The sequence below is a fragment of the Acomys russatus genome, chromosome 9, assembly GCF_903995435.1.
Source record: "Acomys russatus chromosome 9, mAcoRus1.1, whole genome shotgun sequence".
Taxonomy (NCBI): Eukaryota; Metazoa; Chordata; class Mammalia; order Rodentia; family Muridae; genus Acomys; species Acomys russatus.
In genome coordinates this window covers 6,268,463-6,845,178 of record NC_067145.1, presented here as the reverse complement: position 1 = coordinate 6,845,178, position 576,716 = coordinate 6,268,463, and the positions used below count along the sequence as shown (strand labels likewise).

The following is a 576,716-nucleotide window of genomic DNA, read 5'->3' as shown; positions in this document are numbered from 1 at the left end:
AGAAATGTTCGCTGGGTAAAACTCAACTGGATCTGCATGTTCTATGTGCAGCATTAACCTGAGACGCTACTCACGTCTGGATCCAACCTCCCTCCATCACAGTGCCCTATTTATAAAGGTAAAGCTCTCTGCCTATCATTAAAAAAAAAAAAAAGATAAACAAACAAACAAAAAAAAAGGTAAAGCTCTCAAAGCAAGTCTCAAGTTGGAGTCTCTGCAAACTGAAAAACAGAAAGAAGGGTGAAAAAAAAAAAAAAAAACTATGACTCAGAGCAGTATCATTCCTTCTTCTCTCTTTATTTTCGGGTGCCATACTCCACAAGGTACCTCCACTTCCTTGTCTGTAAGTAGGACAGAGGCAAGAATATCTGTCACTGAGTTTGGACAAGGACTGAGTGAATCAGAAGACAGACAAATAAACAGTCTGAGCTATTCTCAGCGGAGATTCTCTGTCCCAGACTCCAGGTCTCCTCCAGCGGCTAACACACATAGGCTAACCCACATAGGATAACCCACAGTGGGATAACCACATTTGAGATCAGAGTTTTGGTGTACACTATGCCAGACATTGTATAATTATGTTAATCAGCACCTGCTCTTTCTAAGTCTCTATGTGATTGAATCGCACTGAGGCAAGGTATCTACACAGGCTCCCACGTTAACCTCCCTTCCTGTTTGGATAGACAGTGTGGCCTCTCTGCTCTGGCTGCAGCCTGACCATGGAGTAAGATCTGCCCACCAGCTGAAGGAGGTAGACTAACAAGTCAAAGCTCTTGTCAAAGGTATTGTTTGTTCTCGCCAAATTCAAGGGTGTTGCCTTCCAGGTTTGACCAACCACTGGAGAGCTCCTTCTGACAACATTGTACCACTTCTGGTCTTTTCCCCATCTCATGCCCACCGAGACAAGAGCCACAATGTGCTTCTTTGCTGTCGCACCTCAGCCTCTTTTTCCTGTGCTTTTCTAAGCTATCTCACCACAGTGCTTTCTTTCATAATTTCACGAACTGGAAAAGGGACATTTTTCTTCTGTGTATTCAGAGAGTGGAATCAAATGACTAGCTGGGAGAAAAAGGCACTACAAAAAAGAAGATGGCTCAGGCCATTTAGGAAGCTAAGGTTATTGTCCTAAACGTGTTTTTGCTGAAAAGGTGAATATTTCTAAGCAAACCCTATAATTTTCATTCACTGGCATTCCTTGACAAAGCTTAACTTGGCTCAGTGTGCAGAAAGATGTCAAACTTCAAGGAAGGAATAAGTGCCCTAGAAGCGTGTTTACAATCAAACATTTCTGAGCCTCGTCCAGGGCTAGGACTACAAGAACAGGTGGTGTGTTTTGTTCCTTTTTTAATATCTTCATCTTCCCTTTTTAAGACCTCAGGCAGAAACATAAGAGCATGCTCTAGGGACCCACTAAATACATTTACATTCTTTCTTCACCAGCTACAAAGTTAGGCAAGGTTCCGAGATCTACGTACCTCTTCATTTGCATCTCACTCTTGCACTAACAATGGCTACTGTGAGCATCTTCCTGAAGAGCACAAGGTCAAGGCCCAGCGACATTGGATTACACTGACTCTCAGCTTAGGTACAAGCTTCATCAGCTTACTTGGTTTCTCTGCACCCTGTTTCTTCTTCTGACCTTCATGGCACCACTACCTCATTGGCTGATCATGAAGGCTACACAAAATAAAAGAAACATACCTATAGCCTTCCTGGGCATGCAGACAAATACATAAGCTAATAACATTCACAGGTGTAAGATGGACAGCAGTCTGTGCTATGCCCAAAGCCTCTCTTGTAGCCTTAGCTTACCACCATATGAGATCCTGCATTTCCAAGGTCAACATGCAAGATTGGGGAAAATATTCAGCACATGACTTCAGCTCCCATTCAGTGTCTGAATCAGCCAGTGAATTTAGCACCCTCAGACCCCTCCCTCCAGTGATTGAAATGTCCAAGGCATACACATCGGAGTCTAGACCTTTCCATCCTTGCTAAGCTGAGCTGCCCCAGCCCCAGTTCAGCAGAGTGTCTCTGTTCATACGAAAACACTGCTGAGTCCTCTCCGTGCACCCTCATCTACTCAGCCATGGCATGACATCACAGTCCTTGACAAGCGAAGACCACAGCCCCATACTCCTCTCATCTTTCAGACTCATGGTTTCCTGCAACAAACCATGTTGCTCTTTGTGTGGAGTTCTTGCTCCTGCCTAAGCAAAGTCTATAGTCAATTAAAGACCATATCTCAAAAACCAAGGTAGATGGCACCTGTGGAGTGACAACCAAGGTTGACCTCTGGCCTACACACACACACACACAAAATTGTTGTGTTGGAAATTTTGTCAAACCTATTTAGTTGCTGTTGTCATGCATACACAAAGTAACTATTTAAGACGATGTGTATTTTAATTCGCTTCACATTTGGGTAGATAGACAGACAAGCATAGATGTGCAAACACATATTTATGCCCCTTATCTTCATGATGTCAACTTCAAATATCACAGGAGGAAAAAAAAAACACCTTAAAACTAGTTAGGCAGAGGATTCTGGGAGACAGACTTCCATGCCATTCTCCTCGGCTACCTGGGCCAGGGTGGCGTGAGGCATCTATTCCAGAGCTGTCTCCTACTTGCTTTCTTCTTCACGTTCACCATCATAATCCATGCCTGGCACCTCTTCATTTTCCTCTCACATACACTCCCCGTTCTGACTCAGATAAATGACAGTACTATGTCAGTCTGCTCTCCTTAATGAGCTCTTGCCAAATCCTTCCTGATCTCCGGAACAAAGGCACTGTAGTGTTAGTTTATGAGACTGCCTAGGACCAACAGGTGCCTGGGAAATGTTCATCTGTAGCTCTCAGGGGAAAGGGAACATGGAGATTCACACAGAATCCAGAACTTTCTAATCATCCTTCTGTGTAGGTTGTCAGTCTCTGTTTTTCCTTTTCAGCTTTATACAAAATCAAAGGGTAATTTTTGCTTGGGGACATGTTTCAAGTCAAATTACAGCAGAGGAAGTGATAAGGCAGAATTTGCTGCAGGGATGGCCCTGCTGTAAGCAACCCTACAAGGTTGCAGCTACCCACCAGGGGCAAGTTAACAAAAGCATAAATCCCATTTAGCATAAATGCCTTTTAAAGCCAAAGAAGTTTAAAATTAAAGTTGTCTACGCTGCAACTTTTAGCAGACCTTTTTGTGCTGAAATTAGCACAGAGTTTACTCAGTGTCCACAGCGCTGCATAAAGAACTGTTGAGAAAACACCAGGGGCAGCTGCAAAAACACAGGGAAGTCGGTGGGGAGGCAGGCACAGCTCCAGGTACTGGGGCAGCCTTTCCATCTCAGCCTGCTAACATTTAGAGAAAGTAACTCACATAAGGAGGCCCCAAAATACCAGAAAAGTGGGCATCACACCAAAGCTAGGGTCACAGCAGGCTGTGCACACAGAGGCAGAAAACTAATGCTGTGGTGGTTACAATAAGCCAGGCTTGATGAGCACCAAGGTGCAGCTAAGAGTCTATAGCCGTAGAAGGATTGCGTCACAGACAGACAGCATGGATTGGAAGAGCCGCTGTAGATCGCCTGCATAAGTGCAGTGCCCTCTCTATCCCTGTTGCCCATTCCTAAACAGCCCAGTCTTACGTTCTTAAGTAGAACAAGGGAAAGTGCATATATATAGATGTTGGGATATGGAGATTGAAACGGAAGGAAGACTAAGGCAGAATTCAGAAGAATATCATTGCCTCGATATGTACACGAGCAAATGGTATAATAGTTTCAGAGCTTCTAGGAAGTGAAGTGAAAAGGTCCCCTCCCCCCAAACAACCAACCAACCAAACAAAAAACAGTGTAGCTGGGGAATCAAATTTCCATGGCCTTCAAGTGGTACAGGGCCCAAATTGGGTAGGGATTCATCCACAGGAGGCATCCAGGAGTGGTCAGCACTGAGTGCAGGAACCCATTTATGTTGAGAGGAGGCTGTGATGGCAATGCAGTGACGGAAATGACATTCTGGCTGTAAAGGAGTAATTGGTACTGACCAAAATCTAGGACCAAAGAGAGTTCTTGTTGTTAAAGAAAATGCTTCTACCCCTATGGAAAAAGGTCTGTAAAACTAGACCTAAAGGTAGTTATAGAAACCTACAATCTCTTATTTGTCTAGCGAGATCGTCTTTATGCATGCAATACCTACACACATTACATATGTTCTCTAGCTCTGCCCATTGAGAGAAACAGCCATACCTATGCCAATGACTACACACATTACATATGTTCTCTAGCTCTGCCCATTGAGAGAAACAGCCATACCTATGCCAATGACTACACACAGTACATATGTTCTCTAGCTCTGCCCATTGAGAGAAACAGCCATACCTATGCCAATGACTACACACATTACATATGTTCTCTAGCTCTGCCCATTGAGAGAAACAGCCATACCTATGCCAATGACTACACACATTACATATGTTCTCTAGCTCTGCCCATTGAGAGAAACAGCCATACCTATGCCAATGACTACACACATTACATATGTTCTCTAGCTCTGCCCATTGAGAGAAACAGCCATACCTATGCCAATGACAACAGCCAGTGTCCAGATCTTTGTCTCTAAACAGCACATCAGGTAAAATGAACACAGGTCTCAGAAGAATGACATAATGCTAGACAAGTGCCAATGAGCTTAGCACGGGTGACTGTCTCAGAAAGCAGGAGCTCAAAAAATAGTGGGAATTTCAAATGAACAAACCCCACCAGAGTGAAGAGATTCCTACCAGCCAAACAGAAATAACTGAGCATCACTATAAATAATAATCAAATAAGTATGAACATTACTGTGGACTTAAGTTCAAGACCATACGCTAATAAATAAATGATACAGATTAAAGATTAATAAGGAACAGATGCTTACATAGTTTCAAATGTGTTTTTCCCGAAACTCTTATGAATTAGAAAGAGTCAAAGACCAGCATTTCAGCAAGGACTCCCAGGAGATCCAAATGTAGGTCAGCCACAATGGAACAGAGCAAAAGTATTTGACACCTGGCAGCATACAAAGAGAAAACATGGGGTCACTTTTGGCTATTTGTGTCACAGGGACACAATCTGAATCGAAACCTGAGCAAAAAAGCTGGGGTGTCTCAGCAGGTAAAGGTGCTAGCAATGCAAGCCTGATGGCTTGAGTCCCATCCCTGGAAGCCATGTAAAAAGCCAGGGGTGGTGGCTTGCATCTGTAATACCAGCAATCCTACAGCAATTTGCAAGGTGAAGATAGGAAAGCTACCTGGAAGCTCTCAGGCCAGCTAGCCTGGAGTTCACAATGCAGCAGGGAAGGCAATAGAGACCCTGCCTTGTAAGTATAATATATGCACAGCATCAGTTGCCATTAGTGGGTTATTACATTCCAAAAAGAAAAAGGAAGAACACGAAGGTGGTGGTTAAGGGAAGTAAGATGGGCCTGGGAAGAGCAAAGGGAGGAACTGGAGGTGAATATGATCAAGACACAATGAAGTTCTCAAAGAATTAATGAAAATGTTTTTAAAAGCCAGCCCATATGTTTTTAAGGTGGAAGGAGAAGATTAACTCCTGAACAGTTTTTTTCTCTGACTTACACATGCAAGCATGCATGCACATGCACACACACACATATAGACACATATACAGACACACACATTCACAAAAGTATGCCTACTCACATGTACACACACATACACACATATACATATATACACACACTCAGATATGCACACATAAACACACACATACACATGCATACAGACACACATAGATGCACAAATACAAACACTGTGGAATGCATGTACCTGCACTTAAATACCCCCCCCCCAAAATTATTAAATTGAAAATTTTTTAAATGAGCCAACAGAAGACAAACCTAAATTAAGGGACATTCTAGGGTTTTTATCCTGCAGCAGTAAAGAGTTCCACATCCATGCTCACACAGAAGGTCCTGGCTAAACTAACTCAGTGGTCACAAAACAAAAAGACTTGAAGTGGGGGTGGGGCTTTGGGAAGGAGGGTTTTGGCAGATGTGGGAGGGAGGGGAGAGGGGATCAGGAATGTGAGTAATCATAATGCTTTTGTTACATGTTTGAAGTTGTCAAAGAGGAAATTTAATTTTAAAAAAAGTCCCATAATCCACAAGAGAGTCAGGAAATAGAAGCAAAAGATGGAAGAATTGTGAGAGATTTAAGAGACCATCAATAAACAACAGTATGAAACAATGAGCAAACTTTGATGGGGCCTGAATGTTCAGACAGTGGTAACAGATCATTGTAACCTTCTGCTTTTGACAGTTCACAATTGTTTTTATGGAAGATTTTCCTTGTTTCTATAAAAATACACGCTCAATTACTGGCTTTTATTCCCAGTAGCATGCACAATTTCCAATGCTTACAAGATGTCCCGTGGATTTGTTGAACTGGATTCATCAAGACCTAAAATAAACAACCACAAAACATCAGGCTTTCTCCATGACTCAGTCTTCCCTCTGTCTCTCCAGTCTCAAGATGAAACCAAACCGTGAAATGGTATCATAGCTCCATAGCTAGGGAAACAATTGAGTTTTGAAGTTTGCTATGTTCTTTCATCTTTCTGCCCATTTTTTCTAAGTATGGCTCAAATTATACCTGTGAGAAAGATGACCCTTCTTAATGCTCCAGTCTCACATTTACCCACAACATCTAAAGAACAACAATTAGAAAGATCACAAAATCCAGCCACTCCGAAGTGTGCCTTGTAGGTCAGTCTAGGTATCCTGACAGAGGTAGGGAAGCTACACGTAAGTTATATTTCTCTCTGTCTCTAACGGCAGCTAACACCATGCATAATATACAAAGGGACCCAATAACTGCTTCTTTTTATTGTTCTTTTGTCAACCTTTTATTAGTTATTTTTGGGTTTTGTTTTGTTTTGTTTTAACTTGAAATTCATGCACATTACATCCTGATTGCAGCTCCCCTCCTCTCCTCCCAGTCCCCCAATACTCCCCTCCCACCTTTCTCCCCTCCCCTTCTCCTCAGAGAAGGGGGAGATCTGCCATGGGTATCACCCTGCCTGAGGGAGGAGATCTGCCATGGGTATCACCCTGCCTTGGCACATTAAGTCGATGCAGAACTGGGTAAATCTTCTCCCACTGAGACCAGACACTGCAGCCCAATTAGGGGAACGGGATCCAAAGGGAAGCATCTCCATCAGAGAGGGCTCCCACCCTAGTTGTTGGAGGATCCACATGAAGACCAAGCTACATATCTGCTACATATGTTAAGGGGGCATAGGACAAGTCCATGAATGTTCATTGGTTGGTGGTTCAGTCTCTGTGAGCCCCATGGACCCAGGCTAGTTGACTCTGCAGGTACTTCTTAGTAGGTTCTGAGAACAAAAGTACAAATTAAAGAAGTATCTGAACACTGGGGTTTAAAGGCTTTTTCATAGAGGAACAGAAAGCTCTACAAATAACAGGCAGATAGATAGATAGATAGATAGATAGATAGATAGATAGATAGATAGATAGACAGACAGACAAACAGACAGACAGAGTGAATGAATTTTATTCCATCTAGCCCATTTGGAAGTCAGAGGCTTCTGCACCAACATTCCTTTTTTATTCTGAAGAACTTCATTACCAACAGTAGTGTCTGTTGGCTACTAAGACTGTCTTTCTCTCTACCATCCCCAAATGCTACTCTCCCAGGCAAGGTACCAGCCTGATCATGTTCCAGAAGTGGAAAATAAACATCTCATCAGAGGAGCTCTGAATTACAATGGGACTCCCTTGTTGGCTCTGAGGAACACTACGAGTGATGCCTTCATCCTACACAAAGGGACCTCAGGGGAAGAAAACAATGTAAGGCCCATCTCATACAATGTGGATCTTCACTTCTGTAAGTATTTTCTATTTATCTCTGGATTTGTGGTCACCTTCTCTTGGGTTGGTGAAAGCCGCATGCTGACTATCCTAAGCTTTTACCATATAACATAGGAAGTTTTAAGATCAAGCCTAGCATGGTTACTTCCAATAGCCCTGTAAGGATCATTCAGCTGCCAAGAAAGTGACTACAAGTGGTGTGTGGGTGAGACTCCATCATAACCTTGGAGAGGCTCAGGGAGCCATCAAAAGGAAACTGGATGCCTGTGATGGACAGGCAGAGTTCAACATGAATAACACAGAAAATTGTGTTTCCCATACCTTTATAGAAAATAACTATTTCCTGGTATGTTTTCTCCCCTCTTCCAAGAAGAATGAAGCAAGGAATTCTTGAACACAACTTAGAGTGTCTCCATTGTGCCCTGCTCATGTAGCTGGAGTAGCAATTGCCACGCACAAACAGTTGTAAGAATAAAGACATAAGATATATGGATGGTAAGAGAGAGTGAGATGCTGTGGGATGCAGAGAAAGGATTGCAAAAGAGTCTGTGGGTACTAAGAAAAGCGTGATATGGGTTTTAAAAAACTTTTGCTGTGTAAGTCTTCCTAAGTGGGTTATGTTCATGTCTGATTAATATTACAGTTCAGTCCTTAAAAGCCAAGTTTGTATTTTCTCTCACTGGGGTTGACTGCAGAAATGGAAGCTTTCTTCACAGTTATTGGGCTTGTTACTATATGCTGCTATGAGCAAGGCCCTGATGGAATGCTAGGGAGACTCAAGCCAGGTCCTCCTAAAAATGTTTGCAACATCTGTCACCCAGAGAAACTGCAAAGCTTAAGACTAAAATATAGAACTGTAGGGTAGGCCTTGGGGCAGCAAACAAAAGTGCTGAATCTAAAGCCATTCGTTTATAACACATATTCTTCTGAGTGTCTCTCAGATATTGCAAAGGCAAAGTTGAAAGCCCTAGGCTTGCTTGTGCATGTTCCTCCAAAAGATTCGGATGTATGATCAGCCTTCATCTTGACTGTAGATCTAGTAGGTTAGTAAATGTCACCCATTCTTAAACTGAAGACAAATGCTGGGCTGGGGTAATCTCAAGGTCCTAAAAATCAAGCCATAATCCACAAGCCATGTACACTAGAATCTTGGTACTACTTAGATTTATTTCTCTTCTCCAGTCTGTGAGGTCTTAGCCATGTCTAAGATTGTATGTTTAACCAGATATCCCTCTAAGCTTGGGGTCAAAAATATAATTATAACTACAATCAGCTTTGTATATATTGAAAGTCTCTCAAATTATGATTGAAACTAAATTTGTCATATCCCCCAAAACTTAATGGAATCTTCAATTGTTTACTTTTTAAATAAAGCACCTAGTTGTACGAGCTGGAAACAAACCTTATGCTCCCTTTGTTCAGCATTGCCTTTCCTATGTTAAGCAAAATCCAAAGCACTGTTGACCATATCAGCCACTTAGCATCTTGGCTCACATTAAATCCACCTTTTGTTTGGTCCAGGACTAAATTTCTGAAATGGGCTTTCTATCTGCCACACTCTCTCCAATTTATAGTCAGAAAAAATACGTTTTTTTTTTCCTTTAACTTTATTTTGTGTATGGGTATTTTTGCCTCCATATATATCTATGTACCATGTGGGTGCCTAGTTTCTGTGGAGACCCAGAAGAAGGTGCCATATCATCTATGACTAGAGTTATAGAAGGTTATGCCTTGTAGGTATTAGACCTTGAAGCTGCATTCTCTGAGGTTCCCCAGTGCTCTTTACCACTAAGCCTTTCTGCAGCCCCCAAAGAAGAGCTTTGATGAGAACTTAAAATACAAGTCCAATCACATTAAGATCTGCTGACTTTTCCTTTCCTTCTTTCGTCCCTTCCTTCCTTCCTTCCTTCCCTCCTTTCTCTCTCTCTCTCTCTCTCTCTCTCTCTCTCTCTCTCTCTCTCTCTCTCTCTCTCCCTCCTTGCCTCTCTCTGTCTCTCTTTCTTTTTTGTTTCTTTTCTTTTTTGTGTGTTTATAAGACAAAGCCTCACTAGGTAGGCCTGGCTAGCCTGGAATCCATTATGTAGATCACACTTGGCCTTGACTTCTCTGCCTGCCTCTGCTTCCTGCATGCTAGGATTAAAGATGTGCATCACCACGCCAGCCAGGCCAGCCTTTCTAAAACCTCTCATTGCCTTTAGAATAAAAGCCAAAACTGCAAGATGAATCTATAGGGCTTGAACTGCTCTGCACCAGGCTCCCCTCCTGTATTTCTCCTCTGCTTCCTGGCTATATTGACCTATTCTGCTCTTTCCAGGTTCTCCTCTGTCCCTACTGCCTTAAGAACTGAGCCTCTACTCCAAAAATAGTGTCCCTGTTCTTTCTCTTATTCATCATTGAAACTTAAGTTAACAACAACAACAACACTTTGTAAAAAATAAAATAAAAAGATTAAAAACTGAGTCGCCGAGTCAGAGTCCCTTTGTTCTGTGTTTTAATAGCAGTCATGGCACAAACTAATGCCATAAATTGAATGCATATAGTTATAAAATATATGATACTGACCTAGGTACAATCACATCTTAATGTTATTGATGTCTTTCAGTGGTAACATAAAGGTGCACTTCACCTTAGCATGAATGCAGTTTTCTGGAGCAGACGTTTAGGAAATGCATGGGGCAGCTGAGGAGGATGCTCACGGATCCCTTCATTGTGTCTGGCTATGGCTACTAAAGCTTTAAAGTAAGATGTGGTCACAGGAGAACTTAGAATGCATGTCATCTGGTTCCAAGTTCACAGCCTAGCCCTACTGTGTCACCAGATTTTAAGCTGCCTTATTTCTTTTGCAATTTCCACAGTTCCTAGAGACACTAAGGCTTTCAAACTCTACAACCATAGCTCCTTTCATTGTTTCTCCTTTTCTCTATATGCTTAAGATGTTAATTTAATTGTGTGTGTGTGTGTGTGTGTGTGTGTGTCTGTGTGTGTGTGTGTGTGTGTAAGAAAAGATCAGACCACCTGAAGCTGCAGTTATAAGTGCACTCGAGCCGTCCAATACGGATGTTGAAAACGGAATTCCAGTCCGATGTCAGAGCAGTACCCACTCTTAACTGCTGAGCAAAATGATTGTTTCTTACTCTGTTATCTGTGCTAAATGGATTCTGCTATGAAACTGTGAGGTATCCTCACCATGATGGCTTAGGTGTCCAAGAGCACAGTGGTCTCCACTCTTTCAGGAAGCACCTGCAGACTGCTGCTGACAGCAGGAAAAGGGGGACATTCTGAGCCAGAATGCCCAATGTTCACAGATGCCTCAGAATTCCAGACACCCCCAAGCTATTAAATTTTACAAGGATAGAGGGTCGGGATCAACCAGACCTCAGGGTGAGCTGCCTGCAAAGACTCCTAGGAAGCAGTGCCGTTGCCTTTCATTGGAGAGTTAGTTAGTACCATACCATGCTATGTCACACTCATATCCTACACACCACCAAGATGTGAGGTAGGTGTTATTAGCCTACTCTCCAGTTTTAGAGACAGTTTGCCCGCAGTCTCATTGCTAATGACTAAAGTCTATACAGCCAACTCTCTACACTATATGTCCCTTTCATCAAAGTTGCGACTTCATCGCAGGAAAGGTTTTCATGCTGGCATCATAGTCATCCTGCCACTCAGTCCTGCTCCACTCATATAGGGTGAGCTATTGCTTCTCACTGTACATCTGTACTATTGCTTTTCAGGGAGCTTTTACCCACATGCCAATAAAGTAAGGACAACTGTGTGGCTGTTTTGACATTCAGCTTCACATGAGAGGAGAGGCCTCCATTACAGTGGCTGAGCTCTACGACGTCTTAGAGATCACCCAGAGTTTATGTTGCAGACATGGAAGCTGGGACCTCGAGTGTTCAGAGATTCCCCTTGGAACTCTCATCTACACAGGAACGTTCACACACAATATCCAGGTTTCACAACTCCAAGAAAACAACAAAATAGCCAAAAGCTTGTGTCTTAAGCCTGAACCACAGTAGCAAAGGTGTACTCTTAAAATTTGAATTTCTTTATTAAAACAATTTAACTAATGGAACTAATTGAAATTGGAAGAGGCCTTACCAGAAAAAAAGAAGCATGAACATGAATCAATACACCTCAAGCTTTTCCCCAATCATTTCTAAGGCAACAGTCATGACAGTCTTTCAGATAGACAAAACTACTACACAGAGAGTGAGAGACAAACAGATAGACAGACAGACAGGCATGGAAGACAATATTATAGCAGAAGTTACACCACTGCTCATTGCCTCCCGCCTCCCCCCATCATCATCCCTTGAGTTCAGGTGAACACTTTCCTCTAACAATTTCAACTAAATGTCTCTCAGAGATGCTTTCGCATCTTTTTCAGTAACAACAATGGGTTTCATCCGCTTGCGTTGTACCATAGATTCAGGCAAAGCTCTTTTCTATAGATTTAGTCTACATTAGTTTTCCCCTCCGTCTCTCCTAACACATATATGCACACAAGCAGCTGAATGAGAAAGGACCACTGTGTACACACTCATGCAGAAAGAGTTGTATTGAGCCTTAGCTAGTGTGGAAGGTCTGCCAATAATTAGCCCCTTTCAAAGAAGCTTTGTGGAGGCTGCAGTTAAAAATACGAAATCTTTGACTGTCTCTAAGATTTACTTTAACCTCTCAACTACCTAAGTTTCTTTTACAAGTTTACCAAATGGGGAAAAAGTCAACGCAAAAACAAACAAACAAACAAACAAACAAACAAAAAAAAAACCCAGGAAGTCCAAAAGTCCGCAATCTAAAAGAGAGGTCAATTCTGTTCTTAAAGCCTAGAAAATCCAAAATGGGGAGGGAGATGGGGGCTGTTCAAAATACTTGAAGAATCAGAAGACAAAGTTTCAAGTACAAAGCCAAATTGCAAGAGCGTTCTGGAAGAAAGAAAGTGTGCCTGGAAAAAGACAGTGAGCCTCATGACCTAGGGAGAGGCAGTGGATACTATTAAGTGGGCCCATTTGCTATTGCATTTTTAAAAATCCTTGATATCATTATTGCCCAAAATACTGTTTTTCCAGAAAATATAGCTATGGAATTATGAAGGAATGTCTAAATGGGAATATAAAATCTGAAAGTTGAAAGAACTATGTATGGTAGGTATTATTAATACATTAAACAAATGCTTGGGATATCTGAGAGTGGAAAATGAAAAAAAAAACCAACAATACATACTATTCATAAGAGTTATATAAAATTATGCCTCATTCTGTATTACTTTCCAGGAATTATTTTGTGCCTATTTGAAAGGTCTGAGAAGAAAACAACCAGACATGATTACTGAAAGAAGGCAGACAGGCAGCTGGGGAATTAACAAATGATTTATGGAGTCAAGCAAAGGGAAACACAGGCACAACTCACTTGATACTCCATTCATTTACCTAGGGATATAGAATTCAGGTAAAGTGAGGAGGCCATGGTCATGAGAAGCGACCATGACCTTCCTGCCTATCAGGTGTGCTGCTACTGGCAGCACTGTCTACAAGGATCATCTGTCTGAAAGGAAGTCTGGCTCTTGGTTTGCTACCCGACTATTATACCAGACTTTGATTACCACCTTGGAAAGCCCTGAATTTTCACTCTTAGGAGAGTATTTACAGCACCAGCATTTTCCCATCCTTAGCCCAAACCTAACATCAACAAGGTCCAGCCCACTGTAGGATGGGAAGGAAAAATAGAACCGATGCCAGCTGTTGTTGTCTGTCCCAGAAAGCCTGTCTCTTCTCAAGAGCTTAGATGGAGACATCAAGGCAGCACTGTTGCTTGCCACACCCACAAGAGAGCTGAGAATGAAAGAATCTAAGAAGGAACAGCAGCTGTTCTGGAAAAATTTGTCCATATCACAAAATAGTATGATGGACAGAAAAGGACTGCAATTAGCAGGTATATTTGGCCACTATAACCACTCCTATTTTGGTGTGCAATGTCCCTTATGTCTTCTCAGCCTTATGTATGTATCACACATGAGTGTGTCATGTTTCTCTGTGTGTGCACACTCATGTACAAGTGTATGCACATCCACGTAGAGGCCAGAGGTCAATGTTGCTTACCTTTGTCCTTTACTGTCTATTTTCTTTTTGAAACTAGGTCTTTCATTGAGCCTATACTTTTCCAATTCAGCTAGATTCTCTAGCCTTCAAGCCCCTGGGATCATGTTGCCTTTGCCTTTCCAGTGTCAGAATTAAAGGGCCTACTACCCCACACCCATTTCTTACTTGAGTGTTGGGGATCCAAACTCCAGTCATCAATCTTGCACAGCAAGCACTTTGCCAACAAAGCCATCCCCCTAGTCCCCCGAATCTTTGTCTGAATCACACTGAATCGCTAAGATTCTTGTTATGATTTGAATTTTAAATATAGCTCAAAATTCATGTGCTAAAGGCTTTGCTTTCCAACGTCCTGACGAAAATGCCCGAGACAACCTAGTTAAAGGAATAACTCATCATTTTAGCTAATGCTTTCAGTTCATGGTCAGCTTGCCTCCACTGCTTTGGGTCTGAGCAAGGTAGAAAGACTAGCATGGTAGAACCCAATGTGGGAGAAGTTTCTCAGTTCATGATGGTCAGTAAGCAAAAAGAGAGGAAAGACCTCAATGCCAGATGTATCCTTTGAAGTCATGCCTCTAGTGACTAATCTGTTTTGTGTAGCTAGGCGCTCCCTCCTAAGCATCCACTCGGCAATGAAATTGTCAATGGATTAGGAAAACCACATCCTTCACATTAGCCACAAGCAATATAAAATATTTAGGAGTTACTCTAACTAAGCAAGTGAAGGACTTGTTTGAAAAAATTTCAAAACTCTGAAGAAAGAGATTGAAGATGACCTGAGAAGATGGAATGATCTTCCTTGCTCATGGATTGGGAGAATTAACATAGTAAAAATGGCCATCCTGCCAAAAGCAATCTACAGATTCAATGCAATCCCTATCAAAATACCTACACAATTTTTTAAAGACATTGAAAGTTCAATTCTGAACTTCATATGGAAAAACAAAAAACCCAGAATAGCTAAAACAATCTTGTACAATAAAAGGTGCTCCGGAGGAATCTCTATACCTGATCTCAAACTGTACTATAAAGCAATAGTAATTAAAACAGCATGGTACTGGCACAGCAACAGGCTGGTTGATCAGTGAAACCAAATCGAAGACCCAGATATGAATCCGCAAACATATGGTGGGACTTGATTTTTGACAAAGAAGCCAAATCCATTCAATGGAAAAAGAATAGCATCTTCAACAAATGGTGCTAGTCTAACTGGAGGTCTATGTGTAAAAAAATGCAACTGGACCCTAATTATCACCTTGCACAAAACTCAAATCCAAGTGGATTAAAGGCCTCAACATAAAACTAGAGACACTAAGTCACTTAGAAGAAAAAGTGGGGAAGAGCCTGGAACATATTGGCACAGGAGACAACTTCCTGAACAGAACACCAACGGCCCAGGCCTTAATGTCAACCATTAATAAATGGGACCTCATGAGGCTGAGAAGCTTCTGTAAAGCAGGAGACACTGTCACGAGAACAAAGCGACAGCCTACAGACTGGGAAAAGATCTTCACCAACCCTACATCTGACAAAGGTCTAATATCCAAAATATATAAAGAACTCAAGAAATTAAACACCACCAAACCAAATAACCCAATCGAGAAATGGGGCTTGGAACTAAACAGAGAATTCTCAACAGAGGAATATCAAATGGCTGAGAAACACTTAAAGAAATGCTCAGCCTCCTTAGTCATCAGGGAAATGCAAATCAAAACAACTCTGAGATTCCATCTTACACCCATCAGAATGGCTAAGATCAAAAATTCAAGTGACACCACATGCTGGCAAGGATGTGGGGAGAGAGGAACACTCCTTCATTGCTGGTGGGAATGCAAACTAGTACAGCCACTTTGGAAATCTATCTGGTGCTATCTCAGAAAAAATGGGAATAGGGCTTCCTCAAGACCCAGCTATTCCACTCCTTGGAATATACCCAGAAGATGCTCTAGCACACAACAAGAAAATTTGCTCAACCATGTTCATAGCAGCCTTATTCATAATAGCCAGAACATGGAAACAGCCTAAGTGTCCATCAGTAGAAGAATGGATAAAGAAACTATGGTACATATACACTATGGAATACTACTCAGCTATTAAAAACAAGGAATTGCCAAAATTTGTGGATAAATGGATTGAGCTAGGAATGATCATAATGAGTGAGTTAACCCAGAAGCAGAAAGACTCAAATGGAATATACTCACTTATATCTGCATACTAGCCCAAGGGGCATGTCCCACAAAAGCCTTCACTTACCAGGAAACTAGGACAGAGGGGGAGGACATCCTACTGGGACTCTAGATGAGAGAAGCATGGGAGAATAGCAAAGTAGAAAGATCCAGAGGGTCCTAGAAACCTACAAGTAGAACATTACGATAGGCAGATTTGGGCCCACGGGTCCTGCTCAAACTAAGGCACCAGCCAAGGACAATACAGGCGGTAAACTTTAAACCCGTACCCAGATCTAGCCAATGGTCAGAACATTCTCCACAGATGAGTGAAGAGTAGGATACGACTTTCTCATGTACTCTGGTGCCTCATATTTGACCATGTCCCCTGGAGGGGGAGACCTGGTGGCACTCAGAGGAAGGATAGCAGGTTACCAAGAAGAGACTTGATACCCTATGAGCATATACAGGGGGAGGTAATCCCCCTCAGGAACAGTCATAGGGGAGGGGAATAAGGGGAAAATGGGAGGGAGGGAAGAATGGGAGGATACAAGGGATGGGATAACCATTGAGATGTAACAAGAATAAATTAATTTTTAAAAAGTGGAAAAAAAAAGAAGAAATTGTCAACGGATTAATCCATGAATGAATGAAGTTGGGACCTTCATGACACACTGCCTCCCAATGGCCCTCGTGTTGAAGATTGCATCCCCTTCGAAGGGAGCTCTTGGGAGAGGTGTGTTCCATTTCCAGACTTTAACAGGGTCCTTTCTCAGGCCATGACACTACTCGGGGATTGAGCAAGCAGAGCCTTGTAAGACGCTGGATTACCAGCATCAGAGTACACCCAGTGCCTTCCTCTCTTTCTTTGTTTCTCAGCTAGCATTGGGTGAGCAACGTTTTTTTTCTGCCATAATGTTCTGAGTCACCACAGGCCCCAAACAATAGAAATAGCCAGAGACTGAAACTTCCTTTTCTCCTTCAACTGCTAATCTCAGGTTATAGTGAAGAACACTAGGTAACACACAAAACCCTTCACCTGCAATATCACTTCCAGCTGTAGTGTGTTAGCATCACTGGACTTTCAGAAAGATAATTTGCCAAAAAAGATACAATCCACAGAAAGATTTAAAAATGGCATTATTGTCTCTGGCTTAGTAGGTCACTGCTTCATATATCTTTATACAGGCAGAGACCACCTAGGGATCTTTTTAACATGTAAATCTGACTCAGCAGGTATGATCAAGGAGACTGCATTTCCAACAAGCTCCCAGGAGATGCCCATCCTTCTGCTGCATGGGTCTCAGTGATCTGTTTCAGCTAAAGTAACAAACACCCAAGAGGCTTTATGTATGGGGTGACAACGTTAACATGTAATTCACCTACATCTTGAGCTCTGGTCCTGACTCCCAAAGCCACTGGAATTGTTCCATATAGGTTGTCTGATCAAAACTACCTACCCCTATGGTATCAAAGAAAACCTGCCGCACGAAACTAAAACCACTTTCTCTCAATTATACAGAACTTAAAGCTTAGTCCTCCAGTTTTCTCATTTCCAAAAGTCCTTACTGATATATGCCAGTCCGTGGAGACATTATGAAAGTAACTAGCTATTTCTAAGATTTAAGCTCCCTGCACCTGGCCTCCATTTCTAGGATGAGAAACAGCTGTGATGGTCTCTAGAGCAGAGGTGTCCATGAGAAAGGAGCCATAGCCAGCTGTATGATGAATCTGTGCAAACATTTAAACAAGATTGTTAACCTCATAATAGGATATTTGGCCTCGTGTGCCTTATATTAACAAAGGCAAAAGAGCAATTTTTCTCAAGACTTCATGGTCTAAGCAGTGGATAACACAATGCTGCTTCTCCAGGGATAGGTACTTTGTCTCTCTCTCCCTCCAACTTCCCAGCCCATTGTGATGGGAACCTACAAGGTTAACCCGATAAATGAAAAAGCAGCAAAGACAAAAGGCACATGAGGGCTAACTCGTGTTTAAGAGCCCGCACCACAAAGCATTCACAGTGAAGAGGGGGATTTCCGCCAGTCAGAGGTTCCATCCAATGTCTCATGTCTGAGTAATCATGAGTTTGAACAGGCAACCCCAAAGGTCAGAAGTCATGGGAAATTCCTCAGACCGAAGCAGAGTCGGGGGATAAACTGAGCATGTCTTTCCCTTCCCCTGAGAAAATATAATGGCTCCTGACAAACAGGCAACCAGCACTCAAATGAGCTGTTTCTAGAGATAAGCCTCCTGATTGGGAAGCAGGCAAGAAGCCTGAAGGGGTGAGTTTTCCCACACAGCTGCCCAGTGGACTTCATTCCTCGGTTACCACATCTGACTTCATCCCGAGCTCCAGAAGAAAGGCTCAGAAACGGTTACATTCTTTCTGTGTGTGGTAAAGGAACCAGTGGGGCTTTCCAACTGGCCCAGAACTGGACTGCCTTTGTGGGTGCTCACAGCCTGAAACATCCTTCTAGTCACACCATCCATCACACAACACGGGTGTTCAAATGCCACTAACCCTCATTCCTCGCATGAGCACAGCAAGAGAATGCTTAATGCTAGCTTTGGAGGAAATTATAATCTGACATGTTTACAGAGCTCAAAACGTACCAGCGTCTCCTCACAAACCGAATGCTTGTTGGTTAGAACCTGCTAGAGGAGCCCACAGCTGCATGGCCTCCTCCTGTACCATAGGCAAAGGAGGGCTCAGCTTCTTTTCATTGCACATACTTCATTTGTCTCCATGACAAAAAACAAAACTCTTTACCTCACAGCGATGTGGCAGACAAGGAGACAAAGGCTGCTTTCCTAAGTGACTCTGGAGTATGTGTTTCAGCAGGAACGTGTTGCTGCCTCAGCAGCTTGGATGGCCCACAACGGTTTTCTTTTCTTTTTTTTTTTTTTTTTTTTTTTTTTTTTTTTTTTACAATTTTTTTTATTAATTTATTCTTGTTACATCTCAATGTTTATCCCATCCCTTGTATCCTCCCATTCCTCCCCCCCCCATTTTCCCATTATTCCCCTCCCCTATGACTGTTCCTGAGGGGGATTACCTCCCCCTATATATTCTCATAGGGTATCAAGTCTCTTCTTGGCTACCTGCTGTCCTTCCTCTGAGTGCCACCAGGTCTCCCCCTCCAGGGGACATGATCAAATGTGAGGCACCAGAGTACGTGAGAAAGTCATATCCCACTCTCCACTCAACTGTGGAGAATATTCTGACCATTGGCTAGATCTGGGAAGGGGTTTAAAGTTTACCTTCTGTATTGTCCTTCTTTTCAATTTTTTTAAAAAATAAACTTATACAACCTGAGCCTTTATATAACCGCTCCAAGTTGCTATTTATGAATTATCAGACATAAAAGGCTCAAGACTTCGGAAATAAACAGACTTACTCTTTACCTTGAATTAATTGAGATATTGGGATGGGGGACTGGCAAGTTTTTTTTTTTTTTTTCAGTGCATTAGAAAAAGTCTATTTGATTAATATGGGCACACACACAGGCACAAACATGCACTACACACATGCACACATAAAACACACTACACTCACATATTACACACACATACACCCAGATATACACACACATTACACACTGCACACATATGTCCTCCTCCTCCTCCTCCTCCTCACACTACTATTTGAAACATTCCAAAAATGGACGATTGTGTTCTTGGATGATTATCATCTCAGAAGCCACAAAGCTCAGACAAATGCTGTGGATAAAGAGCTCAGAGGGTGTGATGGCAACCACTCATTTTTGCAAACTAAAAGAAATCATTCAAGTTGGGGGACAGAGGCCAATTTAAGAGGTTCCCCTATAAACAAGTGGATTTGGGAAAGCTTCCCATCCAGGCAGACAGTTAGTTACTAAGTGGTGTACCACTTTAAGGAAAGGTATTACTTTAAAGGTTTCTTTCCCTCCTGTAGGCAGGGCTTGATCTCAGCCAACAATGATGGCATCGCTTGCTCCAGCTGGCAGAGCCAGTGCGAGAGGTCAGCTCCCAGGACTCTCTACAAGGAGCATTTTTGTGGGCACATGCCCTCCAGACTCTACAGGGAGACGCAGGGCCTGAACTGGACAAGTCCCTTGAAGAAAATATCATTCGGAAGAATATAAAGCTAGAAAGAAACTAGAAACAAAGATGGCCTGACTTCGATAGAGAGTAGGCAGACAAACCGATGCTTCCTCCAGTCTCAAAGGCTTCATGATTGGGTTTAGGACTCAAACGAGAAATCTGTATTGCAAAAATCCTTTAACAGGGAGAGTTCTGGTTAGCAGCCCTCTTGGAACTAACCTCAAAGCTCAGCCTAAACTCTGAGCACAGCCATGATGAGCACAATGTATATGTGGTGGTGTCTTTTCCTTATATCCGTGTGAAAAACCCCTTTAAAGCTCTTCTGGACGTTGATAGTTAGGACTCTGCAGTGATTTACAGGAAATGGCTGGGCCAGTCTCAGAACTTCAAAGGTAGTAAGTATCCTCTTTTGAAGTCATTGACGTCACTGGGATGGTGGAATGTATCCATTAGAGCCATGAGCTGAAGAAGACCACAGAGCAGCTGCAATGGCCTGACTTTCAGATGTGGTTCAGGGACCAACAGCACTATGATGGCTGTCGCTCAGGGACCAACTGCACTATGATGGCTGTGGCTCAGGGACCAACTGCACTATGATGGCTGTGGTTCAGGGACCAACTGCACTATGATGGCTGTGGTTCAGGGACCAACTGCACTATGATGGCTGTGCTCCAGGGACCCACTGCACTATGATGGCTGTGGCTCAGGGACCAACTGCACTATGATGGCTGTGGCTCAGGGACCAACTGCACTATGATAGTGAACCATGGGTAACAAGCCACTGTTTAAAAGTCAAGGAAACATAATCTGAGTTTGAAACTATACTTGGGAAAGTCTGCCTTATAAAGGCTCGTCCATTATACCATAAATTACTGAATATATGTGCATTACTGCATGATTCCTGTATCATGAAGCACAGTTAGACATGTGTGAACAAGACAAGGTAAAGGGAAAAGTAAAGTGGAATGAAACAAAATAATCAGGTACTATAAGGAGTTTCAGGCCCAGGGTAATGGTTTGGTGGACACAGTCTTGCTCATGATAACTTTTTAAATGCCCAGATAAGGTAGAGTTGTTCATGAGAGTTGTCCTGTGGCCATCAAGATCACCATGGCATGAATGTGCCTGTGCACACACACAGAGATGGGGGTGGAGGGGCAGGAAAGGAGAGAGGGTGGGGGAGAGGAAGGCATGAATGTGCACACACATACAGTAAAATAAATAAATAATGTGTAAAGGAAGAAAGTTTTGCCTGGGAAAGACTTTAGGCTTTTAAGGATAAAAGGAAAAAACTAAATAGAAATTGAGGCAGTGCTCCAGCTAGAGAGAAGAGCACACTCAAAGGCCATGAGGCTAGAGCGTGTTTGGTGTGACTGAGAAGCATAGAAAAAGCATAGCTTAGGAAGAGAGCATATTGGACAGAAGGCTGGCATGGGCAGTGCCAGGCCAGAGGGCACCCTGGGACCCTGAGCAAGGCATTCACATTTCACTCTGTTTGCTGTACAGCCAGAAGACTTGGACCAGACTAGAGGCACTGGATACAGACCTGAAGACTAGACTGAGCACAGAGGGAAATAGCTTGCAAAGACTTAGGAGCAGAGGTGAGGGACTGCTGGGAAGGTCAGATGAGGGCCCACTTGAGAGAAAGTAATGACTAGGAGAAGGGAAGAGCTTCTCAAGCACAAGACTTCTGACATCTTGGGCCACCTGATCTTCTTTTTTGAAGGCACCATCCTTAGCATCATCGCACCAGATAGTAAAATCCATTTCCTCCTCCCCCAGTCATACCAATCAAACAAAAATTCTCCAGACATTGCCGAACATCCCCTGGAGAGGCAAACTATCCCTGTTGAGAGTAAGTGGGCTATCATGTTGGCTGTGCTGGTGACAAGAATGAGGATTCTGAACATATTTTAAAGACAGAGTTGGCAGGATTTGCTAACAAGAGCAGATGCAGAGTGTGAGGGGAAAAGAGGACTTAATGATAAGAAACCCCCAGGAGGTTGATGCTGGGCCACTGAAGGGTGGAAGTGACAAGGACAAGCATGAGAAAACTGAAGGGCACAGATCAACTGTAGGTTAGAGTGTGTGAAGTTTGGGGACCCTATTTGTCTCTATACAGCAAGGGCAAATTGATGAAGTCTCAAGGAGGTATCGGGGTTGAAAGCTGAACTTTAAAGGTAAGCAGACATCCGCATATAAATAGATGCAGAGATAGGTGTGATAACCAGATGATAAGCAGGAAGCGTAGTAACACACATACATAGATGACAGATGGAGGTCACCTGAGAGTGTAAGGCTAGAGAACACTAATAACAGATGAACACTCAGGGCATTTGTGCAGCTAAGTGTGTGCAAAGAAGCAAAAGACACTGGCACACTATTGAAGACAAATCACAGTGATACAGTGTTTTTAAGCAAAGAGAAAAAAGTATTCCAACCAACAGTAACTAACTGTGAAACTGGGCAGAGAGACATCAGGTTCCATGAGCACAAAGGAGACCCCGCTAGCAACACAAAGTTCATCAGAAGCATTTAAAAAGCAATCTGAGTGTGCCAACAACTTGAGTAATAACACCCAACTACTCTTAATAAGCCAATGAATAAACAGAGTATTTTTCTATAATGTTTCAAAGCTGTTGTCTGCAACTACTTGGGGGCAAGCAGGGACTGATAATATGATTACCCATGTTTCCCACACAGGAGTGGTTTGCAGAGGGATAGTTAGGATTATGGCAATTACCAAACCGAATGACCCCAACTGGAACTTTCCAAGCAAGTTGCAGATTTGAAGATCAATGAGGCAAGAGGTCAATGAGAAATGCTCTGAGTTCAGACTGAGCAGAAACTACAGCTTACACTGGTGACACACACGAGCTGGTAAAAATCAGCAGGACCCTTCTGTAAGCAGGCCCGGAATCAAGCACTCAAGCCTGCCCTGTGAATAAAACGCAGCTGTTCTAAAAAGGGTTCCGCACTGGGAGAGACAGAGAGGCTTCGAGGAGACAGAGTTCTCCTTCTCCCCACACAATTTAGAATCTGAACATTCTCCAAGACTTAATCGATAGAGAATAAATACAACTGAACAAACTAAGAACAATTTTGCAAGTGTTTATTTAATTTCTCCACCCAGTATACTATAGCTCAAGGGAAAGGAGGGGAAAAACTACAAAGCAATTAATTTTCTCTGCTTGAAAGCCTCATGCTCCACCCACCTAACTTCTCCAGAGGGAGGAAATGCCTAGTAGCTGACATCCTCTATTAACCCAATCAGAGATCAGAATGTATTGTATTACTGTTTGAAATTCTCCAAGAGTAAATTTAATGAAAGTCAATGAAAGAGTAATGGACTGGCTGGGAAGCCTCTTTTGAGAAATGTCATCTGGGTGGTATTTATAATCTTTTCCAGGAAATCTATAAAACTCTCAGCATAGTAGAGAATAGAAGACCAAAGATCGTGGAGCTTTTGGTTCACCTAGACAAATAGCAAGATCTCATGGACAGAAGTGGAGGTCCTGGAGACACTATGGATCCTCACAGGATGGAAGAAAATACTTGAAAATTGTCTGTCTAGTAAGGGGTTAAAACTGAAAGAGAATGAACTCAGAACTCAACAACAACAATAAATGCTGAGCAAGCAAGGAATTGAAGAGGTGTTTTTCCAAAGGGGGAAAAAAGGCCAATATGTTGACAGAAAATATTCAATTTCACTAACTATCTGAGAAATGTAAGTAAATGAACAATGACACAATCATGTTGTGCCCGTTAGTTTATCTACACCACATATATATAGTTATAGTTTTATAGTTGTAGTTATAGTTATTGTTATAGCTTTCCTTCCAGGAAACCTTGAAGGATACATTCATATAGATAGATAAGTAGAAGATAGATACATACATACATACATACATACATACATACATACATACATAGATAAGGATATGCTCAGATATATTAATATAATTAATATATATATATATGTCTTGTACCTGGTATACCTTTGATGGGAATGTAAATTGGAATAGTCATTATGAAAATGGCATGGAGATTCCTCAAAAAACTAAAGTATAATTACTATGTGTTTCAACAATTCCACATTGGGTAGATAGCCAAATGAATTGAAATCACTATTCAGAACATTAACTATATAGAAACAACCCAAATGCCCAAAATATGGATGACACATACATCAACCATACCTTGTTATCTACGAACCCCTTCTCTGCGGAGATAACAAAGTACTTGATATCCTACTCTATTACATATAGTTTTTATATAAGCTAAATACATAAATATAGGAATAAAATGCTGAAAACTTCACAAAGCTGTTAAGGAAAATCAGAGAAGACCTTAATAGGGTTTAAAAAAATACCATTTAAGTCCAGGAAAACTCAATATAGAAAGGATGTGATTTCCTTTCCCAAGTTCATATTCAGGTTTAGAATAATTCCTACCAAAATTTAATGAAGTTTTGGTAAACAAAATTATTCTGTTTTGTTTTGTTAAAACAGAGTGTCTCTGTGTAGCCTTGACTGTCCTGGACTTCCTTTGTAGACCAGGCTTGCCTTGAACTTACAGAGATCTGCCTGCCTCTACCTCCCTAGTGCTGGGATTAAAAGCATGCACCACTGCTCTCAGCTATTCTAAAAGTTCCCTGGAAAGAAAAAAAAACTAGAATGACTACAACAGTTCAGATAAAAAGGATACTGAAGTGGGAGCATCCAGTAATTATATAGCCACAGTAATGAAAAATATAGGCTATTAGAACTAAACCCAAACTTAAAAAAGGACTCAGAAATTTGTGCAGATAATTTTTTATATATATCTACACAATGGAATACTAACTATTCAGCTATCAAAAACAAGGCCATCATGAAATTTGCAGGCAAATGGATGGAACTGGAAAAGATCATCCTAAGCGAAATAACCCAGACCCAGAAGGACAGGCATGGCATATATTCACTTATAAGCAGATATTATCCATGTAATACAGGATAAACATATTACAATCCACAGACCTAAAATGGTAAATAATAAGGAGGGTACTTAATTTCTCATTCAGAAGGACAAATAGAATACAAACTGGATGCAGTTGAAGAGAGGAAACAGGACGGGGACCTTACCATAGAGGTCCTTTGAAAGATTCCACTCAGCAGGGGACCAAAGCAGAAGCTGAGTCTCACAGCCAAACTTTGGGCAGAGTGCAGGGAGTCATATGGAAGAGTTGGGGGATAGAAAGACATGGAGTAGACAGGAGCTCCACAAAAGACCAACAGAACCAGCAAATCTGTGCCCAGGGGGGTCTTCAGAGACTGAAGAAGCAAATAAGGACCATGCATTTAGAGGACCTAGGTTCCCTGCTCAGATATAGCTGATAAGCAGAGGAGTTTCCATAGAAGTCTCCTAGTAAGGGGAGCAGGGGCTGTCTCTGTCATGGAGTCTTGTTGCCTGTTCTTTGATCACGTCCTCATGTTGGGGGTGCCTTAACCGGCCACAAAGGAAGAGGATGCAGGCAATCCTGATAAGACTTAGTAGTCAGTTGATTGGAGAGAAGGGCTCCCCCTCTATGAGGACTAGAGGAGGGGGGAACGGAGCAGGAGGGAAGGAGGAAGGGTAGGACTGGGAGATGAAGGAGGGTGTTACAATTGGGAATGTAAAGTGAATAATCATTTTAAAATAAATTTAAATTAAAGTAAATACAGACTTTCAATAAATGGTTCTGCAGAAATTAGGTAAATAAAGAAAGCCAGAATAAGAGAGTAGGGACAAAGGGAAGAGGGGGAGACTAGGGAGGAGAGGAAGGGAGGGAAGAGAAGGGGAGGTGGACAGGAAGGGAGGGAGAAGGAGAGAATGGAAAAGAAATCTCCACATAAATATCATATATCATACTATATGGAATTATGAGGGGATAGTAGCTGTAAGTGTAACTATAAAAGGATACCAGGGAGGGTTTGAAAAGGGAATGGCGAGATGACTTAATAAGGCAGGAAAAATGGTTACAGCCACAGAGGAGGAGAGGGAATTCTTCATATGGAAATGCTTGGCACGTTGACTGCATCAATGTCAAAATTCTGCTTGTCATTGAACAGTGATTTTGCAAGATTGTCACTATTAGAGAAAAGTGGACAAAGGGTACATGTCTTTTTTCTATATTCTTGCAACTACATGTGAATCTACAAGTAACTCAAAATTTAAAAACTGACTTAAAAAGAAACTAACAAAATAGTCGTTTCCAATTTTAGTACACATTTAAATATGTCTATACAAGAAAGAAAATCTCAATGTACAAAAAAAATATTTTTAAGAAAGAAAGGAAAAAAGAAACTGAAGACCAGAACTGAATGGAAGTCATAGGTGGGTGACCTTAGAGAGACCCACAGTCAGCTCTTCCTCAGCAAGGGCTGGGATCAAGCAAGCATTGACTAAGGCAGGATCAGCAGTCATTTAAAAAAGGCTGTATGTGAGAAAGGCTGTGACCAGGAATTAAGCAACCCTTTCTGTCTAGAAAGAAACTATTTACTGACCAAGATACCAAGTAAAGGAGGAGAATAAACAAAGATATTGATAAAAGCAGAGTGCCCATAAAATCACAAGCCCCGTTTTATGTGGTATGAGTGTGGAATCTAACCCCTCGACTGCCCTCCCAGTGCAGAAGTGTGAACTGAAATACAACAGACTCGTTTAGAACCGACCCCTTAAGACTCTTGCCAGCAGCCAACACCAAACCATGCCCACTAAATTCTGACTCTTACTGAGACTGTGTTCAGACTCGAACTGATCCAAAGCTTTGCCTTCTCCATCAAACAGCTTAGAATAGAACAGATCCTCTAAGCTTTTCAAGCAAAAGCAACTCCACCACTTCACAGTTCATCGTGATAGGCAGGTTCTCCTCCGCAGAGATGGCAGGCTAACTGAGTCTGGCTGTGAGGCCGTGATGCGGACCTGAGCTGTGTGAGAGGATGCTATCCCACAGCTTTCTACGAGTGACACTCTAAGGAGCTTCAATCTGAAGCTGTTTAGCCCTGCTCCAGAGAATACTAAGAAACCTCACAGACAACATCAAGAAAACCAGCCTCCTAAGTCATGCACAAAAGACCATACCTGAAACAAAGCACGAGTGAGGAGCAGGTATTCTGGGTCCCCGGGCTGAGCTTCTGTTACTGTGATAAAACAATGACCCCCCTAAAAAACCCACCTCGGAGAAGAAATGGTTTCCCACATCACAGCCCACCATCAAGGGAAGCCAGGGCAGGAGTCATGAACATAGAGGCAGCAATAGAAAGCAGAGGACATGGTGAGATGCTGCTTACAGATCATTCCCCATTGCTTGCTCAGGACTGCCTAGGCACGCATGGCACACTCACAGTGTGCTGGACCTTCCCCCATCAATCAACAATAACAAAAATGCCCCACAGAAATTCCTATAGGCCAGTCAGATGGGAAGCTATCTAACTGAGGCTCCCTCTTCCTTTGTATCCAACCTGGCACACCATGAAAGTGGCCCATTCCCAAGGAAGGCTTCCCAAATGCTAATTCTGTTCCTCCTAGTGGGACTTCCTAAGCTTTTCACCCCAGAAATGATAAAAATCAGTGTGGGGTCAACCCCGGATGAATGAGAGGACAAATAATCCAAAGGTCACATTCCAGGCATGTGGTCAAGTGAAGTCAGACCCAAGTCCGTCTACTTCTGATTACGACCACTCTTAGTGGGCATTGATAAACTTTGCCATATTAGCTCACAAGCTTAAAGCTAGTCACCAGTGTGCTTGCCAAAGGGAAAAACTTCTTTGGCTTTTGGTATCATTTTATAGTCACCCATTAATTGCTAAGTTATATGTGAGAATCTCCATAACAATCTGATTAGAGTATTTCTGGCAGAATTATTCAAATGATTTGAAGTTTTGTCATCTTGACTAGCTCTTTGGCCATCTGTATTTAGTATGAACCTGAAAGTGCCCACGTGGTGGTATTCATTCACTGCTCCTTGAACACTCAGAAGTTGGAAAGGTCCTAGCATTCTATCCCTAAGGCAGGAATAAGACTCAATATGCAATTTCCCTTAAAAAAGCATGAGGTGAAAGTAGAGACAAATTAGAGCAGCAGTTCTTGCCCTAGTCTGCTGTTAGAATTCCCTGGGAAGAACAGCTGGCCAATGCTGCTAACTGAGACCCATTCTCTTGATAACACCTATTGATTACATTCACTGGGGAAGCTTTACAGAAGCCTGAATCCACTATCACCACAATTAAATCACAGCACCTCAGACATAGGATGCCAGGCAAGAGACACGTTTTATCTATGTCATTAATATTTGGTCAGCACACAAAGAAACGGGACATTTTTGTACTGTATGTATCATAAGAGCTCTCAGGTGATCCTAACACTGACCTAACACTGATGATGATGATGATGAAGGCGATGATGACAACAGCAACAGATCTACTGATGCTCAGAACAGATGCTCTAGACTAGGGGGTCTCAGACTCCCATGAACATGATTCCCAGAGAACAGACTAGCAATGCTTTTCCAATAGGCAAATCTGTGGTGTATTATTTTCTTGAGATGGTCCTTGGCCAAAGTATGCAGATAGAATGTTCTGAGTTATGCAGAACAGAAAGTCTTTGTGAATAGACAGTCATCAGAAGACAAAACAAGTGCTTCCCTCGAGAATGCTGATGACTGAATGGTTTTGTTTGGCAAACCTCAGAGCTACATAACCCTCAAGGCTTTATAAAGAATCTTCATGAAATAACAGGTCACCGTAGTGTGCTAACCCCTGCTCTGAGCCCAGTTTACCAATGTCTCCAATTTATAGAGAAGGGGGAGAATGACAATGATGACGAAGACGATGATGACAACAACAGATCTACTGACAGCCCAGGTCCATACAGGAAGTCTCATGACCATGTGCATATAGTCAGCTAGGTATATAATATACTGTGAGAGCCCATGGCCCTTCCACTGAGCCTGAGGCCAAGCCCAGCAAACCTCAGCATGATTCCTAAGCCACTTCTTGTGCAGTTGCTCGTAGGGTTGTCACCATGGCTGCAGCTAGAAGGAAGTGGGTAAAGGAATCAATCTTTTACATTCTTGCATTTGTCTACCAGTAATTAAACCTAGGGCCTCAAACACACTAGGCTGGGACTCTGCTATGTAATCCCATGGCCGCAACAATGTGTAAACATGGGCTCAAATTCTAGAAAGAAACTTTGCCACATTTTGTGATGTGGTGTATTATAGTGGGAATGTTTACTTAGATTAACCAGTACAGGAAACCTAGTCAGCACTTGCCAGCTTCCTCACAGGCTCACTCAAAATAGGATGGAGGGAGAAGGACTTTATGCAAGCCCCATCGCAAATGATGCATTTTAGTATCTTAAAAGAGAGGCGTGGCGGCTCACATCTTTAATCCCAACACTCAGGGAGGCAGAGGCAGGTGGATCTCTGTGAGTTCGAGACCAGCCTGGTCTACAAAGTAAATTCAAGACAGTCAAGAAAAACCCTGTCTTGAAAAAGGAAAACAAAAGAAGAGGAGAAGCTAAACTTCTGAATATAGTTATTCACTAAATGCCCTTCTAAGAGTTAGCCGACTACTACGTCACTTAGAATACTCCACAGCCATAGGCAGAGGACTTTCTCCATGAAAACCAGATGGCATTTTCAGATTTCAGAGCCATATGACCCAGCTGCTCACTTCTGCTGTGTAGTTTAACAGTTGCCCCAGATTCCATGGAAGCAGTTGGATATAAATGTGTTTCAATAAAGCTTTATTAAAACAACAGATTTCCACGTTGGTTTTAATTCCTGCTCTGAGCCTATGTTCTCACTGAAGCCTCCATATTACAGGTGGAAAAAAAAAAAAACAGAGCACAACACAATTTATTGATAGCTCAGGGTCCTACAGGAAGTTTGACTGTCAACTACATAATACAATTCTTACATTCTAATAGCCATAGTCAATATCCATAACAGTCTGGCTCAGTCCAAGTCAGAGTTTCCTAATTCAAGATGAGACAGAGTGTGAACAGCAAGTTCATGCTTAGGGCTTCCCCAGGGACTACAGGCCAACTCAAACCCTGTTTCTCTTGTTTCCGTTTTGCTCCAAGTTGTTCTCTCTGCCTCCTCAGAACCTCTGTCCCCTCCACCTTTATCCTCTGCACCTCATAACTGATTGAATTTTTACCAGCATCTACTTTCTCCGAACTCCTTTGGAAGTCAGGATTTTTCCCACCACAGGGCTCAATTAGCATATGCCCAGTCCCCTGGGAACCTGTTAACACAGGCTAAGGCATGGGGTGGAAGAGGAAGATGATGGGCCGGGTACTCACCAGTCCGTGGCAGGCACTGAGGGCTGCTGTCCCCATCGTGGTGCCCTGATGTAGAACTATGCCCTTGAGATAACAAGGCAGGCCTGAGGAAGCCTCCATCTTAACATGGGAAAGGTTCCCGTATCTCCTCTCCACAATATAGCCATTGGAAAGAAACTCCCAGTTCACCGTCAGATTAAAAAACAGGTCTTTTTCTTCGTGTGAAATTCTGTAGTACACCTGGTCCTTGGAGACCCCGGCAGCTCTCTTTCTCCTGCTGCTGGGGACAGGATGATGCAGACCATAGGAAAGAAAATGTCCCCTGGCATCTACTTGAACTGGGTTCACCACATAGTATTCTGGCAGGGTCTTGATAAAATGTTCTGAAAGGAAAGGAAACAGAAAAAAACTCAGAGACCCAGGCTGAATGTAAGCAAGACAAACCTACTTCCATTTCAGGCTGAGATTGCAGCTTGCTGATTGCAAAACCATTCCTGACATAAAGCTTCGAGATCGTTCCCACACTTAACACTGTCAACATGAAACTCCTGGGGCAACTAGCATGTGCATGCCATCTGTCCTCAGTGGTGTGTGGCAGTCTGAGATGGCCTACATTAAAACTGTGGGTATCAGCCACTCTGTTACAGTCAACCAAAGATGAGCTTTAATTCAAGAGGAGTTCTCTGAGGAAGGAAGCGGGAGCAGCACGCCAAAGAGGACACCGCCAGGGCAGAGTCCACCAATGTGAACCATAGAATGTGACCGTTTATGAGTTGATGCTTAAGTCCTCAAGAACTTCTTGCTATGTGTGTCAAGTTACAAAAAAAAATCTAAATACACATCACACATGATTCCTGATAAACCTCAACGAACCTCACACTTATGACAGCATTAGAGTGGTCCATGATGTTGCAGGGCACTTAAGTGGACTTGGGGCTTAAAATACACTTAATAAAAATGATGTGGAAGCATACTTGGCTCTGAGGCACTAGCTCAAACAAGGAAAACTGCCACTCTGGAAATGGATTTTACTGAGCCCTGGATGGTTTGCTTTACATAGTCTATAACCCAGAATGACAACTCTCATTAGATCTGTTGCTATTTGAGAACATCAAGGTACCTCGATGTAGAGGGATTCAAAAAGGGACAGTTGGTCTTGCAGTGCAACAGGAAACTCACTTTGGCTAGCCCAAATTTCATCCTTTGCAGAAGAAAGAGAGAAGATGGAGAAAGCAAGGGAATGGGAAACAGGAAGTCATGGACGGGAGCAGAAGGGAGGGGAGGAGAGGGGAGAAGAGAAGAGATGGGTGGGGAGGAGGGGTAAGAATCAACCTGAAACTACCTAGCATGCCCTACAATGCTCATATTATCCTCACAACTATAAGGTCCTTTGCATTCCATCAGATCCCCATTTATGTTTTCAGATCAAAGGATGAAAGTCAGAGCACTAGGCATGGTGACCCTGCAGCAACAGAAGATGCAGAATTTTGAGGCCAATCTGAGCTACACAGTGAGAACCTGCCTCAAAAGACAAAAGAAAGGCAGTCTAACTTTCCTCCATGATCCTAACATCCACAGACAACCGAAGTTCTATTTCCTTCCTCTGAAGGCTCAGTCCCGTCCTTGCTTTCTGTATAGCCTCTCTGAAGGCTCAGTCCCGTCCTTGCTTTCTGTATAGCCTCTCTGAAGGCTCAGTCCCGTCCTTGCTTTCTGTATAGCCTCTCTGAAGGCTCAGTCCCGTCCTTGCTTTCTGTATAGCCTCTCTGAAGGCTCAGTCCCGTCCTTGCTTTCTGTATAGCCTTTCTTTGTTATAGTATATTATTCCCCGATATTTTCCCAGGCAGAACCTCAACATCACAGGCTGTACGTCATGTACTGATGAATATCTGTGAATATTGGTGGTCACTGAAGGAACTGAACTAGATGGAAGACAAGAAGGAGGCTTTTCTCAAAACTTCCTTCAAACCTAATTTTTTATTAGGCCACTCTTCTCGGGCTTCAGTGAAATATGTGTCAGAGTGCAGAGTGTCCATTTTCAGGAAGTAACAAAAAGTCTTAACTTTTTAGTGTAAAATGTTGCTTTAGCTGCAACATTTAAGAACAAACCTTATAAACAATGTGTGATGAAAAATAAGAGGCAAGAAAAGGTCACACAGGGCTTCTAAGAACACACACACACACACACACACACACACACACACACACACACACACAGTCCCCATACACGTGCACACTGTTAATTTTCCCAAAACATATGCAAACAAAACTACATATGGAACTCATTTGAAAGATTTTCCACAGGGAATGAAAATAAAAACAACAACACCACACACACACACAAAAGTCTTCAACAAATTAATGATGATAGCATTCTGTGAACTGAGGAATATAACTGGCTTCCCCCTCACACGTTCATCCCATCCACTCCCCCAAAAATGTCTGCACCAATCCAGGATTGGCACTTTCCTGCCCTTCCACATTCAGACCTGAGTTAAGAGCAGCATAGCCAGGTAGGCTGAGGTAGGCATAGCTGGCTACTGGAACATTCCCGCCTGTTGCTCTTAACTACTGTTACCTCAGCAAAGGCTGGACCACGGGAGAAACACCGTAAACAAGAAAGTGTTACTCAGCTGGCTATAGCTGGCATCTGGCATTAGGGCCCAGATATGGTCCCAGTAAAGATACTGACCACTTCTCTCAAAACAGGTTCCCTGGGTGAGCAGCACTAGGACGGTAGTTCAGTCAGCTAGGTGTGTGAAGATCCAAGTTCAGGCCCCAGCATCTATGCATAATTTCTAGGATGGTGATTTCCATGTACAGCCTTAACCCTGGAGAGGAAGAGACTTGAAAATCCCTAGGGTTCCTTAGGAGATCTTAATGGATAAGTCCTGGCCCAACAGCAGATGCTGCTATGAGTCAGACACGCCTCTCTCCTGTGTACATCGGGCAGCTAGGTGGCTACAGAAAATGGACTAATACACTTCCCTTGGCTTCCTCTCACATCTAAGACAAAAAGAGAGGCTTGGATTTACACCTGTGAAGTCTGAGCTCAGCACTCTCTTCTTTTTTTTTTTTTTTTTTTTTTTTTTTTTTTTTATTAATTTATTCTTGTTACATCTCAATGTTTATCCCATCCCTTGTATCCTCCCATTCTTCCCTCCCTCCCATTTTCCCATTATTCCCCTCCCCTATGACTGTTCCTGAGGGGGATTACCTCCCCCTGTATATTCTCATAGGGTATCAAGTCTCTTCTTGGTAACCTGCTGTCCTTCCTCTGAGTGCCACCAGGTCTCCCCCTCCAGGGGACATGTCAAATGTGAGGCACCAGAGTACGTGAGAAAGTCATATCCCACTCTCCACTCAACTGTGGAGAATGTTCTGACCATTGGCTAGATCTGGGAAGGGGTTTAAAGTTTACCTCCTGTATTGTCCTTGGCTGGTGCCTTAGTTTGAGCAGGACCCCTGGGCCCAAATCTGCCTATCATATTGTTCTACTTGTAGATTTCTAGGACCCTCTGTATCCTTTTATTTTGCTATTCTCCTCTTCTAAGCTCTGTCTTCACTGCCTCTGGGCAGTGTGGGGGTTGGGGGGATCGGGTGGTCTACCACAGACAGCCAAATATCCACTTGGTATCATTAAGACTTGGGGAAGGGCAGGCATCTGAGAGAGTGTGTAACTATATCACAGTCTACATAAGGATTTGTGGAAACATGTGATAAGCCTTGGTTAAGATCACATTTGAAAACCTAAACTTCAGGCTTCAACGAAAGAAACCTCATGAGAAGTTCCAAGAGCAGCCCATGGGTACCAAGCATTGTGAAAAGACACAGCACCAAGTGATCATTTGCCTTGAGCTTATGAAGAAAAGTAGACAATGAGAGAATGCTAACCTGTTCCCATGACATTTAGGTTAAATCTACATATTATGATTTGGGGACAAAGCCATGCATTGTCCCTGCTCAGTGACCATGCTCATCTTCATCTTTTCTGCTTAACTCTGGTTGTGGTGTAAATGCTGCCAAAGACAATGCATCTGTACTAACTCTCAATTATTTCTATTAGTAATAGTTGAATTTCTTAGATTCTTTATTTAAAAAGCCATTAAAAGCCATAATAAAAGCTTATCTTTATAATTATTTTCCACAAGTGGTTCTCAGTATAAAACTATTTTATTATAGAAATCATCGTACATTGATAGGTCCTCTCAAAGCTGTAACACATACCATAGGAGGCTCACCTGGTTTCATAGCTACATAATAATATATCTACTGACCAGATGATTTATTATAACACAAAGTGACATAATTGTGAAATCTCTTCCTCTAAAACAACCGTAGGATAATTTCCTTATGGTAGATTTGTTTCCACATAGCAGAAATAAACTATAATAGTTTTTCTCCAAGATCATCTATAAGCCTGTGTACCCAGAACCCATCTCCAATATGAGATAAAGTGCATGCCTTGCAGATGTCACGGTGTCACAGAGAGCAAATCAGAGCATGACTGTGACCAATGCCTTGTAGTCGGCACAGGCGGCTTTAAACCTAAAACAGTCTCATTTCTGGTTTTCCCACTATATAATGTTACAAAAGCAACAATTATCTTTGAATTTTTACCTTTTCTTGAATTATAGATAGTGGGAGTGCCACTCTTGCAGTGCTGGGCAGCAGCAGTGAGATAAAGAAGCCAGTCACATGATTACAAGGGTGACCACCCATGCTCTACAGCATAGCCAGCTTACTGCTGCTAAACTGGCGTGGCATAAGTTGGGTGTGTTAAAGCGTATTTTAGACAGCAGTGCTTTCAACTTCTGACGGCCGGCTTTACTGGCAAGTGACCACACCGCATGTCAGAAGCATCTAAAACTAAATCCAGGGGCCATTGTTGGCTGTAGAAGAGAGGCAGCATGTTATGGGTGCAAACCAAAGGTCTTAGTGTTTTGATAATTGGCTGTAAGTCAAGAAACCCTGGGGAAGTCCTACCACACCCTTGTGCCAGCTGACTGATGCGAGGGCTCTGCAGAATCAGTCCAGTCGGATACTCTTTCTGGGGACCAAAGGCTTTATTTCTTTATGTCCTTATGATGCTGGAACCCAGGGTCTTGCACACACTAAGCAAATGCTGTAGGACTGAACCATAGACCAGCGAAGAAGGAAAACCGTGGTTCTGTGCAATCCTGAGAACCAGACAGAGCGTGCAAGGTTAGCTAGTCGGTAGAGCCCTCTCCTACTGTGAGCTGCCCCACAACTCCTTTCAACCCCTTGGAGGAGTAGAATTTCATAAATGTAAATACACTCAATTTGTGAAAATAAAGATCAGTGGGAAAATCTCTGAATTTGCAGGTCTGAATATTTAGAATTTGAGTGCAATTTAAAAAAAGAATCCTGTCAGAGCAGAAATCGAAGGTTATCTGGGGGGGGTCAAACCCATGTCTATTCCCAGGAAGCCTTAGAATGCCTTGTCATTATTCCTCTCCACTCTTATTCTCCTCACCCTCCCTTCCCTTCCCCTCCCCTCCCCTCCTCTCCTCTCCTTTTCTCTCTTCTCCCCTTTCCTCCCATCTCCTCCCCACTCCTCCTCTCTCCTTCCCTCCCCTCCTCTATCTTCCCCCTTTTTTTTGCTTTCCTCCCCCTCCCTCCTCTTCCTTCTCTCCCCTCTATTCCCCTCCTCACCCCTTGTCCCCCCTCCCTTCCCCTCCCCTCCTCTTTCTCCCTGCCTCCCTCTTTCCTGCAGTTCTAATGGAGATCCACCTGGAGAAATTTCTTCTCAACATAAACAATTACTTGTAAATTACTTGTAAATGCATTAACAAAGACTGCTTTTAAAAACTGACAGTATCTTTAAATCTAAATACATTTGCATCATTAATGAGCTTAGTTAACTTTAAAGCTACTTTTGAATATAAAATATTCTCAGCATATCCTGAAAGGTCACTAGGGAAAAGAGTTGCATCCCACTTTCCAGAGGAACAAGGCAGGCCCAACAGTGTCTGCTCTACACCACGATGAATTTCCCTTGCAAATATGAAAAGCAAGCAGCGCTGGAAAACTAACCCCTGAGACTGCATCTTTGAAGGAAATCATCTCCACATGCCCTGGGAAGTGCTGGCCGGCTTTGTCTGAGCTGCCCCAGAGCAGGGACCTTTCACAAAGGCACTGTTTTTCAAAGAACAACAAAAGCTGCTATTTTAAACTTGGGGGCTTGAGATGGTATCTGGACCATTTACACAAGCAAGTGCTGGCTGATTGACATCTAACCCCAGTGTTTGCCCACTCTGGCTTCCAAGCAAAGCAAAGGGAAGAAGGATTTGCATCTGGTCGCTCCCTAGGCCACCACGGAGGAATTCTTCAGCCGCATTTGACTTTTCAATGTGGGCAAAATTCACTAGCTAGCAATCCCTTAAACACGGACAAGTGTGTGGGTGTGCGTGCACACACCTGTGCCTGTGCACATGTGTGCGTGTATTACCCTGCCATTGCTATCCACATGAGTACATAACTTTAAGGAGAATACCTGGTTCAAAACTGTGTTTCACAATTACAAAGCCCATAAGAAACCCAAGTTCCAGTTTTCCCATTTGTAAACTAGGCATGGCAGCCATCATTCATAAACCCTGGAAGGGCATAGTCAGTAGTGGGAGGGGCTGACAGGCTATCCCTGTGCTCTGACACTCCCCACCCTGGCTCAGCAACACTGCCCTGCAGTGCAGTTGTAGTCATTTCTGGATAGGAAACTCTTCTAAGTTCAGTTAAAAAAACAAAAAACAAAAAAACAGCAACAACAGCACCATTTGCCCTGAGCATTAAGGCTTAAAATACTACTACTACTACTACTACTAATAATAATAATAATAATAATAATAATAATAATAATAATAATAATCAATGCTAATAATAATAACAACCACAATTACAAACTGTCTTCTCGGCCTCCCAGTGTTTCTCCTCTGAGAACACACACAGGAATCACTAAATTTAGAAAAAAAGAAGTCTGCAAAGCAAGACGGAACCTCGAGGCTCCAGGAGGTAAATTTCTCCCCATAGGGATGTCATTTGAAAAAACAAAACCCTAAACCTTTCCAGGAAACCAAAACACAACCAAGTGTGCTCAGCAAGGGGCCCCAGTAAAATTTCTACCTTCCAGACCCGGAGTTTAAAATTAAGGAAACATTGCCTGTAACCAGCTATGTCTCTTTTTTTAAAAAAATAATTTTCTATGTCAGAAACTGCAAAGGGAGGGGGGCTGAAACGGGGCGTGAGGGTGGTGGTGGGCGGGAAGTGCACTCTTGGGTCTTTCAAAGCTGGGTATCAGCCCCACCCCCCCAGAGGGCAGGGAAAGACAGAAGGAAGTCAGAGCCTGTACCCACAGCCCAGCTCAGCCCTGCCTGGTGGGGGAAGGGAACAGACCAAGTTCCACGGTCCTACCACCACCGTTTGAAAACCAAATAAAGAAAAGCCACTAACCTTGCCTCGGATCTGAGAAGCGAACCGGGCTGGGCTGAGCTTGTCTCTCGTGGCAAAAAGCCCCAAAGTTAAGAATCTGAGCCACCATTGAGAGTTTTGCCAGCCAGCTCCTCTGAGCACATGGCATGGTTCAGTTGATGGGGAGAAGAAAAGTCAAAAAAGTTTTAGCTCTCAGCTGCAGATATCCAATCTTCGCCTGTGGCCGCGCTGGAAGACACAGCGGGCATGATCCAGGCGTGGGAAGGGAGCCGCCTGCAAGCTGCCCGCGAGTGCTAGTGGCTTTTTGAAGCCGACTGGCCAGAGAGCTTTTATTCTCTTCCTTTCCTGAAAGGGGAGTGAATGAGCTGACAGCTTCAGCTTTCTTCAGGCCAGAGCCTGGACTGGGTCAGAGCCAAGGGGCGCAGCCCACCCCAGGTCCCCACCCCTCTGCTTTCCCCACCCGCCGGCCCGGCCTCCAGCCAGCCTACACAACATCTTCCTTAGGGACGCCCTCCTCCCTCAAACTCCTCCCTCGGGGCTCAGAGCCTGGGTCCACAGGCCAAATAGGGGAGACCCCAAACAGTTGGCCAGGAAAGCATTAGAGTAAGAGTCAAAGATGCCTAAGACACCCTCATCTTCCCAACCCCTCTACTCCGTTCCCCTACACAGGATGTAAGTTACACATACTGAGTTATGTCCCCTCCCCCCAGAGGACCCCACTCAGTGTCCTTCTCAGCTCCTCCCAGACCCTGAATCTACCCTATTCTGTCAAGATGCCCCACCCACTTAAGCAACCCACTGGGATCTTCTTCCAGTGCAGGCTAAAAGTTCTACTTAAAAAAATGGGCAATTTTTCTCTTTTCACACAGGAAGTGATCCAAGCTAATCTGCTACCTTGACCCCACTGGATAAGTCTCTTCATCTGCTGCTGCAGGCCAATGCCTGCTTTCCGATTTTCAAAACATATTTCTCCTTAGTTCAGCTCCACTGGCAGCACACCAACAGGATGAAGAGAGAGAAGTTGGCCCCAAGCAGGCCATGAGCATCTGCAGTTTACCAACAGGCTGCCCCAGAGGGTTGTGTGTGTGTGTGTGTGTGTGTGTGTGTGTGTGTGTGTGTGTGTGTGTGTGTGTGCGCGCGCGCGCACACACGCGCATGCGTGCCTGTGCACATGCCTGTGTATGTGTGTGTGCATGAATATGTGTGTGTGCGTGTGTGTGCATGTGTGTGTCTGTGTGCTCACTGAGCTATCACTTTCTCATCAGTGAGAGAACGCCACGAAGCAGGAGTTGCCAGGCATCCTGAGAATTTACCAAGATAACCCAGCCAAAATTCTTTACCTCTGGGTTGAAACAGGCCTCCTTACTCCATCCAGAAGGAATTTAGCCTCCTGTATGGAAGTCTCTTTGGCTGATAGCCAATCACTTATCTTCAACAAGATGTCTGGATGTGAGCTCAGACCCCCACGCCCCCACACTCCCACCCCTTCACCCCCTCCTTGCATTGGAACAGGGCAGCCATACCATCCCGCCCCACCCCACCCCACTCCCCCACCCCCAGGGAGCGGGGTGCAGGGCACAAAGCCTGAGATGGGAAGTCCAAAGGACTTGACACTGGGAAACTAGCTGTCAAGACTTTGTGAGGGTTATTATTAGCATCTCCATTTTGGTAGCGCAAACTTACAAATGTATTGTCCTAAAACGACATGGATTGTTGTTGTAAGTTCTGGAGAACTGAAGTCAAGGAGCTGCATTTCCTTCTGGGAAGTCTTGGCGTCTGTTTTCTGGCCTCTTTCCGTGTCAAGCCCCTGGAGTTCCTAGTTCCTTGCTCTCCTTCCTCAGCTTCAGAGCCAGCCAACTACAGCTGGCTGCATCATGCCCACGCAGTGCTTCTCTGAACCTCTTCCGTTTTCCCACTCATCACTCTTTCTGAATACATTGGGAATCACCCCCATCATCAGAGATCATCTCTTTTTTTTTTTATTAATTTATTCATTTTACATCTCAATAGTTATCCCACCCCTTGTATCCTCCCATTCCTCACTCCCTCTCACTTTCCCCCGACTCCCCTCCCCTATGACTGTTCCTGAGGGGGATTACCTCCCCCTGTATATGCTCATAGGGTATAAAGTCTCTTCTTGGTAGCCTGCTATCCTTCCTCTGAGTGGCACCAGGCCTCCCCATCCAGGGGACGTGGTCAAATATGGGGTACCAGAGTTTGTGTGAAAGTCAGTCCCCTGCTGACTCTACCTGTAACCTCAAGTCCCCCTTGCTGTGTAATAGAGCATGTTACGTCATGATAGGGAAGCTAGGAAATTGTGTCATTGAGTCTCTGTTCCTATCATGTACAAGAGATAGAAAGTTCATATCCTGAGCCAAAATAGATGAAATTTAGTAGGCCCATGGCCTGCTAGTTATGTATTTACAAGGTCATTTAAAAAATGACTTTGAGCTGAACTCTTTGTATGCATATTCTTTTAATTCTCTCTCTCTCTCTCTCACACACACACACACACACACACACGCGCGCGCACACACACACACACACACACACACACCTTGTACTTCTCTCTCTTTTTGCCCCCTTCTTTTTTTTTTTTTTTTTTTTAAAGAGCAACCAGATGTGTTCTGAACATCAAAGTCTGTTCCCGCTCCCATGCCCTGGAAAAGAGATCTGCTTCGTAAGCAAGAAGTGAAAGAACTCTTGCATCTACCCATGCCAAGGCCGAGCCACTGTTCTCTGCCCTTGCAGATTAACTTCGTCAACTCTAATACAATTTTCCCCATTCACTTTCTCACCTATGTTCAAAGCCATGCTAAGGACAGCATCCTTCAAAGGCCCATGGGTTAAAGGAAACCTTCTTCCCCATTTCTAGAGTAGTAGAATTGGAAGATAATGTGAACATTTATGTGATGGGGCCTGCTGTAAGATATTTAGGTCACTGGGGTTAGGGTATCAAAAAAAAATTTAGGATATGCCTAGTGTCTCAGTCTCTCTAATTTGTAGCTTGTGGTTTGATCTACTTGTTCAGACAAGGGCTTTGTACTCTGCCATCTGGTAACCTCACCACAGGTCCAAAACAATAGACTGTGGTCCATACCATATGATCTTGGACTGAGATCTCAAATAAGCTTTTCTCTTTATCATTTTAACCACCCTGAGGTAGTTCACTGCACTAAAAACATCATTCATTTTGAAGTCATCCAAGACTAAGAACTTCAAATACAAAATTCTACCAAAACCTTTTTTAGTAATATGTTTTTTATTTTTTTACATATACATTTATGTTATTACACATATATAAAATAAACTACATACAGTGAGAAGAACCACAAAACAATCAGAAATTATAGTAATGTTTTATTCATAGTGTTTTGGCTGTTTGTATTTGGCAGCCTTGAAGAAAACAGTTTTCTATCTTGGTAAGTCTATAATTCTGAATGTAAATCAATATCGTATCTCATCTCTATCAACTTAAAATATCTATCTAGACCTAAAAAGATCTTAAACCCTAAACAAGTAAGCTTATTTGTGAAACTAAACTATTTGGTCTTCAACACCATCAGAGACTTGAGAAGGAGTAAGATTAATTACCTGAATAAACAGGAAGTGCCGGTTAGCAGCTTATAGTTCCTGACTCACAAACATGTATGTCAGATATATTGAGCCAGAAGACTGAAGATGATGGTCCAATATTATAGAAAGTTATGGGTGACTGTTCAGGCAGCAAACTGTCTCTGTCATTTTTTTCAATGTCATTTTTTTTTTCAATTTGGAAGCTGCTAACCTATTAAAACCTTTTATTCCATCAACCCATTCAACCCTTTGTCATCAGAGCACCGCACGGTCCTTCAGCCTACAGACTTCTTGCCTCTGTCTCTCCATCTGAGGTTTGCTAACCCTCATACGCCCAGTCTGGCTCATTTCCTTTTTTTTGCCCAGGGATATACTATGACCTCCTTCTTTAAACAAGCGCCTTCAGGATTCCACATTTTCCTCATCAAAATGCACTTCTGCTCCTCCCCAACTGCTGACGTCCTCTGCTCTTTGTTGAAAACACTCTCATCATTGCCCGCAGTGGTGCAATCAGCAGCTCATGTCTCCAACCTTCACAGCGTGGCTCAGAACAAGTATGTTCCCTGCTACTATTCCATCACCAAGTTCCCTCCACTCACTCCAGCTGACTTCCTCAGAGAGGAAGCTTAACCATCCTCAACTTCTCCTCTGCTCAGTGGTGACTTGTGTTTAAGTTTTAATTACAGCATACTACCTTTAAAAAAAAAAAACTATCTTTCATCAGCACCATAGAAAACAGAACTGCGAATCACTGCATAGTCTCTAAATGCCCATGTCATCATACAACTGTGCTGTCTTGGAGGGGAATCTATTAAAAAAAATACAGGGTCCCAGATAGAATGGCAGAAGAGCAGAGAGCATCCACTGATCCTGACCATACCTGTGTTGTGCTAACAACTGTATCTATATTGCTTCATTTAGTCCTGCTAGGTGGGTACTAATCTTAACCTCATGCTGCAGGCAAATAGATAGTGAAACATTAAGTAACTCGCCCTGATGGTGAAACAGTGAAGTCAAGACATTTAGAGACTTAATCAGGTCTCTATACAGATTCAAAGAGAGATCTATGTTTACTAAAGTAAAATGGCCTCTTGGATTGTCCTCACTCACAAGGTAGAAAAGTTAAGAATACTAAGACATCGGCAGAGTGCCTTTGTCCTACTTTGCTTTCTATTGATTTGATAAAGACCACTATTATAAATAATTTGGGCCAAGATTTTTTTGGCTTACATGATCACAGTCCATTATTGAGAAAAGCCAGGAAGAATACAAGGCAGGAACCTGGAAGGAAAACCTGAAGCAGAGCCCACGGAAGAAAGCTGCCTACCATCTGCTTTTACACACCCAGAATTATCTCCTGAGGAGCAGCCCCGCCCCCAGTGAGCTAGCAAGGTCCTTTCGCATACATCTTCAAGTGTCCCATACACTTGCCAACAGCCCATTTGATAGAGGCACCTTCTCAGTTGAGGTTCATGCTTCTCACATGACTCAAGCTTGTGTCAAGGTGACAAGAGCTAACCAGCACAAGTAATAATTGAGTTAAAGTATTTTTCACATAAGACTATAAATTATGACAAAAGAGTTAAGATACCTTTCGAAAAGTCCCCTCTGTTCACATGTTTTAAATATATAAGATATGGCTGAAGGGCAAGAAAAATTAGCTCACTGTATCTTTCAGGTTCATCATTGTCCTTAACAGAAAGACAAAGGAAACTGAGATACAGACAAACACACACACGCACGCACGCACACACACACGCGCACACACACGCACACACACGCATTATGACTTGGCACCAAGAACTGCAAATGATTATGCCACAGCGATACACTTCACATCTGTCAATTCTGTTTAAATACCACCACCACTGTCTCACACACTAGGTTCTTTTTAAACCCCTTTGTACCCCTCGGAAGTAGAGCTTTGGGAATTGATCCTTATACCCTTTGGGAGTATCAATTCACTTTTACTCTTCCAACGAATTGTATTGTCTAGGTAAGTGGGTCAAAAATCAACAGAAACCCTGTTACACACTCCCACACCCCAGGTTTGTATTCCCAAATCAGATTAAAAACCCTATTTGTTGCAGGTCATATAAAGTTTCCTGGCTTCAGAGTTAAGGGGAGCCATTCGGAAGGGGCCAGCCTTCTGAAACTTTAAGTAATGAAGCAGTGTCATAGCAATACCCCTTTGAAGGACATGACTGAAAAGGCTATGGCATCCTGGTTAATGAAACATACTGTTGGCTTCAGGAAACAGCACACTTCAAACAGAATGTATAGCTTTAGGTAAAAATGCTGCAGGATGTTGAAGCCACTGTCCTTGTGCATAATCTAAGCCTGACCAAACGCTAGATTGGTCAGGTGAGAATGTACATAAGAAATTGTTTTAGTCAGGGTTCCTGTTGCTGTGATTTTTAAAAAATGACCAAAGCAACTTGGGGAAGAAAGCGCTTGTTTGGCTTACACCCCTGTGGGCCCTTAGCTGCAGGAGGAGGAGCCGCTCCCTCCTGCTAAGCTTAGTGCTCAGACATAGGTGAGCAGACCCCCCTGCTGGTAACAACCCAGGAGACCCAAATGTGTTTTTAAAAAAAGCTAGTTCCCTGCAGACCCTATACCACACAAAAGGTATCAACAGCTGGCCAACAGCCCTATCTTGTGGTGGTGTTTTCTCAATGAGGCTCCTTCCTTTCCGATGACTTGACCAAAACCAGCCAGCACAGAGATCAGCCAGAGGGAGGCCAAGTGAGGTGAGAGGAAGGCAAGAAGCCAGTGGCAACTTGCCAAGAGTCTGGGCAATGTAAAGGAGGCAGCTGTCACAGCACAATGCAAGATATCAGAGACAGCAGGATGAGGAGGGCATCCATCTGAGAAAATGTCATGAAGAAGGGTGAGACAGGTAGGGTGATGGTGACAGCTGATGGCTGTGATTGGTTGCATGCAGGGAGACTGATAGAGTAAGGATATATAATAGCAATAACAGGAGCCAACTTCCTCACTGGCAGTAAATAGAAGCAGAATGTGAACAGAGAGGAAAGTCAAATGAGCCCTGAAATGGAAATTAAGGTGCTGATAGAGGCCAGTAAGTAGTGTTCTGCGTATGGATACACGCAGAGATGAAAACAGGCATGTGCATGGTGGTTCCGGCATGTGTGTATGTGTACACATATTCCCTAAGCCCGTCTAACTTAAGGTCATTAGAGAAATGAGCCCCTAGAAACAATGCACACGCCTGATCACAGGCCCTAACTACCGTTGTCTTCTGAAAGGACTGGCGTTCCTTACAACGCTAAGACTTAGAAAATGGATGAACCTGCTTTTAAAAACCCAAGAAGCTTTACTGAAGACGAGCTGGTGGCAGCAGGGAAGAGGAGCCAGTATGGCAGGGTCGATGTCTGTCAAGTATTAGCAGGAAATCTGTTACAGCAAAAACGAGTTAACCCTATAATAAAAAAGTAACAATCTGTACTGATCCAGGTACATTAATTGAATAGAAAAGCTGTTGAAGATGGGGAACGCCACACAATATTCAGATATATCCTCTGAGATATTTATTAATTATAGGGGCCAAATGCATCCTGTGGGATAATGAAATCTAGATGACATCACCTCAGGCACGTTCATAACATAAACATAATCAGTGATGCAGGGAGTGGAAGCCACGGACTACCTGCTCGGCTGTGATGAGAAAGCCCACACCCCTTACATAATATCCCTGCCAAAGATACCTAACCGAAATCTAGCAGAGAGGAGACTTTACATGTTCGCAAATTGCAGAGCATTGCACAAAATAACTGGCATTTTACTTTAAAGGCCATAAAAGTCAAAGAAAAATAGAAAAGTCAAAGGGAAATTTCTAGAGGGGAGGATGTAAAAGAGACTTGACAACAGAATGTCACACATAACCCTAAATTAGGTGCTCTTGTCACAAAGACCACTGTCGGAACAATTAATGAGACTTGTAGAGGGACCAAGGGGACTGAGGACCAGGTGACAGTTATATCACATTAAATGCCCTGCTTGTGGTAATCTGGTTTATGGGGGAGGGTAAGGGGCATCCTTCTTGACTTCTGGCATGCGTAAGGCATTTAAAAAATGATGGGGCATACTCTCAGCCTGTCTCAGATCCTAACGGCTTCTTTGCCACTGCTATCCCCAACTGTCTGCAGTCTTGGGATAGTTTCTAAATTAAAAAGTACCAGACTTCTCCCAGGAATGGTGGCGCATGCCTTTAATCCCAGCACTCGGGAGGCAGAGGCAGGTGGATCGCTGTGAGTTCAAGGCCAGCCTGGTCAACAAAGTTAGTCCAGGACAGCCAAGGCTACACAGAGAAACCCTGTCTCGAAAAACCAAAAAAAAAAGAGTACCAGACTTCTCATTCTTTGTAATAATTTAGCACGTGATGGAGATGGCACAGAGATGAAATTGGAGAAAACTGTTAATGAAGTGTAGGTGTTCTGGAAAGCCATGCGCATGTCAGCATATGGCCATGTCTTGACAAGTGAGGAAAATTACCCAGGCTGGTAATGAAGGACTTATCATCACCCTCCTATGCTGGTCTGGAGCCAAATAGGGATAACCCCCTTTCTTTCATTCTGCCATAAATACTAAGCATTAAGAAACAAAAAATACAAGCTGGGTGGACATGGTGGCACAGGCCTTTAATCCTAGCACTCGGGAGGCAGAGGCAGGCAGATCACTGTGAGTTCGAGGCCAGCCTGGTCTACAAAAGTGAGTCCAGGATAGCCAGAACTGTTACATAAAGAAACCCTGTCTTGAAAAACCTTTAAAAAGGAAACAAAACAAAACAAAAAATACATATACTGTTGCAAAGAAAAAGAAAAAATAAGGATGTAATGTGTCGGGGAGATTTTGAATGCTGTTGTCATAGCAGAACAATTATTCATTTAATGTATTTCATCAACTGCTTGCTGTGTCCAAACATCAAGAATATAGCAATAAATAAAATAGACTTTTAAATTATGCTTACATCTGCTCTAGTTTGGAGATGTGTGAGGCAGAAGGCTAGAAAATAAACAGATGTAATATATATATATATATAAATAAAATTTGGAAGGCAGAAGGAACAGCCAATGGATACCAATGAGCAGGCTAAATATTGTAGGACAAAGGATAATTGGCAACATACATTTGCATTTAATTTAAGGGGGCCAAGAATGTTGTCTCTACTTAGGTATTAGCAAACACTTGAAGGATATAATAATCTGAGTAAACTAGGGGTCCTATGCTGAAGAAACAGTAACGTTAAAGTAGGAAGAAGCTGGGTGCAAGGGAAAGCAGCAGCGTGGTGTAGCTGGAGATCTTGGGCAAGAAAGCCAGGGAAGAGGCGGCCATATAGATCCTGAGACCTTGGATTTTGCTTTGAGCAAGCTTCAGCACCATTGAGAGATTTGTACTAGGTAGTTGACATGAGCTGACTTAAAATCTAAATTTTGGTTAGTGGGTTGAGAATGGCTGTAGGGGAGCAAAGCCAGATGAATAAAACATATTTGGCAGGTAATTGGACCAACCTAGGTAGGAAATCGTGGTGGATTAGATACAGAATTTGTAAAAGACATATGAGAACTGGTCAGGTTCTGGATTTAGTTTGAAGACAGAGGCATCAGGACTTTTGATAGAATTGGATAGGAAGTCAAAAAGTCATGTCAAGAAGTCATGGGTGAATGTTTAGAGTTATTAGTGGTGGAGGTGAAGAGGGGAACAAGGAGATATGAGATATTTTATATAGTGGGGAACATTAGAAGTGCAGCATAAATCTCAGCCATCTGAAAAGAAAGAGCAACTGGGCTTGTGGATATTTATAATAAACTTTAGAGCAAGTTCCAGGTTTAAGAAATGTATTTGAATATCATCATGGGTATATGAGTAATATTTATATTATCTGCAAACATTAGTGAAATTTTCAACAGAGTGGAGCTAATAAAGAATGTGGACACTTGATGGCCTTGCTCTAAAGTTTATTATGAATATCCACAAGCCCGGTTGCCCAAGTAGCAATGAACATGTATGAATCAAGCCAGTTCGGTCCTAGATGGCTTCTTTGGAAGACCTTTCCTTCTGTTTCTAGTTAAATCATCTCTTACTTCATGGAGATACTCTTCTTCCTGACACTAACATTGGAGGATTGTTTTGACATACTTGCAGAATTTCGTATGAATGATTACTCAGAAGTTCTCATTTTTGTTTGTCTTGTGTCACTGGGCATTCTTCTTGCAATGCATAGATGGTGTACGTTCTGATTGTTCTTTCTGATTCCCAAGTTGCATTCTGTTGTATGGCTGGCTGTATCACAGTCAATTGGTTCTCCTTATCACTGAATATAGAAATGATGGAAAATGGGGCCTAAAACAAAGCAGAGACATTTGCGTTGCTGATACATGTTGGAGATCTCTCCCTGGAACGGAGGGAGCCCCAGCCACAAGGACTGAGCTGATTGAGTTTCCATGGACAATATGTTTCTTCTCCGAATAGAATAGTAAAGAATCAGCCTTCAAGTTGACCCTGCATCAAGACTAAAGATTTCTTTATGTATTATCTTGAATTTCAGTGTTGCTTGCCCACACCGCTGGAGAGCAATGTGATTCATCTCCAAGGCCATGAGACAAGCATTTGTGGCACTTTGTTTTTTCACAGCACAGAAAGCCATGCTGTCATGAAGCCCACGGGACAACAACGGTGGAGGGCCAAGAGCCCCTGCTAATGTCTTATCCATCTGGATGGCCTCCATGGCAGCAGGGGACCTCCTTTGTTGTTTTATAGCCCTCATGTGTCTTGAAGATAACACTTACTGGCACTATCAGCTATTTGCTTTGTTGTCACACAAAATCTGGATCAGGTCACCTGAGAGGCCTCCAGATCAAAGAACTGTACTGATTCAGCCACTGCTTCCTACAGTAAAGCTGTGTCTATGATCAGATTGATGTGCTGTGACTCATCTTTAAAGGTGAGAGGGTTGATCTTTCTGCGAATAGGCTCATAGGGCCTTTGAAATTGAGTGTGAGAAAAGCAGGCGCATGGGATGCATTGACTGAATAATAAACAGACTAGTATGTAAGACTTAGAGAAGACTGTGAACACGAAGAGGTGATAACTCGCTTGATAGTGAGTTAGAAAGTGGGCAGCAGCTTCATGTCATGCAGAAAGATTCATGTTATTTAACTGTTTTTGATTGGTTTCTCACTTGATTATAAGCAGTGGGTGTAGAGACTACGCTTTATTCAATCTGCATGCTACTCAAAGATGAGCTGGCTAAATATTTGATAAGAGGATGGGTGTGTGGATGATTTAGTGAGGAACAGTATGAGAGATGTCTGAGGACCATAGACACACTCTGTTGCTAAAAAAAAATATATATATATATATATATCGGTCCCACTCAAACTAAGGCACCAGCCAAGGACAATACAGGCGGTAAACTTTAAACCCCTACCCAGATCTAGCCAATGGTCAGAACATTCTCCACAGATGAGTGGAGAGTGTGATATGACTTTCTCACATACTCTGGTGCCTCATATTTGACCATGTCCCCTGGAGGGGGAGACCTGGTGGCACTCAGAGGAAGGACTGCAGGTTACCAAGAAGAGACTTGATACCCTATGAGCATATACAGGGGGAGGTAATCCCCCTCAGGAACAGTCATAGGGGAGGGGAATAAGGGGAAAATGGGAGGGAGGGAAGAATGGGAGGATACAAGGGATGGGATAACCATTGAGATGTAACAAGAATAAATTAATTAAAAAAATTTTAAAAATAAATAAATAAATAAATAAAAATAAAAAGCATATTGGATTTCTCTAACTCCCACCTGACCTTGGAAGACAAATTCTGGCTCCAGTGTTAGAGTCTTCCCCACTTCCTTTGCCCACAGGAATAAATATTCTCCTTTAGAGATTTACTGAAAGCAAAAGTAGCCAGTCTCATAAGTGTGTATTTGTGCTCACATATACACGCATGCACTATACGTAATATGTATTTAAGCAGTAGGTAGAGGCTGGGTCTATCCAAAGGACCACCATAGTGTCCTTTCTCTACATGGTATGACATCTAATCTTGGAACATAAACAAAATAATAATAATAATAATTTTTATTATTTATAATAATATTATTATAATATTATATATAATATAATAATAATAGTTGTTGTTGTTGTTGTTGTTATTATTATTATTATTATTATTATTATTATTATTATTATTATTAGAAACTGAGGACTATTACAAGTCCACCAATATTTCCTCCAAAGCTGGGGTGGTGTTCATTATTTGTTTCATAATACTTCATCATTAGTATTGGTATATGTTATATACACATTTTAAAATGAGCATTCATCTTGTGGTGACTAGATAATATGTTGTCAAACTCTCACACTGCAGCAGCAATTGAAAGTGCTTCAACAGCCTGTCCCTGTAACACCAGATGTTTCTTAGATAGCTGAAGTTACACGGCCTGGTGAAGATATTGTGAAGCCGCTCTGCAACCTTGTTTAGACAGTGTGTAAATATCTGCAAAGGGGATATCATCTTCAACCTTGACTGAGCAACAGAAGTACAAGTTTGCCTTCCTATAGAAACAAGTAAGACAAAGGAGAGAGTGACATTAGCTAAACAAATGAACTGAGGGCTACTGCTACCTAGCTTCCTGCCAAGGGAAACGTTCTAGACTGCGATGCAGATGAGTGGAGGGACATCAGATAGTTCACTGATCTGTCATTGAGAGACCAGTCAATCACCAGGCTACAGGAGAGGAAGGACCTGCCAGGAGAGAAAAGAGGTGCAGGAAGAAAGTTCTAGAAATTTATAGAGGGTTCATCCTCAACCCTTTTACTGAATTCTAATCACCATGTGCATGTAATAAAATTACCTAAGGCAAGATGAGAAACAAACCCTTCAAACAAGCAGTGCCAGCAATTACACGTAGCAGGCAATAGCTTGCTTTCCCCTGTTCAAATTGGGAAATCCTTTGTAATGTATGGAGTATCAGATAGATATTGCCCTGGCAGGAACACAAAATTTGATCTGGTCATCATTTATAAGTTACTAACTTGTAACCCCAAACTAACCATCAATGGTCACGCAAGCAATCCTAATTAAGTTCAGACACACACACACACACACACACTAAAGCAGGAAAATATTCTGCTGGGGGAAAAAGGAGAGGGAGGGTCATGAGAGAGAATATTGGGATGAAACTACTAAAATTGATTATATATATGACTAAAACCATGAAAAAATTAAAAAAGAATATATAAAGGAATGCCAAAGGAGTCATTATCCAATAAGGGGAAGTTTATCATATGTATCATCCGATTAAAAAATATTACTACTTTGTTAATTAAATGATAAGAAACTGACCCCAAAATGTATTATTGATGATAATTATTAGTAATTATTAGTAATATTCAAGTCACTGCATTATTTAGAAAAAGGCAAAGGAGTATAGACATCATAAGGAAAGACATGAGCGATAAGGAAAAAGCAAGTCAACTTCTAGGGATGAAGAAAGCAATGTCTGTATTACATGGCATCATTAGTTGATTAGACACTGCAGAAGAAAATATCAGTGAACCTGAAGACATAAAAAATTTAAATGAGGAGGGGGAGATCAAGAGAATTGTGGGGGTACATGAAGAGAATTGTGGGGGTACATGAAGCTCTTCAAAGAAATGAATGCCAACACATTGCCAAATCTGAAAAAGACCAAAAGCCTACATATACAAAATGTTCAATAACTCGCAAGCTACCCAACAGCTACATCACACTTCAAACGCTCAAAGTAAATAAACAATGGGAAATCTTGCATGTAACCAGAAAAATAAGGTGAGGCATCCTACATGTGAACAAAGAACAGCCTGAGACAAAGCTTTTTCCCAAGGCAAAGTAAGCCAGAAGACAATGAAGCAGTTACCTCTAAAATCCTGAAAGACAGGGGAAAACTGCCACATATAATTGACAGGAAGCTGCCTCAGCACACAGGAGGCTGAGCCGTTTAAGATCAGGACCTCAGCACGGCACGTTAGTGGTCACTGAGGGACTGACTACTTTCTGCCTTATTTAGATGGTGTTAGTCTCTGTTTCCTTGCATAATCAGTTAGGTTCTAGGGTCTCTTTGTACCATTTGCGGAGGATGAGCTTACAAAGGCCTCACTGCCTGGCAACACCCACCTAGGATTTCAACATATAATTTGGAAGGATACCAGCAGTTAAACAATTTGCAAACAGCTTACCAGCTTATTTAAATTCTCATTATCCACCTACCATGGCTTAATCCATTCCACTCTTTAGCATTGGCCCAATACAAATGAAAGCAAGTGGGTATCTACGCAAAGATCTAACCATCTACAGCAGTGTCTTCAGTGATAGTCCTGACTGGGCAGTAATGCAAATCTGTCAAGAGCTGAATGCATGCATGAACTTTACACCCATCTGGTAGACTAATACTCAGCAATAAAGAGAGCAGACTACGCTTCGCAGCACCGATAAAAACTGTTCAGAGTAAAGAAGTCAGATGCTCCCCCCTCACATATAAACAACCATGATGCATAGTGTGATGTCACACTGGTAAACATTTCTAGAAAAAAACTATTTACTCTACAGTGACAGAGGCACTCCACAGTGAGCAGGCCAATGGGTGGGATTGATTAAAAAGGTGACAAGAGAAAACTGTCAGATGTGCTGGGATCAGATGTCCTAAGTGTCAACTGCATCAGTTTTAAACCTAAATGGCACCAGTGGCCTCTCCTTGTCGATAGACCAGATTCCTCTCTGGTTTCAAATGTCCTGATTCCAACTAGCCAACCAGCCACATCTTGCTGATGATCAGACTTTAGTTCATTTTGAATATGGTAAATATGGGAAAGGCTGGCTGGATTCATGGAGCTTGTGGAGCTTGTGGAGTTATATGGCTCCTTTATTACCTCTTATAACGACATGTGGAAGGTGAGACTTAGTATGGAATCTCACTTCCTTGAAAGTCACACTTCCTTGAAACATGGGAGAGAGGTGGAAACTATGAGTAACCACTGAGCTGCTTAGAAGAACGGAGGTCTGGTACGGCGCTGGCCAATGCAAGCCTGCAGACCTGAGCGTAATCCCCAGAGCCGACCTAAAGGTGGAAAAAGAGAACTAACCCCGTGAAAGTTGTTTTCTGAAGCTCGAGAAATACCTCTTAGTAGAAGAAAGAGTACTGGTTGCTCTTCCAGCGGGTGCAGGTTGTGACAGCCCTCTATAATTCCAGTTCTGGGGGAATTCAACACACTATTCCGGCCTCTGCTAGCATGAAGGATGCACATGGTGCACAGATTTACATGCTAGCTAAACACTCTTACACATAAAACGATTTTAATTAATTAGTAAAGCTGTCCTCTGACCTTCAAATGTACACCATGGCATGTATGCTCTCCACATACATTGGTGTGTTCCTGCACAGTCACATTCATGCACACACACACACACACACACTCAAGAACCTATAAGCTGTACATGAAAATCAGCCAGGTTTAATTGACTTAGAATGATAGTCGAATTAATATTTTATTCTGTCTTCAGAATGCTGTAGAAGCAATGAAGACCAGTTTTTATCGGTGCTGCGAAGTGTAGTCTGCTCTTTTTATTGCTGAGTATTAGTCTACCAGATGGGTGTAAAGTTCATTCACGCATTCAGCTCTTGACAGATTTGCATTACTGCCCTCATTAGGTCTTTGACTGAGAACCAGGCCTGAGTGTTAGCCTGACTATAGAAATCTTACTGCTAATGAGACCTGTGCAGGCCTCACTGTAGCCTCAATTTTCTTAACCAATATATTTTATTAACAACCTAGTGACCGAGCATGTGTCACTTATAACCCGACTAACCAAACAATAGGAAATGAGGATTAATGGACACAATAACAAAACTGTAAGGATATCAGTTCTGAGAAGTGATTCTCCTGGCACAATCTGCAGGATTTCTTCTGCTGGAAACTAGCATAGCCAGAACCCAGAACCTCAGTAGGAGCCGGAGCCCCGAAGCCTTACCCTGGAGCGGTTCTCTCTAGGAGCATCTCAAAGTGCAGTGATGAATAGCCAGAACTATCCCAAGTCTCCAAAAAGCCCCGCCTCCAGTTCTGGGCTTATTTATATATCTCCTCCCAGAGTTCGTTCACGGGATCTTTTCAGCTGGCAACAATTAAGCTCCTGCACAAGGTGGTTGCTCTTCTAGTGGATTAACCTCACCTGTTTTCTCACGAGACCCTTCCAATCCCACACTTGGATCCTAAAAAAACAGGTTTCTCTCTCCTTCACCTCACAATGCAAAAATAGCTCCCTATGCATTGAAAATGACAGCTTTTATGTTGTGTAAGGCATAATGAGGAGGCATGGAGAAGTATTTGAAGCAGAACTTTCTTATTACTGTAGGGTATACTAACTGAAATCGCTTTCTTATTGTTAGTTGGTGTTAGTGGTCAGGAAAAAAAACTGGAGTCAGTGACTCTCGTCCATGGATTCAAGCTCCTTATGGCTTTCCTGGCACTACATCAAAAGCTGAGGATACAAAAATGGATTAGCCATGACTTCAATTCCCAATATACACTCAGTTTAGAGCTTACTGTAATGGTTAAGTGAGAAATAATCACAATAGTGGATGTTCACATAAAATCCAATGGGAACATAGAAAGAATGACATGTGAGTTTAATCTTCAAGACATATCAGTAGTTCAAGGTCAAAGTGTTGGGAATACATGGCTATGGACTGCTCCGTCCTAAATAAGACATCTCTATCAGCCCCTCAAAGGCTCAGGGAACATCAAGGAAGCTGAGCAGAAAAAATGTAAGAGCCAGAAGATGGAGAAGAGTGCTGGGAAACAGCACCTCCTGGACACTGTGGTCTCAGCTGTGGTTACCTGAATAAAACTGGGCCCATGACCATTTCATCTTGCATAGGGAAAGATTTCAAGACTTCCTCCAATGCCCACTGAAGGACATTGGGCAAGTTAACGGTTACCAGTGCTCACAGCCTCTTCTCAGTCAAGTAGCCACTGAAGTTGCCCACTGTAAGTAATGCCCAAGCCATGTTCATGCAAGTAACTGCAGTTAAACTCAGTGGGGTGTGGGTTTAGAATGTAGACACATGGGAAAGAAAAGCGTCAGTGGGTGAGGGGCAGGGATGAAAGAAAAAAATGAGCAAAAATGTATTATATACATGTATATCATTTTCAAAAGAAATTTAAAGTTTAAAATGACACAAAAATATTTAATAAAGATAATTTGCAGTTTTGCAACAGAAATAAGACAGGAAATGCCCACATGAGCAATGAGAACATATGTGGTGGGGAAAGAAAAGGAGAGAAGTTGCTTTGAGATGTGGTGAATGATGAGTGTGTGGGAAGGAGTATAAGCTTTGTCACAGGTGAAAGCAGTCTTGGAGGGCTTTGCCCTTGGACACACCATAGATACTCCCTGAGATTAACCTAGAGATAGACTGGGTGGAGCCATCCTGGGCCTGGAATTCAGGAAGGGGACCAGGACTCCACCTGGACTATTGTGTTTCTAATCGACCCTCAATGGGAGAGGGAGACCACCCCTTGCACCTGAGAGGTGAGCAGGCAGAGAGGACAGAGAGGAGCAGCAGGTTGAGACCGGGCTTGAGCACACGTGGATCGGGAAGAGGATCAGTGAACAAGCCAGACCAGTGTGCAGACCAGAGACACCTAGGGACCCATCCCGTGGAGCAAGTACCGGAAGATTCATTCTTGTTTCCCTTTAACCTTTTTTCCCTTCTGTGTAAGCTAGTTGGGTTGTATAATAAAGTTTAATTGTTAAGAAACAAAGCCAATGACAAGTAAAATTGACATAAATATTAATACAGACAATAAATGATAGAAATACTGTGTTATTAAATGATACAGTGATGAAACTGAGTGGCACCATCACACTGATGCTGGTCATTTAGTTTATACCATTGTAGCACACTGTGTTGTTGGTATAGTCTAATAAATGTGTTCAACAGTGTCTTGAACTTGTGGTAAACCTCTAGCCTCAACCATCTTGAGTGCTAGGATTAGGATTAAAGGCATTAGCCACCAAAAAAAAGAAAGAAAGAAAGAAACAGAGCCAACACGAGTGAGTTAATATTCCTGTAGTTCGGAGTTGGAGATATTGTATTGACCAAAGAATGCACAACACTGTGAAGATCCATGTCTGTGATTATCTGAAATGAGCAGCAATGACATTAGAGGCTTTTACACGCGCACACACACACACACACACACACACACACACACACACGGATTAGCTAGCCTCTTCCCTAGCACCCCAAGACGCTCTCTTGGGAACTTGCCACCTATATTTCTATAACTTAGTAGCAAAAAAGTCAATTTCTAATACAAGCCTGCATTTCTCTGGTTCTACGTTATGAAGGTAATTCGTTGGTTTTCTTCCAGTGTCTTGAGTTGGAAGCTTGGATCATTAATATTAAGTCTTTCTTTTAAAAACATGTTTTGTGCCTATGAGCTTCAAGAATGTTCATAACACATACCTTCCCAGCAGGAAAAACTATACAGAAACAGCCACAGAATCAGTTATGTCGGTTGTGTGCTCAAGAGAAGAGCTGATGATGTGAGAATGATGCTTCTTTTTCAGTGAATTGGGGAACCTTTCTCTAAACTGTAGCATTTTTTTTGTCTAATCTTGAAGTATAAGTAAGACTGAAATATTTTGACATGGAAAAAGAGATGAAATATTTGCAAGGTCATCTTTAACACTGGCAGGGCCAGCCAAGGAAAACAGCTGGATGTGTGAACACCCACGGTGATGAAACATGATAATCAGAATAATGCACTGGAAGTGGGGAATGAGCCAAGGCTGACTTAAAACCAAACTGCTGGGGAAAAGGACCCCCTATCTTCATTTTCCACAAGGTTTATACTCCCAAACAGTATCAACAAATTACCAAGGGTTCAGCTTTCCAGTAGGGATTGTAAGGAAACTCATATGATGTGGCACTCTTTAACAGCACACCTAATGGCATTTCACCCCAACAGGCTTTTCTCTCCCAAGTTTGTATGTGGTGTCTGAGCAAAACACGGCCAATCTTTCCAGACAAATGGTCTACAGTATTATCGACTTCATTTTTGTTTAACTGAGGAGCAACAGGACAAGGTTCTCCAATTGAGAGGATGTGTAGCATCAAGGCTGAGAAAGGTATGTACCTAGCCTATGACAGTGTACTATGGCGTTTCTCTATTCACACACTTCTCCCTCCTGCCTCGAAGAGTTATTTTCCTCGAAATGGGAATGAGGTCATGAAGGATTGTTTCCATATCTTCTGGTACACTGATCTTCTAGCACAATCTGCCTTTAGATCATAGCTTCTTAGCAATGAAAGAAAAGAGAATGTTGGGCTAGAGAGATGGTTCAGAGGTTAAGAGCACTGTCTGCTCTTCCAAAGGTCCTGAGTTCAATTCCCAGCAACCACATGGTGGCTCACAGCCATCTATAATGAGATCTGGTGCCCTCTTCTGGCATGCAGGTGTACATGCAGGCATAACTCTGTATAAATAATAAATAAATTTTAAAAAGAAAAGAAAGGGAAATGTTACATGCTACACCTGGTCATGTTCAGAAGCGTTTGGACTGCATTACAGGAGAGACACCTGGTACTGATATGTAGTGGGTAAATACAATCTCTTAGAGTTCACATTTGGATAGGTGACACAAATACGTAGGAGTTGTGTGGTTATAATTGCAAGAAGGAAAACAAAGTAAAATGAATTATAAAACATCTATAAGGAAATATGAACTTTCTGAGCACACTTATTTAACAACAAGGGTCACAGCTCTTCAAAGTAGACTTTTTAAAAAAATCAATATTATTTTCCAATACAACTAAATGGGTGGTGTGGGTGTGCAAACTGGTGTGGGTGTGCAAAACTGACGTGCTGCTTCCTTTTCTCTGATGTTGAGGAGCAAAGGTCTTTGGCTAGGCATTATCCGACTCATACATTACTGGTCCCACTTGCCATACCTGTGTTAGAGGCGTTTAGTCCCCTGTCCTTCCCAGCTGGTGTCTTCATTCACAAAATTCCTTCTGCACTAATGGTACTGAATTTCTCTTCCCCTAAGACATTATAGTTTCTAAGGCACATCATTTATTAACAGTTTTCTAGAGAGAAAAACCCTTATCTCATTAGAAAAACATAATTGGAAAATAATATTGATTTTTTTAAAAAGAGATTGTATTTACCACGAAGTCTTCTAGTCATGGAATAATACTTAGCACAAAGCAATACTAAATAGTACTTCTTGAATGAGAGAACACTCTAAAAAATTAACTGTAGAGGGCTTTCGGTATTGCCACAGGCTTCCTTGTTTTTTCGATAGCTCTTGAAACGCAAACAAAAAGGAAACAATGGCCAAGGAAACATGGCTTCTTAAAAATGAAAACATGAGCTTGAAGATGAGGCTATAAAGCCAGAATACGAAGAGATCCACAAAAACCATAGAATTATAAAGGCAAGGATGCTCCTTCAGTTCAGAACTGAGCAAAGGCTGTTTGGTTTGATTTTTACTAGAGCTCTGGCGTCCTCTATTGGTAAAACGGAGAAATGCAGCGTCTGCGGGGAAGTGGTCTTTAAAGTGCGCTTTGGAATTAAGATTGTTAAACTAAGACTGTTGAGTATCTCTTTCCATTTTAAAAATGTTTTTGTCTGATTAAATAGTTTCCTCTCTCCCACTCCATATGACGCCCTTTATTACTGTCAGTAAAGTTATGAGCCCTATATTATCGAGAAGTAAGGACAATTACTGCATGCTTAGCACACATGCACTTCCGTTTAATTCTTCCGTAAAGAAAACACTCCAACTTCTTTAAGTCCTTCTTTAAAAGTGTGGTGTACATCAGAGCAGCTAGCCTGGCACTTAAGTAAACTGTAACGCTGAAAGTGACACCACAACCACCACACACCCTCAGATCTTAAAATACACCCAGTTCTAGGCAAATACCAACCCTTAGAATTCTGCAGGTCTGACACAAGGTAAGTGATCATCCAATTAAAAGGAGATGGGGCTTCAATTCGAGTGTTAGGAAAAGCTTAATTGTTATTTGACTTAAAGAAGAAAGGGTGTCACTCTTGTGTAGGCTAGATGATTTTAATGTGAAAGTGATAGAGAGAAAGGCAAAACAAGAACAAAACAAAAAGAAAGGAAGAAAGCAGGCTTACTCCAGGCACAGGAGAAAATAAAAGACTAAGACCATTCCATTTTCAACTGGGTCAAGAAAAGGGGAGTTGCGAGTGGAAGCTGCCTCCTTGGGTAACGGAGTTCAGCAGTTCAGCACCTCGGAAAGCACCCGCTCTTCCTGCATGGGGTTACACATGCTCTTTGAGGTTTAAGTATTTGTGTGTGTGTGTGTGTGTGTGTGTGTGAGAGAGAGAGAGAGAGAGAGAGAGAGAGAGAGAGAGAGAGAGAGAGAGAGAGAGAGAGAGAGAGAGAGAGAGAGAGAGAAACAGAGACAGAGAGACAATGACAAGCAGACAGACAAGAAATAGAGAGACCAAGACAGTACAGAGAGACAAAAAGAAAGAGACAGATAGGACAGAGAGTGAAAGATAGATAAGGAGAGACAGACAGACAGAGATTGCTCTAGCTGAGTACTCAGCTCAGTACTCTACCAAATATTGTGAAATCAACATTGTGCACAGATACAGTAAAATTTGCTTCTTCCTGTGTTAACCTTTTCCCCTGAATCAATGATGTTTGATCATTCGTAGTAATAAAGGCCATACCCAGTGGCTGATCAGTGGTGGCTACGGGTCTAAGTAGGATGGCCCTAGGCAATAGAGCATAGTCCCAGCTGGACCATTCACTCATGTGTTCATTCCCATCTTCAAAGACAAAAACATTCCTTGGAATTATACTTAAGAATTACATGAAACTCTGCAGTTTCCGTGTAAGCCTTACAAAGGCACGGATAAGTAATCCCAGCACTTAGGGAGGCAGACACAGGTGGATCTCTGTGATTTCGAGGCCGGCCTAGCCTACAAAGCAAGTCCAGGACAGCCAAGGATAGACAGAGAAACCCTGTCTGTATCCAAGAAAGGAAGGAAGGAAGGAAAGAAAGAAGGGAGGGAGGGAGGGAGGGAGAGAGAGAGAGAGAGAGAGAGAGAGAGAGAGAGAGAGAGAGAGAGAGAAGTGCTTAATTGGGGGTGAGGCAGAATCCCATAGGAAAAACTCAGGAATTGCTTCTTGAAAGTGTCAATTCCACAGGATGAAATAAAGGAACAAACTCAAAAAAATGTTTTTACTGCATTAATGAAATGAACGAACACTTATAAGTTGCAGTTTCCAGAATGAGACATTCAAAGCAGACTTGTTAAGAATGCCACACATTAACAAGAATTAATTATGCACAAATTAAATCTGAATAAATCCACACCATGAGAAGAGCAATTGGCAATATTTCAAGTACTTCTGAATTTGAAGAAATATGTGATTTCCCAAAGGTATACGGATTGTCTTCTTTAAAAAATGACGTTACAAGCATCACAAGTGGGATTGATTTGTTCCTCAGGTGTTACCAAGGCTTGAAATGCCCCGTGAGAAGCATGGCTTGCCTTTCCTATGTCTGCAGTGAGGAGCAGTAGGGAAGATGCAGTGTGGCAGGCAATCCCACCGCCACCACTTTTTCCCATGTGTGCATGCAAGGTGAAATCCCAACATGGGGTATATAGGCCCCAAAGCTCAGGAGCCTGAAGAAGAAAACCTGTTCTCTTACCATGGGCTTCATTTGTCTGAGGTTTGGGTCCATGGTGTCTCTTTATAACCCTAATCTACATATCTAACAAAGAGAGCCACAAAGCAGCAGCCTATGAATGCCACAGCAGAGGCTGTGATCACCACAACGATGACACTCCCAGCCATATTGACCAGGAAGCCCAGGCCGCTGCCAACCAAGATCTGAGCCAGCTGCACCATGCAGGTGAGAGCAGCGCAGTCCACACCTTTGCCTCTTCCACAGCCGCCAGGGCCTCCAGGGGCTCCCTGCTGCATCTGCAAGGGAACACAGGAACAGCAATTGACCTACAAGGCATTTCCACACAGGGTCAGGAGTCAGTGTACTTTCTCTGTGAAGAGCCCAATGGTAGATACCTCTCTGCTTTGCGGGTTCTTGGTTGTAACTATTTGGCTCTGCTTTCACAGCTTAAGGTTTGTGCAAGAATAAGTTGCATTCCAATGCAGCCTTATGGGCATTGGTGTTAGATTTCCTGTTATTTTTCAGTGTCACAAAGCAGCATCTTCTTTAATTTTGTTTTCAATCTTTTACAAACTTAAAGGGATTCTTAGCTTATAAACTGTTGAAAAGCAAGCAGCACGCTGCCTTTGGCCAGCAGGCTACAGTTTGCTAATTCCTAATTGAGGGACTCAGGGAACTCCATTGGTGCTGTCTTCCTGCTTTGCAAGGAAGCCTTTTCCTCCACCGTTAATGAGGTTTTGGCTTAAACATTAATATGGTCAGAATTCTTTGTAAGAAGTATATAAACACAATATTGCAGAAACTCAAAGCAACAACCCGAATCTTTTCTCTTCCATGGTGTTAAAAAGTCAAACATTTTCAAAAGAATGCTAACTTATTTTTAAACACAGGAGAAGCAAGGTACAACCCCTTCACAGCCTGGTTATTCTGTGGATAGTTGATATTTGACTCCAATTGGCTCACATTGCCATGTGGTGTCTCTTACATGCTAGGCCTTGTGCAAGGGTGCTTTGCAGCCAGCACCTTATTTTGTCATTAACACCCACCAAGGTGCAAGTACTACTGTCATTATCCACAGGACAACAACAGCACTGGCTGTCATTTTTGGAGACTTGTGAGCTATTAAGTAGGCGCTATGCTGAGCACAGTATATACATTCATGGTTTCTTTCCCACCTGCTTTACGTAGTGGATATCATTTTTCACTTCACTGATAAGGCTACCTGGTGTCTGGTTTTCTCTCTACTCTTAAATAAAATAAGCCTTGTGAAGAAAAATGAATATTATCCTCTCAATAAAAAATGGGTATATATGAAAACACATTCATATTTGCTTGGTTTTCATTTAAAAATATTGAAAAGATAAATTCTTAAAAATCTAGTAAGAAAAAAATCTAGTAAGAATGATAACATAGCATGCATAAGGTGGGGGCGTGGACAGAAGAGATATGAAGGAAGCCACTTTACAAGAACACTTTTGGACATTGTTAATTACTGAACCTCACGGGACCATCACCTCTTGTAAAAGTGAGCTCACTGTGCATGCTGCTTAATGATTAAGTGAATAACATGGTCCGTGTCACACAGCTTCAAGGAGGTCAGGGAGGCAGAATTTCAGGCTAGTTACCTTTGATTGCAAACCTCGTTTGTTTTTGTTTTGGCTTTGTTTTGTTTACTTTGTGTCAGGCCCAAAGGAAACTGCAGATTATGGGGTTAGACGAAAGCCAGCACTCCTCAGGAGCTTTCAAAGCTGTTTCCCCTCTAGCAAAGGAGCCGTTTCCCTTGTCATTGGCAGAAGGGGCAAATGGCTGTCTGTGCTGCCTCTTATACCAGAGTGATGCTGTTACACACCGCGGAGTCCATGCTAACACGCTCTTCCCACCCTCACCCCTACCCTAAACCCCTCCAGCAAATGGCCTTCCTTCCTGCCAGCTATATTCATTCTCCTTATAACCCCACTATTTTGGCTATGCTCACTCTTTCGCTTGCTCTCTGTCTGCCTCTCCCCTCCCCCTTTCTCTGCTCTCCCATGCTTAGTCTGCTGGCCATGCTTCAGCCTACTACTTCTCTCTATTCTGGACTGTTCCAGATGCCTCTGGCTGTTCTCTCTCATGTCTACAATGAAAACCTTCCCCATGACCATGGGATGGCCATGTCATGAGCTTCTGCATTCTGATGCCAGTAACTCTTTGCAAAAGAGAGAGGCTTTTCTGGTGACTATTTTTTTTAAACAGCAGCCCTTGGCTATTTTGGCTATGCTCACTCTTTCGCTTGCTCTCTGTCTGTCTCTCCCCTCCCCCTTTCTCTGCTCTCCCATGCTCAGTCTGCTGGCCATGCTTCAGCCTACTACTTCTCTCTATTCTGGACTCTTCCAGATGCCTCTGGCTGTTCTCTCTCGTGTCTACAATGAAAACCTTCCCCATGACCATGGGATGGCCATGTCATGAGCTTCTGCATTCTGATGCCAGTAACTCTTTGTGAAAGAGAGAGGCTATTCTGGTGACTATTTTTTTTTTAAACAGCAGCCCTTCCCCATGATGCACTGCACTCACCACTCTTGCTTGGAAGGACTTAGCTCCTGGTGCAGCTCTGCCTTGCTGCACATGCCAGATCAAATGATGCTAAGCACAAGATGAGTACACTGACTTGCACTCCGTGTGTTATGGTTTCAGGCTGAGATGGATTGAACTCACGGTTCTTGCTTTCAATTTTTCATCATTGCTCCATTTAAATAAGTGGAAATCAGTTTGCACAGAGAGACTCTTGCACCTTTTTATGAAATGAGGCAACCATTCTAGAACGAAACTCCCCACACACACTTCTCATTGTCAAGACCAAAGGAAATCTTAATTCCCCAAACTCCAAAACTCAGTGCACACGTCCAGAAATGAAAGTCTAGGCCCCGCTCAGGTCAGACTACAGAAGGATTCCTGGCAGTTAGATAAAAGCCAGCATTCCTCCGGAACTTATGAAACAGTTTACTCTCTGCCAAAAGGAGTCATCTCCCTTGCCTCGGGCAGGAGGGACGTATGACTCCCCATTAACATCTACCTGTGGTTATATATCTATGTCCATGCTGGCCTCCAGGTTGCTATAGTACTGATTATACAGTTCAAAGCCCCCATCCTGGCCCTACACACACACACACACACACACACACACACACACACACACACACACACACGCCTCTACTTCAAACCCCTAGGCCTGCTCCAGCTCATGGGTGTCCCCGCCTCCAACTACTCAGCTTCCTCATAACCTTCTACTCTCCCTAGTCTCTCTTGATATTCTCTGTTTCCTTCTGCTTTCCTAGCCTTGGCTATGTCCAGTGGGCTGTTTGGTTTGGTTTGGTTTTTGAACTCTTCTAAATGACTCTGGCTATTTTCTCCCTCTTATCCACAATTTTAAAACTCCTTAATGGTTGGGTGACCATTTCAATGGTTTCTGCACTGTACTCCTAGACTACAGCCATGAGATCCATTGAAGGTCCTACCTTACAGCCTGAATTCCAAGCCATAGGTGGATTGCACCTCTCTCCAGGAATCGTGATAAGGATCAAGTCTCAGCTCCCACCTAAAGTCCCAAGAAATGCTGCCTTGCTTCTCTGTAGAGCTTAGGACAGAGAAGGTATCAAGGTGAGCATCTAGAAATGCTGGGGTGAACTGGAAAGCACCCACGGGGTGGTTGCAAAAGACTTTGGTCCCCTTCCTTAGTTTCAGTCTGATCATGGACTACTATCCCAGCATCAGTAAGCCTACCTTCCTCAATCAGACAATTAGGAGTCAAAATCGTCATCCTATAACCCAAAAGGGTGCGTCAGGGTTCGCAGCAAGGAAGGAAGAACTCAGCTAGGTTTGTAGTCATGACTACATGGTTATGACTGTCTAAGCCATCCCTGCACCCATCCTTCGGGTAAATTCTCTTCTTCACCCACCTCCTTCTCCTCCTCACGGTGGTACTCGGCAATGAGGTTAAAGGGCACAGTATACAACGTGCTGGACATCACACCAAACATAGAACAGAGGACCAGGGTGGAGTAGACATTTGGAAAGAGTCCTATGAATCCTGTTCCCAGGCCAAAGAGCAAATATCCCATGAAATAAAGGCCCTTTAATCCAATGTAGGAAACCATAGCTTTCTGAAAGTCTGTAGGAAAAATAAAAGAGAAAATTACAGCTGGCAGCGCCTCATAATCTTCAATAACTTCAGATAATCCTTTCTTTTGAAGATGCACTTTTCTTTTTCAGACAACTTCCTTTGATACTGAGTCAGGGACAAAACACTTCCTTATCTGAGTGCCAGAAACAGCTGGATTTGGGGATCAGTTCTAAATCCTTTGCATAAAAGACAGCATGAAATTACCTCACTGATTTTATTGTCCATAGAGAAGAACCAGGTACTGTTTAGCAGCCAAATATTGAAAGAACCTTGGTGAGGGGACCGAGGGATGAAAGACATAGAGGAAGAGTCATGTTCATTCTGATGAGAAAGATCCTGCTCAAGAGATCCAATGGGCAGCGTATGCTTATCCTGACCACACCACGCAGTGTCTGGTTAGGTGTATTAAATCAGCTAAGTTTCACAGGACGATCCAATTCAGTCTTAGTTTCTTAGCCCCAACCTGAAGGTTGTCTGTACAGGTAAGAAAGATGTGAGGTTCCCTCCAGACATTTCCCTGTCTTGTCAATCCTGTGAAAGCTGTGAAGGGGTTCCCACAGTCTCCTCACCCCCTCCCATTGGCTCCTTCAACCCCCTCCCATTGGCTCCTTCACTGAGACAAGTTTCTTAACTGCTCATTGACTCAGCTTTCTTACCTAAAATATTGGGAATAAAATACAGTTCTTTATAGTGGAGGTTATTAGTCAGGATCAAACGAGGCAATATATATGAGAAATAACTCAGCACAGGACACATAGATGATGTCCAATTAGTGCGGCTATTTATATTTTACTGACTTCAGGGTAGGCCAAAATAGTTAACTTCAACCTTGGTTCTCTTCTTAGCATATATTTGCAGATACAAACACAGGGAAAGAGTTATCTCCTCTACCTTAATCTATCTGGTCGCGCACACGAGACTAAATGATAGATGCGTGAGAAATGCCTATTGAGAATGAAGTGTTGCTTAGCCACTGTAATTATCATTGGATTCATACTGCATAGACAAGAGACAAAAATCTGTATTACATTTGAATCAATTAAGAAACAAAGCACAGTCTCAGGTCATTGGGTGGAAGACAAGCTGTGGAAAAGACAATCAGACAACGTGACTTCCCATATTAAATGCATCCCATGCCTGGAGTTCTTCTGGGAGGCTGGAGAACGGAAGCAGTGCAAAGCTAGGTCAATGTCATAATCATCCTTGACAAGCCTGTTTGTTTCACAATTTATATTTACACAGAAAATCCAGTCTAAGCTGTCTTGGTGCTCAAAAGACATCAATGCACAGCTCTTGTCTAGGTCAGGCCAAAGAGAGACAAAGATAGAAAAGGAGATATTTGGACACATCTATAACTACATAATAACATCTATAAGAATGCTATAAAGGCTGAAAGTCTTGTGAAAAGCACTTAGGTCATGAAGAGAAGCCAATACATTTCAAGGACTAAATTCCCTTGCCTCTGCTGCCTATGACACTCAGAGTCGGCTGCATCCTCAATAGTGCTGTCTTTGTCATAGGAAGAAATTAATGCATTGAATATTAGGTGTGGATACTAGTATGAGATAGAAAAGTCAGCTCTATCTCAGTACTCGGTTATTGAAATGACTGCTAGAAGGCTGTTTCTTGGCTGTGCAGATGGTGTGGAAACAAGTTCAGTTTCCTATTAGTATTCTCCACCCAGGCATCCACATTACCTTGTGGGTGGAGCTTTACATACCTGGAGATGCTGGGTTTTTATCTGCTGCCATGCTATGAATTGAGAGCAGAGAACTCATGCTGTGTGTGAGAGAAGGAGATGATAGCCTCTGCCGATGACAGGGTGAGAAGCAGGAGGAACACATAGTATTCCAGAGGAAGCACAAGTTAAGGTATCCATAGGAGGAATTAGGGGTCATCTACAAAGCTGCTTAATCATCTATGAAATCTACAAAACACCTTTGAAGTCACTAGTGATCTTATTCCAGTGGAACAGGGAGCTACTGTGATTCACATATCATCCATCCACTATTTCACCATCTTGTTCACAAAATTCTCTTTTGTTTTCTAAGAAATATTTACCAGAAACCCATTGGTTACAAACACAATTCAAGCAAAATGAGTCCTAGAATTAACTACAAAAAAAAAAAAAAAATGATGCTTTGTGTGATCCTTTCTAAAAAAAAATAAAAAAATTTAAAGAAAGCAGTTTTTCCTGATTCCCTTAAAGGTATCAAGAATCTAATCTTTTAAAGAGAAGAAAATAGACTGCAGCTCCCACTGCTAGCTATTTGAGGACACGCTTAGGAGAAGAACACTTACAGGAATAAACTGAAGAAAACACAGAGTTGATGCACAAGCCCCAACATCCAACCTCAACTCCTCTTTCATAGGTGAGGAACTCTGTGGAGTTGTGTGCACTGTAGGGATCCCCGTGGTATACGATCTGAAAGAGACATTCCAGTGGTTGAGTAGTTAGCACAGTGTGGTAGACAGACCTTCTGGTATTTATCTATCCTTGGGGAAGGGGGCCCTTCCTAAGGCATAGAGTCCAATCAGACATCCCCTGGTCACGCCTATCATCTATTGTGTCCCCTTCAAGGACTTTCATGGAGTATACTACCTATACATCAAATATAAACTACGCTTCTCTGGAGTGATCTTTAATGATCCCACCTCTCAACCTAACACCTGGCCCTGTCTGACTTAATGCCTTTCTCTAGTACAGCTGACAGACGTCCAAGTCTGCATTTCACACAGCATTTCTATTCCCACTGAGAATTCTTTCTTACCCTGTCTTATCTCTGAAAGGCAATATACCTTCCATGGCTCATACCTCTTTTATGAAGCTTGCCATGGGCTCTGAAGATCATATCTACTCTTGTCTATGTGTTACGTTTGATCACACAGTGGTAGATCTCACAGTGTTTAGTTTTACAGGCTATAGCAGCCTACTTCTAGTCTTGTAACTGTAGACCAGTTACAATGACAATCCTCGAAGGCACTCTTCGCTACATCTGTTCCAAAGGCTGGACAAAAGGAACTCCCGATGAGGATATGGACATACACATTAGTTACCTGCCCCATGAAATCTGTGAAGAAGAGCATGTTGGACAGGAAGGCAGTCCATCCAATGAGGTGGCTGATGCAAAGGAAACGGTAATGGGAAGGCATGTTCACTAATGCCCTCAGAAGTGACCTCATCGACATTGCCCTCTGACTCTGAAAGAAAAACATAGATCTTCAGTGTAGGTGCCCAGCCAGTAGCTTGGGTATTATCACGTGACATCACAAGCTGGTTTCCATGGAGCTAAACTCATTGATAGTGGCCTATTAAAAGTGAATGACTATGTAGCAGCCCTGGACCCATAAATAAGTTTCATAACCTAAGGGTAGGGAGTCTTGGGATGAAGCTACACTGAGCCCAAGATACAAGAAACAGCTAAGACTCTAAGTGGTACTTCTGTAAGAGGACAAAGCCTACAAGTCTAAACAAATGCTTAGATAAATATTATTCTTAGACTATGGTAGGCTAATTCAAGAGGAAGCTTATGATCTCTTGTCTCGGCAGTGCCTATACTTCTGTTTTGTTACGTGTAAGGAGGGAACTGGAAAGTACAATTAAGGTTACTAGTTAGTGGACGTTGAGGAAATTAACAGGAAGATAACCTGGTTAATACTAGATGAATCACACAAGCCCTTAGGAAGCAGTTGTTTTGTTTTGTTTTCCAGCTGGGAGCAGAAGCAGAGCTCGCAGTGACTTAACTAAGAGAGTGACTGCCGTTGGAAACAGAAGACGCCACGTGTAAAGGAGCTAAGAGTGGTCCTTCAAAGCTTAGAGCAGCTCTTAGACACTAGTCCACCAGAAAACAGGAACCTAACTCTCACCTCACAAGGAACTGGGCTTTGCCAATGACCTGCATGTGTTTGAAGGCAGGTTCTGTCCGGCTGAACTCCCACCTGAGAATCCAGCACTGTTGACATCACAACTGCAGTGCTCAGCAGAGAACCCACTGGAACCCACCAATACTTTTGATCTATAAAACTGTGAGATGATTGTCCAATGCTCTTTTAAGCATTGTAAGAATGTTTTAGTAAGCTAAGGCAGAGAGTTAATCAACTCCCTGTCCTTGGCGAGGCAGTGCTCTCAGGTCACTTCTCCAACTGTTGCCAATGATGGAGATATGTAAATGAGCTTTTTGTTAAGTTTAAAATGTGAACAGTGTAAATACACACATATAAAAGATGAATACCCCCTTGGTGGGGAGGCCTGGTGGCACTCAAAGAAAGAATAAGCAGGATACCAAAGTGAGACTTGATAGCCTATGACCATATAGAGGGGGAGGAGGTCCCCCTCCATCATAGACCTAGGGGAGGGGAATAGGGTGAAAGAGGGAGGGAGGAATGAGAGGGTACAAGTCATGGGATTAAAAATTGAGTTGTAATCTGAATAAATTAATAAAAAAATTTTAATTTTTAAAAAAGATTCAGAGTCCACAGGAAAGAAACACAAAAGTATTCTCTGAAGGAGAAGAGGCAGACATTGAGAGTCAAACTATTTTGGCATGCCGGGATGAGAGATGGGTTTTTATGGACTCTAGTTTGAACTCCTTAACGGTTCATGTCTCTTCCTGTTCCAAAGAATTCTGGCTTTAAATTGTGCAGCCACCCTCAGTTTGGAACCAATGACTGTAAGAAAGAATGTCAACTTTGACCTTGGGTTTGATACCGGCCCCAAGGGCATAGCTAGAGACATCCCTGGATGTGCGCAGGGAAGTGCCACATGCTTATCTGTGAGCCCGTGATGCCTTGCTTCATTTCTTATTCTTCCTTTGTTTCTTTTATAATACCTATTCTTTTTATAGCTTTGCACACTTTGGTATATTTTTATTTGTTTTTGAGACAGAGTCTTATGTACAGTAGGACTTGCCTGTTCTGGAACTTATAAACGACCTGGATAGACTTGAACTTACATAGATCCAAATCCCTCTGCCTCCTAAGTACTGAGATTCAGGGCCTGGGCCACCACACCTAGCCTAGTTTGTGTCTTAACCCAGACCAAAAAAACAAAATTAGATTCTAAATCCTATATGTGGTACATACCGCTGTTGTTTGCTTTGCTTTTCTTCTTGTCATTCAACTGAAAAATAGTGAGATATGCTACATCATGTTTTCAAATATGTATATGTTACAGAATCACTAGATAGGGCAAGCAGATGCCTCATCACCCACAATTTTCTATCTATCTATCTATCTATCTATCTATCTATCTATCTATCTATCTATTCCAAAACAAGCAAACAAAAACAAAAATCAAAACCAACAAAAAAAATAATGAGATAGTAAAATAAAAAAGCAAAACAAAATTAAACAAAATATACCTGCTTCCCTTTATACACACAGACAAAATCCAAACCAAGACAACAGCAAACTCTGGAGTCCCTCATTTGCTTGCCCAATACTGAGCTGAGTTTCTTTTGGACAGTAAATGTTTGCCAGAATATCGTTTACAAATTCATCCTCCTATTCGGCACCTTGCCTGCTCTCTGTGGAGTTTCCTTTGCTGCACAGGGGTCTTTTGATGTCATGCAATCCCATGTTTCTATCCTTACTTTATACTTTAGCATGATAACCAACCAAAAATTTCTATCCCCTGCTTAAGGCCACATAACTTCCCCCACTGTTGTTCTAGTTATTTTATAGTTTGGGGCTTATGTTAAAGTTTTTGATTCATTCTAGCTAGCTTTTTATGTGGTATGTTATGATAATCTAGCCTTCACTCTACCACATGTGCAGACACAGTTTTCAACACTATTGGTTGAAGACTGTCTTTTTTTCGATTGGTCGTTTTGGCTGTTTTTGCCAAACAATCAAATCTGAGGATTAATTCTTGGTTGTTTATTCTAGTCCCTTGATCCATGTGTTGGTTTTTCATGTCTGTACCATGCTTTGTTAATTATATGGCTTTATAGTAAAGTGATTAATGCCTCTAGATTTCCTCTTTTTGTTCATGTTTTCCATATCTCTTGTCTTCATGGCTTTATATAGATTTAAAGATTTTTTCTATACCAATGAAAAAAAGTTATTGAAATTTTGATAGAGATGGCATTGAATCTGTAGATTGCTTTGAGTAATATGGATATTTAATCATGCCAATTCTCCTAATTTCTATTTAATTGTGCTTTCAATATCTTTCATAATTGATTTAGAGTTTTTAATTTCAGATATCATTCCTTAGAATTTTCGTAGCTACTGTAAATTGATTTTAGTTTTTAGATAGTATCTAAAATTGGCTTGTTTTCTGTTACTGTGATAAAACACCATGACCAAAATTAAATTGGTGTATTGGCTAGTTTTATGTCAGCTTGACACAAGCTGGAGAAAATGCCTCTGTAACATCCAGCTACAGGACACTTTCCTAATTAGTGATTGATGAAGAAGAGCCCAGCCTATTGTGGGTGGTGCCATCCCTGGGCTGGGGTGGTCCTAGGTCCTATAAGAAAGCAGGCTGATCAAGCCATGATGAGCAAGCAAGTAAGCAGCACCCATCACAGCCTCTGCATCAGTTCCTGCCTCTAGATTCTCACACTATTTGAGTTCTGGTCCAGATTTCCTTCAGTGACAGACTATGATACGGAACTGTAAGCCAAATAAACCATCTACTCCCCAGCTTGCTTTTGGTCATGATGTTTCATCACAGCAAAAGTAACCCTAAAGAAGTCCTTGGGGAGGAAAGGATTTATTTGGCTTACTCATCCTAGTCACGCTCCATCATGAAGGGAAGGTAGGGCAGGCACTCAAGGCAGAACTGAGAGGCAAGAGCTGAAGCAGAAACGATAGGATAAAGCCACTTATTGTCTTGTTCCCCTGGTTTCTTATACAACTCAGGACCACATACTGGGGGTGACACTACTCACAGTGGCCTAAGCCCTCCCACATTAAACATTACGCTAAGAAACACTTGACAGATTTGCTCACAAGCCAATCTGATAGAAGCCTTCTCTCAATTAGGTTTGCTCATCCCAAATGACCCTAGCTTGTATGAAGCTGACAAAACAACTATCCAGCACAATTTGTTGTAAATGTATACCAATATATTGATTCCTTAAATATCCTCACTTTTACTTATTCACATTTTGGTTGTAACAGATTTTGAGTTGACTTTAGCAGTTTTATAAATAGAAGACTCCCAGCAAACAGACAATGTAAGCTTTTTGTTTCCACTTGAACACTTTTTCATTTCTTTCTCTTCACTGATTGCTCTACTAGTATATAGCGTAGAACTGACAGTAGATATCCTTAGCACAATTTACTAGAGTTTTTCAGCCTTAAAAAGTGTTGAATTTTTGTCTAATACCATTTCCACATTTCTTGAGATAATCACGTGGTGTTAACCCTTTGCCATTGATGTGATATCCCAAGCCATATTTATGGACTCATATATGGTAGACAACCTTTGCGTTCTAGAAGATCTCACTAGATCATGGTAAATAATCTTCTGGATGTATTGCTGTATTTGGTTCGCTAGTATTTTCTTGAAGATCTCTGCACCAGTGTTTATCAAGAATACTGGACTGTGAATCTTTCAGTGGTTTTACTGCCAGTGTCTGTCTCTGATATCAGTATAATAATGGTTTTACAGATGTGTTTGAAAGTTTTCCCTCCTTTTGGATTTCTTTAAAAGACTTTGAGGGCTGGAGAGATAGCTCAGTGGTTAAGAGCACCACCTGCTCTTCCAGAGGTCCTGAGTTCAATTCCCAGCAACCACATGGTGGCTCACAACCATCTATAATGTGATCTGATGCGCTCTTCTGCAGAAAAAGCACTCATATACCATAAATAAACAAATAAAAATTAAAAAAAAAAGACTTTGAAAAGTATTGGCATTAGTTATTTGCGCACTTGGTAAACTTCCACAGAATTTTATTCAGCTGTAAACACAGCAGGAGGCATTTTCACATTTCTTTCAACCTTGGCCTCTTCTGCGATCCATTGGTTGCTTAGAGCAATGGTACTTAACTTCCACATATTTGTGAATAATGTGAAGTTCTTTGTATTACTCACTTCTAGTTCTACATTGCTTTAGTTGGGAAAGGACCTCGATGTCATTTTTTTTCTTGTATTCTTCTCTCATACATTACAGCCCAATAGCAGTTGCCCTCCCGCCACTCTTCTCTGTCCTCCCCCTACCTCCCCTCTCCCCCAAATCTGCTCCTCCATTTCCCTTCAAAAGGAAGAAGAAGGCCTCCCAGGGACATCAACCAAACATGGCACAGCAGGTTACAATAAGATTAGGCACAAGCCTTCATATCAAGGCTGGACTAAGCAATTCAGTAGGAGGAATGGGGTCCCAAAAACAGTCAAAAAGGTCAGAGACACCCACACTTCCACTGTTAGGAGTCCCACAAGAACACCAAGCTAATGACTATAATATATATACGGAGGACCTAGCTCAGACCCATGCAGGCTCTGTGACTGTCACTTCAGTCTCTGTAAAAAATTCCTAAGAAATAGTCTTTGTTCTGGTCAATTGAGAAAAATATATGTTCTGATGCTATTAGGTCCACATGACGTACAGTGTACTGTATTTTTCAGACTATAAGACGCACCCAGTTTTTAGAGCAGTAAAACAAGATAAACAGTAAAAACAGGATTCGGATCATAAGGTGCACTCTAATCACCCACACACACACTTTTAGGAGGAAAAAAGTTCAAATACCATCTGTCCTTACTGACTTTCTCTGGATAATCTGTCTACCATGGTAAGCACTGTTCCACTGCTGGTGTCACTCTGCTGCAGTGCCCTTCCCTTGGATCCGTCGATCACAGATGCTACCCCTGATGGATCTTTCCTTATAAGGTTTATCTTTTGGTGAAGCGATCCCTTTATCACTAACACCCTTCAACATCTTTTCAACTTACTTTTGTGAAGTTGAGGAATCAACCTCAGGGCCTTACACAAGTTGGGCACATAGTCCTCTCCTTGGTCCTTGTTCTGCATATTTGACTGGAGGTCTCCTTCATCTAAGAGTGGCCAAGGTGGAAGCTTTACTACCTTCCCCAACCGCCCTCGCATACACACTAATGGAATTTGGGGACGTTGTTTTTGTTTTACTCTATTGTTTTCTGTTATCCCCCTTTTCTCTCAGGGGCAATATACCCCAAATCTCCACTTCAAATCCTGACCATTATTCAAAGCACCAAGCTGGGGTGATTTTTTTTTTTAATCCATGAAGCCTTGTTCTATTTGCTTCAGAACAATCTATCCCTTTTGCAAAGTCAATTCTATGCTTTGCTGTGAAAACCATTGCCATCATAGAAGTGTGACTGTGTGTCGAGGTGCTGTCTCTAGATTTACCATCCATTCTTGACATTGCCTAACCAAGATGGAAGATTCTAGTACCAGACTCTCCCCTTGGGACTTACCTAGGGCCAGTGTGGCTGGAAAACCCTCCAACCTGGCAGAAACCCATAGAACTGCATAGCAAGTGACAGACACCCTGCTCTGCCTGCTGACAACCCTTCCTTTCCCAGATGTCTTGTCTTTTATCTTAATAGGAAGATACTACTTGTTTGGAAATGGTCTAATGTATTTTGATGCTAATTACTGCTTGCTGTCTCTGTGACCCATCTTTTAATTAATAAAAGGCCATTCCACCTGGGCAGGGCAGAGAAGACAGAGGTGTGGCTAAGGTTCCAGAGGGAGAGAGAGGAATTCTGGGAAGAAGAAGAGAGACCACCACAGGGAGGAAGGAGACAGACCCGAGAAGTAGGAGGCCACCATGGGTTAGATGAAAGAAAAACACATGGCTGGCATGGATGGAAAATCCTGCCCAGATAAAGAATATTAACAAGTGAGTGTGATACGACTTTCTCACATACTCTGGTGCCTCACATTTGACCATGTCCCCTGGAGGGGGAGACCTGGTGGCACTCAGAGGAAGGACAGCAAGTAGCCAAGAAGAGACTTGATACCCTATGAGAATATATAGGGGGACATAATCCCCCTCAGGAACAGTCATAGGGGAGGGGAATAATGGGAAAATTGGGGGGGGGGGAGGAATGGGAGGATACAAGGGATGGGATAAACATTGAGATGTAACAAGAATAAATTAATAAAAAAAATTTAAAAAAATGAAAAAAAAGAATATTAACAAGTATTTGGGATTATGGATGGGAGGTAGCTTGATAGAAGTTATTAGAAGCAGATGGCATGGGATTGAGGCAGGTATCCCATTCCTGCACCACTATGGAAAATAGTTTAGAAGATTAATATCTGTCCTGCCCCAGGTTAACTGAGGCTGTTATAAAATATAACAAGTGTCTGCGTCTTAGTTTATTGCTAGCCAGATCTACTGATAATACTGGTGATTTAAAAACAGTAACTACTTCTTACTTCCTCTTCCTCCCTTTGCCTTTTCTGCTACTTCTTATTACTTCCTCTTTTTCCCTTCACCTTTCCTGATGCTTTGCCCAGTGAACCCCTGCAATTTGTAATTCTACCTGAATGCCTGCTTTATAGAAACTCTCAATGGAGACATTGCTTTTACAGCATCTTCCATTTTGTGCCTTGTTGTGATGGTATAAATGACTCGTGCCCATTTGTAATTTCACGGACATAGGCACTGGCTGATAAATTCCTAGGTACAAGGTCTGGTTATTTGCTCAACGCAATGGGCTCAGAATACCTAGTATAATGCCATGTGCATACTTAGTATCCAGAGCAGTTTATTATACAAATAACAGTTATGAACAATATGCTTATACACTTAATGGAAAATCTTAAAACACCTTTCTATCTTCATATCAGTTGTAAAATACAGTAATTCTGGAAACATGCTAAGCCAACTGGAGAAGCTGGCCTAATGGAGAGCTGTGACTCACTGCGCTGCTTATATGACTTCAGACTAGCTAACGCTCCCTGTTTGTGCTTGGAGTGGTCAGCATTCTCACAGCCTCAACAGAACACTGCCTAAAGCTGCCACCTTACTACGCAGTGCAAGCCACCCTGAGTGACTAACGTACATTGTCCCACATGAATTGCACATTATCCTTCCCTGGTGGGTAGCATTACTTTCTTGATTTATGGAAATATAAATGCCTATGGGCATACAGTTAAAAGGCAGTAGTACCAGAATTTGACACATGCTCTAAACCCTTTCTTTATTGGTAAATTTCTTTGTTGACTTTATATCCTAATCTTTGGCCCCTCCCTCCTCTCTTCCTGGTCCTACCTTCTCTCCCTCATCCTCCTCTCCCCTCCCCTACTCCTCAGAAAAGAGGAGCAACCCCACCCCCAGCCCACCCCAGCACATCAAATCACCTGAGGACTGAATGCATCCTCTTCCCCTGTGGCTCTAAATCTTTAAGCTGTTCTAAAGTCATCCTGTCAGTTATTTGTTGACTAAGTAATGCAGGTCAGCTATATACAACTATGTCTGCACTAATAAGTGCATCTTTTGTACTATATTCCCCAAGAAATGGAGATGTAAGGGTAGCAGACAGAAGCCTGTGTTTACTGGACCAGTGTTGTCTCATCTGCCTTTTTATAACCAGGGAAAAATTGGTGCTTGCTGTGCCTTGCTCAACAGTAATCATCCCAAGTGGTTTTGAGCTTTCAAACCACGCTCATGCAACTAATGAAGTGAAGGCTTAATTTTGCCTCATCTTAATTCATTGTAATTTAAGCAGCTCTGTGAGGTTAGCAGCTTCTATATTGGGCAAGATAATTCGAATCTCTTCTCTGACCATTCCTTCTGAATTTTGGCCCATTTCTCTGTCAGGTAATTTTTTTTACGTTTTTTTGGTTTTGTTTGTTTTTTTTAAGTCAAAGCTAATGGTTTTTTTGTTTGTTTGTTTGTTTGTTTTGGGGGTTTGGTTTGTTTTTTGGCCCAGCTCACTCAAAATGGAGTTTTGGGTATTATCTAACCAAGTCATGATATGCAAAATTTATATGTCCAGTCTTGTCATCGACTTTGTGGCATTGTCATTTGGAGGAGGGAAGTTATGGATCGCAATTGTTATCTAGGACAGGTCTCTTTAGTTTTAACCTTTTACACTCAGCACACTTTACACTCCCCTAGTCTGATGCTTTGAATGGAGTACAAGGTGTGAGAACCCTGGGCACAAACTTTTCCTCCCAAAGACTGATGGGAAACTGAGGTTTTGACGAATCAAATAGATTTCACAAACCTTCACATCAGACAAGCAGACAAAACAATGTTTCACAAAGAAGGAGAATGAGAAGCAAGAATATTTCCCCTACATGTAGAGCGGAAAAAGAATTTGCATCTTTACCTGTCCAGAAGATGTTTTGTTTTTTCCTCTCTGCACTGCCAGCTCTGCATCTGCTAGGGCACTTTTTACTTTCTCGATAGAACCATATTCTCGCATCCCGTCTGCTGACAGGGAGGAGCCCTGAGTGGCCTGCTGTGAGAGAGCGTCTTCCACGCCACCTCTGAGTGGGGCTTCCGGGATACTACACAGATGAGTGATGAAACACAGGGTAAGCACCAGGGCAGAGAAGAAAAACATGACCTGGAACTCAGTGCCCAGCAGCCTTCCCAGTTCCAGATGCACCCAGTCTATGGCCCCCAAAAGGTAGCCAAGGGCACCTCCAAAACCTAGGAAGCAAAAGAAAAGAGAAATGTATTAGCATAGTCAGCCAATCGTGCTTGCTTCCCACCATGTAGAGGGTTTCCCCTTCTGTGGAAAAGCTCCCTGAGGAGCCTGGGAAAGATGAAGAGGAAGTACAGGAAGAGGCTAAGACACTTGCAGCCAGACAGTGTGGCTTCAAGCCCAACTCTGGTATTTACTCGTGGTGACCTTGGTCCTGCTCACCTATTCTAAGGTAATAACAGAAAAGTAACCTACCAGGAAGGTCATGATTTGGAAATGAAAACAGTTTTTGGCACAGCAGTGGACACACATCAGGGACACACCTCAGGGACCAACTTCAGAGATACTGTGGCCTTCCCAAACCACACTCTCTGTACTACTTAAAAACAAGCAAGCAAGCAAGCGCGCACGCACACACACACACACACACACACACACACACACGACTTGACCCAAATGAATCCATGAAAACAATTTGTGGCAGCAATTTTAAAAAATATGTTTGTTTGTTTGTCTGTCATCCGTCCACCATCAAGCTTCTTAAGAGGATGCAAAGCTCACTTGGGATGATCAAAGAAATTTGAGAGTTGTCTTCTTCACTGTGGAAGAAGTTCAAGGTACTGGCTTGCAGTTGACAGCTACAGAAATAAGAACAACAGTTTAAACATGTTTTTTTTTTTTTCTAAGTCTACTGTCATCTTGCAGGGCTCTGAGGTGCAGGTTTTCCGGTTCTTGCTTTACATGCCTATGCTTGGACACAGTGTCACTTGAGGGCTACTGAGACCGGAACTCATCAAAACTACTTCCACCCTAGTTCTGACATTTGAAACGCTGTTAGGAGGGACCCATTCTCTTGATTTCCTGCTTTTAATTTTAATACAAACATTCCTTCTATGCGAAAGACATTTTACAATTCAGCTCAGATGTTCCTTTCAGTGCAAGTGCCAGTGACTTCTTAAAACACAAGACTGAAAGGGAGACATAGCAGGAGGCTTGAAAATGCGCAGGAAATGATCGAATGCCAAATGCGTCCTCTATTATCTGTCACATGTTTGGATAAGACTGATTCTTCTGCCCACATCGTTTGCACAGCAGCCTTCCATCACGCCTTAGCAAACACAAGTCAGATTGCCCGGGTAGATCAGTGTGTATTTTATCTGTCCATCCCAGATAAAGACAATATCCTTATCAACAAGGGGACCTGGAAGGAAAGTAAGTCCAAGTCCCCCACCTCTGGTGATGGGAGATGGCTCCACTGTCAAAGAACTTGCCCCACAAGCATGAGAATTGGAGCTCCAGTCTCCAGCACCCACAGGAATGATCTGGCACAGACGCATGAGACTAACCGGTGTGGGAAGGCAAATGTCGTGGTAGTGGCATCTGTTAAGGGGCCCTGGCAGAGAAGCAAGAAGGGTGAAGCATAGAGAAAGGTCATATTATATAACACCCCAGCTCCTTAAGAACCAGCCTGGCTTCCGAGGCCAGCAGGTTCTAACGGCACTGCTAGCAGATTCAGTAGAACACGTGCTTTTAAGAACAAGGCATACAAGTAATGGCCCAGCGTTCACAGTGGGCGGCTACGTGTTAGTCCACCAGTTTGGTAGTGATGGCCCAGACTCTTGGCAGGATTTCTTGGAGGTTAGAGAGTTGGAAGTTAGAAGCAGATCTCCTTCCCTTCAAGGGGCTTGGGAAATCCAAGTCTAGAAGGATCCTCCAGGAGTCAGTAAGACTCCGTGAAGAAGTGGCTGTGCTGTAAATATGGACAGATGAGTTTGACACGTGCCAGACTCTGTTCTACTTGTCACACATTGACCCGGTCAGTGCTCAAGGCAATCCTTGGAGGAAGTGTGCTAGTTGCAGTCTCCACAACCTGTGGAGTTGCCACTAGCAACGCATGAACTAATGCATGAATTACTACTGCTCACGGGGAAATTCGGGATGGCATTCCTGACAGCTTCCCTCTTGTCACATTTTCGGTTGCAGATCAACATGGAACTTGGTTCTGTGTTTCTGCTTAAGGACACTTTTCCTGCAGGCTGTTGAGACTTCAGCCTTCTTGGCCTTAGACACTTAACACTCATCACTACACCTGGGGCCAGTTTAGTTTCTTTAGAGATGAGATCTCTAGCCCTAAAATGGTGACCCTCCTGCCTCTGCCTCTTCAGGGCTGCAATGATAGACTTGAAACTCCATGCTCTGACCGATATGGGTCCTTTAGACACCAAACTGTCCAATACGGGGCACGAAAGCATGACGTACCTGACACTAGGGAAGTCGTTGAAAGATGGAGACAAACAATAATAAGCATTGACTGTATTTTATTTTTCTGTTAGGATGCACAGAAGACCAGGTAGAGAGAGTTTGCAGTTCAGAGCTTATCGCCCGCTATCTCTACTTGTAAGTAAGAAGAGCAGCTGGCCTGGAGGAAGCTGAGGATTTGTGGTCTGAGGGAGCCCCATAAATAGAATGGAAGATAATCGGTGGCAATGCTTCAGGCTGACCAATAGGTGGAGACAGTGAGCAGCCTATCAAATGGACACTTGTTACTCAACCCGTGTACTTCCCCGTGAACTAAAGCTTGGGTGCCCCCTGAGGAAAGAAGTAGAAAACATTCCTATCTGACTGAGGCCAAGGTCCTCCTGCCCTGTGGCAAGGTCCTTAATGCAGAAACAATTAAACTAAGCTTGCCTTTGTGGATTCGCATTCATTTTAGATATAACATTTCATGTAGTATTGTCACTTTCTAGGTGTTACCTATGCTGCAGGCTAGAAAATTCATGTGTAAGCCACTGTCAAAATTGTATTGTTCCTATTTACTCAAATATATGCTGATAGCAATGCCCTGAGATTGCAAGTTTTGATCCTGCTGGAAGTTCCTAATTTGTATTAATTTGCCTAATTCAGTAATGGTTCATGCGAAAGCATCCACTGTAATTATCTTATCATTTTTCTAGAAGTGAGTTTCTCATTTCAGTACAGAAAATTACCCCATTTTCTGACAGGTCTCATAAAATCTGACTCTGGTTTCTTTTCTTGATTAAGGATTAGAGACATGTGTGTTTTTCTGCTCCTTAATTGATCTGCTCCTCGAGCTAGCAGTTCTACAAGCCTACCGAGCTAATATTTGTAAAGTGCTCTGGCGCCCTCAGCCTGTTTCTCTCATGCTCCAGCGGCTGCTATGGTGACTATGCACAGGTGCATCTGGACCTCACCTCACTTCAGAGAACCATACGCCTCCTGGAACCACCTTGGGCTAGTGGAGGCGAATTTCCCACCCTTTGTTCTCCTAAATGAAGAGATGCACTTTACAATGCAAGAACCACGGAGAGACAGAAGGCAGAAGCCAACTCCAATTGTCTGGTTGTCTGACTAGATAGAATTTGCCTCCTTCTGCATGGAATCACTTCCCAAATAAATGGTGTGTCCAGATTCCAGGAGCTCCATCTTTACAGGAATCTGAACCAAGACAGACAGCACATCGTTGGGTAATGGTTGGTTTGTTGAATTTTCTTCCTCCTCTACATCCAACCAGGTGGCCTGCGGTTAGTCACTTTACCTCCTAGCAACACGACCTAACCATTGTGAAAACTGAGCGCGTGAAGGGAGAATATCCTTCTGAGCCCCTTCTACCTTTTATGTACTGCTCAAAGGGCTGCTAGCAGAGCTATGGAAAGGAAAGACAATTCCTGCCAGTTGGGGGTGAAGAATCAAAAAGAAAAACCCCACAAATGAATGAATGAATGACGTGAGATTGTGTGTGAGCGCAGACTCTATGATTTGAACAAGAAAGCAGAGGCGGCGTTAGGATTCTGCCCCACTCTGCATACCTGTGATGTCATCACCTACCCACCACTGCGCATGGCCCTGCCCAGTATATAAAAGGACTGGGGCAGAATCCTGACAGTTGGCATCCATGCTTCCAACACAGAAAAGATTAAATGAAAGCTCTGTCTGCCAGGGACATTGGGCTAAGTGACAAAGACAAGCATGGAAAGGTATGTAAAGTGAGTGGAAGCAAAAAGAAATTGAGCTCCTAGAAGTAGAGGATATGTAGTTATCAGGAGAGGATGGTGGGACAGAGGTAAGCATGGTAGCTGACAACATCATTTATAGTTCGAGCAAAAGAATTAGGTCTAACGGTCTGCAGCATACAGGCACCAACCTCCTACAGCAATTTGTTGCATGGCGCAGGGTAAGCAAAGAGGAGTTTGAGGGTTCTCAACACATTGAAGCAACAATCTGTGAAAAGGGGACAGTGAAAATGGCCCTGATTTGATCACTGTACACTGTATGCATGTGTAGAAGACATTATCACATGGCACTCTGTTAAGTATAGACCGTATACGCTGAGTACGAAACAGAAAAATAATTAAAGTGTAGTGGAGAAATGTCCTTGCTTTCTGCTGAGGCTTGTCCTTTTCCTATGCACCCAAGGGACGAGATGTGAAAGTTTCCCACAGGCACACACTTCAAAGGAAAGTCAGTTGATGAAAGAAAACCACTCATCCAACAATTGTGCATGAATGAGAAGAAGTTAAAAACAGCCCCCAAGCGTGAAAGGTGGTTCTTTAGAACTGAACAGAAAGTTTAGTTAAATCTGAAACTTTTATTTTTAACTCTCTCCATAGTTCTTAATTATTTGCCAAATAGAGCAACTTATTTTTACATGTTAGCATTTTTAGGCATGCTTTGAAGTAAATTTTTTGAAGTCAAAAGAAGCCAAGCCTAACACATTTCCTCCTCTTCTGAAGGAATGCAGTTTCTCCTTAAGGCATTCAGTACAGATATCTTTGCAGATGGCAGCATAAAGAAATCAAGTGAGCACACACATCTGGCATTCAACTCTTTGGACATCTCGTTATTCTGTATATGGGACCTTTGGTCAATTTGTTGGCAACTCACATCAAAGATGCCCAAGCCTTGGGTGACAAACAAAGTTCAGATCCTGAGCCTGCACTGCAGCTAAGGGGCGGCACAGTTTCCCAAGATGCCTGATTCCCATTTGCCACCAGCAGGTAGATTGCACTGCCTAGGACAGTAACATAAAGAAGAAATGTTCTACCGATAAGTGTGGATGTGTTGGCTCACTGCGTTCCACGGCCTCAGCTGCTCTCCACAGTGATGGGTCTGTATATTAGATGGCTTCGCATGTGTCCACCAAACCCAGAATGGCTCCTGCTAAAGCCAGGGCTGGAGAGATGGCGCAGCTATGTTTTAGTTGAAGAGACAAAAAGGTGGAATAAAGTAGCTCCCCAGGAGCCAGTAAAGAAATTTCTTTCACACACACACACACACACACAGAGAGAGAGAGAGAGACAGACAGACAGACAGACAGACAGAGACAGAGAGAGATGATGATGATGGTGGTGGTGGTGATGATGATGATGATAGGAGCATGCTGGGAAATATTCACAATGAGCTCTTGGACAGCCATTTGCAAAGTATTTAGAACTGTTGATCCAGAGTTACAGATTGGAAACAAATGAAAAGAATTTCAATGTACTGGGATAGGTAGACTGTCTGTGTGAATGCTATCTTCTTCTTGATGGAAATCCAAATGGGCCCTGGCACTGAATATGCCTGTGTCAGAAAATGCTTGCTTTGAGAGGAATGCTGGAGACATCTGTCTTATGCAAAGATGGAACAGAACGATAAGGATTGTTCTCTCTTTCTCACTCTCTCTGCCTCTCTCTCTCTCTCTCTCTCTCTCTCTCTCTCTCTCTCTCTCTCTCTCTCTCTCTCCAACACACACACACACACACATGTGCATGCGCATGCACACAGCATGTGCCGGGTTACATACACAGAACCAGGCCTGCCACATTTTATGAATGACCCAATAGCGATCACTATGAATGATGCAGAGTGAAATCCTCAAGGAGACAGAAACTTTAGAAACCAAGTTCTAAATCGCGGGGAGACTCCAGTGTGCTGCCCCAGAAGAACAGGAGTTTGAGTTTACTCCAACAGACTTGCTTGAAGCCATAGGACCAAACACAGATGCTGGGGACACTGGCTGACATCCAGAGTGTAGTGTTTATCATGGGACAAAACAAAGAAAGGCAAAAATAAAATAAAATGCTTCTTTAAGACCAGTACACAGCCATGTGTGTATTTTATATAACTATTGGCTTTCTCCCATTTAGTAATAAATGCCTTTTCTTCCTTCATAGTGGGTCCCAATTTGCTCCAGGGAAGTATGTATCCCCATCCCTAAAATTAAAAACTAAACAACCCTCCATTTTCAACCTCAGTAGCCTAGTGGATAATCTAAATATGCTCAATGAGAAATAAATAAACGTCTATAGGGAGTAGGGAGTCTTGCTTTCCTCATTTTAAAAAGATGATGTAGGCTTTCCCCTTCCTTCTTCCCTGGCTCTCCTGTCTTAAAAGTAACATGATGCAACTATGGCAACTATCACGTACCCAAGAGGCAACTCGCCAACCAAGCAACCAAATAAGAGTTAAGTTGGGGCTGGGAATAGTGGTGCACGCCTTTAATCCCAGCACTCGGGAGGCAGAGGCAGGTGGACCGCTGTGAGTTCGAGGCCAGCCTGGTCTACAAAGCGACTCCAGGACAGCCAAGGCAACACAGAAAAACCCTGTCTTGAAAAAAAAATTTTTTAAAAAGAGTTAAGTTGGTGCGGACATGGTCTGCTGACCAAATGCTAGCATATAGCCATTCCCCTCATTTCTTGTTATTTAAGAAAAATAAACCAATATCAGCCCCTTTTCTAAGCTAGGCGGTCCTTGAGCATCTGCCATAAGAGGATGAGGAAGGGTCAAGGCGGGGATAAACTACAGGGGCTCCAATAGGATTACAAGTAGCTCTAAAAGCACACAGAGTGCGGGTCACTTGTCCATCACATGTCCCTCAGCATCTCACTCATTTACCCACACATTTCCTGTAGATAGCTCCTTCTTTCCCGAAATGTATGCTACATCTGGGTGGTTAGAAATTTTCTGTAATAGGAGGTAGGAAACCCGCCAAAGACAAGGAAGAAATGATAGGAGAAGTGTCCTTTGAGAAGTGACTGGTCTTTTAAATCTGAGCTGTTTTAGGGAGTTTCCTCATAGGTGGGCTGAACTTCTCCTCGTCACCAACTGCCCTTCCCATGAAAGCCAGGGGCTGAGACCATTTTAGGAGTCTTTAAAAGAAGCAGACCCAATAAACATTGGAGTGAGAGCCAATACTTGTGGTTTTTAGACTACCAACATGTTTTTAAAAAACAGAAAAATGCTGTTTATGGTTCTTTTCTTTTCTTTTTCTTTTCCTTTTTTTTTTTTTTTTTTTTTTTTTTTTTTTTTTTTGAGAACATAAGAACTTTTGTACTCTTAATGTTTATTTTAAAGTTCTAGAATGTCTCCAGTATGCTGAAAATGAAAAGGACTGGAAGAGAGGGGGAAAAAAGAGAGAAAAATTTGGTATACTCAATCAACATGCAGTCTTTTCCTAGAAGAGGTGCTGGGCTCAGGGTCAATGAGGGTGAAGGTAAAAGGTCATTTTGTGAACTAGAGTGTGCCTGTGCTCAAGTTCATGTGCTGATGTCCTGAGCCTTAGTGACAATATTTGTATAGGGTCTTTAAGGAGGTGCTTACAATCCCATGAGAGCAGGAGGAACCCTAGTCAACAGGGCTGAGTTTCTTACACAGGAAAACACTCCAGGGGGCAGTGAGGGTGAGGTGGAAGGCACACATGACCAGAGGGGAGGTCATGGGAAGACACAGAAGATGCAAGAAGACGGGTGTCTGCAAGTCAGGGAGAGACACTTTCCCTGAACTCATCTCTGTCAACATCTTGACCTTGGATTGCTGGTCTGCATAGCTGCGAGGATTACCTTTCTGAGGTTCAATGCAGCCAGGCAGCAGCAATCCTGAGGCATGACAGACCAGGCTGACCAGAGGACCCCACCCCCACCCCCGGGGATTGTGCACTGTAGAATGTGTGAACGGTGACATGCGGCCCACATCTCCCTGTTCAAGAAATCCACCCCTTTCTATCCATCCACGCAATAAACTTTTGCGTCTTGATTATTTTGTGGATTGATTGCAAGGCCAAGTTAGAAGTTAAGTCTAATTGTAATTTAGAAAAAAAGTAGGAGACCTTCTCTTTAGGAGGAGGGTGGGGATTACAAAGCATTTTTTTTTTTTTAATTTCCAAATGGATATTACAGGAGAGATGGGCGAGGATCTGGGAGGAGTTGGGGGAGGGAAATGAATATGATCAAAATATAGTGTTTGAAATTCTCAGAGAATAAATAAAAACATTACTAACATTTTTTTTTTTTTTTAAGGAAGAAGAAAAGGGAGGTTCCCTCTTGCGTTACGTTACGATTTATCTTGATCATCTGCGATGTGGCTGTGGATGGTTGAAGAACCAAGGGAAGAGTGAATGAAACAGACCTGAAGCCTGGGCTGGAAACAAGTTGCGACTTACTCAGAGCACAGAGAATGTGGGGGGACTAATGGGAAATAAAGCCTGAGGTGTGGAGCGGAAATAGCTTGTGTGTTAGCGCGATGGGGAGACGAGTTAGTGGTTAAGAGTGCTTGTCGTACCTCAACAAGGGTAAAGATTCCATGGGGCGAGATTCCAGGTGAGGGGAACGGGGTTATTGAGGAATAAGAGCAAAAACGAGGCAGGGATTTTCTCAAACCCTGGCTTTATTCTACAGAACTTACATCTTCAGAGACACAGCGGCCAGGAGCCACTGACAGACAGAACCACCCTTCTGCCTTCCTTAAATGTGGTGGGAACAGCTTGCTGCATGGGGGCAGCCTCATCCCTTTGTGGTTTTACTAGTCAAATATTTGCCAAAATGACATAGCTAGCCTCGATGGGTTCCACAGGCAGGGACTCATCTTGGCTCTGGAGGTCGGGCCCTATACGGCTATGGAAGGAGATATGACTTTTTACATTTTAAGTTCACTTGGCTTGACTATGAAGACAGTATAATGAACTGGCCTGATAGAGTCCCACTGCTAGATAGAAAACTCCCCCTGGTTTGGGATCCTGCCTTCAGTTTCCACATTACCCAGGTCTAGCTCCTGCCTGGCATGCTACCTGGCACTGCTCAGGCAACACCCTGACGGCAATCCAGGGAGGCTGACAACAGCCCCCTAGGAATTGACAGAGCACCCCATGCCCACCCAACACATTTATAAGGGAGCGGGTTGATTTCTTTATATAATTAAGAATTCTTGATGATGGTAGGGTTTCATTTGCTTGCTTTAATTCTAGTTTAGGTTTTATATGTATGTCTTAGGACGTGTGCCACATCATCTGGGGGCCTTATCAAATAAGAGGCAGATTCCTGGGCCCCACCTGAGATATACTGAATCAACATAACTAGAGGAGGGCCCTAGGAATCTGCATTTCCAACACATCCCTCAGTAAGGCTGGTGTTGCCTGACAAATGCCTGAGGCCCACTGCTTTAAAGAGAAGGCCCAGTGCACAGGGCTCCTTTTGACCTTAGCTGTACACATTTCCACAGCATTAAAAAAAAAAAAAAAAAACCCTCTTGTCTAAACTTCCTTTTGAAGAACTCTGCAGCCCCGGTCATGAGCTTATGAACTAAGACAGGCCAAGGCGCGTGATTGGCACTTCCTATCAAGTGATCCATCCATTCAAAGGGTTCCAAGGGTGGAGATGCCGGATGTCTTCCGCTGACATATCTGCAAAGCTGAAGGAGAGACTTTTCTGAAGTGTTGCCTACCTGTGAAGAGGGCATGGTAGTGGAGGCCCTTCTCCTTGTCCTGGTGGGAGCAGACATCAAATAAGTAGGCTTTGATGGGCCCGTCAATGAAGTCAGCAGAAAAATCGAAGAGAACCACACCTACCATGGTGATGCTTACTGCCCAAGCCAGCTTCCTCCTCGGGTTAGCAACCAAAGCTAACAGAGAAACAAACATTGGTCTTCTTAATCACATTTAGAACAACCTATACAGCTTTATTTCACTTAAACTGCCACTAAAGCACTTCTTTTTGGTTTTGTAGTTGGTTTCTCTCTCTCTCTCTCTCTCTCTGTGTGTGTGTGTGTGTGTGTGTGTGTGTGTGTGTGTGCGCGCGCGCGCGTGTGTGTTTAAGAAAGTATGCAATTGAATGCCTAGGAAAGACAAATCTGTAAACAAAAAGCAAATTAGTGTTAGTGATTGCATAGTAGCTGATACCTAGGAGAAAACAGGGAGTGACTCCCAGTGCATAGTAGGTTTCTTTAAGGAGGGTATAAAAATACCCTGGAAGTACGGAGCACTGATGGTTGCTCTGTCTTGTGAATATTCTAGAAAGCACTGGGTCTATACCTTATCTAAGTATTCTGGAATTTTAAAGACATCTCTTTAAATTAAAAAATAATAATGATATGAAATAAGATGAAGAAAATTCTTCAAATCCCACCTCCAGTGATAGCTACTCTCTGAGGCATCCCATTTACGTATGTGCAGACCCACGGGTGTGCGGAGGTACCCAAACACAGGGCTTCCCAGACTCTGGAGTGCCTGGCTGCCGTCTGACCACTCTGTCAAAACACAGATTGCCAGCCCCATTCCCCAAGGCTCTGACTTGGCAAGTGGAAGGGGGTGAGTACGAGAATCTGCAACTGGGTAGCCCCTTGGTATGTACTTACTCTGTCTCGCCTCAGCCAACTTCTCCAGCTCCTTTGGTTTATGAAGAACGCCACTGAAATACTTTGAACACATAGGTATAATCCTTTCTATCCAACCACTCTATTCATCTACCCAATCCTCCAAGAGAGATATTCCCTCGCTTCCTTTCCTCCTAGTTTGCTTTGCTAAACTAGGACTAGTGTGCAACATACGAGCATGTTTAAAACATTGCAGTATGAAATCGAAAATCAAACCCACCCTCTCCTCAGTGCCTCCAGTGCTTGTCTTACATTTTCTTTTTACATCCTACATTTCCGTACCTGTACAGTCTTCTGAACATACACAAATGGTACCTGTTTATCCTGTATCATAATTGCTCATCCTACTGACATAAATGGTCTGAAAATATGTGCTCTCCCCGCCCCCCATGATCTCTTTTTCAATGTACTTAGGAGTTAGTAGCTGATGTGTAGCTGGAAATATTGCTCTCTCACCAAATTTGTTATCCAGAACTTGCCATGTAAATATGCTCCCAGGGCTGACAGACTCTCACCCTGTACCAATTAAAATGTTAAATGGCCAGGATTAACTCCCATTTCTACACAGCAGCTTATAGTTACAAATACTTATAGCTGGACAAAAGTATTCCACGAGGCATAATAGGCTCAAAAATCCTTCAACTGATAAATAAGTAAAAATGATTTTAATAACATAATTTGATGAAATAGATAAAAGCTCAATCCCATTTTTAAAATCTTACAACAATAAAAGACAATGCTGTGATGTTTCTAGAAGCAAAGGCTCTGAAGCACAGGTTTAGGGTTATTCATAGGTGAAGGGAAGCTCACTGTATGCTGGGGGAGAGCATTAATTTTAACCAGTTTCTAGCACACATTAAAAAAATACTGATGACATTTTACCCCAACAGCTAACTATTAGGCCACTTACCTGATATAACAGCGTCTCCATTGAGGTACAGAGCCAACCCCAAGAGCATCATAATGCTCAGTGTCAGGATGTAGGGTCTCCGGCGGCCCCACTTGGCCCTGCAGTGATCACTGATGGACCCCACCACAGGCTGCAGCAGGAATCCCAGGATGGGGCTGAGGAGCCACACCATGCTGTACAGACCCTTAGGCAGGCCTACGCTGAGCAGAACTGGAGTCACATACGCTGCCTCCACCGCATAGCAAAACTCTCGGCCAAACATGGCCATGCTGTGCATGACGAGTCTCCCCGTGGATCTCTTGGGCTGCTCCACGGAGCCAAAGGGGCGATCCTCAGCTAGGGATTGATAGGTACGGGTGTCAGTCTGCCCATTGCTGCCACTCATGACCACGGAGAGAATGATCTTCCTGCGTGGTCCTCAGGTTTATACTCCAAACTGGGTCTGACATGGAGCCGGTCTGAGCAACCAGCAGAGATGGGCAGGCTGGAGGAGGGGCTGGAATTCTTTCATGCCTCCAAGATCACAAGTTATTATGAGACGCAAAAGGGGGGTGTTGGCACTTGGAAGCATGACAGAGATTAGCTGTTGTGAGCCCTCTGGGTCCTTAGAATGCTGGAGTTTTTCTAAAGATCTCCCTCTCTCCCTTTCAACACACACACACAATTGTACACACATCACTCTCATAGTTTTAAAATCATAAAGTCTTCTTATACATGGACTAAATTAAAATTTAAATAATCTAATAATTTCTATAAACTTCTTTCTATAGATCTGGATAGTCCCTTTTCCTGAATTCATATTTTCTACACAGAGCTTAAATGATAAAATTAACTAGACCTAAAATGGTGGGGTGATCCCACCCTTCACCTAAATCATTAGCTATTTACATAACTCCTTGAACTTTTCTCTCATTGCAGTTAGTAGATTTTTTTATAATTAGTACATTTTTGTTTTGCTTTGCTTTTTTATGTCCTTTGTTAATTAGCCTTGATCTTCAGAGCAGAGATCAGGTCGATTTTGTTCATTATGTCATCCCTAGTTTCTAGCCTGGTGTGTCTCAGGTCCCCCTTCCCCCTCAAAAATATTTGCTTATAAATACAAGTTGAATGAATGGAGTATAGACAGTCTGATTTGTACCACTCACTGCCTACTTTGCTTGCTCATGTGGGACTACATTTCCCAGGCTCCCTTGCTCTCAGGCTTCTAGGTATATATGGCTAACATGAAGCTTTGGTGAAAAGCCAGGGATGGAAGGGAAAAAGAGTATGTCCCAATTTTCACCATCTAAAGATATTATTGGCATTGACTGCATGTTCACAATGAACCAACCTTCTATCAGCCCACTGGAATTCTGGGTCTTCTTCTTAACTCCTTGTAGCTATTGTTCCTTCATCCCTAGTTATGATCCTTGCTCCTTGATTCTGTTCATAGCTGAATGGGCTCACTATATCTGATCTTTATTATCAATGTAATCTTACGATTAAATTTACTCAGTCTTAAAGACTTCAAGTGGCCACATTTTCTTTACTAAACCTTAGTAAAACTCCTTGGGGATCTCTCTTAAAAGAAATGCCTTTAAAAATGGTTCAAGACCATGGCATCGAGTCGGAACCTTACAGTTCAAAGTCTTGTTGTGCTTGTTCTTGCATTTCCTAGGCAAATCTTAATTTGACATTTCTCAAACTGTGTGTCAGGTCACCCAAATATAAATATAGATTCTGGGATAACTCAGAATATTTCAATTTGGAAATCAAGTCAACGGTGAAACTTGACATTTTGGTAGCAAATTTGAGGTAGTTCAAACATTTGAGGTAAGATTGCACTATAATCCTTTTAATTTCATTTTTGTGAAGCTGGGTTTTTGGGTTTCCCACAATCACTATCGGAAAAAGAAAAAGAAAAAAAAACCAAACATGTTCAGTGGGAAATCAGCAAGGAACAGAAGATGAAGGAAACAGTGTCTAGCTTGATTCCTAGGCAGAGGAAGCTATGTAGTAACAGACACATGTATTCATTAGTAATTAACTAATTTACAATACAAATATTAAAATGTTTTCTTTCCATCTACATATATTATGGTTTCAAACAGCTAATGAGTTCTTAAGGATGATAGTCAAGCCTCTTGGACCTACTTATTTCGAGCTTTAATGGTTACAGTTTATCCATTAATTGGTCAAGAGGTCTACAAAGATCTGGGCGGTAGTGGCGCACGCCTTTAATCCCAGCACTTGGGAGGCAGAGGCAGGCGGATCTCTGTGAGTTCAAGGCCAGCCTGGTCTACAAAGTGAGTTCAGGACAGCCAAGGCTACACAGAGAAACCCTGTCTCAAAAACCAAAAAACACTCCCCCCCAAAAAAGAGGTCTAGAGGTCTACAAGGATTTTTGGGGACTAAGAAGGCTAAGGACCTTTTGCATCTGTTTTTATCATCTACAAAATGAGAACAGCTGCTCTACTGTCTCCCTTGGGCCCATGGAAGAGCAACGAACATCCTGTATGTGACTCTCCTTATTGTCTGTCTACCCAACATCCACTGTCCATCTTGATGGGCCTGTCTCTCCTCCCACCTAGGCGTGTCAGGAAGCTGGTATTGTAGAGACCAAATCAACACCATTTTGTGTTCAGGGACTGAGCACCTGACATCCCGCCCCCCGCACCCAACCAGAGATACAGGTCACAGTGACCTGCGGTGTGGCCCTGGTCCCCTTTCTTAGCCCTGGCCACCCAGCCAATCAGCGTAAAGGTCACCCTGTTAGCCAATCAAGTTTGTACTAATCGCTGCTGCTAAAGTCGGCTTCCGTATAGGGTATAAAACCCCACTGCTTTTGCTGCTCAGGGTCTTCTCCTTCTCGAAGGCAGGCAGATTCCGTTGCGTTAGTTCAACAAAAGCCTCTTGTGTTAGCGTCGATCTCGTTCTCTCTCTCTCTCTCTCTCTCTCTCTCTCTCTCTCTCTCTCTCTCTCTCTCTCTCTCTCTCTCTCTCTCTCTCTCTCTCTCTCTCTCTCTCTCTCTCTCTCTCTCTCTCTCTCTTTTCCAGGAAAAGACTCTCCCAACACGAGTCTTGCAATATCATGGCCGCTCTAAAAACTGAGCAGAGTTATCTAAGGACTATCTTACTGTCTGTACCAAGCATTGGTAGAAGAACGGCAGTGATTTCATGCAGTGCAGAGAGAGGGGGCCAGGTTAATTCAGGATTCCTGAAAAGGGTGGCACCACACTTAGGTCCAGAACTTACTACCAACCTATGGAGATCTATGCATACAGGTTGGAAAGCTCAGAGAGTGGACATTTGCAGGGACTTGAGGCCAGAGGGACACTATATAGCCAGCTCTTATCCCTCTGGACTCAGGCTTGCCCATCAAAGCATATACATTTTTTAAAAACAGTATTTCTTTAAATTGAAAGCATCCTGATTTATGCAGGAGAATAAATGTATAAATGATAAAATGCAACACTATTGTTACTGAAGCCTGGGCTGTTTCTAGAAGGATATGGACATAAATAAATTGGTCTGTGTGTACCAGTCACCTGTTTCATGTGATTTTTTCCTCATAATTTGTGACATCTCATCACTTTCCATATGGCACCATCAATAGAGTGAAAATGTATATTGAACAATGTAGTCAAGAATGTAATTTCTCACCAGGTGTGGTGGTGCAAGCCTTAATCCCAGCACTGGGGAGGCAGAGACTGGTGGGTTGCTAAGGAGTTTGAGGCCAGCCTGGTCTACAAAGTGAGTCCAGAACAGCCAAGGTTACATAGAGAAACCCTGTCTCAAAAAAACAAACCAACAAAAAAAATTTAATTTCTCTTGCTTAAGCTTTTCCTATCCTCGATTGTCTGCTTCTCTCCCACCCTTCTCAAAGTTCATGAGAAAGCTTCTCAAAACTTTCTCCTTGCTGACCATACTCCTACCCTACGTCTAAATCTTGTTTTTAACTTTATAAAAACAAAGAGGAAATGTAACATTTTCTGCACAGTTCCAGATCTCCAGAAAAAAGGAAAGCACATATCGTTGACATGTTACTAATCTTACTTATATAGTGATTCTTTAAATTTATAACCTACCAAAATAATTTTTCATTCACTTTGTGTAATCACTTAATCACAGAAGTCACCATCTGAGTTAGCTCATTTTATTAGCCAGAGATTTTAAACAATTTGTGTTTATTTTTTCCCTAACCAACCAACTGAACAGATATTGTTGCTGAGAATATATTGTAACACTAACACTAATGATAAAAATTAAAAAGACTTGCTGGTCCATATCTCATAGAGCAATGCCATTTGTAATCGTTACTTTGTTTTTTTGTGTATAGAGGAATTTTTCCTGCATGTATGTCTGTGCACCACATGCGTGGCTAGAAGACAGAAGTGGGTGGTTGATCCCTTTGACCTGAAATACAGACAGTTGTGAGCTGCCATGTGGGTGCTGGCTCCTCTGAAGAGTGGCCAGTGCTTTTGACCTCTGAGCCATCTCTCCAGCCCAGTGACTGTTAATCTTGATTACCAATGGGACTGGGTTTAAAAGCATCTAAATCAATGGAGTACACCTCTGGGTGTGCTGGTGAGGACATTTTTGTATGGGGTTAGACCATGGAAGCTCTTATGGGCATGGTTTAACTCACTGATGGATTTATAGTAGGGATAGCCTCCAGGGAGGCAATGGAACTGGAGCCTGTCTGGAGGCTGCTGGGAGGCTGGAGTGGAGGCATCTCCTGGGGGGGGGGGTGTGTTTCATGCCTTGGTCCCCTCCCTATTGCTGCTCCATCTGCCATGATTCTTGCCTTGATGGCCTGATACCTCTAAACTTTAGCAAAAGTAAATTCTCCTCGGTGTTACTTATCTCAAGTATTGTGGTCCCAACAGCAAGCAAAAAAAAAAAAAAAAAAAAAAACCAGAAACTAAGCAAGATGAAGTCTTTGGAATGTAAGTTTTACATAATCACTTGGATGCTTTATAGAAATGCAAATCTGTCGGTGTCACCCTTAGCCCACTGTAGTCAACTTTTGGGGAGCAGGGCCCATATTCTGTGTTGGTGTACTTCATAAATAGTGTTTTTGAACTAGACATAAATATTAGAGCCATTACCCCAGAAGCTCGTGGCTTAGTAAAGAATTTGTAAACCATAATAAAAAGCAATCCCTATCCTTGGATATATAAACAGAGTGCAATGGGAATACAGCAAGGATCCTTCCAGAAAGAATGAACAATTTCTGAGCTTCTACTGTATGTCAGGCATTCCAAAGTATTGAACTAGAAGCCATATGGGAAGAGTGAAATTTGGACACATGACCTGTCTGACATCACAGTTCATATTCACTGTACAAAGCCATCCTAGGGTTGAGAAAGGCAGGAAGTTTGACAAAGAAAGCTGCTTTTGAGCCAACATGAGTTTGCTAACCAAGTGGCAGGAACAAAAGGTGTATTGCTAATTCTGGAAAATTCTGTATTGTGCAGTACATAGAAGGAATGGAAGCAAGAGATGCCCTAACATACAGACATTTCAGGTGGTCCATAGAAAGAGCTGCAGAGCAGAGGTTGAAGATGAGATTGGTATTCTAGATAGCAGTTTTATAATTATGTATTGTTGTTAAAATTATGTGTCATCCTATAGGAGAAAAAAAATCACTGGTGTAATATTTTGCAGGACTAAAAAGGCTAGTCTTGCATAAAAAATTACCAGTAAGGTAACATGACAGAAATAAACACAAAGCAATGGTATTAGAAGTGAAGACTGGAGAGATGGCTCAGTGTTTAAGAGTACTGTCTGCTCTTCCAGAGGTCATGAGTTCAATTTGCAGAAACCACATGGTGGCTCACAAACATCTACAATGGGATCTAATGCCCTCTTCTGGCCTGCGGGCATATACGCACTGTACCAGCAGAATATTGCATATGTAATAAATAATCTTTTTTTATAAAAAGGAAGGGAAGACAAAGAGAGAGACAGCAGTCACCTGCTGAAGGGAGATGTGTGGGGCAGGTGCTGGAGAGGGGAGTGAGGGTTAGACGTGATCAAGACACACTGTCTGTGCAAATAAAATGTCAAAGAATGAATAGATATTTAAAAAGAAAAAGAGCACTTGAAAGGAACTGAGAAGTGACCAGGGATTAGCTTGCTATGGAAATGTGAACTCCATCACTGAGAAAGAAAACTATGACCCTCTAACCGGAGGCCAAGGTTGGCAAAGCCATTAGCATCTTTGAGCTACAGTAGAGGTTTGCAAAGGGGAGAAGCTCACTTTGCACCTGGACTCCATCCCAGCTGTCAATCATGCCTTTTGACACCAGTTGTTCTCCATGTCGCTTGTGGAATATCTCATTCATTTATTTGCTTAATTAAAGTTGCTTTTCACTGGGATTCTCAAGAGGATAAGCAGGACTTTGAGGGGCAGGTGGAGACTCATCAGTACAGAGGCAGACATTGGTGGGAAGAGCTTAGCACACCTGCACTGGATGACTGAGGAAAAGGCTTGCTGCCAGGTGATGGAGAACAGGCCACCAGGCTAGTCACACAGAGGCCAGCACCCAGTGCAGTGATATGATGCAGGGTTTTATGAAGAAAACTTCAAGACCATTTGCTAACATCTGAGTTCAAAGGCAAGGAATGAATGAAAAGGTTCGTGGTTTTTATGAGGTATGCATTTTTGCTAACTGTAGTGCCCCAATATTTCAATGCATCAAAAATGTTATTTAAATGGCATTTAATGGGATTTTTAGAAAGCTTTCACAACTTAAAAATACTGTTCACGGGGCTGGAGAGATGGCTCAGTGGTTAAGAGCACTGCCTGCTCTTCCAAAGGTCCTGAGTTCAATTCCCAGCAACCACATGGTGGCTCACAACCATCTATAATGTAACCTGGTGCCCTTTTCTGGCCTGCAGGTAAACAAGCCAACAATACTATATACATAATAATAAAATAAATCTTAAAAAAAAAAAGAAAGAAAGAGAGGCTCAGCCGGGCAGTGGCGGCACATGCCTTTAATCTTAGCACTTGGGAGGCAGAGGCAGGTGGATCACTGTGAGTTCAAGACCAGCCTGGTCTACAGAGCGAGTCCAGGACAGCCAGACTTCACAGAGAAACTCTGTCTTGGAAAAAAAAAATACTGTTGACTTCCAGGAGGGGAAAAAAAGCTTTATTTATTAAAATTATATTAGTTTCTTTAAAATATATCATAGCTATATTTATAAAAATGTTTTTAATATCAATGAATACATTTTACCAAGTGAACTGAAAGGCAGAAAATTGCCACAAGTTAATATCAGTACACACACACAAATATTCCTTAATCAGAGGCTCTGATAAGCAGCTTCAGAAAGCAATCATTACTCTGTAATCAGTCTCTAGCTGTGTCTTGATTGGACTACCTGGATCGCTTCATCACTGCGCATTCACAATTCCATACATTCAATTGTGCATATCATTCTCCTGTGTAAATGCAGCGTGCAGATTCACTTGTGCCTGAGTCAGAGGTTGGCTTTCGGCTTCCTACTTTCAATGACTCTCTCCGAGCGCAGCTGATCAATTTCTTCCTGGCAGAAGCCAAATTCTTTCAGCACCTCTTCGGTGTGCTCCCCTACGGAAGAGTCCCTTTTGGTGGAAGGGATGGCTGGGGTTCTGGACAGCTGAGGGGCAGGGCGGGGGCTTGCGTGCTGCTCCTCATCAGTGATGAAGGAGGCCCGTTCCCTGTTGTGGCTGTGGTGGAGGGCCTCCTCAAAAGTCAGCACTGGGGTCACACACGCATCCGTTCCATCAAAGATCTGGCACCACTCTGCCTTGGTCTTCTTTGCAAACACATCTGCAAATTTCTTCTTCAGTTCCGGCCAATCAGCTATGCTCATCTGGGCGGGGAGTTCATCAGACTTGAGGCCAAGTCCTGAGAGGGAAATGTAACATTATATTACTATGCTTTGAGAGCAGTGACTCTAATTAATGAGGAGTCCACTATGACAACTTATACCAGGGTTTCTCGAGTGAATGACAAGAAAAAAATTGAACCAGTTTGAAGTCGGAGCCAATAGCTGAGGTGGGGACACAGTAGCAGTGACGCAGCTCAAAACAAGCTTGTCACTGTCAAGAGCTTTTTACTAAACATCTCAGGAAATGAAGTCTCTTTTCAGTGATCTAGTTTCTGGAAATTGATTTATTTCTTAAGATGGGTTCCAGAAAGAAATTCCCTCTGGAAGCCATTATTTGTCTAGTTGAGTTAAAATAACCACACACTTTATATAACATTCACAAATACTTTAAAAATAAAATTTTAAAAGAGAGAGCTTGTTTCAAGGAAAGGATAAGGCGGGACTGATCCCCAAGGTTGTCCTCTGAATTCCTCCCAAGTGCTATGGGGTGTCAATGCCCACACTCTTGAACACGCATACACGCACATACAAACATATACACACGCACATTTTAAAAAATCAGATACTTTATTTGCTGAAGTTGACAGACTGATACTAAAATTTATACAGAAATCCAAGTAAATCCCAACAGCCATGATAAAGCTGAAGAAGAACATACACATCTCGATTTCAAACATACTATAATAAGCAAGACCTAGTGTCATAATGACTGACAAAGCAACAGAACTGACAGGCCAGAGCCCCTCCTACTACCAAAAGAAAAGGACCTAAGACACAAACCCTTACATGTACAGTCAACCGACATCAAGAAAAATGCAAATGTTGTCCTACACAGGAAGAACTTTTCAATCAACAAGAATTCACAAGAAAGGTAAACTTCCAAGGTATCAAGTGACAATGACATGGTCTGACTGGATGGATCTCACGCACAGAAGTCTTTCTGCACTCATGTGACTTCCTACACCACAGTATCACAAGAGATGCCCATCAAGGGACAGGAGCCAGGGGAACCAACAAACCGCTTTCAGGAATATTAAGGCAGATCTGGGCATACGGAGTAGGATAAACATTCATCCAGTGTCATGTGCAACTGAAGAGCAGGCTTTCATGGCCTGAGTTATTTTACAGAGTAGTAAAATTATCTGTCAAGACAGATGAAATGCCTCACAATATGTTGGCAGCTACAGTTACATTAACTAGAAAGTTGGGGGGAAAAAGATATCATGGAATTCAAAAGATATCAAAGTCAAGATGCAAGCGCTCGCGGTAAAGGGGGACAGGAGAGACAGGGCTGGTTTTCTTACCTTTGAGCAGCAGCTTATAGAACTGGGGTTCTATTGCACCAACAGCCATGAACGCCCCATCTGCGGTCTTGTAGGTTGTGTAGAAAGGAGCCCCACCATCCAGCATGTTTTGTCCTCGAGGCCGTTCCCACAGTCCCATGGGCTGAGTTTTCCACAGGAAAGAGCTTAAGTATGCCGTTCCTTCCACCTTTGAAGAAGCAGGACACTTTATGGATGCAGGTGCTTACGTAAGTATAAAGGAAGGATTATTTGGAGGGGTTAATATTTATGTAACTGTTTATTTTACAATCCATGACGATTATATCTAACCATACAATTTCTCTGACATTTATGCAAATTGAGGTAGACAAAGTTTATGGGAGAATGCCATGGGTACACGCCACAATTCACAAAATATCTTAAGATTTAAAGGAACTACATTTGTCTTCCTTTCAAATGCTGACAAAATGTTGATGATTTTTGAAGTTAATTAAAAGTGCATGGATGCCCACTGAATTATGTATTCTCTCTACTTTTGTTTGTGTGTGGGAAGGCAGAGGTCAGACATCAATGTCAGGTGTCTTCGTCGACTGCTTTCTGACAGAGTCTCCTATGGCGCCTGGAACTCACCAACCTAGACTGGCTAGCCAGGAAACCCCAGGGCTCTCTTGTGTCTACCTCCCCAGGACGGGGATCACAGGCAATGCTGTCTCACCTGGCTTTTTACCGAGGTTCTGGGAGTCTGAACTCAAGCCGTCACACCTGGACTTCAAGCACATTACCAACGGAGCCATCTTCTCAGCCCCGCTCTACAACTTCACACATGTTAAAACATGACTTTGCGGACTGGAGAGATGGCTCAATGGATGAGAGCGCTGTCTGCTCTTCCAGAGGTCCTGAGTTCAATTCCCAGCAACCACATGGTGGCTCACAACCATCTATAATGTAATCTGGTGCCCTCTTCTGCAGATAAAGCACTCATATGCAATTATTAAAATAAAGAAATCTTTTTTTAAAAAACATGACTTTGACTTTGAACGCCTACACATTTGATTTCACTGCCTGTAAGCACATGGACGCCCCACCCCACACACATGAAGCATGTGCATTGTAAAGGGAACTCATAAACCTAGCTGATCCCAGCTTCACCCCAACCCTGTGTCTTTCGATTGAAAGCCAAGCATAATCTTGTGGGTGGCAAACACTCATGTCTTGTAAGTCCAAACAAATCAGTCTGGGACTGCTACCCTCCCGCCAACCCTGAGTGACCAAATGCATCCCAGTGCCCAGGTGGCATCATCACAGGGCTCAAACCTGAAGCCAAGAGGCACTGCGCTACTAATGTAGAAACTTTCTCATGCCTAGAGGTTCTGTTTCTTTGCTGCTGGTTTGGGGTTTGGGGGGGGCAGTTCTGGAGAGGGGACGCAGGGCCTTGCACAAGCTGGGCAGCTATTCTACCACTAAACTATGCCCGCAGCCCTATCTGCCTTTAACTTTGAGATAAGGTCTAAATTACTAAGGCTGACATAAATGTGCTCTGTAGCCCAGAGAGACCTTACAGCAGCTATGCCCCTGCCTCAGCTTCCTGAGCAGCTATCTGTGCTATCGAGTCCTACAGTCTAAAAGTTTTATAGTGATAATGATGCCAGTGTCCCAGGAAGAGCCTCACCCCGAGTCTACCCTCAAAGACTTCCACTCCAATAGTGAGCTTGAAAATCCGCCGCTGCTGGCTGCGGAGCAACTGTAAAGTAGTTTTTGGATGTACCCCAATTTTCCCTTTCAGCTTAAAATCTCAGATGTCTCTGAATTCATGGTGCTGGCATGTGTCGTTGCCTAGTGCAGTCACAGAAGAGATTAATGACGGGGACACGGAGTCCAGCTACTTATGCTCATGAACTGACCTGGACACAGGTGATGCTTTTGTTTAGCATTCTCATATCTGTGTAAGGACATACAACGATTCACAAATAGATACACATATGCACATAACTATGTCACTGCTTTAAGTAAACTTTATGCTTTCCTTTAATGCTTTTTTTCCCTGACAAAACAGAGATTCTTTCACATTGGTTACTAAATCTGGTTTTGTTTTTTGAGACGGTTTCTCTGTATAGCCTTGGCTGTCCTGAACTCACGCTGTAGACCAGGTTGGCCTCGAACTCACAGAGATCCACCTGCCTCTGCCTCCCGAGTGCTGGGATTAAAGGCGTGCGCCACCACTGCCCGGTGATTACTAAATCTCAACGTCTTCCCCTCCTCTTTTTGCACACATTTGACCTTGTTATTAAAATACTCTGAAGGAAACTATTGTTCTGTACAGATCTTAATTTGGGCTTGCTCATTCAAAATCCAACAAGTTAGTGCCTACTACAAAAAGGTGCCTGCTTTCTCCTCAGGCCTCACCCCTGAGAGCCAGCCAGTGGAGCAAACGGTGGGCAAGCGGGGTTACTGTATCGCCATGCTGGTAATTCTTGTGGGAAGTGCAGAATACTGATTAAGTGACTTTCATATTCAGGGCAAAGTATGTGGAAAGTCCTCGGATTTCAGAGTGAACCAGCTTTGTAATGAAGTGTTTCCACTGTGCTTCATCATAAAGGAAACACACTTAGCATCGTAGGAGGCCACAGGAAGAGAGACCCAGTGCTAGCAATTGTCATCCCATCCCGAGGCTCGGCAGTGACTACCCCAGCGCACATTTCTCTTACTCTCTTACCCACATGCTCTGCAAGCTGCTCAGAAAAGAGCCTATGAGGCAGGGAAAGGGCAGCCTCGACCTCCCACCACTGTCTTCGTGTGTGCCAACAGCCTCGGTGCAACGCACTATACCAAGGCCAGGTTCACGACCTACGACAAAATGGGCCCTTTGCACAGCTATCTTAACCCCACAGTGTTTAGGGGACAGCACTGTGAGAAAACAGGCTCTGTCTCACTTCAGGCATGCCAGGGCCAAGGAGTCTGTTGTTAAACAACAAGAAGCTACTGGTTTGTCAGAAAGAGACGTCTGCCTTGGCAGGCACCATGCAGGAGGAGCTCAGAGGGCAAGTGAGCTTTCTGGAGGTGACCCACACCTTTGCAGGGCTTCCATGGGTGTACCTTGGAGAGGCATGGCCTTGGGGGCTCCGTCTCCAGACTGCTCCCTGCTGCTGCTGCTGTGCCTTCTCATGTTGGTCATTGCTGTGGTCCTCATATATCTGTCATGGTGTGACTGGGTGTGGGGAGACCCTCACTGCCTACAGTCTGGTGTGACTGCTTCCTGGGTGACAGCCCACTCTGTTGGGCGATTTTCCTGCAGCTCAACACGAAGATGAACTTTCAAGAAATGATACTGATGAGTTAATGATTTTACAGAATTTCTGATAATAATTTTTGAGAATTCCTGATTTGATTCAAATAAGGTTTAAGATGTTAAAATAGTTGATAGAAAGTTTAAAGTCAGAATCAAAAGTAGAGTGTTCTTTGTCCTTGTAGAATGGTAAGGCTGAACGGGTTAAGAGAGGAGTACAGTGAGATTTCAGGCAGTAGAAGCACGGAAACTGCAATAGGAAGAAAAATAGGCTTGGGACAAGTGCTTGATCAAGGAAAACATTTGCTCTAGGTCAGGTCTGAGTCCCTTGAACTTTTGACCTAGGGATGCGGTCACAGGTCTTGGTATGCACCATGACATGGGAGGTCATGAACAAGGATTGAGTAAGTCTACTACATGAACAGAGAACACATGATTAGTTCATTTAACTGTATAAAACTTCAAAACCAAGATGTAAGGTAGATGGCTTATTTCTTGGTAAATATAGATTGTCACCAGCTGGTACAGGAGAAAACTTGCTACAATCGACTTGGCTTGCTCACCCCTTGTTAATCTATGACGTAAAGAACTACTGCTTTGAACTTCCGGTTAACTTATGGAATGAAAGGCTGATGAATATGTAATAATCCCTCTTATGTAACAATTTTAATCTGTTTTTGAAAAATATGTTTTTGTGGTGGATGCTTTTAGAAAAGATGTAACCTGTGGCTATAAAGTAATTTTTCTTTTTACATAAAGAACTTTGTCTTGGGGGTATAAAAGGGCTAAAGAAAAAAATTAAGTAGTTGGAGCCTGCCTTACTTCATCCAGTGTGTGTGTGTGTGTGTGTGTGTGTGTGTGTGTGTGTGTGTACACGGAACCCACTGCCTTGAGTCATCAGCCAAGAATGATTTTCCCCTAAGGTTTATACTTTAACAATCTCTCAGACCTCACTACTGTCTAATAATTAGGTAATAATTAGGTAAAGCTAATTAGGTACATTCTGAAGCACCACCATCTTCTATTTACATATAACTATAAATGGTCATTTTCTTGTAGTAAACTACTACTCCTTACAACTCCCAAGGCCACATGTTTATGCTTAGTTGGTTCCTTTGGATGGCATACACTGTGCCACGGGGAGCAGTGGAGGAAGCCTATTCAAAGGCCTGCTTTGGGTCAAACTGTGCTACGGTACTGCTTCTGATTCTTTCTAGCTACCTCCTTTAGAAAACTGTTAGTCTCTGGAGCCTTCAGATTTCCCATAGCTAATGAGAATGAGCCTGTCTGCTTTGGGCTGTGTGTCTCACAGAAAGGCAGCCCCGTGGGAGTGTGGGAAGTTAGAGCCCTGCACTTAAGTGACACAATGTGAACTTTTTGCTGCTGCCTCATGCTGAGGTTGTGCAAGCTAGGCCAGGAGCCAGGGTTAAATGATAAAATCCACATTACACCTCTCAAGATGCCCTACAGAGACAGACCAAAAGGACAAGGGGAATTATGCCTCATGACAGAATCTCAAGAAACAGAACTGCACAGGGCTGGGCATGATTCCCCTGTCAGGAGAAGGAAGCTGCCACCCAAGGCTTCAAGCTGAGGAGGTCCCGTGGCAGAAGGACTTGGCAAGGGTCACCCAATTTCCATTTTCAATCTTTAACACCTGAGGTGTCCACAGGCCTTTGACCCTCTGGCCATTAGTCTTCTCTGGATACTGTTTAATTCTGGTTTCCATGGTGACACCCCCTTCTTACTCTTGGTTCACCCTTCTTCTCCCCTCGCTTCTCTTCTTCTGCCTGCTCAGCCCCTACACATTAACATTCAGTCTCCTCCCCAAGGGACCGCAGCCCCTCACCTGGCTCCCAGTTTATTCTCAAATGACTGCAAAAATCTGTTACTGGCCCCTACTTAAGTACCACCCTCCCCCCACACACACCCCAATACTGAGAAGCTAATGCAACCTTTAAATGAACAAAACTAAATTCTTTTTACTGTAGGAAAAGAGAGTCATAATCATAAACCGTTCCAGAGTCAATTTGGGGCACTGTTAACACACTACACCATGATGAGCTCATTAAAACCCTGACAGTCCTGACACGCGGCCACATCACTCATTTTACAGTGTGGACACAGTTGTAGAGTAACCCTGAAGATGGCAGACCTAGGAAACTGCAGAGGAAGGAGGAAAGAAGTCACCTGTCAATCTGTGTGCCGCCACCTCCTGCTGTCTCCCCCCTCATCCTCTGTCATTGGGAGCCAGTGCCACCATCCATTAGGTCCCACAAGTCAGAAATCTGGTTCCACCCTCAGTCCTTTCTTCTCCTCGTTGCCAAGTCATCAACAACACACACAATTTTACATCTAGTATTCCTTTAATCCAGTCCTACTCCAACAGTAACTGCTTTAGTATGTGCCCTCATTGGCTCAGCAAAGGCCAGCTAACTGGTCTCTGCTTCCTGACTTAACTCCCTTAAACCCTTCCTCCATTTGACCTCCAAAGATCTCTCAGCTTCTGTGTGTGTGTGTGTGCTAGCCCTGGGCTGAACTCTTACCAAGGCGCTGTGAGACCTTGGATAATTGTCCAAGCTTCATGACAATGTACAGTTCTCCCCTCTTTAAGTGTACAGTTTAAATTAACCATGGTCTGAAAATATTAACTAGAAAAGCCCGCAAATAAGCTTTATCAACATATATTTTTATAGTGTTCTACTTTGGGTATTGTAGCTTAGTATTTCTGCCTACTCTCTTACTGTGTTGAATTTATACATTTTGCATGTAGGTACATGTGGGGAAAATACTGTAGTGTAAAGTTCAGAATTATCTCTGGTTCCATGCATGCAGCATGCAGTGGGAATCTTGAAACATAGCCCTGGCAAAGAGTGGAGAAATAGTGTATTCATCTAGATTGAATATAGAAATCACATAGAGAAAGGACCCAGCAGAGGGAGGTGAGTGTTCACATATGACAGTGAACACAGAAAACATATGAAAGTGAAGCATCTCCTAGGAAATGCAGCAGGAAGTCTGGGAAGGAAGTCCCGCCCTCCTGAGCATCGCTAAGAACCTGCTCTGCCGGCTGAAGACCACTTCCGATACTCAGTTTTGAAGGATCAGTACTTGGCAACTCTAATTTAAACACAAAAGATAACTTGGAGAAAAATGTTGAAATACAACACAGGAACCAGGTGATTTTTTATTTTAAGTTTAGAGCACGCTGGGCGAGACAGCTTCACAGATAAGAATGCCTGCTGCCAGGTCTGACAGCCCGAGCTCCCCAGAAGCCACATGGCGAAGGACAACACTGACTCTCACCATGTGTCCCCTGACCTCCAGATAGACTCTTACATACTCACACTAAATATATAAGTAAGTATATAAATAGGGCTTAAAGCACCGACTCCATAGGTACCTTCAATACGGCATTCTAATGCATACGAAAGGGTAAGGCTATTTTAAAGAAAAAGATCTCTTGCCAGACATGATGACACACATCTGCGCTCAGGAAGCAGAGGGAGACGGAGTTCTAGGTCAGCTTAGGACAGAAAGACCCTGTCTAAACTACAACAACGAAAGTCGTGACTTCGATTCAAATATTAAATCTTATTTATTTGCCGTCTTACTCAGAAAGATTTTAGGCAACCATATATCATACCCAAATACAAATGGCAGGCTGGTCATACCTGCCCAGCCCCCGATTAATACTCACCATGTTCGCATCAATGACCTGCCCTTGGCCAGAATGTGTGCGTTCAAAGAGAGCCAGCACAATGCCCAGTGTGCACATGAGGCCACCACCGCCAAAGTCAGCCAGGAGATTCAACGGTGGGTACGGGTTCTCCCCACTCCTGCCAATCTTTGATAGAACACCTGCACCGGGAATAACAAATTGAACGTCCCTTTTAAACAAATGCGTGAACATCTTAGTGGGACGACTGATTTTTACAGTCACTGACCTAAGTGAAAACAATGCACAAGCTCTTCCACTGTGAAACCATGTTCTCTCGGCCAGTTCCACTAAGTATTTACATGTTCACACTGGGAAATCCATGTTCACCAAAGCTGGGAACTAGAAAAACAGCTCAGTGCTGAACAGTGTATGCTGCTCTCACAGAGGACCCAAGTTCAGCCAGCTTCCAGGACCCACATAGACAGATTCACACACCCCACCCCACCCCCCACCCCCGCCGTGGCTCCAGCTTCAGGTGACCCAGGACACTATTTTAGCCTCTAGAGGCACAAGCGCTCACATGCATACACATACACACATACTTATAATGAAAAATAAGAAGTCTTCTTAAAATGCTTGTTAATCAGTGTAACTGTACTTCCTGACTTTGGAGCCAAAAGTGCTTTAGAAATATTTTTCCAACATACCTGACAAAGCCAAATAGTTGATGTCATGGCCCGCTACTTTGGAGAAACTTCCTGACTGGCCAAATCCACTCAGCCTGGCATAGATGAGCTTTGGGTTGTCCTGCAGCAGAGTCTCTGGCCCAAGCTGGAGTTTCTCCATGACACCTGTAGAGGAAAGCAATTGTTCTGTGGGTGGTGGGGGTGTGGGGATGTCGTTGTTGCTTTGTTTTTAAAGAGCACAAGACGAAGATGGGGCTAATTCTTTCTACAAGGCGAACAAAAGTTGCACGCTTGCAAGTACACTAACATTATTTGTTGTGATTTTGATGAAAGGTGTCAGAATTAAGAGCCATTTGGAGAAACCAGTCAACCACACCGACCTATCCTCATCTTCAAATGGGACATTTTTGTTTTATGATATAATCCTTAATGTTACCATTACTGTCTTCAGATATGCTTGTGAGGACTCCAAGAGTTACATACAAACATGTCTGGGGATCCACTCCCATTCCATTCATTAGCAAACTTACTGGCTTCCTGTTGTCTTCCTGGCAATGTTAGTCAGGAGCAAGAGTGGCTACATCGGTGGGTGGGATGCTCTGAGCTAATACAGGAGGAAACGCCTTTAGACTTGGTTCAGGGTCTGTTGCAAATGCCTATGTACAGCCAGACGGAGGTGCATGTCACCAAGCACGCAAGTGCTCAAAAGCAGTAATTCTGTCAACCATTTGGTCGTTGTTTGCAAACACATGGAAACAACGTGTTTGCACGGCCCAAAGTAAACGAAGTGATCTTGACGCGGGGGCTTGAGAATACCAGCATTTAGGAAAAGGTCACCATGGTGTCTGTGTGAATGGATTTAGAGCATCGGGTATGCCACATATCAAAGGGTCGGTGGCTATATTCCTGTGATGGTTTACAATCTCTCTCTTGTGCTAGATTCTCATACGGTTCAATACCCACAAATAATTAATAAATGTAGACCTAAAAGAGTACTGGGGTGGGAGTGGGGGAGATCAAGCAAATTAAAAGCCTAAGAGTCAGAGAGGCTTGGAATAACATTGATCTTGGGGAGCTGGCTAGGCTCACCGCTGCGGAAAGGCTCCAGCAACACATCCGCGCGTGCGCACATGCGCCGCAACACGGTGGCTCCTCGCGGCCGCTTCAGGTCCAGCACCAGCGAGCGCTTGCCCCGGGCCAAAAGGCTCACGTCGCCCACGGAGCCCGGCCTGTCCACGCGCACCACCTGAGCGCCGAAGTCCGCCAGGACCATCCCGCAGAACGGCCCCGGGGCCAGGCCCGCCAACTCCACGACTCTGATGCCACGCAACACCATTGCCCGTCCTCGGCGAAAGCAGAGCGGCGGGCGCCCCACCTGCCAAATATCTATGTCCCGGAACCCCTACGCCTCCCTCACGCGCATGCGCGCGCCACCTCCCGGAGGCTGTGCGCTTGCGCACTCCCCGCCCGCCTTAGGCATAGAGTCGGTTCAGCTGCTGCACTTTGGTCCAATATTAAGGTCTTGAGTTGCATTCTTGGACTTAAAAACTCCGGATTGTGTGAGTACTCTTCGGAAGCTTTCGTCGCGCCATCTGAGTCCCTATCCCTACCCTGCAGTAAGCAATTAAAGATACGTAAGCACTTTACTACGTAGAACAATGTAAGGACGCAAGGACACTTCCTTTGGTAGGCCACGGGGTGTCTCCTTTGCCCGCCCTGAAAACTTAACTACTTTGCATCTAGTAACAGTTGAAAACTCTCCTAGCTCCCCCTTAGTTTTAAGAGGAAGGGCTGGGGATATAGCTCAGTTGGTAGAGTGCATGCCTAACACACATGAAAGCCAGCGCCACTTAAAACGCCTGTGGTGTGCACGCCTTCTAACCCCAGCATTTAGAAAAGTCTGGGAGGAAGTATTCTTTATCCCGGCTTAAATGAGAGAACTTTAAACCCGATTTGGTTAGTCGGCTGTCAGTTTTACAGACAATTACAGTTTCGAGTTAGAAACTCTTTTAACCAGCTATTGAGTTTTAAGATACTCCGGGACAAGAGCTCAGTGCTCTCCCAGAGTGAGCTGCCTTCTGCTAGGGACAGACACCTTCTGCGTAGTCTCTAATGCTCTCCGCTTGTCTGTTGCTGTCTCCTGTGCCTATCTTTACTCCAGCCTAGAGTTTCTCATTCTTTCTGCATCTTTGCGTTTTGGAAAAACTGGAAAGGAAAGAGAACATTGCAAGGAGTGGTAACGGTGCGGCTGACTTCTGCACTGAGACACGAACTTCCATCAGAGTTGATTCCTTTCTGGGTTTTTTTGTTTTGTTTTGTTTTTGTTTTTGGTGTGTTTTTGTTTTTGTTTTGTTTTGTTTTTTGAGAAACCAATGGTACAGATGTGGCTTGAGCTACCATGCATACAGTGTGTGTGTGTGTGTGTGTGTGTGTGTGTGTGTGTGTGTGTGTTTATTTCAAAGCCAGCCTCGGCTATATGAAACTCTGTTTCAAATCGAGTATAGCAACAAATTTTTAAAAATAGAAGCAAGCAACCCCCCCCAAAGCAATAAAGATTAAATAAGTAAGAAACTTTAAAATTTTTAATCTTACTTCCATTGGTATTGGTGTTTTGCCTACATGTATGTCTGTGTGCCATCAGCATGCCTGGTGCCTGCAGAGACCGGAAGAGTGTGTTGTATTTATCTGAGGACACAGCAGTCCCCTGAAGGAATTGGAGTTTACCCATGGCTGTAAAGTGCCATGTGAACACTGGAAGTCAAACCAGAATCCTGTGGGAAAACTGCCAGTGTTCTTAACTGCTGAACCATCTCTCCAGTCCCTATATTCACAAGTGGCCCTCCATAGTGAATAAGAGTACTCTGTTAGGTCAAGAAAAGAAAATATGTAGAAAAGATGGTGTGTTTTATTACTATGCTAAAAAAAACAATAAAAAGTATATGCTTAGGGTTTGGGCTAATCATAGAGTATTCATGCTTACAATGCTGTGCTTGACCCCAAAACTGCAAGAATAATAGAGCCCCAAATATAGACAGAAAAGGACATGGTCCTTCGCCAGCTGTGGCTATTTAACCCTGCTTCACACTGTGCTCTTGCTTTTAACCTACAATCCTCTGTTGAGAACTCAGAGGCAGAGAAGGCAAACATTTGAATGGTTGAGCAAAACCATATCTTGCAATGGGTAGATGTTTGCCAACTCTAGCCAGTCCTTCGGGATTTACATTTGCATCAGAATATGCATTTCCTTTTATTTTAATTGTGTGTGTGTGTGTGTGTGTGTGTGTGTGTGTGTGCGCGCGCGCGCGCGCGCACGCGCGCCCACGTGTATGCATGTGCACACATGGTAATGGGGACTGAGCCTAGAGCCTGGGTGTGCAAGGCAAGCCCTTTCCACCTGGGTTATATCCCCAGCGCTGTTTTCACTTCTTAGTTTGATTCAGGATCTTGCTGAGTCCCAGACACTATGAAACTTGTGATCGTCCTGCCTCAGCCTCACAGACTTACACGGTCAGGGGTGTGGGGTTTTGTTTTGTTTTGTTCTGTTTTTCTTTTGACTTAACTTTTATTCATAATGCACTATTTCAAATGATCCAAATAGCATCTGAGAATGTTCTTAACACATTAGCTCAAATCATAGAAGGTGTCTGTGTGTATGTGTTTATTTCCACATATGCTTATGAAGTTTTTCTTGACAATGATTTATCTAAAGATTAGGTCAAAGTCTTCCTCAAAGACACTCTGTTCGTGGACACTCTTCCTCCTTCAAACACTTAGTAAGTAGCATATGTAGCTATGTGATTTTCTTATGTATGTATGCATGCACGCACGTAATGCCTTTTCCAGCCTGAAATAAAACAACAAAACCGGCACCACCTTTTTCCTTCTTCACAATTCCACAGATAGATTTGTCACTGTAATTCTAGCAGCCTCGCCTTAAGACTCTGTTCCTCTTTCCCTTTTAAACACCAAGCTCTCACGTTTTCACTGAAGAGAACACTTCATGGTCCTTCCTTGGCATGTCCAAATTGCCAGCATCACTGCTTTGTGTTTGAGGGCGTTTGTTGAGAAAAACAGGTGTTACAAGAACACAAGTGCAGCAATCTGATACGATAGCCAAGATGGCTACTAAGTGACAGACAGGCCAGCAGCATATGTAGTGTGGATATGCAGAGCAAAGGGTCATATCTTGTGGTGAAGGAACAGGGGAGCATGAGACCCCGTTAGTCTATTCAAAATGACATACAATTCAAATCTTATGAGTGCCTAAGGTTTTTATATAGTATCTTCAAACCTCAGTTAACTGTGTGTCTTTGAAACTGCGGAAGATATCCCCTCAGGTAAGTAGCCACTGTAGAGTTAGTTCATGAGTAAAAGCACTGTGAAACCACTGGTAATTATGTTGACCTCATACACCTCTCAGGAATCCCCGCTCTTCACCCACCGGTACTCATTTGCCAACGTGAGGTAATTTACATCCTCCCAGAAATCAAGTCCATGTGCCGCCCCCCCCCCCCCAGGATGGAAATCAGAATGTTGGCATGAGCATAAAAAGATTGTGGTGTACGTTGAAGACTCATCCATCCAGAGATACCCAGGCCTTAAGAGTGGCCCTCTAACCACTGATGTCTTTAGGGCTGAAGGAATGAAGCAACTAAAAGTGGAGTCTTGGGGAAACAGATGACCTTGCTGTTTGCACGTCTCTAAATTATATGGCTGTTGACAGTGCGAGGACAATATCTTGCTTTATATTAACCACATGACTTAAAATTTTATGACTATTGTACCTGTTAGGAACATTTTAAAAACAAGCATATAACTAACAAAAGTGTGTTTATTTTGACATATGTTCATGCAGTTTTTCTTACTACAGTATTATCTAAAGCTATGCCAGAATCTCCATCCTAGTAGATAGTGGATACTCTTCAGATAAGAAATCTCTTGGATCTTTATGTACCAGTCAAATATCTTTTGTCCCTCTGTGAAATGCCTGTGGCAAACCTTAACCTGTGGGGAGAAGCACACACCAAATCACAAAAATATTTTCTGAGAAGGCAAATCAGGACAAAGAGCAGTTCAATTTCAAAGAGTATTTATGCAGGTTCATGGAGAGCTTCAACAAGTTGGAGGATAAAAAGGATAGGGTCAAAGGTTGCACTGAGCATGGAAGCCAGTGAATTAGCTAAGAGAATAGCCTCCTTGACTTTCACTGCCTCTAGCTGTAAGGTGATAAATGAAAGGAAATCATGGTTTAAGATCCCATGCATATGTTTAAATTGTTGTAGAAAATAAATTGAGAGGTGTATTACTTTAAAGAGAATTGATTATATGATATTTTTCAGATAAGAATCTCATGGGTACATTTTAAATATGATTTAACACCAGGGTAAGCACCTTGCAGTGATATTTTTCTTCAATGGAACAACCGTGGGTAGTGCAGATGTGCCTCAGTAGAAGAGGATATGTGTAGCGTGTGCAGAGTCTTGGGAGCTTGAGCCTCAGCACCGCGTGTGTGGACGTGTGTGTGTGTGTGTGTGTGTGTGTGTGTGTGTGTGTGTGTGTAGTACTTGCTATCTGTGAGGGCCAACTTACGGCGCACACTTTAAAGGTGTTTTGATGGCAAATTTAAAATAGTTTTAATAGATTCTGGGGTGGGAAAAGTTAGGCAAAACCCAACTAGCACCTTCTGTAACAGTGTGGCATTTTAAAAATGCTTCCTGAACATTAGTCAAGTGTGATAATAAAGAAAATATCAGTTTTATTGAAAACATATAAGATATGTTGTTATGTTTCTCTTAAATGGAATACACTTGTTTTTGCATCCTTTTATCTGCCTGTATATAATTAAGTTTAAAACCCATTCAACATAACGTGGTAGATATAAACATTTGGGGATAATTCCTAAATTTTAAAAAATGTACTACCATCTGAACTACAGTGACCTGATCTTACCTCAGCTGGCTGTGCGGAGTCAGGAGAGCTCCACTACAGCCCACGCAATGCAACGGCAAAGAGAGAAGATTGACAAGCCGGAGATGATAAACCCAGTTCTGGAGTTTGAGAAAATTTTATATCTGAACGTCTAAGCCATTAGAACTCAATATTAATTTACATGTTTGTTTGTTTGTTTTTTTAAAGAGGATCCAATTGTTTGTGGGCATTGTCAATAACTGTACCGTTTAAAGATTATCTGAAATGACTAAAACTCCCCTTTAATTTATTCATGGATATAAGAATAGAAACCCACTAAACCACATACTGTTTCCCAGTCTAGACGTCACAAGTGTTTCTCCTATAGGGGTTCTGGTTAGCCCTAGCTGCGTCATAGTCAAGCCATTCTCTGAAATACTGTGAAAGTCAGTGAATTCAGAACTTGGTTGACATCAAAGTTGGTACTGTGTTTAAACAGAGCACCAGAACTCTTTGCAAATGCCTCCTTTGAGGTGAATGCTTATTTCCAACCTGCACCAGGTCGCAATTCTTTCAGACATGTGGGGAAGAGTGACGAAGACACGGAGTGTTTCCCAAGGTAGTCTGGAAAGATTTCCTTGTGGTCTATTCTTCTGAGCCCCTGAAGCACCCAACATCATTGGTATACCAGTAGAGTGAGTGGCAGTGTGGCCGATATAACAGTTAAATACTCCATATGGAACCCCCAACTTCAACATCTCTCAGACCATAACAACCCTAGCTTAGCTACAAGTCTCCCCCACACTGGAGCTATCTTGTCTTTCTCATCACTTAGTTTCAAAGAGCAGAAAGCCTGCGAAGGTGGAGAAGCGCTGGTGGTCCCCATGCAGGGCACCGTTGCCCATTCTCAGCCAGACTTCATCCCCTTTGGCCAACTTCAGCACCGCATGGTTGCTGGATGTATCTGATTTCCCCTTTGTTTCATAGCTGGCAAGAAAAAGAAGGACACACCATTTAGTCTCGGCAATACAGTCCCAGGTCTTGAGCATATCTCTCCATATCTTCTCCTATATTTTAGGTACAGTCACATGTTGAGTTCTCTAAATGGCACGCAGGTGCAAATGTAACGAACCATGTCTAGAACAGTCCAAAAAAGCATGCTTCCTTTCTTTTCCCTTGCCTCTAGAATATCAACACCAATTACTATAATGGCCTTGACAGCCATTTGTAAACATCAGGGCTATTGAAGATGACAATGTAAAAAAGAGCTCTCTCACCCTTGCTCGGACTGGGACCAAACACCCAGGATCATCTTACCAAACCTTCCTGGATGAGGAAGAAGAAAAGTCCCACTATCTTTGAACCTTTACACAGAGTCTTTACTATAGTGGTTTGTTTTCTTCTTGCCAATCTGGAATCTGGTACTCGAGGAAGGTAGTGTCAACAGCCAAAATGAAAACATATTACATTTGCTAACAGCCAGGCAGGAGGCAATGTGGAAGTAAATATTGTGAACTGGAAAGATAAAGGCTGATGTGTGATGCTTCGAGTGAGAATGGCCCCCATAGTTTCATATATTTGAATGCCTACTCCCTAGTTGGTGGACTGTTCTGGAAGGATTCAAAGGTTTGGCATTGTTGGAGAAAGTGTGCCATTGAGAGACAGCTGTGCGATTTCTAAAGCCCATGTCAGTCTCATTCTCTCTCTCTCTCTCTCTCTCTCTCTCTCTCTCTCTCTCTCTCTCTCTCTCACACACACACACACACACACACACACACACACACACACACACACACACTTGCCAACTCGTGGGTCAGGATGTTAACTCTCAGTGTCCTGCCTGCCTACTGCTATGCTCTCCTCCATGATCTTCACACAGTAAGCAGGCCTGCAATTAAACACTTTATTTTATACGTCACCGTGGTCATGGTGTGTCTTCACAGCAATAGAGCTGTGAAGACCATGTTATGTGTAGAAGACATTTGGGAAAAGCATGGTAACATAGACCTGGTAAACACACACCACCTAAAACAAAGGCTTCAAAAGAGGGAAACGCTTTGCAGCTTTTAGAAAATGTTTCTTTAAGGAAATGAGTTTGTAGAATAAAAAACATGCTTACAAGAAAAATAGAAGCTAGACAGTCAGGACCGTAACAAGGCTGAAAAAACAAACAAACAAAAACCTTTTATACCTTGAAGAGCAGGGACAGAGCTGATGTGTTCCCATTAGGAACTTGCATTCAGAGCCATACTCTGTGTATCACATAGATAGTAAATAGTATCATTCTAATCAAATCTACCGATTTTAAAGTATCTTTTGGTGATAATAACTACATTTAGAAAAGGGCAACACAAAAGGCTAAAACTATCCAGAAGTGCATCCTATGTACACTTTATTAACATATGTCACTGCCCGGGAGCACACAGAGCAGAGACTTTATATGTGCTTAATGAAACTGTTGCCAGAGACCCAACCTAGTTAGCAAGACTCGGGATATTTGACTTAGTTCTCAGCTTTCCAGCAGGAAATGGCACATGAAAAGGCCGTTAGGCAGAACTGCCTACCCTTTGGATGTGACTATGGAGAAAAGCAGGTGAAGAAGACCCTCCCAATGCATAGAGTAGTAGCCAGAGAGAAAACCAGCTGAAGAGTTGACTTATGAACAAAGACTATTCATCTGTGAGTCCTAGGTTTGAACCAGTTTAAGGGATTGGCCATGGAGACCAATTCAGACAAGGGTGTCCTGTAATACGAAGGAGGAAGAGCTACGAGAACATTTGAAAATCAAGGGCCTGGAGACGGCTGGCGCCTGCTCACCAGAATTCATTCTCTCATTATGGTTTTGACAGAAAATGTCTACCACAAGCTCATGTGTTTGAATGCTTGGTCCCTGGCTAGTAGAATGCTTTGTGGGGGCATTGGGGAGGAGTGTCGTGGAAACCTTAAAAAGGAGAGCCTGCCTGGGGAAAATAGGTTACAGCAATAGTCCCTTGAGAGCACGTTATCCTTAAATCCTTCCCACTTGCCCTTCCCTGCTTCTGGTCCAACTGACATGTGAGGAACCCTGCCACACACAGCTGCTACAAGGCATTCCACCATGCCTTCCCTTCAATCTACATTAGACACAGTAAGCCCTCCTTTAAGTTGCTTCTTCACAGGTGCTTGGACACAGAGATAAGGAAAGCAGTGACTGCCCCCTACCCTCCTGTGTAGGAACTGTACCAGTTTCTTGATGCCCTTCAGTTGATTAGGTGGGGTTGGGAACAAAGTGATTAAATTCTCTGAGTAAAATGGCATAAATATTCACAGTTCATTCTTTCATCCTTCTCTCTCTGGAAATGACCATGACTAGTGAGAATTTGGGAGTCAGTTTTATAGGTGTCTGTCAGCCAGCATCCCTAAAGAACAGGAAGAACAGCCCTCATCCCATGCCCCCCCACCCCCCCCCACACACTTTACAATGCTCTCCTTTACCTGCCACCTCATTTCCCCATCCTGGAACCCTTACCTTGGATTCCTCAAGAAAAACAAGATTCTGGCATGTCTGAGCTGCTGTGATCTGGCTCTCTAACAACAGTGCCACTTATTTTAAACTCATCTCTTTCCTTTTCTTATTGAGGCCAGACTCCAGAAGAACATACCAGTCGTGGCAAGTGATAAAAGTTACAGGGGGAAAATCAGTGCCCAAAAGTGTTTTATGCAGGCAATTTATAATCCATTTAATACAGGGAGGTGCTGGCTCTTTGCGTGTCCTCGCAGCAGGGTGTTGTGTAGTGCTTTCTGAAATGCTTCACCCCAAAGAGCTCCAGGACCAAGTGGTACGTATCAAAGTACACGCACAATAAAGAGAAAACCTACTCTGGCTTTCCTGGTTGTCCAGCGGAAGCCGTGAAGACCACTCATACTGACGCGCTGCAGGCAAAGGGGCGTAAGAAAGCGGAAGAAGCAAAATAGGCGAATGGTGAGTTAAAGGAAGGATGTGTTACAGAGAGGAGCGCTGCATCTGTGTGGTGGTTATGGAGCGCTGCTGGCAGTTCATCCAGGGTCTCATTGATAACTGTTATCACTGTTTTTCCCGAACAGTACTGAAAAGCTGCCCAAATACCTACTTCTTGTGGAGAACAAAATTTCTGTCAGTTCCTCACCTCTTCCCTGCCCTTAGACTTCCTCTGTTCAGATTATGGCAGCATCCCGGAGACCTGTGACGGAAGGCAGCACATACCTGTACATGCTGAAGACTGTGTTGCCGTTGTGCATGAGGTACACGTATACTTCCTCCACATCCTCGTGCTTCATCATGCTGAAGGTGAAGAAGTACACACCTGCAGAGGGTGAGGGAGTCACGTGATCACACACCTGGTTTTGTTACTTCTGGGTATTGTGTAGTTTCTTCATGGCTTCCCACCTCCCCTTCCTTCCTTCCCACTTTCTCTGCCTCTCTTCCTTTCATCCATTTTCTCCCTTCCTTCCTTTCTTCCTTCCTTCCTTCCTTCCTCTTCCTTTCTCTTTCCTTTTCATTTCACCATCTTCTTCATCTCCCTCCTCTGCTTTTCAATAGCTTCATTCGTTGACTTTTACACCTCACCTGACACGGGAGCCCCAAATCTGCCGGTCATGACATCGAAAAAGTTTCCAATGTTGGTCTCAACACTGCTGAAGATAATGCCGCTGTTCTGGTTGCTGAAGTGGGTCGCTAGGGAAGCCATGAATGCAATCTAAGGAGAAAGCTGGCAGTCAGTCCATAGGCACCATCCTAAAGAAAAACATTCTTATACATGTAAGCTTATTCCAACATTATCTGTGATGGAATCCTTGCATGAAATTACCAAACAATAGACAATGAAGTAAATAAATTCAAATTATTTTATGCTGTGTGATATTACATTAACAGCTCTGAACACATTTCAAAAACCACAAGATTATTATAAAAAATGTCAGACTTCGTTACATGTGTCTGTGTAAGTGGGACTGTTCTGTAGTCAAGCTGAGAGAAATAGCTGCAAAAATATGCATTTAAAAACAGGAGCCCTGAAGAATGATGCAGTGAACCCAAGAGTAAACATCACTGCATTTGCCCAAATAAACAGCAGTTTCCTCTGACCTTTCAAACAGGAACTGCTTTGTATACCAATTCTCTAAAAGTCTCTCTTCTTACAGAATTTTTCCCAAATACTTAATTTTAACCACAAATTTCATCTTAAGAAAGACACATTAGCCAGGCACAACCCAAAGAAAAACAACAACAAAAATCTAATAGATACAGATGTCTTCTAGGAGAATCCATTTTTTAATGTGTTTATTTCTATTCACATGCATTGGTGTTTTGCCTGAATGAGGGTGATGATTCCTCTAGAACTGGATTACAGCCAGCTGTGAGCTGCCATGTGGGTGCTGGGAATTGAATCTGGCTCTTTGGGGAAAGCAGTCAGTGTTCTTAACTGCTAAGCCATCTCTCTAGCCCCCATGAATCCATGTTTAAACATTAACAAAATACTAACCCAGATATAATATTTTTTCTGGGTGGAATAAGCTCAGTGTTTACCAATTTTAGATGTTGCAAGAAGAATTATAAAGACAAGTAAAAAAAAAGAAATAAAGAATACATACCACCATTAAGTGGGTTATGGCCATATAATGGGTTTTTAAAACTTCATGCTGAGATGAGCATAATCTGGTCTAGCAAAGTAAGTAACTCAAAAATGAAAAGTCCCCCAGTGGACAGGAGAGTCTGGTGTGAAAAGTTAATAAAAATTGAACTACAAAATTTGATTTACCAGACACAATGTCAATATACAAGATGGAATTTAGCTACATAAAGGCAAATTACCATATAAAATATAAGTAGATGCTTAGCCATTCCGTTTATATATTTAAATGTTCCAGTGTTCAAATTGGTTAGAACCCTCTTGTTTGACCCATTGCCTCCTCTGCAAAATAGGATGAGTTCATATTTCCATTGCATTTGGTCCTGTGAGAGAGTTGGGTCTCACACTCATTAAATGGCCTTTCTGAAGGATGTCCTCAGAGCTGTGTTTGACGGCACAGGACCAGAGCAAACACCCTGCCACTTAGATGAGCAAACTGACCCTGGGGCTTCCTCAAGAAGGATTGTTTATTGAACCCTTTTGGTTCTTGGACCCTAATGTTCAAACAGAGTTAGACGTCCCCTGGAGAGTAGCTCACCTGCAGTTCCGGCGGCACTCCTGGGTAGCCTTTCTCTCCTTTGGGTCCATGCTGGCCCCGCTCCCCTCGAGGCCCGAGGTCGCCTTTGTCTCCTTTCTCACCTTTAGCCCCTTCATGGCCAGTGGCTCCATTATTTCCATTATTTCCATGGTTTCCTTTAAAAATCAGAAATCGTAAGTGGAAAACTAGTTCACTCCTACCAGAATATATTTTTAGAGAGACACAACCCCTTCCTTCAAAAAAATATCCAATCTCAGTTGTTAAAACGAGACCATTTAAGACAATCTTTTTTTTTTTTTTAAGACAATCTTGACCACAGCCAAAGGGCTCTGAAAATAGCGTTAGCTAGCAAGACTCCAAAGCATGATTTTCCGTAAAGCAAGGAATGAGTAAGAGACCGTGTAGAAGATGTGCCATCACATTATCATTGCACACAGTGACAACCTAAGAAGGGCATGTTCACCAATGCTAGAATGCCTCGATTTTACTGATGTTACCTGTTATCACATTACATATTCATAAAAATGTCTTAAATGATCAATGTTAGCTGGGCATGATGGCATGCACCTGTAATCCTAGCACTCAGGGAGGCAGAGGCAGGAGGATCTCTGTGAATTCGAGATCAGCCAGCCTGGTCTACAAAGTGAGACCGGGATAGCCAAGGCTACACAGAGAAACTCTGTCTCAAAAAAAAATAAATAAATAAATAAACATCAGCGACATCTTTAGGTATAAGTTTATAAATAAATAAGGATGGCATAGCACTATTTCAGTTTGGGTCATTATATATTTAAGTGTTATATCCAGAGAGGAAAATTAATTCTAGTTAGTATCCATAATTGTTTATATTTTTTCCTAAAGGGAAACTTAGATGATTTTGTGCCCTTCTGTATATTTTCCCATCTCTTTCAAGTGTTCTGCCAAAGATTTGAAGCAATTTTATAAATGCCTAACATCACCATTTTAAAGTCAAGCCTCGGGTAGCACTGCCACCCAGATCCTGCACTTCTCCCCTGTTCTTATATCTGCTCACCTTCAGGCCCTTTTGCACTGTGATTTGCATATTATCTTTGACACACATGGCATCAGGCTTGCAGTGCTTTCAGACCAATGAACTTTGACTGTTGGGTTAAAGTGTTCTATCACAAAGGTACTTTCTAAGAGTAAACATTTAACCAAAGCCGGCTTGCCCTGTAACTCCAGAGGAGCAAACAGGGATTTCAAAACATTCTAAAGTCCCTGTGCTTTACACCAGTGGCCTGTGAATCATTGCCTTTGTTGGACAAATTAGGTTAAACATAGGGCAGGGTTTTGTCTTTTTTTTTTTTTTAAGTAAATTTGTCTACATAGCCTTTAATCCCAGCACTTGGGATACAGACAAGGCATATCTCTGTTGGTCTGAAGCCAGGCTGCTCTGCAGAGTGAATTCCAGGACAGCCAAGGTTACACAGAGAAATCTTGTCCCAAAAAAACCAAAAATAAATAAATAAATAAATAAATTGGCTTCATATGAGATCTAAGAGTAACCCCCCAAAAGTTAATATTTTGGTAAATATTAACATTAATGGGGGAAAGTAAGAGAACACAGTAGACTTTGCCCAAACCCTGACAAGAGGTCTTGCTGATGGAACTCAATAAAACCCTTGGAAGGCTGGAGACTCCTCAGGGGTGGGGCAGGTAGGAAGGGCTGCCCTTTGCCCATCCAGTTCGTTATAGTAACAATCCAACAGAGTGTCCCTGAGCCTCAGCTCCTGAAACAATATAACGCAGAAGGCTGACCATGGATCTAGAACAATGGTTCTCAATCTGTGGGCCACGACTCTTTCCAGGGCCAAACAACCTTTTCATAGGGGTTGACAAAGACCATCAGAAATATCAGCTATTTGCATTAAAATTCATAACAGTAGCAAACTTAGTTATGAAGCAGAAACAAAAATAATTTTATGGTAGGGGGGATTACCACAGCATGAGGAACTGTGTTAAAGGCTCACAGCATTTAGGATGGTTGGGGACCACTGAACTGTGAGATCAGTGGGATCTGACCAGCTCAACAGCATCCCCTGTGCTGCTGTGTGCTGCTAGAGTGCAAAACACATCCATGTGTCCATGTGGGCCATGGACGGCAACAGAGATTGGTGAAATTGAAGAAAACCAGGCTAAACCTAAAATGACACAGAAAGTTACACTCCTCAGTGGATGAGAGAGAAGGTCACCAAGCTTTCCTCTCTACCTGGCTCTGTTTTATATGGTTTAAGAAAGTATAGTATGCTGTGTAAAGCACAGGATGGCCAAAATACTGCCTGCTGTGATTTAGAGAAACGTCTCTCCAAGAGCCCATATGTTAGAGGCCTGTTCCTCAGCATGGCGCACACTCCAAGCGGTGTGATCTACTTGGAGGTTAGAGGTCATCGAGGTCTGAAGGAGGTGATAGGAACCGGGTCTCTTCTTTCTCACTTCCTGGCTGTCATGAGGTGAGTGGCCTCGCTCCACCACAGCTTTCCCCATCTTGTGGTACTGCCTCACCACAGGTCTAAAAGCAGTCAGCTAGCCATGGAGAAACCTCCAGACCCGCGAGCAAAATAAACCTCTTTTGTGTGTAAGTTGATTGTCGTTTGTGTGTAAGTTGATTGTTGTGGGGTATTTTGCAGCAGTAACAGAAGGTGGCTCATGCAAAGTCGGGACCCAGTTCCAAGAAGTGGTTCTGGGAGAGCCTTGCCTCCGTTGAGTCTCAGGGGTGCACACCTGAAGCCTTTTGGGTTCTTGGAGTAGTGTAGAGATCAACACCGTAGAGCAGCCGTCACTTGAACTGACCTAAAGAACACAACCGCCTTGCCAGCTTCTTTGTCTTTGCACTTCTCATGGTTGCCCAGTACGCGTCAGCCCACATCTGTGCTCACGCTTGCCTCCTATTTTTGACACAGTTCTGCTATTGACATTGCAGTGGTACCTGTCTGTGGGTGCTTACCTGGAATGCCAGGAGGGCCTGGAGGCCCAGGGGGCCCTTGATAACCGCGGAAGCCATAATCTCCATGACAACACTTGCTGCAGTCTGGGGGCAGTCCTCCAGCTTGAGGGGACTTAAAAACAATGGAAAATTTCAGGTCAAGAGATTTTCATAAGAACTTTTAACTTCCTCTTGTCTTCACCGTTAGATAAGTTTAATTTCGCTCAATTCTCAGTCATATCAGAAAAGGCAGTGCGAGACATGAGGAATATCTGTGGTATGGGGGGGTGTAGGGAGGAGTTAAGGCGAGTGGGTGGGTGATCAGAGGTAAAGACAACAGGAATTCCCGGGCCCACGTGGCGTGGGGTGAGAGCCAGCTGCGCAGAGAAAAGGCAGCGGTCTTGGACAGTGTCTGCCCATGTCAGCTTATGACAGCAAACAGGGGATGTCTCATTCAGAAGAGGACACACAGGCCTCTTCTTGCCCTCAATACCCAGAAGTCTCATGTACAGTTAGAGTAAGGTAAGTCTCAAAGCAAACAACCAGCAACATCAATGTAACTCCTAAAGATCGCATTCCTGACCCTGGCTTCTAAGGTCATAGAAACGCTGATTATATCACCACTTTCTCATACCCCTAAGCACACTGATGGCTGAGGAAGCAAATTATTCCTTAGCCTGTACAGGTTAATCATTTATTTCTTTAATTGAAAAGCAGAAATATAGTTACCATACTCAACCGCTGTTTTGAGAAATGCATGTATATATCCTTGTTGAATGGCTAGCTAACATGCGTTGCCTCATTTGGTTTTCTGAGACAAAAACATTCAAAATCTACTCTCTTGGCAGTTTTCGAGAATACAAATACACTGTTATTAACTACCTTTGTCCAGTAGATTTTTACTATCTACGCACTGAGCAATTTTAATTTCATTATAAGTATTTGACATTTGACACGTTCCTCTGCTAATGTAAAGTGACGGTCTTACTGTGTGGGCTAATATTTAACGAGCGCAAACGGGTAGTGAGCAAGCTCGACTGTGACTTCACGCTTATTTACACACAATTCTGAAGTGTGAGCTCGCTGAAAAGGAACCGAAGACCTGGTGAGCTGACCGGAGCGGGAGTCAGAACTTGTAAAGTGTGGCGTCTTGTCTACACTGGCAACGTGCCTTTTCATTGTGTCATGCAGAATACTTGTGGAAACTTTCCTAGACACCACTTATAATTCAACAGTTTTGAAAACAGCACATTGTTGCTAAGGGATTCATTGTAGAAAGAAAAGGAAGGAGGAACGGAGTGGACAGAACAGATGACAAAGGTTGGGAGTGATGGAGGAAAAGACGGAAGAGGAAGGAACCTGGGCATCCTCCAAGGAGAAAACAGGATGAAGGCTTTGCATCCCTGACCCTTACTTTTATTTACACCTTACTTTTAGTGTTTAGTCTTATAGGCTTGGTCACTTCCCTTTTCCCTAAAGTTTTCCATAAAATTATTGAGGGAATAGGCCACCCTGGCCCACAGCTTCTGCTACCACATCTCAGAAAGCTGTGTTGAGGGATCAAGAGCTATAAGCTGGAGAAAATGCTGAGCTTTAAGTCTGCTGTGCCAACCCGCAGACCAGTCTAAATGTATAATGGCTAAGGGGGAAAAAAATCAACTAATGTGCATGGTCAGAGATGGAGACACTTAGAAATCAAATGCCACAGCCAACCCCACCTCGCACATATCTGAGAAGGGTGTTCATTGTCTCCTGGAATGGTTCGCTAATGCGAAGTACAGTTCCTAAACCCCAGGAAAGGCAGAGTTTGGCCACTGATGAGTTTCCTGGCTAGAAGGCAGGGGATCCTTCTGTAAGAACAGAATGGAAATACTGAGATGCTTAGAGCTGTTAGAATAGTCACTGCACTGGGGCCAGTGTCCCCTGCTCAGCTCTGTGTGGCCTTAGAAGAGCCAGTGCTCCCAGGCATCAGTCAGATTTGGCCCTCAATTTTCTTCCCACGCTAAGACACAAGCAAAGATCCTATTTTGTTTAGCCTCCAATAATAAGTTTGAAAGAACTTTAATTTTCGTAATGTTTAGACAATCTCATTACATTTATTTTCTTTATTGCATGTGTAGGACATGTAATGTGACACGCATGTGGCCGTCAGAGGACAAACGTGTGGGTCCCATGTAATCAGGTTAGACCATCAGGCTTGGCAGCAAATGTCTCCACCTGCTGTGTCACTCAGACAAGAGATAGCCCTGACACTTGCAGTTGCAAACATCTAGTATCTCAACACACAGAGGTGGTGCTTCTCAGTCTTGGAGCTAACAAGGACGAGTGGTATATATGCACCTATCTGGGGTAACTCCAGGAGCACAGAGCTGCCACCAATGCTCCAGACTTCTGGTTCTCCTAGTTGGATACCACCCAGGTGCTGCCTGTGACATATCATCGCATGTTCTTTCGCCCAGCCTTGACTTTCAAGGTCCAGTTGAGAGAAACAATGGAACAGAGCACCGAGGAGAAGGGAGGGAGGGAAGGGCTGCGTATAGTGTTAAGCGTGTGCTCAGGAGTGCACATGTGTGGGGGACCAGAGGTCAATGTTTCGTATCTTTCCTCTGCCATTATTTTGTAAGAGAGTCGCTGAGCCTGACGGTTGCACACCATCTGGCTGGCCCCAGTGAACACCAAGAATCTGCCAGGCTCAACGGGCCTCCTCTCACGCTCAGCACTGGGTTCCAGGGGAACAGCCACACTTGGCTTTGTAGGTAAGTGTTGGCAATCTGTAGTGAGGCCCAGTGCTTGCACAGCAGGCAGACTCAGCCATTTCCCCAGCCCTCTCCTTAGGCTTTTGATGGACTCAGAGGTTGGACAAGCTGTGGTTTAGGCATTTTATTCTCACCAAGGAAGAATTTGCAAATGGGAAGCCGTTGTCCACAACCTCTTAAATTTGTCACCCTCCTCCCCAAGTCAGGTGGTGATGCAATGAAGCAGGCAGTTGAGCATCAGGAGAAGAAAGGGGTGTCTGTCTGTTAAGACAAGTTCCGCCCACTTTTCAGTAGGAGACCTGGAGGCAGAACTGGCTTCTGCTATTGGTTACTAGAGAAAAAGAACTCAGAATTCCTTTCTTGTGGAGGAGACAAGGTGACAGAAAGAGAAGGGAAATAGGGAGAGGAGTGAGGCTATGGTGAAGAAAAGCCAGAAAAATAATGTGGGTGTGTAGATCTCTTCCATCTCCAATCCACCGTGAACCCTATAGGCAGCCCCTTTCCCGGTACACATATCTAAATTACCCCACTGCCCTGCTATAACAAATAGAACATTCTGGAACTTTCTGGAGTTAAGTCAAAATTCCTTCACTAGTTAAGAGTCCTCCCTTGCTGGACCCTCAGATATCTGCAGGCTCCCTGCAGAGCTCAGGGTCTCGCCACACCAGCCTTCAGTGCAGTATAGGTGGTTCTCCCCTACTCTTTAAACCTCTCCTGTGGACAGCCATCTTTTTGTGTCCTCTCTTTACTTTATTATTTTCTTAAGATATAATGACCAACACTCTTCTTTTCCTGAGGTTTTTTTTTGTTTTGTTTTGTTTTGTTTTTAACACTGACCTTGTTTGTCACACCAAATTTAAACAAACCTACATAATAAAAGAGTTAAACGACTGTCCTCAGATGCTGAGCTTGTGCCCCAAGAAAGAAATCAAGTTCTGCCATTAGAAACCCTGAGTCATACAATACAGCTTGTGATTTAAACATGCGATTTGTTTTTGTTTGTTTCTTTCCTTTGCTTTTAATGCTTTAACTGCTTAAAAAAAAAAAAAAAAAGAAAAAGTCAAGCAAGAAGTCTTAACAACCTAGACTGCTACAAAACAAACAGAACTGGAGGGAAATGCTACAGAAAAGTCAACAAATCAAAGTAAAGCAGGCTTAACTGTTTTTGGCAGAGGCAAAGGGCAGCTTCTCCCTGCTGGGGAGGATGAAAAAGAATCCAATTCTCTTGGGTTCAGCAAATAATTATCTACAACAATGCATCTATCCACATGGGTCAGCCCTCCTTTCTGCATCAGCCAAGCAATTAAAAAAAAAAAAAAAATTAAGTCCCAACACAAAAGCAAGCTGACTCCTCGAGCTCCACAGCCTCATTGGGAAATGCTATGGCCACTCTGTTCCAGCACCTCATGGCAGCAACTAAGAGTTCCTGTTGGATCCCAGAACAACCCAGAGACACCCCTAAGAGCACAGCACACTCTCCTCACAAGCACTGATCCCTAAGAATCTTAGTTAAAACAACAGCAACAACAATCATTAAGTTTTCAAAGAAATCCTTAGAAGAGAATTCGGAGTACCTGGCCCCAGAATGGGTTGACCTGGGCTAGGTCCTCTACCTCAGGGTGCGGGAGCTCATCTGGTCTCAGGGATTTTAGGTCTGTAGAAGTGTTATTCTCCACAGTCCCAGTTTTAGCATGGCTCCGCTCTCTCACTTTCTCCCTCCTGAAGCTGCTACGGCCAGTCTGCTGGTGGCTCTGCACAAACCTGGCCACCGCTTTATTAGCTCTTCTGCTCACCTCCATGTATTCATCTTGACACAGGCAAAATGGGAGGAAAAGCAAAGCCAGCAGGTGCCACCACATGAGGTGCCTCCTGAGCATGGCTCGCGGCAGAGGGACAGAGTCTCTCCCTGGGAAGCTGATGGGGGCTGTAGGCGCCGTGCTCGCCTCGGGCAAATGCCAGGTCTGGAGATGAGAGCTGCAGCCGGCCGGCCGGGTGGTTTTATACTTTCGGTGTGTAATAAATAAGGCTGCAGTCATGCCAGAGTGACAGCAGCCCTCCTCCCAGACAGAACAGCCTCCTCTCATCACATTCCTGCACCACAGGCAAGACAGTCTGTATGCACGGCGTCCAGTTGGTGGGGTTCATAAATGTCACACCTTGGCATGATTTTTTTGTATAAGAGTGAAGAAAATGTACACAACCAGCTGGAAACAGAGTGTGTGTATCCAGTGGCTTGCTTTCAGGATTAGACACGGAAAGGCTGTGCACATTTGTGGTCTGAAATGACTTTTGGAAAAACCTACCCTGGAGCTTGCCAGGGAATTCAGCTCAACTGTATCAGCTCCTGCAATCACAGCAAGATCCCATTCAGGTCATTGGGGAGAGGGTTTGCTCTACAAAGTACAGTTTACAGTTTGCCACTTTGGACCACTGCAAGCAGCTCACTCTCCCAGATACCAGCAGCAGCCTGCAGTCGGTTGACTGGAAAATGCCGGCCTGAGTGCAGGGGCACAGGCTGGCTTTGGCTGAGATATTTCTCCATGCTAACCTTTATTTTCTTCTCCTTTGCAACCCCAAGCAATAACGTTAAAAACTGGATGATCTACAAAGTTCCTTTTCTTTGTTTGGTTGCTTGGTTTGTTCGTTGGTGTTTTGAGACGGGGTTTCTCTGTGTAGCCTTGGCTGTCCTGGACTCGCTTTGTAGACCAGGCTGGCCTCGAACTCACAGCGATCCACCTGCCTCTGCCTCCAGAGTGCTGGGATTAAAGGCATGTGCCGCCACCACCTGGCGATCTATCAAGTTCTTGCTAGGTGGAAATACAACCTACTTCCTTGTTAAGAGACTTTCTCCTCTGGCTGCTCTTTATCTATGGGACTTTGCTGAAAACAAACAAAGAAACATGGGGAACACCAAACCCAATATACTATTCTAAAAAGCTTAAGATTGAGAGAATTGTTATTTCTTACAGTTCCTATGCTTGTGTTGATTAAACCAAAGGACAAATGGGCACTCCTAACTTCTTTGTGATAGTACATTTAGAGAACTGATAGCGCTGCTCTTACAAATTGCTTTTATCATTGGGCGTGGTGGTGCACAGCTGTAATCCCAGCACTCGGGGAGGCAGAGGGTGGTGGATCTTTGTGAGTTCAAGACCAGCCTGGTCTACAAAGTGAGTCCAGAACAGCCGAGGCCACACAGAGAAACCCTGTCTCAGGAAAAAAAAAAAAAAAAATAGCTTTTTATCTATAGATCAGCCCATCTATTTCTCACTGATAAGAAACTTGTTTGCCCTCCTCCTCATTGCTTGCTGCAATCCTGGCTCTTAAAGAAGCTGAGTGGGCTAGTGTCTGATTCTGGGTGTTCATGGGTGGTGCTAGAAGACCCTCAAGGCATATAGAGAAGCCAAGATCACACACTGAGCAGCGACAAAGAAAGTGGGAGGAACTGCTCCTGCTGCCCAGTTCCAGCAAAGAAGCTTGAGAACCAAATGCTGGCCCTGACTGGCCAAACTGTCAATTACTACCTTGGCCCCTCCTGATACCACCCAGCTGACTGCCTCCAGAACCCACATGAATCCAGTGAAAGCCTTAGAGGGCAGTGATAGGATTTCCCATGAAACAAAACTCCGTAGATCACAGTAGGGGTTTTCTGGTCATGATTACTCAAAGCAGGCAGCCCTCACCTTCTGGGCAGAGATACTGTGTCTCAGATGTCTGCCATGGAGGCCTCTTTGGGTCCACACAAGCTTTGCTTCAAATGTAGATGGCGCATCAGGCTGTGGTCCAGCTTGAATTATCTCAGACATCCCCGTCACAGGCCTGGAGGTGGTTCCAGAGGACCACAGCCTGTCTGAGGATACTTCAGCGGTGAAGGCTCAATGGTAAGACTAACCGAGGACAGTGTCTCAATGGGAGGCCTGGAGAAACAGGTGACAAAGCAAGAAAGGGCTGTGAAAACTAGGTCACCTGATTCACTGGTATTCTAACAGCTGCTCCTAACCTTCTCAATCAGGCTTTCACTGTCTGCTCCATAACTGTAAGTCTTGACGTCCAGCCACATCAAACTCCTCATTACTGTTTATTCCTGCCATTTATTCTGGTAATTCTTAAGCCTAGATGCACATTAAAATAAAGCAAGGGGCTTCTAAAAATACCAGTGCTTTGGCACCATCTCAGAGCATTCAGTCACAATCTCCAGGACACTGGAGCCAGGAGCTTTCAAGAGTCTCCCCCAAGATGAGAGAGGGCTAGGAGTAATGACTCCATACTCCCCCCAAGCTGAGGGGAATAAACAATCATAGCATGATTTGTTGATACCACATGCCAGCCAAATATTTTTTAGTTTAGCTCACTGACCTCTCTCAGCAAAGCTGTCTCCTCCCACTTGTTTGGGGTCAGTGGGAAAGGGGTCATTAGGAAGTCTCCCAGTCTGTGCTCACTGCTTTCCTACAAAGCAATGCATAGATGCGAGCTCAGACTATCAGTTCCACAGCTGCCAGGGAGCTAGTCATTACAAACAAGGGTCCCAGAGTGTCGAGGGTTGATTGTGTGCATCCCAAAGACAAAGATGATGTGAAAATCCCCTATACCTGTGTGTATAAATTTATTTGGAAATAATGTTTTCATAGTTGACATCAACACAATCGTTGGAGTGGGCCTTAATCAAATATGACAGCGTTCTAAAAAAAAAAAAAAGAGAGATTTGGACAGACACAGGCAAAGTGCCATGTGAATATGGGTATCAGGGTGATGTTTTACAAGCCAAGAAACACCCAAGATTGCCAGCAAGTTGCCTGGTGGTGAGCAGGAGGCACAGGAAAGCTCACTTATCCCTTCAGTCCCTTAGAAACAACGGAACTTACACCTTTATTTCATAGGACATCCAGATTCTTTCTCTGTGGTACTTTGGTCTGGCAATCTTTACGTGACTAAAGCTGACATGGAAAGTTGAAGAGGAAAAAAAAAACCAGATAGGAACAAACAGCTCTCTGGTGTGTAGCACAGCAGGCTAGCTATAACTGACAGCATTTAACAGTCTATTTCAGAACAGCTGGCAGAAAATAGTTTAATGTTTCTAACATAAAGAAATGATAAATGTTTAAGGTGATAGATCGATAGATATGTCTGTTACTCAGGATATTTATACATTGTGTGCATATGTTACATTCTACTATCTCCTAAGTACATGCAACTAATACATTGCAATTAAAAATTATTTTTGAAAACCTGCAGACTCCTCAGAAGGTGCTAAACCCAAATCCAGGCTCTTGATGACCTTGGGCTTTGCCAGGCACTGTGGCACACACCTTTAATCCCAGCATTTAGGAGGCAGAGGCAGGCAGACCTTTGTGAGTTGGAGGCCAGGATGTTCTACACAGTGAATTCCAGGACAGTCAGCGCTATGGAGAGAGACCCTCTCACAAAAAAAGAAAAAAGAAAAAGAAAAGAAAAGGAAGAAGTAGGAAAGAAAGCAGAGAAGGAGACATGGACACATGCTCCCATCCTTAATTCAGAAGCTATCTCCAGTTGATAACCACTTAAAATGAAATTTTAGTTTGCTCAAGGGAGTCTCAATGGAGAAATGAGCTACTCTTAGGGGTAGGCTACATGCCTAGGAGTAGATGGCCAACAGGAAATGAACTAAAGAGCATCTTTGAAGGTTCCTTATTTCATATTGTCTTGTCAGATCTTTTTAAATTTCATTTATATTTTTTATCGGCTTTTTACCTTACAGGTCATTCGGGTGCATCTTTTGGCTTCCAGTTTCGTGTTTGTATGGGATTCCTGAGTGTGAACCAGTAGGTCTCTGTGTCTACAGCTGTTTCTTGTGCTTTTTCTTCAGCTCTTTTCTTCCTGTTTGTTTGCTTTGTCCTATACTGATGTGTTAGTTTTTGTTTTATATTATTATGTTTTATTATTGTCCCTTAGAGGCCTGTTTGTTTGCTAATGAGAGGCAGAAATGGGGTGGTGGGGAGGGGCTGGGGAATGGGCAGTGGGGAGGAGCTGGGGAGTGGGTGGGGGAGGGGCTGGGGAGTGGGTGGGGGGAGGGCTGGGGAGTGGATGGGGGCAGGAGCTGAGAGTGGGTGGGGAGAGGGGCTGGGGAGTAGGTGGGGGGAGGGGCTGGGGAGTGGGTGGGGGGAGGGGCTGGGGAGTGGGTGGTGGGCAGGGCTGAGAGTGGGTGGTGGGGAGAAACTGGGGAGTGGGCGGTGGGGAGGGGCTGGGGAGTGGGCGGTGGGGAGGGGCTGGGGAGTGGGTAGTGGGGAGGGGCTGAGGAGTGGGTGGTGGGGAGGGGCTGAGGAGTGAGTGGGGCAGAGGGGCTGGGGAGTGGGTGGGGCGGAGGGGCTGGGGAGTGGGCGGTGGGGAGGAACTGAGGAGTGGGTGGTGGTGAGGGGCTGGGGAGTGGGTGGGGCGGAGGGGCAAGGGAGTGGGTCGTGGGGAGGGGCTGGGGAGTGGGTGGGGCGGAGGGGCTGAGGAGTGGGCAGTGGGGAGGAACTGGGGACTGGGTGGGGGGCGAAGAACTGGGGAGAGGAGGAGAGGGAACTGTAATCAGGGTGTGTTACGTGAGAAAGTCTATTTTCAATAAAAGTAAACAAACCCCTGTGGATTATTATCTTATACCCAAGGAGATGGTAGTTTGATGATTTAACCAACTGCACAAGTTCACGGATGATGGATGGCCAACCTGATTCAAAGGGTACCTGGTACTTAAATTCAGATTTTTTTTTTTTTAACACTCTTGTATTTCCCATTAAATTCACTTAAATTAGTTTATTGTTAAATATTCTTGTGATAATCATTTCATACATTTTTCAGGGTGTCTCTTGTGCTTAGTGTTCAAAAAATACAGGCTTAGCTTTGATTCTTGCCTGTAAGTTAAATATCAACAACATCTGGAATCTTCCACCTCCCTCTAGAAGATGGAGTCCCAGTTCTGTATAGCTGGCTTGGGCTCTGAAAGCTCCTAGAGTTCCTAAAATATACAGGACTGCCCCGCATCCTGCTTACCTTCCCTCCAGGATTCCAGTGGGATGTTGGTACAGCTTATACAAGCAGCAAAGATGTAAGTGTACAGGTGTACATGTGTAGAAACCCAAGCCCATAGCTCAGCTTTGCATGTTGCAAGCAAATATTTGTTTAGCTTTATAAAGGAGGCTGTTGTGAGATGGGTAGGTACCATGTGGCCTCCCCTGCTGTGCTCCAACATGGCCTGGGTCCAAAGAGATCAGTTATGGTCTGGCAGTACACAGTCAAGGATTGTGCTGGAGTCAACGTCTCTTTATATCTGAGCCAACTTAAAGAGTAGCTAATGAAGGGGCCGATTTGGCCGATTTTCCGAAACGCTTGATGAGTAACCCACATTCCCCTAGTCCTTTTGAATAAAAAATACTCCTTGTACACAGTTGAGTGAATTCAGAGATTCTATAATCAATAATCCCATTGATTGAAAATACAGATGTACTAAAGCATAAGTGAAAATAACATCATCCCCCAAAAGAGGCAGTTTAACTATGTTGGTCATTTATATCTAGACATTTAAGCCCTCTCTGGATCTTTTCCTGAGAAATTTTATTTTGAGAATTAAAAAAAAAAAAAAAAAAATCAGGATCAGGAAGTTGGCATTGTCTCTAGGTTTGTAAGATTGCCATTTGCAGAAATGGCATGATCTCCAGGAGACTTTCACAAGAGCTGTTTGCTAGTATGGGACAGAAGCAGCAGAGGGGCGTGGAAGCATGCTGGTCAGCAAGCCAAAGGTGCCATCACTTTGAGTGAATTACGTGGTCCACGGAGTGACCCTGATCTGGCAAGTGCAACAAGCTCAGCATCAGAATCTGAGTAGTGGGTCTGTTTCTATGACTGATATAAGGCAAGAAGAAATGGATGTGCAAAGACCAGCTCTGAAGTAAAGTCATTTACATGGAAAAGCGTAACTTCCTGTTGATTACAGAAATCACATTATTTGATGAACAACACATTCTCAGTGAGCAATAGACAAGAAGCCAAAGTATGACTAGAGAACTTTGTGATAGACGTGTGTGTGTGTGTGTGTGTGTGTGTGTGTGTGTGTGTGTGTGTGTTGTCATCTGAATTTAGAAGCTGAGAGAAAGGACTCTGCCACCTTTCTTGGGATCCACTGAGACACGTTTTGGAAATACAAATGGGTGTAAGAGCTAATGTCAGCTACTGAGATGAAGGCCATTGCTCTAATTACGCAAACAGCAAACAAAAGAAACAACGAACGCCTTTGATGCTACTCTCTAGCATCTTCTGGTACTCTGGTAGTTGAAAAAGAAACAAGAATTTTGTGGAGTCCAAGTGCCTGCATCCTAGAATAGCGTTTTGAAGGCTGGGTCAGAGCTAAGGGATTCCTGCCCAGTTTCAGTGACCTGATGCCAGCTTCCAGCCTCTTCCCTGGGAATGTTCCGCCACAAGCAGCCCATGCTCTGATTGCTGGGAAAGCACCAGAGACACATCAGCCAGACAGGCCTATCCTACTTCTCTTTCATAAATGCTATTCAGCTTATTCCTGTTTTCCTATTAGTTTTTCTTTTCGTAGAGGACAATGTAATTATGTATACAAAAGCTTTATGTCCCCTGAAACTTTGTGCAAGACCTCCCTCAGAAATCAACCCCAGTTCTGTAGCACCATTTCTTTTAGCTTCTAAATTCAGATCGCACTAGCATCTCTCTTCTCTCCAGCCTCCAGGGTTAGGTGTTTCTTCTAGTCACTATGTTTGTGGAACTTGTTCAGTATAGTAAATCATCTGTTGAAATGCCAAGTATAACCTTGTTTTTCTATTTAGTCCCTGATGGTCACAAATGCCTGAGGACATCAGCCATATTACCAAATATGTGCTCAAAAACTATCTTGTTGGTCTCATTAATGTGACCCATAGTTTCATACTGGACCCTCTAGTACTTAATTTTCTTACTATATTATATTGACAGTGTACCTCACAACAGCAGCTTAGGGGAGAGGGTTATTTTGGCTAATAGTTGGAAATACAGTCCATCATGGTGGGGAAAGAGTAACAGCCACAGTCAGGAAAAGAGAGAGATTAAGTGCTGGTGCTCCGCTTGCTTCCTCCTTTATTTTTTATTATTTTAGTGTGTGCATACATGTGTGTGTGTGTGTGTGTGTGTGTGTGTGTGTGTGTGTGTGTGTGTGTGTGTGCATGCACAAATGTACACAGAGGCCAGAGGTATTGGACTGAGCCCCTGAGCAGTTGTGCATTGCCTAACATGAGTGCTGGGAGCAAACTTGTTCTTTGCAAGAGTATTGTGTGCTCTAACCACTGGACCATCCATCTACCTCACCTGCTCCTTATGTGGTCTAGAATCCCAGCCCATGGAATGGTGCTGTCCATCCACATTTAGGGTGGGTCTTCCCGCCTCAGTTAACACAATCTAAGAACTCCCTCACTAATGTGCTCAGGGGTTTGTCTCCTAGGTGATTCTAGATCGTGCCAGGTTGACAATATTAACCATCACAGGCTGACCTGCTCAATGCCGCATCACTCGCTGAGAAATGGAGGTTGACTCCTATACATGGAAGCCAAGTCAGTGTGATCCAGGCTTCAGGGAAGCCAGAAGCAGAAATACCTTTGACCCTTAGGCTCCTCATTTCCCAACATGAATGTGCAACGTCAGCCTCCTAGTCACAATGAAGGGGAGATGAATTTTGTCAAAGATCTTCCTAGTCTACAGCAAGATCCAGAAAGATCTAAGCTTATTCTGCAAGATGAAAAAATCTGGTGTCATCAGAAGTCTTGTATTTACCAGGGTTCTCCAGTGAAACAGACACAGAGTAAGACAGACACACACACACACACACACACACACACACACACACACACACACAGAATACAAATGTACCTATACAATATACACATTGTATGTGTGTGGATATATTTGCTCCTCTGTGAGTGTGGAGAGAGCGAGGGGGAGAGGGAAGAAAGAAGGAGAGAGACATAGAGATTGACTGATTTTGAGGAATTAGGCAGGTACTGTAGAGGGATAGGACTACTAGTATATACATATAAACATATATGTACACACACACATATATATACATGAATGTTTGTGTATTATAAAAATGATTTCATGGGCTAGGAAGATGGCTCAGTGTGTATACTCCGTGCCACGTAAGCATGAGAACTTGATTCAGCCCCTCAAACCTATGTGGAAAAAGCTTAAGTGTCATGGTGCACGCTTGTAACACGAGCACTGGGGAGATGGAGACAGATGAATCCTTAGGGATCCTTGGTCACCTGGATTAGTCAAAGCAGTGAGCCCTGTATGGTGCTATCTCATAAAACAAGGTGTAAAGAGACTGTGGTAGAACACCAGAAGTTGACCTCTGGCTTTCATGTGCACATACGCATATGTGTATATGTGCATACATACAAGTGCATGGGGGGGGAGAAAGAGGGGGGGCTACTACATTGATTTACCTCAGCACCTACACACCAGAAAGACTCAGAAGTTCAGCCCACAAAATATTCAGCACTCTCCATCTGGAGCTGAAGCCCTGGAAGATTCCTGGGGAGTAACTGGTCTTCAGCCCACATTAGGAGGCTAAGCAGCTGGAGCCTGATGGCAGTGGAGGATGGCAACAGCAGTAGCAGCAAAGATAGACGTTCACCAACAAGAAGCAGAGGCAGGCAGCAGGCTGGCAGCAGGCAGCAGGCTGGCAGACAGCAGGCAGGCAGGCAGCAGGCAACAGGCAGGCAGAGAGCAGGCAGCAGGCAACAGGCAGGCAGGCAGGCAGACAGCAGGCAACAGGCAGGCAGAGAGCAGGCAGCAGGCAGACAGGCAGGCAGGCAGGCAGACAGCAGGCAGGCAGGCAACAGGCAGGCAGCAGGCAGGCAGGCAGGCAGGCAGACAGCAGGCAGGCAGGCAACAGGCAGGCAGCAGGCAGGCAGGCAGGCAGGAGGCAGCAGGCAACAGGCAGGCAGAGAGCAGGCAGCAGGCAGACAGGCAGGCAGGCAGCATGGCTTTTTAGAGCTCTTTGTATTGGGCCCACTCATTGCAGAGTGACACAGGCTCTGGAGAAGAGTCTCTCCCTTAGTCAATCCTGGAAATGGCATCACGGAGCTGACAATCATTAAGTTGACCGTGAAGGCTGTTGGATCTGATGCTAGGAAACATGAATTGTGCTATTGAGTTTGTAGGATGTCTTCAGGCTGTTTTGGGGACCTCTGCCTTCCTCCTAATGCTTTCATTTGATTACATGAATCCATCCTGGTTTCATTTCTGTTACCATGATGGAAACATAGGGATGGAAGCAACTTGGGGGAGAAAAGGGTTAATCTGGCTTACAGTTCCAGGGAGTCATTACTGCCAGGATGTCAAGGAACTGTAAGCACCAGATCTGCAGAGTAGAGAGAAAAGAATGTGCCCATGCTGTAAGCAAGCTGCTACTCAGCTAGTCCTTTGCTATCTCTTACAGTCCAGGGCTCAAAACCAGGGAATGTCGCCACCCACAGTGGGCCGGTGTCCTTCTCCACCAATCAACAATCAGAACAGTCTCCCACAGACTAGACACGCCCATAGGCCAATCTGATGGAGGCAAGTCCTCATTACTAGGTGATTCTAGGCCATGGAAACTGGAAATTTAAAACTAACCTATAGGCAGGAGCAGTGGTACATGCCTCTAATCCGATACTCGGGGAGGCAGACGCAGGCAGATCTCTGTGAGTTCAAGACCAGCCTGATCTACAAAATGAGTCCAAGACAGCCAAGGCTACACAGAAAAACCCTGTCTTTAAAAAACATAATAATAATAATAATAATAATAATAATAATAATAATAATAATAATAGTAGTAGTAGTAGTAGTAGTAATAATAATAATAATAATAATAATAATAATAATAATAATAATAATGAAAACTAACCATCACACAGACTTACTACATTATGAAGATGTCTTAGTTTCTTTTCTATTGCTGTGGGGAAACACTGTGGCTATTGCAACTTGGATCTATGATTGCGAAGTGCTAAGAGTTTATGGATGGCTGAGCAAAGGCATGATGGTAGGTGGCTAGAGTAGCAGCTGAGAAGCCACATCTTGGTCTACAGACAGGAGGCAGAGAGCACACTGGGAATATAACATAAGCTTTTTGAAACATCAAAGGCCATCCCTAGAAATTCATCTTCTTGAATGAGGCCACACCTCCTAATCCTTCTCAAACAGTTCCACCAGCTGGGGGCCAGTATTCTGCTCATGTGTTTTACGTGCCTATGGCAGCCATTCTTATTCAAACCATTACAGAAGGATAATGTAATTTATCCAAAGGCTAATAGTTTAAATGTCTGTCAAATTGAAAAAAAAAAAAAAAGAACTTCACAGCAACATCTAGATTGGTGTGTGACCAAACAACAACCAGGCACTATAATCTAGGCAATTTGATGAATGAAATTTATATTTTAAGAACTAAATCAAGTGCTGGGAAGATGGCTTAGCTGCACAAGCTCAAACATCCTTGGAGTTTCAAATACATCTTTTTTAAAAATATTTTTTATTAATTTATTCATATTACATCTCAATGGTTATCCCATCCCTTGTATCCTCCCATTCCTCCCTCCCTCCCATTTTCTCCTTACTCCCCTCCCCTATGACTGTTCCTGAGGGGGACCTCCTCCCCCTGTATATGCTCATAGGGTATCAAGTCTCTTCTTGGTAACTTGCTATCCTTCCTCTGAGTGCCACCAGGCCTCCCCATCCAGGGGACATGGTCAAATATGGGGCACCAGAGTTCGTGTGAAAGTCAGTCCCCACTCTCCACTCAACTGTGGAGAATGCCCTGTCCATTAGCTAGATCTGGGTAGGGGTTCGAAGTTTACTGCATGTATTGATTGTCCTTGGCTGGTGCCATAGTTTGAGCAGGACCCCTGGGCCCTGATCTGCCTGTCATAATGTTCTTCTTGTAGGTTTCTAGGACCCTCTGGATCCTTCTATTTCCCCGTTCTCCCATGCTTCTCTCACCTAGAGTCCCAATAGGATGTCCTCCCCTCTGTCCCACTTTCCTGGTAAGTGAAGGCTTTCATGGGACATGTCTCTTGGGCTAGTGTCCAGATATAAGTGAGTATATACCATTTGACTCTTCCTGCTTCTGGGTTAACTCACTCATGATCATTTCTAGTTCAATCCATTTGTCCACAAATTTTGGGAATTCCTTGTTTTTAATAGCTGAGTAGTATTCCATAGTGTAAATTTACTACAGTTTCTTTATCCATTCTTCAACTGAGGGACACTTAGGCTGTTTCCATGTTCTGTCTATTATGAATAAGTTCAAAGATATCTTTACCACAGTTAGGAAGTTCCCTCTGTTTCCCATCTTAATGTGTTCCTATCTACTGATCACTGTCTCATTGACAAAACACATTTCACTCATTTGTGTTTTCTTACAGTTTCCAATGTATTCTGTTGATGTTAAGATATATTTGCAAGCTGTTCATTTACCACTTAGCATCTTTTACATGTCATATAAAATTTATTTGGGCCCTGGCAACTACTATTCTTTTCCTTTCTTGTAGAAAAATAGCTCTTGTTTTTCTGAGGTCATAAGTCTAAGTCATAATGTCTGGGGTACACTCCAGTACAGCGAGTCCATGGAGTGCGTTTGAGATGAACTTCCCATGCCTAGATTTGAATATATAAAGAGAGGTGTACCTTTCCTGTCTGTTTCTCCACTAAATGCTATCATGTTTACCTGTAAAGTGGGACATTACAGAAACCTACAGGATTGCAGAACAAAATGATGGAAGGTGCTTTACCTGTTGGCATCTATAAGCTGCTGAACTAGCTGGTCCTAAAGCCATGCAGTTGTCTTCTGTATGAGTCACATTGCTTCTATGTTCATAATTTGCAGTGTATCAATGCTCTGTTAGCCATGTTATTCCTGAATTTTCTCTCCACAGCGGCCTTTTCAACTGAGATGTTGCTAAGAATAGAAATACCAAGGTTATCATGGTAACTTGTTCTGCAATTGACTCATCATAAACATTTCATGAATCCCCATCAAGAGAATAAATTAAAAATATAAAAAGTTTATAGACTAATAATAAACATTAATAATTAAAGACTGTCTAAGGTTGACTATTTATATATTTATACATATCCTGAGATCCACTTGGGGACACAAGGCTGGGCTCTGGCCAGTAGATATGAGAGACAAGCCACTTCTGAGTTTGGCCTTCAACAGCATGTCGGAAGGAAGACCATCTGACAATTCCTTTCCTCAGATACTGACTGTGGAGACTATGTACGCCACATGGTGGAGCTACAATGGCAGGTCCTCTGACAGATGAGGCTCCCAAGAGACTGGCTGGAGATGACACTCTGCGGACCCTAAAAGACATGCACTGTAAGATAGCTTCACTGTGCAAAGCCTTTGTGCCTTCAGCATCAGTTTTTCACTATAGGCACTGGCTAATCTACACCCTTAACTAGCTGTTTTCTTCTTGAATGCTTTCGGAGTACTAAATTCTTTTTTGTAAGATTTCCAATTTAAATTTTGTATTTACTTCTTGTATCCTTTTATTATTTTCTTTTCTTATTAGCATGTATATGCCATAATCAAAACTTTTTCTCATTACTGGTTTTTTTTTTTTTTTTTTTTAGACAAAGTCTCATGTAACACTTTCCAGTTTCAAACTGGTTATATAACCTAGGCTGGCCTTGAACTCCTGGTCCTCCTATGTCTGCCACATTTTTGATATAAGCATTAGATTTTACGCCTGCTTCACTGCTGTATTTTTAATACCTAACACACTGCTAGATATCATAAATGTAATGTTTGCTAATGAATATGGACAGATCTAAATTGATTTTAGCTTCAGACCCACCTGAGTTTGAATATCAGCTTCTCAGTGTTCTATCTTGGTTACCTTAACCTCAACTTCCTTATTAAAAAAATAAAATTCATATGTTATAGAGTTGATAGGAAGATTTAAAAGAATGTTTTAACATCTCTATACCAGTCTCTATACCGTCAACCCTGAGATCTACTGTCAACAGTGGCCATTGTTAATTAGAAGTTATTAATTAGAAGATAATGCCAAGTCAATGTAAGTTTTACTGTGCTTCATAAAAATGGTTTAGCAATTGTAATTTGTATGAAGAAACAAGAAGAAGAGGAGGAGGAGGAGGAGGAAATTTTGTTTAGCTTACAGAATAAAACAAATCTTTCTGTTTATTTTAATTGGCAATGAGAAATTTCACCTTTGTCAAATTCAGTTTTAGATGTTACTGGATATTGGTGTTCAATAAATAGTTTTGGAGCCTACTGCAATTTAAAAAATATGTCCATATCAACTTTATTTCTCAAAGATGTATTTGGAAAAAATAAAGATAGCTCTCTGGATAGAAACAAGAGAAACATCCTGAGGGAATAAAGCTAAGTTTATGAAAAATCCATATGAAACTCTGAGTCGGCCTTCAAAATTAATCATCTGATTCTGCCAATGACGACGCAGCTCTGTCTTGCCTGCTTTCATGGTTTGCCACAGTCTGTTCCAGGACTTTGCAAGTCCTAAGCAGTGGAATGTTTCCACATGAGTAATGCTGGTGCTAGACACCCCACCCGAACCACAAGGGAAGCAGATCTGGGGCTGGCGTCCCAGATACATTTCTTTACTCCCAGCCTTAAACTGCGCAATAAAGGAAAGGCTCTTGGATCGCAAACCTGGAGTCTCCCCAACCATGTCCATTGGTTCCTGTCTGACGGTGTGGTACAGTGCTCTCATCTTTCACCGCCATCTGCCTCATTTGTCTGCATACTTTTCCACAAACACAGTCAAGATCCACCTTCCAAGGCAGCATCCTTGGCTGGCCCATTTATAAAGGATGACTTTGATGCAAAAACCAGGTGATTTTTATTTAATGGAAATGTGTATTGGCTGAGCAGTTACATGTTTTATAAGCAGTAAGGGCACCCAGAGATTTTAAGAGAAGCTGCAACCCACTTAACTGAGCTCTTTCACCTTACTGATTTGAACACACAATGGCACAAAAGGAAGATCTAACCCACCTAAGATAATACAGTTATTCAGTAGCAGTGCCAGCCTTAAAATATAGATCTGTTGGTGACTCGATGAGTGGCCTTCATGAGTCATAATGTTTGATGTGTTTTGTATGTAGCACAATGAAACATTGCTCTTCAGTGCAGCTGTCTCCCAGACCCTCAAGCCTTTATATACAGTGCACAGTATTTTCATATTGCTTGTAACTATCACTCCACACACTTTAAGCCACACCTAAACTACCCATGATGTCTAATACTATGCAAGAGTTTATTAATTGCAGTTACACTGTATTGTTTCAGAAAATCCTTGTTTCAAAGTTTCTAATGTTCTTGTTTTAATCTTTTTTGTTTGTGTTTTGTTTGTTTTGTTTTTATTTTCTCTTTTGATTGTTACCATCACTGCTGGCCAACATCTGTGGGCCAAAGCCATGAACATTAATTAGAGATTTAGAGATAAACAATTGAAACCCTCACAGCATGTCTTAGGTAGTAAACGCTTGATCCAGGAAATTGTAGGGAATCCCAGAATTGACTGGGAGCTAGAAGCTCAGACTTGAAAACATATGAGAGAAACAGTTTAGAGACAATTTAGAAACTGCCCCACACAATAAGTTGATTATTTTTATATAGAAGCATTGAGCTGCAATGTAACACCAATGGAGTCATGGAGTCAGACTCTGCATACCCCCTTACACTCATGATGCTGTCATGACTAACCCTGAACCCCTTTTGACTGATCCTAAACAACACGGCCATGCATCATTACTTGATAAGAAGAAAAGACGTCACCATGCTCCTTGGTGGAGGGTAGGGTTCAGGTACTACACTAGTGCGGATTTCTCACACAGAGAGGAGTCAGACATTGGATTGGATAACCAACATGGCAACAAAAGGCAATGCACAAAGATGAAGGATTCAGGGGCTGTGAAAAACATCTGATGCTGGCACGTTAGGGGGGACTCTAAACAAACCACAGACGTATTATTTGTATTTTGCCTATGGGTTCAGGCAAGGGTGAACAGTATAGATTGTCAACGTAATGAAATCCACATTGCTATGAATGGATTTTCAAGATGCAATGGGAAGTGTGAGGCCCATGACTTATCACTGACATGGATTCATGACTGTGACCCCTTGCTACAAAGAAGTTCACATCTGTTGCCTAAGGCTTTACTAATGAGCTAAAGCTCTGGAGACAGATACAATTCTCTGGCAGTCATGCCCATCAATGTCTCATATTTTCCAAGATGCCGTGGGAAATCTGCATACATCTGTCTTCAGTTCTAAAGCACACAGCAGCTGTGGGACAGATGTTTAGCCTTGGGAAGATTGGGCTAATTGTCCCCTGGTATCCACTGCTCAAAATCTGGTCCTTCTGCTCAAATAGCCAAGTTGTAGAGAATATCAACCCAAACACCAGAGAGATTCTCCAAAAATTAATACATTTGTTCAGAAGTATCAAAATGACATTCTGTGGGTCATAGTAAATTATGAACATATTCAAGGGAGATGAGACAGTGGGAATCTTTTAAAGGGGGGATGGGGGCTACAGAGGCTCATACGGAAGAACAACGCTTAGCCATTATAAGGGCTAATAACAAAGGTGGGGTCTAGCTAACCAAGTGATTCTTGAGCAGACCTCCTTGCAGAAAGATTTTCTGTGTAAGGCCACTGTGAGATGGTGGAATTGTGTTGATGTCTTTTATTTAGTTCCAGGTCTTTCTATTAAACAGAGTTTAAGATCCCCTTCTTCATGATTTCTCAGATTCACTTGCTTATTTGTGGTTCTGACTTGAACCAAGTGACTCTGTTTTGATTCCGACAATTTTCACAGGGAAAAGCTACTACGGGGTGCATCATCTAACTTGGTCATTGTCATCACAATTTCAAGACCTCACCTAATAGGAGCAGGCTCATCACCTTTACATGAAAGATGCAATTTTACTTCGGGGCGGGGGTTCAAGACAGGGTTTTCTCTGTGTAGCCCTGGCAGTCCTAGACTCCTTTTTTGTAGACCAAGTTGGCTTTAAACTTGATCTACCTGCCTCTGCCTTCCAGAGTGCTGGGATTACAGGCATGCACCACTGCACCTGACGCGATTTTAATTTTTAATGAGTTGCGTTTTAAAATAATTTGTTCATTTATTGCACTCAATTTACTCTTTGACACCATCCTTGCCCTGAGCATTTGTGAAATAGTCCTTGACAATTTTGCAACTGTAATCAATTACTTTATGAGTTTATTTTGTCAATTATTTTTGCATATACCTGCTCATTGTCCCAGTAGCTTATTGTTACCATCCTTAAGGCCTTCCACCCACTTGACATGGACATGACATGACATTTCACTTAATGATGCATTTCACACTTGGTTGCAATCACAGAGATGTGCCTGGCGCTTACGTAAGCCTTTCACAGCTTGAGCTGGGCCATCATGGATGAAGATGCTCTTCAGCACCTCTGTAAGGTAGCATTAGTATCTGCTGTATATTCAACAGCAATGCCTTCCTTAGCCATGGCAGTGGGTTAGGATGATGCCAAATTGTCCATACATACAAGCCTCTGCTTCGGGTACCACTCACTCCATGTGTTTGTGTGTGTGTGTGTGTGTGTGTGTGTGTGTGTGTGTGTGTGTGTGTGTAATTTTACTCAGTTCCAGAAAATTTTGAGTAGTTTCCCAGAAATCAAAATTTGAATTGATCTTCTGCTTGTACAGAAGTTAAGATGTGCAGTTAAGATGAGTTCCAGGGAAGGAGGAAATGCAGAAACCAAGTGCAATCATCACACCACCCATGAACTTTCTCTTGCCTTTGCTTGTTCTCATTTTTGGCTTAGACCATCTCTGAAGTGTACCATACAGGCACTGGAGTTTTTCTTTACCTCTTTGGATAACTTAGGAACATTATTTGAGGCTGTGTAATATCATTTACTAATTGTGTCATGACTATTACATTCTAATGACATTGTGCAGCTAGAGGACACATTTTCTTTAAATTAGAGATATTATCCAGACAGAAATGTTAACAAGAATAAGTGCAAATTTAATAGGAACAGACAATGACTACTGATGTTACACTTTAGTTCTCCCTTTAATGAATACAAACAGAGGCAAGGTGACAAATGTAGACCTTTGGTCCACTAAAAAGAATAAAACATAAAAGGGGCTAGAGAGATGCTTCAGTGGTTCAGAGCACTTACTGCTGTTGCAAAGGACCTGAATTCAGTTACCAGCTCCCATATCACATGACTCATGATGTCACCAGCACCCGCATCACATGACTCATGATGTCACCAGCACCCGCATCACATGACTCATGATGTCACCAGCACCCGCATCACATGACTCATGATGTCACCAGCACCCGCATCACATGACTCATGATGTCACCAGCACCCGCATCACATGACTCATGATGTCACTCCAGCTCCAGCGAGCATCATGCTTTTGGTCTCTAAGGACATCTGTACTCATATGAACATTACCCACATACAGATAAGCAAGCCCACACACAATTAATAATTAAAAACAACATTTTGTTAAAGCATAAAACTTTTAGAAGCACTCTGGAATTTCTGTGGATGTGCTTAATCTTAAACTTCAAACATTTTAATTTTTATATCAACTAACATGTTTCCTCTGACATGATCTGTGAGTAGCCCGTGATTCTTTATGATAGCTTTCCTACAGGGGCCTGTTGTGCAAATATTTCCTCATTTAAATGACTTCACTGTCTGGCTTTCAGGCTAGCCCACATTTGTTGTGGCCGTTGTGGGCCCTCATATTACTGCAGACTTTTCTCTCTCCCTCTTTCGTGCTGCATCTAGTTTCTGAGTAGCTGCCTTCCCGTGAAGGAAAGGAACAACTGTGTTTGTGGATAAACACAGGATTAAGGGCAGTAACTGTCTCTTGACAGTTACATATTTAAAGATAAGAGAATTTTAAATCATGATTTATATATTTAGTGAGTGTGTGTGTGTGTGTGTGTGTGTGTGTGTGTGTATACACACATATGCCACAGCACTGTTATATAAGTCAAAGGGCAGCCTGTGATACAGTTCTCTTCTTCCACTATGTGGTTTCTAGGAATTTAACTCAGATCATTGGTCTTGGTGGCAAAAAAAAAAAAAAAAAAAATAACACTGAAGCATCTCCTGAGCCCAGAAGTTATATGTCAATACAATATAGTTTATATGGACTTTTGACCACTGATACTTGACGTATAGTACATGTTGACTAAATAGCTCCAAAGCAAAGGAATGGCAGATGCTGTTCACAGAGAGTTACACCTGGCATGCAAGGTGTGAGGCAAAATACCACCAGCTCAGAAGGCCACAAGCTATACCATTTGAAGGAGAAGTTGCTAGAAACATTTAAGCTTGCACAAAGGTTTACATCATGTTTTACTTGGCTAGGAAGCAGATGTCTCACTTACACTGTCTGCCACCATTACCATAACCCCACCTCTTAAAGCCAGGCACTGAAGCCAGTCTCCCCTCCCCCCACCAATCATTATGAGGGGTCTGTGTAGGCTTATATTTTTTCAAAAAACCTGCTTTAGGATTTTTAAATACTTCTACCTCCCTTCCAGCCCACTGACCACAGGTAGGAGAGAACAAAGATTAATAGGGCCAGGGCCTGTGGTCTTCTTCAGACACAGTTCCTTGGGGACAATTCCACTTTGCATTGTGACAATGAAGCCCTGTCCATCATTCCTTGGAATTTGGTTTTTGCTAAAATGTTTTGGTGGGTCCTTTTCAAAATTAACTAACAGTCATCTTGTAGCCAGCAAGCTCTGAGCTCCAGCTGCCGTCAACCTTCCATTCTCTACCGGGAAAAGTCCCTTTTCTTCCTCCGTTCCTACTGCCCATAACTTGGCATTCCGTCCCTCGGCTTTCTCTCCACTTTCTCCTTGAACTTTCCTGGAGAAGGCAAAGAAAAGCCTGATGAAATATGGGTATGGAGCACCAGAGCTCATGTCAGAGTTAGTCTCTGCTGCCACGTAACTGTGGAGAATGTCCTGTCCATTGGCTAGATCAGAGTAGGGGTTCGGTGTTTACTACTTGTATTGTCCTTGGTTAGTGCAATAGTTTGAGCAGACCCCCCTGGGCCCTGATCCACCCATTACAATGTTCTTCTCGTAGGTTTCTAAGATCCTCTGGATCCTTCTATTTCCCCATCTCCTATATTTCTCTTACCCACAGTCCCAGTAGGATGTCCTCACATCTGTCCCAATCTCCTTGGTAGGGAGCCCTGGTGACACTCCAAGAAAGAATAGGCAGACTACCAAGATAAGACTTGTTAGCCTGTGACCATAAAGTGGGGAAGGAGATTCCCCTCGGACATGGACCTAAGGGAGGGTAGAAGGAACAGGAGGACACAAGTGATGGGAGAACACTTGAGTTGTAATCTGAATAAATTAATAAAAAAGAAAGAAAGAAAGAAAGAAAGAAAGAAAGAAAGAAAGAAAAGGGTGATCACCATTGAATACATTGCAACCAGGTCCATGACATCAAAAACCAAAACAAAGCCACACGTGCCCTCTGCCATGGTGCTTTCCATTTTAGCCACAGCTCTAGGCCTAGTTCTTTTTAGTACGCTTTCAACTCTGTAGCTGTGCCTTTAGGCTTTAGTCGAAGAGAGACCATAACAACCTCCATTTTTAATCCAGGTGGTTAACTCCATTTCCCAGCTTGGTGTAGAAGGCTGCCAGCCTCCCAGTTTGACCTCTCTAACCTCCCATGGTTTTGCTGCTAGCTCTTGTGGGCAGGGAGAGCTGGGAGTCATTCAGACTGAGGGTCTTTCCTCCCCTCACCAAACTATGATAAAATAGGATTTTTTAAAGAGTACGAATACATGAAATTAGTTGGGTGCCACTTGTAGAAAGAATAATTATTCTTTCTAAATTAATGAATGCAGTAACATATGACAGCAGCAGCTTCCTTTAACCAGAGAGTTTGCCAATGACTGACACAGAGAAACTGTGATTTATTATTAAGCTGTAAGCATTATGTTGGGCAGATTCTGGGCTATTCTAATCTCAGTACTTTTAAAACCCGCATAAAAGCCAATCACTTGACTATCGCTAACTGCTGGGAAGCCTCTGCTCATCAGCTTGCCTTACAGCCACGTGCTTGCTCATCGCCAGCCTGCCTCACGGCAACTCCTCCCCCTCTGGCTTCCTGTTCTGCTGCTGCATCTTTGGCTTCCCCTCTCAAAACTTCACCTTTTAAATTCAGCCCCAAGTTAAACTTTTGTAACTTTCTCTGAAATGCTATTGCACTTTCACTGGAGGTGGTGGAGGTACGGCCTGCCATAGGACACCTGTGATGATCACAAGACAATGGTGGGTCCCCAGAATCAAACTTAGGCTGTCAGGTACAATCACCCATCTCACCAGCTCTACATTTATAGCCCGAAGCTGATATCCTGTCTTCCACCTGGGAATGATTGTGTTGACACAGTGTATATGTAGTCAACTTAGCAATAAATAATTCAACCATTTAAAGTATGAATGAGTTCTGTTTCAAGAGGTTGTTTTTTCCAATTTTTTTCCAAAAGTGACAATTAAGTTCTAAGGGGAAAGTTTATACCTACAGACTATCACAAATATATGGCTCTTGGGAAACAAAGAACATACTTGAGTGTCTCCCTGTGTCCCACTGGGACCAGGGGAGCTTCAGACACCTTTCTTAGACCTTGGCTGCCTGCAGGCTCCTGTAAACCAGCTCTGAGCTCTGCCAAGGGCTCATCTCATCCCCTTTGATTCTCGCACATGCTTCCCTTAGGAGCGAGACAGAAGTTTCCTCTGCTTTCAGAAGGAACACGGGAAAGGTGGCTGCACAGGAGGGCTGGAGTGTTATGTACAGTTCTTGGGAACTCTGGTACACTACTGGACAATCAGCAGTGAAGCAAGCTCACCAGTGCCACAATCAGACCTGACCTGGGCCTCTACCCTCTTGTAGGCTTGAAGGAGACCATGGAGCGACCTGCTGTTGCATTTCTGAGAAAGCACCTGGGGCTAGTAGCTCATTATAAGCAAAATAACAAGATCCAAAGAACTTCCCAAAGCAGTGTGTTATCTATATTGAGGAAGGTGGGGAGACGGTCTAAAGAGTAACAAAGGGGGAGCAACGCCTTGGGTAACTATGAGAGAGGCTCCCGGACAAAGACGGGGGAGCCTTTTACCTCAAGTGCATTTCATATCCTGGATTGTTATTGGATGTGATATCATGCCTCCTGTGACAAACATTTACATGTAATTTATAGTACATGTTTGTTCCTGTTGGGCATCAAAATATAGCTACAGAACCTAATCTGGTCAGTGTATGCTGAATCCGGACATGGCCTTCTGCCACGCTTTCATGCTTTTCCAGATATAATCGATAGCTTGTGCCAGGCAACTGTGTTTACATTGGTCTGCTTGAAGACGTTCTGGGAAAGGGCTGCTCTTTCTGTTAAATATTTAGTATGTGCTTACTGACATTTATTTACATGTTTTTCTGACCATGCTTTTCTGAACTCAGCCTTCTTTGGATCGTTGCTTTCTTTGTTACAGTCATGTACACAGAAACTAAAGTCATCTACAGCATTAGACTATAGTACGCCCCATTTTTAAGGTCCTCAGGTCCCAGATCTCACAGACACAGATCTGCATAGGCCAGCAAATGTCAACAGAGAAAGTTCAAGTTTTTTGTAAAGGCTATTTTATAACCTTGTCTGATAAAGAGCTAAGAATGAAATATATTTAACTGCTGAACATTTTTAATTGGTTCATTTGGTGAAAGCCATTTCTATCTGCCAGACTCCATCTGGCATTGTGGCTATACTCTAGCAGTTGACACTTCGGTGGCGGGACAAATACTTACCACCAACAAATATATAATTATAGTTGCATATGGACAAATGCTTCCCTAAGCATTTTCAAGCCAATTGAGTTGGTGTATCCACTCCTCCTATTCAATCCCATTGAATAGTTTATATTGCTGTGGGTTATGTCTTTCTGATTAGGAGCTGTGGCAATAATAACAATGCAATGCCTCTAGCTGTGGGAAATGTTTTCAATGTGTCAAATGCACAACAGAAGCATCAGCTTTCTGTGCTGCCTGCTTCTGAGGGGCCAGTACCTAGCTCAGTCAGTGCTAACGAAATACAGGTGAAAATCAGGCAAGGACGAGGAAGGACAAAGGGGAGGGGAGGTCTCCAACAGGGCGCATTGCCATCAACAGGGACAGATAGTGAGCAAGTAACTTACAATTACCCGAAAGTAACGCTTGATGGGCATGATGGTCAATCTTGACTTTCAACTTGAATGGGTCTGGGATCAGCTAAGAGACAAGTTCTGGGCACTCATGCGAGGGAACTATTATCATCATTGTCATCGTCATCATGTTGTTGTTGTCATTGTCACCATTGTTGTGGTGGTGGTGTTATAACTGAAGTGGGGAAACACACCCTGGCAGAGGCCTCTAGATTAGGGCTTCAGGGACGGGGTCATCAGGTCTAAATGAAAGCACCTCTATCCTCGGAGCCATCTTGGCAGCCCAGGTCTCTAGGTTTTCTAAGTACTGAGTTGTCTTCCAGCTGTGGCTAACATCCTTCATGTCCATGAGAGTCCAATGTTTGTGGCCTTCCAACCTGGACCAAAAACTAGTAACTCCAAGAATCCCCCAGGCCAGTGGCTCTCAACCTTCCTAATGCCGCACCCCATTAATACACTTCCTCATATTGTGGTGACCCCCCCCCGACCATAAAATTATTTTGTTGCCACTTCCTAACTATAACTTTGCTACTGCTATGAGTCATAATGCAAATATCTGATATTTCCGATGGTCTGAAAGGGTCATTCTACGCCCAAAGGGGTCTCCACCCCCAGGTTGAGAATCACCGCTTCACACCATTGCGACAGTTAGGACATCCAGTCTCATGTTCTGAGTGGCTATGGGTGTGGAGAAGGTTATGGTTGGACTGATAAAGCTGTATACTGTGAGCCAATCTAATACATACCCTTTTAATATACTACATATATGTGCATGTGTGTGTGTATGTATGCATGCATGCATGTATGTATATGTGCAAGTGTGGGTTTGTGTGTGTGTGAATGTATTTATGGTATATTAGTTCTATTCCTCTACAAAATACTCACTAATACAATAGAGATATAATAATTATCTGCAGACTGATTTTTTTTTTTTTTTAGACTCTTTCTAACATTTGAAAGTCTCAACTACTGCCCTAAAATATGTAGACTGAGCACTGGTTGAACATTTGGCTCACATGGAAATTAAAGGTTAGCCTGCCTCAGGCTGGGCCCAAATGTGTAGGATAATGAAGTCTTTTGATGTGTGTGGTTTCTCTGCCGTTGAGTTCTTATGAAAAGGGGCCCTGCTCTGTGGTCTCTCAGAGCCCAGCTCAGTGACTTCTCCCACAAATCACTGTCCTTTGATTCTTACTTCCCAACAACCACCCACAAGGATCAGGAAAACTGGATTATACACAACTTTGTTAAGTTAAGGCACTCCTGGTAGCCTCGGCCTCCGTGTTCCAAGGTTTCTATGAGGGAAGGCAGCCATTGCAGTCTGAGAAGGATGCCTTCGCACAAACGGGCTTTCTGGACTCTGACTGTCATCCTGAAGCTAAGTCCTGAATGTGAATTCCAGCTGCTGCCTCTGACTTGACCACAAGCCACATAGCAGTCTGCTAGCTGGCAGCAGAGCCAAGCCACTCTCCGAAGCTCCTCTGCAAATCCCACTCTCCTGGAATTAGAGAAACATCTGCAAGATTCATTTCATCCCCTGGAGTGAAGGGAAGGAAAATGCGCACGCTGGCTTACTTGTTAAAAATGAGAGACTTTCCATCAAGCAGGACAGTGTGCCTCTGAAGAGCAGTGTAAAGGGAGCCACTCTGCTGCTGGGGTCTCAGCATCCACAGGTGCTCAGGCTCTGAGGCAGGGCGGTCTGTGCCAGGTCTCGCCTTGGTGGGTAGAAGAATTTAAGGGTTAGTATATTAAACAGTTGGTTCCTCTAAGACCCTTAACTACTAGAAAGTGAGAGAAGTGAAATGGTGAGAAACTTCTAGACTGAACACGCTGTAAAACACTTAAATAGTTAGGCAGGGTAACAGAAAATATTGTCAGCTCAATGGGAATAAAAAAATATTTTACTCAGGGGGAGGTGATCTAAGATCTAAGTTCGGTGACCAGAGTGCTTGTCTGAAGTAGTCCCTACTCTCCACACGTGGGATCCACAAGGAGACTATGCTACTACATTTGAGCAGAGAGGGTCTACGTCCACATCCTACATGGTCCTTGGTTGATGTTTCAGTCTCTGTGTTGTAGTGTAGTTATCCTGTATCATGTGGCTAATATCCGATTATGGGTGAGTATATATCATGCATGTCTTTCTGGATCTGGGTTACCTCACTCAGGATGATCTTTTCCAGTTCCATCCATTTGCCTGCAAATTTCAAGATTTCCTTGGTTTTAATAGCTGAATAGTATTCCATTGTGAGGGAATGAGGGAGTGGGATACAATCAGGATGCGAAGAATTTAAACTGCAGAATAAGCAGGTAACTTATACTGCTAATCCCACCATATGGGAATAGCTCTGAGACTGGCTGAGACATGAATGCCTAGGCATAGACAATGCTTCTTGTTGGCTACAGAAGCCCTAGGAATTACTATTAGATGCCATTCTTCACATGGCATGAATGAAGATTTACAGACGTCTTTTTTCCTGCTCATACAAAGAGCAGAAAACCAGGCTCAATTATTTTGTACATCATGCACACCTTATACACTTATAATTTTAGGACTGTATAGTGCTTGTGAGAGATTATATGCTTTCAGAACAAAAGAACCCGACACTGACATTGGATCAGACATGACAAGACTCATTCCTCGCAGCATGCTGGACACTGACATCCTGTAACCTTCATGTTTCAGCACCAAGTGCTTCAGTTGCTGTTCCTCATCAGAACAAGACAGTTCCCAGGACACTTTCAAAGAAAGCTTCCAATCCCAATTGGTCCAGCAATTCAAACTGTCCAACACAGGACTCTAATTAAGCCTGGAATTTCTTAACATTTAGAATCTGGAACACAAATGCTATTCCTAGCTTATTTAACCATTTCCCCAATTTTATTTGGGCTCCTACTAGGAAGTATTCGTCCCTAATCAGCTGGAAGAAACATTAAGAGAGCAATGCCCCACTTCCTTTAAGGGAGGTTGGGCAGGTTTTTGGTTGCTTTCTTGGTCTATAGAGGGTTATTTTCAATGGGAGTGGGTTACAAGTTATTACTGGTCATATTTAGAAAGAAAACAAGGTTAGACTCAGGGATGTCTCTCTTTTCCCTTATCTTACATTCTTAGGTTTGGAGATAGGGGTTAAAAGGAAAAAAAGAGGGGAATATAGAAATATATAGGGAAGATAGAACAAAACATAGATTAGTGAATCTACTCCTCAACTTAATGCCTCAATTGTCACTCACAAGGTTATTTTTAATCCACTGGCATAGAATTGCATATATAGATGCAAAATAAGTTTAATTATACATATAGTGGTATAGAATTCAAATGTAAGTTTATTCTTCACACTATGTGTGTGTGTGTATATATATATATATATATATATATATATATATATATATATATATAGAGAGAGAGAGAGAGAGAGAGAGAGAGAGAGAGAGAGAGTCTACTATGCGGTGTTATACCCATATACATCAATTATGATACAAGGTTTACTTCCAATACTTTGAAAGTGCTATTGCAGGCTGTTTATGTTAAATAAGTTATGCAAATTGATTATCACCTGATCAGATCATGGTCATGTCAATCACTAGTCTACTTTTATCACAAGAATATACACCTTAGGTGTGACAAATAGATATGATTCTATAGAAAGATAAAGGTAGGATAGTTAGATAAATTCTTCCAAAACCCCAGAGACATGCAGAATATGGCATTTAAAAATGTTTTTATTCTTTTAAAGATTCACTGGCAATGAGACAGGTTAACTCCTGGCAACACCCAGCCTACCTCAAAGAGAATGATGAGCATCAAAAAGCCTCCTTATGGAGATGGCTTCAAATGTGGCAAACAAGCCACTGAGCAAAATGTCCTCCTTTCCACCACAGACAGAATTCTGCCTAAAAAGGGCAAGCTTGGATGCAGGCAGAGTCAACAGCCAAACTCTGCCAAGACAGAGTAAAGCAAGTCCTCAATAGTTCCTGCCTCACAAAAATGTCTGTCATATATATTGGGCCAGAAGGTTGAAGAAGATGCTCCAACATTTTAGAGAGTTTTGGGTGACTATTCAGGTAGCAAACTGTCTCTGTCATCTTCTCATTTAGAAAGTTACTAACATGCACTTCTGGAATGCTCAGTAATCAAGTTTATTCCTTCTCAAGTCTCTGATGGAGTTGAAGACCAGGTAGCTTAGTTTTACAATGAATCTTAGTTGTTTAGGGGCTAAGATCTTTTTAGTTCTAGATAGATGTTTTAAGTTGATAATAACAAGATGAGATGAAGATTGATTTAGATTCAGAATTTTACACCAAGATAGGAAAGATCTTTTCTTCAAGGTTGTCAAATACAAATAGCCAAAACACTAAGAATGTAACATTTACATAATTCCTGATTGTGTCATGGTTCTTCTTGTTATAAGTAGCTTACTGTATATATGTGTAATAATATAAATATATATGTAAAAATAAAAATGTCTTAAGAAATAAAATAAGAGGTATGCCTCACTCCTGGAACTTTTGAGCATTACCCGATTTGGAAACAGGTGTGATTTAGGGTAAGAAGGCTAGCATTTTGCACACCAGTCACATCAGGAATTGTTCCAGGGCCACAGTGATAGCAGGAGCGAGTGGAAGGCCATTTGCACAAGCATAGCAGGCTGCAATGTCAGGAAGAGCCCAGAAAAAGAGGAATGCAGGACAGTTGAGGGGATTCCAGCAGGGGCAGCTGACCATATCGGCTGCAGCACTAATAGCCTAGCTCTGGTTTGTTTTGTTTTTTTAGCAAATAAGGAATCAGAAGTCACGGAATGTAAACTTCTTGCTGGGGGTCACAAGCAGCAGAGCTGATTCACCCTTAATCAGCTCAGGATTCTTTTGTTCACTTTGAGTGTAGAAATCCAGATGCAGCTGGTGATACCTAATATAGGTGAACACAGAGAGTGTAGGGGTAGAATTCCCAAACAGGCTTATAGAAGAAATGGCTGGCAATGCTTTGCTGCTTAGAGGTGTCTGCATGGGTCGCTGGAGGTTGCTTCTAGTGGCTCAGGGTTTCTCCACAGCTCGCCTCTGATCTTTGCCCTCAGAGTGTGATCTGCTCCTGCCTGCTGGGTAATTGGGATTAGGAGGGTAGGAAGGGAACAGCTGTGCTCACAACTGCAGCCCTAGGAAGGTTGTATGGTGGAAGCCCAACATCTGCTCATATGAAGTTGGCATGAAGGCTGCTTTACAAACTTGTGAGGAGACAGATGGACAAAGGAGTGATTAAGCTGCCTTTAAAGAAAAGAGGGGAGGGGATGCAAATCAAGCTGCGCTTGTTCTGCCTCAATGTAAGCCGGCTGGTCAAGAGAATCTGTTGCCTCTTCCGTGAGCCCGTTCAGCAGGTGGAGTTTCGGGGTTTTGTTTTCTATTGTTGCTGAAAGGTTTTATAAATGTCTTACTCCTTCAACAAAGTCATTGTGACCCATTCAAAAGGTAAACAGACACACCGTGTGCAGCCTCGAAAACAGCAGATGACTTTGACAGAATTAAAATCTGACACAGACCTATGGGATTTCTTGAGTAGCCACAAGAAGTCAGAGAAGAAATTAAAGCTGAAAGATTAAAACCAGTACTAGCCAGTATCTCAAAAAGCTAAACTTTAACTGCACACTCCCTGCTAATACACTTCTTAACTTTCTCCGAGGTATAGAGCCCTGAAATCCACAAAGAAAGGCATAAGACAATTCAGTACTGCCAGGCATGGTGGCACACGCCTTTCATCCCAGCACTCAGGAAGCAGAGGCAAGTGGATCTCTGAGTTCGAGGTCTGCCTGGTCTACAAAGCGAGCCTAGGACAGCCAAGGCTATACAGAAAAATTCTGTCTCAAAAAACCAAAACCAAAACCAAACAAACAAACACCGAGACAACCCAATACTATGAACAGTCAGCCAGCAAAGAGCTGGAAATACAGGCCCAGACTGCACAATTTTCTTAGAGTCAGTCAGCTTGGGCCAGTCATAAGATCCCTGTGTACAGAACACTGCATGTGAGGAGCTTAGGGAACACAAAGTTGTTGGTAGAGTTAAGACAACGCAACATACAACACTGTTCCCAGTGGATTTTTCCTTGTTATGTTTATAACAGAGATAGGATTCAAGCGTTCATAACACTTGCCCACTACACACTCAAGGACGCAGCAGAGACACTTATGTGTTTGATAATTTAGCTTTTATGTTGTGGCACATAGTTGTGCAATGAGCAATCAATGTCCATTGCCAACGTGTTCAATGATGAAATATTTACATAAGGATCTGCAAAGAACTTAACTGGAAATTACATTAAATTCTGATTTTAATTAGGAATAACTGCCATAATGAGATAAGTAACATTATACATTACTTTTTTTCTCCTTTTTCACATCTTTAATTAACATACAATCGCATTACTTCCCGCTTCCCCATCCTCTCTCTAGCCCTTCCTGCCACATCTCTTGCCTTCAATGTCTTCTGTTTCCCTCCACTCTCAAATTGGCAGGCTGTAAACATTGCTTTCTTCAGCAAGTTTCAGGCTGTGAACTTGAACAGTAAAAAGGAATCTTAGAATCTGAATCCACAAAACCCCAGCACTCTTTACAATTTGGGAGATGTGTTAGCAAAATCACAGATACGATGTCTTAGTCAGGGTTACCATTACTGTGATGAAACACCATGGCCAAAAGCAAGTTGGGGAGGAAAGGGTTTATTTGGCTTACACTTCTGCATTGTAGACCATTCTTGAAAGAAGCCAGGACAGGAACTCAAACAGGGCAGGAACTCGGAGGCAGGAGCTGATGCAGAGGCCATGCAGGGTGCTGCTTACTGGCTTGTTCCTCTTGGCTTACTTAGACACCTAGTATATGACGGGCATGAATGCCAGTAGCTGGGTGAATAACGTGTGATGATTGAGGCTTGCCCAACCTGTTCAACCTGGGCAGGGGATAGCTGAACACCGCGATTTCTCAGTTAGTGCAAAACCAATAAACACGACCAGAGAGCAGGAGCCTGGAGAGGGGTTTATGACATGGAGCGGGAAAATGGGAGGGAGGGAAGAATGGGAGGATACAAGGGATGGGATAACAATTTAGATGTCATATGAATAAATTAATAAAATATATTTTTAAAAACCACAAAAAAAAAAAAAAGAAGACCACATGGGCATATTTGTAAGTCTATCCAACTTAAGGTGCACAGTGCTAAATGAGCTTGGTGTGGGTCCCCGGGTCAAAGAGGAAAGATGCCACACACATCTGTGGGCACATTTGGGCCAACACTGATGTAGAACATGTTTGAAGGTTAAGGCAGAAGGGCAGTCATGGGCACCCAGCTGTGGCATAAAGATAGTAGATAACTGAATCCCGGGGATAATCAGCTATAGTGTAAAGATAGTGGGTAATTCAGCTCCGAGCATGTTCAATCTCTTTTTCTTCCCAAAGAGTTTTGGCTGGAATCAAAGAAAAAGACACTATGAAGGTAACTCGACATCGGACTTTTCACTCCAGGGTGCCCATGTCACTTGCACACATGTGTTGTCTGTTGGCCTGAGATGTAGAGCCTACATTCTTCCATTCCTGGCCCTTCTTCCCAAATTTCTTTCACACTTGTTAAAGTGTTTGTTTATCGGCCTCCTAAAACAAGTCTCACGTGTGTCCTGTGAACAGTAAAAACAGTGTCAGCCTCACCGTCCTTCTAGATATCTCTTTGGTCTCAGCCAGTGATAGATGTCCACTCGGGTGCAGCGAGTGCTCAGCAGCAATACTGCTTGTAAACAGACACCTCCATCACCAGGAAGCTGGGGAAATCAATCTGCTCGACAGATGAATGTCCATGGATTGGGACAAGGAAGGGAAATATTTTAACCTCATTGAGAAGCGTTTTTTTTTAGGGTGGAGTGTAATTTGTGTTGGACAACAGCACCCTCTGTCGGATCCCTTGGGAACAACAGCATTTTCACATGGAACTTTGAGGCTGCTATTCAGGAGAGTGGAGGAATAGCAGAGAAGCTTGGGGCATGAGTCTGGGAGTCCTTGATCACCACCTGCGACAGCTCCCTTGTCAGTCAGAGGCCATCTTGCCTGACCTCCTTAGGCTGCTCAGAATGTACTGGCTTCCCTTTTCCCCCACCCAGGGCACCTTCCCTACTCCGTCTCCTCTCCTCTCCACATCAACATTACTTCCTGTTTCCTCCTTGCCCTTCATTTCCTCAAACCTGTGGACCTTGAGATCTGGGGAGAACAATGAAGAAACTAATGTGTGACAAGGGACTAATGGATACACTCAAGGCAATACAGCCCCTCTCCCAACCTCAGTGTCTCCCCAAAAATGTTAATTAGTGGCATCTTCCTAAGACAGTTACCTAGCCCTGGTTGTCTGGCTAAAGGGTCTAGATAAGAAAGGGAGTATGTAGGGCTGGAGAGAAGGATGGCGGTTAAGAGTACCTGCTGCTCTTGCAGAGGACCTGGCCTCAGTCCCCAGCACCCACATCAGGCAGCTGACAACTGCCTGTAGCTACCATTACAGGAGATCAGATGTCCTCTCCTGGACTCTGTGGGTAACTATAACATGCAGTATACATACATACAGACACACACACATACACACACAGAGAATTTGTTAATTTTTTATTTTTATTTATTTTTGAAACAGGGTCTCTCTGTGTAGCCTTGGCTGTCCTGGACTCACTTTGTAGACCAGGCTGGCCTCAAACTCATAGTGATCCACCTGCCTCTGCCTCCTGAGTGTTGAGATTAAAGGTGTGCGCCACCACAACTGGCTATGAATGATTTTTTAAGAGGAGGAGAATTGGGGGCTACGGAGATGAGAGGATGGACAAATTAGACGTCTCAGACCATAAGAAGGAACGCTTCTATAATGTTCCTTTAGTTAAACTTAGTAGCAGCCGTCCCTTTGCTGTGATGGACCGTGGCTGCTTAGGAAGAAAAGTGTATATTAGGAGTCAGAGAGTTGGTTTTGGTCAAACTTCTTCAGGGCCATGCTGAGTACTTAGGAAGACAGTGCCATGACTGTCATGTTTGCCTTCAGGAACTGAAAACAAAGCTGGCCTCTCTCCTTCACTGAGCAGAAACACTCAGCAACTCCTAGCTTGGCTAAATTCCAGACTGAGCAACAAAATACTTTCCTTAAATTACATAGCAAAGCTTTAAAAGATTAAATCCTTGTTTGTAAATCTCCCTTGTGATCTGGAGAGTTCTTGGGGCATGTATGTTGCTAGATTCACAGCCGACTTTCAACAGAGGACTCTAGGCAGATGTCTCCTTCCTTAGACGTGTGGGTGATAAAACAAATAGACCAGCCACGTCCTTGCATAGTACTGCGCAGAGCACCAGGCCACCACTCGTTCTCCCAGATGAGACACTCCACTGCTGACTCCAAGGAGCTTCGCCTAGGCTTCCACGTGGACCCAGTTTCCAACTGTTTTGTGGCTGGGTCGAGGGTGATCCTAAACTCTAATAAAAATATTTTTAAAAATCAAAAAGGAGATGAGACAATGTTAAAAAAATTTTTTTTCACTGTGCCACACTTCTGCAGTCACTTCAAGCCTGAGTAGCTTGGGAGACAGCACTAAGCCTAGGGGAGGCGCCATGCTGCTATGTTGTATTGGGCCTACTTAATAGCCTTATTTTTCTATAGCTGCTCACACTCTCCTAAAGGCTCTGCCAGATGTTTCTAACTGGGCACCGGGGCGTGTGCTGGGTATTACTATCGCGGAGTTCACGGGCGGTAGCAGAGAGGCTCTGAGAGGTCACGGGGTCTATCCAAACTTCTTAGCTTGAAGTGATGACAGCGCGCAGGTCTTCCTCTTACCCTCCAGCCCCCACCGCACGCCCTCGCCACACACACTTTACAGACTAGGGCCACCAGGAAGAGTAACTTCCAAAAGCACATCGTGTCAGTGGGCGTGGTGCCGCATAGGTTTTCCAGTTTGTTGTCTATTGCTGGGATAAACACTGTGACCAAAAAGCGACTTCGTGGGGGGGGGGTGAAGGGAGCGGGGCGGGAGTTTATTTGGCTTACATTTCCACATCGTGGTGGTCCATTATCAAAGGAAGCCAGGGAAGGGGCTCAAGCCAGGAACCTGGAGACAGGAACTGAAGTCAGTGTTCTGCCAAACTGCAGCAAATCCCTTCGCCTCCTGATTTGAAGTAGGCTCTTGATCTCTAGCTCCCGTGCCAGCCTTCCAAATCGCCAGGAGCTGCCAAGAGGAGTCTTATAAATAAGGCTAATGAATGGATTGGTTCTTCAAGCTGGACTTGGATGGAATTGTTTATTACAGTGCCCTTGGTGCTCTACCTGCGGTGAACAGGCATTTGTTAATGTCTCCCCAGGAAAAGTAAAACGATTTGCAGACTGGCCCTCACAGGAACATGTACCCACCCCAAGCCGCGCACCCGCCAGGAGGGAGCACGGGCTCTTTGGAGAAGATGGTGTCTGCTGGGTCTAGGACACAGGAGGGACTTGAAATCAAGAGTGAGAACGGTGGGTTTTTAAACTAAAGGAACAGTCTGAAGCAGAGACCAGAGCGGGGGAGAGCAAGGTTTGTTGCCCCTGTGTTTAGCGAGCTGCCTAGAAGCGGGGATCCCAGTGAGACAGAGCACTGGAAAGTAGGGAGCCAAGATCTTGAAGACCCCAACACCAGGCAAGTGAGGAGGCTCTGCAGGCTTTGCTGGTGGAGCAGATGGCTCTCCTCTCTATTTGTGCGTTGGTGAGCAGCAAGCACGTGTGCTCATTAGCAGCCTCACAAGCACCTGGGGAGCTGTTTCTCTGTGTGTGCCCGTGTCCTTTACACTGACAGCTGGGGGACCATAGCCAGCGCTATGCATGTGGGGCCACCGGGGGACCCACCACAGTACCCAGAAGACAGACCCTATATCATCAGGAGTGAAATCCAGGTCTGGTACGGGAGGAGACAGTTCAAGCATAGTAAAGAAGAGATGAGGAGCAATCACAGGTAGATGAGCTGACATGGGCCCTTCGTCAATGTGGGGGGAACTACAACAGAGGGCCACAGCCTAGGTGACAATATAAACCACAGAAACGTATGGCTCACAACTCTTGAGATTGAAATTTCTAGATCCAGGTGCCAGTACAGTCCAATTGTGAGGGTCTGCATTCTGTTGCTCATGGCTGACTTTTTAAAATATTTTATTAATTTATTCATATTACATCTCAATTGTTAGCCCATCCCTTGTATCCTCCCATTCCTCCCTCCCTCCCACTTCCCCCCTACTCCCCCCTCCTGTGTCTGTGACTGAGGGGGACCTCCTCCTCCTCCTGTATATGCTCATAGGGTATCGAGTCTCTTCTTGGTGACCTGTTATCCTTCCTCTGAATGCCACCAGGCCTCCCATCAAGGGATGTGGTCAAAAAGGGGGCACCAGAATTTGTATGAAAGTCAGTCCCCACTCTCCACTCAATGGTGGAGAATGTCTGACTTTTTGTTGTACTCTCCCACAGGGTTTCTAGAGACTCTCTGACCCCATGCCACTTTTGAGGCATGCTCTCACTACGTGCCTGACTCGGGACTTGATATGAAGATCAGGCTGGCCTGGAACTCACGGAGACCCGCCTGCCTCTGCCTCTGCCTCCCGAATGCACCACTACACCCAGCTGGAGAAACGTTTCAAGGGCACTGCTTCTATCACGGAAGGGCCCCACCCTGGCTCTAAGTTTATCACATTGCATGTCAGCATTTCAACACATGGTTGAGTAGGGATATAAACAGTCAACTCCTTGTCAGCTGCAGCGACAAGCTGTAGGATGCGTGAGGACAGCACTCAAACAGAAGTCCAGCTTGTAATCAGGAGCACCCTTTGTGTGTCTGCAGGACATCTTGCAGGCTGCTAAGGCCACTTAACCTTACTTCTGAGAAGCCATTTTAGAGCAAATTAGCCACATTACGGTTCTATCTCACAACAGAAACTCTACAGGAAGAGCAGAGCATCAACAGCTCCACTCTCCTCTGCTTAGTCACCTGTTCTCTCTCCCTTGGGTGTCACATCCACCCTCCCAGACTAAGCCCGATAAGTAGAGCAGAGACTACATCTGCTGGGTGGGAGGCGTTTGGGGGGGGCAGTCTTGAAGCGTCTTCAAAAATCCACTGGCAATAAGAAACACAGACCAACATGACTGAACTAGCAGAGCTCCAAGGAACTGAGCTTAGGGCCTCAGAGGTAAGACCACCCGGAAGATCCTGTGGCAGCTCCAAGTACTCCCTGCAAATGTGAGCCAGTGGCTTGAGGTTCATAGTCATTGTCTTTGAGAGTTGATGAGCTAATTTAAAGCACATTTAATGTTACATGGTGAATGGCGGTTCAGTAACATTTTCCTTGCTTCCAAATAAGAGGAGATTCATGTTATCCACTTTAATTCCTTTGCTGTCACATGGGGGGCGGGGAAGGGGAAGCTTGGGATAAGGGGGACTCGGACATTCTGCATGGAGAAAGAACTGGGCCTGAAGGCCATACCGTTCATATTCTGCACTTCATTACTAAGCCTATCTAAGAGCTGGGGTAAGTAGCGCTCTTAGATTCGGTTTCCTCTTCTTCACAAATGAGGGTGAGGATGCCAGCCAGAATGATGACTCAGCAGGTCTAGGCATTTGCCATTTGAGGGCCCAAGTTCAAACTCAGAACCCATATGGTGGAAAGAGAGAACCAACTTCCAGAACCTGTTCTCTGACCCCTCCCTCCCCCCCAAAAAATAAAGAAAAATATTTTAAAAGACGTACACTGAAGATCCTATAATTGTTAATAATGTGCTATTTCCCCCAAAATTTAATACAAAAACTTAATATAAATTTACACTATAAACAACTTCATATTCAGGGAGATGTTATAAAACAATAAAACAATTCTATTTTTGTATCTTAATTTGATTGATTATTATCATAGAAGTGATTAATACAAGAAATCGTTTGCAAATATTGATTGTCTTTCTCTTCTTCTCACTGCCACTCCCCCAAGATCACTTTGTAAACCTGGGGTACTCATTAACTAAAACAGAGAAGGTCTTACCGGCCACCCTCAAAACCAAATAAGCAAACAAACAAAAGAGAAAAAAAAAAAAAAAAACAGCTGGCACTTTCAATCACAGGTTAAAAAAATATTTTTAAAATAAGAAGAAAACACTTCAACACCCTTTAAAGCCCCTCAGAATAGCCGTGGGGCTCTCAGAAGTCTACCCTCTCTTGTCTGAGGGGTTTTGGTCTCTGCCTGGGCCACACTGACCCTCTCCCTGTTCCTGCAATGGAAAAATATTTATTGAATCCTACTATGAACCAGGCACAATTAGGCTCTTGAGAACCCTAGATAAGCCCCAGGTACACACACACACACACACACACACACACACACACACACACTGCACAGCAACCTTGCTCCACATCTGAGAGTGTTTGGTTTGCTCTTGGCAGGGGGTGGGTCAGTTAAGGTTGACAGTATGGATACAACCCCAAACCCTCCTGAGTGACTGTGTTTTTTACTCAGCTACTGTTCCTGGGCACAAACAAAAAACAAGACAGTAGACAGCTGTCGGAGATGCTGCTATAGGTGGCTGGGCTGTCTGTGTGCTGTCTTCTTTGCTGGCGGAGTGAAGGTGTCTTTGGCTCAGCAAAGGCTATGCGAATCCTTGAGTTAAAGCAACCTGTTAGCATTTGGCTTATTTCGTCCCTGATTTGTATTTTGTATGACTTTAAAATACTTCACATGTAGTTGTAGCATTCTGAAAACATGACACCCCACTCAGAACTTAGTCTTCCCCAAATACTCCCAAAGATTAAACCACTGGTGGGTGCTGTTATAAACACAAATATTGTTGGAGCAGCCTGTTGGTTTATTTTTTCAGCAGTTTATCCTCTTAGAGACAGCCTTAGAACAACACTGATCTGTGCTAAGGTAATCAATACTTTTCAGATTGCTACAGAATGCTGGTGGGGTTCACATGATGTCCTTTGCATTCTGTGATCTGCCTTCTGAAAAAAAGGTGTCCCAAGAAGTGGAGGAAAGAATAAATAATCTTGAGAGCCTTTGCCCAACAGGTGGCACTGTTACATCGCTCCAAAAGTCATGAGACCATTTGCCTGATCTTGAAGCAAAAAATAACCTAATTGAGTTTACTGCAAAAAAGGATGACAGAGTGGCCAAGGCTGCACCTTGGTGTTAAAATACTTGCCTAGTCTTACACAAGGCCCTACGTTCACACTCAGCACTGAGAAGAAAAGGAAAGAATGGTTAGAGATACTTGATAAACTTTTGTGCAAAATGAAGTCTAAAATAAAAGAACTTTTAAAAGTCTATACCAGGGATGCCTTCCTTGGAAACTGCCTTTGAGGGATAAACATGGTGAATTGTCCAGGAGTGAAAACTGTCCTGATGTAGCAGTAAATGATTGGACTGCTCTACTGTTAATCTCAAAGATGTGAAGAGAAAGACTGCCTAGGCCTATCCAAATCACCATTGCCAAATTAATCAAAGCAAACTTTTTTATTACTGCATGCAAGGCAGTGAGGCCACCACTAAATGCTTGAGGCTACAAAGGTGGCTCAGTTGGTAAAGTTCTTGCCACGCAAGCAAGAAGACCTGAGTTCAATCCCCAGAATATATACAAAAGCCGGGCTTGCTGGTATACATCTGTAATCCCAGTATTGGTGAGGCAGAGACAGGCAGATAGATCCCTAGGGCTTGATGTGGAGTTTGAGATGTCAGGCATTAGATCTAAGAAAGACACAGTTTTTATAACTCAGGGCTAGGGCGTTCTCAAATGGAGGGTTTGGTGGGGAAAATGGGGGAAATTGGGGAGGGGGCAGTTACAGGAGCAGAACATAAGCATAACAAGTTAGTCATAATCACCTCCTGAAACAAAGATATGATTGCAAGGTGGTCATAACAACAGGTAGTCATAACAAGGTAGCCATGGCAACCGTTCTGTAACAAAGTTAGGGTTGCAAGATGATTATTAGCTTTTTTGAAAGAAAGACAGGATTTCTGTTCCTGGAATAGGCAGTACAGAACAGTTTGTAGTTAAGGTTACAGGTGGGGCATAGGCCAGTCCTTGAGAAACAGAGGTTTAACCATAAATAGGAATGAACCTAGTTTATCTTTACTATAAGATGCTTTTTTTAAACCTAAGATGGAGGCAGACCAGGGCTTCACTACCACAGTCTTACCCTAAGCTTGCAAAATTGTGTGTAGTACACACTTGTATGTGATCTAGAAGCCAGCATTTCCCAAGTCAAGCCTTCCTACCACTGAAGAGACCCAATGGAGACAATTTTTCTGTTTCTGTCCCTTGGAGTCTCTTGAGACAAGTCCCAACTGACTTTGCAGCCAGTTCTTCAAAGACTTGTCTACAGCTCTCATGTTGTCTGCGTCTCTTCCTCTCCAAAATAAACAGCACAGTGGTTGCAGCATTCCTGGCAGCAGCATGCTAAGGAAAGCTCTTTCTTGGCCATTGCAAATTACAGAAACAGGCTCTGACTTGCTCTGTCTCGGAGGGCTCAGATAAGCATCACCCGAGTCAGGAAGCTGGACCTGGGATCCAGAGCAGAGGCTGTGGTCTGGCTTACTGCAACCTGTCATTCACATGACTTGTGACTCATCTCCGTGCCTCTCAAATTCAAGTTCCAACCTCCTGGTCAGGCCCTAAGGACCTGTCTTGGCATCAAAGGCCCCTCTGATACGTCTGCCCACAGACAGTGCCTGTGCTCCCTAATTACACGTGGACAAACGTAGATGAGAAAGCCCTGGTCTTCTCACTTGCTTCATTGTTCTTATCTCTCCTGTGACACAGGAATTGTTTGCTAATGTTCCTTTTAAAGCATCTTGCCCAGGGCTAGGAGTGTTTGACCCACTGAGCACAGGGGGCCACCGTTCATCCTGCTGGGGTTTGTTTGCCTCTACACTTCCAACATTGCAGCCCACGGTGGCGAACGTGCCATTTTGGTTCATGTCACATGGCTGTTGCTAGGCTGCACCTCTTTGGTCTTTGCTTCAGTCATGTGGTCTTATGACTATAAACCCAGATGGTTTCATTACCTCTAAGTTGATGTTCCATTTTACAAAAGTCTTTCGGATTTTTATTCCATTCCCCATTATAGCAGAAATATATACTGGGTTTTTTGTTTGTTTGTTTGTTTTATTGATTTTGTGAAGTTTAATTTTGCTTGTAAACTTTGCGTTTGTCAGGAGACCATGATAGTCATTGAACTACACAGAGAAATCATAGAAAATTAATGAGTCCCTACACACACCAGTAATCCCAACACTCCAAAGGTAGGGACAGAAGAATCAGTACTGTAGGGTCATTCTTGGCTGCATAAAAAGTTTGAAGCTAGCCTGAGCTACATGAGACCATGTTTCAAAAACACAACAACAACAAAGCCTGAAACTCTTTAAAAACATGGAAAAATGTATGCTATATAATATATAATTTTTAATTTTAATAAACATTTAAGCACTCTCAAGAAAGTTGTTTTTTGTTTTTGTGTTTTGTTTTTTTAAGGAGGGGCCTTTTTGCCTTTTTATTGTTAACAAATTAAGCCAAAAGGCAAACACTAAGATACACACTGTGGCTTATCCCTTAGTGAGTTGGGTGATGTTGTTGATGCTCTGCCTTTTGTACAGTCACACAACATGTGACGATGTTTCACCCATGCAAGAGCAGTCTCACAACTGTGATTCCACTCCCACTGGCACCATCTTAGATTGTAGAAATACACCTCTGATGGTCACACTCAGTGACCATCAATGATTTCTCAGAACATGTTACTCTTGTTAAGCAAAAAAATGTGGGTAAGCAGTTGACTCAGTTGGCCCTTGCTTGCAGCATATAGACCTGAGCTCTCTTAGACAGAACTCATAGACAAGATCTGGGTATGGCGACGAGCTTTTGTAATCACAGTATGGGAATACTAGAGAGACAGGAGGGTCCTGGAATTCGCTGCCCCTGAAAGCTGAGCTCCAGGCTAAGTAAAAGACCTAATCTCAAGAAATGAAGAGGAGAGTGAATGAAAATGCGGACAGTAATGAAACTAAAATAGCTCTTCCATGGGTGAAAAGGGAAATGTTTATTCCTAACTGCCAAGACTCTCCTGGGAAAGCAAGGGGAAAGATTCTCAGGGCTAAACTGGGTGGGGAGAAAGGGACTGAGGGAGCCTAGGGGTTAGCACTGACCTTGGCATGCTCAATAGGCACTGCTGTCACATGTCACCACGGTCACACGTCAATGAAGGGTTGCAACTTCCTTTTGCCACGGATGAGGTGACCTTTGGAAGCAGGAACTTTCTTCAAGCCCCTGGGGGAATTGGGACTTTTGTCTAAATGCCCGACCTTGGGGGAAAGATTTTCTTGGGGGACCAGGCTGAAAGCAGTAGAGAAAAATAGCTGTTGACACTGTGGCCTCTGGCCTAAATGAAGGGCTGTGGTAGTATCGAGGATGGCACATGTGGCCCCAGCAGGTTTTGCCTTTTACCCTTCTCCCCCTTGCTAAATCTGGCCACGGAGGTCTATTCCCTTATTTGGCCACTTCCTCCCCCTTAGGCTGACCACCAAGGTCCAGCTATCAAATTATCGAAGTCTGAATGAAAAAAAGAGATAAAAGGAAGGGCATGCCTGCTCCTAGGTATGGTGGAGGAGAACGTTTATTATGGGTATGTGGGAGAGCTTAGCCGGAGCAGACACGGCTGGGAGAACCTTTATTTTGTTTTTCTTTCTCTCTTCTTCCTTCGGAGACTTTATATGTCTTTCTCTCTCCTATCTTTGGAGACTTTGTTTTCTTTTTCTTCCTCTTTCCTTTATTTGGAGATTTTACTTTCAATGTGTATTTATTTATGTATCTTTACCACTTTTTAATTTATATCTTTTTCTGTATTTAATTTTCTCTAAATTTTTTCGTCTTTACGTGGCTTACTCTTTTTAATTTTACTTTACTGTCTCTTTGTGTACTTTTGTTAGTGTGCCTTCTCCCATGCCAAGTTTCTCTGTTCCACTACCTTCACAGGTGCAGGCTTTTTCTGTGGCTCTTTTAGCACCTGGCTCCACCTCAGCTCTTCAGCCCATTTCTGGCTACAGCATTCTGCATGCTCACATCGCAGCAGCACGCTTCAGGATGGCCTGCATCCCTCGCTTTGCCTGGGCCCATGTACCACACTTGGCTGGGCCGCTGCTTCTGATCTCTGCTCCTCACATTCAAAGACAGCAGCCTGGTGCCATGTCTCAGCCAGTTGCAACTGGGGCTTGCTTAAAGTCTCTCTCAGCACAGAACAAATCCTGGCATGATCCTCCTAGCACTAGTTTGGCCAGTCCTGCTGTGCAGAGGAGCCTGGGCCACATTCACCGGATGCCCAATTCCTCCCTCGTGACAGATACCCCTTGGCCACCATCCGGTTGAGCCCCTGGGCCTAACTTCATGCCATAGCTCTGGGCAATGCAGTTAGAGAGGATGTTTCCAAGTTGTGAGCATTCCCAAGCCTCGCTGGACAGGATTGGGCCACCTGGCAGTGCCAAGCTTGGGAGAGCTAGCAGCAGCTAGTCCAGAGGACCCACCAGGCCTCCCTCCAGAGTGAGTAGCATGGGCTGACCTCAACTGCTCCACAGCTAGGGTTGCTAGGACACCGTTTCTCCCGCCCTCCACCAGGGAGTTTGTCTAATACCTGAATCGTTTGCTCTAAGGTTGGATTTCTGTCTAGTTTAGATTATAAGCCTACCACAATGGATGCTGCAAAATTTTTTCTGTGCCCACACTCGCTTCAAATAATGACACGAAGACCTTATAGATTTATTAAACGCTTTCAGCACTACAGCTGGGCAGAGACTCAGCTATTCTAACCCACCAATAGTGGCTAGTGCCCTGGCCTGCTTCCCAGCCACATGGTCCATTACCTGAGATCTTAGTTTCGCCCTAGTATCTCTTTCCTTATCAGCATCCTGATGGGGACTCTTCTGGTCCCCACCTGAATCTCTCTCTCCCTCTCTCTCTCTCTCCCTCTCTCCCCCCTCTCCCTCCCTCTCTCTCTCTCTCCCTCTCTCCCCCCCTCTCCCTCCCTCCCTCCCTCCCTCTCTCCCTTCCTCCCTCCCTCCCTCCTCATCTTGTCTGTTCCTCTCCTGCCCAGCTATTTGCTGTTCAGATCTTTATTTCACCAATCAGAAGGTGATGGAAAATAACGTATATGGAATAATGAGTCAGGAGAAGCTTCATAACAATGACAATACCAAAGACTGCAACCAGACCTCTGCCCACACAGAAGCCAGCGTTAGTGTACAAAAACATCCTCCAGCCATATTGCTCTCTGGGGTCCTGGCACACTTGCCTAATGTCCTGTCCCCCTGCTCTGGCCTTGTCAATGACACCTCTGCCCCTCACCTCCCACAGTCCTCTAAGCACCTGTATCTCCTGCAGACTGGCAGGCCTCTCCTTCTGGTTTCTCTTCTTACATTCCCTAACAGGTCAGTCTGAAGTCCAGATGTACTACTCTCTTCCCCAGGTTTGCCCCCTACCCACACCAACACCCACACCCCTGGCTGCTGTTAGGCAATCAGATTCCCTCTGATGTTGCAAATTAACCCTAACCTTTATATGTGAACCCTTTCCCCCTTAGACACTTATCTTTTTTTTATATGATTTTGTAAGGGTCCAAAAATCACTGAAGGAAGATCCCAGACTCAATAGTATGTAAAAACAAAGAGAGTTTATTCTGCAGAATCCACCAGCATGCAGGGGTCAACTATCCATACAAAATGCCAGAAACTCAGAGGAGGAGGAGGAGCACTGGCTCTTTCAAAGGCTTCTAGGGGAAGCCTATCAGTGGCTATATGACTCTAACTGGGATTGCCTGGTGCCTGTTGAGGCAGACTGTTGCTTGTAGAAGCTATGTGACTCTAGCCACTGGTCTTTTAGCGATGTCCAGTCCTCTCATTCCCTCCTCAAGTACTGTTCCATCTCAAATCCTTGAGTCGGGTTTTAAGGGCTGATTGGGATTTTAACACAATGAGTTGAACAGTAGAGATCCAATTGGGCGCACTCTGGCCCTTCAGTTAACATAAAGGTAAACTGCTGTAGAGCATCCTAGGCAGCTTGCCAACAGCACCACTACCTAAGAGTGGGGTCTGCACCTCCCATGTACACGCTACTGCTTACTATCTTTTTATAGCCGTGTGTGTGTGTGTGTGTGTGTGTGTGTGTGTGTGTGTGTGTCGTGTTTGTTTTTAAAAGGCAGTTTAAAGTATCTGAAACACTCTAGAAAGATTCTGCACATCTGTTTTTGATTACTGGTAATAATTTCCAATGAGAGAGGAGGGGTACAATTAGCACCCTGGTGCTATGTAGCTGTTTCTTTTGGGTTGCCCATGGCCATGGCCAATCTTGAATCAAATCACCCACATAAGATCCTCACAATATTGGGGAACCTGTTATGGAGGGAAGCTTACAAGGCTCAATAGAGCAGAAAAGTGTGTGCATGCATGTGAGTACATGCGCACACACACACACGCGCGCGCACGTGCGAGGTTATAAAAAGGTAATCAGTAGAGTGAACATGGGAGTTGCAGGTCCCACTCTTAGGTAGTGGTGCTGTTGGCAAGATGCCTAGGATACTCTGCAGCAGTGCAGTTTTATATGAATCACCCATGCTGTGGATGGGACTGATCAATGGTATAGCTGATCAGAAGTTTCCCAGGAGACTTTGTGAGTGTGTGGCTGCCTTTCAATCACTCACGCTATAAGTAACTCCGATAAACTGGTTGCTTCATGAAGCTGGACTGGGAAAGAATCCTTTATTTGATGTACCAGTCTCTTCCCACTGGGATGAATAAACATTACTTTATTTCTCCAGAGAACTCCTATTCGGCACCGCTGTAGCTATGATGTATTGATCCTGTGAACTAATTAGGAAGACAAGATGTCTCTACAGGAGATTGTCTGAGTTCTCACATTAGTCATCCTTTATAGGCGAGGAAACGTAATAGTCAGTAATTACAGGATGAGTGATTTGCAAAGAAGAATGGACACCCAGCCTTCAAACCCACGCCTCTGGTGTGCAGTGGGGCCCATGGGAGCTGGTGGTAATCTGCATGTGTGGGGTCTAATTTCAAGTTGTGAAGCACTGTGCCAAAATCATAAAGCCACAGACAGCAGCAGTAAGAAGACCGTACCTGGGAGGGATTGGCGTCTGCTGTACCCCTTGCTGGCGTTTTGAAGAGAGTCCAAGGACCCCACACCATTTTCCCAATGGAAAGATCAGTTTTCTGTTCACAGACCCAAACTTTGTTTTCAATCTGTTTTCCTTTCCTGCTGGGCTACTGATCTGGAGGGACACCAGGTGAGAGCAGATTTGTGTGGACTCACGTGTATGTAGGCATATGAGCTATGAGCTTATACATGTATACTTTGAGGGCTGGGAACTCCGATCACATGCTAGATAAAATAGAGTTCCCTAGGGTCCCAAGTGTTCACACTTCCCAGCCCTTCTCCTTGGGTCTCTAAAGTATTTCAGGACAACTAGGAGCTTTTCAAGACTATCCCCCACCTCTCTCAACACACACACACACACACACACACACACACACACACACACACACACACACGACAAAACAGAACAAAAAATGAAAATCGAAACAAACAGAAAGAAGGACATTGCTCTGCAAATAGTTTCTTGGTTGGCGGTGACACCTTGTGGTCACTCCTCAGTGCTGTCATTTTGTCTGTGTATGTTGGCTCTTTTTTTTTTTTTTTTAACAATTAAACTTTATTATACAACCTAACTAGCTTACATAAAAGGGAAAAAGGTTAAAGGGAAACAAGAGTGAACCTTCTGGTATCTGTTCCAAGGGACGGGTCCCTAGGTGTCTCTGGCCTGTGCACTGGTCCGGCCTGTTCGCTGATCCTCTTCCCGATCCATGTGAGCTCAAGCCTGGTCTCAACTTGCTGCTCCTCTCTGTCCTCTCCGCTTGCCTGTCTCTCATTGAGGGTCGATTAGAAACACAATAGTCGGCCGGGCCAGCACTTGGGAGGCAGAGGCAGGTGGATCACTGTGAGTTCGAGGCCAGCCTGGTCTACAAAGTGAGTCTAGGACAGCCAAAGCTATCACAGAGAAACCTTGTCTCGAAAAAAAAAATAGTCTAGGTGGAGTCCCTTGGTCCCCTTCCTGAATTCCAGGCCCAGGATGGCTCCACCCAGTCTATCTCAAGGTTACTCTCAGGGAGCATCCATGGTGTGTCCAAGGGCAAAGCCCACCAAGACAGCTTTCACCTGTGACAAAGCTTACAATCCTTCCCACATGTGTAGGTCTTATGCTTGCTGTCACAGCCTCTCTGAGTTCATATGTGCATCATCCCTGCTGTGTCTGGAAGACAGTTTCCTTGGAGCCATCTGCCACTTCTGGCTATTACAATCTTTCTGCCTCCTCTTCTTGTAGATCCGTGATCCTTGAGGGAAGGTGTCTGTTAAGGGCAGCCCTTTTAGTACTGAATCATCCAAAGTCTCGCACTCTCTATACACTGTCTAGTTGTGGTTCTCTGTGTTATTAGCATCTACTGCAAGAAGAAGCTTCTCTAATGAGCACCGAGTGCTGCACCAATCCATGTATATAATATGTCACTAAGAGTGTTTTTATTGCTATGATCCTCTAGGAGAATAAAGCAGTAGAATTTCCTCCTAGAGCCTAGACCTACATAGTCTCAGATTCTTGGTCACTTTAGCAGTATAGGCTATGGGTTCCATCTTATGGAGTAGGCCTTACATTCAATCAAAAATGTGGTTGGTTACTCCCATAACATTTGAGTCATTATTGCGCCAGTATATTTCAAAGACAAGTCTCTGTTATAGGTTACAGGACTTGTAGCTGTACTCCTCTTACCCAGTAATGTGCAAAGTACATTCCAGCACCATGAATACTAGTCAGTAGAGATGAATCCCCTAATTTTGCACCAGTTTTATTTTTTCATGTTCTATGACATAAATAAATTGTGTCTTCAGGAATGGGGCCCTAGCATCAGACTACAGGATATAACTAATAGTCTTTGCAGTAGTTTATGATATTTGACCAACAATTCAAGAAGAGGTAAGCCATTCCTGGCACTGGGGGGTTTTATTTGGTATCAAATCTGTCTATTTAGGCATTGTCTCCTCTATAACATGGTGAATCCATTTAAATTCCTCTCATATAAGTATATGTTTTAGGAAGCATTTTTACAGTGGAATGATTATCTCTTTTGTAATTTGTGTATTTATAATCATTTAGGCTTCAGAATTTTATTGAATGGGTATCAACGATAAAACAAAACAAAAAAAAAAAAGCTGCTCTTTTTTTAATGCCCACATATCAGAAAGTTCAAAGTTCACAAGTTTTGAATATGAAATATCTCCCCCAAAGGCTCAGTCTTCAGCTGTTGAGCTCTTGAGAAACAAGTGAGTAACGACACTGAGTTTATAGACAGTGTAGTCCATTGGTGAGCTCATAACTGAATGAGCTATTAAGTTAGCGCTGAAGAAAGCAGGCTGGAGGATATCCGTGTACAGTGTCACCCATTCCTCTCTCTCTCTCTCTCTCTCTCTCTCTCTCTCTCTCTCTCTCTCTCTCTCTCTCTCTCTCTCTCTCTTTCTGCTTCATGAAAGCCAGTAGGTGAGCAGCTTAGCTCTGCCATGTTCTTCCACTATGATGTTCTGCCTTACCACTGGCACAGTTGATGATCCTGTGTAGATTGCTCTCTCTACTGTATCTTTTGAGATGAGGTTTCTCAGTGAGCCTGGAACATACCAATTGAGCTAGACTGAATGGTCAGTGAGCTCCAGGGACTCATCTGTCCCCACCTCCCCAGCACTGAGGCTATAGGCATGTTTGTCCAGCTTTTTAAAGATTGGATGCTGGGTATCTAAACTCAGATCATCGGGCTTACATTACAAGCATCTTACCGTCTGAGCTATAACCCAAGGGCCCCCCATCAGAGTATTTCTAAGTAAGTAAACTGGCCTCAGTAGCCCCATCTGCACCTAGAACTCCAGGTAGCAAGGAGTTCTGAGTGACCTGGCTGCGTCTTTGGTCCTCACTTACTTCTGTAGCAATTAGTTCTAGACATTCAACATAAAAGCTTTGTAAACTACAAGAGGATGATAGTAATATGTAGGGTGTGGACCTTTATTTACTTCATGGTCTTCTCAGTACGATTTCTATGGAAAAGGAATTGATGAGTCTAAAGAAAAGCCTAGAGAAATCTATCAACATTGTAAAGTTTGTTTCAGTTCATAATCCTTATGAAAATAGAAGAATGTGCTGATGGCAGATAAGTATTTGACGGACATTGGTGCTCTTTGCCAAGCCCAGTCATGGAGGCAGTAAGCCAGGCTAGCTCCTCTCTCTGGGTGGGGCCTCCTCTGAGAAGTGGATGTTAATGATGAGGGCTGAGATAACCAGAGAAACCAAATGGAGAGCCAGTCCCTGGAGCGTGCTGCTTGGCTCTGGCTGCTCCTAAGGGAAACATTTAGAGTGAACACCAGCCCTTTTGGACAGTAAAAGGCCTCACTGGAGGCATCTGCACCACAGCATACTTTTCTAATGGCTTCTCCCTGCCTCTTAGTTCCAGCTAATGCCTTGCTTCTCACAACTCAACCTCAGTGAGCCAGGAATTCTCACCCATGAGTAAGCTAACAGCCAATAGCCTTGAACACACCACTTTAGAGTTACCTTAACTATCCTGGAAGAGCCTCCTAGGAAACCCTTCCTTCCTGCAATACATTGCATGGTCTGTGCTTTCAGGAGTAAAGTAGCCCTGTCCCCTTGTCAGGACCTCGGCAATGTTTTACTGGAGGTCTGAGGTGTTTTCAGCGGTCGTTAGATGGGGAAGAGAAGCTAGGACCCATAGTGGGACTTGTCTGTGAAGAGACTGACAGAATATCTTCCCTCTGGGACTTGGTTCTGGAGGCACCAGTTGTTTCTTTCCCAAGAAATTTCAGACTAGTTCATAGACCACCATGAACTTACAAAGGAATTGTTAATAACGTGACTTCCAGCCGCGCTGGAACAGGAAAGGGCCAATGCAGAGGCTGTTCACCAAACAGAAAGAGAAAAACAAGCGGTACCCAGAAGACGAGATGCTGGACTTTAATCTGTTGACCAGAGCCCCAGAGGCCACAGGAAATGGTCTGGAGCTTTGCAAACGCTCCACGGGCAGTGAATGACAGGCTTTGGGAGCCAGCCAGGATGATGAAGTCTGTTTTACTAGACTTGTAATGACTCCTCTGAGACACAGTGCTGGACCAAAACTCATAGAACAGCCTGTTGCCTGATGTGGGTCCACATAGGGTAACTTGGACTTGGTTTTGTGCAATTTAAAAGCCTTGCATGGGGCCGGAAAGATGGCTCAGGGATAAGACTATCCTCTTGCAGAGGATCTAGGCTCAGTTCCTAACATCCACATCAGGTAGTTCACAACCACAGCCCAGCTTCAGGAGATCCAACAGCCTCCTCCAGACTCCACTGGCACCTGCACTCAATGTACATACCCACGTATAGATGCACACATATGCGTTCACATGCATACCCCACACAAATATACACATGTATACAAAAAATATCATGCTAATGTATAAATTAAAATATTGCAATGTTGTAGGCTCTCTGAATATATAAGTTAGCAGTAAAAAGTCCCTGGGTCAATTGGGAATTAAATTCTAAACATGATCTAGTGTGTTTGTTAGCATCAAATCTTCCATGAGAAAATGAATGGCCAACATGGACACCACCCAGATTCCTCCCAGAATCCTCTAAACATGGAATTAATTCCCCTCAGAGTATGTCTAGACCTCAGCCCACCTACACAACGGGAATGTGGTTCTGGGTAGAGAACCAAGGCTTGTGCTGCCAACACTTGGGAGTCTTCAGCCTCAGTGAGGTGTTCTGCTCCCAAAACATACATGATAGCTGTTTGCCTGAGAAGTCTGAGCTCTGGGCCCTAGTGACAACTCGAAGATGATTTGATGGTACACAGCATCCTACTGCGTCACATTCCTAGTCCCTCTGTCCCTCCTTTGTTCCTCTCAGGGTTTCAGTTTTGTTCTGGAAATCCCTAAACCACTTGAACACCTCCTATCCTAGCTGGTAGCCACACATACCATCCCTGCCAATGAACCTCAGGGAAATCCGCCGGTGCCTTCAGGAAGCATTTTGCATAGACGTTGACCACCTTCCCCTCTTTCTACCGTGAAAGGGCCAGGATGTCCACAGTGCCAAGGACATTATGCAACTATGATGTGACATGTAGATCCTTTGAGAAGCTGGCCCCAGCATATGCCAGAAGCTGCTTGCAACGTAGCTGCTGACTACGAGGAAAAAAAGAGAGGCCCTTCCTTACTTCAAATATTTCTCCTAGTGGGAATTCTGCTACTTGCATTCTTCTAAATAAAAACTCATTACGCTGCCTGTATACTGAGGATGAGCAAGTTCCAGGGCTACAGAAATATCAAAGACATCAAAGGTATTTGGCCTAGTACCCAGTGCTCTTTCCACTACAATAGAACGGAAGTGGCAGCGTGCCTTCAGAAACTCTCACTTGGCCTTACACTTGCCAATCCCAGAACTGCCTGTTGCTTGGAACCAATCTAAACTCTTGAGATGTGAGTCAGCTGACCACATCCTCTTCCAGTCAAGCAGAGTCAAGTCAATGCACAGACTACCTGAGAAAAGCAAGGCACAATCAAACACACACGCGTGCGCACACACACACACACACACCCCACATATATGTGGCTTGACCAAATGGAGGTCTCCTGTGAGGATTTGAACTTTCTGCCTCTAGAAAGTGAGGGTGGGGTATAAAAAAATGTGGCAGCTAAAGTGGGTAGTGTGTAGGCCAGGAAAGCAAGATCACCTGGAGATATCTGCCAACTGAAGTAATAAGGAAGCCAAGGCTGGGGAAAACAGTAGCCCCAATACAGAACCCCCCACCCCACCCCACACATCAAGCATAGAACATAAGCTAGTAGGAGACCAAATGTGGGGTCAATTGTGGAGCAAATTCACCCACCCAACTACAGGGAGTGCCTGGGGAAGGCATATGAGAAATATTGAAAATCACATGCAACTGCTTAGTAAAGAAATCTCTCATTAGTCTAATTCCTAAACACCATTATAGTTACAGCTCCATCTTAATAACATGTATATAAGCTTCAGATCAGCATGCCTTTGATAAGATGCTTTAAGGAACAGTGTTGTCTAGACAGAGGTTCCTTCAGAGAATTTCCAGTTAGCTGTCCACTCAATGCAGCTACGCACTAGCATCTGTGCTATTGGCTCGTGAGCTGCTGCTCATTTCTCTGAAACCTTATGAAACTCAAAATAAATCATGACAGAGCAGCTCTTCAAAGAGGAAGAAAAAAAGCAAGTCTTTCTGCTGGCCATTGCAGGTCATAACTTTGAGTTTTTTATTTAGATTCCATCAAAAAACCCTAAAAGTTGCTGGGCATGGTGGCACATGCCTTTATTCCCAGCACTCAGGGAGGCAGAGGTAGGTGGATCACTGTGAGTGTGAGGCCAGCCTGGTCTACAAAGCAAGTTCAGGACAGCCAAGGCTACACAGAGACACTCTGTCTCGAAAAACAGAAAAGAAATCGAAAAACAGAAAGCCCTAAATGTGTGGTAGTTTCTTTGCCAAGTGTAAAGTTAAATTCATTTATAGAATAGCTTAGTGAATTTGAAAATATTTTACCCTTAAACATGCCTCTTGCTCAGCAGTCGTCTATTTTGGACAATCATCAGTAAGTCATTCTCTCCGCTGATTATTGCATTGCACTCACCTCACAGAGTCCACGGTGTCACCTCTAAGACTGGAACTGTGTGACAAGTGCCTCAGGTGGGGCTCACCGATAGCTCACCACTTCTGCTCACCACTCCACTTCTACTACTTAGATGTAAGGGACCTCTCAAGGAGCAAGGAGGTTGCCCACCGAGGCTCGCCTTAACAGTTGTCTCACTTCTGGCTTCCCCAATGGATTTGGAAGAAGGAAATCAGGGAAGTGGGAGGACTGTGTTGAATTACTCCCACAGTTCCCTAGCTTGCTATGGGTCAACCTGTCCCTGAGCCTCCCCTACAAGGCCACAACGTCATTACATCACTTTGTCCCCACAGCCACCTACCCTTTCTGGCTCACTGCAACTGCACCCACTCCTTTTCTTCATGGCCTGAAACTGTTAGTTGCGCTCCTAGAATGGCAGCCACAGCAGCACAGTTAAAGCAGAGCACTGTGAAGAGACCCAAATCAATAACCTGTAGAGAAAGATGCCCACAAGCCTCTAGGGATCCCAACTGCCATGGTGTCGATGGGACCCTGAGGCAAAAACCAGCAGGGCTGTGATATCACCCCTCGGTTTGATAGGGATAGGAGAGAGAGCACTGAGGTAAAAGGCAGCTCACTGGTTGCGGTTTGAATGTGAAACATCCCCCAATAGGTTCATATGTTTAAACAGTTAGGTTTTGATGTTTCATTGCAGCAATAGAAAGCAAAGCTAAGACAGCCCCCCAACCCCAGCTGGTAACTTATTTTTCAAAGTTATGGCGCCTTTAAGAGGTGGAGCCTGGCTTGAGGAAGTGGGTCACTGTAAGAGGGCCTCCAAGCTTTATATCTGGGCTCTACTTCCTGTCAGCTGCTCTCTGATTCCTGCTCCACCCTGAAGTAAGGAAGCAAGGAGTCTCACTGCACACTCCACCCACTATGGAGCTGCCTGCCACCCTGCTTTCTCTCTCATGAAGGACCCCAGCTATGAATCAAAATAAATCCTTTCCAGGTTGGCTTTTTTCATGTATTTGGGGACAGAAAGAGGAAAAGTAAGGACTACAAATGTCTCCTGCCAGCAGCCATGTGCATAGGTGTACCGCCATCTTCCTCTTCCTCCATTCTTCCCATGGCTTTGTGATGCTCATCCTCAGAAGTGATAAGACCAGGCTATGATCACATGGGAAGCACCTCCGTCACTGTGTAGACAGAATCAATGGAGAATATATCCAAGGGGCCAAAAGGAAGAAAGCCAGCACAAGTTTGCAATGGCTGCCCTGTGACTACCCCTGCACTGGCTGGTTTTGTTGTTGTTGTTTTGTTTTGTTTTGTTTTGTTTTTTGTCAACTTGACATAGGGTAGAGTCATCAGAAATGAAGGATTCTCAGTTAAGAAAATGCTTCCATGACATCCAGCTGTATAGCATTTCCTTAGTCAATGATCCACAGGGGCGGGCCAAGCCCATCGTGGGTGGTGCCATCCCTGGGCTAGTGGTCCTGGGTTCTATAAGAAAGAAAGCATGTGAAGTGAGCACTCCTCCATGGTCTCTGCATCAGCTTTTGCCTCCAGGATCCTGCCCTGTGCTGACTTCCTTTGGTGATGAACTGTGATGTGGACATGTGAGCTGAATAAACGCTCTCCTCCCCTACTTGCTTTTTGATCGTGGTGTTTCGTTGCAACAATAGAAACCAATGCTAAGACAGCCCCCAACCTCAGTTACTGAGGTACCATCTCACATCTTCTAATCCAGGAAGCCACTCTCTGCTCAGTATTGCTTCTAAGATTCTTCACGACTGGAGAATTGTGATTCTAGGAGAGAAGAGGAGGCGTGGTGCTTCCTGTTTGCTCTTGTGCCTTCCCTGCTGGCCTCTAACTCTTGCCAACCTCACCGCAGCCCTCCTACATCACCCTGGCAGACCGCTGGTCCCAGCATCGGCACCTGACCCCAGTTTGCAGGTGCTGTTAAAATGCAGTATTCTAACTGGAGGAGCTATCTTTACTTTGCCTGCTGGAAGATCCCAACAGCCACTGACCAGCATGCAAATGGCTGAGTCTCAGCCCAAGGCTAGGGATGTCACAGGAAGCTTTGGTCTTCTCAATGGCTGACTCTCTCGTCCCGTCAATTTGAATGAGACCAGGTTTTGTTCTTCTCAGCCAGAGAGGAGATGGGTTCTTTCTTCCGTTCTTCATGCTGTGGTTGCTTTGCATCTTCTCTTGTGAACAGATAGGAGTCTGAATTTATGAATCATGTTATAGAGAAAAGCTACCCACTCATTCAAACATTTAGATACATTCACACATTCACCAAATGGCCTTTAGAATGAGATCTAACACACACACACACACACACACACACACACACACATGCGCATGCACGCATGCACACACACTGCCTATGACCATCTTGCAATTTGTAGAGAATCATGAGATGACCACTGGGACTGGGAAGAAGATGCAGTTAAGTCTTGGCTAAGGAATATGAGCGCCACAAGATCTCATTTTTAAAAGAGAAAGGTTCTTTTTGTCTTATTTGTTTTGTTGGGGTCTCATGTAGAACGTGATATGTAGCTGAAAATGATCTTGAACTTCTGGTCCTCCTGCATCCCCTTCTAGAGTGCACCAGCACATCTAGTTTTCTGTGGTTCTCATAGTTGAGCCCAGGGCTTCATGCCTGGCTATTAAACCTACTAGTTATGGCAATTAATATTTTTGTCCACCATGTTTTGTTTTGTTGGGGGTTTTTTTGTTTGTTTTTTTCTCTTTTTTTGCTTAACAGGTACAGTTTATTACACAGGAAAGTGAAGCGCTCCCAAGGGGTACATGTAGACAGTGACTAAATAGATCGTCGCAGAACAAATTTTTGTCTACTGGTGAGAGTGACTGATACCCACAAAGATCTTTATGCCTACCTACAAATACGTCTGTCAGATATACTGGGCGAGAAGACTGAAGATCATGCTCCAGCATTATAGAGAGCTTTGGGTTGATTGTTCAGGCAGGAAACTGTCTTTCTCGTTTTTATCACTTTGGAAGCTGCTAACCTGCACTTCCTGTTTACTCAGGTAATTAATTTTATTCCATCTTAAGTCCCTGATGGGATTGAAGATCAAATATTTTAGTTTTACAATTAAGCTTCGTTGTTTAGGGGTTGAGATGTTTTTAGGTCTAGATATATGTTTTAAGTTGATAGAGATGAGATATGATATATGTGGATTTACATTCAGAATTTTAGATTCACCAAGTTAGGAAATATGTTTTCTCCAACGTTGCCAAATACATATAACCAAAACACTATGAACGTAACAGGAATATAATTCCTGATTTTTCTGTGGTTCTTCTTGCTGTATGTAAAATTAAACATTTGAATGGTAATAGTTTAATAGTCAAAGGGAGGGGCACAAGTGTCTCTCTTTAATCCCAGCACTCAGGAGGCAGAGATAGGCGAACCTCTTTGAGTTAAGGGCCAGCCTGATCTACATCCTGAGTTTGAGAACAGCCAGGGCTATGTAGAGAGACCCTGTCTAAAAAAAAACCCTAAAACAAACAAAAATAAACTTCCTCTCCTTCCAGAGCTTCAGCATAGGATTGTGGTTACACACCTAGGGCAAGCAAGCAGATCAGCACAAGAGAAACCAGCCTCTTGACAGGCTCCAGGCAATGTCCCTCATGATGGCTAAGTCTTAATACAAACTCCAAAGTTCAGCAAGTACATTCACTGCCGTGTTGCAGGGTGCCCACCTAAGGTCACACTCTGCTAGGTGAAAAGACTCCTTGGCAGCTTACGGGCATGTTCCCACAGCAGAGCCTGCCCAAATTAGCAGTAATTAGGAGACAGAAACAGAGCTTGAAAGAATTATGGGTGTGAAGTTTTGGCAAGATGAAGGGAATGGAATTGAATTGAAAAACCCCTGGGCATTTCAAAACCCACAACCAAAATCTAGGAAAGCTTTTAGTTTATTGACAAAAGCTCTTAGAACTTGGACTAAAATAGACCAAGAATATTTGCGATATAAAGACTGTTAGGCTCCCCACATTCCTCAAGCAAAACACAAGCAGTGAATATTGCCAGAAATAAGCAGAAATTATGAAGTGTGTGTATGAAGGGGTGAAGTAGTAAAGCCAAGGGCCATAGGGAAAGGTGAAGGAAACAATTAATTCCCAGAGAGTGGTCTCTCCTCAAAGTGAATAACAAATAATTTAGTGCACTCCCATGGAGCGTGACCATGGCCAGAAGCGGGTTATCCCCAGTAACATGTTTCTTTTAACACAAAACTAGCTACATATTATATTTACAGAATAAATGAGATCCATCCCTCAAGGCATTTATCAACTACATTGGTAGGAATATTAGGAATGTGATTATGGCAAAGCTGGGGGAAACTGGTCCCCACCGTCTGATGAGAGTCTTGGCTTTGGAGCTGGTGAAAAGCTGATGGTCAAGTAAGAGCATTTCAAAGCTTTATCCCGGTAACTGAGAGAATAGTAGGTCAGAGATAGAAGGTGGATGCTAAGTGGCTATTAAGAGGACCAAAGATTACCTAAGATACAGCAAGGAGCGAATTTGATGAAATACTAGATAAACTAGAATTCTGGTCTTACCCCTGACGCAAAGCATCCCTCTGTTTTTGTTGGAGAACCTGGAAGTCTTCAACATTGGGCAGAGGCGGTGACACAAAGGCACCACACATCGATAGACAGTATAATGTACAGCTACTGGTATACATGCTTATGAGCAACTGAAAAACAGAATTCAGTGACAGGTTCTCGAGCAAAGGAAAGCACACGGTTACCTTACTAGTATCTCTAAGCTTCAATTTCGCTTTCTGTCAAACAGATACAAAATATCTCCCTCACAGATTGCAAGTCTTACTGTAAAAGTTTAACGCAGTGGTATTTACTCATCTCCAGTCACCCAAGCATTGGTTCTGCAATGCTTGCTCTATCTTCACGTTACCTGGTCTACTGTTTGCCTACTACTTCCCTTTAGCATACTTTGTGCTTCCTGTGTTTTGTAGTACACAGTAAAGTAGTCAAGTGACTATTACCACTTAAGATCTTCACTCATGCAATCTTTTAAAAAAAAAAAACCACTCCACATAGGACTCTTTAAGAAACTCTGTACATGTGACACATAGGTAGCTCTCATTGTCAACATGACACAGCTGAAAGAGGGGGCTTCAATTGAGAAATTGCCTCCACCACACTTGTCTGTGGGCACGCCTTGGGGCATTTTCTTGACTGTGAATTGATTGGGTGGCAGGGCCCAGTGAGGTCAGTAGCTTTCCTGAGCAGGCACACCTGGACTGTGTAAGCAAGGTGGTCAGTCATACCACCCTGTGAAAGCAAGCCAGTTAGTAGCCTTCCTCTGTGGTTTTTGATTTAAGCCTTTTGCCTTGAATTCCTGCTTTGGCTTCCTTTCATGATGGACTCAAATTGTAAAATGAGATAAACCCTTTCCTCCCCAAGTTGCCATGGGTCACAGTGTTTATCACAACACCAGAAAACAAACTTGAACAGTCTGAAAAGAACCACAGTGCTCATCAGATAAGAGCGCTGGCTGCTCTTCCAGAGACTTTGGTTCAATTCTTAGCACCTACATGGCAGCTAACAACCAGCTGTCACTTTAGTTCCAAGGGATCTGATGTCATCTTCAAGCTTCCTTGGGCACTGCACACATGTAGTGCACAGACATACATGCAGGCAAAACACTCATACACACAAATAAATAAAACAAATAAAGCTGGAGAGATGGCTCAGCAGTTCGGGAGAGCAGAACTCAGAGAGCAGAAAACCCTGCACAAATGTAAAGCTTGGATGGTATATTTTCATGCATCATTTAGAAAATTGGTTTATAGATACAAAATACAACAGAAAACTTGCAGGAGCAGCTATATATGCCTAGTGTCCTGATTGGTCACATGTGTTTACTCATAGATACCTTGTGAACATATCATGTACCTTACATACTGTATGAGTCTGTTGGGATGATGGACACAAAACGAATCTAACAATTCTGATTTCGTTGGCTCCATGGTCCAGTGGAATAATAGAAATTCCACAGGAAATAGTATGCATTATTGTCTTATTAAAGCTGCCCATCAACTACAAAGGACTTGCTTATTTATTTTCTGGCCTTTTTCCAATTATATAATAGGGATACACCAACTCGCTCATTCTTAGGGAAGTTTAAGCCATGACTTGACATTTTTCTCCACATTTTTAAAAATATCAGTATTTCCTGCTCCTTTAACCCGGCTGACTAAAAACTTACGTAACAAACAGAACATAGCAAATGATGTTCTGTGACTCCTGAGTCTAGACACATTGGTCATCTCCTTTTCATTCACAAAGTCTCCCAAAAGTTTCCAGAGGAAAACAACCAGGGTTTATTGTTCATGGTGTCTATGGATTGGTAATTTGAGAATGACATAGCTAGTTAGTTTCAGAGAGCCTCCTGAGGTTTAGGTTAAACTATCAGCTAAGACTGGCCGCATTCTAGAGGACCCACTTCTGGGCAGGTGACTGTGCTCATGCTGCTGGCAGACGTCTTAGTTCCTTTCTGGCTCGTGACAGAGGACTCAGCTCCATGCCACATGAGTCAATAGTGCTATTAAGGGTCACGGCAGCTGGTTTCCCCCACAGTAAGTGACTGAAGAGAAACAGAAAAAGAAAACCGCAATGTCTTCATATCCCAATCTTGGGAATCAAGCACCTGAACTCTGTGTTACTTGATTATTTAGAAATGAGTCACTAATATTACCATCTTGATACCCTATGAGAATATATAGGGGGACGTAATCCCCCTCAGGAACAGTCATAGGGGAGGGGAATAATGGGAAAATGGGGGGGGGGGAGGAATGGGAGGACAAGGATGGGATAAACATTGAGATGTACAAGAATAAATTAATAAAAAAAAAAAAAAAAAAAAAAAAAAAAAAAAGAAAGAAAATGCCCACCACAAAAAAAATAAAATAAAATAAAATAAAATAAAAAATAAAAAAAAATAAAAAAAATAAAAAAAATAAAAAAATATTACCATCTGATAATTCAGCTCCACCTATGAGAATATTTGTGAGCCTGTTTAATACTGCCACACCACGCATAAAAGATGATGTAGTGTCATAGCAACTTGTTGTCAGGCAGCCAATAGTCAATATTGACTATAAGAAATGCAAGTGCTAGCAACTGAATGGCCAGGTCCCTCCCGAATTCACTTGTTAAACTTAATTGCTCTTTGAAGATGATTAAGTTATGGAAGCAGAGCCCTAGGATAGCATTAGTGTCAGGAAAAAAAAAAGAGTTCAAAGATAAATCTCTTTTACATGTGAAGTTTCAGTAGGGAGATGGCTGAAACTCCAAGCACCTTGGTCTTAGACTTGACAGCTTCCAGGGTTGTTAAGAATAAACATTGAGCATTTGTAAGATGCCTAGTCTATGGCATTTCATTGTATCCACTCAAATGTCTTAAGACATTGAGCAAATTATTCCAGATAATTTCAGTCCAGTTACAGAGACCCCACCATCATCACCACTATAGCCACCATCACCACTACCACCATCACCACCACCACCACCATCACCATCACAATCACCACTACCACCATCATCACCATCACCACCAACCAACCAACTACCACATCACCACACCATCACTCACCAATCATCACTACCACATCACCATCACCACCACCATCACCACCACCATCACCATTACCATCACAATCACCACTACCACCATCATCACCATCACCACCACCATCACCATCACCACTACCACCATCATCACCATCACCACCACCATCACCAACACCACTACCACCATCACCACCACCATCACCATCACAATCACTACTACCACCATCATCACCATCACCACCACCATCACCACCACCAATCATTACACACCAACCACTACCACCATCATCACCATCACCACCACCACCATCATCACTACCACCACCATCACCATTACAATCACCACTACCACCATCATCACCATCACCACCAACACTACTAGCACCATCATCACCATCACCATCACCACCACCACCATCATCACCATTACCATCACCACTACTAGCACCATCATCACCATCACCACCACCACCATCATCACCATTACCATCACCACTACCACCATCATCACCACCACCACCATCATCACCACCACCACCATCACCACCACTACCACCACTATCACCATCACCACAATCATCACAATTACCACCACCATCACCACCATCATCACCACCACTGCTCAGAGAGCATCACCACTGGCAGGTGAACTTTTCCAATTCCTGGACATAAGTTATGTCTATGTCTACTTCTAGCATTAGATTCTTCCTCTTCATCAGATAGGACACCGTGTGCCACAGAGATTACACCACGGATTCCCAGGGCCCAGGGCAACTGTTCTGCTCCTTCAATGTGCATAATTTTCATTGGCCCTGCAACCCCCAGTGTGGGAAAGCTTAAGCTTTGTCACAGGTGGAAGCAGTCTTGGCGGGCTTTACCCTTGGGGCACCCCATGAATACCTTGTGACAGACTGAGTGGAGCCATCCTGGGCCTGGAATTCAGGAAGCAGACATGGGAACCCCAACTGGGCTATTGTTTTTCTAATTGACCCTCAATGGGAGAAGGAGACCACCCTTCCCATGTGACTCAGGCAGGTGGGAAGGAGAGAACAGTAGGTTCAGCCCGGGCTTGAGCGCGTGGAGAGCAGCGAACAGGCCGGACCAGCACACGGGCCAGAGAGACACCTAAGGACCTGTCCCGTGGAACGGATACCGGAAGGTTCACTCTTTTGTCCCTTTAACCTTTTTCCTTCTTGAGTAAGCTAGTTGGGTTGTATAATAAAGTTTAATTGTTAACAAACAGAGCCAACACCCCAGTGTCACTATTTCTCAGTGTAGGAAGTATGCGTAAATGTCTCTTTCAGATGAGTGGTGGGCATAAAACATGGTTCTTGGCACACATTTTAGGCTAGCTAGTTTTTATTTTCATCGTTATTATATTTATTCTCATTATTATATATATTTATTCTCCTCTTCCAGAGCTTCTGCCATCAGTTCACATTATGAAAGCCCCTTCCCTGGGTTAACTCCGCCTTTTGTTATGATGCCTTTGTCATACAAGTTTCAACTTCTATTGATTCTACCTCCTTATTTCTATTATCCTTCCACGTCAACACTAATTAAAGAATGTGCCAGAGAAAGTCCCTCCAGGACACAGACTGAAGTGGGAAGGAAGTAGCACCAAGAAGAGCCTCAAAAGCAAGGAACTGATGATATTCGCCAGAAGCAGGAAGTGGGAGTTATTGGAAGGGCTGCTTGGATCCCTCAGTAGAGGTGTGGTAGCGCGCTCCGGTCTCACCAAACAGTGTGAGTGGAAATCTGTAACTTCTCCCTCTCCCTCTTGAAGAGAATGACTTGCCTGAATTTTCTTCCTTTTGCCCTACTGTGACCTGGAACACGAATGTGCCCAAGCCTGAACTTGGCCACCGAGAAAGGAGATGTTAGAACGATGAAGGGACCCTGTGTGACCTCATGGAACAGGTTGTCCACTAGCCAGAAAGGCCAGATTTCACTTAAGAGGTACAAGATGCTCTGATTGTAGGTTTTACATCTCTGATTTAGTCTATTATAGCAGCTTAGTTAGTCAGCCAAGTTAGAGGGGGCGGGGATCTCCGTGCTCTGTTCTCCCATTGGCTGAGGAGCCAGAAGAGCTCCATGGCTCAAGCCCTTCTTCAGACACCTGGACTTCAGTACAGCCACGTCTGGACGAACATTGACATAAAGCCTGACAACCTTTCCCATCGGCTTGTTATTCCTTCAGGCTCTTCCAACCCGAAGTTCCAAGATGCCACCTCTGTCCTCCCCTTCGAAAACACAAGGTCGGATCTGTCACTGCAATCCTCCCCAGTACCAATTTCAGTTGCTGTGGTAAAACATAACCAAAAGCATCTTGGGGAGGAAAGGGTCTATTTCACGTATGCTTCCGCATCATTGAGGGAAGCCAGTACAGAACCCATAGAAATGCCAGGTGAGGGGGTGAGCAGGTAAACATGGCGAGCAGCTTGTAGTTGCAGCCTCGGAAAACAGACAGATGCTCACAGAAGCTGGCCAACAAGAATACCCACATCACCCATCCCCACAGCGCCCATCCCCACAGCACCCATCCCCACAGCGCCCATCCCCACAGCGTCCATCCCCACAGCGTCCATCCCCACAGCGCCCATCCCCACAGCACCCATCCCCACAGCGTCCATCCCCACAGCTCCCATCCCCACAGCACCCATCCCCACAGCGTCCATCCCCACAGCGTCCATCCCCACAGCGTCCATCCCCACAGCGTCCATCCCCACAGCGTCCATCCCCACAGCGCCCATCCCCACAGCGTCCATCCCCACAGCGCCCATCCCCACAGCGCCCATCCCCACAGCGTCCATCCCCACAGCGTCCATCCCCACAGCGCCCATCCCCACAGCGTCCATCCCCACAGCGTCCATCCCCACAGCGTCCATCCCCACAGCGTCCATCCCCACAGCGTCCATCCCCACAGCGTCCATCCCCACAGCTCCCATCCCCACAGCACCCATCCCCACAGCGTCCATCCCCACAGCACCCATCCCCACAGTGCCCATCTCTGGGTTTTGGGATCTGTCCTCCAGTTCTTGCAGTTGCGCAGCAAGTGCTTTTAACCACTGAACTGTCTCCCCAGGCCAGAATTTTTATTTTCTCTGTTTGTGATGATTTTCTTGCCAATCTCCCTCCTGCCTCACCTCATACAAAGAGCATGCGTCTCAAGGTTCCTTTCATGCCCCAGTCACAAATGTTACTCTTGTTTTACTTTGTTGCTGAGGAAGCCTAGCACCGTTTCCTAGGCTACGGCTTCTCAAAACACTCCGTCTTGTTTTGCTGATCGTTTTATTCCCTAGTACTTAGCAGACCCTTCAAAAAGATAGTAGATATGCAATAATTACACTGGGACAAAAAATGGGCAGATAAGGAAATAATGGAAACTAGCCCAGGGTAACTGGATAGCTGTGTTAACATAAAACAAAATAAATACTTGAAATGGATCTTTATTTATCAACATGTTAGTAAATTAGAAGAAGGTTAAAGACATACCTTACAAAAATCAAGACACATACAAAAATAAATGCTTTGTAAATAGCTGCCTATATAGACAGAAAATTTTAAATGAACAACAGAGAAATCACATAGGCCACATCTTCTAAACCATATAAAAGCTAGAATTTCTACACACACACACACACACACACACACACACACACACACACACTCACTCACACACTCCAAGAATAAAAGGTTAAGTAAGAATTCTGAAGCAATACTTGTTCAAATATAGAACAATAGAAGCTGATATCCCTGTGTTTCTGTGGGAAAGGATTTTTTTTATTTATTTAATCACTTTACAGCCTAATCCCGGCCCTCTCCACCCTCTCCTCCCAATCCCACCCTCACATTCCCCTCCTCTCATTTACCCCTCTCCTTCTCAGAGAAGGGGAGGACCCCAAGAGGTATCAACCCACCCCGGCATTTCAAGTTGTAGAAGGACTAAGTGTGTCCTCTTCCAATGGGGCCTGATAAGGCAGCCCAGCTAAGGGAAATGTATCCAGCGGCAAGCAACAGAGCTGAAGACAGGCCCCACTCCTACTGTTAGGGAGCCCACCTGCTGACCACACTACACATCTGCTACATATGTGTAGGGGGTCTAGGTCCAGTCCATGCATGCTCTTCGCTTGGTGCTTCTGTCTCTGTGAGGCCCCACGGGCCCAGGTTAGGTCACTCTGTAGGTCTTTTTGTGGTGTCCTTGACTCCTCTGGCTCCTCCAATCCTTCCTCCCATTCTTCCACAAGACTCCACTAGCTTATCCTACTGTTTGGCTGTGGGTCTCTGTATCTGTTGCCATCACCTGCTGAATGAAGCTTCTCAGAAGACAGCTATGATAGGCTCTGGCTGCATGTGGCAGAGGTTGGTTCTCTTCACATGGGGTGGGTCTCAAGCTGGGCCAGTCATTGGTCAGCCATTTCCTCAAGCTCAGCTCCATCTTTACCTCTACCCTTACTGTAGGAAAGACAAATTTTGGGTCGAAGATTTTTTGGATGGGTTGGTGTCCCCTTCCTTCCACTGAGAGTCTCACCCGGCTGCAGGAGGTGGCAATGACAGGCCTCTTACTCCCCAACTACTAGAGTCTCACCTAGGGTCACCTCCATAGGCCTCCCCTGTCCCAGAGATGCCCCCCAATTCCCGGTTCTCTCTCCAGTCCCTCCACCTCACTCCCCCTCTCCTGCTCTCCCCACACCTGTTCTCCACCCGTGTTACCTGCCCCATGCCCTCTCCCATCCATTTCCCTCCCATCCATCTGCTTCAGATTTCTATTTTATTTCCTGTTCTGAGTAAGACTCAAGCATCTTCCCTTGGGCCCTCCTTGTTTCTTAGCTTATTTGGGTCTGTGGATTATAGCATGCTTACCCTGTACTTTATGCTAATATCCACTTATAAGTGAGTACATACCATGTGTTTCAGAAAAGGAATATTAATTTAATCAACAAATGGAAAAAAGACATGAGTAAATAGTAAAAGGCAAATTATATGCAGAAAGTTAAAAAATTAAAATGAAATATTTTTGATAGAAACAGAACAAATGCCAGTTACTGAGAGCTACTTTACACACACACACACACCACACACACACACACACACACCAATATTATTTACATTTTTTATATATTCACATTAGTCACATATTTTTAAATTTACTTTATTAATTTATTCAGATTACATCTAAATTGCTATCCCCTCACTTTTATCTTCTCATTCCTTCTTCCCTCCCTCTCTCACCCTTATTATTTACATTTATAAAAGTATTTTTAGCATCGACAGTCACAGGCTTGCTGGATGGCATTTTTTGAGTGTTTTGTTTTGTTTGTTTGTTTGTTTTTTGAGATGGAAAAGTCACTGAGCTTCAGTTGATTGTGATTTTCTTTCTTTTTTCTTTTTTTTCCTAAAATATGCTCGAGGACGTCATGTAGCACAACTCCAAGGAGTGTGCTTTTCCCTCCGCTCCTGTTCCCTGGAGAAAGCCAGCGGTGTCTCTGAGGGCGGAGACTGGTCATCCTCATCTTTCTTTATCCCGCCTCATGCTCAAGGAGTGATAGTTAAGTTGAATTTAAATGTGAGATTACTGCACCTCACGTAATGATGCTAATCTAGGTCCAGTAGTCCCACTTTGAAAACGACAGATTGGTTTATAATTTAGACTCTTAAGAAAAATAAGCCTTGGATGAGAGAACACACAACCACATCCATCCCACGGAGCCATACTTTAGGTCAAATTGGAGAGGAGCACACGATGAAAGTCAGAAATATTTTGCGACCATCATGATGTGAGGGCGTCCAGTCCCCAAAACGCTGTGTTCCCTGCTTCTTCCATCTCTACCCACTATCTTGTTCGGAAAGCCACTGGCATGTTTGCAGGCATCTGTTCCTGCGGCAGCCAGACTCTGTTATGCATTTGCTGTTGTGCTTCCGGTTCATGTTGCTCAGAACGGGATCCCTGAAACGGCAAGGTATAAAGCATACAGATTTGCCCAATGGTTCTAGAAGGCGTCCAAGAGCATCACGTGAGCATTTGGCATGAGATTCATGCTGTGTCTCCCCACGGTGGAATACAGACAACAAGAGAGGCGCGACTCCCTGTTCAAACACCTGTCCAACCTTGTGAATACGGCCTTAATCCGTTAGGAGGGCAGTGCTCCTCTACACTAAGGAAGGCTACTGAGATTCACTGGGAAGTTTCAGAGGGACCATTCTGAGCTCAGCATTTCCTGTGAGATGAGATAGAGGGAGGGGCGGGGGAAGTAGGTGGGTAGGAAAAGCGAAGGCAGGAAAAGTCGGTGGATGGGAAAAAGCGAAGGCAGGGACTCAAGACTAAAAATGCCACGATAAAAGGAGGAGGAGGAATAGGAATACGATGTCTGGGGCATTTTTGACTAGTAATAAGAGAAGTAAAAGAAAATGTTGCTATTAGAGAAAGCATATTAATGTCTTCACATGTATTAAATATATAAAATAAATTACAATAAAATAAGAAGAAAGAGAAAAGCATTTGAATTGAGGTCAGGAGTAGCTGAGAGTTGGGGTTTTCTAGTCCTTGGCGACGGTGGACTCTCAAACTCCCCAACAGTGTAGACCACTAGGGGGCAGGCTAGAATAACCGAACCTCTGCCTGTCCATTAGTGATTAGCTGGCCCTCCTGGTGTGCTTCGTCCGCCCACCACGAAAGATTCCAGTCTCAACATTCCGCTTGGATGCATTTTAATATTAAATGCAATTTGTCAGTGCTCGTTGTAATTGTTCAAAATTATGGCCTAACGCACTGGCTGTTGTAGATGTCTCTGACGTGTGGTTTTCTCCCATTATTTTAAGACTTTATACTTTAAGCTTGCACCTATTTTTTTTTTTCTCTCCTTGGGAATGTGACACTGCTTCTGTCTTGAAAATTTCATTACAGAAACATATTTCTTACTCGGGGGGGGCAGAGAGAGAGAGAGAGAGAGAGAGAGAGAGAGAGAGAGAGAGAGAGAGAGAGAGAGAGAGAGAGAGAGAGAAGAAGGAGGAGGAGGAGGAGGAGGAGGAGGAGGAGGAGGAGGAGATGATGATGATGATGATCTTGTGCCTGAAACCATTAGCCAGTTGGGGTTTGGAGTCTGTATGGGGGACTTGGGGTGGAAACAGGGATAGAGGTGTGGATGAAAGTTGGGGTTGGGTAATAGGAACGGGGTAAGAGTGGGGTGGGCATAGGGATGGGGTGGGGTGGGCATAGGGATGAGGCGGGGTGGGCATAGGGATGGGGTAGGGTGGACATAGGGATAGGGTGGGGTGGACATAGGGATGGGGTGGGGTGGACATAGGGATGGGGTGGGGTGGACATAGGGATGGGGTGGGAGTCGGGTGGGCATAGGGATGGGGTGGGGTGGGCATAGGGATGGAGTGGGGTGGACATAGGGATGGGGTGGGGTGGACATAGGGATGGGGTGGGTGGACATAGGGATGGGGTGGGGTGGACATAGGGATGGGGTGGGAGTCGGGTGGGCATAGGGATGGGGAAAGCATCCGCATAGAGAAATATCTATGTTTTGTTAACATTTTCTTTTCTGTGGCAGGTGAACATTGAACAAACCAGGATAGGTCATAGTGGTCTAGACGGCAAGTTTTCATGTCTGTTCTTGAGCACGCATGCTTCATATGGTTAATATGCCTGTAAGGCTGAGTTGTCCTGCCCAACAAGAAATACAAGAAACAGCTGTTTGACCACTCTATAAAAGGAATCCTTAGGGTAACGTTATGCATATATGTGCGCATGTATGTACTCAATGAAAACTCACCAAGTAATGTTGGACTTTCATAGTCTTATGGTTTTTGGTTTTGTTTTTTGTTTGTTTGTTTTTTGGGTTTTTTTGGGGTTTTTTTTTTTTTTGTTTTGTTTTGTTTTGTTTTTTGAGTGGTTAGTCTCCATGTTTCTTGCTAAGAAAGAGCATACAGTAGAGATCGGGAGGGTCATCTAGATGGCTCCGGCTCCTTGAATGAGCTCATCTCCAGTCCCCAGGGTCCCTCGTGTAATTGTCCACAGACTCTGCTGCCATGCTGCAGGGAGATTGCAAACCTGCAAGTTGTTTACTAGGGGATCTGGGTGTTTGTAGGTACATTTTGGGAGAGCACAGAAACTTTTTTTGGTCCATAGCAGATCTTGTATGTGTGCCTGTAACAAAGCCAATGAACAGAAAAATAGTTCCAGCTCAGCCTTAGCCTGAAGGCCCCAGAAAGATGTCTCCCCACAGATGTCTGTGATACTGGCCACAATCCATCTTCTTACTGCTGCCTCAAGTTACAATGCTTAGCAACAGGCTACAGAAACAAACCATTTTAGCTTCCATATAATGCTAAACATCTCCCAATTTCATATTACAGCATCCTGAAATGAGTAATGGCCCCAACATCTTCAAACAAGAAGTTGTCCCAAGGTTACATGCAAGCATCAATAATTTATGGCCATAGTGATTACAGACTTGCCACAGCTGACTCCACTGAAGTGACAAGCAGCATCAATTCTGACTGGAGATGCTTTTGCCTAAAGGGGAACCCATTTGTTTGTGGAGTAGCTTGCTGGTGTACGTCACTATTTCTGTGAGAAGGTATTAAGAACTGATCTTTTTTATCTGGGCCCTGTGTACCCAACAGACATTCACCTAGACTAGGGACCACTGAGCACAGAGGGCAGCCAACTGTCCTAGTCGGTACCTTGCCCTGTGCCCTATACCCCAATGCTCTTTCTTCTTCATCACGAACTTATTTGACATTTTATCCTCTCTCTGTGCTTAGTCGTAAATCCAAGTTAATATAAGTAATGAAACATTTACCTCAAACCAATTTGAATTATGTATACAGTTGGCTTATTGCCATCACTAAAATCTGTGTATATACAAGTTCTTACATAAAATCATGGCATATTCGCATGTAACTTATATACATCTTCCCATAAACTTTAATAGTCTCTAGATTGTCACATGTACATTTGGGTAATATTCAAATCACCTATATTTGCATATGTGTATATAAGAGGATTTAACTTTTTTAAAAATTTAAAACTAATAATATATTTTTACATATATCCTGAAAGACAGGAAGTAGAAGACTATATGTTGACAATAATCTCCCAATACTTAGAATCACTTCCTTTGCTGATTTCTCTTCTTTTTTTTTTTTTCTGCTTCCCAATTTTTCAGCAATAATCAGGAGCTACTTTTATAGCCATAGGGAGCCATCATGCATGGTTTTTGCATGATAATAGTTAAGCATTATATTCTAAGAAAATGGAATCAGTTTAGAACTGGTAGCTGGAATGGCCCTGGACTGACTTTTCACCCAGTGGACACCGGAATGATGAATGTCACCTAAATATCACTTTCTCCTCTGACACAGAGCAAGGGATCCTTGACAAATCCAATCAGACACCGAGGACTCAGAGGAGATTATCTACAAACACCTAGTAATCAACTGCACTAACTCCTGTTTCCAGAATCCCTGGGCACAGGCATTGTGAGCTTCCTGCCATGGGGCAGCACCTGTGAAACAGTACAGTCAAGAAGGGCTGTGAATGTCAGGACTGGAAATGTCCCAGATTTGCTTCCAACAGTCAGGAGCCAAGGCGTTGACTATCCCGACCATGAAGCGTCACGGGATGGATAAAGGACAACATGCACAGTTAAATTTGTGCTGTGCATAGAGATGCAGCAAATAATTCTTAGTGTGAGTATGTCCCAAACCTTGCCCAGGATTCCCTTATGCTATATGATTACTCATTGGTTCTTTGAAGGTTAAGTTGAACTGAGCTTTCTGACTGTGCTTTTACCTGTTAGATATATGGTAAATAAAACTGAGAAGCTTCGCTGTCCCGCTCTGATTGGCCAGCAGTTGGCTTTGCTTATTAAAGACATTTAAGGTTTATAAATACATGCACAGGACCATTCTGATCAAGTGGCCACTCTAAGGAAGCCCGGAAAGTCATAAACAAGAGGAGAGCAATCCAGTAACTTGGGTGGGGCTGCCTGTGGGAGAGACAACCTCCACCATTCTCAGGACACTCCGAGCAGTAACGAGCTCTAGGCGGGAGCGACAGGGCTACTTCCTGATGGTGTTCGTTGGCCTGGTGGCAGTGGTGGTAGCAGCCACTGAGCTCACCATCCTGCCAAGCTGGAGCTGTTGATCATCTGAGTGTGAAACTGTCCGGGGGCGAAAGAATTGGGCAATGAGACCACAACAGCGTGTGAGGTCAAGCTTGGGTCATGGCCTTGCTTCCCACAAGGCACCTCTTGTCTCTAGACGGTGGAAGAACTGATGCAAGGAAGTCTGGGACTGAGAGCCACCTGTCCCTGCTGGTGAAGCAAACAGTTAGCCAGCTGGCAGAATCTGAGAGACCTGACCCAACACCTCCCCACCCCAGCAATCTCTCCCGATTCCTGTCTTTGGTCTCACACCCTGGAAACCCTGGGGCATCTGGACTAGATTCTTCCAAACAAAAGCATGATAAAGGATTCCTCACCTGACAGTTTTCTTTACAGCAGTCAGCCAAGAGAAGGATCCTTCCTTTCCAAGATGCCCATGGCCATGGGTCAGGAGTCCTGGCAGCAGGACTCCGATGCTGGCTCCGTGATTTCTAAAGCCGGGCGTGAGCCCTGACGATCGATCGATCGCGGAGCTTACCTCCATCTTTACAGCGCTCCTGAGTGTGAATGCAAGATTAGAACCTGGGAAAGGGATGGATTTCATGACACCTTAGAAATATAAGGTTCAATTCAGGTCAGAGGGGGTATTCTAAGAACACTCCGGAGCAGCAGGGAGCAGTGGGATAGCCAAGGAGCCAGCATCTCTGAGTCCTCTCACTGATACTCTTCATCTCACTCCTGGCAAGGCCCAGTTCTTGGAGATAAGGCTATTAGTTACATATGTAGGAAAAAATGTACATTCAACAGCTAGTTAGTGTATCCTTTCTCCAGGCCAGACAAAGCTTTGAGCTACAGAATATGCATTATAAATACATCTAATATAGCATCTTGGTTCATTTTGTGCTACTGTAACAAATTACCGGGTGCTGACAACTTTACTTTTTTAAAAGGAAGTTTGTTTTGTTCATAGGTCTGAAGACAGAGGAATGTGGTGTCAGCCTCTGATTGGCCTTGGTTAAAGCCACAGGAAATTACCTAGAGAGACAAAAAGCAAGAGACCTGGAAGGAACTCTGACAGTAATCTATGTCTGAGAGAACTCACTTACCCCATCACTCCTGACTTCTCCTGAGACGCAGCATGCTACATCCATGAAAGTGGTACCCCTGTGACCTATGTACCTCCCACCAGGCTTCACCTCTCCCACCTCTGCCATCTTAACAGAGCCACACTGGAGGCCAAGCTTCTGGTACATGAACTTTTGCAGTACATACCAGATCTGAACCACAGCAATTACCCTGTGTCCTTCATTGGCAATTAATTCAACACATTCCATGGAAGTTGTAATTTCTGGGGATGCAAGTCTGAAAGCTCCAGTCTTCTTGTGGGACTCCTAACAATGGAAGCAGGAGCCAGTCTCTGACTCTGTTGCCTGCCTTTAAGACCCTGGCCTCCTCCTGGGTTGCCTCATCCAGCCATAATAGGAGAAGAGGTGCCTAGTCCTACTGCAACTTGATATCCATGGTGGGTTGATATCTATGAGAGAGACCTGTCCGTTTCTGAAGAGAAATGGAAAAGGCATGGATAAGGAGGAGCGGTGTGGAGGAAGGAACTGGGAGGAGAAGAGGAAGGGGAACTGCAGTCAAAATGTGAAAAATAAATTAATTAATTTTTAAAAAACAGAATGCTCATTTTCTTCCTCAGCTGACTGGGAGGAAATAGTCCTCCTACTAAGGCTGGAGAGATGGCGTAGCAGTTAAGAGCACTTGGCTGCTCTTCCAGAGGACTTGGGTTTGATTCAACCATCTCTAACTCCCATTCAGGGGAGATCTGGCACCCTCTTCTGGCCTTCGTGAGTGCTGCATGCATGTGTTGCACAGATAGCCAGGCAAACACATCTACACATAAAACATAAAAATAAAGCCCCAGCCTAGCAATATCTTCTGTTAGTGTGAAGAAGCTGACCTTGTGCTGCTCTGGTGTATGCTGCCCCGCCCCCTCCGTCTGCATGCCCACCTCACCACCTTGGCTTGAATTACCTTCAGAGGAGCAAGGAGAGTATTATGGGTTGAACTGCATCATTCTGAAATCCCCTCCTACCTCAGAACGTGACCTCAGTTGGATGTAGGTTCTTTGTAGATTATTAAGTTAAGATGAAGTCATTAGTGTGGACCATAATTACATCTGCTTGGCTGAATCTTTATGCAAGCCAGAACGTCAGACACTGAGACAGACACGCAGAGGGAGACTACCGTGTAAAATGAAGGTGAGGAACAGGGTGATACATTTCTAGGAGAGCGAGCACCAGTGAATTCCAGAGGAGCACTCAAAGCTAGAAGGGGGAACAGATCCTCTTGGCAGCCCGTGTACTTCAGCCCCCCAGAGTTTAACATAATACATTTCTCTTCTTTTTACCTCCTAGCTGTGGTGCTTTGTTGTAGTAGCCCAGGAAACACACATATAGCCTTGGTCAAACTGTTCCTCTCTTTTCTTAACGTTTGCAGGGCATAAAGAACAAATGTGTGGAGGGTGGAGAAGAAAGAAATGGGTGTGGGTGTCTCACAGCCACCTCAGAGCTCCAGGCCTCTACTGTTGTTGGGCCAGAGCCCAGAACTTAAGACTTTCCAAAAGTGAAGAAGGATATAGGGCTGCCAAGGACTGGCGCTTTGGAACCAGCCCATCCACCAGCATTGGCTGGCTGTGACTTCCCACATAGCTCAGTGACTTTCTTCGCTATACCTCCACTGTGTCTCTTAAGTGTGGGGATTGCCTTCAGCCTCTCTAGCACCTCCGATATGCAACTCGGGCTCCAATCCTATCCCATCTCTGCTTTAGAGGCTTTTAGCTCACTCTTCATGTTTTGCTGACCTCTGAACTCAGCCCCTGACCTGGTTTTGCTGTTAGCACTCCAGCGTCAACATGGAGGTCTCATGGAGACCTTGCCCTAATTTCTTTCCCTTTGCCCGTGTATGCGCTCACAAGGTGAGTGCATGTGCATGCCTATGCACATGTATAGCTAGCTGTGAGGGTCTGAACTTGCCCTTGGGTGTCTTCCATGGGTCTCCACTTTACTGAGACAGGATATCTTGATGAACTTGGAGCTCTCTGTTTCTAACTAGTCTAGCTAGCTAGCTTGCTCCAAAGATCCTTGTCCTCTGCCTCCCAGGCCCTGGGACAATAGGCAGCTACCACACTAGCCTGGATTGTATGTGTGTTCTGGTGAACTTAAATCACATGCTTTCTCCACTGAGCCATCTCCAGGCCCAGCCTGACCCTGATGATGACAGTACAAGGCTGTTAGAGGCTGTTTAGGAATCACAGCAAAGAGTAGAAGAGAGGTTTATAGAAATACTAGTTGGCTCAAATCAAAATAAAGGGCACACCGATCCACACTTGGTACACCTAGACGCTTCATGTTACAGCTAAAGAAACCGAAGCTCCTGGAGTTTACAAACCTTGATCTAAACCGCACAGTTAAACAAGGAAGACACTATCTCGTTCTTGTTTGCCTGTTCTGTTATTTGCTTTAGTAGTGCTGGGCATCAAATCCAGACCTTGCATCCACTCGGCCATCATTTTATTCCTGAGCTGTTCCACCAACCCGGGCATCTGTTCTCAAGCACAGCTTGCTTGTGTCCTTCAACTCCCTCCCCCCACAGCTCAACACTCAGAAAGGAATATGCAGTGTCTGGGCCAAAATGATGTAGGCAGAAATGGTCCAAAGCAGTCACTGACTTGGCTGTCCTTTCCTGTCAAGTATAAACAGGCCCAATACCGCACACTAATAACAAAAGCACCTTGCGTTTATATAACACTTCACAACTGCCAGCCTTCTCATAAGCATTTCCAAGAGAGTCTCACAAATAATCCCGTGTGAGGCACAGATAGAATACGGTAATCTTCTCCTTATAAATGAAACAACTAGGCAAAGGTTTGTTAAGTGATTCGCATGAGGTCACAGATCCGAGGTGTTGAAAAGTGGAAACCTCACCCCACGTTTCAAGTCCGTCTTCCCTACTTCTGGATGGATGGCAAATATTTTCCCTCACGTCCAGGGCAGACATCACTAGTTGACCATGGCATTGTGCCCAGACTTGGTCTAGGCTCCTCAACATATTCCCTAGGCAGCCATTATTAGTCTGAGCAAGGCAACTGAGATGACTATGTCCCACAGCTCCAAGCAGAAGCAATGCTCGTAGCAGCCTCAGAGAAGGGGTAACTGCAAGAATTCCTCTCATTGAAAAGTTGATTCTTGGTAGCCTGCTGTCCTACCTCTGAGTGCCACCAGGCCTCCTCATCCAGGGGACGTGGTCAAACACGGGGCACCAGAGTTCATGTGAAAGTCTACCAAGAAGAGATTTGATACCCTATGAGCATATAACGGGGAAGGAGGTCCCCCTCAGTCACAGTCAAAAGGGAGGGGAGTAAGGGGAAAATGAGAGGGAGGGAGGAACGGGAGGATGCAAGGGATGGGATAACAATGAGATGTAATATGAATAAATTAATAAAATATATTTTTTAAAAAAAGAAAACCTGATTCAAGAGCTCAGAAATTCTTCCTAACTATTCCAAGACAGTGAATTTGTAAGCACAACAATCACAGTGGCTAACCTGTCGGCACAAATCACAGGGGTAAGCAGGACAAGAGAGCGGTGGAAAGAGACTGGTCTGGGGGCCAGCACTCCCTACATTGCCACATTTGGCACAGAGGAGCATAAGCATCTAAGTTGGACCCAAACATCCACCTTGTTGTGAAGCTGTGTTGTCAAGGGTTGACCATACACTGCTGAGCAGTCACAGCTTGAGCTGTAGTGTTTTGTTCTTGAACTCTACAGCAAGCAGGCCTCTGGGGCTTTGACCACTGCTGGGCACTTGACAGGAGTGGAGCTGGTGGATGCAGCTCTTCCAGCCTATGCTGGTTTGCTACATCTGTAGGCAGGCTGCCCAGGAAGGCATTTGTTGTTCTAGGTGAAAAGACATCGCATTCTCCTACCATGAATATCATATTGTGCTCTTATCATGAATCTTATATCAGAGATATCATACCGTGAATATATTATAAATATCTTATCACAAATATATTATGAATATTCTATCAGAAATATTAATTATGAATATAATATCATCATGAATATATCATGAGTGTCCTATCATGAATATTATATCATGAATATTATTATCAGAGCATTTGCTGTTCACTCACTCTAGCAGTGCCAATGCAGAAGGTTCTGCAGGGGTCAGGTACAACTCCAGTGTGGTAGCCTCCCGTCCATGGCCTAGGCAGGGGTCTCCTGAGTCAACTCCGCAGCACAGAGGGCAGCTGCCCTAATGTAGAAGAAGAGAGGCTCTCTTGGCAGCCTTGGTCTTCAGTGCTGCTTGGGGCGTTGTCCCAGAAGGCTTCAGCCTAAATCTGTTTCTATAGCCCTCTCAAGGATTCTAGAAGCCAAATGAATCCCTTCTGCAGAAAACAACTGAGTGGGTTCCATTCTGTTACTGACTTATTTTCCCCTCAGAACGGAGATTCTGATAACACAAGAAAAGTCACCTAGGCTGAGTCCCAGGGCCTTCTTGCTATATTGACCTCACTCGGTCACTTTGCTATGTTTTTGCCGCTCCTTTCCTTCCCCTGATTTCAGCCTCTTTGCAAAGGGCTGACTTATGCCCCCATTAAAATATGCATGTGAAAACTGTAACTTGCAATGTGATAATATACTTAGAGATGAAACATCTGAAAGGTAATTAGGGTAAGGTGATGAGGTCATGTGGCCGGGAACCTCAGGATGAGGTCACAGTGGTCTTATAAGAAGAGACAGAAGAACCTCTCTCCTCCCATGTGAGGATATAACGACTTCTGTTTACAAGACAAGAGGAAAGGGATGCTCTGTTCTTCCCTGAAGCCAGGACTGTGAGAAAGGAATCTCAGCTGTCTAAGCCATTTTGTCTGTGCACCTTGCCGTAGCAGCACAACCCTGTCATGGAATGCTTTGATTCTCCCTCCCGAGCAATACCTCTGCTTCTTTCTGTCTGCTTGACATGGACGGACAGAGCTGCTGAGCATTGTCACTCGGGTCCTCTTTGATGTCCACAAAGGGGCTAATTCTGTCACTGGAACAGCACAGCACAGCATGAACTTAAGAGAAACTTGAGTTTGCTCAGCAGCTCCCTATAATCCACGCTGGGAATGAAGAGCAGATCAGTGTGGGTTAAGACTGATGTAGGACTGGGACTGTGCCCTTGGGGGACAGCCTCGAGCCTGTGCATAGGACAGGAAGGACAGCAGAGGCGGGCTGGCTTTGTTAGCCACGTTAAGCACTGAGAAGGGCACGAGCTGGAGTTCAGAGATGACTGAATGCAGACAGAATACATTTCTTTAGCTTTCAAATTGTTCTATAGCCTCTGAGAGGCTTCCAAGGGCTCAGATGAAGCCTTACAGTTTCACTCAGCTACAACAAGTTCCTGCACGAAAGTTCCCAAATTCCAGGAGCTGAGATTTGTCTGCCTTCTCCTCCAACCTGTCTCAGGTTGGGATGACCCCACATGGATTTACTGCAGTACACTTGCAGCCATTTTTATCTCCTCCAGTTTTATTTCCCAGCTCGTGAGCTCATAGGTTTCGAATGATTTCAGTATGAAGTCATCAGCAGAGCTCCAGGTTTGCGGGCAGACTTTAAACCCTCTGGATCTCTGAGTAGACTACAAGTAAGCCCACACAGCTTACACTGAAACCCCAAACCCAGAGTTTCTCCCAGGTGCTCTTGAACATAAATGTTAATAGACTACATTTCCAAGCTCTCTCTTTGAAAATGCTAAACCTCTCATGGAGTTGCTCCACACTCTTGTCTTTCAACCTTCCCTCCCAGAGGACATGAGGGTCCTCCTGCAGGGGCCAGGGCTTAAAGCTGGGAGAAGGGCTAGCAGTGTTGACAGTCATGTGATCACATGTAGGAACCGAGGCAATGGAGACTGTCCAGTGCAGCAAGAAACAAAGAAACCCATGAACTGCATGCAGGTTAGAAAGCAGTGTGTGTTTGAAGACTCCATTATAGAGTCAATGTGTTGAAACCCAGCCAAAATGTGTAGGCCTGGAATTCCAGAACGTTATTCACTGAACATTCCTGGTTTCCAAGTTGCGGGCAGCAACAAAAGTCACATTGTGACATCACATACTGCCTTCGTGTGTGTGTGTGTGTGTGCGCGCGCTAGACACTTAGAAGGGAAATCTTTTTGTTTTTGTTGTATAGGAAAGGCAAACTGTTTCATCTGGCCTCTCATTTTCAGTATCCAGAAACTGCAAATGAAATGGACAAAAGATGCATTGACAAAAGAAAATGTTTATTCATGCGTGCAATGGCATGCGGGTGTTTCAGTGAGTGTGACTACGTGTGACACAAAGGGGTGGTCCTTAGAGTCCTAACTCTGAGGAGCAGGTCCTCTGAGAGTGAATTTCAGAAAGTGCTATGGGAGGAAAAGATTAACTCTGCTGGTAGATGAGAAAGGGGGGACTTACGGAAGCTCCCCTGATGACACATGAGGGGTGGCCTTGGCACAAAGTATCCAACAGCACAGTGGGTTGAAAGGAGAAAGCCTCACATGTGTTCCTTAGCCAAGTCACATGGACACCACCATTATTAGTGTTGAAGCTCCAGATGGAAAGAGAAAAAAATTGGGAGGGGGGGGAGTTAAAAATTCTTACTTTTGCTCCTAAAATGAAGCTTTTTTTTTTTAAATGAAAAACATCCATAACCACAGTTTAGTAGCTGACAATAGCTCAATAAGCTTAAAACCACTTTCCCTGATCAAAATTAAAATTGGTTAATAATTTGATGTATCCAGCACATAATTCTCCCCAGATATAATTCATCCTATGTCAGTATTGATGGACAGCTTAGCTAGAAGCCCACTATCCAAATTAAAGCAGTGACAGGGATTCCTGCTGCTTCTGCTATTGGCAAGAGGGATGCAATAGCAGCTTTTATCTTACAGCTTCTGTTTATCTTTTCTTTTTTGTTGTTTAGAAATTTTAAGAGTTGTTTTATGTTTTTCTGTGATAAGAATAACTTTTTAAAAACAAGTTGTATAAATGGATCATATTTTAAAAAAGGAAACATACTAATGAAAGCTGGGGATGTAGCTCACTGTAAGAATATTTGTCTGGTAGACTTTAAGTCTCATCCTCAGCAACACACACACACACTTACTTCAAATGACACCATTTAGTATTTATGTCGGCCACGTAACTAGAAATAGGACCAGTTTTTATCTTCCCTTACTTACTCGGTGCTGGGAATGACAGATGTGTGCCCACTGTGCCTGTCCTCGCTAGCCATTTTCTATAAATATCAATCTGCTACCTATTACCTTCATCCCTTTTGGAATCGACTATACAAAGAAACAGTTACAAGAAAGAACTATGAGATATAACCTCAGGTATTGCGAAAACCAAAAGCAAAGCTTTGAGGTGTGCTTTGGAATTGTCTAGCAAATGTTAATGGGCTCCAGAGAAGCCACCAGCCAATTGGGCACAGCGAAACAAAACAAAGAAAACAAAACAAAACTCATAATGACATATGTGTGTCTGAGCTTCCCTAAAGAAAAAAAAAAAAAAAAAGAATGCTATTCAATAATTGTAGTGTTTTGTTCTAATTCTTTGTTTATTTGGAGGTTTCTTATTTGTTTTTACAAGTTGGTAAAGTTTTAAAGATTTTTAAAAATGGACTTTTACTTCTCAATTCCAGGAAAGAAGGAAAAAAACCAAAACCAAACAAGCACACACACACATGCACACACATACACACATACATACATACACACACACACATACATACATACACACAGACACAAATAGCTGGTCTACCTTCTTCTTGAACTTGAATCCATGTGGTCATAATTAAATGCCTCAAAAGGACTTACGTGATCTAGAGCCACCAGAACACGTGCCAGCAGGTCTAGTCTCTCAGCAGTGTGTAGCTGTGTGGCAGCTTGACTTTCTGAAGCAGCATCTGGATGACAGGAAGGAAATGTTGGATGGGGACCACAGAGAAAACACTCAGGATGTTGTCTGCCCTTTTAACCATAGATCTGGGTCTAGGTACTAATAAACTACAAGAGTCTGAACCTGAAATTGTAACCAGAATTCAAAATCGTTGTTGTTGTTGTTGTTGCTGCTGCTGCTGCTGCTGCTGCTGTTTTTTGAGACAGGGTTACTCTGTGTAGCCCTGACAATCCTGGACTCGCTTTTATAGACCAGGCTGGCCTCGAACTCAGAGATCCGCCTGCCTCTGCCTCCCGAGTGTTGGGATTAAAACCATGCGCCGCCGCCACCGCCGCAGTGTGGCTTCAATATCAGATCTCAAGCGTCAAGGGGGCCTACTGGGCACAGCTGTTGCCAGATGCTGAGACCCGGAAGGAGGTGGGAGGAGGAAAATCATTGCGTTTGAGCAGAGGCAGAAGAACTTTACGGCGGCGGTAGCAAACGACAGCAGTTCTAGAGAATAAGATGCGATTTGAGCGTTCAGGAGGGAAGGATATGATTGTTCAAACCGGAAGGTTGGATTCCCAGGTGCGGCCCTGGAACAGGAAGAGGAAACTCACTGTGTTCTAAGCATGTGGGGCGGGGGGGGGGGGGGGGGGGGGGGGGGGGGGGGAGAGGGGGGTAGGGGGGGCGGTGCCGGGAATAACCAGATCCATATTACCAGTCAGATAGCACAAGTGGCAACCAGCCTGGGAGACGGTTGTTGTGAGAAAATGGGTGGGGGCGCTGAGCTGTGTATGGTGGAGGCCAAAGAAATAGTAAGTCTGGTGTCTTCTGGAGTCTTTCGTCAGACACACTGAATCTGTGAAGCTTCCTCAGTTTCTTTTCCTGTTGCTATGACAAAATCAACGGACAAAGGTAACTAAGTCAAGGGAGAAAACTGTCCATTTCAGTTCCAGGTCACAGTGCTTCACTGGGGAGATCTCAGAGGGGCAGGAGCTCAAGGCACCGTGTCGGGCATTGCAGCCACAGTGAAGAAGCCGAGAAAGAAGGCAAAAACAGTGCTGCCCACACTCTGCGTTCCTTCCCTCCTGCATTGCAAATGGCGCTCACTCGCAAAGGCATGTCCAGAGGTTAACCTCCAAGATGAGACTAGACTCTGGAAACTGGCAATTACAGTAATCACAGGAGAGAAGAAAAAAAAAAAAAAGTTTTGTTAATTTAAAAAGGGGGAAGAGGTGTTGGACAAAAGTAAGTTTTTACATACTTTGACATAACTGGAGTACGGAGCAGGCTCCAGAATCAGAATAAGCATTGTTGTTGTTGTTTTTGCTGCTGCTGCTGCTGCTGCTGCTGCTTCTGTTGTTGTTTTTTGAAACAGGTTTCTCTGTGTAGCCTTGACAATCCTGGACTTGCTTTTGTAGACTAGGCTGGCCTCGAACTCAGAGATCCACCTGCCTCTGCCTCCCGAGTGTTGGAATTAAAACCATGCACTGTCACCGTGTGGCTTCAATACCAGATCTATTTTGTTCTGACTCAGCCTCGGCCACGATGTCACTGCCATCACTCCCACTTCTCTGATAACATCCTCTCCTGCTTCATGACCTGCCACATGGCCACACATGGGGCAGAAACCAGGAACAGTCCTCTTTCCTCAAGGACAGGAGGGTGGAGCTGTCACATTTACTCTTGGGGTTGCAGGAGATCAGGTGCTGCATGGCGAATCTTATGCGTTGTTACTGCACTGGGGCTTTGTTGTGCTGCTGAGCTGTCTCTGCCCCTTACATTTTGTTCAGAGACAGGATTAGACTAAGTTGCCCTCTTGTGTCTTGAGTTTGCGATCCTCCTGTCCAGTGCCTGGGACTGCAGGCTTCTGACGCCAGATCCAGATGGAGTCCTGAACTTTACCTTGTAGTGTGTTGGCTCCCTGCCTCTGCTTTCGTCCTCTCGAAGAAGAGTGTAGGATGTGTATTACTTTGGCTGTGGATGACCAGTCACAGACCAGCTCTTTCCTTTACATCTTATTATGCTACTTTTCCTGTTGCATTGCTACTTCTTCATAGAGAAAAGGTATAATGATCCCAACAACAGCCTTCCGAAGGAGCGTCTAAATGTTCCCGTGTGCCTACCAGGACTGATCAGCCCAGGGTTTCTGGGTTCACATCCTAGCTTTGTCATTTTCTCACTTAAGCCAGTTATTCATCTCTCTGCGTAATCCCTCAATGCTAAGTGGTGATGGTTGGCGTTATAGTCAGCATAACAGTAGGAAGAGACCTAGGCAGAGAGGTTAATCAGATTGAGCACCCCAAGCCCCGAATAAGAAATCTCAAATGCCTCTAAAATCTAAAACGCTCTGAGAACTGACATTATACCACACATGGAAGATTCCACATGTGACCTTGTGTAATTAGTCTCAGGCAAAACATGGGTGCATTAGCAATATGTAAGATTACCTCCAAGGCTCAAGTTTGAGGAATATTTCAAATATGGATGAATTTTGTATTTAGACTTGGGCTCTAACCCCATGATGCCTTATTATATAAGTGCAAATATTCCAAATATTTGCAAAATTCTAGAGCTCAAAAGACTTCTTATCCTAAGCATGTTGGTCCATGACCACCAACCTGTATATGGGTAGTGTTGGACTGTCTCTGGAACAGCCACCGTTAGTGTGTGCTACTGAGCGTCACGTGTCCATCCACTTCTTTTTCCTTGACTAAAGAGAGGACATCTTGGCAGGAGGTTGGTCTGAAACTGTAAACAGAGAGGTCTCATGGTTCTGGCAGATAAGGAGAGGACATTCCCACACTTGTGGTCAGTCCTCACTAGCTCAAAGCTGGGTGCCTTTGGCAGGAGCAACTGGAGGCATAGCGCGGCAGGCTGCACAGTGTATGACTAAAGATCTGTATTCACGTTAAAGAAGAGAATGTTCTAGACACAGGCATTCCCAAAGCTCTTTCTGCTACAGAAATGAGAGAGAGAGAGAGAGAGAGAGAAAAGAAGAAGAAGAAGAAGAAGAAGAAGAAGAAGAAGAAGAAGAAGAAGAAGAAGAAGAAGAAGACAATCTCAAATTAGAGGCTGTTAGTCCCAGGAAGCTAAAAGACAGAGCAAATTTCCTGCATCCACCCTGTAAGCCACATCTTTTCACCATTCCCATCAAAACTGCAAGTGTTCGTCTGAAACAATGTGCACTGGAATATTTCTTAAACAATCCAACTAAATTTCCAGAAGACAGACAATGGAAATTACAAGAACGTTAATACACTACTGCAGAAGGCGGAACACTGCCGTCCGCATTGTAGATCACCTGGCATGCTATTGGATGTAGAGTTAAGTGAGTATGGCCAGTGATCAACCAACTTACCCATCAAACACCAAGCAATGCTCACCATCAAATTTCATGGACCATGGTCTGCAAACCTCCAGCCTGGACTGTGGATGAAGGTCAGTGATAGAACACTTGCATATCGCGTGCACAAGACCATAGCTCAGTCCCCATTACCAAACAATAATGAGGAAGAAGAATAAGAGGAAAGAAGTGGGCTTGTCTAATACAAAAGCTACTCATGTGCGTTTCTATTTCAAACACAGGAAGCTGGAAATAGCGCAGGTTTTCTAAAACAACAGAGGCAACGCTGATGACACCTGGCCCTCAGACACTTGTCCCCTGGCTGACAGACGCTAAGTTTCTGATGTTTAAGAAGCTACATTTAACTGAGGTGGCTTGCTATGGCTTGAATATGGACTCCAGCCTCCAATTTTAACTCCTATAGGGTTCAGTCACCATAGCCATAGGTTAATAGCATAAAGTGCAATATTATCTGATTGTGTTGGAGGTGGAGCTCTTGAAAGTCATTAGCGTGGAGTCCCCATGGTTGAATAATAGCTGCTTTGTAAGGACAGAGACCAGACAGAGATATTCATGTGCCCATCTTATGATATAATTCAAGGAAAAGACCTGCCACTTGAGCTTACATCAAACTATTTGTAGTCACCTAAAATATTAACTAAACAAACATTTTTTAATGAAACCTGCTATATAAGTTTGCTTATAGTAACAAAAAAGCTACTAATACAAAATTTAGGCATACAAATAAGGCTAATGATTGGCAAGTCGACGGAGCCCTATAGTGACTATGAAAGGCCCCATTATTGAGCTTTGAAGCAGTCCTCAGAGTGACTGGGTGACAGATGGAGCGAGTCACAGAATCCATAATCACAGAAATATGCCAGAGATTAAATAATTAAGTTCTCTTAGATGGTTTCCAGACAACTGTAAGTGACAAATTCAACTCTGAGGAGCTCAGAGCAAAAAGCAACACAGGTTTTCACATGCCAGCAAAGACAAAAAGTGACTAAGAGAGACTGAGTGTAGGCCCCAGCCTCACCCCTACTCTCTCCATCACTTTCCTTTTGCTGTCAGCAACATTTTTCTACTCATGGTACAATGAACACAGCTCCAGACCTTTGCTAACAGCTCAGGGTATGCAGAGAAAAAAAGTTCTTATGTGTCCATACTAGCCAGCAAAATCCCTGGAGAGAGCTCTGTTTGGCCCAGGCAAATCACACCCTGTCAGTGTCAAGGAGAGTTAGTATAAGGAGTGTTGAGAATGGGTAAGACGGTCACCATGACCACTGTGCTCCCCAGAGAACCTACATCGTATCAACTCTGGGGCATTCTGGTTAGTCCAGGCTCTGGAATTTCTTTCCTCTATCCCTGGGGTCCTATAAATGCAAAAGACAAGCCGTCAGGAAAAGCAACGAGCAGTACAGCGAACATCAGCACTGGAACACTAGCGATGACAGAGCAGAGGAGTGGTTAGAGCTTTAGATAGCATCTTAGCCAGGCCAGTGAGGATGGGTATGGGAGGAATTCAAGGGAGGGGCTCAGTGAAGCCTTGAAGAGCAAGTTTGCTTGGTGGGGGTCTGTTGTGCATTCTGAAGCTGGTGTCAGCTGGTTCCATGCAAGCAATAAGATCCTGTTCTTCCTGCAAGGGGACGGGGGTGTGGATGCCTGGGATGGAGGTGGAGGTGTGAGGGGTGGGACGGATGCTTGGGAGAGTGGGGTGGATGCCTTGTTTACATCACTATTTCCTTCAAAAGGTAAATTCCCTTTCCTCAAAGAAAACGTGCAGCTTGTTTAGAACTTTTCTTGCCTGGCCTCAGTGATCAAGGAGGAGCTCAGTCCTGACAGGACTTGACATACTGGGGTGGGTTGGTCATGGGGGGCACCCCTTTTCTGAGGACAAGGGTGGGGGCATAGGAGGAAGAAGGTGGGAGTGAGAGACAAGGAGAAGAGGAGGGAGGGGGCTGTTATCCGGATGTAAAGGGAATATATAAATTAAAAATAAAAAACATTTTAAAAAGAAGTTTTCTTGGGTCATCTGATTCTCAAAGGTTTTTAGCTGAAAATGATCCACAAGCAATGTCACATATTTCAGATAGTGTCCCCCAATAGGACATATATTTTGGATGGTGCGCTTCTGTACTCTAGGCCTTTCAGACATGGGACCACTGGTCTTCTGGAGAGGCACCTGTATTTTGAAACAATCATCCTGTTTGCTTAGTTTCTTAGACTGTAGAAGAAGAAGTAAATGCCAGCCATTAAAACCACCCATGAATGCTGTCTGCACATCACGCCAGAAGAGTACTTTATACACATGATGATAGTGTGGCCCTAAACCATGAACCACAGAATCTTCCAGAACTTCTGACAGGATGCTGAACTCCCCTGCTCAGTCATGGGTAGGAAGATGTAGTGTTATCATCCTCTGTAGCTAGGTTTGGGGACATGGATTTGTCCCAGAAATAACATATAGGGAACAGCATGGGCTCAAATATCTGCTAAGTGATAAGCTGTGAGACCTTGAGAAAATTCCTCCAATATCTGAGTTTCTGTTTCCTCCTGTGTAGGAGGTGCTCTTTTCTTCTATATGCCCATACTGTAAAAACTAGAGGTATTCATTTTTCCCAGAATCCTTAGCCTAATGTATGGCGGCTTAGTGCATTTGCTATTTTCCTTCTGTTGTCACAATTCTGAAGAACTGAGCTTCCCAGCACCCACCACTAATTTCACAACTCAGCCTCTTGTTAGCTGCTGCCTTAGATGTGTTGTCTACTCCATCTCGAGCCTCAGTTTCCTCACCCCCTAAAGTAGGAGTGCTGATAGAAGCTTCCCTGTAGCACTCTCTTGAGAATTGCCTGAGATCATGCATTTAAAAAGCTAATTAGAACAGAGTCTATCACATGCTGAAAGTCAACAAGAGCTTGCCATTGTTTTCCTGGGTTTAAATATATCCAGCACTGTCAACACCTGCTGTTATTAATACTTATTACGTGTTTTCTACGGCAGGGGTGATGAGCTCCAACCTCTGGAGAATACAAGAAAATTGAGGTTGGAAAGGCACTAGAAGGCCTTATCCAACTTTGTTACTTGTTGGATTTTTAACTCTGAACCTTGAGCATCAACATCTTCATCAAGCAATAGGGGTATGAGGGCCACCTGTCAGTTCCCAGGATCTGTGACATTGGTGATGACTTAAAAACTACAGCATTGGAGAACGCTGGAGCGGTACCTCAAGACAGCACTGTAAACAAGCAAGAGGTTGCTGGAGAAAATTGGCGAAGGAGTCTCCGTTCCCAATTCCTGGAAGCCACTCAAAGAAAGCACCGTGCAATAAGAAAAGGCTCCATATGGTATTGGAGCCCCGTCACTGTGGTACAAGCTGTTCTCAGTCCTAAACAGAGCTGCTGAGGGAGCCGTCATGGGAAGAACGGTGAGCCAAGAAAGTCTGTGTTTTCCACTGTCTGCTTTTTTTTTTTTTTTACTCCCAAGACCTCTGTGACTTAGCATATGGCACTTAGACGTGTGAATGAGCTGTCGCTTGTGTTCATGATGTCAGTAGCTAGAAAGAATCTATCTCAGAAGCAGAAAACTGACATAGAATGGGGTAGAGATGCTGTGCTTTTAAAAAAGAGTGGCCCATGAGGTCCTGGAACACAAGCTCTGACATTCAGGTGGCTTGCCAGCCAGCATCCGAGGCTGCCACTTCTTCCCACACATGCTCTTACAGGCTTCACAAAAGCTGGGATGGGATGTGGAGGGAGGTGTCTTCTGACCTTCCTTACATCCTCTGTGATGCCAAGAAATGACATCATCTGTGTCTGTACTCCCCTGGTGAATAATGGAAGTCAACCTTGGAAAATCAAAATTGGTCAGAGACGGCTTTGTATCAAACCTCTCTCTCCCATTTATAAATCACACAATAAATTCTGCAAGTTTTAAATATATTTTTTAAAGGGTACAGAATGCTAGGGTGGTAGGAAGGAGGAAGGGATATTAAACCCAGAATGTGTTTGCTTTTGTACACTGAATAAAGGCTTTTGTGAAAAGCTTTATATATTGACTCAGTTATCCTAGATTTTCAGTGCCACTGGTTATTTTTTAGTATGTAAGTTACCACTTTTTTTTTCATATGAGAAAACATGCCTAAAAATACTTCTCTCTATCATGCCAAGGAATGATGAAGCTAAGCCATCTTCTGAAGAGTTTTCCCCAAAGTGTGGATGAGGGGAAAGGCAAAGACCACAGGCTAATAGGCACCCTTGTTCCTGCACTCTCCTCTCTGTTCCTTCTGATGACAGCCCTGTGATGGAAGAGAAGACAGAGTGTCTGCACTTGTTGTGATGGGCACAGCTCCATCACCAGGCCTGAGTACTCAGTGCTCGTCCATCCACTCATTAATAAACAAACAAACAAATACACTCAATGCACATCACTCTGTTCCTGGCACTAGGAAATGATGATGAATCAGATGCGGTTCCTACTGTGTGGTCCACAGTCTCCATCCTCCTGTAATAGCCCTAGGTGTCCAAGGGTTGAGTCATCAGTTTTTCCATCTATGGTAAGCATGCGTTGGCAGAGCAGCACCCAAATCCTCCCTCCGCATCATGTACTTTCCCTGTGGCACATTTCATAGGTAGTAGGAGCCTCTCTTACTGTGCTAGAGTTTTGCTCTCCTGGCCTCATTTGTGGCTTGATGAGGACAATTGCAAAGCGCGTGGCTGGCCAGTGACTCAGGAGTTGGAAGGTCAGCTGGCATCCTTCCTACAACACCAGGAGACAGCGGCAATGGAAAATGTCCAGGTGTCGTAACAACAGAGTAACATAAGCCGCTTCTGCTTTGGTTTGGGAGGCTTGGCCTAGTCTTGTGGCTTTCAGTGCAGTCTTTGGAGCACTTGGAAACTCAGTAAGCCATCAACATTTTGCTATGTTTATTTCTGAGTAAACTGGGCAGACTTATTTCTGTACCTTGTGGTATACATATCTTGTCAGATCTGTGTGTACACAATCACCGCTTAGTAGCCAAGGGCTAAAGAGTAAGTGGATAGAATCGTCAGAGGACTATAGGAAAGGGGGAGTTAGAAAGATCTAGACAATCTTTGTGTCTTTTTTTTTTTTTTTTAACATGTCAGAGTGGCTTTTATATAAAGGAAATCTATCTGGCTTCCAATTTTTTATTATGCCACTGGTTGGTCATAATGCAAACATATCAGTCTTCAAGTTACATGAAATTGAAGGAACCAACTGCATTTATTAATTCCTGTTGATCCAGTAATCCTATTTCTATGAATCTACTTTGAATAAATCGTCTATTGTTTCATTCTGAGAAAGCTAATTTTAGTGAGGCTTTTCCAGAGAAACAGAACAACAGTATATAAATAGATGCTCAGGAGGAGACTTGAGGGCACTAATTTATTTTAGCAACTATAGCGATTTGTAAGTCCCGCCACGTGTCATCCACAAGCCAGAGACCCAGGAAATCAGTGGTGTCATAGTCAGTGTGAGTGTAAAGACCAAAGAACCTAGAGAGTTGGTGCTCCAGGCCAGAAGACAGGAAGTGCTCCAGCACCAGAAGAAAGAAAATGCACACCTCCCCTGCTTCCTATGCTGTCTGTGCCCCCTTGATATACTGGGACACGGGCTCTTAAGTGGTGAGAATGCTTCTTCTTCTTCTTCTTCTTCTTCTTCTTCTTCTTCTTCTTCTTCTTTCTTCTTCTTCTTCTTCTTCTTCTTCTTCTTCTTCTTCTTCTTCTTCTTCTTCTTCTTCTTTTCTCCTCCTCCTCCTTCTTCTGTGTTTACTCCCCCATCTTATGATCTTTTTAAAAAAGTAATCACTTTACATCCCAACTGTAGCCTCCTCTCTAGTCTCTTCCCAGTTCCACCCTCCCTCCCTCATTCCCTCTTCCCCCTCCTCCAGTCCTCAGAAAGGAGGAGCCCCCCCCTCCCCTGTCATCTGACCCCAGCCTATCAAGTCTCATCTGGACTGCCTGCATCCTCTTCCTCTGTGGCCTGGCAAGATCACCCTGCCAGGGGTAAGTGATCAACAAGTCGGCACCAGAGTCTATGTCAGAGGTAGCCCCTACTGCCCATATTATGGGATCCACAAGGAGACTGCTGCCTATCTACTGCATCTGAGCAGAGAGTCTAGGTCCTAACCATGCATGGTCCTTGGTTAGTGCATTGGTCTCTGCAGCCCACACCCTCCCTTCCTTCTTCTGTTTAGTAGGCAAAGGCCAATCTTTGTCAGATTCACACACACACACACACACACACACACACACACACACACACACACACACAAGTCCCAGAAGGAATGTTTAACTTACTCTCAGGGCATACCTCAGCCCAGACAAGTTGAAATAAAATCAACAAATCATAAACAGCCCAAATATGCACGACTGAAACATAGCAGAGCTACTGAAGCTAATGTTTTCAAATTGCAATTACATTGTGAGGGAATTATAACTTTTTGTTGTTGTTGTTGTTGTTGTTTGGTTTTTTGTTTTGTTTGTTTGTTTGCTTGTTTGTTTGTTTTAGATAGCCCTCAACTTATGATGGCTCAAATTGTGGTCTTTTGACTTTATGGAGATGTGGGGGTATATACATTCAGTAGGCAATGTTTTAAATCATAATCTTTTCCTAGCCTTGTGATATGGCCAGATACTCAGCCATGATACTGGCCAGTGGCCGTTAGTCACAGCTTCTAGCTGGCCATGCAATTATGAAGGAAAGCAAGGAGTACTTAAGACTTAATGGTGAGTAAGTTACATTAATTAAATGACTCTTTTAGGATAGTTTCAATTTGCATTAAGACTGTGAAAACATCATTCTATTGCCAGTCAAATAGAATCGGCAAAGTTCCAAATTTTATTTAAAATTTTTTCTTTATCTGAATGACTTGTCCAACTGTGTTGATCAAATGACCCACAGTACTAGCTCTACACTATGAGAGTGTAAATTATTCAGTTTTTAAATACTTTAAAACAGCTCTATACTATTCTAATGCTAATACATATTTTGTAATTTACAAATTTCCCTGTAGTAATTAGGTTGCTATTTTTCCTTAAGAAAAGTAAATATAAATATATTAATAAGATGTGTAAATATTAATTAAAATATACACAAATACATTTATAATTCTGATGTATAGTAATTCAGGTTTATAGCCTATCAGATAATAAGGTTTTGCCACATTGGCCAAGGACTATCCAGACAATAAACCAGGAAGTGCCACTCTACTCTAGGAAGAGGCATGTATTGCAGACCACCCTTACATCTCTAGCCCTATGCAATAAGACAGAGCTCTAGCCTGCATGTAGATTGGTCACAGTAGAGAATTTTAAAAACATATTTTACAATAAAGATAAGAAATGTAAAGTAACAGATGAGCAGAACTCACTTAAAGAGCTACTGGAGTGCCAGGCAGATAGCTCAGTTGATAACTGCATATGCCACCAAGCTTGACAACCAATGTTCATATTCCCATGACCCACATGTTGGAAGGAAAGACCAACTCCTGTAGATTGTTCCCTGACCTCCACATGAGCATCATGGAATATGCAACACACACACACACACACACACACACATGTATGCACATGCACACACACTAAATGAATGTAAAAAATAATAACTAAAGAACTATAGATATTCCTGAAATTGTTTCCCTGTTGGGTGGCCAGACAATTTTCTTGAAACTGCTAAGTTTGTTCTCTAAGACAGCAATTTTGATTTTTTTGATCTGAAACCATTTTTTCTTTTTAATTTTAATTTTTTTTAACTATGCTATCCACTCAGAAAGAATTAGGTTTCATTACTGCATTTGCAAATAAAATTTGTCTTTATTGTTTCCTTCCTCACCTTACCTATCCTTGCCTTGGCCTAGGCCTCCATCAAAAATATGTTTTCTTTTCTTTTTCTATTTTTGGGGGTAGTGTTTTTGAGCCTCGTTGTGTAGCCTTGTATTCTTAATTCTCCTCCTGCCTCAGCCTCCTGAGTTCTGAGCCACCATACCTAGCTTTGCTGAGAATTATGCAATCCTCCAAAGGCCCACTTTTATGTCGAAGGTAAATACATGTAGATGATAGATAGCTAATTTTAAAAGTAGAAATTTTATGAATATTTATTTTAAATAATTAAAAATAAATATAATAATCCCGATTACATATATATATGAAAGGTGATTTAAAGCATAATAAAAAACATTTCCTTAAGGGAGACATTTCTCAGCCTAGTTGCTAGAATTCTGGAACAGTGGCTCCTAAAACAGCCACTGACATCAAATGTTCTGACCATAAATCTTGCATGTTTATTCCGGGTGCCTGAGGGCAAAGGTTGGGTCTATTTTTATGCCCCGTGCAGTGTAATCCATAATCAATCTTTAACCATAAAGGTAGTGACTTTTCCAGAGCCTGGTTCTGCCCAGACTCCTCTTAGCTCCTGAGTTTAAAATACACCCGGCACAGCGAGAGGGCTTTTCAACTCCAAAAGAAACAAGACGCTCATACTTTCCAAATGTAATTGTGTCCTTCAGTGACCACGCAGCTCCCTCTGCACAACCATTACCACATATTTGTAAGATAAGCGAAGCCTGTCTTCACCTTCCCACCTCTTGGAATGGTTGGATCTTATTCTGGAAAGGAGTAAGTCTGGAAGGGAAAGCTGGCTTGAATTCAAATCCCAGTTCCTCCCCTGTACAGAAGGAATGTAACCTCAGCCTCCAGTCTTCTATAAAAACATGGTCTCTTGAAGTACTTCAAGCACCTGGTGTCCCCCCACATCTGTTGTTTCACTACCCACACTGTCCTGTGGTCCAACACTGTCTATACACCCATACCTTGGTTAGAAGTCATCTAATGTGCCAGTGAAGGCAGAAGATGTGACAGCTTATAGATTAAACCTTGTGTTTAACCCCAGCAGGGATTCAGAAAAGGCTATGAAATTGCTGAAAGTCTTGATGGACCCCTAGTCAGTGTGATTCTGAAAAACACTACTGATTAAATCCTCCATGTGTCGCCCAGTTCAGCAGGCTAGCAGTGTGAGAAACCTCAAAGACAAAGAAACTAGTTTAATAAACTGTTCAGACAAACGTGGGCTCTCCAGGACTTTGTTCTGATACCCATCCCTCTGCTTTAAGAAAACAAGCAAACAAACAAACAAACCCTGGACTGTTTCAAGAGGCATTATCTCATTCCCAAGGTCTGACTCCCAGATGAAAAATCTCTTTGTCACTGACAGTCTCCACACAGCCTAAGACACAGTGATCCCCTCTCAGGGATCCCGTGGCCTCTAAATGTACAATGAAACTCTGAAGGATGCTAACCAGCTGAAAAGCATCCTGACAGATGCAGAAATTGAACCTAGTACTTCAGTTTTCTTGAAAGTTCCATGTATTAGAAATGTAATGCTCAAATTCCTATGTCACAGGTACTTGGCAGTATTGGTAGTTAAAATAATTATATTAGGTGATAAGGACTGGGCCCCACTGTGGCTTTATAAGAAAGAGTCCTACCCTATGACTTTGTTCTGTCTCTCCATATGAGGGTCTCTACCTAACTATGGTTTCTCAGGAAAGGCCTCAGCACACATCAGCACCATGCTTTTGGACTTCCCGGCCACCAGAACTATGAACTAGAAAAATTTCTTCATACATTAGTCAGCCTGTGTCGTTCAGTCCAAATAGCAGAAAACACACAAAGTCAAATGTCTGATGGCATGCAGCATGTTGCAGCTTACAGGGCATCTTAAAACATAGTCATTTGTGCAGAGTCAGGCTGTTCCAGGACCCCAAAGGAGACCAATATCTGTTCAAGTCTTTTATAAAGATAAGGAGCTACCTTCCTAGTCAAAATGTTGCCACCTTGATGACCTTCCTACAAAGAAACCCTGAATCCCATGTGGGTTCTTGTTTTTGTTATTTATTTATTTATTTATTTATTTATTTATTTACTTATTTACATCCTGATTGCAGTCCCCCTCCTCTCCTCCTAGTGTCCCCTTCACACATCCTTCTTCCTATTCTCCCCTTTTCCTTCTCCTCAGAGAAGCAGGAAGTCCCCCATGGGTACCAACCCACCCTGGCCCATTAAATCCCTGCATGACTAGGCTCTTCCTCTCCTTCTGAGTCCTGACAAGGCAGCCCAGTTAGGGGAATGGGATCCAAAAGGAGGCATCAAAGTCAGAGAGGGCTCCACACCGCTTGTTGGGCAATCCGCATGAAGACCAAGCTGCACATCTGCTACACACGTGCAGGGGCCCTAGGACCAGTCCATGCATGCTCTTTGTTGGTGGCTCAAGCCTAGCAGAGACTCCTAAGCCTGAAGTAGCCACCTACTGTAGCCACACTGGACTTGCAGCAGACAGATAAGGACACCAAGCCACCCACAAAACCTTCCAGCCAAAATGTGTCCTGCCTACAAGATGGAGCAAAGATGGAGGGGATGCCCAACGAAAGACTCGCCTTAACTGAGACCCATCCCATGGGAGAGAACGAATCCCTGACCACTACCAATGTTACTCGCTATGTTTGTAGACAGGAGCCTAGCATAACTCCTCTGAGAGGCTTCATCCAGCAGCTGATGGAAACAGATACAGAGACCTGCAAACATTAGACAAAGATCAGAGTCCAATGGAAGAGTCGGGGGAATTTTTAAGGGAGCTGGAGTGGTCGAAGACTCCACAAGAAGACCTACAGAGTCAGCTAACCTGGGCCATGGGGCTCACAGAGCCTGAACCAAATCCCTTGTTTTTCTTTATGGTCTCTGCATGGCTTGATGAACAATACTTGGTGAAAATTTTGCATATAAACTATGCAATCCTTCAGTACACTTTAAAGTCACCTTTTGTGATCTCTATTATCCATATGGGATTATAAATGTATGAATGAACATACATACAGGCATCGTCAACCTTTTGACATCATGACTGGAGACTGGACATACGTAAAGTTCACACTCAGAAATCACATAAGTAAGTTATAGAGAACAAAGCCTAAGAGTGTTTTAAATAAGCTTATGATTTCGTGTTGGGCCATATTCACAGCTAATCTGGGGTGCACATACCTGGACTATATAACAGCAAGAAAATGGCCAGCATCAATCATTTTTCTTAAGTAATTTTTATCTAGAATAATAACCTCATTGGCGACAGCCATAAGCCATCTCAGCAACCCAGTTTTAGACAAGGGAGTGGTCTGATATTTGTTTGTGTTTTGCCTCCAAGATTCATTGAGGTCTCTTCTAAAGTTCTTGCAGGAGTGAATGGTTTGTCCAAATGGGGCAAAAAAAAATCACTTTTCATTTCAAAAGTCAGTGCTTGGGATTCTGGGAAAGAGGCATTTATAATTTAGCCCTAGTTGAAAGGGTGAGCAGTTTGTTTAACTTGAAGACTCCAGAAAGCTGCCTGAAAATCACTTTGGTTCTTCAGGCTCCTTCATCCTTCCAATCATCAGGCTCAGAAGAAGGTCCGGATTCACTGTTTCCAGGTCAGCTATCAAATTCGTACAGGATAGGCCTGGGATGTCATATATTCTCTATGTGCCAAGAAAACCAAGACCCTGGCCCACAATGCCATTCTGCTGTTGGCGCCTCCCCTGGCCACATCTTTCTATCTGTACCATCTTCACAACTTCCTGACTGCCTTTCTGAATGTTGCACATCATAATTGTTTTTGACCTGCACTTAGTTGACTCCACTTGTTTACAGAAATGGACAGAGAGGCAACTGTACATCATTTCACTCAAACATTATCTCATCTCTCCCCCTTAAGAACAGATTTTTCCATTCTGAGCCATGACTTAGTGAAACCTCTTTTTTCTTTTTGCTCTTTCTTTCTGATGCTGGCCAGAGCATAAGGATACGTTTTTCTGATACTTTGGATTTGCTTGCTCTTTCTCTGAAGTCCACCTTTCTTCCATGCAGCAGCAGGTAAATCCAACAACATGGGTCTTCTCTCTTCTGTTCTCTTCCTCCAACCAGCTGCTGAGATTTAGGGCTTGCCTACCCTGGGGTATTTCATTTAAGCTCTAATAAAAGTGTTCACACATCTCAAAACAACACAAACAAACAGAAGGCTTAGGTAGCCACCAAGCCATTGACTCCTTCTGTAGGTTATGAACATTTGGCTCAGAGAAGTGACTGTCCTCTTTGGGTCTCTCAGCCAGGAAGTCCAGAGCTGAGACTCAGTGCAGACTGGATAATGTTGAACTTAAGAACCCTAAGCAAGAAAAAAAAAGCTGGGATAGGTAAAGGAGATATAAAAAGGAAATCCTGGAAGCTGGGTGGCTGGGTGTGGTGGTATATGCCTTTAATCCCAGGACTTGGGGGACAGAGACGGGCTTATCTCTGTGAGTTCGAGCCTGGTCTACAAAGCAAGTTCCAGGACAGCCAAAGCTACATAGAGAAACTCTGTCTTGGGGGGTGGGGGAAGAAGGGCTAGCCATTCTGTGGTAAGTTGTTCCTTTTTTTATATATATATGTAATTACTTTTTATTTTTTTTAATCTGCATTGGTATTCTGCCTACATGTATATCTATGCTGAGGGTGTCAAATCCCCTGGAAATGCAGTTACAGATACATGTGAGCTACAATGTGGGTCCTAGGAATTGAACCCAGGTCCTCTGGAGGAACAGCCTCTGAGCCATCTCTCTAGCCCCAGATTATTCATTTTCTAAGGAGTTTCCTGTCTACATGTCTGTCTCCATCAACAACTGTGTTCTACTGAGCACACCACTTTACCCCCAAAAGTCCAGTAGCACCAGAAAGCAAAAGTCGCAGGGCAGATCACTTCTAGGGCCCCTGGCAGCAGGGGTTCTACCTACACAGCTATTAACCCCTGATAGAGAAATGGCTCCCATCCATCATTAATGTCAAACAACCCTTTGTATTTCTTTCCAAAAGAGTTTGACTCAATTAGGACAGTTGGAAAAGTTTGTAAGTTGCTAATAGTATGGCTGGGAACTATATGCTTAGAACTTGGGGAGCAATTCTTTTTCTGTCTGGCTTAACAAGGCAGTTTCCTACCTGATAATTAATAAAATAGTATTTCTCACAAGAGAGATAAGTAGATGTCTACATTAATCAAAATACATCCTAAGTTAACAATGAGGAAAAATTATTAGGTGTGACTTCCCCCTTTGCCAGTAGAAATGAAGAAATCTACTATGTGAAATTTCTGTCACCTCCCCACATTCTCACTGTATTAGTTACTTTTCCCATGGTTGTGACGGAACATTTGTCAAAAGCAAGTGAAGGAAGGAGGGGTTGGCATGCCTCATAACTTGACAGTGTATTCCGTCATGGAGGGGAAGACATGGTGTCGGGAACATGAGGCAGTTGGTCAGGGTATGTTCGGGGTAAGGAAGCAAAAGGAGGTGACAGTTGGTGTTCAGCTTGCTTTCTCTCTTTCATCAGCTCCAGGACCCCAGACCATGAAGTACTATTGCCCACACTCAAGGTAGGTTTTCCTTTCTAGAAACACCCTCGTCAACATACCCCCAACAGATGCATGAGGATGATTGTTTCTATGGCAACTCTACATCCAATCAAGTTATTGGTGAAACCAAGTCATCACAATTCCATCCCTCGTCAGATTGCCACCCAAACACATCTCTTTGAATCAAACATTCCAGTCTTCGCCCTTAAAGTCTTGTTTTTTTTATCACATAATGCAAACAGTCCAACTTGAAAGTTCCTATAATCTGTAACAGTCTCAACACTGTTCTGAGACACAGGATATCCTCTTACGAGTCCTTATGAGTACAAAAGGCAGGTTACATACTTCCAGAATAAAACACCACAGAATACACATCACTATACCAAATGCTAGGGGTAGGTACAAAGCAAGAAAAGATCAGACCAAAGCAAGACTCACACCCAAAAGACAAATGCCAAAGCCTGTGGTTTCATACGTAACATCTGTGGCTTGTGATAGAGTCACTTGGGTGACAATGGCCTTGGGCAATCGTGACCCTATAATCATGTGACTTTTCTTTGGCCATCTCTGCTCCATGCCAGATTATAACACAATGGCTTCTAGCTTCATTCCTCATAGAGCCATGGAAACCGCCACCGTTAGAGCTTCTCCCAGCATCTTCTTCTTCCAAACTGCCTCCAGAACCTTCCGATAAGTTTTAGCCCCTAGCATTCTAAGAATTATAAAGCCACAATCTCCAAATTCTCCCATGTTGCTTCCACAAATCTGGTCCCAAAAGCTGGTGAACCATGCAGGCTTATCACTGCAGTAGTTCCTTCCTTAGGTCCTACCAGTTTCCTATATAAGTTATTTTTCTTGTTGCCATGACAGATCTCCCACAAAAGTGACTCGAGGAAGGAAACATTTATTTGGCTTACAGTTTGAGAAGACATGAGTCAGGAATATAAGGCACCCGTCATACCACATCTGCATGCAGAAAACACAGCGAGTTGAAGGCCAGCTCTCAGCTTGCTTTCTACTTTGCACTCAATCCTAAGACCCCAGTCCATAAGACAGAATTTCCCACTTTCTAGGTCAATCGTCCCACAGTAATTAAACCTTTCTGGGCATACCCACATGGATATTCCAAGGGGGTATTTTCATGAAGACTGACAATCCAGTCAAGTCGAGAGTGAAGATTAACACTCACACTAACACATTTCACATATAGAAGTAACACAATATGACACTAGAGGTATCATTTAAAAATTATATTGCCCAGTGGTGGTGGCACATACCTTTAATCCCAGCACTTGAGAGGTAGAAGCAGGAGGAGCTATGTGAGTTGGAGGTCAGTTTGGTCTACAAAGTGAATTCCAGGACAGCTAGATTAGTTTACAAGGACCACCATAACAAACTAACACAGGGTGGTTGTCTCAAATGGTAGAGTGCTAGAATTCCCAGGGTAGAGTTGGCAGGACTGGTTCCTACTGAGTCTCTTGCCCTGTGTGTGTGTAGATAGACGGTGTCTTCTCCCCTGTGCACATCTGTACTCTAATGTCATCTTCTCATCTTCTTGCTGTACCAGTTATATTGAGTTATGGCTCACTACAATGACCTAGTTCTTACTTTCTAACCATTATGATCTGTTCTTCAAATGCAGTCATATTCTGAGGTATTGAAGTGCGGTGGGAAAGGAGGGCCACAATTCAGTGCATACTGAACGCTTACTGAAGGCCTTGTGAATGGCACTGTGCGTTATTTAATGACCTGCTGAACTCCAGGTGAATAAACACAAGAACTGGCTTCTGGCCCAGTATATTATTTACTGGTAATATGACCTTGATTGGCTTTCTTATCTTGCCTAAGTGGCTGAGATCTCAAAATCAAATGAGGACAGAGGAAATAAACCAAACGATCTCTGTTCTAAGATACAGGGTAAATGTATCAATTTGTCAAGGTTGGATAGTAATGCAAGGAAAGGCAGAGCAATCAAACACTGAGCCGATTTCCTGGTTCTAGGAGAGAGTTCCTTCTCTAAAGCACCTGGGAATCACGCCCAGCTCCTTCACACGCTCATCCAATGTGCTGCAATGACTGTCGTGTGTACCAAGATTGCCAACATGGAACGCTTAAAAGATTTGTATATTTATAGTTCTGCATGTGTGTGCACGTGTGTTCATACCTGTGTACGTGCCTATGAAATCCAGAGGCCAAAGTTGTATGTCTTCCTCCATCACACTCTACTTTATATTTTGAGGGGTTTCCCAGTGAAATTGGCAATCACCATTTCATCTTGATTGACTAAGCCTCCCAGCCTCTGAGATGCTCTGTCTGTTGTGGAATTGTTAATATGTAATATTGAGTCATATAATTGTTAACACATAGGTAAAAGGAATTAATTATTCTATTAATATTAATGATGGTTATTAACACATCAGAAGTCATTTCTTAACCTATTTTATAAACAAAAGACACAGAGACCTGCTAGATTTATGATTAGCCTTAAAACCCTGGAACTGGGCAGATATTAATCCTCTAAGCTATCGTGCTTGCTTCCCAGCCAAAATCCCCATAAACACTTGCACATGTTCCATTTGGGCTGCGTCCGCTTCATTGGACCAGTCCTCAGAGCAAGCTGCTGCTCTTGGCCATATTTCCTGGTTACCACATGGTGACCTGCTCCTTTCTTCCTCCTTCCTTTGTTCCACTCTCTTCCGCCCAGCCTACTGCAGGCAACGTTATTAGCCAATCAGGGATAATTTGGGAGATAAAGTTGACACAGCATCCTTTCGGATATGTGAGCATCATAGGAGAAGTAAGGATCTTGGGGACAAGCAGTTAACATCTGAATACATAGTAGCATCAGATCAATACCAACGTCTGTTCTGGGGTTGTATAAGCATGCTGTCATACTAATTCTTACCTAAGTGCTGGACGTCTGAACTTGGGTCTTCATGCTTGCTGAATAAACAGTGCTCACTGAGACATCTCATCCCTGTTCCCTGTTGAAAAATATTTTTATAAGGCATGCTTTCCCTTCCCCTTCGATTTTAAAATAAAAATGACTGGAGGGGATTTCTTGGAATGCATTATATCTAGGTAAACTCCCACAGCGGTACTTACTATTAAAAGCTAGAGAAAGCTTCACAATTCCCAGAAAGCTTTTAGCTGCTGCCTCTGCTAGCATCTACATCAGCCCTCAGGGAAGGTTTTACTACTGTCACTGGAAAGGCCTGAAAACAGCATCAGGCCCTGTGCCTCCATCATAATCTCACCACCTTGTGAGACACAATCCCAATATGCAATCATTGTGTGTGAATGAAAACTTAGACAGTAAATGAAAAATCAAATGGGATTTTAATGTTCCTGGTGACTTTGTCCATCCATGGTGCTGTTTCCAACTGCACACAACTTAGTGTCTGTCTTAGTTAGGGTTTCTGTTGCTGTGAAGAGACACCCTGACTATGGCAACTCTTATAAAGAAAACTATTTCATTGGGGCTGGCTTGCAGTTTTAGAGGTTCAGTCCATCTCATGGCAAGAAGCATGGCAGTGTGCAGACAAACATGAGGCTGGAGAAGGAGCTGAGAACTCTACATCTCGATCCACAGGCAGCAGCAGGAGACTGCCACAGTTAAGCTTACCTTTGAGACCTCAAGGCCCACGTCCACAGTGGCACACTGTGGCAGCGTATTTGATCTCATTGTGAACCCTGAGACCATGACCTGCCAAAACCTGTTTCTAATTGTGGTATGGCTTAGTCTTTGATCCTAGAGCTTGTACTTGGGATGTGGCTAAGCCCTAGAACACACCTTTACTCCAAGACCTTTCTGTAAACAGGATTTAATAAAGTCAACCCTGGGTCAGGGGGTGGAGCAAGCAGCCAGATTGGCAAGAAGTGAACATGGGAAAAACAACCTCAGGGAGTGAGAGGAAGTCCAGAGGACAAATAGAGAAAGTCACAGGAAGTAGAAAGGAGGGATACTGAGTTGAAGGATGTTTTAAGACTGTGTGGAGAAAGAGAACGTCTTCTGGGGCATGAGCTGAGCAGGAGGGTCAGCTGGGTACTTTCTCTGCCTCTCTGAGCTAGCAGGCTTTCACCCCAGCACCTGGCTCCTGAGTTTTCATGTGTAAAATAGATCAATTAGGATTTTCTTTCACTAAAATAACAATACACTTCCTCCAACAGCAAGGCCACACCTACTCCACCAAGGCCATACATCACAAGGCCACACATCCTAACAGTGATATGCCATATATGCTAAGCATTCAAACACATGAGTCTTTGGGGGTCAATCCTCTTCAAACTACCACAGGGTCCTTAGTACCCATTTTGCTAGCCAGCCCTCATGCTCCAGACCCTTCTTTTCTCTGCCTCCTTTATCAACATTTCTTGAAAACTTGCTGACCACTGTAGAACATTCAGAGAGACCAGATATAATCATCTCAAGTAGCTCAGAGAGACAGAAGTATCAGCTAACCAGTCAAATCTCTGTTCAGTTCTGAGTTGTCTCCTGGGAGTAACGGGAGCACAAGGGAGGCTGGTGGGACAGAGAGGTGAGAGTACGGTCTGGGTTACAAGCATCCCACAGGTGGTAGTGCTTGAGCTGAGACTTGCGGACCAGTGAAATACATTAACAAGAGGTCCAAGATCCATGCAGAAGTCTCAGGTCATCTGGGACCCGCCAAAGATTGGTCTACATGTGGACGCACGAGAAAAGGAAAAGTGTACACTGACGGCAGAGTCCTGCGCTCTACACTGAAGACTTGACTACACTGAAGGTCAGGCTGGCCACTGTGCTTGCTCTGAGTAACTCACTCTGCATTGCTCCTATGAGGGAACCTTGCAGGGCAGTCACACACTCTGGAGGAGATTGCTGATACAAAGCAAGCTCATGGGGACTTTTAAAAAGTCTGCTCACTCACATTATTATTATTCCTGTCACAACTGAAGAAATGTTACGAACTAGATGTGGTGGCGCATCCCCATAATTCTAGCACCCAGGAGACTGAGGCAGGAGGTTCATGAGTTTGAAGCCAGCGTGAGCTACATAACAAAGCCCTGTCTTAAGAAACAAATAAACAGAAACAGGCTATGGATTTTAGAAATGATGGTTATTCCACTTGCTTCATCACGTTGTATCGATTAGGTTTTTATTTTTTATTTTATTTATTTATCTTTGTCAACTTGGAACAAATTAGAGTCACATAGGAAGAGGGAACCTCATTTGAAGGTTTGCCTACATCAGATTGGCCTGTGGCCTGTCTGCTTTCTCCAATAATGATTTCTGTTTTTTAATTAATGATTGACAGTGAGAAGACAAAGCCCAATGTGGGCAGTGTCACCCTTGAGAAGATGACAGTGGGTTATAAGAAAGCAAGCTGAGTACACCACCAAGAGTAAGGCAATAAACAGCATTCTTCCATTGTCCCGGAGGTGGGGGTAAGGGGGGGGGGCCTGCTCCTGGTTGAGTTCCTGCCCTCACTGATAGACTGTGACATGGACGTGTAACCCTTCCTTAGCCAGATTGCTTTTCATTATAGTGTTTATCACAACAACCATAAAGCAAACTAGAACATAAACCTGTTTTCTTTTGTAATGAGCATGGTACAAAAATGTCTTTTAGACATGTAAAAATAGCTTAGTCAAGAGCTCCACTACACCCAAGGCTGCGCCTGATTATCAGAAACCAGGGATGGCATTTAATCAAGATAACCAGAAACGTTCCTGCACCCCATGACAGCCACTGGACGGTATATAAACAGAGACCCAGAGCAATCCTCTGCTCTGCACATCTGGAGAGGTGGCACCTTTATCTGCCCTGCAGCTGCAGAGTCTCTCCCAGGACCCTGACCTTTAAATCAGAGGCTACTGTTAGAGACTAAGCTTGACCTTCAGCTAAGATAAGTGGCCCAGGTGAGCAGCCTTGGGGAGATAGACTTAGGACCGCAGTTAGGAACGTAGAGTGAGAACCTTGTGAGATGACCCTCAGCATAATACACTGTAACTTCTGTTACACTAATTACAAGTGTCTTCCTCTTGCTTATGACATCTTTCTTTTTAAATCCCATCTTGAGCTGCCTTCTTCTCCCCTATTCTGTCTCCTAGGCGTCTTCGACAAGTGGCTTTGTGTTGATTGAGCCAATAAGAAGCCCAGCAGGAGTTTGCAGAGCAACAAAAAGAAGAATAGGGCTTCTTCCCAGACTCCCAAGACTTCCATGGTTTAAGGTTTTACTCTGGCTGTGGCTATAATTGTCTAAGATTATGATTCTCTTAGGTGCGCTCCCTGGTGCGCAGAACCTGAGACAAGGACAGACTCTAGTGATGCATTTGGAAGGTGATTCCAAGGCAAGGGAGCCGGGATGGTTAGACAGGAGGGAGACAGAACTGCATATGTAAGAGTGTAATGGAGAGGCCGGAGGAGTAGCTCATGGGTTAAACACACTGGCTGCTCTTCCAGAGGACTTGAATTCCGTTCCTAGCACCCATAATAATCAGCTCACTGTTGTCTGTAGCTCCATCTCCAGGAGACCCAGGCCTTCCTCAAGCCCCTGCACGCATGTGCTCATACCCACCTGCAGATGCGCACACCGTCCACGTCATTTAAAACAATGACAGTCAGCTTTTGAACAGAGTATAATTGAGCTTCCACAGTGGTTCACGCCTAAATCCTAGGACTTGAAAGGCTGAGGCAAAAGGCTCGCTCAACACTCAGGCAAGTCTACCCTGCATATCAAAATTCTATCTGAAAGAAACAAAGAAACTAACAAAAATGTCACTGAGATCCCAGCTGAGAGCAGCTAGCATTTGCCTATGGGGGAATCTCAGGAGGAATTGCAGAAATCTCTTGGAATTTTCACATGAAAGATGGAAGACAGCATTCTTTCGATCTATTCTGACACCCTACCCACTGCTGCCTGGCTGCCTCGGGGGCACTGACTCTCCTAGCATTCCTGGCTGCCTTTCTAAGCAGAGCAAGGCAGGTGTGGTGGCTCTGAAGGCTGTGGAAATAAATCAGAAAGACACTTGTCTCCCTTTAGGTGGAAAGCTGTCAGGGCGAGACTGCAGCTGCAGATGGACTCGGTGGGGGCATGAGGGGATGTGACTGGGGACAGAGAAGCATTCGCTGCACATGGCAAGCCATGGCTCCTACCGGGCTTCTCTTTCTCCTATAGCCTCTAGGCCTTCCTTCATATTTTTGCCTTTTAGCTTAGATGTTTCTCTCTCTGCTGGCCTCTGTCCATAGTCTCTATAGGAGCCCTTGTCGGTGACCAAGGAGAGATCACTTGACTTCTACAAAGAATTAATTAAAGCTTCTCCAATCCAATCAACCAGATGAGATTCTGTCCATCACCCTTGCTGTGGCCTTGACATATAATGACAGAAGATTCTGCATGCAAAATAAGCTTGCTGGCCTGGGCAGCCATCTCAGTGATGGCTGCTGACGATTACAAAGGCACTGACACTCACCTCAGGCAGACAAGGCCTGAATAGGAGAGAACATTTAAATGTACTTACCCACAGAGACACCAAGCCTTAGCTACTAGTCCTTTGCACAAGAGCACCCTCAAATTCATGTGTTAACATGAGTCTCCAAAAGCCTCATGCCAAACCCCCAGACCTCATCCACTCTAACAGGGCTCTCTCATAGTGATGGAAACAGGAGCAGACAGGCTGCAAGGATGGAACAGGGCCATATCGTTCTTGGGTCACTTGTTTCTCAAATCCCAACAGGCAGCATCTCATCCTCTACACATGTAAACGACGTCACACATTTGTTAAATACATGTCCATTTCTCCTATTGTTGTGCTCCTAGGATTTATCAGTAACCACTTTATAGGTTACAGAAGGAGAAAAGAAAAACAACTTTGTAACACCCAAAAGATTTATCATATTCTTTTTCTTTTATTTTTTTCCAGATTCATTTAATTTTAAAAGGATGGGTACGGCTATCTGTGTGCAATGCACAAGCATACAGATGCCCAGGAGGCCAGAAGAGAATATTGGATCTGTCGGAATCTGAGGCAGTTGTGAACAGCCTGGATGCTGGGAACTGGACTTGGGTCCTCTTAACTGCTGAGGCACCTCTTCCATCTATCTTTCTCTTTTATATAACTTCCCTGCACCATGAAGAAAATCGAGAAGGTCTTATGTAGCCTTATAATCAGAGAAAGATAGAGGAAAACTTCCATAAAGCCTTAAAATCTGTCTCCAGGAAAGGGGAACACTCCTTCATTGTTGATGGGAATGCAAACTTGTACAACCACTTTGGAAATCTATCTGGTGCTTTCTCAGAAAACTAGGAATAAAGCTTCCTCAAGACCCAGATATTCTACTCCTTGGAATATACCCAGAAGGTGCTCCACCACACAACAAAAACATATGCTAAACCATATTCATAGTGGCCTTATTCATAATAGCCAGAACATGGAAACAGCCTTAGTGTCCCTCAGTAGAAGAATGGATAAAGAAACTGTGGTACATTTGCACTATGGAATACTACTCAGCTATCACAAACAAGGAAATCCCAAAATTTATGGACAAATGGATGGAACTAGAAATGCTCATACTGAGTGAGTTAACCCAGAAGCAGAAAGACTCACATGGTTTATACTCCCTTACAATTGGACACTAGCCCAACAGGCATGCCCCATGAAAGACTTCACTTACCAGGAGATTGGGATAGATGTGAGGACATCTTATTGGGCCTCTTGATGAGAGAAGTATGGGAGAATGGGGAAATAGAAGGATCCATAGGATCCTAGAAACCTACAAGAAGAACATCATGATGGGCGCATCTGGGCCCAGGGATTCTGCTCAAACTACTGCACCAACCAAGGACAATACATGCAGTAAACATCAAAGCCCTACTCTGATCTAGCCACTGGACAGGACATTCTCCACAACTGAGTGGAGAGTGGAGATTGACTCAGGCGTGAACTTGCGTGCCCCCTATTTGACCACTTCCCCCATGGTGGGGAGGCCTGGTGTCACTCAGAGAAAGGATAAGCAGGCTACCAAGAAGAGACCTGATAGGCTGTGACCATATAATGGGGGAGGAGGTCTCCCTTGGTCACAGACATAGGGGAAGGGAATAGGGTGAAAGTGGGAGGAACGGAGGAACAGGAGGATACAAGAGATGGGATAACAATTGAGGTGTAATCTGAATAAATTAATTTTAAAAATGTTTTTAAATCTGTCTCCAGACGGTCACGGTACCCTGGCCTCTTGCAAGTCAAGGGACATTGGTACTAAAATGTGATTCCACCTGGAGATGCTATAGGCCATGGCTTTTTCTGATGGTTACATCAGCACCATTTCCAGAATCACATGAGCCAAAGATGAGCACATGCTTCCCACAGGCCAGGGGTAGATCCTGAAGGGCAATGATCTGTGAGAATTCCTCTTATGAGAAGTCACCCTCCAACCATGCTCTATACAAGAGCACCAAGAATGGATGGGCAGCTGCCAAGTAGACCTAAACCTACTTGCTCCCCATCTCTCTAACAGGTCCTTGGGGCAGTCCCTGTAGGTGTAAAGGCCAGGCCAGGCTAAGTGGGAGGAAGATGGAATGCCCAAGGAAAAAACTCTTCTTATACACACACACACACACACACACACACACGCACACACACGCACACACACGCACACACGCACACACGCACACACACGCATACCCACTGTGGTCAGGCTTCCAGTGTTAGTATCATACCTCAGTTGGGTGTAATGAATTGCATAGTGGCTCCATAAAAGACATTTTAATGCCATGACGCTCAGAAGCCATAAATCTGACATTATTTGAAGAAAACAGTATTTACAGAGATAGTGAAGTCAAGCATGGTAAATTATCTGGGAGGCCTTAAATGTAACCATGATCTTACTTATAAGAGACACAGAGAAGACGTCATATGCAGGTGGAAACACAGGCAGATTAAAGTAGATGCAGTTACAAGCTAAGGCTGGAGCCAAGGGAAGCTGGAAAAAGACAGAGAAACAGTCTCCTTTAAGATATTTTAAAGGAGAAAAGTCCTGTGGGCAATCCAGACTCCAGAATTCTAACCTGATGAAACACTCCCTTCTAGAGGAAAGGGAAAGGCTAATAGTACTCAAAAAGAAGATGGGGTAGTAGCTAAAAGAGCTCCCTGCTCTTCCAGAGGACTCAGGTTCAATTCCCAAGAGACACATGATGGCTTACAATCGTTGGTAACTCCCTCTTCTGGCTTCCATTGGCATTGTATGCATGGAGTGCGTAGACATGCAGGCGCAAACATATAAAACAAAGAAAGTAAATCCAATTTTTAAAAAACCAATGAAACAACCAACTGAACACAATCAGAGCCTAGGATAGCGCACCACGAGATAAATCAAATCCTGGGTCTATTTAGGATCCAACCAACGCAGCAGAGGGGCCGTTCCAACCTTGAGTACGCTCCCCAGGAAGAAAAGGTCCTGCACCTCATGTGCTCAGGTGCTGAGAACTTTTACATCATGGTGCACATGCTTTGCGTGGTCCAGGCTACACAGCAGGCTCCTGGGGCTGATCGAGGACCAGAGCTCAGATGCTCACACACTCTTGAGAGGAAGAAGCTTACAGACTTCAGAGTCTCTATCCTGGCCAGATCCTGGCTCTCCCTGGGCTTCAGGCTCTGGTCCAAGGCTTGTTGGAGAATAAAGAACGCTCCTGGGACTGACCAGAGATGAACCCACCACTGGTGAAAGACTGGTTCCCACTGCTCAGACTAGCCAGAGACAAGCCCATCACTGGTGAAAGACTGGTTCCCACTGTTCCTCCTCAAGAGAGCTGGGTTCCTGCACCAAGATCTGTCATTCCTGTCTTGGATTTTGAGACCTGCCAGAGACAGCAGACCCACCATGCCAGCTTCTCTTATCAATGCCTTGGTCTTTACAGACCTGTTCACTCCATTCTTAGAGAGATGGCAAGACAAGAACCTAGTTTGAAAGCTGTGGAATTGACTGTCTCAACACATCTTTAGAATTGTGAGAGATAAATTCTGAGCCAGTAAATCTGTAGTAAGCTATTATGGCACCCATGAGGCATGGGGAAAAAAGAGACTATACCACAGTTGGTGAAATTTAAAGCGTGGACCCCACGCTGTATTTTACTTTTCATCATCTAAACTTTCCTGGAGGGTTTTGAGCAGTCTGAGAGCTCCTCTGGTAACAGGCAATGCACCATTCGTATTTTCTGAGGACAGTAAGAAGGAATGAAGTTCTTTTGTTTGGCTGGTTCCTATTCCACCCTGTCAAGTTGTGCCCACCTAATAAATTACTTTCACTTTCTTCAGTGAAGAGGCCTCGGCAATGCCAGTACCACTCCTTGTCACCGACTTCCTCTCTCAATGCTATTTTGGTAGTTGCTGCCATTATTCCGTCAGGTCGCTGTCAAGGTGACTGGCCTGGCAGTAAATGTACCATCCGTTCTCAAGCATAGGTTGTGGGCTGGATGGTCACTGTGCAAACCGAGGCCCACTGTTCACCAGGTGTGTCTTTGAGTTCTCTGTGCTTTCTGCGTCACTAGAGCCTCTGCTGACTAGTTTCTTGTCAACTTGACCCAAGCTAGAGCCACATGGGATGATGAAACCTCAATTCGGAAAGTGCCTCCACAGGATTGCCTTGTAGGAAAATCTGTATGGCATTTTCCTAATTGATAATTGATGTGGGAGGGACAACTCCTCTATGGGCAGGGACACCCTTGGGAAGGTGGTCTTAGGCTGTATTATATAGTAAGCTGAGTGAACCATGGAGAACAAACCAGAAAGCAGCATTTCTCCAGGATCTCTGCTTCTATTCCTTCATCCTGGTTCCTGTCTGAGTTCCTGACCTGATGTCCTTTCATGATGGACGATAAGCTAGGTCCTTTCCTCCCCAAGGAATTCCGATACCAAATACTGTGATTATAGTACTTACCATGACAACAGAAGTCAAACCAAAAAAAACCCCACTTCAAAGAGCTGTGCATTTGGCACATAGTGAACACCCCAGAATTGAGCTTATAGAGCCATTGGCTAGTTTTTGGCTATGCCCAAACCCAAAAGACTTAGGGCTATAAAACCTCCAGCCAATCACAGCCTCTCTATGGACCATCCATAAAAGCTTTTGAGACCTTGCCTTACTCCAATCAATTTCAAATCTGGATAGCAGTAACCATCTCTTTCTTCTCCACAATAGTAGCTCATCCTTAGAAGAACATGGAGAAGATTCTGTGCTTATCCTTCCGTCAGTCTGCTCAAACAAAATAAAGCCTGCCTGTGTGCCCCTCCTTAGAGCCATCCTGCGAAGGGCGAGAGGATGTGCAAATCGACAGAGACTCGGAAGCTGTTCTAAGTGAGGTAAGATTCCACACAGATGCCACCACTCCAGTGGGATTCACAGTTGAGAAGGGGAGAGAATTCCACCAAAGCAGAGAAGGAGCAATTCAGGGCTGCGTGACAACTGCATTGATCCAAAAGGCGATGGCTGAGGGACTAGCAGCATGAGAGTTGGCAGCAGGCGACAAAGCAAGACTAGAGGCCACATCCTGGCCTCAAAGCATCCCATTTAGTCAAAACAAAACTTGATTCAAATTTCTACTGCAATCCGAGAGGATGTGGATCCTGGGTGTGTCATGCCACTGTATCTGACGCACTTATTTTGGCTTTAAAAAAAAATCACCAAATTTCCAAAACTCTGCATAACTCTTACCTAGACAAGTTTGGATGATGCGTGGGTGTATCCTTCTAACAGCATCTCCTCTCCCACAGCCACTGCCAGCTCTTCAGGGGCTCCACTGAAGGCCAGAGTAGACAACGTGTACAAAGTCTGTGTACCTCCTTGCCCTGCCAAGATCTGCTTCTGAGCCTTCAGGGCTGGGTGGAGTGTACAGGCAAGACTCATCCTGCCAGCTGCTCCCTGCAGGCTCCTCTTCTTCCCTAGATAGAGTCTTTAGCCTCAAGGACCTCATCAAACGCCAGAAGGGCTCCCCTAGAGGAAATGGAAGTGTTTCTCATGGCTGCCCGCCAGAGCGTAAGGCAGGAAAAGGGAGTGGTTCTCTTTGGCCAGTGTGGTGGCCGCCCAGCTGGCCCCATTCAGGGTCCATGCTCTCATTTCCCAACTGCAGGGGGTGTTGGCTGCTGACTGCTTGGGGATGATTCCCTCTTCAGGAATTGCCTTCTGCCAAAGGCTACACCCTTTCCTCTGGTATCTCGTCTATAATAACGGACCAGTGCAGGTCACAAAGTTTCAGCATCTTTACCACAGCTGGGTCAACTCTGCAAAGCTTTTCCCAGCTCCAGAGCTTCTGCCGGACCAGCCAAGGCCTTGCTGCATCTGCTTTATCTGTTGCTGTTGCCCAATCAGCCTCCTAGATTCTCTCCCAGGATTGTTTCCAAGGCACTTGCACTGGCCTCACATGCAAAGATTAGCCTCGGGTGTCTATCTCTTCGTCTCCAGCCTGTACCTATGGAGGCAGTTTTTTCTACTCCTCAATGAGGTCTTTGCTCCCTCAGAAGGATGGAGCTGTTGATGGCAGCTGAAGAAGAAAAAAAAAAGCTAAACTCAGAGTTTAATGGAGTTATAATGCGTCTGGTTGCAGTGACAAGTACCATGTCCAACCACTGGTGGCTTAAGAAATAAAGGCTTTGCGAGCAACATGTGTCTCTGTGGGTAATGTGTTTTGGGGTACACACGTGAGAACATGAGTATAGGTTCCCAGCCCCCACATAAAAGCTGGGTATGTGGACACATGTTTATAGTCCCAGCACTTGGAGTAAAGGCAGAAGAATCTCAAGGGGTTGGGGGTCAGCCAGTTTAGCAAGTCAGTGAGCTGCAGGTTTTAATGAGAGACCCTGTCTCCAAAGATAAGGTGGAGAGCGATTAAAGAGGACATTGATGTCAACCTTTGACTTCCATGGACAAGCACATACACACACACACACACACACACACACACACACAAGCAGGCACGCATGCGCGAGTGCATAAAATAATAAATTTTTTTTTTTAAAGAACACATCTAATCAGGTAATTGGTAATCACGTTTGATGAGGGTTCCGGGGTTGAACACAGATGACTGTGGAATGCACGGAGGGATGGTAACCATTTTACTTTCAAGTAACTTTAGTTTTATTTCTTTTCACATCATCTTTTCAATGCAACTGAGAAACAGGGTTCCATTTCTACCTTTTTTCTTCAAACTGATTTGTCTACTTCTTGTTGGCCATGTCTAGTGACATGGCGGCCACTAAGGCTACCGCTGGTAATGGGAACTGGAACGGCCTGCTTGACTAAAGTCAATCTCTTCCCGGCCCCAACCCCACCCTATTACCCACCCCTCCCCCCCATCTGAACTGGAACCAGGCCTTCCTTCCTGTTTGTGCACTTGCCTACAAGGCTATGACTGTTAGCAGATATTCTTGAAGTCAGTTTCACATGAACTCCACACCTTCCAAATATCAAAGCCCCAGCATTTAACCTAAATAGTTTCCAATGAACTGTTTCTTCTTTATCAGTTAATTTATTCTTTCTTTTTAAAAACTGTACTCTTATGTGCATGGGTGTTTTGCCTACATATGTGTCTGTGTGTGGTATGCAGGCAGTGCTCATGATGCCAGAGCCCTGGAACTGAGTTACGGCCAGTTGTTAACTGCCACGTGACCTTCCGTCTTCTAGTATTTGTTCAGTTGGCTCTTGAAGGGCAGGATTCTTAACTTATGCCTGCAACATTTCGTTTTCTTGGATTTGACCTATTGCTCAAACAAAAGATCTTTGGAGACTGACCCTGTCATCCAAAAAAAAATTCAATGCCTACCCCTTATCTAAGTTCTAGAAAGTGCCACAAAGAGTGTTCTGTAAATGTCAGACAGTGATATGCAACCCATGTCTGCTGCCAGGAATTTCAGAGACTCTCACACTACATTAAGACTTTCAAATCCATAACCAAAGTGGCTGCTTTGTCTACATCTTCCTCTGTTTTCCAAAAAAGTAACTTTTGATACTGATGTGGAATTGAAGAAAATGACCCTCCAGGAATTTGAAAAAGATAGGATGACCATAATTCCACGGGCCCAGAGACTGGCATAGTCTGTGCTGCCTCCGTATCTGTCGCTATGGTCCTTTGTGAAAGGTTTTGCTGCCAGCGGTTCAGTCACCAAGTCCACACCTCTGTCCAGCTCACTTCAGTGGCCTTCACTTTGATGCAGACTGACTCAGGATAGAATGCCCTGCTATTTGGAACCTGTGAGTGTGAGTGAACATGAAAGAAAAGATCTTTGCAGATGTAATTGAAGACATTGAAATGGGATATCACCCTGTGTTGCCTGAGCTGATCCTGAGTATATCCTCCCAGAAGGCAGACAAGGATCCTCAGTACTACAGATGGAAGCTGCAGTGAGACAGCCGAGAACCGAGAAGCACTGGCAGCCGAAGGGGAAGGGGCACACGATGAATTCTCCCTTCACGTTTTCATGGCATCTTGCTTTGGGCGCCACTGAAACTGACTTCAGAATTCCAGCCTTCAAAATTCAACAAATTCTGATTGTGTAAACTATTGAAACCGAAAGTTTGCCATAACAGCCCTGAGAAGCTAACATCGACCTTAAGGGACTCTCCAGAAAATGCTAAATTTTTGTTGTTGTATACATTTACAGTTGTGCAGTGTGGCAGTGTGTGTGTGTGTGTGTGTGTGTGTGTGTGTGTATGTGTGTGTGTGTGTGTGTGTGTGTGTATGTGTGTATGTGTGAGAGAGAGAATGTGGAGGCCCTAGGCTGAAGTTGGTATCTCCTTTATTGCTTATTGCTGTCTGCTTCTTTTTTGAGGCAGGATCTCTCATGTGAATTCAGAGCTCACCAATTTGGCTAGCTAGCTTGCACCTCTATTCTCCTGCTCTGGGATCAGAGGTGGCCTGCCACGCCCAATAGGGCTGGCTGTTAGGACTCTGAACTCTGTTCCTCATGTTTGTCTCAGGACTTTCCTCTGGGGACCTCCTCCTCAGTCCACATGTTCTCATGCTTGTATCTGTGCTACAGTCGGCCAGGGCTCCCCAAGGCCCCACTTTCTGGGTAGCCTTATTTTTGCTTTAACGTTTGTGTTCTCCGAATCGCTCATGTCAGTACATCCCAGGTTCCTGAAGTCTTCCAGCCAACTACCCATCACTTCACAGCTTTCCCTGAGAACTGTCAGACATGCACTCCGTCTAACAGCCTCCCCCTCACCTGCCATGTGGGAACACTGAATCCTTCTGGAGAGATAATCCATTGTATAATTCCTGAGAGGACTGTTGATAGACATCCTACGTAACAAGCGCTCTCTGGGACCTGTTTAGAAGATAATGCGTGCATGTGCACACCTACACACACAGCTGCTGTCTACTACTGAAGTACTTCACGCCATGTCCTTGGTCACTCTGACCACCAGTGCTCCACTTTTCTTTCCGTGGAACTACTTGTTTGTCTTTCTGTGAAGACAGTCCTATCCGGTAGCCTTGCTTTTGTTTTTCAGTGTCAGAACCGCTTTGAGGAGAGTTTTAGTCAATTCAGACTGCTATAGCTAAGTTGCCGTAGACTGGGATCGCAAACAACAAATCTTCATTTCTCATGTTTCTGGGAGACGAGGCATCCAAGGTCAAGGTGTCAGCAGATTCCATATTTGGTAGAAAGAAGGCTATTTCCTGATGGCAGGTATGTGTCTCCTCAAATGGCAGAGAGGAATATCTGCCGCATGTTGGGCTTTGATTGTACATTGACACAATCTAAAAATCACCTGGGAAGACACCCTCGGTGAAGGACTGTCTAGCTCAGTGGTCAGTGGGTGTGGCTGTGGAGAAGTCGTGGGGGTGTGTCAGGTGAGGTGGCTGCCACCACTCCCTAGGCAGGAGCTCTGGAGCTGCAGAGGGAAGTGTGTCGAGCACATGCGACTAGCTGCATAGTGACCCTGACACTTTGATTTCCTCACTGCTCATGCTGTAATGTGAAACTGTGAGCTAAATTCAATTCTTTTGCTCCTACATTGGTCTGTCAGTGTTTTGTCATACAGCTAGTAAGGACACCAGGATATGATGTTACCAGGAAAACCACGGTCACTTTTGGTTCTTAGAATCATTAATAAGAGAGTTTGAAATTAGACTCAAAAGGAAGTTTGAGGACAATGTTATTAGAGTTTGAGAAGGAAACCAGGCCAGGTGCTAGTTGGAAAGGCTTCGCCATCACTGAAGGTTAGCTCTCCTGCGTACCTCCTCCTTAACGTTCTCCGCTGAGCCTCTGAAGAATTCCTCCTTTTCAGGCAATGAACAATTGGCACAAGGTGGTGACTTCAGCAAACTTTGGTTGAAATTTTGATGCGTCCAGGGTAAGGAGTTGCATCCCAATCTCTCACAGCAGAACTAAAAGTTGAAAGCCAGCCACACCTCTCCTTAGATGACTGCTGGTGAGCCCGCCAGGGGCAGCTCCGGGACAACTTTTGGAGACCATCTCGCATTGCACTGTTCTTCCTCTCCTCTCCTCTCCTCTCCTCTCCTCTCCTCATGCTCTTCCCCTTCCTATTATTATTATTAGTGTTATTATTATATTATTATTATTATTTCTCTCTCTCTCTTTCTCTTTCTCTCTCTCTCTGCTCTTTGACCATCCCTAAAGTATATTTCATTGTTCTTTTTCTCCCCCTCACTTTACTAAAGAGTGAACCCAGGGCATCCAACATACTAAGCAATTATCCCACTGCAGAACTTAATCCAAAGCCATTTCTCTTTTCTGTCTTGTTTTTTTCTTTGTTTGTTTGTTTTTTGAGACAATCTCGTTATCCCGCTAGGCAAGCCTTATGCCTGGAATCCTCTTACAGCTTCCGTAGCACCTGAAGTCCCAATCCTGTATCTCCAAAACAAGCTTTTTTTTTTTTTTTTTTTTTTCCTTTTTTAATTTTTCAGTAAGACTGAGAAAGTCCAGTTTCTTCTGGAACCAAGTACCCAACTACTGTCAGCCAAATGCTTTCCTAGTGGCCATTTGATCCAAGACTTTACCCGAAAGCATAACACAATTTGAACGTGTGCTCCCCTGTTGTTCAGTGCCTAAGTCAGATCCGTGAGGTGGCGGTTGTCTTCTCTCCACTGCCCACCAAGAACAGGAAGGCCAAAGGAAGCGCCGGGCTCCCTTAATGGCCTGACTACAAACTGAGTAGGGCTGCGATGCTCACACTGCAGTCCTAGGGGACCAGCTTTACTTACCAAGCGACAACGGGCCCTGAGATGCGCTGTCCCCCTAATCTGAGTGCGCTGGCTTTTTATTCTGTCTAATCAGAGAAAAAGGAAATGAGCTAATGCAACATTAAGCCACCCAAAGCCTCAGATTCTTAGGCTTTTGAGTCATCTGCGAAGTCCTTTCCTTTACCTCACCGGAAAGGAGCAAACGGATAAAGAGAGGGCTCCTTGGGTTCCTGGGGCTGCCACAGCGAAGTGCTGCAGCCCTGGTGGCTTAGATGTCAGCGCGGCTGCAGCGGGACTCTGAAGGAGAATCCGCTCCACAGCTCTTTTTTAGCTTCTTGTGACTTCCGGCAGCCCTTAGCATTCCCAGCGCCGCCCCATCTTCACATAACGGGTCTCCCCTGTGTGTCCAGATTTCCATCTCATAACGACACGTCTTATTAGTGCTCACCCTAATGCTATAGGATCCAGTGTGTACCATCCCAACTTCCTGCATCTGCCAAGACCATCTCCCAATCGCTCCACTCTGAAGCTGTAGGTGGGCAAGAATCAAGAGGGCAAAGGGCGTGCTGGCAAGTGGGCAATCTTGAGGAACTTCAGAAGCCCACTTTTTTTCTCACCTTCTGTGCTTGTCTTGAATGTACAAACCAGTGGGATATTTTAGGCTCTGGACTCCCAGACTCAATCAATATCTACCTCTGTGTGCGTGTGTATAGCCCTGCTTGTCCTGTGAGGCTCTTTCCCAAATTTGTTTCTGTTTTTCTACTTAAAAAATGAAGACAATGGTAGCTCTTACTTCAAAGGCTTAGGACTATCTTGTGCATTAATCAATGTGGAGTGTTTGGAGCCATTCCTGGCTGGTGGTTTTGTGCTCAATAAATGATACCAGCTGCTTGTATTTTTTTAAATACTTTTTTTTTTTCATACAGGAGCCATTAGAGGCGTTCGGAACAGAAATGACATAAGCAAAGTTCTGACCCAAAGATCTAACTGGAAATCTGAATCCCGCCCCCCAACCAAAACACACACACACAAGCAAACAACATACACACTTTAAATTGTCTCAAGCAAGTTCGCTGATGACCTCACGGGATGAGTACCCACCAGTCTCATCTTAAAACTGTGGGGAAATAAGATCGATGAAGAGAAAAAGGGATTACTCCTGGGTCACCCTGCAGATCCCAGCCTGAAGTCTAGCTCTCTTCGTCCCATGCTTAACACTGACCACTGGGCAGTAAGGAGGACGTGCCGTGGGCACCTCTTGACATGACAGCAAATGGGTGGATATGGCTCTATGCTCTGCTTACGTCTCCTCTGGGGTTTTAAAGGTACTTCGGAGGGATGGAGAGATGGCTCAAAAGCTCAGAGCACATGCTTTGCATACATGAGTTTCAAACCCCAGAACCCGCATGAGAGGAGAAGCTGCACATGCCTGAAATCCGCACGTGGGTAGCAGAAACAGGCAGATCCTGGGAGCTTGCTGGCTAGCCAGCCTAGCTGAAATGGCAAGCTTCAGGTACAGGGGAGACCTTGTCTCAAAGAACTAAGGTGGCAAAGAATAGAGGAAGATGCCCAAAGCCTCTCGTGCCTCTGTATGTGTACATGTACCACACGTATAACACACCACACACACAGACACGCGGCAGTTCTGACATTGCTGAAAATTTATAAGAAGTAACTTTCAGGAGGTTTATATAAAACACAAAGCACACGTGCTAGCTTAGGTATCTATCAACCATACAACACAGCCTCCTGAGCTTTCATTTGATTTGAAGTTACCTCATAAACTGTATTCTAAATTTTATAATAACATTAGGAATTTAAGATGAAAGAATACTGTAAAACGATTTTTAAAATGGATGTGGCTGTGGCTAAGGTGAGTATTATTTACATGTGTATTAGTAAAATTTTAAGGTCAAAATTCAATACTGTGAGATAGAATTAATGCTTGATTCTGCACAATATATTCTTCTGTATTTATCTATTCTTAGTTATGTTTACGCCAAAAAAGGGAACTTAAAATAAAACTTTGTTTTATCTTTTTACTAAACAGACATTTAAAAGCTGTAATTGGTTTTAGTTTTCTGTTTCCCACTGGACAAAGCCTTTACTGTTTGAACAGTCAGTCATTGCTTTAATCATTGGAAAAAAATTCCATCTCAAGAGCTGTTCTTATTTAGAACATTCCTACTAAATTACATAGTGATTGTGAAAACTTGTTTTAAATGAACAAATAGCTGAGCATGCTTATAAAATCTATAACCAAATAGTATAATGACACTTAATATTATAAAGGACTTTTTTAGCTATGATGACTAAAATTCTAAACTAGCCACAGAGTCTTCTGCAAGAGATAAAGAAAGCCAGATGATTTAATCATATAGATGAGAAAAGACATCACATCAAAGACTCCGTTTCGATTCAAAGTGCAGAGCATACCCAGACACTTCTCAGTCGCTCCTGGGCTATAAAACCAAATACATATTCCTTGCCCACCTCTGTGACAGAGCCTATGAATAATAGATAAAAATCTTTTAGAACTAGCAACTTAGTAGAGCCCTAATTTCTACCAACCACAAAGCAGTGTCTGCGGCCTGTAGAAGGGCTTCTTCATCTCTCTAGCTACGTCTCTGGCGTACCCACCAATGTATTTTAAACTTGCCTTGATTTATTGCTTTATTCTGTAAAATTATAAAACTTCTTGAAACTGTTTGCACATTGGAGTATAGAATTTGGGGTAACCTATGTTATCCTGAATCGGTGTTCCAAGGCTGCGGTCACTTAAATGTGGCTCCAGAAAAACTATCTCGTCTACCAAAAATAATAAGAAGGAAGATGAGGAGGGGAAAAAGTAGGAAGGAAGGAAGGAAGGTAGCTTTCAGCCTAAATTTGGCTGCTCTCCTGCTACTGAGTAAAAGGTGCTAAGTGCATCCTTGCAGTAAGAAGAAGGATTACGAATCACTTTACTTGCCTTTAGATAGTGGAGGCTCCCTTGAAAAGTAAATGTAAAGGATTCTGAACCTCGAATTGCTCTCTGAAGAAACTCTTTTTGGCAAGCTTAAAACAAAAACTTTTTAATACTTAAGCTGCACAAGACTGTCAGGAGTCCCATGAAACAAATTAAAAATATTGCTTCTGTCCCTGCTAAGCAACCAAGTAAGACCTTGGTCCTCTTTACCCACCAATCACACATCTTTCTCCAACTTTCTTTATATTCCTTTTATTCTAATTCATATGATCTTTAAGCCAGTTTTAAAGGTAAAAAAAACTTCTACTATGTGCTTATAGGAGGGTTTCTATACAAAGATAACATGTACATACTAACCCTGAGTAAATTAATTCAACCCTCCACTGCATCTGTTAAGTGACAGGTGTCCAAAATTTTCTTTATTTATAACATATATGTTGGTATATGCTTATTATTATAAACTTAATAAATAAAGATTCAATCATAATAATTATCTTTTAAGCCAGGCATGGCAGAGCATGCCTATAATACCAGGACAACACCGAGACAGGATGATACACACATACACACACACACACAGACACACACACACACACACACACACACACACAGACACACACACACACAGACACACACACACACAGACACACACACACAGACACACATACACACAGACACACACACACAGACACACACACAGACACACACACACAGACACACACACAGACACACATACACACAGACACACACACACAGACACACACACACACAGACACACACACACACAGTGTATTTGTTGTTTTGCCCTTTATGAATTGACAACTAGTTACTGGATTTTATTTCTGTAATAAATATAATTGCTGCATGTACTACTTTGTAAAGTTCTGGAGTTTTCTAAATAGAAACAATGTGTCCTATCTCTAACCCCTGTCATACCCCAGCTTAGCACCCACAAGTTGCCCTGGTAACTTGAGAGCAGTAGTTGTCAACTTCTGCAGCCTGCACAGGGCCACCTGCCTCCAGCAGTCCAAGGTGTGCTTGTAAGCATTCAAAGTAGCATTCAAGGTCCTGTAATTTTCAGTCTGGAGTTATAAGTTGGAAAGTTCCAAAACAACACAGAGTGAACAGCATAAACAAAACCTATGAGGAGAAAGATGATGCCTTCCAGTCTCCAAGACGGTTGTCTCCTCCTTTCCTCTACAGCCACAGAAGATGGACAAGCTGACAGGAGATGGTTTCCCTCCCCGACCCCGACTCCTACAGCCACAGGAGATGGACACTGTGTACCTCCCAGGAGGATGGATAAGACTCTGGTAAGAGTCCCTTAGTGGCTCCTCGGCATATAGTACAGATTCTTCGGTCCTCTCTGGGAGCATCCACAGTTAGTGAATTCAGCTATGTGTAATTCATGAGCTATGGGAACATATGAATAAACTTTAAATAATAATTTTTGCTAAACCTGCATAGGAAATTCGATGAAGTCCTTCTGCCTAATCCTAGTTCTACAGAAGTTTACAACTATCCCGCTAAGTTGCCATTTACAGGGTTCCATGCAAGTGAGCTCCTTTTTGCTGAGTTTGCCCAGATAAAGGTGAGTTTCCATAGAGCATCTTCATATCAGAATCATATTAACACCAGATGGATTTTGTATCACTTTTGTTTGTTAATTAGTTTTTTGAGACAGGATTTCTCTGTGTAGCCTTGGCTGTCCTTGACTCGATTTATAATTGTTGACAGAAAAAAATAAAAAAATAAAAGGGAAACAAAGAAAACCAATACTTGCAGCAGCTCATAAAACTTTTGAATCTTTTTATTGGTTTTTCAAGACAAGGTCTCATTATGTAGCCTGGAACTCACCATATAGACTAGGCTGGTCTAAAACTCAGAGAGATCTTCCTGCCTCTGCCTCCTGAGTACTAAGATTAAAGGCGTGAGCTGCCTTGCCTGGCTCCTGCAAAACATTTTAACAACAGAAAACTGTAGGGACCAGGCCCGACTGGGCTGCCTGCCTGTCTTGCTGTTTCATGTCCTGTTTCTAGCAGCTTCCATGTCTGTGTTTATCTTGGTTAGCTAGTCGTGTTTACTGCTCTGAGAACTCGCCCCTCCCTTCCTTGAGACTTGTCATCCTGTGTGCAATCACCTCTTGAGGGATTTCACCTGGGAGGAGGATTCCTGTTTTGCTGCCTATAAGAAGGCTCTTTGGAACTCTGGGAGAATAATAAACCGTTGCCGCAGCTGCTGTTGCAGCTGCTGCTCTCTTAGCACGAAGGACCCGCTGTGTTATTGTGTGTGTGGGGTGTGTGTGTGTGTGTGTGTGTGTGTGTGTGTGTGTGTGTGTGTGTATGAGTTAAATCCGCAGTCCCTCGCCCTCGACTTGGTACCGTGGTGGCGCGGGCGCCACAGAAAACAGATGTTCTTGTAACAATTAATAGTTGGTACAGATATCTTGAAGTAGCATTTACTAATATTACTACTTTAACATAATTAATTGACCTGGTTTTATAATTTTATTTTGTTAATCGTATTTGTAGAGAACCACATGTAATTGCAACATCAACCATTCATTTGTAAACAACTTGATTATATATATATATATATATATATATATATATATATATATATATATATATATATTTGTAGTCTGATTTGTAACCATATGTACTTACTTTACAAAATCTCAAACATTATTCTGAGGTTGAGTCTCTAGGAGCCACCAGGCTGATAAGACTTCAAAGCACCAACCAGACTAAGAACCACAGAGAAGGAGACAAATATTTGGCCGCCCTTCCTGTGACTCATGCCCTCTGCTCTCATCTCCATCCTCATCTTTTGTTCTCCTCTCATCACTCCCACTGCCTTGTCTTGCTTCCTTTTCTGATAACCTCTCTGCTATGCTGGGTTGCTGTGCTGGGTGATAGGTTGGCAAGTACTGAACTTGTCATGGTTAATCTTTAGCAACTTGACTGGATTAAGAGACTCCTAGGTTATCCTGTATTATGTGGTTAATATCTGATTATAAGTGAGTGCATACCATGTGTGTCTTTCTGAGTGTGGATTACCTCACTCAGGATGATCGTTTCTACTTCTATCCATTTGCCTGCAAATTTCAAGACTTCCTTGTTTTTAATAGCTGCGTAGTATTCCATTGGGTAAATGTACCCCAGTTTCTTTATCCATTTTTTAGTTGAGGGACTTCTAGGTTGTTTCCAGATTCTGACTATTAGAAATAAAGCTGCTATGAACATAGTTGAGCAAATGTCCTTATTGTATGTTGGAGCATATTTCTGTATATTCTTATGACTGGTATAGTTAGGTCTTTAGGTAGAACTATTCCCAGTTTTCTGAGAACTTGCCAAATTGATTTCCAAAGTGGTTGTACAAATTTATACTCCCACCAGCAATGGAGGAGTGTTTCCCTTTCTCCATATCCTCTCCAATATGTGCTGTCACTTGAGTTTTTCATCTTAGCCATTCTGATGGGTGTAAGATGGAATCTCAGAGTTGTTTTGATTTTCATTTCCCTGATGACTAAGGGCATTGAGAATGTAAGTGTTTCTCAGACATTCGATACTCCTCTATTGAGAATTCTCTGTTTAGCTCTGTACCTCATTTTTAATTGGATTATTTGGTTTGCTGGTGTTTAATTTCTTGAGTTCTTTATATATGATAGGGGAGGATGGCTCCCCTGGTTTCTGAGAACTAGGGGAGAGGGGGAGTGAGGGAGGGAGGGTGAGATGAGGAGGAGATGAGGGAGGGGCTATAATCAAGATGTAAAGTGAATAAATTAAAATAAATAAATAAAGCCCATCTGTGAAGAGGAGAGAGACAGAGAGATAGAGAGAGAGAGAGAGAGAGAGAGAGAGAGAGAGAGAGAGAGAGAGAGAGAGAGAGAGAGAGAGAGTGTGTCAGTCCTTGGGCAGTAGTAAGACACAACTTAGGTTGCATCTTGTAATGTTGCTTCCAGAAAGGAGTAACTGAGAAAAGGCCCCCACCATTCCATGAGCTGGAACCTGATCTGGATAAAAGGTTAAAAGACGGGAGGGGAGAGAAGAGCCGCGACAAACTGGATACCAACCTTTCCTGCACTCTGTGTCCTTGTCTACTGAGATGGGAGGAGTCCTCAGCCCTCTGCTCCCGCTGCCTGAACTCCACATTGCCTAGGCATTGTGATGTCCCCCATTACACCCATAAGCCAAACAAGCCCTTCCCTTCAGTTTCTTCTGCTGGGCATTTTGTCACTGCAGGGAGAAAAGCGGTGAACACACTTTCCTAAGATGTCACTAAAAGTTGAATGTACTTTGAGATGCCCTTGGGAAATACAGCCATTCACAATGGTGTCTGAATGTTAACTTGGAGTTCTAAAGTACTAAAAACCGCCAGCTAACTACCAAAAAAGATGCTCTGAGGGAGGGGGTTCATTTGAGGGCAGCTATCAGCTCCTCTTCCCCAAACTCTGTGATCCATCTTCTGCTGTGCTGGGAGGCCTGTGTCTACTTAAACCAGCCATGGAGTTTCTTCATCTTATTCCTTAATACACATAAATGCACCATCCTGGAGGTAAGATCACTATGGGAGGCTTTTTGATGAGCTTTCAGCATGGCTTCACTGGACCATTGGTTTTCTTTTTTTTCTTTTCTTTTTTTTTTTTTTATTATCGTTATACAGTGTTCTGCCTCCATGTACACCTGCACACCAGAAGAGGGCATCAGATCACATTATAGATGGTTGTGAGCACCTTTGGAAGAGCAGGTGGAGCTCCTAACCTCTGAGCCATCTCTCCAGCCCAACCATTGGTTTTCAAAATGACACTTTATCAAACCAAAAAATGTTAGTGCAACACACACACACACAGAGTAGCCCTCATGTTCAAAGAGCAGCTGGCTCATCAAGAAGGCATGCTTGGCTCACTCAGCTGTAATTTAAATCCTTGGATCTTGCTTCTTTATTTGCGCTTTGTTTTTTCTCTTCTCCCTTTCTCAACAGCCTTTGATGGCTCTCTCTGTGAAATCACAATTAGAAGACTTTCTGGTAAGAGATGCCATTGATGGGTTTAATAAAAGAAATGCATTTTTGAGGGAGTTCTAAATCCAAATTTGGTGGGCTAGAGACTAGGAACAGATTGACTCAAATGCCCAGGGACATAAAATATAATTAAAACACCCATGTGCGGTGGGCACTTTGAGGTGGAGCCTCTGCGACTGCGTAAAGATGGAGATGGGACTCAGGTCCAGTTACGAGGGTGGAGAAGCCTGATGCCTTGAACCCCATGTGTCCCAGGGTGGTGCTGCCTCTGGCAGAAGTGAACTGCAGAGCGGCAGAGCCCACTCATCATGTCACATTTTATTATAGAGCAGGACCTAATTGGTGGATAGATGAATGGACAGATGCTGCTGGTCAGATGGTACAGGCTGCTGTTTGGTTGTATAAGGAAGACAAGGCACGTGCCTTGGAGTAGAGGGATCTGAGTCCTGTCCCTCCTGAGCTTTTACACATTGATTAAAAAGAACAGTACCCGCAGTCAGTATGCATCTGTTGTTGTCATGGGGCATCGGAGAGCAAAAAAGATGGGAAAAGGGTGCTTATAAAAGTGGACTTTTCTGCATCTTGATAGTGTTTAGAAAGATACATGCTTTGTATATGGCAAACTCATTCTCAAGCTCAGCATCCTCCATGATTTCTTAAGCAATTTGCTCATACCACCCACAGGTGTAAGGCATGTATAAACCACAGGGACCGAGATAGCCATAAAGAGTTCAGCCCCCAGAATATAGTTTAAAAGCCAGACATGTTCGTGCATGCCTCTAATCCCCTGTTAGGGGCATGGAGACAGGCAAGATGGGGCTTGCGGACCAGCCAGCCTAGCCTAAATGCTAGGCCAATGAGTAAGTAACCATTTCTCGAAAACCAAAGTACAAGAAACCTGAGGAATAATAATCAAGGTTGACATCTAACTTCCATATGCAAACATGCACCCACATGAACACACACACACACACACCTACACCTATAACAGTTTTTGTTTTTTAGGAACAATCCATGTGCATATATATATATATATATGACGTAACAACAATTAATATAAAAATTCATGGGAGGCCATGAATTTGGAAGAAACCAAAGGGAGTTATATGGAAGGCAAGGAGGGAAATGATGTAACACATAATAATCTCAGAAAATAAGACAAATAATTAAACAGGAACAACTAAAGGGACCAAGGACTTATTAAACTCACAGCTGAGGAGAGAGTCCTCATGATGGAAAAGTACCAAGAGGTAGCGAGTCATATTGGATCAGCCCTCAGAAAGCAGAGAGAGAGCAATGCTGGTCACTTTTTCTTTTTCTTCAGTAAGGAAATGTACTGTCTACAGCTATGGTGGGTCCACCTCAATTAACCCAATCTAGAAACTTCTTCGCAGACACACCCAAAATTTCATCTTCTCAGGTGACTCTAAGTCCTGTGGAACTGACAATCAATAGCAACCATCCCACCATGCTGTCATGAAAAGATAACATGAGACGGCATTTACCATGACTTTTCAAATCTAACCAGACAGTAGGCCAGGCGTGGTGGCACACGCCTTTAATCCCAGAACTAGGAAGGCAGAAGCAGGCAGATTGCTGAGTTCAAGGACAGCCTGGTCTACAAAGTGAGTCCAGGACAGCCAAGGCTACACAGAAAGACCCTGTCTCGAAAAAAACCAAACACACACACACACACACACACACACACACACACACACACACACACACACTTCTAACCAGACAGAGACCAACTAGAGTCAGATTTTTTTAAGCTTATCTAGGCTTATAAATGATACCTAAGTGGTCATGTGGAGCCATTGTGTATTCTTAAGAAGTGGAGTAATTGGGCTGGAGAGATGGCTCAGCAGTTAAGAGCACCGACTGCTCTTCCAGAAGTCCTGAATTCAATTCTCAGCAACCACATGGTGGCTCACAACCATCTGTAATGTGATATGATGAGCACAGTATACATAATAAATAAACAAAAAATATAAAAAAAGAGTTTAAAAGAAAGTGGAGTAATTTAACGTATCACTTAGGATAACGTTGGCGGGGATGAGTGTCTTAATTTGAGTTTTATTGCAGTAAAAAGACATTATGAATGCAGCAACTCTTATAAAGGACAGGATTTAATGGGGGCTGGCTTACAGTTCAGAGGTTTAGTGCGTTATCATCATGGTGGGGAGCATGGCAGCGTGCAGGCAGCCATGTGCTGGAGAAGGAGCTGGGAGTCCTACATCTGGATCCACAGGCAGCAGAAGGAAATTGCATAGCACACACGATTGAGCATGTGAGACCGCAAAACCCTCCCCCACAGTTACACACTTGCTACAACCAGGCCACAACTACTCCAACAAGGCCACATCTCCTAATAGGGCCACTCCCTCTATGGCCAAGCATTCAAACACAGAAATCTCTGGGGGCCGTTCCTATGCAAAGCACCATGGTGAGCCAGCTGAGCTGAAGGAAGAAGAAACAGCAGCAGTAGAAGTAAAATAGACAGCAGTCTGCAAAACCAAGGAGCTTTCTCTTTCTTGTCTGAGACTTGAGCTAGCCTGAATATTTGTGTTTCTAACCCCCTCATCATTAGCATCCTGAGGTTATCAATAAGATACCCATTTACGTCAGCTCTGGACCAGAAGGAATTCCTGCCTTTAGGTTGCCTCCCCATTTCCTTTAGAACTCTCTTCAGTTGGACAAAATGAGATCAACCCTTTTGCCTCTGACTAAACAAGAGACAATCACCCACTCCCAGAGGGCTTGTGTTCCCAAAGGCAGCCGTTGTTCACACAGATGGGTCTCTGCCCCATGAAGTGGCTGTGTGGCCTCCTGCGCTTATGTCAAGGTGTGCTTCTCTGAAGGCATCCTTATGACTCAGCTTCTTCCCTCTCTCCTAATGCTCAGCTGGAGGAAGGACCAGACCTGTGAAACAGGAACAGCCTGACACATGCTGGGTACCTGTGGGTAGGGATCAGCTGCTGACCCTACAGAGGAAAAAAGGAACAGAGGAAGGGCCATCAGGACCAGATGTCCCTCCAGGACTAGAAAGCACTAATTGCCTTTAGTCATCAGGGAAATGCAAATCAAAATGACTCACAATCCATCAGAATGGCTAAGACCAAAATCTCAAGTGACAGCACATGCTGGCAAGCATGTGGAGAAAGGGGAACACTCCTCCATTGCTGGTGGGAATGCAAACTTGTACAACCACTTTGGAAATCAGTCTGTTGCTTTCTCAGAAAACTGGGAATAGTGTCTCCGTGAGACCCAGCCATACCACTCCTAGCCATATGCCTGAAAAATGCTCCAACACACAACAAGGACATTGCTCAACTATGATCATAGCAGCTTTATTCCTAATAGCCAGAATCCAGAAACAACCTGGATGGCCCTTAACTGAAGAGTGGATAAAGAAACTATAGTACATTTACACAATAGAATCCTACCCAGCTATTAAAAAACGAGGAAATCTTGAAATTTGCAAGCAAATGGATGGAACTAGAAAAGATCATCCTGAGTGAGGTAACTGAGACCCAGAAAGACACACGTGGTATGTACTCACTTAGAAGGTGGATTTTAGCCATAAAGTACAGAATAACCATACAACAATGCACAAACACAAAGAAGATAAGTAGCAAGGGTGACCCAAGGAAGGATGCTTAAATCTCACTCAGAACAGAATTAGAATAGACATAAGAAGGGGTTAAAGACAGGGAACAGAATGGGGTAGGAGAGGGAGCACGGAGAGAAATGAGGGAGAAGAATGGAGGGACGGCAGAGGGCTTACAGAAAGAAGAAAAACCCCAGGGCGGGGGCTTCTCTGTGACAATCTGGAGACCTATGACAGGGCAGGCTCGTAGGAGGATGTGAGGGTGACTCTAGCTGAGATGCCTAGTAGCGGGGGTCATGGAGACTGAAGACTCTTACTAGGCACAACTCCTAGTGGAAGGAGGAGAGCACCAACTCACTGACAAACACTTCAACCCAAAACTTACCCTGTCTACAAGATATGCAGGGACAAAAATAAAGCAGAGACTGAGGAAATGTCCAATCAATGCCTAGCTCACCCTGAGCCAGGGAGGCACCCCATGGGAGACAGCTAACCTCTGACACTATTAATGATACTCTGTTATCCTTGCAGATGGGAGGCTTGCACAGCTCTCCCCTAAGTGCCTCCACCCAGCAGCTGATGGATACAGATGCTGAGACCCACAGCCAAACATTGGGTGGAGCACAGGGAGTCTTGTGGAAGAGTTGGGGAAGGATAAGATGACTCAGGGGGGGACAGGAGCTCTACAAAAAGACCAACAGAGCCAACTAACCAGGGCACAGGGAGGCTTGTAGAAACTGAAGCTCCAACCAAAGACCATGCATGGACTGGATCTAGGCCCCCTATGCAGATGTAGCCTATGGACAGCTCGGTCCTCATGTGGGTCCCCCGGTATGGGGAGTGAGGGCTGACTCTGACATGGAATCTGTTGCCTACTTTTCCATCACTTTCCCCTGGTGAGGCTACTTTGCCAGTCCATAGGGGAGGAGGTGGTGCTCACTCCTGATGGGGCTTGATATGCTGGGGTAGGGGGTGGGGGATAGGGGATAGGGTGGGGCGTTGAGGGGGTTCCCCTTCTCTGAGGAGTAGGGGAGGGGGAATAGGGGAAACAGGGAGGGAGGGGGCTATGACCCGGATGTAAAGTAAATAATTAATAAAAATTTTTAAAAATTTAAAGAACCCTTTCTTCATCAAGAAAGCCTTTCCTGAGAACCCGTGGGTTTCTGAAGGTTGCCTGACTAAGTGCTGTGTCTGAATCATCACAGCTCACCTCTCATCACAGCTAAAAGTAAAATCACCACTTAAGCTGTGGCCTCTGGGCACTTACTCCCTTGAGCCATTCATTATCCAGTCAATACGCTATAGGATTTATTTATTTATTTATTTATTTATTTATTTATTTATTTATTTATTTTAAGAAGCTCCTGTATTGATTGGTGGAGCCTCTCAAGCCATTTCCTGACATTTGCAGACTACTTTCCATGTAAGAGCCTGGGGCTGCCAGCAGGAAGCATAGCAGCTTATCTGAAAGTAAGCACTGTTACATGGACTCTCGGCCCACGAAGGCTTAGGTACCAGGAAAGCAAAGACCAGCCAGATTCATCTGGAAAGTTCTCTGGAAAAGGATACAGTCTCTGTCTGGGGCAGGCCTTCCTCCTTTCCCTCTGCACCTTCCAGTGGACAGTGTGAGAGCTGCAGAACAGCGTAAGGAATGCAGGTCAGGCCAGACCTGGCAGAAGTATTTTCTCCGCCCAAAGTCATGTTGCCCTGGGAACATCCTAACTCTTTTTTCCCAAAAGCGTCCCTGGACACCACTCATGTCTGCGCACTCTGAGAAGGCCACAGCTTGACATCATGGGAGGAAGGGCCTGCCGTGGCTCGGTCCCATTTCTCTCCTATGGCCTGTTATGGTTGGCAGGTTATCGGGAGTCTATTAACCATCTTTCATCATGGTCTCTGTTGGCTTTGAAGTTACTGAGGTCTTTGTAGGATGCTGAAGGGGTTTCATCTCATTCTTCAAGGTTGCCTTTGGTGTTTGGTGACTGTGAGTGAGAGAGTGCGTGCATGCGTGCATGCGTGTGTGTGCGCGCGCGCGCGCGTGCGTGTGTGTGCGCATGTGCGTGCATGTGTGTGCGTGTGTGTGCGCATGGGGCATACACACATATTAATGCATGTGGTCATTGTCCATATCTTCTCTATCACTCTCCGCCTTCATTTTTAAGACATGGTCTCTTTTTTGCTTACTGTTTCACTGTTTGTGAATTTCATACACGCATATAATGCCTTTGGTCAAGTCCACTCCCCCAGGCCCTTCCCTCCAAGTTCTCCTATGCCTTCCACCGCTATTCCCTCTCAATTTTAAGGTTTTAAAGATTATTGAGTCCACTTAATGCTACAAATTAATATAGAACATCTACTGGAGCTTGGATAACCTCTCAGAGGCCACAGCCCTGAAGAAAACCGACTTTCTCTTTCCCAGCAGCCATGAATAGTCAGTAGTTCCTTCACTGGGGGTGGGCTTCGTGCCTCCATCTCTACTCCATGCTGGGATTATCTGACTGGATGCTGCGTGGGTCTTCTGCATGGAGTCATAACCACTGTAAGTTCACACGTACAGCCTCCTTGTGGTAGCTGGCTTCACCGTAGTTATCACAACCTCTACTTCCTCCTCTTATGGTTTTTTGTTTTGTTTTGTTTTGTTTTGTTTTGTTTTGTTTTGCGTCTCTCTTGCAATCATCCCTGAGCCTCAGGAAGAAAGACTGTTGAATGAATAGACAGTCCATGTAGGACTGAGAACTCCACAGTCTCTTATTCTTTGCAGTTAACCAGTTGTGAGCCTCTGTGTTAATCTCCATCTCCTGCAAAACGCAGCTTCTCGGGTGAAGGTTGAGAGATGGACTAACCTGCCGGTATAAAGATACATCTTTGGGAGTTGGGTTAGTACTATGCCCATTTAACAGAACAGTGTTAGATTCTCCCCCTCCCCCCTCCCCCCCCCCCCCCGCCCAGAGGCTATGACCTACCTATCCATAGGTTCTTGGCCCCATCAATGGTACCAGGCATGAGTTCCATCTTGTGGAGCTGGACCTGAACTTAAAATACAATCAGAAAGTGGTTGGTTGCTCCCATGACATTCATACCACTCCTGAACTAGTGGGCACATATTACCAGGTCAGTCCTGTTGCAGCACAGCACTCACAGCTGGATAGGTCTGATGATCACCCCCACCACGCCTATACCTGGTAGCATATGTTGTTCTTTCCCACACTGGGAAATCTAGCCAATAGAAATGAAGCCTCCAGATTAGCACCAGCTTGATTTCTTTTTTTTTTTTTTTTTAAGATTTATTTATTTTTATGTATACAGTGCTCTGCCTGCATGTACACCTGAAGGCCAGAAGGCATCAGATCACATTATAGATGGTTGCGAGCCACCATGTGGTTGCTGGGAATTGAACTCAGGACTTCTGGAGGAGCAGTCAGTGTCCTTAACCTCTGAGCCATCTCTCCAGCCCCAGCTTAATTTCTTTCTGTCATTGTTTTGCTCAAGTGGGTTTTCAGCAATAGGGTCTTACTATCATGCCTTGGAGGATAACCAAGCAGTTTAATGTTCAACGATAGCCTTTAATACTCATTAAAACCTAAACCACATTATCTCTCCATAAGAGTGGATTAAAATCTGGATATTTAGCTAACCATATCAAAAGTATTTGGGAGGAAGCACATCTATACAGAGCGTAAACATTATTGCCACTACCCCTAAACAATGCTGTAAAATGATTTGTACATTATTTCTGTTATTTTAGACATATTGTTTTTGGTAGGTTTTTTCCCAAGACAGGGTCTCTTCATGTTAGCCTTGGCTGTGCTGGACTAGAGCAGGCTGGCCTTGAACTCACAGCGATCCACCTGCCTCTGCCTCCCGAGTGCTGGAATTAAAGATGTGCGCCACCACGCCCAGTGACATATTGTAAGTAACCAAAAGGTGAACTGAAGTGTGTAAGATCTGCATAGGTCACTTGTGATTGTTATCCCATTTTATGTGAGAGTCCTGAGGATCCATGGATTTTGTTACTCACAGAGGGTCCTGGAACCAGCTGCCCATGAATTCTGACTATCAGTTTACCAAGAAGTAGAGGCAACCACAAGCCACTATGAGGCCATTAAAAACAGCAGCTTGTGCTTTCTAAAAGCCCAGACAGCTGGCCCAGGATATGCTCTACAAAGACTGGATTTCCTTTGCTCAGCCTGAGAAACTGAGAGGCTGAAAACAGAACAACTCTTGAAGCAAAATGAGGGCAGATGCTCCATTATCCAAGAGCTGCCTGCCCAGCGATCTCCTCCTCACAGTTCCTGGACCAGAGAAGCAGCCTCAAGTCACTCCCTGGAGATAAGTCCCGACAATTTCCATCCATTGGAAATGGGCCTGGTCCTCTGGTTGGAATTGAGCATAAATGGTATGGTGTGTCAAGCATCTCTGAGCTCCCATGAAACAGATGAGTTTTTCTCTACAGCCATCTCTCCCCTCAGGGACCCTTCTCTCAAATTTCCAAAACATATAAACCCCAGCATTGGATGCTCATTTTTGGAATCATATTAGTGAAAGAAAGTAAACAAAAATTTGAAAGCTAAAACTCATACTAAAAGCCCAATGTGTGATACATACAATCTGTATAAAATGCAGACGGGAGAGAGTTTTTGTAAAGAAGACAATACGTGGCCTTGAGAGATGAGCCAGAGTCAAAGGGGAATAAGGGTGGCATGTGGGAAGATTTGAGAAGGAAAAAAAGAAAGCTTACTGTGAGAAGAGCTGGAAGCCCTGGTGCACAGAGTCTGAGTGGCTCTGGGAAGCTTCTGGGATCACTGGAGTCTGACCTGGATCTTGAGACAAAGCCTAAACCAAGGTAACTGGATAAGAGTAAAGCACAGTTAACATAGCCAAAAGAGAGTGATACGTCCACCTGTGCCCATGTGCTCTTGGCCTCCCCTGTAAGTAACGTTTATTCTCCTGGCTCAGTTGTTATCTGGGAGGCTTACTGCCTCTTTCTGGTAACCTAGACCTAGCCCTGGAAGCTTCTAGCCTCCATACAATCTAGCCCAGGCCTAGAATGTTTTCTGCCTCTGAGACTTACTGCTTAATAAGCTCACCCTTATTTGTTTTTTCTGAGCTCTGGGCTGGCTAGTTCAACTCAAATGTTCTGGCTCAAACTCCTTTCCCTGCTGACTTATTCAATCTGGCTTCTCTCTCAGACCAGAATTGCTCTGCTTGGCCTCAAACTAACTCAGCCATCTGTTCTAATCTTCTGGCTCCTTCTTATTCTCTGTCTCATTCTGTTTTCACTGGTACCTAGTTTATTCTCCTATTCAACCCTTCTCTGTAAAACTCTCCCAGTAAATTTGCCTCCTCTCCCTCTCCCTCCCCCCTTGCCCCCCCCCTGCATTGAGCATTAAGTATTGTCCCTTTTCTCTTTCTTCTCATGAGAGCTGGGCAGATCCTATTCTGTCAACTCTTCCAACATAGGTGCTTCCTTTTACAAACTGTCTTTATCTTCCTTTGGGATTAAAAGCATGTACCACCATGCCTGGACCTAATCTTTTCTTTACCTCATGTTTGCTCTATACCAGGCTGGCTTTTGAACTCAGTTCTGTTTGCCTCTGTCTCCTTGATTAAAGGCATGTTTGTATTCCAGTTGGATCACACAGACCTAGAATTTGGATGTGATCTCTTGCCAGAGCAGCCATTTTCTGAATTAACATTTCTTTACACTCCCCATCCATTAAGGCACCACTGTTGTAGGCTTTGAGCCACCATTTTTCTGTCTTACAGTCCCATCACTGCACAACAGGACATGTTTCAAAACAGGTCTCAAAATCAGATCACTTCTAACGCCCTTCATTGCAGCCTCTCTGGCTCAAGACTGCATCTCTTCTTAGCCTCTGAAACAGTCTCATGTCTGCCCCACCTGCACGTTCTTGTCTCGTTACATGCATCCTACACACAGATGCGTAAGTCAACACAGTTGACTTCCCTGCATAAAGTCCTCCAAGGCTTTCCACAGCATCCAGTTAAAACAAACACTTCTAAAGCCAAACATTCCTCCTTGACCTGCCCCAGGCCTTTCCCCTATTTCAAGCCACTCTAGACACGACAAAGCATCACACTAAGAAAATGCCAACTGCCCTACCTTCTGAAGAGCGCTCACTATGTGCTGTGGAGTCTGCTGGAGCACAGTCTAAGAATGTGAGGTGATTTCTGAGCCCTTGTGAGAAAACTCCAAAAAACTGAGAGTCTGGGGACCTCAATTTCTTCAAAAACAGGAAATTGGTGTTTGATTATGCTTTTGTGCCCCTCCAAGGTGTAGTGAATAGGAGTAGGTTTATTTCAGATTATTAATCACAGCTGGCTACTGTTGTGTGTTCATACGCCTCTATAGAAAAGCGTGGTTTGGTGCCTGCAGCTTGTCCGTCATGTGCAGCTTGCCCTTGTGGCAGTACATTTTACTTATATAACTCCTCAATCCTCAGAGTATAAGTTGTTCGGTGTTCTGGATAACATTGGTTACTGCATGAGACTTTAGTCTGCCTCCTTTACGGGCTCCACTCTCCCAGGTCTCACCACCTCTAGGACAATAATCAGGAGTCTAAGGGCTTTATGTGGCATATGTCATTTCATTCTCCCTGTGGGCATCCATAGAACTTATATACGCCCTCTTACCTAGCTGGAAAGGCTGAGAGACAAAGAGGGCTTATGTCAGGGGCAGGACTGAGATGGGATTCCAGGCCCCTCCCTTATTATACTGTACCTCCAGGGTTGGGATATGGTTTGAGTGTCTCCCAAAGGCTCATGTGTGGGAACTTAACTTTTTTTAGTTTATTCACTTTACATCCTGATCATAGACCCCTCCCTTGTCTCCTCTTGGCCCCACCTTCCTTCCTTCTTCCCCCCATTCCCCAGTCCTCAGAGAAGGGGAGCCCTCCTCCCCTATTAACTGAACCCTGCCTATCCAGCCTCATCAGGACTGCCTGCATCCTCTTCCGCTGTTCTTCATGGGAAGCATTAAGATACTGAATAACCTATCATGAGTTTGCCTACCTGATAGGTTATCCAATCCCACGTGATCAGCCCTAAACACACACACATACACAGAAAGACACACACACACACACACATGCGTATATATGTAACAATAATTAAAGAAGTTAATAATATGAGAGGGAATAGGGAGGACACAGGAGGAGTTAGTTGGATGGGAGAAAGTAAGGAGTAAAAATTACATAAACAGCATTCATGTATGAATTTCTAAAAAAAATTGAATTTCCAAAAAGAAGTTAACAATTATTCATACTTAATATTGACAAATAGGACTTTGGGGAGGCACTGTGTTATGAGGGTAAAGTTATCCTGTCTGAGTATTGATGACTTTATTAGGAAAAGAAGAGAGATGTGTGTGTGTGTGTGTGTGTGTGTGCGCGCGCGCATGCGTGCGCTTGTGCAGATCTGCACTACCTTGGAACATTTGTGGTAGCAAAATGTCATCACCAGATGCTTGCTCTTACACTCACAGAATACTTTTTTTTTTTAAAGATAAATTAAGCCAGCTTTAAGGATTCTATTACACTAATGATATTTAACTCTTAAAACTTCCCCCATCTTCTGTACCAGGTGGAAGTGATGGGACAGACCCAGCAAGCCGTGTGGCAAGCTGCTCAGGCTGGGCTGTACCTAAGAAAGCAGGTGTTCGTGCAGCTCTACACCGCGACAGTGAAAAGTGTTATCAATTCCTACAGGTACAGAAAACAATATAAAGCTGGGCTTTATAATATAAAGTGGTTACCAGCAGTCTCCCCTGCACATGGGAGAGTACTGCTGCCGTGCTTTTCCTTGAATTCATACATGTAAGAAGTTTATATTGTAATGACAATGATGAAGTAGTTCTTTGTTCAACTGTCACCTTTGTGGGGGGCTTCTTTTCTCCCACATCTACACGCTCATCTGCGTACCCCATTCATTGCCACTTTGCTACTGTCATGGATTACAGCTCCGTGTTCGTTTTTACTTAACTATTGTAGTGATCTTCTGCCTCCCAGTGCTAGCCTCCAGACGCAGCTCCAACACTCCCCCAAAGGTCCGTGGGATGGAGGTCTGGTCTCTAGGGTGGCAATGCTGAAGTGGGGATGGAGTAAGAAGTGGGATCCGGTGAGAGATAATTAGAGCACAGATAATTAGGTACACGCTCATAAATGGATTGATGATGTCTCCAGGGGTTGAGTCAAGTTTCCTGTGGCTAGATCAGCCCGCTAGAACATAGGCTGATGGAAGCCAGGCTACCCCATGTCCTGGCTTCCTCTCCTCCCTATTGTGACATAGCCTGGAAGCTTCGGCCAGAATTCCAGTGCCTTCTAGTCATCGGAAGTATGAGCCATCTAAGCCTCTATGAGTTCCTCGGCCTAACTAGACACGCTGGTACACGCCTGTAATACAGCACTCGTGAGGTTAAAGTCGGAGAGTCATTACTTCAAGGTGAACTTGGGCTACGGATCTCTAAAACGATTCATCCAGAGTTGCTGTAGCAACGCAAGGGACCAAGGCTCCAGTACAGAGTACGAAGATGAAATCCTTGCCTGCCTTGCTCACTCCTACATTTGTAGCCCCTTTTAATGAATAAAAGAAGAATGAATTGTTGGGTTTTAAAAGTATATCATTTTTAGGCAGTTCACCATAGGCCACTTCTTTATGTGGCACAGGTCCAGATTGGACGCTGGCATACCTATGTGTCCCAAATTCCTTCCAGTTCTCATATTAGCACCAGACCCTCCACCCGAGAGGGGTATTGTCAGTGGGCAGACAGCCTTAGCCCGGTACCCGGCACTGTTACACCTGTTCTTCCTGTTTCTAATGTGTATAGGTTTGCATTCTTTGGCAATTTCATTCACAAACAGCTCTATCTATGGATATGATCCAGTTCTGCCTTCCTGGCTACACGAAGCAGCGGTTTGAGCAATGTAAAGAAATTCAGGTGCAAACTCATACCAGTTCAGTAGCTGACATTTAGAAACTTAACCCTCAGCCCCAGGGCCTCTACTGCCCAAATTCTACACCTTCACCAACACACTTAGGAGGCAAAGGCAGTCTACGTAGACTCATTAGAGACAGACACAGCTGGGATTTCTTTACTGCAAAAAGAACTCAAGGATATTTGTGATTCGAGCCTAACAGACAACTGGATCTTAAGAAGTAAAGAGAAAAGATGAGCAGGCTACCAAGATGAGACCTGATAGGCTGTGACCATATATTCCATGCATGGGCTTGCACTCTGTGTTTAAATCTTTTTGTTTGTTTGTTTAAAAAGAAGAGTTTTTAAACCTTCCTCACCACGGTTTTTAAAAAATAGATGGGTACAAGAGAGAATCCTAAAACATTTGGGGTTCTCCAGCTCGGCAGCCCTTGAGCAGTTGGTCTTGACTTCATCACATGTGTCAATCCTTGAAGGAGCTAAGAGAGTTTTTGTTGGTGTGTGAGTGATATGTACCAGTACCTAGTGACATACATTAAAGCTGAAAATATAAAAATATTTATGTGTTCATTGAAACAAAAGGGGTTCGGGCCTGGAGACACAGTTCAACAGGGGAAGAGCTCTGGCTGCTCTTCCAGAGGCCCTGGCATTGGTCCCTAGGGCTGCCATAGCCTCATAGTTGTCTAAAACTCCCCTCTCAGGAGTCCTGACGTGTTCTCAGTCATGCATGTGGTACACACACATGCAGGCAGGCAAAACACCCATACACATAAAATAAAACAAAAATGTGAACAATTGAATGAACTGAAAGGGTTCTGTACTATGTTATCATAATGTGGTTTTCATGAAAAAGGAACATACCTTCGCAATGAAAGAACATTGACAGTATTCAAATTATTTTGTATTTTTGCAAGTTCTTTAAAGTTTAGCCTAACAAAAGACATCTGGAATCTCATCTCGGCTCTGCATCTAATTTGCTGCAATGTGTTGCTTTGGTTGAAATATTTGAAGGAAATCTGGTCACACGCAGATAACAGCAGTCATCCTTCTATGGCCCCAGCTTCCACATCTGCAAATTCACCCAACCAAAGAGTAAAAATGCAGTCTAAAATATGCACTGGTACTAACCATGCAGGGGCCTTGTCCCCAGGCCTGTCTTTATTCTTTAAACAGCACATGATAACAAACATTTATTTGATGCTTACATCACGTCAGGCATTGTAAATAATCCAGCAGTGATTTAAATTACATGGGAGAATATATGCAAATTGCATGCCATTTTCCATGAGGACTTACACATCTGCATATTCTGCTATGCTCTGGGGATCCCCCATACATGTCGCGGGGAGGTAGCTGTAATGGAAAAGGGGAGGAATTTTTTTTTTTCAGATAATTGACAACCCTCTCCTTTGTTACTGCTCAAAACATCACAAGTGGGACTTTGCTACAGTTTAGTTGATGAGCCAGCAGCTCTACAGAAGGGCACACGCTTAGCATGCTCAGGGCCTCAGTTGATTTCCCTGCACCAAATCTCCATTTTTTAAATTAACTATAGTTCTTAAACTACGTGACGAAATTCTTTACTGTTACACTAAATGCTACTAGTCTACCTTGCACTCAGCTTGGATCCTTTCCTGATTTGTGATTTTGACACATTATACGTTGGTCTTTCAGTCTCTGAATTACAAGTGCTGCTAACGCTCTCACATTTCACTATACAATATCAAAAATATGCTTGTTTGATCAGCAAAGTCTTTTGAGTATTGGGAAACTCATAGGTTTATAATGAAAAGATAGGGGTTTTTATCCAAAAAGATAAAAAAATTTATTTTTATGCAAAAAAGCTTGAATCTTAGGCTGGTCTGTAGTTCAGCAATAGAGTATTTACATAGCAAATATGGCTTGGGATTTCATTTCCATCACTGTAAAATGACAAAAAAAAAAAAATGAACTTTACCATCATTGCAACAAACATGATTGCTTGTTTATTTTTCTTGAATGCTGTGTTTAGCACAGCTGGGGCTTAGAAACCTGACAAGAGGTGATGTGGGGGAAATATAGAAAGGACAGGCGGTCTTCACAGGTAAGGTGCAGTGAGGTGGTTTGTGTACTAAGTGTCACCAACTGTCACAGCACAGTGGGGACGAGTTAGCTTGTCTCTGTAGGAGGTCTCTGTGCTGAAGCAGTCTCAGGCTGTTAACACCACCAGGGACGGAAAAGAAGCAGTTGTCATTTTCAGGCAAGCAGATCAGTCATTCACAAATACTGTGCTTGGACCAGAAGAAGGCGCTGCCATCGCACACCTGGCTGGAAGAAGCTTTGCCAATGTCCCACAGGCCTGAAGCATTGGTTCTTGACATGGCTGTATCCACATCAATAAACATACACTCTGGGCTCCATCTGCTCCTGACAAACTCACCTGGGGCTTCTGAGGTTCTCTATGCAACACTTGAAGTGACAGGGTCATTTTGTTCTGGTTCCATAAGATTCCTGGCAAATATTTCAATCTGGGTGTGATAAGAGAACAGGCTGAGCAAGCCATGAAGAGCAAAGCAGTGAGTGAGCAGCACCGTTCCATGGCCTCTGCGTCAGCTCCTGCCTCCAGCTTCTGGCCCTGCCTGAGTTCCTGCCTTGGCTTCCCACAGGCTACATAAGCTCCATTACCCCTTTCTTCCCCAAGCTGCTTTTGGTCCTGTTGCTTCATCACAGTGGTAGTAACCCCGAGTAAGACACTTAACATCTCGTTACATGGACTGATGAACAGACGAGCTGGTAAACTAGCATTTGCTTAACATATTTGAGTGTGTTTAAATCTGAAACCGTATCAAAACATAAAACCACTGCCTTAGTTATGTTAGTGTGCCAGATCTATACACAGCTGATTTGTACCGCAGAGTAAAACAATGCGAATATCATCATAGTCGTGTTAAAATAATTTGACTTTTAAAAACCTCCTAGAAGGTCCCAGAAATCCCCAAGGTCTACAGATCACACACAATTTGAAGACGCAGACTTGGAAAAAATGGAGATCAGCTGCCTTGACAAATGGATGCTTTGCATGTGGTTTTGGCCTCAGGCTCTCGCCTATGAAGAGATAAGCTGGGCAGATATGAGCCATAGGAGGGTGTACTGTTTTCTCTAGTAACCCTCTCTCTACTAATCCTCCTAGGCCACTGTTTCCTGACTCACATCCTTTCCTACTCCACAAAGTCTTGCTAATCTGTTGGGGGAGAAGATGCATCTAAAGTTACCCCAGGAAATGACCTTCTCCTTCAGGCTTGGCCAGAGCTGCCCAAACCACTTCCTCCTTCCCCTGGACTGAACTTTGGTCTGGCTGGGCAGTCCCACGGCAGGGAATGCTCACACCTACCTGGGGCCAAAAGTAAGGGCAAGAGGTTATTACTCTCTTTTTCTCTTATATCACAATGCATCCTTGGCAGCTTTGTTCAAAAAAATAGACTCGAAACAGAGGTATTTAAGGGAAAGCGTCAAGCTTTCCTCAGGGTGTGGTGAGAGGCAGTCATATGAAAGTGCTTGTGTCCTTGATCCTTGGGCTGCTCCGAATGCTGTGCAACTAAAGAAACACAGCAACACACACCTGCAAATAGGGACGTTTGCACCACTGGCATTTCTCTTAAAGCTCAGTCGTCCCCCCCCGCCCCACGTGTTAGTCCCAGTCCCTGGCAGGGAACACACTTCTGTTGCATCATTTTGTTGGGTACCAGAGAAGCTCACGATCTGAAAGCACCACATGCTTAATTCTCCCAGACAGGTACTTTGTCTTCATAGGAAATGTTACAATTGGGAGTGGCACTGAGTAGTGAAAAGACATTTAATTAAGAAGACAGGGAGAACCAAGGTGATGCCAAAGGGCAGGATCCAGAAAGGAGGAAGTAAATCACCGGCTGCAGGTGGTTCTGAGCATCTCTGACTTTGTAATGAGGAGGTGGGCAGAGTCTAAAGGTTTGGTTTGAATCTGGAATACAAGAAATTATCTCACAAACAAAGAGTCTCACATAGTGGTTGGTTAACAAATGTGGATTTGGGATCACATGAATTTATTTCTCAACTGTAGAAATAAATACATGGCCTTGGGAAAGCAACCAAAATTCTCCAGGCTTTGATTTCTTGTCACAAAAACAGAAAGTATAAATGTTACCATTTCTTTTGTGTTTGGCCCCTGCAGAATTCCAGCTGACGAAAGGAAGGAAAGAAGTGGCCTGGTATGAAGGCAAGTACTTGTAACCTCAACACTTGAGGAGTGGAGGGGAAAAGAGCAGGGCTTCAAAGCTAGCCTCAGCTATACAGTGAGGACAGGGCTAACCTGTGCTACATGGGATCTTATATCATAATGACTCAAAAAGTAAGAGAAAAAAGTAAACAAATAATCAACATATATATACATATATATACATATATATATTTCTGTTTAATCTCTATAATTGCAAGAAAGAAGAAAGAAAAAGAGAAAGATTCTCCAATTCCTTCACACATCATGAGGTTTTTAGGTGCTTCCCTTAACAAACATAAAACAAACAAACAAACAAACAAAGAACAAAAACAAAGTAACGTGTTCTACAAAAATCCCTCTTCCTCCAGGGTCCATAACCTTTCCTCCCCATCCCCCTGCTTATGCTCTGCCAACGCTATCCCCACAGTGCCACGGCGTTGTGTACAGTCCCTTACAGGCCCTCCGTTCTTCCCACTCCCTGTCAACGGGTTGCTTGCTCTGCCTCTTGACCTATGGTTGACATTATTTAATCCTGTTTACAGAAAGTTCTTGGATTAAAGGTGTGTGCTAGGGCTGAGCCACAACTCAGCTAGGAACAGGTTTCTCCAGTACACAATCTCTTGGGGTTCACAGTGTGACCAAATGTCCTGCAGCAGCTCTCAGTGCCTCCTGCAGCTCTGCCTTCTACTACTGGATAACTAGCCCATGAGTTCCAGCAGCAGCCATATACATATATACATATACACATACACACATATGTACATACCCACATATATACATATACACATATGTACATATACACATATACACATATATACATATACACACATGTGCATATATACATATACACATATATACATACACACATATATACATATACACATATGCATATACATATATATACATATATACATATACACATATGTACATATACACATATCTGGTAGGCTTGGCCCAAGGCTTGTCTTCTAACCTCATTTCCCCCTTTATCTCACACAGACACCTAGACCTAGTTCTGTAGAATTTACACTTTCTTGAAGTCTTCCTTGTTTCCCATACAAATCCTGGGGTAATATATTTTATTTTACTATAGTTACATTACTCTGCACATCTTCTCTGCTAAAGTTATAAAGATTTATAAAACTTTCTTGTAGCTGACACATACATTCTGTGTGTGTGTGTGTGTGTGTGTGTGTGTGTGTGTGTGTACATATATATGGAAGAAATAAGAAAAGGCAAGGAGTGCGGGGGGAGAAATGAAACAATATTGGGGTATGCATAGTAAAAAACATAGATTTTTCTGGGATCCTGTCAAAATGTGAGCTAGAACTGGGCAGTGGTGGTACAAGCCTTTAATCCCACACTCAGGAAGCAGAGGCAGGTGACTCTCTTAGTTTGAGGCCAGCTTGGTCTACAAAGTGAATTCTAAGACAGCCAGAGAAACCCTTTCTTGAAAAACCTAAATAACAACAAAAATATATATTGTGAGTTGGGTATGAAGGCACAGACAATCCGAAATCCATGTAGAAAACAACCCTAGGCCATTCAAAAGGAAACTGTAAAGTGCACATGAAACGAGACAGGTCTCCAGCCCTGCTTTCTGTTCATATCCTTCTAACACAGCAAGCCGCTCCACCACCCATCACTCAAGGCACGAAAGCCAGCAGTGGCATCACGTTAGGAAAGAAGTGAAAGAGGTGAGCCTAGCAAAGAAACATGGCGCACGCTTAAGTCTGAGCTTGTGACTTGATTGATTGATTTAATTTTTTTACATTTTTATTTATTTGTTTTTCGGGATGTGGTTTCTCTGTGTACTTTCGGCTATCCTAGATTCACTTTGTAGACTAAGCTAGCCTCACACTCACAGCGATCCACTAGCCTCTGCCTCCTTAGTGCCTAAAGAAAAGCCCACATCGAGCTGAGCTTTTGGCGTTGCTGTTTGTACGACCAAACCAACCAGCCACCTAATCTTCCCTCATCTTGGTGTGGCACTGTGCCTCAGACCAGGGGAGCAGAATGTTCAGTCTGCATGTCTCGGAGGAGAAAGGCTGGATCCTCCTCCTGCCTTGCAAAGCTGGTAAGGACCGGCGGCGGAGGGGAAAGGCTCCTGTTCCTGTTGTGAAATGGAATGTACAAACAGGGGATGTGATTCATGTCTGAAGACACATAGGATTCCCGACAGCGGATCAGGAAATGCCATTTTGTGTCTGGTGAAGCCTCTTCAAAAGTTTGATTGAGGCTTGCTTGGAGCAGATGTTTTCAAGTTAATGCTTGTTATCTCTTCAAGGACTCAGTCCACACTCCCACTAAGTTCTGAGAAAACATTCCACATCCTCCTCTCTTCCTGCTGTCTGTGGCCTTCTGTCTTTGTCTCTCTGTGTCTCTCTCTCTTTTTCATATTCATGTGTAGCCACACACACATACACACACACAGCATGAGGCATGCTTTAGGCTGGAACATGCTGTTTATATTCCAGCCAGAATGAGTTTCTCTTAATTTATAGGCAATAAAGATAATTCAAAAGATTTAAAAGAACAAATCAATCCAACTCTCAATTTATGCTCAATAAATAGGAGAGGGCCAGGGAGGTGGGCAGACATCTACAGATTAAATGTCTTTACAGTTTGACTATGGCCTCTGCCAAAGGAAACAGAAGCTGACCTGCCAATCAGAGAGGCACTTTATTCATGTGGCACCGTTTCTGTGCTTCTTTGCTTTGCAGGGAAGCCCCTAAAATTTTCAAAAGGTCTAGATGGCAGAGAGTTATTAGATCTTAATAGGAAATGATAACTAGTAACATGTTTATTGGAAATGACTCCTTAGACATTTTAAGAGAAACAAAAGTGCATATTTTAGTGAGAACATGCCCTTTCATTGTCTAGAGAACCCGTGAGGGTAAACACTTCTCAGGGTCAAAGAAGAGCAGGACTTCTGCCCAATGAGTAAATCGCGCTTGACTGGTTGATTAATGCCGACGTACTTTAAATTCCTCAAGATTTAATACGATGATAAATTGGATGTGTTTAGACATTTTCTTCAGTCTACCTACTTTGAGGCATGCCGCACACACTTGGGGATGTAAGGAGTGCCCCCCCCCCCACACACACACTCTATCCCTGACTTCTCAGCCCGTGAACCCTGAGGTCACACACAGCTCAGGAGCAGAGGAAGTGGTGCCTAAGGGTTGTCTGGTATATCAGAGGCTTTTTTTTTTTTTTTTTTTTTTTTTTTGGAAAGGTGGGCACCCCACTCCTCAGCAAGAAAAAAGGAACTTTGTTTCTCTGGTCAGAAGAGTCATATTCGTTTCATTTTGGAGATGCTTCTATTTAAATCAGTAAACTGGTGCAGAGCCAGCTCTTTCATCCATCACCCTTGCTTCCTTTCCTGAGCATGACCAAGGTTGCGACCATGGATTCACCTTTGTCTCACCCCTTGGCGTTCACCGTGTCTGGCTACAATTTTCTTCTGTAACTTAGTGCTTGCTACTCAGCATTAATGGGTCTTGATAGCCATCTCATTGGTGCCTTCCCCCTAAGGCAGAACTTGTCCCACACTCCCATTTGACCCTATCTCTTTATAATTTCTGCGTCTTCTTGCTGTCTGTTGAGTCTTGCATGGACTCTTCCTTCTTGCTCAGCCATCTTGCTATATATGCCAGCACGCCCTTCTTTAGTAAGCCCAATCTGCTCTTCCACTGGCTGGGCGTGTTTCTTTCTTCTGTCTCTATTCCTATAACCTCCTTTTGACCTGCCTCTCTTGCCCAACTTCATTTTCACAAAAAACGAACCAGCTTCTCATTAAGCCTCTTTTTGTGAATTTTCAGTCTTGTTTTCTGACTTCCCCCAAGATGGTGAACTGTGCCACTCAATTTAGCAGCTGACTCAATAGAGTTCTGAATCATGTCAGACGGGCCCATCTGTATGATTCATGTCCTCCACTCTAGGATAAGCCTTCTAAAGACAGGAGGCTTGTTTTTGCTTCCATTTATTTTGTGACTAGAGAATAATGTTTGGGAGGAAATATGTGATTCAAATTATTTTTGTTGACATCACTGTGGAGTGCAAAGAATGTTGGAGCCATCCCAGCCCCCTTATAGAGTTGGGATGATTAAATCGGTTCTTTATGAAACTCTCCCAGTAATGTGGGCTCCCAGTGCAGGTAAGACCTTGGAGTCTCAGTTTTCTTACCTGTAATATGGAGGAGACTAATGCCTGACAGGGCTGCTATAAAGATTAAATGCCCCCCAAATATATATGTAAAGCCTCATACATATTCTTTTACCAATGACTAGATCCAATAAATCATAGGGACCTTGTTTTATTTTTTAATGTATATGAGTACTCTATCTGAATGTACACCTGCATGACAGAAGAGAACATCAGATCACATCATAACTGTTGTGAGCCGCCATGTGGCTGCTGGGAATTGAACTCAGAACTTCTGGAAGAGCAAACAGTGCTCTTAACCTCTGAGCCTTCTCTCTGGCCCTCACAACTTTTCTTAGTAGTGAACTCTGGAAAAGAAAGTGCCAAGATTTAATTCTGTAAATGGTATTTGCTCACCTAAGGAGCCTCTGAGCCTAGATCACCACACAGGAAAGAGGGGGGAAGAACAGACCGGCCATCCACTCAGTTTGAGTGGTGTGGTAGAGCTGTCTGGAGGAGATTTACTTTAGAAGGGGGAAGAAAGCCTATGTAGATGGGAGTAGGCATATAAAGGTTCAGCTCCTACAAATTCCGTATTGCAGGGGGCGGTCCGTGTTATCACTCAAGAACAAGGCGAATCAGACCCTCATCCTTTACAGAGTGATGCTCCAAGTAAGATTATAAGGAATGGACCTGCCAATCCTGTGGCAGCCAGGTTTCAAGAGGCTCAGAGAACAAGAGGTGCCATGTTAATAATGCACTTGTATTGCTTACCGTGTGACCGCTCTGCTCTGAAAGCTTCACAGAGTAACAGCTCTAGGGGGCAGCTACTATTATTCAGTGGTGCCATCACTGCCTACTCCCCCAGATGCAGTCCCTGTTCTTCTGTGGCCTACTTTGCACCATGGGAAGCTGGCTGTTGAGGGACGACTGCTGCCTTTGTTCCTTACACTGGGTACCAGTCAGACTAAGGCATGGGTGAAGGAGAGCTACTCGCAGGAAACACCAGCTTCCTAGAATAGACAGAACAACATCTGAGCTGAGAGACAGCAGTGGTTGTGTTCCCCACACTCTCCACCACCAGAAAAAGACACAGATGGCTATCACTGTCACACACAGCCCTTCACAGACAAATCCATCTTAATCTTCCATCCTAGTCATGTCCCATGAGCCTAGGAGCTGTACAGCTGGTGTTTGCTGTTGCCCATCAGTTTCTCCTGTCCTGCCCACAAGAATGACAACTTCTTATAGCCTAAGGATGCAACTGCATTGTGCTGGGATCCTCAAATGCTGATTTTACAGACAACAGCGTTGGACTCCAGAAGAGTCAACCAAGAAAACGGAATAGAGTTGGGTACCAAATCTGCCATGCAAACATTCTGGGGATGTTGAACAGATGGTGGGGATACCCAAGATGGGACCCAGAGCCCAGCCTGAATGTGGCTGTATGCCTCCCACATGTCTAGTGACCGTGATAGATCACTGTGGCCAATGCTCATCACTGCTGGCCCAGGCTGAGTTTAGATGCAGTAACTCTACCAGTTTCTTCCTATAAAGAAACAAGTATAAATCCAGGCCAGCGAGATAGCTCATAGGGAGGGCCCTCTTGCCCTGCAAACCTGATGACCCAAGTTCTATCCAACCCCACAGAGGACGGATACAACCAACTCCCGAAAGTTGTCCTACACACACACACACACACACACACACACACACACACACACACAAATTAACAAATAAAAAAGTGTCACGGCTGGTGAAACTGTTCAGCAGTTAAGGGCACTGGTTGTTCTTCTGGAGGACCCAAGACTGAGTCCTTCATAGGAGCTCACAAACCATCTGTGACTCACGTTCCAAGGGACCCATCTTCTGGTTTCCATGGGCACCAGGCACACACCCAGCACACAGACACACATGCAGGCAAACACCATACATGTAAAATAATAAGTTTTGAAGATTGTTTTTAAAAAAGAACATGGAACCCCTTTCAGATGGTGTCAATTTGGAGTCAGCTTTGCTCACCACAGTTCAGACTTTCAGTTGGACCCATAAAACCCTAAGAATGAGTAGAAAGAGGAAGCAAGCCAGACACTTTGGGCTTATTGCACCACGATAGGGCATGTGGTCACTTCCTGCTTTCTCACAGTCTCTTTTTTCTCCTTGTAAGGATGAGGATCATTCACAAAGATCCTCGTGAACTTATGATGTGGAGGAAAGAGTCTTTCCTCCTGCATCTGGGGTGGCATTTCTTGCTTGGTGGAGACAACTAATGAGTACACTCAATTGTCCTTCACATGCCTGCCCTATCTTTGTGATGGCTAAGAGGCCCTTCACACCACCACCTTTTTCTTCTTCAAATATAAAAAAATTAATTTGCCAGAAATGTCACAACACAATGTGCACTAACCCTACCACTGAGATTAATACCCAGTGCAGAACTTTTCTGTAAAGAAAACCAAGAGCAAAGCCAGCACTTGACCATAAGACGCTTACAGTCTGAAATGATTTGTTTTATTTCATTATTTTATTGTATTGTACTTTTTGTTTCAGGCAGAAACAATCTTGCCATGTCGTTCAAGCTTGTCTCAAACTTCTAATCCTTCTGTCTCCACTTCATGCATGCTGGGATTATAGGCAAGTTCTACAATCTGGCTTGATGTTACTTTTGAAGGATATTTAGATCCTTTTTCCTTTTGTCCATCAGAATTCTTTGTTCTTACGAGAGATTTTTTTTTAAGATTTATTTATTATGTATACAGTGCTCTACCTGCATACATACCTGCAGGCCAGAAGTGGACATCATATCACATTATATATGGCTGTGAGCCACCATGTGGTTGCTGGGAATTGAACTCAGGACCTCTGGAAGAGCAGTCAGTGCTCTTAACCACTGAGCCATCTCTCCAGCCTCATAAAAGACTTCTTTAATTCCTACGCAGTCCTTAAGGTTGGACTATAGAGCCAAAGAACCTGGGTTTATACTCTGGTTTGGTCACTCTCTGAGCTTGGATTTTCCCATTAGCTGATCCTGGGAAAAGAATGTGGGTGCAAGCAGCTAAGTTGAGAACTCATGGTAGGAAGAACCAGGAAGGAAATGGGGAGACGCCAAGGCAGTGGTAGCCAGTCAACATGGTATGCCCTGAGAAGCAACGCACTGCAGGCTGTTCAAGATTCTATCCCACCGCCTCCACATCCGTGAGAAAACTATAGAATACATACACCCAAAGCTTGCCGCTGAAGGAATGAGGAAGCACTGCTTTTGTATCAGCTTCCATCTTCTGTAGGCTGAGGGCTGCTTCCTTGTGTGTAAACTCTCTAGAATTTGAGGACTGTCTCCTTGTCCAGAAGTGTTCTCTGGTGACTTGCTGGGGACAACATGGACTGGTACCTGCACGTGACCAGTGGGAACCAAGAGGATATGGGAAGAACTGTCTGCTCCCGTCCACTCTTCACACTCAGATCCATTCACGCATTCAACCATGCCCTGCCACTGAGTTTTCAGCATGCTAGTCACATGTGTTCAAAAGAGGGTAAAGGTTTATAACAGGCTGAATGATCTAAATGTGAACATCCATCAAGAAAAATAGAAACAAAAACCACATATTGGGAACATACTGTGCAGTGTAATATTATTAGTCTGGGGGGGGGGGACCAAATGGAAGGCTTATAGGTTACAAGGGCTCACACTTCATGTACTGATTAATGTTAATTGTTATATAAAGGGCCTTAAGGCTGTGAAGTTGAGCTTTTGTGCTCTCCCTCTCCCCTCCCCCTCCTCTCTCTCTCTCTCTCTCTCTCTCTCTCTCTCTCTCTCTCTCTCTCTCTCTCTCTCCTCTCTCCCTCTTCCATTCTCACTCCTGGTCTCACCCTCCATCGTGGGATGAAGCCTCTAAAAGGATCTCACCAGGCATTAAAACCTCAATATAGCATGTCTCATGTGCAGAGATGCAAGGAAGAACTTTCTATTCTTTAAATATTAGTCTATGGCATTCCACTGTAGCAGCACCATACAGACAGAGGCACAGGCATGTTAGCTACACACACTAGTGTCCCCTGCTCCAGTTAGTCTGAAGGCTTTCACTCTACTCTTCACCAAATGTTTCTTTGCCCCCATTCCTCTGCCCTTTGGTAAACCTCTCACTGGTCTCAGTGTGGGTCTAGCAAGTTGGCCAGTTTCTAGTCTCTATGACCTTGTCAAGTAGTGATTAGTGCAATTTTCCACTCACACTACAAAGTGACCCAGGTATTCTCTGAATTCCAGAGATAGGTCCTGGCCCCATGGTAACCCTTGTCCATGGACCACACTAGGGTGGAAACTGTTCTCTTTGAGCTAGCCTGTGTTACAATAAAATGTATCTGTTTAGCCTAGGCTGCCAATACTGACACAAAGAGACTGAAAAGTAATTCAAAGTTGCAAGCACTATGCTGGGCAGAATCTAAACTGCTACTATTCTAACAATAAACTAAAATAAACTACTCTAATTCTCATAACCTACATATATCCCAAGCACTTGCCAATCTGGTACTTCTCTCCTCCAGCTCCCCGTCAACTGTCAACCATCAACTGTCAACTCTCAGCTCTTCCCCTTCTCCAGGAAGTCCTGCCTTCCACTTCTCCTTCTGCCCAGCTGATTGGCTAAACAGTGCTTTATTGACAGTTGTTACACCCACTCAAGACATTCCTCCACATCCCCCTTTTTAGTCTAATAATAAAAACTTTTACCTATACATTTATACTATTATACCAATATACAATACACACCCACAAGAACAACAAAACAATCATTACATTCATGTTATACTCATAATGTTTTGCTGTCTTCAACCCCATCAGAGACTTGAGAAGGAATAAAATTAATTACCTGAGTAAACAGGAAGTTACAGGTTAACAGCTTCCAAAATGAAAAAATTACAGGGACACTTTGCCGCCTGAATAGTCACACAAAACTCTAACATGTTGGAGCGTTATCTTCAGCCTTCTGGTCCAGTACAACTGACAGACATATTTGTGAAGCAGGAACTATTGAGGACTTGCCTACACTGTCCTGGCAGTTTGGCTGTTGACTCCACTTGCATCCAAGTTTGCCCATTTCATGCAGAATTCTGTCTGTGATAGAATATAAGGACATTTTTGTCCAGTGGTTAGTTTGCCACATCTGAAGCCATCTCTATAAGGAGGCTCCTCAATGCTTATTACCCACTTTGAGGCAGGCTGGGTGTTGCCAGGAGTCAATCTGTCTCATTTTCAAAGAATCCTCAAAACAATAAAAAAAATCTTTAAATGCCATATTCTTTAGTTCTCTGAGGTTTTTAAAGACCTTATCTAAATACCTGTCTATTGAACCTAGGATGTATATTCTTATGATAAAATTGAGTAGTACAATAAATTAAAATTAAACTTATTTTACGTCAATATACATCTTTCTATACCAATGAATTAAAAAGTAGCCTTGTGAATAACAATTAAAGCCTTAAGTTGAAGAGTAGATTCAACAATCTACCTTTTGCCCTATCATCTCCATATAGTTATATATTGTCAAAGAAAAATCCCTGAGTCCAGTCTTGTTCTCTCTTTGAATAAGACCAATAATAACATAATTAACTCCCAATGAAAATAAACATCCATAGCCCAACACCTTACCCAATCCCTCTTAAGGGTAACAGGATGGCATTCTCTTTTTCAGGCTTCTTCTGGCTGATTTGGGGTGAATAATACCTATGTAGGGGCCCAGATAAAGGCATTAAGCTTCCTTTTTAAGCATATGAATTTAAGCCTTTGAGTTTTTGGAACCTAACTACGCTGACATGTGCTTTGTCACCTGTAATTCCTCTGTGTCTTTTGCACCTGGTGTCACTGCCACCTGTCCCCTGTGAAAGTAGTTCACTTTCAGAGGGATAAGCCAGCTGCCAGAGCAGTGACACCTCAACTCAGCATACAAAGGTTTTTCGACATGGGAGGCTTGCAGTTTGCACCCAATCTTGGTCCTTACATAGACCAACAGAATATATCTCTTAGGCCAATTACCCTTTGGCACCAGTTCTCCCAATGGAATCTCCACTTTTAAGGAGATTAGCTAGCCTTTTTAGAGCAGTGACATTTTTCCTTACATAAACCTAAAATTGATGTGTATCCATCCTAGTACCATGGCTTTTCCCTCCCAGATAGCATCTTATCTAAGTCTCTATGAGGCACCTCACTGTCATAAGCAGTCAATAAACATGGCTGTTAGACCTGTAAATGTTGGTGAGTGCTCTGCTCGAGAGTCTATATTCAGACCATAAAACCTCATGTGGAGCATCACATGATGAAGGCCCAGGTAAGAGAACCCTTGGAAGTTTGAAGATTCCAATGTGTTCTATCACTATCATTAGTGTTTACCATCTTTCCGCCCCAAGACCCTGTGCTCAGGGTCATCACCATAAGACCAGTTTCTCCCTAGATCTCAATTCTTCTATACAAAAATTAGGTATAAAATCCCTGCCCTCATTGCTGATTAAATAGCATGGCATGTGAGTGCAATGAGTTCTTGACGTTAAAAGTATGGGAAGCAAAAGCAGGAAAGTGAGATGTGCAAGACGAACTTGTCTATACAATGAGCATGAGGCCAGCTTGGGTACATGAGACCCAGGTAGGAAGAGTTTTGTTTTGTTGTTGAAAATAAAGTTATTTTTTATACAGTATATTCTTATCCCAGTTTGCCCTCTCTTACCTCCTTCCAGATCCTCCTCCACCTCCCTACCTCACCCCCCTCTTCTAACTATGTACCTTCTTTTCCTCTCCTAGGAAAACAAACAGGCCAAAAAGAAAAAAGATACAAACAAAAGGAACAAACTGAAAAACAACAACAAAAAGAACAAAAATAAAGAAAGAAACTAAGGAAAAACACAACACACACACACACACACTATAAATACTCAAATTTGTAAACCATAAGGTTTATATGCCTTGGAGGAACTAATTTTCCTTTGTAAGATGTTGTTACTTGGAGACATCTTCTTGGTTAAGTGTGGGAGCCTGAATCTACTTCCCTACGTCAGGGCTGAGAGTTCATCTGGCTTAGACCTCTACAAACCCTGTGCATGCTGCCACAGTCTCTCTGAGTTCATATATGCATTAGTCCTGTGGTTAGAAAGACAGTTTTGTTGTGTGTGCCTTCCATCCCCACTGGCTCTTAGAACCTTTCTGCACAGTTCCCTGGGCCCTGAGGGGAAGGATTTGATGGAGACATCCCACTTAGGGTTGAGGTTCTAAGATCTCTCACTCAGCACATTGTCTAGCTGTGGGTTTCTATATTAGTTCCCATCTACTGCAGTAGATGATGCAGTAGATGATGCGTGGCTGAGTGAGACACTGGCCTATGAGTAGAGCAGACTGTTGTTAGAAGTAATTTTATTACTGCTAAATCCCTTGAGCAAAACAGTGGTATTTAGTTTTCCCCTAGATCCATTACCTATCTTCTCTCAGGCTCCTGGCCACCTGAGCAGTGTGGGGCATGGGTTCCATCTCATGGGATGCTTATTGGGATATACAGGGGTCGTGTTCAGTAATAAGAAGTTATCAGGTTGTGGAGAGCAACCAATATCCTTGGCAATAACTTGAGTTGTTTGGGGGTTTCCATGGGGCCCCTTTGACCAACAATTCTATTAGCTGTAACCACTTGGTTGGAATGGGAGCCTTTGAACACTGTCTTTAGAGAAGTACATCTGTAGAGTTGTCTTTGGCAATATAAGGACTAGGGTTCTCCAAAGAAAAAGAACTAGTTATGTATATACTGTGTGTGTGTTTGTTTGTTTGTAATATATATATGTGTATATATATATATATATATATATATATATATATATATATATAGAGAGAGAGAGAGAGAGAGAGAGAGAGAGAGAGAGAAATTAAATAGAAGATGGATAGACAGACAGATTTATAAGAGTAAATTTGTGATGAGAATCAACCCCCACAGTGTGAAACTGGGACATCCCACAATAGATTGTTCACACACTGGAGAGCCAGTGATATAGTTCAGTCCAAAACTGGAGGACAAACTTGAGAGAACCAGGGAATGAGATATAAATGCCAGAGCCCCAAGGATCAAAACCAGGAGCTCTGATGTCCCATGAAGACAAGTGTGGATGATCAAGCTCGAGAAGAGAGGACAAATTAGCCTTTCTTTCACTTCGGTGTTCTGTCTGGGCCTTTGTATTCAAAGACATTTCCACCCACACTGCCAGGACAGTGTCCTTTACTAAGCCTACTGACTCCAGTACAGTCTTCTTTGGGAAGCACCCTTGGAGACACATCCGGAAGCAGCCCTTCCCAGCTGACTATCACTTAGCCCATGAGGCTCACATGCAACCGTCACAGCCCTATTGCTTGCTGCCATTCTGGTCCTAGCTTTGCAAACCTCTTGCCTCGTCTCCTTCAGCCACATAACCTGATCTCTGTTCAGATGCCCAACTCCACACTGCACAAAGGAAAACCACACCTCACGCTAGCTAAAATAGAAAGTCACGGCAATAACTCATTAGCATGAAACAGATTGTGACTCACGAAGCCAAAGGATGCAATGCAAAAAGCATAAGCCAGTGGCACCCGATTATGACAGAACAATCTTTGTTGCATTATGGGGGAGTGCTTATGTTTAGTATTTTATTTTTTTATTTTTATTTTTTTTATGTTTAGTATTTTCAATCAAGCTTTATTGATAACTTTGCTGATAACATATTCATGATATGGCTCTGAATAAAAGACTTAGCTTCCTGGGATGCACTTCCTCCATTATGGAATGAAGCACCACTGTGGTCCTTTCCAGGTCTAAGATTCTTTCCATGAACCGGGTTAAAGATACAGGACAGTGACAGATGTCATCTTGCATAATGTTGTACATTTTTACACTATATGTCAACAGGTGTCTCCTTCAGATCTGTGCTTAAAATATCTATTAGAGACTGCTTTCTTGATAATTCTGTGTAAGGCAATGTCTCAGCTTCTTTCCTGTGGCTTTCTCTCCCTTCACTTTTCGACATTTCCTCCTCATATGCTATAGCACTCTTGTGTGTTTACTCAGGACGTGTTTTCATCTGCCTTCTGACACAAGGGTTCCAGTACATGAGAAGAGAGCCACAGCTGTGTCTTCAGCATCTAGCACAATCCTGGCCTCACAGGAGGGGCTCAGGAAACAGTTGCTGCACTACCACGGGACTTAAGCTCTGAGTAATACAAACTTGAGAAGACTCTGAACACTGTTTAAGAAAGCAAGCTTTCAAACCTCTGGACCCTGTTTCAGGAGAACTCACTGCTGCAAAATCAATGCAACTACCCCTCCCCCCCTTTCCTTTCTTAAAACCAACTCCCCCCCCCCCCCCCCCCCCCCCCCCGCCGCAATGCTTTGCGATCCTGGTCCTAATTATTCCTCATCGTGAAGGTAATCCGACGACACACATTTCTAATAAGTAAAATTCTGTTTTGTTTACTCAGGCTGGCCTTCTCTAATTACGGTGCTCCAGCCCATGGCCGTTTGGTAGCTGCTAATCCCCTGGAGGACATGTTTTAGAAGGCAGCATTTTCTTCCATTCTGTCCTGTGGTTTTCCAAGTTGGAGTGCTGCCTTTGCAATGTTAGTTGCACGGGTTGAGACTTGCTATGAGCCTCTCTCCAGGCCTTCATTTCAGCATCTGTAAAATACGGATAGCGATTATCTGAGTTTTTTTCCTACCTTTCCTGTCATCCTCCATGCTGCCCTATGTGGGAAGTGGACTCAGACTTCAGAGCCTCAGATCCTCAGATCAGGAGACCAAGAAACCCTGGTAGGAGATCTGAGAGCAAAAAGGAATAGGGTAGAAGCGGCTACGCATTGCCCCTTCCTGTGCTCAAGAGTTACAGTGACTTCACTGTGTGTGGCTACCGTCTAAGTGGCGTCTAAGGCTAGCACTTGCTTCTAATGACCCCATAGTCCCATCTGGCCCTGTCAGACCTGAGGTGCTAAGAGTTCGCAGCTCTGACTAGACACAGTGTTTCTTGGAGACTTGCCTGAGTCTTCCCAAGCTTTTCAAAGCTATCTCACGAAATCATGACTATCAATCCTTGCAGCTGGTGTATTCCACCATCCACCAAAGAGGCCCAACGCTGCCCACATGCACAATGGAAACTGAACAGGTGAACACACGAGAAGCACTTCCAGGGACTTCATCAGCTCTCAGTTCCTGTTAATTATTACCTACACTGAATTAATGGGGAGGAGTTATATAAGACAGCATGCTAGCACATGGGAAAACAGTTTGAATCGGCAGACTTTCTCTCCATGGAGGAATAACTTGCTTTGACCTTAGAGAGATTGGCACCGTCCGAAGTGTTTTCAATAAGATCCTAGACAACCTGAGATATTTGATTCTGTCTTCTGTACACACCAAGAGCAGCTTTCCTGCCATAGCCCCTCAGTACCTGAAAACCGTGCATAGACTCCAAATCCATCTCCACCCCTCCTTTCCTGTGGGCTCACCTTCTCTGCTGAAAAGATATGGGACAGTGACAGATGAGATCTTGCATAATGTTGCCATCCCTTGCCCCCTTCACCTTTTCCTAGCTGTACCTTCCAGATGATGCCGTTTGAGGGGTCATCCGCACATCGGCCATTTTTTCTGAGACTGGTGTCTCTGGCTCTGGAGCTGGGCTAGGATGTATGCTAGAGCCCCGCCACAGGGCAAGCAGAACTCCCTGCTGAAGCAACAGCTTTTGTCATGCCCTACTCTGAGCTGTGCAGTCTCCGAGGCCAGTGGGCTCTTCTGCATGGTCACTACCTCAGGTGGCTCTTCCTTTATGTGTCCTCTGCTATCTACAGGCATGGCGAGCACTGAGGTGAAGTAAGTAGCCAGGCGAGTGAAAGGGGTCCATACCAGCTTGGGCAGCAAGCAGGAAAACAAATATGTCACAGATGTTTGGCATTCCTATGGTAGCGGTGAGACTTTTATAAAGCATGTTGCACACGACAGGGACAGGAGCACTGTACACCAAATGACAGGCTCTCACACCTGTCACTGAAGTGGAGAATATAAATAAAAGCTCCTGAAAAGAAATGATGTCTGTAGAAGTTGATTGACTTATTAGGAGTGCAGTTCTATGGAGAGATTGGAATGTTGAGGAGAAGCCATTCCTCGCCACCTTTGTGTCAGAGTCAGCACCTTGTGACTAGTAGACTAAATAAAACCTTCTAGAATCTATGAATCTATCAGGCTACTATCTTCCACCAATCTAACAGCTAAGAGTGTCACAGGAGAGCATCAGAGGCCTATAGAGGAGCATCCCCCATCTTGTTAGAACCACATCTCTGATGTGCCCGCCAATATCTTTCAAAGCCTTGATTTATGTGGAAAACTACAGAAACTTAATGAAGCTGCTTCCACATCAGAATGTGGAATTTAAGGTAACCTAAATCTGTGTTCCTGAGCCACAGTCCCTCAAAATGGCTGCAGAACACTCTCTTATTCATTTTAAAATGAGGACTGTAGTTTTTACGTTGACAAGAGCCACGGCCTGCTGCAGGGTGCCTGATGATGTTTCTCCACCACCACCACCACCACCACTGGGTTTAATGTTCTTTAGTCGAGCATCTCAACATGTTCACAGAGTTTTGAACACAGGAGCCTGACATCTCAGTCTACTCTGGGCTCCACAAACGATGCCTCTGGTCCAGCTGGAAACCTTCTGTTTCTTTTCCAAGTCACTGATGCTATTCTGTATCAGTCAGATCTATCATCATTATGTAAAGGAAAAGGAGGCCGTTAAAAGACAGCATGTAGCATTACAACTGTATATTCAACTAACAATGATCTGGTGCCAGCTCTGAAGTGCGAGGCATTGTGCCGATCACTCTTCGAACCCAAATGTCAGCTTTGTAGGTCCCAGATATGCTGAGCAACACATGACGGGCTCGAAATTGACCTTGCCGTGAACTGTTCAGTCAGATCTGTGGCATCTGAGTCTTGGGGTAAAACGAGTTTCACATTTCATCACAGAATTGTGACTTGGATTTGGACAGTGAGTCATACAGATTTGAGCGGGTGAACAGGCAGCTAAAATCCTCCAATTTGGATTGGAAAGTCAAGGAACAGCATGCCAATTTCATCTGATTTGAGGAACAATGCTTCAGTTTTCCAGCACCCCAGGTCTGTACTCTGGAAAATGGAAAGCACCCAGCTTTGTGGCCTCCTCAGGGAGAGTTTTACACCTCTGGGGTGCTTTGATCACGATGTGTGGAAAGAGGGAAAGTAGCACAGATTTGGCCATTTAAGGAGAAGAAAAGGAGTCGACCAAAGATGAGGGAGAGAAGATGGCTTCCCTTAGAGCCTGATTTTAGCCCAGTCATAAGATGTCCCTTTTCGTTGTGTCCCCCGCCCCCCCAACACCCCCCCCACAGCAGGAAGGAGTGACATCAAAGCATATACGCTTGTTTCTCTGTGAGACAAGAAAAGCGTGTATCCCTCTGGGAGTCTGCCATGTTTCTTTGAAATCAAATGTAAGTGGGCCAGAATTTAGGAGCCTAGTTTCTTTGTATGAATCATTAAATCACATGTTAACACACATACACACAAGAAAAGCGAATGAGCTCCCCTTCATAAAACTAAGATATTGCTAAGACTAAGTGAGGAAAGAAAAGTAGGGCAGCAGATATGGGGCCAAGGAAGGAGGAGAAGAAGGTTGTAATTTGTACAAATAGTTGTAAAAGTAAAGAGGCTAAGTGTCCTAGTTTATCAGGTGTAGGACCCCAGGATTGTTTTGCCATCTGATTTTGGTCAATACTTGATTCAGAGGTGGGCTCGTTATAAGTTTAGACTGGAACCAAGAACAAGGGAAATGTGGTGATCTTTGTAAGTTCCAGGAAGTTGAGCTAAAACTGGTAGGAATTGCCTCCCCCCACCCCCACTTGCTTTTGTTTGTTTGGGGGATCTACTCTCACTATGTAGACCAGGCTAGCCTTGAACTCACTGAGTGCCTGCCTCTGCCTCCCAAGTGCTGGGATCAAAGGCGTGCACAAGCACACATAGCTTCCAATTCATGTTGCTTTTGGTGTTTCCATAAAAGTGAATAAAAATGTTCGAGGAAAAGAAATGGACACAGAATGTGCTATGTTGTGCACTTTAAATCCCTCAGGGTATTCTATCTGCAGGGTAGGCAGAGGATGTGCCTAAGAAAACTCATGACATTGCATGTCAAAACTTTGGGGTGTAGATAGTAAAAGAAAAAATGACCCAAGCTAGCGCAAATCATAAGGCATAGCCTTGGGGAGTCCCAGAGATGAGCAGGGTGAGGAGTTTTCATGGCCCAAAGGTCAATGGTGAGTCAAGGGCAGCCTCACCAGCCAAGAAAATGGCTGCTTGACATTTGTTGTTAGAATTATCCAATCTTGGTCTTGCGTTTCTGCAATCTACAAAGCAAAGTGGGCGTGGCTACTTCACATGCTAATAACCATGTGATAATAGGGAGTGCCTTACAGGTTTGTTGAGTGAGTGTTGGCGAGAGAGCAGGTCTACTAGAATTCATTTGCCTGCTATGTAAATAGATTCACTTGCTACGGACTAGAGCCTCCACCCGGAGTCAGAGCCCCTGGATATCAGGTCTCTATTGCTGTGGGAGGCTCTGGCTTTTGACATCTCAGTGGTTTTGTTTTTGCTTGCTTGTTTTGTTATGTTTATGTACTTTACCTTCACGGTTTCTCCTTTTCCTTCCTAGCAAAGTTAATAGCCAGAGTACTCAGTTTCTTTGGAAGGCTAGGGATAGGAAGGGCTCACCAGATGCCATCCTTCTCTCATCCTGCCTTCTTCACCGAATCCTATTCCATTGATCTCCATCTTCTTTGGACTCTTTTCTGATTCCTGGCTCTCTCATTCCTACCTGCTGTCTATTTGGTGTTGTATCACATTCAACAGAGACGTTGTAGATTAAACTGAGTAAAAATGTGTGTTTTCTGATGGATTTTGTGTTCTAACAATGCTAATATTTATATATATTTTGGTACCACCTTCCTGTGCTGAGATCCTATAATACATCGCTTGGTTTCATATTATTTCTAAACTTCAAGGTGTTAGAGCTTTTAGTCTCTAGGTTCCCTGAAACTAACTTATTTCTCCCCACCATAGCCCTAGAAATTGTAAAAGGTTTCTAAAAGAAACAGTGACAACAATGGAGACTTAAAAGGGTGAAGTTGTGTTGAAAAGTCTACAGGAGCCTTTACCTAGAACAAACTGGAATGGATCTTCAAAAATATGTTGAATCCTATTAGGCCAAGAAGAAAGGATTTCAGTTAGAAGAAATGTTAAGTGAGGGAGGAGACAGCAATGCATTATGGGAAAGAAGAGAACAGAAAGCAGGCTGGAGTGGTGACAGGGGGAAGAAATGAGGAGGACAGTCTCCTAGGCTACACCAAGCATGTGGTCTTTTACATTGCCTTGATCTAGACCATTTTGGATATAATTTTCAAAACCATCACCCTCCTGATAGCCAAAGGGAGTGTGCGGGAAGGATTGTAAACTTTGTCACAGGTGAAAGCTGTCTTGGCAGGCTTTGCCCTTGGACACACCATGGATACTTCCTAAGATTAACCTTGAGATAGACTGGGCCTGGAATGCAGGAACTGGACAGCGGGGGCGGGGCACGACACTCCACCTGGATTATTGTGCTTCTAAACTACCCTCAACGGGAGGAGGAGACCTAAGACAGGCAGAGAAGACAAGAGGAGGCAGCAGGTTTGGACCGAGCTTGAGCGCACATGGATCAGGAAAAGGATCAGCGAACAGGCTGGACCAGCGTGCAGGCCAGAGACACCTAGGGACCTGTCCCAGAGAACGGATACCAGAAGGTTCACTCTTGTTTCCCTTTAACCTTTTTTCCCTCTTGTGTAAGCTTGTTGGGTTGTATAATAAAGTTTAATTGTTAAGAAACAGAGCCAACAGGAGTGAGGTAATGTAAAATCAAAGGCAGCTAAAGCCCTGGAGGGTGGGACTGGCATCAGATCTCCCCAAGGCTGAGGCCCAGGAAGGAGCAGCTTCTCTTGTCTTGATCCCTCCATTTCCAGGCAGCCATGTGCTTTCTCACCTTGACTTCTCTGCATCTGCCTCGCTCTTTCCTTTCTGTGTAGCAGATTTTACTGTGTATGTACTCACACAAAACAACCCATCACTCATTTCACACATCCCATTTCTTTAGTTCAAATGACCGATAGGGGCTACCAGCACTTTGGCTTCTATCGGTATAAAATAACTCTATCCTAAAGGAAATAAGATAGTTTATTCTAAGCCAGATATGAGTGACTTTATCTCAGGAATCTGGACTCAAGTCACCATCAATTCCATGCTCCACTGTGGAAGAGATGACAGGAACTTTAATAGTCATAGAAAAAACCCGAAGTGGTAAATAATACACAGGCCAGTTTACATAGGCTGGGATGTGCTGCAGTAAGCAGAGGGAATGTCTTATGAACAGTTCACACATCCTCAGCTTTAGGGTTTGTAGAAGTTAAAAACATAGGACTCGTTCCAGTTTTTATCTGGATGTTCAGTGGATGTTAGGTCAAATGTAGAGGTTGACTGCAAACAGCTTTGAAAAGAGACTAAAGATATCACTAGATTACTTTGGCTCTGGTTTCAACACGCCATCCTCCCATAATCATGGCACTCCAGTCAGATAGGCTCAGCATGCACGCTCTAAGACACAGATGCAGCTTCCTCCTTCGAAAAACTTGGTTCACCCTTTCAATTTCACTTCCCACGAAAAATAATCTGACCGTGTAGCACATGGACAGAGTGGTGTAGCATGGAGTAAGCCTGACTTCTGGGCTCACTTCCCAGACAACACTTTTCAGAGACAGAGCACAGAACTGCAAGGCTGGACAAATGCACTAAAGGATGTCTTAAGTAGTCTCAACGTCAAACAAATGTTCTTGGGGAGGAGATAATGGCAGTCTATGATGTTAGGGTCAAAAAGATGCAAGATGGGTCAGAATGGAAGATCATGGAGGCAAGAAGACCAAAAGGCAGTTATTTTTTTTTTTATATAAGATTTGAAAGCAAAAAAAAAAATTTTTTTTGAAAGCAAGAAATATGACCATGGTTAACCTGACCACTGATTCCTTAAAAAACAAACAACATGTGACTCAATAAAAGTAGCTCTTAATCATCATAGGAACATTTCTTAATTCGCAGTTGAGACCCAAGCCTGAGCTGCTTGATATTATGTACCGCTTACACTCTGCTGGTAGATCTCTCTGTGCTCAGTGGCTGCCCAACTCCCTGCTGAGAAGTGAGTTTAGAGAACCTAAACTAATAGCAGGAAACCCATATGGCTAGATAGGTCTCATGCTGTCCCTACTCTAACTATTACACAGGGCATTATACATTTTATTCTCTGATGCTAGGCAAAAACGACGCTCTCATCTGTTGTTAATAAATTTGATTGGCTAGCTGAGGTCATGGCTGTTGGTCTAAATCCATGCATTGAACAGTCAGCTTCCCTCTGTCCCTCGACCACAAACCATATCCTCAGAAGATTCCATGCCCGAGTTCAACTATGTGAGGGCCAGAAGACCAGAAACTAAAGTCCTTCCCTGGTTTGGGAGCAAAATGAAAATTCTATCAGCCTTCCAGCGTCTCCTGCCTCCTCCCATGTCTGAGAGGACCTGTTTCTCCCTGTGGTTATGACACTCCGTGGTCCTAGGTGGCAAGCTGGCCTTACATGCTGGGCGTCCTCAGTCTTGCTTCCACTTAGAACGGAGCAGAGCCCCTTTGTTGGAAATGAACAGTTCTGTGAGAATGGTAGCACAGACCTGTGACCCCAGCACTCAGCCGTCTGCAGCAGGAGGATCATGAGTTCCTTCAACCTGGGATACCAACTAAGCCCTTGTTTTTTAAAAAAGGGTGTTGGGGGGAGAGTAGGACAGAAAACCACAATGAAGCTTCAGCCTTACACATCACAAAGGTCAAAGGTAAGGCAGTGAATCACTTTGCTAGGGCTGTAATAGGCAACTGTCGCAGACAGGATAGCTTAAACACCAGGAATATAGTCTAACCATTCTGTAGGTTGACAATGTGAGGTCAAGGTTTCCATGGACTTGCTTTCTTGAGAGACATGATTCCTGCTGTGTGCTCCTGCAAACCACCCCCTCTCTCTGTGTGTGTGTGTGTGTGTGTGTGTGTACATGTGTTTATACATGCTTGTGTGCACTAATCTTTTCTTCTCATTAGAACTCACTCATGTGACTCAACTGATGACTTTATCTTAATGATCTCTTTATAGGCCCTATCTCCAAATATAGTCCTCTTTTTTTTTCTTTCTTTCTTTCTTTATTTTTTTTTATTAATTTATTCTTGTTACATCTCAATGTTTATCCCATCCCTTGTATCCTCCCATTCCTCCCCCCCCCCATTTTCCCATTATTCCCCTCCCCTATGACTGTTCCTGAGGGGGATTTATAGTCCTCTTTTTAAGATATCTCGAATTAGACTTTAAACATGTGAGTGTGGAGGGGCATAGCCAAGTCCTTACTGGGCAACTCTCTAATTCAAAGGCTAAATATATATCTGGTTGCTTTGTACAACAAATGAGCTAATAAACAAAAAAAAAAAAAAAATCAGCTTAACTCCAAACCAGATGCGAGAATGACTTTAAATTCCTCCTGGTTCTAAGTTTCCCAAGTTTTAAACCTGTTATTTGTTCCTCACAGTTATGAGACTCCTGAAATATGAAAGGCACTGTGTTGAATTTGCTAGAAAATTACTGTTGAACTGAATACAATTTTCTTCTGGCATCTGCTATTCCAGGCCTCTAGTGATGAGTCAGTTCTCCCCCTCACAGACTTAAAGGCAAGGCTCCTGCTTCTCCAGAGAGAGCCTAAAGGGGCAGGGGAGGCAAACTTACCTCAAGCACCAGCCTGCACTGATGAACTTAGGCTTCCCTGAGCAGACGAGTTTTGAAGTGCTATAATCCATCACATAGTCTCAGTTCACAGTAAGGAAACTAGGGCTCAGAAATCCATCATTGCATGGAGCATTGGTGGCCTCAATGTAGCTTGAACACATTCCTGGGTTGGAGAGCTGGATCTAGCATTTGTCAAATCATTTGTTTTATACCCCACTTCCCACATGTGCAAAATAGTAATAGGAAGTCCCAATCTTGTAGAGCTTTGTAATAATTATGTTATTATTTCCTTTGAATGGAAACATCCTTTTCTGGAGGAAAATGGGAGGCTTAGAAGGATTTGAAATAAATGAAACTACAAGCCTCGGGAAGCTCCTGAAATTTACACAATTCAAAAGGCCCCTCTCCTATATGATATATATGGTACTAATTGCTGCGAGAGGAGACTGGCAGTCTGAGCTGCCTAAAAGTTAGGCTGGGAGCTGCAGGATGTTGTTTTCATGAGTCCTCATACATGCTGAGGTGGGCTTTTCAGTGATCCCGCTGCCTTTGAGTCAAGCATGCATCTGTAAGCAGCCCCTTACTCACACTCCTGTAAATAACTTCAACACGCCCATTGGCTCACTAAGCTAAGCAGGGCTAGAATAGCTTACTTGGTCTGTTTTTGGTGCCCTGTCTGGAATGAAAGGTCATACAATAGGAGGGTGAAGAAAATGAAAAGAAACACACTGTAGAGTACATAGTGAATCCCAGGCACTTGATAAAGGTTAAGTATATTTATGACAGTATTCAGGGTGATAGAAGAGACTCCCTGTTGAGTTGATTCCCTCCCTAGCCCTCGGGGATTCAGATGGAAGTCAGCCCCTCATTTGTCAACAAAACCCTAGAAAGAGCTGCTCACTTAAAGTGGGATTTGGAATAGATGACTTCTAATGTTCTTTCTTTATGATCCCTTAAAAGCCAAGAGAACTATTTGATATATGGCACTTTCTTAGATAACATTTAATCTATTCTGACTGACGGTATGCCCACAACAGCATCTCTGGGGGTACTGCTTCTGATTCAGTATGCTAAAGTGTGCCTCTCCATTCATTCACTTGTTCACTCATCAAGTCATTCATTCATTTACTCACCGAGTCATTCATTCATCCACTCACCGAGTCATTCATTCATTCATCTACTCACCGAGTCATTCATTCTTCCACTTACCGAATCATTCATTCATTCATCCACTCACCGAGTCATTCATTCATTCATCCACTCACCAAGTCATTTTCATTCATCCGCTCATCGAGTCATTCATTCATTCATCTACTCATTGAGTCATTCATTCATCCACTCATCGAGTCATTCATTCATTCATCCACTCATTGAGTCATTCATTCATCCACTCACCGAGTCATTCATTCATTCATTCATCCACTCACTGAGTCATTCATTCATCCACTCACCGAATCATTCATTCATCCACTCATCAAGTCATTCATTCATTCATTCACTCACCCACTCACCAAGTCATTCATTCATCCACTCATTGAGTCATTCATTCATTCATCCACTCACTGAGTCATTCATTCATCCACTCACCGAGTCATTCATTCATCTACTCATCAAGTCATTCATTCATTCACCCGTTCACTCATTCTGTACAGTTGCAATGAGCTTATAAAATAGGCTCGGCTCTGTGTTAGACATGGTAAAAAAAAAAAAACAGTATTAATGAATACGAGCTTCAACCTTGGGCAGCTTCTGGTTCATCAGCAGAAGCGCAGAGAAGTTAAGAAAACATGTACACAGCAGTGCCTTGACTAAGGAGGAGAACAGATGCATGCAGCAGGCATGGCCTCCATCTCTGGGTTCAGTGACAACTTTCTGAAGATAGCAAGGGCAAAATCGAGCTTTCAAAGATGGACCCACTATTCCATGTGGATAAGGTGTTTCTGACAGAGGTCACAGAATGCTCAAGGAATCAGGGAAAACACAATGAAACAAACACTAGATTTTGATGGCCATTTTTTGTCATTCTGAGAGATTTGAAGATTATGTTGCAGGGAACAAAAGGTCATAATCTGATTTTATTTCTTGTCTTTATGCTTACTCAATCCACTGCACTGCCTGCTTGGCTCAATCCGCCTAGCCTAGAGCTCCTCCCTGCCTCCTCCTAGTCTTCCATGACAGGGAGGGAGGCAACTGTGCTCCACGAGATGTGTGGACCTCTTTCCTGCAGCTGATGTGCCATTGTCTGGACCACACCACATCTGTCTTGTGAGAAACCCTTGCTACTCCACAAGACAGTGCCAAACTCACACAATAAGAAATAATACTGATAACATCCTTCTCCACTCTGATTTATGAGCTAGCCTCCACACCGCGTGCTGCTTCATCTCAGGACATGGCTGGGCTTCTTGGGGACACATTCTGTAGGTTTATATTTTGGTAAATTAGAAATTTGATAAATTATCAATCAGACCAAATTCTTTTTTACCTGATAATTATGAAACCAGTTGGAAAAACATACCCTATGAAAGACTTTTATCTGAGCCTAAAATAGCTCTGTCAGATGATCTCATGGGCTAGTCCACGTCTGATTTCTAGATTACTGGGTAATTTCATCAAGGACCATACTGGGCAAAGACTGAGTTAGCCACACACTTGATCTACTGCCTTCTCAATTTTTATAGTGGAGTGGAGAGGTGAGTAACTCTTTGTCACATGGCATTTGTGTGCTATTGAGCTCCAAGCCATCTTGTCACAAAATACCAACCATTATGAAAAGAATATTTAAGGATGCCACAGTAGATGGAAAAGTAATAGCATATCTCACCTCATATCTAAGCAGCATGCATCTCCAAATATTCCTAAATTATACATGAATGTTTTAGAAAGCAAGGATGATTTCCAAATTGGAAATACACCATCATCCTAATTTAACAGAATGTGGCAAGATATTTTTTTTTCTCTTCTTCAAATTGGCAGTTTGTATTTATGAAGTTTTATGTGAAATTTCTCGGGTGCGAGCAAAGGCATTAAATAGTGTTTCTTCTAGCTGGGCCTAAGCCAATTAATCAAAAACGAGGAAATGAGTCATTGGAGAGCATGAGATACTCCACATTTTAGAATTTATATTATCCTCTCCCACACTCACTCGGGAATGGATTTGAGCAAAATCTCCAACAGCACAGACTGCCTCCCTCCCATGCGCATGCGTGAGCCAACGACCTGCCGCCGAACTGCGCCTAACGCGTGTGAGCACAATAAACTTGTCCCGTGCAAGCCACATCGCTTTTGTCAAATTCTTTGTACCCTACGTGTGAGAGAGGCTCTTGGAGTCGGGGTTTGATAACATTGAACACGTTTCGGGCTTTGGTTAGCAAGCTTAGGGCTATCAGTTTCCTCTTGAACAAGATTATGAATTTCAGCTCACATCTGTAAGTAACAAAAGTAGCCTAGGAGGAGGCAAGGCCAGTCACAGGCCAGGCTCTATCATATTTACAAAAGAAAGGCCGAGAACCCAGAGCACTAGATCCCAAGCCTGTGTGTCCTACCGGTACTCCAGACTTTGCAGGAAGCTGCTCTCCTTTGATTGGCTTTTCAAAAGAAAAGGCTGGGGAACCTAGTAAGCTAGGCAGTGTTCCGAGCTGAACTATTAGATCAGATAGAAAGTAGTTGCCTTGTTAATCACAAGAAGAAAAGGCTTTTTCACTTTGATCATGCAGCTGACCTCAATTAAATGTGACAGGCATAGAGAGAAATTAGACTATTGAGAGGAAAGTGGAAGTAAATAAGACTTGGGTAAGGGGGGAAAAAAAGAGGAAAGGCTAAGCAAAAAATCACAAATGGGAAAGGAAATGTGTTTGGAGCTGTTACAAAACAAAAACAATCAAAAAATGTGAGCAAGCTCGCGCAGCAAAGTTGAAAACAAAGCGGGCTTGTGGAAAAGAGAAGGCAGAAACTTATAGCATATACTATTGTGTGTGATAGACGGCTCATCAATCTTCAATGTGTCTTTAAAAGAATGAGCCATTGTACCGTGGGAATTCTAAGCCTGCCCACCGAAGGGATTGTATAATCCACTGCAATTTTTTTTTGTGTGTGTGTGTAGGAAAATAAACAAACCACTTACCCAGCCACTATGCACTAAACATGACTGCCTGCCCAGTGGTGAATAACAGCTCTTCTGCACATTAGAATGTGTCCGTGGGACATCACCTATAGCCCACAGGGGAAGTCTATCCACAAAGGCTGCCGTGGGTCAGGCATCCACTTCCGAGGAAGGCTGCCTGTGATCTCTGACAATTCGCTAGGATTTTGGTATTGCTCTGTGCAGTACAGATCTTTGCCAAATGCAAACACAAACACGCAAGCTCCTTCAGTGGACAGGGCTCTGAATTCCAGCTGTATTTCTGGTGGGTGTTTCTCTTCCTCTCTACTGATTCTGTCCAGAAGTGTGGATGCCTGCCTGCTTCACAGAAGATGACGAATGGATTCCCCAAAGAGCAGGCTGATGGCAATGGACTGAGGGTTCTGAAGCTCAGGCTTTGTAGATGGGAGAGATTTGAGCTGAGATGTTTATGTATCAGTGAAACTGAAGGTCAAGAGCTCACTCTTGAAGTCAGACACGGAATTCAGCCTCTGCACATCTCTGCGACAAGAAGGAAAAGTCTCAAGAGACCTGTAAGCAGACAGGGCAGAGGACACATACAAGCCAATGATTATAACTCATTCAATAAAGAACAGAAAGAGATCTTGGTTTGCTTTTTCAAATTACAGGATGTGGTTTTACTGTAATTTTTATAAATCCTGACTCAGCACTATGTGAGCTTGCTGTTAGATGTAACCATAAGATGCAATTATAGGCAAATAGAATGTTTGGGCAACCTCTCGGTGGTGATCTCTGTTGGGTAATGTTCAGCCTCACAGTGGTTGCCCATGAGAAAGAAATATCACTTATACCTTCGTCCTAGGGCCCTTTCAGCTAAAAGCTACCTTTAGGTGTGAATTAATTGCAGCCTCTCACCCACCCACCCACAAGCTCAGTCGGGACATGACACTAAGGATGCTACCCAACCCCTGAAAGCCTGTTGGTGGGGCTGGAACTTGACCGAACAAGCATCTTGTTCCCATCCTTAACTTAGGACACTTGCTTCTGGGGCTGCAGACTGGGCTCCGTTGGGACAGTGTTTGGCTAGAGTGAATGAAACCCTGGGTTTAATCCCTAGCGCCACATACATCAAGAGGGTTGGTACCAGACTGTAATCTCTGCACTTGAGAAGGAGGAGGCAGGAGGATTTTAGTCTAAAAAACTAAAACGTAATTTTTTTTAAAAGAATCTCACTTCTAGAAAATATTTCTAAAGCAGTCATCCAGGACAGACAATAGCATAAGTGTGTGTGTGTGTGTGTGTGTGTGTGTGTGTGTGTGTGTGTGTGTGTGTTTTAAAGTCTATTTATCACAGCATTGTTTTTCAGGAGATAGAGGCAAGACTGTCTAAAGATCAAGCCACACATCTACTATAAATTTGATTGTAATTGTGCGATACGGCAATATAACACAGAGAGGCATGGAATTATCTCAAGATACTAAATGAAAGAAAAAGTAACTGTGTGATACAGTAGAAAACAAAACCAGGAGGGTAGGGCGCGCCTATGATCCTGGCACTCAGAAGGCTGAGCGAGGGCTAGGGAGTTTCAGGCATGTGTGTGCGTGCGTGTGTGTGTGTGTGTGTGTGTGTGTGTGTGTGTGTGTGTGTGTAAGCAACATGATCATGCAAAGTGTGATATTCATAATGATCTTCTCTGGTGACTTGGACTATGGGTAATTCTTTTTAAAAGTTTTGCTCTTCAGTAATGAGATACTAAGTTTTCAATGACTAGAAATGTATAATAACTGAAAAAGCTAAGTCAGGTGCAGTGGTGCACGCCTGTTATCCCAGTACTCAGAGGAGGTAGAGGCAGGCAGATCTCTATGAGTTCAAGGCCAGCCTGGTCTACCATGAGCTACCATGTAGGTGCTGGGGACTGAGCCATGGTCCTCTGGAAGAGCAGCCAGTGCTGTTAACTGCTGGGCCAGCTCTCCAGCTCCAGACTCATGGGGCTCTAAATCCACGTTCCAAAGAAGGCTGGAAAGGTAGGCACATCTACTAAGCGCACAGGGTTTATTTGTTACCGGGCAGTGATTCCTTGGTGACGAAACTTGATTAGAGACCAGGGTCATGCTGTCAACCGAGGAAGGTATGCATACAGTGAAAGGCTCATCAGCCGCGAGCTCTTGATGGGTAACTTGGCTCTCTCTAGATGTCAGCTTCTAACAGCCTCTAGACTCCCCTGGGAAAGGCTCTTCCATTGTTGTTTCTACCATGGCTTTTCCTTTAATTTTTTCACAAGAAGCCATTTATATAGAGCCAAGATGAAAGGCTGAAGACAGAACTCGAGCAACCCAGGAGCAGATTCTGTATTACTGTCTTGTAAAGACAGATTAGTCCATGCCAGGGAGGAAGACAGAAGAGGGAGGAAAGGAGAGAGAAAGAGGTCTGCAGGGGGTTGCAGTTGGAAGTTGGGGGTTGGGTTGGGGGTGACCTACACAGGGAGAAGGAGAACCCTACAGCTATTAAATCAGCTGCATTGTTTTTTCTCCATGGACCCACCAGCCATGGGTTTCACACACCCGTTATTTATCAGCTTATTATCCAAAGAAAGGATTTCATTGGGCAATTTATGAAGAGAACAAACAGCAACCTGTTACCTGGAGTGTGATGGCGATCAAAGTGATGATGTAATTAACACTTCCGCTTCCTTCTCCTTAAACATTTCAGAAAACTGTGCAGACAGGATCTCTGAAGAGGAGCAAAGGCTAGGGAAGGGTCACAGAGGGAAGACCCGACCTGCAGCAGATTTAGAGGCCACTGTAACTCGTGCTAGATGGGCTGGCACAAGCCACTTCCTCACTCAGCAGAGATAACAGAGGGCTACTGGGATAAAAAAGTAAAATAAAAGACCTTGTAATGTTTTGTGGGTGGTTTTTCCACCTAGACTATACATATGAAGCATTAGTTAGCTCTTTCCCTAAGCATTAGCCCCTGGGATGTGCGACAAAGGGAAGTGATCAGACGCTAAATACACACTCTGGTTGTTTTGAAGGAAATAGTTTTCTTTCCTGTATGCAAGTTCAATAAGTACATTAGTACAAAATGTTTCTTTGAAAAATGAAAAATACCCAGCCAAAGGCAAGTCTTTCATCTTAGAGTCTGGGCAAGGCTACTCGTCCTAGGAAGATCATTGTAGTCAACTAGGGAAAATAATTCCTGCCTGTCGTTTTAACTAATTCATTTCTAGTAATGTTGTGTTCTTCAAAGTACAGTGCAGCACAAGGTTCTGGACATGGCCTTGAAGTATGGCTTAGTTTATACTTTATCTAACTTTCACAAATATCTCTTCCAACCACACTCAGAGTTGATGTAGAAATTATCCCTGGGTCATTATGGATCCCCAAAAGAATATTAAAGGAAGGAGCTCGGTGCTACTGTCAACATTTTTGAAACCTGGAAGGTGAACATCTCAATCTGCCCATGATGAGGCTACCCAGGTTCACGGAAACACAAAGGACCTACGCATTGGCCAAGTGGATTCAGAAGAAAGAGAAAAGGAAGAAGAGCAGAAGGAAGATAAAGAGGAGGAGGAGGAGGGACACAAAGCAAGAAGAAGAAGAAGGAGAAAGAGAAAGAGAAGAGAATTCCAGGATAGCTCCTGCTGCTGGTGCGGCTGCACATGGAGGCTACACTGTGGGCTTGGAGAAAGGCGGTTGTTCAGGCAATATGATTTTCCTTTGTTTTACATTTGACCCCCATAACCCACAGTGTATCAGACCTTACTGAAAGCACGTTCCTCCCAAGCAAGATGGAACACATTGGCAGAGGAAAACTTTAAAATTATAATGGAGCCTGGAGTTGGGGGAGGGGCGCTTCTCAAAAGGCACAGACTTAGAAAGGGATTGCTAAAGGAGGGGCAGCAAGCTAGGAAAGACAGAGAGCAACTGGTACAAGCGATTCAGCTCTTCCACAAATGTCTCTTCCCTTCTAAAACAGGACTGGCAGAACCAAGGGTCCCTATCCTCTCACACTTACATTACACTAAAGGACACAGAACAGAAAAACAAGGAAAATCAATGAACAAATGGACAGGATGATAGCAATTGGCAGTGACCAGAAAATGTAGTCAAGTGATCAACGGGCATTCAGCACATCTGATGGGGAAGGACTGGCCAAGAGGCAACAATGGAGCTGAGACCAAAGAATGAAACTGAAGGAGCCAGGAAATGGAACCCCAGCACAGCAAGTTCCTAAGGCTTTGATGGGGAGAAGGGGTAGTGTTTGGCAGGTTCAGAAAAGATGGGGGAGCTGTTGCTTGGTGGAGCCCAGTGAGAAAGGAAGAGATGATGGCCATGAGATTGCAGGGGTCATTGGTGACCAGGTCTTCCAAAGATTCATGTTTGATTTGTTTCTGAGCATAACTGTAAGCCGTTGAAAGACCTGAAAATTAACTTTTGGTATGCAAAGCTTACTGTGTTTTTTTTATGATGGTCTCAGACAGGAGGGAAACAGAGACTGCTTAAGAGTTTACTGACATAGACAGAACCAAGAATAGAAGAGGAGACTTGAATTCTTTGGGCACAGCCACAAAACCCTGGAAACTCACTCTACACTGAAGCCCTTGTTCTAAGTAGAGTCTCATGTACCGCAGGCTGGCCTCCAACTGATACGTGTTGTGGGCCACCTTGAAGGTCTGATTCTCCTGCCTCCACTTCTGGAGAAGCTGGGATGATAGGAGTATATTCCTGCAGCCAGTTTAAGGGGGGGCCTAAGGTTCTGTGCTTCCAGCCCCACGTGTCGCCACTTCCTTACATCAACTAGGTAGCTTATGAAGTAGCTTTTTTACAGATGCAGGGTCTATCAAGCCCCGACATACAAGTGCTCACACAGAAGTAGTTTCGAGTTAAATAGTGAGGGTGACCAAGCACCAGCCTTTCCCTAAATATAGCTATTGGGAACTCTAGAAGCACCGCTCAGAAAGAGGCAGGAGCAACCTCATTCTTGCAACCGTCCCTTTTCAAGTTATGGATGGAAACTATTAGAGTTAAGGAAATGGCTGAAATAGTTTTCCTCAGTCATGAAATTGTATCGGTGCCAAAGCTCCAGGAACGTTCAGCAAGCCGCAAAGCTTACTGGGAGGGTAAGCCTGAACTTGCTTGCTTTTTACACATATATGAGGGAAATTCTTTAAGTTGAACTTCTCACTGAGACCAGAAATGAAGCATTCCAGCTTGTCACTGATCTCTGACAAAAATTGGGAAAGGCCTGCCTCTTCTAGTCAGGATTCATAGCAAACAGTTCAATGAGTCCAAAGTATCTTTGTTCCGTGTTTGGCTATCATTGTTTCATTCTTGAGGTTTCTTATCCACAAAGCCTCTCTGGACAAGAAAAGCACCAGAGGCTTGGTTTTTTTTTTTTTTTTTTTTTTTTTTCCCTTTATAAGCATGGGAAAGCTCCTTCTACCCACCTCGGTCTGAAACACAAAGCACAGACACAAGCAATTGGATCAGACCCCGGTTTCTAACCTTTTATATATCTCTCAAAATCCCACCATACGAAACTCCAAACACAGGAAACCTTGATTGCAAATGCTTGAATTGTTGCTGTTCGTTTCATTGATAACAATAACTGGTATTTCCTTCTTCAACTTTGGTATTTAGACCATAGAAGGTGGAGCCCTGTGTAGAGGTTTGAGTATTGGGGGAAAAAGAAAATGTCAGAGGTACTATTATTTGTTTATTTATTTGCTCTAAAAATAAACAGAGAAAAACAAGATACCCCATGATCTGGAAGAGATTGAATTATCTTCCTCATTTGAGAAAAGCCGGAGCATCCTGAGTAAACAATGTCAGGGTGCCAGGTCCCAGAAATTTGACTTCCTCTGTCAGCCTCACAGGTCCAGAGCTTCAGGATGTTGGCTCCTTGCCCAAAGCAATCCTGTGAAACAGGGAAGAAAGGAGCCCAAGAGAGGAGAGTGGAAGCCGGTGATGACTCAGGCTCTCCTCACAATGTAACTAGTTCCTAAGTTCCCAAGTCTCAGATGAGCTCAGGGATGATACTTAAATGGTACCACCCTAGAGATGCTCATTCTCATTCTCACACATACAGAACACCAGGACACCACTCACCCACAGGGTGGAACCAGAACACGAGAAAGGATACTTAGCCCAGCTCAGAGGAAGAGGAAGAGGAGGGGGAGGAGAGGGAGGAGGGAAAGGAGAGGAAGGAGAGAGAGGAGGGAGAGGAGGGGCTTGATAGCTATCTGGGTCACATGCTTTTTTCTATGCCTGGGCATCCTGTAGTTCCCTCTGTAACACCTCTGAAAGTTGTTTTCAGCTTATAAGCAACTGAGACGTGGGATGGGTCTGGGGTCACAGTGCTTCTTTAAAGAGGATGCCACTGACAGTTCAGGAACAATCTTGGGTATGTGGTCATCCAATCATTACAGTCATTTGAAAGGCAAACGTTACATATACGTGTTTTAATTGGCTTGTCACATTTAGTTACTAAGATACTGACAATAACCATACTTATTTTCTACCACATATGAAACATTGCAGGACAAGGTGGGAGAGGTTTACAGTAACAGAGAAATCGATTCAGGGACCTTATCAGATGAGCCAAGGCTGGTGCCACCAACTTCCTGCAAGATGCAAACTTGTCTTCCCACGTCTATGTGTCCTGGTGTTAATGGACACAGTGGTTCTCTCTCTTTGCTAGTGGTAAACAGTCAACGGTGCCTTAACTTAATGGACATATTTAGTCACAAGGGACAGAATCCCACTCACTTTAGCTTCTACCAAAGACACCGGTGTTCTAGAGTCAGTGCCTGGCACCCACTCACAAAGGAGAATCAGTGACATCATAGTCACTCGAAATACACCCATCATGGCAGTGCTTTTACACTTTAGAAACTGGCAAATTGTACAAATCAGCATTTTGTTTGCTTCTTAAGGTCTGACTTAAGAACGCAGTACCATGGCGGGGGTGGTCTGTAGATTATACTGTACTCTCGCATGGAGCAGTGCTAACGTTTGGAGCCAGGTAATGTACAGTTACAATGATCAAAGACACCTTCCTACACTGCTTTCCTCCGAGGCTTTCTGGAGCCACATGCTCTCTTATCGCTCCTGAGATCCACATGCCTCACCATCCTCCTTACTATGGAGAGTCAGAGGCTCCTCTGAAACGAGACTTTTCTAGGATTGCGGCTAGAGTAGTTTCTTGAGAGGGGAATGGCCGCAGCACAAGAGAAAAGATGAGGGTCTGTGATTGATTCTTCAAAGGAAGTAAACTTGGGTGGGAGGTGTTTCAAACAATGGAAACTTGCAGGTACAAGTCACTGGTTGTTACTAAAGGAATAAGTAGAAATGGTGGATCAGGATGAGGCTGAGGAAAGGCACAAGGTGAGACATGGGATCATGTGCGCCTTACTGAGGATTGCAGCCTTAACTTTGTACATGCAGAGTTAAAAAAAAAAAAAAAAAAAAAGCACAGAAACATGAACACTGTCACACCTGAGGTCTAGATGGCCCTCAGTAAGATGTACTCAAGGTAATAGGAAGCATGAATTTATGGATGAATACTGAGTGACTCCTTCTAGGTCTTGGGTGTGTCCCATATCGTCCCAAAGAGGCAGTAACTAACTCCTACCCTCACATACCTCAAAGGGTAGTTACGGAGTCGAGTGATATTATCAATGTGAAAACCCTTTTAGGACCAAACGACAAAGTTCCAGGAGGAGAGACTTACTCATCTGTAAAATGAGGGGTTAGCTTAGATGGCTCTAATGCACTTCTAGTTCCCAAATTCTACAACTCTGTTATTATTCTCTATTATCTGATGATCATGCTAAAATTACAGGTTTTACAGGCCTGAAGCGCCCTCCGCTCATTTCACTGAGAATTCTTCATATGAAGCCTGTTAGACTAGGAATGCCACATCCTGGGTGGCTGTCTCCAGAGTGACACCAATAACCAGAAAACTATGCAGGGATGTGAACTGTTCGGATCTGAGTAAGAAAAGGAAATTGATTTATAAACTAGATCCAAACCCTTTAAAAAGAAGAAAGGCTTCTTTCTTTCTTTCTTTCTTTCTTTTCTTTTCTTTTCTTTTCTTTTTTGTGCATCACATGTAAATATGTAACCAGATCCCTCATTTGGTAAGTGTACTGGTTTTTTTAATGTTGCATATTATGCTACACCCAAAATACCAAATGATTTAACAGTGGTTTTGAAAAACCATAGATAAAACAGGGAGGTTTAGAATCATGAGGTTTGAATTTTTTTTTTCCTTTTTCATTCTTAAATTGCCCTTCAACCACAGCGTTTCATGTTTGGTAGCTTTCTCATGGTTTAGGAAGGAAAATAACTAAAACGCTTTTCATATAGGCAGTTGATCAAAAGTGGTATCACTGGTGACAAGTTCTAAATCGGAACCTTGCCTATACAAAGGGCTCTTTGTGTCCAGCACCAAGCCAACAGCCTTACTTACACTTAGAGCTCACACAATTCCCTCTGAGATGATCTTCTTGGTCACGAGACAGAGACGGAAAACTGAGGCTCAGATCTACTAGGTGGCTTGCTCAGGGTCTCACAGCCAGGCCGGGGTGGCGCCGGGATTCCAGATCACAGAGCTTGGCTCTGGACTCCATCCTTGTTAGTGCTTTACGGCAGCTTATCTCTGGCTGCTGACTATGATTTCCGAAAGGCTGCTTTTCCAAAGTCAAAGATAACCCTGTCACCTATATGAACGTGGAAGGATGTGGGAAGAATTTCAGCAGCAACAGACACTCTAGGGCCTGAATTGGTAACGGTTGCGAATGAGCGCTCAGAACAAGCCTTGTCGCCTAGGCCAAAGTAGATGGAATTGGGGGCCGTTTTGTTGAGAGATGTGGGGCAGAACCAGAGGATCGCTGAGCAAGCATTCCTTCCATGTGGAGACTGTAACTCGACATGGAGAGGAAGAAGAGGAAGAAAATACAAAAACGGGAGAGGGCGGGGTTTAGAGAGAAGGGAAAGGGTTTCTGGGAGGGGGGAGGGATGAGAGGGGAGGAGAAGGTGATGGATGGAAGGGTGGCCGTGGTCGGAATGTTTTATAGGCATATAGCCTGAAACGTCTCTCTTAACTTTGCGTGTTTGAATGCTTGGTCCCCAGACGGCCCCATTCTAGGAAGCTGTACAACCTTTAGGAAGTGGAGACTAGACGGAGGAAGTGGGTCCCTGGGGGCAGGTCTTGGGATTTTACAGCCCAGTCTCCCTTCGGGTCCTGCCTCTGCTGTTTCACTGCCGTCTCCGTCATCATAAAGACTACATCTTTTTCTCCGTTTTCTTTTTTATTTCCTGTGTATGTGTTAATACATTGCTACATTACACACATGTCTGTCACAGAGAGAACAGAAGTCAGTTTTAGGAGTCTTCTTCAATCCTGCCCCATCTTATTCTTCGAGGTACAGTCTCGCACTGTACCTGCAGCTCGCTTAGTTGGCTAGCCTGGCTGGGCTAAGCCACAGAGATCTAGCTCCCCAGCCCTGGCATGCACTGCCACGCCCAGCTTTTATGTGCTTGCCGAGGATCCAAACTGAGCTCTTCATTCCCACTTTAGCACCTAAGCCATTCATCTCCGTAGGCCAGATATCAAAAAAAATTTAATGTACTTCCTGAAGTTGCTTTTGTTACGTATTTTGTTAAAGCTTTGAGAAAAGTACGTGATATAAATAGTAATAAAAAAAAAAAGATAAGTAAATAGTTCATTCAACATTGTAGCAACTACACACCATGCATGTTTTCTGGAAGGCACCATTTAAAACATGAAAAGGCATCAGGCCTCAGGAAGGGCTGAGTCTCAAAAAAGCCTTACACCCTATATTGAAATGGTAAGCTTCCTCATGCCAGTTAGCAAGGACTAGAAGAAAAGAATTCTCTGTCCCAAACCTGGCAGCCTCCCTAGCAGTTGACCAAAGTCAAATAGCAATTGCAGCTCTTTCTCCCTATATTTAAAATGATAAAACTCGTGGGAAGTGAGACCCCGTGGGAAAAGTTCCCTCCACATTTCAAGCCCCGCTCTTCAGCCCAGCACTTCTTTCCCCCTCCACATGCCTTCAAACAGATTTTTAAAAGACATGCACGGAAAACCTTTTTAAAAATGTGTTAGAGTCTTCTTTTCTTTAGTTAACCGTAAGTGTTACTGAGGGAGCCAGCAGACCAGCTTGGTAATGCACTCTATTTCTAGGACATAATAAGTGAGTAGAGCAAGCAAAAGGTGCATTTATTGAGCATTTACTAAATGCCTCACTGTGTGGGCTAAAAATACAGGGCAGTTAGATACTTATTAACAGATGCGTGGGAACTACACTTAAAAGCAAACAAGGTTTCTAACTAAACTATGGTAAGCAACATTGCATAAGGGTATGAGAACATTAAATAGCGAATTGTAAAGCTCTCTTGCCACACTCCACTTTTAGGGTGCTCTCCCTCGTCTGAGGAAAAACTGCCTCTCTCAAATCTTTTTCACCCATCTGATACAGTGGGCAGGCTCTCCTGCATTTCTGGCTAGGAGCTGAGAACACAAGAACTGGGTTCTCCCTTCCCCCGTGATTGTGTAAGTCCCCTCATAGGCCTGTATGCTCCACCACACACACACACACATACACACACATACACACACACACACACACACACACATACACACACATACATACATACACACACCCCTGACTGTGGGAAGTAGCCATCCACACTGACAATGAATTGGCCAATGGTATATCAACCACATTTTGTTGCTTTGTGTATCTGTTTCTTCCAATTGTGGAGGGGAAACATTCAGATGGCACTAAAGGGATTTGGGGGGAGGAAAGAGTTCCCTAGAATTATCTCCTTCCTGTAGATTGAATTGACCCTGAGAATCACACAGTTGACAAGCCAGCTCTGTGGAGATCCCTTGCGTGATATCAGTGTCAATGAGGATTTTTTTTTAAATTTCAAAACACTTTCTGTATCAGCAATGTTTTTATTTGTTTATGTATTTATTTATTTATTATTTTTCTCCATACACTTTGCTCTTAACAACTGAGAGTAAATGACTTTGTGCTATGGTTGAAATGTTTGTGTCTCTCCAGAATTCATGGTTAAAACCCTTAATGAAAACCTGTGATAAGTTGGGGCATTTAAGGGACTTGGGTCATGAAAACTTGGCCCTCATGGACAGGATTAAAGCTCAAGGAGTGAGCTCTGTGTGCTCTGGTCTCTTCTGCTCTGTGAGGGACTCAGAAGCAGAAAGCAGCTCTCCACTGACAGTAAACCTTACGCCTTCATTCTGGACCTGCTAGACTCCAGAACCATGAGAAACCCATTTCTGTTCTTCGTAAGTTATCCAGCCTCAGGTGTTTCATTGCAGCATCAAGAACAACCCAGGCTTTGTCAGCTTTGTTATCCTCATTCCCCATGGTCTGACACATTAACTAAAAAGATGGGAGGGTAACAGAGTGTCGCTGCTGAAGGGACAAAGACGTGCAAGAGAAGTGAAAAGATGCCTTTGTTTGACAAACTGATATTGTTCCTCAAGAGTGGTTTTAAAAGATCTGGGGACCTAGTAGAATCAGGAGTTGATCTTTGTGATCTAGAAGACTGGCAGGCACAGTTTGGGCCAGGTGTCTGTTTTGATGACTGAAGTGTTAGTTGAACATTAGCTTACTCTCTCTCTAGCCACTTCTGGCATCCAGTGACAGACACCAGCAATCTAGTAATTACAAAAGCACATTTACAATCTGAATCCTTTAGAAAAGAAAAAAAAAATATGTTGATGCCCGCACTATACTTGCCACAAGGAAGTTGACCTGAAACAGATGCCAACTTGTGTGAGTTGTTGGGAGTACAATTTTGTGCCTTTTCCTTTAAAAAAAAAAAAAAAGTTTACCTCATAAATAAAAACATAGTCTCTTTCAAAAAAATCATTATAAACCACAAACCTTTTTATTTAAAAATTGTCTTACTAGCCACCTATTGGTTGTATCAGTTGAAACCAGGGGTGGTTGGGTGGGAGGGGTGGAGGGTGACGAGCAGTGGGTGGGTGGGAGGGGGGAAGGCTGCTCTGCAGTCACACACACCTTGCTTTTATTCCTCTGCCCACAAGGGCTAAGGAGTTCTTCCTATAACTGTAACTCAGAAGCTCAAGGCTAATGAAGCTGATTTCTGCTTTATGCCACAATCCCCCTAAATGGGGGTAGGACATGGGGACTGCGGGGAAGCACACACAGGAATGTAAGTGCCTACTTGGGTGTGACTCTTGACTCAGTTCACATTTCACCTCCCACAGCAAGCCTTCTTGTCACATCTCACTCAGTTCAGCAGGGTACGGATGTCTAATCCTCCCACAGCGGCACGTACTGAATGTTTGTGGGGATGCTAAATGCATCGGCGAGAAGGGAGAAATTGCAGGTAACTGGCTGTGGTGGCACACGGGCTGAGGCAGGAGAATCACAATTTCCAGGCTAGCCTGGACACACACGGAAGAGGGATCTGTGTCAAAGAAACAGGCAAGTGTGCTGAGATGGCTCAGCAAAGCATTTGCCTGAGGACCTGACTTTCCAGGAAGGAATGTAAGAAGCCAGAGACAGCACCGTAATCCTGGCCCAGGGAGGCAGGTGGATGCCTGTGAGTTTCTGGCCAGCCAAGATAGCTAAACCCAAAAGCTCCAGGCTTAAAAGAGTCCCCATCCCAGGAGATAAGGAGGATAGCAACCAAGAAAGATACCTGATATGGACCTCTGGTCTCCACCAATTTTGGGTATACATGTGCCACACACATACCAAAATCACCACACACATGCACACACACAAATAAAAAGTACCGCATTGAAAATAAGTACCATCAATTCTAACCCCTAGTGGAAGTGCTTCCAAGCATCGTAAAGCAAGAATGAAGGGAGCTGGAGAGACATGTCAGCAGTTAAGTGCACTGGCTGCTTTTTCTGAGGACCCAGGTATGAATTCTAGTACCCCACGTGGCAGTTAGCAACCAACCGTAATTCAGTTCCAGAGGATCCAGCATCTCTCATGAGCACTGGGTCCATATAGTGCAAAGACATGCACGCAGGCCAAATACCTATATGCATTCATTAAAGAGAAATAAATCTTTTTAAAAGAAAAAGAATGAAGGAACTCTTTCCTGAATCCTATGAGGTATTTTGAGAATCTATGGACTCCAAGTTCCATTAGGTTCTGTTGGATTGGTTTTAAAGAAGGAAAGAACTAGAATTTGAGATTGGCTGGCTATAATGGTCTAACAGACACTTTGCTAAGTTTAACTTTCAAACCTATGAATACCAAAGAGCCTAGCAAATAATCCCAGAATAACAAATAACATCAAATGTGATTGAATTTCTGACAGCACACTCCATTGCCTAGAGCTCACAGGACTGCTCCCCTCCCCCACCTCCTTCCTCTCCCCTCCCCTCCCCCCCCCACCTGCCCAGAGCAGAGCTGTTCCGGCACTCCTTCACACAACTGCAGCATGCCTCTGGTGCACGGCATAGGAAGGATCCTTCTCTTAAAGTTTCCCTATATCCAGAGTGTGGAACTGTCTAGCCTGGTCTTTCAACATCCTAGCCAACACACTTTGGGCATGGAGTGCAGATCCTAGAGCCAAAAGAGTCAACTTTTGGGTCACGAGCATTATATAGAAAAGAGTCAAAGCGCAGCCATGGAAAATCCAACTGCCAATTGAGGGGAGGCCTGGGCAAGAATACACACGGAAGGGATTGTTTGGAAAGAAACATGGGGAGGAACTTCTTAATGGTTTCACTCTAGCCCAAGACTGACCTTAACTCCAGCCAGGCAGCCAGTATGACTGGCCATTTCTAGGGCAGTATAACATGTGAGTTTACTACCTGTTAGATGGAGTACCTGGGTCGGCTTGACCACGTGGTAGGTAGCATTTCTACAGGAAAAAAAAAAACTTTTTGCTTGAATCCAGATTTTGCCATGTAGCCCAGGCTGGCTCAAGCTGCTAACCTTGTCTCAGCCTCCTGAGCACCTTGATTTCAGGCGTGCAGCATCACACCCAGGCAGAAAATGAGTGTCTGTCGCCCCCTTTCCAAATCTGAACCTTTGTATTATATGGGGTCGGGGGAAGCATGCGCAAAGTGAGACTGTCTTAGTTGGCTAGGGCAAACCAGACACAACAAAATGCCATAGGCTAGGGGCCTAATCAGCAGACACACCATTCTTAGAGCTCAAAAAGCTGCAAGTCCAGGATGTAGCAGGCTTGGTTTCCTTTGAGGCCCATCCACTAGGCTTTCAGACAGTTGCTGTCCTGCCACCTCTTTGCAGAGTCAGCCTTCTTTGCCTCTGCCTCCTCATTTATTAAAAACACCAGATTAGAATACGGCACACTAGAAAACCTCATTTTACCTTATCTCTGTAAAGTCTCCCACCCCCACCCCCAATGACATTCTGAGGTATCATGGTGTAGAGCTTCAACACAGGGTTTGGGTTGGGGAAGCCGAGTTCTAGCCATGATATGAAGCCCTCCATACATGACTAAGAAACTGAAACACCAGAATGAGTTAACCCAGAAGCAGAAAGACTCACAGGGTATATACTCACTTGTAATTGAGCACTAGCCCAAAAGGTGTGTCCCATGGAAGTCTTCACTTACCAGGAGATTGGGATAGATGTGAGGACATCCTACTGGGACTCTAGGTAAGAGAAATACAGGAGATTAGAAAGTAAAAGGATCCAGAGGGTCCTAGAAACCTACAAGAAGAACATCGTGATGGGTGGATCGGGGCCCAGGGGGGTCTGCTCAAACTATTGCACTAACCAAGGACAATACAAGTAGTAAACATTGAATCCCTACTCTGATCTAGCCAATGGACAGGACATTCTCCACGTTATGTGGAGAGCAAGGACTGACTCTGACATGAACTCTGTTGCCCCATATTTGACCACCTCCTCTTGGTGCGGAGGCCTGATGGCACTCAGAGAAAGAATAAGCAGGCTACCAAGATGAGACTTGATATGCTGTGACCATATAGTGGGGGAGGAGGTTCCCCTCAGTCATAGACCTAGGGGAGGGGAATAGGGTGAAAGCAGGAGAGAGGGAGGAATGGGAGAATGTAAGTGATGGAATAACAATTGAATTATAATCTGAATAAATTAATTAAATAATAAAAATAAAATAAAATTTTAAAAAAAGAAACTGAAATATCTCATTGGGTCCACAAATCAACAGAGTATCAAATATGGCTGCCCTCCAGCAGACCCTTGCCTATATATATTATGTGTGTATGTATATATGCATGTCAGTTATATGTATTTTTAAAAATTAAATAAATAAGATAGGGAAAAAAAGAATGACTAGAGTATAGAGGTAAGTATACAGAGTCATCTATCAGCTTTTAATTTCTAGAGACTCAACAAATACAAAGAATTTTAATGATACTGTCAATGCCAAACAATGGAGGTTCAGCATAATCTGTAATTTTTTAATTGTGGAAATCTGTGTACTGGAGACAGGTGTAAAGGATTCTCCGAAGAATCCAAGATGCATGAAAGTACCACCCTAAATTCTTTTGAAAACATGTTTAATTTGCTCTTAATCTTGGATGCTACATAGTTTAGCAAAGATATACAATTCTAGGGTGAATTATTTTCTCTTTAGTATAAATTGTATCTTTAGAATCTAGATTCTCTTTTGTTGAGAAGACAAGCAGCTAATTCTTCTTTATGGTGTGATTGTCATTGTTTTCTGTAGGTCTTTTAATTAAGTCTATGACCTTAATCTTTTAAAGCATCATCAGAACATTAGAAATTCTCTTATCTTTGCTTGATTTCTCTATCAATCTGAGAAATCATCTCCTTGTGAATTCTGGATATTCATGCTTTTCACGAACATTGTCTTTACTTTCGTCTGTTTATTCTTCCGGAATTCCAATTACAAGTGTCTTGAACATGTTTTTTTTTTTTTTTTTTTTTTTTTTTTTTTTTTTTTTTTCATGTCATTTAGCCTCAATTTTATAGTTTCCATACTGTCATCTCTGCATGGAGCATTGTGCAACAATTTTGAAACCTTTCCTTCCAGTTTCCTCAGTGCTTCTCTGCTGTGTGCTGTAGCAGAGCGCCAGGGACAGGCAATGAACTTGGAACTTATTCTCACAGCCACGTAGGAATGGATCCACCATAACCTATGGACCTCCCGGTATGCTTGAGCACTGTTTAGCTTCCAGTACATGAAGCTTGGGGGCTATGTTCAGACATATAAATTCTCTCATTATCTATGACACGGCTGCTGTTTAATCCACTCCTGATGCTTTAAATTTCAATTTCAATATTGGACATTTATAGAAATTAAGCTTAGTTCTTTTAAAAAGGTTTCTTTATTCTTGACGGCTTCTTGTTTGTTTCTTATGTTTGCCAGTTTGTCAGTTCACAGATATTTTAAGAATATTCATTTTGTATTTCGTATTAATAGATGATACTGTGCCCAAATTCTAATTCTGTCCTCTACTGTTTCTGCTGACCCAATTCAGGGTAGTTTGTTTCCTCAGGAATTTACAATTTTCTGTTGATTACTTCAGTGGGATTCCTCCTAACAATTAGAATCCTAAAAAGTCTGGCTGAAAGAGTACTCTCTCACATGCTGAGGCTTTGGTGTAGTTTGAATAAAATGCATTTTTTAAATAAAATATTTTTTCTACCCAAGGCTTAATAGACCACAGAAGTATTTGCACCAGATTCTCCCAAGGTCAAGTTTAAAATGATAAACACTCAGAAAATTCTTGGTTTTGTTTGTGTTTTTCATTCCTTTGACCAGTACCCAAGAAACCCACATTTCTTTCTTGACTTTATTTTGGCAGAAGATGATTTTTTTTCTAACTCAAATTTGCTTGAGGAGGTGGCTGGTTGATATCCCGAGTTCTCTCCTTTGCAGAGAATAAAGCTCCCAAAAACAGATGTCCACAGGCTGCCTGAGTTTCAGGGCCTGATGTCACTCTGGGTGCCACATTTTGACTTTATGAATCTCACTTAGGATTTGATGACAAAAAATTAATAAAAAAAAAAAAAAGATAAGTGTATCAAATTTCCCTTGTAAAAGAGGGGAAATCACAGCCCAGGGGAAAAGTACATGGGTGTGATCACCTGTGAACCAAGAATTTTTTAGAATTTTATATGTTTTCTTTAGACAGGGGAGGAGAGACTGCGATGTATCAGTGCACTAGTAAATGGTTTTTAGGGGGACTCACTGGGCTTACTGAAGATAAAATATGGCCTGGGACAAAGTCCACTGTCCTTTCTGAGCAGATAATGGGTTGTCAATGTTTCTCTGTAGAGCCAGAATAAGGGATATTGGTATGACATAGTCATGTCAAGAAATGTCAGCAGGCCTCGGTGCTTCCTTCTGTGACACAAGCTGACCTCACATAAATTTGGGGAAGGGACCAGGAGTGACTGTTTTCTTTCTTGGGGTCAGGGTACAGACTTTAAGAAGATAGGAGACTTCATAGGAAGTTCTCTCGCTTCGTCTGCTCCTCTCCACATTCCTTTTGACTTAAAATAACCCACATTCCAGGATGTCATAGTTGGGGATGACGGCCCTTGAACTCCCTCATTTTATAGTAAAAGATAAAGCCAATAGCCAGTCTTGTTTTCCTACTAACAGAAACCCAACTTTCTATGGTGCACGATATTCCAAAGTTAAAACTCTTAATTTCCCTTTATTCCTTTCAGTAGTGTGTTCGTTTTCATTTAAGAATTATTTGACAATTTCATAGATACATACAAGGAAGATTGGTTATATTCACCCCACTTCTCAATTCCCATTATACCCCCCAATATGAGCTTCTTTCGCTTTCATATACTTCTTTTAAAACAAAACAAAACAAAACTTCTGTGTATGGCTGTGCTGTCTGCATCACAAGCGTGCAGTGCCCTCGGAGGCCAGAAGGGGGCATCGGGTCCCCTGGAACTGGAGGTAGAGAAGGTTGTGAGCTGCCATGAGGGTGCCGGAAACGGAACACGAGTCCTCTGGAACAGCAACCAATGCTCTTAACTACGAAGCCATCTCCTCAGCCCGGCTTTTTACACGCTCTCCCCATCCTCCAGCTCCTGTGTTCTTTCTGCCCTCTCTTCTGCAGTGTGAGGTGGATGTAATCCTCTCACCTACTGCTGAGCACTCAACACACTTGTCACCACTGTGGCCAGTTACGAGTCTCTGTTTTGACTGCTGCCCACTGAGAAAAGAAGCCTTAGAGCCTGTGACCTCCTCAGTCTTGTACCCTTGGGCTTTGACTGGGTTTTTAGTACTAAGAATGAATTAGGTGGAATTAAAAAAAAAAAAAAAAAATGGGAGAGGACAAGAGAGTGAATATAATTGAAATGCGTTATACACACACACACACACACACACACACACACACACACACACACACAACCAAAGCCCCATATGTAATTACTACATCCTAATAAACATACTTGAAACCCCTTCTGTACAGGGTAAACTTTACTGGTTGTCTACTCCCCTTCTTTCTGCAGTAGCTAGTCAACGCATCTTGTAATGATGAGGGGACCATCAAAAGAATCGCAGAGCTTCGTCTCTGACATCCTTGAGCCGCAGAGCCAATGCTAGTAACTTTTTAAAATATGAAGAAAACAAGCCCCCTTTTATTAAAAAACATTACTACTGAATTATAAGCAGATGACTAAGGCACCAATGACTTTCCATCACCTATTACTGTAAGTGAATGGTTCTCCGCACCAGATTGTATGCATCAGAGGTGCAGTAAAGAAACTGCCCACATGACTGCTCCATGATACAGTTAAGGTGTTTATTGTGGATATGAGAGAGAAAAATCAGAGACATCTGGAAGAGTCCACAACAGAGAGAAAAAGAGTCAGCGTGGATACGGCCAGGACACTGGGCATGGCCAGGGCTATCTGTGAGGAAGGAGAATAACTGGAGACAGAGACTGAGAACACATTATAATGAGAATAGTGAAAGCAGAGACTAGTGGAATAGCTGGGCTACAGGAAGGGTAAATAGCTGGGGGAAGGGAAAAGCCCGGAAACTGGCACGGGGACTTAGAAATATCAACAAGCACTTATGAGTGGGGGCGGAAGAAATCTGGATCTTGCTATGCTGGTAGGCACTGCGGTTGTTGAATAAGAATGTCCCCTATCGGCTCATGTATTTGAATGCTTAGTCCTAGGGAGTGGCTCTACTTAGAAGGATTGGGAAGTGTGGCTTTTTGGAGTAGGCGTGGCCTCGTTGGAGGAAGTGTGTCACTGGGAGTGAGTGGGCTTTGGTGTCTCAAAAGCCCAAGCCAGGCCCGGGGGGGGGGGGGGCTCTCTCTTCCTGCTGCCTTGGGATCCAGATGCAGAACTCTCAACTGTACCTCCAGCACCATGTCTGTTGGCACACTGTCATGCCCCCCCCCCCCATGATAGTAGATTAAATCTCTGAAACTGTAACCTAGACCTAATTAAATGCTTTTTTAAAATAAGCATTGCTAAGGTTGTAGTGTCTCTTCACAGCAATAGGAACCCTGACTGAGTCAGGCAGCAAAGATCATATGTTAACTGGAGAGCCCTGTGTTCCTTTTGCAAGCGGTAAGGGAAACAACTGCTTTTGGCTTCATAAGTTCCTGAGGAATGATGGCTTTCATCTAACTGCCTGCAGTCCCCCATAGCCCATGCTTAGTTCACTTCTGGATATCTGGGCTGCCTTTTGGAGTGTGGGGAACTGAAGTTTCCTTTGGAGCTGACAATACTAGCTTGGAAGCTGTGTGAGGTGGTAGGTAGTTCTCAGTGCTAGCTGCACTGAAGACCGAAGGCAGCTGAGGAAGAGCGTGCTCGCATTGTGCAGTGTTGTAAGATTTCAGCAGAATTGTACATTCACCTTGCAAGGGCTGGCTAGGTAACATGGCTTGCTAAAGCCGTAGAAAGCTACTGAGGAATTCTCTATGTTACTAGAGAGCAGCATAAAGTCGCTAGCTGCCTCCTTGTGATGACTCTTTTTACCCAGAGAGAAGCTTGCTGTTCAGTCATCTACCTCTGATAGCTTAACAGTCTACAGAGCAACTGAACATAGGCACATTGACGGGAGAAAAGAATGTGTCTTGTTAGCATGTAGACACGGAAGGCATAAGAAGTGCAAGATGCTTTCTGAAGCCCAACAAAGGGTTTAGGGCTTGGACACGGTGGGGAGGTGGTGGGGGAGGGCGGGGGAGCCATACAGAGAGAGGGCTTGTAGTGCAGATGAACCCAGGGAAGAGCCCCAGGGGTGCCTGGGCCAAGTGGCAGAGCTCAGATCTTTTTTTTTTTTTCTGTGAAAAGATGGTTCTGAGGGCAGAAAGGAGGGTGCCAACAGAGGACCACTATCCACGGGTTATTCACTCCCACAGATTTCCTTTATAAATGTAAATTTCTTATGAGAGGGGAGCCTCTTGGGACAAGTGCTGTGTTTGGAGAGGTCTGTAGGTTATCTGTATAATAACCATCTGGAAGAAGTCCAAAGACATACGTTAGGATGAGGTATTTCATTTTCCCACATGACATTGTCTCCGTGCTCTCTCTCCTAGTGGGATGGGGGTCCTTTAAGGACCAAAACTATCTCTTATTTCCTTGTGTGCTTAACATTGTAATTTGTGTATTAGTGGGTCAAGTTGCTTTAGGAGATCTAGCAAATAGCATCCTGTAAGTTACAGCCTGAGTGACACAAGATTTTCTGTTCACTCTTCCCTTCCCCTAGCTTTTATGACCCTCAAATGTGTCTCCATATTACTGAAAGCAGTGTCGTTTTGCTTTGATTCTGTACCTGGCAGAGAACACATACTGCCTTTGCATTAACTGTTTACTGTCCAAAATGAGCAGTCTGAAACCCGAGAAAGATTGCGCCATTTAACATAGCTTTTAAGTATAGACATCAGTTAGTAAGATTTAAGCTTACTACCTGAGTATGTCAGCTTTGTGTGCTTAAAAAAAAATGTTCATTGCTCATTTTCATTTCAGTGTTTAAAAGCAAAGAGACTATAAAGACCAGTTCCACCAGGATTCTGACAACAGCTCAGCCCACCCCTGCCATGCCCTTCCATCCTTCCCCCCACCTCCCCTCCCCTCCCCCCACCCTCTGTCTGCATACAACCATCCTTCCTTCCCTTGCCTTCCAGAGGACTCAGCTCACACATGCTGTTATAAAATTTCTCCCATGCAGCCTTGTAGTTTGTAATCAGTTTCCATCCATCTGAAGCAAACATCCAGGAGAGAATGCCCAGGCTGGGGCAGGACACAAAATCTGGGTCAGGGAGGGAGAACCAGGAAGAGGAGGAACAGTTCCCATAATTTATATTTGCTAATATGAGCACATTAAGTGGGCAGTTAAGTGGAGAGCTCTCTTAAGACGCACAGTTTAAATAAAAATGTTTTCAAAATGCTTCCCAGAAGCTCACAGAGCAAATATGAGACTCACGCAGAGTGCCTCCTCCTTTTCTCTGTCCCTGAGCCCTGGGCCTCTGAATGAGAGGTTTCCTGGCCTTAGTTAGTGCCAACTTCCTTTGTTTTCTGGTTCTTTTCAAAGGGCCATCAAAGTTCTCTTCCTTGTTACACAATCCAAGATTCCTACTCCCCTCTGGGTAACCAATAACCTACTCAGGTATCTTACACCCCAGAACCATCCTTGTCCCCACTTAATGCTCTATTATTGTAAAGACAATTCAGCCAGGCTGTGGTGGCACACATCTTTAATGCCAGCACTCGGGAGGCAGAGGCAGGTGGATCGCTGTGAGTTTGAGGCCAGTCTGGTCTACAAAGACAGTCCAGGACAGCCAGGTCTACACAGAGAAACCCTGTCTCTAAAAACAAACAAACAAACAAAAAAAGACAATTCATCTTCCTGGCTTTCTGTGTTCTTCGTTCTAGGAATCTAGGGGAGCCTTGCTTCCTGCTTCCTCCTTCTTTCCTTGTTGGTTCCCAATGGTTTTTTTTTTTTTTTTTTTTTTTTTTTTTCAGCTTAGCTTAGCTCTGTTGAAGGAACATCTGCTACAGGCCTCTCCGGCTCCTCCAGCCTCACCCCTCTCTCCAACCAGAACGTGTTCACACTCATCTTCATATTCTGAAACTCAAACCAGAAGTCTCGCCTGAGAAGTGATAGGAGTCTTTTACGAGAGGCAAGGACAAATTTGACCTTAGAAGAATCCCATCCTGAGAGTGGAAAGCCTCCCCCAGGTGCATGTTGGGAGGGCTGGAGGAGGAATTTGCACTAAGGCAAAGCAAACAGAGAGTGTGTGGAATTCTGTTGAATATTTTCACAGTGGTGCAGTCAAGCGCCCTGAGCAACAGCAATCTGTCCTAAGTGGTCACCCACAGCAGGAGGATCGCTTTGGAAACAACAAGACAGCCATTTTGCCAGGTTACTGAGGATCTTAGAGAGGATTAAAAAAAAAAAAAAGGAAAAGTGATGATGTCAGAAGCCAAATGGCAATGGAGTGTTTGAAAACACACCATTAGAAGCTAACACACACACACACACACACCATTAGAAGCTCACACACACACACACACACACACACACACACACACACACACACACACACACACTAACTGGCTAAAGAAGGGGGTATAAACTAAAATAGCTTCTAAGCAGAATTTGATATGTCTCCAATGAAGAGAATGCGATTCTCAAAGCTCAGGGGAAGCACCATAACAGAAAACAAAAACAGAAACAGGAGCTGGGTTTAGAAGCATTCTGTAGCAAGAACTTGGAACATTTGCAAGGCCCAATGGAGCCATTCTACCTTTGTTACCCAGTCTTACTCTGTTTATTTACACAGCTCATTGTAGAGACAGCTCAGCCCAGCCCAGCTGCTGTAGCCACCCCTGACGAGGGCCTACGTGATGGTGATCTAAGAGACAGTGTTAGATTCTGACGTCACAGTTTACACCAGACCATTTTAAACAGCATCCAAGGATAAGGATTTGAAACATGTTGTGGACCCTATCCTTTAGGCGAAACTGACCAGTATCATCAACTTTGCGTGTGTGTGTGTGTGTGTGTGTGTGTGTGTGTGTGTGTGTGTGAGTCTGTGTGTGTTGTACCTATGTGAATATGTGGATGCAGAGGTCAGGGAAAGATATTGGGTGTCCTTGTCTATCTGTCAGTCTCTACTTCATTGCCATAAGACAGGGTGTCTCACTGAACCGGAAGCCCAGGTTTTTATGTGGGTCCCTGGATTCACCTACACTCAGGTCTCCCTGCGTACATTGTAAGTGCTCTTACCCATTGAGTCATCTCTCCAGTCTCCTATTATTATATTTATTAATACAACACACACACACACACACACACACACACACACACACACACTCTACAAGAGGGTTCAGACAGAATGGAGTCCGTCATTAGATCCTCACCTCAGACCCCAGCCTCTCCGGCCCTCCTGCGCCCTCCACTTCCTGTTGCACATATTTCTGCCCCAGCTGCAAATGGGTCTCAGAAGGTGCTAGTATATAGATGGAAAGCTAATTAGAAGGGGACTTTGGGGTGATGTGGGTGCTTTGAGGTCAACTATGCTACTATAAGCCCAATAAATTCATGAGTTCACCATGCTGGACTTGGGAGTTGTTAGTTTGGTCTGCGCCAACCAACTTGGCAACAGGGTACCCATAGGGATTAGCTTAAACTGTTCTAATAAATGAAAGGCCAAGGTCAAACTTTTCATGCCTTTGGTTGATTGTGCCCAGAGTGATGCCAGCTGGGGCTTTAGCTATCCCCAAATCAGTCTTCTGCAGAGCTGAAGAAGCAGAGAGCTTGACCATGACTTGTTTTGTTGTTGTTGTTGTGTTTTTTTTGTTTTGGTTTTTTTAGAGACAGGGTTTCTCTGTGTAGCCTTGGCTGTCCTGGACTCCCTTTGTAGACCAGGCTGGCCTTGAAATCAAAGTGATCTGCCTGCCTCTGCCTCCCGAGTGCTGGGATTAAAGGCATAGGCCTGACCATTACTTGTTAATAGAGACTAAACCTAGGACATCATGCCTGCTATAGGCAAGCAAGCTGTCAGCTACTTTGGCTAAGTACCCAGCTCTAGGAACCACATTTTTTTTTTTTAATCAAGAAAAAAATACTGACATAGGAAACACTAACATTTCTATTCACAATCAGTATTTTAAAAGTTAGGAATACTTTTGTTTTTTTGTTTTTTGTTTTTCTTGTGACTAGCACATACAATTGGGCACATTTTGCATTTACAGCACACCGCAGATCAGGTACTCAGTAGACCTGTCACCATCTGTCATCTGTCAAACTGGACAGTGATGAGGATCAGCACTCCCAAGTCACCACCAGAGTCATAAGGGCTTCTTAGGTCTGTAGTGCAAGCAGAGCACTGAGGCAGGGCTTTCTGTAGCACCCAGTAGGTGCGTAACTTTGCTGAGAAGCAAAGTAGAATGACTTACCTTTAGCAAGGCATCAACTGGCTTTCTGATAAGTCAAAACCACAAACCAACTAGTGTTTGAAACTGCTTTACCACCATGGACTTGCTACATTTTGCAACTTAAAGTTACTTCATTGATGTTTTTCCTGTGTTAGTGGCTTCCTACTGGGAAATATAAAAATAAATTTTTCTTTCTATGAATATTTGAGCTTGGGTACTTATGTGTAGATTCTTCCCTCTCAGCCTTCTGATTATATTATTGTTTTCCGCTTCTTCTAGGGACTGGCTACAGAGCTCCACATTTCTCTAAATCTGGCAGCTCGCGCGCTGCTGAGTCAGCTTCCCATCACTGAAACAGAATACTAGAGATAATCAGACTATAAAGAGATAAGCTTTAATTAATTAGTTTGGACATTTGAGACAAGGTCTCACATAGCCTGATCTGGCCTTGCATTCACCATGAAGATTAAGATGATTTTGTACTCCTGATTCTCCTGCCAAGAGCTGAGATTATTGGCAGAAGCTATCATTCCTGGCTGGAAGCCTTATTTTAGTTCACAGTTACAGAGGCTGCAGTCCACGATGATCCGTTGGTTGTGGCGCTCTTAGGCTTGTGCCAGCGGTCATGGTACAGCCAAGGTGTTTGCTTCATGACCAGGAGCAAAGAAAGATAAAGAGGGAGTTACTCTGGTACCACAAACCCCCCTTAAGGGCACATATCTAGGGACTGAAAAGCCTCTCAGTTTATACCTCCTAAAAGTTTCATCATCTTCCAATAGCACAGACCTGGGGAATCAAGCCTTAAGCACACACTGCATATTTCAAATACAAACTGCTGTACTGACCACACAACAAATAAAGTCGATGGCACTTTGGTTACGGTGTGAGACCTAGTTTCTTGGGCAGGGATGGGTAGTTTTCATTTATGTTAATCATCTTCAAATGTTCCTAATCCGAGATTCAATACTGATACGTGTGTGGTGTGAGGAAGCAAGGACTGTTGAGCTAAAGATGACGCTTTTGTTTTCTAGTTGGCAAGTTCACCTGTGAAAGCTAAAGGCAGCTTGTTCTCTTGGGGCCAGGAGCTGGGCAGGGGCGGGGAAAACACAGCCAGGATACCATACACTGACAGCTGTTAGTGAATCTCACTTTTGTTGGAATTTGCTGGTTTTCTTCCTACCTTCAAGTGGACTTAACAGTAGATAGCAAAAACAGGTAGGAAAACCGGTCTAGGAAGCCTTCTCCCTGTTCGAAAGACAAGGCACCTACTACAAGTCTCACGGAGCTTTGCTTGGGTCAAACTTTGTATGACTTCCCTGGCTAGTGGTACTAAGATGCGTGGCAAAGTCTGCTTAAACTAAGGGAATAAGTGAAGAGGTTTGAAATCCTCAGCATTAACGGAGGAATCACTTCGGTTTAGAGGTCCGGTCTTGGTGGTCTGGGGGAGGGGAGCTTCAGAGGATCCGAGGACTTCCTGCTCACACACCCTGCTGAGGGCGCTCCTGCTCCTATCTGGCCTGTCAGTCCAGGCTGTAGGTAAGTCTTCCGACTCCTGAGCAGAGGAAAACTTAAGTTTTGTCTTAGTACCTGAGGAGTGTTAGGAAACAGTCCCTCCAACCAACTGGTTCAGCCCAGAAAATGCAAGCACATTCTTGTTTACTTCCTGTTTGATAACTTTGGAAATGGAACCAATTCGATTCCGATTCAGAGGAGCTTGGACCAGTGACTCCGACTTCTGCTCTTCTTGCTTTCCCAAGACTACAGATAACTTTGGAAATTGACCTGAAGCGAGGCACTTTTCGGGCCCTCGTCCTACCCCAGCCGTGGAACCCACATACCGTAGTCCCCACTAACTTCAAGTTTAAGGTGTAAGACAGATCCGCGCAGAAGGACCCCACGATCTGCACAAACCAAGAGTTAGCAGGGAAGTCCTAGACGCGCCGCGGGCCGGGGCGTGGGCGGTCAGAGAGCACCTCCCGCAGGTCCCAGGAGCAGCACCGAGGCCAGGTCACCTGACTCCGAGAATTTGGGCCCGCGCGGGGTGGGAGTGGCTAGCTCCTCCCTCCTCGAGCCCACTGGATCCAGGTCGGGGGCCGGCGCCGGGCGGCCACGTGGTGGTGCTGCGGCTGCCCCCGCCCTACCGGCGGAGCCCGGGAGCTGAGCGCCCACTGACCCGGCGTCGGGAGGAGGAGGAGGAGGGACCCAGCGCAGGAAGCGGAGCAGGAAGCGAGCCCGGCGGCCGCGCTTTCCTGGGGAAGCGGCGGGAGGGACAGCCAGCGGAGCCGGGAGCTGAAGCTGCCGCTTGGATGGGGTGAGTGTTGGCGCCGAGCGGGGAGACTGGGGTGCGGGGTCTGGGCTTGGTCCCCGTCTTTGTGTCTAGGGCTGAGGAGAGAGCTCCCGGCGCCGGGCGGACCCGGGCGGGAGTTGCGGTCTGGACACACAGCTTTGGCCGTTCAGTGTCCGCGGAAGACAATTTGTGGAGGAGGAAGGAACGGGAAGGGTGGTGGGGATCTGGCTGAGAGGTTGGACCAAGTTAGGAAAGGGGGCTCGCCTCCTTCGGAGGTCTGGTGCGGAGCAGTGGCGCGGAGTGTCTGCGGAGGGAGCGCGGGTGGGAATGAATGACGGGACCCGGGAGGATTGTGTGAGTGCGCCCCCGGGGCAGCCCATCCCACCTGCGTGTCCTGCCCGGCGTCCTGCTCCCCAATCCTTGCTGCCGGGCCGGACCCGCCTCTTGGCCGAACTTGGAAAAGCCGAAGACTGGGTTGAGAGCGGGAGACGCCGGATGGCTCTGGAGAACCACAGTTCGCTATTGTTCCTTTACGGACCCCTGGGAGCGGGTGAGCTGGCGGGAGGACGCAGGCGAGACCACCCCGGGCCGCCACGGCCCTCTGCCCCCATCCTTCTTGTCATTTCGCCCCCGCTGTCGCTGCTAGGTGGGCGGGGGGAAGGATGCTGGAGTTGGGACACCCTGGGCTTAGGTCGCTCTTCTTCGCGACCGGTCTGGGAAGGCGGGCATCCTTCTTTCAACTCTCATCACTGCTGGCTTGGGCCAGTTCGTGTCAGCAATTTGGGTGCTACAGTTTACAGCAGTTTTTCTTTTGAGATTTAGCATCTCGGTTTTGGGGGTATGATAGGGGTGGTTGGGTTAAGTGTGGAAGGCAACAGATTGGGGCAGGGCCATTAAAGCAGATGGAGCCCACTGTGACTTAAAGAGGCGGGAGTGACCTCACAGAGGCCCGAGCTTTTTATGAAGCGAAGCCGGGCTTTCTTTTCCAAGGAGCCGGGATCAGAGTAGCTTTACTCTCAGCAAGTGTGCAGATGCAAGGCCACTCACTCCGTACCTGCCGCTCTCTTCACTCTGGTCTCACAGGTGATTTGAGTGTGATCCTTTTAAGGAAGAATAGCGCGGAGTTGCATGGGACCTGGAGACTTGGCTCATTGTCTAGGGTGTGAGATTTCAAGGCTGTAAGGGCTGGCCCAGAGAGGAACTAGTTTTGGCCGTTAGTAGGATCTAGCATTAGCTCTTTTAGCGCAAATTTGTATCTCCAATGGGTTTGAAAACCCACACTTGGAAAAAAGCCCATGAATTCCAGGGAGGTTGGACTTTGCCTTGTCCCAAGAGTGCTGGGTCCTTGTTTACACGTGTGACAGCAATTGTTTAGTTTTTGACTGAAGGGTTTAATTTATCTTTTGTTAGTGATAACTTAATAGTGGAGTTGTTTCTCCCCTAGGCTTATAAGACAGGCAATTATATCAGAAGAAATCCAATTCTTGTTGAATAAAGCCTGGGAGAGACAGCCTGTGCTGGGCTGGGCTGTCAGTTTTATCTTCATTCTCACAGATGCTTCATTAACGAATTTTTTTGGAGTGTTTACATCCTTAGCTTTGGTTTTTTTTTAATGACTTTAAAGGGTAGTGCAGGTGTGTTCATAGCACAGTTGAAAAATCTTTGTACTATCCTTGTGAAACTGATTAAGAGTGGATGGGAATTCAGAGAGAAAGTAATATAGTGCTCCTACACAGTTACTGTCCCTAGACTGCCACTTCCTAAAGTTTGTCAATGGAAGGTACAAGTGCCATTACCCTTGTTTTTGTTTGCTGTGTGTGTGTGTGTGTGTGTGTGTGTTGGGAAAGGAAGGGAGGGAGTAGTGTGAGTGTGTGTGTGTGTGTGTGTGTGTGTGTGTGTGTGTGTGTTGGGGAAGGAAGGGAGGGAGTAGTGTGAATGTGTGTGTGTGTGTGTGTGTGTGTGTGTGTATGTATTTATGTTTTTGTGTGGATACCACATGTTTGTGGTCTGAGGACAACTTAAGTCAATTCTCTCCTATTATGTGGGTTTGGGGAATTGAACTCAGGTCTTTGGGCGTAGCAGAAAGCTCCTTTACCTGCTGGGTAAGCCAGCCCCTTTGCTTCTTTTCAGTGTTACTGGCAGTCAGACTCAGGGCTTGTAGTATGCTAAGATGTGTCCTGCCACCATGTTAACCACCACCCCGCTGCCACCCAGGTTTATAGGTAAAGAAACGGAGATTTGGAGTTGAAAGTCAAGTGGGCTTTGGAATTAATAGGTTGGGGTGAATTCTTGACTTTCCCTCTCGTTCCTAACCTACTTGTCTTCCAAAATATAAACACATGTGAACTATTTCAAAGGCCAATAAAAATTGGGCATTCATCGTTCTCCTGCCTAGGTTTAGGAGTTGCTAATGAGTCTATATTTCCTTCATATTCTCGCCTTCAGATAAAAGTAAATTATAACAAATACTTTATCTGTCATTTCTTCTCTGCTTTTAGCCTCAGCTAAGCACGAATGTCCAGTTAGTATGTACATAGTTTCCGAGCGTGTTTGGTCCTTCTGTGTGTCTATAGAAGTTCACGAGCAATTATGTGCCCAGTATTACATGAGTGGCATAGTTCTACATACATACAACTTCTTTATTAACTTTGTTTGAGGCTCGTGTAGGCCTTTACTCACGTCGGCTACTACAGGCAATTCTAGTATGCGAATAACAAAGTATACCTATCCCCTTGTAAGTGAAAACTAGTTTCCAGGGCTTCCTGGCGAATGGCATCCTTTTAGTTGAGGGAAAGCTCAGCACCTTTATTTATTTATAACTGTTTGTTTGTTTAGCCTGTAGCATCCTATAGTATAGCAGTTCACACCCTGAAACAAGATTTTTTTTTTTTTTTTTGTTCACAAATTCTCCCCGCAGCCAATTTCTGGGACAGCAAGGTCGGGGAAGGCTGCGTTCATTATCTCATTCATTTTCCTGGTGCGTATTTAGATTTTGTCTCAGCCATCTGTTAGATGAAAAAGCGAATAGTGGTCAGTTTTAAACTCTAAACGTCTAGATTAAGTTAGTTGACTGGACTGTTTTGCTTGGGTTATCTTTTTAAAATAAGACTAGTTCCTCACTATATTGCTGAGTTCAGAATACTTGAGTTAAAGCTTTTGTTGGCCGTCTGAACTGGGATTACTCACTCAGTGTCCTCTTGCTCCTTTCTTTTTCAGGCCTAAGGGTTTAATTTCTCATGTGCAGAAGCAGCACTCTGCTTTATGAAAGTCCCTAATGGTACCCGACTCCTCAAGGAAGATAGGCATTTCATCACATTGGCCTCTATCTTCCTCCTTCATCACATTGGCCTCCATCTTTGTCCTTCATCATGTTGGCCTCCTTCTTCCTCCTTCATCACGTTGGCCTCCATCTTCCTCCTTCATCACGTTGGCCTCCATCTTCCTCCTTCATCACGTTGGGCTCCATCTTCCTCCTTCATCACGTTGGTCTCCATCTCCTCCTTCATCACATTGGCCTCCATCTTCCTCCTTCATCACGTTGGGCTCCATCTTCCTCCTTCATCATGTTGGCCTCCATCTCCTCCTTCATCATGTTGGCCTCCATCTCCTCCTTCATCACATTGGCCTCCATCTTTCTCCTTCATCATGTTGGCCTCCTTCCTCCTTCATCACGTTGGTCTCCATCTTCCTCCTTCATCACGTTGGCCTCCATCTTCCTCCTTCATCACGTTGGCCTCTATCTTCCTCCTTCATCACGTTGGCCTCCATCTTCCTCCTTCATCACTTTGGCCTCCATCTCCTCCTTCATCACGTTGGCCTCCATCTTCCTCCTTCATCACGTTGTCCTCCATCTCCTCCTTCATCACGTTGTCCTCCATCTTCCTCCTTCATCACGTTGGCCTCCATCTCCTCCTTCATCACGTTGGCCTCCATCTCCTCCTTCATCACATTGGCCTCCATCTTCCTCCTTCTTCACGTTGGCCTCCATCTTCCTCCTTCATACTTCCGGGCTCATCCCGGCCTCTGAGTCATTGTCTTCGCTGCTCCTTCTCTGTGGAGCTCATCTTCCCTGCATGGGCTTTGGCCATTTCCCCTGAGGTGCTTTGTCAGGCACTCCCTCCCAGTATATCCTGCAACCTCTTCCCCACTTTGTTTCCCTGTGTGGCCCTTGTTACTGGCCATATATGTTAATTTATGTTAGTACTGTCTTTCTATACTAGAGTACAGGTCTTTGAAGGCAAGTGTTTTGCATCTTTTTTATTGCTGTCCTTGAGTATCAAGAGCAGTGTTGACACGTAGTTACTCTTATTGGTTAAATATGAATGAACGTAAGGTGTTTTTATAGAATCGGTGTCTAACTGTGCAGTACTAGCCACTGGCCTGGAACTTGTCATGTGGACTAGACCCACCTCTCAATTCTACCTCTGCACACGCCACCGAGTCACTTATCAATATGATGCTTGTTGGTTTTATTTCCTACTTGGTACTTTTCTCCTCTGCTTTCTTCTTCTGCACATGTTGGATGCTCTATAGCACCCCAAAGTCATTTGCAGGCTCTATTGGTATTTTTAAAAATCTTACAAAGAATTCACTCTCTTTCACTGTGTAACTTATCAAGACACAAAATACTTGTGTCTTGAGGTATTTTTCATCGTATTTTTTTCTTTTTTTGGCCTGAATCTAAATGCAAGAAAAAACAAGGAACACGCTCATCTTTTTTTCCTTGGTAATCTTATCTTCCCAATACTAGTGATGTGATGGGGCCTGACCTTTCCCTTCATACAGTATCTCTCCAAACAGGCCTTCCCAGTCCCCAGGAACACCAGACGCAATGGGTTTCTAAGAACAGAAAAGCACTGCTGCACAGGGGTGTGTGCATCATTCTTGCACACTCTTATCTAGGAATACTATGGGATGGGGTCCTTTTTTTATGGTGGAGGGAAAATGAGAACCTTAATCTGAAGGCCTGAGAGCAGCCAGGGACCTAAGAGTACTATAAGATCCGTCACATCAGAAGGTTCCTAACTCAGGGTACAGACAACATTCAAGCACAGGCTTTATTCTGCTGGGAGCCAACTGAACTCTCTCTGCCTTGGGTGATGAGCATAGGAGTTGACTGATCAAAGGTAGGTGTGTCAAAGGCCTTTGTGTGTCTTAAAGGAAGGATAGGGAAAGGAGTCTAATTTTTTTCCATTTAAAGTATATAGGTAAGTGATACTGATAAGCATCCTTTAAAAAAATAACTAGAATGTTAAATAACAACCATTTTGTTCTCTAAATAAAATGGCAGCGGTGAACCGATCAGTATGGTGTGATTTGAGATGGTCTTGGTTAACCACAAGCAGTGGATTATTTGATCATTTGTAAGATACTAAATGAAGAGATTTCTTCTCCTTGGTCAATAGCTGCTCTTTGATTAATCTTGGAAGCAACACCACCAAAGTCAGAGAAGCCTTGCTCATCATGTTTCCTACCCTCTATAGGGAACACAAAACCAACTTGCTGATGGGTAGCATTACATTAACCCACATATATTTTTTAAAGTGGCTTGGGGCTGGAGAGATGGCTCAGTGGTTAAGAGAACAGTCTATTCTTCCAGAGGACCCAGGTTCAATTCCCAGCACCCATGTGGCAGCTCACAACTGTCTGTTCCTCCAGTTCCAGAGGACTTGTAGAGACAAGCAAGCTGATCACCAATGCACATAAAAATAAATAAATATTTTTAAAAATGTGGTTCTATTGACTTAATAGTGCATTCAATGACAAAGTCATCACTGAAGGAAATACGCCTCTTTCTTTAGCTTTATATTCTGGGAGTCCAGTAGATATCACACCACAGGGTGTGTGATTAGTATTTATTGAACAACTAAATGTATAAACATGTCATTACGTCCCTCATAGTAGCTACAAGACATAGACCCATCTAGGGTAGAGATGAGTTCAAATGATAATCAGAAAACAGTGTAGGCTGCAGCAATACTCACGATGAGGCTGAGAAGATGTGCAGGAAATCCCCCTCCCCCATTCCTTGAAGAAGTTTGCATTTTGTGTCTCCACTGCTCTGTCAGCTGTGTTTTGGTGACTCATGTCATCTGGCTTTACCTGTGATGTGGTCCTAATCCCATCTAGTAAGTGGACTTTGCTGACAATTACCTTGTCTTGTCATGTAATTCCATGTTCATCTGTCACCCTGGAAATGTTTATCATAATTAATTCACCCTGTTACTAAGCAAACAACCTAAACATTTGTTGTTTATTTTATGCGCGTGTTTTACAGGCATACACTGTCCCTAGAGGCATAACATGCAGGCACTATCCCTAGAGGCCAGAAGAGGGCGTTGGATCGCCCTGGAACTGGAGTTACAGGCAGCTTTTATTACCCCCAACACACACACACACACACACACACACACACACACACACACACACACACACACGGCAACTGGGAACTTCTGGGAGGTCAGCTAGTGTACTTAATCACTGGGCTATCTTTCTAGCCTGATTTTTTTTTTTTTCTTAAATTCGTATTTGTAGCTCCACAGAAGCATTGTACGTACTACATCAGTTTTCTTTACTGTCAAAAAAATCCAGTTAAAGAATACTCACATTTCAGTATTGCTGTTTTGTCACAAATAAGAACAAGATCACCCGCCAAGCCTTGACTCTGCAATTCTCTTGCCACAGCCTTCAGAGTGTTGAGATTGTGCAAGCGCCCAGCCCTGGATTTTTTCTTTATGGTTTCTAGATGAATACACTTTGCTTAATCAAGGTTTTTTTGTTTTATTTTTAAGCTTTATCCCCTACCCCCTTTTTTAAAAACCTTGCACTACAGTCTTTCCCGTTGCTGTTGCTGGCTCAAGCGCTAGATAGAACCTTAGCCAGGAAAGAAAGCTGCAGCAGAGCTCGCTGGGAGAGTGAAAAGCATCAAGAAAGGCTCCTTTTACACATGTGCAGCAAGGACCTCTTCCCTTCCAAAAGCAGTCTAGTCTTCAAACCAAAGACAACCTTGGTGCAGTGATCCTGGAATGCTCTGACACCATTGATGGGCACCTCCCCACGTCAGATACAGAGCTTGGACCTTTTTTTTCCCCCATGGAGGAAATTGGCTTACTTTCATTGATGCGGCATGCTCAAAATGTTTTTAAAATCAGTTTTAAGGGGTTTGTGGGACCTTTGTACTCTGAACCTCTTTGGAATACTCAGATCTTTAAGAACTCAAAAATCTATGGAATGGCCCTGGAAATCCTTGTGGAATTTATCCTACTTTTCAAGGGACTTTCTTCTCTTTCCGTGCACCTCTACCCCTCAGGAAGGCCTGATAACCTGTCACATTTGCCAAAAAGAACTAATGGTGGGCTTTATAACCACACTTGGAAAACCAGTCCCTCCCTGGTGGCTACACTAGCCAGTCCACGCACTGCTGGCCATATTTTAGAACTAGGTCCACTGGATACAGCATGATACTATGTAGAAGAAATGAGATTTGGCTCTGGGGGGCTGGTGATATGGCTCAGTGGGTAGAGACGCTTGCTGCCAAGCCTGAGGATCTGGAGGAAGGACAAAAAAGACTATCATCTTTCAACCTGGGCATGTGTTCTATTGCATGTCCCTCCTTCTTCCACCAGAAATTAAAAAGAAATACACACACACACACACACACACACACACACACACACACACACACACTGCAAAGAAGTAGAACGCTTGATCTGTGGCATGCTTGTTTCCTTAAGGCCCGAAGACCTCTAAAAAACTGAGCTTCAATTCCTTATCCAAAGGTAATATTCCTTGGTCTGGAATTGGGCCTGTTGACCAGCAGGGCGCAGCTCCTTGTTATCATCCTGAGGAGACTCTGAGGGCATGGTGGGCCTTATGTGACAACATTTAGCCCATTGCAGGAACATCCCAACTTGCTCCCTCTCTCCCTCTCCTCCTCCCCCTCCCTACCCTCCCTTTCTCCCTCCCCTCTTCCAGCTAGTTCCGGCCTCCTTGACAGAGAGGACTGTCTCCTAGAACCCTGTAGAAGCCGGGGCCACTGGATCTCCTCACTGGTGAGCTGGCTCTCAGTTGAGGGCTGCTCTTACAGAGGAAAGCCTCCTCCTATGAAACCTCCACACACAAGAGTCACTGTGAGCCACACTCTATAGAGGTGTGCCACAGTAGCAACTCGAACCACCACTTTGCAGCTTCGCAGCAAACCAGAGGCTGGCCTCCATGGAACCTTAGGTTCTCAGCAGCACGGGTTGGTTGAGCTGAAATCCTCTTGTGGCAGGCACCTTGCTCCTGGGCTGTCAGTGAATAAGGTCAAGGCTAGGCTTGCTCTGGTCTAGGAGTGTGGTCGGCTTTCTCATCTGGGCAAAGACTGATGGGAGAGTCCAATGTTTGAAGGTCTGTGAATGACAAGCCCTGCCTTCATGGACTCAGAATTTCAGGGTTCGGCGTGTTCGCAGTTGATGCCGTCTGTGGTAGATTGTTGGTGGTTGGACTGAGGTCGTGGAGAGAACTCGTTTTGTGGAGGATGCTGAGACCCAGGGAAGTGAAAACAGCTACCTGAGCAGGGTGTGGCAGAACTAGACATGACTGTAACTCTGACTACTGACAGAGGTGGCTTCCTAAACATCCATTGTGTGTGTGCATGCGCATCTGTCTGTCAGTCTCCTAAGGATAGATTGGGACTTGGAAGTCCTATATAAAGCTAATTAGTATTGTGACAAACAGACTTGTTTAAACCTGGACAAACCACTTTAAAGAATACGTGAAGATTGAGAGTCTCAGGTGAGGCCAATATTATTGGGCATGAAGGACAGAAATGAGGTGGAACCCAAGGTGCTCAGCTGGCTGAGAGGGAGGCACATAAATCTCTCACACGTTGTCAGGGAGTTAACAGGTTCTGTTCGGAGTCTTAATTTGACAGGAATGTTCAAGTGATCTGACTGTCCCCTCCCATGAAAGTTGTCACACTGATGATTGAACACTTCTCAAAAAATGAGGGCGTGTTGACGTGCAGTGCAGCCAAGGCCTGGTGGCCCCCTCCCAGCCACAGGGAAGTGAAGATGCGCTCCTCCACTGGCAGGCCAGTGCCCCAGGACAGTCACAGTGGCCTTCATGAGCCTTATAGGAAGGTTATAACACGGTACACGGCTGAATCGTCTCTCATTTTCCTTAATAGAAAATCTTTAGGCTTCCACAGGCAACTTGGGAGGAAGTTGCTTCAAATGCTCTCAGAACCTTTTTGGACCTTTGTTTAGAGATATTAGCAAATCCTTAGATTTTTCTTTGCGGGGGGGCTAGTAGCATTTTCCTCTCAAAATACACCTTTTTTTTCTTATGAACTTTTTGTTGTTGCTGTTAAATTGGGGGTAAAACTTTAGTATAGAAATAATAACTAATGTTTAACACCAACATTTCTACAATATAGGGTTTTTTTTAGAGTTTTATAACCTATTTTTAAACCGCCTTCTGCGCATGCAGCATCAGCGATCTTGATAACTAATTGTTCTTTGGGTGCCGTGCAACTGTATTGGGTGCTTGTGTGCAGCTTTGCCTTTTTTTTTTTCACTCTTTGAGTCTCTCAAAACCAGCGAGAGACAGAATCCGAGGAATCTCTGCAAACGGCATCTAGCTAGAGCTTGTGCTTAGGCCAGTGCGTTGATGCCAGTGCCTCTTCCTGCCTTGCTTGGCAGGAAGCTTGCTTTCATCCTCTGCTCTCCTGTCACCTCCAGAGGACTTTCAATGCATACCCCCTAGAACAAAGGGCATTTGATTCCCCTGATAGTCAAAGTGAGTGTTTATATCCAACAGTGGCAAAAGAAACAGAAAGGACAGCTCATACAATCTTGTCACTATCTGCCTTGGGTGGAGGTGGACGCCTGCAGGCTGTGGGCACTTCTGTGTGAGGCTGCAGGGCGGGTATCGCCAGCTTTCCCGTGCCATGCCCTTGTCTTGTTGGTCAGCTTTTCTAGAATTACCCCTTTAAAAAGAATAGTATCACTGCCTTTCATTGTCCTGAAGAATTTGCAGTGTCTGTACACCATTAAAATTATACATATGTTGGTGAGAATTGTACAAGACAATGTAACTTCTTCAGGCACAGAGACATTCTAACAATGGAAGTAACTAAGTATCAGGCATTTTCCTTTTCTGAATTGTTGCCCGAAACATGGGCCCTTCCACCCTAGTTTGTACTTCTTAGCTGAGCTGAGTTATAAAAATGAACACTCCGCTTCCCTGTCTTTTTATTTTCTCTGATACTCATGTGGTATCTTCAGCAGGGCTAAGTGGAGAAGGATTTGACTTGCCATCTCAATAAACTTATTGATTAAGTATGCACTTTACATATGAGAGGCAGGGGTATGGGAAGGAGGGATCATCTAGAGGGAGCACCCTTTCCAAACTGGCCCATGTGGGCTCCTAAGAGGGAGCTCCCTCCTGCCAGCAGCTGTTCTAGGATTGCTCCACCTGTCAAGGCAACTCATTATTATTATTATTACTATTATTGTTGTTTTTTGATATTATTATTATTAATTATTTTTAAGTACAAAGAAGGTGACCTGGCCAAGGTTTATTTTTAGTGTTGTCTATTATGTAACCCTGAGTCATGTTGGGTGCAAAGTTTAAATTTGCTATTGTTGTTTCTAAACGTTGCCACTTTGGCCAGGTAAAAATTTCTGCCTTATAGTTTTCTAATTTGGTAGCTAAAAATGCTAATGCCATTTAATTCCAAAGTGGTTGCATTACATAAGGTAGTTCTCATTTGTAATGCAATTTAAATAGAAAAAAAAAATTAAGGCAGTCATGTAAATCCCAGCTACTGAAACTGAGGCTTACAATCCCACAGCAGCTGAATGTACACTTTGTGGAAAACATGACAACAGTGAAGGGTTTCTGAGTGCACAGTGACCAGAACTTAGCTTAAAGACACACACAGAATGACTCTGAGTTGTCTTGGACAATGCTGACCCATGATGCACTGCAGGAATTCACCATAGCCTTGGTTCTGAAGACTATACAGGGTTTTACACTGTGCCCGCTGTTCACACTTACTCATGGTGCACTTAACAAGTTCACTGGAGCCTTGGTGCCTGAAACAGCTCGGCTCACACTTAAGGCCATTACATGTTGTAAACTGTAGTGTTGGACTGTACATGCAATGTTTGTGCTCTCACAGAAACATACTGGCTTAATTACAAAACATAAGCGGTTCTAAATCCCCTATCAAGTCAGTATATCTTTGCATTATCTCATATCAGAATGTTTGGTTTTAAAAATGAACTAGTTGCCGATTTGTTTTATTTATAGAAAAACCACAAAATGGGCTTTGGCTTGGGGCTAGGACAGAGTTTCTAGCATTTCTAAAGTGACTCTAAGCCTGTTTCTGCCATTTTAAGAAAGGCGATATTCACAGCATCTGGTAGTTATAAAATCAAAATTATCAATCAACTCTAAGTACAGTTGAAGATCCTCTGGGTCCTTCAGTGCCCACTGTTCAGCCAAGACTTATTTCTTCATGTAATAAGGAATAAGCATGCCATCTTATTAGTATGCAAGTTTGCTTTGTCATTAAAAAATAGTACAATTATATGAATGCATACGAATTTTAAAAATTTTTTTTTATGATTTGTCAGTGTATACCTTTTTAATATACCTATTCTGTTACTAGGACCACAAAAGCTGTTCTCGTGAAAAAGGGGTTACAGCCCGGCAGTGGGGGCACACACCAAGCACTCCGGTGGGTCTCTGAGTTTGAGACTAGCCTGGGCTACATAGTCAGTTCCAGGACAGCCAGAGCTACACAGAGAAACCTTGTTTCGAAAAACAAAACAACAAACAACAAAACAACAAACAGCGGCAACAACAACAAAAGAAAAAAGAAGAAGAAAAAGAAAAGTGGTTACAAATGTAGACAGTTGAAGAAGCTCCAATTTAGGTAGATGACACTTATTTTGGCTGTTATGGCTCTCTGCCGCCCTCTGTAAGAGCTGTTGGTATGCTGACAAGTTGCCATTAACAGTCTATAGCAATAAAGAAAGCTTGTCCCCTAGGCCAGTGTGACCCAGCATAGTCCACAGGTCTGCTGCTCTGCTTTCTTTTTACTAGTCTACTTCTATTACATAGTTAAATAATTTGAACAGTGTGAAGACAACTGAATTTTAAGTTGTATTAGCAAGTTCCTCAGAGAACTCGCCTTGCTTCAACCACGCTGTAGACATGGCAGTCGAACCTTTTTAAAGTAACCATGGTGGTACTCAGTGAAGTGGGTGCAAAGTTACGTTCCATGTTGAATGCTTTGGGAAACGATCCACCTGTCCAGCTCTCAATAGTGAGAAAATAGTGGTATAGTTTTTGAATAGTACAGATTTGGGGGTGGGTAATTGGTTGAACACACATAGACTGGATGCCTATCATGCTGACATGGAATAAGATTATTAGTTATTACTTCTGTCTGTGTCTGAGGAAGCTGTTTAGGCTACGACTTTTAAGTCATTTTATCAGTAACTTGCACTATTTAGTAAATTAATAAAATTAAGATATTGAGGTAATATTAAAGCTGGTAGCATGTACATTTTAAAAAAATTATCCTGCCTCAGTAATAATAAGGTGAAATGCTTTTATATGGAGACCTGCATAAATTGTCACAACAGAGATTCATGTTCCAAATGGAGGATATATAGGCAATTTTAAGATTCTCAGTAGCCACAACTGGAAAACTGTGAAATGAGTGATGCATTCAAATGCGTTTGTTTCTAATATATCATTAATATAACATTTATTAGGATAACAGGTGAACATTTCTTTTCCCAGAAAACCTGTGTGTTCCCATTTATAGCAGATCTTGGTTTACACCAGTTACATCTCAAATGTTGGGTAGCAGTCTGTGGCTAGTTACCATGGTACAGGGCAGCCTTGGCTACGTAAGGCCCCTTCATCTAGATGTGGTAGCGAGCAGCACTTGGGATCTAGAACACTGTCACCAGGCCTGGGGTGTGGCTCAGTAGTTGAACATACATATCGAATGCATGAGGTCCTGGTCCCACCGCTAAGCACAGTATCCCACCTGCAGAAATGCCGGTGCTGCCTGGGGAGCTCAGCTGCGAGACCACAGGAGTTGCAGTATTTTTTTTTAAATCCATGTCTGACCAAGCTTTCCCCATTTACCTTGGATTTCCACCTCAGCTTCGAGCATTCCTGTGCAGCAGCTACATGGGTGTAGTGGGTATAATGGACGGATGAGTTCTGACTGTGCAAGTCTGCAATTCTATTTTTGTGCCAGAGCAGCAGTCCTCATGGAGGTTTTCTTTCTTTCTTTTTTGTTTTTTTTGTTTTTTTTTTTTTTTGTTGTTGTTGTTTTTGTTTTTTAACAGTAAGGCTGGTTTTGAAAGCAGTAGTTTTGTGATCCACATATCTATATGAGCTGTGTGTGTCTGTGGTAATTTGGTATATAAAATATGACTCTGACATCACAGACTTCTCCTTTCTCAAATCTTGAATAGCCGTCTAAACCCTACAGCATTAAGTACAAGGTCCGTAGGTTTGTGGCCGTATAACAAACCACGGTGGGGGAGGGGGCATATTCAATCTTAGTTCCATTATGGAAGTGCTCTATATCCTTCATATTAAAAGCTATTTGCCTTTTAGGGTGGAGCACATAAAAGAGTCTGCACATCTAGGGAGCAAGCACTGCTGCTCAGGTAGGTTGGCATGAGAGTTGTTTCAATGTAGTGTTTGAACATCCAGGCATGATAGTTGGGGGTAGCAGAAATCATTTGGGGGTTCTTCATCCATTCCCCTTCTCCTGCTCCCAGTTTTTGTGATTCACAGAAACATCTTATAACATGTAAGTGTCCCTTATTCTGACAAGGACTTAAGACACCCCTTGGCTGGGTAAAGAGATGTCACAGGCCGAATGGAGCCGCCATGGCCACTGTGCCATTGCTAGCATCCCCACTCATGGAAGGCCAAGCTCTCCCTGTTTTGAAACTGAATCAAAGACCTGATGAAATATATAGCTAGCCAACTTTTTGCAACAAACTCTTGTTAAAGACTAAAGCCAGGGATTAAATATAGCCATGAGTAGAGCTGTCTTCTCACTCACTGTAAAGAGAGTTTTCACAACCAAATCCTTTGCATATGGAACTCTTTTTTTACTTTCTGCATTTGATGTTTCTAGAAGCAGCTTTACCGAGAAGTTATTTATAGCCTGTCACGACTTACACCACCAGTTTTAGTCTACAAGTCAGTGACTTAATAAATTGACAAAGATGTGCGGTCCCCCTGGCCATTTGCAGTCACTCCCTTTACCAGCCAGCCCCAGACAACCACTAATCCACTTTGGTCTATTAAATTGTCTTTCTCAGACATGTCATAGACGTAGAATCATGTGCTATGTGGTCGTAAGTGTTTGCCTTAGCATAATGCTTCTGGGCCTCACCCATACTGGACCCTGGCAGGCAGCTGTGTTTTCTGCCGTGCCAATACATCACCAGACTGCACCCTGGGAGGCAGCTGTGCTCAGCACCACACTGTCAGCACACCCCTGTGCTGCGCCACGGGCACACAGTAAACTCCAGTTTCCTGCTGGCAGGGTTCCACTATATAGAAATGTCACACTTTGTTCACTTGGGTTTTACTCTTGTGCAATTATGAATGTGTCTGTAAAAATTCATGCACAAGTCTCTTTGTGGATATATGCTTTTGTTTCTCTTGGGTACATAGGAATAGAATTGCTGGGTCAAATGGCTAGTTTATGTTTAACTTTTATGGCATCTGCCAAAGTGCTTGGCTATATATTTTGCACCCCCCCCCCTTTTTCACTAGTGTTACAATCATACCCAAAAATATATGGCTTTTGAGTCCAAGTCTGACTAAGGAGTCTCCTTTGGTCTCGAACTCCTCAGCCTTCTTATTCTCAGCCTTCCTGGCCCTAGGACTCTGGTATGTTCAACCATACCCAACAGACCTATTAAAAAATGTGATACACAAGATGAATCAAATATAAGGAATGGACACTGGAGAAAGGAGCCAAGGAACGCTTGTACGGACAGTGCATCTGCCTTCCGACTCCCGGCCATGGAGGACTTGGTACCAGGTCTGTGTAGGCAATTATTCCTTTAAGTGAGAAACATGGTGGTGGACTTAGAAGGTGACACTGAAGTAAGTATCAAGATATAAGCAGTCTATTGAGAATGTTTGAGAGATCTTCAAACCAGCATCTCCCTAAGGCTCTGGTTCTCAACCTGTACACTGTGACTCCTTTGGCAAACCTCTGTCTGCAAAAATATTTACATTACGATTCACAGCAGTAGCAAAATTACAGTTATGAAGTAGCGATGAAAATGCTTTTACGGTTGGGGGTCAGCACAGCATGAGGAACTGTCTTAAAGAGCCATGGCATGAGGAAGGCTGAGAACCACTGCTCTCAGGGACAGTGGCATCACATTTCTTAGTCCCAGAAAGATGCTTTGCGTTGCAGAGATAGCTTGTTTTGTTAAGCCTGTGTTTTTGAAATCCTATGGACTCAAGACAGGAGGTAACCCCGGGACTTCTTGGTGGGCTCTTCGGAGCATGAGTAGCGGGATTGAGTCACGGGCAGTTTCACGTCAGTCCCTAGGGCTCTGGCTGACCCGTGGAGTGAAATCAGTCCCGGAAGATGTCAGGATTCATTCCCAAAGAAGAAAGATACATTTGGTTCTCAAGAAAAATGTCATCTCCTGGATAAATGCACGTTGTGAATATAAGATTAATGGTCTCAGGAGAGTTTTACTGTGTGGCTGTTTTGATGTAATATCACAGTGACATTTATGATCCTAGAAAAATGTGCTCATTTGTTATTTTTTTTGAAAATAAAAATGTGAGCTATTACAGTATCTTAGAAAGATCTCAGTGCCAAACAAACTCCTTTGGAAATTACTTAAAACATTTTCAAAATGTTAGCTGGTCTGCTTTATGGAGTGCAGTGAGCTGTTCTGTGTTCAGTGTGAATAACTGAATCAAAACTATTGACATATCTGTGAACTTAGATATTTTTAACTCATTAATCATATGGATAATATTTTTAAAGCCTGTACGTTAGCTTAATCATAAATAAGACAACACATGTGAAAGCACCCAGCCCATACATAGTCAATGCTCAGGAAAAGTTGCTCATTTACATATATGTACCTGATTTGATTAATTAATATTTATGAAATATAATCATAAAACTACTTTGTGTTGTGCTACGCTGTCTGAAACAGTATATTTTGTGTCCTCACTTTTCTGATTTTTATTGAAAACGTTCCAGGCTCAGTTTTAATGGCTAAATACTCTGAATTCAAACCTTAGACTGTCTGATTCCTTGTTCTTTCAGGCATCCTTCCACTGAATCACAGCCCCAGCCTAGAATGTCCAATTTCAGAAAAATAAAAAGAGATAAAATGGGATTTAAGGTTAAGGCATTTTCCATTATCTCTATTATTTCTCCCTCCTCCATTTTCCTGTCACAGGTTATGCCCTGTTAAGAGTCGCACTTTGAGCAGGACAGCGGTAGTGCGTGCAGTGGCAGAGGCAGGTGGATCTCTGTGAGTTCCAAGCTATCCTAATGTACAGAGTGAGTCTGCAGACAGCCAAAGCTACACAGAGAAACCCTGTCTCAGGGAAGTCCCACTTGGATACAACGGGAGTTTAGAGGATACGGAAGTTGAGTTTCAGTGCCACGGCTACACAATGCTGCGTTCTCTGAGCCTGGCGGGTGTTTGGGGGCTGAGCTTTGTTTTCTAGGGACATTAAGGACCGAACTGTGTGTTCCCAGATTCATATGCTGATGTCCAAATCCCAAGCACTCCAAATATGACTGTATCAAGAGATGCCGTCAGAGAGGTGGTCAGTGCTAAACAAAGTCACGTGGTCAGGCCTCACCCAAGAACAGTGGTGTCCTCTGAAGAGGCACTTAGGGCATTGGCACAGAGAGGAAAATAAAATGACAACCAAGGAGAAGATGGGCATCTGCAAAGCCAAGGGAGAGGCCTCAGAATGAGCCAACCACCTGCACCTTCCCATTGGGCATGTAGAACTGTGAGCAGTATGTTTCTCTGAGCCCCAGTGGTCCTCTGGTGCTTTGTTGTGGCAGTGCCCTGCAGAGCCGCAGAAGGGGCCATTGGAGACTCCTTTCTTCTCTTCACCCCACTCTTGTATCTTGTGGGCTCTACAGAGGATGGTGGCATGGCTGCTCTCTGGTTCTTGTTTTCTACGAGGCATAGATAAGCGTTTCCCTGTGCCTTGTTCGTTCATCTAATTCACTCTGTTGCAGAGATCAGAGACAATGGCTCACTATCCGTGGCTAGTCATCTGCATGTGACACAGATGACACACATTGACACGCAGATGTAGGCCAGCACTCAAGCTCACTGACTGCACTATGGAGGCGACTTCTCCTTTATTCTCCTCCTCTGAGTGTAGGGCAGCTTCTCTCACAGCTTTTAGATGTCCCACATAGGACTCAAGCATCTGTCTAATTTTTCCAGATGTCGTTTGAGTCTCTTGCATGACGGTGAGGAGGCGGAGGCATGGTGGGAATCACTGCGTAGTGGTTTCCGCCCCCCCCCCCCCCAAACATCCTTTCCAGTCTCTGCCTTCTGGCCCTTTACTTTGTATGTGAAGAGGTGTGCAAGGTCACTGCTACCAGTTTTCTTCTAAGTTCCTAAGCCCCTTGCAAACTCACATTTTGGACTGGCCCCACTGGAATGAAATGACTCGCATTTCTGTTCTTCTAGTTCAAAACACGTTCATTTGTTTATTTCTAAGGTGTTTGTTCAACTAGTGTGGACTCCGAAGAAAGCATTGCTGTGAGGTTAAAGATGAAACCTTGGCCCTGTCTACCATAGATGTGTAATATTGTAATGTTGCATTCTTTTCGAAAGGATAATTTAATAAACCTGCTTTATAGATGATAGGACAGCACAGATATAAATTGGTCCTCATTGATTAAGGCCCTTTATGCGATGATTGGAGATCAGTGATGGAGAAAATGACTCACTGGCTTATCTTGAGTTGAGCAGGGGAATGCCCATGCTAAGTCAGGACAGTGGGAGAATCTGCTGGAGATAATGGAACAGGCAAATTGCCTTGCAGGGAATTACTGGGCTTGCCCACAGCTGTCTGCACAATCCGGCTGACAAAATCTCTCTATTCTAAGAACTTGTTTCCAAGGTTCTGTTTGATGATTCCTGGCCCCTGGTGAGCCTAACAATGCGTTATTCAGAGTCTGCCACTTGCTGGGGTTGGCACATGGCTGTGTAAGATGCTGGGGGGTGGGAAAAGCAGTGAGCTACTGGGCAGAGAGGCAGGAAGGGGAGGCAGCTTGTGGAGATTTCGCCGGCTAAAGGAGCTTGGCACCTCTACGTTCTCCGTGCTTTCATCAGTATGTGGTGAAACCTAATCATTACATTGCCTTCCCACACATCCCAGCCAAGATAACTGATGCAGTGCCTGAGATCAAAGAGACATCTGCTGAGGTTAAAGAGGAGCTAAGGCCTAATTTGTATTTTTGCCTGATGTGACCATTCACATTGATTGGTGGTGGTTAGGTATGTGTAAGCAAAATCAGCATTCTACCTGGAGAAGCCGACTATTCCAGAGTTAGTGGGCGGCCTGAGATGGAAGTTTTCAGATTTTCTGAAAAAATGATAACAGGGCTCCTGAACTCGCTCGTGCCAGGACCTAAAGTGGTCCATCTCAGGGAGGACCTTGGCAAGAACTCTGCAGTGATTGCCAGTGGGTGCCACTCAGCATCATGAGAGACACTGGAGGTGGCACAGATGTCTGACCCAGGCCTGCAGGGGACACCATGTCCATTTGTCCTCCCCACTCTTCCCTCAAGCTCAATCCTGTGCTTTAAAGCCAGTTGGAATTTTCTACCGTTTCTAAGAGATTTTCTGCTTTTTGCCGTTGCCCTCAAGGATTTCCAAGGACTGTGCAGTATTTCATACTGAACTTTAAGAGACGTTGCCAAAGCCATTCCCCAGCTGTACCTTGCCCCAGTGGTGAGCCTCGTATGGTGCCAATCTATAGCTCCCATAACTGATGTCCAAATGGCCTACAGTAGCCTACGGTGCTGTAGACTACACTAGTCAGCTGTAGAAAAACTGAACAGGGCAGGGAACTATTTACTGCCTCCCAGTCCGTGGTGTATTTCCAAAGCTGAGTGTAACTCCTAGGGAAACCGAGCTAGGAGGCTGAGTTAAAGCAGCCTCTGCTGGGTTGGAGAGATGGTGCTGATGTGATGGCGTCTTCCTGGAATGGTTGGCCTGGAGAGGCCTTTTGGCGAACGCTTTGGTTCTGCCAGGTTGAAAGAACCACACATTTTGTATAGCCCTTGGTAAGAATTCGTCCTTGTTGCTGAGACGTTATTGTCCAAGGAAACAAGGTGTGTTTTGGGTCCTTGCACTTGATGTTTTTGTGGATGTGGATGTGACGTCCAATGTTGTTTGTAACTTGGAAGAAGAAAGATCTCAAAGCTTGTCTCAGTACACAGCAGTGTCCGCTGTTACTGAGGATTCCATGCAGGAAGTCCACATTCCAGGATGCGAGGATTAGCTGGAGGACCTTGCTCCCCTAGTCCTATGGTAATTCAGAAGATTTGAGTCATGTGGTATAGTCTGCCAGGTGCTAATGTCTTCTTGTGATTCAGACACTAAATGTGTGTATACAGCTGTGGTCTGCTTTCATGTGTGATATTTCATGAACAGTATTGCCATGCATGACCAGGTAATTGCTCACATAGGATTGGAAAATAGGATTCCTCCTCACACATCTGCCCCCAGCTCCCTGCTGTGTGAAAATGCAAACTGGGAACTGCTCAGAAATAGTGGTCTTCGCCATTGGTCCAGTGTCTAGATTCTTTTTCACTGAGAATCTAAAATGTAGGCAGGGTATCCTAGAGTCCATAAGATTGCTTCCCCATCTTCTTGTGTGTCCTTTATAGAGTTTCTCCTGACTACAACAATCAGGGATGCGGGTGGGCAAGGGAGTGGTTGGTAGTAGGGTGAGCTTAAACCTGCTTTGAGTCAGTCATGGAATATAATAAAGAAATAGCACTCAGGAGGCAGAGGCAGGCGGATCGCTGTGAGTTCGAGGCCAGCCTGGTCTACAAAGTGAGTCCAGGATGGCCAAGGCTACACAGAGAAACCCTGTCTCGAAAAAAAAAAAAAAAAAAAAGAGCTAAATAAACTCACCTTTTACCCGTTCAGTACATTGCTTGTTGACATTTTTTTTTTCTTTTGAAATTACTCTTAAAGGTTTCTAACTTAGAATTTTCCTACTTCTAAGTGTTGGAGAAGAAATGAAGATTTTTGGTTCTGGTTTGTTTTTAATAACAGCTTTGTTGAGATTCCATGTCACATCCAGTCATGTCCTGATGCACAGCCAAACCATTTTTAACATGTTCACAGGTTGCACTACCATCATGGCAATACATATCAACAGAAACCTGAACCCACTGTACACATTTTAAATAAGCAAGCCTGATTTTTTGCTTATGGTCAAGACTAATGGCAAAGTGTTTTGATTGAGGCTCAAAATATATCAGACAAGGCTCTACTTGAGAGCTATAGCACTGGTTTTACAGAGAAGTTGAGTTAATAAACTCCTGAGTTGCATCTGACCTTTCTTATGACGGGACCCGGATGTACTCTGTGTATCTCGGCTGTTTAACTGATGCCCGTCATGTGGTGATTGGTAACTAATGGTAGGTGATGTGTTTCAGTGACGTATTTTGCATCAGCCGGTAGCAATGTCAGCAGTGTGGGTAAGTGTTCTTTTTTTTTTTTTTTTTTTTTTTTTTTTGGTTTTTCGAGACAGGGTCTCTCTGTGTAGCCTTGGCCATCCTGGACTCACTTTGTAGACCAGGCTGGCCTCGAACTCACAGCGATTCGCCTGCCTCTGCCTCCCGAGTGCTGGGATTAAAGGCGTGCGCCACCACGCCCGGCTGTGGGTAAGTGTTCTTATCTGCTTGAAATGAGAAAATGAGTTGGAGTTGTTTTTCTATAGGTGTTGTCATCTTCCTGTGCATGCTCGGTGTGCCATCTTTCTGTGGATACCTGATGAGGGCGCTATGCAGCTCTTTGGCCTCAGTTCTCCTAGGTTACATCCAGTAAGTTGTACATGGCCAGTCTGAAACAGGCAACTCAAGTGGCTTTTCCAAGGACTGCCATTAGTGTCTCCTTGCTGTCACTTTACCTGGATGTCACTTTACCCAGTTCACCCTGTGCATTGGAATTTGGATTGTAAAATCATCTTCTAGGAAAGAAGATGCTGAGGCAAAGCGAATTTGGTATCGGCCATGCGCCAGGTGGCCTCCACTAGCAATGGCTTCCGGTGTTAGCTCCTTTCCCTAAATACCAGGATTAAAGCCTCTAATTACACCTGTCAGAGGTCTTGTTTCTAGGTTTCTGGCTCTTGTCTTTTAGCAGATGTCTCTCTCGTCATGGAGCTATGCCCATGGACCACCCAGCTCTCATACAGTCAAATCCTGGGCTTCAGAAAAACAGTCATTTAGTCTAGTTCATACCTTCCCTTGAGAACTTTTGGAATTTGTTACTTTATTTAATTCTCTCCAAATAATAGTCTTCATACTTCTCACATCCAGGCTTTGAGTAGAAAAAAAAGGAAGCAAACCAAACACACACACACACACACCAAACCTAACACCCTTACCACCCCTGTGACCTCAAACAAAACCTCTTCGCCACTGTTCCCTGAGACCTTCTGTCCTGTGAGTGAAGTAGTGCTGGGTGGTTCTGCCTTGGTGGGCCACACAATTTGCGGTTTTTCTGGCTGTGGCTTCTCTCTCTTCCCACTGCGTCGATTTGATCTCTTCTCTTGGTTATTTTGAGACAGTGGGAGGAATTGAATTTGAAGGATTGTTTCCATTGTTCAGAAATAGTTGGTCCAGCTAGCCCTGGGCCAGTGACAGTTTGGCAGTATTTGATTATTATTTGTATTTTGCAGTCCTTTTGTCAAAAAATTCGTTTGTTTTCACATGGAGCAATAAAAGCAGCTCAGTTTTGGTGTCTCCGTGAGGTCCACTTTCACAGGTGTGTTCTTGTTCTACGTGTCCCTGTTCTGGGCACTCTGTGATTAAGTCCTTAGCAGTTCATAATGTGTAATTACAGCCCATGCACGTCCTTGGGCAACGTGCATTCTGTCACTTCTGTAGAGGCTGAGAAGATTGAAAGGACCGTGGCATGCAACTTCCAAATAAATGCCATCTAAGGAAGGGCTCTGTGATGACCTTGTTGTCATGCCCTTCATCTGAGGGCTCTGTGGGACGGCATCAGCAGCGATAGAATCGAGCACTTCAGAGGGTAGCCTGTCCAGTGACTTCTGGCGGGTAGCCATAAGACCGTCATTGGGAGAGGGGTGAGTGGGCAGCCACATCCTTGTGACTGCCCCACCTCTGACCTCATAAATCAGGTTTGTTTCAAATAAGAATGTGGAGGAATACAAGATGGGTTTGAATGGCCTTTAAAAATAATAGCTGGGAGCGTTAACCCTTTACGCACCGTTCCGCTGCTCTCCATTGTGCCGGTGCTGCTAGCTCGAAGTTCACTCGCTACTGCTTCTGTCAAGTACAGTTTGAAGCTGCTATGTATTGAGTACTCGTTGTGGTGGGAACTTCCTTGGAGATTATTTTGCCTTTCTGACCTAAGTGCACTTTGGTTTCTTTTTAGTGAAAATGGTAGCTTCTGCACTGTATTTTAACACGGGCTTTGGCTGCTTGGTTTTGATTGGGAAGCTTAGGGCAGTGGGAAAAGCATGCTTTGTGACGGCAGGCACGTGTCTTAACATCTCCCAGAGTCTTGACCTTTCCGTAGTCTTCAATTGGAGGAATGAACATACATGGATATGTATACATATGCGTATATGCATTCTGGAAAAGCTCACATCCAGTTTTCAGGGGACTAGAGACTTCTCCCAAGTGTGGAAATTCCTGAAGACCTCCACCACCAACTCAGAGTTGCTGAGTCTCAGCGGGGCCTGCAGAGTTGTACACTGTTTAGAGTAGGCCCCCTGAGGTTCTTATGAGGGCAGTTTTGTTGTTCCTGGCGTTTTCTACCAACTACACTGTGCCCTTAAGAGGAGCAGAGGAAGGAGACAAACACTAAAGAAATAAGGAGTGAGAAGCATGTGGAGTAGGGACTTTTTCTGCCATCTTCTCTTATTCCAGCCTTCAAAAGAAGGTAAATTGTGTAATTTCAAAATGAAGGGTATATAAAGAGATAACTTCCGTAGACATATATTAGTTTTGTTTTCATTACTATAACAAAATAGTCGTGGCTGGGTCACATTATCAAGAAGAGATTATTAGTTCACATTTGCGGAGGTTCAAAGGCATGCTTCATTAAGAGAAAGCCTTAAAGCAAATGACAGTGTTGGGAGGTCCTGGGAAAGTGAGAGCTCATACTGCCGGAAAGGCAGAAATTTAAGGGTCAAGTTACTCTTACCCCAAGAGACCAGGATTCTCTTCAGACAGCACTCTTCCAAAGACCTAAAGACCTCCCACCAGGCCTCACCTCTTAAGGCCTCCATCACCTCCTGTATCACCAAGCTTCCAGGATTGGAATCCCTGGGGCAAGCCACACCCCCAGCCACAGCAGTGCAGATAGCCGAGGCTTGACTCACATGCGGTCTACTTTCAATGCTTGGAAACCTTATCTATGGGATCTAAATGTCTTAGTCACTGAAGCAGAGGCTAGAGTGGTTATTGCGAGGGGTTGGTGGTGAGAAGACAGAGTATCGAGTAAATTCTAATCAAAAGATACATTTCTTCTTGACAGGAGGGATGAGCTCCAGGGCTCCATTGTGCGGCCTGGTGACTCCTGTAAATGGCGCCTGTGTACCTGAAATTACTAGGATTTAAAGATTTTCATCGTAGTACAGTGACAAATGTGCTGGTTAATTGGCTCATTTGCATTCTGCAATGTACACATATTTCTAAATATCACATTTTATGTAGTAAGTATATGTAATTTTTACATGTCAGTTAAAATAAATGAGGAGAATTTTTAAAATTCTTTTTTTTCCTTCTATTTTGTCCATGTCAGAAGTTTTGAGGGAGGGTACATATTGTGAGTGGGAGAGCGTATGTTTTTCGCTGCTTCCCAGCTGCTCAGTGACAGCCAACTCAACCTAACCCCATCTCCTCTTCCTAGCCCAGTGTTGTAATCCAATCAGGGAAGACAATCTGTAGTGTTTATTTGGCAATCTACATTCATTCATTTTTTTTTTTTTCCCCTCTGCTTAGGTGTTGACCAATCTCCTAGGACTTGGGAAGGCTGAATGGACCAACCATGAAGAGCCTGAAGGCGAAGTTTCGGAAGAGTGACGTAAGTGCACTTTGACTCAGGGTTTGGCTGCTCCACCGTGCTCCACGGGCCCAGAGAAACAGCCCTTCCCCCGCCCTGATAAGGCCCTGGGTTAATAAACTACAGATTTCCGAAGCACTAGACGCCAGCTCAAGCATGGCATCTGTGAACGAGCGGCCTTTAGGTTGGCTGTTTGTGCATGCAGCTTTCAGAGCAGCCTGTAATAAACAGTCAAATGAATCAGAAAAGGCTAGTATTTCTAAGATGCCAAGATCCTGATTTCGAATGTTATTTAAATTTTAATTTATTATTATTAATTAATTTTTTTTTGAGAGAAAGACAATCTCACATTGTACAAAGGCCTTGAACTTATGGCAGTCCTCCTGTTTTAGCCTTCTGAGTGTTTACTCATTACATTATCAACATTGTTCCTCTTGGTCTTTAAGGAACTTGAACTCAGTATTGGTTCACTATTGCTTCGCTCGCCCCCCAGACACACACCTTGCCCCCTTTCTCGTTCAATGTCTACCATAAAAGACTTTGGATTGGAGGAACTGGATACAGGATCCAAATGGTGAAGGTCTCCCATCAGAGAAAATGACAAGAGATTGCACAGTGATATTTTCACAAATTCTTACCTCTCAACTGTGCTGGGATCTGAGTCTTACAACAAGCACATTCCAAAAGCTTCAGGATAAACTGTTGCATGAGAGAAATTCGTGGAGGAGCATTAGGTGGAAGCCCAGATAAGTCCACCTTCAAAATAGGCTTGCTATTACTGCTGAAGATTACAGAATTAAAGGTGAGCCTGGATTTTTGTCTTTCGCCATGAATTTATTTTGGCAGGTTGGCATGGTTGCGCGTTTGCTGTGAATGAGGCTGTGTCTTTAAGGCTAGTGTGCTACCTCCATATACCTACTTATCTCTTAGACTGAGCCATGGCATGTAGCTGTGTACTGACTGCTCTGATTAGAAGCCAGACAAGATGCTTTGGGGATGACTACAAAGTATCGTCAAAGAAAGAAAGAAAGAAAGAAAGAAAAGAAAGAAAGAAAGAAAGAAAAGAAAAAGAAAGAAAAGAAAAAAAAAGAGTAACAAGAAATCTCAGGGGAAAGTTCACTTCACTCTTAAGGTAAATTAACTACAACTCAGAGAAGGTGAAGTGACTTGAACAAGGTCAGATAACTCAACCATTTGTCGCATGGAACTCCAGTCATGTCGCTTCCTCAGATGCCCCTCCCACACGAAACTATACCCTGCTTACCCACTGGGCAGTGGTACTACGCCTGCGTATCACCTTTGGCTTCAATTAAAGAGGAAAGGCGAGTCATACTCCGCCTTGCCCAGTTCCGGAGATGCCAGTCTATAAGTTACCAAATAAGGGAATGTGGGAGGAAGTGTAGCTCAGTGGTAGAGCATTTGCGTAGCAGTCAGAAGGCCCTGTGTTCAAGTTCCAGGACTGCCAAAGGATTTAATCATTTGTTCCAAGAGAATTTGGACTGCTTCCGTCTATACCCGTTGAGATTCTCGAAGCAGGGTCTGATTGTCGGGGCTTGGTGGTCTATGAACCAGCCAGGGGGGTAATAGACACATATAAGGTGGACTGAAAAAAATTTAACTGATGGCCATACAGAGGGTGCTGCTGCTATCTCGGTTTTAAATAAAAATTGAAACATTTCCACGATTTTCTTTTAAATAAAAAGTACAATAATAACACTAGTCAAAGCTTCTGAGAGTTGGCAGCGAAAAGGTCTTGAGTTTGGCAGTGAGTGCTAGGAAGGAATGTCCCAGCAGCGGCCCTGGGGGAGGAGAGCAAAGGCAGTCGATCAAACTGAACCGAACCGAGACAGACCAATCTACAGGGCTTCCCAAATTGCTTCCTCGGCCTATATGACCGGGTAACTAAATGGGTGGGGCGGGGGAGGGGAATAAAAACACAAGAAGAAAACCCTTGCCAAACAACCCCCAGTGCATCAGCCAGCTGGATGGGGGTCCTGATTCTGTCAGTTCAACTTTTCGAATCAGATATCCCATACTGCACTAGCCACTTGATATGTCCTTGCTCCAGTCTCCTGTGATAGCTTTAGTAATTAAAGCAGTCTTTCTGATTAAGGAACTGAGGCCCCAGAGAACCGCAGCAATTTTTACGGCTTCCTGTAGCTCTGAATTGTGGAACTAGTCTTTTGCAGCCAGGTGTAGGAAATCCAGGTTGCCTGCACACAGGGGTTTAGGATGGAGATTCGGGTTTTTGAAATGGTAGCTACCCAGGGAGCGACTCTGACCTTGGATCGAGGTTTACGGCCTTGGACGAGTGTCTTCCTCTTCTGGTCTTAGGTCTTCATCCACAATGTTAAGTGGACTGCTATTAGACGTCTGATACCCGTCTCGGGCCTGGTGCCTGGAAGATAGGTGGTTAGTACTTCTTCATCCTCCTAAGGAGCTTACGGACTATAAAAGTGAAGGATGTGGTCATTTGCAGGCTCCAGGGAGAGTCTCTGAAGAAGAAAACCGGCTGGGAGTGAGTGGGCCTGGAAGCACTGCTATAAAGGCCTGCCTTTCTTTCACTTTGAGGTATTTGGTAGATGCCACATATATACATGTATGTATATATAGGTGTGTGTGTGTTTATATACAGATACATACATATATATATTTATTTATTTATTACTAGGTACATAGCCACAAGGAAGCAGGTTTACAAGTAATTATCCTCAAGCAAATGAGCCAAACTAAAATCTTTACTAAAGCCTGCGGTGTCTCCTGAGAGCCCTGAGCCACCAGCCACCCCACGCTTCTGCTTGTCTTTGTGTGAAGAAAGAAAGGAAAGAAAGAGTTCTTTGTGTTTCCAAGGGTACGTAGCCCAGGATGGCAGATCAGGTTCGTGATTACATAAAGAGAGAGGCAGGTGACCACTGGTGTGATCGCGTTTCAGCCAGGCTGTGCGTGCGTGGGAGGGTCACCTTGTGGCCATTGAACAGAAGGCTCTGGGAAGCAATAAGGGTGGCAGTGGCAGCGAGGAGTTCTCCGTGGGTGGCCTTCGGGCAGGGTGTGCTTTCTGGAAGCAGCCTCAGCGTGGTTCCCTGACTAGGGCAGACGTGTTTGTATGTCACGGGGGATTCAGTGTGGTGCTGTGGGCTGTGCTTACACAGACCTCTGAATATATTTGGGACCCCACAGATAATCTACAGAGGCTAAAAGGGTGCTTCTGAAGTGGATATTATTTTTCAGTTTACATTAATAATTTGATTTGGGGCATCCTGACACTTGAGTTGGACACTAGAGAGAAGACACAAGAGTAATACAGTGTGTGTGGGGGTTTAGTTTTGTGTGTGTGTGTGTGTGTGTGTGTGTGTGTATGTGTGTGTGTGTGTGTGTGTGTGTGTGTGTGTGTGTGTTTGGTCTGAAGATAAGGGTGTGGTGGTGCAAACCTGACCAACACATAGGAAGTAAAATCATCAGGATTGGGAGTTGAAGGCTAGCCTTGGCTATGAGGTGAATCTCACCACATCCCCACCCCCAGCCCAAGATGCTGATAAACCTAGGAAGAAAGAGAGAAATAAACATGTGCCTCGGATGCTCAAGACAAAACAAAACTAGAACATGGATGTCAAAAGGGCGAGACCTTCTGGTTAGCCAGAAAACTGGAGCTAGATGCGCGGACGAAATGGTAGACTGTGAAGCCAGGTGGCAAAGGCTCTCAGCTTTGACAGGGCCGGGTCACTCAGGAGCATCTGGGGAGCTGTGTGGAGGTGGACTTTCCACCCAGGGGCTTGGTATGTGTGGAAAGGAGGAAGTTGGGTTGGTGGGTGAGCAAAGGCTCAGCACGTTGAATCTCAAACTTGACTCTTGACAATGTAAAATAGTAAGACGTGAGGAATCCAGGCAAGTGTCTCCATTTGGGGTGTGGCTGTGAGGATCTCAGTGAGGACAGCCTGAAGTACACATTCTGTTTTTCACATGAAGAAGGTGATTTTCACGCGTAGGAAAGAAGGAGAACCCAAATCTCATTATTCATATCTTTTCTGACTGCATGCCTTTACATTTTTTTATCTTTCAGCCCGCACGTGGTCCTTTATCTCTTTAAGTATTTGCAGCAACTAGCATGTAGCTCTGTGTGGAAAAAAATCAGCTGTCATCATGAGAAACGAGGCCAGAAAGGTTGGGGTTTCCTTTGCAAGTCAAACAAAGTGGCTTCTGGAATTTCCTTGCAAATGCCAATTTTCAGTGCCAGAGGGAAATAAATGGGTGGAAGTTTGAGGGATGGGAAATGGGATTGAAAGATCTTTATAACAGACCTTGAGAAGTGCCATTCCAATGGGACTGAGGGAGTCAGCGTTTACTTTGTGGGTGTGTGTTTGCTTTTATGAAAGATTTATTCCCAGTTGTGTGTTCCAGTATAATAAGGAATCCGCAGACATGGCTTGGAGAAAATCAGAGTAGCTGGTTTAAAGTGGCTGAGTTCAGAAAAGACTAAATGGATGGTATACCTTGAAGTAACAGCTACCCACAGCTGCAGCCTGGAGCCAAGGAAAGGCCCACACCCCCTGAATCCTGAGGAACCAGACACATCCTGCTCAGTCAGGATCTGAATTAGTTGCCTGTTGAGATAATAGTTTTTATGAAGGTCGAAAACTGACATTGCTGCCAAGGCCATTTTTTTTTTTTGTCAAGGAGTTTTTGGGCATTAATAATAAGTTCTTATAGAGCCTGAGTCATTGTACACACACACACACACACACACACACACACACACACACACACACACGCACGCACACACACGCACGCACATACACATGCACACACACACATATATACACACACATGCACACATACACACACACAGACTATTTAAAATCATAATCTCTCTGTAGACATACAAGCCTTAGCCAATGTCAAGCTAACCTCTTTTTGCAGAGACATAGCTTTAAAAGGCAGGAGAGATGACTCCACTGGGTGGGGCCAGGAGACAAACGTAGGTAGGTTGTTCCCAGGCTGCATGCATACTTTCCAGGTCTTGTCAGCTTTTTTGAAACAGAGGATCTCCTTGCTGCCTGAGCTCACCTTGTGTTAATTGGCCAGGTGCCATAACAAGGTGCTACAAGCTGGGTGGCCTAAACAACAGGAATTTATTGTCTGTTGGGTCTGGAGGCTGGAACTGTGGTAGGGCTGGTGTGGACAGAGGGCAGTGTGGGAGAGCGTGCTGTGGGCCTCTCCTGCACTCAGGGTGTTTACCAGGAACGTTGGCTTGTGGGTGTGTCATCCCAATTCTAGACTTCATCTTTGTTTGACATTCTCTCTGTGTGCATGCATGTGTCCACATTCCTAGGTTTTATAAGGCTATATGTTGGATTAGGGCCAGCTGTGTTGGATTAGGGCTCGCTCTGTTGACCTCCTTTCAAACTAGATTATCATGCAGGTGCTTTTTTAATTTTTATTTTTGTAAAAACTCTACTTCTTAATCTAAGTAAGGTAACATTCTGATGTAGAGGCTTTAGCACTTCAACATAAATATTCCGGACATGACAGAGTTTAACCTGTAATGCATTCTAGAATAGTCGGTTTTGGTCTTTTTGGTTTTTTGTTTGTTTCTTTCTTTTTTTTAATTTTTTTTTTTTTTGTTGTTGTTGTTGTTGTTGCCACCTTTCCACACTGACCATACAGAGTTGAGAGACCTCATCCCTTCACCTTGTGGATGATTCTCAGTGTCTCAGGAGGAGGGAAGAGCATGGCAGTATTGCAGTGAGTGTTCCGACCTAATGCACAGAAGTAAGAACAAGCATTTCTTTTTTTTAAGGAGTTATTTGTGTGCCTGTGTGCATGTGTGTGGGGTCAAGGGGGAGGGGAGAGAGAGGGAGAGGGTTAGAGTGTTAGAGTTGAGTCCCTTGGCCTGAAGTTACAGGTGGTTATAAGCAACCTGATGTAGGTGCTCGGAATTGAACGTGGGTCCTCTGGGCCAACAGAAAGCACTCGTTGACTCAGAGCCAACAGTCTAGCCCCACAGAAGGCCAAAGGTCAAAGACATTAAGAATCCACACTTAGCTATTTATTCATTTTTGAGTCAGGGTTTCTCACTGAACCCAGTGCTTGTCAGTTCGGTGAGGTTGCATGACCAGTGAGCTCCCAGGATCCTCCTGTGTTTTCCACATGCTGCAGTGCTAGGGCCATACATGAGCACTGCTGTGCACTGGCTTTTATATAGTGCTGTGCACTGGCTTTTACATTGTGCTGTGCACTGGCTTTTACATAGTGCTGTGCACTGGCTTTTACATTGTGCTGTGCACTGGCTTTTATATAGTGCTGTGCACTGGCTTTTACATTGTGCTGTGCACTGGCTTTTACATAGTGCTAGGGATCTACACGCAGGTCCTCAGGGCTGTGCAGCAAGCACTGTTCCCTCTAGGCCACCTCCCCGGTCCTGGAGAGACACCGTACTAATTGCTCACCTGCACAGGACAACAGTGAGGAACCTTCCCATGTTATACATGCTACTCACCACCAGGACAAGGCACCGTGCCAAGTCCTGTACATACTCCTTATCATTTTATGTTCTGGCCCTGTCAGGGAAAGACCATCTCAGGATAGCATTTTACAGAAGAAGTAAGGAAGGGTGAGAAGTGACTTATATGGCGTGAGTCTCATATTTGAAAAATGTCACAGCAGGAACTGGGTTTTCACTTACAGGATAGTTTGCACTGTGTGAGTGTATATACCTGCTTACACGGAGCATCAGCATTTCTAAGTTTTGAATCTTCAAACAGTATAAAATAAAACCTTTCCTGTTGCTTTAAGCTGAAATAAGCCTGTCCAGTCGGCTGTGGTAGAGCACGTGTCTCGCATATGGAAGCCCTGAGTCTTAATTTCCAGCAATACCCTTTCCCCCAAAGGGAAAAAAATATATAATGTATAATGATTGTATAATGATTTGGCACAATAGTTTTATATAGTCCAATCTTGTACATAAGAGTCAAACTCACCATTGTCAGCGTCCCTCCTTCCCCTGTGGCAGGGAAAGATCTGGAAAAATCCTGGGTGCTTTGCTTGCTGAGAGCCACATAGATCTCAGGTCAGCTTGAAGAGGAGGCCAGAGGCTGCTTCTGCTGTCCGTGGAGCCAGCGGCTGATTCTATGTGTGGTAAGCGCATCACACCTTCAGCCATGACCCCAAACTAGTGCTTCCTTAAACCTGATATTTCCCAGCTGGAGACCAAAGTGAAATGACCCCTAAACTTGGGAAAATCTGATGGTCTGCAGAGCAAATGAGTCACCTGGGTCATTGTCTCTTATCTCTTTGCTGTGAATAAATTACCTGATTATTTTCCATGAGGGCCATTGCGGGCCTGCATGTTTGCTTGCTTGACAAATGCGTTGTGTGGTTTCTCTTTGGTGATGAAACAAAGATTGCTTCTGAATCATCCTGTGGAGGTTAGGAGTTGGGTTTAAGCACAGAGATCTTTGCTGTATAAAGGTGGATAGTTTCAATTATATGACTCTGGGAGGGCGTTAGCTAAAAGTCCAGTTGTGTCTTTGAGAATGCTGGGCCAGGCTTCGCTGCTGCCTGGCTTGGCTGCTGCTTTACTTCCTATGTCCACGGAGAGGAGGAAGGGCCTTGTGTCTGACTCATGGCTTATGTCGCTTCCCCTCATTGCTGAGAGTGCGGTCCCTGTTTTGGGAAATGCTGCCTGAGGGTGTTTTATTTCACATTTTCATCTTCTTAGGAGGCCACTGAGCTGATCTCTCCAGCTCTTTCCTGGGCTGCCTAGTGGGCTGCTCTGCTGGAGTGTATAGAGATAGAGAGCAAGAAAAAAATCCAAGGAGCCACCTACACTCTCCTTATGTATGTTTATTTTGAAATGTGCTTTCCAATGCTCAATATGTGCATTGGGACGGGGGGCACATTTATATTTGGCCTTGATTTTGGAGGGTCTTTGACATGAGTTAGGTGCCAATTCATGAAGCTATCCATTCTTTGAAAAAAAATCCTTTTATAACCAGGAAGCTGCAGGATCCTTCTGGAAACCACCGGACATATTCATTAGTGATGGGACATGTGTTAAAACAAAGCATCAAGATGCAGTGGCTCTGTTTTCCTCTGAAGTGAAAGTTTCATGGATCCAAAGAGTCTGAGTATTGGACCCGAAGCTATTCTTCCCTTTCCTCTAGGGCTGCCCGCGCCCAGGCCCCTGTGAGTCCTGAGTGTTTGAAGTGGTGCCAGTTTAAGTTGAGATGAACTAAAAACATAAAACATGGAACAGGTTTCAAAGACATTGAACCGTGCCCCACCCTCATATGTTAAATATTTGTATGGGATCTTGTGTCACTTTAAAATAATTGTTCAGCAGAGTGCTGATGGTCTCGGTTTTACAAACCAGTAAAGTTAGCTGTGCTGCGTGGTCAATATTTAAGTTTTAAAGAAAGTGAAGTATAATATCTTCCTTTTTGAAAGATGTTCCCAAGGGGGCACAACTCCTTGCCTTCGTGTAAAATTTAAGGGGAGGCTGGTGATCATATTGTCTATAATCCATGAGACTGGCTGAACCCCAAGGGGCAAAGGAGAATGGATTTTAGAGGCAATTAGCATCTCCATAGGCAGGTTCCACAGTCCCATTTGACACTTGAATGTTAAAGATATTCTAGAATGTGCTCAATCTTTAGTGACTTCCTGGTGTTGGTTGCTACTTGCCCAATAGTGTTATGTTAGTGTAAACCTGTGGTAACAGGCTGTTTCACATGAAGTTAAATGCTTCTCCCACGCTAGGAATGGAGACTCCTCAAGGGTGTTATCAGCTGGAGACATTGGGTAATCAGTCAAGTTCTTCCTTCAAGGCTAGTAATCTAGTGCTTTAATTGATCTGATTGGACGTGGGATTAACAAGGGCCTGTTTAAGTGTCATTTAGGGTTATAATTTTGAGGGTGCTCACACAGACAAGAAATACCATCATCTGATCTCACACCTCCACTGAAAAGGGGGACAGTTGTGTCATCTTCCAATTACATATTATAAACTTAGCTTTATATTACCATGAGTTTATGAATTCAGTCAGTGTGTGTCTTAGTTAACGTTCTATTGCTGGGAAGGGACACCCCGACCGTGGCAACTCTTATAAAGGGAAACATTTCATTGGAGCTGATTTACAGATGCAGAGGTTTAGTCCGTGGTTATCATGGTGGCATGCAGGCAGGCATGGTGAGGAGGGAGGGAGCTGAGAGTCCTACATCTGGATCTGCAGGCAGCAGGAAGAAAGAGTGACAATGGGTCTGGCCTGAGCTTCTGAAACCTCAAAGCCCAGTCTCAGTGACAACCCTCCTCCAACAAGGCCGCCTAATGTCACTCCCCAAACATTCAAATATGTGAGCCTATGAGGGGCATTCTGATTCAGACTACCACAGCGTGTAATTTATGAAATTGTGAAATCTGAGTGTTCTTAATTAGGTTAACAAGTTCCATTGGAACCTAGGTGACAGCTTAAGTCTCAGGTTGTGGCCCAGCATCCTGAGTGGGACTCAGCAATAAAAATAATCTTCACTTTCTAGACTTGCTGTGCTGTTGGCATGCACTGAGATTAAATTAGCTGTTTTGGTGGCCACTGGGTTTATTATTATCATCACACTCGGTTTATTATGATCATCCATACTGGGTTTATTATTAATTCTTAAACCCAGATGTTTCTTTCCCCTTTTCATGCCATCTGATTCTTGAGCTCAAAATCAAGACATTGTATTTATCCTCCTTAAATTTTATGGTAGTAGTTCAGCTTGTTAAATTTGGTTTCACATTAGATGAACTTATTTCTGTAGTTTTGGCGTCATTTTAAATTCTCATGATAACATTGGCATTGAGTCATCTACAGCCATGGTAGGCATGCTCGCTCATCTACTTTTAAACTAAGTCACAAAAATCATTGAGCTGCTGAGAGGCTCAGCTTCAGTGTGTGTAAGTCTAAGAGAGAGAGGAAAGAGGGACTGTGTAATTTCTATATAAAACACCAGTATTATTATATTATATTATATAGTTATTTTATGTATATGGTATTACGCCTAGGCTTACCTCCTGCAAGCTAGGTGAGAGCTTTGCTACTGAGCCACCTCTCCAACTCTTGACATCATCTTTTCTCCAGCCTTTAACCCATACACCTTGGCATGTGCTTATTCAGCTTGGTGCCACCCCTCCTCTGCCCCCCCCCCCACCCCATCTTCTGTCTATGTCACTTCCATCCTCTGGTGTCCATATGATGTCATCAGTTTCCATAATTGCTCTGATCTTTAATTTTCCCATCTTTAACTGAGGTGAGACCTGTATCTCCTTTGAAGATTAAGGTGAAACCTGGCCCATTGTAAGATCAAAGTAAGCCATAGCTCCTGTTGTCCAGCACAAATCTGTACGGGGTGAATGCCTAAAGATGTTTACTGTCTAGCTGAGTTCCTATGCCTGCCGTTTTGCTATTCAGAATGAACTCCGGTGTGTGGACAGCCACCAACATAAGAGTTTAGAGAATGCTTCCTGTATGAGAGAGACGAACCTGGGGCTCAACTTGGTTGAGAGGATATGATGAATGGAGGACTCTCCACTAATGAGGAGGTCCCGGATGTCACGTGGAAGTGCAGTGAGGAGCTTTAACCTAAGAGTGAGGCTTGTATGGGCAGCTAAAAGAAAGGAAGTTGCGCGGAGGAAAGATGGGTGGCTCCGAGCAGTGTTGAAAGCCCAGGGTGGGGTGAGTTGAAACTGAAGAATGAGGTTTTGACATGATTATATTCTGGCTGTAGACTGATTGGGGGTTTTGAGAAACTGTAACCAGAGAAAGGGGCCAGGCCTAGGGCCAAGGCTAGGGTGGTGGCTGCTGCTGCCAGGAAAGGATAGGATTTGAGTAGGTGTGGAGTGGAGAGCAGGGAGGGAGCCAGATTCCGGGTGATAGTGCAAAGGAAGGTCTTCCCTTCGTGTGACCACACCCTGCCAGCCCAGGCTAAGTGCCCCTCATCACCTGAGAAATCTGGTGTTGGGGTTATCTCGGCCCTGCCTGTCACTCAGCAGTTTGGTGGGGCGAACATTTGGAAACAGCGGGAGGAGGTGACACTACTCCACCTGACTGGGAACAATTGAACAGCAACGAAGGTCTTTCCTGCAGCATGGAGAACTGATGTGTTGCATTGCTAGCGCGGATGTAACAAGCTCATCAGAGGGCCTTAAACCTGAGGGGGAGGGCGGTTATATCCCGTTGTCTCTGTGTAGGGGACAGGACTGTCATTCTTTCTGAGCACTGTGAGGGAGAATCTGTATGCTTGCCTCCTCTCCAGCTTCTGGAAGTTTGTCTGTGCTCTATTTCCCTTCGTCTCCAAATGTGCACACTGTGTACGCCCCTGTGCCCAAATTTCCTCTTTCATAGGAAGTGCGCTATGCTGAATAAGGCCCATCTTGTTGATAACAGATTTCTTCTGCACTGGCCCTGTTCCTCAAGGAGAAGTCTTCAACAAATGACTTCAACTCCTAACACTTATCCCCATCCTCAGAGTCAAGTAGGGAATTAGGGCAAGCCCAGCTTGGTTCTAGGATGCCTAGATTAAGCACAGCTGTGGCTCTGCACACTGGTGTTTGCTGTCGGGAGACAAAGAATAGGGTGGCTCCTGCCAACTGAAGGAAGTCCTGGAATTGAATTTCAAATTCCTCCTTTCTATTGCAAGTGGCAACTGAAAGTTGACAATCCGGAGTAAACCTCTACGAAAACACGCCTTGTGAAGCCTGCTGGGCCAGCCCAGGATTATCAGTCTGAAAAGCTTTGCTGCCAAAGATTAAAAGTGGGGTGGAGAATATGGAAATCAGAGTGGTTAGACCTGTTCCAGGAAAGATGGAGCAAGAAGAGGACCTCAAAGCCACACTCGGGCCTGAGACTTAAGGCGTATGGCTTAGCTTTCTGTTTTTAAAATTGCAAGGAGTACGATTTTATCTTTTAAAGGTGTGGGGCACAGTTTCCCTTGGATAATGATTATTGGTTTCGTTTCTGGGTCTTGGGGCAATGTCTCTATGCTGGATTTTCTTTTCTTTTTTAGTTCTGGGTACAGAATTCAGTAAGGCCCATCCTCGTCACAGGAATCTGTTACTGTGAGTTCCTGCTTAAGTACATTTAGAAAACTAACCGCACTTTTCTGCCACGGCAGACAGGTGGAGCGAAGTGGTGAGCTGTCGTCTTGGGTGTGGGGGCTTTATCATCTCAACACTGGATGAGCCAGTGGCGAAAGGGTGGAACGAGATTACTGACAGTTCTCAAACACCATGTTCAGCGGGTGCTCGGGTCTCTGGTTAAAAGGAAAAATGCATGTAGTATTTGAATGTACCCTGTGGGTCCTGTCTTATATAATATATCATCCCTGGGTTTCTTAAAATATCTAATGCAGTGCAAATGCTATGTGACAGTTGTTCTGAATTATTTAGGAAATAAAACAAGAATACACACATAAACAACACATCTGCATGTTTTCAATATAGACACTGTTTCTAAATATTTTTAATTTGTGTTCAATTAAAATCCTGTTCAATTGAATCTGCAAATGTAGAACTCGGGGATACAAAAGACTATTTTATCTCTGTTATTGGACTGCTCTCAGTTCAAGTGATTGGAAAACCACAATAAAGAGAACAGTTATCAACTCAGACCTTGTGTTTGCTAATGAAGTAGCCATTGTTTAGGGACAGGGAATCACCTGAACTGAAAGCTGGAGTATTGTCTGGCATTTCTGTCTTACTGATCAGAGAGGAGCCTGCCTGTCATTAATTTAAAACATTGCATCAGTGCTAGAAACACATAGAACAGGGCTCAGCTTCTGGTTTGGATCAGACAACTGTTTAATTGCCTATAACCTCATTTAAAAATTAAAGTATTTTGGATGTATGAGTGTTCGCATGCCTGTGTGTGTATGCACCATGAACACGCCTGATGCCCCCAGAAGGTCAGTAGGGAGCTTTGGATCCCCTGGGACTGGACTTATAGATGGTTGTGAGCCGCCAGGTGGGTACTGGGAATTGAGCCTGTGTCCTCTGTAAGAGCAACAAGTACTCGTAGCCATGGAGCCAACTTTACAGCCCCTTCAACCCTGTTTAAAGAATATTGTAATAGTATTAGTATTCAGCTCTTCCACTTGTGAGTTGTCTAGCTGTGGTTTCTTCTGAACCAATTGCTTCTAACTGGGGAAGAAATTCTCCAAGGTGGTCAGGTAAGCCCTGAAGACAGATGCAGCTTCACCTGTGTGTGTGTGGGGGGGGGGGGGGGAGCAGTTAACGCGCATGCGTGTTTGCTGCAGGCCCCAGGTAAAGCGCATGCGTGTTTGCTGTGGGGGGGGGCCCCAGTTAACGCGCATGCGTGTTTCCTGAATGCTCCGCCTCTTTCAGGCCTCCGTCTTTCAGAAACCCATGTTTCAAAATAATCACTGTTGGCTTGACCACTCTTCTGATTCTCCCTTTTAATGAAAACGCTGTTAACAAACTACTGGGGGAAAAAGGAGAATTTGTTCTTGTATATTTATCGTACTAAAGAATTCAGAGTGACCTAGATACTGGAAGAGTAGGCAAGAGTGTTCTAGTCATTGAAAACAAGCTAACAAAATGCAGTGGCCAGGAAAATTATATGATAAATTAAGCAGGGAGAATTCAAATGACAAGGTTACATATTATATAATGACAACATACATAAGTTAAATACATATGGTACATGCCAGCTTTTCTTCTTAGAGAAATCCTGTGGAAGTACGGATCGCCAGAACTATTTCTATTGGAGAATCACCATGGTGATACTTTTAAATACATTAAAAAATAGAAGGCACTAGAGTATTTGAAGTGAAAAATAGTCTGAGCGTATTTTGGCTTTACAATTACAGTCACTTAAAATGTTGCAGAAATCTACAAAGCTGTTCCATGTGCTGCTACTAAGAATGAGAGCAGGTTCTAAACGCGTTTGTGATGGTTGGAAAAATAATGTTTTTTCTTCCTAGAAAACACACACACACACACACACACACACACACACACACACACACCTGTATCTTGAGAGGTCTTCAAGGGCAAATTTAAGGTCCTATTTGTTATGCATGTTTGAAGTCTTTTAGAATGCTCTAGGCCTTGAAAGAGGCCTTAAGGCTTAAGGCTTGCTTGTGTCTTGGGAAACCAGCCTTTCAGAGTCACCTGTTTTTCTGCATATTGGAACAGTTAGTTACCTTCTGGGGGTCTGTAGGCTGATACAGAGACGAGCCTACCTAGTTAGTTGCAGTAATGTTTTGACGGCCATTTTCTATTCTTAATCAAGTGCATCCATCTCCAAGGGTGATGTTTAGATCATCAGCGTATCTGGGGAATTTGTTGGAAATGCAAATTCTTGGTCTCAAACTCATATTTACCTAATCAGAAATTTGCGGTGGGGGTAGGGGGTCGTAGGGGGTGGGGGTGGGGTTGGCTAGTTAGTGCTCTGTGTTTCGGGCCCCACCCCCAGGTGATTCAGAAGCAACTGAGATTTGGAATTTTTACCTGGCCCAGTAGTTGCTAATCTTTATGATATATTTCCATATCTACCAAGAAAGCTTTTCAAAGTACTGCTTACTAAGACCCACCCACTATAAACCCTATGTCATCTGCCTAGACTGATCAGTCACCCAGGCAGGAGAGCTGACCATGAGTCTTCCAGGGACTGGAGGGGTGTCGGGCACATGTGGCGATGAACATTGCCACTGGGGAGCTTTCTTGGGACTGTTCTGGCAAAACAGAAAATACACAATGGCTTCCTGTTTGAATAGTTGACTGTTGTTTTCTGGACAGACCCAGAAGCATAACCAAGAGTTGGTTCAGTTGGTCACTTAAGCTCTGGGCCTGGACCCTCGCTATCTCTGAGCCTTATAAGAAAATGGAGCTTGAAAAAGTGAAGTGTGAACAATGAAAATGTTAGGCATGGACACTGGCATTTTAGTCTGGAAAGAAAACTGAAGATGTTATAGGACAGTTTATCCAGCTGGAAAGTACAAAGTTAAATGAGAGTGAAGCAAACTCAGAAAGACAAGATCCATGTGGTCTCTCTCCTGTGTGGATCTCACCCTATAGTGTATGTGTGTGTATGTGTGGTGTGTGTTTGTGTTGTGTGTGTTTGTGTGGTGTGTGTGTGTGTGCATGCATGTGTGTGCATGTGTGCATGAGTGTGTGTGTGTGTCTGTGTATGGTGTGTGTGTGTGCATGTGTATGCACGTGTGTATCGTGTGTGTGGTGTGCGCGCGTGCGTGCGTGAGTGTGCGTGTGTGTACACACATGCATAAATGTGGGTAAAGCTTACAAAACTAAAAAGGAGACCAACAGAGGGTAAAAGTAGGTGATGAAAAAGGGTAAGAGGTGGGCAAAAGGACAAGTAGGATATGAAAAAGAAGAGATTGCGGGGTGAGGTTGCATCAGAGATAAAGGTTAGGGCATGGGGGACAGGAGGAAAGGAAAATCGACTAAAACACATTTTGGTCAAAAATGCCACAATAATATCAATACTCCCTGTGCTACTTAGAAAATTAAAGTCAGAGAGTGAACAAGGTGGCCCTCTGCCTCCCCTCCCACCTCACAGGCAGGTGCACGTGAGCATAGAGACGCGTACAGAGCACATGCAGGGACTGCCTCCTTGGGAAAGTGAGGACTGACCAAGACAGAAATACAAAAGATAGGCTTCCTTTTCCCATTCCCAAATACTTTTAAGTTCAGAGTTCTAGAACTTTTGTTTTCATTTTGGGGTGGGGCCAAAGACCGAACCCAGAGCTTTGTTTATACTAAGCAGGTACTCCGTTATAGATCTGTGTCCCCAGCCCCTAAATATGTTGTTTTACATTTAAATTGTTTTTTTTTAATTGTGTATATGTGTGTTTTATCTGTGGGTTTGTGCACTGAGTGTAGTGCCTGGGACTGGAGGCATCAGATCCCCAGCAGCTAGAGCAGGCTGTTAGCCGCCTCAGCTTTGTGCTGAGAACAGGACCTGTGCCCTCTGCACCTAACCCTGAGTCCTCTGCTGGCAGCACCGAGCTATCCCCCCTCCCCCGTGTTCCTTTTACCTCCATATTCTATAAGCCTGGTTCCCATACGTACTTGGAGAATGATGGGTTTGCTGCCCTTATCATGGGGCCGTTTCAGTCACAGTGCACACTTTCATGTTCCATGAGCAGACAGCGTGAAGAATTGTCCTTGTGAAGCACATGAAATGTGCCTAGGGAGCTGGGCGTGGTGGCGCACGCCTTTAATCCCAGCACTTGGGAGGCAGAGGCAGGCGGATCGCTGTGAGTTCGAGGCCAGCCTGGTCTACAAAGTGAGTCCAGGATGGCCAAGGCTACACAGAGAAACCTTGTCTCGAAAAACCAAAAAAAAAAAAAAAAAAAAAAGAAATGTGCCTAGGGCCACTTCTAAGAACCTCAGTTATTTTCTTTTTGGTTGTATTTGTTGTGTGGGTCTGCATTTCAAAAGATTCTCAATTCTAAGATTTAAATGTTTGACTGTAGAGCAGCTTGGGTCTGTGCATTGGTTGTAAGTGCAAAGCTCATAGAGTGTAAAGACAAATCAGGTATTTCCATTATAAGCGTGGAACAGAGGAATTGAGCTACACTAAAAGTGGACTGATTTTAGTATGAAATGTAGTTTCATAATCTGGTAGTTATGAAATCTACTCTCTGATTTTTGCTGAAATGATACTTGGGGTACACTGAAAAAAGTTATTCAGTTTTAACTTAACTAGTTTCTTTCTTTCTTTCTTTCTTTTCTTCCAATACAGAGTTTCTCTGTGCAGCCTTGACTGTCCTGGATTCACTTTGTAGACCATGCTGGCCTCCAACTCACAGCGATCCACCTGCCTCTGCCCCCCAAGTGATGGGATTAAAGGTGTGCGCCACCATGTCTGGTTTACTTCACTAGTGTCTTTGTTAAAGTGGACTATTGGAAATGTCAACTATGGTTGACAGTGTGTTTCTCTTGGGCAGTGGTATGTTAGAGCATGAAAGTTCACTCATAAGTGAAAATAACAAAACTGGACACTAGAAGTGAAATGAGACAGCTCACTGGGGTGTCTTTACTTCAGCAATGTGAATCTTCACACTGGATGGACACGTTCCTACCTTTTGCACATGAGCGCTTTCCTGGCTTCTGGTGTGTGCAGACAACCCTGTGCTTGAGGATGCTGTCTGCCCATTTGTTCACTGTGCGTTGATTCCATTGATTTCTACCTCAACAAAACACTTTCTTTAATACTGTGGTTTTCAGCCAGGTGGTGGTGCTGGCACACCCCTCTAACCCCAGCACTTGGGAGGCAGATGCAGGTGGATCGCTGTGAGTTCCCGGTCAGCCTGTTCTAGAAAGTGAGTCCAGGACATCAGAGCTACATAGAGAAACCCTGGTTTGAAAAAACACAAAAATAAACAACAACAACAAAAAAATCATGGTTTTGGCCTTTGTGGCATGTGTTGTGTGTGGTGTATATGTGTTGGTGTGTGTGTTTTCTGCTGTGTGCCCTCCTAGTTTAAAGGTGTAATTCTTCTATGTGTCCTCCTAGCTTGGGGATGTACTTGTTTGGCCCTAGGGTTTTTCTCTGTCCGTATGAGAGAGTGGCCATTCCTGGAACTCAGCTATATAGCCACTTCCTTATGTTTGTAATGCCTCCTAACATGCTTTTCCAAAAGGGCCTTGACCTTCCGATCATCCAGTGTTCCTTGACGTGTTAAATCATCCACTTTTGTGGTATTGGCTTTCTATGACCTAGGGAATGTGGACGCCTCGCCACTGATGAAAGTTAACAGAGCACAGTGGGCAGTTTTCACAAGGAAAACGTGAGCATAAAGCACTTATATATTTTCATTTACCTGCGTCCCCCTCCCCCAACTGGAGAGGATTGATGCCCCAGGCTGAATGGTAGGTTTGAGCTTGATCAGACACTTGTAATTGAGCTTTTGGCTTTGTTCCTCTTTCTGAACACTAAGGATTAGGACACCCCCCCCACCCTTCCCCACCTCCCCTCAAATCCCTTTGGGGGTGGTAGTACAGGGATAGAACCCAGGGGCTTGAGATTTTAGGAGAATGTTCTGTCGCTCAACTACATTTCTAGCCCTCTGGTTCTTCGGAAAAATGGTTCCCCTCACATACGACAAGCTGGCCTGGAACTCAGGTCCACCCATCTCTCGTCTTCCAAATACACAGGCCACCAACCTCCGCCCTACGTCAACATCCTAAATATGATGCCTCCACCATGGAGTTCCGGACTTCTGAAAGAATGTTTTCATTTTAGGACCTCATCACATTGGTGTTGGGCCTATGGCATGATTTCATAGTTGGCTTTTTGTTTTGTTTTGTTTTGTTTTTCGAGCCTGGCTGGACTCACTTTGTAGAGGAGGCTGGCCTTGAACCCACACATACCCAGCTGCATCTGCCTCCCAAGTGCTGGGATTAAAGGCATGCGTCACCACTGATCAGCTGTTTTGTTTTTGTTTTTGTTTTTCTTAATCCTGATTGGCCAAGTTTATTCTTTGTTGCTGTCTCCTGTTACTGCAGCAGTGCATTTCTCTGTTTGAATTGCTGATTTTCCTGAGTAATGTGCATTGTTTTCAGAAGGAATGTGCTTGACCCATCAGATAAATCAACCTTGAATTTTGTGCTACGGATTGCATTTTATGAGAAATATCTTTTTTTTCCCCCACTCAGGAGAAGGTTTTTTTTTTGTTTGTTTGTTTGGTTTTTTTTTTAACCTTAACAAGAAGCATTAACTTGGTCAATATCATTGAAACCTCCGTTTCTCTCATCAGTTACTCAATTTTCGATTATTAAGAGTTGATAAAACCGGGCAGTGGTGATGCACGCCTTTAATCCCAGCACTCGGGAGGCAGAGGCAGCCGGATTGCTGTGAGTTTGAGGCCAGCCTGGTCTACAAAGTGAGTCTAGGACAGCCAAGGCTACACAGAGAAACCCTATCTCAAAAAACAAAAAAACCAAACAACAAAAAAAAGAGTTGGTAAATTTGTAAGACATGAGGACAGAGAGGCTGGCCCCACATGCCCTGCTGACTTCTGGATTCCGTCAGAACTTGGCACACACCATTGATAGAACAGCGTCTGTATTTGTTGACCCAGGTCCTGCCAGTGACTTATTCCTGACTCCTCACTAGTTTTCCACGTGAGGCTCTCAGAAGTCCCATTACTCTTAGAACCATGTACTTCTATTCAGTCCTGTTTCCAGCTCCCTCGGCTGCCATCCACCTTTGCTCTCACAGGTAATGGCTTCGTGAGGAAGGTATGGAAGTGGTATATTTATCTTTACTAGAGCTGCGCAGAGTCCCTCAGGCTTCTGGAAAAAGAAAATACATTTCTTAAGCATGTTCGAGGCACACCAGCGTCTAGTCCGACTGTTCTCGGAATTGTTACTAGTTAGGAGCAGAAGTGGAGGGAAGCAATGATTACTGTAAGTGGCCTTGGAAATGTTCAGTGCCTCTGGCCCCCGTGGTAAGCGGTGATTATCGTAAGTGGCCTTGGAAATGTTCAGTGCCTCAAGCACAAGCAGAGCTGTGCACAGGAAATCCCGAAGCTCTGACCTCTGCGAGCCCCACCCTTTCCCCTCTCTTCCTCCTCCTCTCCCTCCCTCCTCTTTTCCCTTATCTCTTCCCCCTTCTTTTTATTTTTCCTTTTCTTTTCAGTGCTGGAGATTGAACTCAGAACCCAGGGTCTTCCATTTGCTGGCAAGTGTGGTAATGCCTTGCCTCTCTCTAAAGACTAATAAACTTTGGGGAAAAAAAAGTCAAAAGATAGAGTGATAGGTGGGGAAAATCAGAGAATGGAGTGGGATGGCGACCCTTTTTTAAAAATGCCTTTGTATGTGTTGTATTTATGAGCTTGCTTTCTTTCGAGAGCCAGGAAAATCCCTGTCAGACATTTAGGTGGTATAAAAGCTAAGCGCCTTCTAGATTTTATCTATTTATAATTGAAGATTTAATTTAATATACTCTTTGGGCCACTTTTGAAGTGCTACAGTTGCTAAGTATAAAGAACTTAATGTTTTTATGAAATCTACAGGCAAGGTGGCTCAGCAATTGAGAGCACTTCCAGGGCCGTTCAGTTCTGCGCCTCCAGCAGGCTGCTCCTAGCTGTTTGTGACACCAGCTCTAGGCTGTCCGTTGCCTCTGGCCACCTCAGGTGTCTGCACTTAGTGCATATCCCCATGTCCAGACACACATACCTACGCAGAATTTAAAATGATAAAAATAAAATCTTAAGCCCACAGAGTTCTGACAGGCTAATCATCTCAGCTGCTAATCAGTTGTCCAGTATTAACCTTCCTTTTTCTCCAAAATACACTGAGAGAGAAGAGGAGAAAAACATTTTCCTCCTAAAATGTATGTAGATCAGATCTCAAAGGCTATGGGGTCTGTTTGGATTTAAATGGTTGATATTTGCCAAGTTATAACAGTTGGAGTATTAGGTATTGCTGTTGTTCGATTGTGGTTTTTTGTTTTGGTTTTTGCTGTTTTCTTTAAACCTACTCAGGATGAATAGAAAAGGCTTTTTTAAAATTTACAATGTCACCTCAGGAAAACATTTTTATTATTTATGTATGTGCGTGCCTGCGTGTGTGCATACATATGTACGTGCAAATACCAGCGTATGAGATGACAACTGTGGAGGCAGTTCTCTCCTCCCACTCCTGGGTTCTAGAGATTAAACACAGGATGCTGGGCTTGTGTGGCGAGTGGGCCGTGGTGCTGGTCCCCAAAGCCCCCTGTGCACAGATACACTCAGGTGCCCGAGAACTGCCTTGGATTCCCTAGTTGTAAGTTGTCAGTCAAACAAAGACAGGAGACTAATTCATTCTGAAATTCTACTTCTACAGTAATTTTTAGCCTGAATTTGCTGAATTTCATGCAGGGTAAGTTTCCCTCGTATTTCTGAATTTGGGGTTCTCTGTTTTCTCTCTTTTCCCCTGGCCCCTTCCTTTTTTTTTTTTTTTTTTTTTCTTTCTTTCTTTCTCACTGATTGATGTTTGAGATGAAGTTAACCACATAATCTCAGGCAATTCTTTTTACAGCTTCACCTAGGAAACTTTAAAACTAAAAAACAAAACAAAACAAAAAACACCTTTTTTTTTTTTTTTTTTTTTTTAGTTTTCTTTGTTTCCCAGACCTTTTCTGACAACTCATCAAACTTGATAAATATGAGCAGAGTGTAATGGCATACATGTATGGAAACACAATGAAAACATCATTTGGTATGTTAACTAAATAATAACTTAAAAAGAAAAAGATTCAGTCTTAAGTGAGAAGAGATGGGCCGGCGTTCCACGACTGTTTAGGAAAGTTTCAGCCTAAACTGCTTAGACCCTTCCTGCTTGCTCTCGCGGCTGGCGGTGTGCACACTGGCCCGGGGGTTCCCGGACACAGAGATGCTCCATTCCAGTGGCCCATATTCATACCATCACTTCCCCTCTGGATCTGTTCTGTGTTCAAATTCCTTCTTTTATCAAGATATTAGTCACAGTGAATTGATTTACCCTGGTTACCTCATTCTAACCTGATTAACTCTATAAAGATCCTACTCCCAAATAAGGTCACATTCCACAGTATTGAGTAGAGGAATTTAAACTTCAGTATATGATTTATGGATGCCACAATTCAACCCATATCAGTACATGCAAAATAATATATATACATATATATGTATGTATATTCATTCCTTTATTCAATCCACCCTAGAATTATCTGTATAGAATGTTCTAGTAAGGAAATACCAGACAAAATTTTCAGTAGACATCATCTTCTTCTGGAAAATTCATATCAGAGATTAGCTCTCTGTAATACAGTTGGAGCTGTGTCCCCTCTCCATTCCTCCTCCACATTTGCTCAGTCTTTACTGTGACAGATGACAAATGAAGTCAGAATTCCCCATCAGTCCTAGGCTTCATTCATGATGGTCAGATTGTCTTGAAGTCCCCGTGGATCTAATTGAGGGTGGTGATGCCCGGTAGCGAAGGTGATCTTCCGTATGTGTGTTCCGAGGGGATGTCTTTAGGAAAACAGGGAGGGCAAATCAGTACGAGTGAACCTCGAAATGTGACACAGTGGTTGTATTTTTCAGCGCCTTCCTTTTATCTTCAAGGAGAAACACATCCACGTACTAGATGAATAACAGCCCAGCAACTCAGGCAGCATCAGTGGAAGTCTCCCTGATGCTGGTATGATGCTAAGGGACCCAGGGATGCAGGACATCTATTCGGTCATCTAAACTGTTCTGTAAAGGACTGACTTTTTATCCTACTTTATATTTGCTTACGTATTGGAGCTGGCTGATTTAGCCCGTTGCCTGCTTTATAATTATACTATGCCTCTGGTTGCTTGAGGGTGAACGGGGCTCAGGGTGGAGGATTCACTGAGGGAGGCACCAAACAAGTGGCAGACAGACTTCCTCAAACTGTCTGGTGTTTTTAAATGTGAAGAATCCTGCTTCAGAAGAATTTGGTTTTGGGAAAGATCACATAAACATGTATGAATATGTATTTAACTTAGTAGATTTCAGGTCATGGAGCTAGCTGTATGTAACATGTGAGACGTGATCTTTGGTTTTCTGGAACCTGTTCTCAGGAAGGAAGGAGAGTTTAAGACCTTTACATGAAGAACAAAATTCTGGGGAGGACTCTGAGTACTCTAGTACCAAGAGTGCCTGCTCTATGCCCACTCTGCCTGCTCTCTATGCCCGCTCTCTATGCTTGCTCTCTATGCCTGCTCTCTTTGCCTGCTCTCTATGCCTGCTCTATGCCTGCTCTCTGTGCCTGCTCTATGCCTGCTCTATGCCTGCTTTCTATGCCTGCTCTCTATGCCTGCTCTATGCCTGCTCTCTGTGCCTGCTCTCTGTGCCTGCTCTATGCCTGCTTTCTATGCCTGCTCTCTATGCCTGCTCTATGCCACTCTATGCGTGCTCTATGCCTGCTCTCTATGCCTGCTCTATGCCGCTCTATACCTGCTCTATGCTGCTCTATGCCTGCTCTATGCCTGCTCTATGCCTGTTCTATGCCTGCTCTCTATGCTTGCTCTATGCCTGCTCTATGCTTGCTCTATGCCTGCTCTCTATGCCTGCTCTATGCCTGGGTATCTCTGAGTACTGTATCCTTGAGTAACTCTGATTCCTGTCTCTCTCTGAGTACTCTTGAGTATCTCTGGCATGGTAGAAAAGCGTGTCTTACATGTTTAGTGGAATGTGCAATCTCTATTTTAAAATAAATGGAATAAGCATTTTCTGAGCACCCACTGAAGGTAAGAGGGTTAGTTCTGACTTTCTGAGTTCCTGTACTTTGGGAATAGTGACGGTTGTGGATCAAGAATGGGGTGGGGCTGAGCCTGGGGGAAAGAACAGCCAGTGAACGAATGTTGAAAGAAGAAAACTGTTATGCCCAAGAAAAAATGTAGGAAGAGGAACAAATGAGTGGGTAAAGGATCTTATGAGAAGAGCAGATCATCAGGAGATGAACTCTGGGCTCCTCTTGGTGGAGTGAACTATAGAGCCCCAACGCTATGGAGGTGAGATACAGCGAGAGTTCTGTCCAAACCGCCTCTTACAGTAGACACACACTTGAGTGACTACCCGTTAATCTTGCAGTCACGTGGACTTCACCAGCCAGAGCCCTTATCACTTCTTAAAATTCTCACCTGTTATTGCTTTATGATAGGGAATAAATTCCACCGTGAGGTTCTGAGGACACCAACTCTGGGTGTGCCTCTCTAAATATACTCATGGCAGTGGCATAGCCTGGAGAGTCGTTCCAGGCTTTTGAGTAATCAGCTGGCCTCAGCACTTGATTTTGGCAATTGAATTTGACAGAGTGAATGGCTTGGGGTTTATCAGACTTGACAGTTTGGGGTGTGGTTAGCCAGCCATTTAGGTGAGACAGAATGAAGGCCCTAAGGAAAAAAATCATACCTGCACAGAAAGGAAGATGGCTTCAAGAGGCATGCCAGAGCGGGGCTGGGGATGCCTCAGGTGGCTGGTAGACTAGTGGTGATGAAAGTGAAAAGTGAAAATACATTTATTTGCTAAGTGTGGGCTAGCATAGAGGGGCATGGGCACGGCTTAAGAGACTGAAGTACAGCACTCAGCGGCTCTTGAGTCTGGGAGTTAGATGACGGGGATTGAGCCTGCAAGATCTACAGTAAACCTTCTTCTGATGCATCTTGGTCTGCGTTTTGTGTATCATGCGAGGGAAGTGAGCTGTGTTGTTAGTCACCTCTGCTGGCTGTGACTAGCGCATCGTGGTCATCCCAGTGCTAAGAGTAGCGGTTAAATGCACAGTATTTGAAAATAATGGTTAACATACTACTCTCTCCAATGCCGTAGCTCTCATGGATCCAGAGCCTAGAAATGTGAGATGGCAGTTCTGGTGTGGCCGGGCCTTCACTGCGCTATGTCCCCACTGAAACTCATTTTGAAATTTTTGCGATTCCTATTTTGGCGCCAGGTGGGACCTTTAAGAGGGTTCTTCTGTCACAAATGGATTATGTAGTTCCCCTCACTGGTGGACAACACTTAGTGGGCCGTTTCTACAGTGTGTCTAATAAAAGCCAGGTTTACTAGCTGTCTCCTGCAGTGTTTGCATCTCTCCGTGATGCCCCTATTTTAATTACATTGCGTTTACTTCTTTTGTGGAATACTGGGCCATGTGTGCCATGACATTCATGTGGAGGTTCAAAGGGCAGCTTATAGGAGTCGGTGCTCTCACTAAGTAGCTTCTGGGGCTCAAACTCAGGTTGTCGGGCTGGGTGACAGGCATTTTTACCATCTGAGTCTTCTTCCTAGCCATTCTAGTTTTTTAGTTTTAGTTTTGTTGTTGTTTGTTTGTTTGCTCTTCCTGAGTAATGAGTTATTATTGCTCCCCTAAAAATAAGCAGGTTTAAATAGATTTAAGTTTTAGTTTATAAAAATGCTTTACAATCAGATTTTTTTTTTATTTTGAAGGTGTGAATGTTAGACTTTTTTTTTTTTTTTGACACCTTCTATTCTCTAACCTATGGTTATTAGAACAGCACTGTTTCTGTTTAATTTAATTAGTCTATTTTAAGGAGTGTAGAACTTTTGTATGTATGAGTGTTTTGCCTATATGTATCTATGTGTGCTGTTTGTGTGTTTCTGGTACCCAAGGATGGGGGATAGAGGACATCAGATTCCCTGGAATTGGAGTAGAAGAAGTTGAGTCTCTGTGAAGGTGCTGGGAATTGAACCTTGGTCTTCTACAAGAGCAGCAAATGTTTCTCCCTCCCTCCCTCTCTCCCTCCCTCCCTGCCTCTCTGTCTCTGTCTGTCTGTCTCTCTCTCTCTCTGTCTCTCTCTGTCTCTGTCTCTGCCCTCTCTCTGTCTCTCTCTTTCTCTCTCTGTCTCTGTCTCTCTCTGTCTCCTATGTCTGTGTCTGTGTGAGTATGCCACATACAAGAAAGTGCCTGCAGAGGCCAGACAAGGTATTGGAGCCCTCAGGACTAGAATTTCAGGCAGCTTCCAACTGTGGGTGCTGGGAAGGTAAGGAAGCACTCTTAACCACTGCGCCATTTCTCCACCCTATTTTATTTTTGGAGAAAGACGCTCATTCTGTAGCCCAGGCTGACTTCCACGTTCCTGTGATTCTCCTACTTTAGCGTATATCGTCAACACAAATCCTCTCAGCAAAGTAGTATCAAATTTTAAGACCAGAAACCATATAAATATGGTGCTGTTTATCTGGGATGGAAAAGTGGAGGAAGCTGTAGTTGAGCATTTGTCCTGCATAGGAGGCATGTCATAGAGGCAAGAAGCTTGATTTGCATAACCAGATGGTTTCACTCCTTGCTAGAGTCAAGGTTACAATGATGTTGAGATCTTGATCATCCGAAGTAAGACATGGTGGCCTAGATGTAGCTACTGGGCAGGAAAAGAGGCATGAACTCCCAGCTGTAAAATCTGATACTGAACAACTGTGATTAACTCAGTGTGGTAGAATACAAAACCAGCAGTGCTTAGTATAAACTGTATTGTGTGCAGACATACCACCCAGGCATGAAATTCTTAGCCCCTGGACTGTGTGTTTCATTTGTTGTGTGTGCCCATCTCTCTGATAAAGGACATGGGTGTTGGTTTGCTGACTCAGCTGAGTATCAGTGTAACTCAACCTTGAAAGCAGCAACTGTCCGGACAGGGTGAGAATGTAACGAAAGCTAACGTCAGCTCTGACAGAGTGAGACCTGTCATCTCTCTAGACAAGACATCTAGAGAACTCTCTAATGAGCACCTTGTTTGTTGGGTGGTTGGGGGCATTTAAGTTAGTCACCAGTAAAAAGATTATTAAATTTTTTATTTTTTTCATCAAAAAAATAGCAACTGGGTACTGCAAGAGATGTCTAAATATAGTTATTTTACTTTGCAGGATGAGGAATTTCATCACAGAGACTTGGAGAATTTAGAAGAGAGACATGGAGAATTTAGAATGTTTTATTGTCCTAGGATTCTACAGCTTGTAGATGGCAGAGTGAGGATTTGAACCCAAACTTAATTTACTTGTTACTTATTACTTACAGCAAATCAGCAAAACATTGATAGTGTTTATCTTTAAAATGAGCTCACAAGGGCTAGAGAAATGGCTCAGAGATTAAGAGCACTGACTATTCTTCCTGAGGTCCTGAGTTCAATTCCCAGCAACCACATGATGGTTCATAACCACCTAGTGAGATCTAATGCCCTCTTCTGGCCTGCAGGTATACATGCAGGCAGAGCACTGTGTACCTAACAAATAAGTAAATAAATCTTTTTTTTTTTTTTTTTTTAATGTGTTCACAAGCCAGGCGGTGGTGGCACATGCCTTTAATCTCAGCACTTGGGAAGCAGAGACAGACAGATCACTGTGAGTTCGAGGCCAGACTAGTCTACAAAGCAAGTCCAGGATAGTCAAAGCTACACAGAGAAACCCTGTCTTTAAAGAAAAATGTGCTCACAGTGACCAGTCTCGCATCACGCCCTTGGCTAGCCTCGCAGTACAAGAAACTATCCTGTCTTACCAAGACTCTTGCTTCTGCCTTTTACCCTCTGTCACTCGCCAGACTTCAGTGGCTTGCCGCTCCTCAGTAAAGTCTAGTTTTACCCCCAACCCCAGACAAGGCTCTCACTGTCTTCCTTGCTCTTGTTCATTCTGCCTAAGGCTTGTTTTCAGCTTTCCACTTCACCCAACTTTCGAGCCTCTGGGCCCTTCACTTCCTCTATTCGGATGTCACTTGAGGTTTTCCACAACAATTCTCTAGTACAAAATCACCATTTGGTTTTAGTATCCTCTCATGGTGACTTTTAGGCACGTCCCCTCCTTGGCATGCCGCTTGTTTGATGATGGCATGCTTGTTTGCTTAGCTCTTGTCCCTTGGGAGGAATGCACTCTGGGTGTCTCTGTGCAGACATTCTAGCCTGGCACATAGGGAGTGCTCAGCAAATCCCCGCTGAATGAATAGATGGATGGATGAATCACAGCTACCTCCGCTATAAATTTAGGATGTTATTGTTCATCTTCCCAGAATTCTTACAAGACCAGGCACTTGAAAGGAAATGAGACTTAAAAGAAAAAAAAAAAAAAAAAAAAAAGGATTTCCTGGCAGGAATTTTTGTTTGTATGCAGGACTTGGGCAGTCACAGTACAGCACAAGAAAACAACCACATTTCTTGTTCTGTAGGAATGTGAAGGCTAAGGAGCTCTGACCCTGGGAATGCCTGATAGCACACATCTGGAGCTCTTTGTGCCCAAAGGCAGATAATCTGCATTACAAGAATGGTACAGGAGCAGTGATTTACATGCCCGTGATCTGAGATGCGCAGGCGTTCGGATATGGTTGTCCCTGTGAATTTGCAACTCCCCAGCATGGAGCAGTTATACCGGGGACCTTGTCGTGTATCCCTGCAGTGTGCCATTCAGTCTTCACCCAGAAAGAAGCCAGGATGTTCAACAGCTTTGACTGGCTTCTTATACTTCTTCCATTGACCTCTTATGAGTCTCTTCCCATGGATGTATTTCCACGTTCTCCTGCTTCCTAGACTCATCTTTGAGAGAAAACAGAGAGCACTTGGTTCAATCAGGTCCCTCAGTTGAGATTATTTTCCACTTCCATCTTTTTCTGTGCCTGGGAAATGGACCATATTCCTGAGGAGAGAGAGACGGGGGAGTCCCCCATGCTTCAGCCCCACATTCTTCTCCTGTGAGCAGCCAGTTGCTTTTTGTAACGGATGAATTTTTTTCTTCTCTATGGTCAATATTTCTGAATGATAGTATATAATTCTAAAGTTGTGCATTCTTTTTTTTTTCTTTCCTTTTTGTGGGTGTGTGCACATGTGATGTGCATACATGTATCTATTTGCACACGTGTGTATGGGGGTGACTATTCATGTATGCAGAGCCTTGAGGTTGATGTTGGGTCTTCATGAACCTCTCATTTGTCTGCTTTATTCTCTGAGGCCGAGTCTTTCAGTCAAACCTAGAGCTTGATGCTGCAATGTCATGGCTACCCTTGACGGGGTAGCTTGCCTTGTAGATTTCCTGTCTCTGCTTTTTAAGGCTGAATTTCAGGCCACTATGCTGAGCTAGCCTGCACTTAGATTCTGGGTGCTGAACTCCCTCCACTTAGACTTTTTTTTTTTAAGTTAGGATCTTATTTATGTATCCAAGCCTGGTCTGAAATTTCCCTCTTTAGCGGAGGATGACTATAGAGGACTTTGAATTTCTCAACGACCTCTGCGTCCTCTGTACTGGAATTAAAGATGGTGCCACCAGGCCTGGTTTATGCAGTACTGGAGATCAAACAAGGCAAGCACTTTAATAGGGCCTGTTCATTTCTCTTTGTAAGTTCAGCATTGGAGGGAGAAGGGCAGATTCCAGCTGTGTACTTAATAAAAGAAGTACATTTCCCTCCAGTTGTGAATTAAACAGTGCATAACCATCCTTGGTTTTCTCAGACTGTGTTTGTTTTAAAGAGTCACCACAAAGAATGGCTTTGAATTGTTCACATGCCTAAGGTTAATGATAATAAGAATAAAGATTTATGAAGCACATTCCTTCTCCCCCTCTTTCTCCATTCAACCAGGGATGAACAGCCCACAGGTAGACCTTGTGGGTCTTGGGACAGGCTTCAAAAGAAAATGTGTAGTGCAGTTTCAATAAAATGCGCCTTTGTAAGATGGAGTTTCCCAGTTGTGTGACACGGACTGACCTCACTCATCATTATAGGCTGGGCCCTGTCCTCTGTCTCTCCCACTTGGGAAACCATCCTTGTTGGAATGCAGACTTAAGGAGCCTCAAGCGGTGGGGGTAGGGATGCTCACAAATTAGGCCCAGAAATTCTGAAGCAAAGCCTTATGGGTGTGGGTTCTGATCGCTGCAGCTGGAGGAGCAGCCACAGGAAGAGGAAGTATAACTACAACCATCCCACCTGACACCCTAGCAGTGTATTTTGCTCAGCATCGCCTTGGAGTATGAGCTACTGTGCTGCTGATGCTGAGGGGCCTGTTGTAGGAAGGACAGCACTGGGTGCTGACACTCCTGCCTCATTAACACAGATCTGAAAGGAGCTGCTTGTCCTTTTTGGGGCAGTGAGCTCACCCCACATTCCTGATGTAATGAAGTTGTTCCCAGACCTGTCACCACCATCTCCTCCGGCCCTAACCTTCAGCTTCTTGGGAGAGAGGAACAGAATGTTGACTCAACAGAATGGCGGCCTCGAAAGACAGAAGCACAAGACTGGGAGGGGACAGAGCTGAGCTCACTCCTCTTTGTCTGCCTGTCCCAACTAAGGGTGTGGGAGTGGGGCTGGGTGGGTGGGAGATCATCCCTGTTGGCCAGCACTCAATGGGAAGCACAAATAAACACGCTAATGGATGTGGCTTAGGGGACCTGCTCTCAGAGACCACAGTGACATAAATACATCTTGATAACCATTTATGTCCCTAAAAGCAGATGAATGCCGTTCATTTGCAACACCTGTGTTTTCCTGTGGTCGCAGTTGTCCAAATCTCCCACGCCTGAATGCTAATTACGCACAAGACAGCGTGTAGTGGATGGTTCCAATAGTTTTAGCAATGAAATCCCTGTTCTAAGAAGCTTCATGCTGTTTTAAGTTTTTTATGTACTCCATGTAGCATCTGGTGCAGGAAGATGAGACTTAAATATTTGTGTTCCTCCCTCTTGCTTACTCTTCTACTTTTGAGACATATTCGGGAGGCCCAAACTGACAAAATCAACCAGAAACGGAGCTGGGGATGTAGCTGAGTGGTGGTGCCCTGCCTGACCTGTGCAAGGCCCTGCATTGGATCCCAGTGTCCTCCTCTCCCCGACTGAAAATCCTTCCTACCTCTTGCCGTAGCATAGCTTTCAGTTTAATGAATGGTTACTCTTCCATTTAATGGCCTGTAACACTTAGAGTAGGGTGGGTGGGGACAGTTTGTATCTGATCCATGATACAGGCCTTTTCTGCGGACAGTTGAATTGAGGCTTAATTACTCTGTCTGGCGGTAGATGTTAACTGTCACCTAGGTTCTTAGCTGAGGCTTCTGAGGAGAGTCCTCGTGACCTTGACATGGCCTGAGGTTTTTCCCAGCATGGTAGTGGGTTCCAGAAACAAACATCCCAAGAGACAGCCTCTGTCTTCTTCTACAGCATAGTTGTGGAAATCACAATTCCTGGCACAGGCCATCAGTTGAGGATGTCACAGAGTCCTGCCCAGGAGCTAGACGTGTACCCTGGATGTAGGGTGCTGGTTCTGGAAGAGTATATGGGGACATGAATCTTCTCAAGATTCATGTATCAGAGGGTACAGGATGGGACAGGTTTCCCACTTCCCTCCAAAGATGTCCCCTAGGTTACTGTGGTGGCCCGCCAGCCCAGAGGTCAAGGCCTGGAGTACAGCACTGTGAATTCTGTCCCAGGACAGGGATCACCTTCCACTTTGGAGTAGAAGCTTGGGTTTTCATCTGAAAGCGGACTGTTGTGTGTAATGGCTATGCTGTAATGGCTAGCCGTGTTGCTAACCATGCTCTCTGGGCTGTGTGTGTTGGCAATGGTAGCAGTGCAAGGCAAGGTGGGCCCTTCAGGGCCTGACTCTCCCCCTGTGCCTCTTCTGTTGCTTTGTCTTGACTTTTGTTTACTTCATGATTAGAATCATGTTCTCTTGTCCCCAATTTGCACCTCTAAAGGTTTGAGTACATTGTCCTCAGAGATTAGGAGAAATGCGTTTGAGTAAACAGAAAAGTAGTAGTATCGCTGGATTGTGTTCCTTGACAGTGACCTCAGAGGGACAAAAAATGGCTTCTCAAGAGGAATAGGTTTCTTTCTTGTAGCATTATCATAGACATTTTCTCCAGAAAATAATCATTTATCACTCTTCTCTTAACTTATTTGAAAGTGCCAAACCGTTTTGGCGAAACAGTTTATAAACTATTAGGTGTGTGAAGCCAAAAAGAAGTTTTGAGGAAAAAAAATTCTAGACACAGAGTTTTTATAATTCATATACATTCCATAGCTTAAACTGGAAATTTAAAAGAGGGGTGGGAAATTGTTTTTAAAGATTTATTTATTATGTATACAGTGTTCTGCCTGCATGTACACCTGTGTGCCAGAAGAGGGCATCAGATCTCACTATAGTTGGTTGTGAACCACCATGTGGTTGCTGGGAATTGAACTCAGGACCTCTGGGAGAGCAGACAGTTCTTTTAACCTCTGAGCTATCCCTCCACCCCCAGGATGGGTAATTTTTTTGTTTTTGAAAACAAACAAAAAAAGCAAGCTGTGATTGTTTATCTCCAAAGTGGGTAGAGGAGTCTGTGTAAGGCTCAATTGCTTCTAGGCTCTGAGTGCCATCTGTGACCAGTTTTTCTGTTGAATAAAGCACTTGTTCTTCATGGCAGCTCCCCAGGCTGTGTGGAGATGACAAGGGGTGACCAAGGTGGAAAGTTTTTGGGAATGCTCATGTGTGCTGTATTTTTGTTAAAGCCACAAAGAGAGACTTCTGTGAGCCATTAAAGACGACAGACACAAACCTGCCTTCTCACATTGTCCCCTTACCTTTTTTTTGATGTGTGTGTGTGTGTGTGTGTGTGTGTGTGTGTGTGTGTGTGTGTGTGTGTGTTTCCCCACACCATCCCATTCCTTCTACCTTCTGGTTTTGTTTATTTGTTTTTCCTCTCCCAAAATAGAGTTTCTCTGTGTAGCCCTGGCTGTCCTGGAACTTGATCTGTAAGACCAGGCTGGCCTCAAACTCTTGATATCCACCTGCCTTTGTCTATCAGTGTTGGGTTTAAAGGCATGCACCACCACCACCGCTCAGCTTGGTTTTTCATTTGTTTGTTTTGTTTTTTAAACAGGGTGTCTCACTATGTATCCCTGGCTGGCCTAGGATTCTCCATGTAAACCAGGCTGTCACTGCCTATTGAGAGCTGGGACTGAAGCTATGCTCTGCCACACCCAGTCCTCTTTTCTGTTTTCTTGTCTTTCTCCTATATTAGCCCTCCTTTTAAAGATTCATTTAATTTTAAGTTGTATGTATAGTTTAAGGGCAGGTATCTGCTGGGACCAGAAGAGAGTGTTGGATTCTCTGGAGCTAGAGTTATAGGCAGTTATGTGCTGCCCAACATGCATGCCTGCTAACAGCTGAGCCATCTCTCCCCCTCCTTATAAAACTTCTGGTCTCTTTTAGTTAAGTGTTCGGTTTTCCATTGACACTTACTGATACGGCTTACCATTTCTGAAATTTGAACAAGTTGTGCTCAAAACAACAATAAGCTTGTATTTACAGACATCTCCCATCATATCTAGCTCAGGGCTGGAGGGATTTGGCACTTGACTTTATTAGAGAACAGTGAAGTTAAGTAAGTCTTGGCTATACTGAGCAATATTTGAAATATTGTCTGTGTGACAAGTCACTATCACAAATGTAGCAGTGGTAGCTTTTATGGATCAAAAATGGGCTATTTTTTCAATAACCAGTGTGTAGTATATTTGATCTGTTCTTTTTTCTATGTATTTATTTTACCTGTGTATTATATATACATGTGCACGTGGACAGATGCATGTGTGCATTTATGTGGGTGCACATGACTGTGGAGGTCGGGAGTCGATGTCAGATGGCTTGCTCCATTGCTCTGCACTTGACCTTTTGAGAGAGGCTCTCACTGAATTTATCAATTCAGCTAAACTGGTTGACCAATGAACTGCAGGAAGCCACTGTTTCCCCACACTTCAGCCCAAGGGTTTTAGACTTATTTCATGGGTCCTGGCTTTTACATGGGTTCTGGTGATCCAAGCTGTAGTCATTTTGCTGGCAGAGCCAGCTTACCAGCCTGTGTGTTCTGGATAGGACACTTGCCTGGAGGCGAGCTACTCCTTAGCTTACCTCCATAGGGAGTTCTACTCAGGCCATGTGGTCTGCGTGTTAGGTCAGATATTTCTAAATAGACTCTCTGTTGAGTGACTGGAATCTCACCAAAATCCATGCACTGAGCTCAAAACCCAGTTCTCAGGATCTCAGAATGCAATCATATTCGGACACAGGGCTTGTATAGAGGAAATTAAGTTAACATGAGGTCTTTAAGAGCCCCCTTATCCAATTAGACTAGTATTGCTCACAAGAGGAGAAATTTGGCTCTTAGAAGAAACCTCAGGGTGTGCACGCACAGAGGCAAGAGTGTGTGAATACATAGTGGGCCACTGTCTGAAAGCCACAGAGTGAGGACTCAGGAGAAACTCGCTGATGCTTTGCTTAGATTTCCAGACCCTCTGAGAGGATCCATTGCTGCTGACAAGGCTGCCCAGACGCAGTGGTTCTGTTAAGGGAGGTGCTAACAACCGACACCATCCAATTTAGTGAAAATTTGTAAAGCCATGTTGTGTAGCACCTAGTGAATTAACTTAGTGAATTAACTAAATTTAGTTTTTATGGAATGGCTGTAGACTTGGCCGACATTTCAGCTCAAAATTGACAGTATTCCTGAAGCAGAATTCTGTGATTTTCAGCTCTTTGAATAAATAAGGCCTGTCAGTATTATGGAAGGCAGTTATCTTTTCTCAGTCTCCTTTATAAATGCTAATCATGTTTACAAGTCTTTGAACAGTTTTCCTTTACAACAGTGTCAAGGCTAGCAAACAACGGGACTCCTCCACTTAGGCGTGACTACATGTAATGTGGACCCGATGGTACAAAAGTCATAGCATGGGCACATTTTCTAAAAACAAGAATTTCGGCAAGTGATGCATAAAATCCACCTTCAGATGTCGTTATTAATAATGATGCATTCATGTGCATAATCTGACTTGATTCTTTGCCCCTGTCTTGTTTTAATATATGCAGCACACTCATTACTCCTAAATCTCTGTGTTGTGCAAAAATTAAGTGTGATATTAGATGTTAATTGTTGTTTCCACATGACTCAGAAACCCAGCGCCCTTTAAGGCTGGTTGCATCAATTGCTTAGTCTACGCTTCTTCCCTTAATGTCTTAGGGATTTGCATGGAAATTCTACTTTACTACCGTGGGAATTCTTGCTTTAAAAAATAGCCCTAGGATTGCCGTTGAGGTAATATTTGAGCGTCACTTTCCTTCTGTTATCCCTTCCATCCATTTAATTGAGGCTTAGAAAACTGGCCATCTGTTAAGCTGAGTTGCTTTTCTGAGGTGACAGGCTTTGGTAGATGGGAGAAGAGGGTCTCCTAGGTTACTAAACTTGTGTTTAATCAATGTGTTCCTTTAAAAAGGCTTGGGTCTGTTTGAATTGTAATGGTTACAGTTAAAGAAGATGCCATTAAGAAGAAAAACCTCACCCACCTCTTTGTGATTTAAATGAATCCCCACTTTCATATAACTGGTTAATGCCTGAATTGCTTAGAAAGCTCCACCAGGGAGAGAGGGAGGAGACTCCCCTTTCCCAAAAAGAGATTGGGGGTCCCCGCTTAGAAACATATAGAAATGTATTTGTAGATAGTCTGCAAAGTAATTCAAATTAGATATGTGCAACTATAATGAAACACTCTTTTCTGTCAGTGGATGTAACCTGTTGGTAGGTAAAATTAATTTTGTTCTTTATACAATTTAAGTAGCTGTATCCATAGGTAAGACCTGAGTGTAACGTTCTGGATTACTTTGAGAAACTAGAACATTCATTGTAGCCCTGGTGGAAGGAAGTCATTCTGAGTTTAGCAACAGCACTAGGCAAGGTGCACTTTCACAAGAAAGCCTTAGCTTATTTTGGGGTAGTAAGAAGCTGTGGGTGCTTGGGTACTGAGTCAACTTGATTACATGAGGAATTAACTAAAACCTGTAAGGGTTTTTGTTTGTTTGTTTGTTTGTTTAATTAAATCATTTAAAGCAAGAAGACCCGCTTTGAATCTGGATCTTTTGAGATGGGATGATCCATCTTTAACTTGGCCGTAACTTCTGCTGGCAGCCTGTATAAAAGACATGGAAGAAGGACGCTTGCCTGCTTGCCCTCAACCTCACTGGCATTAGAGCTTACTTTTGGGGGGTTCTGGTGCATACTGAAGACCAGCTGAGACATCCAGCCTTTTAGAGTGAACAACTACTGGATTCCTAAGGCTGTCCCTTGGTAGACAGCCATTGCTGGATTAGCGAGACCACAGCCTGTCATCAGCTCTAATCAGTCTTATTTTCTTTCTTTCTTTCTTTCTTTCTTTCTTTCTTTCTTTCTTTCTTTCTTTCTTTCTTTCTTTCTTTCTTGGTTTTCTTATTTTTCATTCTATCAGGTCTGGTCCTCTAGAGATCTCTGACTAATACAGAAGCCATGAGAGTCCATTCTTTACTCCCACCCATTTGCAGGCTAATACCAGACTGAGATAATAATTGTAGCCGAATAAGCTACCTTTATGTACTATTTTAAACTCACCACCTCAGAAGCCAAACAAGTAGAAGACATGAGATAAAAGGTCATAAGCGGTGTCATGGCAGAAGAATTTTTCTTTTACCAATAACAAATACAGCAGCTAAAAAAAATGTAGCAAGTGTGTGTGCATGCATAGGTGCATGTGTGTGTGCATGAAGGCTTTGGTGAAGTGTGGTGTTCCTCAGTGTGATAGTCATCCACCTTGGTTTTTGAGACTCGTCTCTCACTGGACTTGGGCTTGCTAAGGAGTCCAGGCTGACAGGCCAGAGAGCCCTGGGATCTGCTGTCTATACTCTCCAGTAGTGGGATTCTAAACGTGTGCCACCACACCCAGCGTTTTACATGGGTTCTGAGGCTTGAACTCAGGTCTTTGTTCTCGCATGGCAGATACTTTTTGGACTGAGCCATTTCCCTAGCTCCAGAAAACATAATTTAGTTAAAAAACAAAACAAAACCCTGAGTATGTCTAGCCATCCAGTGCTGTTAAAGAACTCTTAAGACTTGCCCCTGTTCCTATATTAAAACAAGACTGGAGCAGAGAATCCAGTCAGATATTTTGTGTAGACACACAATTATTAACGACACTTAAAGCTTACCTTTACTTAGCTTCTGAAACTCTACTTTTCTAGAAAATCAGCCCACACTTAATTTCACTTTTGCGGATCAGCTGTTAGAATAGTAGAGATGGTCTGTCTGTGTTGTAGTTCTCTGGAGGAACAGAACCAATAGAACGTGTGTACTGAGCGAGTGAGAGAGACAGACAGGCATATACCTTGTGGGCCCTAGATTTGAACTTGGGTCATCAGGCTTGGTAGCAAGTGCTTTTTACCCACTGAGCCATCTCATTGGCCTTTGACATTTCTTATAATAAAAAGTTATCAAGCACTGAAACCCATTAATCCCTTCAAGACCCTACTGAATTCATGAAAATGAGACAGTTAAACATTGCATGCCTCCCAATGAAGAACATACAATCACTTATAAAGTATTTATTTTTGCCAAAAAGAAAAAAGGAAAAAAAAAAAAAAAAAAAAAAAAGAAAACGGCATTGAATTTGATCAAGCCTGTAGGCTCTACAGCCAAACTACAGGAAGTTCAGGAGATAGGGAAAAATGTTAAACACCCTTATGAGACAACGTCTGTAAGAGCGAAGTGTGAGGCTCTTTGGGGGCAATTGACCTCATTTCTTCAGCATATAAATTACAAGGAAAAAGGTGTGGAGGAGGTGGCTAAGGGGGACCTACAAATTAAGAGGCTAGGAGATGGTGCCGTTTGCCACGTGTGGACCTTATTTGTCTTCCGATTCTGCCACAGCAAGAAAACTTAATGAGATAATTGGGAAACTTCGGTGCCAATAGACACTTGGTTTTTAAGGCAGTGGTGCAGCTTTTTAAAAGATGTATTATTGAATTCATATTTTAAAAGAAGCATATCAAAATATAGATGGATGCTGATGGGAGAGGGTTTATGATCAGGGCATAGCTGAGGGGAGACAGTTCTCACTTGGCAGTCCTTGAAATGATATGGAACATTAGCCAGGGTTCTCTACAGGAACATAACTTATAGAATGAGTGTGTGTGTGTGTGTGTGTGTGTGTGTTATATTTATATATGTGTGTGTATATGTATATACATATGTATGTACATATATGTATGTACATATACACACACATATATACATATATAAAGAGGATAAATAGCCATTCTAATAAATCCCATTTTTATATATATATATATATATATATATATATATATATATATATGTATATATATATATACACGTGCAGATATGTGTATTTATATGGGAAATTTGGGTATTTCCCATACTTTGGTAGTATACACATTTATTCACATATATATGTATATATGTACACACATATGGTAATTATTAGAATGACTTATAGTCCATTGTCCAGATAGTTCAATAGTGATTGTCTTCCACCGAAAAGTCCAAGAGTTTAGTAGTTGTTCAGCCCTCGAGGCTGACGTCTCATCTGGTTTTCAGTATACACAAGAATCTTGAAGAAGTCAGCTCTAATGTAGTCAAAGGATGGACTTCTAGGCGATATCAAGAGCAAGAAGGCAAAAAGAGAGAGCTTCCTTCTTCCATGTCCTGTATATAGGCTGCCATCACTTCAAATCATTTAAGTAAAAAAAAAAAAAAAAAAAAAACCCACAAGTGTGCCAGGCTGCTGGGGTTTTAGTTGGCAAACAAGAACAAGCATCACAGATGATAAGTTATTCTCCTTGTTCTTATGGAAATATCTGCCCTGTGTTAAAAAATAACAAGTTTTTTTTTTGTTTTGTTTTGGTTTTTTTGTTTTGTGATGCCATTGGTGCTCTCATATTTTGCTAAGGTTTTTTCTGGTTAGAATTTTAGCCACGATATTTTTGTTTAAAACTATAGGGGCCCAGGCACAGCTCAATGGAGCAGGTCCATAGCGTGCACAAGGCCCCCACACTCAATCCCAGCTCTGTGTTGTAATAGGGCAAAATGAAAAGTGTCTAGACAGGCTCTTGACCAGGTTCTCTATATGTCTTTGCTGATATTAACCTAAGTATTGAGAAGCAAAGAAATACCAATTTAATTAAGGTCTTAAAATCATTTTGTGGAATGTTATGTGTCCTATAAAATAGCAGTTTATTGCCTCATAAAAGTGCTTTTAATGTATAAAGTGGAAGAAAAAAGGACAAAGTTCTGGTAGAGAAGGAAAATTGATGGGAAATAAAACAAAGCGTTAACTTTTAAGGACAGTATTATGGATGTGCATGTTAACATAGTCTGCCATGTGGTCATATTTACTTTTGCAAACCTTACAAATAAAAATGTGTACTGTTGCCAAGCATGACATATACATGTAATTTTATATACTTTGATGGCAGAGACAGGAAGAATGTAAGTTCCAGACCAGCTCAGGCTATAGAGGTAGTTGCTGACCAGGTACAACACAGGCTGGTACAGTATTATACACTGGAAAAATATGCATATGTATATAAATGTTACACACACACACACACACAATCTTCACCTAAAACTACTTTTTCTAACAAAGTGATATATTACGGATTTAATTTTATGTTTTATGAGAATGGTACATTTCTATAATTTCGTTTTTTAGATAAACTATGGCTTAAAGTAATTGTTGTTCATTTATTTATACATCTGCTTACTTATTTTTGAGTGAACAACAGAAGATAGCTTTGGGATCAGGAAGGTTTGCATTTTCTGCCTGATACAGGCTATTTGTCTTTGTCACATACTGCCTGCCTTTCTGGTCCTGGGTTACCACAACCAACCAACTGAACAAACAACCAATAACTACAGATCGGCAAGCCTTCCCTTACCAGTGTGTGAAAACCACGGCATAAGGAACTGGGAGGGAACTTTCCTAATACACTGATCATCAAACTTGCTCTGTAACTGTGGTCCTCTCAAGAGAGGACAGACAGTTGGGAGGCTGCTGTTGCGCTGTCCGGGTGAACTTGACACTGATTAAAAGCCGGACAGTTAAGGATTAGTTAAAGTGAAGAATGGCCTGACCTTCCTGGAGCCAGACATGCCCCAGGAGGCTTGTGCTATGAGAAGGGACCCAGTGTACAGCTGTCGTCTCCGCAGTCTGGGGAAAGAGGCTATCTTCCTGTTCTTTGCTAGCAGTCTTCCAGAGCCTTGAGGAAGAGATAACCACAGGCCCTAGGAATGGACTCAACCCTGGAGATGGATTAGGAAGGAAAGCCAATGAGTGGATCAGGCTGGGGGTAGTCAGCCCTCCAGAAACTGTTCAGGAGGCTGAACCTCATGGGTGGCCATTCCTTCGGCCAAGGAAGTACTTGTGGTCTCCTTGCTGAGCTCTCTGTCTCCTGTGTCCCAGTGCTAAGCTGTAACTCACAGTGCCTGGAAAAGGTTCCCTTTCTACACAGGGTCTGAAAACAACAGACTAGGACTTAATAGTGCACATTTATGAGAATACTGTGAACCTATTGGATGGATCACCATGGCAAATCTACCAGCATAGGTTCTTCTGAATCTTAAAATAATGTATGTATGTATGTATGGATGTATGGATGGATGGATGGGTGGATGGATGAATGGGTGGATGGATGGATTGGTGGATGGATGGATGGATGGATGGATGGATTGGTGGATGGATGGATTGGTGGATGGATGGATGGATGGATGGATGGATGGATGGATGGATGGATTGGTGGATGGATGGATGGGTGGATGGATGGATGGATGGATTGGTGGATGGATGGATGGATGGATGGATGGATGGATGGATGGATGGATATGTTGTGCGTGTGAGTGTACCACAGAGAACAGTTTGCAAGAATGCATTCTCTTCTACCATGTGAGTCTTGGGAATCGAACTTAGGTCGTCAGGCTTTGCAGAGAGTACCTTTACATCTCTTTATTCCATGAGTCTTTCCTACATCTAAAAGTTGGAGTCAGGCTTGATTGTCACACCCGTCATGTCATCTCAGTAGTGTGCAGGCAGAAGCCAGTACATTGGAAGTTCAAGGCCCTTGAGGCAAGCCTACAGGAGAGCCATCTCAAAAAACAAAAACAAACAAACAAACAAAAAGCTTTAGTTTTCACAAATAATTTTATGAAATATGTAGCCTGTTGGTATTTTAAAGTAATGATGAATGTAGGGTTTTGTTTTGTTTTGTTTTGTTTTGGTAGGTTCTAGATTTACCCCTATTTTATTTGGAAATAATAGTGGCAAGGCGAGCTCTTCCTGACTGCCCCTCTCACAGCCCTTTGCCCTAGCTCTGCTCTGAGTACTTGGGTATTTATAATCTCGGTGTTTAGAAGCACCCATGTGGCTTGTGCTTATGTTTCTGAAACACAAGCTGTTTGACTTGACTTTATTGCCTGAAGTGTGTGTTGCTGGGGGGGGGGGGAGGGGAGAGGGGAGAGAGGAGAGAGGAGAGAGAGGAGAGGGGAGAGAGAGGAGAGAGACCCAGATGGTTTTTACTATACTGCACTTCCGTGCTCTTCACAAACTAATTAGACGAGGAATATCAGAACAAGACTGAGGAGTCTGAAAGAGCCAGAATGCTGGAGGAAGTTCTCCAACTCCCTCCCACCCCTGGAATGTAACTTCCCAGGGCCCCGGGCCTTGCACTCCAAACAAATCTGCTGGATGAATGAACAACCCAGCTAGGACCTAGTGCCCTATTTACTGAGCACAAACATTTAACTGTATTTGAGAGGAAGCTGATTTCTCTCCAGGCCATCGGGCGTATATTCAGTAGAATCTGTAGGTTGCTAGTTTCTCCTTGTCTTTGCTTGTTACAGCAGACGATATTCAAAAGTTTCTGAGACCAATCCAAAAACTCATTCTCCGACTTCATTTAAGTCTCTTTTCTCCAGCATAGCTCCACCCAGCATGAAAACTCCTGGAATTTGGGGGTAGAAAGGCATTTGGGGATATATTGGAGGGGTAGTTATAGATGCAGTCCTCTGGCTTGTTGGTTCTCACTGGTTGTTTCTCTGACCAAATGCTAGTTCAGAGAGTGTGTCCCAGTCTCAGCTTAGGGTTCTGCCTTCCAGGTGAAGCCTTTACTAACCCTCCTACTCTATACGGTAGGGATCATCTTAACTGAACACAGACAGCCATCCTGGTTAGGGTGTCAGCAGTTGGCTCTAGTCTGGCTGCATAATGGTGTCAGATTGATCCCACCCAAGGCTGTTCATACTTGTCACTCCAAATTGGATTTACTTGCGGGTTCTCCAGTGCTACTCCCCCATACTGAGACTTCTTTCCAGTTCTTGTCAGGAGCTCAGAGACATAGCGAGCAGCAGCCAAGGAACAGCCTGTATAGATGCGAAGCCCATGAAAGAGATATGTCTGCCTTTCTTTCTTTCTTTCTTTCTTTCTTTTTTAAGATATATTTATTTATTTATTTATTATACAGTGCTCTGGCTGCATATACACCTTCAGGCCAGAAGAAAGCATCAGATCACCATTATAAATGGTTGTGAGCCACCATGTGGTTGTTGGGAATTGAACTCAGGACCTCTGGAGGAGCAGTCAGTGCCCTTAACCTCTGAGCCATCTCTCCAGCCCACGTCTCCCTTTCTTGAGGCACCCTAATCTCTGTGGGATTCTGTTGATTGCCCCTCTAGCTGGAGACAAAGAGCTTGGAAGCTGGGGTACTTGGCGGAATGATCTCTTGCTTCTTTGAACTCTGGGGGAACGCCAGCATGCCTTGCCTTGCCTCGCCTCCCCTCACCCCCCACCCCCCCCCCACCCAGCCCCCAGCCGCATCAGTGCTTACTACTGCCGAGGCTGCCTCTGGCAAGGGCTGCCTCTGTTTCTGTAGTACATTTGGTTCTGGAAAACACTCCTGCATTGAAGGTGTGGTCTCCAGTGCAGCAGCAGCGTTCAGAGATTTGGGGAGCTGTTTGGATCACGAGGCCTGTAACCCTGGGTCTGAATTTGCCCACTGATGGATCCATATTTGATGCTATTCTTTGAGGGTGGTGGAAATTTTAGGAAGTGGGACCCAGGGGGGTGGGTGGGGAGAAGTAGGTCACTTCCCTGAAAGGGTAGACTTTGTTCAGGGGCCATCCTGAGGTGGGGAAGATGGGGCAGTTTTGTGCCTCTTGTTCTTCCACTGTGCTGTTATGTCGCAGCACTGTCCAGAAACAAAAGAGCCAGGGAACCTTGAGCCAAAACCTGAAACCACTAATCAAGATACACCCTTTCAGCTTTCAGATCATCTTTTCAGTTGTTTTGCCAAATGATGGATAACTGACTAACACAGCTACCTTCAGATAACCCTTGCAGGAGATATGTGGCCTCGATAGTTTTGAAGTTGAGCCCAAATAGTTTTGTTCTGAGCAATGACATTGGTGATATCAAAGAGACGTCATGCTAAGACTTATTTCAGGTGCTTAAAGTGCCATGCGAATCTCTCTCTCTCTTTTTTTTTTTTAAGATTTATTTATTACCTATACAGTGCTCTGCCTGTATTTACACTTGCAGGCCAGAAGAGGGCACCAGATCTCATTATACATGGGTTTGCTGGGCATTGAACTCAGGCCCTTTGGGAGAACAGTCAGTGCTCTTAACCTCTGAGCCATCTCTCCAGACCCGAGAATCTTAATAGAAGAGAAAGCACTTACGTTGTGTGATATCGGTGATCCCAAAGATTGAAAACTGTTTAAGCTTGGGGACTGAGGTGTGAAGAAACAGGTTGGGGAGGTAGGGACCAGGAGCGTTTGTTACTGTTGAAGTCAGTATAAGCATTGCAGGGCACGGGCATGAATACACAAAGGTGTTCATGTCAGAGCTGCTTGGGGAATGAAAACCCGGCAGCACCCTGGGAACTCATTACCACTGTGCTGCCTAATTTTTATCAGCTTGACACAAACCTAAACATATCTAGGAAGAAGGAATCTCAATAGAGGAGTTGCTTTCCTTAGATGGTCCTATGGGCATGTTTGGGGGGTTGTTTTCCTGATTGCTGACCTAAGTCGTGAGGTGGCTCAGCTCACTGTGGGCGGAGCCAGCCCTGAGCAGGTGGTCCTGGGTTGTAAATGAAAGGAAAATGAGGCTGCCATGGAACTCAAGCAGCATCCGTTCATGGCCTCTGCTTCAGTTCCTGCCTCTAGCTCCCTGGCCTGAGCTCCCGTCCTGGCTTCCCTTGATTGCAGTTGCAACCTGGAAGCTGAAGTAAGCCCCTTCCCTTCCAGAGTCGCTCCTGGTCATGGTACTTGGCACAGCAAGAGAGAGCAACTTAGGATGGCCACTTAGCCACAGAAAATGCCTGGCTGTACAGCTTTACTGCCAGGAGGCATTTGATTGATACACAGCCTTTAAAGAGTCTTTTAAAAGCAGATTAGCATAATGGAGTTTCCCTTGCCTGTTTATACAAAGGAAAGGGTGTGTGTCCCTAGCTCTTATGTAAAATGCTAAAAATGGACAGTGGACAAAACCAATGTTTTGTTCTAGTCGGTTCTACAATCCAGAACACAACAAAGAAATCTTATCCTTGAATGGTAGGACTAAAAGTGGTGTTATTGTTTTGTTCTTTTATCCTGTGTAATTTCTAGACTTAATCTAATATAGAATACACACACACACACACACACACACACACACACACACACACACACAGCGCTTGCTGCTCTTTCAGGGGCCTCAAGTTCAATTCCCTGCACCTACATCAGCAGCTCTCAATGCCTGTTACTTCACCTCTAGGGAGTCTGACACCTCTGGCTCCCAGAGACACTTAAACACACGTGCACACAGCAGTCCCTTCCACATAATTAAAAATAAAAACACCAGAACTTTTACTATTAAATGCAATAAAAGGTAGAATATAAATTTGTGTCAGATGTCCACTATTTTAGGGTTTTTGTGTGCTTAATTTCTGACATGTTTCCAAAATCCCTGAGTTTTAAATATCTCTTCCCAGAAAGCTTTTAGTCAATTATTTTTCCTTCTGTCTTAGTTGGCCTAATAACTATTACCTCATTCCACAATCTGGCTTCTATTTCAACAGCTGAATGTCCTAAGGACTATTTGGCATTTGTAAATGGATGTGCTAATTTGGAAAAATGCCTTTATTACAGTATAAATCTTACACGTAACTTTTAAAATTATGTTGTAGTCCTCATTCTGAAGACCAGAAAATGAGAATGCATTTAATTTGTAAAAAGAGCCCCAAATGCTATTCATCTGCTTCTCATAACTGCTTTGTAATTTATTAAGAAAGTATTTCAGAGAAATCAATTCTACAGGGCTTATTTAAGTGACTAGTGTGTAATAAATCTGGGAATCTGGGTGGGATTTTAGCATTTTGGGCAATGGTGGCATGAGAAGCGTATATTTTCTTGACAATACAAACTTGGCCAGTGTCAGCCCGTAACGTTGAGTTAAGAACTGGAGGTAGCTCTGATTTCCGGTGACATCATCAGGCACTAGTTCTGCATAGCATACATAATACCAATGGTCTGGTAACAACAAATGCTTATTCAGCATATAAGGTGTGCAGGGCAGCTTTCCAAGTGTTTAATTCATTAACTCACTCGGCCCTCACAGCAGGTCTCTGTGGAAAAAAAGTTTTAAGCACCCTCCCCCAAGAAATAAATGGGGAAAATGCAATTAGTTTTAATTCTACTGTAGCTTAAAATTCCATAGCAATAGACATGCCTTGGACAGCTTTTCGCTCATGTAGACTGAAGTTTCAGTTAAATTTAAATATTCTCATGGGAAGATGCTGCATATAAACACATTGTGGTAACAGTGAGAAAAGTTAGGACGTTTTCATGGTTACACAGAAACTAATAGTTTTAGTGTTTGCTGTACCTGGTTGTTTAAATTGTGTACAGTCCCAGTGCTGGACAGAGAGAAATTGTTGTATTCAGCATGCTAAAAATAAATAGTCTGAAAGTATGGTCTGTGCAAAAACAGTATTGTGCAGGATGTGGGGGAAGGTGGCAGCACTTGGACAGAGCTAGGAGGACTTGGGCAGTTAGGAGGTACCCTGAGCACACAGTTAGCCTGGCAGCCTTGAGAACGGTGTAGTCTTAGCAGTTCAGGCTCTGGCCATAGGCCTCACGGGCGCTTGGTGCTTCTGCAAGGACCCAAGTTTGGCTTCTGGCCTCCTTGCCTGCAATTCCAGCTCCAGGGGACCCAAGCCCTTTTGTGGACTGTGGGAACCTGCACTCACACGCACATATCCACACGTTGATATAAACACGCACAGATAATTAAGACATAAAATCTTAAAAACTCCTACTGGGACTCATGAGCTCTTCTGAATTAATACCTGTCATCACTCCATGAGATGCCTCTCTCTCAGCAGCATGCTGTTGCGGCAAGGACAGTAGATTGCAGGAAAACATGCAACGCCTTGCCTCTTAATGCAGAACCAGGGCAACCGATATCACATTTTTGTTTTTACGCTCCATGTTTGTTTGTTTGTTTATTATGGTAGCCATAGTAACTGATTTTGCTTCCTGTCATTCATATCAATTTCCACATTCATATATTCTTATTTTTATTTAATTCTTGAATCTTGATTAACTGGGCTAGATATATATATTTTTTAATGTGTACAGTTGTGTTTGGGCAGAAGCAGGTTCTAGCTGCGCCTGTCTGAGGGTGATCCTGTTGTCCTGGGTCCTAAGGACTGCCAGGGAGAGGATGGTAAGGTAATGCTTGGTTCCTCTGACCTCTGCTTAAAACAGCCCACTGCTGTTCGCTATGTAGTGTTCTGGGGAAAATTTGAACCAGCCTGAACTGGAGAAGCCTTTGGGAGAAAAAAAAAAGAATTTTTCTTTTTCTTATAAATTAGTAAAAATTCACTAAGTTTTATACATCGCAGTGCCAGTCATTTTATAGACATGCTTTTTTTTTTTAAAAATGTGGGGTAGTTTTTGTTTTTTGTTTTTTGTTTTTTGGTTATTTTTTATTTTTAATTTTCTAGTTTTGTTTTGACGCCTACATTCCTGGATCTTACATTAGTAGTGTCTCTCTTCCATTTGTTTCTTTTCCTTTTAGGTGTTTGAGCCCAGATTTTTTTTTTTTCTTCTCATTACTCAATCTGCTCCTCACTGCTTCCAGCACATTTTAAACTTGGCCTCCCCATACCCTGTTGCCTGACTGAAGATTATCCTTCAGGGGCCTCGTCCCAAACAAATCCGCCCTCTCCCCAGTTGAACGCCAGTTTTTTTCCTCTAGAAAAGTGTGATTTATTATCGTAGGAACAAATGTGCTCTGATTACTCAAAGAATTTGTCTTCCTTTAGATGGCTGGAGCTTAGCGACCGTGCTGTCTCTTACAGGGCACGTTCCTGTAGGACAGGGTATGCTCATGTGGACTTTTGAGGAATGGGGAGAAGTCTGTTGCCTGCTGTAAAGCTTTTCTTCAAATATCTCAGGCCACTGAGGGAGACAAGGCAGAACACTCGTCTCCATCACTCTGTGCTGACGTTTTAGAAGGCCAGGTGCCTGAAGTGTGTCTGGTCTGGCGAGGGTTGTAGCAGGAGTCTCTTACCAATGACAGTAACAGTAGTGGCCTGGAAGTCACTGAGAGGTGACCCTTCCTGACACACGGAGCCCCACTTGCCTTTACAGTTGTCCTCCTGTGGTTACTGCTGTGCCTCAGGTGACCAAGTGGAATGCTTACCACCATTTCTTCGTCTGACTTAGGTGCAAGAAGTGGGTTTTTGTTGGGCTTTTTTTTTTCCCCAGGGGTTTTCCTGGCAGACAGGAATGCAATTTATTAGCATTCATGGTCCAAAGACCTTTTTTTCAGATCTGTCTTCCTTGACCTAAAACTGCAAGATACATCCCACCGTTTCTAGCTCGGGTGTATCCTTTCCATCATTTATTTGTGGAGATACAAATTGTCTATTAATGTGTACTGTGCAGTTCACTTGAGTTGCAGAGTGATATAACATTCAACGTTTACTGAAGTCCCCCAAAGCTCAGACTAGTTCTGTAGTTTAGGAAGCAGTGATGCTCTGAACAAGCAGAACTGCAGAGGTTCTCGACTTGTGTACCATTAGCAGAAATTCTCCTCTGCTAGAGCCCAGTCAGCAGATCTGACTCTGGTCATGGGTGCACAGTGTGACCATGAATATCCACTAAAGCCTAGAGAAAAAGGACCATTATCTAAAATAACAATGGAATTCCCCCTTGGGACTGTGAGTAATGACCAAATTGGCTAGCACTTCCTGAATGCTTTACTGTCAGCCAGATTCTATTTCAGAAAAGTCTGATCCCTTTAAATCTCACAGCTGCCCCTAAATAGGGGTTACTCGTTAGTGTCTTTTATTCTATGACTGAAGCACACAAGGATAACAGAACTTACCCCAGTCCCAGGATGGAGCCAGCAGTGTGTGGCCCCAGGGAGGCTGACTTCAGGGTCTACACCTTCTAGCATTATTTATACAGCTTTTCGGAATGTGGACAGTGACATTGGAACTCTTTGGTTTTCCCCTGCCGGTGTTAGGGTTTGATTTCACTTTGACGGAAGGGAGCCAGTTGCTGCAGTGTGAGGGAGCATAGTATGAGTCCATGTGAGGTTGACACGACGGGATAATAATATTCAGATAGCTGCAGTGGGCAGGGAGAGAGACTATCTTGGGACAGACGTGAGGATGGATTCTTTCAATATATTTAGTAGCAGTGTTGTGTTAGGAGCTCAGTGGACTGCTGGGTTTTTCACTTACCCATTGAGTAAACATCTGTTCCTCTCTGTCAGAAGTGCCCTTGTTGTAGGTCCCTGAGAGAGGGTGGAAAAGCCACAGTGCCTGTCCTTGAGGGGACACAAGGAGCTAAGTGCATAACAGGTTTCTGTCAAGATTGTTTCTATAATAAGACATAATAAGTCATATGTCCTGGATTATGGAGGTTCATAATTTCAAAAGCATTATCATTTTACATGGCTTCATTGTTTTTAATGGTGAGTAAACTCATTGGTTTTAAATGAGTGGTCAGTTGAGTAACAGGTGCCTGACATTTATATTACAGTAGTGTCACAAACCATGGCCCAGGACATATAATAAAGCTCTGGCTTTGCTTGGCTAGACTTTTCTCCCTTTTGGTGATTTTTGTTTGTGTTCATTTATCACTCAGAATCTAGCTGAATCATAAAATTTAAGGCAAGGCTCCCCATTGGCCTCCAAAAGGGTCAGGGTTACAACTCCATCCATAGAGACTTCCATGGGGTTGTCTGGGTTCTCCACGTCTGCCAGCATCATCTTTAGCTTTGCTTTCTCTGTTGCTCCCGGAACTGTGCCATTGACGAGCTGGGCTTTCCTGGGCCTGCCTGGGAGGCCTGTGTCCCCTGGGGCCTAGAGCGATGATGGTGTTGGTGGGGGGATGGCATCTCTACAGGCTCTTCTGAAGCCTGGGACAAATGAGACGGATAGTGACCCTCTACCCGTTGTCTGTGCTCTTAAGAAGCAGTGGCCTCTGCCTTTGGCATCAGGCAGAAGTAATTTCTTGGAACTAGTTTTTTTTCCCTTGTGGGTGGATATTGGAGTTTATTCTGAGTTTGCTATTATTGGAGTAGAGAAAGGCTACGACAAAGATGCTCTTTCTTGAGGACTGTAAGTGTCCAGTTATAAATAAATCAGTAGTATCTTTTGCATCGAATCTATTAAAAAATATCCAGACAACTTAAAATTACCCTCTGGCTCTGAGGACACAGCTGAGTAGTACCGTGCTTGAGTAGCATTTAGAAGCCTACACTTAGTCTCCAGTGCCACAGATGTGATAAGCAAATAGTGCCTCAAAACAGTTAACCCCGGGCTTATATGTGTAATATTTTGACTACTTAAATCGCTTAATGAGTTCTGAGGTTTCTAGCCCCTGTTTTAAAATGTATTGAAATTTCGAATCGTGACCTAAAGCTTTGGAACGTCCTCTAGTATCCGAGCTTAGTTGGTTCTGTTTTCATAGAGTGATTCATTGCAAAGTGTCCAAATAGATCTACTCAGTGGCCTTGTGAATCCATCCATTGATGTGCAAAACGTGTTCTTAGCAACTGTGTTTTGTTTTACAGTTTGGGAAACTATAATTGGAAAATACACAATGTTAAATGAGGTTAGGGCCAAGATTTGAACCCAACTAAGCACAGTTTTCGGCCCAGGGATTGAGGACACATGTGGTGCAGACCAGTGAGGGGTGGGGTTGCTGAAGGTCCACAATGGCGGCCCTGTGATTAGCCATGGTGAAGGATCAAGGGCCACCTGGTGGGAAATGAGCAGCCTTCTCTTTGGATGTCACTGTGCTGGTGTCCTGTGGCCGGCATAGAATACCACAAACTGCTAGGCTTAAAGAAGAGAGTTCAGGAGTTCACAGTTCAGGAGGCCAGGAACTCCAGAAGCGGAGTGTTGGTCAGCTCACATCTTCTGGAGGTCCCATCTCTGTCCTAGATTCTGATGGATGCCTGTAGTCCTGTAGTCTTGACTTGTCTACCCCACAGTCTGACCTCTGTCTCCATCATTAATGTTGCTTTCTTCTCCATGTCTCATGTGTTTTTTTTGTTGTTATTGTTGTTGTTGTTGTTATAAAGACAGTAGTTGTTGTATTTAGGAACCATTCCATAATCAGGATAATTTTGTCTCTAGATCCTTAACTGGTTTGATTTACAAAGACCCTGTTTCTTATTCAAATTAAAGCGTGAGGTAGAGATGTTTGGGAGACACTATTCAACCCTATAGTCATTTACAACTTACATGCACCCTAAGATTAGGGCATCAAGACTGAGCCTTTCTTTTAACTTTTTTTTTCCTTAGTCCCCAAATGAATAATAGACAACTGTGGCAGACTCTAAATCCATTGAATATCTCTGGTTTCAATCTTGAAATGATTCTGGGAAAAGGCTGGGCAGGGCAAAGCAGAAAACAGAATGTTGAGAATTCACCCGGAATCAGGTGGTGGCACACACCTTTAGTCCAGCACTCAGGGAGGGAGAAGCAGGTGGATTCCTGTGAGTTCAAGACCAGCCTGGTATATAAAGCAAGTCCAGGACAGCCAGGGCTACACAAAGAAAACATATCTTGAAAAACCAGGAAAATAAAAAGAGTTCACACTGAATGTGTTTCTTGAAGGGCAGTTTTCATGACTAGTAAGTTTCTTTCACCATCGTTTTGTCCCTTGTACATTTTTAGCATCTATATTGGTCATGGTGCTGTGTAGGATTGGGATGGAAAACACCCTAGCCTCCGACTTTGACTATGTAGACTTTAAAAGACATGTGAGCAGGCTTAGTGGACAAACTCATTGTCTGGGTATTCCGTGTGAAGTCCGTATTGTGCCACTCACACAAAGAGCAAGGCTTAGGAAGGAGGTTTCTCAGCACCCTAAAAGTGTGACCAGGAGCAGAAATTATAACAATCTGAGAGGACTGTATGGTCATGCTGGGTGATGTTTTCTTAGAAGGTCAAACATGACAGTAGAAATGAGTCATTAGTCCAGAGCAGAGGCTGGGAGAAGGGAAGAAGACTCAGGGGTCACAGAGATGGGAAGTGCCAGTGAGAGATAACCTGAAGGGACCGTGGGGTGGAGACCAGACTGTACAGGCAGGTCCAGCACTTAGTCCTATAGACCAAGGTCAGGGTTAGACAGCAATGCCAGATATTTATATCATGAGGTAGTAGTAATTTAGGCTTTTCCATTAACGGTAAAGAGAGCAAATCTTGCAAGGCTCTACTCAGCTCAACTCCTGTCTATACCATCTACCTAATGCACTGCATCTACACTGTCAGGCAAATGCACCTGCATCCTTTACATGTGCCTACACCATTTACTGAATGCACCTGCATGCTTCATCTGCGTCTACACCATCTGCCAAGTACACCTGCATCCTTCACCATGACTCTTCTCCATTTACCTAAGGACCACTCCCTGCATGACCTGATTCACCCTCTGGTCCAGAAATGTGCTTGTCTGATGGAACGTTCTGAAACGGCATTGGCGCTCTCTGTTTCGTTCACTTAGGGAGGGGACAGTAGCTCTCATTGTTGGCATACTCCTGGTAATGTTGTAATTTATCTTTGCAGTATTACGGAAAATTCACTAAAGGCTATGTTGCCCATGTAAAGAGAGGTAAATAGATACTTGTTGGATGACTGAACAAATGATAAGGCGTATCTCTTGTCTGTGTAACAAACTTCTATATCCTCTTTATTACTTTACACCTAGTAGGTAGCCACTACTAAGTACTGGCTGTTCCAGTGAACCTAAGGGGAAAATGAGAGCTATGAGGCTTGCCTGTTTGTTGTCCAGTTTTAAAGTTTTGACATATGTGCTATTTTTTTTTTTTTTTCTGGACAGCATGAATCTGAAACCTTCCCAGTACAAACACTATTTACCTTCTACCTTTGCCTTGTTGGTTGTATTGGCAAAGCAATATGCTCTTCTTTACAAACTGCAGGGGAAAATGAACTTTTCCAAATATAGTCTCTCCAATCGTTTTCCCCCATGGCTGCTCTAGGACACCCACACAACAGGAGTTACTTCAGTTTGCCATGGTTTGGGCTTTAGCGTCTTTCCTAATGACGCCAAGAAACTATTTTTTCTTCCTTTCTGGATCACTTCTGTGCCACTGGACTACTTTGCTTGGACTGATATATTTCAAAATTCATGCCTGCCCACTGGCCAGATGTCTGTGACCACTGAATTTCCACTGGTTTTTCAGTTTTCCATGATTAAACAAAATAAAAGAAGATGATGCCATGTCTGGCCAAAGGCATATGTTGCTAGTTGCCAAAGCCCCAGGTTTCATCAACAGTTGACATGCTGTTGCTCCCCTGAATAGAGACCAGGGCTTTCAGAGGCCACAGTTCAAAGGAAGAGTCGTGAACAAGTAGGTGTCATTTGGAAATGATTTGATAGCTGGGAGACTTATCAGCTAGCCACTGAAAATCTCATTTGTGATATATTAGCAGGAATGCTGAGAGCCCGCATTGAGGGTAGGGTCTGCCTTTCCCATATGGAGCCCTTCATAGCTGACACATTACACATGTCTCTAGAGTGTAACATATGGCTTCCTGAACTTGCAAATGTGGCCTCCTGCTCTGTTGAAATAATGTCTGTTTAAACAGTCTCCTGGAAAAGTGAAGCCGGGCTCAATAAAATAATTTCATGTCCAGGAAGCTTTCTCTAGGGTCCTTTAAAAATGTGATTTCTGAGGAATGTACTAGAAGGTTTGCATTAAGGTGTTACCTGCCTCTATATCCATAACAGACCATCAGGTTATATCCGTACAAGGAGATGTTTATTGTACATATTAAAAGGCGCATGGTGAATTAGCTAGGCAGGACGGGGGCTGATCATCTAGTTTAAGAATAATAAGCTCAGTGTGATGGTATATACCCATTGTCCCAGCCAGTCCCCAGGCTGGGGGAGGAGGCTACAGATCAAGGCCAAGGCCGGCCTGGGCCCCTCAGTGAGACCATTTGAAGCTATGTGCAAGTTCTTTCTGTATTATGTACGTGCGTCTGACAGCAGCCTATGCCTTCATCACCATGTGGGTTTATGGATCTTTCAGAAGATTAAGAGCCAGGTTTTGGCAGCAGGTTGTCTCCGAAGTAGACATAACTAACGGTGGTAATGTGTTTACCCACTCACCTTTGACCCAATGTCAAGTGAAGCAGAAACTGACCCACATGATGTTTGTGTTATGGATATGGGGTAGGGGAGAAGTAGAAGAGATGTGTAATCTATCAACTACCTATAGAGAAATATATGTGAATAGACTATATATCCGCCTATATAGGTACATGGTTATATAGATAGTTCTATAGGTATATGGATATATCACTACTAAGTGCTTACCAAGTGAGTGACGGTGGAGCCGCCAACCAAGTTGCAGGGTAGACCAGGGCCTCTGTATAGTCCTGTGCATCCCTTTCTCACCAGACACAGCAGCCCAACTCCTAACCACCATTCTGACTTTTATCCCATTTATACACAATGCGATTCCATCTCTCCTGAATTTTTCTTCATACGCATTCAGTCATAGTAAGCGGGGCTTTGCATGTTAATCTTAACTTCTCTCAACTCTGGTTTCTAATGACCATCTGTGCTGCTGCACCCCATTCGGTTCACTTAGGTTACCCTGAGCCTCCCCTTGATGGACTGTACCCTAATCTCCTTGGATATTTGTTCCATTTATATATTTTGTCTCTTTTTGAGTGGTTTCATTAACATTCTACAGCAGATGTTATGGACACATTGGACACGCATCCTTGATGAAGGCCTAATTGGCTTTTGTAGGAGACAACATAAATAGCACGAGAATGGAGAGTTTTTCTTTTTTTTCTGTCCCATGTCTATAAAGGCCTTGAGGAGGACAAAATTGGTTCAGTTGAATCCTCTAGCCAGCCCTGGCATAGATTCTGGATGTTTCTGAATGGGACCAGCGAGAGTAGTTGCTGGGCCTAATGGGCCTTAAATCACTGGGTCAGAATCTCCAGAAAGGGACTGGGAGTCAGAGACTCAACCAGCACCTAGGGGGTTCTTGTGAGGGAGACACTGGCTTACCCCAGTTAAATTTATGAGGTTTGGCATTTTGGTCATGAAGAAATTTGGGGAGAGTAGCCACGGTTACAAATCTCGGGAAAGTGGCCTCTGTGTGGAAAGGCTGAGGAAGTCAGATTCATTTAGGCTGTAAATGTATTTTTAAAAGACTGAAGCATGATTTAATTGTCTGCAAGAAAAATGAAAGAATTTTATTATGACAGAGCAAAGATTTGCTAAGCCAAGAGAGATTTAGATTAGTCAAGAGGGAGCACATCCTGAACTTTCTCCAGGCACCAGGGATGTAAGAACCAAAAGCTACAGTTCAGTGTCTTCAGGGAACTGAAGGTTTGCGATGAAACGAACAAACCAGAACCCTCAAACAAAAGCCAGGATGCCATATTTCATCTCGTCTAGACGGTAGGCTTCAGTGGAGCTGAGTAGGTGAACCCCGAGGACACAGCAGAACAGAGTGGCAGAGAGAGGTGACCAGCAAGGTCCTGAGAGCCCGCAGGGCCCTGGCCAACAGTAGTTGGCCTCTGTGTGGGCGGTGGATGACGGGCGTTCTAAAGCAGCGGCTTCCATTGTGATTCTCCCATAAGAATTAATTGTTGTCACAGCTGTCATCGCCCAGTGTGTACCTTTACACTGGTCAGGCATTTCAAAAGGCATTCGGTCCTACTAAACCTGAGCACCTGGTAGTGTCTTTTCTGTTTTGCTTTTAGGATGTTAGCTTAACCCTGAAGTAGGTAGAAAACTCTTCTAAGTGACCAGCATTGGATATGTCTTGAGGGTTATTAGAGGAGACGGTTTTCAGAGTTGGGAAGTGGTGTGGTCGATACGTGATGGTCTCTGGAAACTTCTCTTGATTCTGGAGCACAAATGGATTACTTGGGAATGTCAGAGGAGCATGCCAGACTTCATGCCCGTATCCAGCTGGTCCTGTCTTTTGGCTGTAGTTTGACAGAGACAGATGACCTTTCAGATTTCTTCTAGTCTTTGGCTTTAGTGTTGTACTTCTTGGTGGAAGAATAGGGGACACAGGGGGACAGGTAGGCAAGAGGAATTGGCTTCTAGATTCTTAAGAGCAGTGACATCAGAGAGCTTCTCAAACCTGCCCCATGTTGTACTTGGCTGAGGAGATGCTATGGCAGGGGACAGTGTGTGGAGAGGTTCTTGAGGAAAATGAAGTTTTAGGGGGAAAAAATGGAGGTCACTTTTCTGGCTCTGCCTTTCCAATTTGCTCTGAACTCTTTCTCCGTTCACAGGTCCCCGCTGTATCTGAGCACCTGGCCTTGTCCCCTGCGCTGTGAGGCCAGTGCGCAGCACTGCAGCCGATTACTGAGTATCCACACGGAGAATGCATCTTCTTTCTGCTTTATTTGCTCAGCGGCTCCTACAGCCTAAATTAGGGTCCCATCAGACCTCGGGCAAGGACCTATCTTACCCCATCCTCCCCAGAGATCCACCCGGAACTGATTTAGGGACCCTTCGTCATCCAGTTGTTTTCTGAAAAATGGGGTGCCTTAGCAGCTGCCGACAAAAAATTCTTTTATGTGGCCTCGCCTCACTTAAATGCTTTCAGTCCCGTCCGTTAAGATCTCACATCCTTCTGACCCGCCCAACCCAGTTTTAATTCAGTCAGTTTAGGTTAGGGAAGGATTTTTACAGGGCCTGGCCCTTTTAGGATAATATAGCTAGAGATCGCTGGCTCTAAGTGTACTACTGAATTGTTCTCGTGGTTATAAAATGGTCTAAGGGAGAAAGCAACTGCAGCCTGTTTCTTAGTGTGTGCTGCCGGCAGGTAACACTTGTTAGACTCGTAATGAAAGCTGTCACCCTCGCCACACACTTTTGTCTTCCCTTCAGTGGGAAGCTTGGTTGTTGTTTTTTTGTTTGTTTTCTTTGTTTTTCTGTTTTTTGTATTTCGAGACAGGGTTTCTCTGTGTAGCCTTGGCTGTCCTGGACCCGCTTTGTAGACCCGGTTGGCCTCGAACTCACAGAAATCCACCTACCTCTGCCTCCCGAGTGCTGGGATTAAAGGCGTGCGCCACCACGCCCAGCTGGGAAGCTTCGTTTGTAATCAAGAAAATGCCTAATTTTTTTGTTCCTGAGTAGACTGCTACAGTAGGAAAGTGGATGGCAGTGGCCTCAACAAACTTTGATAAAAATACAGTAGGAAGTAATTATACAGAGCCATGATCATTCCACGTGGTATTTACCAGCTGTTTCACAAACTTTGAAGAACTCCGTTTGTGCACTGGCTCTTTGATGTGTAATAATTTGGTCAGAGACAACCTTTTGTCGCTTACTGACAATTCGTTGAGTCAGCAGCCTGGACATCTCAGAGAATTAAGACCTGGTACCCAGGCCAGAAGGAATTGTTTGCGTTTTAAACCCTTGGTAACCTTGAACTGTTGGCTGGTTTGGTTTGGTTTGGTATCGCCATGCACTTGAGTGAACTGTGCACTAGGTCAAAGGCCCGTGTTCTCAGGCACCAGTTGTCAAGGTTAGCTGGCGACTAGGTAAAGAGTAAGCTGGCGCGTGGTTCTACATTGCTTCATCTTCTGAAGGGTGGCTGTCAGGAGTGACCCTATCTTGGAGTTTGCCGACGGCTAATGTTTCATTGAACTGTTGTGTTTTCTTTGGGAAAGCCAGCCTTCTACGGTGAAGCTGAAGGCACTTTTAAAGCAGCTGGCTGGGAGCAGGGTGTGATTGGACCTAGGGAGACATGCACACAGCTGTGGCTCATGTTGCTCACCCCTCTAACTCCGCCTCTGCCTTTTGCTCCACAGACCAATGAGTGGAACAAGAACGATGACCGGCTGCTGCAGGCTGTGGAGAACGGAGATGCTGAGAAGGTGGCCTCTCTGCTGGGCAAGAAAGGAGCCAGTGCCACCAAGCACGACAGCGAGGGCAAGAGCGCGTAAGAGAAAATGCTAGTTTTCACATGTGTTTGTTAAGGCTTGGGGAGCATGTCAGTTGTACAGTGTCTGCTAAGCATGCCCAAGTCCCTGGGCTCCAAGAAACAAAACACAAACCCCCAAACATTGACTTATTTCATCAAGGGAAGTTTGACCAAAATGCTTAGGGGGCCTTGAAACAAATTACTGCTGACCCCTTCCTAACCCTAATCTGAAAATGTCTGCCTCTGTTTCCTTTCCCATCCAACTCCAAATTACAAGTTGAGATTTCCCTGGTGGCTGTGTTTGTTCTTGGAAACAACCAACCAACAATTGCACCAGAGAACAAATAACGGCAGGACTGCAAGCAGTTGGCAGATGGGAAGTTAATTCTCCCTGAGATAAGAACCAGCACAGCTTTCAAACCTTATGGCTTGTGATTTGTTAAAGCACTCTTTAGCATAGGTACTGATTGCATGAGCACTGTAGTAAGACTTTGCTCTGGGTTTGCGTGCCCCGAAATTCCTGCTTTCCATAATTAAAACTATGTGGGAGAGGGAGGAAAGGATGGGGGTGCTGTGGTGAGAGCTTATAACCACCTTTCTTCTTGGTAGTGCTACTGAGATCTGGGACTTTGGAGTCACACAGGCCTCTCATGTGGACTCTATTATACTCATGACCTCCCAATCCTTAACTCTCACCTTTTCCTCTTGTTGTTAAGACAAGGTGTTCTTACTGTATCCCTGGCTCTTCCTGGAACTCACTATGTTGACCAGGTTGGCCTTGAACTCACAGATATATGCCTACCTCTGATTCCCAAATGCTGGGAGTAAAGGTATGTGCCACCATGCCTGGCTGGGTCTCACTTTGGGTGTCCTCAGAAGCAGCTGTGTGACAAGGGCTTGTGTGCCAGTAGCTTCCTTACCCAGAGATCCCAGCAGCTGGGAAAGAGACCTAGGTGTGGGCTTGTTCTTGGCAGGTTTCTCCAGTTGGTAACGAGGGTGCTTTTCTGAGAACTTCTAGAAATTTTAGACTTCCAGCAGAGCTGGCAAACATGGCTTGCTGTCTGTTGCTCATTAAGGCCTGGCCCATGGCTGGCCCTGAGCTACAAAGGCAGAACTGAATAATTACAGCAGAGACCATATGGCGTACAGAGGCCCAAGTACTCATTGCCTGGCCCTTTACTTAAAACATTCATTTTCCTTTGCGTTTAGGTAAAGCAGATGGGGTATTTGCCTTTGATCTCCTGTTCCTCAGAGGTGGAGTCTCTTCCTAGGGACCATGATGTGTTCACGGTTAAGAAAGGTGTAGGAGAGCATGGATGACCCACGGCTGTAGGTGCTGTGTACAGAACTAGCACAGTTCTCACTCACAGGAAACATTCGAAAATCTGGTCCCTTCTTTCTCCCTCCAGACGAGTGGTTCTCAGTCGAGGAAGCTTCTGCTTTGCAATTGCCTAAAGTGCTTGAAAAAGATGTTTGTAATCACTGCGCCTTGGGAGCCCAGGACGTCTCCTCTTCTGTCCTGAAGTTTCTGGTGACAGATGGTGCCTTTTGTCCTAGTCTGCCACAGCGTTCCTACAACTATTCCTTGTATCCAGGTGTCTGCATAAGACAGCCTTTTTATAGTCATCCCAAGGGAAGACGTGATAAATGCTTATGACAGTTTTGACCAAGAAAACACTCATTAAAAAGAAGACAGAAAATTCACATTAGCAACTTAGACATAGGCGTGAAGACCTTATGAAGTTTGTTCCTTATTCCCCTATTCTTATGTGTAGAATGAATAGATGAATAGACAGTTAAGATGACCTCTTTCCTATTATGGTAAAAGACACATCACACTAAGCATTTTTGGGATTTTTTGTTTGTTTGTTTGCTTGTTTTTCGAGACAGGGTTTCTCTGGGTAGCCTTGGCTGTCATGGACCAGGCTGGCCTTGAACTCACAGTGACCCACCTGCCTCTGCCTCCCAAGTGCCCGGCCACACTAAGTGTCTCAAAGTTTTTTTAAGTATACAATTCCTTTCCCCTAGCACTTTCACAGCGCGGTTCATCGTCCCTACAGAATCCCAGGCTCTCCCGGTCTTCTGCCTGTGACAATCATTAGTGAGCTTGCAGTCCCTCTACATTTGCCCCTTTGGACTGTTTCGTGTGACTGGAGTCATGTGTGTGGCCTCTGGCTTCTTCACGTGGTGTCTGCTCAGGGCTCATCCATGTTTTGGGATGTGGCAGTGTTCAGTCTGTCCTCTCACAGTGGTTGTGCTACACCCAGAAGTTGCACGGACTGCCTGCCTCCATTTTTACAAATGGTAAAAGCAAGGCCCCCCCCTGTCTTGCTTTCGGAAGGCATTCACACTTGAAGTCAACTCTTTTTTTCTGAATGATCCTTACTTAGAAGAACCATTGAAGGAAAGGAAGGGAGGAGTGGCCCCTTTTCCAGTGCAGGGTTTTCCATATGTTGTCATCTGTCCACACTTCCTGCTTGGGATACTTCTTTGAGGACTGAACTTATTAACTGCCCGCCTTTTTACATCAGCACTCGGAAGGCAGAGCCAGGTGGATCGCTGTGAGCTTGAGGCCAGCCAGATCTACAAAGTGAGTCCAGAACAGCCAGGGCTATTACAGAGCAACCCTGTCTCAAAGAAAGAAAGAAAGAAAGAAAGAAAGAAAGAAAGAAAGAAAGAAAGAAAGAAAGAAAGAAAGAAAGAAAGAAAGAAAGAAAGAAAGACAAAACCAAAAACAAAGAAACAAACAAATTAATCTTTTAAAGACAGTGTGGAAATAAATATTATCTGGCTTTATGTTTCTCGGCTAACCCAATGGTTGGAATATTCACATTGAGGTGGGGCTGGGAGGCAAGAAACCACCTTCCTTCTTCCAAACTCAAGGCTTCTGCTATAATGAAGACCTGTGTGGCACCAGTCATTACCTTAGCCTTCTCGTCTGTAGATGTTGGCCTCTCTGTGCTGAGGGCCCCTGTGATCTGTCTGATTCTGGAAATGTGTTGTTGTACCCGTTCTTTCCTGGTGCGTTTGGCTGGGTAACATATGGACCGCATTGCCCTAGGAAAAACTTGGTGTCTATGACAAACCAATACTAGCCTTGTCCCCTCAGCTGCGATTCTTGGCTGGACCAGACCAGTGGAGCTTACAGTGATGCTCAGTTTCCCTAGTGGACATGTAAGAGATACTTTTGCCTTTCTCTCTAAAGGCTAAAGCCACATCACGAACTTGTAAATTATATCCTTGGCCATAGTTGTCCTCATCTTTGACCTTTTCCTACCATATTGTGTATACAGCTCTATGGCAAAATTAGGCATCAGAACCCTTTTCAAGAGAGCTTTCAGGCTTAGGGGTTGTGCCTGTGAGTGTGGAGTCTTGACTTGCTTATCCAGGGTTCATCCCTCAGCGATGTGAACGTGCTCTGCTTATGTGCCCTCTTCTTCTGTATGTCCCTGCCTTCTATTAGGGGAAAATGCCCAGAGATCAGCCCAGGCTCTATGTCCAGTTACATCCTACAGTCCTGACAGAACAGGAAAAGGAGTGATACTTCCAATAAGTGAAGCCTTGCTTTCCGAAGGACCTGAATCTCATGCAGGGGTTAAGGTCCAGGAGGCCAGGGCCCTAGCACTTCTGCTGGCTTAGCCTTTCCCTATGTTCTAGGCACAAAGGAACCATCGCTGTGATTGCTGTGGAGAAACGTCCCCCCCTTTTTTTTCTGCTTAGAATGCTTCATCAATACATTACCTTGAGGTGGCTTAACTTGGGATCCAGGGGAAATAGAAGAGCACTCAGCTTGGACTCTCCAGAGGATCAACAAGCCCAGAAGTCCCAAGAATGTGGTGGTCAAAGTAGCCATTGCTCAAACATTCTCTAGAAACTTCCATAGCTCTAGGCCAGATGGGTAGCTTGGAAATTCCTGAAACTTTTTAAGTTTCTTTATGAATATCCCCTGCCATGGCAAGAGGGGAAACACTCTCTCTCTCTCTCTCTCTGTCTGTCTCTCTCTCTCTCTCTCTCTCACACACACACACACACACACACACACACACACACACACACACACAAATGTCTTCCTCCAACACTGATCACAGAGGGCTTTCAAAAAAAAAGTAAAAGCTGTTGAATGACTGGAATTCATTTAGGAAAGAGTAAAATGAGGGTGCTGGCTTGGTCAGAGGAAAACAAAACAGTTCAGGGCAGAAAGTTATAGCTCTGGGCTGTGTTTACGGAGTGACGCTTGGCTTTTCTTGGCCTCATCTGGTCTCTTTCCATGGGGGAGGTGAGGATGTGGGAGAGAGGATGTCAGGACCCCAAAACCTTAGCGTGGAAGAGTCTAATTACTTCAAGATGGCTCCCCGTGTGTTGGATGTGCCTTTAATTAAAGCTGTGTGTGTTTGTCTTAGGAACAAGCAGACTAAATAAAATCACTACTGGGACCGTAGTATATGATCAAATCCTTGTCAGGGCATATGTGCAGAAACCTGGGTGGGGGGTGGAGAGGAGAAGAGAAGGAAGGAGAGGTGGGAGGAGAGAGAGAGAGAGAGAGGGAGGGAGGGAGGGGGAAGGAGGGGGAGAGAGAGAGAAATAGAGAGAGGGAGGGAGGGAGGAGGGAGGGAGGGAGGGAGAGAGAGAGAGAAATAGAGGGAGGGAGGGAGGGAGGGGAAAGGAGGGGAGAGAGAGAGAGAGAGAGAGAGAGAGAGAGAAGACATGGGGGGATGGGAAGGGGAGACAGAGAGAGGGAGGTGTGTAGGGGAGAGTGTATATTTCCACATTTCAGAAACCTGATCTCTTTAGCCTTGAAAGCACAAACTTGTGCAAGTAGTATTTTTAGATGAGTGGAACTGAGGCGTAGAGGAACAGCTTTTGTGCCCCACATACCAGTACAGTCAAAGACTTCTCCAGCTAGTGACCTTTTCTCCTCCCTGCCTTTCTGTTTGCTCAGGATAGGGTTGTGTGGGCTAGTTGGTACCAGCAGTTCTGTCTTAGACATCTGTACCACATGCTCAGCCTTCCCTAGTTCTTCCCACAGAGGACTTGTAAAGTATGTAACAATAGAAACCATTACGTACTGTACGGGATTGCAGCCTCTGCCCCTCTTCGCAGTCTCACTGGCTATAGCTTCCCTTTGAAGGTTGTTCTTAGTGATAGGTGCTTGGGCTCTGGGGCATGAGGACTAGGCGTTTCTCTCTTGAAACTGCGCTGGAAATTGGGGCCCGGGGTTGTGATATTCCTTATCCCCGACTCATAGCTTTCTCCTTTCTTTTGATACTTGATGCACCCGCACAGTCTATTTGAGGCTACAAAATAGATTTTTAAAACTTATTTTTGTGTATATGAATGTTTTGCCTGTGTATGTGTTTATATGCATCATGTGCGTGCCTGGTGCCCATGTAGGTCAAAGAGGGCATCAGACCACTGGAAATGGAGTTACGGATGGTATGAGCCACCCACGTGGGTGCTAGGAATTGAACCTGGGTCCTCTGCAAGAATGGTTAACACTCTTAACCTCTGAGCTAGAGCGCTGGACCTTGCATCAGTTTTTAAAGGTGAATGAATCCATTGGGGCCCCATTTAACGCTTGCCTCTCTATGTGACCTTCGTGAGATGGTGAAGGGCAGGTAGTAGGGCCTAGCTGGGGTGAGTGGGTTCCTAAAGCGCACACTTTCGTATAACCCCATCCTAGTCGTCATCTTATCCTTCCTTCTACACTGTTTTTTGACCCCAAAGAACAGCCTCTGTCACTGGAATGTTCTGCCTAAGTGTATGGTGCTAAGCAGATGTGGACTGAGCTCCTGAAACTTGGCCTAATAGAAAGGTTGGAGCTGTTCCTCTCACTAAGAGCACTTGTTCTTGCACAGGACCCAGCTTTAATGCCTAGGACCACAGGGCAGCTCACAACTGTCTGTAGCCCCACTTTTCGGGGATCTGACATCCTCTTCTGGATTCTGCAGGCACCATGCATGCACATAAAATAGAATTAAAGAAAAAAAAAAGGATTTTACCTCTCAAGGTTTCTGTAAGGTACTCTGGTGACAGAGGCAAATGGTAACAAATCTGTGGTGGTGTGACTGAGGGGACCCTCATAAGTTTCGGGTGTCTAAATACCTGGTTCCTAGTTGATAGCTGTTTGGGGGGGATTAGCAAGTATGGCCTTGCTGGAGAAAGTGTGTCAGTGTGGGTGGGCTTTGAGATTAAACACACACATACACACACACACACACACACACACACACACCATCTTATGTGTTTTCTGTGTGTGGTTTAAGATGTAAGCTCTCAGCTTCTGCTCTAGCCACCGTGTCTGCCTATCACCTTCTATTGGCGCTCCGCTAGCATGCCTAACTCCTGGAAGCTGTAAGTCCCACATAAGCTCCTTCGAAAGTTGCTTTGGTCGTGATGTTTTATCACAATAAAAGAGTAACTAAGATAGAAATTAGTACCAGGAAGTAGGATACAGTATATACCAAGACCGAGTTCTCAGCACAAAGGAGTCGTGTTTGCCCCAGAGAGACAAAGGGCAGGGGGTAAGAGACAAAGAGAGGAGTTGGAGGGAGAAGGGGACAGGAACAAGGGAAAGGAGGAAGGGATATTTGCCCCTGAGGGACAAAGGCCTGCCTCTGGAGAGAGATGAGACAGCCGTGACCCATAGGAAAATGACAGTTTATAAAGGGAAAAGGGGGAAAACTCTGTGTTAGGATGAGGTCGTTAATTTTAATTGGGCATGTTAATTATTTGGGCTTTTGATTGTTGGACTTTGAGAGCTGGACGTGGTGTCCAAACAAGTGACTAGACCTTTGGTGGCCAGTTTTACAGATATAATCTAGTGGGTTGTTTTAGCAAGGAGGAGAAGGATAAAAGACAAAATGTGTCCATGGGTGCCATGTTTGCTACGCTCAGGCCTGCTAAAGCCCTTTACTGTGGAATAGGCTTGACTAACCACACTCGGTTTTTGGAGGAATGGAAAAAGTAGAATGTTGGACTAGAAAAGCAGTTGAACGCTAAATAGACCATAATAAGTCGTCCTGGGAGGAGCTTGGAAGTCAGCAGTCCTGAGCCATGACTGTGGATGTCCGTAGCAGGGACTTCCAGAGGGGAGCACTGTTAGCCACCCAAGGGGGGTGAGATATGACTACAGTGAATCTGGAAACTAGAAACCACTAATGAAAATACTGCTTTAAAGCTGTTTGAAAAGTTGGATTAAGTAAGCAGACAAGTACTATAACACTTGGGTGACAACAACAGGGCGATTACTTCAAGTTAGTGGCCAGCTTAATGTACATACATAACAAAACCCTGTCTCAAAACACGGACAAGTGGAGTACGTCTTCATCTGATGATGAAGAATTTTAAAGATGAAGATGTGTGACTGTGGCCCGGATCTCTGGCTGACCTTCTCCTCCTGGTTGGCGAGCAGTGCCTCCTAGGGCTGATGCTACCCCTGGTCCAGGGGTCAGAGAGATCCTGGGAAACTCAGTCACCCTGTCAGAGAGTAGAGCAGGGAGGGTGGGGATGGAGCTCTTGAGCACACAGCTAATGGCCTTCAGTCACTCACAGCAAAGAGGGCATCTGGTGCAAGAGGTTCTCACGCCAAGCAGCAGCCAAGCAGTTCAAAGGTTAAGGCTATTGCAGTCACTAGCGAGTGCCTGTCCTTCACACATCCACTTTTAGCCCTGGTGAGTGTCTTACAAAGTGCCAGCATCCAGCATCCCTCAAAAGTCATCCCACCGGGTTAGTGCCTCAAGACTTTCTTGCATCTTGTCTTGTGTGTAACCTACCCCCCCCCCCCGCCCCGCGCCCCCTCCAACTTTCAAAGTAGCTGCATTTATCTTGTTTCCTTATCAAATTGCCAGGGTTAGGCTCAGCGGAGGGACTGTTTGTTGAGATAGCAGACAACATTTGTCTGCATTTATCACAGTTCGTTTTTAAAAAAATATGTATTTATTAGGTTTACAGCATTTTGCCTACATGTACACCTGTATGCCAGAAGAAGGTACCAGATCTTATTATAGATGGTTGTGAGCCACCATGTGGTTGCTGGGTATTGAACTCAGGACCTTTGAAAAAGCAAGCAGTGCTCTCAACCTCTGAGCCATCTCTCCAGCCCCCCTGTCACAGTTCATTTATCGCTCCCTTTTCAGCTTTCTTCACATATCTCTCCTGTGATGGCCTCATATCGTGGGACAAACATTGAAGAAATGACTCAGAAAGAAACCCGGAAATCCTGGAGTTAATACACATCACTTGTTCTACTTTCTAGGCACTAGAATCTGGGGACATATTTTGTTTATATCATGGGTTCCTCCCCTCCCTCGCCCCAGCCTCCAGGGCCTGCCACATGCCAAGCAAGTGCTGTGTCCTTGAGCTACACTCCCAGCCCCGGAGTGTGTCTTAGCTTTAGAATAAGTCATCTTCCGTTGCTGTCGCCACACTCCTGCCCCCTTGCCCAGGAGAATACGTCCTGGAATATTAGCGCTGGCTACATTTAATAGCAATCCCGGGCACTTCAATGTCAACAGTCATTATTTCTGCTCCTTGCTTTTATTGTGTATGTGACAAAAACACCTGGTAGGAACAAGGGATGGAAGATTTCATTGCCTTGGTTTGCAGTGGTGGGAATCGCACTGCAGGATGGCAGTGGGGGCAGCAGAGACCCCCCATCCCCGCCTTATCTCATCACAGACTGGGAGTCAGAGATCACAGGCAGCAGCGAGGAAAGTGTAAAGCTCCTTATTGTCTTTTTTCTACCAGCCTTTCCCAAAAGGCTCCATGACCTTCAGACTGGCCATCAGGTACTACTGTGGCAGGACACTTCAAGATCAAAACCAAAGCACTGTTTTTTATATTCTCCCCTTCCTTTAGGCCAGTCAGGAGGTGACAGAAGTTTCCTTTCTCAGTCGGCTCTGACCAATGGTGGCATTATGCTGGCCCATAAGATTGAGGGCAGCAGGGCTGGGGAGATGACTCATTTGGTAAAGCACTTGCTATGCAAGAGTGAAAACCTAACTTAGAGTCCCCAGGACCCATTTAAGACCCAGGCATGGTGACAGACACTTTTATAATCTTGGCCCTCCTTTAGCTGGTCTAGCATATGCAGTGCTAAACAACAAAGAGACTCGTAAACAAAGTGGGCAGCAAGGACCAACACCCGAGGTTGCCCTTTGAGTCCTATACACACACACACTGTGGCACATGCGTATTGGCACTCACACAGACTCGGGCACACATATTTCTTGCGGTAGGATTGTCCATTTGGAAGCTGCTGTAGGCCCAGCCTCATTTGAGCTCAGCGACAAACAACTGCCATAAAACATTTAGGTTGTATATGAGTCAGAGGTTGAGAACTGGAAAAGGGTGTGTGACCAGATGAGTAAGTTAAGGCTAATGGATTTTAGGGATGAATCTCAACCTGTGGGGTCTCGTTTTAGTTTTTTCAGACTTTATTACCTCTTTTGTTTGCTTCTTTGGAGTGGCCCACACCACAGCCTTTAAGGCAACATGCCTGAGAAAAGGTAGGGTTGAGGCCAAAACCATGTGTGGTGATGCTCTTTCTCATATGCCGCTGTGGACATCAGTATCACCTGTGAGCCTGCTGGGCAAAAGCCTGAGGATTTGTTTTTCTGCCTGGCTCGCCGCTGCTGCTGCTGCTGCTGCTGTTGCTGCTGCTTCCACTGCCGCTGCTGCTGCTTCCGCTGCCGCTGCTGCCACTGCCGCTGCTGCCACTGCCGCTGCTGCCGCCACCGCAGGCCCATAGTACTTTGCTGGAGCACCACTGCATACCTGAGTCAAGAAACTAACTAGCTCTCAGCCCGAGGACTCAGTTTCTCTACCAGGACCATGCGTTACAGTGAGATACTAATTTATAGTTGTGTTGGTTCAGTGCTGTACCTAGACCTGAGAAAAGTGAAACAAACAAACAAACAAAAAAAAAACACAAAAACACAAAAACACAAAAAAAAAAACCAAAGCACAAACAAAAAACACAAAAACACAAAAAAAAAACCAAAGCGGAAGTTTTACATGACCTTTAAAGCAAAAAGAAAATAGACAACACTGCTGCTGTGTGCTGGGGAAGTTGGAAAAAGCAAGACCGAGCTTCCACTCTGTCAGTGTACGGTCTGAGGGGACAGACAGACAGCAAGCCATGGCTTCTTCAGAGTATTGCCAGGTACAGGAGGAAAGTGAGAAGAACAAGCGCCACACTGACTAAGCCTGCGAGAAGCAGAACCGAGCAGGTCCCGACCACTTCTGGAGTGATGGCTCCCTTGGAATAGCAAGGCAAACTCTGAGGAGGGGTGGCATGCCATGGGTTCAGGAAACAGCAAGGAGCTGGTGGGCTGGAGCTGCGAGCAGTCTGAGCGATAGAAAGTGAAGCTGAGACGAGGGGGCCAGGATGCCTCACACACAACTCTCTGCTCCATGGCTAGGAGTCTGGAGTAAATCGTAATAAATAATACTTAACTTTTCTGACTTTGCCTAAGATGATTTCAATTTTTTTTTTTTTTTTTTTTTTTTTTTTTTTTTTTTTTTTTCCTGCTCACAATGACATCTTCTAAACACATACAGTGAAAACGGAAGCAAGCTGCCTGGTTGGGGATGTGAGGCTCCTGTTGCAAAACTGAAATTCCTTGCTTTGGGCACCTGGGAGAAGCTGGTCTTCATCATGACCTAGTCCTGAGCCTTCCTGACCATAGGGCAGTGGGAGAACAGCTACTTCAGCATTAAGGCAGGGAGCCAGATGCAGTGGCTCCCAGCTGTAACCCCAGCACTCAGAAAGCCAAGCCTTGCTGTGAATCCAAGGCCAGCCTGTGCTGTGTAGCTGCATCCTGTCGCAAACAAACAAAAAAAGCATGAGGCCAGTGAGTTCACACCCTGTGTTCTGTGTATTCTCCAGCCCCTTTGAACCCCAGTGTCTCTGTGAAATGAAGGTGTTGGACTTTTCCTTTTCCACAGCTGGTAATTCCTGGATTCTGGGGTTGTGTGTAACCAGTGCCGCTAGGGTTCAGGGACTGGTTCGCTCTGAGTGCTTACTGCCTGTCTGATTAATTTGTAGTTTGATATGTTGGTACCAGAGTAAGGGGAGATGCTGAAGTCTCAGAGTAGTTTAACCATGTGAGTGCCAAGAGCCCACATGGTAAAAGACAAGAGTTTGGTTTGGGTGAGATTTTCTGCCTGACAGTAGCCCTAAGAGCATCTTTCCTTCCCATATATCTTTCCTCTGCCAATCAGGAGCCTGAGGGCTTATGTTTAGTCTTTCTTTAGAAACTGGAACTTGCCAAACTGAAACTTGTGGGCTTCGAACAGCAGCTCAGGCCTCCTGATGAAGCGCCTTGGGAAACATCCCATCCTGGTCCCAAGGCATTTGTTTCGGGGAAGTTTGCACAACTCACTGAGTGGTTTTGTAGGAAAGGAAACTTCCGGTGCTGGCTCTCTCTGCTTCAGTGCTGGGGTGGCATTTCCAGTCTACCCGAGGGTCCCAGCAACCCTAAGCGATGCCTGTGTTTGCTTTTGGCCAAATGCTTCCAGCTTATGGTTTAAAGTTTCTGTTTTTCTAAAGAGCAGCACAACCCTCAAGTTAGAATCCACAATAATATAGTGTTTCAGTAGATTATCTGCTCTTGGTGGTGGTGGTGGTACCATACAGTTGCTTTAAACTAAAGTTCCACCATTACAAGGGATCAACAAAATGGCTGACAGTGTGCTGCCCAGGCCTCTAACCTCCCCCCAGGCCACCCTCTCCTCCTCTGCCACTCACACTATCCTATACTCAGGCTGTCCAGCTTCTTCTGGAAGCTAGGGACATCACCAATAAATTGAGTTTCTCTTCAGAGGGCTGGGATCAGGCATAGGGGCTGGGAAGCGGAAAGTGGAACAGAGCAGTAGAGCTGGAGAGTACGGAAGCTCGGACAGTCCAGGTGTCGAAAACAGAAGCATCCCCAGTGTGGATAAGCACCACAGGACGAAGCAGCTGTGTGTAAATCATGCGGCTGCTTGTCTGTGACTTCTGGTTACTTCTCTGTGATGGGCTGGGCTGAGCCTTATAAACAGAGCTAAACAGGCCCTGTTACAATGAAACGTGACACCACAAGGATTCCTTTTTTTGTGGGACACAGCTATGAAATAAGTTTTTAAGGCTAAGAAAGTATGTTTTTAAAGAATGCTGAAACAATGGGCATCATGGCATAACAAAACGGTGTAGGGATTTCAATTTGTCCTTTGTTTGGGCCAGTGGGTTTTTTTTTTTTTAACTTTTAGTAAATATAGGAACTCTCCTGGGATCTAGTACATGCAGATTATAAGTACATAGAATCTGGGATATAGGTAGAGCTTGAGAGCTTGCATTTCCTTCCTTTCTTCCTCCCTACCCCCTCCCTCCTTTTCTTCCTTGTGTTTGAGTGTCTGAATGTTATGTCTGGGCACCACACATGTGCAGTACATACGGAGGCCAGAAGAGGGCGTCAGATTCCCTAGGATCAAAGTGCCCAAGTGGTTATGTGAGTATTGCTGTGCTCTTCAACGCTGAGCCATCTCTCCAGTGACCCCTGACAAGCTCCTGGCCTATGAACTACTCTGAGTGAGCGAGACTCAGGTTACTAAAGTGCTGCCCCTTCAGCTCCATCGGAAGCCGAGCAGCCACTCTGAAACCCTGGGCAGGGACCAGTAGCTTTGCCCAGGCCCTTGCATTAGAGAGGAGATGCGCGGCTCTTAAAGCCTTCCTGCTGTCACTGGGTTCTTCACCTACCTAAATAAAACTGAAAGGAAACAGTCTTTCTCCATACACTGACACTTGAATGACAGCGTTAGTTTTTAGGAGATAATTAAGCAGCGTAGGTAGAGAAGGAGCCAAAGGGTGTTCTTAACATGTTTTGCATTTACTTTGTTATATTTATTTTAGGGGAAAATTTCGCTGATAATCAACTGAGCTACTTCAAAAGGCTCATTGAGAATACTGAAATACAGAGCTGGAAATCAGTTCCCAGCACCTGCATTGGGCAGCTGAAACCATGTATAACTCCAGCACCGAGGGAACCAGCGCCCTCTGCTGGAGTATGTGTGCACCCCCCCCCCACACACACACACAGCGTATACACACACATTTATAAAAACAAATTTTTTAATTTTTAGATAAATACAAGTTTTTGCCTCTGTGAATTTTACATTGTAATCAAAACTCTCTTGTTTAAATAAGACATCGCTAGCCTAGAAATCTCAGTTAGGGTTTGGAGACTCCAAATCCCCCTGCATTGTTGTCAGAAGCGAGTGATGAGACAATAGCTTCAGGATGTATAGAAGTGCCTCAGAAAGAGAAATGAGTCTGCCTCAGCCGTCCCACCACTGTAAACCTGCTGGCTTTGAGAGCATATACCCACATGAGGACTCACATATATATTTTAGCAGTAACACTACTATAAAAGGAGAGACAGCCCACATTCACCTAAGTGATAAGTGGGAAAAAACACCACTATATTCATGCACTTGCACAGTAGTGAACTACTGGCAATACACGAGTGTACCTCGAAAGAAACTACATGAAGTCAGCGCCAGGGGACCACGTACTGTGTGCTCACATCTCCAAAGCATGTTCACAGTGGGGCAGGTTAGTAGAAGATAGAAAGTAGATTGGCGATCTTTCTTTTTTCTCTTTTGGACCGGTGGAGCAGAGAAAAGAGTGCCTCTTGAGCAGTAGGGGGATTTTCTTTTTAAGACATTGTAGAAAGTGTAGAATTATACAGTGACTCTTGTAGCTCAAACATAGAGCCCTATGTGTTCGCATTTGGTCCCCAGTGAGTGGTGCTCTGCGGGGTTGTGCGGAGGCGGAAGCTGCAGGAGATGCTGTCTAGCTGTGAGAAGTAAGTCACTGAGCGTTTGATTTTGAGGGTCTACCACCCCAGTCCCTTCTCTTCTCGCCACTGCCTGACCACCATGGTGGTAGCTCTCTGTCCCACTGTACCGTCCTCAACATGATTAACTGCAGCCTTGAGCATAAAAGAAATCTTTCCTTGGTCAGGGATTTTTGTCACAGGGACAGTAAGTTCGACTCCCTCAGTGAGGCTGAGACTTGAGTGTCTTGTTCAAGTTGGCTGTGCTTCGGGTTCACGTCCAGAGGCTAAATGTTAACGTCCTCCTGCTCCATGACCTTGCTTGCCCACTTTTGTGGCTATGCTGAAAAGAACTGAATTTATATTATGTGGGTCATATCTCCAAAAAAAAAAAAAAAAAAGTGTGAAAACATTAGCATTTTAGTTCTTTAGTCTTTAGTGGAATCATGCTTCGACATTCCACATTGACTGAAAGGCTTAAGCACAGGGCATTTCAACCCAGAAACCACATATTTTGAGATAGGAGCCATCCTATGGTGTTTGGGATTCTTAGCAGTTATCTCTGGCTTCCGCACATTAGCTGGGGCCCCTTCTTTCTCCGGTCCCTATCAGTAATCAAAACTGTCTCTGAATATTGCTAAGTTCCCAAGCCCGTGTGTGTGTGTGTGTGTGTGTGTGTGTGTGTGTGTGTGTGTAGTGCACAAAATATAAAATGTTCCCTCAGACTGGTTAACTTTTAGAGCGCATACTAAAAGTTGAGCTTCATAACTAGGGAGTTTGTTTTAGTCACTGTTTCTCAGCGCTCAGGACAGTATTTGACACATAGATGCTATTTATATGTGGTCACACGTGCGTAAATGGATGGATATAGCCATGGGAGCGACTACTTCAAAAGCACACAACTATAATAGCATTAAAAGCATCTCATCCTTAAGGTAGTACATATTCTAACACCCCATCAACATGGTCACAAAGCATGTTTAAGGGGCTGTCTATGTGTCGGTTTTAGGCAATTTACTATTTTGGCCCCCACTCATCCCGATCTGCACACTTTATTTACAAGTAGCTGCTTTTAGTCGGTGTTCTATAACATAGGCCAATAAGGATGCTAACTACTTGGTGGTGGCCTCCCCCCCCATCCCCCCCTTTCTAATCCTTCAGTAACTGTGCAGGTGCCTGCCTGCCATCCAGACAGGAGACAGGAGACAGGAGCCGGCCCCTCTCCACCAGCCCTCTAGACTGTCACCTGGGGAAGTGTGCACCCTTACCACTCTGCGCAGGAGAGGACAGCCTGCACCCTGTCAGCCGAGGGGCAAAGCTTTGCCACCAGTGCGGCTTGCTTTCCCACCCGGTGACATCAGAGCTCTCCACTTAAGACCCTCGTTCAAGCCGGCCCTGCTTCTGCTCACGCTCAGCAACTCTGCGTCGATGTCGTGCGGCTGCCAAGTGCTGCTCTGGGGATTGTCACGTCTCTGAAAGGTGCCAGAACTTAACAGAGCTCGAATGTGAGCCTTAGACAAGGCTGGCGTGGGGTGGGTCCATGTCGATCGATAACCGTTCCCAAGCATCCAGCCTCTGGAAATGCACACAGCTTTTTTCTCTCCTCCCCATCCTTATTTTTTAAAGCAGTGGTGCCAGAACTAAATTCTGTCCTTTCTGAACACTGAGTTTCTCTGATGAAGCAATGGGTCACGTCCTCTGCTCTGGCTTGTGCCGGTGAGGCTGGAATAGCTGGTGGCATGTGTGGGGGAGTGTTTATTACATATTGTACTTTGGTGCCTTTACATATAAATGCTTTTATTCCTGATAGGCCGTTTTACTGATGAGCAAATTGAGACACAGAGAACTCTTGCCCAAGATCACACTGGTGAAGTGTGCCGAAATCCAGTCAGTCTGTGCCCTTAAAAGTGACACGTAGAACCTCCTTACCACTGCTGTGTGGATTCCTGTGCTTTCCCGGCTCTCTGCCTGCTCTGTCCTCCCTTTAGCTTCCATAATATGAGAAGCTTTAATTTTTGAAAGTCACAGACATTAGGGATAAAGGTGAGAATCCCTGAGGTTAAAGTTTTAATATAACTAGATGTCCAAGTTAAGTACACAAAAGCAGTAGAATTAGTGCAGTGTTCCTGCCTTGCTCTACTGTACTGTGGTATTTACGCTGCCTTTGATTAATACCCCATAATGTGTTGGGGAATGTCCCCTATCAAAACCAAACCACAGTAGAAAATATGAATTTTAACATTGATTTTAGTATATGGGTCACACTAGACTTCCTACTGCCTCTCACTTATGTGAATTATTTTTCTTACTTTGGAGAAATGTAATCCAAGCACTTGAAACTGATCTCTAGTTTGGCATGAGTATATTGGAAAACTTTTTTTCAATCACCTCATTCTGTGTAATTATAGATACATGTTCTTCTCATAAAGTGCATTAGTTAAAATGTCAGTGTTTTAATAACCCAAGTAATGTGGCAATGGAAACTATTTTTCCCTTTCTAAAACTAGCCTAATTCTGTTCATAAGAGTATCTCCAGTTACATTTATTTTCTTCCTGAAAATGACATATATTCATTTTTTCTTATGTTTGGAAAAATCCATCATACATAGGTCTCAACATTTGTTTATCCACCCTCTATTGTAGGACACTTAGATTGGTTCCGTAACTTAGCTGTTATAAATAGTTCTGCAATAAACATCGGTGCGCAAGTTATGTCTGTCATATCTTGACTTGGTGGCTGTAGAGAGCTCCTGAGGTCCTGAGGGACTGGAGGATACCTGTTACTCTTTTTTGGTAGCAGAGTGCAAGCATTCTTTAAGAGAATAGTTGGAAAGTTTCCAAAATACAGGAGCAGGAGGAATAGCCTTAACTGTACATTCTAATCCAAAGCCAGATGGGTATGGTAGATAGAGCACAGCAAAACCCCCTTCATCCGCCATCCTTCCTTAACATAGAATCAGTGACTCCTTTACTCATTGGCTCTACCAATCAGACGTTATTACAGCTGTCAAAGGTGTCCATGCAGGTCAATATCAGTTTTCCTTTCAAACCAATGTCTGAGGAGTTGCTGCTGTGGAGTTGGGAACCGAGCCCATCTTCCCAACACTGTCTCTTCCTTAGAAAGATCATGGCCTTCCAAGTAATGGTTTAAATCTCTACGGTCGGTCTAAGTCATCACTGACTTCACGTCAAGTTTATCTGACTGCATGCATCAATGCAGTAGCAGTGATTTCAGAGGTATCTCCAGTTTAAGCTACCCATAAGTACAGTATACGATCCGGCTACGTGCGGAAGGCCCAAAGGATAGCTTCAGAGGGGCTATAAAGTGGCCAGGTATGTTGTGTGGTTGAATTTGTATGATACAAAGTAGGCATGTTCCATTCACAAAAATTCAACCAACATGCATTTTCTTTACTTGTGTGACACTTTAATCAAAAGTTGTTGTACAGTTGGTGTCACACAGATGTCATACCAGCATGTGAGAAGCTGAGTCAGTACAAACATTGAGTCTGAGGCCAGTATATGCTATGTAGCAAAACTCTGCTTCCAGACGGACAAACAAAATAAATAAAAACAGTAGCAAGTGTGAGTGTGTGTGTGTGTGTGTGTGTGTGTGTGTGTGTGTGTGTGTGTGTGTAACAGGCACTGTTTCTAGTGTGGATATATTTAGAGTGGTCCTCTGGTTTTAGAAGATAACAAAGTAACCATCTAATAAACAAACACCTAGCCACAGTTTTTTTTTTTTCTCTTAAACTCAAATAATTTTATTTTATTTTTTTTAAGTGTATACAGGACATCATTATATAACAATATGAAAAATAATCCACTCAGTTACAATGGGCAAATTATCGGAATACTCTTTTTTTTTCATTTTATTATTTTATTCATATTACATCTCAATTGTTAGCCCTTCCCCTGTTTCCTCCCATTCTTCCCTCCCTCCCACTTCCCCCCTTCTCCCCTCCCCTATGTCTGTGATTGAGGGAGACCTCCTCCCCCTATATATGCTCTCAGAATATCAAGTCTCTTCTTGGTAACTTGTTATCCTCCCTCTGAGTGCCGCCAGGCCTCTCCATCCAGGGGACGTGGTCAGAAAAGGGGCACCAGAGTTCGTGTGAGAATCAGATCTCACTCTCCACTCAACGGTGGAGAATATCATGTTCGTCGACTAGGTCTTGGTAGGGGTTTGAAGTTTAATGCCTATATTCTCCTTGGCTGGTGCCTTAGTTTGAGGAGGACCCCAGGACCCAGATCTGCCTGTCATAAAGTTCTTCTTGTAGGTTTCCAGGACCCTACCACACAACAGGGACATATGCTCAACCATGTTCATAGCTGCTTTATACATAATAGCCAGAACATGGAAACAGCCTAAGTTTCCCTCAGTAGAAGAGTGGACTAAGAAACTGTGGTACATTTACACGATGGAATACTACTCAGCTATTAAAAACAAGGAATTCCCAAAATTTGTGAACAAATGGATTGATCTAGAAATTATCATAATGAGTGAGTTCACCCAGAAGCAAAAAGAGACAAACGGTATGTACTCACTTATATCAAAACACTAGTCCAAGGGATACGTACCATGAAAAACTTTACTTACCAAGAAAGTGGGTCAGAGGAGAGGACATCCTATTGAGACTTTAGGCGAGAGTAGCATGGAAGGATAAGGAAATAGTTCTTTTTTTTTTTTTTAAAGATTAATTTAAATTTATTTCTTTTGTATACAGCGCTCTGCCTGCATGTACACCTTCCCACCAGAAGAAGGCATCAGATCTCATTGTAGATGGCTATGAGCCACCGTGTGGTTGATGGGGATTGAACTCAGGACCTCTGGAAGAGCAGACAGTGCCCTTAACCTCTGAGCCATCTCTTCCAGCTCCCCTAGCAAGGCAGTTCTTAATGAGCTTTAGGTTAGGGTTTACCAGTCTAGCAATCTAGGGCATAGTTATCAGGAGCTCTTAAAGGAGTGTGCAATAACCAAGGCAAATGTGGTGAGTCTGCATCTTCAATACCAGTTAACTATATTACTTACATTCACCAGTTCTGTGTCTGGAGCCCATTCCAAAAGCTTCCACTAAGGCTGATTAAAACAGAAGGCTTTCCATCTATGCTACAATGAAGTGACATCAGCAGTGCCGAGCAACTGAGGGAGTGTGGTGCTGCCTTTTAGGGCCAACCTTTATATCACCAAGATTCTATCGGTGAAATATCCATCGTTGCTGCACTTCTAAATTAGTAAACTTTCACTAGTAACTCACAGAGTAACTTCTGACAGTAAAGAAACTGTGCACAGGTCCCGTTACACATTAAGACAGTAGGTGCTGATCAGTTTGTGGAGGGAATTTAGGCTCCAGAGAAGCTAAATAGATGTCCCCGGACCCACTGACAATTAGCTTTCTAGCAGCTGATTTACAGTCATATCCGGAGTATCCTCCTTGGGTGGTCTGTCCATTCCCTACGCTTAGCTGTAAAGACTGGTCTGCAGTCATGCAACTTGGGTCCAACTATCAGATCTTGGGTTTGCCAGTCAGTCACAACTCCAGGCTCTGGTGGCAGAACAAGCCATACAAGTAAACATGACGTGGTCATAATTTGGAGGTAGTCCTGCATAGGAAGTAGCCCAAGGCCACCACTCCTTGTTGGAGACCATATCTGCTTCTGGTCCTGAATGCCCAGTGAAATTGTTCACTGCTTCTTTCAGCCCAGAGAAGTACCCTGTCCGAGGAACCTGAAGGGATGGTTCGTATGGTATTTGAAGGTTAATCCTTGTAATGGCATTCTAAAGATAGAGAGCAAGTGCGTAGTGTCAAGTGTCACTGGGTTAAAGTCGATAAAGGTTGTTACAAGAGGGAACAAAGATAGTATATAAAAGTGGATAAAATGTTGGACATATACTGAACACTCAGAAAAAGTTCTCGGTGGCTTTCTTATTCACCTATAAAATAGCAGTAGACTTGGCTTGTTCAAGAACTGACCATTGTGTGACCTACTAAAGTATATTATTTAAGAAAGATGCGCTGGGCGTGGTGGCGCACGCCTTTAATCCCAGCACTAGGGAGGCAGAGGCAGGCGGATCGCTGTGAGTTCGAGGCCAGCCTGACCTACAAAGTGAGTCCAGGATGGCCAAGGCTACACAGAGAAACCCTGTCTCGAAAAAACCAAAAAAAAAAGAAAAAAGAAAGAAAGATGCTTTTTCTGCAAGCAGTGGGCAGTTGGGAAAAGTTGATGACTTATTACATATAAATTCAACCTGAAGTGGAGAAAGAGACAAATATGTGGTGAATCTCACGTTTTATTTTATTTAGTTAGTTAGTTAGTTAGTTTTTCGAGACAGGGTTAGGGAGGGATTCCCTTTTTAGCCTTGGCTGTCCTGGACTTACTTTTGTAGACCAGGCCGGCCTCAAACTTACAGAGATGCACCTGCCTCTGCCTCCCGAGGACTGGGATTAAAGGTGTGCACCACCACGCCCGGCTGCATCTCCCTTTTTAAAGAGCCTTGTCTTTGGCTTGTAAGGCTGAGAATCTCATTCCTGCTCCATCACTTGATGAAAGATGATGGTGATTGACTGGAAATGTGTAGCTCAGTGGTAATATGACATTCCGGATTCAAGGAAAGGTGTAAATGAGCAAGTGACCAGACCACACTGAGTCTCTGGTCTTGACTGTGAGACTGCTAACCATGCCCACTCAGGTCTCTGAGGATTGCTGTGGAGCTCTGGTGAGAAAACATGTACATGGAGAAGGAAAGCTGTGAGAAGATGAACTTCTAAATCTAAAGGAGACGTGTTTTCTTCTCTCCTTGCAGTTTCCACCTCGCTGCTGCGAAGGGACATGTGGAATGTCTCAAGGTCATGGTTACTCATGGTGTGGATGTGACTGCCCAAGATACTTCCGGTACGTGGTTTCTTAATTTTTTAAATCAACAAACCAGTGTGAGAATAGGTGTTGGGAAGGTGGTTCATGCTCATTGTTAAAGATTTAGAGCCCACAGACAAGCCAGAAGCAGAACAAACAAACAAACAAACAAAATCAATATTGAAGCCCTGCCATTGCTTCATTGTTTGCCCTTATAGGTGTTTTCATCTTCTGTGTGTCTAGTCAGCTGGAAACTATATGCTCCACTTTCTCCAGTATGGCATTTTATATTATTTTCTAGGACTGTACGTGTAGATCAACCAACATCTCCTAATTCTTGATTGTACGTAAACTGATGAATGTGGTGTGTTACTGGTAACATATTTCATAGCCAGCTTAGAGCTCCAGATGGAACGATGATTTTCATCTTGACCCTTGCTGTACTGCAGTGCCCTCAAAATCATCTGGTCACTGGAAGAGATGAAGGGTGAAGGGGAAAGAAAGAAGAATAAACACAGATGGGGGGGTGGTTAGTGCTGTCAGCTTGGCAGAATTTAGAATTGCCTGCCTGGAGGATTGGCCCTGGGCATATACTGATGATGTTCAAGTGGGAAAACCAACCAGCATGCCATTCCCTAGATGGGAAAGTGAGCTGGGCACTGGCATGTATGCATGCGCGCATTGCTGTCTTCCGTGGACCTATTTGGCCAGGTACTTCAGGCTCTTGCCACTGTGACTTCCTTTCTGTCGGGGACTGAGAACTGTGACCCAAATGAACCGTTTTCCCTTAAGCTGCTTTTGTCACGTTAACACAGGGGTGTTTTCTAAAGGTTTTCCGGGTGATTCTAAGGTGAAGCCAGTGCGAGCAGATAATGAGCAAGGCAAATGGAGCCTTGGGAGAGCAGGAGAGCCTTGTCCCCCAGCCAGCAGCCCCTGGAGCAGCCAGGGGAGAGCAGGAGAGCCTTGTCCTCCAGCCAGCAGCCCCTGGAGCAGCCAGGGGAGAGCAGGAGAGCCTTGTCCCCCAGCAAGCAGCCCCTGGAGCAGCCAGGGGAGAGCAGGAGAGCCTTGTCCCCTAGCCAGCAGCCCCTGGAGCAGCCTGGGGAGAGCAGGAGAGCCTTGTCCCCCAGCAAGCAGCCCCTGGAGCAGCCAGGGGAGAGCAGGAGAGCCTTGTCCTCCAGCCAGCAGCCCCTGGAGCAGCCAGGGGAGAGCAGGAGAGCCTTGTCCCCTAGCCAGCAGCCCCTGGAGCAGCCTGGGGAGAGCAGGAGAGCCTTGTCCCCCAGCAAGCAGCCCCTGGAGCAGCCCGGGGAGAGCAGGAGAGTCTTATCTTCCAGTGAGCAGCCCCTGGAGCAGGGGGCCTAGGATGTATTCTCTGTTGGCTGTGTGGAAAGGCTAGTGACTTCATTTGTCTCTTGCACTGGAAAAGCTTTGACTTCTAAAAGGTTTACGTTAGTTTTTCCTGGGCTATAAAGTTGGTATAATTGCAGAGTCTTCACATGGGATTTCCGTTAAGCTATACTGAATTCCTTCCTCTCCCTCTTTAGAACAGCCATTTTGGGAATCAGCCAGGTGTTAAAGGCTATTGTTACCCACAAATGGTTGGAAAACCCTAATCTTTCAGAATGGCCTTCAAAGTCTGTGTTGTGTTTGGTTCTTCTTTTCCTTATTATTATTATTTTTAAGTAATTTGCTAGTTGGAAATCTTTATACTTTGAGAATAATTGTTTGTTTTCTGGAGAAGCCAAGAACAAGAGAAGGTCAAGTTGGGCAATTGTATCAAACTGATAAAACTACTTTTGGGGAAAATGGGAAGAAAAGAAGTCCCCATGATTTTTCTGAGCAGTTTCACAGAGAATTCCAAAAATATATGAGGAAAGGCAGTGTTAATAGAGGAATAAATGACTTCCTTAAGTGACTGCTTTGAGGGGAATATTAATTCATTTTACACAAATGGCATCTTTCATCTCAAAGCCCAGCTATTTTGTTTTAAAAGTGCACTGCCATTGCTTTTAAAGTTAATCCATATAAGTGGTTATCATACCTCCAATCATGACAGCGAAGGGATTTGCTCTCCAAGAAAACTGCAGTGTCACAGAACTAGGCTAGAGTGAGGGCACCACTGCTCTGTGCTTCTGTCTCATCTCACTGCCTCTGTTGCTCAGAAATAGATTAGGTGGGACGCTACTTATTCCATCATAGCCAAACGCCACCCGTTGTCTCTTCTTAAAGAAAGAAATAGTCTCCTTTAATAAATGTTTACGATAGGAAAGTTTTTAAAAAGCAAAGAAAATAACTGCTTCTACTCTTACCAGAGGGGAAAAAAAATATGCTCCTTAAAAAAAAACAAAAAAACAAAAAGCATGTTCTCCCTAACATATTTCTACTTAGCTCAGATCACATTATAGAATTCTCTGTCTTGCTTCTTTTTGGTGTGTGTGTGTGTGTGTGTGTGTGTGTGTGTGTGTGTGTGTGTGTGTCTACACATTCATGTTCATGTGTTTGCCTGTGCACTCGTGTGTGTGGAAACCAGAGGCCAACCTATGTTATCACCCCCCAGGTGTTACTTGCTATGTTTTTTGAGACAAGGTCTTTCCTTGGCCTGGGGCCTGTTGAGTAGGCTATGCTGGCTGGCTAGCAAGCCCCAGGGATCATCTGAAATCAGCCATCTCTGCCTCTTCAGTGCAGGGTTCACAAGCACACACCATCATGCTCACCTTTTTAAATGTGGGTTCTGAGGCACGGAACTCAGTTCCTCATGTTTGCAAGGCAAGCACTTTAAAAACTGAGGTCAACACCAAGCCTTTGCCTTTATTTAGCATCCTGCCTATGTCATTTCCCCCATTAAGCTCATAAAGAAGCATTGCAGAAAATAAATAGGCTATTACTTTTATTAAGAGCCCCTAATTATTATAGCGCTTATTACTAACCTGCTACCATATCAATAGAAGACACAGACACCTGTTGTATTTTACATAAGCCTTGTTTCACCTGGGGCTGGACCAATTTTATCCCTAAGCTACCTTGTCACCTCTCAGCCCCACATCCCATGCCGTCTGCTTTAATCATTCCTGTCTATGCTACTTCCCATCCAACGTCCCCATAAATATTTGCACATGATTTCCATCTGGGCTGTTTCTCTCCGTGTTAATCCAGAGCAGCTCTCTCAGCTGCCTGGCTCTCCCCACGATAACCCACAGCAGCTTCGCTTCCTTCTTTTCTGTCCCTCTCCTTCCTGATCCTCCTGTCCTCCCCACCAGTGCACCTCAGCCACGCCTACCTCATTTCTGCCCTGCCCACATGTGTAGGCATTTTATTGGTCAAACAAGGATTTTAGGAAGCAGGGTTACACAGCAACATTTGGGGTACCTGATCGTCTGCTCATAAGAGACAGCAAGCAGACCTCAGGGATCAAAGTCATTAGCAATCAAATACATAGGACAAGACCATGCTCTTATAAGAAAGCTAAGTAAGTTTCTGTTATTTGTGGCTGGACCATCTTTGAGGTCCCACAGTGCTGGCCAATGAAAACTGCTTGAAATTGGTGACTCGAGTCCTCTATGGCCCAGGATGTTGTTCGAATGTTCCAGGAAGTCGTAGAACCTTCAGTCATTTCGTGTCCCATGTCAGCGCCAGCAGTGAGGCCAGCACCCTGCTCCTGAGGCTTCACTGTTTTATCCGGATCTTGTTGGTGAGGTTCCAGTCTCTCCAGTGATTCCATGAAACCAACAAGGAGAGCGAGCATGACCATAACAGGAGGGATTGTATGCATGGAGAAAAGCGTGTTGGGATCTGTCCCTGCCTAGACTTACTGCTCGAGCGTCTCCTACCGCAGCAGTGGGGATAAACTGATGGCTTTGACTGCCGCTGCTTATGACCTGGATGCGGTGCTCACTCTCATTGTCCCTCTCAAGAGAGCACATCTGTGGGGGCTGGAGAGATGGCTCAGCGGTTAAGAACACTGTCTGCTCTTCCAGAGGTCCTGAGTTCAATTCCCAGCAACCATATGGTGGCTCATGACCATCTAATATGAGCTCTGGTGCCCTCTTCTGGTGCTTGGGCACACATGCAGGCAGAACACTATAAATGTAATAAATAAACCTTTAAAAAAAAAAAAAAAAAAAAGCACATCTGAATATGAAGGAAAGGAGTTCATCACTGTGCCTTAGTGGGTCATCTTTAGTACCAAATGGCTTTTATAGTTAGAGGGTGAATTAAATAACTCAGCTTTGGCAAAGATGTTTTCTGTAAACTCACCTTAAATGTTGCACAGTGTTGCTGAGATGTAGCCTTCAGTATGGAAACCTGCTGAGAACAGGCATTAAACTCTGTTACTGAGAGTCATACGCTGCTACGTAGGGACCGTATCATTATCCTCGTCCTGTTCCTCATCATCTTCATCATCATCACCACCATCATCCTTGTCTTCCTCATCACTATCATCACCACCACCACCACCATCATCAATCATCATCCTGCCTGGCCGAGGATTCATTTCACAGACAGGAAAGCCTTAAATTTTCAGTAACCCTCCTGCCTCTGCCTCTAACCCTGATATTACAGGGATGTGGTCCCATGCCCCTGGAGGGATTTTACAGCAGTGGGAGAGTCACTGTTTCAGAGTATGTTATACTGATATTCCCTATCTATTTTTATTCACAAAAAATCTATAGGATGGTCAAATTGTTTTGTTTTTTTTTAATTTTCCAAGACAGGGTTTCTTTGTGTAGCCTTGGCTGTCCTGGACTTGCTTTGTAGACCAGGCTGGCCTCGAACTCACAGAGATCCTCCTGCCTCTGCCTCCCAAGTGCTGGCATTAAAGGCGTGTGCCACCACACCCAATGGTCAAGTTGTAATTTTTATTTTATTTCATTTTTACTTTTTAAACTATTGAGGCCACATGTTGGTGGTGCATGCCTTTAATCCCAGCACTCTGGAGACAGAGGCAGGCAGATCTTTGTGAGTTCAAGGCCATCCTGATATAGAGAGCGAGTTCCAGGACAGCCAAAGCCATACAAAGAAACTCTGTCTCAGAAAAACAAAATAAACAAAACAATTGAATAGACAGTCTTTAGTCTCTAGAGGCAAATGGTTTTTTATATCTCTCTTTTAAGTTATCCTTCCATATGAAATGCCTGGAATTCTGGGAATTTTTATGGATGCCCCACAGTTAATCTTACAAGAACGGGTCAGCATCTGGCTGCATACTTTGGATAGCAGGCTGAGTGAAATGGTCAGCGTGGCATCTCAGCGGTGCCTGGAGATGTTCCTCCTTGTATGAAATCACGTAAAGCTCTTTGTATTTGGCTACTGTTCTAGAATGACTCAGGGGACTTCAGTCAGCTCTTTTTATTCTCATTTACTCAGCAGGCTGTTGAAAGGTTTCGCCTCTTAAAGACAAAAAAACTAACGACATGATAAAACAAAAAAGTTTGAGTCTGGTGTGGTGGCTTTTATCATGCAAATTCTAGACACTGCGTGTACTTAGTTGAAATACAAAGATTTTTGCACGAGGCAGAAGGGGAGACTAAAGGATGATTTGTGTGTCTTTTCACCCTTACAACCCTAACCTTTCTCTAAGCACTTGGTGCGGGTTTTTTCCTAGTGAAACTTCTTTAGTTGCAAAGGATGTTTAGATGAGGGAGAACCAAGAGACCATAACAGGCAGGGAGTCCCTGGTGAGGTGACACCTGGGAAATTGCTAGGCTCCTTGCTAGGTTTTTGTTTATTTGCTTCCTTTTATTTTTACATTTCTGGGTGGCGTCCCATTCTATTAGACATCCTAATCCCACTCAAAGTCGACACTTTATGAAAATGGAAAAGATAACGCTGGGCAGGGTGTATTGATGCATGTTCTTAATCCCAGCATTGGGGAGGCAGAGGCAGGCACGTCTCTGTGAGTTCAAGGCCAGCCTGGTCTACAGAGTGAGTCCCCGGACAGCCAGAGTTGGGATTCAAAGCATGCCTCTGACGTATCTGATCAGATGAATTTTATCTTTTTTTCATCCTCTTCCTCTCTTTTTCCTGAGACCAGGGTGGGGAGGAGTAGGAGATAATATTCACTGAGTCATACATCTTAGAGGGTGATTCATCCAAATAGCTGCATATCATAATCAATAAATGTAGTTCATGTTATAACTTTGGGTAAAGAAAAAAATTAAAGTATGATTTATGCTGTTTGACTTGCTACTAATGCATGGATGTGGGATGAGAGGAGGTCATGAGGCAAGGATCAGCATACCTGGCTGTGAAAGGACTCCAGATGGTGACCTCAGGAATGGCCTTGGATTCAATACTGTGCTTTAGAGGTAGAGGCGAAAGGGCAGTGCCATAGGTCTAGCCTTAGAGCACTTGCTGTCCAGTCTGCCTCCTGTCTGGGAGTGTAGCAAGGTGACTAGGGCTGTGCTTTAATGGTAAGAATTCATGTAAAGAGGATTGCTTTTTTAAAAATGTCATTTACGTATGTGTACAATTGCAGATAACTAAATAAGTGGTTTTACTGTAGAACTATAGTCTGCATCTTAAAGCTGACCTTTAAGGGAATATTTTTGAGGCATCTCTAGTTGTCTTTTTTCTTGATTATTTGCGTACGTCTTCCCAGATGTTGAAAAATGGCACAGGCTTGTAAGCAGACTCCCCAGCGCTCTGCTAGTCAGTTCTTTCCTGTTTTCTCTTGAAATCTTGTTACTAAGAAGTGGTCATGTTGCTAGGTCAGAGGAAGATGCTTAGAGTCACGTTCAATATAGGACCATTTAGTGAACGGTCATCTGGGGCTCTTGGTTTATAAATAGCAGCAGTCATTTCATTTGTGGGCAAAGATCTGCCAGAGTGAGCAACATGAGTTATGGTTGCCCTGCTATTTGTCTGTAGGGAAGCTGCACCCTGACAGCCCAGACATATCCATAGCTCTCTGGGAACCAGGAATGTGCATCTTCTCCTTCCAGTGGGCTTCCATCATAAATAATGCATTCTGTCCGGGAGAGTTTGTATTTGGAGAGAGAAATGTGTTTTAATGCTGGCAGTGAGAGGCATCTTGCCTCACTATGGTAGTGTCCGGGAATGATTTGTGAATAGGATTTGTGACCAAGTGAAAAGTACTCTTAAACTGCTGTTAGGGTGCGTATCACAGGGGAATAGATGAATTCTTGCTTCTCTAGGCTTCAAGCACTCACTTCTAGGTAGGACCAGGGCACTGGAAATGAAGCGAAGGCCTGTTACTTAGTTATAATATGTTGTTTCAATATTCCTACCACATTGTCTTTGGACAACTATGCCTTTGTCAAATGAATGGTGTTTGTGGGGAATTAGCTTTTTTCCCAGAATAGTCGACAGTTAATGCATTGCGTGCACAGTCTAAACAGTCCCCAGTTTACAATCAGGAAATGTTCCAGAAGTTCATTTGCAAGGCATTTGTTTAAAATTTAAAATGCAGTTGTCCTTAGAAGCAGTGCTATAACTGATGTTATAGCTAAACCACCGAAGCCCAGTAAATGCAGGGCACAGTGACACCCACACGCGGGGGCGCCCTTTAGTTCTGAAAAAGAGGGGACATCTGGACCTGAAACAAAAGAGGACAAAGAAATTGTTATTTTCCCACTTTCAAGAGTCTCTTTTCCCTCATCTCTTCTTAACCTTCCTCACCTTTTAAAGAGAGGGTTAAGAAGGGTTTTCTGCCTCAATATCCTACCCCAACTAAACAAATGCTTTTAATATCCCAGGGTATCTTTTACAAAATAGAAGAGATCTGTTCTTTGAGAATATGGATTTTTTTTTTTAATGTGGCTCCCATGACCTCCTGACCCTCCAATCTCTGGGGTGTTTATTTTATTTTATTTTATTTTATTTTATTTTATTTTATTTTATTTTATTTTATTTTATTTTATGTATATGAATGCTCTGTCTTTATGTACACCTGCATGCCAGAAGAGAGCATCAGATCCCAGTACAAATGGTTAGGAGCTACCACGTCATTGCTGGGAATTGAACTCAGGACCCTGGAAGAGCAGCCAGTGCTCTTAACTGCTGGGCCATCTCTCCAGCCCTTTGAGGTGTTTGTCTAGTAAGTTCTAGTCAGTGTTGAGTTAAGACAAATCATAAAGAAATATGTTATTTTGGAACTGGGCCATCATAGAAAATAAATTGTTCCTCTAAACTCATAAGTCTCAACTCTAGGCTCTTTTATGCCCTTAGGGCACATTGTGTAATGTCCTCTTGATGAGTTGGATTGTCACAGCCAGGCTTCTCGAGGGCAGAGGCCAGGGAGGTGGATTAGCAGATTAACAGTAAAGGGAATGAGCAAGCATCTACAGCGATTATCAGCACAAAACACCAAGTGTTGAGGTTGAAGCTGTGTTTGAAGCAAGCCCCCAAATAGAGGTCGCTTATGAGTGTTACCCTGGGGATGTGTTAATCAGACAAAGACAAGATCTAAGGCTTTCTTAGGTGTATTGAGTTAGCCACCAGTTGTGGTCAGCCAGTCATTACCTAGCGTGCCCGTTCATCCAAAATGACTGGAATACATTGAGAACGAACTCAGCACCAGCAGTGCAGTAGGAGTGAGACAGAACAATAGGGGCAGGGGACCAGTTAACCAACAGGTAGGTAGGGGGGTGTATATGCATGTGTCACGCACTCATGTGTGTGTGTGTGTGTGTTTGTGTGTGTGCGTGCGCACACGTGGGAAATATATGTCAGTTTCTAGAGCTGAGAATGGAGTAATACTGCAAGATTTGAAGTATTGTGAAGAGTAAAGAAATAAAACAGAAAAACCAATGTAAAAGGATTTAAGGAGGAAATGGAATTTGTAATGGCTGGGGCAGAGCCTCAAACTGTATAGCCAAGGATGACCTTGAACGATCTGGGTGCCACTGTTACCACAGGGCATCACTGTGCCACATTTGTGTCATGCTGGGTATTGAACCTGTGGCATCATGCATGCTTGGTCAAGCACTCCAATGTACAAAGACCTCATTTAGAAGGCAGCCTTCATGTTGCATCTGGAGGTGAGAGAGCAAACTGTGTGGCTGTCCTAGGAGAAGAAAATCCAGGTTAAGCACACAGTAGCTGCAGAGGCCCTGGTGTGGAGGTTCGTTTGGCACTGGCTGGGCAGTTGAGTAGCACCCTGGGGTTTCCTGAAGTTACCTGACTGATGGCACACCACCGGTGCCCCGTACTGCAGTCCTGAGGTGGACCTAAGAAATGCTCCTTTCGCACGTACAGAGCAAGAATTTGTAAAATCTGTCCCTTCAGAGCTGAGTCCACTGTAAGGAGAAGGAAATGGTGGGTCAAAGACAGCATGCAAGTGTCTAGGTTTCTGGAATGTTGTCTCCCGGCTTGTGGGCTGTCTTTTCTGGGTTTCTAGGCCTGAGGTATTCTAGTCTGACATGACTGTTGTGGACACGGGGCATTCTGCAGTGCTGTGAGGCTGGCTGCTACCACAGTCCCGGCCAGAGTTGAATGGAACCTGCAGGGAACAGTGGTCAGAGCCTCTGAATGTTATCTGTGGGCGGGATGCTCCGTGGTCACACTAAGGAATGTGTGACCTTAATCTCTAGGGGAACAGTCCCTTCTTTGTTAAAGAAGAGCTTATTCCTCGTCGCTGTCTCTGGCATAGCAGTTAGAAACTGTGTAGGAAGTGCACGCTATTCAGAAAGTTTGTGTCCAGCTTCATGTTTGTCCCTGTGCTTTGCTCTAACAATTTCAGCTGTTCGTGTTTTAAATTAAGGTCTTTTTGATCTGCTTTAAATTATACATGGCAACAAAAGCTCGAGGAAGAGAACTCACTGGCTGCTGGTGGGAGTGTATGCTAGTACAGCTACTATGGAAATCAGTGTGGAGATTTGCAAACAGGAACAGAACTCCAGTATCTCCTGCCGTACCGCCCCTGGGCATATATACCCAAAGGACTTACCACAGAGACACTGGCACATCCCGGCTCACAGCTTCTCTAATCACAATGGCAGGGAAACCAAATCAGCCTAAATGCTCACCAACAGAGAATGGCTAATGAACCTGTACTGCATACACACAATAGAATTTTACCCATCTGTAAAGAAATGTACTATGAAGTTTGCAGAAAATATTGTATTGCGGTAACCCAGGCTCAAAAAGGCAAACACCACATCTTCGCTCATGTGCGGATTCTAGCTTGTAAGGGTTATCTTGAGAGTGAGTATAGGTCATGAAACGAGAGAGGACCTTGAGAAAGGGGAGGAGAAGCAGCTTTAAGGAATGGTGTTGGAAGGATGCTAAAACACACGACATGAAAGTAAAAGGGGGAATACTTAGGGGGAGAATGAGAGGCAGGGAGCAGGTACACATAAAAATGCTATAAGGAAACCAGTTAAAGGAAACTAAAAGGTGTATGTGTGTGTGTGTGTGTGTCTGTCTGTCTGTCTGTCTGTCCCTCTGTGTCTGGGCCACTTTCTCCAATATCTGCCTTTTTATCCCATTAGGTCACAGTGCTTTACATATCGCAGCCAAGAACGGCCACCCAGAGTACATCAAGAAGCTCCTTCAGGTAAGCAGGCAACTGGAGGTTACACATGTACCACTTTATTATTTATATTTATTCATTTCAATTTAAAGGTAATCTTATCTGTGAAAGGAGAAATACCTCCTCTCGGCACAGACCCTGTTAATACTATCCTACAGCCCGTTTGGAAAGGACAGCCAATAACAAGTTTGTTTCCATGGCAACTCTACTAGAAGAGAAGTGGATCCTCACCAAAATCTTGAGTTGTCTTCCTGGACTCGGCCTTCTGACCCCCTTATTCAATTCCTCTTTTCTGAAAGTCTGCTTTTCCTGAAACATTTTCCAAGCTGCGGTAAACCCCTGGCACACTGGCTCTGCCCTAGCCTGGTGTTCTCTCTCCAAATTGCTCACGGGGTGCAGCCCTTCCGGGTAAACAGTTTCAACCATTATGTCTCCCTACATAACTTGATGAGCTTTCACTTAGTTCTTGGTTCTTGTTTATGTGCGTGCTTTTAGTCTTATTTGTAATTCTTGGACAGCTCCCTGGTTTGCTGACTTTGCCAGTGAGTTCATAATGATCCCCTAAGGTGATGACCTCTGTAAATTTGTAAAGATGCATATTTCATGAACCAGCAACCCCCCCCCCTTCAATATCAGCCCTACAATAACGTCCAGATGTTGCCAGCCAAAATGCAAGCTGGCTATTTTCAGGAACAGAGTGGAACAATAAAATCAGTGTTTGGAGTACTGTCTGTCCTATCAAGCCATCATCCTGGTCTCCGCAAGCACTCTTTGAGACCCAGCATCTTGCTTTCATTTGTCTTTGAAATTCTAAGGCAAAACCATGGTCATGTTCGTCATCTTGCTCCACTGGTCACACAGCTCCTTGTCTTGCCTTGCGCGATGCCTGCTGCTGCCCAATCCAGGAATGTTTAACCATACATAGCAGGTCTTGGAAGCAAAAATCCAGGAAAAAAAAATAGATGGGTGTTTGTGATGTTGACTTAGGAGAGTTGCTTTTGACCAGTTACCATGGAGATTTTCTTATTCACCTTCGCCATGAAAGGGTCCTCTGGATGGGGGCGGGGGGGATGACCATCTTGCCCAGAGTGGCCTGTGTCTCTTCCTCACTTGTAAAAATATGTTTTAAATTCCCATTCTGCCCCAGCCTGCGCATCTGGCTCCGATTTTAAGGAAGATTTAACCTGACAAGCTTGAAGCCTTTGTGGGCTAGGACCAGATATCCTAGCCTCTAACGTAATTCTATATCTGGTTATGCAAATGCCTTGGTTTTTCTCTGAAACCTTTGAAGCATTTAAACAGTTCCTTGTGCTGTTCTAAAATTAGGCCAAAGCCCTGGTACATAGTAACTTGATCTCCACTCTTCTTACCACAGCGGAGGAAGCGTTTTCACTTAAGGTACCCTGTTCTACCTCCCCTGCCTTGCACTCCATCGGAACTTTGTTCTTTCTAGAAGACTGTTAGGAATTCGGCCTTCCATGGCCTCCTGCTGGGTGTGTATTGGGTCCAAGACCTCTCTGACCAGTTGTTCACCTCTTTGTAAGTCAGGCTGTGTACACATGAGACCCTTTTGTCCCCTGCTCTCCTCATCTCACACCTCCTGTATTTAGCGTTCTCTCTGAGTCCTGTGCCCTGTGCATTGGTCTCTCTAAGCCCTGTCTGTTTGCCGGAGACATTTCTGCTCTCCCGCTGTTACCACTTTCAACTTATAGGGAGTTAACACAAATAGAACTTGGTGGAGTCTTGCGAATTCAAATGGACTGTCTTCCTTCCCCATGTGAGCTCTCCTGCCCTCCCTCATATCAAGTGCTTCCAGGTTACTGTGCATGGTGCTAAGTGCTAAGTCTCTACCAGCAAGCAGGGTCGTGGTTGTCTTGGCAAGGTTACAGTCTACTTAATAAGGAAAGGAATACATGTCACAGACTGCAGAGCCCTAAGAAGGAAGGTGATGCTTTGTAGGTGAGCAGTGGTACAGAGGGGTGATTTTAAGCTGAGATGTCTAATAACCAAAGCACCATCGGAAGACCTTCCAAACAGAACAGCAAGTCATGGGCATAGGTAGGCAAGGTTCTTCTACTGGTCAGAGTGGGAAGAAAACCAGTGACTGAGTCAGGGCCAAAGACTGCGGCATAAAATGCACAGCCGTTGCATGTCCTGATGGACAAGCTAAGTAATCCTAGGTTCACTGTGAAACTGCGAAGGGCAGAGTGACATATACTGTCTTATAAGAGAATTCTTTTATGTAGAGAAGTGGTTAAGGGGCTCAAAACAAATGGGGAGAGTTATGCGAGGCCAGGCTATGCTCATGTGAGAAGATGCTTCATGGGGCTAGGATGAAGGTAATGAGAAAGAGAAGAGGGTATCTGTCATACATGATTTGGAGAAAGGATCCACAGGATGTAGTAGGTGAGATACCGGAGGAGGGGGAGGAGGAGAAAAAAATAAAAACTAGTTTGGTTTCTATCTCCTTGGGTAGATTGACAATGGTGGCTGGTATTCACAGAGACAGTAAAAAGTCAGGGGGGGAACAGGCTAGGGATGGAGGGGTGAAAAACTTGCCTTTCGGGTGCTTAGGAGATGTCAAGCAAGTGCGTTGGGTTCTCAAGCCTGGGCACTCACAGGTGACACTTGTACATGAATAAGAAAAGTCCCGCCTCCAGCAGGATCAGATCCACTGCCATAATTTGAGCAGTTTATTAGCCTCTTTGGACCTCGGCTTCCACTGAAGATGGCTGCAGGAATATTCTCTGACTTGGATTGTTAGCCAGATCCTAACTCCCAATACTGACATAATACTCACCGCTGCTAGGGTCTACATCTGGGAGTCGCTAACATCTGGATATGAGTGTAAATAAGATTACCAAGAAGAGGGCTTCAGGTGGGGGGGGCAGGGGGAGTGATGACAAATGGGAGGTTACTTTGTTAGAGGAGGAGGGCTGGCGATTGCGGGGGTTGGGGGGGGAGGAAGAGGGGGGTCTAGAGAAGAGGACAGGCTGCTGCTGAGAGAGCGGTTAGGGGGCAAATGTGCGGAAACTAAAGGACCACTGGTGACCTTGGCTTGGGCTGATGCCTGACCTAAGTGGGCTCAGGAGTAAATAGGAGATGAGGAAGCAGATGGGGTGGGCAACTTGGACAAAACTGGTTTCAGCAAGGGGGACAGAGAATGAGAGAAGAGACGGGAAAAATACAGGACCCACCGGGGAGATCTTAGAGCATGGGTGTTAACCGGTGGGTTTGGAGAGGTGATATAAGAGAAGAGTGAATAACCGGAGCAGCAAAGGGGTGACCATATGTAGCTGGTGCCATGGTTATTTGGACGTGTATCTTCTTCCTCACAAAGGGAGCTCAGAACGTGGAACGGATGCATGTGCGTGCCCGTCTGAAAAAGTGATGTTTGGAGGAGAAGGGTGGACTCAGTGGCATTTGTGCAGCTACTTTAAGATACTTTTTTTTTTTTTTTTTGTCTCACAGTGCAAAAGCCCAGCTGAAAGTCTTGACAACTCGGGGAAGACAGCTTTACATTACGCAGGTACTACGTTCATTCTCTTATTTGTCCTTTTCCACTGGAAGAAGCTGTCCAGTTGTCACTTGCTGTGCTCTTCCCGGGGTTGCTCTCTGTAGTTCCCTGACGCTCCCATTTTACTCAGTTTGTAAGTCACACACAGACTTAAGGAGTGCACCTACAATTAGTTTCCTGCTGTGCAACCAGTTACCATGGTTAATATATTCAAGACAGGCTAAGAGTACAGCTCAGCAATGAAAGGCGTCCTTACACGTGCCGGGCTTCGGCTTTAAGCTCCAATACCAAACACACGTGCATATGTATGTATATATATATGCATATAGATTTTTAAACCAACTTAAATTTTCTTCTTAGGGAGTAATAAGCACTTGTGGGTTTTGGGGACTGGAAGATGCTGGGGTTTGTTTTGTTTTGCTATTGGGGATCATGGTTGAACGTTGATTGTATTTGTAAGTCTTTGGCTTTACTGTCTGTCACAGCTTCAAGTGACAGACATTGATATTGAAGTCCCCGGAGTGAATAAATATATACTTAATTTTATTTCTAGTTGTAGAAAAGCCAAGTCCTGTGGTAAGCCAAATCAAATGCTTGCTACAGATAACTGGGAGTCCATGGCTGTAGCTTTGGCAAATGCTGAAATGAAGCAACGTTTTTGAACACCTGTTACAGCACAGCCTTTCCAGCACCTTTTCTCTTCAGTGCTGTCTGCCTGATGGGCAGAAAGTGAGCTCTCCCTGGTCGTCTGGGTTGTTTGTGACTGACTGTGGTGTTTTTCCTTCCTCAGCGGCACAGGGATACCTTCAGGCCGTGCAGGTCCTCTGTGAGCACAAGAGCCCCGTAAACCTTAAAGACTTGGTGTGTACAGGTGGACACTAAGGGAAATGGGTTTGTGGGTTTCTACCAAGACTTTACATACCTTAGTATTTGGCAAAATTCTACCAATTTTCAACCAGAATTTTTTTTTCCTGCAAAATAGCTTATGTGTTAATCCTTATGAATCTCTAAACCATAATATGTTGCAGGGTATGCTTCTTAAGTGCATGCATTTTATAAGTATATATCTGTGTTCTACCATTAGCCCAAATATGAATAAGACTTTGTTTCTTGACTTATAAAAATAGAATTGTGTGTGTGTGTGTTGTTGCTGTGACAGAGTGCCCAACAACAGCAACTTAGGAAAGGAGGGCTTCCTTTAGCCTCACACTTTGAAGATCAGGCCAGCCTGGAAGGAAGGTCACAGCTGTGAGGACCTGAGGGAGCTAGTTACGCTGCAGCCGTAGTCGGGAATAAAAGTGAGGATAACACTATTCCCCAACTTGCTTCCTTTTTTTCCGTTCTAATTTAGAAAGCCCCTCACACAAATGCCCATACATTTGTCCCCACAGTCACTCTAGATCTTCTCCAGCTGATGATCAGGGTAAAGCATCAGAGATTTCTAATTAGAGATCCTTTTGTTTTCTTTTGGTTTGTGGTGTCATCTTGGATGAGTCATAGAACTTTCCCAACTCTGAAGGGAGCTTTTAGTCTGTTTAAACCTCACTGGCCTATTGTGAGAATGAATTTACGTGCCTATGGTGTGTGGTTCAGTGTTTAATGGCATACTGTAGCATGAGAATTGACATGCAAACACTTTCCCCTGATCAAGCAAATACATTTACTCTTTCTGAGCCTCGGGGCAGGTTAAACAACTCTATTCCAAAAGTCCCCGATTCCTGTGTACTCCACAGCCTGAAACTTGTTAAGCCATGGTATGATGTCACACGTGGCTGAAATATACACATTACAAAGTCTCTCATATGAAAAAAAAATATGCACAAATGAACTTCATATGTAGCCCTGAGCCCTAGTCCCAAAGTACCTATATTTATAGTCCCAAATACCTATATTCTAAAATCTGGAATACTTCTACCATTGATTTTAGGTTTTGTTTGGTTGGTTGCTTGCTTGGTTGGTTGGTTTTAGATTTACTATATATATAAGTGTTTCATCTGCATGTATATATGTACACCACCACGTGTGTGCCTGGTCCCTGCAGAGGTCAGAGGGCATCAGATCCCAGGAACTGGAATTATAGATGGTTGGGTGTGAGCTGCTACAGTTGTATCCGGGTACTCGGGAGAAGCATTAAAGAACCATCTCTCCAGCCCCAATAATTTTATTTTTTAAAGTTTACATTTAAAAGGTTGCATGGCTTATCGATTAGGGGAGTGCAGCACTCTTGAGGTTAGGTGACATAATGAGCAAGTCGGTTCTCTGTCCTACATGTGGGTACAGGGGATGGAACACAGGTCTTTGGCAAGAGCAGCATGTGCTCTTAACTGCTGAGCCATTTCTCCACCCCTACTCACTTTCATCTCAACACACTTAGTGTGCATACTCCTCTCTTACATTTCCAGGCAGAGCCAGTGATAGCTAATAGAGCAGGCAACCAAAACAGCAGGGACTTCCAGAGAAAAGACAGCTAAAGTCGGGGACACTGCATAAAGTTCTGCTTGGTGCGATGGTGTATGACATTATGTATTTCACTTACGCTTAGTGTGATGGCGGCCCTAATGGGGCTTAGAGTATCGCGGGGGGTGACAGAGGAAACAGCAGAACAAGTCAGGAGAGAGATGTGGAAAGGACGAGGGTTTTGCAGTTCTGGTCTGAGGGACTGGAGTCACCATCTGGAGTTTCTCTCCTAGGATGGGAACATACCCCTGCTCGTCGCAGTACAAAGTGGCCACAGCGAGGTCTGTCACTTTCTCCTGGATCATGGAGCAGATGTCAACTCCAGGGACAAAAATGGAAGGTACTACTACAAGTCTAGGCAGAAATCATAACTTCGGTGATACACATTTTTAAAAAATGTTATAAAGTGGTTTCCTTTTTAGCTTTCTACTTTGCTGACCACTAAGAATCTGTTATGACTTTTTAAAAAAATTCCCCAGACCTTCATGAGGAGAATTTCTGACATAATCTACACAAAACTAATTAAATATTGAATCAAATAAGCTATTTCCTATGATTTTGCATCTTAAACAAAATAAATATATTGGATGCATTTAAAAATCATTTTAAAGCCAGGCGTGGGCAGAAGGCAGAGGCAGGTGAATCTCTGAGTTCAAGGCCAGCTTGGTCTACAAAGCAAACTTCAGGACAACCCGGGCTACACAGAGAAACCCTGTCTTGAAACAACAGTAAAATAATAATAATAATTTTAATAGTGTAAGTTATTTAAAGTACTAGGGGGTGAAAGAATCCAGCCTGTAAAATAAGCGTGGTATTTGTACCAGTCACAGGGTTTATCTCATTGTACAGCAAGTATGAACGGGCTGTGCCAGATACGGCTTCATGCTTTGATTTAGTCTAAAGTTTTAAAAATGCCACTTTATTTCATCTTGACAGTATCCCACTTAGTTCTCAGAGGACTGGAAGTTTAATTTCATTAAATCCTCCTTTCCTTGTTTTTAAGACAGATGAGTCCCAGGAAAGTGTTTTTACTTGGTTATTACTAAACTTATGTCACTTTTTTTTTTTTAATCTCTAGAACTGCTCTCATGCTGGCTTGTGAAACTGGCAGCTCTAACATTGTGGAAGCCTTAATTAAAAAGGGTGCAGACCTGAACCTTGTAGATTCTCTTGGACACAATGCCTTATATTATTCCAAACTCTCAGAAAATGCAGGAATTCAAAGCCTTCTGTTATCCAAAATCTCTCAGGATGCTGGTATGTGAAAGAAAATAGCCAATGTTGTTTTAAATTTATCCACTCATTCCCCTGAAAGGATAAAAGAATTTGTACAGTATGATAAGTTTTATTATTCTTCTAAACATATGCTTGAAAAAAATGAAGTGTTAAATGTTGTGTATGGTGTGTGTGTGTGTGTGTGTGTGTGTGTGTGTGTGTGTGTGTGTGTCTCCATCCACCCAACATTTGTAAAAGATATGAGTCATTATGGTTCTTATAGTCTTTTTTTTCTTTCACTTTTTCTCTTTAGATTTAAAGACCCAAACAAAACCAAAGCAGGTATTTATCCTGGGGGCAAGGGTCTTTTCTAAAAGTAATATTTGCTTGTGACAATATAAAGATGTTAAAAATAAACATGATGGTGCATTAAGACAGCAATTAAAAACTGGTTGAAAATTCTTAAGGCTTGGCATAATCTTGAGTAAATGATTCATTGTTACATGGTGGCAAATATTTAACAATTTTATTATGTTGTTTCAAAAGTCTGTACTTCATACTTACTGCCATTTATTTGTTAATTTAATAAAGTACATTGTTATAGACCGATGTGAAAATATTCAACGTGGTTTAATCTTTAAATTAATGAAAATATTGTAAATATATCCTATGGGTAATTATATATATGTGTGTGTGTGTGTGTGTGTGTGTGTGTGTGTGTGTACATATACATACATATACACACACACACACATATATATAGCCATGAAATTGTTAAGGTATTTGTGAAAATAAGAGATCTAGCCTTTTAATTTTAATTGCAGTTTTTAAAACTGTCATTGTTGTTACACAAAATAGCGATGGAGACATTTGCCTATTGGAGTTTTTCCTAAAAGCATGCTGGCTCTCTGTGTATGTCTGGCTCTTTTGTATATTTATACACCAAGGTTTTTAAGACATAGAAAGTGGACACTTAATACTGAATTTATTATGTGCTAACTGTTACTTATCAGGAACCTTTGCATATAAGGCTCTCCTTTCCCCCTCATTTTTTTAAAAAGTGGTGGGGGTGCAGCGGGGTGGTGAATGGAAGCCACACAGAAGTGCATAGCACTCTGCGTTAAGAGAGAAAGCTGGCTCTGAATGCATTCTGGGTTCTAAATTACGATAGGCATGCCTTCCTCCTTTCCAGTTCTGCATACCACCTTAATCCAGTTGTCTTTTTTTTTTTTTTAATCTTCTTGCCATGAAAGCATGGGTTGCTGGAAAGAAATGTAGCACATGCATGTTCCTTGTGTTCTGTGGGCAGTGTGTTTCAGGACTTGATGAAGTTAGGAATGCGTAACGACCAGGTTGTTCTCGTGTGTTTGCTGCAGCTCCTTGCTCAGACTTTACTAACATAACTAACCCACCTCCATTCTTTGGACTGTGATAACTTTCAGCATGATCAAGTCTCTAAAATAAGCTCAGAAAGAAGTGGAACTCCAAAAAAACGCAAAGCTCCACCACCTCCTATCAGTCCTACCCAGGTAAAAGCAAAAGCAGATGAACTGTAAATAAAACCAGAAGCCGTTGTTCTGTGTCTAGGTTCAAGGGGATGATGTTGTAATACTGACCCCTCAGCGCACGTTCTAAATCTTTGTTAGTAGTTTTTATATTTCAAACCGTGGGGCTGGGTATGTAGCGTAATAATAGAGCACCTGCCAAGCGGATGAGTCCCTGGGTTGGATCGTTGGATCTCCAGAAGAATACATCATGCACGCACAGGCGCGCACACACATACACACACACTCAGAGAGAGAGACAGAAGAGACAGAGAGAGAGAAGAGAGAGAGACAGAGACAGGAGAGAGAGAGCAGAGGGAGAGAGAGGGAGAGACAGAGAGGAGAGAGAGAAAATGACAGGGTCAGTTATTAAGCTTGAATGTTGTGGGTTTTATCATCTCCTAATTATAATTTCACAGTGTACTTTTTTGAAGCCTCAAGGAAATTCCTGTAAATCTTATGACCAAGCTCCTTCCCCAAGATAATCTCAGATAGGTTAGTTCCTCTTATTAACAGCTCTAGCAGAGTGCAGAGGGCATGACTAGCTAGTGAAGACATAGATGATAATGCATTTTAGTTCTTCAAATGTTGATAGAATATATTTGCCTTTCTTATTACATTTATGGTTGGCCAATATTAACAGTGCTTTGTTTCTGAGTTCATAGTAACAACTTCAGGGGAGCAAGAACAAAAAAAAAAAAAAAAAAAAAAAAAGAAAAGAAAAGAAAAAAGAAAGAAAGAAGAAATGTCAAGTAAAAGCAGGATAGGTTTTATAGAAAAGCATCGGTTATCAAGAAGCTAGTCCATGGGCTGGAGAGATGGCTCAGAGGTTAAGAGCACTGGCCTTTCTTCCAGAGGTGCTGAGTTCAATTCCCAGCAACCACATGGTGCCTCACAAGCATCTATAATAAGATCTGATGCCCTCTTCTGGTGTGCAGTTGTACATGCAGATGCAACATTGTATACATAATAAATAAATAAATAAATAAATAAATATTTTTTTAAAAAGAAGATAATCCATATTTAAAAGTGGAGAGGACTGTTAAATCTGGTAAGTACTTGTAAATTTGCTGGCATATTCAGTAGTAGTGTTCTCAACCCACAATAGAACTTTATAGTACTTTATAACTATATAGAACTTTATAACTAGCTGGTGCTAGTTAGTAAAGCGGCGTTACTTAGTTACACTCTCACAGCCTTCAGAAACACTTGAAGTGGCTGAAATGCCTTGAGGATTTTACCCTGAATTAAATGAAACAACACATACCTATGGTTAGATTTAACCCTAGGGATTGTTCAGCACTGAAGAAGACAAGAGTTGGAAGGCCCATCCTTTATTAGTGGATTTCTTTTTCCTTTTCAGTTGAGTGATGTGTCTTCCCCACGATCAATAACTTCTACGCCACTTTCGGGAAAGGAAGCAGTATTTTTTGCTGAAGCACCTTTTAAGGTATCCCCTATCTGTGTTCAAGTTTCTTAATGTATTTATGATACCTGACGGTCTTGCTTTAATTTATACAATGCTGTCAAAGCCAGCTTACACTTTTGAATCACTGTTTCATGACATTTCACAATGAAGAGCCCGTTGATTATTTTTCCCAGCATGGAAATAAGAGATAAATATCATTTGTGTAAAATCTTGAGCTCATAGAAGCAGAGGGTAAAATGGTGGATCTTGGGCTTGAAAAGACTGAGAACTTGGGAAGACGCGTTGAAGGGGAAGGGATTTCAACACTCCATTAGATAGTTCGGTCATGAGCATTCACAGTGTGTTTAAAGTCTTTAAACCCGTGGAGGCCTAGGGAGATGACCCAGTGGATAAAATACTTGCCCAACGAAGAGCTGAGGCTACAGCTTCAGAATTCATGTAAATGGGGGTGCAGTAACATGGGTCAATTGTCCTATCATTCTTAGGGTGACATGGGAGGTGAAGACAGGGGAATCCCCCAAAACAGAGGAAAAATGGCAAGAGACCCTGATGCAAACAGAGAGGGAGGCAAGCTGAACACTCAGGTTTGTCCTCTGTCCCCCGTACTCGCCCATAGCACACATGTATCCACATTCACACGCAGTGTATTCACACAGACATGTAGACACAAAAGTGATAATTATTGAAAGGAGGTTTTTGGAATTTTTAACCACAAGAAAATTAATACTTGAATCAATGTTAGATGGCACAATTTAGCCATTCCTCATTGCAAAAATCAAGACATCACTATGTATACAATAAATATATACAATGCTTATGAATTAAGCTTTAAATTTTTCTATTTATTCCTTTATGTGGTGGGTGTTTTGTCTACATGACTGACTGCACCATGTGCATGCAGTGTGCCCTCAGAGGCCTGAAGAGGGCATTGGATCCCCTGGGACTGGAGTTACAGACAATTGTGATACAGCATATGGCGCTAGGAATTGAACCCAAGTCCTCTGGTAGATCAGCCACTGTTCTTTACCCCTGAGTCATCACTCCAGCCAAAATTAAAACCCTTAAAAACTGAAAGTGGTACAAATTACCTACTTCTGGTTGGTAGCACTCAATTTATTACAGAGTATAGATTGTTTATAACATGGCAGTAATATCCCTTTCAATTGTCTACATAAAATATAGTATACTATATTGGATGTTAGGATAGAAAAAAATTACATTATTAATAGAGGCAGATGTGGTGGTACACACACCTGAAGTGTCAAGCTAAGGAGGCAGAGGCACAAAGATCAAAAGTCTAATGCTAACTCAGTATGTATAGCAAGTGTTCTGTTTCCAACAAACAAACAAACAAACAAAGCGAACCTAGGGATTTAGCTCAGTGCTAGAGTGTTTGCCTAACACGCAGAAGACCTAGAATATGCCCCTGGTGTAATTATAAAAAGACTGCCAGTGGGAAGAGTGCTGTAAACTATATACTGTTGTCATTTAGTTAACAGATAAGATCTCCATTTTGGCAAGCATGCTAGAACACAAAGGTTATCAATACTATCAGAAACTGGGTGGCATCTTATTCTGTAACTGTTCCTAAATTTAAACATTTCCTGGTATCAAGTATATTTCAAAAAAGCAAAAGAGCCTAGTGTGGTGCACACACCTTTAATCGCAGTGCTTGGGAAGGCAGGGGCAGGTGGATCTCTGTGAGTTCAAGGCCCGCCTGGTCTACAGAGCAAGTCCAGGACAGCCAGGGCTACACAGAGAAACCCTGTCTCAAAAAAACAAAAACAAACAAACAACCCCCCTCCTCCCCCCAAAAAAAGGAGAAGAAAGGAAAAATGAAGGGTCTGGAGAGACGGCTTCATAGTTAATGCAGCTCTTGCAGGGGACCTGAGTTCTGTTCCCAGCACCCACACCAAGCCTCTCACGGCTGCCTCCAAGTCCAGCTCCAGAGGGTGACACCCACTGCTGGACTCTGCAGGCACCTGTGCCCACGTGCACGTGATCCCACCCACACATATATAATTAAAAATAGTGCAATTATTACAAAATGGTGCAGAGAGAAGAACGTACCAAGAACTAATCCTCCTACCAAGTTGAGTTGACATAATGTAACCAAAACAATACGAAACTGTTTGCTCATAGCTTTACATTAGTATGAAATTATTTTAGAAATCTTAGATGGTGTACCAGGCCTTATTTCACACATTCTGTAAATACTTATTTGGAAAGAATTTTAAGGAGAAGGGGTATATCTCCTTAATACTTGCTTACCAGTAGAAAGCTGTGCTTTGGATGAAGTAAAATTTATAATGGTTAAAATGAATCCCACCTGCGTGGTTGATTAAAAATTTACATCCTCTGACTTAGACTTACTAAAGACAAATTCTGAAACCCATTCCCACACTCTGTCATTTGCTTCACTAGGCTGTATTAACAGCTCTGAACACTTAGACAGGGCAGCATGAGGGCGTCATGGCTCTGTCATTAGTGTCATGGTGTCTTCTAATGTCTGTGGCTCAAGAGAAAACATGCATTCCAGCCAGTGGTACCATGAATTGTAACTTTCCAGAGTAAGACAGACTCTAATTCCTAACCAATGAAACACTAAACAAGACTTCTTCTTCTCTCTTTTTTTTTTTTTTTTTTTTTTTAATGACAATTATTAAGCCACACATGGTGGCTCACACCTTTAATCACAGCACTTAAGAGGCGGAGGCAGGCAGATCTCTGTGAGCTCAAGATCAGCCTAATCCAGGACAGCCAGGACTATACACAGACAAACCCTGTCTCCAAAAAAAAAAACAAAAAAAAACCAAAAACAACAACAACAACAAAAGACAAGTATTTAGAATGGCTGAAAAATGTTTTAAAAAGACAAACATTGTTGATGATGTACTACAGTAGAATTAGACCTGTCATATTCTGCAGATGGGGTTGTAAAGTGTTAGATATTTTGTATGTTTGACAATTTCTTTACAAGTTAAATATGTGATTACTGTATGGTCTAGTCCTATCTGTTTACCCAACAAAAGGGAAAAAAAAGTCTATGCAAAGTTGGGTACTTAAATGTCACTGCTTTATTCACATGGCTCGTATGCTGAAAACTGTGTAAATGTATCCGAAATTGAGTGGATACAGGTAATAAGACATGTCTATGTGAGAGAAAATCATTCAACGAAAAGAAGAAATGAGCTGTGTGCCGTGAAAACAGCACCAGAAATAGAAAGCCATGGTTATGAACAGGAAAGGCTAGACACGGAGATGCCCTTGCTGTACTACATTCCATCACAGCCACTTTGGAGAACGACAAAGGGCAGTCCCGGCTGCCTGGGAGCAGAGCAGGCTATGATGGGCTGTGATGGGGATGACTAGTAGAAACCTGTGATTGTCATAGTGTCTCAGTCTGTATGCATCTGTCACAATGTCAAGAACCTGTCAGCTGTCCTTGGAAGCAGTTTACAGTGTGAGCCGTATAAAGCCGAAGAAAGAAGGGCAGGCCAGCCCTATCTCTCAGAAAGATAAGCACTTGTCAAAAGTAAGCCACTCTTAACACAGACCAGCTTCATGTGTTCCTATCACTGTAGCTTATCTAGATAAAACATGGTGATTTCTCACGGGTTGTATGTTTGAAACGAGACTTTCTCTAAAGCTCTAAGGAGCATTGCCATATATTAACCAATTTTCAGGGACAAACAATCTTAAGAGAATCAACTATCAGGCCAAGACTATGGAGATTTGTAGTCCCTTACAAAAATGTTTTCCTCCTTGATATCTTTTTTAAAAAATTAACAGCAGAAAATTGTAAATGTAAAAAAGGGCATTCTGTTTAATTTGTTTTAGTCGGCGTATGGTGCAGATAAACACCGTTTTTATCTAACATCATTATGAAAGGAACCTTTGCTGTCTCAGGTTTTATAAAGTATAGTTTAAACTATAACTAAATTGTTTCTGAAGAGTATCTGAGAGTATATCCTCTGCAGTTTCCGATGTTTTCAAAATGCTACTTTTCTGTTAGATTTTCCACCATTTTACTAGAGGACTAGCACCAACTCTTCTTTCATCGGCTCAAGGAGGGAAGTCAGTTTGATTCCTTAGTGTAATGAGCACTGTGTTTAGGAGGCTTTTTTAGAAGCCATTTTTGTGCTTCTACACACAGGCTGAGATCAGCTCTATACAAGAAAACAAGGACAGACTGAGCGACAGCACTACAGGTAAGAATGAAAAGGCCGGTTTCCTTCCTCACACTACATTTCACTTGTAACCTGTTTACACAGAAAGCAGAGGCCAGGCAGGCAAGTGTTCTGTGTAAGCTCATGAGAACCAGCCATGCCCATCACAGGACTATGAGCAATGCATAGGCTGTGCTTCCTATACTGCAAGGGGCCTTAGTTTCCATGTTAAAGAATTAAGCTTGAGTATTAAAAAAATGAATCTGTTTTCATTTGTCACTCACAGTATCTTCTCCAGTTATGAATGCAGGCAGTAAATAGCATTAGTAGAGTAGTGGCAATGCCAAGAGGGCTCATAACTTCCTGTCACCTCACTGTTGTAGACATGTTCAAATGCCATTTGTTGTACCTCCCATCAAAAGTACGGCCATTATTGGAGCTGCTTTCAGTCTTAATAGTGTGTTACAAATAAGCTTTCAGATTGCTATAGCCTATGTATTTACCATATGCAATTACAGTTTGGGGATGCAGTCCATATGTTTTACAACCCAAGCTCTCAGCTTGCAGCATCACACGCTTACTGCATCCAAGCAGCAAGTTATGTCACCAAGATAGACGGGATCATGCACCTGCGCTGCTACCACAAGCTACCCACAATGCCATGGGCTCTGAGTATGCTCAGATAAAGAGAGTGTCAGAAAATCAAATGCAGTTACAATGGCTTCACCAAGCCAGAGCTTAATAAATGGAGTCTTTGAAAAGTCTCTCCTGGGATCACAACTCTGAGACTAGCCTGTGCTATGTGGTAAAAACCCTCTCTCAAAAAGGAAAAAAAAGTCCCTTTTAATGGAGATGCAACTATCTAGACTCACTGTATCTCAAAGGATATGCTTAAATGATTCTATGTAATTTCAAAGGTCCCCTTTCTCCAACATTTAGTTTCTTAGAGTTATTGTACATTTCATATGCATGTGGATTTGTGGACATTAGAAATTAAAATTTCCAATTCCTGGTAGAGTTCAATTAATGTTGCTGAATAAATGTTACATTGGATACTTTAGAAGAATCCATTATATCCATTAAATTTCAGTTGCCTAGAACTGTTCCTATGTTCTCAATCTGTTAATTCATCTCCCAAGAAAATGACCACCCACTGAGCTTCATGTTAAGGAGACTCAGAAACTGCCGTGTAGTCATCAAACAGGATGGCGCCTTAGTGTCAGACACAAGGTTTTCTCTGAAGGAAACCATCACAGAAAGTTTTGCATCCATCCAAACAAAGATTTCCATCTCTGCATTAAATGGCTGTGGGAAAACGTTTTGAGGCACTTAAGAGTCTTCCTGTGTCAGCGAGCACTCGGGAGTTTTCCTTGGCTTAGCACTCTGCTCAGTATTCCTTTAATGTTGTTTTGGTATGAAAAATAGTACATTTAAAACATGTGATTTATCAACAATGGTCAACTTAGGACTAGAAGAGATCACTTCATGCTAGGTAAGTCAGTGAACGCTTTTTAGGACTGTTTGAACGTGTCCTGAAGGGTCCGTGCATGGACTTCTGTAGATGAGCAGTCAAGTGTGTGGGGGAGTGTCTACAGAACACAGCAAAAGCCATAAGCATGAGGAAAAGGGGAATCTAGGAGTTTGTAAGTCATGAATCTCAAAAATCAGATGAAACACTTGCACTAAAAGAAATAAGCCCCCACCCCCACCCCCTCACCCCCACCCCCAGTCCGCATTAGGAAGGCTGTTCTGGTGGTCCTGTGCAGGCGACATTTTACTGGGAAGAACAGAGAGTTGGGGCACTATGACTTGCCTGCAGAGTGCCCAGGCAAGGTGTTAAAGCCTGAATAACCAGGGTACGAAATAAACCAGATAAAGAGAGACCTCTAAAAGACTCACAGCCGGGACATAGGCACAGAGAAAAGGGGGAAAGACTCGGGCTATGGGAATTGAAGTTAATGGAAACTGCAACAAAGCGGTGAACTTTCACAGTCTTCCGTACAGCTCCGTCTGGGACACATTGGGCTTGCAGTTCCACAGATGAAAACACGGCCGTGGAAAGCTGCTGGTGCCCCACCTGGCAGGGTAGGGGTTAGAGGAATGACACTTGAATTTTGTATTGAATTCTTCAATAGGTTCACATTCTCTTTCTCTTTTCCCAAGGTGCTGACAGCTTATTGGATATAAGTTCTGAAGCTGACCAACAAGAGCTTCTTGTCCTATTGCAAGCAAAAGTTGCTTCCCTCACGTTGCACAACAAGGAATTACAAGATAAATTGCAGGTTAGTAAATAATGGCATGACACTACTCTAGAGGGTTAAAATATTGGTTTGTTCAAGAGTAGTCAGTTCAAGCCACACAATTTCCTTCTTTTTAAATCTAGTCAGCTTTAAAACTCTTAATGCTTTCAGATTATTTGTTCGTTAGTCCTATTTTTGAAAATTGCTAAATTATGTATAATTATATATAGTTTGATAAGTATAGCAACAAATAAAAATCTTAAATATAGAATATAGATAAAATTCATTTATATAGGGCTGGCGAGATGGCTCAGCGGTTAAGGGCACTTGCTGCTCTTCCAGAGGACCCAGATTCAGTTCCCAGCACCTACAGGGCAGGTCACAGCTCCAGTTCCAGCTATGGATTTCTCTATTAACTGTCACATACCTATAATTAGAAGTATCTCTGATCAAGACTAGGCAGAGCACTAATCTGCGACCCTTTGGTAAAACAAACAATAATAGTAGGTTCCCTCCATCTCTGGGGTCTGTGACCTCCTCAGTCATGGGCTCTTGGCATGTTTTTTACAGACCAAGTATACATTCCCTACTGTAGAGGGGCCTCAGACCCAATTAGAAACAGCATACCACTGTTGCATCAGGCAGCACATCTTGCCTGGCAGGTCACTGTGGCAGGTCACAGAGTTCACTGATGGGGTAAGATTGTTGATGACTTTTCTTTCCCATCAGCTTACATAGCACCTTCTGGCTGTGAGAGGTAGCCAGTAGAGAAGACATTTACGGCTCAGCTACAACTGGTTTCTCCTTATCTTGTAACCAAAGTAAATCTGGCAACTGAGTCTTACCGTTAAGTTCCTGTGGGCAACCAAGAGCGCTGTCAATCACATGTGTTGTTATAGGGGCCTTAGGGTGTCTATAAGGAACACCTCATAGGGAGGTATCCCATACACTTAGCTCTGGGACTTTCATCTAATAACTCATGGCTTCTGGCAGGAGCATTGTCCATTGATGGCGAGTACCTCTACTCAAACTCACATTTTTTAGATTATAACTTAATATCCTTATAAGATAAATAGTAAGTTTCCATATGGCTGTTCCATGCACCTTAGTTTGGGTTACCCTTCATCCCTCCTCCCGCCTCCTTGTCCCTATCCTCCCACCCACCTCCTTGCTTAGATACCAGCCATTGATTTAGTAAAACTGGTCTCTAATCATCTTAAGGACCTGATAGAAAATAACTATGCCGTGCTTTGGCCAATTGAAATGAGATAAGAAACAAAGGAGAAAAAGGAATCAGAGGTTTTACAGATGAAACAAATTCTAATGTTTTAAAAATACAGAAATGGCCTGTGCAAATAGAACCCTGAGTGAGCTTACACTGTGAGTCTGGCTCTCATGCCAAAGACTATGTGTTCTCATGATCTAGGAGTGCACGTGCAAAATTATAACCCTGCCCTTCCACACCTAAACTTAAGCTTGTCTCTTGCATTCTGGTTGTCTGCACACCTAGCCACTCCTCGGTGTTACATTTCTGGTTTCTTTCCCAGGCCAAATCGCCCAAGGAGGCTGAAGCTGACCTAAGCTTCGACTCTTTCCATTCCACCCAGACTGACCTGACCTCATCCCAGGGCAAATCTATTGAAGCCCCTTCCTCAGATGCCAAATCATCTCCGTCTGCTGAGGACCCAGTGGGGAAGTCCACTGTTGACAGCAGTGTCAGGATTCAGCAGCTACAAGATACCTTGCACGATTTGCAGAAGCGATTGGAGAGCTCAGAAGCAGAGAAGCAACAGCTCCAGGCTGAACTCCAGTCGCAAAGGACAGACCTGTTGTGCTTGAACAACACAGAGATTTCGGAGAATGGCTCTGACCTCAGTCAGAAACTCAAAGAAACTCAGAGCAAGTATGAGGAGGCCATGAAGGAAGTCCTCAGTGTGCAGAAGCAGATGAAACTGGGTCTCCTCTCCCATGAGAGTGCAGATGGCTATTCCCATCCCCGAGAGGCGAGGGTCACTGATGAGGAAATTGATGCCCTAAAACAAGACCTGCAGAATGCACTGGAGGAGAGTGAAAGGAATAAAGAGAGGGTGAGAGAGTTAGAAGCAAGGCTTGCAGAGAAGGAAAAGGCTGGGGCGACCAAGCCACCTACAGAAGAATGTGAGGAGAGGAAAAGCTCCCACTGCTCCATTATTGAGAATATGAATAAGGAGAAAGCATTGTTGTTTGAGAAATACCAGCAGGCCCAAGAAGAAATCATGAAACTGAAGGATACACTAAAAAGTCAGACGCCACCGGAAGCCCCTGACGACGCTGGGGACATGAAAGAGGCCATGAACAGGATGATAGACGAACTCAACAAACAGGTGAATGAGCTGTCACAGCTGTACAAAGAAGCCCAGGCGGAGCTGGAGGATTACAGGAAGAGGAAATCTCTAGAAGATGCAACCGAATACATTCATAAAGCTGAACACGAGAGGCTGATGCATGTGACAAACCTGTCCAGGGCCAAGGCAGAAGAAGCTCTGTCGGAGATGAAGTCTCAGTATTCCAAAGTGTTGAACGAGTTGACTCAGCTCAAACAGCTGGTGGACGCTCACAAAGAGAACTCTGTGTCCATCACAGAACATTTACAAGTGATAACGACGCTGCGCACAACGGCCAAAGAGATGGAAGAAAAAATAAGCAGCCTCAAAGAGCGCCTTGCAAGCAAGGAGGCGGAAGTCGCAAGGCTGGAAAAAAAATTCCTGGAGGAGAAAGCGGCCATGACCGATGCAATGGTCCCCAAGTCTGCCTATGAAAAGCTCCAGGCATCCTTAGAGAGTGAAGTGAACGTGTTAGCAACAAAATTAAAGGATTCAGTAAAAGAGAAAGAGAAAGCCCATTCGGAGGTTGCCCAGGTTCGAAGTGAGGTCTCACAGGTGAAAAGGGAAAAGGAAAGCATCCAGATGCTCTTGAAATCCAAAGAGCAGGAAATATCTGAACTTCTGCAGAAATGCCAGCAAGCCCAGGAAGAACTTGCCGGGATGAAAAGATATTCCGCGACCACCTCGAAACTGGAAGAGGATAAAGACGAAAAGGTTGGAGAACATTCCTTGCTATTGGGTTTCTAGCACTAAGTCTTAATAAGGCCCTTCAGATTTTGCTGTAACTAAACATTTACAGAATATGTTGGTAGCAACCTTTGTGATACTCAGAGGCTCTGTGCATGTCTGTTCCTGTCACCAAAACCACTTTCATAGCCTGAACCACTTTCATAGCCTGAAGAGCCAAGTGCACTTGTAATACTAGCACTTGAAGGGACAAGGCAGGGTTTGCAAGTTGAAAGCTACCCCAGGTTACATAGAACTCTGTCTTTTAAATACTTCAAAAATGTATCTAGGATATTTTTAAAGATCCAGAAAGCCAAGGGTACATAAGCACTCAGACACACAAATTAGAAACAGTACTAATTGACACAAGCTTTGCTAGTGTCTTAGTTTGTTGTTGCTGTACTAAAACACCATGACCAAACCCACTTGGGGAGGGAAGGGTTTATTTGCCCCTATATATCCACATCATGGTCGGCATTGAAGGAAGTCAGGTCAGGAACTCAAGCAGGGCTGGGACTGGGGCTGAGGGCAGGAGCTGATGCAGAGGCCACAGAGGGGTGCTGCTTACTGGCTTGTTCCCCATGGCTTGCCTAGCCTGCTTGTATATAAATCCCAGGATTTCCAGTCCAGAGATGGCACCACCCAAAATGGGCTGAGCCCTCCCCCATCAAACACTAAGCAAATTTCTGGCTCCCCACACTTTTCACTCTGTGAACATGGGGATCAGAAAAAAGTATTTGTAGTGACTCAGGTGGTGAGGAGAAGGTCACACTTTCTGTACTCTGGACCCCTAATACTAGCTGTGTTGGCTAGTTTTATGTCAACTTGACAGAGCTCGAGTCATCAGAGAGGAAGGAGCCTCTCCGTCTGTAAGACCGGGCTGTAGGGCATTTCAAGGTGATTCTGGATCTGGTACAAAGGAGAGAAGGAAGCAAAAAGAAGGGCATTCAGGATGATTCTGTGCTTGAATTTTCTGTGTGTTCTCACTTCCTTATACTCTCAATGGCATTAGAACCCTATTCGTCTTAACTAGGGACTGGTGGGGTGACATGAGATGTTGTTTTCACTTTAAGGCAAGATGTCCAGAGGTGTTGGGGCTCCTCAGACTTACTGATTGTCCACCTCACTAAGTAGCAATGCCCATATTGACAGGGCATGAGGGACACTTAGAGCTTTAATATGCTTTCTAGGAGTTAAGTCTAGGAGTTAAGGCTATAAGTACTTGACTTTGTAGATGATTACTTCTGGATTCAAAGAGAGATGAAGTTCTCTGTGTCACAGGACAGATGTCTCCAAATAATGTATTTGAGCCTTGTTCCTGTTCAGATTTTTATTGCACCACTTAATTTTAAAGAGAGGAACATTGGCTTTGTAGCCTTTCTTACCCGCATACACTTAAAACACAATAGGCTTTATCTGAATGGCTCAGGTGCCAAGGTCCTTACTGATTGTGCGAATTTGTTATGCTTTAGTTTATGGACTTCCTTTAAAAGATAGAAAAGGAATTGGACCAGAGACGGAAAGAAATGACTGATGTCGGAGGCATAGAAATATCCAGAATAGTGCTTCTGCAGACACATTGCAGGCACATTACTCGCCTACTAATTGAATTCTTCCCCTCCAACCCCAGATAAATGAGATGTCGAAGGAAGTCCTGAAACTGAAGGAGGCCCTGAACAGCCTCTCGCAGCTCTCCTACTCCACAAGTTCATCCAAGAGGCAGACCCAGCAGCTGGAAGTACTGCAGCAGCAGGTCAAACAGCTGCAGAACCAGCTGGCTGTGAGTAGACTTCTGTTCTCAGCCTGAGGTTGGTCGGGTGGAGGCTGAGCAAGTTTCGTACCAACTTAGCTGGCTGCGGTGAAAGCAGTCCAGTGAGTCGAGGAGTCAGAGTTTGTTGATGAGAACAAGTGAGGGGAACAGTAGATATATCTATGGCTGGGAAGGGGAAATCGGGTAGCGAGAGGCTCTTGGTATTCCCTCATCCACTCCTTTGTCACTGTCTTTCTGTGATAGTCACTCCTCAGCTCTGGCAGTGATGAAAGCATCTTGTTAGAGGGTAATGCTTGTTGTATATATAATATTCAAAGATGCTTGTTGGTTTTCCTGCTTATTTTACTACCCCCAGGAAGGCATATTCTCTCATATTTTTGTTCTCTACGGCTATTCCAAAAAACTACAAACTTGTTTTTAGACACAATCATTCTAGAGACTAGAACTCTGAAAATCAGATTTACTAGACTACCATCAAAGGGCCATTCCTTCTTGAGGCTGAAGGGGAGCATCCTTCCATTCAGGCTGCCAGTATGTAGATGCCTTCCTCCTCCTGCCTTCTAGGGCTCCTAATACCTTGCCTGCCTTCAGAGCACATCACTTCATCTTCTGCTTTCACGCTCTTCCTTTCTCTCCGTGCCTGTGACTTTCTTCCACTCTCTTAGGACACTGGCAATGACATCTGAAGTCTACTGGGATTATCCATAGTAATCTCTCCCTCTCTGTCTCTAAGTCCTTAATGGCATCTGCAGGATCCCTTTTGCCATTAAAGATGTGTCACTTAAATGGCCCTCTTAACCTCAGCAATAGCTTTTCCAAGGGAGTGGAAGGATGGGATCTGGATGAAATGGGAGAGCAAGTTACGAAGCTGATGTAGATCTGAGAGGCCGAGTGCTAGGTGGACCCTTCACTCGGATATTAAAGGCAGCCAAGTGATGAGAGAAGTAGGAATGGAGAGGCAGCTGCTGGTGATGAGTTGTGTGGAGCCAAATGTGGTGGACCATGCTTGTCATCCAAGCACTTAGCAGGCTCAGGCAGGAGAGTCACTGTGAAACTGAAGCCAGTCTGGGATACATAGTGAGTCCCAGGCCAGCCTGGGCTACATGGGAAGACTCTTGTCTCAAAACATTCTTGCACCATAGGCATCAAAGCTTCAGAGGTGGTAACAGGAAAGCTAGCTCAGATTCTGACACTGGTGGCGATGGAAAATGGGTATTGATGAGCATTTGTAGATTGTTATTTTTACCACCACCACCACCACCACCCGACCCCCCAACAGGGTCTCCCTGTGTAGTCCTGGCCTCAAAACACTGAGATCCAGTTGCTTCTGCCTGGGATTAAAGGCATGCACCACCACCACCCATCTCATTTGTAGATTTTTAAAAAAGTAATCCATATTTGATGGTTTGGATTTCTCTGATAAAGAGAAAGGACTCATTCTTTTAGAATGAGGAGAGTTGGGAGGTGGGTGAAGACCATAGGAGTAGTCACCAGGGGAGCTGTAGTTCCAACTCAACAAGGAGCAATGGATGTACTTCAGTGGCAGTGAAGAACCACGGGGACTGTTCCTCATTTCTGTTCTTGTACAACTAACTAAATAGCTAAATTCCTTGGGGACTACACATAATTATCTATATACAATATCCCCTATTCATTTTAATAGATAGCTTTTATTTTTAACTAAATGAACAGTTGTAATTGTAATGTTGCAAATTTAAAAAAATTCTTAAAATCTCTATAATGAAGTTTGCCCATAACTACTCAACAACTTTGAAATAATTTCATTCTGTCTTTCATCTGTTTTCTTACAACATTCATTTACAATGGATCTCTCTCTCTCTCTCTCTCTCTCTCTCTCTCTCTCTCTCTCTCTCTCTGTGTGTGTGTGTGTGTGTGTGTGTGTGTGTGTGTGTGTGTGCATACATTTCAAATTCATACTGTAATAAATGCTTTGTCCATAACTATTCTTGTAACATTGACATACCAAAATAACTAGAATAGGGGGCTGGAGAGGTGGCTCAGAGGTTAAGAACACTGACTGTTCTTCCAGAGCTCCTGAGTTCAATTCCCAGCAACCACATGGTGGCTCACAACCATCTATAGTAAGATCTGATGCCCTCTTCTGGCCTGCAGGTGTACATGTAGGCAAAATACTGTATGCATAATAAATGAATAAATCTTTAAAAAAAAAAAAAAACTAGAATAGTGACAAGTATTTAGAGACACACAAGCCAGTGAATTTAACAAATATAGAAGCAGATGTGTAGCACATAAGTGACAGCATTTCATTACTTTTTTCTTCTTTAAAGAACCCCACCCTCCAAAGCTCATTAATGATATCAAGTTGTCTCTTTCTAGGAATGTAAGAAACAACACCAGGAGGTCATATCGGTTTACAGGATGCACCTTCTGTATGCTGTTCAGGTATGGTGACAGCAGTGACATCCTAAAGCAATATGGCAGCCTAGCTAAGCAATGTAGCATACACCCGTCATCCCAGACATCGGGAGGTAAAGGCAGGATGAATGGGAGTTCAGTGACATCCTCTGCCACATCGTGTGTTTGAGACCAGCCTGGGTTACATGCAGCGCTGTCTCAAATAATAATCGCAACAATAATAATGAGGCAGCAGATGTTGCCCAAAGTACCCTCATCGGGCGAGCAGAATGCCCTTTGCTGTGTCTCAGACTTTGTGTCAACAGGCCGTGCTTTTGCCTACTGGTGGTAGATTCGTTATTTGTTGAGAGGGAATATCGTTATGAAAGATGAATCTGCCTTTCCCTCTCAAGAAGACCCAGGCTTTACTCATCAGTCATGCCAGTGTCCTCATCCCTCAGCACTGCCTTGCTGTTGTGTTCTGCTTCTGGCTGCCTGTGCTTACATTCACAACTAAGACCCCAGATGTTGGTACACTCAGCCACTCACCAGAGGAAAAGGAGGGACTCCTCCTTCTTGACTCCTCATGGAGATGGGAGGGGGACAGCACTGACATTCTGCTGAGCCTAGGGGAGTCAGTCACGGCCATCTTGTTCCCCAGGGGAAGAGGTGCTGGGACATACAGAACGTGAATGAAATTCTAACGCATGCCTTCTGTGTGAATCTCCTAGGGCCAAATGGATGAAGATGTCCAGAAAGTCTTGAAGCAAATCCTCACCATGTGTAAAAACCAGTCTCAGAAGAAGTAAAACGGAGTCCTTGGCAGGGCACTGCCCCGTGTTGCCTCTCTTTGTCTTAGATCTGGAGTTGTCGCTGACCACTGCCATCGCTCTTACCCGTGGTGTGCACCGTGACCTAGCATAGCTTCTTTCCCAGTGGCTTCTGGGGGACCAGTCCCAAGAGAAGATGCCCTCCTCAGAACTTTGTAGGTACTTTAGACCAGCAGAGGTGAAAGTTCCTGCCATCTCTTCAGAATCTGGAGTTGGGATCAGCCATGCCCAAAAGTCTGGTCTACCTTTTGTGGTACCTAACCATCCGAGTGGTGTGTTACGGCCTCCAAACAATGAAGTGGTCCTCGACCTCTGCCTTGGGGCTGTGCCATTTACCACAGGAGAGCATTTTTGCCTTCCATTCCCCAAACAGGATTTAATTTCTAACCAAATTAGAATGACACGCTCAAGACCCTTTTTCCTATGGACTTAAAACTCTAAATCTTTTCCTTCCAGCTGCCTTATATCTCACTGCCCTCCTTACCAGTCTCACAGCTCCATGAGTAATATTAACTATAATACAAAGTTTTACACCAAGAGTAAACTGTCCTTACAAGCTTTTAAGTAAATCAACATAATTGCAATTTCTCTATGCAAACTTGCCTCCTGCTGTTCTCCACAAAGCTCAGGAAATCCAAATATTTGTATTTCAACAAAGGACAGTAAACTGTGTGTTTACAGCCGAAAGGAATGCCTCATGGTTCTTAACCTCAATTTTTTAAAAGTGTTTTTTTTTCTCTATGATATTTTTATTGGCTTTTAAAGATGTTTTCATAGCTAAACCCCTAAGTAAGTGAGATTAGATTATATTAACAGTATTTTTAGATAACCATACTTAAGACTTCTTAAAAATGTAACATTTTCCTCAAAGGTTTTCAGCCATAGCAGACAGTAGTTACATATTCCAAACTCAGAATGAGCTGCCCCAGCACCCCTAGGACTTCCTGTAGTCTGCTTCTGACTACAGTAAATTTTTTTTTTCAGTTGAATTTGTAAACACCAAAACTCTAGCACCCATAAATGACTCCTGGAAGGACTGTTAGTTCCAATCTGTTTCTCCATCTTGAAAGTAAAAGTCCCGACATGATGACCTGGTGCATAGCAAATGTCTTGGGGGGGAAATATGTCTGTTGACCTTACTTTCAGGTTAAAAAAATGTTTGACTTGCTTGCAGCTTCTCTTATGGCCCCGATCATGAGGGAGATAAATGGAAGATAGTAGTTTTAGTGTTTCACTAAAAGTGGAGGCCCACTCTGACAGGGCCCGTGGACTACAGGGCTGCCGAGGGTCTGAGGGCGCTTGGCTGAACTGGGTATGTTCATCTGTATTAGATAAAGACCAACGCCAGCAAAACAAAAGTGTCTTTAGGTTGGTGGTGGTGGTACTTTTCTTAGGTTGTCTGATTACATTAAGCATTTCTCAAAATGCCCCCAAAGAAATGTGAAGGATTTGCCACAGAATTTAAGAAATGACCACCATCTCCCCTTGTACAAACCCCATACAGAAATGCTGCAGAGTGTAAGACTTGAGACATTTTGTAGGATGCCTGACAAAGTGTAGGCTTTTTCTTGTGTCAGGATGCATATTTATTACAAGTATTCTGGTTAAATATTGAAGTTATATGCTGTAGTTTAGCATTTTTTTTCTCTTTGTAATTTACAGAAATTGTTGCAGAAAATAAACTTGGTTCATTTTGCATTCCTTTTGTTGGCGTGTGGTGTATTTGTGAGCAGATCTGTGCTCTCCGATGGTTGGTTTCAGTAGCACCGCAGTGGGATGGTTTTCATGGCCTGCTCCATGCTTGGCCAGTTGTGCTCTGTCTGCTGTATCACATAAGAATACATCACCCTGCCTCTGGGCCCCTGGGAGCATCCTGAGCTCCGTTCCATTTCGGCCACTTTAGGACAGTGGTTTCGTAGTCTCTTAATTCAAAAGTGCCTTTCATTTGAACTGCAGGCTTTCTGTGTGGAACTTGACACTGGCTTTTCCTCTACCTCTATTTTTAATTTAAAAATACTTTTTAAAAAGTACACATACCCTCTTATGCTGCTAATAAGGAGAATTCAATCCTGGGGGAGTGCTCAGGGGCTGAAGACAGAAAGGTTAGGAGTGCAGAAACACTACGCTGGGATACATAATGAGAGTTCCTATCTCCAAAAGCAAACAAAGCGAAACAAAAAACCAGAAACAACAAACACAATAAAGTCAAACAAAAACTCTTATAGCACCAGGTTTTATGTTAAAATCATAAAATATCCAATGGGAAATGACTGGTGCTGTTGCTTAAGGAATAGCATTATTTACCTCCATCATATTGTATAAGAACCCTGTTTCCCTCTACTCACAGCTTGAGTCTTCTGTCTCACATGAGCTGCTCTGGTGCTTCACACTACCCGTGACACTAGACAAGAGAAGCATGGGTGTGACACTCAGTTTACTTAGTGAACTTTTAATGTTCCCCTCCTCCACCTCCCCCACCCCAGAAAAGAAAAAAAAAGAGGTAACATCGAAAGGGAACAGGTTGTTTCTATTTTTAATTATCAAGTGCATGCTCCCTAAGGGAATAACTGATGTCACTGGAGCCATCCTAGCAACCCAGGATGATTCATGGGGATCGATCCTTGACAGGAGGTGTGCCCTCTGAGATTAGATGCCAGGCTGTTCCTCTAGGATGGCTTAGTAAGCTGGAGACGGGCCTTTCCCTCCTTGCCCCTAGCCCATAGCTCACCTCCCCAGAAACCACAGCTATTAAGTGGATGACCCAACCCAGTCTTATGTAGGAATGCATTTTAACGTGGGGATTCTTTTCAACTACAGGACAGCAATTCATAGTACTGTGATTTAGTTAACTAGTTTCTCAATGATGAATCTTTAATCTGTAAAGAGTTTGTGTCTATAAAAATGACATAAGATTTTTCAGGTAATTTTTAATTTGACCATTTGAAAATCGGTCACTGTCCTCCATTATGATTCAGGCAATATAGAGAGTAGAGTACTGGCATCATCGTATGAGTGAGAATGGTCTCCTCCTTCATAGTGGGTGAATAGACTATGTGTTCTTGTGTAAACTGTTAAGACAGGCTCCAGAGCCGTTAATAACTGAACCCACTCATCCTAAGATAAATGCACCATGCACCGTGGGGGAGAACGCTCCAAGCACATGTTGAAGGACAGCTCTTTTGCACTGTGGCAACTCTGGAATGCTGGGTGCTGGCTGCAGCAGAACCATGACCCAACAATGATTGAGGCGATACTTTCTGAGCAAAGTTAAAAAGTATGCTACAAGGTGGAGGAGACACGGAAGGGCCAGCAGACTCAAGAAGCGAGGGAGGTTTCTGGCTGGCGGCTCAGGGCTGAGAACTGTGGAATGTTATGGGAGGGCACGGGAGCCTGGAGAAATAAAAGAACAAGAGGAGCTCTGATGATGGCCGCCACAAACGCATCCTTGAAAGCAGCTTAGAAAAATACGAACCCTTGGAGGGGCTTCCACAAGAAGTTACGTGCCGGGAGATGGGGGTGAATAGAAATGGAGAGATTTCTTCACTTTTATTATAAGCCAGGTGCTAAGAGAAAAAGAAACTACAGAGCTAAGAATTGACTGTGGACCAGATTGTAAGCTGATGTGAGAGGGGAAGAGAAAAGAGCAAGGCACAGTCAGATAGAAATTAACAGCCAGGGAAGATGGGTTGTAAAGGCCTCCTATGCGTTACCTCCAGAGGTTTTTGGAAGCTGTGCGTTCAAGTCAAGCCAGACACTCTGGCAAGCACAATAAGTGCTCTCCTCCCAAGAGCTCTATTTAAACAAACAAACCTTGGAACCTATATAAATGAGTTATAGACAGGGCAAGGGACAACTGAAATTGCTAATCAGTCTACCTTAAATAGGATTGTCCTACATGCTCCTTGGGAAGGGCCTCGTGCAAATTTTTGGTTGCATTTATTTGTTTGCGTTTGAGTATGTGTACAACATATCTGTGTGACTACATGCCATAGTGTCACATGATTCTGTTCTCCTTTGAGCACACGGGTCCTTAGGATTGAACTCAGGTTGTTGTCAGCCTTGGCACTTTTACCCTTCGAGCTGTATCACGCCAGCGCATCAGGCATCCTTTAAAGCAGAGGAGAGAACAAGACTTAAAGGGAACTTGGAGTGCTCGGCCTCAATGGCTTTGAAGGTAGAGGGAAAGTCTTAAGTGAGTGCTAGAAAACAGCTAAGTAGGCTGTCTGCTGCACATTCTTGCCCATGACCCAATTCCTATGTTCCAGGAAAACAAAGATTATTCCTCTTGATATTTAGCTTTGCTTACAGTCTCAACATTAAGTCTCTCCCAGAGGCCTCATCATTAAAGGCTTGGTGTCTAGTTAATGGCATTACTAGGAGGTGTTAGCAACCTTGGGAAATAGGGCCTAGTTCAAAGCAGTGAGTCCCTTGGAGCCCGCCCTTCAAGATATCCTGGGATTCATGTTCATTCTCCCTCCCTTTTCCTCCCTCCTTTTCCTCTCTGCTCTCTCTACTTCTTAGCTGCCATAAGGGAAATGTTTCCCCTGCCAAACGTTCTATACCATAAAGCTCTGGCTTTGCCATAGTCCCTAAAACAACTTGGCCATGTAAATATTAACTGAACCTTTGAAACCAAAATAAATCTTTCCTCCATGTCACCTTATTTTCTCAGGCATCTTGTCACAGCAACAGAGTGCCACCCAACACATTCCATTGGTGCTTTAAATAACAGGCATCTGGTACACGCATACATATTCAAAAGATGTTTCTGTTGAGGCCCCAGGATGGATCCATAGTCTAGGAAACTTACAAAGTAAACACAAAGGTGAGCTGAGGGCCATGAAGAGATTGAAGAGAAGGACAGCTGTAGAAGCTTGGAGTGCAGTCTCATATGGTGATTTGAATAAGAATGCCCCCCAACAGGCTCACATATTTGAATGCTTGGTCAGCAGAGAGTGGTACTATTTGAAAGGATCAAGAGGTGTAGCCTTGGAGTAAAGTGACCTTGTTGGAGGAAGGGGGCTTTGAGATTTCAAGGGCCAGGCCCACTATCTCTCTTCTTCCTGCTGCCTGAGGATGTGGGTGTAGAACTCTCAGCTCCTCCTCCAATACCATGTCTGCCTGCACACCGCCATGCTCCTTGCTCTGATGACAATGGACTAACTCTCTGAAAGTTTAAGGCAGCCCCAGTGAAATGATTTCCTTTATAAGTGTTACTGAGGTCATGGTGTCCCCTCACAGCAATAGAACACTGACCAAGAACACTGACCAACTCGCTTGCTTCCTGTTGATGCAAAAAAACAACACAACCAAAAGCGACTTGGGGAGGAAAGGGTTTGTTTCATCTGACAGCTTACAATCCATCACTGGGAGAACTCAACCAGGGCAGGAAACTGAAGCAGACACCGTGGAGGAATGTTGCTTACTGGCTTGCTCCCAAGCTCATGGCCACCAGCTACACTTCTTCTGTAGCCCAGGCCCGCCTACCCAAGGATGGCACTGCCCACACTTGGTCAGGCCCTCCTACATCAATCAAGTGTTCCACATGCATGCCCCAGCCCAATATGATGGAAACAATCCCTGAACTAAAACTGCTTCACAGAACTGGGCTGTGTCAAGCTGACAGCTGAATCTAAAACTAAGAAAACATCTGATTCTGTTCACGGAGGGAAAAAAAAAATTGCTCCAAAATATTTTCTTGGATTTTCCTCGTTCTTATATTTCATAGTGTCAGGGATTGGAATCCTTTGAAAGTAATCATATTAGACTTGGGTCGTCATAAAAGTCTCAAAGAGCTCTCTACATATGCTTTCTCTCTAATTTTTCCCTTTATTTATCATTTGTTTTGTTTATTTATTTGAGACAAAGTCTCACAATGTACCCTGGCTAATCTGGTCCTTGCTGTATGCAGCCCAGACTGTCCTCAGATTTGCTCCAATCCTAATTCTCCAAAGTATGGAGATTGCTTGCTTGTACTCTGAGATTAAGGGAGAGAATGTGAGTGAACATATGAGAACTAACTACGGTGACTAACGGCATTCTATTCCAGAGCCAGCCAGCAAACATAAGTCATACATATTACTAATATTTACATTTGAGGGACAGGGTTAAGATGGCACAGAAGGAAAAATTATCAGAAGACTTGGAAGGTCAAGACTTTGAGGTGGTCTGACTTTACCTTATACTTTTGCAGATGAGAGGAACTTGCTTCTTTTCTGTTCAAGGCTAATTAAACAGAGACAGAATCATTGACAGTTTTAGGATGGGAAATTCAGTGTAAATTCTGGTACTACACTAATGGCCACAAAGATTGACAAAAAATGAGTTTGAAAAAAAAGAAGTTCCCCTTTCACAACAATTTTAAAGCTATTTCCTAAAACAAGCACTAAAAACTTTCAATTTAACTTTACTAAATATCATACAACATAAAAATAGATTCTTCCTTTTAATCTCTATGTCAAATATCAGTCATGGGGGTCACAGAAATCTTCATAGACTCCTAGAACCAGAGAAGCTTTAGAGAACGAGAGATGCGTGTATATTTATAGTGTAGTCAAGAACACTGATACCCAGGGATGTGACTTACACCCAGCCACAGAGTCAGGACTGCAACCCTGACATCTTGAAACCAAGTTTATTCTTCTGACCATTGTTTCTTGCTGAAGGTTCTCTTAGGAATCAGAAGATAGACAGGGTAGGATCTTTCCAATTTGGGGGCTCAGGAGGTTGAGGGTACTGATGTAAACCTTGTGTTTACAGACCATCAGTTTTTATTTATTATACATGAAAGCAAACTCATTTAAATGCCCCCATCTTGAAAGGCTTTCTTGACATCGTAGTGTCACTTATAAACTTCCACCCCAGTTATATAACAGCAGATGCAAAACGTACAAAGTCTCTGGTTTTCTTCTTTTTCTACCTAGTCCTTTTTAAAAACAGGACAGACTCCCCTGCTCCGTTGTCAAGGGCCCCCTGCATTGTAGAGTTCATTATATCACTTTTTGGTGGCACATGCCTTTAATCCCATCACTCGGAGAGGCAGAGGCAGGCGGATCGCTGTGAGTTCGAGGCCAGCCTGATCTACAAAGCAAGTCCAGGACAGTCAAGGTTATACAGAGAAACCATGTCTCCAAACGTATGCCACGGCTAGTGTGCTCTTTAATTTATGTAGTAATACTGTGTGCTCTGTGACCTGTGAGACAACACTGCATGTGATTTAAGGCTATGTGGTGTTTGCCGAAGTGCCTTTCTCTCCGAAATGGTAACCATTTGACCAGTCCTAAATCTTTACTTCCTGTACTGTTTTCTGACTCTAACCTTACCCAGAGAGGTAAACACCGACGGTGACCCAGAACATCCGGGGACTGCTCGGGTACAGGTTGCTTCAGGAAAAGACTGGACTGGCTAGCCAAGGAATCATTGCTGGCTGAAAACACCCACAGACATAGCAGTTTTAAAACCATCAGGCTCCTGAGCCCTGGAGCCCTTCCTTTCTTCCGTGGGATTTACCCTCGCTTCTTTCATGTTCAAGAAGCAATGTCCCTGTGCGATGGTACAGGACCGTTCACAGCAGCAAGGCTGACAGCTACAGAGCTTGCCTTGTGGCCCCGGAACTGCGGGGCCGGACGTGCTTCGTGTTGCCAAGGCTCCGGGCGTCCGCTCTAAGGCAGCTTTCCGTCCCCATGGCAACGCATTGTCTCCAGGTCCAGAAGCTGAGCTTCCCTGAGGCGCGGCGACAGAGCCCAGGCCAGGACTCTGACCCGAGGCAGCGGAGGTCTGAACTGCCTAGCCTGGTGAGAGGGCGGAGAAGGCATTTCCGGGCGAGCCACCTGAAGCGCTCACCAGCTTCCGGTTCAGGGCGCCAGAACCCAGGCGGGGAAGATGGGTCTAAGCTCCCCAGGCGTCCACATTTAGGAAGCAATAATAGAAAACCCGCGTTGAAACAGGGAGAGATTTGTCCTAGAGGGCAGCCAAGTGTGGTGTCCTAATCCATGGCCCTATGCAACTGCCGGGGCCTCGGTGTGGGACTCCGAATGTCAAAGACTTAGAAAGCGAAGTTAGTCCTGCCCATCCCATATTTTGCATAGTTGAGTGTTCTGGAGCCTGGGACAAGGAAAGCTACCGCTGTATTCTTCAAGGAGCGACTTTGATTGTGTTAATGTTCAATAAAGTGTGCATTTTAAAAAGTGCATTTCACAGCCCGGAGGTGGTGGCACACGCCTTTAATCCCAATTTTGGGGAGGCTGAGGCAGACGGATCTCCAAGTTCGAGGCCAGCCTGGTCTACAGAGTGAGTTCCAAGGCAGCCAAAGCTACACAGAGAAACCCAGGCTCGAAAAACAACAAAAATGCATTTCAAAGTCATTATCAACCACTCCCCACACCCTCCCACGTCGTTCACTTTATCAACAGCTAACAGCAGCAGCCTAAGCAGGCACGTGAATTTTAGCTGCTTACCTAGAACTTTCTATTACTTAGTGACATGGCTCCCGGAAACGGGAGAATTAACCAAAGTATTTTATGCCATACTGAAAATTGATTACTTTTTGATTCCTCGTTCCATTAGGCCTGCCAAACAGTATTTGGATTGAATAGGTCACCATAGTTTTGATGATCCAGGAAATGTGTCTTTTAAGAAATATTTTGAGTTCAATTCCCAGCAACCACATGGTGGCTAATAACCATCTACAATGAGATCTGGTGCCCTCTTCTGGCCTGCAGGCATACATGCAAGCAGAATACTGTATACATAATAAATGTATCTTTTAAAAAAGAAATATATTTTTTAAATATTTAAGTATTTTAAAAAGAACTTTGAAGATGTAATATAGAGTAGAAATTATGAAAAAGAAAGACAACTCTGATAAACACCTTCCATTCCCCTTGGGAGTCTCTAAACATGGGTTTGCATAATCTGTTTGTAGATTTTATATTTAGCCTGTTTAAGTTAAAGTCAGTAGCATCAAGAGGAGGGGAAGTAGAACAAGCATCTAAGCTTCCCCAAAGCTGACATCACATGTGATTCTCGGTAGGAAGATGGAAGCCCAGCCCATCCACATTCCAACTATCAGCAACGACTCTGACACCGACTGGGACTTCTGCTTCCACCTGTGAGTACTGACAGCACCTTGACATGGTGCCCACTGGCCGGAAAGGGAGGGGCATCCCCTAAGGAGAGCCTGGGTGAAAAGCTTCATATGCCCTTCCAGAGAAGAGAAAGGCCCACCACTACGCTGCATGTTAATATTATGGAATAACATCCCTTGTGTCTACAACTTCTGAAAGATGGCTGATGGTTGGTTTTTCCCCTGATTTATGGTAATGTTCAAGCTTATAAAAACAAAGCAACATTACAACAACTTTAGTGAAGCCAGTGAGAAGAACCCAACAAAGTTAACACCTAAGGTTTCATGAACTAAAGAAGCAATGGGTAAAGAAAAACACCTTTAGGCTCATTTTTACTGTTTGAAATCAAGTGTGGGGGGCATGTGCATGGACGAGAGGTGGGTACCTGTGGAAGCCAGAGGAGGCCTTGGGTACCCCTGGGAGCCAGAGAAGGCCTTGGGTACCCCTGGGAGCCAGAGGAGGCCTTGGGTACCCCTGGGAGCCAGAGGAGGCCTTGGGTACCTGTGGAAGGCAGCTGAGGTGTCGGGTACCTGTGGAAGGCAGCTGAGGTGTCGGGTACCTGTGGAAGGCAGCTGAGGTGTCGGGTACCTGTGGAAGGCAGCTGAGGCATCGGGTACCTGTGGAAACCAGCTGAGGCATCGGGTACCCTGGTGCTGGAGTTAGAGAACTGTAAACCACCTGAACGTGAGTTCTGGGAACTGAACCTGTGTCTTCTGTAAGAGCAATATGTGCTCTTAACAACTGAGACATCTTTGCATCTTTCCACCCTGATAAGTAATCGTTAGGGAGCAAGTTCTGTGTGTGGTGTGCTGTCTGTAGCATCCGTGCTGTAATTATGAATCAAAGAGAGGATGGGCATTGCTCAAAACTGCACAGCCCGTTAGTTACATTTAATACAGGTCGTCCACTGTTAGCCATTGACCTCTTCTCTATACGGAGGTCTCTCGCTCTTGGCACTTTCGACATTTTGAGTTAGGTAATTCTTCATTTGGGAGGTTTAGAAGCATACCTTGCCTTTACCCACTAGATGCCAGTAGCACTGCCTGGACTATAACAAACAAAAATATCTTCAGACATTGCCAAGTGTCCCCAGGGGCAGAATCAGCCTTAGGTGGGAACAACTGCTTTGTACCAGACCATTGTGAAGAGATACAGCAGAAACCATGGCTATCAGCCACTTGTGTCATTTAAATTTTTATGATAGCCATAATAAAAAGTGAACAGAAATAGGGATGTTTCATTTTAATCCTGTTTTATTTCAGTATATTTAGAACATTGTGTACAACTCCTAAGTATTTTATACTAATTTTCTTATAGTCATAAAAATTCAGCCTGTCTTCACATTTTTGAGGACATCTTAACTCTAACTAGTCATATTTCAGGCTTATAATAGCCACCTGAGACTGTTGGAGAGAGATTATGTAATACATCATAAAATATCTTAAGGTTAAATGTTATAGAACTCTGAAAATGTTCTCTTAAGAATGTAGAGCTCTGGAGCTGGAGAGACAGAGCATCAGTTAAAAGCACACTCCGTGCTTCCAAAGAACTGGAGTTCAATTCCTGGCACCATGTGGCAGCTACTGGTTGACTAGAACTTCAGCTCCAGGAGATCCAAACCCTCTTCTTGCCTCCACCCATATGCACAAGGTGGACAGACATACATACAGGCAGAAACACCCATAAAATAAAAGTAAACAAATCATTTAAAAATGTAGAGTTCATAATGGAGCATCTTGGAAATAATCTGAGTCTTTAAATACATTACCAATCAGAATGCCTATTTATGATTTCAACATATGGAGTGAGCCACAGTCTGTGAAGGCTTCCATCAGTTTGCTTATTCCTTTTACTCTCCTTTGAGATATCTCAATTGTCATGAAATATCCTAAATGTCATATTCAATTGTCATCTTTTTTTTTAATCTTTTTTTTTTTTTTTTAAGCTGAATGTTCAAAGCTAACTCAGGGCTTTTTGCTCTCAGATCACCCATAAAGGCCTCATTGTTCGCTTGTCATTCTTTGAGGTTATTGTTGGAAGACTGCTGCCGTGGTCTCAACATAATCTCACTCAAGGCTTAATTAAAAATATCAGTGCTTACAATGTTTAATACCCACAACGAGGAAGCTCTTTCATGAATTAATGGATTTAACGTCTACACCATGTCTATGGAATAAGCAGCTCAAGCAAAAGTTCCTAATGAGTGAAAACTGTTCTTTCCATTAGCTGTTCTGAGCTTACTTACAGTCTCTTGTCACGGGTTTGCCCACTCCTTGGCATTTCCAAGCATTCTAAAGACTCTTGTTCTTTTTCATACCCTTTCTTGTTCACTATGGAACAAATTGTTTGAATTTACTGTGAACAAGAGAGGTATTAATTTGGGTATGAATGGATTTGAGAAATAATGTGATTCAGACCTGGCCTCAGTGGGATTTGCTTCTCAAAGGCCAAGACTCTCAGAGGAAAAAATGCATTTGGAGGGGGGGCGGAGGGGGACTTGGAGAGGGAGGAATAAATCAGACTATAATGTAAATTGCATTTTAGTAGATATTTGGAAAAACTTTTGCACCCTCTTGGAGTGTGTCTTTTCATTCTTAGAGAATTTCATACTATCCAACCCCGTTCCTTACCCACCCAACTTTGTCTTTAAGCAAACAATAAAACACTATCAAGTCCAATTCACACTGACCATAGACTCTTGGGTGTATAGCCTTCCACTGGAGTGACACCTTTAAAGACAATTACTCCCTTTCTCAGAAGCCATCAGTTGCCAATAGCAACTAGCTATGGTTGAGACTTCAGGCTCACCTCCTCTCTCTATAATGTTTGGGAATCTACAGGACTTCACTGACTGACCAACAACTACAAAAGAAGTAGCCCATTCATAGCTCTGGATTTTTTTGTTAGCCTGCTGTGTCTAGTAAAGGCATAGTTACCCCATTACAGGGTAACTCCATTTAAATTCACCCTACCACATGGTCCAGCTGTACTTCTCTTGGACATATAGGCCCACAGGACTGTATACCGTACTTGACATACCTGCTCATCCATGGTCATTGCTGCTCTATTCATAATAGTTGGGATGGAAACAGCTTCGATGTCCACTGGCAGATGAGCGAATAATGAAAATATGGCACACTTACACAATGGAATGTTAGATGATTCTTCAGAAAAGTAAAATTATGACATCCTCATGGAAACAGATGGAAATGGAAACAGTCTGAGTCAGGTAGCCCAGACCCAGAAAACACAAATGCCGTATGTTTTCTTACATTTGTGGATGTGAGCTTTAGATTGTCAGGTATGTGTATTTCATTTGTAATATCCGAAGAGGTCAGGAAATTGGTCAGGGGCCACAGAGAAGAGCTTTAGGGCATGGTAGAGGAGGAATATGGAGGATTTAACTAACATAAAGAGAGTTGCGAAAGACACAGAGACACCCACCGCCATAGAATCTTCTTAAGGAACATATTATACACATATATAAAATGAGCTGAAGTGGAATGTTTCAATCACTGCTTCCGAGAGAGATTCCTAGCAGATGTCCAGGCTGTGTCCTGAAGGAAGGGCTAGCATTTAGCAGAGAGACAGGAGCCCAGCCTGCCACCTGCCTTCTAGTCACCTCATCTCACCAGCCTGTCTCGTGGTTTACTAACAGCATGCTCATCTGGCATGAAGAAATGCTCCTCCGTCCACGTGACCTGGCATGCCTGCTTGTCTCCAGGTATGTTATTTGGAAGAAGACTCCGAGTGGATTTTATGTAATTTTCAAACTTGGAGTAAAAAATAACACTTGACATTTATTTTCCTGTTCTACCTTCCTCGATTCCCCCTCTTAAAAGAACAGTAAATACACATTACCCAGTAATCAGTGCAAAAAGGATAGTTGTTTGAGATGATCTTGTTTTGGAGCCCCTAATGGCCCTCGACTCACAATTATTCTGTTTGAGCCTCCTGGCATTATAGGCATGAGCCACTACAACTGCTTAAGGCAGACAAGCTTTATTTTCAAAAGTTTGCAGTGGCTCGACTCCCAGAAAGCACTGTGAATAGGAAAATGATTTCTCTGGGAGACATTTCTAACTAATTGTTGTTGCTGTTAAGGTGTCAGAATTCTGTTTACTGCAGATTGACTTGGTTCATTTTTCAGGCAATGTTAGGATATGATGGTCTCTTTTCTCGGCGTGAACACTTCCAGTTGCTCCCTTCACTGCTGCTGTCGGCCTTGCAGCCAGAGCTTTTCTATGCTGTGTGTAAATGTGTATGTGGTGTGTGTGCAGGGAATTCTCAGCGTGGTCCTTTCTTACCACACTGGTTTCTATGTCTAACACAACAGAGGAGCCACTCGCTTCTCACTCTACCCTAGACCCAGCCTGTGGTGCTCTCTTACCAAAAGCTGCTCTCTCTGTGGTTAATTACAAATTACACATGGCCGTTTTTGAGATGGGTCTTACCTTTAGGATCTTCAAGATATCCTAACTCAACACCCTCATGTTTTTAAGATGGAGAAACGAAGTCCTGGATCCAATAGCAGTAACAATAGTGAACGTTAAGGGTGCGTGTGCAAAGTGCTGCTCACCGTACAGTGACGTATGGGTATTAGCTCCTTTAGTCCTTCTAATGGCACTAAGCAGGCGCTCACTCTAGCCCACTTTATAGGGAAGTCCTTTCAATAACAGCCTATTTAAGATTATGTGGTTTACAAGCAGAGGAGCTGTGGTTCTAATGCAAAGAGACAGGCTGACCAGATATTTACTTTGAGCTGCCACATTGCTGCCCTGCGTGCTAGGTCTTGAGAGCAGTGTGAGTTTATCGTGTGTCTTTATTTAACTTCTGAGAGAGCAGGTCCATCTCCCCAGCCTTCTGCTTTGTCTTTTTTGAGAATCCCAACGTATGCTCCTCTTATGCCCACAGGTCACAGCAAACCATAATCCCAGAACAGGAAACAGATGAGATGGAAGAAGACAGCACAGTTCAGGAAGAGGGGGTGACTGTTGACTATATGTCCCTGCCAAAAGAGAAACTAGCTCAGTGCCAGAAGAAAGTCAACCAGCTCATTCAGGAAAATATGGTAAACGAACAAGATCTTTACTGGGGTTAGGTTGCCACTCAACAGTGCGGACCCTATATGCAATACCTTGCCTCAACGCTAGAATGAAGCGCATGAGGAGACTGTTGTGTGGTGTCATAACCGAGAGAAAACGTATGTGGGGGAGCATAGTGGGGAAGCCAGTCTACCCTCCAGGTCTCCACTTTGCTGTCAGCTCCTCACGGGAGAGTACCTGCTTTTAACTTTCAACCAAGCATTTAACTAAAACTGCACTGTTTACCATATCAGGTGCTGTTTGGTTAGCCTTGCCTGAAAAGTCTCTTAAGCATTACATCAAGGTAAGAAGAGGTCAGGAGAGTGAAGCAGGAGGCCAAGCATGACAGAGTTCAAGCAGGCGCTTGACTGTAGGCAGGATGCCATGGCCACAGTAAAACCAACCAGAAACCAGACGACAAGGGACAGAAAGCAGCAGAGCTGAGTGTCCAGGGGAAGAAAGTACATGCATTTCTAAAGCTGTGTCAAGGACTTGGGAATCCAGATCTCTGAACAAGTATATAAACAAAAGTTTTCAAAATCTAGGATCTTGAGAGAGCAGCACATTGGCTTTCTTTATTAGGACGCAGCCACCAACTCGCTCCCAGATTGTGAGGTGTCAACAGATAGATCCATATGCTGACTTCCAACTCATAAGGTTGTACTCTGACTTCTGGCCATTCGGGCAAGGGAAGGTGATTCTAAAGTACCTGTGAGGAAAGCAGGGAGAGGGCTCAGGGAAGGCTGAGGAGGCCCATCGAAGCAGACGGTGGTGACACCTCTAACGGCTGTTTATAATCCTGCCTCTGCAAACTGTCCGGAGAACTTGCAGTAGAAAACAGCCGCAGCTTGGATCTTCCTCAGTTCACACATGCATTCTGGAAATATCATTTCTGTAAACAAAAAAGTGCCATCTTCCACACAGTGCAACTGTACCTCTTTGCTTCTGTTACTGTGATAAGCACCATGGCCGAAGGCAACTTGGAGAGGAAAGGGTTTCTTTGTTTTCCATTTGCAGGTAAGAGCTTATCACTGAGGGAAGTCAAGGCAGGAACTCAACCAGTGGCACAGGCAGTAACCATGGAGAAAAGATGCTGTTTAGCTTGCTCTCTTTCATGCCTAGCTAGCTTTCTGCCACAGTGGGGTGGGCCTTCCTACATCAATTAGCAATCAAGAAAATGCCCCATAGTCACACACAAGAGGCCAGTCTAATCTGAGAGGTCCTCACCTGAGAGCCACTCTTCCCAGGTGACTCAAGGTTTGTGTCAAGGTGACAAAAAGGACTAACCAGCATAGCAAGTAGGGTTTTTAAGGTTTGAAAGTCCTTGGCCAGTTTAGATAGTAGAAATATTCATGTCTTAAGAGTTAAGTCTCATTCAGCCCAATAGTCACAGCCCTGAAGGACAGGATACTACTGTGAGCAACAGTGGAGGGGTGGCCTCTAAAGCCCACACAGGTTGTTTTCTCCCCTAGGGCAAGATCCATATAAGAAATGTAAGGGTGATCCATATAGTTAAGGGCCAGCCAGCCCAATTCAGAGCTCCTGGGAGTTCTCTTGTTTTGTTTTATACTCAAAATAGAACATAGTGTTTGCTACGGTTAGCCCACAAGAACTCTCCAAAATTCGGACTGTATATTTCTGAAGTGTTGGGAAATGTCCCTTGCCTATGGCGTGCATTGTTAGAAGCAGATGAAGTCCTGGGTAAGACAGGAAATGTAGTGGTGAAGAGGAGGTAGTCTGTGGACCTATATGAAGTGTTTCTATATTTTAAATGGGATATAATTAGATAACTTTTAAGAACGTTGGATCATGTGGACATGAACTAATTATTTTCTTACACTATCCCTTTAAGTAGATGGTGTAGGCTTCCAATTTTAGGAAAGGAAGCTGGGATCTGGGTGACCTTCCCCAAAGCAACATGTAGCCAGCAAACATCACACCAGGCTACAAACCCAGCCTTTGATCCCTCAAAGTGCGATTTCATTTCCCCTGGAAATTGATGTCTGTGTTTGTTGATCACCGTCACCACTGGATGACTATGTGAAGTCACCTGACACATGTACTTCACCATCTCTAGAACCTTCTGCTGAGCTCTTTCCCTTACTCTCCTTTGTCCTTATTATACGAGATGACCTGTTCACTGGTTGCTGAGACTATACCTCCACTGTGCACAGACCTGTAATGGTGACTGAGAAGGATAAACTTCTCTCTGTCTCTCTTTTGAGACTGTCTCACCCTATAGCTCGGGCTTTCTGGAACTCACTATGTAGACTAGATTCTTTCTCCATTCTCCTCCTTTGGCTGGCAGGAAGTCCAGCTCTATTCTTTCTCCTGCTCAGTCATTGGCTGCTAAGCATCTTTATTGATGTATCAGGAAACAACTGGAGAGCAATGTTTACACAACATTGAGACAGGATATCTCAGAAAGTTTATGGGCAAAGGGAAAAAAATGATCCTGTACTCTGCCTTTCCATTATAAACTGTATTATGTTTTAGCCCAAAATGCAGATGGAGAAATTTTACTTTTTAATTTATTATTACTTGTGATTTTATGTGTGCATGCGCATGTGCATGCGTCACGGTGCACATATAGAGACAGAGAACAACCTTGTAGAATCAGTTCTCTCTTTCCACTCTTACGTGGGACCCAGGGTTTGAACCTTAGGTCCCTAGGCATTTTTAGGCAGCAAGTGCCTTTCTCTACTTATCCATCTCACCAGTCATGAGGAATTTCATTTCAGAGAAGCATTCCAGGCAACATATGGAGGAGCACTGGTGGATATTTAGGAAGTTATCCCTTACACTCTTTTACGAACTGAACTATGTATGCATGTGAGCATGAAACAAGACAAGCAAATATCATCTTCTGATAGAGGGTCATACCATATTTATAAAGCAGTTGTACTTAAATTAAAAATAATAACCTGGGCATGGTTGCACTCAGCATTCAGGAGGCAGAGGCAGGAGGATCATAAGTTTAAGGGCAACCGTTAGCCTTAGTAAGACTTTCTTGCAAAACACAATAAAAATGCCCCCAAACTTTAAAATATTAGGTTTAAGACACTATTTGATATTAAAAAAAAAAAAAAAAAAAAAACACTGCTACCATTTGGGGATAGTGATCTTGTGGTTGTTTCTAATCTCCCATCTTTTAGAGCCACCCATGAGATATTAGTAGATGAAATAATAAAGATCGTGTCAGTGTAATAGAAGGTGAGGGCATGGAGGAATATAGGCTTGAGTGGGACTGACAATGACGGCAGACAGGAAGCTGATGAGGCCATGTGATTCACTCTCTATTCGGACTGAAAGTCTTCCATGAAGGGCTAAACGAAGCTCTCTGGCTATTAGATAGAAGACAGAGTATGGAGAACAAGAGTGGCAGCAGTTAGGATGGTGTACTGTCCAGCCACACAAAAGATGGGGGTGGCTGAGAGATGAGGGGCTCACAGTAGAAATGAGAAAAGCCTGGTGTTAGCATATATGTATAAAGTGGGGCCAACTAGATGCAGTGTGATGAGAGAGAATGCCAACGAGAATAGCATGCCACTGCCGCCTGCCCTCTAGTGGGCCTGAGCCTGTCTCCCATCCCTATAATGACTTTCCACTTTTTGCAGAGTACCAAAGCAAACAAGGAGCTGATCCGGAGTTTCATTCTTTCTCGGATTATCTTTGGGAACGAACACTGGAAGTGTGCGCAGGCTTTAGCCAACCTGGCTTATGGTTACCTGACACTGAGAGGTATTTGCTTTCCCCAGCCAGGCCTTGGTGGGCCAGCCTATGAGGCCAACTTGAGCCATTCCTCAGGGGCTGGAATGACTGGGAGGGCCCCCTACTTACCTCCATGGCATACCTCATTAAGTTAGAAAAGGGGGAGTTCATGGGCAAAGGAGACGGTATACCATAGTAATAAAGATGATGATGATGGCAGTAGTTCTTGAGTGTTCACTATGTGCCACGGTAGTATTTTTTTAGTCCTCATAAATCCCTTGAAAACTGCTGGGCAGTGGTGGCACATGCCTTTAATCCCAACACTCGGGAAGCAAAGGCAGGTAGATCTCTGAGGCTACCTGGTCTATTCTGGATGGTTTACAGATTGAGTTCCAGGATAGCAGGGACTACACAGAGAAACCCTGTACAAGTACCTTGTTCTGGTTCAGGGGTGCAAGCTGGAATCTATTCGCTAAAACTGAAACCTGAGTAAAAGCTTGGATTGCAGAGATTCTCAGTGAGGGCTCAATAGGTATCCTCCACAGATTGGGGTGTTTCTGGAATAAGGGTGAGCAGGAGCAGAGAAGTGGGTATTCTATATGAAAGACCTTACCCAGAACATTCTAGGCTCTCTGCAGCCCCAGCGGGTGAGAGTCCTTGCTGAAAACCAAGTGCAGCTTTCCTCCTTGTGGTGCTCCTGGCTAGGATATTTACCCAGCAACAGAAAGCAAACAGAATGGCTGCCCACTGAAACGCAGATCTACAGTCAGGAGCGCATAAGTGTGGGGTGATCAGTTCAGAGAAGCGAACTGAAGCCACGTGATTGGACAGTTTGATCAGGAAAAAAACTATATATAAAAGGAGGATGAAAGAGGGCAGAGGTCATAAGAGCAGAAAGCAGGAGGGCTGGGAATGCCCAGCAGGAAAGGAGGGAGAACAGAAAATGGAAGGAAGCGCTCTGTCCTGCAAGTTACAGGACACTCAGCAGTGGCAGTTGGGAATCAGAGGTCAAGTAAGGACAAGGCTGGAGACCTGATGGAGTGGGAAATGGGGTCCCTGTTGTGGGTAAGAACTCTGTCTAGGCCCTGGGAAAGCCCCGGTTCACAGTCACTCCCCACAAGACTTTGGCTGGAATTCAGATTTGAGGACATGGGCAGCAGGAAGTGGGAAGATCTGTGTGACCTTAGCATAAAGCCAGAGCCTGTTTGTTTGTTATCATGAGGGTAGATGATAACCATGGTCAGGCTGCATGAGAAACTTGTCCCATGTCCCTTTGCATGGTCAACCACAAACTGACTTGGAGTTTACCTTTCCAACTCAATTCAAAGCTGTGCCAACAGCCTTTTCTTTGAAATTCACAATTCTTCCTACTTGAGTGAAAAACTACACTTGGGATAAGAAGTTAGAAGAGAAAACTCTGTAAAGGGGAGTGTTTTGTGTTCGTTTCTAGTTAGAAGTACCTAGACTTGAAACTTGAGTTCCTGACACCTAACCTAGACTTTCTCTAGAATACATTGATTTTGACCTTTCTTTGAGAGTAGCCTCATGCCTCAGATTTCAGTTGTAGTCTTTACCCAGTCTCTCCCTCAGGATTTTTCTAGTGTTTGCCCCATGGACTAGAACAACAAAGCTTTCAACGGCAGAGAGGGATAACAGACCCTCTGAGATTTACTTCTGTGGCCAATACTCCTGTAACTGCTTTTAAAATGGACAGATAGACAGAATAAATGAATCATCCTGCTGTGGGGAAGGAAGGAGCATCCATGTGTGTGTTCAGGCCTGTCTGCACATGCACATGGTTTACAGAGTTCGGACCAGCTTTCTTCATTTCCCTTTGTGTCCTTTCCTGCCTTGGAATATGGGTATCAACCCCAAAGGCTGACTTCTCTCAATAAACAGTCATTTAGTAAATATTTTGTGAGAATCTTTTTACATACAAAATAACTACCAGCAAGAGCACACAGAAAATCTAATGTAGACACTCTCAAAGAACTTAGAACACTTTATTGTGAAGTAAGCAACCCATAGACCTATGATAGCAGGCATTTAAGGTCAGTGTTCTATAATTAATGTAAATAAAAGCTCTTGGAAAGGTTGAGTGAAGTCACTCCTGGCTTAGGCAGCACACAGTAGATGGTGTGTATGCATATGTGAATTCAAGAAAGACTGATGGAAATGAATAGGGTGTGGTCGGCAGAAGAAAGCAAGTTGTGAGTGGTACTATTCCAATGAAAGACCAGGGCAGAGGTGAAGGCTTAAGGGAGTGATGTGCAGCATCTGTTCAGGCAGCAGGAAATACCCTATCTAGTCATGATTGGGCCAGGAAGGTGAACTGGAAAGGAGGCTGTGCTGGGCAGATAACAACATGGTTTTTAAACATGGGCCGAGAACTTTGGGCTGATGTAGTACGCAGGCATGGCTGCTGAAGATTTTCCAGAGGCGGATGAGTACACCAAAGTATTCCTTTAGCAGAACTAATATCACAGTGACAGTTGAATGGAAGCTTTCTAAGTTATGGAATCTAATATTAAGGGGAAACCTAGAATGAATGGGTAAAAAAGTAAGGATTCGGAATCTGTGAAGAAAAGATGATTTTAAAAGCAAGTCCCACTCCCATGAATCTTTTCTAAGTACTTTCAGTAACATAGAGATAAGGCTATTCTCTGAAGGTTGGTTATGGCACTGAAATATTAGAAACAACAAAGAATTCATCAATGGAGAACAAGAGTGTACACTCAAAGGGGGTATGAGTTATTAAAGAGCATGAAGGACTGCTATCTGCTATGGGGAAACATCTGAATGCATCATTAGGGAAAAGAGAAGTGTAGTGAAAGACACCAATAGAATTCAGTTCTTCCTCATAAGTAAGAGAGGAATAGACAAACTATACAAAAAAGAGGGTGTGGGTGATGATAGTAAACCAGATCGGAAATGAGAGGATCAATGTTTGCTACTTCATGTACCTTTAACTTTTTCTTTAAGATGTTGTGTTGTATATAGCCCAGGCTAGTCTCCAACTTACTAGGTAGTTGAGGATGAAATGAAGTTCTGTCTCCACCTCCCAGGGCTGGCATGATTTTAGCTTTTCAGTCATAGGAATAAATAATCTATCGTAAAATGATCATTGCACAGAGGGCACAACAGCCTGCGCTTGACACCTATAGCAGGCATGGAGCTGGAGCAGCAGTAGGATCAGACACTAGAAGCCAAACCACAGAGCAAGTTCAAGGCCAGCCTGGGCTACATGACACCCTGTCTCCCTACCCACCCAAAAGAAAAGGTGAATTCCCCAAGATGACCTTGACCCCAAAGATGCAGTTTTTGCTGATGAGTAGGTCATGAAAGGAGAACTGGAATTATTGTGTAGGAGGGTTTTGTTATTGTTTGTTTGCTTTCTACAGCAGTTCTCACTGTGTAGCCCTGGCTGGCCTCAGACTCACAGAGATCTGCCTGCCTCTCCCTGGTGGCATTGACAGCATGCACTACCAGGCCTGGCTGGGTGCAGGCTTTGGTGTGTTGATGTTGAATTGCAATAGAGAACAAAATGAGCGGGTCAAAAAGGAAAATCCTAAGCATAAGGGCACTTTGAGACTAAGACTAGACAGGAGGTGTGGATGTTACAAACATTGACAATAGTAGGGTTGTAATTACAGGAGTCCATCAAATTTCCAAGATGCAAAGAGAAGAGGAATATGCAGAAAGACTTAAAAATGGACATGTTAATGAATGGGAGCAAAGGAGCTTGGGAAATACTCAGCAAAGAATCGGTTAGAAAGGATCAAGTAGATAAGGGTATCCAAGGCTGCAGCCAGGTGAGGTCTAGAAACTGTGATTTGTGATGTATGGTGGCAGGACTTTGGAAACCTTAGAACAGTTATTCCTGTGGTCACAGCAGAAGACAGACTCCAGGGACAAGTTCAAGGAACAGGAACCAGTGCTTACACTGTACATTCTCTTGTTTTGGTTTAGTTTGAATGGTTTTGAGACAGTGCTTCATTTTATAGACCAGGTTAGTCTCAAACTCATAATCCTCCTGCCTCAGTGCTGAAATGACAGCTGTGCCACCATCCTAACTGGACCACATGCTGTATATACTATATATATTGAAGGAGAAAGAAAAGATAGCTAAAATGTCAAAAAAAAAAAAAAAGACACCTTCTTTTCTAAAAGAAAGATACACTAATATTTTAGGCAGGGAGGAGGGAACAAGTTGGGAAAGAGTATTGGAAGTGCCTTAGTGTCCTAATTGCTGTGGAGAGACTCTATAACCATGGCAACTTTTATATTAAAGTATTTAATTGGGGCTGGCTTACAGTTTCAGAGGTTTAGTTCACTTGTCATCATGGCAGGGAGCTTGGTGGCATGCAGGCAGACATGGTGCTGGAGAAGTAGCTGAGAGGTTACATCTGGATCCATGGGCCATAGAAAGAGAGAGATGCTGGGACTGGCTTGCGCATTTGAAGCCTAGCTCTAGTGACACACTTCCTCCAACAAGGCCACACCTCTTCATCCCTCTCAAGTAGTGCCACTCCCTGAAGACCAAGCATTCAAATATATGACATTGTAGGGGCCATTCTTATTCAAACCACCACAGGAAGGATTTTTTTAAAATGGAGTAACTGGATGGGGTGATGCGTAACTGTGGTCCCAACCCTTGGGAGACTGAGGCAAGAGGATCACTAGATCAAAGCCATTTTGGGCTACAGAGTGAAACCCTGTTCAGTCATCCAAAGGACTAAAGGATGGGATGGGGTCCACGAGGGAGTACAAGCCCTTTGTTAAGCAGAACATGTAGGTGGCTGTTGCTTGATGAGATAAAGGATGCCAGAAGCAGAACTGCTTCCAGCTGCCCCAGGAGTAATTCCAAGGAGCTTGATGACACAGCAGCTGAGGCAAGGCAGGCCGAGAACACCAGGGTAGTTTGGCACTAGATGATGCGCTATTGCCAAGTGTGCAGGAAGGAGCATGCGGTATGTGGACAAGCAGTTTCCTGCTATTTTATTTATTATTAATGAGACAGTAAATTAATCAGCTAGCTTGTTGTAATTGGGAACTGTCCAGTTATTCATAGCTCTGTTGTAAGTGCTACAAAACCAGAAAAAGGAAAAGTAATAAGCTCCGTTTTCTCTAATTAGAAAAAGCAAAACAAAACCTGGTACAGACCCAACTGAAGGTGATTTAAAGCAAAGCCAAAAAGCACTCCCACAGATGACCTAGCCTGCAGGAAGCCTAACTGCAGCTTAAAGTCAGTTTGCATTCGAGAGAGTCTAAACGCAGAACCATGAAAAATTCTCAAACTTAAGGCAGATGTGCTACGTTACTCAACAAGGGAAACTGACTCTGAGAATAATAGTGGTTAATAGGCTTCCAGGCTATTCTAGCACCATCTAATCCTTTCTCATGGCTTAAATTTATCTGTGAGATCAAAATAAGATGGAAGGTGTTTTCATTAGCATCTTTTAGGAAGATGACTCTTGAGGCACAAGTAAACTTGTAATTCAAGACTACAAGTATGTGGCCATGCCAGGACTTATTTCTAGGAACTCTGACCCTTGACCTTGGTCCCTTGTTCCACGTAACTTCTTAAACATAAAGGGTGTCCAAAAGTGACTGCTTTCAAGTGACAATAGTGATCTCAAAATACTGGGTTTCTCTGAACAGATGTCCTCTGGCCTGAGTCACGTCAAGCGACATCAGAGGCTGGGCATGGTAGCACAAACCCTTAATCCAGCACCTGGTGGGTAGAGGCAGGCAGATCCCTGAGTTCAAGGCCAGCATGGTCTACAGAGAGAGTCTGAAGAGTAGTTTACACAGAGAAAGCTTGTCTCAAAAAAAAAAAAAAAAAAAACAGAGCAAGGAGGGGGAGGAGAGGGAGAAGAGGGAGCAGAAGGAGGAGAGGGAGAGGGAGGAGAAGGAGAAGGAGAGGGAGGGAAGGAGAGATTGGGGAGAAGAGAGGGGGAGGGAGAGGAGGAGGAAAGAGAAAAACATCAGAAACATCTGACCACACTACCACAAAAATAATTAAGATGTGCAGTGGACACCTTTAAATCTATTTTGCAGGTTTTGATGCCACTTTGATTTATACCTCATTTATGCACCATAAGTGCAGGGGGGTGGTAATGGTGGTGATGTCCCTGGCCTTGGAGAGCAGATAAAGGATTGGGCAACCACTAGGATTAAAGACATGGAGATGATGGCACACCCGTGACATCCTTCATAGAAAGATCCAGTAATAAGTCTCATGTGCATATACACAGACTTTTCTTTATGTGAACAGAAGTATTTATTTCAATTAATAGAATGCAAATTAATTTCAAAGTGTCACTGATAGTGACATTGGAGGACATTTTATCATGCACTTTCTCCAGTAGTATGTGCCATAAGAATAATTGCCATCAGTAAACAGGAGAACTGTGTGAATACTTGAGACAAAAACAGAGCTCTTTCATACTTGAAAAGGTTAGAATACGTTTCTCCATAGCAGTCAGTGGTCTTGAAAGTCTTCAGCGTTAGTTCCTCTTTCATTAAAAGTGCTTGGGTGCTCTCCATTCATTTCATTTATTACAAATTAGGTTCAACATTATTAATATGTGTAATACTAAAATTAGTTATAAGACAGGGAAAAGAAACAAGCTAACAACAGAAAAGAAGTGTTGGTCCCTTGATGCATTATGACACCTCACATGCCCACAGCAGTGCAGGTACCATACCCACAGCAGTGCATGCACCCTACCCACAGCAGTGCATGCACCCTACCCACAGCAGTGCATGCACCCTACCCACAGCAGTGCAGGCACCCTACCCACAGCAGTGCATGCACCCTACCCACAGCAGTGCAGGCACCCTACCCACAGCAGTGCATGCACCCTACCCACAGCAGTGCATGCACCCTACCCACAGCAGTGCATGCACCCTACCCACAGCAGTGCATGCACCCTACCCACAGCAGTGCATGCACCCTACCCACAGCAGTGCACGTATCCTACCCAGACTGGAGAGGATGTGAAAGCAGTGCTTTTCCCTTCAGTGCTTACTTAAAAGTGTGCCGGTTCCAAACTACACTCAGTTCACTTAAGCCCACTGGTTGTCAATTCATTGTTTGCAGTGGGAACACAGGAGTGTGCTGACAACTGTATAATGCATTAGCAGGTGAGCCTGATGGAGGAGAGTTCCTCTCAAAGCCATCATAGGCAGGCCAGGCACTGGGTTTGGGGGGGGGGCGTAATTTGGCTGGGGGAGCGGAATTCGGCCTTTGAAGCTCTGGGGATGCTTCAGGGCAGGTTTCTAGTTGTTTCACTTCCAAATTTACCCACCCAGGAAGAAGGCTATGAAGATATGGGGATGTTAGTAACTCTTCCATGTTCACGCTTCTTCCTGGTTTTGGAAAACAATCTATTTGATAGAGATTCTTGGCTTCCTATTTTATTATCTCTGGTTTTAAGACACCAACACCAGCCCCTAATGTCTCACTTTCAGAGTTTATTAATTGATGCTGAGCATCTCCAGGCACCTGACAAGCGAGATGCAGTCACCTCAGCTTAGCGTCTGCTTTGCCCTCTCTAAAATTCAGGTGTTACCAATGTGAAAGTATTAAGAGGTGGAGCCAATAAGAGATGGTTAGGCCTTGAGGGTTCCTCCCCCAGGGATGAGACTGTGGCCTCAGTAAGAGAGGCTTCAGGAAGCATGTGGCCCTTTTCTCATCAATCCTCCCAATGAATGTAGCAAGAAAAGAACATTCTCTCTCTCTCTCTGTCTCTGTCTCTCTCTCCTCTCTGTCTCTGTGTCTCTGTCTCTCTTCTCTGTCTCTGTCTCTGTCTCTGTCTCTGTCTGTCTCTGTCTCTCTCTCTCTCTCTCTCTCTCTCTCTCTCTCTCTCTCTCTCTCTCTCTCTCTCTCTCTCCCACCCTCTCTCTCCCTCTCTCTGTGTGTGTGTATATCTCCAAGTGTGGGCCTCAGACACCCTGGATTATTTTCACCTAGGAGAATTTTTGGTCACCATTGGAAACATTGTTGCTGTTATAAGTGTGCATCTCATCCCACTGCTTGTAAACCAGAAACTACTGGAAGCTGACAGGGAGGCCCAGGAATTTGTCCAGGGAAGTTTGAGAGCCACATCAGTCTGCTGACTTAGAGCCAAGCCCTCTCTTCAGAGCCGGCTTCTCTCTTCAGTTAAGCTCTTCAGGGACTAGCTGGCTTCAGAGTCAGGCATAGAGCCGGTCCAGGGAAGACTTTATTCCTTTCACTGTAATTCACTAAGGAGGTCCTGCACACTTAGAGCATTGGACACAAAAGGCTGGCCCTTTCAAATTACCTTTGTTGAAAATGAAGTTGAACCCAAGCAGTGACACTAGGCTCCAAGGCCAAAGGCAAAGCAACTTTTTAGTAATGAGTCAGTGGTGTGAGGTGGGGACTAGGGGCACAAGAAGCCGACTTGGCAGGGATGGTTATGTTTACCAGCCCCAGATGCCAGCAGAGAGTGTGAAGCCTGAGCACAGCTCCTTGCTTTCAGCAGAGTGGAAGAGAACAGGGTGGTATCTGGCCTTTTTCTTTTCTCATCAGGAAATGGGGAAGGCGTGAGTTAGGCTTGATAATGAGGCAGCAGTCCAATAGGAAGTATTCTCTAGACTACCCTTCTACCTCTGTTGTTAACTGCACAGATTGTTTAGATAAATTATCAGGAACATGACAGTTTTTGTAGCAGAGGAAAGCTCCACCAGTTCTGTCTTGCTGGGGTTTGGCATGCCCTGTGTCTTCCCAGTGAGGGGCCTCACTGCACTTAGACATTGAATTCTTGTGTGTGCTTGTGACCAATTATTATGACCAGCTTCATTTTTGGATTGGACAAAAAGAAGTATCAGATGGAAATAATTACATTCCTAAACCCTTGCATTTATAAAATGTATTTTCCAGAAAGCTGAAAGCTAGCCCTGTGTGTCTCCCATGTGCCTGGTGAGGGGCAGCTTTTGAAATGCATATCATTTGCCACATGGAAGATGGAGATGCTTTTGCACGTTGAAAAGGTCACGTGACATTTGCAGTGGAATTGTGAAGGGTTACTCAGCCCCCATCCCTGTCAGTTAGTGATTTTTCAAGCTGATGTCCACAGATCAATGCCAGGAAGATTACATAAAGACTGTTTACGGAATTCAAAGTAGGGCTTCCTGGACCTGCTCTAGAGATCCCTGCTGACCAGGCCTGGTTTAGATTGAAAACTGATCTGTATAATGATGTCCAGTGCTGCGCTTCACAACTGGACGGGTATCTGACAACCACACTGTAGACCTGTTGCCTTTTCAGGAATGCCTTGGACTGGGACCTGCCTTAGGTAATGTCTTTCTTTCTTGACATATCCCCTCTCTGACTTCCTCAGGCCTCCCAGCTCAGGCCAAGAAACATGCCCAGACCGCCAAGAGCACGCTGCTGGCCTGGAAGCGAAGCACGACCTCGGACACGGAGAAAGAGGGAATCCTGCAAGCTCTGGTCATGCTGTACTATACCCTGGGGACCGCCTGGCTCCTACAAAACCAATATCCTTTCTTCCCCAAGTGTGTCTGGTGACCAGGGTTACAGGCCACGTGCCACATGGGAGGGTAGAAAACAGAAGTGGCTCCTGGTAGCTGTGTTCCAATGTCTAGGCCCTCCATAAGGTGCTTGCCCACCTAAAAAGGCCTGCATTTCATTTTTGTGTCTGGTCTTATAAACCCGGAGTTGAGGCATGGAAGGTACATCACTAATAGGCACTTGGGACATTCAGATCTGGTGGGCTTTTCATGGAACACTGAGAGTCAGCATTCACGATGAAAACATAAGAGGTAGTCATGGTAGCAGTGTAGGACTGGAGAGGATGCGAGGTGACTTAAGGCACACTTTAGCAAAATAGCATTATAATTCCCTGGGGAACTTCACCAACAAGTGCTAGATGGCTTCCTCCCTGGAGATTCTGATTTCCTGGGACTGGGGTACTTCTGTTCCTTGGCATGCTTGAAAGCCAAAGGCAACTATAGTGTACAGCAGAGCCCCCTGGTTTAATGGAGTCTTGATCATCCAATTGGTTTTTAATGCTATTGAGAATATTACCTGTGAAAACAGAAGTCAAGCAAATGGGATGATGAAGTTCTCCAGAGCTCCAGAAAGGGACCTTGGTATATGCCTGTATCACCTGAGATACTCAGTTTATTATTTATAGAATCTCTAGTTCAAGATTTGTTGGCACCTCTGCTTTTTGAGCCTGTAGCAGGCCAGAGAGTCATGACAGGAGTGTCTGGTGAAGTGCACACACGTACCTCATAGCCAGGGAGGAGATGACTAACAAAGAGGAAGGTGCTGGAATCCCATGGTATCCCTCAAGGCCATCTCTCAGTAGTATCACACTAGTATACAAGCTCTTGCCACACAGGCCTTGCAGGATGCCAGAGAGCAAAGTGGTGTGTCAGTGTCTATCCTCAAGAAACTTGTGGTTTGGATCTTTGGATGGTGTGGAGAGGAGCACAGTTCCTAAGTAACCCTGAGCGTTCTGAGCTCAGCAGCCCCGGTCTCTCCCACTCCTCACACCCTACTCTCTATTGGTTCTGTGGTCAGCTTGCTACATCTGATATGTTGTCTTCCGCTGTTACACCCTCAGTGGGGAAAGGTTAAAATCTGGGAAATAAAAGGATGTTTGGGAATTAAGGGGCTTTTCTTTCCTGCTGTTTGTCCCTGGCCCCAGATCTGCTTTTCTTGGATTTTCTAAATGACCCAAAAAGTCCCTTTCAGCATAATTAGTTCATCTCTTGTCCCATTGCTATGAAACAATTTGGTAAAAATGAATAACTGTTGTTGGGGAGTCGGTGTCTCTAAAGGAAATCTAGTGTAATTTACAGTTTCCGTTTGTTCCTGCAGACTCTCACCACTCCAGACCTGGTGCAGGCAGCTACCACAGGAAACCCAAAGCCTTGGTTTTTTTCCGGAGAAGTCTCCTTTCTTAATGGCGTACATGGGGAGAATAGAGGACACAGTTAAATACCCACTTTCAAACACTGTTTTGTTTTCCCAAGAGTCCCCTTTGTTAGCTTATAGACTGTTGTCTCTGTATAGTGGCAGTTAGTGTACTGGGCATTTCCCTTGACTGTTTCACTGGCAAACATGCCTATAATCACCTACAGAAAGCAGAGAGAAATATGAAGGAACTGAAAGAGTTAAGTGAGGCAGCCATTTGTGGGGTCCAAGTCTCAGATGAAGATCTAACCATTGCTTTGGGCAGGTAAGATCTAGCTCCCGAAAGCAGAAACTTTTGTGAATAGGGTCTGGGGTTCATTCTGTTTGGCCTGATAAAAGAGGGGAGGTGTTTGGAGCTAAAAAGCCCAGCGGTCAACTAATAATAAAAGAGGTCATATTTTTCAACTGGGGGTTCTGTGAACTTATTATGTGCTGCCCCGCTTAGTCCTCACAGCCACCGTAGGGCTGGTCAGGACTGTTGTAATTCCCTTGGAGGAGTGGCAGGGAGACTAAACTGCCTAAGCAACTGGTCTAAGGCCATGGTTCTCAACCTGTGGGTTGTGACCCCTTTGGGGGGGTCATATATCAGATATCTTGCATGTTAGATATTTACATCATGGTTCATAACAGTCACAAATTACAGTTATGAAGTAGCAATGAGGTAATTTTATGGTTGGGGTCACCACAGCATGAGGAAGTGCACTAAAGGGTCTTAGCATCAGGAAGGCTGAGAAGCACCAGGGTGAGGCAACTTAGCTCATAACATAGACCTGTGATCTGAACGTGCCCCTTCATTATAGTAACCCTCTCACATTTACTTTGGGATTAATTATTTTTCTGAGTTGCCCCTTACCTTTATCATAAAACATGGCATCTTAACAGACAGGGAAAGAACATGTAAGGAGGCATTTAATTCGAGTGTCAGAGCTATGCACAGACGTGCATTTTAAAGGAAAGCTCTGTTCTGTATAAAAACAAAGTTCATTTGTTCAAGCCAGAACAAGACTGAAAATTGTTTTGAGTTGAGTTAAGGATCCTCTGAGAATCGAGTATTTAGAAAAGGAAAGTGGGCCCATCAGATTATCAAGGAAAAGAAGTAATCGAAGTTTACCCTTCCACAGATTTTTCAAATCTCTTCCCATCCCTGAAAGAACTCCCTTTCCAAAAACTATAAGTACTTGGCACGATAGGGCAGACAACCAAATGGTAAGTACAGAAACACGTGTGTCACATCTGCCTCCTCTAAACAGTCCTGACTCTAGAAGTCAAATGTGGCATGGTGGGGACATGTTTAATGTTCAGAACAAAATCAGACTGTTGACTCAAGTCCACAGGGCCATGGCTAGAATCTGGTGAGTGTCTCCTGCTGTCATGGAGGGCGGCACTCACATGTTTCTGCCTGATGGGAAACAACACTGTGTTCCCTGTCATGATCAAGTCTAGTGCTTATTTTGCTCCTTCCCACAGTCTTTGAGTATCTATGTGCGTGCTCTTAGGAAGCCTTCCAGGTCTAACGCACCACACCCTGCTCTGAGATCTTATTTCATTCAGTCCTTCCTGTAACCTATAAGGGTAGGTGTTCTTAGTGGTTTTATTTTATAGAGAAGGAAATAAGGCACCGAAGCATTAACTGAAGGTGACAGAGCCAGTTGCAGAGCTTGGCTTCTCATTGAAACATCTGAATTCATAGCTCCTTTTCTGCCCCTTGCTGTTATGTTTGATATGCTTCAAATGTCTAGCAAAGACAAATATCTAGTGATGCCTTTTCCCTTTGAAGGGGAGAGACAATAAGGCAAGACAGTTTGCTAACATCTCTCTCAGAACTCTCGATGGGAGCCATCCCTAATGTCCAAAGAACAAGAAGAATGCTTTTTGGTCAAAAGAAATATTTGTCTGCTTGATGGAAGAGGTTATTGTTTCAAAGAATGGTTAGATGGCCTATCAGAGCTCTTCATCACTCACCCCTGGAGATAAGCCTTTCAGAAATGGCTGCCTGACAGGCCTCTTGCTCTCTTCAGGTGCTAGTCACAAATAGGCAACCCCGAGTTGTCTTTCATTGAGACAAGATCTCAACTCTGTCACCTAGGCTTTCCTCAAACTTACCTTGCTCCTTCTGCTTCTGCCTTAGAGACACAGGGGTGGGCCTCCCTATTTAGCCAAGAGTTTTGGGGGCTTACGAACCCAGAGGCTTTAAGCCATAACTGGTAGTCGTTTGTAGCTCTAGGTGCTCAGGCAGACATATTGCTCTGGGCTTTGAGTTCCATCAGCCTACCGTAGCTCACCTCCTGCTCTCAGGAGCCAGCACCCTCCATTTTTAAATACTGATAGCTCTCTAGATCTCCTTGGTGGCCATGCTGGAGGGATCATGAAGTACCAGCTTTCAGGGCCTCTTGCCTTCTACAGTCTTAGCTCCCCAGTTCCTAGGCCAGATTATATTTTCTGGAACTCTTCAGATACCTTTTCTTTGCTGATAGGTAGTCTCAGGCTGTGTTACAAGGTCTTAGTGTCTTCTGTTGCAATGAAGAAAGACAATTCTGGAGACGCCTCTGTTGGGGTCTACTTTTGCAGCACAAGATATTATTACCCTAGTGAGAAGCCTCCAGCCTGCCCTGAGAAGGAATAAAGGCTTGTCTGCTCTGAGCCAGAAGAGGTGGGTGACATGCTTATGCACAGCTTCTAATTCCAAAGTCACAGACTCACATGATTGCTAGTTCTGCCAAGCTACGAGCCTCACATATAAACCAATCACACGTTACACATGTGTGGACCTTAAGCCTCACACAGATGCAGACTATCAGCTTCAGCTTTTGATGAGTCTTTAGAGCTGGTGCCTTACCCTACCTTCACTGAAAACTGTTACTGCCATTACAAGATCCACAGTCCGTGCTTATGAGTAAAACATCCCATCTTGGGAGTTTCTGGGTGACATTTTTCCATTTGTGTTTTTATAAAAATTGTACAAGAATGGAACATAGTCATGGGTTAAGCAAATGGTGCTGGTCTGTGGCATCTTGTGGGCAAGATTCAGGATAAATTGGAATTTATTTATAGCAAGGCTGGGTTTTGAGCCAGCTGTCCAGATGATTGGCCTATGAAGATAAATTCTTTATTTCTTGGGATGAATTCCTTATGTGTCTGCAGATTGAGTGATCTCTGCGTGACTTTGCACCTTCACTCTTTTTTTTTTTTTTTTTTAATAGAGCCTCCTTGGCCATGCACAAGATGAACCTAGCTCTGGCATACTTTGAGAAAGCAATTGGCAATGTCATCGTTGCCAAGGGTCATGACACAACAGATCTGATTGGCTTGTACGAAGAAATCGCCCAGATTGAGCAACTGAGGAAGAACCACGAGAGGGCTATCCAGTACTTGCAGCAGGTCGGTGCTTTGGCAAGGTGCTCTTGTGCGGCTCCTCGCCCTGTTGCTTTTCATAACAAGGGATTAAGGTGGGTTCCTTATTTTAACCCTAACCTCCTGAGGGGTGGGATTGAGCCCATCTTAACTTTGATTCTCCTCCAGCCCCATACAAGAGCCTCCAGCCTAAAGATCCCTGAGCCAAGGCCCCTGACGCTAATGAACACATATGCTCTGTGAACTGATCAGAGGATACCACATCCCCTCCTAGGCCTCTCATCTCTGTCAGTGTTGGGAGGAAGCCAAGCTTAAGTCCACCCCAAGGGGAAAAACACCCAGGGGCAGCTCAGCCTGACTTGAAGAAGACAAAAAGGGTAAACTGGTAAAACTGGTGTTTGCCAAGCAAGTCTGGCGACCGGTGTGATCCCCGGAACGCCTGTAAAATGAGACAATAGATTTCACAGAGTAGCCCTCTGGCCTCCACATGTGTCTTTACACAAATAATAACAGTCATAATAATAAATAAATAAAAATCTAAAACCCACTAAGGGGTTCTTAATTCAAAACCCATGATAGTTTTGTTATAATGTGTCAGATGCCCCTTAAGTTCATTGCAGTTTTTTTTTTTTAAGTTTTTGAGACAGGGTTTCTCTGTTTAGCTTTGGATGTCCTGGCACTCATTCTGTTGACCAGGCTGGCCTCAAACTCACCGAGATCCCCCTGCCTCTGCTTTCTGGAGTGCTGGGATCATAGGTCCGTGCTACCATGCCTTGCCATTGCATATGGTTTATTTCCAAGTCTAAGGTTAAACTAACAAAAGTATAAATCACTTGTAAGTAACTAATTGACAAATACTCGGGGCAAACCAGAACACAAGAATAAATGTTGAGCTTATGATATAAAAGCCATTTAAGGCACATCCATTTAAAATATACTATAAAAATGTTAGCTAAATTCATTCATCTTTCTCTTCTGAATAGAAGGCTGCAGTGATGCTGGGAATCTGTAGCTACCACCTGCTGGATTTTCTACACTGAAAAGTAGCAACACAATCCCACAGTCCTTGTGTGTGAAAAGCCAGATAGCAAAGAAGAGGTGTTGCCAACAGTTTGACAGTCCAAGATCATAAACGCCGGGCAAAGAGGAGAAGCGTTAGAGAAGTGGTCCCCAACCTTCTTAACATGCTACCCTCTGATAGAGGCTTATGTTGTGGTGACCCCCAACTGAAAAATTATTTCATTGCTACTTCATAATTGTAATTTTGCTACTGGTATGAATTGTAATGTGAATATCTGATATGCAGGATATCTAATATGTGACCCCTGTGAAAGGGTTGTTTGATTCCCAAAGGGGTCTCACCCCATGGATTGAGAACTCCTGCATTAGAGCATTCTGCTGTCATGCTGGAGTCACAGCAGAGAAAGCCATGAGCTCTGACTTCAGGGCTCTCTAGAAACTGTGGTTAAGTTACAAATTAGAATGAGGAAAGTAATAAACACCACTGTTTAAAGCAACACCAAAGTAATGAGTTAAAATTTACAGAATGCTTTTATTATGTGCACTTGAGTATGTATTTTATTTAACCCTTAAGCAAAGACCTTTTTGGTAGGTACTGTTATTTTATCTCAAGGATCAGTGTAGTGAGGATTTTGTAATTCTGTTTTTGGTTTTGTTTTGTTTTTTTTTTTTTTTTTAAGATGCAGAAGTGTTATGGGAATATGTTTTTGTTTTAATCCCAGCTGTGGGAATATGGGGCTGTTTCGCAGCAACTGACTATGGTTTACCTCTTGCTCTAGCAGGGGACTAGTTTTGCCAGCTGCAGATCGTTTCCGTGAGTGTATGATGTTTGGAATTCTGGGAACTTTTTAGAGGATATATAAATCCCAGGGCCCTGAGCGCCAGGGTCGCTCTTGTTGGCTGGTTGGTGATTGGATGCTGTTGGTTGCAGTGTGTTGTGGTTTGTCAAGTTGCTGTGCACAAAGAAAGGAGACTAACCTTGCCCCCAAGGAGCTAGATGTCCCTAATCAGCCGGAAGTAGTCAGACGATGATGACACGCCCTTTCCCCTCTATCCTTCACTTTTACCTAGTGTTGGGGGCTTGGAAGGGTCGAATAAGGGTGGTGTAAGGGAGGTAGGAAATGGACAACACAAAGCAGCCAAACACTGGCTACAGATCAGAGAAGTGAAGGCCAGAGTTGTACAGCTGAAGCTATATGGCAAACAAGTGGCAAAGTGGGGGTTTGAACTCAGACAGTCTTGTAGGAGCAGTGTGCGCATGTTGCGCTGTGTCTCAGCCCCAGATAATCCCTTGGGCTCTTTGAGATAGTGTTTGGTCAGGGAACTGCTGTGCATGGGTTCGTCTTTCCTTGCTGGTATCTTTGGGTCGGCTGTTTTCACTCTTCTTACCTCCCAGGTAGCATACTTCCTAGCTAAACACAAATAATATTAATAAGACCAGTAATAATTATTACCTCACACTTCTTTAATGATTACTGAATGCCAGACGGCGTGATAAGATTTTTACACATATTAATCTAGTTAACATTTACACCAACTGTTTACAGCAAGTACTATCTACATCACCTTTTTCTCCTATATTTGAGGAAGGTAAAGGGGGCCTGAAGCTCTTAGCCCCGTGTTCTGTGGACTGTCTGATTCTGAACTCTTGAAATGCTGAGCTAAGGTCTAAGTTATGTTCTCCTGGGAGGTGGAGTAGAAGTAATGCAGCTGAGATTTAGCTAGAACTAAGCACGAGATGGGTATGTCCAGGCTTTGCATATGGTTGACTCCTTTACTCTTTCCTGAGCCCTAATCAGCAGAACCTTATATTCCCTCTGCAAAGGTGAAATGACTTGTTCAAGTCTCACACTAGGAAGTGACTGAGCTGGAACTCACGCTCCACTCTCATCTAAGTCTGTGTTTAGCTGAGTTGGCTCGCAGTAAGCTAGCAATTCTGACAGCTACTGAAAAATACAGCGAAAGACTGTCACTGGGTACTGAAGTTGTCACAGTTTTTTTGGCTGTCACTGGGTACTGATATCATGGTTTTCTAGACTGTCACTGGGTACTGATGTCACAGTTTTCTAGACTGTCACTGGGTACTGATATTGTCACAGTGTTCTAGGCTGTCACTGGGTACCGATGTCATGGTTTTCTAGATTGTCACTGGGTACTGATGTCACAGTTTTCTAGGCTGTCACTGGATACTGATGTCATGGTTTTCTAGACTGTCACTGGGTACTGATGTCACAATTTTCAAGGCTGTCACTGGGTACTGATGTTCCCACGGTTTTCTAGACTGTCACTGGGTACGGATGTCATGGTTTTCTAGAATGTTGCTGGGTACTGATGTTCTCACGGTTTTCTAGACTGTCACTGGGTACTGATGTTATGGTTTTCTAGACTGTCACTGGGTACTGATGTTGTCACAGTTTTCTAGGCTGTCACTGGGTACTGATGTTGTCATGTTTTTTTTCAGGCTTATTCTATCTGCATTTCTTCGTTTTCTGAAATGAGCCCCCAAGCTGCTGAGGCGAGTGCTTTACTAGCTAAAGCTTATGCAATGTCCGGAAAATCCCAGCACAGGGGTAGGTGGAGGAAGTGGCATTGCATCCATCATTTCCCAGTGACATATGAGAAGCAAACTGGCGAATGATCCATATATCAGTAGCTACACTTAATGGGAAGATGAAGCTGGTCACAATTTTGTACAAAGTCAATTCTATAATTATACATAATTACCTGATAATGTCATCTCGAATTAATTGAGCACCTGAACCAACTATTTCCTGTATTTCTTTAGAATGCCTGCCACACTCACTTTTCTAAACTGTAGATAGCACACATGCCTTAAGCATGGTTTACCATGAGGACTTGTGCCGAAGGGGGAAAGCACGGATTCTTCCCCTCTCCCTTTGCTCAGCCTTAACTCCTTTTCTTTGGCTTGCAACAGAGAATGATGCAGCTGTTAGAATTCTTTTGACCTGTGTTCAAAGATAACATACTAGGGTTTCTAGAGGAAAGCTAAATGTTTTGGTTTATTATTATTAAATGTATTATTCACTTTACATCCTGACTGTAGACCCCTCCTTCCTCTTTTCTCAGTCCCACCTTCCCTACCTCTTTCCTCGTTCCCCCTCCTCTGTCCCTCAGAAAAGGGGAACCCTCCACCCACCCACCTCAGCTCCTCAAGTCTCATCAGAGCTGAGTGCATCCTCCTCCCCTGTGGCCTGACGAGGCAGCCCTGCCAGGGGGAAGTGACCAAAAAGGGTACAACAGAGTCCAGTGGATCTGTCAGCAAGCCTCCTCTGTCTGGCAAGGTTGTGGGTGTGAAACTGGGTGGTGCTGGAGAGGCGGGTGAATTGGTGAGGGAACACGGTGCTGCCTTGAGCAGTTTGATGGACACTGGAGTTTATGGTTGAAGGAACTTTGCTCTGTCTTGGCTGCATAGAGGTTGGGGTGGGTCTGCCCTGTCACAGGAATTTGGCATTTGCGGAGGATGTGAAACATAAAATGTCTTTCCCTTCTGTGTATAACAGTAATCCATGCTGATGCATGCTAGTTTCCAGTTAGAGGAAAGGGAGGGACAGGGAGAGAGAGAGAGGCAGAACTTTAAAGGAAGTTTGCATACTATTTTCCTTCTATTACTAAATATATATATTTATTTTCTAGATTGAAGTTTGATATTTTGTTTTCTCAACACTGAGTGTTCACTGAAGAATTAGAGTCTGAATTTTCCATATAATAACTTTCTCCTTTTAATATTTATGTATGCTCGTAGTGTGTGCACTTCATGTATAACTGATTTTCCCACTTTGCAGTCATAAGAAATTTGATATATTTGTAAACATGTGGAATAATTAGCCTTTTATATGAGAAAAAAATCTCAATTTTAAGACAACTTAAAATTTTCCTCAATATTTTAATTTAAAAATTAACATTTATTTACTTTGTGTGCTCATGCTAGTGCATAGGCATGCTTACATGCAGGATTGCACATGTGAATGTCATAGTGCACATGTAAAAATCACAGGACAACTTGAGGGAGTCAGTCCTTTTCTTTTACTGTGTGAGCTCTGGGCGGGGGCTAGGGGTTTGAACTCAGATCATCAGGCTTGGAAGCAAGCTCCTCTACTACTGAGCCATATTGGCAGTATGTATTTATTTATTTATATTATGTTTCCTTTTTAACATATACATTTATATTATTACACATGAATAATATAAACTACATACAGCAGAAACAACCATGAGACAATCAGGAGTTATATAAATGTTACATTTAGAGTGTTTGGCTATTTGTATTTGTCAAACTTGAAGAAAGTATCTCTCCTATCTTGGTGACTCTAAATTTCTGAGTGAAAGTCAATATCTATCATATCTTATCTCTATTAACTTAAAACACCTATCTTGATCTAAAAACATTTTAACCCTTAACCAACTAAGCTTAATTGTAAGACTAAACTATCTGGTCTTCAACCCCATCAGAGACTTGAGAAGGAATAAAACTTAAATACCTGAGTGAACTGGAAGTGCAGGTTAGCAGCTCCCAAAATGAAAAAATGACCGAGACAGTTTACTGCCTGAACAATACAATACAATACAATACTCTCTTTCACGTTGGAGCATCGTCTTCAGCCTTCTAGCCCAGTATCTCTGACAGACATATTTGTGAGGCAGGAACTATTGCAGACTTGCTTACCCTGTCTTCGCAGAGTTCAGCCTTTGACTCTGCCTGCATTTAAGCTTGCCCATTTTTAGGCAGGATTCTGTCTGTGGCAGAAACAAGGACATTTTGCCCAGTGGTTGGTTTACCACATTTGAAGGCAACTCCATAAAGAGGTTCTTTGATGCTCATCAGCTTCTTTGAGGCAGGCTGGGTGTTGCCAGGAGTTAACTTGTCTTGTTGTCAAAGAATATTCTGATGCTTTTGAAGACCTTATTTAACTATTTTACTTTATGTATCTATAGAATCATATATATCTGTTAGACTTAGAATATATAATCCTGTGATAAAATTAGACTACTGTTTGACATGACCATGATTTGCATCAATATACAAAATTCTATTAAAAATAACCTTATTTGTGAGTAACAATTAAGGCCTTGAGTTGAGGAATAGATTCAATAATCTACCTTTTATTCTATCCTCCCTCAATATTTCTATATCTCCCTTTTCAGCTCCTATCACCTTACCAACAAAAGAAAGATAAAGGAAACAGAGACGTCCCTGAGTCCAACATAGTTTTCTCTCTGTATAAGACCAATAATAACTTATAACCAACTCCTGTTGAAAATAAGCATCTGTGGATCATGAGAGCAAAGAGAATCCTACCGAACCCCCCTTAGAGGGAATGGGATGATGTTCTCTTAAGGTTTCTTCAGGCTGATTTAGAGTGAATAATACCTATGAAGGGTTCCCCCACGAAAAAATAATTGGGAAAAATAGTTAAGAACACCGGGGATAGCATTTGTGGTCCAGTTTATAAATGTTGAGAGATTTCAGGTTTAATAGGGGTCCTGTGTGGGACAGTCTGAAATACTGGACCAATTGGGACCAGAAGTTTTATAACACTGTCCTGGAAGCTGTCCATTTCTGATGGGTGACAGCAACTGAGGCACCTGGGGCTGAACCTGGACAATGCAGGATGTCAGTGTCCAGCATGCTGAGAGGAATGAATCCTGTCGGGTCTGATCCAGTGTCAGTGCTCAGTTCTTTTGTTCTGAAAATATAATTTATTTCTCACAAGAATTACACAGATCTAACAGTATAATTGCATGGGGTGTGCAGGTTGTACACAGCAATTAAGGCTGATTCTCTGTTCATTGTATGAGCAGAAATAAGACATCTGTCTGCAAATCTTCCTTCATGATATACGAAGAATGGCCTCTCATAATAAGTCACAGAGAACCTGTGACCAACATAAGCCTTGTCTATGCATAGACATTCATATCTCAGCCAGTCTCAGAGCTATTCCCATGTAGTAGGATTAGCAATATTAGTTACCTGCTTGTTCTGTAGTTTGCATTCTTTACATCCCAATTGCATCCCCCTCCCTTATCACCTCCCGACCCCACCCCCTCCCTCTTCTCCTTTTCCTCCCTCCCCTAGTCCTTAGAAAGGGGAGCCCTCCTCCCCTAATGTCCTCAGTTTATCCAGGGTCCTCTGTACTACATGTAACCTCTTCCTCTGTGGCCTGGCAAGACCACCTACAACTCTCAGCACTCTGCTCAGTGTTCAGCTTTGAGTCTTGGTAACTATCCCTATCCCCTGCTGGGTGGAGTCTCTCAGAGGACATCGATGTTGGGCTAAAATCCACTTATAAGTGAGTATATACCATTCGCGTCTTTTTGGATCTGGGTTATACCACTTAGGATGATTATTTCTAGTTCCATCCATTTACCTGCAAATTTCAGACTTTCCTTGTTTTTAATAGTTGAGTAGTATTCCATTGCGTAGATGTACCACCGTTTCTTTATCCATTCTTCGGTTGAGGGACATCTAGATTGTTTCCAGATTCTGGCTATTATGAATATAGCTTCTATGAACATAAGTGAGCAAATGTCCTTGTTGTATGGTGGAGCATCTTTTGGATATATTCCAAAGAGTGGAATAGCTGGGTCTTGTGGTAGAACTATTCCCAATTTTCTGAGAAAGTGCCATATTGATTTCCAAAGTGGTTGTACAAATTTGCACTTCCATCAGCAGTGGAGGAGTATTCCCCTTTCTCCACATCCTCACCAGCACATGTTGTCACTAGATGTAAGATGGAATCTTAAGGTCATTTTTATTTGTATTTCCCTGATGACTAGGGATGTTGAGCATTTCCTTAAGTGTTTCTTAGCCATTCCATATACCTCTTTTTTAATTGGATTAATTGGTTTTGTGGTATTTAATTTCTTGAGTTCTTTATATATTTTAGATACTAGCCCTTCGTCAGATGTAGGGTTGGTAAATATCTTTTCCCAATCTGTAAGCTGTTGCTTTGTTCTGTTGACAGTGTCTTTTGCCTTACAGAAGCTTTTCAGTTTCATGATGTCCAATTTATTTATTTATTTATTTATTTTTTTTTTTTGGTTTTTCGAGACAGGGTCTCTCTGTGTAGCCTTGGCTGTCCTGGACTCACTTTGTAGACCAGGCTGGCCTCGAACTCACAGCGATCCGCCTGCCTCTGCCTCCCGAGTGCTGGGATTAAAGGCGTGCGCCACCACGCCCGGCTTCAATGTCCAATTTATTAATTGTTAATCTTAGAGCCTGAACTGTTGGTGTTCTGTTCAGGAAGTTGTCTTCTGTGCCAATGAATCCTAGGTTCTTTCTACATATTTATTTTTAATGTTAAAGAAAAGATGTAAAAACTGTATACTGAAGGAAAATAGTATCTTCAAAATAAGGTGCCAGAAAAAACTGAATTACCACATTAAAATCTTGCGACTCAATCCCTATCTCTTATCCTGTACGAAAATCAACTCCAAATGTCATCACCAAGCATCTTAATATAAGACCTGAGATGCTGAAGCCGATAGAGATATAAATAGGGAAACACTTGAGGATGTTGGCGCAGTAAACACTTTCTGAGTGTGACTATGGTCACTCAGGAAACAGCACCAACAACTGACAAATAAATGAAATTAAAACATTGCACAACAAAGGAAAAGATTGAAGAGGTAGCCTACAAAATGGGAGAAAAATCTTTGCTATCTTCACAACTGATGGGATTAGTATCTAGAATATAAAAAGAACTAAAAGAAAAGAAAAATCCAAACAACTCAGTCAATAAACGAGATAATGAAATGAGCAAACAATTCTCAGGTGAAATACAAATGGTAGTGAGTGTTGGTAGTATAGTGGTGAGCACAGCTGCCTTCCAAATGGCCAATAAACACGAAATAGCATGTAGTATCAGTAGCAGTCAGAGATGTGCACACACAGGCTAAATTGAGATTCCATCACCCCAGCCAGAATTCACATGAAAGCAGGGTTTCCTTAAATCCACGTAACATCAGATAAGTTTTAAAATGTGTATCTTCAAGCTTTATAATTAAAACTCCAGCTAAAATTTTGATGGATGAAACTGTATAATAAATATATAAGTTCTAGAATAGAAAGAATTAAAATTAAACTCAGAGAAAGGACTTTCTAAGTACGTATAAAGGTATACAATGAAAAAAGTTGAGATTTTTTTTAAATACAAGAAGATTTAAAACTATGTCTATTAAGTGAATAAACAAGAACAAATGCTGGTGAGGACGTGGACAAAAGCAAACTTCAGTACCGTGCTGGTGGAAATGTAAACAAAGGCACTTGCACATCAGTGTTTATTTTGGTTTATTCATAATAGCTAACTTATGAATCAACCTAGGTTCCCATCAACAGGAACAGGTAAAAAATACATATAATAGAACATTTCCATCTGTATAGAAGAATGAAATTATGCCATTTCTAGAAGAGTCCCTATAATTGGAGGTAATCATATATGAATTAAGTCAGTATCAGAAAGTCAAATTTTATGTATTTTGTCTTATAGCGCCATTAAATATATATATATACACAGGATATGAAAGTAGAAACAAATTTTCTAAGAAAACAAAGGGATCGGAGGGGAGGGGGAGGGACTCAATGGGGAGGGGAGGACAGCAGGGTGTATTTAGCTACATGTCTCATTGCTGCAGTAAAACACCTGATGGAAGTGACTGATTGAGCAGTTTATTTTGGTGTACAGTTGCAGAGAGTGCACTCCATCCTAGCAGATAATGCAGAGTGTCATGGTGGCAAGCACTGGAGGCAGCTGGTTTGCACTGCATCTGTAGTCAGGAAGCATGTTGTACAATATTTGATCCCATTGTTACTCCTGAGACTGTGAACTGTAAAAACCTGTGTTTTGTTTGGCGTGGTTGAGCCCTAACACACACCTTTAATCCAAGAACTTTCTGTTTATCGTAAACAGGTGATCAAAGTGCAGTTCAGCCGGCCCTAGCACACACCTTTAATCCAAGAGCTTTCTGTACGCACGATTTAATAAAGTTAACCCTAGGTGAAGAGGTGGAGCAGGAAAGCAGCTGACAGATTAAAGAGTAGGAGGATTTTGAGTGGAGGGGTTTTTACGACAGCCTGTCGAAGTAGAAGGAGCTCTTGGGCTCTTAAGCACTTGGGCTCTTGAGCTCCTCAGCTCCTTGGCCTTTGGTTTTTTGGGCTTTGAGCTAGCAAGCCTTTAGCCTTGGAGTTTTTAGCCTTTTCTTTCTGGGCCGTCAGCTGAGCTAGTGAGCCTCTTGGGTTTTTTCTATTAGGACATGAGCTGAGTAGGAAGGTCAGCTGGGTGCTTTCTCTGCTTCTCTGAGATAGCAGGTTTTCACCCCAGCATCTGGCCCCTGAGTCTTTATCAGTAAAATAGAACAATTGGGATTTTCATCTAAAACAACAGAAGCAGAGCGCTAATGAATGCCTGTCCCCTTCTCCTTTTGATTCATGCTGGTCCCCAGCCCACAGAGTGACACTGGCCATTTTTAGAGTAGGTCTTTCCATTGCAGTTAGACTTGTCTAGATAATTCCTTACAGACCTTTCCAGAGATTTTCTCCCATGGTGATTGTAAATAACACAGTTAACAATCAAGATGAACACCATATGAGGTATTAGGGGTGAGAAGGACATGTTCAAAGTATAGTATAGACTTGCATGAAACATGAAGTCTTATATAACCCAGTACAATAAAATAAAGACCTTTTTAAAAACTGTGTGTATTCAAGTTTTATCATTAACCAAATTAAACTTTAGCTAGATTAAAACTTCATGTAGCAAAACTGAAAATAAAAATTAGCTGTGACCTGCCCCCTAGAGATGTTGCAGGTGTGGCTTCTGTGTCACATGTCTGTCAGCAGGTGGCAGAAAAGAAAGAAGCTGTCTATACCCAGAGTTCTGACCCATGAACATCCCTGAAAAAAAGTGAGCCTGAAATGACCACCAGTCCAGCACCAGGAGGCCTGGATAGGGAGCTAGCCTGAGATGACCACCAGTCTGGCAATGCACAGGCCCCAACGGGATCCCAGAATAGGGAACAAGCCAGAGAATAGAAGAACCCCAGCTATGACCATGGAGCCCCCAGCAGGAGTGAGCCTGAGACAGGCAACCCTTGCATAGGGCCACTTGGGCAGCCTGGGTGAGGAGCAAGCTTTAGGTCACAACCATAGGCTTGAGGGGACAGACAACGTCCACAATGACTCCTGCCCAGTGCCATAATGCACAACTAGGGCATAGCACTCTTGAGACCACTTCTGAGACAACCCCAGACACTCAGAGGCCCTGGATACCACTAAGAGGAGCAAGTAAGTGGTGGCAAAATGGAAGAGAAAGAGAAAGAGAAGGATGTGGACACAATGAAGAGAGACAGAACTGGAGACTCTGGGGTAGTGAGAAATAGCCTGATGTGAGTAGCTGGTGATGCCACCTGGAACCATGGTGGGGTCCTCGTCTGTGCTGCCACTGGGGACCATATCCGGGTCCATGGCCATGCAACAGCAGGGTCTGTTGCCACCAAAGACCAGGGACCAGGCTGACTTCCCTAGCTGCTCTCCAGGGACATGTTGATGTTTGAGGGCGGTAAGCACCTACTGTGTCTGGAATAAAAGACAGCATTAAAATTGAAGAAAGGCTCTGGAATTAAAACACACATATAGCAAGCACACATTGAGAAAAACCCTCTAAACAGAGAAAGCCCAGCTTCTTGGGGGCTGTTTTCTGTTTTTTTATTAGTTTGTTTTAAGTCTCTAAAGGGTCTTGATCCTTCAGGGTTGTCCTACAACTATTGTATAAACCTGTCATGATCCAGATTTGAACTTGTTGAACCAGTCCATCAGCAGGGAGCCCACAATGCATTTGTCTCAGGCAGCATCTCCATTTGTAACCCAGGCTAGCCTGGAATTCCTTATGTAGTCCAGGCTGACCTCAAATTTATGACAATCTTTCCTCCCTCAGCCCTTTGAGTGTTGGAACTATAATGGTGAGCTACCATATTCTGGCTATAATAGTACACTTTAAACAGTAAAATTTGCCAAATCATATCTCTGAATGCATGCATACATACATATGTATATATACATACATATATAATTGCATATATATTTAATATATAATTGATACGTATAATGTGTTAAATATATAATCTTTCTATCACAGTTTTAGCTAAAAGTATAATCTTTGCTGGCTAAAATTATAATCTTGAGTGCTCCTGGGAGTCCAATATGGTAATTATTTTGGCCTTTAGGATAACAAGGATTTTTGGACAGAAGCCTTCCCCCCTACTTGAAATGCACATATGCATTTCATCATGAGAATACCATCTGATTCTATCCAATCCAGTCTTGGATTTTTCCAAGGTCTTTGTGAAACCTGAGACAAGAAAGGCATAGACTATAAACACGAAACTGTCAATGGAGCCCAAGCCAATAATAGATATCTGTGAAGTTTTGAGTTTCCTTTAAGTAATTCTCTCCATCTTTCCAGATGCTGTTGAGATATATTTTACAAGAAGTATTAGTACATATCAAACACTGGGCTCAGAAGACTATGAAACTCTTACCACCATTGAAGACTTTTGTACGTGGCTCATCCAAAATGGCGAAAACCAGGTAAATATTATCAAGCCATAAATGTGATTCTTATTTTGTTTGTTAGATATAGATGGCCTTTTTTGCTTCACAGTTCAGAAAGTAGAGCTCACACAAGTCTCAGATAAAACTAGGTGGAACACATGTGACTGTTGTTGCTTATGATATCCATAAAATCGTTTGCTTCTGTCATAATAAATGGAGTTCTTCAAATCCAGAACATTTCAAGCTCAGACCTTTATAAATTTAATAATTTGAGTCAAAATTAGCCACTACCTTTGGCTCTAACTGCTAGTTCCTTTTTTCTTGTGCTGGTATTTCCCTTTCAGTCTGACTTTCATCTCTTACTAGCCAGAATTTCATATTGATATTTTAAAAGTTATGTAAAACACTTTTGATGCTATTTTATTTATGATTTCTATTGCTGTGATGAAACATCAAGACCATAAACAACTCTGGGGAGAAAGAGTTTATCTAACCTTACATTTCCACACCACAGTTCATCCCTGAGGGAAGGCAGCACAGAAACCCAAGTGAGACAGGAAACTGGAAGCTGTAAAAGGACCATAGAGGAGTGTTGCTTCCTGGCTTACTCCTCATGGCTCGCTCGCCTGCTTCTTTCCTTCCTCCTTCTTTTCTTCCTTCCCTCTTTCCTTTCTCCACCCCCCCCCTTTTCATTGTTTGTTTGTTTGATTGTTTGTTTCTCTGTGTAGCCCTGGCTGTCCTGGACTCACTTTGTAGACCAAGCTGGCCTCCAACTCACAGAGATCGGCCTGCCTCTGCTTCTTGAGTGAGTGCTAGGATTTAAAGATGTGTACCACCACACCCGGCTTAGCTGGCTGTCTTCTAGGACTCAAGACCAGCCAGTAGGCCAGGTGTAGCCCTACCCACAATAGGCTGGGCCCTCCCACATAAACACCAAATAAAATGACCTACAGCTGATATATATAGATGCATTTTCTCAACTGGCGTTACCTCTTCTCTAGCTTGAATCAAGTTGACATAAAAATCAACTGGAATATAGTTGTTTTAAAGAAAAAAAATCACAATCACTTGATTTAAGCAATAGACTCAGATATTTGGGTGAAAACCTACTACCTCAGAGAATCAAAGAAAGCATCCAGCTGATCTTCTGATTCAGCTGATATCCAGATGGAAAAAGCCAAAAGCCCCATTTCTTCCCCACAGTGACTTAAATCCCTTTCTCTCATTGTCCCTCCTATCTGTTTAATCCCTGTCAGCTGGTTTCTTGCTCCACCTCTTGACCTAGGGTTGACTTAATTTAGCTCTTGGATTAAAGGTGTGTGCTAGGGCTTAGCCACACCTCAATGACTAAAGGACTTGTTTACAGCAAACAGAAAGCTTTTGGGTTAAAGGCATGTGTTAGGGCTGAGCCACACCAAACAATAAATAAGTTTTTACAGTTTACAATCTTAGGGTTCACAATGAGATCAAATATCTTGCAATAGCACATGCACTGACATTTTTATTTAGTGATCCCATTAATCTAAGTCTTTGCTTAAAAAGTTATGACCTGAGCTTTATGTATTTAAACACAGTGGAGACATTGTGTGTTACAAGATTCTACATAACTTTGAGCTGACCAAGGCAATCTAATACTTCCTCAGAAAAGTGGGAAACTGGGTTAGATTTGACATAGTATCATTGGCCATATGACATCTAGTTTAAAAGGAGATTTGTATGCATATAGTTAAAAATTTATTTCCTTCAATTAATAAAAGCATTTTATGCCATGTAGAAATTCTTTTATAACTAGTGACATCTGTACTAACTAGTATTTGTAAAAATGACAGAAACATAGTGACTCAATGACATTTCATAATGGCTCAGGGGTCAGTTTTGAATGTCAGTGTCAGGGAATAATGATACATTTATAATTTTCCTTTCAAAGATGAGTTTTCCAACCTTTAATAGCTTATTCTTGTTATGCCATGGACATCATGAGCTTGTTTATAATAAAAGACACAAGCAGTGCTTTACAGCCCTCCTCTTCTAAAACCAGATATTCAACAACCCACACCCCCAAGAGTCAGGGAGCATCGCAGGAAAGGAAATAGAAAGATTGTAAGAGCCAGAGGGCTAGGATGTCTGCTGTGAGATGGTTTTCTCTGGATAGAACATGTGTGTGGCATCCATGAACCCTCAACAATAAAACCTGCACAGGACTGTGAGGCCAGCGTACTGTGGAACCAGGAGGAGCCAGTCTAGTCCAGTCATGTCCAACCCTGGAAATCTCATCTCAAGAGAGTGGTAAGAAGGAGGACCACTTCCTTCTCTGTCCTGTGCCTGTGTGTCCCCCACCTCTGCCACCCAGGTTGCAAGTTAAACTTCCTCTCTCCTAATAAGGCCATGTCCAGCAAGTACCTGGAATTCCTCCTCATGCAAATAAGGCATCCCCACCACCTTGGCCTCAGACAATGATATATACTCACCCCAAAAGCCTTTACCTACTACCTAAGGGTTTAAATAGCCTTTGTTCTCCCCAGTTAAAAGAGCTGCTCAATGAAGCCTGCCTCCAGAATGTCTGGCCTTGCACTCACCCACTGCCTGAGGTCTCCTTTACTCCTGGCCATTCCTGGCTTCTGCTTCCTCCTCTCAGGATCCACAGGCCACAGTTGCCAGGAAGGGTGGGGGAAGTGGAGCCCAAAGGGCACAAGGCCACAACAGTCCACATACCAACTGGGCAAAAGTTCACAAAGTGCCGCTCCGAAAAGGAGGGCTTCAAGACAGTCAGTGGCTGATGTAGAAGGGAAAATAAAGTTTTACGCAAGGATGAGCCCCCCAATATGTTATCAAACCTACATGGTGAGGATCTAAACCCATGTACATATGGAAGAGGTCATGAACTTGAGAGGGGAGTGTAGAGCGGGTACATGGAAGAAGTTGGGGAGAAGAGAATGACGGGTGGAAGTAAGGTAAATGTAGCATGCTCAGGTATGAAACCCGCAAACCTATTAAAATATGTACATTATGCTTTGCTCAATGTGGCACATAAAAGATTTTGTTGTTATTCAACTTAGTTCTAAAGGTCAGAGTGAATGTTGTACTGAGAGATAAGTGGCCTGGGCTTTAAACAAAATACCAATGTTATGAAAGAAAACAGGGAAGAAAGAACTGTTAAGAAGAAAGAGGGGTTGGGGGTTTAGCTGCGTGGTAGAGAGCTTGCCTAGGAAGCACAAGGCCCTGGTTCTGGTCCTCGGCTCTGAAAAGGTAGAGAAGGAGGAGAAAGAAAGAGGAGAAGGAAGGAGAAGGAGAAAGGAGGAGGAAGAGGAGGAGGGGGAGGAGGAGGAAGAAGAAAAGGAAGAATTACAAATACAGAAATGGAAAACATGATATTTTATTAAACATTCCACTTTTAAAGTTTATAAATAATATTGTTGAAACAATACATGCTAGGTATACACACACACACACACACACACACACACACACACACACACATATGGAGAGAGAGAGAGAGAGAGAGAGAGAGAGAGAGAGAGAGAGAGAGAGAGAGAGAGAGAGATAGGAGAGAGAGAGATTCTACTATTCTTGGGTTTTTCTGAAAATTTGAAAAGTGGAAGAAACAAAAAGTCAGGGCTATGGTATTTAGTCTGGTGTGGAATCCTGACTCTGGGTAGTGTGATCTTGAGAAAGAGCTTAGCTTTTATCAGGCTTGTTGCATTGCTTGTAGAGTAAGTCCAATGACCATTCCTATCCCATAGAACAGCGTGAAGGTTAACTGATACTATGCATATGAATTAAGTGCCGTTAATTATCCACGAGAACATTAATTCATAATATAGTAGAGTACCTGGGTGAGTCATCATAACTGCTTCTCACTGATGGCATCACATGGGTGAGAGGACCCTTTCACAACATCGGTGTTGTGGTGTGAGCACACCTTTTTACAATGTCCATGGGGGTAGAACTTCCAGGTTGATTTTATTTTTAATTCTTTTCCCCTAGGAGGCTTACAAACTGCTAAAGTCTACGCTGGATTCTGGCACATATGATGACTGTGGCAAAAAAGTAGCTGAAACCTTTTATAACATGAGCAGCGTCTGCTTTGCCAAAGGAGAGCTCAGCAATGCCATTCAGCTGCTGAGGAAGGTGCGAGAAGAAGGCACTGCTGGTTGAGTTCCTTACATTTTCTTCATGGACTTATATAAGCAGAATGTGGGGAATGATGCATGTATGTATGTTTGTTTATTAGTCAGGGTTCTCGAAAGGAGCAGGTCTGAGAGATTGAATACACACACACACACACCACACACACACCACACACATCACACACGCACACACCACACACATGCACACCATACACACACCATACACTCACATACCACACACACATACACATACACACACAGAGACACACCACACACACACTCACATACCACACACACACACACCACGCATGCACACACACAGAGACACCCTACACACACACAACACACACACACACACACACACACACACACACACACACACACACACGGATTTATTAGAGTGGTTTATAGCCTGCAGTCCAGCTAACCCAACAATGGCTGGCTCTAAATAGAAACCAAGAATGCAGTATTTGCTTGGAGGCTGGACGTCTCAGTTGGCTTCAGTTTATGCTGCAGACCTGAAGAAGAAGGCTCTAAAGCCAGTGAAAGCACAGGCTTGCCAGCTAGCAAGAGCCAGAGCGAGCAGGCAAAGAGCAAGTGCTTCCTTCTTCCACGTCCTTTATACAGGCTGCCCGCAGAAGGTGCAGCCCAGATTAAAGATGAAGTTTTTTTCACCTCAAAAGTCCCAGATTAAAGATAGGGCTTCCCACTTCAAACGCTTGGATTTAATTAAGAGCGATCAAGTATCTGGCAAGAATCCCGAGAGGCCAAGCAGTGAAAGGCTTCAGGGACTTATTATATATATGCTATATAATAAATACATATGTCTATATAATACAAAGGGCTTGCCGCGTTCCACACAAAGTGGTTTAGGAATCAAAGGAGAGAGCAGGGGAAGAAAGGAAAGAAAGATGGAACTATGCTGGAGAAACGGCCCTGTGGTTTAGAGCTCTGGCTGCTCTACCAGAAGACTCAGATTCAATTTCCCAGGAACCACATGATGGCTCACAGTTGTCTGTAACTCTAGTTCCAGGAAATCCACCAGCCCCTTTCCACAGGCACTAGACACACATGTGGTATACAGACAAACATGTAAACAAACACTCACTCATAAAATAATTTTTAAAATCCACAGTATGATTGTATTTGGAAGTTGAGCTTTCAAGAACAGAACCTTTGCGAACAAGACTAATTTCCTTATAAAACAATGCTGGGGGAGCTTTCTGGCCTCTTCTACCATGCGAGGTTACAGCAACATGTATCTCTGGGCCAGGAAGCAGAACCAAATCCTATATGAAAGACTAAGACAGTATCTCTGCATCTTCTACTTGGAAGAATTCAGCGTAGTGATTCAGGCTGCTGAACAGTAAGAAGAGGATACGTTGTTGTTAGCTAGCCTTCTTTAGACTTGTCCCTGCTACAATCCCAGAAAGGGAGGCAGTGGAGGGCCATTGTAACAGTGGGTGAGCGCTGCAAGGTCTGAGCATCATCAGCCTGGGAGTCTGCTCTCAAGGAGACTGAAAAGGGCAACTATACCAATGAAGACTGGGGGAGAGCCTAGAGCTGCCCTACCCCCTAGTGCTGCAAAGGAGAGAAGAGGGTATTGTTGTTTTTTTTTAATTATCTGTATTACCTGTATTATCTTATTACCTGTAGGCCCAGCTAGCGATCAATCAAGACCCAGACACTTGTTATATTTTAAAACAGCCTTAGTTAACCTGGGGCAGGGCAGATATCAATCCTCTAAACTACTTCCCATAGTGGGGCAGGCATGGGATCCCTGCCTCAATCCCATGCCATCTGCTTCTAATAATTTATATCGTTACTTCCCATCCATAATCCCAAATACTTGCTAATGTTCATCATCCACGCCGGCCATGTGTGTCCATCTAACCCATGGCAGCCTCCCTCTCTTCCCTTCAGGTCTCTTTCTCCTGGCCATCCTTCTTCTTCCCAGAATTCCTCTCTCTCCTAACCCCACCTATCTCCTTTGCCCTGGCCAGGTGAGATGGCTTTTTATTAAGCAAAAGGTTGGTCACAGAGACAGTAAGCACTAATTGGCATCAAAATACATCAAACCATCCCCCAACAAGAGAGCATCAGCTGTAGACACTGAGCAGAGACCCTTTGTTAGACAGGAAAAGAATCATGCAATGTATTTCTGGTGATACTTTTGGTTGATTTCTTTCTTGGTTGTTTCTCTTTTCACATAAACAGAGTCAAATGATTAATTGACAAATGATTACTTGACAAGAAGATATTTAGAAGTTATAATCTGTTCTTGAATAACTGTAATGGTTGTCTAATAAACATCAATTTGATAAACTCTATATATCAAAGAAACTATTTTTCCAGTCAGTACAATGTATGTAACAGCTACTCCCAAATGTTTCCTGATGCCCCCGTGTAATTCATCAATTGCACATTATCTCCTGACACTGGCAAATGGCAACAACAGTCAAACCAAGAATACGAAAGCAGTAGCATGGATCGATGGGCTATCAACCTACACAGCTATAGCTATCTAATCTTTGACAAAGTCGTCAAAAATATGCATTGGAGAGAAGGCAGCCTCTTCAACAAATAGTGCTGGGGAAATGGTTACCTCCCTTCAGAACGAGGAAAGTGGATCTGCAAGACACAGCTGAGGCCATGCTAAGAGGAACGTTTCTAGCTCTGAAGGCTGACATCAAAACTAACTGATATCGCAGATAACTTAATGTGCCTCAAGGTCTTACAGAAACAAAAGAAGCCAAGCCCCTGAAACAGCAGGCTGCAAGAAATAATAAAGTCCGTGCTGTGCCTGACTGTATGGTATAGGCAACCATACTAGATGCCCACCAACATATGAACGCATAAAGGAAATGTGGCGTGGAAACATTGTGGAATTGTATTGAGGAAAGACATTATGACATTTTTTATCCTGCGCGAGCGCACGCGTGTGTGTGTGTGTGTGTGTAGGACATGAAAATAGATAAATAACTTGAGAAGAGTCTAAATAGAAGTGGGAAGGAAAAACAAGAGGGGTGATAGAATATAGGTGATGAAATAAAAGGAGGGGCTATTTGGCATGAAGAAGGGGTTGTTAATAAGTGGGAAAGGGCACTGGGGCAAGTAAGAACAGAGGAAACCAATATATGAGTGTGATAGTGGCACTGTCACAATAAACCCACTGCTCCGCATGCTAACACATTTAATAAAGGTGCATCCCCTCTGTGTGTGCATGTGTGTCCAGATCCCTCTGCTCCACTGATTTATCTGTCTATATGCTAATACGTATTGAACAGTATAGTTTAAAACAAGGCGGAAAATTGGGAAACTTTAGTTCTTCTTCAAAATTGTTGATGATGTTCTGAGTTTTTACATTTGAAGACTAAAGCAATCAGAATCAGAATACAAGGCAGCTTTGAGAGATGTACATTGTATCTATTTAGTTGGAGTTACTTGGAAAACCCTGACAGAAACCACTGTCATAGCCATGTCTTAAGGAGGGGTCCTATCAGTTTTGGGTCTTATTACTTTGGTCGTCTGTAGCAACAGGCACAGTAAACAGGGTTGCATACATAGTACATGAAGGACACAGAAAGTGACAGGCCCTTTTGTCCACACTGCTTTTCTCACTGGCCAGGAACCAGTGGAATGAAGTAGAGGCATGCTCTCTGCACACCTGTGGCACCCCAGGTCCACTAGTCTGCTTCTGAATTAGGTTTGCAATTGACGTGTTTGCTCTGAGTCACTTTAACCTGTTCTGTGTCTCACTTTGCCTACAGTGTCTGATGGTTCAGATTTTCGTCTATGGAAGCAATCACACCAAGAGCAGAAATACTAAAAACCTCCTTTCCCTGCTGCAGAGGTAAGTTCTGGATCCAGGCGCGAGCGATGTCATCACTGTGGGCAGATGAACACATCTTTCTCTGATTTGGCCAGGTATTGATAATTTACCCACCCAACTGGAACTATTACCTCAGCTATGGACTTTGTAGATTCTATACTGGGAATACGCATTGATCTCTTAATAGCTTAGGAATTGTGGGAGTTGGCTGTAATAATGGGCAGTATATTATCATGTATGCAAATACATTAAACATCTCTCTCTCAATGCTCAGCATTTTAGCCAAATCTTGCAAGACAAGGTCTTTGCTGACAGTGTGATAGACACAATATTGTATAAATGTAGATTTTTATGAAGTCAATAAATGAATACATTAATATTATTTTTCTCATTGACTATATCTAGGTCTCTAAATATAAGGCAGCTATTTGGGGCCAATTTAGCATGTTTAGATTTTTTTTTTTTTTAATGCTTAGACTTAAGCCAGAGGGAATGGTTAGCAGACACCTGGCCCATTCTCCTCCTCTTTCATGTCATTGATATTTGTACATCTCAATGTGATAATTATATCCTTCTAAGAAAAAAAAAAGACCTAAATTGTTAAGTGGTTACTAAAATCCCCCAACTGGGCTGGGTCCTGCTTAGAAAGGATTTCATTTAAACTTCCATAACTACCCAATATGAAGTTCCCATTTGACAGAACAGAGCCCAAGGATCTGAAAATTTTCTCTAATCCATAGTCTTAGAGATTTGGATCCAAAAAATGTGGCCCTAAATGCCTATGCTTTTCTCAGTTCTCTAATAAACAGGGCATTGTTTTCATTGTTGTTGTTGTTGGTGGTGGTGGGTGGTTTTTGTTTGTGTGGTTGTTTTCGAGACAGGGTTTCCCTGTGTAGCTTTGGCTGTCCTGGACTTGCTTTGTAGACCAGGCTGGCCTCGAACTCACAACAATTCACATGCCTCTGCCTTCCAAGTGCTGGGATTACAGGCATGTGCCACTGTGCCTGGCCCAAAGAAGGCATTGTTATTAGGTAAGGTTAGGATCCTGATTTCATTCCACAGAAGCGGTGCCGTTCTTAGCAGACTCAGCAGGTTAGGCAGGTGGGAGAGATGAGTGTGAACAGTTGCAGCCCACGCTCTCCACTTCAGCTTCAGTCAGCCATGCCTGAAGTAGGCGCTGAAGAAGGCTACTGCCTGCTTAGCATCATCCAGGGCATTGGGGTCCTCACCCCGTCTATGACATTCATTAGGGATGCAGAGGACCAGCCTCACAGAAGCAGGAGGCAGTTTGTTCCCTGCTTACAAGTGGGTATAAAAGCATATTTCTTAATCAAAACAGAAAGAATATGAAAAACTAGGATATGGATCATTTTCCATTTTTGTAACACATGCTTTTTTTGACTCATAAACCACAGCTGGATAGGAATGTTTTTCTCTCAGGATAAAACTGAAGCTTAGGCCAGGCATGGTGGCACAAGCCTTTAATCCCAGCACTTGAGAGGGAGAGGCAGATGGATCATTGTGAGTTCGAGGCTAGCCTGACCTACAAAGTAAGTTCAGGACAGCTAAGGCTACACAGAAAAACCCTGTCTCAAAAAACAAACATGCATGAAAGTCTTCACTTACCAGAAAAGTGGGACAGAGAGGAGGACATCCTATTGGGACTCTAGGTGAGAGAAGCATGGGAGAATGGGCAAATAGAAGCATCCAGAGGGTCCTAGAAACCTACAAGAAGAACATTATGATGGGCAGGGGTCCGACACAAACTATGGCACCAGCCAAGAACCCCTACCCAGATCTAGCCAGTGGACAGGACATTCTTCACAGCTGAGTGCAAAGTAGGGACTGACTTTCACACGAACTCTGGTGCCCCATATTTGACCACGTCCCTTTGATGGGGAGGCCTGGAAGCACTCAGAGGAAGGATAGCAGCCTACCAAGAAGAGACTTGATACCCTAAGAACATATACAGGGGGAGGAAGTCGCCCTCAGTCATAGTCATAGGGGAGGGGAGTAAGGGGAAAATGGGAGAGAGGGAGGAATGGGAGGATACAAGGGATAGGATAGCAATTGAGATTTAATATGAATAAATTAATAAAATATATTTAAAAAAAGAAAAAGAAAAACAAACAAAAAACCCTGAAGCTTAGAACATTTGGGTATTTTGTTTAAAAAAACAGTCACACAGGTGGTAATTGTGGTATGATTTTTTTTTTTTTTTTGGTTTTCCGAGACAGGGTTTCTCTGTGTAGCCTTGGCCATCCTGGACTCACTTTGTAAACCAGGCTGGCCTCGAACTCACAGCGATCCGCCTCCCTCTGCCTCCCGAGTGCTGGGATTAAAGGCGTGTGCCACCACGCCCGGTGTGGTATGATTTGAACTAAAGTTGATCAGATGATTTTTTTCCCCTATATGGTAAGGACTTTGGTGCATTTGAATTATACAAATGGTTTCAGCAACTCAGCTGAGAAACTCCAGAACCATTTTCCATATGGAGAAACTGAGAATTGATTTACTTAGGCTAGTTTGCCCAAAAGGAGGCAGAGCTGGAATTTTACACGGATCTCCCTGACTTCAGATTGAGGCCTCTAAGGGCGGAAGTCTAGCTTTAGTTTAAAAGCAGATTCAAAACTCAAGGCGCTCAGTTCTCTCATCTTAGAGAACGCACTGAATTCCTCCAGCCTGCAGTTTTGCACCACTGTAACAGTAACACCTCCCCCAAGGAGTGGGCACTTCCCTCTCATTTCTGCATTAATGAGACTATACACAGTGGGCAGATTGGGAAGGCCTTAAATCTTGTATGCTCACTGATTGTCACCATCACAATAAATTATCAATCACGATAGTAATTCATTCTCTGGAGAGTAAACTTAATGAACCACAATGTTTAAATGAGTCATGTATACTACCATGTTATTATTGTATATCAAGAATAGGGTAAGGACTATTTATGTCTGGAGTAAGACTTACTATTTTAATCCATTTTTGCCACGTGGGAAGTACCTGGACCTGAGCAAATCATTTCCCCTCCTTGAGCTTTGGATTCTTCATCACTAAAGTTCAAATATCAGTAAATCATGAGATGTTATGACTTTTAAGTAAAATCCTGTCTACACACGCATATATCACAGTGCCCAGCAGACTATTGCTAAATCAGTATCAGTAAAACACTCATCCCATCCCTTCCTTATATACTCGCACTGCCTCTTACTTTTAAGGCAACAAGTCAGAATAATTGAAATCAAGGGTAATTGTTAGTCTGAATTTCCATATTTTGTGTTTGAGAATTTGATACTCTGGCCTATTTAAAGTACTTTGTGTGTCTTGGAATTACTATTAATGAAGCAAGGCAAAACAAAACAACATGCAATTTCATGGAAGAAGCACGGGCTCTTTCCTCAAAACTGGAACAAAAATTCTACCCAGGTTGTATTCAAACAAGAGAAACCTCAGAGCTGATGAGGTAGCTTTGTCAGTTAAGGGAACCTGCTGCCATGTCTCAAGACCTAAAACTGACCCGGGGCCCACATGGTGGGAGAAAGAATAGACTCCTGCAACTTGTCCTCTCACCTCTGAATGTATGCCAATGCATACCATGGCATGCGCGCGCAATGTGTACACATGTGCGTGTGCACGCACACACACACACACACACACACAAGACAGAGAGAGAGAGAGAGAGAGAGAGAGAGAGAGAAGGAGGGAGGGAGAGAAGGAGGGAGGGAGAGAGGGGAGGGAAGGGAAGAAGAGAGAGAAAGAGAGAAGACCTATAACCGGTCAAGGTTCAAAGAATAAATGACGACTGAGTGATGCCAATGCATACCATGGCATGCGTGCGCAATGTGCACACACACACAAGACAGAGAGAGAGAGAGGGAGGGAGGGAGGGAGGGAGGAGGGAGGAGAGAGAAGACCTATAACTGGTCAAGGTTCAAAGAATAAGTGACGACTGAGTGTCCAGCCATAAAAGAGACATCGACTATACCCTTCCTCTTCCCAGGGTTCAGGGGTCACTGTGGAAGGAGGAGCAGAAAGACTGTAAGGGTCAGGGATGGCCAGGTGACTACAAGGAAACAATGTCCTCTGTGTACAATAGCTGTACACATGAACTCACAGTGCTTATGACAACATGCTTGAAATCTGTACATAGTTAAGGCACACGTGTAAAATCATGTAGGCATTAATAGGACTCTCAGGCTTTAAAAAAAAATGAAGATGCACAGTTGGCTGTGTGAGATGAGAGGTGGATCTGGGAGGAGAAGGGATAAGATGGTCAAAATACCATGTATTTTCAAATAGTTAACAAAAAGATTTTCAATTTTTAAGATGAGAAACTTCAAGATAAATGGAATGAGTATATTTTCTCAGTAGCCTCAGGTTGACACGTGCCATAAAAGGAGGAGAAATTAGGGGACGTTTGTGGAAGCCAGGGCAGAAGCCAGGCAGTCTGTTTCTTTTGGTCCTGGAACTGTAGTTGATCAGATTTTAGATTCCATTCTTTGACTGTGAGAAGAATCTGGCTTTGAAGGGTTTGCATCTGCATGTGGGGAGATGTGTCCAACAGTTCACGTTCCAGAGCCCACTGGAACTGAGTGTCTAGAGTTAACTTGCCCAGGAAGAGGTAGGGCTGCTGGGATTTTAATGCACGTCTCTAATTGCTCTCTTTCTACTGAAGACAGTAAGATCTAGACCTAGCCAGAGCCCTTCCATATAAGGGGAAAAGAAGAGTTTTTTGAAGGCCTCTGCTATAGTAGATGTTACGTCAATAAAGGTTTTCCTTTCCCTGAAACAAGCCCGTATCTCATTTCTCAAGAACTGCTGAGCAAAGCCACTGGGTAGCTGCCAAAGCCCAGATGTGCAAAGGCTGTGCAAGAACTGCTCTTTCTGCTTCAGCCTCTCACTGGAACAATCAGTCCCAGATGTCCTGGGACTCTGCTTGTGTTCCCATGTGCTCCAGTGTGCTCTGTGCCACCTCCTTCAGGACCTCGGGGAAGCACTCACGGGACGACCATGGCCAGCAGCCTGGACTCTTGTCTTTTGGAGCCTCAGCAGAGAAGTTAGGAAAGAATGGGCCGCTTGAGAAAGGAGCTAATAGTTCCAGGGCACCACATAAGATATCAGCACATAGAAAAGGCAGAGAAAACATCAGGTTTGGAAATAGATGTGGACAGTGTTTAATTTAAATTTTACTTGAGTCACAAACGCAGTTCAGAAACATCATTCATAAATCAAGCTCCGAAGAAAGAGAAGTACTCGATTTGTTTAAGATACTTTCCTTTCAGAGAAAACATACATATAGCTAGTTTGAAATTAGTCTGTAGTATGTTTTTAATTGAATTATAAGCAAAAATGACAGGAGATAAATTGTGAGGCCGGAACTGTGAGTGTACATTTTGCAGGAAGGTACAGGGTCTTCAGGCATCATTAGACGAGTGTGACACCAGATAAAAAAGAGGCCAGAGAGGAGCCTTCCAAGCAGTGTGAAGAAAGCTTAGTTGTCATCAAGACGGCTGGCACTTCTCAAGAAAGCAACTAGTCTTGAGTTGTTATAGTGTAAGCTACCCGAGTAACAACATGTTGTGGAAAAACTTGGGGTGACATACTGGGGCCATACTAGGAGATTTTTAAAAATAGACTATACTAAGTAGTTTAGAGCTTGTTTAGAAGGCAGCTATCAAAGAATTCTGAACAGGACACGATAGCCAGTTACCAGCTCTCCGACATCACCTCTGATCGCAATGTCATGAAAGATCGTACCTAGCGAGAGCTGAGGAGACCACGTAGAAGGCAGATCCAAGGATCTCAGAGAGATGGGGAGACCCTTAAGTACCTAAGCTATAGTACGGGGAATGTAAAGATGATAGATTGAGAAACATTCTGCAGTCTATGTTGAAAAACTTTGAGAGGAATTAACATGAAGTACGGCAGTGGCAAGACTCAAAGGCGTTTAAAGTCTCTGGCTTGACAAGTGGATGAATAAAATGAGCAGTGCTGGCGAAGGGGACTGTCTTGGAGGATGTCTCCGCCTTAGGGAGATAATGATTTCCATGTTCCCTACGCTGTGTTGGAGTACTCCCCGTACACCCACTTGGCAATGTCTAGTGCTGCTGGCTGTTTGGGACAAGAGCGCAGGGAGACATGTTCTGAAGCCTACGAGATGGATAAAGTAATCTACAGAGTCTGGGTGTGTGGAGCAGTAAGGCTTGGAAGGAGCTTTGGAGGCCACTCATGCTTATGTTGGAGAGATTACAGCATGATGACTTAGTAGCCGAGCATCGGGGCACAAATCAACAGTGACACTTCCTACCTCTCACTTTATCTCTAAAAAATAAGAGCACTCTATCTAAACATTTCATTTACGTCAGACACACGGCTTCCATGGACTGTAGTGGCAGTGGTAGTGTGGAAATACTAGCAACACCAAGCACTATCATGGTAGTATTTAGATGAAGGAGACTCAGAAAAAGCCCTTCGAAAAAGCAGAAAGGAGGAGAGAGTTTCAAGAAAACACTAATTACCCTTATTGGGACAAAGCATTGAGGAAATGCAGCCAGTAAGCAGACACAGTTTCTAGTCTCATGCAGCATTAACACATGCAAGTGTTAGCCCTATTAGTTGTGCTAACAGAAACTATAACTACAAGGCCGGTTCAGTCAAAAAGTTTGGGGGTGTCAGCCCTCTTTATATGCTTTTGATAAGACTCATTGTTACACTACCTTTTTGTTGGGCATTTCACAGGGGGGAGTAAAATGTTTATATGCATGTGTCCCTTGGCTCTGAAATATTGCTTAGAATCTGTGTTTTGAGATCTGTACACAAACTATGTGCATGGCTGTGCTCATCTTCTTTAAAGATTTGTTTCTAATAAAAAAAAAATGGCAGAATAACTCAAAGGCCAGCCCAAAGAAATAGTGGTATATGCTTTCTTTTTTTATTTTATTTTATTTTTTTTTAATTTTTTATTTATTTTTGCTTACTTTCATATAATATGGACGTTGTAGCTTTGGAGAGTCACAGAGAATACCTCAGACATATTGGAAAGAATAAGAAAAAATACATATTAGTGTTTATAAATATGTGATTAGTAAAGATAATAGTATTATTTCTGGGTCATTTGAGTGTGGAGACTTTCTGCTATCTCTTTCTATTATTTTGTATTAAATTTTATAACATGCATTTTATTTGTGATGAAGGAAAGACCAATTTAAAGCATGTGTGCTGTGCCAATGTTAAGAGATAATTCAGTTACAGCCTGTGGCTGTGTTACATCCCAGCTCTAATATGTATCAACATATGATCTTGGACAAATCACTTAGCAGTTTTCTCATCCCTGGACTAGGGATAAACATAGACTGCCCAGTTCATAAGGTTGCCGTGTGTAAATGAGTTAATGTGTGTAAACTCATATCTGGCACGGAGTGTTTGATAATTAGAGATGGTGATGATGAAGACTGACAGTGATCCCAGATGTGAAGAGAATGGTGATGAACTAGAAGCCAATCTATTGGAAAATATGAAACCAGCACTTACTAACATTAGCACGGACTCTATTAGTAGAACAACTTTTTGAGATTAATTTTGTCTAACACCTGATTAAAATGTCCCATAATCAGAAAGTTACTTATTACCTTTCAAAGTGGTTGGTTCCCCCCCATTACAATAGAGTCCCATCTGTAAAATAATGTACACCACAGGCTAAACATAGTGGTATAAAGTTGTTTAGATCTCATTTCAACACTTTCTGTGTGTAAGTTACCCTAAATTTCAGCTTTCTTTAATGAGGACTTAAATAGCATTTGTACTATTTAATGCAGACATAATGCAGAGTATTTATGCACTTCACGCCAGCAGGTGGTAGGCAATGAGAGAGTAAAAGACACTGGCTGCATGCATTAATCCAGACTTATCGTAGCACGAAAGCCTGGCACATGAGCTTCATTTTCATCCCTGTCAAATATCTCTGGAACAACTGCAAACTGAGAGACCATCATTTTTTACAAAAAGAAAAAGAAAGCAGATACCACAAAGTCCATTGACCTATTAGAGGCCCAAGCATTTTTTTTTTTTTTGGTTCTTCAAGACAAGGTTTCTCTGTTCTGTGTAGTCTTGGCTGTCCTGGACTCACTTTGTAGACCAGGCTGGCCTCAACGGCGATCTGCCTGCGCCTGCCTCCTGAGTGCTGGGATTAAAGCATGTGTCACAATACCTGGCTTGCACTTTTTTTTTAAAAAATAAACTTTATTATAAAATAAACCTTGGTAGAAAGAAACAAACAAACAAAACCCAAAACAGTTATTCTCCAAACCCAAAGTCAGTACGTCTTCGTGAACTTCCGCTCAGCTAGAGTTGCGATTCTGGAGCTTTAGGGCTCCACATTGAACTTTACTCTTTTACTATCGACTGTGTTTTAGAGGATCTACTCACCCCCCAGAAAGGAAAAAAATCTGTGACATAATTAGCACTAGAGAAACCATTAGCTTCATAACCTCTGCCACAGCTCCGTGTCCATGACCTGTGTTCAGTCCTTCCTCAAGTCAGCTCGGTCTTTTCAAACACAACACGGAGCAGCTGCTCCTCAGCTGGGAGGTGGGGAGAGGCGGGGAGAGGAAAGGTGCAGGGATGTGGGGTGGAAATGGGTCTTGGGGCGCTTAGCTCTGGAAAGAGTTATACCAGGAGTAAAACAGGATTGCTCAGAAAGCTGTGTATCAAGCCAGGCAGCCTTTGGCTATAGTAAACTTACTGATCATGCATCGTAAACTGTTGTTTGCAGGTGTTGTGTTCACATTCTTTTCCTGCTATTTATAACTAAAATATCCTAACACTGCTCCTGTGAAATTACAGAAGAGAATATTTGGTCAGTATGAGAGGGTGAGAAGGGACCATTGGCTTCAGTATCCAGGTGCCAACTAGTGACAGCTTTTCCCAACCAGGACTTAAGACTAGTTTGGCTTAGTGGCACACGTGGAGACGTGGCAACTTGAGAGCCTTTGGTTCTTTGCCTTCAGATCTTTGCCGGCAAACAGTGACTCCTCAGCCACTTAAGAGGCCATTCTGCCATGCCTTGTCTTTGGCAGAACAGTGCGGAAATTACAGGCAAAGGCCATTCTCGCATGCCCACAAAATAGACAGCTCAGAGCGTCTAGCATGGAGTAAGGCCAGCACACTTCATAGCATGGCCTCTTTCTGTTATTACATTCCTGGAGTAATATTGGCCACTCAACAGCAGGATGGCAGAGTTAGTAGTGCTTGGTTTATTAGTCTTTTCTGCCATAGGCTGTGGGCAGGGGAAGACCTATACTATCACCACATAGTTGCTATTCAGATGTAGGGGAAAAGAGCACTGCCCTCTGAGGCAGTGACCTTCCTGTGGGATAGCAGTTGTTCTCTGAGTCACTCAGACATGCTGTACCCTGTCTACTTGTCTTATTCATGCTTTCAATGTCTGGGAGGAACCTACTAAATAACAGGAACAGCGAGAGATGTCAGAGGGAACCATCATAAATAAACCACAGTCACTCACCGGATGTCAGAGGGAACCATCATAGATAAATCACGGTCATTCGCCGCAAGGGGGCAGCACTCAGTGCAAGAAGTAGCTCAAAGAAACAATAAACCACAAAGTGTGAGTTCCAGATTAGCGCCCACTGTGCAATAGGGATAAACAGGAGACGGTAGCTATAGGACCCAGAAAAGCCTTCAGAGTGTCAACATTGAGCTGTTTCCCAAAGGACAAGTTCATCCAAACTGAAAAGAGAAGCCATTCCAGGAAAAAAGAAGACTATAGGCAGAAACTGAGTGGAACGAAGGGGAGCGGTGCCTGGGAAGAATGGTAAGTAGTTAGCGTTTGCACGAGGCTGCACCCTCTGACAGGGAATGCTGACTCCAACGATGCACACAGGCTGCCTGGGAGGGAGAACGGGCTGCAGTAGAAATCAGCATGGGCAAAACCAAGCAGCAGTCAAGGTGACGTGGGATACTGTGTTGTGGGACTCCTCAGGGCTCTGACTACACTAGGGTTTCTGCATACATCTTCAGAGCAGATTATTATTATTATTATTATTATTATTATTATTGTTGTTGTTGTTGTTGTTATTATTATTTAATACTGTATCATTATGAGCCTACATTCTTTTTGAAACAGTGACTTAAATTTTTAGCAAATGAAACTTTATATTTTTTAAAATTTTTAATTTTAATTATTTTTCGAGACAGGGTTTCTCTGTAGCCTTGGCAGTCCTGGACTCGCTTTGTAGACCAGGCTGACCTCGAACTCACAGCAACCCACCTGCCTCTGCCTCCTGAGTGCTGGGCAAATGAAACTTTATACCCTCTTTAGGACCAAAACAGACCAAGTTGGTTTTGTTCAAATCCAAGGGTGCAGGACATGCTTGATCTGAGGGTTCAAGAATGTTTTTGTAGTTTGGTGAAGAATTAGGACCCCACTTTAAGGCATGATGAAGTCTTAGGGTAGTAACTATGTGAGCAATCAACCATTTATCTGGTCATAGAAACCGGACTTTTCCACACATGTCCCTCTAAGCTGATTGTTCCTTATGCTTCACAGTAGTTAAGGGTAGTAGCTCACAGCTACTTGGGAGGTTGTGACAGGCAGAACACTGAAGCCTTGAGGTCAGCCTTGGCGAAATAGGGGGCCACAGTGTCACTGTAGCTCTGAAACCAGGAAGGCCTGGTTTCAAACCACTAGTACTTTCTAGTTATATGTAATCCCATGTTTCTTATCTATAAAATAGAGACGAGGACCATCCCTGCATCAGAATTGCTGTGAGAAATATGAAGTGCTTGCAAGGCGTTCACCCACAATAACCATGTGCTAACCTAGCAGCCATTTTCATTATCGCTCTTCCCTGATCTTCTAGTTAGTTCCAGCATTGATGCTCAGAGCAAACGGAGCAGTGGCTGGCTGCTGGGGATGACTAAGCTCATGTGGAAGACGTGTTGCTGGCTAGCATTTCAAATGGGATCTAGAGACCCCGAAAACAGAACATATAAGTGCAGTTCGAAGTGAACTCTTAAACCCAAAGAGACTGACTACAGTGCAAATCAATGTTCTTGGCAGTGCAGAGGATTTTGGGTAGGGAAATCCTGCCACCATGTGGCGGCTGGCTGACTTCACTCTCCTAGCAGTCACGGTCCTCAGCTCTTTGCCCACCTCTGGTTTGGGTGTGGCTCTTTGAGGAGAGGTCAGTCTGTGCCTGTTATCTCTGTTAAAGGGCATTCACTCTTGTTTACTGATGTGAGCCACAGTAACTTCCTGTGCGTTATGCAGCCCTGCAGTAGCCAGAGCATGGAACAGCCTTCAGTGAGATTGTACATTTAAAACCCCACGTGCCTTGTAAAATGGTGGATCAGATTTCTATGGAATGTTGTTACTCCATCCCTCCAAAGGCTATGAAATCACCTCTTTTGTAGACTGCAGGCATAGAAAGCATCTGAGAACCGCTCTTCGTAGAAACTCTGTGGATGGGTGTTTTGGCCCACGCTTCTGAGCTCAGCTTTCCCGGAACAGCAAAGGGGAGTAGAGAAGCATTACCAGGCAGACACAGGCAAGGTGGGTCCTCTTAAGGTACCTCTGGGGTTTGAATCTCTGGGCTCATCAGAAATTATCTGAAAATCCTGAAGTACATTGGATAAATTAGATGGGTTTTTCACAGCGGCAACTAAATGCAACCCAGGTGGCTCAGAAACCCAGGCTTTGCCACCTAACTCCAGGGGAGCGCTTTGGTCTTTTGGGACAAACCCAAGACTCTAATTTTTTTATTTTAATTTTATTAATTTATTCATATTACATCTCAATGGTTATCCCATCCCTTGTATCCTCCCATTCCTCCCTCCCTCCCATTTTCCCCTTACTCTCCTCCCTTATGATCGTGACTGAGGGGGACTTCCTCCCTCTGTATATGCTCATAGGGTATCAAGTCTCTGCTCTTATTTTGGACTTGTTTAAGCCCTCAGCATGGTTGAGTGTGGTAATGTGAAGTCCTATGAGCACAGCCTTTCAACACACAGGAGGCAGCGGTGTGGTCCTGGGAGGGGTGCCATCCAAGGAAAGAATGAAGGAAAACGAAGATGCTTTTCTCTTTCCTTCTAGGTCTTCTGTTATCAGTGAACTAAAAACTACGTAAGATAGCCAACAATAAAGAAAACCTTGTTGCTGACCAAAATTCTAGAGCACAAACTGTGTTTATCAGCATGGACAGCAGTGGCAGAGGCAGAGTGGAAGAGTTTTGTTTCTGTTTTTTTGTTTTTAAAGTAAGGATTCTAATTTTTTTTTTTGTTTTGGTTTTTTGTTTGTTTGTTTTTGTTTCTCAAGACAAGGTTTCTTCATGTAGCCCTGGCTCTCCTGGGCTCACTTTGTAGACCAGGCTGGCCTCACAGAGATCTGCTTGCCTCTGCCTCCCAAGTACTGGGATTAAATGCATGTGCCACAATGCCGGCTTCTAAAAATTCTTGAGGAAAGAGTTCCACCTAGCAACGTTGTCATCAGGCTATGTAGCAGCCGTTAGGTACAGAATCTTGATCTCTAACCGGTAAGGATCTCTTCTAATAGTGCTTTGCTTGGGTGCTTCTTCATGTCACTGGGACTCTAACACTTCCCATTTCTCTTTTTAAAATCCTTGTTCACTCCTTTAAATCCTGACTTTTTCCTTCTAGATATTGTATGTTCAGCACACAACCACATGCTGGGAGAGGGCTCCAGCACTGCATCACATTCTTGGCCCCAAGCTTTAAAAACATGTGTAGTACCTATAAGCAGTTTTATCAATGAACATGCTGATGAATCGTTTGCAAGTAGTTTTAGTCGCAGCCTGCAGCCTGTTTAAGGCTGTTAGAAACTGCTTTGTAAAATAAAGGACAGAGGGATCCAGAGGGGACAACAACTCAACATGAAAACCAACAGTCAACTAACCAAGGCAGATGGGGCCTCCACTAACCTAAGAACATGCATGGACTGGACCTAGGCCCCCTTCACATAAGTAGCTGATGGGCAGGTTGGCCTTCATGAGGGTCCCTACCAATCAGAGCTGGGATGGGCGTGCTGTCTCTGACATGGACTCTGTTGTCCGCTTTTTGATCACTTTCCCCTATTGTGCTGCCTTTTTGGGCCTCAGTGGAACAGGGTGTGCTTGGTCCCGATGATGTGACTTGATGTGCAGGGGCAGCTTGGTACAGCGGGGGTGGGGAATGGTGGACAACCCAGTTTTTCTGAGGAGGGGGAAAATGAGGAAGAGAGTGGAAGGGTGGGCCCATGAGGAGATGAGGGGGCTGCGATGAGGATGTTAAGTGAATAAATTAATTAAAAAATAAAAAATATGCAGTACCTTATTATAATAAGCAGTTTATCAGTGAATAGCCTAATGGACTATTTGGAAGTGGTTTATTCACAGCCTGTTTAAGGCTAATAAAAACTTCTTTGTGAGTAAAGTTTGAGTCTTCTGAGACATTTGCCTTGATCGGATTATATATTAGAATAAGAAAGGATTTTTAGGGCTGGAGAGATGGCTTAGCGGTTAAGAGCACTGTCTGTTCTTCCAGAGGTCCTGAGTTCAATTCCCAGCAACCGCATGGCTCACAACCATCTATCATGAGATCTGGTGCCCTCTACTGGTGTGCGAGTGTACATGCAGGCAGAACACTGTATATGCAATAAATAAATAAATCTTAAAAAAAAAAAAAAAAGGATTTTGGGGGCTGGAGAGATGGCTCAGTGGTTAAGAGCACTGGCTGCTCTTCCAAAGGTCTTGAGTTCAATTCCCAGTCAACTACATGGTGGCTCACAACCATCTATAATGAGATCTGGTGCCCCCTTCTGGTGTACATGCAGGCAAAACACTGTGCATATATGATAAATAAAATAAAAAATTTAAAAAAGGAGTTTTATTTTATAAATGAAAAAAATGAATAGGACAAGATAAGTTAAGGGAATTTGTTTAAATGTAGCTTCATAGTTATTTTTGGACTATAGCTGGTTGTTCCTCCACCAAGCTAAAATAAAAACTCCTTAGGAAAGGGTGGGCTGGGAGGATGGCTCAGTGGGTTAGGGTCTAGCTGTGTTAGGCCTGACTACCTCAGTTTAAGCATTGAAGTCATGAAAATAAAAAGCTGGATGTGGTAGTATGTAGCTACAATCCAGCATGCCCAGGGTGACAAGAGAGCAGACAGGAGAATCATCTGGAAATAGAATCTGATAGGCCAGCTAGCTTGTAGTCTTCAGTGCTGCAGCAGAAATGAGGGAGACTGACCCAACCAGGTTGAAGGCAAGAACAGACTCAAGCTGTTTTCTTCCACACAAGTGCCACGTCGTGTGTACGCCTCCACACACTAATAAGTAAGCAATAGATTTTTTTTTTTACTTTTACTGAATGTCTATGATTTACACATCATGCACCAAAATCCCTCTCCTCTTGTCACAGAAGCTGTAGTGTATCATATGTCCACATATGTTTACTTTCAAATGTTCACTGCTACGAGTCATGGGTCTGGTTTGAGGCCTACACTATCATTACTGGGACTGCTGTCGGATATTCTGTTGTTGTGTCAAGGAGATTCTTAATCTTGGAATCTGCAGGTCCAGCCCCTTCCTGTGTTCCAGCAGGTAATACATGGGATAGATGTTGGGGTAAGGTTTACTCAGAGCCCACTCAGGGCCCACTCCCTTGTCCTCAGGGCAGGGCCCACTCTCTCACTCCCGTGTCATCATGTTAGGGGCAGCTCTCTTGCTCCCATGTTCTCAGGGAAGGGCCAGCTCACCCGCTCTCTTGTCCTCAGGGCAGGGCCCACTCTCCCGCTCCCACGTCATCATGGCATGGCCGGCTCACCCAAGCAATAGATCTTTAGAAAAGGAATTCTTAAGAGTTTTTTTTTTTTTTTTTAAACATTCCTCAGTTGATGAAATAGCTAGGAAAATAAATTGGCATTCTTGAATTATATTATTTTTCATGTATGCAAACACAAGAGAGAAAATTCATATTAATTTATACAGCTTGAAAAAATATGTCTCCCTTTACCCTCTTACCTGAACTGACTTAATGGAACTCAAAGACTGTCTTTGGGAAACCCAGTGTCTCACTACCAAGTACTCCATTACTTAGTACTTATTCAAGAAATCATTTGTTCAGTCTGTAAAATCTAATAATCACACAATCCCTAAGTGACAGGAAGTAATAAACAGTGTTTGGCTGTGGCCAGAGTACGTATGTACCATTTCATCACAAGGCTAGTCCACAGGTTAGTAGGCTTTCTCCATCCTGCTGCCAGCTTTCTCCCAGAATGCTTTAGTCTGGCACTCAGAATCAAAGTCCCCAAGTGCAGCCATGACTCTTTTTGTGGCTGTTCCCCCCGCCCTCCCCCATTTCCTCAGCTTGTCACTGCTAGTTTTAGCCTGGCCTGGAGATGGGGCTTCTGCTCTTATCCAGAAGTTCTGACTGACTTCCGCACACTAGTTTATGGATTTGACAAATATATAGAAATAAATCTGTGGTAATAACATACAGAGTGGTTTCACCAACTTAAAAATTTTACTGCTTGTAAACTCTTAAGAAATAGTAGAAATGTTGAGTATAGCATAACCAAATTTAAAATGGCATTCTCTTTGGAAAACTAGGTAAGTATAAGCTATTTCCTAAATTTAATCTGTGAGGAACTAGCAAGTGGGATCACACAGTAAAAGCCCTGATGTTTCTCCCATCCAAGTATTAACCAGGCTGCAGAAAAATGCTTACTGTTGCTAATGGGCTTGAACTACACAACTCTTTAGAATTAGCTAATAGGTACTGGCATTTTGGGGTATATGAGGGTAAGCTATTTTCTTATCATCTCCACATCAAGTTAGAAGAAATCCAAGCCCAAATCCAATCGTGTCATTTGGAGCCATTTAAGCAGCATTGGCAAAGTTTCTGCAAGCTGTCCATAAGCCCACAGCGTCCCCCGTACAGCCGTAGACATCCATCCACCGCTTCAATCAAATTTTCACTTGGTCAGAGACCAGATCATACTGTCCCAACCTAGTCAGTTACGGCAGCCATCTCAGACAGTGCTAGAGGAAGACTGGTTAGGAAACAACTCCAGCACCACCCTACAGGGGTAGGCCCCTCCCCAACTGGACGCTTCTGTTTATGAAAGGATAAGGAACGTCTCGTCTCTGAATTAATTTAGTTGATCTACAATCCTAAATTTCCTTAGTTTTACCAAGGAAATCTACAACTAACTCACATTGATCAATAAGCTACTCAGTTCACACGGAAAACCTATTTCAAAGATGATCAAAACTGCAGTCCGCAACAGGTGTGGGTGCTCAAGTACTCCTTGTATTTCTAACTAGAACACGGTCTGTTCCCCAGAGGGAAGTTTGTTACAGCATCACAGAATGCTTAGGGGCATATAGCCCGACATGTCTAACTGTAACACTGCAAAGTGAGGACCAAGCTCAGTGGCTTGGCACTTGCTCGGCATGTGCTTAACCCCCTAATCTTTATTTCAGTGACAAGGAACAAGAAATGTGAAGGTAGGAAGGGGAGGAGTCTGTGTGTGTGTGTGTATAATTTTTTTTAAGTTATAGTAAAATGAGTGTAGATGCATGTGTGAAGGTCTGAGGGCTTTTCAAGAGTTTGGTCTATCCTTCCACTCTTTTCAGGAGTTTGGTCTATCCTTCCTCTCTTTTCAGGAGTTTGGTCTATCCTTCCACTCTTTTCAGGAGTATGGTCTATCCTTCCTCTCTTTTCAGGAGTTTGGTCTATCCTTCCACTCTTTTCAGGAGTTTGGTCTATCCTTCCTCTCTTTTCAGGAGTATGATCCATCCTTCCACTCTTTTCAGGAGTTTGATCTATCCTTCCACTCTTTTCAGGAGTTTGGTCTATCCTTCCACTCTTTTCAGGAGTATGGTCTATCCTTCCACTCTTTTCAGGAGTATGGTCTATCCTTCCTCTCTTTTCAGGAGTTTGGTCTATCCTTCCACTCTTTTCAGGAGTATGGTCTATCCTTCCTCTCTTTTCAGGAGTATGGTCTATCCTTCCACTCTTTTCAGGAGTTTGATCTATCCTTCCTCTCTTTTCAGGAGTTTGGTCTATCCTTCCACTCTTTTCAGGAGTTTGGTCTATCCTTCCACTCTTTTCAGGAGTATGGTCTATCCTTCCACTCTTTTCAGGAGTTTGGTCTATCCTTCCACTCTTTTCAGGAGTATGGTCTATCCTTCCACTCTTTTCAGGAGTTTGGTCTATCCTTCCTCTCTTTTCAAGAGTTTGGTCTATCCTTCCACTCTTTTCAGGAGTATGGTCTATCTTTCCTCTTTTCAGGAGTATGGTCTATCCTTCCACTCTTTTCAGGAGTATGGTCTATCCTTCCACTCTTTTCAGGAGTTTGGTCTATCCTTCCACTCTTTTCAGGAGTTAAAATCTGGAATAAACAAGTTAAAAAGAACAAAAAGAGGTCTTTTACCTATTTGTGGCAAGTAAAATTTTACCAAAAAGATAAAAAGACAAAAACAAAAACTTGCAAAACCCAGTTTATATTCTTCCATCTACTGTATGTGAAGTGAACTTTAGCAGGCCCCAGCTCGCCTGAGGCAGCACTTCTCTGGATATCTCTCACTGGGGTTAACACAAAGTTAAGCTCATTAAAAAAAAAAAAAAAAAATCCCTAGATCAAGGAGAATATACTTTTATTCTCTATTTTTATTAAATCAGCACCTTATGTTAGAATGCGCTGGAGTGAAGAGGCAGCTCAGCATGTGCCACTCCTGTAGCGGATCTGCGTTTGGTGCCCGGCACCCATGTGCAGTGGCTGATGACTGCAGTTCTAGCTCCAGAGGGTCCTCTGTGGACCTATACTCACGTACACACAAGCACACATATAACTAAGCATAACTGTGGAGCTCCACAACCCCCAACCATATGTACCTAAGAGGATAGTTTTAAACATCCAGATAGGAAATCAAAAGGTCACAACTCTTCTTAATTAAATGTATCAAGAGACTCAATTAAAAAAAATTGTTTCATAAACAGCAAGTTAAAATGCAATCTTAGAGATTCTCTCATCTAACTAATATTAATGAATGCCAAGGGACACAAAACAGTAATGAACAAAACCTCAAAATTATATGTATCCAAATTTTAATGTATCATGTGTTGGGGCAGGAGACTTAGTAGAAACTAGTTAGGTCAACTCTCCATGTTACATTGCCCACTTAAGCATAAAGGAAAGCTGTAGTCCCTCAAGTGTCAACTGATTACCTTTCATAATTATGTTTTAGGGTTATTCTATTCTTAGTGTTCATAGAAATTATTCTGATGCTTAGTAAATTCATCCATTTCCTTCTCAAAACACACACTACAGTTCATCAACACTTGCTTGGTAGCCACTCGACACCCTGAGATTATCTGGGGTACTAACAAAGCCTCTGGACACCCTGGGATTGTGTGGGGGTACTGACAAAGCTGCTGGACACCTTGAGATTGTCTGGAGTACATTACTAACCCTGGGCCTTTGTCACCCTGGGATTATCTGGGGTACACTACTAACCCCGGGCCTTAGTCACCCTGGGATTGTCTGGGGTACACTACTAAACCTGGGCCTTAGTCACCCTGGGATTGTCTGGGGTACACTACTAAACCTGGGCCTTAGTCACCAGCTTGATTGCTCTCCAAGCCAGCTCTCAAGAGTACTGTGTGTTACTTTAGGGTGGAGCATTCCAAAACCACCCTCAAAATTTGCCAAATATCACCAAATCATTTTCAACCATTAGTAGTCTTGGGCACTTTTATTTGGGGACAGGAATCATGCCTAGAATAAACAATTTTAGGAATGCTAAATGAATTTTGCAATAGGACGAAGGAATTTTCCCATGACAAAACATTACACCTCAAAACTATTGGTGCCTGATTACATTAAGTTGTTATTACCAGCTGTGGTGGTGGTGCATGCCTTTAATCCTAGCACTGGGGAGGCAGAGGCTGGCAGGTCTGAGTTTCCTCCAGTCTGGTTTCGTTTTGTGTTTTGTTTTTCGAGACAGGGTTTCTCTGTGTAGCCTTGGCTGTCCTAGACTCTTTGTAGACCAGGCTGGCCTTGAACTCACAGCAATCCTCCTGCCTCTGCCTAAGTGCTGGGATTAAAGGCATGCACCACCACATACAGCTGTTTTTAACATGTATTTTAGTGTGTGTGTGTGTCAAAGTGCTCATGTGGACGTTAAGAGGAGAACTTACTGGAATTAACATCCCTCCTTCTACTATGTGAGTTCTTGGGATAGGATACAGGCTTAGTGGCACATGTCTTAACCACTGAGCCACTGATTCAGCCCTATTTTGATTTTTTTAGATTTTCTTTATTTTTGTGTGTATCACTGTTTTGCCTGCATGTATGTCTGTGTGCCATGAGTGCATTTCCAGAGGAGGCCAGAAGATGCTGGATGCCTTGGAACTGAACAAGCTACTGTGAGTCACGCTACAGTGTGCTGCGCTGGATATTGATCTTGGTTCTGGAAGAACAGCTAATGCTCTTAAACACTGAGCCATGTCTGCAGCCCAACTTGTTTACTTTTTAAATTTTTTGACACAGGGTCTCACATAGGCCAGGCTGGTTAGCTTTGGACTCCTAATTCTTCTACACATTCCTCTCAAGAGCTTAGATTATAGTAATGCAAGCCAGGCCTAACCGAGACTTTTGCTTTATGATTTTAGTGCTGGTTTGTGTGAGAACCTCCCCTCCCCTCCCACACTATCAGACAGTCCTGATTAGGAGCTGGGTTTTATCCTTTTCAGCTCAGACATCCTCCGGAAGTGACAGCTAGAAAGCTCTAGGAGCCCATGCCTTGGTAAAGGCCAGCACCACGTCTGGATGTGAGACCTATGAGTGCCATGCAATCCAGCCCTCCTTCCTCATCTACGTCTCACTATCTCCCTGATTTTCATTCCATTCTCTCTTCGAGGTCAGCCTGCTCTACAGAGTGAGTTCCAGGACAGCCAGGATCGCACAGAGAAACCCTACCTCAAGAAACACAAAAACAAAGTCAGAAACTTCATTTTAGTCTTGTATTTTTCTCTACTTAGAAGGCTTATCGTATGGTTTTAGTATTATATTTTGTTAATGACAAAAGAATCTATATGCCACAAGAACTATTTTAGTAAAACCTACCCAGGAAAATACAAATGGCTGGTTTTGACTTGGTCAAGAAGCTTCCGAAGGCAAATGGAAGGTACCAGGTGTTACTTGCATTAGATAACCCTGAGAACACGAGTTCTGTAACCCCAAAGACTATTTGTACATGGTGTTCAGGAACTTTTTTTTTAATCTCTCAAAAGGTATATTCAAAAATATAACGCACAGTTAGGCGTGGTGGCATACATCTTCAATCCCAGTACTCAGGAGTCAAAGGCAGGCGGATCTCTGTGAGCTCAAGGCCAGCCTGGTCTGCACAGTGAGTTCCAGGACAGCCAGTGATATATGGAGATATATAGAGACCCTGTCTCAAAACAAAACAAAACAACGCTCCAAAACCAAACAATAATAGACAGCACTGCACAAACTGGCATGGTGATACCTTAATTTAGAACATTTGTGAGGTCATGTGTAAAAACAATGCAGGTGAGCCATGTGGTGGTCCAAGCCTTTAATCCTAGCACTCGGGAGGCAGAGGTAGGTGGATTTCTGTGAGTTTGAGGACAGCCAGAGTTACACAGAAAAACCCTGTCTCAAAAAAACAAAAACAAAAAGCAAACAAATAAAAAGCATGTAAATGTTACAAAATCAAGAATGCTCTCTCCAAATAGTGGTTCAACCATTTGTTTTCTGGAGGAAGTTTGATGAAATGAACAGTGCTGTCCCCACCACCAAGTTTCTGACAAGTCTCTACATGATGCTGACATTGGTGTGATGGTGAACCACTCAGCCTGAAGACCTAGTTTCTGGAATTCATACTAATATATAAACAAAAGAACATGTCAGACATGGCACCATCCATCTTTGTACAAAATCCTAAGATAGTCTACTTAAGTGGAGAAAACATAACTTGTTCATCTTGTTCAGTGATTCCCACAATTCTGAAGAAAGTCATGGGAGACGGGATGACGGCGAGATGGCCCACCACTCAAGAGCATTTGCTGCTTTTTCAGAGCACTGGGGTTTGATTCCTGGGGCTGCAAGGTGGCCCATAACCATCTTTAACTTCAGTTCTAGGGCATCAAATGCCCTCTTCTGAGCTCTGCAGGCACCAGGCACACATGTGGTGCATAAACATCCAAGGTAGGAAAATATGGATATACCTCCACACCCACCCACCCCTAAAGTAAGACAGTCATAGAACAGTAAAGGAAGCCAGATAATTTATAGCTATATGAAAACACTTATTCACAAAATAGAAGTATTTACACTATGGGACCTTGCTCCTGTCCTCTCTGTGCATCTCTATACACATGCCTCCGATATGAAATTGTGAATTATGCAGCCAGAGTGAGAATACAACTATAAATACACACACATAGTCACAATGAATTATTCAAGACTCGGGAACTTCTTCATCAGGACAGCAGTAATACTCCACAAAACATATTTGCCCATCTTCATTTCTAATCATGTACTGCAGTGACAGGAATCCTCGGTTATCTGTCCGAATAGACACTTTACAAGATAAAGCTAACGCCTTCGTAGAGGGTTTCAGTAAAGAAAGTTTGTATCTGTAGGAGAGTAAGTAGAAAGCTGTTATTTGGATCAACTAAATGCAATTCATGCAACATAGTAAAGGACAAAAGTCAGCCAGGAACGACTGAGCACCAAATACTTAACCACCGCGCTGGCCTGATCTTGTTTTATCCAGCCATGATTACAACCCAATACCCCAAGGAAATCCAGTGCTGCCCAACCATCTGTTTTTTTGTAATGTGATGCATTTTTTAGCAGATTAAAAACGACCTGTTTTGTTTTTATATGGAAATATGGTACTTAATTTCACCTTTATTAACAATGCAACTTTCATATTAAGAACTGACCTGTTGACCTGGGTCTTATTACAGTGAAACGCTTCCATCAAGTCAGAGTCTTTGGGATAGTCAAGGTGGGAGCTTCCTGCATTTCCAAAAGTAGATAACCTACAGTTGAAAGTAAGTGACTCATTTATTCATAGGCTCAATAGTAAGCAATACCAGAATCCATGGTGCCTTAAGAAATGACATATTAAAAACGTAGTTATAGAGGCTGGGGAGATTGTTCAGTGGGTAAGTGCATTGGCAGTGTAAGTCTCAGGACCTGGGTTCAAATCCTAAGAACTCAAATGAAAGAGGCAGGTATAACAATGCATGTCTGTAACCCTGCCACTCGGGGACCGAGACTGGCAGGCCCTCACAACCCGGTAGGCACTTGTTTAGCCAAAATGGGCAGCTGTGACTCAAGGCAATAAGGTGGAGAGCACCAGAGGAAAGCACCTGCTGTCCTTTTCTGGCCTCACCTGTGCATATAGGGCACATGCACCTGCATATCACGTAAATGCACTGCACACACACAGACCACAACAACATCTGCTGTGTGTATATTTATAAATATGAAGATATGTATATGAAAATATATAAAACAACTAAACACCCTAGTAGTTTGGGTGTCACCCTGTGACAGGCTCAAGCTGGTCTAGAGCTGTCTGTGTAGTTCAGATTGGTCTTGTTCTCAATTCTCTTGTTTCCACCTCCAAATGCTGAGACTACTGGCCTGTGGCACCGCGTACTGTATGCATGTGCATGCGCACGCCTGTCTGTGCACGAGAGTCCAGGTGCATTAGATCACTTTGGAGCTGGAGTTACAGGCAGTTGTGAGGTGCCTGATGTCATGCTGGGACTCAAACTTCGGTCCTCTGAAGAACAGTGTATGCTCTTAGTTGCTTAAATCATCTCTCTAGCCTAGAAACAGCTCTGACACTGGTTTGTAGATTACAAGAACAGGCTTCTCATGAACAAGCCAAGAGTGCCACACTAAAGAATGCTTAATGGGTTATTCTTCTTATGTCTTAAGTTTCCCATCTTTTAGTTGTAAAATTATGAAATAAGCAAATAATTCTGAAAATTCTAGGATGGGTTTAAAAAAAAACCTACAACTCAAGCAAATGTTGAGTAGAGTTGGATCCATACTAGACCACAATAAGCTCAACTGCACTCATGTACCTGAAATAGGGCTTCTCAGGAGACACGGTGATCTGTAGGACATCACTGGTCATATCCAACTCAGAAAAGGCTTCTCGGAGCCCCTCTGACTGCAGGATAATCTTATTCATAACATTGGTGCTGCAGAAATCAAAATCCAGAGTGTCTTCAGGCTCCTGAGTGTTGATTTTGCAGACTGTCACCACTCCTCCTTCTTCTAGAAACAGCATCAAAGGGTGACCATAACCTTGGTAACACATCCGGAGTGCAGTTAAAGTCCCTGCAAGGAAAGAAGTCACATGGGGCTTAACTCTGTGGCTCTGGGTTTAGCTTTCTCTGCAAATGACACATATATTGCTTTGAGAATTTATTCTGCCAAGCTTTTAGCAAGTATGCCTCTTCTTAAAGACTTCTAATTCCAGTAACTGCAAGGAAAAGACTGGGAATCAGAGCAAAAGTTAACTGCTGAAATGATTTTCCCACTTGTTAAACATGCATCAGAAACATGCTCAGTCACCTTATATACAATGGCTCCTATTAAGATACAGTACTATTTTAAATCAAACTGGTGGCAATAGAGGTAGCCACTGGTGATGTAACTTAACACTTCAGATCCCTACAGAAGAGGAATATAAAGTCTCTGGCTCCTTCCTACTGGTTAGAGAGCCAGTAAGGGATACGGGGAAATCACATGTTCTCAGGAATAACCAGCTGGGAACACTGCAATAGGAAATGCATAATTAAACACACATTTACTGTAGTATAGGGATGCTGGTTGGGTGAGTGCACACATGCCATGGCATGCCCAGGGATGTCATAATACAACTTCTGGGAGTGCGTTCTCTCCTCCTACCAATGGACCTTGGAATCAAGCTCAGGTTTTGTCAGGCTTTCAGGGTAAGTGATTTTACCCACTCAGCTACCTCACCTGTTCAAAGTGCTTAATTAGACCTGGCTACAGATCTTGCCTCAGACTCAGTATTTTAAAGGGAAATAGGCAAGAAAGTCACAGCAAGTTCCAGGCCAGCTCCGGGACATGGTATGGCTGAGTACACTGTAATCCCAGCACTCAGAAGTTGAGGCAGGAGTTCAAGTTTAAAGCCAACTTGAGCTATACATAAGACCTTGTCTACAAAACCGATGTTTTTAGAACTATAACTGAGTATTCCCTAGCGTACATTCAAATTAGTTTCCTATGAGATAAAATTCTTGAATTTTTTTTTCCCTTGTTCTTTTGGTTTTTGAGACAGGGTCTCTCTGTGTAGCCTTGGCTGTCACTTTGTAGACCAGGCTGGCTTTGAACTCACAGCAATCCAGCAGCCTCTGCCTCTCATGTGCTGGGATTACAGGTGTGTGCCACCACACACAGCTCACTCTTGGATTCTTCTGGGATTCTTGTAGTCTTATGTCCATCGCAACTGAATTCCTAACCAACAGTCAACCTGGAGTCAGGAAACTCTGCTTTTCTCTGCCTGTAAGTAGATGGTGATTCTGAGTAAGTAGAGAAAATTCGTAATTAAAGACGTTAAAGATATAACTAATGACTGTTCAAAGTCTTCTTTGATCTTAGACTCGTGCAGCGGTGTGTAGTGACTGATGCGGTCAAGCTGACAGGCTCCAGAGTCACCTAGCAGATAGGCCCTAGGCGAGCCTCAGATGAGGGAACGTCCTGACCCAGCTGAGGTGGTGGGAGATCATTCTAAGAGTGAAAAAAAAAAGGAAAAAGCCTCCAAAGCAATGCTCTGCTTTCTGCCCGTGGACAGGACGTGACCAGCTTCCTCGCACTCTGGCTTCCATGCCCTTCCTGCCATATGCACTACACCCTTAGCCTGTGAGGCAAAACAAAGCCCTAAATTGCTTTTGTCTTTTTTCCTCAGCAACCAGGAAGGTGACTAAAGTTGCTTGTATGTTAAGATGAACTAAGATGAAGAAATATCTTCACAAGTGTACAGAAACTATAAACAAACATTCAACCAACATTTTGACTATTTATGTTCTATGATTATAACCACAGGGAGAAAATGAATTTGAAATCACTTTCCCTTTATTCTTGGAAAGTTTAATACATGTATACAATGCATTCATATTCGCCCCTAATTATTAGGGCCAGACATTACTCTCCCTAAGACTCATCAACCTGTTGCAAAGAAATATAATTTCCCCTCCCCTAGCAGCCATGACTGCCAAAAGCTTCTCCACTAGGGGTGCGACCCCAGGAGTCCATCCTTCAGCAGTTAGGTCCCTAAGCAAGCTCTGGCTGGCCTGGGGTCGCAGCTCAGCTGGCAAAGTGCTTGCCTAAGTATTAAGTGCTGGTTTCAATTCCAAACACCACACAAAACTACAGATGGTTGCATATGTCTATAATCTCACATCACTTGAGAGGTTAAGGCAGGAATACGGTAAGTTCAATGTCATCCTCAGCAGCACAGCAAGTTCAAGGCCACTGTGGAATACATGAGACTGTCTCAATAACTTTTTGTAGAATTCTTCCTATATTTTCTATTTTCCTAGCATAATAAATACTTTTATATAATAATAATAATAACAACAATAATAATAATAATAATAATAATAATTCACCTGGCGTAGGACTGGATCCAAAAATAGATAAACAGTCTAAAAGGATAGTTAAGTTAATTCGAAACGTAACTGAATCTTCCTGAATGATAAATTCTTGAAACACTTCAGCCTATGAAAAAGTAAACATGAAAACACAAATATAGGATTATATTAAATAATGAAAATTCACACATAAGATTTTATATTTCACTTTGTTTAAAAAGTAACAGTGCTGTGCCAACTCTATGAGCGCAATTTCTCATTCCCAACTAAGACATGCTAATAGTTTTTCAACCATTACTCTCTAGAATACTACTCAATGGCTTAATCATTAAAGCAGTAACAGGCTCCATTTAGAAGCTCCTGAAGGAAGGGGAGAATATAATAAAAATATATTGTATGAATTTCTTCCTTTCTTCTTTTCTTTTTAAAGGAGGCTGGAGAGATGGTTCAGCAGTTAAGAACATTGCCTACCCTTCTAGAGGACCTAGGTTTGATTTCCAGCACTCACAACCACCTGTAATCCTTTCCAGGGACTCTAACACCCTCTTCTGGACATTGCAGGAACCAGGCACATACCTTTTGCAGTCATTTATGCAGGCAAAACACTGGTACACATAAAATTAAACACACACACACACATACATACATACACACACACACACACCCCTCCCCAGGAATCCCTCATCCTCATTTCTGGATCTAAACCTATCTCTCATGTGAGCTTACCCTGACTCTGGCCTTGTGGCCAACAGCTAAAGCTAAAGCCAGTTTAAGATAAGACAATTTAATAATGAATGCATGATAATAGTTTCCAATCTCTTTTGAAGGCAGAAACCATGTTTTCTTTATGCCTCCATTTGTGACGTCATACATCATATCCTAAAATATAAATTGAATGCTGAGATCCAATCTGAACCACACAAACACTCCTTTGGAAGACTAGATTATGGCTGTGGGGGACAGTGCAGGGCTTTGATCCCAGCACCTCAATACAAGGCAGAGGCAGCTGGATCTCCAAGAACTTGAAGCCAGTCTGGTCTAGAAAGCAACTTACAAGTAACCAGGGTTACAGATTAGATTCTACTGTCTCAGGGGGAAGCATGCTATTAACCCACTATGAGGAAAAACTAAAATGTGCACAACAATAATTATAAAGAGTAAACAAACATTCTGGGTTCTTTTCCTAACTCAGTTGTAAGACTTTTGAAAACCAAATCTTGCAATTGCCACTTACGTAAAGTATGAATGATAAATGTGCCTATATTTGTAAAGATTAAAAGAGGCAAAAATGAAGAGTGTTTCCTTAACTATACCTCGAAATCATTGTGTGTGAGAAAAGATGGGAAAGTATTTGTTGATAGGAAAGATAAAAACATCAAGTAATGACATTTTGTTCTCAAACGAGTTTTGTCGAATAAGTCCTTCCAAATTCATTCGGGAATGCTTTAAGAAAAAAAAAAACAAAAAACAAAAAACAAAAAACAAAAAACAAAAAACGTCTCCTCTGCCCCATACCTGAATAAAGGCATTTGCTTGCACACACTTTGCATTCTCCACTGTAACCTTGATTCCATTTTTAGTAGCAAAACACGTGGCGTGGTCTTTGAAATGAATGGCTTTTAGGACGGTGGACAGATTCCTAACGTTGTCAAGGCTGGCCACTAAGCAGTACTGTCCATCCTCGTCCTCAAAGTGCTGGGTTAGGAGAGGCATGGATGGTCCACGGCACCGTCGGTTCGGAGAGAGAGAGATGCTCCTCTTCGGAAGGTCTCTGAAAACCCGAGAGACGGAACAACACACTTCTCGTCAGTGCTGATGGGGCTGGAGACCCCAACCTGGAGCCGAAATCGGAGGACCAGGAAGAGCCCACTTTTGCCACTTTAACTTTGGGGGAAAATTCTATCTCCCTGCCTCAAAACTACGGTTTCCTTGTCTTCCACAGAGGAAAAAACAAACAAAACAACAAGCTGCCATTCACAGGGCAATTCTAATAGGCGCGAGTTGAGACAGGGTAACCTAGGCGCCACCAACCTGGCCTGACCCGGAACGCGCGGCTGCGGCCCCGTCGGCCCGTCCCCCAGCTCACCAGCCCGCTTGTCGCACAGCCGCGAAGCCACTAACTAAGGGGAGCTCCGGGTGCCTTTGAGGTGCTGTCCGACGCCTCAAGGCTCTTTGCAGCCCAGCCCCTGAGTGTCCTGAAACCAGCAAGCCTAGCAAAGCAGCTCCCGCCACTGTTCAGATCCGCCGTCACCGAGCAGCCGCGGGCCTAGATAGTCTACCACGAGACCGGAAGAAGGAGCCTTAGAGATGGAGGACTAACCCACAGCCTAGCGTGTACTACCGTAGAGATCGGAAGGAGGAGCGAGCGGCAGAAGCGGAAGTGCGGGCTTAACTAACGCGGCGAGGCAAGATGGCGGCGACCAAGAGGAAGCGGCGTGGGGGCCTGGAGGTTCAGGCAAAGAAGCCGAAAAGGAGCCGGAAAGATGCAGGGCAGCCAGTTAAGCAGGCCGCTGTGGCGAAAGAGGTGGAGGAAGAAGATAGAGGTCGTATACCAGGTCCAGTTTGCAAGGTAAAAGGCTCAGATCCCGGAGTTGGGATCGGCTTCGTGACTCGCCTTTGGGCGGCGAAGGGATGGCAGCCAGTGCTTTACAGGACCATGAGTTTAGTGGTTCCCTCGACTGGAATGGACAATGTGTATGCCTGAATTTCCTGCTGGTGTGTTCCTTTCGGCCCGTAGACCCTTAGCCAGCTCTCAGGGAGGTGACTTAACGGGGTATTTAGTTACAGTATGCTGTCTTGCAGTTACTCGTCCCCCGCCTCCCCAGGGTAGCCCTTTTCCATTTTTCGCCTTTTGGATGTACCTATAGAAACCCTTCCATACTGCCATGTTGGGCGGTGTCGGACAGGGCTGCCGAAGTTTGTTTCACAAGCCTTTACAGTGACTGTCCTGTGACTCTAACTTGTTTGGTTGGAGCTTTAATTCAAGGGATGAATAATAAAAGGCCAGGCTAGACTAGACCATTAGTTTTATCCATGTTCAACCGTGCGACGCAAGGTGAGCGTCCCTGCCCGAGCACTTAGGAGACGATGAACAAGACTTCTTCCAGATATCCTGGAGTTTAGAAAGAAGGCTTCATAGAAAATGTCGTGCTTATTCAAAAGCCAAGCAGATTCTTGGTAAGAGTTACTGAAAACTCTGTAAGCAAGATGGAAGGAATTAGCCCCACACCCACACTCTGTCTCCCCCAACCTTATCCCCCCCCCCCCCCACACACAGGGGTTCCCTGTGTAGCCTTGGCTATCCTGGGCTCACTCTGTAGACCAGGTTGATGCTTGAACTCAGAAATCTGCTTGCCTTTGGCTCCCTGAGGGCTGGGCTTACCGGCATGTGCCACCGCTCCTCAGCTCCCAGTAGTACTCTAGTTAAGTAGAAAAGAAATGTGTAAATTGTAGCCCAGTTTTAATTAGCAGTTAAATCTTATACTCTTGTCCTAAAGGACAGAAGTGACTTTTGAGAAAAATAATCTGGGGTTGTAGGTTTTCAATAAATGTTAGTGCGTGCCCCTCCCCCCTTTAGGAGCTAGACAGAAACATGCTGGGATCTGTCATCTGAATCACACTATGGTATATTACTTGGAACTCAGGAGGTAAAGCTTACTTTTAGGATGTAAGGAAACATGAAGGACTTAGCCTTTGAGCTGGATTTCAAAGAAAGGGTTCCATTTGGATACTCAGAGCAAGCCTGAAAGAAGACATTACGTCGGAGATGGAGACAGTCTAAAAGGTAGCGCCTGGTTTGCTGAGTGAGTGTGGGGCCAGAGTCTGGCAGTGATGGTGTAAACAGTGGGCATGTATTTTAGAATCCAGCTGTAGAGGGTGTGTCCTTTTTGAACTTTGGAAATCCCTCTGGGGTAAAATCATGACTTGGATAGTGCTTTTAAAAGATTAAGTTGGGGCTAGTTAGATAACTCTCAGAACTGACTCTGTCTGGAAAAGCCAGCTGATACCCAGTATAGGGGGTTAAGAAAGGACAGTGTAAGACTTTACAAACTGCTGTAAAGAGGTGCTGGTAGTAGGTAGGGGTGCCTATGATGTCTGTATGAGAACTAAGGGCAACTGGGACAGTCAGAGGCCGAGGAACTGAAACGATGGTAGCAGGACGATGGAAGGCGCGAGAGGAGGAAGGACCCTGGTGAGGAAACTGGCTGCATGTAATACGGTGATGTCTAGTGTTCTCAGTAGGTTGGAGCCTCACTCTAACTCATGCATTATTAGGGCTAGAGAGACTTCCTTTCCTTTCTGTAGATGGTTAAAGCTGGAAAGGAGCATAGTAAAGTTTAAAATGTTTAAAAATGAAAGGGTGCTAAGAAAGTCTCCTTATGGTAGTGAGGGGCCGTTGGAAAGTGGTGTGCTTTGTTTGATTTTTCTCTGTTTTAGACAGATAGCCTTAAATTCCTGGTTCAGGTGAGCCTCCCGCTTCGGCCTCACAGGCCGGGCTGCAGAGGCATAGCACTGTGCCTGGTTCTGGTGTCAAAACCACACCAGAGAAGTTCAGCACAACATGTTAAAAATGTTTTTCTTTTCTTTAGGGCAAATGGAAAAATAAGGAGCGGATCCTCATCTTTTCTTCCAGGGGAATAAATTTCAGAACAAGACACTTAATGCAGGATTTGAGAATGCTGATGCCTCATTCTAAAGCAGGTACTGTGGAATGTGTATGTATAAACTTGCCTAAGTTGTGTATTTACATATTTACTTGCCTGCTCAGCTTTGTTGGTAAGGAACCACAGTACAAGGGTTGCAGGCATAGCTCAGTCAGTGAAGTAGGGGATTATCTGAGTTTAGTCCCCTGAACTTTGTAAAGGAGCTGGGTGTGGTGGCACAGATTTTAACTCCAGCTCTGAGAAGGTGGAGGCAGGTGGCTATCTGGGGCTTGCTGACAAGCGGCCTTTTCTAGTTGGCAACTTCTAGGCCAGTTGAGGGACCCTGTCTCAAAAAACAAGGTTAGCAGCACCTGAAGAAAAGTGCCAAAGTTGAGGTTGGACCTCTGGACTAGTGAGTAGGTATACACACACACACACACACACACACACACACCATTTCAAAAGTTCATTCTTTCAAATATCTCTTTTTAAGAGAAATTTAACAGTTTATAATTTATTGACAAAAGTCCACGTTTTCTTTACATTTTAAAACATCTATCTTATAAAGAAACATTTACACACACACACACACCATTTCAAAAGTTCATTCTTTCAAATATCTCTTTTTAAGAGAAATTTAACAGTTTATAATTTATTGATGAAAGTCCGCATTTTCTTTACTTTTTAAAACATCTATCTTATAAAGAAACATTTTCTAAAAGTCCAAGAACATGGTCACTACAATGGCTTCCAGTGGTCAGGGGATTGGTGAGATGCTGAGTAAGGACTGCTATGTATTGTTTTCCGAACATTATTCTGTTTCTCTTCTTTCTCTCCCTCCCCCCCACCCCCCTCTTTTTAGACGAGGTCTCACTTATGTAACCTTGGCTAGCCTGGCCTTGAACTCATATCTTCTGGCCTAGTATTGGAACTAAAAGTGTGTGCTACTGCCGCGGCTTAAGAGGCTAGTGAAAGTGTTTGCTCTTGGGATTACACATCTGTGGCTGCTATGTTTGCTGAGATGCAGGTTGTGTTTTATGTAATGGCGTGGTTCTTCAGCGCTTCTCCAGCTGGCACTGCCTGTGCTGTCCTCAAGCCCTGAAACTAAGTGAACATTTTCACTATTATTTCTATGATTATCCAAAACCAATTTTAAAATTAGTTTTCATTAAAAATTATGTTTTCATTAGTTAAAATTTTTTTGGTCTGGTGTGGCCGCACAAATCTTTAGCCCCAGCATTTGGGAGGCTGATCTGTTGAGTTCAAGGCCATTTTGGTGTGCCTAGTTTCAGGCCAGCCTGGGCTACATAGTCCGTCTCGTTTTAGTTTCAGAGGCTGGGCATGATGGTGCTTACCTGTGATCTCTGTGATGGTGGCAGGAGGGTCAGGAATTGAATGTCATCCTGAACTTACATAGATACTTGAGGCCTGCGTGAGCTACATAAGACCCAAATTTAAAGAAAAATTTAAAAAAGCTGGGTGGTTCTAGGGCTGGGCATGGTGGACCACACCTTTAATCCCAGCACTTGGGAGGCAGAGGCAGGCGGATAACTGTGAATTTGAGGATACCCTGGTCTACAAAGAGAGTTCTAAGACAGTCAGGGCTACATAGAGAAACCCTGTGGGGCGGGGGGAGACAGACTGGGCCAGAAAAATTGTTTTAGTTTTGAGCCAGGCCAGATGGCACAGGCCTATGATTCTTACTACTTGGAAGCCGAGGTTAGAAGGTTGAAAGTTCAAGGCCTGCCCAAGCAAATTAGTGAGATCCCACCTGAAAATAATTCCATTCCCTCGAATTAATTGATTGTTTAAAAGGTATATACATCTGATGCATTCATAATAATCTTATACTATACTGTTGGCTTTTGGCTAGTTTTTATTTGTGTTTTGTGTGTTTGTTCATGGGATTAGCACAGTTTGATTTTATTTTCATAAGAATAAATGTTCAGCCGGGTGTGGTAGCCCACGCCTTTAATCCCAGCACTCAGGAGGCAGAGGCAGGCTGATCATTGAGTTCAAGGCCAGCCTGGTCTACAAAACAAGTCCAGGACAGCCAAGGCTACACAGAGAGACCCTGTCTCAAAAAACAAACAAAAAAAGAAAAGGAAAAGAAAAGAATAAATGGTTATTGTATCATCACAGGAAAAAAAAAAAGTAAAGAGGGCTGAGCTGCAGCTCAGAAGTGGAGGGTTTCCTTGGCTTTGCCTCTCCTGTCCATTCCAATACAGTGGCAGGAGTGCACTGCACGGTCTGCGCAGTACTTTTTTAGTTTACGTTTAAAAAGAGTAAAGAGGTGAATGTTTTTAGCTCTAATTAGTCTTAAAAGGCTTTATTTGTAAAAATAATTACCTAGATAGCAAATGTAATCAAAGAAAGTCTTGAAATCTTTTATTTACTTGCTTTCTCTTTCTTTTTACAGATACTAAAATGGATCGTAAAGATAAATTATTTGTGATAAATGAGGTAATTTTAAAATTAATTACAAATATTTTATCAACCCTAAAGATGACCCATTTAACAAAGGTTATTTGGTGACTTATAAAAATAGTTTTGTGAATAATTCAAATTCTACTAATTTAATTTGTCAGTTGTTTTTCTTCAATGATATCTAGTATTTTATGAAACTTATAGTAGGTACTCATAAGAATAATCTACCAGTGTATATAAAACAATTTTAAAAATGTTAGCTATTTATAGAAAACCCATGTTGTAAAAAAGTACTTTGTCGTTATTAAGTGTACAGGGCAAATTTGTTCTCTCGGTGTTATAGGCTCCTGATAGTAAAATTTCAAAGTACTGTTGAAGATACTAAGCTTGTATTTCAAAGCAAAATTTTTCTAAACAGTTTTAAGATAATTGTTTGGCTGTGGAAAGGCTTTTGTTTGGTGGTTTGTCACAGTTGCTGCTGTAACATGGCATTATTCTATAAGCTCTGGCAACATTGTTGACCAGAACTAGAACAATTCCCTTGTTGTCAGGGTGCTGTCATTCCAGTGAGGGAGACAGGACAGAAACAAGATTTATATCCAGTGAAGAGAAGAGAAATAAAGCAGTGTGTATTTTTCATTACTGAGCTAGATTAGAAAACCCTTTCTGAGAGGAGTTGTCCTGAAGGGGAGCTGCCAGCTTACCGTGGATGAGCATTCCAGTAGAGAGAAGGCAAGTACAAAGGCCCAGAGAGTGTTAAAAAAGAAAAAAGAAAAAAGTGCAGCAATAGTAGATAACAAAAACACACACAAAAAAGTTGTAGCTAATTTTTTTGTTGTTGTTGGTGGTGGGTTTTTTGTTTGTTTGTTTTTCGAGACAGGGTTTGTCTGTGTATCCTTGGCTGTCCTGGACTCACTTTATAGACTAGGCTGGCCTCTAACTCACAGTGAGCCACCTGCCTCTGCCTCCTGAGTGCTGGGATTAAAGGTGTGCACCGGCATGCCTGGCCTAAGATTTTTTTTTAATTATTTATTTATTTTTGTATGTGAGTGCTCTGCCTGTATGTACAGCTACAGGCCAGAAGAGAGCATCAGATTCCATCATAGATGGTTGTGAGCCACATGTGTTTGATGGGAATTGAACTCAGGACCTCTGGGAGAGCAGAATGCGCTCCTAACACTGAGCCATCTCTCCAACCCTGTACCTACGATTTTTTAACTTTGCAAGTTTCACATCTTGAGTAGGTTGAATTTATGATAACACAGAAGTTTATTTCTAGGATGGTTTTGTGTTTCTTAAGGATGGTTTTTAAGTTTTCACCATGTTGGTGGGCATGGTGTTGCTTACCTTTTATCCCGCAGAGATATGCATTGAGGTCGAGGCCAGCCTGGTCTACAAAGCAAGTTCCAGGTCAGCTAGGGATACACAGAGAAAAACAACAACAATAAAATCTTTAGATGTTGATTAAATCACTTTGAAATAGGTTTTATTTACTTTTGCTTCTTATCCCTTAATTCATGAATAAAAGTTTGTGTGAATAAAATCTTAGACTTTATCAAGTTAAAGAAAAACCTAAAAAGCTGATGATTAAAGGTTATCTTTGGTTTACTTAGGGCTATATTTTGTGGTACAGTTTTATTGTCACATATCTTATGCCTAGTGCCTTATATTCAGTCATTATTGGTTGTGCATGGGTCTATAGTCAGAATCCAGTGCAAAGACACCCATTGCTGTAAATATTAGGCCAGCTGGGCCTGCGTCTCACCCTTGGGAGGTGGCCGCGTATCAGGGAAGGCCAGCTTGGGCTGTCATGACACCCTGCCAGCGAGAGACAAAGTGCGTCAAACCATAGACTAAAGAATTTGAGTGGACACTTCTACCAAAGAGGTGCATAGAACATCAGACTTACCTTGAGTAGAATGCCAGAGATAGAAAATTCTGTGAATAACTATACACAGGTTGTCTTAGTGGCCTTGTTTAAATCGTTTTGGAGAAACCCAGTTATTTATTATTTTAGTTTTTGTTATATTATCTGTTGCTTTTTTTTTTTTTTTTAGGTCTGTGAAATGAAAAACTGCAATAAGTGCATCTACTTTGAAGCTAAGAAAAAACAGGATCTGTATATGTGGTAAGGGAGTACGTTAAGAGAGTTGAGTGGAGCCTGTATATGTGGTAAGGGAGCACGTTAAGAGAGTTGAGTGGAGCCTGTATATGTGGTAAGGGAGCACGTTAAGAGAGTTGAGTGGAGCCTGTATATGTGGTAAGGGAGCACGTTAAGAGAGTTGAGTGGAGCCTGTATATGTGGTAAGGGAGCACGTTAAGAGAGTTGAGGGGAGCCTGTATATGTGGTAAGGGAGCACGTTAAGAGAGTTGAGGGGAGCCTGTATATGTGGTAAGGGAGCACGTTAAGAGAGTTGAGTGGAGCCTGTATATGTGGTAAGGGAGCACGTTAAGAGAGTTGAGTGGAGCCTGTATATGTGGTAAGGGAGCACGTTAAGAGAGTTGAGGGGAGCCTGTATGTGTGGTAAGGGAGCACGTTAAGAGAGTTGAGGGGAGCCTGTATATGTGGTAAGGGAGCACGTAAGAGAGTTGAGTGGAGCCTGTATATGTGGTAAGGGAGCACGTTAAGGGAGTTGAGTGGAGCCTGTATATGTGGTAAGGGAGCACGTTAAGGGAGTTGAGTGGAGCCTGTATATGTGGTAAGGGAGCACGTTAAGGGAGTTGAGGGGAGCCTGTATATGTGGTAAGGGAGCACGTTAAGGGAGTTGAGGGGAGCCTGTATATGTGGTAAGGGAGCACGTTAAGAGAGTTGAGTGGAGCCTGTATATGTGGTAAGGGAGCACGTTAAGGGAGTTGAGGGGAGCCTGTATATGTGGTAAGGGAGCACGTTAAGGGAGTTGAGTGGAGCCTGTATATGTGGTAAGGGAGCACGTTAAGAGAGTTTGAGTGGAGCCTGTATATGTGGTAAGGGAGCACGTTAAGGGAGTTGAGTGGAGCCTGTATATGTGGTAAGGGAGCACGTTAAGGGAGTTGAGTGGAGCCTGTATATGTGGTAAGGGAGCACGTTAAGAGAGTTGAGTGGAGCCTGTATATGTGGTAAGGGAGCACGTTAAGAGAGTTGAGTGGAGCCTGTATATGTGGTAAGGGAGCACGTAAGAGAGTTGAGGGGAGCCTGTATATGTGGTAAGGGAGCACGTTAAGGGAGTTGAGTGGAGCCTGTATATGTGGTAAGGGAGCACGTTAAGGGAGTTGAGGGGAGCCTGTATATGTGGTAAGGGAGCACGTTAAGAGAGTTGAGTGGAGCCTGTATATGTGGTAAGGGAGCACGTTAAGAGAGTTGAGGGGAGCCTGTATATGTGGTAAGGGAGCACGTTAAGAGAGTTGAGTGGAGCCTGTATATGTGGTAAGGGAGCACGTTAAGGGAGTTGAGTGGAGCCTGTATATGTGGTAAGGGAGCACGTTAAGAGAGTTGAGGGGAGCCTGTATATGTGGTAAGGGAGCACGTTAAGGGAGTTGAGTGGAGCCTGTATATGTGGTAAGGGAGCACGTTAAGGGAGTTGAGTGGAGCCTGTATATGTGGTAAGGGAGCACGTTAAGAGAGTTGAGTGGAGCCTGTATATGTGGTAAGGGAGGACGTTAAGGGAGTTGAGTGGAGCCTGTATATGTGGTAAGGGAGCACGTTAAGGGAGTTGAGTGGAGCCTGTATATGTGGTAAGGGAGCACGTTAAGGGAGTTGAGGGGAGCCTGTATATGTGGTAAGGGAGCACGTTAAGGGAGTTGAGTGGAGCCTGTATATGTGGTAAGGGAGCACGTTAGGGAGTTGAGTGGAGCCTGTATATGTGGTAAGGGAGCACGTTAAGGGAGTTGAGGGGAGCCTGTATATGTGGTAAGGGAGCACGTTAAGAGAGTTGAGTGGAGCCTGTATATGTGGTAAGGGAGCACGTTAAGAGAGTTGAGTGGAGCCTGTATATGTGGTAAGGGAGCACGTTAAGAGAGTTGAGGGGAGCCTGTATGTGTGGTAAGGGAGCACGTTAAGGGAGTTGAGTGGAGCCTGTATGTGTGGTAAGGGAGCACGTTAAGGGAGTTGAGTGGAGCCTGTATGTGTGGTAAGGGAGCACGTTAAGGGAGTTGAGTGGAGCCTGTATATGTGGTAAGGGAGCACGTTAAGGGAGTTGAGTGGAGCCTGTATATGTGGTAAGGGAGCACGTTAAGGGAGTTGAGTGGAGCCTGTATGTGTGGTAAGGGAGCACGTTAAGGGAGTTGAGTGGAGCCTGTATGTGTGGTAAGGGAGCACGTTAAGGGAGTTGAGTGGAGCCTGTATATGTGGTAAGGGAGCACGTTAAGAGAGTTGAGGGGAGCCTGTATATGTGGTAAGGGAGCACGTTAAGAGAGTTGAGTGGAGCCTGTATATGTGGTAAGGGAGCACGTTAAGAGAGTTGAGTGGAGCCTGTATGTGTGGTAAGGGAGCACGTTAAGAGAGTTGAGGGGAGCCTGTATGTGTGGTAAGGGAGCACGTTAAGAGAGTTGAGGGGAGCCTGTATATGTGGTAAGGGAGCACGTTAAGAGAGTTGAGTGGAGCCTGTATATGTGGTAAGGGAGCACGTTAAGAGAGTTGAGTGGAGCCTGTATATGTGGTAAGGGAGCACGTTAAGGGAGTTGAGTGGAGCCTGTATATGTGGTAAGGGAGCACGTTAAGGGAGTTGAGGGGAGCCTGTATATGTGGAAAGGGAGCACGTTAAGGGAGTTGAGGGGAGCCTGTATATGTGGTAAGGGAGCACGTTAAGAGAGTTGAGTGGAGCCTGTATATGTGGTAGGGAGCACGTTAAGGGAGTTGAGGGGAGCCTGTATATGTGGTAAGGGAGCACGTTAAGAGAGTTGAGTGGAGCCTGTATATGTGGTAAGGGAGCACGTTAAGAGAGTTGAGTGGAGCCTGTATATGTGGTAAGGGAGCACGTTAAGAGAGTTGAGTGGAGCCTGTATATGTGGTAAGGGAGCACGTTAAGAGAGTTGAGGGGAGCCTGTATATGTGGTAAGGGAGCACGTTAAGGGAGTTGAGTGGAGCCTGTATATGTGGTAAGGGAGCACGTTAAGGGAGTTGAGTGGAGCCTGTATATGTGGTAAGGGAGCACGTAAGAGAGTTGAGTGGAGCCTGTATATGTGGTAAGGGAGCACGTTAAGAGAGTTGAGTGGAGCCTGTATATGTGGTAAGGGAGCACGTTAAGAGAGTTGAGGGGAGCCTGTATATGTGGTAAGGGAGCACGTTAAGGGAGTTGAGTGGAGCCTGTATATGTGGTAAGGGAGCACGTTAAGGGAGTTAGTGGAGCTGTATATGTGGTAAGGGAGCACGTAGGGGTTGAGTGAATGTGTGGTAAGGGAGCACGTTAAGGGAGTTGAGTGGAGCCTGTATATGTGGTAAGGGAGCACGTTAAGGGAGTTGAGTGGAGCCTGTATATGTGGTAAGGGAGCACGTTAAGGGAGTTGAGGGGAGCCTGTATATGTGGTAAGGGAGCACGTTAAGGGAGTTGAGGGGAGCCTGTATATGTGGTAAGGGAGCACGTTAAGAGAGTTGAGTGGAGCCTGTATATGTGGTAAGGGAGCACGTTAAGGGAGTTGAGGGGAGCCTGTATATGTGGGTAAGGGAGCACGTTAAGAGAGTTGAGTGGAGCCTGTATATTTGGTAAGGAGCACGTTAAGAGAGTTGAGTGAGCCTGTATATGTGGTAAGGGAGCACGTTAAGAGAGTTGAGTGGAGCCTGTATATGTGGTAAGGGAGCACGTTAAGGGAGTTGAGTGGAGCCTGTATGTGTGGTAAGGGAGCACGTTAAGGGAGTTGAGTGGAGCCTGTATGTGTGGTAAGGGAGCACGTTAAGGGAGTTGAGTGGAGCCTGTATATGTGGTAAGGGAGCACGTTAAGGGAGTTGAGTGGAGCCTGTATATGTGGTAAGGGAGCACGTTAAGGGAGTTGAGTGGAGCCTGTATGTGTGGTAAGGGAGCACGTTAAGGGAGTTGAGTGGAGCCTGTATATGTGGTAAGGGAGCACGTTAAGGGAGTTGAGTGGAGCCTGTTTAAATGGGTTTATTCTTTGCACATCTTATATAACAGGATCATTCTTTAAGGTAAAAGGGAGGAAAAAACTAAACTTTGATTGCAGAGTGTTTGAAGTCTATAAAGAACACTCAGGGAGGCAGAGGCAAGTGAATCTGAGTTCGAGGCCAGCCTGGTAGTCTACAAAGCGAATCCAGGACAGCCAAGGCTACACAGAGAAACCCGGCCTTGGAAAACTAAAAAAACAGAAGTGCAAAACAAAATTTAACACGAATATTGTAGGCATGGGCTGTCTTATAGACATTTGCATCTTATAGACAGCCGTCTTACTCTATGTAGATAGGTTGTTGGCTCTGTTTCTTAACAATTAAACTTTATTATACAACCCAACTAGCTTACACAAGAGGGAAAAAAGGTTAAAAGGAAAAAGAGTGGACCTTCTGGTATCTGCTCCACAGGACTGGTCCCTGCGTGTCTCTGGCCTGCGCTCTGGTCCAGCCTGTTCACTGTGCCCGAACCTGCTGCTCCTCTTCCCTCTCAGCCTGTCTCTCACATGCAATGGGTGGGCTCTGCCTCCCATTGAGGGTTGATTAGAAATACAATAGTCCAGGTGGAGTCCCCAGGTCTCCTTCCTGAATTTCAGGCCCAGGATGGCTCCACCCAGTCTATCTCTAGGTTAATCTCAGGGAATATCCATGGTGTGTCCAAGGGCAAAGCCCTCCAAGACTGCTTTCACCTGTGACAAAGCTTACAATCCTTCCCATACATCCTCCTTCTTTTAAAAAATAATTAAAAACTATATACACAAATATACATATATACAGAATCATCAGATATCAAATACATAACCAAGTCCTTTTATACTTGTTAACCTGGGAGAAAGTATTCCACTATCCTACCAAAGAGAGTCTTTTCCCTTCATGAGAAATTGCAATTATCAATCTATAAATGTGTTTTTAATTCTTAAACTAAAGCTTCTAGTAACACTGTAGCTATCTAGTCTTCAATCCCATCAGAGACCCAAGAAGGAAAATCTATCTAATAAAGGAAGTGCTGGCGGACAACTTCCAAGTTGCATAGGACAGAGAGAGCAGACCGCCTGGATCGTCACCGGATTCTCTCCTTCATTGGGGCAATCAGTCTTCAGCCTTATCGGCCCAAAACATCCAACAAACTGCTTTTTGAAGCAGGAAATCCGACGGTCTGGCCCATCTAGTCTCTTTAAAGCTGGACAGTCAACTTTCCAGCATCACTGTTGATCATAGTGGACAATCAGCCTGTCATCAGCAGTAGAGATAAGAACAGTTTCTCAGTCCAGTGGCCATTCTGTCACCCACGTCTCTTGAAGCCCCCATCTTCAATGATGCATACAGAGATGCGGCCAGGAGCGGATGTCTCTCTCTGTCAGGAAAGCCCTCATCCTTAAATGCCATATTCTGTGGATCTCTGAAGAGTTTGAAGACCAACTCTCTATCTATTCCTACAGTTATCAATCTATTCCTTTGAAGACATATATAAGAAATTAAACAAACCTGCTCTATGACAAAGTAAGTTAGTATCTAGTAAGATTTCTAGGTAACTAAATACCAACTTTTATCCCCGATCTTCCTGAACAGATTATTAATAATTAGTTTTTCATAAGACATTACACCTTTTTGAATGAGGGGCACATGGATAATACATTAAATAAATGTTGAACAAAATGATCTTAAGCTTCTAATATACAATATATAATATTTTGTCAACAATAGGTGCTTTTTTTATAATCTGCTGGTATGGATGAACATTCCCTGCAGTGTACATTCTAATTTGTTGAAAAGCTTCCTTCATATATTTCAGGCTTTCAAATTCACCGCATGGGCCATCTGCCAAATTCTTGGTTCAGAATAGTAAGTTTGACCTAGCATTTTTTAAAATGAAAGATTTAGAAATGTTTGGGAATAATTGTGTAAATTTTTAAAAACTTTTCTGTTATTATTATTATTTTTAGTTCATACCCTGGCTGAACTAAAGATGACTGGAAACTGCTTGAAAGGTTCTCGTCCCCTTTTGTCTTTTGACCCTGTAAGTTTCTTGGTCGGTGTATGGTCTAATTTTCTTATGCTGAACGATTGATATGCAGTAGATATAGAATATGTATGTGTGTTCACACACACACTCACACAGTCACACACACACACTCACACACATTTATATTTAGTATGAAGAACTTTTATTAAAGAATGTACTCTTAATTTCAAATCATGTGCTAATATTTTTATTTGTAGGCTTTTGATGAATTACCACATTATGCTTTGTTAAAAGAACTCTTAATTCAGGTAAATATCTTTCCTGGGATGTCTTCTTTTGAACTTGTTTGTTAACTTAAGACATCAAAACACATACTGTGCCTTGGAATGAAAATCTAACAGACTTAATTTTCATAAGATCTTTAGCACACCCCGGTATCATCCCAAGAGCCAGCCATTTGTGGACCACGTGTTTACATTCACCATTCTGGACAACAGGATATGGTTTCGGAACTTCCAGGTTAGCTCTACTTTACTTGCTATGTTTTAGATATGTTGGGATATGTAGCATTACTGACACTGGAAATATATATTCTTTTGTTTTGAATAGCTCCATTTCTCCTTTGGATGGTTGTGGCAAATGATTGTCTGCTGCCATATACCTAAAGTGACCTCTTCTTATTTTTATAGTTGTCAGTTGATGTGACATACATTTTTCACAAGCCGGTATACTCATTTAAAAAAAGAAAATAGGCTGGAAGCCTGCGCTGGTTGTCCTCCAGCCTTCCTGAGTCCTGTAAAGGGCAGTTCGTTGTTCCTCTTCCTGAAAGGTTAGAGTAGCAGGTAGAGGGTGGGAGGCTGTTAAGACTTAGGAAAACAGAATTGCTATAGCAACAACTTTTAGGTGAGTCATGACATGACTCACTCAGGATAAGTGGGGATTTTAGAAGTCTCTAAGCAGGAATTTGGAATAATGTGCAGGAAAATGGAAAAGTGGAGAACAGCAAGGCAAGATTGATGCAGCTGCAGGGGATGGGCATGGGGCTCCTGTCTGCATGTTATAGAAGATTCCTTACAGTATCAGTTACCTCTCCTGACTTTGGAGTACATGTGTTAAATTGTTAATGCAGGCAAGTCCCTGTGAGTTGGAGGCCGGCCTGCTCAACATAGTAAGTTCAAGGACAGCCAAAGCTATGTAGAGAGACCCTGTTTCACCAGACAGTCAAGAAAGAATGCTATGTTAGTGTATGTGAGACTCAAGATAGGAAACAGATTCAGATTTTGCAGCTACAAAACAAAACCCTAGGGCTGGAGAGATGGCTCAGAGGTTAAGAGCACTGGCTGTTCTTCTAAAGGTCCTGAGTTCTCTTCCCAGTGACCACATAATGAGATCTATAATGAGATCTGGTGCCCTCTTCTAGTGTGCAGGCACTCATGCAGGCAAAAATACTGCATAAATAATAAACAAATCTTTGATTAAAAAAAAAGCAAGAACAGAAAACACTGAGGCGTAATGTGTGTAAGCATAAGGTAGGCATAAGGGTCACATGTTTGTAGTCCTAGATCTGGAGGAGAGACAGGTAGCCCCTGGGGCACCTCATAAAGCAGAGAGGGGCTATTGAGATGGCTCAGCTAGTGAATGCTCATTACCAAGCCTGCAACCTGAGTGTGACTCCTGGGACACGTGGTAGAAGGCGAGAACTGACTCCTGTAAGTGGTCCTCTGGCTTCTGCATGTGTGCCAACACACATGCAATGTAAAGGAATGCAAACAGCAACACGTGGGCAGCTCCTGAAGAGCAGCACCTGCTGTTAACATCTGCCTTCACATGCACATGCACACATGCACCAGTAAACATATAAAGCCCCATACACATGAACACAGAAAAATAATGTTTTCTGTATAACTTCCTTTAGCTGGTAACAGATTGTAGGAAGGATTGTGATTTGTCATTTTCTAAATTCTTAACCATATCTTACTTTGAAGATTATCAATTCTGGTTTTGTGCTTCGTTTGTTAGTTTGTTTATTATTTATTTATTTTTTTTAAAGCTCAAGGACAATTTTATTGGAATGTAAGAGAAAAAGCAATCGGACAGATGAGCTGTCAGTTTTGACAGTTGTCTGGAAAAGGGATATGGAGAGAGAGAAAGGCACACTGCTGGCAGTGGAGGTCTACAAGGCAGAGCTGGACTTTAGGAGGAGTGAGGATGCCCAGAATTTCAGGGAAAGAGTGCTAAGGTGTTGGACAATGTGTCCCTTCCCCACAAAAACGGATAAATAAAAGTTATACTCTTCTGAGTCCTAACTCAGGAACCAGGCAGGCCACATGGCAGAGGCTCACCCTGCTGCCTGGCAGAAGGAGTTGCAAGCACCTGCCCTGAGAGGGGCCTTCTGCAAAAAAATTGGCTGGATACAAAATTAACTCTAAAAAGTGCTTTATATTTTTGTTTTGTGTTGTTTTGTCTGTTTGAGAGACAGGCCCTTCTGTGTAGCTCTGGCAGGCCAGGAACTCAGTATGTAAATGAAGCATAATCTGCCTCTGCCTCCCCAGTGCTGAGATTAAAAGTGTAGGATGCTTGGTCTATCAATTCTTAGAGCATAATGTAATGAAGTTGTGGCTAGTTTACCGTTTGTCAATATTATACCCAAATTAGAAGCAATGTTTCTCTTTTATTGAAGATTATAGAAGAAGACGCTGCTCTAGTGGAAATAGGACCTCGTTTTGTCTTAAATCTCATAAAGATATTTCAGGGAAGCTTTGGAGGACCAACTTTGTATGAAAATCCTCATTATCAGTCTCCAAACATGGTAAGCTGGGTGTTTTGGTTGGTTCTGTGTTTGGGTTGTTTTGTTGTATTTATTGGCTGTGATGCTACAACTTTTTAGCCATACTGATTGTGTAATTACTGGCTTATCCCCTGTATGACTGAGATTGTTTTGCTACGCATCTATCTGCAAATGACCACTGCTTGCTTTCTTTTTCTTTCTTTCCTTTTTCTTTGTTTTGTATGTCTGGGTGCAGGGACATAAGAATGCCTTATTCAAAAGCCTCTGTTCTTTTGTGCCAGCATCGACGTATCATAAGGTCCATCACGGCTGCAAAGTACAGAGAAAAACAGCAAGTCAAAGATGTTCAGAAACTGAGGAAGAAAGAACCAAAGACTATTGTTCCACACGATCCCACTGCAGATGTCTTTGTTATACCAGCAGAGGAAAAACCAGTAGAAATACAGTGGGTGAAGCCAGAGCCAAAAGTAGATCTGCAAGCAAGAAAGAGAAGGGTTTACAAGAGGCACCGGAAGCTGCAGCAGAAGATGAGCAGAGGGAGTGCGAAGTGAATCAGTGCATAACTGTCTTAGTTACTGTATATTTATTTTGCTTTCCATTTGTAAATACGTTCAGTATACAGAACTAGCTTTGTCTAAATAGAGTGCCCTTTTAAGGAATTTGAAATCTTAACGTCAGTCTTTTTCTAAATAAAGCATCATCAGAACTCACCGGCTACTTTCTATTCTTTTTAGGACTCATGTAGTGTTAGGAATAGTTAACACAGGCACAGCTTGCCTGCCCTCTGTGGTTAGAACTTTAGTTAGGTCAAGCTGAAATTCAAACAGACTTGGGTCCTGATTACTTACAGAGGTGCTGGGCACTTTTGAGAGCAGAGTTTGTGGAAGGCAGGGTGGAGGTAAAAGGTCATTTTACTGAGGTTTCTCTGCTGAGGTCAATAGCTCATGAGCCCTTGGGAAGGCCACCTCAGAGCATTTCTTTTAGGTTTTGAAAACCAACTAACTATCCAGGTGTGGTGAAACTCAGTCTCCAAAAAACAAAAAAAGGAGGAGGAAAAGAAAAAGAAAACCAACTAAACTTAACAAATTTATCTTAGAAGCAATTAGTATAGATTGTTTACAAGTAGGAAAAAGTAGGACAGTTAGGGTCTGAGAATGCTGGAGGCTTTCCTTCTTGTGACAACTCCTGAGTGTAGGAGACAATGGCAGCTTCTAGAGAGTAGCAACCAGGAAAGCAGTGACTTGACCCTCCAGTAGGATGGGATAGGTGGCTGCTGAGGTGCACACGGATGAGCTGTCTGTATGTACAGTTGTCATTACACACACACACACACATACACACACACCCCTAATGTCAGATGGTTTTGTCATTCCTTTTAACACTGTTTTCACACATCTGCAGCATGTTTACTAACTGGACAGCATTTCATTTCTTTTTGTGCCATAGCTACATTATCCCTTCAAAGATAACCAGGTTTATTTTTGTGTTTCTAGTGTCATGTTTAAATGGTAAATATTTCTGTACAGAAATCTGTTGTATAACACTTGTGGTTAAAACTCTGGCCAAAGGTTTTCTGCAATAAGACTTTCTGATATTTTTGTAAGGCCTGAAATTGTACTTGTCAGTCATGAGAACATTCATATTCTTGGACTCTTGCCAGTGAGAATACCTGCTGCAAATAAAAATAACAAAACATTAGTTTTGAGGGGAGATTAGGATTGGGAGGGAGGGTTGGGCTAATGTCTTTCTGGGGTAGGGCATTTTTCACTTAATTTTACTAGTTTTATGTTGTTGCTGGTTCTAGATATACTCCCTAGTTTATTTTTTGTCCTCATTTGGTTTTTGTTGTTATTAATATCCTGACCAAATTCAAATTGGGACGAAAGGATTTATCATACGCGTCCAGGTTCATCGAGGGATGTAAAGGTCGGGACTAAGACTAGAATCTGGAAGCAGGAAGTGAAGCAGAGACCCAGTAGGAAGACAGATGACTCAGCTGCCTTTGCTGCCAATCACCTGTCTAGGGATGCCACCACCTACAGAGGACTTGTCCCTCCTACATCAGTAATTAAAATACCCCATAGGCATGCCCACAGGCCAATCTTCCTCAGCTGTGATTGCCCCTTCCCAAGAGACTCTAGTTTGTCAAGTGATAAAAACCAGCACAAAGTCACTTAAACCCTGTGTGTAGGTGCTAGAGAAATGGCTCGGTGTCAAGAGTAACTGCTCAGTCGAGTTGTGTTTTTAATAGTGCTACTTTTCTTGAAATGGTTTAAATAAGGCTATTACTTGAAGTCATTTAAAATTATGCAAGTGGTCCAGGTCAGAGGCTCACCTGGAGTACTTGTCTGGCTAGTTTCTCATGGTCATACCTGGTTAAATACAAAAGACTAAATGGCCATTGGTTATTTAGGCAGTTGAGGATAACTATGAATGAACTAGGCTGTTAAACAAACTCACACCAAACCTCCAGCCCCAGCATCTCAATTTCTGGCATTTATAGGCATGAACCACCATCTCCAGCCTGCCAACTTAGTTTTCCAGAGTTTGCAAACAAAAAAACACAAGAAGGGAGAGAAATAATCGAAGTGTTCTTCATTATCAAGGAAAGGTCCCCAGAGACAAATGCCCTGTAAACATCTTCCTTTTTTCCTTCTTTCTTTCCTTTTTTTACTTCTTTCCTTCTTTTCTTTCATTCACTCTTTTTTTTTTTTTTTTTTGAGGCTTTGTTTTATCAAGGTGCATGTTGTTGAAAAAAAGACATTTCTGTGGTGGTGCATGCCTGTAATTTCAGCACTCTGGGAGGCAGAAGCAGGCAGATCTCTGTGAGTTTGAAGCCTACCTGGTCTACAAAGCGAGTCCAGGGCAGCCAAGGCTACACAGAGAAAACCTGTGTTGAAAAAACAAACAAACAAACAAAGCAAACTAACCAAACCAACCAAACAAGACATTTCACGACACTGATTATGACTCTTTAGGAAGAGTAATTGTTACATGTGGACATTTTCTGTTTATGTGTAAAAGAACCTAGTATGTTAGTGGAGGCCATAAATCCAGCACTTGGGAAACAAGTTTAACTCATTATGTAGCCCAAGTGAGGCCTTGAACTCACAGAGTGGGATAATTAAAGGCGTGCATTGGAACTCTCTAAATACTCTAACTGGTCTCCGCCTCCTGGGTGGGTGCTGGGATTAAAGGTGTGTTCTTACCGAGACCAAGGCTGGCTTTTGGTATGCTACCTTAAAATGGTTCAAAAACTGATTTAAGGAATCATCTCATTTATACTGTCCTTTATCATGATATTGGTCAAGATGAGAGAAGGAGGAGAAAGAAGAAGAAGAAGAAGAAGAAGAAGAAGAAGAAGAAGAAGAAGAAGAAGAAGAAGAAGAAGAAGAAGAAGAAGAAGGAGATCCTAGGAAGTGCTAGCGGTGAAGAGTTACTGAAACTAAGCACCTGACTACTTGAAGCCCGAGTTGCCTCATCTGCGAAATAATCAGACCACGGAGAAGGTATTTCCCGGACCGCGTCCCACGCCAAGCCCACCTTGCCCTCCACTCAGGGCCGTGGCACTCTGCCCTCTGTGCTCCTCACAATGACTCCCGTCGCGGCTCCCCCCACCCCCGCCCAGGCCCCGCCTCCGCGGCGCGCGGCGCGCGGCGGCCCCGGAACCCAGCCCAGCCCCCGCCCATGCGGAGCCGCCGGCGCCGCCCCCTCCGCGCGCCCGCGTGCCGCAGCCCGCGTCGTCCGCCGCCGCGCGCCTCCGCCACCCCGCGCCGCTGCCGCCGCCGCCGCCGGGCTCGCTGGCTGGCGGGCTGCTGGCGCCGGGCTCCCGCCGGAGGAGAGGACAACCAGCGCCGCCGTCGCCGCTTCGGCCCGGGCCCGGGCGCCGGCCCCGCCCCGGGCCCCGGCCCCGCGTCCAGCCCCGCCATGAAGTGTCACTACGAGGCGCTGGGGGTGCGGCGCGACGCCAGCGAGGAGGAGCTCAAGAAGGCCTATCGGAAGCTGGCCCTGAGGTGGCACCCGGGTAGGTGGCCGGCGGGCGGCCCTCCTCACGCTCCCTCCTCCGCGCCGCGAGACCCCGGCCGGGCCGCCGCCGCCGCCTCCCGGCCTGGGGGTGGGGCGCACGCCACGGCCCTTTGCCGGCACCGCCGGGGAGAAGCGGGCTCGGCGCGCAGCCGCCTCTCGGCCCCCTCACGCCGCCCGGCCGAGCTTCAGCCCCGCGGCCCGGGAATGGCTTTTAAAAACAGGCCTGCTCGCGCCCGCCTTCGGAGTCCCCAGGCTCCCGCAGAGCTCGCCCAGCCCGGGCCACAAGGTTCCCGCGGCGAGTTGTGCTTAGGTGGACTGCCCAGCGAACTCTGCGAGGCTTCTCGGGAGTTTGCTTCCCCGGGGTGGCTCGGTGTCGCTGTAAAACGGGTCTGTGTGACTTTTTCGAAGTCTGGTCTTCCAGGCTATGAAACTTAGTAGTTGAATCTCGTCTCTTTGGAGATTCCTAGGAGTCTGTCCGCCTCTCTTGGTACTGGGAGTTAAAGCCAGCGCCGCGCACCTGCTGGCAAGCGCTCTGCGGTCCAGCAACACCATCTGGTGTTTTGTTTATTTTGTTCTTTAAGAACAGGGTTTCTCTTGTAGTCCTGGCTGTCCTGGACTCACTTTGTAGACCAGGCTGGCCTCGAACTCACAGAGATCTGTCTGCCTCTGCCTCCCGAGTGTTGGGATTAAAGGCGTGTGCCACCACGCCCGGCCCAGCTCCAGTTTTTTTTTTTTTTTTTTTAACGAATAATTTTGAGATGGGGGGTCTCACTGTGTTGCCAACACAGCCTTTGAACATGTGATTCATCCGCCCCACCTTCATGAGTAATTGGGCAGGCGTGTTTTCTCTTCGTGGTAGTTTACCTGTTTGGGTTTGTTTTATTTTGTTTTTTAGTTTCACTTTAACTTTAAGCAGTTCATTCCAGAGTCTACATAAGATGGCTATGCACACATACATGACTAAGAGCTGCCAGTATACAAACCTTATTTCAGAGGTATACACCACAGTTTTGCTTAAAAGAGAAACAAGTGTACCACGGCTTACAAACATCGTTAAACTCAGTTTTTCTTACACCTGTCTAGAAGATGCAAGTGACATGTACCACTGTATAATATGTAGATTCTGAAATGCTAACACAGAAACCTCAGTGTCTTGTTAGGAAACCATGCCTCGCACACATGAAAGTTAATATGAGCAAAGCAGTGTAATTGCCGTTTGGGTTACTAGACTAACTCATAAGCACCCAAGTCACGGGGATGAAGCTTCCAATGTGTGTTGAGAGACACTGAGGCTGCTTCTCCACAGAGAGAACCTTGGGCTGTGTCCTGTTTCAGGAAGAGCACAGTGGTGGGCGGGCAAAAGGTGTCCCAGCAGGATAGAGGGCGGTGCTTACAGGAAGACTGCAGAATGGTTTGGAAGAGTGGAAGGAAAGCCTGGAGACTCCGAGTGGGAAGGCCTACAGTAGAGGGAGCAGGAAAAGCAGGTATTGGCGTGCTGACAATAAATGAGGGGTGTGTGTGTACGCACACCCCTGTTGAGAGGGCAGAAGCTTTATCATAGCAGGAAGTCAAAAGAAATAGCCAAAGCAAACCCAAAGAAAATGTACGAGTGGAAGAAAAACAATCACGGAGTAATGGGTAATTATCATTTGAAGCTGAGTTAGGAACTAGAAGGAAGTTGGGAGTTCCTTGACTGTCAGAATGGGAAATGGCAAAGCAGGGAAATCTAAGGGCAAATATGTATGTACATTTGAAGATAAGGTAAAAAAAAAATTCTTGGAGTGTAGACAAATCAAATTGTAGTGAGCCTTGGATATTAGGCTAAGCACTATGTATTACTGTTGTTATTATTTTGCTACCATATAGAGTCCACCGTGGTCTTATTATAATGTCCTGGATGGGACCATGGAGGCAACTGGGCCCGAAGAAGCCTGGAGACAAGTCAGGAAGCATCCCAGTGGTCAGGGATGGGTCCTTGGGGCCACAGGGAGGAGAAAGGTCCAGGTGTTGATGATGAGCTGGACAGTTCAAGGAAGGAAGGAAGAAGACTTGCTGGTTGACTTTAAAGCCAAACCTGTTAGGAACTGAGTGCAGTGGCTGCTGAATATTATGACTCATAGCATCCTAAATATCTTTAGGTTGGAAATGTTTGTATTTTGAATCAATCAGGAGACATGATTTCAGTATGCTTGCTTTGTGGGGCCACTTGGCCTTTTAGTCAGTAAATGTTTAAATTCATTCTGTGTGTAAGGCACTGTGTTAGGTATTTTGGGAGCTAAGCCTTGATTCAGAGAAGTAGCCTTCCAGAATTCATCCCGTGACTATTCCCTGAGTGCTTTGCTAGGTGAAGAAAGCAAGAGAGGTCCCTGCCGTGGTTTGGCCCTGCAGTCTGTGGAGGCACAGGAAAGAAAAGGCAGTTCGAATCCCAGCAGGGAAGGGCTGTTGCAGGGCTGATGAATCCTCACACTCATCTGACCAGCTTTGTGTCTGTGGGTGAGAGATGGGAAAGGCCACCCTGGAAACTTGGCTGCGAGGATGTAGTATCTAGGTGGAGACACAGGGCGATAGGGTGGCAGTACGCTATTGGAGAGAGAAAGAGGGAACATAAGAGAGAGGCCAGCATAACCAGCTAAGTGGGAGCAGTCCAGGAGGGATGGGGGCAATTCTGGAGTAGGATTTTACCCTAAGGAATTTGGTAAACCATAGAAGAACTGGAAACACAGGGTGATAAGTGCAAGTTTTTCAATTTCCTCTCTGGTTGTGTTGTTGCAGTGTTTCGGTAAGGGAGGCCAGCCTGGAGATGAGGCCAGGAGGACCAGTTCTTCAGTGCTTGAGGGGAGTGGCTAGACGACAGAGCACCAGGTCAGGGCTGAGGTGGCAGTGGTAGCAGAGGAGATTATTAGTTAGAGGGAGTAGTGACCAGTGTCAGTGGCCAGGCATAGGCCTGCACCACCTCAGGACTGCCATAGGAGTGCTGTGGCAAGAGGAATGGAGACCTGCCAAGAAGGATGCTTTCTCAGAGCAAGGTTTTGCAAGGGACAATCCAACAAGATCTTCCAGAAGACATTGTAAAAAGGGGTTAGGAGATAACAGCAGAATACAGAGACGTGTCAAGAGAAAACTGTACTGAAGAGTGCAAGAAGGGATGCCTGGTAAAACCCAGTGACTGTCTGCAATACCCATGACAAAATGTACACTCTTTTCTGCTTGTTTTGTTAGACGCCTACTGTTTACCTCAGCCAACACAGTCGTCTAACTCAGACGCACTTATGTAAAATGAAAGACATTGACAGATTGAAAACATTTGAAAAAAGTTCTACTCAGAAGTTAGATGTTGGATTAGATGGCATGTCCATAGGTCTTATGTGTTTAGAAGCTTCAGCTTTCTACCCATTCTTCATGCAGGGAAGAAGTTGGGCAGGGTGCAGTACTGATACAAAGGAACGCATGTACTCACGCACACCTGGCAACCGCTTTTGTTTTATGTAAGAATCAGTTGCCAGCTTTTTTAACTTTTAGGTTATTCAGTTTGAACCACATTATTGTGTCTTGACAGAAATATTTGAGACTTAAAAGTTTCTTCCATTTTCCTAGGAGACAATAAACAGCAAGTGTAGACTGGCAGGGACACTAGTTGTCTAGCAGCGCCCCCTGGAGGTGTGCTTCTTGAGTGATGAGATGAATATTGGAAAACACCAGTGTCCAAGGGCTTTGGCCTCATCCTTTTCTTCTTTGGCTCTGTTTATGAATGAGTTATGAAGACATACAAACCTTAACACTTGTCAAGGGAGTTTCACCTTGAAGGAGCATGAGGGTTTTGCGCAACCATGCAGCAGGAAAGTGGGTGTTGGAGCTGATGCAAAAACAAATTTCTTTCTACTCACCTTGCCATGAACAAGGTGGCTAGTTCTGAAAGCTCTACCATGAAGCCATCAGAGACTTGCTGCATCATCCTCACCATGTGTGTTAAACCCTTGAATCAAACGAGTCTCAAAGGCAGAATGGCTTTCTCCACAGGGAGAGCTTGGGACGGCAGTTCTCTCCCATGGCCCTGTGGATTGCTGCCTCGCAGCTCTTAGGTGGGCCCCTCACTCGGCAGCCAAAGTGACTGTTCAAGATACTAGTCACAGAAATGGGAAAGGAAAGGGCAAAGAAGAGACCAGGGTTTATGCTAGCCGCCTTTTAAGGAAGATTCGTAAAACCCATTCACTGTAGAGTACTTTTCATATATTTTATTAGCAAGAGTTTAGTCACATGGTTACACCTAAATGGCTGAGGATGGAGTTCTTACTATAGGGGCCAGGTTCCCATCATAAGGCCAGGGTCAGCTGTAAGCCAGAAGAAAAGAACAGTGAATTTTGGGTATAACTTGGTCTGCTACAATTCTTGTAATTGAGAGCTGAAGGTAGGATTCAGCAAGTGGGTTAAGGACACACTGTAATAAGGACCACCTAGGCCTATACCTTTTTACCAAGTGAGAAGTGCTTTTCCTAGAAAGCATTACTTAGTAAACTTCTCTTTGATTTTATTTTAGTTATTTTTCTATTGCTGTGATAAGATGCCATGACCAAGGCAACTTACAGAAGAAATTTGAGTTTATATTTTATGTATGGTTTCAGAGGGTTAGGCCATGATGGCTGAGCAGAGAAAGGTGGCAGGTCTCTGGGGCAACAGCTGAGAGCTTAACATTTTGATCTGCAACTAGGAGACAAGGAGAACTAATTCAAATGGCCCTAGTCTTTTGAAATTTCAAATCCTGCCCCAAGTAATGTATCTCCTCCAACAAGGCCCACTTCCTAATCCTTCCCAAATAATTCCATCAACTGGGATCAGGTATTCAAACATTTCTCAGTCAAAACACATCTGATTGGCTAACGCCGGCAGTCTTCAAATGGGTGCACTCTAAAAGGGGAGTTAGAATTAGAGGTGGAAATTAGTTAATGTAAGGCTGCTTTTAGTTTCATAGGATAGAAGAGTCATGGCAAACGCTATGCTTGGAAAAGTATCAGTGTTAAAGGGGCTTGGGATCAGGTGATGACAAATCAGGAGGCAAGATGCCGTCATGAACCACTTAGATAAACAGTAAGGCTGCATGGATGGCTGTTTGGATAGAACAAATTCTGTCATATCTTTTAAACTCTTAGAAGGCAGATATTGATTAGTAGCGTAAAGAACGTGGTATGTACCATGTTAGATTCAAAATGTTTAATTTATGAATATATTATCCACTTATGATGGAACAGAATTATCAAAGCCTTAGGGTTTAAAACAGCAAACAACAAAAACTATGTATCAGTTCACTGTGCAGAATCTAAAGGTTCTGAAAAGTGTGGGAGTGGCTTAGTTTGTCCTCTGCTAAGACTGTCTTACCACTTTGGGGAGGACCTGCTTCTAGACTCCTGGGCATGATTGTTGGCAGTCTCTGTTCCTTTCTTCCCTCTGTTCTTCGCCCATTGAATGTCATCCTGTGAAACTGTCTGTGTTCCTCACACTGTGACATGAGTATTCCAGGAGAGGGCAGGGTCCAGAATGGGAGCTGCTGTCCAGACCAGTCTGCTCTCATAGCACACCTTGCATTCCTTCTGCACCTGCTGTTGGGCAGGCTAGCATTGTTGATGAGAAGGGGCCTGAGCAAGGGTGAAGTCAGAGACCACTGCTGGCTGCCACTTGCAGGCATCTCTGCGCGCCCCCAACCCCCACCCCACCGGGTGTGTTTATGTGAGAAGGTTCACATCTGTAGGTCAGAGGGCAACTTACAGGAGTAGATTCTTTGCGACCATGGGGGTCTCAGTGATTGAACTCAGACTGTCAGGCTTGATGGGCAGCATCTCTATCCTTTATCTGTTGTGTCATGTTGCCAGCCCCTACTATTTAAAGTGTGTGTGTGTGTGTGTGTGTGTGTGTGTGTGTGTGTGTGTGTGTAATATGCGTATCTGTGTATATGTGGGTACATGGCATACATGCAGGTATGCCATAAAGGGTACATGGAGGTCATGTGCGGGTTAGAGGATGGACAACTTACTAGACTACCGTTTCTCTAAGCTGCCTTATGGGTTCCAGAATTGTATTCAGGTCTTTAGGCTTAGGAACAAGCACCTTTCCCCACTGAGCCGTTTTGATGGCCCACACTTCTACTTTTTTTTGTGACTAAATTTCTGTTCCTTTTTTTAACAGATAAAAATCTGGATAATGCCGCAGAAGCAGCTGAGCAGTTCAAGTTAATTCAAGCTGCATACGATGTGTTGAGTGACCCTCAGGAAAGAGCGTGGTGAGCATTGCATTGCTACTTTCATCCTCGTTTAATTTGTTAGCAGGAATTGTCATGGTTTCTTAACTGTTTAGTACACTGAATGGTTTGGGAGTGTTCTGAAGCATGTGTCACCTCCTGGTTATGTAAAGTGCAGTAGGTGGGCAGGAAGGAGCTTGAGGGATGACTGTTCCAGCTGCGGTGCTGTCCATGATGAAGCAGGCTTGGTGATCTTCCACAGCTCTAACTCAGATGCTGTGAGTGGTCCTCACCGAGAGGGATTCCTTTAGTGTATGACAGTTTTATTACTACACAGGAAGGAAGTTTTGTCTTTAGCAGAAATTCTTATTTTAATACGAGGTTATAATACATTTCTATAGAGTACCTGAATAAATCTTTTTAACAAAGATGAGCTCATAATATAGTTTCATTTTTGTAACAAGAATTTGTATGTTTGAAGTTCTGAGTTTTTGACTTCTCAGCTCTTCGCTGCAAATGGATAGGTTTTGAACTTAGACATAATAGTGAAAATCCTGCTGTTAGCAAAGTGCTGCTGTGAAAAGTCATCTGCTTGAAACACTGTACAGCACACTAACTTCTCAAAGAGAAAGGGTGAAATGAAATTCTTAAAATTTTTTTAAACCAAAAAAAAAAAAAATTTTTTTTTTTTTTAGGCCATGTAGAAGACCTCAAACTTTTATCTGACCAAGGACTTTAGAACTCTGACCTGAAGCCAGATATATGCACATGCCCGCAGTGTCTGCCTGTGGTCACTGTGCTCAAGAGAGTCAGTCACCTGGGCTACATAGAGGGGCATTCAAGCCACCTCGGGCTACATAGGGAGATTCTCACTCCCAAACTCAAAACAAGATAATTTGCCTTCCTTTTACAGTATTGGTATTCCACTCTGGCTTCCTTTTATTTAATTCTTCTCTAAATCTTAGCTTGTCTTTTTGTTCCAAGACCCCTTAAAGCTGCCGCCTGGTAATGCTCCTGTTAGCTGGCACTCGTTGCCATTTCATGGCGAAGAGCCCTGCCATTACAGCAGAAGGGACCTGCTTCTGAATTCTGGTCTTCCTGCTTACAGACTTTATGGTGATGAACAACCAGTATTTACTATTACTGAGCTTCAGTTTCCTGTTGTATCAAGCAAGAGTGATAATAAATACTATTGTAGGCTTCTTATGAAGAATAATAACTGTGGCTGTGAGTGTGTCCTAAGTTTTATATCAACGTAAATACGGTTTTCAGGTAAATGTTGGCAAATTCCCAGGGCGTAAATGTATGGACCAGATTGTTGTGTTCAATACTGTACCATTTACTAGTTCTCTTTGCTGTGGACTTCAGCTACCTGCTGAGGGAGAGGCTAGAGCGTCCAGTCGATAGGGGCTACTATTTTATATGGTAGCACAAACTGCAGGCATGGTTTTAATCTTCAGTTCCTGAAAGTCTCACAAGTCTTAGTTTTCAGATTTCTTAAAAGCCATGAGGCTATGGGTTACAAATACTTAAACCCACTATTATGTTGATTGAGAAGAGCAGAGTTCTTGTGAATTTTTATGTAATTACATTTAAAATCAGTCCATTTTTGTCCAGCTCTTTCCTCTTTGAATCTTTTAGGTATGATAATCACAGAGAGGCCTTACTTAAAGGCGGGCTTGATGGAGAATATCAGGATGACAGCTTAGATTTGCTTCGTTATTTCACTGTTACCTGTTACTCTGGTTATGGAGACGATGAAAAGGTAAGCTCGGGGAATTTCTACTTTCTCCTCGAGTGGTTAAGTGAAACTCAAATTGTAATAGCAGGTAAACGCACATCTGTTGGGCGCATGTGCAGGCCGGGCACTGGAGGCAGCGGGGGCGGGGAGCTGTACTGTGTCAGCAGCAGATCCTGCCTCTCATTTCTGTGCTCACCCTGAGTCTCTGCCTCTCCTTTATTTTGTCTTAGGGTTTCTATGCAGTGTACCGTGATGTCTTTGAGCTGATTGCAAAAGAAGAGCTTGAATGTGTGTCAGAAGGAGATGTGGAGGATTTCCCAGCCTTCGGCGACTCGCAGAGTGACTATGACACGGTACGGTACAAGAAAAACTGCACTGCGTCTTACAGTTTGCTTCTCTCTGCGTTTTTAGTTTTACAAGAAACCATTTTTTGTCCTCTGGCCTGTCTTTCCTTGTTACTTTCCCAACAGAGCTTGTAGCTGTCTCATAGTGCCCACCCATGACTTGTTCTACTGTGGTTGTAGTAGTCTGTCTGTGGCCAATGAGACTATTTTCTTCTCTAAATCTGCCTTGGAGAATGTCTTTTCCTGGAAAATCTTTAAGAGCACAGTCTTCTCCAGTGATTAATAATGTTCATGAATGAGAGTCTAGAGTGAGCGCCATCATGCATGCACAAAGACCCTGCGCTCAGTCCTCAGCACTGCGGCAGCTAAACAAAGCACACAACAAAAGTAATCTTAGATACATGGAAGGAAAGCTAGGAGATATTCTAATCCTTAATATTTACTGCCTCTTAAATACATCTCAGTGAAAACAAGATAATCTTGCTCATTTTCATTGTCACTAGGTGGTGCACCCTTTCTATGCTTACTGGCAGAGTTTCTGCACACAAAAGAATTTTGCTTGGAAGGAAGAATATGATACGCGGCAAGCCTCAAACCGCTGGGAAAAACGGGCGATGGAAAAAGAAAACAAAAAGATTCGAGACAAAGCAAGGAAAGAGAAAAATGAGCTGGTGCGCCAGCTTGTGGCCTTCATTCGTAAGCGAGATAAGAGAGTGCAGGCACACCGCAAGCTCGTGGAGGAGCAGAATGCAGAGAAGGCCAGGAAGGCGGAGGAGATGAGGAGGCAGCAGACATTGAAGCAAGCCAAGTATGCACTGTGGAACTAGATCCTTTCTGCTGATGTGGGGGTCAGTGTGGCCGTCAGTAGGGTGCCCAGCATGGTAGAGCATGCCAGTGGGAGCCAGCATGAAGCTTCCAGGTTAAGTTTGATCATCCTCATGGCTTATAGCTTATAACATAGTTTTTCTTTGAAAAAAAAAAAATCTGGATTCTGACATTGAGGAATGCTTTTTTCTCTGCTATGTAAACATCTCCGGTTTTGGCTACGTATTTCTCTTCAGAGGTCCTTTAACTTAAGATCTCTTCTACTGAAGTTTGTTAGTAACTGATGCTAATTGAATTTTTATTCAAGGGTCTGTTTCAAATGCTCTTCTGTTTGCTCTTTCTTGTGAGGCAATGAGGCATGTAGCTGCTGTGTCACAGCTGGGGGTGGGACTCAAGAAGTCTAACCCAGAGCCCTGCTCTTTAAAGAAGGCTGTGGGTGTGGAAAGAACAACTTGCATGGGCCAGTCCTTTCCTTCTGTTGTGTGGACTGCAGATTCTGGGGCCTGGCAGCAAGTTTGCTCTCCTGCAGAGCTGTCTACTAAACTGCAGAGCCATACTATTACTACCAGGCAGTATCTTGTACTTGTTTGTGACACTTAACACTTAGTCACCTAAAGACTTTGCCTGAGCTGCTGAGGATTACAGTTCAAGTCCTGTTATATAGTAGAACAGCTAAAACCAGCCAGGTGCCAGTGACTGTGCCCAGTCCTGGCTGAGTGGGTGGTGGGTTTTCACTCAGTGGCAGCATGGAGCAGGCCTCTTGGCTGGCTTCAGAGCCTTGTAGGCTGTGCTTCCCGGTGGGATTGAGCCTTGCTGTGTGTCTAGACTGGCGGAGCAGTACAGAGAGCAGAGCTGGATGACCATGGCCAGTCTGGAAAAGGAGCTCCAGGAGATGGAAGCACGGTACGAGAAGGAGTTTGGAGATGGGTCGGACGAAAATGACGTGGAGGAACAGGAGCCCAAAGATGGACTGAATGGTAATTTTTCTTGCTATATTAAGTAATTTTGGGAAATAAATGTTACTGTGTGTACTTAAAGCCTACAGTGGTCCAAGTGTAAGGCACAAGTGAAGAACAAATGGAAGCCCAGAGAACACTTGACTTCGGTTTCATTGGTGCAGTGCCACAGCTTCAACTTTGTTGTTTTCTAGAAGGAACTAGGAATTGGAGTTCCTAGGAACAATTAAAGAATATTTTGTTAAGCAGTGTGTGAGTTGCTTGCTCTTTGTTTGCTTGTTTTTTCAAGACAGGGTTTCCAGGTATAGACATGGCTGTCCTGGAATTAGGTCTGTAGACTGGCTGGCCTCAAACTCAGGGAGCATTGTTTCTGCCTCTGGAGCGCTGGGACTAAAGGTGTGTGCCACACGCCTGGCAAATTTTAATGCCTCTTTTAGGACAATAGTTGTTGTAGAGGAGTCTGTTTGCTCTGTGTCTTATTCCTCCCACTTACGACATAGGGAAGGCACTTCTTGAAGTACTACAATATTTCTTTTCTCACAGACAAGCATGTATTTTAAAAGGTAAGGCTTAGCCGTTTGAGGACTACCTACCTGCAATCCTGACTTGCTCATGATTACTATTTCTTCCATCATGAAACTGATCTGAATATAGTTTTCTAGTTTTACTTATTTATAAACTGTAGATTTTCAGTCAAGTAATTCAGATGATAAAATGACTTTTTAAAAAATTATTAAGATATGTTTTTTAATTAATGAGTCTATTATGTACCTTGAAAAATATAGAACAATATAAATGTGAAATGATCTAATTACATTTCTATAATTTATAAAGACCTTTCACATACAAGACCTTGCTTGGTCTTTTGAAAATATTCCTTAAATGGTTTCACTAATGGAATTATCTTCAATTAAGTGATGAAAAAAGTAGTAGTCTCAAGTTGTAGGATACGCCTGAGAAGATAGGAACACTTTAAAGTCCATCTTCTTTTTCTTTAAAGCCAGACTTCTTGTTAACTGTGATGTACTGAAGATGATTCCATGTATGGGGAATGTTGGAAGTAACTTGTGCAATTAGGAACTTGCATGACAGTGGCCCTGCCGTATCCCTCCATTTTACTTTTGCACTTTGAGTGACTTTCAGTCAACTGTGGTTTGAACGTGTTAAGTGGAATAATTCAGTAATAATGCCACTGCAATTTACATTGTACTTTGGTTTGTGTAATATGATACAATCTTGCAGTGTCCCACTTTAAGCCTCTGTGCAGAGTATCTACACAATACATACCTTTCTAGTGACTGAGTAGCTCTTAGTCACTAGCCAAATAGATATCAGATCAATTATGCTGGTTTTATGGTACTTGTGGTCAAATAACTTTTATGTAATGATGGCCCCAAAACATGAAAGTATGGGCGCGTTGAAGAAAGCCCATAAAGTGCTTTCTTTAATTGGAAGATGAAAGTCTTTGAGGCAGAAAGAAAAGGAAAAGATCATATGCTGAGATTGCCAAGGTGTCCAGGAAGAATGAAGGTTATCAGAATATTGAAGGAAGCCGTTCCTGTTTTGCTGTCAGGGTTCAAAGGGTAAAGCTGTAGCTTCATACACATTTTTGTCAGTATGGAGTTGAAATGGAAAAGGCATTCATTTATTTGGTTCTATACTGTTCAAGGTATTAGGCTTCCTATGTTGATAAGGGATCTGTTGAAATTAGCACTGAGCATAGGACATAGGTTGTGTTTGGCTGTTAATAATTTCAGTCAGAATGTTTTTCAGAGTCTTACTACTATCTGCAAAGAACTGAAATGTGGAATATGAGACACTTTGGAATCCTTATTGGTATAAATATAAATCTGAAAGAGCAGGCATTTTACTTCTTTAAAAGTAGAATCTAAGAAATATGTGGAGAATTCTATGTAAGGTTTTAGTCATTTAGATCTTACAGATTGTTGATATCAGTTATTTTGTTGTGATAAATCTCGGTTTATGAAACTGGTCTGTAGAAACAGTGTTAAGCTTTTTCTGACCTCAGTGGTAACGAGAGGACGCTGTATACCAGGCTTGAGTGTGTTATGTCGCTCATAGCTTGAGAGTATGTCTGAGGCAAAGTTTTATGAAGAAAATTGAAAAAAAAAAAAAAAAAAAGCTATGGTAAAGGCATTGCTGTGGTACTTGTTTTTGATGGGGCTTACATTTAGAGATTTAAGCATTTTCTGAGTCTTCTGAACAAATTTAAGAAAAGAACTTGAAGGATGAGGTAAATTAATTTGAATTCTTCCTTCAGAGACAATGGTGTTCAAAAGGGAAAACTCAAATCCCAATAGCATTTGGGTTTTTTTTTGTTGTTGTTTTTTTTGTTTTTTTTTTGTATAAAGAAATAAACATTTGTATCTATGTTGTATGTGTCTTGAAGTCCTCACTAAGGAGGAATGTTTTGTTAACACTTTAGTGTTCTACCGTAGTCTTTCTTCCCACAGGTAGAGACAGCGATGAGGCTGACGAGGCTGAGGTTTATGATGACCTTTACTGCCCAGCTTGTGACAAATCCTTCAAAACAGAAAAGGCGTAAGTTTCCATCCTTGAACTTACCTTCTGTTTTGACGCAAGGCTTAGCACTTTGTAAGTGCTCAGGAGAATATGGTTGGCACAGCTTGATCAACAAGGGTCCGCATCCTCTGTGGACTCTGGTTTACAGTGAGAGGAGGTGTTTGGGCAGTAGGCCTGTTGTACCATTGACGTAGTCCAGCATTCCTTTATGCTGTTTCCAGAAACGCAACTATGACAATTCGGAGTTGGCACAGGTGAGGAAATGAGACCAAACCTTATCTCTGCACTGCTGGTGTGAAACTTACTTTCACTATCGTGTTCCTTTCTTCTTGTGGGAACCACTGTAAAGGGAAGAAGAGAATGGGAGACTCTGAGAGCTGAATCACCAGGGAAAAGGAGCAAAACACCTGCTGTCAGACAGAAAGCGCAGAGATGAGTGTGGGGCTGTGGGAGTCAGCAGAGAGGTATACCACACAACCACGGGAAAGGGGCCAGGGTGGGAAGAGAAGTGAGAGGTAGAAACAAGAAAACAAAAAGTAACAGATTTTAAAATGATTTATATCTTGGAAATAATTATTATACCTAAAGAAAAATGACAAGACTAGCATACGGTGCACTCCTTAGCTTTGGTTCACACGTCGCTTATTTGCACACGCAGGCTTGTAAACGTGCACAGGCATACGCATAGTTCTCACCTGGTAATTTGAAAGTTACATAATGCTTCTTGACCTCTAAGTATCTCTTTATGTAATTTTTCAGTAACAAGGAAATATTACCATTTTAAGAGATTGTGGCATTGATATGTACACTCACCTAATGTCCGTATTCTAGTCTTGTTAATGTATTCTTTATTAGTGTGCTGTGTTTCCTCATGTTAGTGCAGCGTCCATGCTGGGAATGTGGGATTGAGCTTGTGTGTTTAGCTTCTTTCAATCTGGAACTTTCTTATTTCATAATCTTGATCTTGTCTCTATCCTATTGACAATATACTAACTAGTCCTTTAAACAGCTCTTTTAAAAGAGTATTTCTCTTTCTGGTGTTGTCCCTTTATTTATGATTAAGCTTTGGTGTGCATCCACATGTGGGTGACTGCACAGCTGTGTTGTGCTTTCTCAGGGTCCCAAATCTGTTGGCACTTAACGTCCTTGTTGGAACTGAGCAGCTCCTCACTCAGTCTAAGTGGTTCTCAGTTTTTTGTGCTGTCAACTTAGAATTTTTTCCTTTGAAGTCTCCTAAGAAACAGTAAACATTTTTCTTCAATGAGCTTTCTATAAAATCTGAAATTCTCCTCAGTCCTGAGCTTTTTGAGTACTACATATCAGAAGATCCAGCCCCTGACCTGTGAGGCTATCAGTCAACATGAAGTGTATTTACAATATTGCATAAAATGACCTTCTGGGAACATGCCAAGGCATTTGTGCTTTGGGTTGGGTCCAGCTTCAGAGTACCTCATTGCATTTGAATAAATATTCCAAAATATTTATTTAGTGGCAGGAATTTTGGCCAAGGGAAACCCACCTATAATAGCCTTTATAATGGAGTTTCAGTGATGCTTGCCCACTCCTCTTGAATTTACCAATCAGCATTTGAGCCTCTCTATAAAACAGTACCCTCCTCTTTCCCCATTTATTTTTCTGTTGTTGAATTATATATATTTCCTGTTAGTGAATTTAGATAATATTTCGGTGATTTATACATTTTTCTTATCCTGTTCATGTTTACATGTTTCCAGATTTGTAAAGTAAAAGTCCTTCACACCAGCTCCTAGGTCTTTTTAACATGTTCTTATTTTGAGCATTTATTTTTTTAACTCAAGATGCCTTGATTTCTCCAGAGTACTTTGCTCTAAGGAGGATTTTAGTGGAAAGAAACAAAACAAGGAAGAACCAAGAAAGCCAAAAATCTAAGCGGAACATGCGTTAAATGGCGACACAAGTTCAGTGCTCTGGCTTTTGTTGCTGGTCTTGTGGTGCTCAAGATCAAACCCAAGGCCTGTCTGCATGCCAGGCAGCTGCTGAGCTGTACCCCGAGCCTGCAGCTCTGCAGTTTCACGTTTAGCCCTAGTGTGTGGGATGTCTTTGGCTTCCTGTATATCAAATAAGTTAATTTTGCCTATGGAGTTTTGGGGTACCTGTCTGAACTCACATTTAGGGCACTAAGAAGGAGGTAAGGGTACGCTGTTGAAAAAGCAGAAGCAGGTGGACTACTCGTGTTGTTTGAGGCTTGACAGCACCTCTTCTCTAGGCCCTGCATTCCTCCCTGTGCATTTAGGATGTGTGTCTTACAGTTTGCAGAGATCCCTAGAAGACTGTGCTGTGTGTATGAGTGCTCTGTCTGCATGTACACCTGCACACCAGAAGAGGGCATCGGATCCCAGTATAGATGTTTCGAGCCACCATGTAGGTCCTGGGAATTGAACTCGGGACCTCTGGAAGAGCAAGCCAGTGCTCTTATCTGCTGAGCCATCTCTCCAGCCCAAAGACTTTAATTTTTAGAATTGAAAAAAATCAAAATAAAAAATAGAGAATTTGGCAAGAAAATACATTTAAATAAAAAGGAAGTAATGAGGGGGATGCTGGTATTGGCAAGAAGATTGTGATTCTTGGCAATCCCCTCAGACTTCTGTTACTCTATATAAATCCTTACGCTTAACTGGTTCAGTGGTCCAGTCCTCCCACAGTGCACTTGGGCACATGTGATTACCATAGCATCGTCACTCATATCAGATTGTCCTTTCAGCATGAAGAATCACGAGAAGTCAAAGAAGCATCGGGAAATGGTTGCCTTGTTAAAGCAGCAGTTAGAGGAGGAGGAAGAACAGTTTTCAGGAGCTCAAATGGATGAAAACTCACTGAATGTCAATTCTGAGGAAGAAATGGAAGATATACCAAAGCAAAAGTAATTCACAGAATTAAATGCCACTGATACTTTGTCACATTAGAGATGATATTCAAGTTTGTTTTCTGTCAAGGAAGTCGTTACCCTGCAATTGTCTGCATCCCCTCCCGGCTAGCAGGAACCTTAGAATGTTAAAATGAGGAGTGGAGACCATATGGCTGACATTTTTGTAGCCTATGTAATAACCATATTGAAAGGAATTTCCTTCTCATGCAGTTGGCATGCTAATTAATCTTTGTCCAGTGTTGTCTAAGATAGTGGTGTGAGCATTTTCTCATCATTTTAATGTTTTATGATATTACACGTTTTTAGTATTTCTTTACCATTCTTTTTCAATATTTTTTATTCTTACTTAATCTTCACAAAGTCATTGTGATTTATGTTTGCTCTTAGGCTTTCTAAAAAACAAAAGAAAAAGAAACAGAAATCAGCACAGGTATGAGCAAAGGTTTCTTTCTAACTTCTACAAGAAATATGTTATAAATAATGCAGTACCTGTTACAGATTTGAAGTGTACCTGCTTATTCAGTATACTTGTATTAAGGAGGAGGAGTTTCATTGTTATTTTATGTTGGTTGTGAAATTATTTTCTGTGTTCGTGATGTGTGTATGCCTTTACGTACACCCTGGATGCCTGAAGGTGTTGGCTATCTCCTTTTATCACGTTCTACCTTTTTTCTCTAAGGCAGAGTCTCACTGAACCTGAAGCTGCAGTTTTCCCCTTGGTTGGAAGCTAGCAAGTCCCTGGGATCCTTACTGCCACCTGCACATGTTGGCATTTGGTGGCAATAGGCAGTGCTCATGTGTTCTGCGGGTGCTGGGATTCGGTGGCAATAGGCAATGTTCATGTGTTCTGCGGGTGCTGGGATTTGGTGGCGATAGGCAGTGCTCGTGTGTTCTGGGGTCTGAACTCAGGTCTTCATGTGCTCATCACCCTCTGAGCAGTCTCTTCAGGCCTGTAAAATTGTTCAAAAGGAAATGGTATTAGTACATTTTCCTCCGTGTGTGCCTATAAACTACTGTAGTATATTTGAAGATCTTTACATTGAACTCCCCTGATAGGAATTAACTGAGCACCATTACTTTTAAATTGGATATAATTGATGATAGAATTTTTCAGTCAAGATAACAGTTACAATCTGGACATAAGATCAGGGTGTTGGTCATTATATAAATTTAGTCTATCATAGAAGGCTTTAATCTGTGATTTTAAAAATAATATTTTTGCGTGCAATAGTCTCATTCAAAATAGATCAAAGGCAGGGCGATGGTGGCCACATGCCTTTAATTCCAGCACTCAGGAGGCAGAGACAGGTGGATCTCTTGAGTTCAAGGCCAGCCTGGTCTACAGAGGGAGTCCAGGACAGCCAGGGCTACACAGAGAAACCTTGTCTTTAAAAAAAAAAAAAAAAAAAAAAGGCAGGTGGGGGGGGTGAGAATCAAAGAATCAAAGACCTTAATGTTAGACTTGAAATGTTCCTAGAAAAACATGGCAAAGATTGCTGTCTACCTGTCGTTTATTAGTTCAGGAGGGAAAACACGTTAAGGGAGAGAACATAGGAGTGTGAGTGTGCTCAGAATAAAGCAGAGTTGCATTCCGTAGTGTTTGCCAGACACCTTTCGTTGGTGACTGTTCTTACTGCTTCTCTTGACTGTAAAGTGAATGTTCCGCTGCAATCCAGGACAGTCATCTTGGACTCTCCTTTAGCAATCACTTAATATTGCATTACATTGTGCCTGGCCTGAATGTATCATTTTTCCCTTTCATTTTTTCTAATGTATTGCCTTTTTCCACATTATTGAATGGATATCGTTAGAACTATGGGTTAAATTTATTTCTCATTCATCTACTCATTTACAGTTTTCTTTAATCTCTATATTGGGCGTCTGGGGGCTTGTAACTTTTCAAGTTTTGGAAACATAACACAAAACGTTATTTAGGGGATAGGGAGCTACTTTAGTTGGTGAAGTGCCTGCTACACAGTATGAAGGCCTGAATTTGGATCCCCAATACCTATGTTAAAGCAAAAAAGACAAACATGGTTGCATATATCTGTAGTTGTACTGGGAGCGCAGGGACGGACAGCTTCCTGGAGCTAGCTGGTAAGCCAGCCTAGCCATCAGTGAGCATCTGGTTCCATGAGAGACCGTGTCACAAAAAGATAGGGAATGGTCATGGAAGGTGTGCCTCTGGCCTACATGCGCGCACACACACACACACACACACACCACATGTATGTACATACACATATGAAAATGAAGCCATTACTGTTAGGCGGATTGGTTTTATAATGGCATATATGATTTCTAGAGTTATGATGACAATTTCAATGAAAATGGAACTGAAGAAGGAGGAAAGGTTGATCCAGAAGATACTAAGTTAAGTGAAGACAGTGCCAAAGAACTAGAAAATAGGCCCCAAGAAAATGTCTGTATCTCAGAGACCACGGAAGTCTGTGGGGATCCAAAAAGTGAAGCTAAAAGGTAAGGCAAAGTGTCCTCTGTCTCCCAACTACTGAGTGATTGATGGTAAGGTCATCAAGGGTGTGTCAGGTAGAACCTCCTCTCATGCCTGCAGTAGGTGTGAACTATAAGTGTGTACATAGCCTCACAGACACAACCATATATGGATGAGGTAGCGTGCTAACTACCACTGTCACAATGATATTATCACCATCACTGTGGTTCAGTTGTGGTTTCTCTTATTCTCCTGGAAACTCTTACTTTGTCCTTAACAATCATGTGGAAATAGGCGATTGTGGAGTCTCTCCCCTACTCCACTTCACTGGATTGTCACTAAGTCATCGTGCCACGTCTAACCTCAAGATGTCAGACCACAGCTCAGCATCATCGTGCCTTCCTTCCCAAAGAAGCCCTGGTGGCTGGGGAGGCTTAGTTCATGGGCTATTCCATAATGATCCCGCGGGCTACAGTGGGCATGAGGACTGCATCACAGGAGAGCTGTGGTCCCTGGACTCTCCTGCGTCTAGCGCTAAAGTCGTTTTTATTTCCCATGTGGCTTCTGTGTGAATGCTCCCTTGGGGACCATAAAGGAGTCTTGGATTTGGCAGCCACTGAATAGTTCAACTTCTCATGTTACTGATGTGAGAAAAGGACACAGAGCTCAGCTGACTTTTTTTCTTTTTTTTAAATTAATTTATTCATATTACATCTCAATTGTTAGCCCATCCCTTGTATCCTCCCATTCCTCCCTCTCTCCTGCTTCCCTCCTCCCCTCCCCTGTGACTGTTCCTGAGGGGGACCTCCTCCCCCAGTATATGCTCATAGGGTATCAAGTCTCTTCTTGGTAACTTGCTAACTGACTTCTTAACTGCTGAGGAGTGGCAGGACATGCCATTTTCTCACCTAACCCTTCATTGACTTTCCAACAGTAACTTTTTTTGGGGTTTAGTCCTTCACTGCTTCTCCTGTGGTGCTGGACATAGTGAGAAGTGCTTCACGTCTGTCGTTCCTCAGCGGTCAGGAAATCACCTGACTTCTCTTTCTTTTCACTATAGCTTAAGCTGGTCAGACATGAAGTCCTCTTGCCTCAGTACCCAAACGTTTTTTAATGAGGCACATCCTGCCTGCCTGTCATCTGAGCACATGTAACATGACAAAGAGCTAATTAGAGCTCACAGAGGAAGGCGGCTGATGGGGGGATGTTCAGGACTCAGGCAGAGCAGAAACACCTTCAGGGCTGAAGGGTGCTAGGAGAAGACACCAGAGCGGCAGAGGGACATTGTTTGTGCATTATTAGTTTTGTTAGTTTTGTTGTTAACATATAAAAGAGTGTTTATGACATTTTCACACATTGTACTTTTCTCATAGTCACCCAGGTACCATTTTAAAAAAAGATTTATGTATTTATGAGTGCTCTGTCTGCATGTACACCTGCATAACAGAAGAGGGCATCAGATATCAGTATAGATGGGTTGCTGGGAATTAAACTCAGGACCTCTGGAAGGGGAGCTCTTAACGGTGGAGCCATTTCTCCAACCCCTCAGATACCATTTTTAATAAAAGTAAATTTCTTAATATATAATGCATTATAATGTTTTTATTCTCATTTCACTGTGGAACTGTTAAAATGTTTGTCACAGACTAGATCAGGAAGTTGTTAGTTGGGCATGGTGGCTAACACCAGTAGTAGTCTTTAGGAGGCTGAGACAGGAGGATTACCATGAATTTGAGGGCAACCTGGCCTACACAGTAAGCTCCAGGCTAGCCTGAGTATAGTGTGAGATTTGTTTTAAAAACAAACACTACTACTATAACAAAAATAAGCCGTAGGAAAAAAGTTAATAAATGTCAGGTACTGGTGTTAGGGCAGGCTATAAAGAAAATGTGATATCCTTTCCTAATAAAAATACCATATATAAATATTCAAGAGTGTTTTGGGGGTTATTGCTTTAGCAGTTGTTTTAAGTAAATTTTTTAGTTTTGTGCCAGATTTAATTTTTATCTCCCAAGTTGTTTTTTTTTAAAGCTCTTTGTTGACATGTGGAATTAACTAAATTAGTCATTAAAATGAATAAGTCAGCTTGACTCATACATTTTATTTTTTTAGTATTTCTGGAAGTAGATGACAACTAGAAAAGAATCTTAACTTTTGTATTATACCAAATAATGTATTTTCCAGTGTTCCGAAATCCAAAGGAAAGAAAACCAAAGATGTGAAAAAATCTGTCAAAATACCTGCTGAACCACAAACCATGGTAGGTCAAAAACGAAACTCACATATCCCTCTTTGTGGTGAATCTTGTTCATGTCTTAAAGATGTTAGTCTGTATCGAATGATCTTTTCAAGGATTTATTTGTAATTCTGTCTCTACCTAGTTATAAATATAAGCTATATAAAAATATGCACACAGCTATCATTTCTTTTTACTCTAAGTAAAAAGAAGCAATGGGAAATACAAGATATTGACAGTTACTATTTTATTTTCTGTGGCTATAATGTAAGAAAGACCTTGGGGGTAAGAGTTCTGTGTGCTAAGTTGTGAGTCACAGACTCTTCTTGTAGTCCATGTGCTGAAAGCTGTGACAGTCTCAGGCTACCAGAGTTGACAGTGCTGCTCACTTACCTTCTGAGAGCACCCGCCTTTTGGTAGCTGTCAGTTTGTAAAAACGTCCTTATTTTACACTTCTTTGATGCTTAAACTTGACATTAAATCATAAAATACTTTCCTCAGCCTACCACTTACCTCTGACGTCCTTTTACCCTCTTCCTCAGAGTGACAGCCTCATCAGTTGTGCAAGCTGCCATAGTGAGTTTCCATCCCGGAATAAACTGTTTGATCATCTAAAGGCTACTGGTCATGCAAGAGCAACTTCAGCTACGTCATCTTTAAACAGTGTAACAAGTAGTCGGAACAAGAAAGAAAAGCGTAGAAACAGATAGAAATCCTGCCAATTCCTTTTTTTTTTTTTTTAACTGTCTCTAGATTCTGAAACCAAAAACTGAACTGCAATAATCTAGAGTTAAAATTTCAGTGATCTGCAATTTATTGCATTGTGGAAGATTATTTTTATCTTATAAAGACATTTTTTTGTTTAATATATATTTTTAAACATTTCACTAGTGATTGAATTCTACTTTGCCATCTGAATTCACTTGAATGTTTCATGACAGGTAAATATTATAAATGCGTATCTGGATTTCTCGTGTGAACAGAAATGTACAGGGAAAATTAAATTATTTTGACACATACATGTGCTCCTTATGCGTCAGTGTTTTGATTCTGCAGTGTTTTCACTTACTATTTTATTTTTATACTTTGATTTCTCAAAAACTCTGATCTCTTTAAAAACATCACAGCTTTTCCCCACACTTGATACCATGACTGCAGTTCTGAATATAAAATAGCTTATAAATAACCAGTGGCCGGCTCCATGCTCTCCATCCTGAAGGACAGTGGGAGAACAGAACTACCAGCACATAGGTGGCTTGGTTCAAGGACAGTGTTTCTGCGGTTTAGCTGTGTTGACTTAGTTTGGTATTTGGTGATAATGAGGGATTTTGTTCTCCTGTTTGAGTTGTTGGCTATTTAGTTTACCCACACTTCCCGTGATGTGTGACAGCTGTGAAGAGCAGCGCCTTTAATTACTCTTCATGGGGAAAGTGTTCTTCATGCCCCTGCCCCCACTGTGTCCACAAGGTTTTTGTTCTGTGTGTACACACACACACACACACACACACACACACATACACACACACACACACACACACACACACACACACACACACACACCCCATTATTTACTGGCGTGGGATGGGGGAGACTGTCTTTTAGTCCTTTAAAAACAACAAGCAACCATGCAGGTTCTTGCTGTGTAGCTTAGATTAGTCCTGAACTCAGACTCCTACGGCTTCAGCCTCCCAAGTGCTAGAGTTACAAGCTTATGCTACCTCTTAGTTAAAAAAACAAAATCTGTCTGTCTGTCTGTCTGTCTGTCTGTCTGTCTGTCTCTCTCTCTCTCTCTCTCTCTCTCTCTCTCTCTGTATCTTTGGAGACAAGGTCTCGCTATGTAGCCTTGGCTGGCCCATAACCTGCTGTGTACATGGGACTATAGCCTTTAGCTCACAAAACCTTGTGTCTCTGTCTCCCACATGCTAGGATTAAGTGCCACCATAACTAGGCAGACAGTTTTCTTAATGGAACATTTTAGATAACGGTGATAATTAAGAAATATTTATTCTGTAGCAGTGCTGGATTTAAAATACAGAGAATAATCATTGCTGGGTATGATCAGCATCCAGGGAGGCACAAGGAGAATCACAGCTGTCTGTGATCTATGTCCAGAGAGATACAAGGGTGGATGAAATAGGCAGTTGTTTAAATTGCCTTCAGAGCAACTTTAAGCTCATTAGCTTGGAATGTGTGCTTTCTAGTCAATGGAATACTTTCTATTTTATCCTTAAAAAAATGAGTGACTCTTCCTAAGTTGTAAAGTGCTTAGAGTCCTCAATGACATTTGTAATATGCGGTAGAGAAAAGTGCAGTGATGATTTGGGTCATTCTGTTGGCACTTAGAACTGTGCCATTTAAAAAAATGGTAAAATACATAAACAAAATGCACGAATAGTCAAATCTGAAAAGACCCTTGTCATTTAATGTGACAATGATTTTGTGCTTTCAGGTGAGCAGAAGGTAAAACTCAGGAAATATCAAGTGTTCCCTGCCAAGAAATGGGAACATCTTTAGAAGCCCAAGTTATTTAAGTAGGTGATGTCTAAGGAAGTTAATGGTGTGTAGCACCAAATGAGAACCAAACAGTTCTCATTGTATGCCATGTACAAGGTGTGCAAAGGACTCAGCAGTGGACTTGTAGTTACAGTAGCCAGGAAGTTACAGAGGCTATGAAGAAGAAATTGGGTAAAATGCGACCTGTGTATAAGATGGCAAATGGTTGGGTGGTAAGACTGAATGGCAGATACATATATTCTGGATAGCTATCCCGTCGCGGGTGGATGGGAAATACTGAGTGAAAAATAATTTGTCAAGATGCTATGTATATCCTGGGCGCAGTTTTTTTAAATGCTGTGCTGGCTGCTATTTATGTAATAATTTCCCACCAGTAAGAAAGACATTCAGAAAAGTGGTTACCTCTGGAAACGGAAGGAGAGAAATGAAGTGGGCAGGCTGTCAAAAGGATGTCAGAGTTCTCGAATCTGAAAGAATTGTAAGCGTTTGCTAATTTTGAATGTTGGTTACATGGGGAATTGTTACGCTGCTAATCACAAAAACCAATTCCAGGAAAATAATAAATTGCTATTTCAGTAGCAAAGTTATATGTACTTGGAGAGTTTGTTACAGTTTCTATTCCTTAATATTCCTGGCGTAATAGCCCATTGTAGCAGAGGCTCTCTTCTTGTCTTAATGTTCCTTCTTTCTTTTAGAAGTGTGACTTGTAGTTGGGCACAACTGTCCAGAAAAACTATCTCTCCGGCCTGTCTTGCACTCACTGTCAGTTCTGGCCACTGACCTGAGTGGCTTTGGGAACATGTCTTTAGAATTGGTGCCTATGTCCTTATTCCGCTCTTTTATCTGGCTTAAGTGAAGAGCAAGGGCTGGGTGTCTGGCCCCAGTCTGGGACCATGAGTTGTCACTAGGCGAATGAACAGAAGGATAGATCTCGTATCCCAATCCTCAGAGGGACCCTAGGGCCCAGGTAAACTATGCCTGCACTAAGGAGAGAGAACGCAACATCAGGAAGCCACTGCTCTGAGCTTTCTCTCATGGAGACTCAAACCCTCGCTTATGCACATTCAAACGTGCAGTATTTGAATTAGAGTAACAGCTTTAAGCAGAGACAAGGGCACATGGGATCTTCTGTTGAATTCCAGCACTGACTTGACCATGACCCTGGGGAGATCAGTTAAGATATCTAAGTAATTCCTTTTTAATCTGTGAAAAAGCTGAGACCAGTCTTACAGGATTGTAGTTACCGTCTGAGGTATAAGCGCGATGCCTGGCCGTGGAGTAGGCCTTCAGCAGCTGCCACTCGTGTTCAGTAGTTGTTTTCCTTCTTGGTTTATTTACTTTGGTACCTGAAATAACCCAAACAAGATAATTTGGGTGGGGATTGGGGAATAAATTGATCCTATGCTGATCAAAAGGAAGTACTATTAGGCTGGACGTGCTGTCTCCTCTGAGCACTTGGGAAGCTAAGGCAGAAGGGTTGCTGTGAATTTATTCACAGGGTGAGACATCTTAAAATCCTAATTAGATCTGAAACAAACAATCTAAAACAAAACTATCCCTCAAATGACTATTGTATGCATTTTGCGTATATTGAAATTCAGTTCAAATGAACAAGATCTTCTAGCTAAAGCTGGACACCATCTTGGAAATTGCTAATTCTTATTTTAGAAGGTTTTGTATGGATTTTAATTGATTAGTTGGCCATTTAGAAGCCTCACTGTTAATGTCCATTTCAGGTGCCAAGTGCCTTCTGAAAATCGAGAGGGCTCTGTATATCCTTTGTACTGAAGTCAGTTGATTTTAGAGTTTCCCTAAATTTCTAAAAATAGAAATGCCATAGAACCTCAGCCACTAGACATTGGCCTATAGTCTGTCTCAAATGTAGAAGGAATGCAGGTGCCTCACCATGTTATGAAATAGATTTTTCCCCCCATTTATTCACTTGACATCCCAATCTCAACCCCACTCCTCCTCTCTGTCCACTCTCCCACCCACTTCCCTGGAGTACCAACCCACATTGGCACATCAAGTCACATCAGGACTAAGTGCCTTCTCTTTCACTGAGGCGAGACAAGGCAGCCCTGCTAGGGAAATGGGATCCAGAGAGAGACAACAG

At 43.7% G+C, this 576,716-nt stretch overlaps 9 protein-coding genes and 1 non-coding gene across 11 annotated transcripts; 5 read left to right on the top strand and 5 right to left on the bottom strand.

Annotated features, from left to right (window-relative positions):
• Positions 1-30,522: 30,522 nt before the first annotated feature.
• Positions 30,523-38,274, bottom strand: LOC127193571 (A disintegrin and metalloproteinase with thrombospondin motifs 12-like). Its single transcript, XM_051150841.1, has 2 exons — positions 38,011-38,274; positions 30,523-30,929 (listed from the first exon to the last, which is right to left on the bottom strand). The coding sequence occupies exons 1-2, from the start codon at positions 38,135-38,137 to the stop codon at positions 30,523-30,525; spliced, it is 534 nt and encodes a 177-aa protein (XP_051006798.1). The 5' UTR covers positions 38,138-38,274.
• A 21,674-nt stretch (positions 38,275-59,948) lies between these two features.
• On the bottom strand, positions 59,949-89,544 carry Slc45a2 (solute carrier family 45 member 2). The gene is made up of 7 exons (XM_051150969.1): positions 88,618-89,544; positions 86,781-86,957; positions 76,746-77,071; positions 67,527-67,670; positions 66,771-66,894; positions 64,246-64,457; positions 59,949-60,609 (listed from the first exon to the last, which is right to left on the bottom strand). The coding sequence occupies exons 1-7, from the start codon at positions 89,000-89,002 to the stop codon at positions 60,385-60,387; spliced, it is 1,593 nt and encodes a 530-aa protein (XP_051006926.1). The 5' UTR covers positions 89,003-89,544; the 3' UTR covers positions 59,949-60,384.
• A 6,487-nt stretch (positions 89,545-96,031) lies between these two features.
• Amacr (alpha-methylacyl-CoA racemase) lies at positions 96,032-106,748 on the bottom strand. The gene is made up of 5 exons (XM_051150968.1): positions 106,482-106,748; positions 105,414-105,557; positions 104,746-104,906; positions 97,784-97,970; positions 96,032-96,496 (listed from the first exon to the last, which is right to left on the bottom strand). Exons 1-5 carry the CDS (start codon positions 106,726-106,728, stop codon positions 96,087-96,089), a joined length of 1,149 nt encoding a protein of 382 aa, XP_051006925.1. The 5' UTR covers positions 106,729-106,748; the 3' UTR covers positions 96,032-96,086.
• Positions 106,749-111,762: 5,014 nt separating this feature from the next.
• C1qtnf3 (C1q and TNF related 3) lies at positions 111,763-125,126 on the bottom strand. Its single transcript, XM_051150966.1, has 6 exons — positions 124,757-125,126; positions 120,448-120,559; positions 117,483-117,637; positions 115,885-116,014; positions 115,522-115,621; positions 111,763-112,286 (listed from the first exon to the last, which is right to left on the bottom strand). Exons 1-6 carry the CDS (start codon positions 125,057-125,059, stop codon positions 112,127-112,129), a joined length of 960 nt encoding a protein of 319 aa, XP_051006923.1. The 5' UTR covers positions 125,060-125,126; the 3' UTR covers positions 111,763-112,126.
• A 189,197-nt stretch (positions 125,127-314,323) lies between these two features.
• Positions 314,324-451,615, top strand: Rai14 (retinoic acid induced 14). 2 transcript variants are annotated; one of them, XM_051150957.1, is made up of 18 exons: positions 314,324-314,544; positions 338,798-338,879; positions 395,530-395,660; positions 416,262-416,350; positions 426,760-426,824; positions 430,272-430,329; positions 431,108-431,178; positions 433,008-433,114; positions 433,853-434,031; positions 434,303-434,331; positions 435,432-435,518; positions 436,897-436,983; positions 441,119-441,173; positions 443,295-443,413; positions 444,919-446,448; positions 448,091-448,240; positions 450,590-450,655; positions 451,339-451,615. In XM_051150957.1, the coding sequence occupies exons 2-18, from the start codon at positions 338,844-338,846 to the stop codon at positions 451,414-451,416; spliced, it is 2,937 nt and encodes a 978-aa protein (XP_051006914.1). In that variant the 5' UTR covers positions 314,324-314,544; positions 338,798-338,843; the 3' UTR covers positions 451,417-451,615. The 2 variants fall into 2 exon arrangements, with proteins under 2 accessions (XP_051006914.1, XP_051006913.1); XM_051150956.1 differs by lacking the exons at positions 435,432-435,518; positions 451,339-451,615 and having other exon boundaries at positions 314,325-314,544; positions 450,590-450,679.
• Positions 451,616-460,468: 8,853 nt separating this feature from the next.
• Ttc23l (tetratricopeptide repeat domain 23 like) lies at positions 460,469-515,251 on the top strand. The gene is given in 12 exon segments (XM_051150840.1): positions 460,469-460,546; positions 465,477-465,633; positions 469,264-469,387; positions 478,726-478,882; positions 480,469-480,594; positions 483,530-483,707; positions 487,162-487,270; positions 496,178-496,302; positions 500,251-500,394; positions 504,164-504,246; positions 513,954-514,054; positions 515,103-515,251. Coding segments are annotated over 12 exon segments (1,527 nt in total). The 5' UTR covers positions 460,469-460,472.
• On the top strand, positions 494,502-494,634 carry LOC127194107 (small nucleolar RNA SNORA17). Its single transcript, XR_007831238.1, has one exon. It is a non-coding gene; the product is annotated as a small nucleolar RNA SNORA17 (small nucleolar RNA).
• Positions 515,252-525,510: 10,259 nt separating the features above from the next.
• Rad1 (RAD1 checkpoint DNA exonuclease) lies at positions 525,511-531,792 on the bottom strand. The gene is made up of 5 exons (XM_051150960.1): positions 531,435-531,792; positions 529,938-530,046; positions 527,379-527,637; positions 526,221-526,319; positions 525,511-525,908 (listed from the first exon to the last, which is right to left on the bottom strand). The coding sequence occupies exons 1-5, from the start codon at positions 531,630-531,632 to the stop codon at positions 525,731-525,733; spliced, it is 843 nt and encodes a 280-aa protein (XP_051006917.1). The 5' UTR covers positions 531,633-531,792; the 3' UTR covers positions 525,511-525,730.
• A 497-nt stretch (positions 531,793-532,289) lies between these two features.
• Brix1 (biogenesis of ribosomes BRX1) lies at positions 532,290-548,537 on the top strand. The gene is made up of 10 exons (XM_051150958.1): positions 532,290-532,488; positions 534,509-534,620; positions 536,982-537,025; positions 539,047-539,117; positions 544,873-544,922; positions 545,024-545,097; positions 545,301-545,351; positions 545,461-545,562; positions 547,724-547,852; positions 548,113-548,537. Exons 1-10 carry the CDS (start codon positions 532,330-532,332, stop codon positions 548,380-548,382), a joined length of 1,062 nt encoding a protein of 353 aa, XP_051006915.1. The 5' UTR covers positions 532,290-532,329; the 3' UTR covers positions 548,383-548,537.
• A 3,152-nt stretch (positions 548,538-551,689) lies between these two features.
• Positions 551,690-573,266, top strand: Dnajc21 (DnaJ heat shock protein family (Hsp40) member C21). The gene is made up of 12 exons (XM_051150963.1): positions 551,690-551,855; positions 558,032-558,125; positions 559,725-559,848; positions 560,055-560,177; positions 560,672-560,976; positions 561,819-561,970; positions 564,424-564,511; positions 567,234-567,392; positions 567,786-567,828; positions 569,704-569,876; positions 572,035-572,110; positions 572,629-573,266. Exons 1-12 carry the CDS (start codon positions 551,759-551,761, stop codon positions 572,794-572,796), a joined length of 1,602 nt encoding a protein of 533 aa, XP_051006920.1. The 5' UTR covers positions 551,690-551,758; the 3' UTR covers positions 572,797-573,266.
• The last annotated feature ends 3,450 nt before the right edge of the window (positions 573,267-576,716 follow it).

What these genes read in the sequence shown, in the direction of transcription:
- C1qtnf3 (XM_051150966.1), bottom strand. Translation starts at nt 125,059, where the DNA reads ATGCTCAGGAGGCACCTCATGTGGTGGCACCTGCTGGCTTTGCTTTTC. An exon ending in ATTTGGGGCTCCCGTGTCAG is followed by an intron (nt 115,622 to 115,884) that starts GTGAGGTGTAAA and finishes CACCCTCTGCAG; the next exon opens with GTGTGTACTTCTTCACCTTC. An exon ending in ACAGTCTTCAGCATGTACAG is followed by an intron (nt 112,287 to 115,521) that starts GTATGTGCTGCC and finishes TTTTCTTGCCAG; the next exon opens with CTATGAAACAAAGGGGAAAT.
- Rai14 (XM_051150957.1), top strand. Translation starts at nt 338,844, where the DNA reads ATGAAGAGCCTGAAGGCGAAGTTTCGGAAGAGTGAC. An exon ending in ACTGAGCGACAGCACTACAG is followed by an intron (nt 441,174 to 443,294) that starts GTAAGAATGAAA and finishes TCTTTTCCCAAG; the next exon opens with GTGCTGACAGCTTATTGGAT. An exon ending in AATTACAAGATAAATTGCAG is followed by an intron (nt 443,414 to 444,918) that starts GTTAGTAAATAA and finishes TTTCTTTCCCAG; the next exon opens with GCCAAATCGCCCAAGGAGGC.
- LOC127193571 (XM_051150841.1), bottom strand. Translation starts at nt 38,137, where the DNA reads ATGCCATGTGCTCAGAGGAGCTGGCTGGCAAAACTCTCAATGGTGGCT. An exon ending in CTTCTCAGATCCGAGGCAAG is followed by an intron (nt 30,930 to 38,010) that starts GTTAGTGGCTTT and finishes CTTTCCTTTCAG; the next exon opens with AACATTTTATCAAGACCCTG.
- Amacr (XM_051150968.1), bottom strand. Translation starts at nt 106,728, where the DNA reads ATGGTGTTGCGTGGCATCAGAGTCGTGGAGTTGGCGGGCCTGGCCCCG. An exon ending in CAACTATTTGGCTTTGTCAG is followed by an intron (nt 104,907 to 105,413) that starts GTATGTTGGAAA and finishes TTCCCGGTGCAG; the next exon opens with GTGTTCTATCAAAGATTGGC. An exon ending in CTATAAGCTGCTGCTCAAAG is followed by an intron (nt 96,497 to 97,783) that starts GTAAGAAAACCA and finishes TTTCCCTCTCAG; the next exon opens with GACTTGGCCTCAAGTCTGAT.
- Rad1 (XM_051150960.1), bottom strand. Translation starts at nt 531,632, where the DNA reads ATGCCTCTCCTAACCCAGCACTTTGAGGACGAGGATGGACAGTACTGC. An exon ending in CCTGAGAAGCCCTATTTCAG is followed by an intron (nt 526,320 to 527,378) that starts GTACATGAGTGC and finishes TTTCAACTGTAG; the next exon opens with GTTATCTACTTTTGGAAATG. An exon ending in AATAAGACCCAGGTCAACAG is followed by an intron (nt 525,909 to 526,220) that starts GTCAGTTCTTAA and finishes ACTCTCCTACAG; the next exon opens with ATACAAACTTTCTTTACTGA.
- Slc45a2 (XM_051150969.1), bottom strand. Translation starts at nt 89,002, where the DNA reads ATGAGTGGCAGCAATGGGCAGACTGACACCCGTACCTATCAATCCCTA. An exon ending in ACAAAACATCTTCTGGACAG is followed by an intron (nt 67,671 to 76,745) that starts GTAAAGATGCAA and finishes TTTTTCTTTCAG; the next exon opens with AGTCAGAGGGCAATGTCGAT. An exon ending in TCACAGATTTCATGGGGCAG is followed by an intron (nt 66,895 to 67,526) that starts GTAACTAATGTG and finishes TGTCTCTTTCAG; the next exon opens with ATCGTATACCACGGGGATCC.
- Dnajc21 (XM_051150963.1), top strand. Translation starts at nt 551,759, where the DNA reads ATGAAGTGTCACTACGAGGCGCTGGGGGTGCGGCGCGACGCCAGCGAG. An exon ending in GAAGATATACCAAAGCAAAA is followed by an intron (nt 567,393 to 567,785) that starts GTAATTCACAGA and finishes GTTTGCTCTTAG; the next exon opens with GCTTTCTAAAAAACAAAAGA. An exon ending in CTGCTGAACCACAAACCATG is followed by an intron (nt 572,111 to 572,628) that starts GTAGGTCAAAAA and finishes CCTCTTCCTCAG; the next exon opens with AGTGACAGCCTCATCAGTTG.
- Brix1 (XM_051150958.1), top strand. Translation starts at nt 532,330, where the DNA reads ATGGCGGCGACCAAGAGGAAGCGGCGTGGGGGCCTGGAGGTTCAGGCA. An exon ending in TACCAGGTCCAGTTTGCAAG is followed by an intron (nt 532,489 to 534,508) that starts GTAAAAGGCTCA and finishes TCTTTTCTTTAG; the next exon opens with GGCAAATGGAAAAATAAGGA. An exon ending in AAACAGGATCTGTATATGTG is followed by an intron (nt 539,118 to 544,872) that starts GTAAGGGAGTAC and finishes CATATATTTCAG; the next exon opens with GCTTTCAAATTCACCGCATG.